General features: G+C 41.3%; 6 protein-coding genes and 1 non-coding gene across 27 annotated transcripts; 4 read left to right on the top strand and 3 right to left on the bottom strand.

The window, feature by feature from the left end:
* Positions 1-133,063: 133,063 nt before the first annotated feature.
* On the bottom strand, positions 133,064-146,256 carry Dtwd1 (DTW domain containing 1). 5 transcript variants are annotated; one of them, NM_001355583.1, is made up of 5 exons: positions 145,764-146,200; positions 143,481-143,795; positions 139,788-139,931; positions 138,313-138,571; positions 133,064-133,614 (listed from the first exon to the last, which is right to left on the bottom strand). In NM_001355583.1, the coding sequence occupies exons 2-5, from the start codon at positions 143,742-143,744 to the stop codon at positions 133,367-133,369; spliced, it is 915 nt and encodes a 304-aa protein (NP_001342512.1). In that variant the 5' UTR covers positions 143,745-143,795; positions 145,764-146,200; the 3' UTR covers positions 133,064-133,366. The 5 variants fall into 5 exon arrangements, with proteins under 5 accessions (NP_001342512.1, NP_081257.1, XP_006500193.1 ...); NM_026981.2 differs by having other exon boundaries at positions 146,127-146,200; XM_006500130.2 differs by having other exon boundaries at positions 145,833-146,162.
* On the top strand, positions 146,188-314,868 carry Fam227b (family with sequence similarity 227, member B). 4 transcript variants are annotated; one of them, XM_006500348.4, is made up of 17 exons: positions 146,188-146,430; positions 152,070-152,110; positions 154,018-154,071; positions 171,264-171,495; positions 173,270-173,337; positions 173,726-173,761; positions 174,249-174,350; positions 177,260-177,358; positions 179,246-179,347; positions 182,212-182,338; positions 197,307-197,441; positions 291,007-291,104; positions 294,348-294,511; positions 309,297-309,374; positions 310,371-310,445; positions 312,016-312,085; positions 314,576-314,868. In XM_006500348.4, exons 1-17 carry the CDS (start codon positions 146,256-146,258, stop codon positions 314,711-314,713), a joined length of 1,794 nt encoding a protein of 597 aa, XP_006500411.1. In that variant the 5' UTR covers positions 146,188-146,255; the 3' UTR covers positions 314,714-314,868. The 4 variants fall into 4 exon arrangements, with proteins under 4 accessions (XP_006500411.1, XP_006500412.1, NP_083731.2 ...); XM_006500349.2 differs by having other exon boundaries at positions 146,337-146,430; positions 171,407-171,495; NM_029455.3 differs by having other exon boundaries at positions 146,337-146,430; positions 294,348-294,513; positions 309,299-309,374; positions 314,576-314,858.
* On the top strand, positions 188,327-188,433 carry Gm26496. The gene has a single exon (XR_003954254.1). It is a non-coding gene; the product is annotated as a U6 spliceosomal RNA (small nuclear RNA).
* Fgf7 (fibroblast growth factor 7) lies at positions 207,156-263,683 on the bottom strand. Its single transcript, NM_008008.4, has 4 exons — positions 263,491-263,683; positions 262,341-262,896; positions 210,003-210,106; positions 207,156-208,974 (listed from the first exon to the last, which is right to left on the bottom strand). The coding sequence occupies exons 2-4, from the start codon at positions 262,624-262,626 to the stop codon at positions 208,780-208,782; spliced, it is 585 nt and encodes a 194-aa protein (NP_032034.1). The 5' UTR covers positions 262,627-262,896; positions 263,491-263,683; the 3' UTR covers positions 207,156-208,779.
* On the bottom strand, positions 314,043-439,232 carry Galk2 (galactokinase 2). Of its 9 annotated transcripts, none has more exons than XM_006500153.4 (11): positions 438,964-439,098; positions 427,880-428,015; positions 419,975-420,063; positions 410,354-410,477; positions 404,898-404,988; positions 401,550-401,696; positions 368,682-368,780; positions 366,936-367,088; positions 351,347-351,557; positions 322,880-323,081; positions 314,754-315,286 (listed from the first exon to the last, which is right to left on the bottom strand). In XM_006500153.4, exons 3-11 carry the CDS (start codon positions 420,042-420,044, stop codon positions 315,079-315,081), a joined length of 1,305 nt encoding a protein of 434 aa, XP_006500216.1. In that variant the 5' UTR covers positions 420,045-420,063; positions 427,880-428,015; positions 438,964-439,098; the 3' UTR covers positions 314,754-315,078. The 9 variants fall into 9 exon arrangements, with proteins under 9 accessions (NP_780363.1, NP_001277931.1, XP_006500216.1 ...); XM_011239770.2 differs by lacking the exon at positions 438,964-439,098 and adding an exon at positions 431,956-432,122; XM_011239772.1 differs by lacking the exons at positions 427,880-428,015; positions 438,964-439,098 and adding exons at positions 389,132-389,212; positions 431,956-432,121.
* Positions 439,233-439,258: 26 nt separating this feature from the next.
* Positions 439,259-468,039, top strand: Cops2 (COP9 signalosome subunit 2). 4 transcript variants are annotated; one of them, NM_009939.3, is made up of 13 exons: positions 439,259-439,405; positions 448,488-448,601; positions 450,057-450,134; positions 453,406-453,531; positions 455,630-455,719; positions 455,831-455,908; positions 457,843-458,017; positions 458,857-459,035; positions 459,140-459,192; positions 462,102-462,199; positions 463,505-463,587; positions 464,559-464,617; positions 466,004-468,039. In NM_009939.3, the coding sequence occupies exons 1-13, from the start codon at positions 439,352-439,354 to the stop codon at positions 466,146-466,148; spliced, it is 1,332 nt and encodes a 443-aa protein (NP_034069.2). In that variant the 5' UTR covers positions 439,259-439,351; the 3' UTR covers positions 466,149-468,039. The 4 variants fall into 4 exon arrangements, with proteins under 4 accessions (NP_034069.2, NP_001272436.1, NP_001272441.1 ...); NM_001285507.1 differs by having other exon boundaries at positions 455,609-455,719; NM_001285512.1 differs by having other exon boundaries at positions 455,582-455,719.
* A 47,431-nt stretch (positions 468,040-515,470) lies between these two features.
* Secisbp2l (SECIS binding protein 2-like) lies at positions 515,471-561,355 on the top strand. Of its 3 annotated transcripts, NM_177608.3 has the most exons (18): positions 515,471-515,742; positions 522,610-522,788; positions 524,841-525,165; positions 526,797-526,932; positions 530,008-530,234; positions 530,508-530,532; positions 530,851-530,966; positions 537,935-538,069; positions 540,095-540,175; positions 540,742-540,909; positions 541,006-541,147; positions 545,361-545,527; positions 546,480-546,612; positions 547,900-548,062; positions 550,736-550,956; positions 552,390-552,544; positions 554,308-554,527; positions 557,424-561,355. In NM_177608.3, the coding sequence occupies exons 1-18, from the start codon at positions 515,719-515,721 to the stop codon at positions 558,074-558,076; spliced, it is 3,270 nt and encodes a 1,089-aa protein (NP_808276.2). In that variant the 5' UTR covers positions 515,471-515,718; the 3' UTR covers positions 558,077-561,355. The 3 variants fall into 3 exon arrangements, with proteins under 3 accessions (NP_808276.2, XP_006500219.1, NP_001355985.1); XM_006500156.4 differs by lacking the exon at positions 522,610-522,788 and having other exon boundaries at positions 515,488-515,742; positions 557,424-561,348; NM_001369056.1 differs by lacking the exons at positions 515,471-515,742; positions 522,610-522,788; positions 524,841-525,165; positions 526,797-526,932; positions 530,008-530,234 and having other exon boundaries at positions 530,355-530,532.
* The last annotated feature ends 4,723 nt before the right edge of the window (positions 561,356-566,078 follow it).

The raw sequence follows: 566,078 nt of genomic DNA, 5'->3' as shown, positions 1-566,078 counted from the left end.
CCAGCCCAGAGATGGTATCACCCACAAGGGTCCCTCCCCCTTGATCACTAATTGAGAAAATGCCTTATGGCTCGATCTCATGGAGACACTTCCCCAACTGAAGCTCCTTTCTCTGTGATAACTCCAGTCTGTGTCAAGTTGACACAAAACCAGCCAGTACAGTCCTCAATGCCCTGAACTTGTCTTATTTCCATTTCATTTCAACCCAAGACAGTACCACCCCATGTTGGCCAGAACCTGATTCTTAACTAAAGGGCATTGATGTCTCCAACACAATGAAGATGAGCTGGGTACCAGTGTTGTCATCTGAGATGTGGGCACATTTATGGACTTGAATACTCTGACTTCACATCCTGTTCTTGCAGAATGAAAGACTTAATATATATTTGCTTAAAATGCAGGCTTCAGGAAGGATAGTAGGTAATAACTGTAGGACATTTGTATTGTGTAACTATTGTTCATTGAAGCAGATAAAAATAAACACTGTGGTACAGATATTACAAGATTTCCAATATTACATACCGAGAATAAAGTAAAAGTTGGATGTGCCCAACTCTAACTAAGGTCTGTGTTGTAGGCATGATGACTTCTTTTTTTTCCCCATTTTTTAATTAGGTATTTAGCTCATTTACATTTCCAATGCTATACCAAAAGTCCCCCATACCCAACCACACCCATTCCCATACCCACCCACTCCCCCTTTTTGGCCCTGGCATTGCCCTGTACTGGGGCACATAAAGTTTGCAAGTCCAATGGGCCTCTCTTTCCAGTGATGGCCGACTAGGCTATCTTTTGATACATATGCAGCTAGAGTCAAGAGCTCCGGGGTACTGGTTAGTTCAGAATGTTGTTCCACCTATAGGGTTGCAGATCCCTTTAGCTCCTTGGGTACTTTCTCTAGCTCCTCCATTGGGAGCCCTGTGATCCATCCATTAGCTGACTGTGAGCATCCACTTCTGTGTTTGCTAGGCCCCAGCATAGTCTCACAAGAGACAGCTACATCTGGGTCCTTTCGATAAAATCTTGCTAGTGTATGCAATGGTGTCAGCGTTTGGATGCTGATTATGGGGTGGATCCCTGGATATGGCAGTCTCTACATGGACCATCCTTTCATCTCAGCTCCAAACTTTGTCTCTGTAACTCCTTCCATGGGTGTTTTGTTCCCACTTCTAAGGAGGGGCATAGTGTCCACACTTCAGTCTTCATTTTTCTTGAGTTTCATGTATTTAGCAAATTGTATCTTATATCTTGGGTATCCTAGGTTTTGGGCTAATATCCACTTATCAGTGAGTACATATTGTGTGAGTTCCTTTGTGAATGTGTTACCTCACTCAGGATGATGCCCTCCAGGTCCATCCATTTGGCTAGGAATTTCATAAATTCATTCTTTTTAATAGCTGAGTAGTACTCCATTGTGTAGATGTACCACATTTTCTGTATCCATTCCTCTGTTGAGGGGCATCTGGGTTCTTTCCAGCTTCTGGCTATTATAAATAAGGCTGCTATGAACATAGTGGAGCATGTGTCCTTATTACCAGTTGGGGCATCTTCTGGATATATGCCCAGGAGAGGTATTGCTGGATCCTCCGGTAGTACTATGTCCAATTTTCTGAGGAACCGCCAGACTGATTTCCAGAGTGGTTGTACAAGCCTGCAATCCCACCAACAATGGAGGAATGTTCCTCTTTCTCCACATCTCAATATTTTTGAATCTGTTGAGGCCTGTTTTGTGACCAATTATATGGCCAATTTTGGAGAAGGTCCCGTGATGTGCTGAGAAGAAGGTATATCCTTTTGTTTTAGGATAAAGTGTTCTGTAGATATCTGTCAGGTCCATTTGTTTCATAACTTCTGTTAGTTTCACTGTGTCCCTGTTTAGTTTCTGTTTCCACGATCTGTCCATTGATGAAAGTGGTGTGTTGAAGTCTCCCACTATTATTGTGTGAGGTGCAATGTGTGCTTTGAGCTTTACTAAAGTGTCTTTAATGAATGTGGCTGCCCTTGCATTTGGAGCATAGATATTCAGAATTGAGAGTTCCTCTTGGAGGATTTTACCTTTGATGAGTATGAAGTGTCCCTCCTTGTCTTTTTTGATAACTTTGGGTTGGAAGTCGATTTTATTTGATATTAAAATGGCTACTCCAGCTTGTTTCTTCAGACCATTTGCTTGGAAAATTGTTTTCCAGCCTTTCACTCTGAGGTAGTGTCTGCCTTTTTCCCTGAGATGGGTTTCCTGTAAGCAGCAGAATGTTGGGTCCTGTTTGTGTAGCCAGTCTGTTAGTCTATGTCTTTTTATTGAGGAATTGAGTCCATTGATATTAAGAGATATTAAGGAAAAGTAATTGTTGCTTCCTTTTATTTTTGTTGTTAGAGTTGGCATTCTGTTCTTGTGGCTGTCTTCTTTTTGGTTTGTTGAATGATTACTTTCTTGTTTTTTCTAGGGCATGATTTCCATCCTTGTATTGGTTTTTTTCTTGTATTGGTTGTTATCCTTTGAAGGGCTGGATTCGTGGAAAGATAATGTGCGAATTTGGTTTTGTAGTGGAATACTTTGGTTTCTCCATCTATGGTAATTGAGAGTTTGGCCGGGTATAGTAGCATGGGCTGGCATTTAGTGTCTATATAACATCTGTCCAGGCTCTTCTGGCTTTCATAGTCTCTGGTGAAAAGTCTGGTGTAATTCTGATAGGCCTGCCTTTATATGTTACTTGACCTTTTTCCCTTACTGCTTTTAATATTCTGTCTTTATTTAGTGCATTTGTTGTTCTGATTATTATGTGTCGGGAGGAATTTCTTTTCTGGTCCAGTCTATTTGGAGTTCTGTAGACTTCTTGTATGATCATGGGCATGTCTTTCTTTAGGTTTGGGAAGTTTTCTTCTATAATTTTGTTGAAGATATTTGCTGGCCCTTCAAGTTGAAAATCTTCATTCTCATCAACTCCTATTATCCGTAGGTTTGGTCTTCTCATTGTGTCCTGTATTTCCTGAATGTTTTGAGTTAGGATCCTTTTGTGTTTTGTATTTTCTTTGATTGTTGTCCCGATGTTCTCTATGGAGTCTTCTGCACCTGAGATTCTCTTTTCCATCTCTTGTATTCTGTTGCTGATGCTCGCATCTATGGTTTCAGATCTCTTTCCTAGGATTTCTATCTCCAGCGTTGCCTCACTTTGGGTTTTCTTTATTGTGTCTACTTCCCCTTTTAGTTCTAGTATGGTTTTGTTCATTTCCATCACCTGTTTGGATGTGTTTTCCTGTTTTTCTTTAATGATTTCTACCTGTTTGGCTGTGTTTTCCTGCTTTTCTTTAAGGGCCTGTAACTCTTTAGCAGTGCTCTCCTGTAATTCTTTAAGTGACTTATGAAAGTCCTTCTTGATGTCCTCTATCATCATCATGAGAAATGTTTTTAAATCTGGGTCTAGATTTTCAGTTGTGTTGGGGTGCCCAGGACTAGGTGGGGTGGGAGTGCTGCGTTCTGATGATGGTGAGTAGTCTTGATTTCTGTTAGTAGGATTCTTACGTTTGCCTTTCGCCATTTGGTAATCTCTGAAGCTAGCTGTTATAGTTGTCTCTGGTAAGAGCTTGTTCTTCAGGTGACTCTGTTAGCCTCTATAAGCATTCCTGGGAGGCTAGCTCTCTCCTTAGTTTCAGTGGGCAGAGTATTCTCTGCAGGCAAGCTCTCTTCTTGCAGGGAAGGAACCCAGATATCTGGTGTTCGAACCTGCCTCCTGGCAGAAGTTGTGTTCCACTCACTAGAGGTCTTAGGATCCTGTGGGGAATCCTGTGTGGGCCCTTGCGGGTGTTGGGCGACTCTGCTGGCAAGGTACCCTGGTGCTCAGATGGGGCGGAAGGGACTTGTGCCCCAGGTCAGGCCCGGGTAGTCTGCTTCCCTATTTACCACAATCTCAGGTTCTGCACGATTGGATTGGGGCAGGCGCTGTGTTCCACTCACCAGAGGTCTTAGGATCCCGTGGGGAATCCTGTGTGGGCCCTTGTGGGTGTCTGGCGACTCTGCTGGCAAGGTACCCCGGTGCTCGAGTGGGTCAGAAGGGACTTGTGCCCCAGGTCAGGCCCGGGTAGTCTGCTTCCCTATTTACCACAGTCTCAGGTTCTGCACGATTGGATTGGGGCAGACGCTGTGTTCCACTCACCAGAGGTCTTAGGATCACATGGGCAATCCTGTGTGGGCCCTTGCGGGTGTCTGGCAACTCCGCTGGCAAGGTACCCCAGTGCTCGGGTGGGCGCATGATGACTTCTATGCTCTTATCTCTGGGATAGTTTTGTGATGGGCCAGAAGGTGGCATTACCTTGTGCCCTGTGAGAGACAATGACTTCAAGAGAACCCAGAGTGCAGAGCTTCGTCAGATGGATTTCCTTTGTGGAGGACTGTGAAGAGCAAGAGTGGACAAGGACAAGTGCTTTCCAATAGTATTGCCAGACTTATAAAAGTAGGGAGGGATTTTAGTATATCCCATTCAAGATTTGATTCATTCATCTATTGTTAAAAATTATTTGTTATTTGCGCAGGACATCAAGTGAGGGATGGGGTTGCCATCCCAAAGTCATGTCTCTGACCTATAATTGTTCCTCTCTGAAAGAATTACAGGGATGGAAATGGAGGAGCCCAAGGAAAAGAAGGTTCAGTGACAGGCCCAAAGTGGGATCTAGCTCAAGGGGAGGGCCCAAGGCCTGAGACTATGAGGCTATGGAGCGCTCACAAAAAGGGATCTATCAAGACTGCCCTCCAAAAGACCCAATAAGCAGCTGAAAGAGTCAGATGCAGATATTTGCACCCAACCAATGGACAGAAGCAGCTGACCCTGTTGTTGAATTAGGGAAGGCTGAAAGAAGCTGAAGAGGAGGGTGATCCTGTAGGAGGACCAGCAGTCTCAATTAATCTGGACTCAAACACTGGACCAGTAAACAGACAGCATACAGCAGCTGATCTGAGGCCCCCAACACACATACAGTAGAGGACTTCCAGGTCTATGTTCATTCAGAGATGATCCACCTAACCCTCAAGAGACTGGAGGCCCCAGGGAATTTAGAGGTCAGGTAGGGTAGGGGCTGGGGGCATCCACGTGGAGAAGGGGTGAGGTGGGGAGGAGATGTGGGATGTGGAGCAGTCTGAGGGTGGATAAGGGCTCGGGAAATGGAATATGGAGTGTAAAAAAAATCTAAAAAGTATTTGTTATTTGCTTGAAATTAAAGTTTAACTTGGCAACCTATATTTTAGTCTGTCAACTTTACTCAGGTCCTCAAAAAATATGCAGAAAGACACAGAACGTGTTTGAACTTTTCTTGTTCTGATAACCTTCCAGGCAGTGTTTACATATTGGTGTTAAAAGAAACCTAGCTGTTTCAGAAGGGTGCTTACAATTCCGGCAGACACTTTACTATTTCTAATAAACAGGCTTAGTGTCCATGGATTGGATATCCAAGAACATCCTGGAGCCAGAATGTCTTCAGAAAAATGTGGGGGAGACCAGCACAGGGCCACTTAGTAATTTTATAAATTTTAATAAACAATTGCATTTGAAGCAACTGAAAAAAAAAGTCATGCCTTTTCTGCTGTTGTGCTGTTTCTTTTCTCCAGAAATTTCTCATAGTAAAACATGGTCTTCCCACTAGCCAGTACTCTAACAAATCCTGCAATGTGAGAAAGCAGTGATACATTTGATAACATAAAATTAAAAGCACTAGAGGCATCAAGAACAAGCATAGAAGCCAGGTGAGGTGGCCTGTGACCCTTAGGAAGCAGAGACAGGAGATCCAAAAGTTCAAGGTCACCTTTGGCTTCCTCTGAGCTGAGCTATGAGATGACAGAAGCCAACATCTGGGAAACAGAGACAGAAAAACCATTGGTTTGAGGTCAGCCAGATTTATATAAAGAGTTCCAGGCTGGAGAGAGAGAGAGAGAGAGAGAGAGAGAGAGAGAGAGAGAGAGAGATGCCCAGACAAACAAAAAACCCTCATCTTGGTTCATAGAATAACCTCGAATTATCCCTTCCCCACTTTAAGCCAGACTCATGAAAATGAAGGGCAGATGCCAGAGTGTTCAGCACAGTTTCATTCTCATGTCACCTACAGAAGGATCAGCCGGCTTCTTTAAAAGGACTAAGGAATAGTGAGATGCTCAGTTGGTAAAAGTGCTTACTGTTCAAACCTAAAACAGATGACCTGAGTTTGATTCCCCAGAATCCATGGTGAAAAGTGGGAACCAACCCCAGACAGTTGTCCTCGAACATCTATGTGCATACTGGGACATGAGCATACCTGCACACGCATACACACATTCTGCCAAGTTTGGTGGTAGCACACACTTGTAACTCCAACACTGGGGCGGCGGAAGGAAAAGGATCAGGAGTCGAGGCTAGCCTAGACTACATACAGAGTTAGAGGCCAGCCTGAGTAGCATAAGATCCCATTTCAAAGAACCAAAATCAGATGACACAGGTGCTAATTAGCTCAGTGTGTGGGTACATTCCTGTAATCCTAACACTTGGGAGGCTGAGGCAGATGGATTTAGAATTCCAGGCCAACCTAAGGAAAAGGAGATCATGTCTCAAAACAAAACAAAACAAAACAAACAAATTAAAAAAACAAGATGAGATAAAATCAAAATGAAACAGCAGATACAGACTGTCCAGTTCCTAGCCACCTTGGCCAGTTCGTCTGGAAATCTGCATGGTAACTGTCTCCTCTGTGTAATTTCTACTAAACATACTTGAGCATCGTCAGCTTATATTTACTTTCAGAAAAAGCCCAGCAGCGTCCTCCATGTTCTTTGAACTTTAATGCGTCCTGTGGAAATCATATCAGAATTCAGGTTGGGGTTCAAGGCAGCCCAAGATGGGGTTTGATAATCTGTATCACACTAGCACTCCTGGTAGACGCTGTTGGCTTCTTACCTCTGTCTAAGAATTGAGGCTTTGTGTGATACTGCAGGCCACACTGCTGGAGGATTTGAGGGAGGATGGGGTGTGGAAATAGAATCAAAGGAGGGGAAAGGTATGGTCCCAAAGATTTGCTTGGCTAGAGTGCAGGCTCAGTTGACACCTTGTGTGATATTAGGTTCTTATGATAGCGAAGACTTAACTTTGGGGACAAGCTTGGATAAATCTTTCACCTTGTCATTTATCAGCCATGTGATACAGAGGAGAGTTAAGGTTTCAGAGCCTTAAGTCCTGAACGGAGGACAGAGCCCATGAACATTCACCTCACACAGTTTGTGAGTGTTAAATGGGAGTTCGGATGTCAAACTCCCAGCTCAGTATCCTAGGTTTCCTGGGGACCGTTCTTAAACTTCACTTAGATCCCTGTGCATCTGTTGCTCCCTGATCACTTGGAGAGCTGCAGGCTCTTCACGTGAGAACACTTGACTTTCTGAGACCACAGGGTGATTTATCACAGGGCTGTTCTCCCAGACTTGGAAGGCTAACAGTCTCCCTGCCAGAGGCAGACAGGAGAGCTGGGGTCCAGCTGCTGTCAGTGCTGTACAGTGGATACATTTATAAGTCTTCTACACTTTCCTGGCATCCCCCTTAGCCTGGCGCCCTCCTTAGTCCTTAGCATCTCTGCACACCATGTGCACACGTACTAGCTTCCAGCACAGTTTCCGTTTTCTCCCGTCCCCTTCATTACTCAGTTCTGGGTGGCTATGGTCAAAATGTTACTTGGTTGCTCAGGCCAATCCTTCGTGATTTATTTTGGCAAGAGTTCCTGTCATTTCTTCCCCTCAGAGTATCTCAGTAGGCAAGACATGGGGTGCAGTATCATTGGCATCATAGATGACGTTTTAGCTCTTTATGGCCATTTGAACATAAAGCTCTATCAGTTGCAGTGTGCCTAGAAGCATCCCAGGTACTCTAGAAAACCTGTAATCAAATTACTGATCAGGCTAAAGGGAACATGAGGAAGGTGTCCCTTTTCCTTTAGGGCTGTGACCTTCAACCTTGACTTGGAGTAACTGGGCAAACTTTCAAGATTGCTGATGCATATACCTCAGTCTTGGTTCATGGAGATCCCATGGTAGCAGGAGAGAATTGATCCCTAAGAGTTGTCCTCTGAGGAGAAAGTGGGGAAAAGCCTTGAAGATATGGGCACAGGGGAAAAATTCCTGAACAGAACAGCAATGGCTTGTGCTGTAAGATCGAGAATTGACAAATGGGACCTAATGAAACTCCAAAGTTTCTGCAAGGCAAAAGACACCGTCAATAAGACAAAAAGACCACCAACAGATTGGGAAAGGATCTTTACCTATCCTAAATCAGATAGGGGACTAATATCCAACATATATAAAGAACTCAAGAAGGTGGACTTCAGAAAATCAAATAACCCCATTAAAAAATGGGGCTCAGAACTGAACAAAGAATTCTCACCTGAGGAATACCGAATGGCAGAGAAGCACCTGAAAAAATGTTCAACATCCTTAATCATCAGGGAAATGTAAATCAAAACAACCCTGAGATTCCACCTCACACCAGTCAGAATGGCTAAGATCAAAAATTCAGGTGACAGCAGATGCTGGCGTGGATGTGGAGAAAGAGGAACACTCCTCCATTGTTGGTGGGATTGCAGGCTTGTACAACCACTCTGGAAATCAGTCTGGTGGTTCCTCAGAAAATTGGACATAGTACTACCGGAGGATCCAGCAATACCTCTCCTGGGCATATATCCAGAAGATGCCCCAACTGGTAAGAAGGACACATGCTCCACTATGTTCATAGCAGCCTTATTTATAATAGCCAGAAGCTGGAAAGAACCCAGATGCCCCTCAACAGAGGAATGGATACAGAAAATGTGGTACATCTACACAATGGAGTACTACTCAGCTATTAAAAAGAATGAATTTATGAAATTCCTAGCCAAATGGATGGACCTGGAGGGCATCATCCTGAGTGAGGTAACACATTCACAAAGGAACTCACACAATATGTACTCACTGATAAGTGGATATTAGCCCAAAACCTAGGATACCCAAGATATAAGATACAATTTGCTAAACACATGAAACTCAAGAAAAATGAAGACTGAAGTGTGGACACTATGCCCCTCCTTAGAAGTGGGAACAAAACACCCATGGAAGGAGTTACAGAGACAAAGTTTGGAGCTGAGATGAAAGGATGGTCCATGTAGAGACTTCCATATCCAGGGATCCACCCCATAATCAGCATCCAAACGCTGACACCATTGCATACACTCGCAAGATTTTATCGAAAGGACCCAGATGTAGCTGTCTCTTGTGAGACTATGCTGGGGCCTAGCAAACACAGAAGTGGATGCTCACAGTCAGCTAATGGATGGATCACAGGGCTCCCAATGGAGGAGCTAGAGAAAGTACCCAAGGAGCTAAAGGGATCTGCAACCCTATAGGCGGAACAACATTATGAACTAACCAGTACCCCGGAGCTCTTGACTCTAGCTACATATGTATCAAAAGATGGCCTAGTCGGCCATCACTGGAAAGAGAGGCCCATTGGACACGCAAACTTTATATGCCCCAGTACAGGGGAACGCCAGGGCCAAAAAGGGGGAGTGGGTGGGTAGGGGATTGGGGGTGGGTGGGTATGGGGGACTTTTGGTATAGCATTGGAAATGTAAATGAGCTAAATACCTAATAAAAAATGGAAAAAAAAAAGAGTTGTCCTCTGGCCCCCACATGTGCATGTGCAAACAAGATTAACATTTAAAACTCAATAGTTTGATCAAGTTTCCCGGGCTGCGTAGCTGGAGAGCATGATTTCAATCACACCTCATCTGTGTTGGTGGTCACTCTTCCCTCAGCTTCTCTGTTGCTGCCTCAGCTCAGACTCTCCTGCTAGAGAGTTGCTCATTGGACAGTATGCATCTCTTCTCTAGATGGTGTAAATGTTAAAAATGATTCTCCCACTTCCATACTGACAGAATTGGGCGATGCTAATAAGGAAAGACCCGTGGTGCCAATGTGAAGACCCGGTTCTCCTGGTTTGGTGACCAATACACATGCTTGGCACATGACAAGTTGAGTGTCAAGAGGCGTTGTGTGCATCAGGGAAGCCAGGGTGTGCCAGAAGAAGTTGTGATACCCAAATACCAATCCTAGGAGATGACTGGGGTCAGAAAAGTACTGAATCATCCAACACATTCTAAAAGTAGCATGGATCCTTGTCTGGGCACAGAGTTGCCTGCTGATTTGCAGAATTGCAGTAGTTTGATGACAGATGGAAGTGTGGCTAATCCCCCACACTGTTCTAAAGCCTCTGTGTTTGAAGTATTTTTTCACTTGACAGAAAATGATACAAGTACTTGAAAAAGTTTGTGTTAAGTCAGCGTTGGGGGTGCGGCGTGGCCTGGAGTTAATGTTTCATCCACGGTTCTTTTAATGTGTGGCATATGCCAATGTGGAATGGGACAGTACTGAGTATGGAAACATAGCGACCTCTCTGAACATCATTAGGTATTCTAACATGTGCTGTGGTCCTGACTCAAGCCAAAGCTGTGGCCAATGGAAAGAGCACTGAAAGATCACCTACTGACTCACGAATTAACATGGAGTAGAAGAGAAATCAGCAAGGGTTGGTCCGATTAGATTCCATGGCTGTTCAGGCTACATAGGCACTAATCACTGCTCAGCTAATAGGCACTAGAATGACTCCCAATATACAATTGGCAGGCATTTTTTCAGTGTAGCATTTGCTTCTCACATACCACCTTTCCCCACAGCAACCTTCACATTAGCAATGTAGCCTCCTGGAATGCAAATTTAGTTCTTTTCTGAAATGAACAAAAACTACTAGACACTTCTTAGTCAATAGCGTAATTAGTATGTGCTCTTAGCATAATAGGGACTTGAACAAGTGTGTACTGATATATATTCATGATTACAGCCTAATGAAGCTTATTTCTACTGATCTAAAATTCTGTGTTCTACCTATTCATCATTCACTCTACCTCCAAGTCTTGGCAACTGGTATTCTTTATTGTAAAAACAGTAGTAGGAGATGGGGGAGGAGAAGGAGGAACATTGCTTTGGTATCATGTAGTAGTTAAACGTGTAGGCTAGAATCAGATGCCACAGGTTTAACAATCCCTGAATTTGCCATTCATGCTACTTTTTAAAAAGTGTCTTAAGTAGTACGTAACCAACTGTTAACAGTGACATGGAAAATTAGGATTGGTCAAGGGATAGTTTTATTTCTCCTATATGAATTTGTAAAATACAGTGTGTCTTGCAGGCATATCTAACCTGCTGCCAAGGGCTACATACCCCAGAGAGCTACGAATGTGGCCCAGTACAAATTCATAACGTTCCATAAGACATCAAGAGGTGCCTTCGTAGACTGATGCATCATTTTCAGCCATGAAGTTTGCAGATGACAACAGTGTGTGTGGTGTCCGAAGGCTCCCATGCCTGCAAGTGGACATGGTATGATTAAAGACAGACTTCTGATAATTAGGAGAGAGCTAAAACAAAGGTCCTGAAAGTCCGCTTACCATTTCCTTGGGAGGATGAATGTACAAAGGGTTGCCCAGTTTGGCTGCTCCTTCTGCCTCTAGTCCTTTATGGTATGGATCTTTTTCATACACTGCGGCTTCTTTTTCTCCTTTTGATTTATTTCTTTTGGATAAATTCCATGAGTGGGATTACTGGTTAAAACAGTACAAACATCTTTTTGGCTTGTGATATATTTTTCCATCTTGCTTTCCAAAAACGTGCTTCGCTCCCCTCACACACACAGGGAGTCTCCCACCCCGTCCTTACCTGTTTCCTGTTGGAATCTTCTAGTTCCCCAGCACAGGCGTGTTTTGCTTCAGCTTTTACATCTGCTTGAGAACCATAGTGCCCTACAGACGGGCCTCTTAAACCCTTTTCACTTGTGCGTCATCTTTCAGGTGACCTTGCCTGTATAAATATTTAAAATGGGTGTATACTTACTGTTAGTAGATAATAAAGTCACTTGCAACAATTCATCCATCTACATACATATTTTACCATTTACTAAAGATTAAATAAAATTTACATACTAATAAGATGGGTGTGCTTGTTTATTTTTACATAAATAATCAAATTTTGGCCGAAAGTGTGGTATTTACTGCACGCAGAGCATCTCAGATGACTCTCTGCCTTACAACCTGTTGTGAATGTTGTATCACATAAATATATAATAAGAAAGGACAGAGAAGGATGGTTAGACCTGTTTCAGAGATTGCTAGAAGTTCTACCATAATTCTAAGTCTGAATTCACTTAGCATTTTACAGTAAAACTAAGTCAGCAGGGCTCAGTGGTTAAGAGCAAGGGCTGCTCTTCCGGAACACTCTCTCTTCCCAGCACTCACGTCATGTCTGAGACATACCTGCAGGCATAACCGAATTTATGTTAGAATCAAATTTCAAGTCAGCCACTCAAGCAGACATTTAAAAGATTTATTACATTTATTTATCTATGCACTTACTTATTATTTTTGTGTCTATATGCAAACCATGCACACGACACTATGCATGTGTGTAGGTCTGAGAGCATCTTGCAGGAGTCTGTTTTCTTTTCCCAGGATGTGAGCCCCTGGGAGCAGACACAGGTCGTTATGCTTGGTAGCAGAACTTCTACCCACTGGCCATCTCGCTGGCTTCCAGACAGCAGTTTTTAAGATCAACCATTCTAACACAGTACAATCCAAACAAAAACTAACTTAATACATTTTGAAGGATGGGAATAGGAAAATTATCGGGTCTTTGTTTTCCAGAATTGAGCTGGTTTTTTTTTCTCTTCTTGTAAGAGCAGAGGGCATTGTACACACATCAAAAGCAGTAAATCTATAAGACACAGCATATTGCAGCGAGGGTTGTGTGTTTCCCATAATGACTGTTGGTACTGTGTGGAGCTAGGGCCAGGTAGGGTAGAGTGCTCACTGTGAAGTTATGCATGCAACAAGGGTTAGTGTTTAAACCTGTTATATATTGGATTTTGAATTAGTTTTTGGTTGCTGCATATCCAGAAGCCATTTACCACAGCCAAACTTTTCTTGATTTCCACATTTAGTTATGAAATTCTATTTAAGGAACTATGACTTAGAAGGACTTTCTGCTTGTTAGTTTTCTGCTCTGGCTAGAATATGTGCATCTGGCAAGACAGGTGTGATTGGTATTCCCATTTTACAGATGAAAATACTGAGGCTCATAGAGATTGAGTTACCAGCTGATGGTGCCAAAATTGTCTTCATATCCTGTCCACATGTAGGCATGGTTCTCTCAGAGATGCCTTGAAGCCAAATAACTTGACTACTTAAAGAATCTACTTCTGCCATGGCCAGTTCACCCAATCTAAACTCTTTGACCCAACCCATGTCTATGCCATCACTGTTTATCTGCTGGTCTCCTCTTCTTTGCCTGGTTCTCAGGTTGTCAGTATAAAATACTCAAGTTTCATTTCTTCTTCTTTAACACGAAATGAGAGGCCATCATTAGCTCTCAACTCTAGCTAGACACTAGAAACTTAGTGACCCAAAGTGAAATATGGAGTCCATGCCCAGGATGTTGGATTCAAATGATCTGTAGTGTGGGTTTGGTTTCATAAACTTTATTATTCCAAGTTCATTGGAAACTTTCGGGGAGGGTGTAAAATTCATTGTGTCTTTCTGGGCAAGCAGTCTTCCTTCCCTTCCCTTCCCTTACCTTACCTTACCTTACCTTCCCTTCCCTTCCGTTCCCTTCCTTCCCTCTCCTTTACCTTCCCTTCCCTCTCCTTTCCTCTCCTTCTCTTCCCTCCCCCCTCCATTTCTCCTTCCTTCCTTCCTTCCTTCCTTCCTTCCTTCCTTCCTTCCTTCCTTCCTTCCTTCCTTCCTTCCCCCTCTTCTCCCTAATGGTAGAGCCTTTGGCTACCACCACCACTTGCAGTCATAACCTATCTGCCTTACTACCATTTTTTTTTCTGTCCCATGCTTTTCTTTAGCAAAACAAACTGGCTGATTGTCACACCAAATCACTTTCCTTGCTACAGCTGTGTGATTAAAGGGACCGCCTCCTCCTGGTGACTGTGCACGTCACGGCCCTTGTCTAGGGCTGACTTTTCTGATGACTGTGCACGTCACGGCCTGGCCTGTGTCTAGGGCTGACTCTTCTGATCTACCTCAGTCCTCATCTGCTTCATTCCAGTGGTTTTGCAATTTGCCCCGGAAGGTGGAAAATGATTTCCATGTGTGGTTAGGTGTAGCTAGCTCTGCTGGCAAAAGCCTGCTAGTTCCAGTTCATATCTTAACTCTCAGAGGTAGAAATGTGAAGAGGGTAACCTTGAAGGCAGCCTGAGCTTCAGTCAGGAGACCTGGGCTCAGCGGGGATGTACTCAGTGGTTGAGTGCTTGCCTGGCATGCACGGGACCTGCATGTGATCCTTAGCACCACGAAAGAGAGGAAAACCAAGCAACAACCCAGTTAAGAAAACTGACCTGCTAAGTCTATACTGGCAGTCATTCTAAGCTATATATATATATATATATATATATATATATATATATATATATATATATACATGTATATATGTATATATATATATATATATATATATATATATATATATATACATGTATATATGTATATAGTGATAGAGCTAGAGAGGTAGAAATATATTATATGATTGATATATATTAATCATATATATCATATACCTATCTCTATTTGTCTATCTATCATCTATCTATCTATCTATCTATCTATCTATCTATCTATCTATCTATCTATCTATTGAATGTTAAAGGTCACATATGGCTAAATCATAATGTTTATAGTGAGATGTGCATTTAATGGAAAATGTGTGTGTGAGAGAGAAAGCTATATTGGGAGAGGCCAGTGACTGAAGGAGGCATGAAGGAGAGAATCTGTTGCCTGATTAAAAACTATCTGTAAGGTATGGTCATGAAGTATGTCCTGGACATCACAAATACACACAGCTAAAAGGAAACGGGCAATTTCTCCCTATTCATTGCCTCATAAATATTTGTTATATGACTGAATAGGAGATGCCACTAGTTATGATACTGCCACACTGTCCAAATCCTTTCCAACAATCCTCTTTTAGAACTGCCTGCAGAGCCAACCCATGAGTCAGAAAGAAAATGGGCCCTGTTCCTCTACTCTCTACTTGTTTTTTTTTACCAAAAAAGGCAATGCCCAATTTCATTGCCTACTGTGTTCATTAGCTTTAGTGCCAAATGATCTTTAGCGATGGGCTGTCCTTTTCCCCAAGTTTATTCTACCCTGAGGACGAAGATGCTGCTACTAAGAATATACACAAAATGTGTTATGGATTCCTGAGGTAATTTCAGAATAAAAGTTCCCTGAATAGTACCCATGCCTAGGAAATTTCAAATGCTGAGCATAGGGTGTTATCTGCAAGAAGGGCATCTTAATTTGAAGTTGATGAAAGTTGGGTGCAGGCTTTAATCTTGTGTATTTTTCTCATTAAAGAGTTTATTGTTTTCAAAGGCATTTATGGCAAACCAAGGATGATAAACCCATTTTAAAGTATTTGACAGGTGTCCAGACTCTTAGATAGGAGTGCTATATTGCTATAATAAAAGTAATATTTAAGCCATAGAAATGTGCCACATTGCACATAGTAAGGTAATGATGTTCTTCTATTCTTATAACACTTGTCACTACAACCACAGGGGATGGGTTTGGATGAAACAGTGTTCCCTTCCCTGTTCCTGTCTTCCCTCCTGCATGTGTTCGCAGAACAGGTGCTGCAGTCTTTCTATGCAGTGTGGCCCTGGAGCAAACACGACTTTTTGTCTTTGAAGAAGATTGGACTGTCAGAGTTGATGCTGTGACCTCTTAGTTAGAATATTTTGGTGACATATTCCATCCAGCACAGTGCATTAACTATAGCAACAACAGTGGACCTACCATTTGAAAGTACCAAGGAGTTGGCTTTCTATTGTTTTAGAAGCATTTGGTTTAAATGGTAAGAGTCAAAAAAAATCCTACAAGCTTCAAGGGATATTCTTTTACCATTTTTGGTTTTTTGTTTGGGAGGGTCTTTTTTATGCAGCAGTATGCTAGAAAACCAGTTCTTGGAGGCAGGGGAAGGGAGCAAACCTTGATTTGAATCATTTGCCCTCTATGGTATGAATTCTCCCATCTGGCAAATTTTAAGTTCCCAGTGTGAGAGAGCTAAACACATATGGAAACAGATGCACAGAAATGTGCTCTCCTGGCTTAGTGTGAGTGGACTGTAGGATGCTGATGGTGAGCAGGCTGTGGGATGCTGATGGTGAGTGAGTGGGCTGTAGGATGCTGATGGTGAGTGAGTGGGCTGTGGGATGCTGATGGTGAGCGGGCTGTGGGATGCTGATGGTGAGTGAGTGGGCTGTGGGATGCTGATGGTGAGCAAGTAGGCTGTGGGATGCTGATGCTGGGTACCCTAGGTGTGTGTATATGGAGGGCGACCCTGGGGAAGAGCTGCCAGAAGGAAGTCCATTTAACAACCCCACCCTCTGGAAGAAACAATCTGAATTAGAAAGGCATTCTATTGAAGGTTATTGGAAGAAATTGGAAAACATAGTTTCAAATGCAGTCTCCAAGCCCTTTGATAAAATTCATCTGTGTCTGAGACCCAGTCCATTAAGAATTTCTTTCTTCTTTTTCTCATCTCTAATCACCTCACCTCTCCATTTTTTTTATTTTATTTTTGAGATTATAATATAATTACATCATTTCTTTCCTCCTTCCTCCCTCCAAATTCCTCTGTTTAGCGCTCCCCACTCTCCTTTGAATTCATGGCCTCTTTTCTCACTGTTATTTAATGCATGTATGTATATGCATAATATAATTATATAATATATAACATATTCATATTAATATATACTATTAATATATGAATATAAAGCTAACCCATTTGGTCCAAATAATGTTACTTAAATGTATGTTTTCAGAGCTGATTCTTTGGTACTGGACCAGAGTGTTATTCCCTGGGGAAGGCCACCTCTCCTGATCCTAGCCTTCCTCTTTTAAATTCTTTCATAGGGTTGCATATAGTTCTTTTGAAGGGTTGAAGCCTTGTGGGATTTGCTTCATCCAGTTTAGCATGTTAAAAGATGTCGTCATTGAGCCCCTCATGTTTGGGCATCATGCTGGTGACTTTACAGGTACAACTTCTGGTGTTACTAGGAGACACAATCTCAGAGCAAACTCCCTAACCCTTTACAATCTTTCCATCCTTTCTTCTGCAATGTACCCTTAGCCTTAAATTCAGGAATGCTGTGTAGATGTATTTATTTGGGACTGGGCTCCACACCAATCAATTTGAGTGGTTGTGGCTTTCTGTAGTGATCTCTCTCTGGTGCAAAGAGAAGTTTCTTTAATGAAAGATAAAGACTATACTCGTCTGTGAGTTATAAGGACACATGTTAACAGATTGTTGTTAGGGGATAATAATGGATTAGTATATTAGTGGTTGCAGATTCTCCACCATTAACTATGGCTTCACTAGCACTGAGTAGTTAGCCCATTTTCAGCACCAGGCGTGCTTTCCATCATATTGAGCAGGTCTGTAGTTCAACTAGGAAACTGTTGGGTACTGACAAGGTGTGTGTGCCATCACTGCATCCTTAGGGTTATTGTGCCATGCTGGCCATTGATGTGATTCATAGGTATCACCACTGAACAGGACTCTTGGGTGCCTTCCTCCTCTGGAAGCTTACATGGTACCTTCTGGTACAAGGAAAGAGGTCCTCAGGAAGGACTATGCACATTTTAAATTTTACTGTTTGTTTTAATGATGTTTAAGGGTTTTTTTGTTTCTTTTTTTTCTTTTTGGTTCTTTTTATATTCTAGATACTGACGCTCTGTCAGATTTATAACTGGTAAAGAGTTTTAACCCTTTTGTATGCTGTCTCTTTACTTGAGTGATGATACCCTATGCTGTACAGGAACTTCTTAGTTTCAAGCAGTCCCATTTTTCAATTTTTGGTTTTAATGTCCGTGCACCTAGAGTTGTGTAGAAAATCTTTTCTTATGCCTACAAATTCCACTGTGTATTTCCCTACTTTCTCCTCAACCAGACTCTACATGGTTAAGGTATTAATTCCATGCCCTTGATCCATTTGAATGGAGTGTAAAATGTTATTAAGTATGTTCTTAGAGTTTTTTTTAAATAGTACATAAGTATTTAAAATTCATTAATTTCGAGTCCCACCTCGTGCCTTGGTTTTAGGGTTCCGATATTGTGAGTTCGAGTCCCACCTCGTGCCTTGGTTTTACATCTGGCAGAGTGAGGAACGAGTGTGCTTAGATACTGGTGTCTTTTATTCCCTGTTGCTGTCTTGTTTTTGTGTTGCTGTCTTGTTTTTGTTTGTGGTTTTCGTCATGGGACAGACTGCATGTGTGGTGCCGACTGTGGACTTGGATTGACATTAGGACAGAATTTGTCAGTAATAGTTAAGAAAAACAACTTGGAAAATGTCCCTGGCCGCATGAAGCCACAGGACCGGACAGAACTTCTGGCTTCGGCGGTAGCAGCACACACTGGCCAAGGCAAGGCGCCACGTGGGAAACCGTGGCCCAGGGGGGATCACTGATGTGGAGGTTTCCCTGGGATGCCCGCCACAGCACCACCACCACCACGGATTTCACCGCCTGCAGGACGGGCAAGAAAAGAAAGAGGGGCGAAGCCCAGGGGGCCCCGAACCGGCCCGCCTGGCTTCCTAGAGCGGCCATGATGCCTGCTGGGGAGGGGCCTACTAGAGTCGCTGCCTCTGCCACCTCCCCCCTCCCCTGAGTTGGCCCAGTGCAGCCAGCTGTGAGAGCTGCCTTCCTTTCCCTGCCCCACGTGTTTTCTCTCTCTGCCCCACCCTAAGCTGCTAACCATCAAGGGAGACATCTGCCCACTTAAAACTTCTGTCCCAGGTAAGGAGCACCTACGAGTCTAATCACCAGGCTCTGACAAATGGGTATAGAGGTCTAGAAAAAGGTGAGCTTAGACTGTAAGGAAGAGCAAAGCTCCAGCAGACTCAGGAGAGACAGTGAAAATAGAGATGAAGGAGATTAGAGAGGTCTGAGATGAGAGAGATACCCCGAATGAGAAATATTTAGAGTAGAACCAGTAAGTAAGAGGCAGAGAAGGCGTATTATGAGAGAAGAGAGAGGCGAGAGGCAGTAGAAAGAGAAAACAGGAGGGATCATAGACAAGAAAGAAATTTGACTAGAAACTTGGCCACAGTGGTGAGAAAGAAAGAAAAGACAGGATCTAGACAGGAAACCTGGGCAACAGAAGACCGAGCCTCAGCTAAAAAGGCTCAGCTGTGTCAGACTCAAGTTATCTATTTGAGATACACCCTTCAAGGTGGAAAACAGTGGCTAAAAGAAGCCAGAAAAAAAACTGTAACTACACCAAGGCAAGTAAGAGAATTCTTGGGTACCGCTGGTTTCTGCAGGCTCTGGATACCTGGGTTGGCAACTTTAGCTGCCTGTTGTACCCCCTAACCAAGGAAGGGGAAGTGTTTGTGTGGACCCCAGATCACCAGAAAGCCTTTAGAGAAATGAAAAAGGCCCTACTGATGGTCAGCCTTTGCCTGACCTAACCAAGCCTTTCACTCTTTATGTGGAAGAGAGATCAGGGGTTGCCAGAGGAGTCCTTACTCAGACTTTGGGACTTTGAAAAAGGCCAGTGGCTTACCTATCCAAGAAGTTAGACCCTGTTGCCAGCGGGTGGTTTTCTTGCCTGAAAGCTATTATTGCCATAGCTCTGCTTGTCAAGGATGCTGATAAGCTCACTCTGGGACAGGAAATAACTGTAGTGGCACCCCACACTCTTGAAAGCATTATCCGAAAACCCCTGACTGATGGATGACGGCCAATGCTCCTGTGACACGTTATCAGAGCTTTTTTGTTGACTGAACAAGTGACCTTCGCTCCACCTGCTCTCCTCAATCTCGCTACCCTACTGCCCAAGACTTCACCTACTCATCATTGTGCTGATGTCTGGCAGAAGAAACTGGTACTCGAAATGATCTGAAGGATCAGATCAGCCTTGGCCTGAGAGTTCGAGCTGGTACACCGATGGCAGTAGCCTCAAGGTTGAAGGTAAGCAGAAGGCGGGAACAGCAGTACGGTGGTGGACAGAAAGCAAGTGATATAGGCCAGCAGCCTCCCTGAAGGGATGTTGGCCCAAAAAGCTGAACTTGTGACTTTGATACAAAGAGGGCTGTTGACATCTGCAGAGAAGGAACTAAGATGCTGTGGCTAAAGGAAATCAGATGGCAAATCTAACTGCCAAACAGGCGGCCCAAAGAGCAATGATCCTAGCAGTAAAGGAGCCTAAAGATTATTATGATGTCAGACCAGCTTTAGATACACCCCTGAGCACTATCAAGTTATGGACATTGCTTGACCCACCTGGGGGCCAAGAAATTAAAAGGTGTAGTTAGGTCCTTTGACTACTATGTTACAGGACTCTCTGACTTGGCAGAAGAAATAGTCGAAAGCTGCAAGGCCTGTGCTATGACGCGGTAGAATTTACAGAAATTAAGCCAGCTAGATATGGCAACAAGTACTTATTAGTGTTTATAGACACCTTTTCAAGATGGATAGAAGCTTTTCCTACCAGGACTGAGACGGCCAATGTGATTGCCAAGAAGACCCTAGAAGAAATCTTCCCAAGGTAATGGACCTGCCTTTGTTGCCCAGGTAAATCAGGGACTGGCCAAGATATTAGGGATTGATTAGAAGTTACATTGTGCATACAAGCTCCAAAGCTCAGGACAGGTAGAAAAGATGAATAGAATTCTAAAAGAGACTGGTGCAGACTTGGTGCTCCTTCCCCATGCCCATCACTGTCTTAAATAATGTGTTTTAAACCTACATGTTGTTGTAATAATAATCTATATGCTAAGTTAAAAGGCTTACAGGTGGTGCAGAAAGAAGGCTGGTCACAATTGGCTACAGCGAATGAGCCGGGTACCACAAAAGACATCTCACCAGTTCCAGCCAGAGATCTGATCCACATACACCTACATCTTGCCCAGACCCTCAAGTCTCACTAGAAGGGTCCCTGCCTAGTTCTGTTTACTATCCCTTCTTATTCTGTTGATTTCTATTCTCCACATAGAGATATAGACTTCTAAAATTCTAAGATTAGAATTACTTAGTAGAAGAAGAGGGGAATGAAAGGAAATAAAACTTGAGAACTGTGATTCATGTAATTTATGTCAAATAGCCCAAAGAGTTGTTTGTGAGCTTTGAAACCTGGGGCTGAGAACATAGCAGAACAGGCCAGGACATGCCCAGGCAGGCCCATCATTAAGACATTCCTGAGGCTGCTTAGCAATAAAGATAAAGAGAATGACATGCCAGACTGGCCTCCCTATCTCCCACCCTTCTGACCTAAGTTAAATGTTAACAGGCTGCTGATGTTTAAATGGACCAATCATGTGAAACCGAGCCAATTCCTCCCCCAGCCCCACCCCTTTTCTATAAACCCCTAGCTTCCAAGCCTCATGGTCGACACCTCTGTCTCCTGCAGGAGATACGTGTTGGCCCGGAGCTCCATCATTAAACTACTTCATGCTTTTACATAAAAAAAAAAATTCATTAATTTCTTTTCCAATTTGGTAGAATATACTTTCTAAAATTATGTCCTTATGACTTTTCTGAATTTCATTAGTGTGTTACAATGTTTCCTTTTCATCTCTAATCTTATTAATTTTAGTCTTCTCTCTCTTGCTTTTGGTTAATTTGGCCAATTTGGCTTATCAATTTGGTTTATCTTTTGAAAGAATTAAGTCTTTTTTCATTGAATTCACTTTGTTGTTGTTGTTGTTTCCATTTCATCATTTTGGCCCTGATCTTTATTATCTCCTTTTTACCAGTCGAGTTTGGTTCCTTCTTGATATTCCTAAGGACTTGAGATACATCATTAAGTTATTTATTTGAGATCTCTGATTTTGTAATATAGGAACTTAGAGCTATAAACTTCCCTCTTAACAAGGTCTTCAGTGTGCCCCACAGGTTTTGGTAGGTTGTGTTCTCATTTTCATTTGAGTCTAGAAACTTTTGAATTTCTTTCTTGCTTTCTTCCATGACCCAGATATTATTGAATATTGTGTTGCTTACTCTGTATTAGTTTGCGTATTTCCTCTAGTTTCTCCTGCTATTGATTTCTAGCATTATATCATTATGGTCAGATAGAATGCAGGGAGTTTTAAAGTTTTCTATATTTTTTAAGACTAGCTTTATATTCTAAAACATTAACAGTTTTATAGTATTTCCTATGGATTGCTGAATATTTTGTAATATCTGAGTTGAATGTTCTATAGTTGTCTGTTAAATCCCTTGTGTCATTTATTTTCACTGTTTCTTCATTCAGTTTTTAATCTAGATGATTTGTCTGTTGGGGAGTGGAGTATTAAGGTCACCTACTATTAACAATATCCATCCATCTTGTCTGGAGGTTATTTGTGTTGACCGTGGTTGGGATTTGTATTATATACAACCAGATTAGTAGAAACCAGAAATGATTTCAAGTAACTTGATCTGAGATGCTCTTGAGCCTTATCTCTCCTTTCAGATTCTGGGCAAGGAAACAACAAAGAAGGCCATGTGGCTTTGGTTCCTCTTGGCCTTATCTTTTAAAAGATGGCCTTGAACTATAAATCTCGAAAGACCTTCCCTTGGAACTCTGCCCACCATCTGGTAAACTGTCACTGCTCCCTTTCTTCGAAACTCTTTCCATGACCCTGCATCTCATAGGGCAGTCTTTCAAAGTCACATGTCTGTGTTCTCAACTAGTTGGAGAAAATCATGAATTGTCTTGACCACAGTTGTCTTTCTGATGATTCTTAGGACTCTTTCCCTGTGAAGACAAGTAAGGGGGTCCTTGAATCTCCAGCTTCCAGCCTTCACTTTTTCCATCCTTCTACCCCTTGTGCCTGCAGGCTAGAGGTCCCCAGAATCTCACCTTCTGCACTGACTTCTGTTCTCTGTGCCAACAGGTTAGGAATTTCTGGGCCCCTAGCTGCTGGCACACACTGCTGAAGCACTAAAGCTTTCAGTAAGTACAGGGAAGGAAGGGATCCCAGGACCCTCTGCCTCTTGTAAACACTTCTGTCTCCAAGATCCAGGTGCAGAATGCTTGGAGGTCCACAGATCTGCTGTCTCTAATATACACACTTTTGCCCTTCTGGCAACGTATTTTATAGCTACTTAAAGATAACTGCAAAAAATGTAGGCTCAAAATGAATCGACAATTTCCCTTTTAAATCTAGGCAACAGAAAATAACACAGAGAGAGAAAGAGAGAGGTGGCAGGGGAATAGAGGGAGTGGAAAGAGGAAGAATGAGAGTCTAAAATAGAGCCAAGTCTCCAGTCAGACTAGAGCTGTGAGAACACACTCTACAGAAAGGGTGGATTCAAATGATACTGTTATTAACCCTAGGAATCCAATGCGAAGCAGCAGCTGGAAGATTTGCATTTAAAATGGAAAAGAGAGATTGTCAGAAACTTTGGTGGTGACAGAACAAACCATGCACAAATTCTGCATAGAAGAAAAGATGGTCCCTTCAGAGGAAGAATTAAATCCACAAAAGAACCAGTAAAACAAAACAAAACAAAACAAAAAACCCAACAAATGTCTAAGTTTTAAAATATTCCTACCAGAAAATGAGCAACAAAATATATTGCAGATCAAATACAGATGGGCAAGAGAGGAGTTGCAAGAGCAGACTAGCAGTGGAGCTAAGGACCTCTGTCCTGAAGGGAAGCCAGTACAAAGCAGAGGGGCCAATTGCTCTGAAGATTGGCACTTAACTTTCTGTAATAATCAGGAAAAGGAATGTTGGATGCCTAGTCTCTGGCTAGTGTGAGATCATCCAAAGCGCCTCGGGGTGAGACACTCAAGCAAAGGGAGAGGCAGAGTATCTCCCTACTGCTAGACAATCCCCTTTCCATATGGTGCTGGCTTGGACCAAAGCAGGGTAAGGATATTTTATAACATAATAAGGGAGAATTAAACAGCACTCGGTGACTCTGTGTGAATCATAGTTGTTTGTATGTCCACTGGACTAAATTAAGGAGTAGCTTGTTTCTCTACTCCCCCCCCCAAACGTGTGTGTGTGTGTGTGCACCTCTGTGCGCGCACACATTTCTATAAGTCTCTCACTTTACACTTGGTAGAGTTGTGTTTTTCTAACTTAGACATTTCTCCTCCCATCTGTAGGCGGTAGTTTGTTCTGAGTCAGGTGATCGTATAGGTATGGAGCAGAATGCAGAGGACTTCCACTAATAGCTCCAGGTTCTTGTGTCCCAAAACAAAGAGTTGTATCAGATGCACATGCATAGTGATAGAAACAGATACGGTTCGTTAAGGAAGAGAAAGACGTTCCTGGGAGTGGAAGTTAAGGCTGAGAAAGACAAGCTCTGCTGACCTGGACCCTGAGATTTCCCGGCATGCTTCGGCCATCCTCATTCCCACAACTCCCACACCGTTTACACTTAGAGACAATGCGCTTTTCTGTGATGCTCTGTTTTGTTACACAACTACTTTTAGTCCCTTTGAAATCCGCTCCTTGCTAATCCCCTGCCGTGCACAACTTACTCTTCTTGTGGCTGTGTTCCTTTTTTGACAGCAGAACTCATGTTTTCAAGCTTTGATCAGGAATAGGGAACAGTGGTTCTTCAGGAAAGTTTCTGGGGTTGGGACCACTGAGGCACCTGGCCTGTGAACTAGGTAGGTGACTACCAGTTGTCATTCCCACAGTGAGAAACAACTACTGTGGGACTACTCTGACTCTTGAGATGTCCAGCAAGACCAAGTTAATAAATCCCTGCCTCAGCCTTCTCTCTCTTACACACACACACACACACACACACACACACACACACACACACACACACTCCTCTTCTCTCTCTGTGTGTCTGTGTCTGTTCTCTCTGTCTCTGTCTCTGTCTCTGTCTCTGTCTCTGTCTCTGTCTCTCTCTCTCTCACACACACACCTCTGTCTCTCTCTCAAACATACACATACTCTTCTTTCTCTGTGTGTATCTGTCTGTCTGTCTCTCTCTGTCTCTGTCTCTCTCTCACACACATACACACACACTCCTCCCTGTCTCTGTCTCTCTCTTTCTCTCCCTCTCTTCCTCTCTTGGTTTCATACACACACATACACACTCCTCTGTCTCTGTTTCTGTCTCTCTTTCACACACACACACTCCTCTCTGTCTGTCTGTCTGTCTGTCTGTCTGTCTGTCTTTCTGTCTCTCTCTGTGTCTTTCTCACACATATGCATACTCTATCTTTCTGTCTCTGTCTTTCTCTCACACACACATTCTTTCAGTTCTGTTCCTCTAAAGTACATTAATTTAAATCATAAATTCATAGTTTAAGATGTTGAACAGTACTATGGGGATTGCAGAGGAAAGGCATTTCCAAGCTCCACCCCTACTCTCATCTGGACCTCTTCCACTTGTCTTCATATCTGAAGTCCTGTGCCTGTATGCACTATAGCCATGCACTGTACACACACCCAGGTGCATTCGTATTGTAGAGATGAGGAGTCTCCCTGCCTTTCCTATATCTCTTCCCTACTGTACACCCTTCATCCTAACTCTCAATGCCTACTCCTTTCCCTCAGGTGACCATCCATTGCTTAGACTGTTCTAAGTAGTGTTCACTCCTGAGCAGGCAGAGTGAGGGCTATGACAGTGTCTTTCATGTAAATCACATTTGTCTTTATCACCACCTCGTGCTTTCATTTGCTAGTTTGTGTGTGTGTGTGTGTGTGTACACTTGACATAAGAACCAGTTCTCACCTCAATGACAAACATTCTGAAGCTAAATGTGAGTGACCATTGTCCAGGAACACAGACCCAGACACCATGTTCCAATGTGGTAACAATTCTATGTTTTAGAGTGGTAGAACAAAGAAATTCATAAATAGAGATACCTTTCAAATCAGCAGAGGCATTAGCTAGGCAGGTCACAGGACCACAGGGAAATCTCAGCTATAGGCTTTGGTGCTACCTAGTAACATCCCTAGCTTTTGATTGGTGGAAGCTATGTATCTATTTGTACATACAGAGGTAGGAAACAGATGGCTCTGAAGGTGGCTAAGAGTGTTCCAAGATAATTTGTCTCCAGACATAAAACATGTCACCCTGTCCGCATCACTGAGATCTAACTCTCAAGCTGTGTGCTAACAGCTTCTTTCCAGGAACTCTCTGTTTGTATAATAGCTATATAATTGTAATATCCCCCAAGTTTGGTGATAGGTCTGAAAAGAACAAGAATCATTTCAATTCTGTTCTCTCTATCCAAAGCATCTTTCCTTGCATTTCCCCCCATTCTGTTCCTCCTCCTTCCTATTTCTAGTCTCCTCCCCCTTTCTGTCCAGCCATGCGTCTTTTTGTTATAACCCAGTGCAGTTTTCATCAGTGTCACCCATGTGACAGCTCACATATACCTGTAGTTCTGGTCCTGGGGAATCTAATGCTCTTTTCTGGCCCCTGACACCACCATCAGCATTGTGAGCACCGGATATCATGATGCACAGCACTGGTTCTGGTTTTCATGTCTTTGAAGAACTCTGTCTTCCCTAGTCTGTCTTCAGCTTACTGCCTGCTGTGGCTTCTGCTGTTCATTTGTTTAATTTCTTTTAGAAACTTATGTATCTGAAATTTTACTGTGATATTCCTTGGTGATTTTTTTCCAGGTTCATTCATAATTGTAGGTGACATAGGAAATCCATTTCATTCACAAGGAAACTTGTGTCCTACTGTGAACTTTGCTATCACATAATTGTATGTTATCCCTCTGTAATTTCTATTAGTTATATGTTGAGTTTTCTTGCTTGATTGTCTAAATCAAAAATATTTTCTTTTCTATTTTGTTTGATTTTTTAGCCATAATGCTTTTTTTTTTTTCTATTTTTTGGTTTTTCAAGACAGGGTTTCTCTGTGTAGCCCTGGCTGTCCTGGAACTCACTTTGTAGACCAGGCTGGCCCCGAACTCAGAAATCTGCCTGCCTCTGCCTCTCAAGTGCTGGGATTAAAGCTATATAATTGTAATATATATACATGCCACCACTGCCCGGCTGCCATACTGCTTTCTAAAAAATGCTCACAGCTTTATATTTTACATTTCAACTTTTATCATTTCTTTTCCTTTTGCATAAATTTTATATTAATGGAAATCTCTCTTGTACCTTGATTCACTCTTTGTCTTCCCAAAGAATTCTGCCTTTATACTAAAAATACAATACCATCACTTTTTCTCCCTGCAAATATTAGAGACTTAGCCCTGTCATTCACCTCGATTTTTTACTTTAATTTTTATTTATATGTTATGTTGAAATTATTTGGCTGTCCCTCATACTTCAGAAGATCTATGAAGCTAAATGGATCTTCTTTGTGCTCATGGAGGTATGTCAAACCGTGATCCTTATAGGAGGGTGGTGAAAATTACCTCAGGAGCCACATAGATGTCTGTAGAGAATTCCTCTGGGGTTTCAATTTGTTTTCGGAGAGAGATAATCTTTGAATCCCTTAAAAACACAAGAGTACAGTAGTTTAGAATACTTTAGAAATGGAGCACAATTTGTCGAGTAACCAGATGCTTCCTGTTTTAAACTCTTGTGCCTCTCTTGTTCTTTTAGTCTCTAGGTCTCCTCAGATTCATTATTTTTTTTTAAAGTACTTCTGTTTGTTACATTCTCCAGAAATATTAAATCAGAATGTAACTGATCTTCCTTGGAAAGCCTCTGTTCTCAACATGTGCCATTGATAGTTCAGAGAACCTACCTCAGCAGGAAGATGGCATCAAGTGAGGGATGGGCTTGCTGTCCTACAGTCAAAACTCTGACCCATAATTGTTCCTGTCTAAAAGAACGGCAGGGTTGAAAGTGGAGAGAAGCCTGAGGAAAAGGCGGTCCAGTGACATGCCCAAGGTGGGATCCAGCTCAAGGGGAGGCCCCATGGCCTGACACTATTACGGAGGCTATGGAGAGCTCACAAAAAGGGACCTGCCATGACTGCCCTCCGAAAGATCCAACAAGCAGCTGAAAGAGTCAGAGGCAGATATTTGCACCCACCCAATGGACTGAGGCTGCTGACCCCTATGGTTGAATTAGGGGAAAGCTGGAAGAAGCTGAGGAGGAGAGTGACCCTGTAGGAGGACCAGCAGTCTCAGTTAACCTGACCCCTGTGACCTCTCAAGCACTGGAACAACAACCAGGCAGCATACACCAGCTGATATGAGGCCCCCAACACAGATACAGCAGAGGACTGCTGGGTCTGGGTTCAATGAGAGAAGATGTACTTAATCCTCAAGAGACTGGAGGCCACAGGAAGTTTAGATGTTTGATAGGGTGGGGGTGGGGGTGGAGACATCCTCATGGAGACAGGGGAGCAGGGAGGAGGTATGGGATGTGGATCATTTGGAGGGTGAATCAGGAAGGAAATAAATTCTGAAGTTTAAAATAAATAAATTAATTAAAACAAAAAATTTGATCAGTGGCAAAGGTTAAACTGAAGATCTTGAGGTTTGGTAAGTGAGATAATTCAGACATCCATGACAATTTCTATTATATGTCGAGAACTTCCCCTTCCCACAGCTTCCTTGTCTCTGGTCATCCAATTCAAATCTTACCAAATTCTTCAGTGGCCCCGAGATCTCCAGTTCCAAACCTTAACTCCAGCTTGCAGACCTCACAAACTAGCAGCACAGAATTTTTCTTGAAATCCAGGGCAAAGAGGCATAATGGAACGATCTTTCACCTGAAAACAAAGAGTTTATCTGGCATTTAAAGTTATACAAAGAAATACATTGCTAGATTGAGACTCTGTAGTCAAGAATTTAGTCATAAAGCCATTGCCTCAGTGGTGAATCTTATCATGGTTTGGATATTAAGTGTACCTTAGAAAAGGCTTATGCACTGGGGTTTGGGTTTCAGCTGGTGGGATTTTTGGGGTTCCAGGAACTGGAGAAGCTGGGATCTAGCTGGAGAAAGTAGGTTACTGGAGCGCGTGAAGTTAATCTGGCTATCGCCTCTGTCACCCCTGGGCACTGGGATTGATTTGACTGACTTTGATGGATAGGCAGGTGCCCTTCCCCTCTTGCCATGCCGTATACATTCCTTCCAAACCCGGATGCTCAGTGAATGATGATGCCCTGCCCAGGTGGGAAACCATTCTTCTGTCCAGAGGACAAGAATGACTCTGCTTTCTTGTTAAGACCTCCAGCAAGCTCTCAAGGAAGTAAGTCACTGGTGGAGAATCCATGGCTGCCTTGCTCTGGCTCCTGCCCTTCTTTCTTTGCCTCCTGACCACATTAGACAAAGAAGATTATTTGCCACCTGATTGTCCATCCTGATGCTTTATTAAGCTCATGGGCCAAGTAATAGTGGATAGAACCTTTTGAAATCATAAGCCAAATATATTTTCCCCTTTCCCAAGTTATTTATGTTAGAAACTCTGTTGTACTTATGAATGGGCACTTAATATTAATCTATATTTAAGGTTTATGTGCAATGAGAGAAGTTTGAATTCAGCATGTGGTCGTGGCCCAGCCCTGACTATCTTCAGATGGACTCATCAACAGAGCCACTTTAGGAAATTGCTCAGTGTTAGGGAAATGGTCACCAAATGCACCAGCAGGAAGTGTGCTCAGTGCTCGCACAAAACTAGACACTGTGAGAATATTGAATAATTCATGGCGAAGGAGCTAAGAAGAGACTTGCCTCCACAGTGAAGAATAATTAGACATATGATCATCACTGCTTTGGATCTAACTGGTGCATTATAAAAATGAGAAACACACCCCAAAGATCAATTTCCATGTAATTTAAATGTTCCATGAAGTTCAATAATATTTACAGAGTTACAAAAATATCCAGAATCCAAGAAAAGAAACTACCAAAGACTTTAATATAATTATAATTAGCAGGCATAAAGATAATCAGGAAAACAGGGACAAGAAAACAAAACCCAAGCAAGTCAAGAAGTTACATTGGCATTAGAATAAAGCAGGGAGTGCACGAAAGCAGGCTTCGTGATGTGTCTCCTATGTTCCCAAAGTTAGACACGGGAGAAATATAAATAAAGGCTTAGAAATGAAAACTGCAGCCTCTGAGATTAAAAACACACTGACATGGATTAACTACAAATCAGAAATTAAAGAACAGACACGTGAACTCACAGGCATTTCAGTTTAATGCGATTTAATACAAACTATTAAAAACGGAGTAGAAGGAAAAGAACATGCTGAAGTGAATGGAGCTTAAATGTTCTGTGGGGCAATTTAAATGATCAAATACTTGAGAGTAGATTGTCCAAGGAGAGGAAAGAAGACACAGGAACCTCCTGGTGTCAATAATGACTCGAAACTGCCCAGATTTGCTGAAGTCTGTCATCTACAAACCCAAGAAAACCAGTTAGTCCCACGCACATCAACATGATGAAAGTAATACTAAGAGACATCAAAATCAAACAGCTCAAAACCAGAAACAGCACTGAATCCTACCTTTAGCCAAGAAGCCGCTCATAATTGACAGCTACTGGAATACAGAAAAGCAGTTCTCTTCAATGAAAGTAACACTGAGTGTTATCAACCACACTTCTGAACAGGCCCGACACTCAGGAGTGGGTGGCTGCACAGCCTGGACTCGAACTTTTGTTTGTTCACTTGATTTGTTTGTTGTTTTTGAAAGACAGAAAAGTAATACGAAGTTGGGCAGGTAGGGGGAGTGGTGGAGGGCCTGAGAAGAGTTAGGGGAGGAAAAAGAATATGATCAAGATAAATGGTATGACATTGTCAAAGAGTAAATAAAAACATTAAAAGCCAATGGTAAAGAGAAAGCCTTGTTAAGTAACTACAGGGCGAGGTGGGCTCCGTGAATCTGCTGTTCTGGCAGAAGCCTTGGGTTCACTTCCAACACCTCAGGGTGGCTCACGACGATCTCTAACTCCAGTTTGAGCGGATTTAAACCCATCTTTGTCTGACTTCTGTGGACACCAGGCACATACATCATATATACACACACATGTAAGCAAAAACCCTTATACACAAAATAAAATAAGTTTTAAACAATACTTTTAAAGTCATCGCAGAATCTCACATTAATTTTTTAGTGATTGATGACCTAGGGTTGAGATTGAACCAACAGCGAGATGGAGATGAGCCAAAAGACAGCCTCCATTCCTAGAGACTCTGACTTAGAAAATCTGAGGGGGATTTTAGGGGTTTTATCACAAACCAGTATTAGAAATGACTACATTAGGCAAAACCATGCTTCCTCCCCTTATCTCTATGGAACCCTCAGCCACTTCCAATTATTTCTGCAATTTCCCTCTCTCCACTTCCTAATTTTCACCTATGCTAAGCACGCTAGTATTCCATGACCCGTGAACCCCAATTTCCATATTTTATTATTATTAAACATCTCTTCCCTCCCCGTTTCTCCTTATGTGTCTTAAACCACTGTAGCACATTTGATCCCTGATATCAAAACAATGTGAAGATCCCAGACTAATACAAAGATATCTTCTTCCTTGTCTTGGAGCCAAGTCAAGGGCACAGCAGGGAAGACCTTGGCTGCATGGCCAGAGGGTCCTGGGGTTTCACAGTGAAGATTTATTTGTGGAAAGATGGCTGGTCTACCTGTTAGGCTCTGGTGGATTCATTAACCCTGTTCCCCTACTTTCCAACTGTTTTTGACTCCATCTATGGACAACTAGTACTACCCTGTTTTGGTTTCAGAAAAATGATCACAACATCAGGACAGAGTTGTTTATTTTCATCATCCAAATTTCTAAAAAGATGTTTTAGATAAGCAGTTCACTGCTGTCTTTGATCTTAGCCATCAGCTTCAAAGTATAACATTTAAAAATAATTCTCTGTGGTTTCTTCTATTCTGGCTGTTTTGCTTGCAAGGATGCTTATTTGGGGATATCTCTTCTGGTTTTGAGCATTTATATAAGATGATCAATGTGTAGGTTTGTTCTTTGTGCTAACATTCATTTTTATATAAATACCCAAGACTTTATTGATCGCAGCATTGTCCTTTCTACATAAGATTTGCTGCAGAGAACTGAGAAAATGCTCAACCATAGCGTTCCCCAATGTGTATAGGATTTTTCTCTTTTCATTATGAGTACTCTTGAAGAAAAATGGCGCGCGTGCGCTCGTGTGTGTGTGTGTGTGTGTGTGTGTGTGTGTGTGTGTGTGTGTTTGACTGGACTTGGAATGTTTAACTTTTTTTTTTTTTGTGGTGATGGATAAACTTTCCTTAATTTAAAAATGACATTCTTTATTATTTTTATTAATTATCTAATTTATTTACACCCCAAATGTTGCTCCCCTCCTAGTTCCTGCTCAAAGAGTTCTTCCCCCCCCATGTCCCCTCCCTTTTGCCTCTGAGAGGGTGGCCCACCCTCCAGGTATATCCCCACCCTGGGGCATCAAGCCTCTACAGGATCAGGCACATCCCATCCTCTTCCACTGAGGCCAGATGAAGCAGCTCTCTGCTACATATGTGCCAGGGATCTCAGACTAGCTCGTGGATGCTATGTATGTTCTTTGGTTGGTGGTTCAGTCTCTGGGAGCTCCCAGAGATACAGGTTAGTTGACAGTGTTGGTCTTCATATGGGGTTGCCATCCTCTTCAGTTCCTTCATTTCTTCCCCTAACTCTTCTATACATGTCCCTTACCTTCGTCCAATGCTTGGCTATATCTGTGTCGGTCTCAATCAGCTGCTGGATAGACCCTCTCAGAGAATAGCCATGCTAGGCTCCATCTGCAAGAGCAGTATAGCATCAGTAATGCTGTCATGGTTTGGTGCCTGCCCATGGGATGGATCTCAAATTTGGCTGGTCACTGGTTGGCTATTCCTTCAGTCTCTGCTCCATTTTTGACCCTGTATTTCTTTTAAACAGGAGCAATTTGGGGTAGAAAGTTTTGTAGGTGGGTTGATGTCCCCATCCTTCCATTGACTACACTCTTTTAAAACATTTCTAGTTATTTGTTTTATTTTATATATATGTGGGTTTTATCTGCATTTATGTATGCATACCATATTTGTGCCTGGTCCCCCAAGAGGTTAGAAGAGGGCTCCTAATCACACGGAACTGGAGTTACAGGCAGCTTTAAGCAGTCATGTGGGTTCTGGGAACTGAACCTGAGTTCTCTCAAAGAGCGTCAAGCATTCTTAACTACTGTATCATATTTCCAGCCCCAACTTTCCTGTTCTTTATGTCAGGTCTAAGAGAAAAAGTGTGTTAATGGATAGTCTCTTGTGGAAGGTACTCAAATACATCTCCAAAGTCTAGTTAGTGATTCATAATTTATTTAAAATTTCTTGGTTTGTTATCAAAGTCAGAGTTCAAGAGAGTGGGTGTTGTCAGGAAGCAGTAGAATCATCAGCTGCGCTGGGTGATGGGCCCATGTTCCATCTCCTGCTGGTGCAACAATGTGACCTTGGGCAGTGTTCTTCCTGCTCTTGTTTGTTCATTCACACATCCCACAAGCGTGTCTTGTGTCTTGAGGATCTTCTTGTAGAACTCGAGAACAGAAGCTCTGTTCTTATAAAGTGTGGTTTGCATGAGCTGCGACCTATTCATCTTGAACTGCTGTGGCCAATGTGACTTGGGTCTCAGATTCTGTGCTCTGAGGTCCACTGAAAGTTTACCAAGGTGACTCTTTGCTTAGAAGACACTGATGAAGGCAGGCAAAGTCTTGTAAGGCATGGCCTTAAAACCACAATGGTCTGGAGCCCCGGGCTACCTTGCCAGCAGAGTCTTGCCCAACACCCGCAAGGGCCCACACAGGACTCCCCACGGGATCCTAAGACCTCTGGTGAGTGGAACACAGCGCCTGCCCCAATCCAATCGCGCGGAACCTGAGACTGCGGTACATAGGGAAGCAGGCTACCTGGGCCGGATCTGGGGCACAAGCCCCTTCCGCTCCACTCGAGCCCCGGGCTACCTTGCCAGCAGAGTCTTGCCCAACACCCGCAAGGGCCCACACAGGATTCCACAGGGGATCCTAAGACCTCTAGTGAGTGGAACACAACTTCTGCCAGGAGTCTGGTTCGAACACCAGATATCTGGGTACCTTCCCTGCAAGAAGAGAGCTTGCCTGCAGAGAATACTCTGCCCACTGAAACTAAGGAGAGTGCTACCCTCCAGGTCTGCTTATAAAGGCTAACAGAGTCACCTGAAGAACAAGCTCTTAACAGTGACAACTATAACAGCTTCAGAGATTACCAGATGGCGAAAGGCAAACGTAAGAATCCTACTAACAGAAATCAAGACCACTCACCATCATCAGAACGCAGCACTCCCACCCCACCTAGTCCTGGGCACCCCAACACAACCGAAAATCTAGACACAGATTTAAAAAGATTTCTCATGATGATGATAGAGGACATCAAGAAGGACTTTCATAAGTCACTTAAAGAATTACAGGAGAGCACTGCCAAAGAGTTACAGGCCCTTAAAGAAAAGCCGGAAAACACAACCAAACAGGTAGAAGTCCTTAAAGAAAAACAGGAAAACACATCCAAACAGGTGATGGAAATGAACAAAACCATACTAGAACTAAAAGGGGAAGTAGAAACAATAAAGAAAACCCAAAGCGAGGCAACGCTGGAGATAGAAACCCTAGGAAAGAGATCTGGAACCATAGATGCGAGCATCAGCAACAGAATACAAGAAATGGAAGACAGAATCTCAGGTGCAGAAGATTCCATAGAGAACATCGACACAACAGTCAAAGAAAATACAAAATGCAAAAGGATCCTAACTCAAAACATCCAGGTAATCCAGGACACAATGAGAAGACCAAAACTACGGATAATAGGAATTGATGAGAATGAAGATTTTCAACTTAAAGGGCCAGCTAATATCTTCAACAAAATTATAGAAGAAAACTTCCCAAACATAAAGAAAGAGATGCCCATGATCATACAAGAAGCCTACAGAACTCCAAATAGACTGGACCAGAAAAGAAATTCCTCCCGACACATAATAATCAGAACAACAAATGCACTAAATAAAGATAGAATATTAAAAGCAGTAAGGGAGAAAGGTCAAGTAACATATAAAGGAAGGCCTATCAGAATTACACCAGACTTTTCACCAGAGACTATGAAAGCCAGAAGAGCGTGGACAGATGTTATACAGACACTAAGAGAACACAAATGCCAGCCCAGGCTACTATACCCGGCCAAACTCTCAATTACCATAGATGGAGAAACCAAAGTATTCCACGACAAAAACAAATTCACACAATATCTTTCCACGAATCCAGCCCTTCAAAGGATAATAACAGAAAAGAAGCAATACAAGGACGGAAATCACACCCTAGAACAAGCAAGAAAGTAATCACTCAACAAACCAAAAAGAAGACAGCCACAAGAACAGAATGCCAACTCTAACAACAAAAATAAAAGGAAGCAACAATTACTTTTCCTTAATATCTCTTAATATCAATGAACTCAATTCCCCAATAAAAAGACATAGACTAACAGACTGGCTACACAAACAGGACCCAACATTCTGCTGCTTACAGGAAACCTATCTCAGGGAAAAAGACAGACACTACCTCAGAGTGAAAGGCTGGAAAACAATTTTCCAAGCAAATGGACTGAAGAAACAAGCTGGAGTAGCCATTTTAATATCGGATAAAATCGACTTCCAACCCAAAGTTATCAAAAAAGACAAGGAGGGACACTTCATACTCATCAAAGGTAAAATCCTCCAAGAGGAACTCTCAATTCTGAATATCTACGCACCAAATGCAAGGGCAGCCACATTCATTAAAGACACTTTAGTAAAGCTCAAAGCACACATTGCACCTCACACAATAATAGTGGGAGACTTCAACACACCACTTTCTTCAATCGACAGATCGTGGAAACAGAAACTAAACACGGACACAGTGAAACTAACAGAAGTTATGAAACAAATGGACCTGACAGATATCTACAGAACATTTTATCCTAAAACAAAAGGATATACCTTCTTCTCAGCACCTCACGGGACCTTCTCCAAAATTGACCATATAATTGGTCACAAAACAGGCCTCAACAGATACAAAAATATTGAAATTGTCCCATGTATCCTATCAGACCACCATGGCCTAAGACTGATCTTCAATAACAACATAAATAATGGAAAGCCAACATTCACGTGGAAACTGAATAACACTCTTCTCAATGATACCTTGGTCAAGGAAGGAATAAAGAAAGAAATTAAAGACTTTTTAGAGTTTAATGAAAATGAAGCCACAACGTACCCAAAACTATGAGACACAATGAAAGCATTTCTAAGAGGGAAACTCATAGCTCTGAGTGCCTCCAAGAAGAAACGGGAGAGAGCACATACTAGCAGCTTGACAACACATCTAAAAGCCCTAGAAAAAAAGGAAGCAAATTCACCCAAGAGGAGTAGACGGCAGGAAATAATCAAACTCAGGGGTAAAATCAACCAAGTGGAAACAAAAAGAACTATTCAAAGAATTAACCAAACGAGGCGTTGGTTCTTTGAGAAAATCAACAAGATAGATAAACCCTTAGCTAGACTCACTAAAGGGCACAGGGACAAAATCCTAATTAACAAAATCACAAATGAAAAGGGAGACATAACAACAGATCCTGAAGAAATCCAAAACACCATCAGATCCTTCTACAAAAGGCTATACTCAACAAAACTGGAAAACCTGGACGAAATGGACAAATTTCTGGACAGATACCAGGTACCAAAGTTGAATCAGGATCAAGTTGACCATCTAAACAGTCCCATATCACCTAAAGAAATAGAAGCAGTTATCAATAGTCTCCCAGCCAAAAAAAGCCCAGGATCAGACGGGTTTAGTGCAGAGTTCTATCAGACCTTCAAAGAAGATCTAATTCCAGTTCTGCACAAACTATTTCACAAAATAGAAGTAGAAGGTACTCTACCCAACTCATTTTATGAAGCCACTATTACTCTGATACCTAAACCACAGAAAGACCCAACAAAGATAGAGAACTTCAGACCAATTTCCCTTATGAATATCGATGCAAAAATCCTCAATAAAATTCTCGCTAACCGAATCCAAGAACACATTAAAGCAATCATCCATCCTGACCAAGTAGGTTTTATTCCAGGGATGCAGGGATGGTTTAATATACGAAAATCCATCAATGTAATCCATTATATAAACAAACTCAAAGACAAAAACCACATGATCATCTCGTAGATGCAGAAAAAGCATTTGACAAGATCCAACACCCATTCATGATAAAAGTTTTGGAAAGTTCAGGAATTCAAGGCCCATACCTAAACATGATAAAAGCAATCTACAGCAAACCAGTAGCCAACATCAAAGTAAATGGAGAGAAGCTGGAAGCAATCCCACTAAAATCAGGGACTAGACAAGGCTGCCCACTTTCTCCCTACCTCTTCAACATAGTACTTGAAGTATTAGCCAGAGCAATTCGACAACAAAAGGAGATCAAGGGGATACAAATTGGAAAAGAGGAAGTCAAAATATCACTTTTTGCAGATGATATTATAGTATATATAAGTGACCCTAAAAATTCTACTAGAGAACTCCTAAACCTGATAAACAGCTTCGGTGAAGTAGCTGGATATAAAATAAACTCAAACAAGTCAATGGCCTTTCTCTATACAAAGAATAAACAGGCTGAGAAAGAAATTAGGGAAACAACACCCTTCTCAATAGTCACAAATAATATAAAATATCTTGGCGTGACTCTAACTAAGGAAGTGAAAGATCTGTATGATAAAAATTTCAAATCTCTGAAGAAAGAAATTAAAGAAGATCTCAGAAGATGGAAAGATCTCCCATGCTCATGGATTGGCAGGATCAACATTGTAAAAATGGCTATCTTGCCAAAAGCAATCTACAGATTCAATGCAATCCCCATCAAAATTCCAACTCAATTCTTCAACGAATTGGAAGGAGCAATTTGCAAATTCGTCTGGAATAACAAAAAACCTAGGATAGCAAAAAATCTTCTCAAGGATAAAAGAACTTCTGGTGGAATCACCATGCCAGACCTAAAGCTTTACTACAGAGCAATTGTGATAAAAACTGCACGGTACTGGTATAGAGACAGACAAGTAGACCAATGGAATAGAATTGAAGACCCAGAAATGAACCCACACACCTATGGTCTCTTGATCTTTGACAAGAGAGCTAAAACCATCCAGTGGAAGAAAGACAGCATTTTCAACAATTGGTGCTGGCACAACTGTTTGTTATCGTGTAGAAGAATGGGAATCGATCCATACTTATCTCCTTGTACTAAGGTCAAATCTAAGTGGATCAAGGAACTTCACATAAAACCAGAGACACTGAAACTTATAGAGGAGAAAGTGGGGAAAAGCCTTGAAGATATGGGCACAGGGGAAAAATTCCTGAACAGAACAGCAATGGCTTGTGCTGTAAGATCAAGAATTGACAAATGGGACCTAATGTAACTCCAAAGTTTCTGCAAGGCAAAAGACACTGTCAATAAGACAAAAAGACCACCAACAGATTGGGAAAGGATCTTTACCTATCCTAAATCAGATAGGGGACTAATATCCAACATATATAAAGAACTCAAGAAGGTGGACTTCAGAAAATCAAATAACCTCATTAAAAAATGGGGCTCAGAACTGAACAAAGAATTCTCACCTGAGGAATACCGAATGGCAGAGAAGCACCTGAAAAAATGTTCAACATCCTTAATCATCAGGGAAATGCAAATCAAAACAACCCTGAGATTCCACCTCACACCAGTCAGAATGTCTAAGATCAAAAATTCAGGTGACAGCAGATGCTGGCGAGGATGTGGAGAAAGAGGAACACTCCTCCATTGTTGGTGGGATTGCAGGCTTGTACAACCACTCTGGAAATCCGTCTGGCGGTTCCTCAGAAAATTGGACATAGTACTATCGGAGGATCCCGCAATACCTCTCCTAGGCATATATCCAGAAGATGCCCCAACTGGTAAGAAGGACACATGCTCCACTATGTTCATAGCAGCCTTATTTATAATAGCCAGAAGCTGGAAAGAACTCAGATGCCCCTCAACAGAGGAATGGATACAGAAAATGTGGTACATCTACACAATGGAGTACTACTCAGCTATTAAAAAGAATGAATTTATGAAATTCCTAGGCAAATGGATGGACCTGGAGGGCATCATCCTGAGTGAGGTAACACATTCACAAAGGAACTCACACAATATGTACTCACTGATAAGTGGATATTAGCCCCAAACCTAGGATACCCAAGATATAAGATACAATTTGCTAAACACATGAAACTCAAGAAGAATAAAGACTGAAGTGTGGACACTATGCCCCTCCTTAGAATTGGGAACAAAACACCCATGGAAGGAGTTACAAAGACAAAGTTTGGAGCTGAGATGAAAGGATGGACTATGTAGAGACTGCCATATCCAGGGATCCATCCCATAATCAGCATCCAAATGCTGACACCATTGCATATACTAGCAAGATTTTATCAAAAGGACCCAGATGTAGCTGTCTCTTGTGAGACTATGCCAGGGCCTAGCAAACACAGAAGTGGATGCTCACAGTCAGCTAATGGATGGATCACAGGGCTCCCAATGGAGGAGCTAGAGAAAGTACCCAAGGAGCTAAAGGGATCTGCAACCCTATAGGTGGAACAACATTATGAACTAACCAGTACCCCGGAGCTCTTGACTCTAGCTGCATATGTATCAAAAGATGGCCTAGTCGGCCATCACTGGAAAGAGAGGCCCATTGGATACGCAAACTTTTATGCCCCAGTACAGGGGAACGCCAGGGTCAAAAAGGGGGAGTGGGTGGGTATGGGGGACTTTTGGTATAGCATTGGAAATGTAAAGGAGCTAAATACCTAATAAAAAATGGAAAAAAAATCCACAATGGTCTTGCTGAACATTCCTGAGGCTGGACCTGGTTGACTTGCCATGACTCTCCTTCCTTCTCCATTAGTGCTCAGTTTGTTTACATTCTGGTGTCTCTTTTGAAACTTCTCCTCCTTCCTGGCCTTCTCTCCCAGGCATTGACCCTAAAAACAACAACAACAAAAAGCTCCAGCAGATCTAATCTCAGCATGTTATTTATTTTTGTAGAATGGAGCTTGCTTGTAAAATATATATCCTTAGTAGAGGGGAAAGGAAAGAAATATGTAAATAATAAGGCATTTTCAGATCCTGGTAATTATTCAATGGTAACAAAGTAGTGTATTGGAGTGATTGGCAGGGTTGCTGGTGAGAAGTATTCTCTAGCTTGAATATTAGATGTGACTTCTCTGAGGATGTGACACTTTTGTGAAGACTCAAGTGTCTTCACAGAAGACATGAGGTGTGAGGTGGAAGGCTTTCATTTGAGGTTTAACTGTACTCCTTCTCTTGTTACATGATGGGATGGGTGAAACATGTCACATGAATTAGCATTGAAACATTGAAAATGTATTCAAATTAAAAGGGGTGTATGTGAGTGTTGTGTCTTTACTCACCTTCAAATGAGCATTTTCTTCAATGAGCTCATTACCTAAGGGGGTGATAAAATACTTGAGATCAAAAAGCATCTAATAAGTGGATGCTCACAGTCATCTATAGGATGGAACACAGGGCCCCCAATGTAGGAGCTAGAGAAAGTACCCAAGAGCTGAAGGGGTCTGCAACCCTACAGATGGAACAACAATATGAACTAACCAGTACCCCCAGAATGCATGTCTCTAGCTGCATATGTATCAGATGATGGCCTAGTTGGCCATCATTGGAAAGAGAAGCCCCTTGGTCTTGCAAACTTTATATGCCCCAGTACAGGGGAAAGCCAGGGCCAAGAAGTGGGAGTGAGTGGGTAGGGGAGCAGGGTGGAGGGGAGGGTATAGGGGACTTTTGGGATAGCATTTGAAATGTAAATGAAGAAAATATCTAATAAAAAAGCATCTAATAATTGTTGGGACTTTTAGATGGTTAACTTTTCCCTTCGACAATGGTGATAAAAAGCCTAATATTTCATCCTATTAAAGAACCAGAGAGTGATCAAGCAAAAGTAGGGAGACTCCCCTTGAGTAGGGAATTGTCTTGAATGACGTTTGAAAGTTCCTAGGCTCTTCCTTGCACAGAGGCGTTATCAGGGAAGCGCCATCACATTGGTTTGAGGCTTCAGACGGAGTTTAACAAAGGTAGACTTGGAAGGTAAAGGGGTGATGTGGTGGGAGGGAGATGCAATGAAGGGACCACAAAGAGCTACATGTAAGTTCTACTTAAAAGCCTTCCATACCTTATTCATGTGTAGAGAGGTTACTAGGTAGCCTTGGCAAAGAGCAAAATCTGGGCAAGAAATGACCTGAATGCAGAGGTTTTTCTGCTACCCATCAGAGATAGAGTTGGGATTTTTTTAAATAGAACTACCTGTAATACCTGTTACCAGTAAAATTACTCCTCAGAAGAACAAAGCAGGATCCCCAAACATTACAGTTTGTGATTAATATTATGTCCAGTTGCCAATCAAAGCTGTCTGGCTATGCAAAGTCTGTAACTATTTTTTTATTTATCTTTTTACCCTCCATATTCCATTCCCCATCCCACCCTTCACCCTCCAACTGCTCCACATCCTACACCTCCTCCCAACACCTCCTGTCTCCACGTGGATGCCCCCACTCCCACCCCACCTAACCTCTAAACTCCCTGGAGTCTCCAGTCTCTTGAGGGTTAGGTGCATCATCTCTGAATGAACACAGACGTGGACGTCTACTCTATGTGTATTGGGGCTTCATATCAGCTGGTGTATGCTGTCTTTTTGGTGGTCCAGTGTTTGAGAGATCTCTAGGACACAGATAAATTGAGACTGTTGGTCCTCCTATAAGATCGCCCTTCTCCTCAGCTTCTTTCTGCCTTTGCTAATTCAATGACAGGGGTCAGCTGCTTCAGTCCACTGGTTGGGTGCAAATATCTGCATCTGACTCTTCAGCTGCTTGTTGGGTCTTTCGAGGGGCAGTCATGATATATTCCTTTTTGTGAGCTCACCATATTCTCAGTAATAGTGTCAGGCCTTGGGACCTCCCCTTGAGCTGGATTCCACTTTGGGCCTGACTCTGGACCTTTTTTTCCTCAGGCTCCTATCCATTTCCATCCCTATAATTCTTTCAGATGGGAACAATTATGGGTCAGAGATGTGATTGTGGAATGGCAACCCTACCCCTCACTTGATGTCCTGTCTTCCTGCTGGAGGTGGGCTCTATAAGTTCCCTCTCCCTACTGTTGGGCATTTCATCTAAGTTCCCTCCCTTTGATTCCTGAGAGTCTCTCACCCCCCAGGTCTCTGGTGCGTTCTGGAGGGTCCCCCCAATCTCCTATTTCCTGGGATTGCCTGTTTGCATCCTTTCTGCTGGCCCTCAGGGATTCAGTCCTTAAAGCAACAAAACTTAGAAAGTCTAGTAAAGCATCCAATATTAGCCAACAATGGAAAGGATTCAGGTGTTGGGAATTCTAGAAAAGTACTTTATTTTTTCTTTCATTTTTTATATATTCTTTATTTCGATTTCAAATGTTTTTCCCTTTCCAGGTCTCCCCTTAGGAAGCCCCCTACCTTATCCCCTCTCCCCTGCCTCTATGAGGGTGCTCCCCTACCCACCTACCCATTCCTGTCTTCCTGCCCTGGCATTCTCCTACAGTGGGGCATCAAACACCCTCAGGCCTCTCCTCCCACTGATGTTCAACAAGGTAAATATGTGGCCAGCACCATGGGTCCCTCTATGCGTATTCTTTGGTTGGTGGTCCAGTCCCTGGAAGCTCTGGGGATCTGGTCTGTTTGACACTGTTACTCCCTCCATGGGGCTGCAAACTCCCTCAGCTCCTTCAGTCCCTTCTCCAACTCCTCCATCGGGGACCCCTATTCTCAGTTCTATGGTTGGCTGTGGGCATCCACCTCTGTGTTTTTCAGGCTCTGGCAGAGCCTCTCAGGAGACAGCCATATCAGGCTTCCATCAGCAAGCACTTCTCAGCATCCACAATAGCATCCGGGTTTGGTGACTGTATATGGGATGGATCCCCAGGTGGGGCAGTCTCTGGTTAGCCTTTTCTTCAGTCTATGCTCCACACTTTAGACAAGTACTTTAAATGGCCATCATAAGTTTATCTACAAACTTAAAAGAAAATATACCCACAGTGAAGGAATATTAAGGAGAATTTTAGCCAAAATCAAAGTTCTATCTAGTCCCAGTTTCTTTTACTTGTGACCAAGCTTGAATATCATCTTTCAGGAACTAGTACCTAATTTAGTAAAGATCTTCTAAGCACTATAGAGACATAATCAATACTGGCCATCACGACATGTTCTAGTTGAAATTGGTGTGACATGATTTTGGAATGTCAGATGGTGTACTTCTGTCCAGATGATGATGACCCACACAGAACTGAGGTTCCTACTGTGTGGACAAAGGGGGAAAGATCTATCTTAATAGATCCCTGCTCTATTGAGTTGAGCTCCTCCTATGTCCAGGGTATCTTCCTTGAACAATGGCATTTGATCATAGCCTTAATTATGTATTTCCTTCCAGATTTGTTCAGAAATTGTTGGATTCTCACAAATAGTAAGGCCTACATAAGAAAAACTGGTCTCAGGCTCTGACATTCTAATGAATTTGGGATTAAATTAATATCCTTAGAAATCTGTTTTTTTTTAAACTTCTAACATAAGAAGTAGGTGGGACATAATCTCTATGGTCATGGATTGTATTGTTTGATTGATGCTAAGCCTATTTTAGGCCTTATTTAGTAATACATTTTTTTTCCTAGTAATGATATCTGCACTGTGTGTTCCACAGAGAAGTTATGAGGAACAAGAGGAACAACGACACCAACAGCTTATATTTGAGAAGTTCCTACTTCACAGGCATGGTCTAAATGCCTTCTTCCCATATACTGTCTAGTGCCAACACAAAGCAGGTACTATTTTTATAGTACCAATTTCACATAAAGATGAAACGGAATAATTTGCCTTATTGAAATGAGGTCTTTCTTGTAGTCCAGAATAAAGATGTGTGGAATCATGCTCCCATCTCCTGTTGTAAAGAGTGAAAACTTGTCCAAACACGATGGAACACAATCTGATGACAGTCTTATAACTAGATGCTCATACCTGCTTTACAGTGGGAATCCTGTTCTTTTGGATTCGTCAAGAGAAACTCTTGAATATGTTTAACAGGCAACAAGATCACTGAAATGTCCATAAAATGATTATTGGTGGTGAGGAAAACTCCCAGCAACATCATTAAGTGAAAGCTCTATCAATAGAACTGGTAAATCAGTTGGTAAGTGTGTATGGGGGGCACTTAGTAATTTACAATGGGTAAATGATTATATGTTTAAATGAATAGATAACATTATGCCACCCTGTATGAGACTTACTGGGCACTTGAAATTATTTAATGATTGAAATATTGCTAAAGCCTTATGGGGTTGTTTTTGAGAATTCCATACATGCTAACACTGAAATGTGTAATATTTCCAGCATCCTGTTGATGGAAATCTAAATGTACATGTCCCACTTATGACCCAGTGTCATAGTCTCAGCTGTCTGACTACTATGCATGGCTCCACTGACTTCTGCCTATTGCAAATACAAGCTTTAATGTACTAGTCAATCACTTAGTCAATCTACTATTGTCCAAGATTAAGAGCAGCCCAGGTCCATGGATATAACCAAAAGCACACAAAAAACCAATTAGACACCATGAATATTGAGCAGAGCACATGCAGCCTGCATACCCTTCTTTTACTGAGAAAGCTAATGAGCAGGAATGATCTTTCTGACCAGTTTCAGACTGTTTTCTCTCTGCCCTGCAGCAGAAGTGTGTGGTGTCTTCACGAGACGGGCTCTGCTATGTGGCCATGTTCAATAACCAAGAGCAACAATAGTAGCTCGTGTTATTTTGGAAACATCAAGGGTCTCCCTAATCAATAATCCACAGGAAGGTACCCCATGCCTTTTCCTTGTGGCCTTTAGGAGTCACATTGTCCACCCAGGTAGCTAACTCATGTTCAAACTCTTCTTTTTTAAAGTTATATTTTGAAATTAGATGACTCCACGCTCAGCAGTGTCTGGCTAATACAAAATGAACTAAATAGCATCTTTGTTTGGGAATACTTTTAGCTAAATAAAGTATACATTAAATTTAATTTTACATTTAAAAAAGTTGGCTGCTAAAATTTTTTAAATATTACTTTGTATTTGTATCGAGCCACACTCATCTAGAAAGTATAGTTTTGATTAAAATTATTAAACTTAAAAATGATACACTTCAAAGGAATCTGTAAGCATAGCCAAGCTTTCAAAGCAAAGCTATCTGCAGTTCAGGGCTGTGGGCATGGCTCAGTGGTTAAGAACACTTGTTGCTCTTGCAGAGAGGATCCAGGTTCAGTTCTCAGAAACTACATGCTGGCTCATAGCCATCTATAACCAGCTTCAGGAAATCCGACACTCTCTTCTGACTTCCAAGGGCACCAGGCAAGCACAAAGTATGCATACATAATGCAGTCAAAACACTAATATGTATGAAATAAAATAAGGAGATAAATATAAAAAAAGAATTCATTAAGAAAATAACCACAGTTATATAGAAATGTGGTTGAAACAGAAAAATCAAGGCTTGAGAGTCGAGTTCGGTGTAGACCTTGTATGGATGAGGCTCAGAGTTTGATCCTAAGTCTAGACAGGGAATGATGACAAGAAGCTTAGGGTTTGGGATGTTGCTTTTCAGCATCCTGGGACTCTGAATTCATTACTTGCATCACCAGGATTTTAAGTACTTTTTTATTGTTGAGATAAGACACCATGAGTAAGACCACTTGTAAAAGGAAACATTTAATTTGGCCCTTATGGTTTTAGAGGACTTATTGTGGTTTGAATGAAAGTGACACCCAGAGGCTCATAGGAAGGTGTGGCCTCATTGGAGGAAGTGTGTTGTTGGAGTTAGCTTTGGGGTTTCAGAAGCCTAAATCAGGCCCAGTGGCACTGTTTGCTGTTGCTGATGTAGAACTCTCAGTTGCATCTCCTGCACCATGGTGCTTGCATGCCACCATGCTTCCTGCCAGGATGATAATGGAAAACCATAAGACAGGATTAGAGTCTGTGATGGCAGCAAGAACAACTGAGACATTACCTCGTGATCTACAACTTGAAGGAGAAAGGGAGGGTGGTGGTGAGCTGGCCTCCAGTGACCACACCTCCTCCCACAAGGCCACATCTCCTAATCCTTCCCCAGTTCACAGACTGGGGACTAAGAATTTATACGAGCCTACGGAGACCATTCTTATTTAAACCACCACAAACACCGCTCTCAACAGCCAAACAAAACAATTACAAAATAAAATATAAAAATGTTGACAAAGGACTGGAAATATAGCTCTGTAGTAGAATATTTGCTCAGCATGTTTGGGACTCTGGGTTCAATCCCCAGTACCACTCATAACAGCAGAACAAAAATGGTAACCTCCAAATTCACAATAATAACTTCCTGGAAAGAGACAGAAGATTGAACTAGGAGAGGAATACCAATGAAAAGTGAACATTATTTATAATATTCCATTTTATGTTAGTCAGATACATAAAATAAAAATGATTGTTTATTATTTGATTATTCTTGAGAATGGATAATTGTACACTTTGTTATTTTGTTTAAACATTTCAAAAAATTGAAAGAGCAATACATTAAAATAAAGTAACACACACATGTATACACATGCTCACATGCACACATACGCACACACTCATACATGCACACACAAGCATTTGCTGGTCTTTAGACACAGTCTTTAAACAGAGACTCCAGCAAAGACCACTGTCAGGAACTAAAAAGGGGGCCCAAGGAGTGCCCTGGGGAAGGGGAGGGACCCAGAGGATACCCTGGGGAAGGGGAAACCCATGCCCCACCAGAGTTTTACCTATTCTCTGGTCTGTCAGGCGTGGGATAGCTGCTATACACTTTCCACTCAGCCCTGGGTGGGCATCCTCTGACCCACTCTTTGGGAGTTGGCAAAGGGGCAGCCCTACCTGGGATTCCTGGAGCTACTTTGCTAAAGTCACCAGGATTATAGGAAAGAGGGATGAGGGAAGAGAGGTTCCCAACATTGATGAGAGTGAGCGCAGTGGATCTTGATGAGCAGAGATTCTCTATGGTTTTAGAGATTTATTATAGAAAGGCAGGGGGAAAGAGATAAGGGGGAGAGAGAGAGACAGAGGGGGGGGGGCTAGAAAGAGAGCGAAGAGAAGACAAAGAGAGGGGAGAGAGTGAGGGGTAAGAAGTAAGAGAGACAAGTAAGAGAGCAAGCAAGGGCTGAACAGCCCTTTTTATGGTCTTTACTGTTGCTAGGTAACTGGGGAGGAGTTTAGTCTGAAGGTCAGAAGCTTGGGCCATTGCCTATGTGACTTCTAGCTATGCTTCTCTTGTGGGGGCTGTGGGGGGCGGTAACTTATGCAGGAGCCAGAGTTCCAGGAGCATGAAGGAACACCTACCGTGTCATGAAGGTGAATTATCACCCTTCGGGGTTCAGACCTCAGCTCAACTGGAGACCAGCTTGCAATTCCCCACAACTCCCCCCTCTGTTTTTATAAGAAAAAATGGAGGGTCACTGAAGTGACTGTGAAATTTGTTGTGAAAATTTAGAGTGGATGGAAGTATCAGAAAAAACATATAGCCTAGAGAAGTAGCAGAACAAAGCCAGAGTAGTAAGGAGAATTAAGGGTAAGGGTTGAGAAGGCAAGAGATTGAGTTGAGAAGGCAACAATCAATCAGTTGTTCCATGGGTAGTACAATGTAAGGGTAGTAACATCAATTTTGTACAGCAATTAATTAATCTAGATAGACATTATGTTTTCCTCACTATCATGTAACTTTCCCCAAAGTTCAGCAGCCATTTGTCTTTGGCAAAAGGGTTCATCTGTAGCTGGAAGGTCCCATGTCTGTCTTCTGTGGTTCAGCACTTGTCTTGGGAGTCCTCAGTCAGAGGAGATTTTTGGAGGAAGGCAGCTTTTGTCTGTAGGTCACCTCAGCTCAACTGAAGACCAGCCTGCAATTCCCCACAGACCACACTGGAGCTAAGTTGGTAAGAATAAGGGATTTAAGGAGAAAGACTGTGATACATTCATGTCAACTGACAATTTTAGATGTGACTCTTTGTGAAAATGATGATTTTTCTTAACCATATAGTGTACAATTACAGAAATTTTAGAGTTGTGAGAAAGAAAAAAAAAACTTTTCATGAACCTGCTATTAGGAGACACTGGAATTTGTTTTTCTGTCACTTGAGTGTTTATATTTTGACCTTTACTAATATCTCACAGATACTTTCAAGCAAGCCCCTGAACAAAATATGATTATTTTGTCTTTGAACAAGAGAAGCTTTGCCTTGGGGTTCCAGATGAGATGCGTGATAAGCCTTTCTTCTCTAAGACGAAAACAAAGTGAAGCCGATGGATGATGCTTACTAACCCTGCCCACTGCGTGCTAGGCGCGTTGCATGCACTGTGAGATTCAAAGTAGTTTTTATATGGAGACTATTACGTTCCCACTTAACAAAGACAAAAAAGAAGCAGGGAGAAATTTAATAAGTTGCTTAAAATGGAGCAGCTAGTAGAAGTAGGGAAAACTGAGAGCCACATCCAGAGAGTTTGGGTACAGAGTTCATAACAAGCCAAGTCTCCTGGGAGGACCCGAGACTGTCAGACTGTCCTTGGGTTTAGGTTGAGCCTATATGTGTTGGGGGCTTGTGGTGAGGGTGGTGGTGACGACAGCATAGAAAGCATCTCCTTGTCTGTTGCCATCACAGTTCCCCCAGCAACTCAGCAGATGCCCTTATACCTCCATTTTTCTGACCTCAGAATATGAGGTAACCTGACCTGTACTTCAAGGGTCAGACGAGAGTGTTCCCAATGGTTGATGAAAGAATCATTTCATTGCACATTTAGTACTTAAGTCATCATTATAGACTAGACTAACTGCTTCACACCTGTGGACAGTGTATTCTGTGAGGAAGGTTGAATTATGATTTCCATGTTAGTCACTTTTCTCATTTATCAGACAAAAAAAAAAAAACCCTCCAAAACAACAAACAAACAACAAGAAAGGAAGGGTATCTTTTAGTTCACTACAGGGAGGACAGCAGCCAGACCCTGAAGCAGCTGGTCACACTTGCTGTTATCCACAGACTAGCGGCAGAGGCAGATAGACAACGCTGGAGTTCAGCTCACGTTCTTCATTCCAGGGCACCAGATGTGGGACTGCATTGTCCGCATTCAGTTGGGCTTAATGAAGCCAAGGGACTCTTCCAGGTCACAGAGACAGAAGTGTCACACACTCTGTCGCTCTGAGGACTCTCAACCCCATTTCGTTCTCACTTGTCATTTCTCGACACATAGAGACTTTCTTATTTCTTATTGTCATTGAGTGGAATATGACAATATTGACAGCAGCTAGGATTGCAGATCACACACAATCTTCTAGATACAAACATAGCCAATCAGACAACCTTCTATCTTCTATAAGGGCATCTTTTCACTCAGCATGCCAAGTATGGCTTGAAGCTTATTGCCAACTCCTGACTCCGCCCATTCGGTGTTCAAGAATGGTCCACAACCCCAGAAGCAATGCTCTAAATGGCTTGTTTTTGCATTGCCCAATGTGACCCTAGAGGAAACTTGGATGGTTACCAGTTTATAAAAACAAGGAAATGAGAACCATGTTTAATAGAAAAGAAAACTGCTGGTGACTGGAGCCAGGGGTTAGCCTTTTGCAATATGAAGGGAGATGGAAGATGGGTGAGGAATGGGTTTGGGGAAAAGTGAGCCAGTGCAAGGGGAACTTCACTCTAGGGGACTGACCTCGAACCAGACTCTAGGCACTTGAAAAACTAATACGGTGGTTCTCAACCTGTGGGTCACGACCCCTCAGGGAGACAAACCACTCATTGACAGGCTTGCCTAAGACCTTCGGAAAACACAGATGTTTACAGCAGGATTCAGAACAGTTGAAAAATTGCAGTTATAAAGTAGCAATGGAAATAATTTCATGGTGGGGGGGGGGGTTCATCACAACGTGAAGAACTATATTAAAGGATCACAACAATAGGAAGGCTGAGAGCCACCTCTCTAGTAACTCCATAAATACTTTTTTTAAAATTAAGAGTAAAACTACTTTTGAATTAAGTTTTCTTCCATTTCTGTTCGTTGTTGGCTGATGAGCAGTCACCATTAGGAGCTGTGGCTGTTAAGATGAAATACTAGTTAGGATGAATCTATGGGACCTGAGTGCTATTGTATACGTTTCTGGGACTCGGACTCCTCTGGCCTTAGAGAGCACTCAGTCTGGTGTCCTCCTTACGTTGTGGGCACAGAGTCTTAATGAGGCCTTTGGATTTCACCTCTGTTCCAGACCCCACTGAAGGACGGGGTCTGCATGATAATGGTAATTATGCACCATGAATGGGAATCATTAGAATAGTGTTGTCCAAAGTGAGAGCATAGAACACCCCAAGTGAAGAGAGCTGGTGAGCTGGTGTCAGAAAATGTACTCTTCGTTCACGGATCTGGCACTGAGGATGCAGAGGTAAACTGTACACAGAAAGAAGAGAGTAAACCAAAAACTGAAAATATGAAACTCCTACGTTCCCTCTTCCTAAGTTCCCTAACTTAAATGAAGGAATGAGTGTTGGGTGTGGATAAAGGGAGAAGCAAAACAAAACACAATTTGCTTCAGGTTTTGTGTCTGCGTCAGTTCTCTCTCCTGCCAAGGGACAAGTGTTTGGGGAAAGAAGCATGCATTTTCTGGGAAATGAAATCAATGCTCTAAATTTTTGACTAAGCTGAGATGGGGAGAAAAATCAGCAAAGCAAAAAAAATTGCACAATATCATCTGGAAATCCCTCTGCATTCACTCTTCTCATGCTCAGAGAGAGACCTTTATGTGGGGAAGACAGGCTCACCTTGGCATCCTGTGCACAGGCTTGACAAGAGTCCTTGCAGTCTTTCAGATACAAAAGGATGCTCTCATCATTTCTGTTCTGCAAGTGAGTCTTTAGGAGATGAGGCCAACAGTCACTTAAGGATAGCCCTACCACTACGATACCGATCTCTTTCTTGACATGCTGTTCCACCTACATCATGGCTCAGATATTCCCCTGAGTGCTCTAGCTTCACTCTGATGCTGAAATGAAACATTGTGACTAAAGGGAACATGGCGAGGAAAGGGTTGGTTTGACTCACACTTCTGGGTCACAGTCCATCGTTGAGTGAAATCAAGGCAGGAACCTGGAAGTAGAAGCCATGGAAGGATGCTGTTTATTGGTTCATTTTCTTACACAGCCCAGGACCACCAGCCAAGGGATAATGCTGCCTAAAGTGGGATGGGCCTTGATTCATCAGCTAATAATCAAAACAGTTCATCACAAGCCTAAATTTGATCTTAGTTGAGGCTTTACTCTCAAATGACACTAAGCTGTGTCAAGTTGAAAGCTAACTAGGACAATTGGTAAGGTGTCTACGACTGGAAAACAAGACAATTCATTACTAGAAGAGGCATGAAAGCTTATGAAATAGGACTATTGAAAGAATCCTGAGCTGACTGTGAAAGTACCAGCAATTCTTCCTCATGGCCACACTTATGTCCAACATTTAGTCTGTGAACACACTGAGAGAGATCAAATGTTTCTGGGCTGTAAGCCACAATCCCACTTTATTTGTCAGGACACATGCCATCAAGATGAACATGTGCCATCAGGATGGACAAGGATGCTGACTTTCCGTAGCAGTCCGAGGCTGGATCCTCCCTGAGGTTTTTGTTTTGTTGGTTTTTGTTTGTTTGTTTGTTGGTTGGTTGGTAAGCTGTAGACTTCCCATTCATTGCCTACTGTTCAGTGTTGAAGTTTGGTGGCTATTTCTTCTGCCTTTGCCCCTCTTCTTGAACATGTCTAGAAACAAGAACTTATGGGTTCCAACAATCTGTTTCTTTCATGTTCATTAGTAGGATACCTACTTGGAGTTTGGAGTCTTTAGGCATTCAAATATTGGCTTGATGTGTGTGTGTGTGTGTGTGTGTGTGTGTGTGTGTGTGATGTCAGTAAGATGACAGACTTGTAATGGTTAGTTACTTCTTGGTCTCCTTGGAATGCTGACTTAATGATACATGAGTGAAGGTGCTTTTATGGGAATTCTAGAATCCGAAGATTTGTAGTACCCCGAGCAAACATGGGTATGAGAACAGCTACACTGAAATGGTTTAAGTGGTTTATGCACCACCTAAACCAGCACAGATCAGCATTGGAAAGCAATGTCTTAGCAAAATCAGGTCAACGTTTTGACTTTCTCAGAGGACTTCTGGGAGACTGATTTAGTTGTGCATCACTCAAGTGCTGAAGAACAGACACATGTATGTACGGGGGTTCATAGAATAAAAACATAGTAGGGGTGATACATGGTTCAGCATGGTGGTGACATGTATAACCCAACGCTTCTCCATCAGGAGGGAGGGAAAGGGTCAGAGTGTAGGCCTGTCATTCCGACTTTTTGGAGGCTCACACAAAGGGCTTGTATCTCTCTCACCTGACATTAGGCAGTGATAGTAAACTGACTTAAATCAGAAGCATGGTTATCACTGAGAACAAGGGAGAGCAAGACAGTTTGTTAATCCATGATGAAAATCCTTGCAAAACCTCGGGAGACACAAGGGGGAGCAAGAGATTGTGAATTCCTGAAAAAGAAACTGATCAACTTGAAAAATCAGCTTGACAACTGAGACTTTTGCATGCTCCTAAATACAAGCTTTGGGAAAATAACCTCTTAGCCAGTCTCATGGATAAGAGTCATATCCTGCAGGAAACCAGTAGGCAAAGTCTTGAGTAACTATTTTATCAGATATACAGAATCTAAGAAAAGATAGTTTTTACAAACAGAAACAGACATGGTAACTTGGCCCAAAGAGAAACACATTAAATTCCCAGAAGCCAACCCCAAAGAAACAGATGTATATAATTATTTGACAAAGGGTTCACAAGGAATACATATATATATATATATATACATTCTTTTTTTTTTTTTTTTGATGGCTTGGAATTTTATTTTATTTTATTTTTTCACCGCAACACCCCAGGACTTTATTTTATTATTTTTTTCTTTCCATTTTTTATTAGGGATTTAGCTCATTTACATTTCCAATGCTATACCAAAAGTCCCCCATACCCACCCACCCCCACTCCCCTACCCGCCCACTCCCCCTTTTTGGCCCTGGCGTTCCCCTGTTCTGGGGCATATAAAGTTTGTGTGTCCAATGGGCCTCTCTTTCCAGTGATGGCCGACTAGGCCATCTTTTGATACATATGCAGCTAGAGTCAAGAGCTCTGGGGTACTGGTTAGTTCATAATGTTGATCCACCTATAGGGTTGCAGATCCCTTTAGCTCCTTGGGTACTTTCTCTAGCTCCTCCATTGGGAGACCTGTAATCCATCCATTAGCTGACTGTGGGCATCCACTTCTGTGTTTGCTAGGCCCCGGCATAGTCTCACAAGAGACAGCTACATCTGGGTCCTTTCGATAAAATCTTGCTAGTGTATGCAATGGTGTCAGCGTTTGGATGCTGATTATGGGGTGGATCCCTGGATAAGGCAGTCTCTACATGGTCCATCCTTTCATCTTAGCTCCAAACTTTGTCTCTGTAACTCCTTCCAAGGGTGTTTTGTTCCCACTTCTAAGGAGGGGCATAGTGTCCACACTTCAGTCTTCATTTTTCTTCAGTTTCATGTGTTTAGGAAATTGTATCTTATATCTTGGGTATCCTAGGTTTTGGGCTAATATCCACTTATCAGTGAGTACATATTGTGTGAGTTCCTTTGTGAATGTGTTACCTCACTCAGGATGATGCCCTCCAGGTCCATCCATTTGGCTAGGAATTTCATAAATTCGTTCTTTTTAATAGCTGAGTAGTACTCCATTGTGTAGATGTACCACATTTTCTGTATCCATTCCTCTGTTGAGGGGCATCTGGGTTCTTTCCAGCTTCTGGCTATTATAAATAAGGCTGCTATGAACATAGTGGAGCATGTGTCCTTCTTACCAGTTGGGGCATCTTCTGGATATATGCCCAGGAGAGGTATTGCTGGATCCTCCGGTAGTACTATGTCCAATTTTCTGAGGAACCGCCAGACGGATTTCCAGAGTGGTTGTACAAGCCTGCAATCCCACCAACAATGGAGGAGTGTTCCTCTTTCTCCACATCCTCGCCAGCATCTGCTGTCACCTGAATTTTTGATCTTAGACATTCTCACTGGTGTGAGGTGGAATCTCAGGGTTGTTTTGATTTGCATTTCCCTGATGATTAAGGATGTTGAACATTTTTTCAGGTGCTTCTCTGCCATTCGGTATTCCTCAGGTGAGAATTCTTTGTTCAGTTCTGAGCCCCATTTTTTAATGGGGTTGTTTGATTTTCTGAAGTCCACCTTCTTGAGTTCTTTATATATGTTGGATATTAGTCCCCTATCTGATTTAGGATAGGTAAAGATCCTTTCCCAATCTGTTGGTGGTCTCTTTGTCTTATTGACGGTGTCTTTTGCCTTGCAGAAACTTTGGAGTTTCATTAGGTCCCATTTGTCAATTCTCGATCTTACAGCACAAGCCATTGCTGTTCTGTTCAGGAATTTTTTCCCTGTGCCCATATCTTCAAGGCTTTTCCCCACTTTCTCCTCTATAAGTTTCAGTGTCTCTGGTTTTATGTGAAGTTCTTTGATCCATTTAGATTTGACCTTAGTACAAGGAGATAAGTATGGATCGATTCCCATTCTTCTACATGATAACAACCAGTTGTGCCAGCACCATTTGTTGAAAATGCTGTCTTTCTTCCACTGGATGGTTTTAGCTCCCTTGTCGAAGATCAAGTGCCCATAGGTGTGTGGGTTCATTTCTGGGTCTTCAATTCTATTCCATTGGTCTACTTGTCTGTCTCTATACCAGTACCATGCAGTTTTTACCACAATTGCTCTGTAGTAAAGCTTTAGGTCAGGCATGGTGATTCCACCAGAGGTTCTTTTATCCTTGAGAAGAGTTTTTGCTATCCTAGGTTTTTTGTTATTCCAGATGAATTTGCAAATTGCTCCTTTTAATTCGTTGAAGAATTGAGTTGGAATTTTGATGGGGATTGCATTGAATCTGTAGATTGCTTTTGGCAAGATAGCCATTTTTACAATGTTGATTCTGCCAATCCATGAGCATGGGAGATCTTTCCATCTTCTGAGATCTTCTTTAATTTCTTTCTTCAGAGACTTGAAGTTTTTATCATACATATCTTTCACTTTCTTAGTTAGAGTCACGCCGAGATATTTTATATTATTTGTGACTATTGAGAAGGGTGTTGTTTCCCTAATTTCTTTCTCAGCCTGTTTATTCTTTGTGTAGAGAAAGGCCATTGACTTGTTTGAGTTAATTTTATATCCAGCTACTTCACCGAAGCTGTTTATCAGGTTTAGGAGTTCTCTGGTGGAATTTTTAGGGTCACTTATATATACTATCATATCATCTGCAAAAAGTGATATTTTGACTTCCTCCTTTCCAATTTGTATCTCCTTGATCTCCTTTTGTTGTCGAATTGCTCTGGCTAATACTTCAAGTACTATGTTGAAAAGGTAGGGAGAAAGTGGGCAGCCTTGTCTAGTCCCTGATTTTAGTGGGATTGCTTCCAGCTTCTCTCCATTTACTTTGATGTTGGCTACTGGTTTGCTGTAGACTGCTTTTATCATGTTTAGGTATGGGCCTTGAATTCCTGATCTTTCCAGAACTTTTATCATGAATGGGTGTTGGATCTTGTCAAATGCTTTTTCTGCATCCAACGAGATGATCATGTGGTTTTTGTCTTTGAGTTTGTTTATATAGTGGATTACATTGATGGATTTTCGTATATTAAACCATCCCTGCATTCCTGGAATAAAACCTACTTGGTCAGGATGGATGATTGCTTTAATGTGTTCTTGGATTCGGTTAGCGAGAATTTTATTGAGGATTTTTGCATCGATATTCATAAGAGAAATTGGTCTGAATTCTCTATCTTTGTTGGATCTTTCTGTGGTTTAGGTATCAGAGTAATAGTGGCTTCATAAAATGAGTTGGGTAGAGTACTTTCTACTTCTATCTTGTGAAAAAGTTTGTGCAGAACTGGAATTAGATCTTCTTTGAAGGTCTGATAGAACTCTGCACTAAACCCGTCTGGTCCTGGGCTTTTTTTGGCTGGGAGACTATTTATAACTGCTTCTATTTCTTTAGGGGATATGGGACTGTTTAGAAGGTCAACTTGATCCTGATTCAACTTTGGTACCTGGTATCTGTCCAGAAATTTGTCCATTTTGTCCAGGTTTTCCAGTTTTGTTGAGTATAGCCTTTTGTAGAAGGATCTGATGGTGTTTTGGATTTCTTCAGGATCTGTTGTTATGTCTCCCTTTCAGTTCTGATTTTGTTAATTAGGATTTTGTCCCTGTGCCCTCTAGTGAGTCTAGCTAAGGGTTTATCTATCTTGTTGATTTTCTCAAAGAACCAACTCCTCGTTTGGTTAATTCTTTGAATAGTTCTTCTTGTTTCCACTTGGTTGATTTCACCCCTGAGTTTGATTATTTCCTGCCGTCTACTCCTCTTGGGTGAATTTGCTTCCTTTTTTTCTAGAGCTTTTAGATGTGTTGTCAAGCTGCTAGTATGTGCTCTCTCCCGTTTCCTTCATGGAGGCACTCAGAGCTATGAGTTTCCCTCTTAGAAATGCTTTCATTGTGTCCCAAAGGTTTGGGTACGTTGTGGCTTCATTTTCATTAAACTCTAAAAAGTCTTTAATTTCTTTCTTTATTCCTTCCTTGACCAAGGTATCATTGAGAAGAGTGTTGTTCAGTTTCCACGTGAGTGTTGGCTTTCTGTTATTTTTTTTGTTATTGAAGATCAGCCTTAGTGCATGGTGATCTGATAGGATACATGGGACAATTTCAATATTTTTGAATCTGTTGAGGCCTGTTTTGTGACCTATTACGTGGTCAATTTTGGAGAAGGTACCATGAGTTGCTGAGAAGAAGGTATATCCTTTTGTTTTAGGATAAAATGTTCTGTAGATATCTGTCAGATCCATTTGTTTCATCACTTCTGTTAGTTTCACTGTGTCCCTGTTTAGTTTCTGTTTCCATGATCTGTCCATTGGTGAAAGTGGTGTGTTGAAGTCTCCCACTATTATTGTGTGAGGTGCAATGTGTGCTTTGAGCTTTACTAAAGTTTCTTTAATGAATGTGGCTGCCCTTGTATTTGGCGCATAGATATTCAGAATTGAGAGTTCCTCTTGGAGGATTTTACCTTTGATGAGAACAAAGTGCCCCTCCTTGTCTTTTTTGATGACTTTGGGTTGGAAGTCAATCTTATCAGATATTAGGATGGCTACTCCAGCTTGTTTCTTCATACCATTTGCTTGGAAAATTGTTTTCCATCCTTTTATTCTGAGGTAGTGTCTATCTTTTTCTCTGAGATGTGTCTCCTGTAAACAGCAAAATGTTGGGTCTTGTTTGTGTAGCCAGTTTGTTAGTCTATGTCTTTTTATTGGGGAGTTGAGACCATTGATGTTAAGAGATATTAAGGAAAAGTAATTGTTGCTTCCTGTTATTTTTGTTGTTAAAGTTGGCATTCTGTTCTTGTGGCTGTCTTCTTTTAGGTTTGTTGAGGGATTACCTTCTTGTTTTTTCTAGGGCATTGTTCCCGTTCTTGTATTGGTTTTTTTCTGTTATTAACCTTTGAAGGGCTGGATTTGTGGAGAGATAATGTGAGAATTTGGTTTTGTCGTGGAATACTTTGGTTTCTCCATCTATGGTAATTGAGAGTTTGGCTGGGTATAGTAGCCTGGGCTGGAATTTGTGTTCTCTTAGTGTCTGTATAACCTCTGTCCAGGCTCTTCTGGCTTTCATAGTCTCTGGTGAAAAATCTGGTGTAATTCTGATAGGCTTGCCTTTGTATGTTACTTGACCTTTTTCCCTTACCGCTTTTAGTATTCTATCTTTATTTAGTGCATTTGTTGTTCTGATTATTATGTGTCGGGAGGAATTTCTTTTCTGGTCCAGTCTATTTGGAGTTCTGTAGGCTTCTTGTATGTTCATAGGTATCTCTTTCTTTATATTTGGGAAGTTTTCTTCAATAATTTTGTTGAAGATGTTTGCTGGTCCTTTGAGTTGAAAATCTTCATTCTCATCCACTCCTATTATCCGTAGGTTTGGTCTTCTCATTGTGTCCTGGATTTCCTGGATATTTTGAGTTAGGATCTTTTTGCATTTTCCATTTTCTTTGATTGTTGTGCCGATGTTCTCTATGGAATCTTCTGCACCTGAGATGCTCTCTTCCATCTCTTGTATTCTGTTGCTGATGCTCAAATCTATGGTTCCAGATTTCTTTCCTAGGGTTTCTATCTCCAGTGTTGCCTCACTTTGAGTTTTCTTTATTGTTTCTACTTCCCTTTTTAGGTCTAGTATGGTTTTGTTCATTTCCATCACCTGTTTGTATGTTTTTTCCTCTTTTTCTGTAAGGACTTCTACCTGTTTGATTGTGTTTTCCTGTTTTTCTTTAAGGACTTGTAACTTCAGTGTTCTCCTGTATTTCTTTAAGTGATTTATTAAAGTCCTTCTTGATGTCCTCTACCATCATCATGAGATATGCTTTTAAATCTAGGTCTAGGTTTTCGGGTGTGTTGGGGTGCCCTGGACTGGGCGAAGTGGGAGTGCTGGGTTCTGATGATGGTGAGTGGTCTTGGTTCCTGTTAGTAGGATTCCTACGTTTACCTTTCGCCATCTGGTAATCTCTGGAGTTAGTAGTTATAGTTGACTCTGTTTAGAGATTGTTCTTCTGGTGATTCTGTTACCGTCTCTCAGCAGACCTGGGAGACAGATTCTCTCCTCTGAGTTTCAGTGCTCAGAGCACTCTCTGCTGGCAAGCTCTCTTACAGGGAAGGTGCGCAGATATCTTGTTTTTGGACCTCCTCCTGGTCGAAGAAGAAGGCCCAAAACAGGGCCTCTCTCAGAAGCTGTGTTGCTTTGGCAGTTCCCAGAAGCTGTCAGCTTCTGTGGTGCAGACTCTCACCTGTGCAGACTAAAATCCTAAGTTCCAGGGAGTCCTGGAACCAAGATGGTGACCGCTGCTCCTGAGGCTGAGGCCGTCTCCCGAGCCAGGCGGACACCTGTCCTCTGGTCCGGATGGTGGCCGGTTGTCTGCGGCCCGCCCAGGCTGCTGCCTCAGCGGCTCTGTGCTTCTGCCCGTCCCAGTAGCTGTCCGGTTCTCTGGCGCACCCTCTAACCTGTTCAGACTAATTTCCTAAGTTCTGCTGAGTCCCGGAACCAAGATGGCGACCGCTGCTCCTGAGACTGAGGCCGTCTCCCGAGCCAGGCGGACACCTGTCCTCTGGTCCGGATGGTGGCCGGTTGTCTGCGGCCCGCCCAGGCTGCTCATATATATACATTCTTTGGGAACTTTATGCAATGTATTTTGATCATATTCACCCCTCCCCCACAACTCCTTCCAGATCCACTCCACCTCTGTATTGACCAACTTTCTCTCTCTCTCTCTCCCATCTTCCCTCCCTCCCTCCCTCCTTCCCTCCCTCCCTCCCTCCCTCCCTCCCTCCCTCCCTTCCTCCCTCTCAATAACATCCAGTTTGGAGTGGGTCCCCCCTGGAGTGTGCTTGATTTACCATGAGTTACATTAAAGAACAAAGACCCACTCTCCCAGCAGCTATCAAATGCCAGCAGTGCTTTGGCTAGGGGGTGGGAATTGGGATCATCTCCCCACATCCATGCTGGGCTTTTGTCTGGTTCCAGCTTATACAGGTTTGTGCATACTTGCATTCTGTCAAAAATGATGTGAGTTCATATGTGTAATTGCCTTGTATCTAGAAAGTGCTGTTTTCTTGGTGTCACCTATATCTAGATCTTTGTAGTCTGCCCAACCAACCCCCTCTCCCATGAAGATCCTGAGCATTGAAGATGGGGATTTGAGGGGCTGAACAATCCAAAGTCTCATATTTTCTTCACATTCTCTTGACCAGTTTTGAGTTTCTGTGTTTTTTTTTTAAATTTTTATTTTGTTTATTTTTTGTTTATTTTATTTATTTATTTATTTATTTTGGTTTTCGGTTTTCTGAAGATAAGTTTCTCTGTGTATCCCTAGCTGTCCTGGAACTCACTCTCTGAACAAGGCTGGCCACGGTCTCACAGAGATCTGTCTGTCTCTGTCTCTGAAGTGCTGCAGTTAAAGGCATGCACCACCACCATCCAGATGAGTCATATTGGACATATTTCTGCAAGGAGAAGCCTCTCTGATGATGGTTGAGAGATGCACTGATGTCTTTCACTGGGGCCTTAGTCTGTCTTGCTAAAAGTCAACAGTGCCAGGTATGGCCTCCATCTAATGGAGTGGGCCAGTGTTCTATGAACTCAAGAATGATGCATGAACTAAGTATATACACAAAAGTAGAAGATGTGGGCAGGTGATCTGGAGACAAAGCTTCTTGGCCCCAAGCCTGAATGGACTGAGTTCCATGCCTGGGAACTACATGGAGAAAAGAAAAAACTGACTCCCACAAATTGTGCTTTGACCCATCCACAAATAAATGTTAAAAAAATCTTAAAGGACATGTATAAAGTAATATAAACAAATGAAATAGAAGCCCTTACAACTGATGCCACAGAAATTAAAAGCATTATGAGTTCTACAAACAATTATATGCCAACACATTAAAGAACATATACAACATGGCTAAATGTACAAAAACACGCAGCCTGAGAATTACATGGAACTAGAAACTATGGACAGATCTACAACCAGTAAAGAGATTGAATGAATAATCAACAACTCCTCCAGCTCATTCATCCTTTCTACGTCCTCTTCCTCTGCTGGTCCCTGACAGGCAGAGAATAGCAAGGATGTCCTGTCTGGGTACTCAACTTCCATGTATTTGTGTGTCTCTGTGCTAACCGCTGCCTACCACAAAAAGGCTATTCTCTGACCAAGGATGAGAGCAGCATTGCTATGGCGTATAGACATAAACATTAGATACTTTGGCTAAGGTGTCCCACTTAAGAGAACAATATTAGTATGTTGCTACCTAGGATGTAGCACCTCCCCAGCTTCCCCACTTCCAGACTTATTGTAATCCACTAAGTCCAGTTACTGCTGGCCATCTGTGTACGGGTGTGGGGCCATTCACTGGGAATTCTACCAATGACCACGTCATCCAAAAAGAATTATTCTTCCTCCCTTGGCAACTATCAGTTGCCAATATCTCCCTAGCAAGGGGTGGGGCCTGGAATCATGTCATCTGCAAACAGAGAAATTTTGTCTTCCTACTTTTCTCTTTGAATCCCCTTGGTTTGTTTCTTTTGTCCTGTTGCTCTAAGAATCTCAACACTGTCTTAAAATAGAGTAACGACAGTGGACACATGCCTTATTCCCCATTTATTGGAAATACTTTTTTTGTTTCTCTTATCTAATGTACTATAGGCTTGTTGTATAGCCTTTATTATGTTGAGATATGTTCTTTTGTTTTGCATGTTTTTTTTTAAAGGATATGTTCTTTTTATTCTGAGTTTCTTTTGGATTTTTTAAATTAAACTTTTTTGAGATTAAAACATATACCATTTTCCTTCTTTTCTTTTCCTCTCTAAAAACTCTCCAATGTATCTAACCCTTTCTCTCAATCTAATTAATGATCTCTTTTTCTTTAATTGCACGTGTGTGTGTACACATTAATATGTAACCTGTTCAATCTGCACAACATTACTTGTATGTCTGTGTTTTCAGAACTGACTGGTATTGGATAACCGGTTGATGTGTTATTCCCTGTGAAAGACTTTTTCCTGCCCTCAACATTCCTTCGTTTTCCTGGGGCTGAGGCCTCTTGAGATTTACCCCTTCCACAGTAGCATGTCTATTGATATCATCTTTGTTCAGATGATTAGGCAGCAATGTTGGCGAGGCTTTATTTAGGTAGCTTCTCTGACATTTCTAGGAGATATAATCTCATAGTAAACTCTCTGGCTCTTACAATCTTTCCAGTCCTCTCTTCTACAGTGATCCTTGAACCTTGGGTATTGTAGATATATCAGTTGGGACTAGGTTCTGCAACTCTGCATTTTGACCAGTATTTTTGTTTGTTTTATAATGGTCTCAGAGTGTTCTAAAGAGAAGGTTCCTAGATGAGGGGTGAGAACGACTTTTATCTGTGGGTATAAGATAACTGTTTAGAGTGTAAGTAGAGATTATGATGGTTTAGTAAAGTGATAGCTATAAGTTCTCCTCCAAGATACGTGATTTTCCTAGCCTGGTAGTTGGCTAGGTTCCAATGCCAGGCATGATGCCCCTCTTATTGAGTGGCTCTAAGTCCACTTGTGCAAGTGCTGATTACTGCCAAGGGTGCTTGACTTCTTAGAGTTAGGGTTACAGAAGGCTGTAAGCACCTTAAGAGGTTTTGGGAACCAAACATGGGCCCTCTGCAGATCAGTATGAACGCTTAATCTTAATCTCTCCAGGCCCAAAAGAAAATACTGTGAATTAATTTTAGAGAAAGAACAGACATAAGTGAAATATAAATTATAACGCAAATAAGCAATTAAAATACTCAAGTATAAACAGAAAATTTAAATCATCATAGTTAAATGTAAACATTAAAATGATTAAAACAAAATGAACCTTAAAATGAAAATTATTTTTCTTTAAGTCTATATTTTTACCCTAGAGAGAACAGTTTCTCTTACCCCCTTTGAGTTTTTTTTGAAGAAGAAACTCACCATTCTGTATGTGTGGGAACATCTAGTGTCTTTAATTCAAGTAAGTTAGGTCAGTATGCCCTTCCAGAGAAACGGATTTCTCTGGCCCCAAATCACTTTCTCTGAAATTGCAAATCACAACCAGATTTCTGATGCTTTGTGGATCAGTCAGTTTGTGTGTAGCTTTTGTGCCTAAGGCTCAAAGGGAGTGTGGGGTATCAGCCCATGCTATTTAACCCTTTAAAAATATTCCCCTGGATGTGGCAACAATTTTTTACTGTCAACTTCCTGCAGTCTGTTCCTGTATAGTGGATGATTGATATGGTGGGGTGGGAGGGTGTAGGTACTGAGACTCTCTGCTGGACTCCCTTGCTGCACACTCTCTGCTGGACTCCCTTGCTGCACACTCTCTGCTGGACTCCCTTGCTGCACACTCTCTGCTGGACTCCCTTGCTGCACACTCTCTGTTGGACTCCCTTGCTGCACCTCTGCTGCCATGTCCACCATCAGTGCTGCCTTGGAGTCTGTTGCTTTCATCAGGATATTGCAGGTTTCCAAATCCTGATGAGTTCTCTCTTTCTTCATCTGCAGAGCAATGGAGAAGCTCAAGGTGTTGTAGAACTCTTAGCTCCTCGCTCACATACCTTGTTCCTATGGCTGTGTCCATAGCTTGATCTCCTCGCCTCTCTTCAGTAGGTGGGGGCTTTGATTTCCCTCAGCTTTCCTGGTAAGTGGTGATCACAGACCTTGAGGGTTTCTCCATTGGTGGTACACAGTTCTGTAGAAGCAGCTTGTTCTCTCTTCACTGCCCCTCCCTCTTCCTCTCCCTCTCCCTCCTCCTTTCTATTTTGACGGCTTTTCATCGTGATTTATGGTTTTCTCTGTCTGATTTCACAGATTTGGGTTTCTAATCCACCATCCTGGCACAGACCTCTCTTTTGCCAGATTTTCTCTCTTAACTGAACAACAACTTCACTTTTTCAGTCTCTATTGAAGCATCACAGAAACACAGTGCATTGCATTCTCTTGGGTAGCTGAGCCTTCTGGCTAGCTGTCACTGTCACTCCATGGCTACACTGATCTCTTAATGACTGTATAAAGCACATCTCTCCCTTGTCCCCTCTTCCAGTCCCTTCACCCTTCTAGAGTTAATCTGGAATATACAGACAGGCAAAGTTATTTTAACTTTTGAATTTAACTACAAATCTTGGAAGATATGGTATATGCATACATGGACAAGCTATTAGTACATTTGTCTCAATATTCATTATGGATATCTAGTATTTTTAAACCGCATTTTCTCTTTGCTGCAGAGACTACTCTTGCTTTTGCTTAAAAGTCAGCACCTGGACTCACTTCAGTTAATTTTCTATTCTTGATTGTTTGGAACCTGCCAGAAAATATTTATTGCAAAAGCATTTTAGAGGGAGATATTGCAACATCTGTTCTGTTTCTCTAAGACTTTATTTGGTTCTAGTCACAGATGAGATTAGAAGACCTGGATACAAATCTATTAACAAATTATTGCCTTCATATCTTAAACTTTTGTGTTTTCCAAGAAGTACTAAGTGACATATGTCAGGACTGGCCCGAGGGCATTTTTCATGCAGGTTACATGTGGGCATCTTGCCCTTAAAAATGTTATATAATATGTATGTATGTATGTATGTATGTATGTATGTATGTATGCCTGTATTATGTGTGTATAATACATATAATTGGGCCAGGGACCTTGCGGATGAATAACCTACATTTTCCAGATGTTGACACTGGGCATAGAGCAATTGGGACTGGTATCAGTGTTTACAAGATAAGGTCAGTAGACTCCAGGAAGAGCTGGTACATTTTTGTCTATGCTTTCTCTAGGGTACTTATATAACTCCAGACTCTCTGTGGTCGATATTACTGGCAGTAATTCAAGTGTTAGTCTTTCTCCAAATGAAACTTGTTGCTGTTGATGGTGGGAAGAAAAAGTGACTTAAAAAATGGAAGTGTTTTATCTACCCTGATTCTTAATTGTTGAGCATCATCAGCCAGAGTAAGTAAACGGCAAAGTCTCTTTCTGACATCAGTGATAAAAAAGGGATTCCTAGGCCTCTACAAGTGCTAGGCTCTGTTTGGTCAGGATGCTACCAAAACCTACAATCCCTCCAAGGGTAGTGTTCCTCTAAAGTCTCCAGAATGAGTGAGAACATGTTGTAGAGACATGACAATTAGTATCTGTGTGCTTTTAAAAGACAGACCTGCACCTACATTTTTTTCTCTCTGGAAACCATAAAGAAACCCATATCCATGAAGGTGGGGGAAGAAGCTTGAAGAGTGGGTGCTAAGGAGGATATTAAAAACACATAGGATATGAAAGCGAAAGGAATTCTGGGGCTGTAGGAAGGGGAGAAGAACGAGGGGGTCCATTAAAGTTAAGCACTATAAAGATGCCAATAAGGAGATATGTTAGTCTGTATGATAATTAAAAAGTGAAATTACAGTTGTGCATGCTGACAAACTCCTTTAATCCCAGGATTCAGAAGGCAGAAGCAGGTGGATCTCTGAATTCGAGATTAACCTGGTTTACACAGTGAGTTCTAGGCCAGCCAGGTCTACATTATAAGAGCCTGCCTTTAAGAGACTCCTCCTTCACATGTTTGATTGTATTTTCTGGTATCTCCTCTATTTATTTAATTCCTATTTAAAAGCCTCTATCATCTTTATAAAATGCCTCTTAAGGTCATTGTCTTCTTTTCAGATGTGTTAGGAGGTCCAGGGCTTGCTGTAGTAGGAGAGCTGGGTTCTGGCAGTGCCATATTGCCCTGGCTTTTGTTGAAACTGTTCTTGTACTGGCCTTTAGTCCTCTGGCTGTCTCTGGCATTGGCTGGTCTGTTAGTCCCTGGTGGTAGCAAGCCTTTGGGGCTGCAGGTAGAGCTGGTAGCCCCTAATGGCAGCCACTGGTCTCTGGTTGTCTTGGGTCACAGCAGGCCTCCAAGGGAACAGGCAGCCCTGGTAATTTGTTCTGTCTACAAGAAATACAGAGACAATAATGGAGCAGAGACTGAGGGAATGGCCAACCAATAACTGGCCCAACTTGAGACGCATACCACAAGCAAACCAATTTCTGACACTATTAATGATACTCTGTTGTGCTTGCAGTCAGGAACCTACCATAACTGTCCTCTGAGAGGCTCCAACCAGCAGCTGGCTGAAACATATACAGAAGCCCACAGCCAAACATTGGACAGAGGTCAGGGAATCTTATGGAAGAGTTGGGAGAAGGATCAAGAGCCCTGAGGGATAGAAACTCCACAGGAAGACCAATAGAGTCAACTAACCTGGGCAAGGATGGGGGGGATATGTAAGGGAAGAAAAGGGGAAAGGGGACTGGGAGGGAACTGTGTAAGGGGAGTGGGAGGAGGGGGCATCGATCAAGACATAAAGCGAATAAATAAATAAATTAATGATGAGGGGGATGGGGTGGATAGAAGCTCCACTGGAAGTCTTGCCTAGCTATGCTGAGGTGGCCACTTCAGTCTCTATAGGAATCTCAGCTATGGCCACACTATATACTCACTGTATCCTCCTCTGACTCAGGCCTCCAGCTAGTCACCAGGGAAATCCCCACAACCATTTCTATTCTCACTCCCAGCCCTTTCCCAATCCCCTCCCCATATCTGGTCAACATCCCCATTTGCCTCCTCACTGTCTCGCCCACCAAATTCTCCATCCACCCCTGATGACTGTTTAGTTTCCCTCTGAGTAAGACTCATACATCCTCCCTTGGGTCCTCCTTATTACCCAGATGCCTTGGGTCTGTGGATTGTAGTAAGTTTATCCTGCATTTTATGGCTATTGTCCACTTATAAGTGAGTACATACCATACATGACTTTCTGGGTCCTCCCCAGCCCAAAATAATAAATTATTTTTTTAAAAGAATAGAAGCTCAAACATTAAACATAAAAATCCACAGACCTAGCTACTGGGAAGGATCTTCATTTTATCTGAGATTTGGTTTAGTATTATTTCATGGGATGAAGAGAAGGTAGTAAATATTTGGCCTTTAATTTTTGTGAAGACATTTACAATATGTTTAAGGCATCAATAAAACCTATCCTATTTTAGGACTGTTATCTAAATGAATCCCAAAAGCTTCCTCCTAGATGCAGGTAATGGGGGGGGGGAGCCATTTCCTATGCAGAGAATTAAACCTGCTATAGACTTAATACCATTCTGGATACCTAATGCTGATACCTAATGTCTTGGCTTTGGAAGTACATATACTTCACTTTGACAATAAAAACAAGACAAGGATAGTACTTTTAACAGTTTCAATGGCTTATTGAAGTGTTAAATGGTTTATCTTGTTTGTGAAATGGGAGCTTCGTTTTCTGATTAAAAGACAACTACTCAAACCAAGGTACATCTACTTACCTGGTGCCTGTCCAAATTGATTGTGGCCTTAGATTTCTAAATTGTCGTATGTTTCTGTTAAGAAAGTTTTTAGTGTTACCCAGAATTTATCATAACTGTAGAAAACGATCTGTTTTATATAGAGTTAGAGTTGGTTAAAGCATGAAGCAGCACTGGGATACCAAACTTTTTCTGATCACTTGCAAATATTCAGAACTCGATGTGTGTGTGTGTGTGTGTGTGTGTGTGTGTGTGTGTGTGTGTGTGTGTGTGTGAATGTGTGTGTTAGTGTGTGTATGTGTGTGTGTCAATGTGTGTGTTAGTGTGTGTATGTGAGAGAAAGGGAGAGATAGGGAGGGGAGAGAGAGAGAGAGAGAGAGAGAGAGAGAGAGAGAGAGAGACTCTCAGGCTTGCTTTCCTTCTTACATATAAAAAGTGTAAGGGGTAGGGGATGGGGAGACAAGCCAGTTTCTCTTGGAGAAGTTTGTGTGGTTTATTTTAAGCCACAGGCACTAAGTCAGCCTCCCTAAAGAACCAGGTCTAGCTCTGTGCTCTCTGTCCTGGGGCCATTGCCTTGTCCAGCCTCTGGATCTTGCAATTGCTGAGCACTGGATGTGTAGGGGTCTGACCACTCTCCTTGAGCCAGGCTTCCATGAAACATTTGCCCAACCCATCCTCACTCAGAAACAGCCACACTGTGAATCAGTTCAAGTTTGGGGATGAGTCCAGAGTCTTTGGATTCTGGAAAAGGAAATCATTAAAATAAACCCGAACTGGCTCAAATATTAGACCAATTATAGGTTGATACAAGCTACATGCTTAAATGATTACAGATTTGAATCCCTTTAGCCACTGAGCAGATGCAATTCAGAAGAAGAAGAAGAAAAAAAAAACAACTAAAAATTGGAGGAGCTATAAAGAGACATCTCTTACTGCTGCCCCCTACCATCTCGTCTCTCGCTGGAGGTCAACATGGTTGTATCATCTCTGAGACACTTTGGACATTGGGATTTTTGGCTGATCTGGCCACACCCCAGAATATCAGCCACACCCTGACACTAACAAGTCTCAAGAAGCCCTCATCCTCTGCTGGCTCTCACAAGCTTCTCTTACTGGAAGGCACCAGATTGAAAGTTGGCTTTCTTTGTGTGTGTATATTTTCAGATGATATGAGGATTCCAAAGCTGAAAATACGACAAAGGTCAAGAAAAGTCAGGGTCTTGGACACAAGAAACTGAAGCTACTTCGAGAAATAAGGCTTCCCGGTGAAGTGCTGGCATGGAAGAGGGCTTACCTTGTTGGCCTCACATCTGGGAGACCTTTTTCTTTAATCTGCTTTTCCTGCTAAATAGTATTCTTGGCTAAGAAGATCAATAAGGTAGACCATGAAAGTTTTGTAAGAAAAAGATTTTCTGATGGCTGAAGCTGAGTAACATTGAGATGTATATCACAAGAATCTGAAGGTGGTATCCTTCAAACCTTGCTGACACTTGATACCTTGGGAAAAGTCTTACATTTGGACCTTTAAAGTGCCACTTACATAATTCTAAGGTGTCTGTGGGAACATAAGAGAAATGTGTATGCAAGGCACATCCTTTCCCATATTCTTAACTTTCTCCTCAGTACCTTCTACTTACCATATCCCTGTAGCCCAATTCTGGCTACTTTGTGGGTTCGTTTTTCTTCCATTCTTCTCCACCCTTTCAAATCCCTAACACAAGATATGAGAGAGAAAAAGATAGAGGGAAAAGGGGGTGACAATTTTGTTAGACTACCTCCTGTTGATTAGGGGCATGGAGATCCCTGGGGCAAGTTTGATCTTCACTGTTAGGATATCTAATTTCTTCTTATTGTTGATTCTTTGCACATGACTACTTAACAAAACAGTGACCAACAGTAACCAACAACAACACCTGACTCCCACCCCCTGCCTCTCGGGGTTCTAAATATACACTCTCTGAGAAGTCTGCAGAATTCCAAATGTCACACACTCACAGAAACTATCTGCAGTTGGCAAAATCACACCTCTGCTAGAGCACGAGGCAAATCATGATCAGCTGTTGTGGGAAATATGAAGAAATCCCATATCTCACATCTGGGATTAAAATGGAAGCACATTCCTATTTTTGTATCTTTTAAAGAAATCAAAATCCTCACTCTATTTCCCTAGTGCTGTCTGTGGTGTCCCATGATCTGAAGACTCTAAGTAAGAAAGCCCTGCTTGTATAGCCTTTCTCAGCACCTTCCCTTTCCTCCCCACCTCTGACTCTGTCTTATCAGTCACTACATAGCATAACAAACAAATATGTTAAACTATAGCACAACTGAATGCTTAATTAAGATCAAGAAACTAAATCTTCCAAGCATGGGTATGCATGGCCAGAGGACACAATGTTCAGAGAAAGGCCATATATGGTGACACAGCTGTGTAATCACTGCAGCTAGGAGCCTGAGAAAAAGAACAAGTTCAACTAACCTGACTCCACAGGGAGGTTTTAGGTCACTTTGGACTGTATAGCAGCATGCTGTGTCAAGTAACAACAAACAAACAAACAAACAAACAAACGAACGAACCTCCTCCAAAAAATTCAGGAGAATAATTGCCAAAGACAGGAGATTTTATGGTGAACACTTGAGACTGGTCAGTGGAAGCTCACACATCTCTCACCTTCCAGACAGAAAAGGCTTCAATCTTTACATCCAGAAAAGCCAGGGTAAGTTCACTGTGGAAACATTGACCATACAAAGACAGCTGTGCTGCGGTTCCCACTGTGCTCAGAATAAAAACTGGGATAGAACTCTGACTGCTAAGACTGCCTAGTGGTGATTTGTCCAGAGGCTGAGGCACTCCAGGTGGGAAGGGTATCACTGTGGCGATATGGGTTCCTTAGATTTCTTACCTGCTTGCTAGCTGGATCTGCCTGCACGCCAAAGTTTTGACTCAGTATTCCATTGGTTTGTGTAAGCCTCAGTCCAACACAGAAATGACATACAAACAAACTTTGGAGCCACTATATACAGAGCTGGGATGGGGCGAGATAGGGGTTGGGGCTGCAGCAGGGGGCATGGCCCAATAAACTGTTCAAATAAAAGAGGAACTACATATTTCTAATCCTAACAGGGTAATGACTTACCTTACTGGCTACATTAAAACTCTTTTCTTGCTTGTTGGAAGTAAATTCTCACAGATGCAGAAGCTGTGGGAAGAGAAAAGTAATGCCGAGAGACTGTTTTAAAGGCTCTTCAGTCGCAGGTGCTTCTGCTCCAAATCAGGAGCCAGGAAGTCCCGAGCATCCCCTCCTGCTTTCTCTTTATTTCAGTCTTCCAGGATCTTCAGTGCCAACTGAGATACTGTTTCCTAGGAACTGGAGCAAATCCAGGCCTGAGCTCTCCATTACCACAGGAAATCTAAGTCATGCTAATGACTGACAGTGCCTCCCAGCATGAGTTAGATACGGGCCAGACACTGGAGAAGCCAAAAGCTTCTACAGTGGTTCCATGTCCTTCCACTGTTCTCCAGAGCAACCCTTTCTGTTGTATGCTTTTATTTGATATGTCTAGGTTGTCTATGAAATCTAAAGTCCTCAGCTGGGCTCTAAGATGAGGCTGTTAGAGAAGGGTGAGGTGGATATGGTATGTTCTCCTCACATGAAGACATTGCAAATACCCTTTGTATGTCTTTATCTCCTCTTGGATTAATTTTATGTTGCATATAGCTTCTCATAGGAAAGCCAACTGGGGGTCTTATGGCTCCAATAATAGAATTCAGCTTCTTGCTTTATGTTGAAGCCCTCTGAACCTATCTGGACATCAGAATACTTTGTGGTCCAAGGCTACAATGTCCAAGGCTCTATGGATTCAGGATACAGAGGTGGGTTTGGTGTTCTGGGTGATTACAACATGATCTTCTTATTTGGTCATTACACAATTTAGGTCTCTGGTTCCGTGCTGAGAAACCAGTCACTTGATGTCTAATCACAGAACATGTTGTATGCCCTTGGTCTACATCACTTAATTCACATGGACCCCAGGGTCCTTACCTATAATTGGATGAGAAGAGAATAGGGATTGAGACAGTGTGGGTGAGTGTGTAACTAACTGCCCAATATGTTCACTTTGGGAACTTTGGTGCAATTCGGGTATGGCTTGCCAGGTTTCATTTTCCTGTTTTGTTCTGCAGATTCCAGAATCCCATGCCTTTCTGGGGTTCGGAATATTTTGAGGCTTAAACAGAGGAAAGGAGACAGATACCCTTTTAGCATGATAATATACTGAGACCATTCTTGCAGAGGTTAATTCAGACATTAGGATCTGTCTTCCTTTTTCTCATAGTAGCCAAGGTCATGCCAGCTCAAACATAAGTGATTAATTCGGTTTGGATAAGTTACCAAGTTTAAAAAAAAATCTATGAAGCAAGGGCCTTGGGAGGGAAAAGAAGAGGTCTCAAAGAAAAGAAGTTTTCTTTACTGAACATCAGAGTGGTGGCTTCTTGTGGTCACTTAATTCAGACCCTGCCTCTACTGAAGTAGAAAGGAGTAGGGGTTACCAGAATCACATGAGAAAAGCCACGGCACCTTTGCTCCTACCCACTCAGATCCAAAGAGGCTTTTTCGTGAATACCCTGAGTGTGGAAAGATCTCAGGTACTGGGATGTTGGACTGTGTGATGCACTGTAAATGTGAAGATGCAAAGATGGTGTTTGTGGGGATTCTGATCTCATACGTCTAGAGACATATAGGCACTAGTTGTGTGTGTGTGTGTGTATCTCCAATACTTGGATTTAGTTTATTTTTCTGTATTCTTTCAACATGTCCAATTTCTTACTATACCCCACTCAACCTTACAAGATTCATTCTGCTCTTGTGTAGCCCTTTCTCAAGCTATCTTTCTTGCTTTGGGGTAGTTGTTTTGACAAATAGCCTAGTCAACAACTTCATGTGGATATATATCAGGCATCTTCAACTTAATATATCCAAACCAAACCCCTCTTCTCTTCTCTAGACATATTCTTGTTTTTCCTAAACCTTTCCCACGTCATGAATAGCTTCTCCATACTTGCTTAAACCCTTATCCTCAAATCACCCTAAATCCCAGTTCATGTCCCAACTCTAACACAGCAGCAGATCTACTGACTTCTTCAGTAGCTATATCCACATTAACATTCACTACTGTTGTTCTGGTCCCATCATCTCTAGCTGCCATCTTTGTTTTCCATAGTAACAATAATAAAGGAGTAGATGGTCCTCTCCACCCACCTTGCCACTCAACCACAGGTTTGATTTTGCAAAGTTACAAGAGACACCAAACTCTGAAGCACAAATGAATAGACAGGATAAAAGTTTTGCCCAGCACTGATATTTACACTGAGTTTTAGCAGATACACCTGTGTATCTTTTGTTAAATAAAGAAGAGGACAGATATTGCATTAACAGGAAAACCCTGGCTTCTTAGTTCCTAAATTTAAGGAAAATAACAGTACTGGGGATATAACTCAGTGGTTAAGAAAGTATAAAGTTTCTCCTGCAGATCTAAATTCGGGTCCCAGTACCCACATCAAGTGGTGCACAACTGCCTGTGACTCCAGCTCTAGAGGATTTGATTCCTCTGTCTGTGTAAGGCACCTGCACTCACATGCACAGACATGCACAGAGACACACATATATTCATAATTCAAAAAAATAATAAAAATGAAATCTTGAAAAATAGTAGTTCTTTTTTAAAAAAATAACAGAATGAAAGAAAAAATGTACAGACATTCTTTTGATTCTAATGACAGAGAATCAGATAGCTGAGGAAAATAAGGTACAAAGAGGTTAGGGTTTCTAGGATCCTAGGATCCTGTTTGTCTAGGATTCTGAAGCATGCTGATCTACAGTGAGCATCAAGACTCTCTTTGGGTTAAGACTTCAGAAACATGAAATGGAAAGGGAACTGTAGCCTTTGGTAGCTAGCTAGAAATATCCTAGAACTGCCTTCTAAATCTACTTGGCTGTACCTCTGTAGAGGATTTTTAATCCAGCATCATGGCTGCTCTGGCAAGGGATCACATCCAGAGATTTTTCTAGGTCTATAGAATCCAGTGGGAATGCAGACATGCCCTTAGTACACACCTTTAATCCCTAACAAGGAAGATAAATTTAGTTCATAAAAGGAAGCAGTAATGTTTGAAAGTGACATCTAATTGAAGAGCAAGCAAAGTGATGAATCAGAGAACGATTTGACAGAATAAGTCAGAGACAGGATACACTCAACTCATACTAGAACAGAACAAGAAAGAAAGGTGACTGTGTGTGTGGGGGTGGGGAGGGGTATTGTAGTTTTACTAGGATAGTTTTACAGACACAGGTTGCAGAGAAACAAGCTAGACACAGGTAAAATCAGAAGGAGCTAGAGAATAAGAAGGAGCCGGAGTAGAACATATTGTCAAAATTAGAGGCCAGGATTATGCTGAAAGGACCCTGATATAGCTGTCTCTTGTCAGAGTATGCCTGGGCCTAGCAAACATAGAAGTGGATGCTCACAGTCGGCTATTGGATGGATCACATGGCCCCCAATGAAGGAGCTAGAGAAAGTACCAAAGAAGCTAAAGGGATCTGCAACCCTATAGGTGGAACAACATTATGAACTAACCAGTACCCCGGAGCTCTTGACTCTAGCTGCATATGCATCAAAAGATGGCCTAGTCGGCCATCACTGGAAAGAGAGGCCCATTGGACACGCAAACTTTATATGCCCCAGTACAGGGGAACGCCAGGGCCATAAAAGGGGAGTGGGTGGGTAGGGGAGAGGGGGTGGGTGGCTATGGGGGACTTTTGATATAGCATTGCAAATGTAAATGAGCGAAATACCTAATAAAAAATGGAAAAAAAAATTAGAGGCCAGGCAAAGCAATACAGTCAGAAGCTGAGAGAAGCTGGATTGAATCAGTCATCTTGGAAGATTAGATTGTAAGGAAGCTAGAAGCTTCCAGGCCTAGGCACAGGGATGGAACAGAGAAGGAAACACTCTGAGCTCAGCCCAAGCTGTGTATTTGCACAGCTTGGGTATGACTCTCATCTCATCACTTCGTCTGAAGAAATAAAAATCAACATTTATGTATCTCACTGTCATTTGTGAGAATTTGCCTCCCATGCACTATCAAAGATTATATATATAATTAACTGTTATCTTACCAGTTATTATAGTAACTGCTTGGGAAGTATTGTTATTATTGCTTTTACAAATGAGAGAACTACCATCTAAGTAGAGAAAGAGAGAGAGAGAGTGTGTGTGTGTGTGTGTGTGTGTGTATGTGTGAGACAGACAGACAGACAGACACACACACACAAAGAGAGAGAGAGATATGTGAGTATGCAGTGTGTGTTCGGGTGCATGTGTTCAAGTGTGTTTGAACATGTGTACATAGGGGTGAATGTAGTTGTCAAACTCAATGTAGGATGTCTTCTCGGGCTATTCTTGCTAATTAATTTATTAATAATTTATTAATTCTTCAGGGCACTGGGATTTAAATTTGGACCACAACACATGCGGAACAAGCACTCTATCTCTGAGCTATATTTTTTACGCTTCTTTTTTTTTTCTTTTTTTAAAAGACGGAGTCTCTCACTGAACTTGGAACTCAGTTTCAGGCAGAGTATTGAGTGAGATTTAGGGATCCAACTGTTTCTGCTCCTCTTCTCCTGCCATACTGGGCTTACAGATGCACACCACCATATCCAGACACACTACCACCATATCCATATAGACACACTACACGGGCACAGGGGATCTGATCTTAGGTCCTGGTGCTTATATGGCAAACACTTTCCCAACGGAAACATCTTCTAAGCTTCCATCTTAGTACATTTTAAGTGTTCAATTTATCAAAAGAGGAGGAAAGTAAAAGGCAGTGCCGAGTTTTCGAACCAAGTTTATTTGATGCCAGCACTATGATCTTTCAGCTCTGCTGCATTTCTGAAGTGGGATCTAGACAGATTACCAAGCCCATCCATCTGGGCTTCCTCTGAGCTATGTCTACGGCATGATATGACAATGGCCTTGTGTATGTTCTTTGGAATTACTTGCAGACTGGAAATTATATCTTTTATTGTAATTTTATATTTATATTTATATGTTTCTTGAGCCAAATTATACCACATGTGCTTATGTGCTGTGTTCTGTTTCGGTTGTCAAAAGAAGGTTCCAATGAATCACTCTCACGGGTCCAATTAGAACACAGCTCAGTAGGAAAGAATGACCACCACTGGTAAAAACATAAACAAAATCAAGAAGGAAAAAAAAATCTTCAATTATTCTGCTTACAGCTCTTGAGTAATACTGTAATCACAAAGAAAAGAATCATTTTTTTCTTATGCACTTATTCTTTCCTGGATAAAGAAAACATTAAATCTCTATACATCTTGAATTTGCCTCCCAAATGGCCCTTCTGTGGTGAAGCTCATCTCTGCTGCTATAGTAGAAGCAAGCTCAAAGAACTAAATAGGACTCAACTTACCCATAGTGATGACAATGCTGTGCTCTTCATTGTGGTTACCATCCTACAGAGTGTACTGAATTTGATTATCATCATCAGTAGTGAGAACATACATGGTATACAAGGGAACTAGAAATAACAGGGATAGAAGTTTACATGGAGAGGGGCAGAGAGGTTAGGGCAGGGGATTGGGTGGGGGATAACTAACACTAAGAATGAAAAAAACATGAAAAACTAGGATTTTATAAGCTTCCTAATATATGTGTGTGTAAATATAAATATATTAATAAATATGCATAAATAAATATATGCATAATTTAAAAATAAGTATGCATAAAAACAATAATGTCAATATTTTGAAGATTCATGTAAAAGATTCAGTATTTCTAAATAATTCATTCTATGAAATCATGCATCAATACACTCCATCAAAATGTGGAAGGTCTGATGTAACAGAGTACCAATTGATTTTTAACTCTAGTTCTAGATTCCACTTTTTAGGTAACAATTAAGAAACTAGCATTTGTTTAGTTTTCATAGGGATGCCAAAGAAAACTAAGATTATCTGGAAAGCTTGAGCGTAATTTGTCTCCTACAGTTGCAACCAATTTGAGGACCGATTTATTTTCCAAATACTTCAGCCCAAATAATACAAGATAATAGATAGAACACAGATTTCAAGAAGGCAAAGGGATTTGCAATTTCAAAACAAAGCCAGACTTTTCACTAAATTTTGTTGTTCTAGCAAATCCAGCTTATTTTTCTTAAAATAGATTACTTATTTTTTTTAATTAAATGAGGTTCAAATGATGCTGTTTCCACGAAAACCCACTGTATTCCCTTGTACTTTGAATGGAAATTTTACTCATGCATTATTTTATAGAGACTTAGTCTGGTTTCCTAGAAATTGTTAATTTTCTTTTTTTCTTTTTATTTATTTATTTATTTATTTTATTATTATGTATTTTCCTCAATTACATTTAGAATGCTATCCCAAAAGTACCCTCTACCCCCCCCACCACCACTTCCCTACCCACCCAAAACCATTTTTTGGCCCTGGCATTCCCCTGTACTGGGGCATATAAAGTTTGCGTGTCCAATGGGCCTCTTTTTCCAGTGATGGCCGACTAGGCCATCTTTTGATACATATGCAGCTAGAGTCAAGAACTCCGGGGTACTGGTTAGTTCATAATGTTGTTGCACCTACAGGGTTGCAGATCTCTTTAGCTCCTTGGATACTTTCTCTAGCTCCTCCATTGGGGGCCCTGTGCACCATCCAATAACTGACTGTGAGCATCCATTTATGTGTTTGCTAGGCCCCGACCTAGTCTCACAAGAGACAGCTATATCAGGGTCCTTTCAGCCAACGCTTGCTAGTGTATGCAATGGTGTCATCGTTTGGAGGCTAATTATGGGATGGATCCCTGGATATGGCAGTCTCTAGATGGTCTATCCTTTTGTCTCAGCTCCAAACTTTGTCTCTGTAACTCCTTCCATTGGTGATTATTTCCAATTCTAAGAAGGGGCAAAGTGTCCACATGTTGGTCTTCGTTCTCCTTCAGTTTCATGTGTTTTACAAATTGTATGTTATATCTCGGGTATACTAAGTTTCTGGGCTAATATCCACTTATCAGTGAGTACATATCATTTGAGTTCTTTTGTGATTGTGTTACCTCACTCAGGATGATGCCCTCCAGGTCCATCCATTTGCCTAGGAATTTCATAAATTCATTCTTTTTAATAGCTGAGTAGTACTCCATTGTGTAAATGTACCACATTTTTTGTATCCATTCCTCTGTTGAGGGGCATCTGGGTTCTTTCCAGCTTCTGGCTATTATAAACAAGGCTGCTATGAACATAGTGGAGCATGTGTCCTTCTTACCGGTTGGGACATCTTCTGGATATATGCCCAGGAGAGGTATTGTTGGATCCTCTGGTAGTACTATGTCCAATTTTCTGAGGAAATGCCAGACTGATTTCCAGAGTAGTTGTACAAGTTTGCAATCCCACCAACAATGGAGGAGTGTTCCTCTTTCTCCACATCCTCGCCAGCATCTGCTGTTACCTGAAAATTTGATCTTAGCCATTCTGACTGGTATGAGATGGAATCTCAGGGTTGTTTTGATTGGCATTTCTCTGATGATTAAGGATGTTGAACATTTTTTCAGGTGCTTCTCAGCCATTCGGTATTCCTCAGGTGAGAATTCTTTGTTTAGCTCTGAGCCCCATTTTTACTGGGGTTATTTGATTTTCTGGAGTCCACCTTCTTGAGTTCTTTTTATATATTGGATATTAGTCCCCTATCCGATTTGGGATAGGTAAAGATCCTTTCCCAATCTGTTGGTGGCCTTTTTGTCTTATTGACAGTGTCTTTTGCCTTACAGAAGCTTTGTAGTTTCATGAGGTCCCATTTGTCAATTCTCGATCTTACAGCACAAGCCATTGCTGTTCTATTCAGGAATTTTTCCCCTGTGCCCATATCTTCGAGGCTTTTCCCCACTTTCTCCTCTATAAGTTTCAGTGTCTCTGGTTTTATGTGAAGTTCCTTGATCCACTTAGATTTGACCTTAGTACAAGGAGGTAGGAATGGATCAATTCGCATTCTTCTACATGTTAACAACCAGTTGTGCCAGCACCATTTGTTGAAAATGCTGTCTTTCTTCCACTGGATGGTTTTAGCTCCCTTGTCGAAGATCAAGTGACCATAGGTGTGTGGGTTCATTTCTGGGTCTTCAATTCTATTCCATTGGTCTACTTGTCTGTCTCTATACCAGTACCATGCAGTTTTTATCACAATTGCTCTGTAGTAAAGCTTTAGGTCAGGCATGGTGATTCCACCAGAGGTTCTTTTATCCTTTTGCTATCCTAGGTTTTTAACAAAAAATTCATCTTTTGTTATTCCAGATGAATTTGCAGATTGCTCTTTCTAATTCATTGAAGAATTGAGTTGGAATTTTGATGGGGATTGCATTGAATCTGTAGATTGCTTTTGGCAAGATAGCCATTTTTACAATGTTGATCCTGCCAATCCATGAACATGGGAGATCTTTCCATCTTCTGAGATCTTCTTTAATTTTTTTCTTCAGAGACTTGAAGTTCTTTTTTTTTAATTAGGTATTTTCCTCATTTACATTTTCAATTCTATCCCAAAGGTCCCCCATACCCACCCCCCCAACCCCCTACCCACCCACTCCCCTGTTTGGCCCTGGCATTCCTCTGTACTGGGGCATATAAAGTTTGCAAGTCCAATGGGCCTCTCTTTGCAGTGATGGCCGACTAGGCCATCTTTTGATACATATGCAGCTAAAGACAAGAGCTCCCGGGTACTGGTTAGTTCATATTGTTGTTCCACCTATAGGGTTGCAGTTCCCTTTAGCTCCTTGGGTAATTTCTCTAGCTCCTCCATTAGGGGCCGTGTGACCCAATAGCTGACTGTGATCATCCACTTCTGTGTTTGCTAGGCCCCAGCATAGTCTCACAAGAAACAGCTATATCTGGGTCCTTTCAGCGAAATCTTGCTAGTGTATGCAATGCTGTCAGCATTTGGAAGCTGATTATGGGATGGATCCCTGCATATGGCAATCACTAGATGGTCCATCCTTTCGTCACAGCTCCAAATTTTGTCTCTGTAACTCCTTCTATGGGTGTTTTGTTCCCATTTCTAAGAAAGGGTAAAGTGTCCACACTTTGGTCTGCGTTCTTCTTGAATTTCATGCGTTTGGCAAGTTGTATCTTATATCTTGGGTATCCTACGTTTCTGGGCTATTATCCACTTATCAGTGAGTACATATTGTGCGAGTTCCTTTGTGATTGGGTTACTTCATTCAGGATGATACCCTCCAGGTCTATCCATTTGCCTAGGAATTTCATAAATTCATTTTTTAATAGCTGAGTAGTATTCCATTGTGTAAATGTACCACATTTTCTGTATCCATTCCTCTGTTGAGGGGCATCTGGGTTCTTTCCAGCTTCTGGCTATTATAAACAAGGCTGCTATGAACATAGTGGAGCATATGTTCTTCTTACCGGTTGGGACATCTTCTGGATATATGCCCAGGAGAGGTATTGCGGGATCCTCCGGTAGTACTATGTCCAATTTTCTGAGGAACCGCCAGACTGATTTCCAGAGTGGTTGTACAAACTTGCAATCCCACCAACAATGGAGTAGTGTTCCTCTTTCTCCACATCCTCGCCAGCATCTGCTGTCACCTGAGTTTTTGATCTTAGCCATTCTGACTGGAGTGAAGTGGAATCTCAGTGTTGTTTTGATTTGCATTTCCCTGATGATTAAGGATGTTGAACATTTTTTCAGGTGCTTCTCTGCCATTAGGTATTCCTCAGGTGAGAATTCTTTGTTCAGTTCTGAGCCCCATTTTTTAATGGGGTTCTTTGATTTTCTGGAGTCCACCTTCTTGAGTTCTTTATATATATTGGATATTAGTCCCCTATCCGATTTGGGATAGGTAAAGATCCTTTCCCAATCTGTTGGTGGCCTTTTTGTCTTATTGACGGTGTCTTTTGCTTTGCAGAAGCTTTGCAATTTTATGAGGTCCCATTTATCGATTCTTGATCTTACAGCACAAGCCATTGCTGTTCTATTCAGGAATTTTTCCCCTGTATCCATATCTTCGAGGCTTTTCCCTACTTTCTCCTCTATAAGTTTCAGTGTCTCTGGTTTTATGTAGAGTTCCTTAATCCACTTAGATTTGACCTTAGTACAAGGAGATAGAAATGGATCAATTCGCATTCTTCTACATGATAACCGCCAGTTGTGCCAGCACCATTTGTTGAAAATGCTGTCTTTTTTCCACTGGATGGTTTTAGTTCCCTTGTCAAAGATCAAGTGACCATAGGTGTGTGGGTTCATCTCTGGGTCTTCAATTCTATTCCATTGGTCTACTTGTCTGTCACTATACCAGTACCATGCAGTTTTTATCACAATTGCTCTGTAGTACAGTTTTAGTTCCGGCATGGTGATTCCACCAGAGGTTCTTTTATCCTTGAGAAGAGTTTTTGCTATCCTCGGTTTTTTGTTATTCCAGATGAATCTGCGATTGCCCTTTCTAATTCGTTGAAGAATTGAGTTGGAATTTTGATGGGGATTGCATTGAATCTGTAGATTGCTTTTGGCAAGATAGCCATTTTTACAATGGTGATCCTGCCAATCCATGAGCATGGGAGATCTTTCCATCTTCTGAGATCTTCTTTAATTTCTTTCTTTAGAGACTTGAAGTTCTTATCATACAGATCTTTCACTTTCTTAGTTAGAGTCATGCCAAGGTATTTTATATTATTTGTGACTATTGAGAAGGGTGTTGTTTCCCTAATTTCTTTCTCAGCCTGTTTATCCTTTGTGTACAGAAAGGCAATTGACTTGTGTGAGTTAATTTTATATCCAGCTACTTCACCGAAGCTATTTATCAGGGTTAGGAGTTCTCTGGAGGAATTTTTAGGGTCACTTATATATACTATCATATCATCTGCAAAGAGTGATATTTTGACTTCATCTTTTCCAATTTGTATCCCATTGATCTCCTTGTGTTGTCGAATTACTCTGGCTAGGACTTCAAGTACTATGTTGAAGAGGTAGGGAGAAAGTGGGCAGCCTTGTCTAGTCCCTGATTTTAGTGGGATTGCTTCCAGCTTCTCACCATTTACTTTGCTGTTGGCTACTGGTTTGCTGTAGATTGCTTTTATCATGTTTAGGTATGGGCCTTGCATTCCTGATCTTTCCAAGACTTTTATCATGAATGGGTGTTGGCTTTTGTCAAATGCTTTCTCCACATCTAACGAGATGATCATGTGGGTTTTGTCTTTGAGTTCGTTTATATAATGGATTACATTGATGGATTTCCGTATATTAAACCTTGCCTGCATCCCTGGAATAAAACCTACTTGGTCGGGATGGATGATTGCTTTAATGTGTTCTTGGATTCAGTTAGCGAGAATTTTATTGAGGATTTTTGCATCTATATTCATAAGGGAAATTGGTCTGAAGTTCTCCATCTTTGTTGGATCTTTCTGTGGTTTAGGTATCAGAGTAATAGTGGCTTCATAAAATGAGTTGGGTAGAGTACTTTCTACTTCTATCTTGTGAAAAAGTTTGTGCAGAACTGGAATTAGATCTTCTTTGAAGGTCTGATAGAACTCTGCACTAAACCCGTCTGGTCCTGGGCTTTTTTTGGCTGGGAGACTATTTATAACTGCTTCTATTTCTTTAGGGGATATGGGACTGTTTAGAAGGTCAACTTGATCCTGATTCAACTTTGGTACCTGGTATCTGTCCAGAAATTTGTCCATTTCGTCCAGGTTTCCCAGTTTAGTATAGCCTTTTGTAGAAGGATCTGATGGTGTTTTGGATTTCTTCAGGATCTGTTGTTATGTCTCCCTTTTCATTTCTGATTTTGTTAATTAGGATGCTGTCCCTGTGCCCTCTAGTGAGTCTAGCTAAGGGTTTTTTCTATCTTGTTGATTTTCTCAAAGAACCAACTCCTCCTTTGGTTAACTGTTTGAATAATACTTCTTGTTTCCACTTGGTTGATTTTGCCCTTGAGTTTGATTATTTCCTGCCATCTACTCCTCTTGGGTGAATTTTCTTCCTTTTTTTCAAGAGCATTTAGATGTGTTGTCAAGCTGCTACTGTGTGCTCTCTCTAGTTTCTTTTTGGAGGCACTCAGAGCTATGAGTTTCCCTCTTAGAAATGCTTTCATTGTGTCCCATAGGTTGGGGTATGTTTTGGCTTCATTTTCATTAAACTCTAAAAAGTCTTTAATTTCTTTCTTTATTCCTTCCTTGACCAAGGTATCATTGAGAAGAGTGTTGTTCAGTTTCCACGTGAATGTTGGCTTTCCATTATTTATGTTGTTATTGAAGATCAGCCTTAGTCCATGGTGGTCTGATAGGATGCATGGGACAATTTCAATATTTTTGTATCTGTTGAGGCCTGTTTTGTGACCAATTATATGGTCAATTTTGGAGAAGGTCCCGTGAGGTGCTGAGAAGAAGGTATATCCTTTTGTTTTAGGATAAAATGTTCTGTAGATATCTGTCAGGTCCATTTGTTTCATAACTTCTGTTAGTTTCACTGTGTCCCTGTTTAGTTTCTGTTTCAATGATCTGTCCATTAATGAAAGTGGTGTGTTGAAGTCTCCTACAATTATTGTGTGAGGTGCAATGTGTGCTTTGAGCTTTACTAAAGTGTCTGGAATGAATGTGGCTGCCCTTGAATTTGGAGCATAGATATTCAGAATTGAGAGTTCCTCTTGGAGGATTTTAACTTTGATGAGTACGAAGTGTCCCTCCTTGTCTTTTTTGATAACTTTGGGTTGGAAGTTGATTTTATTAGATATTAGAATGGCTACTCCAGCTTGTTTCTTCAGACCATTTGCTTGGAAAATTATTTTCCAGCCTTTCACTCTGAGGTAGTGTCTGTCTTTTTCCCTGAGATGGGTTTCCTGTAAGCAGCAGAATGCTGGTTCCTGTTTGTGTAGCCAGTCTGATAGTCTATGTCTTTTTATTGGGGAATTGAGTCCATTGATATTAAGAGATATTAAGGAAAAGTAATTGTTGCTTCCTTTTATTTTTGTTGTTAGAGTTGGCATTCTGTTCTTGTGGCTGTCTTCTTTTGGTTTGTTGAGGGATTACTTTCTTGTTTTTTCTAGGGCATGATTTCCATCCTTGTATTGGTTTTTTTCTTGTATTGGTTATTATCCTTTGAAGGGCTGGATTCGTGGAAAGATAATGTGCGAATTTGGTTTTGTAGTGGAACACTTTGGTTTCTCCATCTATGGTAATTGAGAGTTTGGCCGGGTATAGTAGCATGGGCTGGCATTTAGTGTCTGTATAACATCTGTCCAGGCTCTTCTGGCTTTCATAGTCTCTGGTGAAAAGTCTGGTGTAATTCTGATAGGCCTGCCTTTATATGTTACTTGACCTTTTTCCCTTACTGCTTTTAATATTCTGTCTTTATTTAGTGCATTTGTTGTTCTGATTATTATGTGTTGGGAGGAATTTCTTTTCTGGTCCAGTCTATTTGGAGTTCTGTAGACTTCTTGTATGATCATGGGCATGTCTTTCTTTAGGTTTGGGAAGTTTTCTTCTATAATTTTGTTGAAGATATTTGCTGGCCCTTCAAGTTGAAAATCTTCATTCTCATCAACTCCTATTAACCGAAGGTTTGGTCTTCTCATTGTGTCCTGTATTTCCTGAATGTTTTGAGTTAGGATCCTTTTGCGTTTTGTATTTTCTTTGATTGTTGTGCCGATGCTCTCTATGGAGTCCTCTGCACCTGCGATTCTCTCTTCCATCTCTTGTATTCTGTTGCTGATGCTCGCATCTATGGTTCCAGTTTTCTTTCCTAGGGTTTCTATCTCCAGCATTGCCTCACTTTGGGTTTTCTTTATTGTGTCTACTTCCCTTTTTAGGTCTAGTATGGTTTTATTCATTTCCATCACCTGTTTGGATGTGTTTTCTTGTTTTTCTTTAAGGACTTCTAACTGTTTGGTTTTGTTTTCCTGCTTTTCTTTAAGGACTTGTAACTCTTTAGCTGTGTTCTCCTGTATTTCTTTAAGTGAGTTATTAAAGTCCTTCTTGATGTCCTCTACCATCATCATGTGATATGCTTTTAAATCCGGGTCTAGCTTTTCGATTGCGTTGGGGTGCCCAGGACTAGGTGGGGTGGGAGTGCTGCGTTCATTCTGATGATGGTGAATGGTCTTGATTTCTGTTAGTAGGATTCTTACATTTGCCTTTCGCCATCTGGTATTCTCTGGAGCTAGTTGTTTTAGTTGTCTCTGGTTAGAGCTTGTTCCTCAGGTGATTATGTTAGCCTCTATCAGCAGACCTGGGAGACTAGCTCTATCCTTAGTTTCAGTGGTCAGAGTATTCTCTGCAGGCAAGCTCTCCTCTTGCAGGGAAGGTGCTCAGATATCTGGCGTTCGAACCTGCCCCTGGCAGAAGTTGTTTTCCACTCACCAGAGGTCTTAAGATCCCGTGGAGGTTCCTGTGAGGACCTTGGGGGTGTCCAAAAACTCTGCGCACAAGGAACTCCGCTGCTGGAGTGGACCAGAAGGGACTTGTGCCCCCGATCAGGCCGGGTTATCTGCTTCCTTAATTAATGCAGTCTCAGGTCCCACGCGATTCGATTGGACAGACACTATGTTCCACTCACCAGAGGTCTTAGGATCCTGTGTGGAATCATGTGTAGTTCCTTGCAGGTGTCCAGAGACTCTGCGGGCAAGGCACCCCGGTGCTGGAGTGGGCCGGAAGGGCGAAATTGTTAATTTTCTTTCTTTCTAAATTTCTCTTTCTTTCTTTCTTTCTTTCTTTCTTTCTTTCTTTCTTTCTTTCTTTCTTCCTTTCTTTCTCTCTCTCTCTCTCCCTCTCTCTCTCTCCCTTCCTTCCTTCCTTCCTTCCTTCCTTCCTTCCTTTCTTTCTTCCCTCCCTCCCTCCCTCCCTCCCTCCCTCCCTCCCTCCCTTCTTTCTTTCTTTCTTTCTTTCTCTCTTTCTCTCTTTCTCTCTTTCTCTCTTTCTTTTTTCAAAAGCAAGAGGTTCATTTTCATTTCTGCACATTGGGGTCAACCTTCAATTAGTCCCTCAAGGCAAGTAACGAGAAGGGAACCCAGACACATTTTCTTTTTTTTTTTTTTTAATTACTTTTATTTTTTTTACAGTCAAGCCATTGCCCCCCTCCCAGTCCCACTCCCACAGTTCCTTATCCCATTCTTCCTCTGTCCTGTTCCAAGAGGATATTCCCCTCTCTCCCAGGCCTCCCCTGGAACCTCAAGTCACTGGATGGTTAGGTATGTCTTCTCCCACTGAGAAGTTAATTTTTAATATTATCATTTAAAATAAATACTCATTTAATATTTATTTATTTTAATTCCAAAGTCAGTAGTTGTATGTATAAATCATATAGAAAACATACCTTGAGGACTTTATTAATTTTCAAGAGTATAGAGAAATTCTTGGGATAATAACTTTGAAGATTTCTGTGCTAGATATACAATTTAATAAAGCAGTAGATTACAGGGGAGCAAAAGACGTTGAGGGTGGAGTTGGCCTTGTTGGGATGTGGGTCTCAGGTTGCTTCGCTTCAGTTAGAGAAAGGGGAGGAGAACACTGGTCAAAAGGCATGGTGCTAGCAAGGGTGGATTTGGAGGACCACAAGACAGTAGCAATAGATTAAGCTGTGAGAACCCTCCAAATTGCTCCTTTTATCTTAGCATACTACTTGACCTGATTCTGTTGTCCATGACATTCTCATTCTCCCCTCCCCCATCTCTTTCCTGCACAACCTTTCCTGAAAAAGTTTCTGTTTTTAACAATTCATGTAATTCTGCTAGGTCCATCTTGGTAGTCCATAATAATCTTCCTATCTCATGGTCTTGTGCTTTAATCACACTATAAAAAGACCCCTTTGTTATGAAAATGTGCTGGCTAATTTTATGTCATCTTGACACAGTCTAGAGTCATCTGAGAGGAGGGAACCCCAACTAAGAAAATGCCTCCGTAAGATGAGACTGCATGTAAGCTTGTAAGACAATTTCTTAATTAGTGAATGATGTGGGAGGGCCTCTCGAATTTTGGATGGGGCCATGCCTGGGCATATGGTCCTGGGTTCTATAAGAAAGCAGGCTGAGCAGGCCACAAGGTGCAACCCAGTAAGCAGCACCCCCCCCCCCCCAGGGCTTCTGCATCAGCTCCTACCTCCAGGTTCCTGCCCTGTTCAAGTCTTGCTTGGTTCCTTTGATGATAAATAGTGATGTGAAAGTGTAATCCAAATAAACCCTTTTCTCCCCAAGTTGCTTTGGTCATGGTGTTTTATCACAATAATAGTAATGCTCACTAAGACAGCAAGGTAACATACTCATAGATCCTGGGCACATATTTATATATACCTTTTTATGGATTTTAAGTGCAGTGTAACTGGTGTTCACAGGAGGGATAGCTGCAGATAATCCTGACAAGCATTGCTTTCTAATTACATTCCTGTCCACAACTGTTATTCAGGTAACTAGGGAAATAAACACCCATAATTTCTGGAAATAACTTCTTTTTAATTTGTATCTCTCAAAAAATTCCACTAGAATTGTCCTGGCTAATCCCAGAAATCAATATTTCATTGGTATGGAATTTCGCCCTCTCAGGCACTCAGATCTCAGCAGTGAGTTTCCACATGACATGTGTCCCGAGTGTGGCTGCGTTGACAAGCCTTGGAGTGAAAGGCTGCAGTTAGGCGAATGCTTGTTACACAGCCACCAGCATTGTCGAGAGAGCACAAGAAACTCCAGGGTTTTGAGTAATAACTTATCAAGATGGCCAAATTATGAAAGAATGCTTAAATTAGATAAAAAAAAAACCCACGCAATATGGATACAGCTAAAATATTTTCCTTCTGAAACTAATTTATAAGCTTGTCTAGCTTACCCTTGCATTTGTGTGTGATATGGTGAGTGATTATGTAAGGACAGAAAGGGAATCTCTAGGGTGTAAATTACAGGAACAACTGGAGATTCAGCCAAAGGTCAGTCATAAGCCAGAACAAGTCCAAATTCAGAAACTAGTCTCACAGAATTGATTGTCTTATAAAAATCAGGCAAAATGGCAAAAGCTATTATTTTCACCCTCATAAATGTATGTATATCTACAAGGATTCTGTTGCTTCAGACAGACAAATAACTTGCCAGGACATTCTTCTATCAATGTTTAATGTTACTCTGTAAGAGTGGTCTTTGGCATCTGGCAACTTCCATTGTGTAAAATACCATCTGTGTACCGCCTAGCCCGGTGGCTTTGCATGTATTTCCTCCCAGAAAGGTGGCCCAAAGCACAGCGACCTGTGTTTCTCTTGGAAAATTCTTTTCTTAATCATTTTACTTAAAACATTCCAAGTGTTAATGTGTGTGTGTGCCTGAGTATGTCTATGCATGACGTACATGTCAGAGCCCAAGGAGTCCAGAAGAAGGCATCAGATCCTCTGAAACTGGACCTAGAGAGAGTTGTAAGCACCATATACCCTAGGTCCTATAGAAGAAGAGCCAGGGCTGTTAACCACAGAGCCATCTCTCCTTTTTTTTCTAAAGGAAGTCTGCACTCTACTTCTTCTAACCTGCCTTGGAGAGTGGCAGTGGATTCTGTCACACCAATTTCCCTGCTCTCCAGTTCCTTTTCATTATGGTCTTGTCCCCTTTGATCTAATGTGCTGTTTCTATAATTACATATGTATGTAGCTTACTGGATTGCAGTAAGAATGCTGTCTCCATCAGACAGTGTAATGCTCCCAGACCACAGGAACACGACATAGTCTATTAGCTAATAATTTAAGTAGATTTGAGGATGACAACTGAGGTTGAAGAGTCCTAAGTATGGAAGCCATGGCATCCCACTTGGAAAATGCATGCATGAGGCTCCAGAAGGTTGTGAGTGAAGTGGGAAAGTCTCTATAAGGGAATGAAACTGTAAGCACATTAAAGGAAAGTTATGTCAGAGGTTTGCCTTTGATTCTGGCCATTTGTATGGGCCCTTTTGGCATCCATCCATTGTACTGTGGAAGGACTTAAAGTGTCTAAATTGTTTGTTCCCTACTTTGAGAATTATCAATCATTTGGAAATTTCCTTTGAAATCCCAATTTTTTTAAAGAAATCAAGAGGGAGAAACATTGAGCTTTTGAAGAACAAGGCACGATGGCTCCAGAAAACAAAGGGAAGCCTTTTCTTAGAATGATTATGATACTTAGTCTAATCTTGAAAATCCTGAAGCCCCAATCTCTCTGACCCTGTAGGTCCTGATTAGTCTAGAACTAGTCAGTTCCTAGAGATAGCAGACATCTTGCCTGAGACACACTGGCAACAGAATTAATGAATAAAGCACAAATCAGAGTCATGGCCTAACCAACTCCTTAGCCAGAGCCCTCAATAAACACCAGAGGACCAGGTACCAAACAATTGGACTCCATGCCCTAGATCTTAAACCTGCCCACCCGCCTACCTGCTTACATGCTCATTACTACTGCCCACCTGCCTACCTGCTTACATGCTCATTACTACAGAATACCCCTTCAGAAATCCCCTTAGTCTTTTTGCTTCCCTCAGCTCTCCATTCTTCACTGCTTTGAGCTGCAAAGTAGTTGAAAGGACCCTCCTGGTGAGCATGATTATCAAAGTTTTACAAGTATGTTGGGAAGTATCAGAAAATATTGAGATGTAAACTATCCCTTTAAAAGGCACATAGGAAATAAGACAAAACACAAGACATATACTTTAATATATGAAATTTTAGATTAATATGAGACTATCACTAAATGTTTCTGCATTGTCTCAATTCTTCACACAAACATTTGCTTCTTTTTGTTTGAAAACTGGTTATTCCAAATGTTGGGGTTCGGGAATTGCCACACAAACCACTCAGACACCAATCTCAGTCAATTAGCATGGTTTCTTGAATGCTTCATCTCAAGACTGACCAATCAGGGCCACAGATGAAGTGGGGAGCTGGCTATGACATTGATTTAGGCTCCTACAGGACTTTTAAACCTAAAACCCACAAATATCTGTGCCAAGTTATTCCACCAATCAGGACTTAGGGATAGGGGATTTCCTTGGAAACATGTCTTTGTTGTAGACTTTTCCTGTTCCCTGGTTGGGGTATTCAACTACAGCAGGGAACTTGCCTTACCTAACTTGCCAACCAGGATGTCAGTTACCCATGTATATGTCTTTTTCTACCAAGTAGGATGTCAATTTTCAGGAAGGTCTTGGATATATAAACCTTATTTGACCCCTACTGTGATGGTTTGTATGTGCTTGGCCAAGGGAGTGGCACTATTAGGAGGGGTGGCCTTGTTGGAGTAGGTGTGTCACTGTGGGCTTGGGCTTTAAGATCCTCATCTTAGCTGCCTGGAAGTCAGCCTTCTTTGAGATGCATTTGAAACAAGAGGAGGAAATTTCAGTTCTTCCAGCCTGGTCACTGCCATGCTCCTACCTGGATGATAATGGACTGAAACTCTGACCTGTAAGCCAGATTCAATTAAATGTTGTCCTGATAAGAGTTGCCTTGGTCATGGTGTCTGTTTACAGCTGTAAAACCTTAACTATGACAGAAGTTGGTACCAGGAGTGGGGTCTTGCTGTGATAGGCCTGACCATGCATTTGTTTGGAAGAATGTGGATTTGGGGCCTTCAGATTTGGAAAACAGTAGAATGCTTTAAGTGGGGTTTAGTGAGCCATCCTAGTAGGAATATGGAAGATGTTGTGCTGAGAGTGATTTGAGAGTGTGGAACCCTGGCTCTAGAGGTTCAGAGGAGAAGAATTTTAATATGTTACCTAGAGACTGTTCTTGTGATATTTTGGTGAAGAATGTGGCTGCCTTCTGTCCTTGTCTGAAAAATCTACCTAAGGTTAAGGTAAAGAGATTTATATTAATTGCATTGACAAAGGAAGTCTCAGAAATGCCCAGCATAGACTTTGTCCTTTGGTTAAGTCTCATGAAGAATATTTTGAACAAGTATAGCAAGTTCAGAAAGGAAAAATATAAAGGGGCACCAGGAAGGTAAATGGAGCTGAATTCTGTGTTCACAGATATTAAATTGAACTAAGGGATTGGTAATCTTAGGGCAAGATCCCACTTAGCCAAGTTTAGGTCCAGGCATGGTGCAAGCCTTTAATCCTAGGAGGCAAAGACAAGCAGTTCTCTGAGTTCAAGACCAGCCTGGGACAGAACAGGTTCTAGGTAAAGGAAAACTTCAATCTAGGTGTGGTGGTACACACCTTTAATTCCAACATTCAGGAGACAAAGCCATGCAGATCTCTGAGTTCAAGGCCACTCTATAGAGCAAGTTCCAGGACAGCCAAGTTTATGCAATAAAGAAGTTGGAAAATAGAAAGTGATAATGTAAGAGAACAAGGGGTGTTGTGTGAAATATAAAAAAGCATCCCACGCTATTGCTGGCTAGGAACTGGCAGACAGGCCAGCCTATTTTCAGGTCAGCAGACTCTCTGACTCAGAGCACTGAAATCGCTCTCTCCTCCAGGCTCACTAAGTTTCCATGGCTAGCTGTTGTCACACATGCCCCCATGCTTCCAAATCCCACTGCTGGCTGGGGTGTATTCTTGTACACCTATGTCCTGCCACTGTTACCTTTCTCTGAAACTCAGCTGAGTCACCACATGAAGGAAAACATAACACAACCTTAGTTTAGAATCAACAGGTAACATAATAACTGAGCATAGAACCTAGGAACCTAATTTTGTAAACTAATCTATGTTAAATCCTTTAGTGGTGGATCCTGGACAAACTGACAGACTCTGGCTTTCTACATTCTGTTTGTGTCCCTTGCTCCCACCATTCAAAAAAGCTGTTCCTTTCTCTTGCTTACCCTCTTCTTCTTTCTGACCTGGAAGTCCAACCTACTTGCCCAATGATTGGTCCCTTGTAATCTTTATTCATTAGGAGAAAGTTCTTCCACAAAGGGGGGCCATGTTCCAGTCCGAGCAAGCATCAGAACTCAGCAGTTTTGGCCATTTGGCTCTGGCTTTAGAGTCAAGAATAAAAGGGACCACTGGGACAATTGATGCTGGTTAGCTGGAGCAAAAAAATTAGTTATGATTAAGAAGAGACTAGAAGTGAAATCTTCTGGGAAGTGTTTTCTGAGAGCACAAAGAAGCTGTGTTCCAGAGAGAGCCAAGGTTGTACTTCATGCTGCAGCTTTACTTGGTAATGTGTAAGAGTTATCCAGGCAGAACTGGTTTTGAAGGCATGAAGGGGACATGGAGAACAGCTGAGGCTTGGTACTGTGAGAGGCCATGGAAGGCCATTGGTGAAGGTGCAGCCCCAGTTGCAGTTGAAAGTCCAGGACTGAAGGGGTCATGCAAAGGAGTTGAGGCTTGGCACTATGAAGAGAGCCTATGAGAGGCTATTGGTGAAGCCTAGTTGCAGTGGAAGACCCCAGCATATTGGAGACACCAGTACCATGGGATGACCACCAAGAAGAACAGCAACAGTAGGTTGGATCAACCTGAGCTTAGAGTGTGTGCTACAGAGGTCAAAGCTGGAGAAGTGACGCCAACCCTTTGGAGGAGCATATAAGGTCATGTGTCGATCCCAGACATTAGAACAAGAAGTTATAATATTGAAGTTGCCTTGGGGGTCCCAAGATGTTCAGGATGCCAGAGCCATGAGCTATCTGCTGAGGAAAGCTGCTGAAAGGGAGTGGATGCAGCCCAGAAGAGAGAAGTTTGTTGCAATCAACAAAGATGAAAAAGTGTTGGCGATCTTAAGACTGCTTTGACATCAACCTTAGAGATGCAGAGTTTGGAGTTTGTCCAGCTGGTTTCCTGTCTTATGTTGGGAATTACAGTTAAGTGATTGGGTGAATCTCAGAAGAGACTTTGAACTTTGGACTTTAACATTGTTGATACTGCTACAGACTATGAGGACTTTGGAAATTGGACTATATGTATTTTATTATGCTATGGGTAGGCATGGGCCCAAATGGACTCATGTTTTTTAACAAGCCTAAGGGGGCCAGAGAGTGGAATGTGATTTCTTGTATATGTTTGGCCTAAGGAGTGGCACTACTAGGAGGTGTGGTCTTGTTGGAGTAGGTGTGTCACTGTGAGTATGGGTTATAAGACTCTCATCCTAACTGCCTGGAAGTCAGTCTTCTGCAAGTTGCCTTTGGAACAAGAGGTAGAATTCTCAGGTGGAAGCAACCTGGCTGCTGCCATGATTATGCCTGGATGATAAGGGACTGAACCTCTGACCTGTAAGCCAGCTCTGCTTAAATGTTATCCTTATAAGAGTTGCCTTGGTCATGGAGTCTGTCACAGTAGTAAGACCCTAACTGAGACACCTACTCAAACTGAAATTCTTAATCCAAATAGATTCTGATGTTGGAGCAGATGTCTCTCTTATGCTGGAGTCCAGGCCAGGGGGAGTTTATAACAGCAAAAACAAACAAACAAACAAACAAACAAAAACAAAAAGCAAAAAGCAAAAAAACAACTATTCATACACAGGTGCAAGAACTGCTGCCTGTGTTGATTTGGGTCCAAGCTTTTTGTGGCTAACTATACAAAGCAATTTTAATTGACTTCTATAGCGATTGTTTTCCAAGAACATCGAATCACAGAACATCCTTGTAACAGTAGTAACAGCATATGAAAAAGTTTCCTTAGTAACAGCATAAAATGACAGGCTAGACAGGTAACAGTTACCTAGGCATTAACATTTTACCTGGTCCTGAACACTAACCCCTGCCCTAAGTTGTTTCTAGAACTGTTATGAGGAATCATTTTCAAAGTGAATCTGGAAATTTGTTTTTGATACTACAAAGTTACAGTAAAGGACTATGTGTGGAGCAAAATTATGCAAGGGTCTGTGTGTGAGAGGGAACCAGAAAGTCCATTTTGATTCAGGAACCAGCCAGTACTTTTGGTCAAGTTGAGATAAGATACTACCTTTTGAAATCAAAAGGCTGATTATTTTTCTTCCAGAAAGTTTTGTATGAACATTTTTGTTATGTTTGATTCTGAAAATGCATCTATTCACAAACTTTTCAGGAATCAGGACAAAGAGGATGTACAACCTTCTAAAATGAGCAATAACTCAAGCTAACTGTTTAGTTGTGAGCCATGAGCACAGTGAAGAAAACCTTACCTTTCTACTTCACCCGAAGCTGCCAAGGGAAGTCATCTCAATATTTTAGAGAGACAAACTGCCTCTGACTCACATCTTGGTTTGCCTTTGAGTTTGGCTCAAAATATTTTGCTCAAATGGAAAAAGGGGAAGAATTTAGGAAAAACACTAAAAGTCAAGGAGCTAATTTTATACAGAAGCAAAATGAAACTGTGGATGCTCTGGGCTGCCACTGTATCATAAATTATTTTTTTAAATATCAAATATATTTGTCTTAGTTTGTGTTCTGTTATTGTAAGGAGACACCATGACCAAGGAAACTTATGCTAGAAAGCAGTTAACTGGGGTCTTGCTTACGGTTTTAGGATTAGTCCATGACCATCATTGTGGGAAGAAGATAGGCACGGTGCTGGAGCAATAACTGAGAGCTTTGCATCCTGTTTCTCAGACAGCAGGCTGAAAGAGAGAGACACTGAGCTTCTGAAACCTGTAAGCCTGCTCCCAGTGCCATACTTCCGCCTACAAGGCCACACCTCCTAACCCTTCTCAAATAGTTCCACTCCCTTATGACTAAGCATTCAAATATATGTGCTTATGCAGAGCATTCACATTCAAATCACCACACTATTTAGTGCTACTATTTTAGATGGAAGGTTTCAAGGCTTCAAAACGTACCTTCCTGACACTGCTGCACTCTCTGCCATTGTGTTTCCTAACTTAGGTTCAGTGAAACATAATGCAAATAAATCCCCCAGGCTTTCTATTCTAAGGAGGGCCAAGCATTTCCTTGCTTGACAGAACTCCAGCTCTGTAACTCACTCTGTTGTAGAAGTTTGTTAATTAGCATTTGTTTATAACATTTTAAGTAGCTCTGCTTAATTACTGGAAACCTGAAGTGTGCTGTGTTTTATGGTCCACAGAACATTGCTATTTTAACACTTATGAATGGATGGCAGCAAAGGATGAGGATGGACAGTTCTTAAATAATTACTAGATATTGTGTGTATTCTCTGGATGCTACAATTGAGGCTTAAATACAGTAATTTCGAAATGTTAGTAAGAAGTTCTATGATGTTTCTCTTGATGAAAAATGTGTTCTCTTTAACTTTTAGAATGTTTGGATTTCCTTATCTGTCAAATGAAATTAACTATATTTACTTAAAATAAGGTAAGACAGGAAAATACCTTTTTTTAAAAAAATGTGCCAGGGAACATCTAAACTGTTTGAGAAAATGCATTATATTATAAATAAAATGTTATTATAAGCTAAAAAAAAATTGGTACTTTCTTCTGTGCCTTAACAGCATTTGAGAGGTTTTTATAACTTTCCTTCAAAAGTAATTCTCTTTTTTTGTTAATTGTTTTATTTATTTACATTCCAAATGTTGCCCCTGTTCCTGGTCCCCACCCCACCCCCACATACACACAGAAGGTTTTTTTTTTACCCCATTTCCCCTACACTTTGCTTCTGAGAGGGCACGCCCCTACCTACCCAATTCTAAGACTGGAGAAACCATCTTCATGGGCTTAGTTCAAACCTTTCTGCCAATGAACATTTAATGTCCTCAAAACAAGCATTTATAGATAAACAACATCAACAAAAATGCTTACAGAATCCTGTAAGGGAATGTGGGTTTGACTAGGTTTTTCTTGAACAGTTATACTCAAGTGAGTGGTACTCACTGTCACCTGGAAAACTCCATTGACAACACGTGTAGAGCCAGGAGTTCTGGCATGAAAGAACAAGTAAAATTGAGCTGCAGGGTAGGCCATTTAGATGAACATGCTCACCTTGAAGATGGAGTGGCTGATCTTGGAGACAAGACTGACATTAGAACTCACCCTGAAGCCTCCTCTATGGAAAGAGTACCTTTCCAGGGTCTAGTTGCTTTCCTTGCTACAGTCATCAGGAAACCATGACTGCCTTCATTTGTCTTCCTGGTATAATTATATGGCCTATAAAATATGAGAGGCAAAGTTTGGGGTTCTTATGGATAGCTCACTCTATTCACAGTCATGCTCTGAAGACTCAGAAATACCAGAGGACTTCTGGGTACAAGATCTTTGAGAAAGCCATGGAGGAGTAACTGAAAAGCAGGGCTAGGCGTCAGGACCTAGATTCAGAAGGGACATGCAAATGGGATGGTCCTGCCTTCTCCAACTTTCTTCTATTATGTTTTCTTTTAGACAATATTTTCTAGCAAGACTCACAGGCCACCAGAGCATGCATCAGAGAGTCCTTTCTTTAAGCATTTGGAAGGTTTTGCTTGGCATTTTCGAGTGGTGAAAAGTGAACCATTTCCTTGTTGAGTTCTCACATGTCCTGCCAATTGCACGTCAGCTTTAGGACTGGCCTTTTAGATGCCCCTTCACCTGACTGCCCAGTTTTAGGAATGAGTTTTATGAACGAGTCTTTTTTTTTTTGAAACCACAGTGTTTTGTCTAGAGAAATTTTCAAATGTTATTGTGAAAGGAAATCACCAGGAAAGCATATTAAAATACAGATTACTGGGCTGCATCCCAACTTCTAATTCAGTGCACCTGATGGGAGACATGTTCTCAGAAGTTTCAAGTGATGCTCCTGTTGGTCCCAGGGTCTGCTGTTGAGAACAGTGGCTGCCTAGGACCCAGCTTTAGTCTCCCTGCTACCTCCTCCCTTGCCAAGCTTTCTGCAACCCTGACCATTTAGGAGGTAAGTGAGAGATGGTGAAAATGATGGGTGTTGTCCTCTTCTACTTGGGAGCTTTGGTTTTGTTCTTAGCACTTTGGTGGTGATTTCAGACTTTTCTTGGGGCTCATTAATTTTAGCTTTACACAATGACCATACAGTTCCCGTTCTCACTCAACTTGAGGGACAACTGTCTTTTCTCCACTTCAAAAGAGTTTATTACCATTTTCCAGTCAGTTTCAATCCATTAGCAGATCAGATTTTCTGAATCAGAAACCTTAACCTAATACCTTGTTCCTGGCTCTTCAGCAGATAGGGGAAAAAAGGCAGTGTCTCTGAGACCCTCATTTAACCTTTCAGCCATTTCCTCCCTTCCTCCAATCTCACTAGTGCCTCCAGCACTCTAGGACAAACTCAGTAGAGGACAGATCAGATTGAGTGGGTCAGTCTCTTCTAGCTACCACTTCAGTGGTGTGAGTATTAAGCTATTGCATGGAAGGTGTTATGGTTTTTAAAAACTAATCATAAAACTCAGATGGAATTACTGGGTGGAAAGGAATAAGGCACTATTTAAAGTTATCCCCAGCTAACAGGATAACATGAGAGAGAGAGAGAGAGAGAGAGAGAGAGAGAGAGAGAGAGAGAGAGAGAGAGAGAAGCCTGTGGGTCAGTGAGAGGACTTAGAGGATAAAGGTGTTTGCTGCCAAATTTGATGACCTGAGTTTGATCTTTGGTCTCTGAGACCTACATGGTGAAGGAGAGATCAGACTTTTACAATCTCTCTTCTGCTATTTTATACACACAGCTGCACTAGCATAATTAAAAATTTTAAGTATATATTTAGAAAACTGAAGTAATTTCCCAGTTGCCTATATATGTTCCTTGACAGTAAACCCATAGTAGTCACTTGATATTCAAATGGATAGTTAGACAGTAGAGACTAAGCAGTAAGGACCAAGAGAAAACATTCCTGATTAAAATGATGCAGTAGCCCTGAGTAAAGTATGCTCTGAGTATCAATTGCATCACTATGAATTAACTTGTTCATTTGTTTGTTTGGTTTTTGGTGGGTTTTTTTTTTTTTGTAGTAATCTTTTATGAGAGCACCGTTGTAAAATGACCTCAGGAGCTCCTGATTCCTGGTGTATATGCCTTTATGAAATCACCTTCTCCTGACTGTAAGCAGATCTGTGATTTGGTTCTAAACAATAGAATGTGGCAAGAATGGCATCATATCTCTCCCTGGTAGATAACATTTGCTATGGCTACAATGTTGGTTTCCCAACGGTGTGTGTGTTATAAACTTTATTCTCATGCTAGTTATTCTTTCAGCCTCCCTAACTGTGAAATAAATAAATTTTTTTCTCTTTGGTAATGCCTGCCTTGGGTATTTTATTATAGTGATAAAATACATAATAATGCAAAGTCAAATTTTCTGATCAGTTTGATTCTAAGTTAAGAAAAGATAATCCTGGAAAGGCCTGGGCTACTCAGGCAGTCCTTTCAAAGATGGTTTATGCCCTTCGAAGTGGAATTTTTTGGTTTCTTTTGAGACTCAGCTGCGTCATGTGATGTTTTTCTGGAAACTATCTTATGAAAGGATGTTTTTGCTGAACCAGTCACATGAGAGGATGTTTTGCTGCGGACAGACACGTGGTGTTTTTCTGGATGTTGCCTGGAAAAAGAGCATGTGATATTTTCGTAGAGTGGCCACTTGAGAGAACAGATGGCATTTGGAAAGGGTGTAAATATAACATAACAGACAGTGGATGATGCTGTGTGGTATTGGTTTGCCTTGCCTTCTTTGCTGATCATTGTTTGTCATGACTTCATAAAGAAGAACTGGTGGTTTTCCGGTGGCTTCTTGCTGCTTTCAAGATGCAGCCAATTGGCAGAGCCTCCTTGCCGATTCGTGAATGGTGTTTGCAAGTGGATGGGGAGCTGTGACTGCTGATTGGTGTGAACTGACTGAACTGCTGCTATCCTGACAAAGCAGATTGGATTCTCCCCAAAGAAATATTTGTGAACAGGTTCACATCCTCCTTTGCCCTATTAACCTTCCCTTTCCACTGCCTCTGGTGAATGGTAGGTGAGTAGGAAGGTTAAAGCATTTAAGTATACTAATTAAAGTAGGTTTTTAAAAAAATATAAGCCTACAGCCCTTCTTAAATCTAAGACTTCAGACAATAGGCTTTCTATGCTGGATGATAGCTAACCTTTGTCTAGACACCTGACTTGTAGAAACTGTCATAATAAATCTGTATTGTTTTAAGCTGAAAGCTCTCTGATACAGCAGGGTTAATGGATGTGCATCTTTGCTCCTGATGCATCATTGCCAAAACTCCCCCCCCTTCAGAAAAAGGGGTTGAGTTGAAGTTAAAGATGAACACCAAAAGCCAGATAGCAGACTGGGTGGAGCTGGTTAAGGAACACTCACATCTTTGCCCCCCAACCCTGGAATGGTAGACTGGCTTTTAACAGTACTACTTTGAGAAAACAGACAATATATTCTGGAGAGGTGTTGCTTCCTAAGAGCATGCCCCTTCCCAAGGCTCATGGAACATCACTGCAGAGCAGGTGGGAAGGTTTTAAGAGCCAGGGGTTAGAAAGGTCTTCTGCGAAGCAGTGTCTTCAGGGCATGCCAGAGTATTTGTACTTGTGAACCCAACCCCAGCTACAGTTGTATTTGCAGGTTCATCTACATTAGCATCACAACATTAACAGGAGAGGGAGAATCAGACTTCTTTAGAGAGTGGCCCTTGGTTGGTTCTTCATGCACCAAATCGCTCTATACCCGTGTGTGTATATAGCAAGCATTAGTTGGATTTAGTAAATTATAGAAAGAAAAAAGAAGACGACCTGAAGTTAGGAAGGGCAACATGGTTGGGGTGATCTGGGAGGAGTTGTGAATGAGAGAGGGATGGAATGATCAGAATACCTCATTTACAAATATAAAATTCGCAAAGAGTAAATAAAACTACAACCTAAAATAGGCAGACAGACAGACAGACAGACAGATCTATCGATAGAAAGATAAGTAGGTAGATAGCTAAATTGGGCTTCGGAAAGGGCATTTCTCTTGTCTCACAGTTCTGCTGATTTATGGAACTCCAGGAAGCAAAAACTGTGACAAGTGAGGAGAGTGGAGCTGGCTCTGCCTTTGGGCAGGAACAAACAGCTGTGGTCACTCACACACCAAATGTCTGGATACCAAGTAAGAGTAAAGTCTGATCTGGACTGGGGCTCTGGGACACGAAGTGCTTGAACAGGCTCGGCCCCTCCCTACAGAGACTGCTGTAACTAGGAGAATATTAGCACACTCAAATAGTTAGGTGAGTAGATGTGCTAGGTGCCAAGGATAGGTGCAGTCAGGTAGAGAGGTGCCTAGGGAGGAGGAATAGAGCTGGGCCTGGTGCTACAATGCAGTAAGCAAATGATTTCCAGTCTTTGCCCGGATGGAACCTACTGAAGTAGAACCATCTTCTAATAATGTATCAGATTTCTAAAACTCTAATTCCCATGGGAAGAGAAAAATCAGCATGTGGTAAGGTCAAGATTACTGCAACAAGGATTACTGCTTTGGATTAGCTGGTAAGGGACATTTTGTCTTAGCTGGTGACAGTTAAACTGAATCCTAAAGAAAAGTCACTGCCTTCAGTAAAGAACATCCAAGATAGAGAAAAAAGACTATGAAATTGTCCAGGCCTTAAGATGCACAGCCTCCTGTGTGCAAGATAAACTGGAAGATTTTGGATTGTGTGTGTTTTCATCTTATTGGAAGATAGCATCAGTTTTAATTAATATTTGATATAGTATCAATTGAGAAAAATAGAATCAGCCAGGAGCATATGGAGACATAAAAATCTATTTGCACTTCTGGCTTAGCTGTGGTCCCCAGAGTTTTGAGTGCCTATAAGGTTATGAAAAAGAACAAACAGAATAAAATAGAAAAAATCCTGGATTACACTTCTAAAATTAAGAGGGAACATCCTGTGTTAATAGAAGGGCCTAGTTTGAATGGTGAGTTCAAGGCTATGGAGGGAAAGTGAGATGACCACCTTTCCTCTAAGTGGTGAATTTGAGGTGGCTTGCACTCTTGACTTTCATGGATGGTCTTAAAGTTTAGAATGAAGATGGAGATGCCGACATGGTTCACAAAGCTCTTCATCAGATAATTCCAGGAAAGTTTTACAGAGCCTCGATTTTCAGCCTCTCCCAAGACTGATGGGTTAGAATACCTTAAAACACAGTCTACACTTGTTTTATATTTTTAAAATGTCCTTAGTAATTATGTGTCCTTTCTTGGAACACAGCGCATATAGTACAAAGAATATTATATATAAGAATAGTAAGATACACGATACAATAATATATTAAAATAATCAGAGTTGGGGACTGAAGAGATGACTCAGAGGTCAAGAGCACTGGCTTTCTTCCAGAGGACCCAGGTTTAATTCCCAGTACCCACATGACAGCTCACAATTGTCTGTGTCTTCAATTCCAAATCTGCTACCTTCACAAACATACATGCAGGCAAACACCAATGCACATAAAGTAAAAATAAAGAACTATGAGAGTTGTATTTGTGTACATGTACAAATATATGAAACATTCATCTCATGGCTTATGATAATTACTAATAAATCCACTATGTCAGTGGAAACATTGAAATAGTGAAAGATGGCCCATGGCTTCTTCTGTGAATGTGGGTTCAAGTCCTGTATCTCATCAAAACATTTTTGTCAACCAGCCATATATATATAACTCTGTCTTCCATGTGTTTTATTTAAGGCTCCTTATTCAAACTATATTTTTGATTTATGATTATCAGACTCAAGGCCAACAGCATTATATGTCAGCCTGAATTAAAAATATCTGACACATGGATTTTCTCCATAAGCCAGAACATAATCGCCTTCGACTTTGTGAACACTAACCAGGCACTCAATACTGTGAGTGGAGACCATTATGCCATGAACAATGTTGTCAACACATAAACTCAAACAAGTGAAATGTGGCACTGAATACAGGGGACCCTTATTTATAGTCTGAGAACTGAAACAAGTGCCATGTTGCTTTATTTTATACTAACTAGGAGTATGTGTGTTGGGGTAACACATTTTCTACTGTTCCATTCATGTTTGCAGATGACTATCAAAGGGTTTCAGGTATGGATTTTTGAAATTACAAATACACTGAATTCTGAATTAAACATACAGGTCCCAAAGTTCAGATCCATGGGTGATGGCAGATCTTAGCTGTCAACTTGACTTTCTTTGGAATGAGCCGGGACCCAAGCTGTTGGCACACTCATGGGGGTTTTCCTTAATCAGATTATTTGAAGCTGGATGACCCTCCCTAAACCTGGGCTACACCTTCTGGTATCAGTCCAGATGAAAGGACCTGGGAGAAGGAAACTGCTTTTTGCCTGCTTGCCCTCACTCTGACCAGCTGGTATTAAGTCTGACTTCTTCAAGATTCCAAGGGAGACTGACTGAAAAGCATCAGCTTGCCGGGAAATCTCCAGGACCCCAGCACCAAACAGCAGAGACATCCAGCATCCTCTACAGAATTGGGTCCTCTACCTTTCTGTTGTGAGATAGCCAGTTTTTGGTCTACTTGCATCACACACACATACACACACACACACACACACACACACACACACGGTAGTTTAGCAAGCCCCCTGTAAGTATATATTAGTATATATTTATCCTGTCAGCTCTGTTCTTTTGGAAAACCTTGATTAATAACACCATGTAGTACTTGGGGAAATGGATCTCACACCTCATTGAACCACAAATACTAATTTTTAGCATTACCAGGAATGTGATGTTCTATTATAAAAGAACCCATGGCTCCAGCCCCATATGTGGCACAGGATGGCCTTGTTGGACATCAGTGGGAGGAGTGGCCCTTGGGCCTGAGGGTGTTTGATGCCCCAGTGTAGGGGAATGCCAGGGCAGGAGGACGGGAGTGGGTGGGAGGGTAGGGGAGCACCATCATGGAGGCAGGGAGGGGGTATGGGTTAGTGGGTTCCAAAGGTGAGACCTGGAAAGGGGAAAACATTTGAGGTATAAATAAAGAAAATATCCAATAAAATAAATAAAAGGCATTGCTTGATGGAGCCATTCAATAACAGAATGAAAACACAACTGGGAGGCACTCGAAGCTGTATGTAAGCTCGAAGGGGAACTGGAAAAGCCACGAATGTTTTCACGCTTACAAAGAATTTACTGCTTTCTCTCCAAATAAATACCATATGGATCTAAAGCTCAGTTGTTGACTAGCTTCCAATCGTTTGTGTTACTGGCGGATTGATAACGCAGTTTGCTTTTCAGTACATTCCGCAGTGAGCATTGGTTTCACGCACTATACACAGCTTATTAAAGCAAGCATTTGTAGTGTTTACCTCCTGCAACGTCTAACTCCCAAACTGTGTTCATCCAATACATTACAAATCAGTTCCCACGGCATGAAAATAGACCACAGTGGCATTCAGTAATGCAATATGAAAACAAGGGCCATCCTTACACCTTTCCCCCTTCTCAGGAGGGTGGTGGTGGTTGTTTATTGCTTAGAGAGCTCTGCCAAGAACAATGACTGCTCAAGCCAGTAGTATTCATTGTAGATGCGTCTTGAATTGATTAAAGGCTATTTCTCTTTGCAACAGTGTTTTGTGTTTTTGTGTTTTTGTCCCCCCACTGAGCCAGAGATGAGTTAAAGGGATGCAATCAAATCATCAGAGAAATAATGGTGTGGAAAGTGAGAACAAAGTAGCAGTGGAGTTCGTCAGTTACAAAAGTAATAGGCAACAATTCAGCCCTGAGAGACCAAAAAGACAATTTCTGAATAAGGAAATCGATGTTGAGACTTGAAATATTTCTAAGATTAACAACAAAACACAACCTTCATGAGAGACAAAAAGGAAGTGGATCTGGAGAGGAGAGGAGGAGAGGGGAGGGGAGGGGAGGGGAGGGGAGGGGAGGAGAGGACAGGAGAGGACAGGAGAGGGGAGGGGAGGAGGAGGGAGAGAGGAAACTGTAATCCAGATTGTGTTGTATCTACCAGAAAAGAATCTATTTTCAATAAAAGGGGGAAATTAAGAGGTAGGAAAAATGTCCTAAATAAAATAAAATTGAATTTTCCCTATAAACTTACTATGAATATTCAAAGAACTAATTAATATATAGCTACATCGTAACACAATGCAATACTTAGTAAAACATTAGTAATTTTTACTATATTTAACCATATTCTGCTTCATGGGTCTTTGGCTTTAAATAAATATACATATATATGCTATTTGTATATTTATACATTCTTATGAACAGATTCATATTATATATAAATCCCAAATATTGACAATAGCCAGAGTTTATTATAAAAATATAATATTAAGGAATTAAAACATGAAAAATTTGAAATATTTTTTGAAGTATATTTATTTATTTGTGACTCTGTGTGTGTATGTGTGTGTGCCCACTAATATGCATGTGTGCTTCAGTATGTATGTGGAGGTCAGAGGACCCCTTATGGGAGTTAGTTCTCTCCTTCTACCATGTGGGTCCTGAGGATTAACTCAGGTTGTTAGGCTTGGCAGCAAGCACCTTTACCATGCAGCTGTCTTGCCAGCCCTAAAAGGTTCTTTAAGATGGGAGAGTCTATATCTGATTGCTAATATGTGATAGGCATAAAAGCAAGAAATGGTCCATTTGGGAATAACGACTTATACTTTGAAATACTATACAGAACTAGCAGCAGATATAGAAAGAAATCCAGATAGAGAGATGCTGCGGATGGCGGGGAGGGGGGGGCATGGACTGCCTGCTTAGAAAAACTACATTCATCACAGAGAATAGACAAGCAGGGGGGTGGAATAAGTTCTGAAGAAAGGAAAACACACCAGGTGGACTGGATGACATACACTAATGAATACACTCTACTAATGTTCAGAAAAAAAGAATAATTTGGTTAAAGAGTTTTGTAACTACTGAGGACAGCAGGAGGGTGTGGGAACTGAGAGGCCTCAGTGGCACACTGAGGAAGCACAGGAAATAGAAACTCATCTTTCTTCCTGAGAAAGCCAGGGTTTCTCTAACTCCTTTGGAGCACCTTCCACACAGAGCACTCTCTTCTGAAAAGTCTAGTTGGGAATCTCTTAAAGAAAGGCCAGGATACTGTTCAAAAGGAGACAGGGAACTGGTTTGGTGGCAGCTGATTACGGAACACTGTAAGACTGCTGGCCCAAAGCTTTACTATCTTAGAGCACTCAATTTTGTGCTTTTAGAGATCCATCAACAATCAATACTTAAGTCCTAGTGTAACAGGTGTAACATTTCTCTTGGCGATGTCAAAAAAAGTCAGGTCCAATGGGTTATTGATGAATTATTGACCTTTGATTCTATTTTAAAATTTGTGTTTATTTTTAAGAATCTTGTACACATATATAATGAATTACAATCATATCTAACCCCATGTTCTCCCTCCTAGTCTCCCATATTCCCACATCACACTCTTTCCAACTTCATGGCTTTTTTGTGTGATAACTCATGAAGTCCAATTAGTAGTGGCCTGTGGGTGTTTGAGTATGCACTGGAGCATGGGAAACCCAGCCGTGACCACATTCTCACTAAAGAACTCCCCCCAACAATAGTCTCCTGCCAACAGCTCCCCAGCATGGGTAGGGCTTGGAGATCATCTCCCCATCTGGTGTTGGCCTTGTGGATGGAAACCACAGCTGATACAAGTTCATGAGTGTGATTGTCATTGTACTGGCTAGTTTTGTGTTAACTTGACACAGCTGGAGTTATCACAGAGAAAGGAGCTTCAGTTGAGAAAATGCCTCCATGAGATCCAACTGTAAGGCATTTTCTCAATTAGTGATCAAGGGGGAAAGGCCCCTTGTGGGTGGTGCCATCTCTGGGCTGGTAGTCTTGGTTCTATAAGAGAGCAGGCTGAGCAAGTCAGGGGAAGCAAGCCAGTAAGTAACATCCCTCCATGGCTTCTACATCAGCTCCTGCTTTCTGACCTGTTTGAGTTCCAGTCCTGACTTCCTTTGGTGATGAATAGCAGTATGGAAGTGTAAGCGGAATAAACCCTTTCCTCCCCAACTTGCTTCTTGGTCATGATGTTTGTGCAGGAATAGAAACCCTGACTAAGACAGTCATGTTGTGTCGAAAGTACAGCATTTCACAGCACCTCCACCTCCTTCAGCTCGTAGGTTCTTTCAGACTCTTCTGACACAAGACAAGCTGTGATGGCCGCAGGATTAGTACAGATGTTCCATTTAGGGATGAGTGTTCAGTCTCTTGTCTGCACTTTTGACCATTACGAATCTTTCCATTGACTGCTGTCCACAGCACAAAGAGGCTTCTCTGACCATGGCTAAGAGCAGCCCATGCAAATGCAAACTCTCTCCTCGAAGGTAAGATGCCAAACTTTTCTGAGTCCCTGGAAAGAATGCCGTCAGCATACCACTTGGTTTAAAGAATATTCAGCACAAAATCAAGTACATACAAGTAAGATTATGTAGGCTGAACTGAGTGTTTATATTTCTATTATTTGTTAATACACAGAGAAGTAAAGAGGCCATGCATTTGAGAGAGAGGATAAGGGAGTACATTAGAGGGGTTGAAGGGAAGTAAGAGAAAAGGAGAGATGATAGAATTATATTTTAATTTCATAAAATAAAAAATTCAAGAAGAATACTCCTCACTCATTTTTTCTGTTTATATCCTCATTGTTCTATCAATAGTGAGGCTACATTTTTAAAGTAACATTAGTCTTGAATACATTCTTTATAACTAACTGTTCTGATTGCTACACTTTACAGGAAGATCTACCCGAACCTACATGTAGAATCATGTAAACTACTCAACAAGCACCAGTGTCATTGGAAGAACAAGTCTTAGCAAGCCACAGTCCACATATTTTATAAAATACCTACGAAAGGCAGAGCTGTGACAATGCCAGTGATGGACTGAAGCTTCCTGGGAACTGGGTGTCTGCAAGGTTAAAGCAGTGCTGCCCCGAGGAAGCTAGTGGGATGTATGTGCTCATTGCCTTGCTTTCTGCTACCCAACTCCCCAAACAGACTGTGGTGGTTTATATGTGCTCTGCCCAGGGAGTGGCACTATTAGAAGGTGTGGCCCTGTTGGAGTGGGTGTGGCCTTGTTGGTGAAGGTGTATTACTGTGGGTGAGAACTTAAGACCCTCACCCTCACTGCCTGGAAGTCAGTCTTACACTAGCAGTCTTCAGATGAAGATGTTGAACCCTCTGCTCCTCCTGTACCATGTCTGCCTGGATGCCACCATGTTCCTGCCTTGATGATAATGGACTGAACCTCTGAACCTGTGAGCCAGCCCAATTAAATAGTCCATGGCTTTCCAGATCCAAAGTCCCCAAAACCACATTCTTCCAAATAAAAGCATGGTCAGGCATATTACAGCAATACCCCAGTCTCTGGTACCAACTTTTGTCTTAGTTATGGTTTTACTGCTGTGAACAGACACCATGACCAAGGCGACTCTTATAAGGATACACACACACAAACACACACACCCCCCCCCACACACACACATTTTTGCATTTGATTGAGCATTTCTAAACAATAGTTATAACCCAAAGGTCATGGATTTAGAATTACTGTGACAAGAACATCAAATGATTAAACTCTAAAAGACATTAATTTAGTCAAGACAAGGCAATGAAAATAGTATCTGTTTATGAGGATTAAACTCAGCCAACATTCTGTCCAAATCCTCACGTTCAACTTTCATTGCTGTCACTTGGAATTATCAAGAATATTTTGAAGAGGGAATCAGGTCTATGATGCACAGCTGTGCCAGCACTTTCTGTGAGCTGCTGGTTGTTGGTTTTTACTCCATTTGCCAAGGTTTAAAACGGACTACAAGATAAAACAAATTTTTGGAACAGTTTTCAAATCTTTGGTGGTGATTGAATTCCATTCCTTAATATTCTTGGCCTAGACGAGGAGAGAAATTCTTCTCAATTACAGTTTTCTACAAATAGGTAAGCTTTGCCATTTTATACTGTCATGAAACTGGGGGACCGGGCAGGAAATGACAAGCTGTTTTGTATGTGAATGGTGTTGTTTTGTTCACGGTGAGTTCTTTGGAAATGGCTCTGAATTTATCATATGACTCCTAACTCTTCGAGAGGCAAACATACAGTTTTCTGTTTCTGTGATTTTTTTTTCCATAAAATGTGCTGAATTATTTTTTTTAAATACATTTTAATTAAAATGCAATTACATCATTTTCCCCTTCCCTTTCCTCTCTCTGGTCCATCTCAAGTCCTTTCCTTCTAACCTCTTTGATAGCCATTCCCCTCAAATTGATAGTCTCTTTTTCTTTTACTATTATGTGATCATATAGGAATTTATCACACACACATAGAATTACAACCTGTTTAACCTGGTTTTGTTGTTTATGTGTGTATAATGTCATGGCCAACCACTTTGTATCGGTTAGCCAATTACAGGACTCATCCTTGGGAGAGGCTAATTCTCCCTTTCTATTCAGATCTTAGTTGCCTGTAGTTCTTTAGGTAGGGGTGAGATGCTGTGAGATTTTTTCCCCTCCCTTCACAGTTAGCATCTATTGCTATTGTTCAGATCTTGGTTTTGCATCCATTTCTAAGAGAAACTGAGCTATAGATGCAGGAGCCGTGGTGTGGATGTATCTGTGCAGCTGAGATCCCCGTGGTCCATTGATCTATGCATTATATCCAGTTGTGTTTTTCTGTGGTAGGTCCCGTTTGCTACAAAGAGAAGCTTCTTTGATGTAGGGTGGTAGCTACACTTAACTATAGGCATAATAATAAGATTTAGAATGTAGTTAGGGGTTATCCTGGTTTAGCAAGGTGGAGGTAACAGTCTTGACTAAAGTCTATGATCTCACTAGCCCAGGGAAGCTGGCTAGGTTTCCATTATCAGACATGACTTCCCTCCTTTTTAGTGGGTAGTCAGTCCAATTCAGCAGTTGTTGGTTACCACCAACGCATGAGCATCATTTATTGCATCTTTACAGATATCGTGCCACGCTGGTCATGGTTATGGTTCATAGCTGTCACAGTTGGGTAGGACTCTTAATTTCTTCCCTCCTTTGGAAACTCTCAGAGTGTTTTCTGGTAATATGGAAACTAGATCGCAAGAAGGAAGTTTTCAAGTTAGATGTAGATAGAATAATTCAAGTTCTGTTTCTTAAGTATGCAGTGTCTTCAGCGATAGAAACTTACTTTTAACTTTGAGAGTTAACCAAAGGCAATAGTCCCTATCATTGGGGGAGTCACTTGGATAGCCCTGAATCTATGGTTCTTTACCAAACCACAGTCTTACCTTGCTTTATATTTTAGTGATGAGGCCTCTACTTCAGTTCATTCAATGGCTGCTATTTGAAAACATCTGAAACATGATATTGGTAGATAGGTTCCTTCACTAGCTAATACTGTACAGAGACATCTATGGAGAACACATGCTCTCTTCACTTTCCTTGGGTGGGTTGATAGTGTTTCTAGTCCACTATGCATCCCAAAACCCAGTTTGAATTTTCTTTCTCTTTGCTGGATATTTCCACAAAGATATAAAAATCAATTTTAACTATAGCCAAAGCCAATAATTATATTCTTCTAAAACTGGATTCTGTCTAATTTTGCTCCATATTTCAGTTCATATAGATGTGTGATTAGCAAACATACATGAAGGGACCGTCTTAATGATACCTTCTCTCTAGTTAATGGTAATTCAGACAAGAGATAAGCTACATTTGTATATAACTTTACTTTACTTTTAAAATTTTTCTATCGCTAACTGGGCCAAGCTTACCCAAAAGAACAATCAACCTACTAAGAAGTTATCAACAATAATTTAAAGAAAATAATCCTGCCTTCTTTCTCATAATTCCAAGATTTTTAACAAATTACAATTAATATTCAGAATTTTATAACTCAGGGGTCTTGAGGAGTACATTTTACAGAAACTTTAGATGACAGTTTCCCTTTAATCTGTACTTGTTAAAACAACATCACTTTTTCCATGGTCTCTAACATCACCACACAGAACTTCTGTAAGGAGAGATCACTGATTGCTGTCTCTGCCGGGGAAGCTGAAGATTTACTTCTTCCACTTATCCTTTGGGACAGAAAACTAGTATTTGGAAATAAAATTTAACATTGGATAAATATTTTTATCTTATTGCTTAAGCCTATCCATGAGATAACTAAATTTTGTTTACTCAACTGCATAGTATTCTTGGACTCAACACACAAAAGCCATCAAACTACCTGTAAGAGTGATAAAAGACAGCAGCTTGCAGAATACACAGAAAGGAAGCCAGGAATTTTCAGACCCTCCCAAACTTCAGCCTTAGTTATAGTTATTTTTTTATTGCTGTGACAAATATACCATGACAAGACAATTTATAAATGAAAAAAATTTAATTTTGTTCTTACGGTTTCAGGTTGTCAGAGTCCATGATGGCAGAGGAAAGGGATGGAAGAAGGAACAATTAAAAAGCTTACACATTGATCTATAAATTTGGTGAGACAGGGAAGCAGAGAAGAGAGGGAAAGATCGAGAGAGAGAGAGAGAGAGAGAGAGAGAGAGAGAGAGAGAGAGAGAGAAAATGCTCTGAGTCCTTTGAAACCTCAAAGCCTGTCCCAAGTGACACATCTCTTCTTATAAGACCACATGCCCTAGTCCCTCCCAAATAGTTCCACCAACTCGGCACTAACTACTCAAACATAGGAGCCTTTGGGGGCCCTTTTCATTCAAACCACTGCAACTTCTGTCTTCAATTCAGTGAGAAAGGCTGTGCCTTATGTTCCAGGAGAATTATTGCACATTGCCTAGCAAAAATGCCAGAGTAGCTGTAGGGGTGGTTGTAAGATTGATACAGAAAAAATATGCTTTCTTTCCTTGGGAAAAGTTTAATCTTATAATTTTCTTGTAAGAATAAAAACAAATGAGTCAAAACTTAAGAGTGATAAGCTGAAGGAGGCAATCCCACATAGGGCTCATTTAGATGTCTGTGTGGTCTTTCTGCTTCAATAATATTCAGCTGTGTAGCGGTGTTTCTTTTAGGTTTTAAAAATATAGCAGTAAAAGATGTAAAAAGCCCCTGGGAATTGATCTAATGATCATAATGGTTCTTTCTTGCCACCCTCTTTTATTTTGTCTTGGGGTTCTTTGAATTTTTCATAAAACAAATATTTTACAGTTCAGAGAACTTTTACTGTGATTTTCTTGTGTAAATTTCCATAAAGCTTTGGCCAAGCAATGTGCTCAACCAAAAGTATCTGGTTATTGTAAGAAACAAATCATTTACAGTGTGGTTTCCCAGCCTGCCTACAGTGGAGTTTGGGTCTGTTTGAAGAGGCTTACTTGCTTCTGCAATTATGAGTCAAAACTTTATTTTTAGTGTAGGAGAGTATTCAGGATTGGGGATTTTCATCTAATGTCTAATGTCTAAATGACACCTATAGCTATTTTTTTCTGAGACACGTTGATGTGGACCACCTGAAGCAAATGCTTCTGAAGTGCTTGAAGCTGGGCATGGTGGCTCACAGCCACGCTCTATGTGCTTGCAGGCTAACACAGGAGGATATAAAAGCATGCATGATACCAGCCTGGGTAACTTGCTGAGACTCTACTTCCAAGCAAAATCAATCAATCCCCACTTTAAGGATCAGTATAACTTACGCTAAGCACTCTCTGTGTCATTAACCCTCTGTTTCTTATCAAATCAAGAGGTATCATACACTCACAATGAAAGCGTTGCATGACAAACCCTTCCTTCCTTTGCTACCTGTTTGGATCTGTGTTTAGTCACAAAGACTCTGAGTCACTGGGTTGTTCATTTTTTAAGACCTCTGACTTGTCTTTCATTTTGATCATTTCATAGATTATTCCACTTCAAGCATTTGAAATGCATTAGTTCTTAGGTGGTTTTGGTTTTCTGATAGATAGATAGATAGATAGAGATAGATATAGAGATATAGAGAGTATATATATATATATATATATATATACACATACATACACACACATATATATACACACACATATATATATATGTATATATATATATATATATATATATATATATATATATTGTCTGAAAAGAGCAATGTGTGGAAATGTGCTTTTCCCAGTTACATTGTAGTCAATTTTTAGCAAATCACATCCAGAACCAACCAGGATTTGTTAACTATTTCACGTAGTTCTTCAGTTCAATAAGCTGAGAGGGAAATAAGACATCTCAGCAATCGCTCTAACCCATGTTAGTGTTTCACGCATTCACTTACTCCAGAGTAAGATGCTCTGCACCATCAATGCACAGGTGTAAGTGTGGATAGAAGCTTCCAAGGTCACAGAGTTTAAATTCCAGCTCACTGCTTACTTTACTTATGTGCTAACTTTATTGTACAGCCCATCTTGCTTTTATATGACTTTCTTATAAATAGTATCTTTAGTGAGGCTGGCAAGAAACATTGGAAAATAATGATCCCATTCAAAACCTGAAAAGGTCAAATTTTGAGACAGTTGGTGAGACTATTATGGTAGCTTTCCATGGTTGTGACAAAACACTGAGAAAATCAACCAAGGAGGAGTGATTGGTTTTGCACACTATTTTAGGGGGTTCGGTCCAGGGTCACGTGGCTGCATTGTTTCTGGGCTGTGGTGATGCAGAATACATGTCAGGAAACAAATTGTGGGCAACTGCATATGGCGATACCCTGGAGAAGAAGCCATTATGTCCTGAAAGCCACTCTGTTTGCTTGCTGGCTTTAAGCAATAGGGACTTAGATTACTCATAAAATCAAAATTGAGACAACAAGCAAGGAACCATTATTGGTTAAGACTGTTCATATAAACTATTTCTGTTTTTTGTTTGTATCTATATGTTAATTGTAGACTCATGAAGGTGTACTGTTGCTTTTACCAAATGAAAGCACATTGTTCTGATGGTCTTGTGGATACATATGGAAAAAAAGTCATTTGTAAGATTGTATCAGGAGATATATTATTCTACACAAATAAGGAAACTGTATCTGGTCCAATAGCTGCAATTTGATTATTGTAAACTCCATCACTACTTGATGGAGCTTACAATAATCAACTGTCATTCTCCAAGGTCTGTCTGCCTTCTGCATGGGCCAATCTACAACACAGCTCCTGTGCCTAAAGATCAGGAGTATTGCCAAGGGGGCGAGGGGTGGGCAGGGAGTGTTAAGAGCAAAAGGACCAGAAAGTTCATTGTGAGATTGTGTCTCCTAGAAATGTCAGAGAAGCCATGCCCATGAAGTACTATAATAATGCCGCCAAGGATGGCCTGAACAAGACAACCATGAAGGATGTTAACTTGAAAGGAGGAATCTCAAGGTGCCCCATCCTGAGATGAAGAACTATAGGCAAAGAAGAGATGTGGATAGTAGGTTATCTAGTACCAAGTGGTCAGATCTGAAATCATGAACATATAAGCAACACTGAACAGACTCAGCGTGTTGCAGCTATACACACGTGTAGCAATAACCATAAGAAAGGAGGCTTGGAATTTGAGAGGGATGGGGGCTTGAAAGGAGTTGGAGAAAGGAAAGAGAATGAAGGCAATGATGTAGTTATATTTTAATAATAATAAAAATAAATAAAATTAATTTTTATTAGGTATTTTCCTCGTTTACATTTCCAATGCTATCCCAAAAGTCCCCCCCTCCCCCCCTCCCCCCTACCCACCCACTCCCACTTTTTGGCCCTGGCGTTCCCCTGTACTGGGGCATATAAAGTTTGCAAGTCCAATGGGCCTCTCTTTCCAGTGATGGCCGACTAGGCCATCTTTTGATACATATGCAGCTAGAGTCAAGAGCTCCGGGGTACTGGTTAGTTCATAATGTTGTTGCACCTATAGGGTTGCAGATCCCTTTAGCTCCTTGGGTGTTTTCTCTAGCTCCTCCATTGGGGGGCCCTGTGATCCATCCAATAGCTGATTGTGAGCATACACTTATGTGTTTGCTAGGCCCCGGCGTAGTCTCACTAGAGACAGCTATATCAGGGTCCTATCAGCAAAATCTTGCTAGTGTATGCAATGGTGTCAGCGTTTGGAGGCTGATTATGGGATGGATCGCTGGATATGGCAGTCTCTAGATGGTAAATCCTTTTGTCTCAGCTCCAAACTTTGTCTCTGTAACTCCTTCCATGGGTGTTTTGTTCCCAATTCTAAGAAGGGGCAAAGTGTCCACACTTTGGTCTTTGTTATTCTTGAGTTTCATGTGTTTTGCAAATTGTAACTTATATCTTGGGTATTCTACGTTTCTGGGCTAATATCCACTTATCAGTGAGTACATATCATTTGAGTTCTTTTGTGATTGGGTTACCTCACTCAGGATAATGCCCTCCAGGTCCAACCATTTGCCTAGGAATTTCATAAATTCATTCTTTTTAATAGCTGAGTAGTACTCCATTGTGTAAATGTACCACATTTTTTGTATCCATTCCTCTGTTGAGGGGCATCTGGGTTCTTTCCAGTTTCTGGCTATTATAAATAAGGCTGCTATGAACATAGTGCAGCATGTTTCTTTCTTACTAGTTGGAACATCTTCTGGATATATGCCCAGGAGAGGTATTGCGGGATCCTCCGGTAGTACCATGTCCAATTTTCTGAGAAACCGCCAGACTGATTTCCAGAGTGGTTGTACAAGCTTACAATCCCACCAACAGTGGAGGAGTGTTCCTCTTTCTCCACATCCTCGCCAGCATCTGCTGTCACCTGAATTTTTGATCTTAGCCATTCTGAGAAGTAGACACAATAAAGAAAATTAATTTTTAAAAACAAAAAATCTAGTGGTCTTTTTTTGTTTGTTTGTTTAGGTTAGAATCCCGTTTCAAAAGGTTAAGAAATGAATGGAGGGAATCAAGAGAAATATTGTTTTAAATACTGGTTAAAGGAGCTGGAAGAGCACTCAACAGTTAAGAGGGACTGTTTTTTTTGCCAGAGGACCTGAGTTCAGTTTCCAGCACCCACATCTGGAAGCTCACAACTGCCTGCAACTTCAGCTTCAGGAGATCTGGTATCCTCTTCTGGCTCCTATGGGCACCTATACTCATGTATACATGTTCCCACAGAAATACATAAGCATGTCCACAAATAAAAATAAAACAAATATTGTTTTTCTTTTTAGAAAGAATCTGAGTTCAGCTCTCAGCACCTATGTTGGATGCTAACAGCTGCCTGTGACTTTTGTTCCAGGGGTTGGGGTAGGGAGGATCGGAAGCCCCTCGTCTCCAATGACATTTGTGTGCACATGTGCACACTGCCAACTCCCCTCACATAATTTAAAATAATAAAAATAAGACTCTTTTTAAATTTTTTCCACTTGGCATGGACAGGGGGGTTATGTGCTAGAAATTTTTTTCATTGACATGGTATTCCAAACTTTAAATACACACACACACACACACACTTTTTAAACCCTAAAATTACATATAAATTCATTTATGTTTTATTCCTGAACTCCTGTGGTATTCCTAAAATAATTGTATTTATGTGTGCAATAGGAATGTTTAACAGAGTACCACTGTTTCTTTGCATTCTTGCCTTATGTAATTCCTCTCCACTAGATTTGTCCACATCATTAGCAAGGACCACTTTTGGTGGCCTTTGCATCTTACCAAAAGTATAAGACCTAGACAGGTACAGGGAGATGTAGTGGGAGCTATCACCTTCGCATCCTAGACATGAACAGAAATGAGAAAGAACACAAGCATAACTGTATCTGTCCTAAAGCATCACTTCCTAACCCTGCTAGTATAGGCAATTCTGTCTTATTAATGACAATCCCGAATAAATGTCTTATTTATTTATGATCAGAATTCACCTCAACTAAGGAACATTAGAGCTTAAAAATTATAGTAGGTTCACGAGTCTTTGAAAAGATTAAAAAATAATAAATATTTTCGATAGTTCATATCTCAAAGAGGTCTTACTTTTTGCTCCCTTTTAAGCAACAGAAAATAACCAGATAGAAATACAACCTTGGTCCAGAGACCAGCCAAGCATAGTAGATAGCTTAGCAACCTCCTCTTGGCATGGGCTATGCACACAGCTCTCTTCTAACAAAGCACTGGACAATGGAGGCCCCTCACCTGCATATACTATGTACACATACCCTTCTCTGGGCAACGCAGCTAGCTACTTGAGATTCCACTGCACCAACCTGCATTTTAGTGCACTGGGATGTGGTCACCTCTGATGTTCCCTCTGTTTTTAGGGAAGAAAGGCTTTTCATCCACAGCAGTGAAAATTGTCTCAAGTCCATGGAGAGAGCCTACACTGGAAGATAGCTTCATTTGAGTTTGATGAAGACAATGTCGAAAGGATAGAGTCTTTGAGTCTTCATATGACACCATGTCTGAATCCACGTGTGAAAGTGGGGGTTAGGTTAGGGTTAAAAGGGGAGGGGGCTTTTCCTACTAAGCAGTAACATCACACTTAAATCAGAATTCACCTACATAATTAAGACAGAACCCACTTTGGCAATGTTAATTTTGGAACACAATTAGAAAATCTATCCAACTTTCTCCTTGCATCCATGGAATTTTCCCAGCCGCAGAAATCATGGGTCAAAACTTTTTTAATCTGTTGAAAGATATTTGTGGCCTTTCCTTAAGCCTAAAAACAAAGAACTAACTCTGTTGGCTTCCTTACCAGGGAAGTCTGAAAAGGAAGGGCAAAAGCTCAGAAACAGTCAAGGGAGAAGAAAGGCAGGTTTCCCCACCCCTGCCTCCTGACCTTTGAAAAACTAATGTCGTGTTAATTTTAACTGGATTTCTTGCTAACTGTTATTTCACTGGAACACTTCTGAGATGTGTATTAAATCAAATGTTTATAAGAAAGCAGGTGTTTTCTCTCCTGTTCATGTGTTTCCAACCCAGTGTTCATTCTTTCCCTTGAGTAACTCATTCTCGCAATGCGCTGCTGACTTTCCACTTGTACCTGAATCTCACTTAGCGAACAGTTTCTTGTTTAATAAATATTTGTGACTAATTAGCTGGAAATCATAGTTTTCATCCTAGTACACACCATGGCTCTGTTAGTAATCCTTTGAGCCAAAGAATGAATAACATTTGAGAGACTATCACATGTAAAGATCAGAGAATTATACTCTAGATCAGTCTAAAATCAATTAAGTCTAACAATATATATTAAAAACTAATAGAAATACCTTTAATATTTACCCTTATTTCAATTCTTTCTTGGGACCCTTTGTAGATGGGGAAAAAAAGGAAGAGCGGGGTGGGGGGAATAACATAACAACTGTGTGTTGTAATATACAATGTTGTAATATGCACAAATTTTTTATAGCTAGGTTTATAGAAATTTTGGCTTGGGCTTTAACTCAAGGAAAGATTTTTAATTTCTTATTTAAGCTTTTTAAAGAAAATATTCTGTCTTTCCTCAGAAATAGCTGAATTTATTTCATTCTGGTTTGAGAATATGATCTCATGACCACTACTAACTATCACCACCACCACCACCACGACCACCACCAACACCACCACCATCATCATTTCTTTGGTGAATATATTGTGATTTCTCTTTTGGCCTACCTGATGAGATATTTAAAAATATTTCAAGAATGCTTCTCTTATCCTTCTACTATGCAGATGTATCTGCCATTGCTTATTTTTTTATATGTTCAGTAATTATTTTGTCTGCTTGGTGTATCAGATTCTAAAAAGACTGTCTAAAGGCCAACCTGAGGAACCTGAAGTTTGATCTGTAACTGCCCCGCGTATGCAGTACAAATTGTGTGGTTACAGTCTGGTCCATTAATGACTCACTCTCATTATAACTTTGCTATATTTAATGGACCTTTAAAATTCTACTTTCACTTCTACTGTAATTTACTAAATGTACATGTGTGTCCGTCAAACCATCTTCTAAATAACCATGTTTACACCCTAAGTGCACAGCTCCTGTTGACTGTCATCAGCTTCTCTTTCGCAGCAGTCAGCACTAACTTGCAGAGACTCAGACTGATGAGAATAAAAGACTGTCGGATCCTTGGCTATATATAGGACATCTGGATCACCTCTTTCCAAGCTCAAGACATATTATGGAAGAAGGAGCAGAAAGGATGTGTTGGCGGGCTGCATGTTGACTTCTAGGCATGGTATGGCTGCTAAACTCTTCATCTTGCAGCAGCTGTGGTTACCTGCACAAGATCTATACAAGGTTGGGCCCATCATCACCTTGTCATGTGGGAGAGGCTCACAATGGCCCAGCCCTCCCTGAGGATTTATACAGTGTTAAGAGCTGATGGAAACATGAAGAGACATTTTTTTTTTTTTGCTAGCGGTGTCACAAAAGCTCCTGTAAACAACCTCCCATGTTCCTACAGATAACCCTAATGAAACTCATTGGCTCACCAAAAGATAGGAAAGTAGAAATGGGGTCATTGGGAAAAGGATGAGAGAGGGAGGGGACTAGTGAGGGGGCCAAGGTGAATATGATTTAAATACATCATGTACGTTGGTGAACATCACATAAAATAACATTTCCTGCGTAATTAATATATAAGAAAATAGTTTAAAAACTCTCTTTAAGATTAATTTTGCTTTCTTTGAACTCAGCCCATCCTTTATTTTTCCAGCTTTTAGAACTGGAGTTAGAGTCCGTTACTCAGACAAGTTTTACAAACACACACTTAATGGTAACAGATTCCCGGGGACAGACACTGGAGCACAGCTGGAAGGAAACACACTTACCTTCTATTTTGGAGCTTTTAACTCTTTTTCAGTGAAGTGATGGATGCCGGAAGGAAAAAACCATAGTACACTTTTCCTGGTTATGCAAAGACAGAGAAGCTGCATGTGGGGATGGGGTAGGAACACAGGTGGGGAGGCAAAGCTACCTGATGGTGAAGGAGGTGGCAGCACCCTGGAAAGACAGTGATCTTGAGAGGCTGACTGGGTCATAGGCCCTGAAACCTAACTCTACGTGCAGGTTATTAACTTCCAGTTGAAGGACTGTGGGTGCTGGCTTGTGAGGAAATAAGGAAACATGCCCCTTCGGGTGTGAACGCAGGCACATAGCAGGTCCTCAAAGCAGTCTTTACAAAGACTTGCCTTAACTCTTTAGGCCCTGAGCAGAACAGTCCATGACCCTAAAGATATGCTTTACTGACATTTCAGTGTCAAAACATGCTACAGAGCAGTAGTGGGGAACAGGGCAGCTGTGCTCCTAGTCTGACCTGGCAGCTATCTGCAGGGACTCCTGGACACCTTCAGGCGTATGGTGATAATTTGAGTCTGCTTTATTATGTTTCCAAAAGTTCTTTATAGCCATTGTATCCTCTTCTTTCTGAACCTGGACAGCCCATTCCCCACAGCCTCTACAGCCTCCAGTCCACTCTGGAAAACCACTGCTAGGATCCCATGTAAATATCAACCCCCCACAAGGGCAACATCACCGAAAATCGCTATTTGCTTTCATAAAACATCTCTCTTACAAAACAAATCTGTTGGTTTTCTGTGCTGTTTGGAAAAGACTAAGAAATGCCACGTATTCTTTACTGCAAAGACCCTACATGAGAGGGATGGATTTTATTTTTTGAGTAGAAGGCTATGCAGGATAAGTCTAAACAAACAAACAAACCAACCGAGAAGGCTTTGATCAAGGCCAGCAGAGTTTAAATGAGGCTGTCTCAATAGCCATAGTGTTCTTGTTTTGATGTCCTCCAAATGGGAACTAGACAGCGTTTGTTGCCTTGCTGCCTCAAACTGATAGGGACATTGTAAACCAGGAACCAGAGACCTGGGTTTACACAGTAGCACCACCATCGGTCCTCCATTGTCTTTTTTTTTTTTTTTAAAGATTTATTTATTTATTATATGTAAGTACACTGTAGCTGTCTTCAGACACTCCAGAAGAGGGAGTCAGATCTCGTTACGGATGGTTGTGAGCCACCATGTGGTTGCTGGGATTTGAACTCCTGACCTTCGGAAGAGCAGTCGGGTGCTCTTACCCGCTGAGCCATCTCACCAGCCCCCTCCATTGTCTTGAACAGATTGTTTAATTTATATGTGCCCCAGTTTCTTCTTTTTAATAGATGGGTCGATCATATGTCACTTTCTTGGCAAAGGATTGTTCTGCAACAATGTTCTCATGATTAAAGAAGGACAAGAAGTGTGGCAGTAATGCTGGATCAATCCCCCCTCGCCTGCACTCTCTGGCAGCAGGCTTCCTCAGCTGGCTTCTGGACCTTCCATTCCCAAAGCAAGCATGTGACCACATACTAAGAGTATATCCCACAGCCCACATGGTTCTTCTGAGCAGATGCTGATTTGATAGAGTGGGCCAAGAGTTATGGGTCTACATATGTTCTTTGCGATCGATGAGTATTTAACTGGTGTGTTGAACTAGTTTATATGGATACCTTGATTTTCATAATCACTGTGATTAAGGTGTTAATCAAAACGTACATAAAAAACACATATATCACAAAGGTGTGATAATTATCTGTAAGATACCAAATGCAGATCAAGGGATAAAACGAGCAGCATCCTGGAAGCCACATTTCTAATTTCTGCCCATCCTCTCTCCCAGAGGTGACCCTATTTAGAATTCTCCAGTTATAGATCAGTTTGCTTTCCTGACTTGACATTAGCAGGGCCTACCACATCTATCCAGTGGCTAATAGCTCTTAAATTGTTACAGATCAAATATCTGCTTTCACTAAATGTGTGTGCTAATGATTTAATAAAAGCTGCAGGAGAAGTGGGGGAGTCAGGCCAGCCACAGAACACAGGCCTGGAAATCCTCCACAGAACATTTGTCAGTGTAGCCTAGTGTGTCATCTCCAGTAGACATGGAATTTTATAATATCTTTGTGAAAGGAGAGCCTAACAAAGTTAAAACTATTGTATTTCTTTTGTCTCTGCTCTATTGCAAAATACTATTTACAAAAAAAAATTTTTTTTTTAAGGAAAGTGTTTCTTTGTGGCTTAGCTTGGTACTTGCCCATACTTGAAGAGAATTAGGGAGATACAAAATAATTCTGTCATCTTTGATTTTTAAAGACCCTTTACCAAATGTTGCCAAGTGTATAAACAAAATCCAGATAGCAGGTTGTGTTCTTGTCACCTATGTACTTCCTGATGGTAATGATGAGCCTATTAAAGAGAGGAAGTGTGGCAAGGAGAGGGACCTAGGTCTGTGCACTGACCACCTCAGGGCAGGAAACCTAGTTTCCTTTCCTTTCCCTCATGTCAAACCCTCAGCTGCATTCCATTGCTGAAGGACTGCCACAATTGCGGTTGTTCCAACAGGAAGACACTTGGATGGGACTCTCCAGAACCATTCTTCCTCTGGGCATTGTTTCCCAACGTATCACATTGCTTGGGAGCCTTAATTTTCCTAACTAGCTTGTGAAAAAGATGCAAAGCCTTTTCTCCAAATACAAAAGATGGATTAAAAGTCTTCCATTCATTGCATTTTCCTATTCTCATGGAAAAAGAGACTGTGACTATGTGACTCATCTATCTGCCTCAATATTTCCCCTTGGGGTTGATAAACTGTATATCACAATGACCACTGCACAGCAGAATTGACATGAGTCTACACAATGAAGACTGTGATTTCTTATGGGGTAATTTCTTATTTGAGCTGTTTGATGTGTATCAATCAACATTTCCTAAGAGCCTACACTATATTCAGTGATTGATATAGGTGACAAAATGACCCAGAACTAGTCCTCATGGGCAATGCCCCTGGACACTTGTATATGGGTTAGCTTTTTTAGTTTTTGTTTGTTTGTTTGTTTCTCATATGGACTTACAGGGGAAAAGAAAGAGATCATCTATAGTGGTGAAACTTCTCCATCTCTGAACAGAGAGAAGCCACAGTCTGACCAGTTAGAAAAGAGGAAACCATGAAGAGAAGACTGGCTAGCAGTGGATCCCCAACAGGTGGGTGACTCTTGTGGGGAGAAGGGATTTGATCCTCCAACATTTAGTATCGATCTGAGGAAATATGGAGAAAATTCAGAAGAGAAGACATAAAATATTTGGAAAGAATCTAAAATTATTTTAAATCCTAGATACCTTCAGAAGGAGAGAAACAGATATGCGTGTGTGTGAGGGGGAGGGTGGGCTTTAGTTTGTTTCCTTAAGACTAAGAAACACTGTCCTAATCCCCCCAGCCTGCTTATTTTCTGTGAGTAGAAGGAAGTAAGGAGGGGTGAGCAGCAAGAGGGCACAGCTCAAACTGATGCTTGGTCAGTTGCTGCACAGATGTCTTTCTACCAGCTGTGGCGGCACCAGCTACGGCAGCAGGTGCCTGGAATCCAGCACTCAGGAGGCTGAATAGGAGAATGGCAAGCTCTGTGTTAGCCTAGGCTATGAATTGAAACCCTGTGCCAAGTAAAATTTTGTTTTAAATTTTTATTTAATTTTCTTTCTTTCCTTATTCCTGAAACTTTTCTCTTATGGTTAAAGAAACTGAACTTTTTGACTTCAAAGCCTTCATCTTTTAAAATAGTCTGAAGGGCACACACTTGACAATGCAATGTACTGGATGGCATGGCATAGGCATAAAACATCGCCTATAGGATTAATTTCTGAACAGTTGACCCATAGCTGATGACAATGGTCTAGGGAGACTGGTTAGAGCTTACAAAGTTTCAGTTAGTCAGGAGACTGATTAAATTTATTGTATAATATGGTGAAAATGTATGGCAATCTTGATTAGTTTGAAATAGTTCTCATCACAGAAGATAATTTGATATATGAGATAATTCTTGCCAATTAGTTTGATTCATCCTTTTTACTGTGCATATGCAATTCAAAACAACTGTTAAGACACCATAGGCATATATGAACTTATTTGTCAATTTAGGAACATAAAATTTTAAAAAGACAGGTGACCAAAGGCCATCAATTGAAAGAGGATATTGACTTTTTAAGCTTCATTAGAAACAAACACACATATTTACATATATACATACATAAATATACACATTTACACATAGACATATGCACACACAATTAAAAATAAAAACAAGATTAATGAATAGTAACTGTCCCCATGGTGGGCAGTGAGTCCAGGAGACAATCAGTACATAAAACCACTTAGAGGCTTGAGGTGGAAAATCAGAAAATTTGAATAAACACAGGGATTGTTATTTGTACCAAGAACATGGTAGAAATTAAAACTCAGAAACTACTAAGCTCATGGATTGAGATTTTAAAAAAAAGAGACCTTAATGTTTAAAATGAAGATGAAGTAACATTTTATTCATTCACTTGCCTATAATAGATTGTGATTAGTTTTCACTTAACTAGTCAGTTGCTTACAAGCTTATAATTGAAGCCTTCCCCAGAAAATATGTACTATGCTATGGGTTTTAGCATATGATTTCCTATTACTGTTAATACATGATGGATGGCTTGAAGCAACTTTTCAACCTGTTTTAATGAGCAATATACTATTCCTTTGTTGGTATATCTATGTTACATTTGAAACTAACATCAGCCACTTCAAGGAGAAAAAAAAGTAACTGGAAAGTATTCAATGTTCTTGAATATAGTAAAAGATATTATGTCTGGTTGCTTTAATGTAAGACAGAATTATCTATGAAATAAAGAAAAAACTCTGTCGCCTATTTGGATGCTTGATATGGTTTATATGATAAAAGGCTCAATTATCTCAAGAATTACTTCAAATAATATTAGGTGGGGTAACTCTTGGGGTTGCATTTGCTTCGTGCTGATGCTAAACTGTAAAGTGAAAGAAGGAAGCTGGTTGCCTGGGCTCTGGGACTAAGGTCAGGGTACTCATGCTATTCCAGCACAGACATTCTTTCCTTATAGCAGCAACCTTGGGGAGTTCTGAAGACCCAGTGCCCCAACTTATATACCTCTGTATATTGATTTTTTTTATCCTAGAACTGAAATGAATTTACTTTTGCAATAGCTTCTTAGTTGCTATTGTTAAAATAAATGAAGGTGCCTGGGCTTAAATCTGGAAAACATTTTTAACTTTATAAAATAATTTAACAAAAGTAACAAAGACTTCTGTTTTTTTTTAAAATCCAAACAACATGTTTTCAGGGAAATGTGTTTTGAAGACCAATAAAAAACAACAACAAAAAACTCTTTTCCATCTAAGGTTATAAAATAGCAGGCCACTTAGTTCTGTAAGTAGATTTCCTGCTTGTCTCCCCATCTCTTTTTCCCCCTCTTTCCTTTCCTCCTATCTTCTCATATTTTCCTCATCTTCCCTCATATCTACCTTCCTTCCTTCCTCTCCCCCTTTCCTTCCTTCTGTCCCTCCCTTCTTCCCTCCCTTCTTCCCTCTCTCCCTTCTTCCCTTCCTCTAGACAAAGTAGTCTAATGAATTGAATGAATTTAATGAATTGAAAACCAAATAATTCTCTAGAGTTAAACTGTCTTAAAATGTTTGTGACATATTTGCTTTATAAACTGAGGAGCAGACCTGAGAAATGGCTCAGAGTATAAAGTTGCCTAATACAAGCTTAAGAAACCTAGGTGATTCCCTCAGGCCTCCATATGGTGGAAGAAGAGAACTCATTCCCAAAAGTTGTCTCCTGACCTCCACATATACACCATGCCAAATGCACAGTCCCTACACTCATATGTACACATGATATAAATAAATAAGTAAATAAATCACAATAAAAAGAAACAAAGGGGGAACTATGTTACTACAGCAAACATTTAATGATATAATAAGTGTATATAACACTGTGTGGGAAACCCCTGAAAATAAAGATGAGTTTTGCAACACTTCTCCTCAAACTCTGGATCTTACATTGTTTGTGTCCATCCGTTTCATGGTGTTTCCTGAGTTTTAGTGCAGGTGTGGGGAATTACATTGTATGGGTCTGAAAATCAATAAAGGAAGACCCCAGACTCAAACTGTATGGAAAGGCAAATAGTATTTGTCTATTCTGCAGAAACACCTAGCAATGTAAGAGTTACTATTGTTTCCAAATGGCAACACCCACAGAGACATTCCAATTCCTTTTATAACCCGACTGTTTAATTGCTTCTGAGATTACAGCAGACTTCTAAAACTTAGAGCACATTTCAAGGGGTTACAGAAACCATTCTCCGGAGGTCATAAAGAAGATATACACCACAGGACCCCAGGTGCAAAAACAGGAGATAAGATACTGATTAAGATTGTCAAAACTTCAAGGATGGCTTAGTTCCAGTCTTAAACTTTTCTGTAACCCTGCAAGCTAGTAACAAATGGTGAAAGTTAAGCCAGATAAGTGCTCCTAGTGTATTTGCATGTAGGCATTCTCTGTTCTAACCTCTTATTCAATATATGGCTGAATTTATGTGCAGACCTGCAGTGAGCTTTTTACCAAGTGAAAGCATGCTCTGCGGAGAGGGGGGTAGGGGGTGGGGGGAAGGGCAGAGATAAGTCCCCCTCCCCTTTTCAACTTAGAGAAGCACAATTCCCTTTTACCTAGCCTCTCACTGTGTCTCTTTGAGGTGCTAACTGGAGGCTGAAGAAGCCAGCCTTAAAGCACTCAGTCAGGCAGACCAGCTGCAGAATAGCAGAAGAGTGTGCCTTTCGCCCAAGATAGACAGCAAACGGTCCATGGCCAGGTTTCTGCATGGAGATAAAATGGAATATGAAAATGGACTCCTCAATATATTTTCCACTTAAGGCAAAGAAATCCACAGCCATTTATTCATTTGTCACTTTCACCCATTACTTGTAAGTCACTGTTAATCTCCATCTGCTGCAAAAAGAAATTTCTTTGATGAAGGTTGATATCAGCACTAATGTATGGGTATAGATGTAAATACTTAGACATCATACCCATTAAAAAAAATAATAAAGGAAGTAGCATCTCCCCTAGGGCTTTTGACCTTCCCAGCTAGAGTGTCTCGGCCAGCCATGAGTTTGTCTTTCTGGAACGGATCTCAGTCTGTCAAAAAGCACTTGATCACCCCCATAATAGTTGCCACTATTGCGATACAGCTCATGAGGTGCACAGCTGGGTAGAAGTGTAGATGATTTTTCAGCCCCAGCAGCTCACTTGGCACCTTCTGTCACCATGAAACTGGCAAACAGGGAGTAGAGTTCTAGTTCAGATCCGGTTGTATTTCTCAATGTTTTGAAACTCAAGTGTGTAGTGTCTCCAACCATCGGGTTCTCACGACCTCATTCTGGTGGGCAACTGGAAGCACTGACAATAGTCTATCGTGTTTTGGAGCCTCTTGGGCCTCCCTGACCAAGGAGTAGGAAGCACACATCTGGCACTGGGATTTTCATTTAACAATGCTTCCTTCAGGGGAGGAACATTCTGGGAGAAGGTACCTATGCTGGGTGCCTCCTTCAGAACCTTAAAAGAATATATGTGGGGTTCTGAAGAAGCTGGTGGCTGCAGGCTGATGGTGTTATTCCTTGCTGCTGGGCAGTGAGTCCTTTCTTGAAAATGAATCTGGAAGTACAGCTTTGCTTACCACAATCCACCCCTCATAAATGTAGATTTATTTCTTCTTATGCTTAAGAAGCAGTTTCTTAAGAATTTAAAAGGCTTTTTTGCTTGTTTGTTTTCTTGCTTGAGGGGGACTTAAAAAGAGGATCTAGGGACCAATTTCCACGTTGGTTGCTACAGTCAGGATTGTACACACTCTAGAGGATGTAGAGGGCTATTCCAGTGTTACCACTGCAGTCAGGCTCAGCGAGGCAGTCAGTCCCCCACTACACCATCAGCTGTTTGCTTCCCTCTCATTGTCTTCAGCTTCTGTTGCTGGCTACCATGTAACTCACACCATCCCTCAAAGGCCTGAGTGTCAGGCTAGTGTGCCCTTTACACGATGGTGCTGTCATGCCAATGTATTATAATCCTTGCTTAAGTGCAACCTTTATTTCTTACTGTCCCCATGATGAACAAGACTCTAACCTCCTTGTGTTAAGGGTCAACCATCCCTGTTGTATTAATCAGGGTTTTCTAGAGTAACAGAATTTGTAGAGTGAATCTCCCTCTGTATATTTAGAAAGGGAATTCATTAGAATGGCTTACAGGCTGTGGTCTAACTACTCCAATAATGGCTGGCTATGAATGGAAAGTCTAACACAGAAGTTTCTCATTCATGAGGCTGGATGTCTCAGATGGTCTTCGGTATATGCTGGAATCCTGAAGAAGTAGGCTATAATGCCAGTGAAAGAATGGACTTGCTGTTGAGGTGGGAGCAAACAGGCAAAGAACCAAAGCTTCCTTTTCCATGTCCTTTTACAGACTTCCAGCAGAAGGTGTGGTCCATGTTAAAGGTGGGTTTTACCAGCTCAAATGATCTGAATTAAAGTTGTCTCTTCCCGCTTCAAGATTCAGACCAAAGGTGTGTTTTTTACCAGCTCAAAAGATATGGATTAAAGCCTTCCTATCTCAACGATCCAGATAAGAAGTAGATCTTTCTACTTCAGATTAAGCAAAAGTTCCCCAGAGGTGTGGCCTCCATTTTTGGGTTTGAGTTAGTTTCAGATGTAGTCAAGTTGACAAACAAGAATAGTCATCATATCTGTGAAGATGGGGCGGGATGTCTTTTGCTCTCTGGACACACAGAACAACAAGTATCCAAGCAGCTGATGCAGCTCACAGCTTTTGTTTTTTTCAGAGTTTTGCCCCATTGTCTAGCTAAAGTGTCTCTTCTGTGAGATCAAGTCCTTACACTGTGCAGTTCTAAGGAGGGGTCTTGGTCTGAGGTTGCCACTCCCTTTGTTCCATTTAACAGATGGCCTCTGTTGAACCTGTTTATCTCCTTGAACATAGGACTTAGCTCCATTCCACTTCCTGGTGCCCCTTTTCTCTCCAGTCTACCATTTTTTGTATTTTTACTCACCCAGCTTGCTTTTTTTCATTATAGATCTTCATAGGAGTAAACACAAGTGACCATATGACACAGTCAATAGCAGGCTGCTTTGAAATTTCCTCTGCCAATGGAATTAATAATAAAATAATTCTTTGATTTAGCCTCAGGCAGAATTTTTTTTTCTTTTGGACAAGGGTAAAAAGCAGCCACATTCTTTGCCAAAATATCACAAGAACAGTCTCTAGGCCACATACTAAAATTCTTCTTCTCTGAAACTTCTTGAGCCACACCCCCATAGTTCAAATCACCCTCAGCATCACTGACTTCCATCTTCCTGACCATATGGCCCACTAAGCTTCACTTCAAGTAACTCATTACTCTCCAAATCCAAAGTCCCAAATCCTCATTCCAACAAAGAAAAAAGCATGGTTGGGCCTATCATGGCAACACACCAGTGCCTGGTACCATCTTCTGTCTTATTTAGGGTTTCTACTGCTGTGAAGAGACACCATGACCACAGCAACTCTTAAAAAGGACAGCATTTAATTGGGGCTGGCTTAGTTTCAGGGCTTGAGTCGTGGTGAGAAGCATGGCAGCATGCAGTCAGACATGGAGCTGGCGAAAAAGCTGAAAGTTCTGCATCTTGATTCACAGGCAGCAGGAGATTGACTTGAGCTTCACTGGACTTAGCTTGAGCATATACTTCCTCCAAGTCGGTCTCCATGGTGACATACTTCCTCCGACAAGGCTACTGTCTCTTCTGCCATGCTTCCTGAACAGGGGCTATGTTATAAACATCTGTTGGGACTGGGCTTCCCAAGGCCTGTTATTATTATTGTATTCCGCCATGTTCTTTGATGATTGGCCTACTTGCTATAAAGAGAGGCTTCTTTGACTGGGGGGTGGGGTGATGGCTACACTTAACCTCGGGTATAAGGATAGGACTTTAAGTGTAGTTAGGAATTGTGCTGGACCTGCAAGGTAAGAGATAACAGTCTTGACTAAGGTCCATGATCTCACTAGCCCCGGGAAGCTGGCTAGGTTTCCAGAACAGGTTTAACTTCCTTTCTGTTGAGTGATACCTTAACATATGATGAAAATACATTTTGTGTGCCTGTCCAGCTTCCTACCCACAAGCTTCATGTAAGCATTATTTACTGCATCTTTATGCAAATCTCTCCATGCTGGTAACTGCCATGGTTCATGCAGGACTGTTTAATTTCTTTCTTCCACTGGTTGGCTGCTGGAACCATAGAAGCTAGACTGCAGGAAAGGCTGTCAGGCCAGATCCAGCTCTAATCATTCCAGTCCTCTTTCTTACATGGGTTGTCAGCAGCAGCAATAGGGATCCATCCTTAACACCTGGGAGGCATCCAGGGCTACCATCTATTGTCTACATTGTTTGGGGAGCCACCTGTACTACCTTGACTATTTGAAAGGTTTCCCATACCTGGTACTATGATTCTTGTGGAGAATGCTGTCAGCCCAGTTGGTTCTTCCTTTAGGACAGAGCAGGCCTCTTGCACAGTAGTAATTGGCGAACACAAAACCAGCTCCATGTTGTTTGCTGTTGTTGGCTTTTTGGAGGAGGAGAACATATGATGAAAATACATTTTGTGTGCCTGTCCAGCTTCCTACCCGCAAGCTTCAGAGCTCTCCAGGGCTCTTCAGGGCTGCAGCTTCCTTCAGTTGGCGCCTGTGTTAGGATGAACTTTTTGGTGATGCAGCTGCTTTTGAGTCATCCATGATCCTGTAGGTAACCCCTCATCCATCTTCCTGTTAGCAACCCCAGTAAAAGTCACTTGTTCACCAAGGGCACTTTGGCCTACTCTCTGTTACCATGACTTCTGCAATCTTCTGTTACTTTTCCATGGCACATGTAATTCCAAGTCTTTTCTCAAATACGCTACATTCGCAGATACCTCCAGGGAGACCTTGTGCATTTCCTTCTCTGGTCCAACCAACCTTGTACCAGATTTAGAAATGACTTTTAGAACTGAGTGTACTGTCTCACACTTACAATCCCAGCACTGATGAGGCTGATGCAGAAAGGCTGCTGATAGTTCAAGACTAAATAGTGAGCAGTGATTTCCAGGATAGCTTGGGCTAGAGTGAGATCGTGTCTCACAGACAAACAAACAAACAAGCAAACCAGCAAAGATAGCCAAAACTGTCTTGCTGACTTGCTAGTTAATTAATTCTAGTGACAGAATTACTGAATAAACATACTTCTTGACATTAATCAGTCAATTGAAGATATAAACATAACATCTGAGTCAAATTTCTCCATGACACAATATTCTACCATAAATATGTAGTGACTATATAGTACTTACCATAACCAACATGTAAAATAAAACTTTTCTAGAGTCTCAAAGGATATGAAATGTTATGATTAAAAACCATCTGGGGGGCTGGTGAGATATAGCTTACTAGGTAAAGATGCTCAGAGCTCAAACCAATGATCTGACCAAGCTAGCCTTCAATCCGCAGACTCCACAAGGGTAACCTCTGACCTCTAAGTGCACATGCCAAGGCACATAACCTCACCCTTACAAATCATACACATCCACACAATAATCATATTTTTTCCAATTTTTTATTAGGTATTTTCTTCATTTACATTTCAAATGCTATCCCAAAAGTCCCCTATACCCTCACACACACACACACACACACACACACACACACACACACGCTCTCCTACCCACCCGCTCACACTTCTTGACCCTGGTGTTCCCCTGTACTGGGGCATATAAAGTTTGCAATACCAAGGGGCCTCTCTTCTCAATGATGGCCAACTAGGCCATCTTCTGCTACATACACAGCTAGAGACACGAGCTCTGGGGGTACTGGTTAGTTCATAATGCTGTTCTACCTATAGGGTTGCAGACCCCTTCAGCTCCTTGGGTACTTTCTCTAGCTCGTCCATTGGGGACCCTGTGTTCCATCCAATAGCTGACTGTGAGCATCCACTTCTGTGTTTGCCAAGCACCAGCATAGCCTCACAAGAGACAGCTATATCAGGGTCCTTTCAGCAAAATCTTGCTGGTGTCTGCAATGGTGTCTGCGTTTGGAGGCTGATTATGGGATGGATTCCCAGGTGCGGCAGTCTCTAGATGGTCCATATTTTTAATTAAAAATAATTTGAGGGCTTTGGGTTCTCTCAACAATCTCAGGAAGCTCAAATAACCTGAATGTATGAACTGATTAACAAGGTATTTGGATTTTCCTACCACCTGCTGTTGCTTAATTTTTTGTGAACTTACTACTGCCGTGTATGTAGTCTCCAACCTTTTCCAACAAAGTGTCTAGCTAGTCAAAGCACTGACATCTTTGCATTTCAAGTTGTCCTGTGTGCTTAATTCAGTAATATACAGGTACTCCGTGGTCTCAATTACAACTTTTAACAAGACTAACATTAAGTATTTAGAAATTAGAATGTTCTATTCTGATATTTTACCTTCCAACTTAATTGAATTACTTCAGCAGTTCCTCAATTTCTAGGATCTTTTTTTAAATTACATACTACCAAAGTGTATTTTTGAATAAATACATTCTTTTGGAAGATAGCAAACTCTCTTTTTCCTCCGAATTCCATGCTTTTCCTTCCATTTTTCATGTGGAGGAATATGTATCCACTGGTGATAAATGATTCCTATGAATGGGCAGTGATTGTTTTAGGTGTGGTCTTCAATTAAAGTTCACCAAATGATTAGCAATACTTTTCACTGGAGCCAATTAACCATTAGTATCTGGAGACCAAACATTGATACATCATTCTTCCATAATGTGAAAGACATCACTTTTCCTAAGGTAACGTCATCAGATAAGGCACTGTAAGGACAGAGATTCACAGAGATGGTGGTATACAGATGTAATTCAGTGGAAGGACAGGACAGAATTTGGGATCAGAAATGAAATCTTCTTCATCAAATAACATGTGGTTATTAAAGATAGACCTGGGACAAAGACCAAATTAACATGGCATCAAAGCAGCAGCCAAGCAAAGTCCCTTTAATTCTTCTTTAAGGCTTCCAAATGGGTCGAGAAGGACCTGTCACTAAGCCAAGACATGTGGGAAGAGTGATTATGAGGCTGACGGAGCTGAAGATTCACAGTTCTGCAGTCAGTCATGGGTTCCTTGCCGCAGCCAACTGGACTTACTCCCCCAGTAATGCCACCTTTAGAGAAGTCCCTTTAAGGAAGCCCCAGTTCCTTTATTACACTTGTTTAAAGATTATGCTAACACTTTAAATGATGTCTGCTTTTCTGATCAAATCCCACCTAAACGAGCTGACTTCCCTGGAAGAGACTGGGGGTAGATTAAATTTGCAACTTTATTAGAATGCTCCTGGGTGGTAAAGCTGGAAGAAGGAAGAGAAACTAGCAAGGATGGAAACCAAATGCAAACTGACAATTTACTGGAGAGCATCTGCTGTTGTGGCATGCAGGCCATGAAGCGACAGTGTCAGTCTCTTGGCAAGTATGCTTGCCTAACCAAGCGGTCATGTCAGGATGAGCAGGCTTAGTGCCTGGAAACAGTCCTCTAAAGGAGAGGACTGTATTTTTGAATAAATACATTCTTTCGGGAGATAGCAAACTCTCTTTTTCCTCCGTATTCCATGCTTTTCCTTCCATTTTTCATGTGGAGGAATATGTATCCACTGATCTAGTTAGTTACCAGACACTGATCTAGTTAGTTTCACTAACACTGCAGATTACTTCCCAAAACCCTTTGGGCAGCTGCAGGGAATCTTGCAAGCCTGCTGTGGCGATCACACAAGTGCAGAAGAAGGGAGCTAGGACAGAGCCTAAGAAATAATGGGGCTAAAACCATTCCTGGATGCTTGAGCTGCATCTGATACAGTGCCCAAAGATGGGCTGTCTACTGGCACAATAATACTGTTAAAGAATTAGAGTTAAATGTCAGTGCCATAACACAAACCTTGCAAGAGTGGCAGGAATCAGGGAGGTGGCTGTCTTGTCAGCTGACCTACACAGAAGTCCAGAGGCAGATGGGTAAAGGCAATCTTGTGTGCTCCAGCAGGCTAGCATAGCCATGTATGTTTATATGTCAACAGCCAAACCACAAAAACAGAAATACAGCATCTTGGAAGTGTTGATGATGCAGTCAGAGTGAAAGGTATTTCAAAGTAACAAAGGGGCTCATGGGCCATGACACAGGGGGTCTATCACACCAAAGAGAAATAGGACAATACAGCTGTCTTAGTCAGGGTTTCTATTCCTGCACAAACATCATGACCAAGAAGCAAGTTGGGGAGGAAAGGGTTTATTCAGCTTATACTTCCATACTGCTGTTCATTACCAAAGGAAGTCAGGACTGGAACTCAAGCAGGTCAGGAAACAGGAGCTGATGCAGAAGCCACGGAGGGATGTTCTTTACTGGCTTGCTTCTCCTGGCTTGCTTAGCCTGCTCTCTTATAGAATCAAAACTACCAGCCCAGAGATGGTCCCACCCACAAGGGGCCTTTCCCCCTTGATCACTAATTGAGAAAATGCCTTACAGTTGGATCTCATGGAGGCATTTCCTCAACTGAAGCTCCTTTCTCTGTGATAACTCCAGCTGTGTCAAGTTGACACACAAAATCAGCCAGTACAAACAGCCAATTCTGTACTCTCACAGGTATCTGCTTTCGGCAGGACTAGAGACTATCTGGCTGTAGGGCTGTGCAATACTCTTATCTGAAGTGTGTGGGCCTTCTTTCTTATGGCTGCCATGAGATAGGCAAATGAGTGATCAGACTGTTCCCTCCTTTTTCCTTCAACCTTGCAACTGTTTTGATGGTCTGAAGAGCTGGGCAATAGATTTGACTTGAGCATACTCCTCACCCTGCCCCAATCTAGACTTTGCCCTACTTAAATCATGTCAAACTTACCTTTGTTTCTAAATGCATTGTAAATGAGATTTATTTTACCCCTGGATCACTCACTCTTGAAAAATAAATCCCATCTCCTACAGCATACCTCATACATCAAAACAGACCTGGTCCTGTTGGGCCATGTGATTTGCCAAAATGGGTCATGTGCACATCCCTCTGGCAGGACCACGTGATGCCACAGTTCTCTCTTAGAGCAGAGGCCAGGTAGTGGGAGGGAGTGTTCACTTCCAGAGACAGCGCAACACACTCACCTTTGCCAATTCTGCCACCAACCTTAAGCAAATTACATTTTCCCCCCCAACAGATTCTAACTTCATTTAAGTCGAAAGGTAAGGGCGAGTATAAGTGAAAAGATAAAGACACTCTTTAATCACATATAATTACAATCACATAAATGTAACACAGCATATTAAAATGTACAGTATAGTGGGATATGCCCAAATTGAGCAAATAGCTTCTGATTTGTCTTTCAATCAGGATCATCTCTTAAAAATTGCCCAAATTCAAAATTCCCTTTAAAAAAATACAATAAAACGAACAAGGCTGGAATCTTCCCCATGTTCTCTCATGGGCATAACACATGGTTACCACCCCGGAGTAAACAAGGCTCGACTGCAAGAGCCCAGGACAAGCGGGTGTGCAGAACTACTGGACGAGCTGCGGTTTAGCCTTCTCTCCAGAGCCTCTGGCATTCTTTATCAAGCGGTACATAAAAGAGTAGAAGAATAAAAGGTTGTCATACTGTCCTCTGTACTTCTCTTTCTGCACGGCACTATGGTAGTCTACTAGGAAGTAATAAATGGCTTCAATTGTGGAAAGGAAAGTATCTGGCTTCCCTTTTTGATGGCGCCAAAAGCAAGTTTTTCTTGTTCTCAGTTCAACTTGTAATAACTCTGCCAAACAAACAAAAGAGGGAACATGTGACTATGTCTCAATCACATTATTATTGAGAACAATAACAATAACTGGTACAATAATATGTGTTGATAAACAGTGATGATTTAATTGCTTCAAGGATATTTTTTAAAGTACAGTAAGTTCCTTCTATTCCAAGTGTAGGCAGGGTATTATTTTAATAAACGGAGGTACATATAGAAAGGGCATATGCACGGCACAGAATGGGATCATGTGCACACGTAATCTCCCCAAGGCTCATAGCTTATAGGACACACTTACAACTGTCTAGAGAGGCTTCTACCTCTCCTGCTCTTTTCTATCTAACAGCTTCTTTTCAAGTTCTGACTTGTTGACAGAACTTCATTATCCATTTGCACAAAGGATTTAATTTATTGGATAAAATGGTTTTATTCCTGAAATAGTTGTCATCTTTATTTACTCTTTTTTAAAGGTCTCTCACCAGAGAGGAGGAGGGAGACAAATGCAGACAGGGAGGGAGGAAGGGGAAATAACTGTAAAGATGCCTAAACAAGTCATAAGGATTCATACTATAACATATATAAGTAGGTATATAAATATACATACATACTTGATATGAAATTTTCTCATCTGGGTTGATAACTCCCTTCAAGAGCCAAAGATCTAACAAAACCCCCAACATCAGGCAGGAGAAGCCCTGTTTTGAGTTATGTTGTCTATGAGACTCAAAAATATTATAGGTATTATTACTACCCTTGGTTGCTCCCCAGAGGCAGAAGGCAAGACGTTACTGCTAAAGACACCATGTACTTCAAACAGTGTGCCCAGAGCAGGCTTAAAAGCTTCTTCCTTGAAGACTAGCTTTCCTGGTACCAGAAGGCACCATGTATGCTTCCAAAAGAGGGAAGCAACCCATAGTCCTACCTAGCTATGATGCCTACGAACTACAACAACGACCAGCACAGCACAATATCCTAAGGGTACAGTAGTGACACCTATGTCCTGGTGGTAACCAACAGCTATCTATTCAGACTTAACTAAACCCACTAAAGTGGGAAATCATGCCTGATATTTAAAACCTAGTCATCTTTCCAGGGCTAGTGAAGTCATGGTTCATAGAAGAGAATCTCTTTACTAAACTAACTATTTCAACATTTCCCCTAACTATTTTCAACATGCCTTCATAATAAAAGTCCACAAGAAAGTAAGAATGGACAGAGCATACCACAACATGATAAAATTGACACACGACAAACTATAACCAACACACTAAACAAGGAAAGCAGAGCCTTTTTTCTAAAATCTTGGACAAGGGTGCCCATTCCCCTGACTCCTATTCTATATAGTTCTGGAAGTTTTAGCTAAAGCAGTAGGATCAGAGAAAGACAGGGAGGATAAGAATCGGAAAGAAGAAATTAGCCTATTGCTTCTTACAGACAATGTGACTCTACACTTAAAACACTGCATGGACTCCACTAGAAAACTCTTGGGCCTGATTATCATGCTCAGCAAAGGATACAAAACCCAGTAGCTTTAATATGCACCAATAATGGACTTGCAGAGAAAGAAGTCAGGGAAAAATGTGACACTGTAATTGCCTCAAAAACCAAACCAAAGCAACTTAGATGCCTAGAAATAAATTGACCAATGAAGTGAGAGATCACCACAAGGTGGGGAGTTGGGGGAAAACCTTTTATTCACTGCTAGTGAGAATGTAAACTGTGTAGCCATTTCGGGAGTCACTGTAGAGGTTCCTCAAAACACTAACAATGGAACTAACACACAGTCTCACTATAGAAGCCCTGGAAATACACTCAGGAGGCTTCTTATCACACCATGGAGAGTCTCATCCCCTTCATCACTGCTGTGTACACAATAGTGAGGAAATGAAGTCAGCCTACATGGTTATCAACAGGAAAATATAGTAACTATACCATGGAATTCTATATGGCTGTAAGTAGATACTAAAATTTTGAAAATTGCAGAAAAATACATGAAATTGGAGAACACTGTATGAAGTAAGGTCACCAGACTGAGAAAGAGTCCCCCAATTATTCCTGAGGAGGCAGAGGAAGCAGGAACTTAATTAGGACCTGTAGGGATTTGCTTTTCATGGTTATAAACTAGCACAGAAGTGAAATGCATGCTTTTGATGAGAAATGGAAAGGAGTAACAAATCTTTTGTACAAATTTCATTTTAGGCAAACCTAAACAAGCTGACTTTGAATAGTAGCAGAATAATTCTATTTATAGGTTTTTCAAGGACTTTTACTTGTGTTCTTTCATTTGAACCTAGTGATTACCATATAAGGTAGTAATAAGAAAAATATCCGAGACAAATCTTCAAACTTTTGAGGAGTGACTTGCTGCACTAAGGGGACCGAGGGGCTGTGGCAACTATGATTTCTTGTTCATCCAAAGCACAGGGCAGCATGGATCATCATGTAAACCGCAGCCATGAAGTCTTCAAAGTCTTACCGCCCACTGGTACAAACTATTCCATTAGCTAACAAGTTAGCTAAGTCAGTGTGATGTACTCTGTACTTCCTTTAACTTGGAATTGATTAACAGACTGTAGTATGCCTTTTCTTGAGGGACCTTTTGGCAACCATGCAATACCAACTGAGTAGTTCTCTTGCCTTCTGATCATGAGGCTGTTCAATTACTGGGAAAATCTTAAAAGCTTTTGGAGAAACCAGAGAATGCTTGAAGCACTGAGGAAGGTACAAAGAAACAATAGAAACAACATGAGCCCCTAGACTGCATACTACAGCTGTGTTCACAGGCAAGTAAAGGAACTTAAGCTGTTATTGGGAGCTCAGCATATCATTCAGGCAGAAACGGCATGCAGGGCCCGGAGACAGCCCAGTGAGCAGCGCACTTGTTGCACAACAGCCTGACGACCTGAGTCAATCCCAGAATCCATGGAAAGGCACAGGAAGAAGCACAGCTACAATGCCGACCCCTTTGGTGAGATGGAGGTGGTGACTGGAGGATACTCAAAAGCTGTGAGTTGGCTCGTCTGGTGTAGTGAGCAAGAGGCTCTTTTTGAAGCATGGTGGGAGGCAAGGAATGACAATCAACATTATTCTCTGAACACCACATATAGTAGGTAGCATGCATGCGCCTACATATACATAAGCACACGTACAGACACATATACACATGCATCACATACACATATAAACACATAGGCATGTGGAATTTTTTCTTATGAAAGACAGAGAAATGGAAGTTAAACAAATGAAATTCCTGTAATATTAAAGTGAATTGAGACTACCACTGTGAACTCACAATATGCACACATATTTATTTCTTTGGCTCTGTCTACCAAAGAAATGGAATGTAGCAATCAACTGACACAACTCAGCTTCTAATATCAGATCCTAGTAAACTGAACCGTGGGTCTTTAAGAGAACGATGAACCCAAGTTTGCAGCAGGAAGAAAGTCGAAGTAGGTTTGAGATATCCTGCTCATCTACTGAGGCCAGTACTACTACAAACTCCTGAGGCCAGTGTTAAAAGGGCCAATTAACACAGGAAGAAGTAACATAACTAAACTGTCACCATATCATGTTTCTCAATGTAATGACTGATTGAAGCAATGATCCGGTAATACTAAGCTCTGTTGAGGACATCTGTAGCCTGGAAGCATTATTTTCCTGTATACTAAAGGAATATAAACTTTTATGGTGCAAAGATCTAGCAATCATCACACTAATCAAGTAGTCCTAGTTAAATAAGGAGACAGCTTGTTTTATGTCTCCTGACTGAACTCAACAGTAAGTAAGTATAAAACTTGAGTTCAACATACACTACGTGCTCAAACAAACAATTAATGAACTTCAGGGAAAGGACCTACTATCAATAATGACAACAAACAACAAACACAAAGTGGGCCAGCTACAGAAAAGCCTGCATTTCCTCTTACTTTAAAGTATCCTAACTATGAGGCTGGGGTAAGGCACAGTAGTTAATAGCACTTCCTGCTCATGTGCAAGACCCAAGTTTGGTTTCCAGCACCCACACAGAAAGCTCATAACTGCCTGTAACTCTAGTTCCAGGGGATCCAATGCCCTCTTCTGGCCTCCATGGGCTCCTACATGCACATGTGCACACAGGCACACATACATCCATGTACATTTTAAATAATCTAAAGAGCATAGGAAGCAAAGTACCTAGACTGAGTTTATCATGATCAGACATTCAGTCCACCAACCTGCCCACTTTACCAAAATCTAAATTAAGAAAAAAAAAAAAAAAAAAAAGGAAACTGCTCTAGATTAAGAAACTAAAGATATAGAAGCATCGGAAAGTCGGAAAGTCTGAGTTTAAATACTGTCAGAGGAGAAAGTGCTACAAAAGCCATTATTGTATACATTGGAGAGATGTGAAGACAGGTTGTAGGTTATATATTGTTCTATTGATTCTCTTAGGAGCACCAACGGCATTTTATTTATCACATAGGAGTGCCCTTATTTCTAACAGATCTACAGTATTTTGAGAGCCATTTTGCAAAGCCTACTGCTTACTTTGAAAGGGTTCCTCCAGCGATGTATATAGATGCATAAACACACACAGAATACAGAAAGGGAGATGAGAAATGGAGCAAATGCAAGCATTGAATAGAACTTTTCTTTTGAGGGAGCCATAGAAGTGAAGTTTTTCTAAATAAAGGCTGTCAGGGGAAGAAAGTCCCCAAACTCCATCCTCACCCCGAAGCCGCTCATCAGAGGCGATCTGGTTTGTCTGGCTCCAGGTGCTGTCAATAAAGACAACTCTTTTCAACTCGGGGCCTTGGCGTGTGCTCTCATGCAGATCCCAGCCTTCCTCGTCCGTAGTCCTCTTGAGTTTCCGAGGTGGCACATCAAGGTTGTCAGCTTTGTTTCTACCCTTACTTTCAATCCTTTTTTGTAGATGGAAAGAGACATCTTCTATTGAGATAGACTGAGGCCCAGGAAAAACAAGTACAACCTAAAACAAAGAAACGCACGTTAGCTAAGTGCTACTGTGATCTTCAACAAACGCTGACTTAGAACTCTAAGAAAAAGAAATGCTGAGTGTCTAAAGAAATAAGCATTGGGTTGACTGTGGTATTTGTTTTCTTATGTATATGGTAAAGTTTTAGCTCATTCCTAAGAACATGTAATCATGTTATACTACCTGGAGAAGTTACTTCAAAACAAGTTTCTCACTAATTGACAAAGCCAAGTCAATAATTCACCAAATTTAAAAACAAACAAACAAATACAGATTCATTTCTGTGACGTGGTGCTACGCTCCTGTGATTCTAGCACTAGAGACACAGGGACACGAGGTCAGGGCCAGACAAATAGACAAAAGACAAAGTACACGATGCTTTTTAAAAACCACCACCGAAAACTGCTCAATGAATACATTCCATGTCCATTTTACAAAGACCAGTGTGAGCCACACAGGGAAACTGTCTTAAATTACAGAAGAATGCAGCAGTGTGTTCTATTTAATTAAATAAATGGTATTTAGCTGACCAGAGAAGGATACACAAACATATTACTATATCAAATTCAGATATTCCTTGTAAATATAACTTTCTAAATAGGTTTAAACTATATAGAGATATAAAGTAATATATATATATATCAACATATATATTTATGTATTTTAATAATAAATAAAATATATTTACATATTTAAAATATTAAATAAGAAAAAATATATATAGCTCAAAAGAAGTAAACATGCTTGTTTTAGAAGCACCTAAAGACTATTTTTTTGAGATCTATTACAAAGTTACTTTTTTGATAAGAAGGCTACGTTTTCCCACCAAAACGACAATTTTAACTAGAATTATGAATTAGAAATCTAGGTATGCCCAAGGAAGACATATAAGCAGCTGTTAAGAAATAGCTCAATATTTATATACTAAAACTCTTAATTTGGTGAGAATTTCTAAAAACTCCTCTGAGGCAGTCTTTTTTCTTCTTCTTTGCAGACATTCCAATGATAGCTAATTCAGTTTCCTGGTCTGTATCAAATTAGACCATCTACAAGCAATACAGACAGGGGAATTCTAAGGGGGAAAAGGGAAAAGCAGGACACTGGCAAAGACTGAAACCCCATTTAAAGGTCAATGCCATTAACTACACACAGCACTGGACTGCTAAGGAGATGCTAAATCCCATGAGGATGTGAGTGCCAAGGCGCCCACCTCGTGATCCTTCCCTTCGTACTCCGGAATGCACGGATATGTGTAAATGTTCACAGAGTCGGGCGCTAAGAGCTTTGCGTGCACAGCGGTGCTCTTGCCGTCTGTTTCATTTGGATGCTTAATGATATCAATCTTCAATGGAAGCTAAGGTAAAACAAAAAGGCAAAGGAACAAAATAATATAAAATTATGATATTTTGTGCCAATATAAGCTCTGAAGCAAACCCACCCAGCTCAGACTGAGTTCCTATGAGTGCACTTACAACTGAAGACTACACTGTGTAGACCAGGTTACCAATGTGGACCATGTACCTGAGCAATGATCTTGCCCACACAACGTGTAACCCTCTCAACACAATGATCCAGGGTTGCTTTACCTAAGCCATACATGCACTCAGTTCTGCACATCTCAGCATCCATGCCAAGGACATTTTAAAAATAATTCCTATGAACTCTAGGTTTATTTTATGTTGTTTTCAAAAAAAAGAAAGAAAGAAAGCTTAAATGATACTTCAGACTTAAAATTCAAATTTAAATCTTATTTCTCATACATCTTTTTTCAAGTCAAAGTTACCTGAAATTTTGTGATCTTTGGCAATACAATTAAGCTGTCAATAGAAAAACCAGCAACAGGCCGGGCGTGGTGGTTCATGCCTTTAATCCCAGCACTCAAGAGGCAGAGGTAGGCGGATTTCTGAGTTCACGGCCAGCCTGGTCTACAAAGTGAGTTCCAGGACAGCCAAGGATACACAGAGAAACCCTGTCACAAAAAAATAAAAAACAAACAAACAAAAAAAAAACAAACAAAAAGAAAAACTAGCACCAGAATAAGCCTTAAAGGGCTTTATCACAAATAACCCCACTAAAATTATATTTGATTCAAGTTGTATCTCAAAAATACTTGCCCAAGTATTTTTCTTACATATTATGTCTTGCTTCTGTTCAAAAATAACAATTATCTTGGATTTCTTGAACTAAAATGTTTTTACTATTTCAGTTTCTCTGTTTCCAACTCTGTTGCTTGGTAGGCACATCTACCATCTCTAAGACCCCCACTTCATACAAAGAAGGTAGGAGCTCTATGACCAGGTCCTAGAAGGCAGCTATTTTACTCTGGAACATAAAATTGTGTTTCTTGTTTTAAACCACACATGTGCTTAGTCAACATTCTAATAGGTTTGGTATATATTATACCTGTGAACTAGTTACCACAATCAAGATAAGGATCCACCACTATCCAAAGGTCTTCTAGTAGCCCATCCTCTTCCTTTCCCACAGGCTGGCTGTCACTTCAAGTTACTTTTTCTGCAGTCTTATATAAATGGAATAATAAAATATCTTTCCACCTGGTGTCTTTAACTCAAAATAATTACTTTGACATGCATAAAGATAATGCTTATCATTCGTTCTCAGTTCACCACACCCACTTCAAGATGAGATTACTTAGAGAGGCAGTCTCAAGGTAACAGGGGCCATGACTGGGCCTCCAAAGTGGGCAGCATTAACTGAGATAGAGCACACACAAGAGGCAGCATGGTGGGGTCTTGAAGAGAGAGCCTTCCTTTCAGAACCTGGAGAGGAACTGCATTAGGAGAGAGAGTTTGCCCTGTGGACACTGACAGAGGGCCTAAAGGGAGAGACTGACCCTTCAGGTGCCCCAAGGCCATTTTTTAAAGGAGCAGTTGCTGCACACCATAAGTAAACCAAGTTTCCGTTCTTTTCCTTTCTGGACAATGATGTGAGGACAAGATGTTATAAACAGTATACCTCAGAGGGATGCAGGCACAAATGCACACTTCCAACAGCCTCCCCACTTCCCAATTAGGACTGCAAGCACCACTACTCCCCTTTCATCTCCACTCCCCCAGTCATCATTTAGGCCATAGGGCCAATCACATAAAACCAACATGATGATTTCTAACGGTAGGAAATTTACCATTTAAGTAGGCAGTTCGGGGATTATTTTACACAGGTCTGCTCCTGAATGAGCACTGCCCCAGACTTTCCTCACAGCACTGCCTCAGCTGTAATTCGCTTCCCTTTACCAGGGCCTCTAAATACCAGGTCAGCTTTATCTTAGGCCCTGGGAAGTGGGAAAGAGGAATGACAAAGATCAGGACAAAGATTTCTACTCCTACAAGAACTGACTATCTAACAAGATGATGAGTAGAGTTAGAGTACAGGCTAAGATTAATACTTCTGACCAACTTTACATCAAGAACATAGAATTGATTTTTTTTAAAAAAGAATAAAAAACAAGCAAGACCGAAGAACACAGAATCAATGTTATTAATGAAAATTTCAAATCACGTAGACTAATTTAAAGTGACTAAAAAGGAAGTTTTATGAACTAAAATCTCCAGTTATAAGACAATTATACATAACCCATGACCTCAGGACCCAACCTAGAATATCACCAGTTCTCAATGAGCAAGTCTGCAGCTACTGGCAGTGTGATACCAGGGCACACCAAACAATGGGAATTTACATTTGTGCACTGGTTCATATACATATACATCTGACAGGCAAACCACATTAAATACTGCCATGGGAGAGTAAACGCTACAGTATTGACTAGACCAGAGGGAAGTTTGGAAGAGATACTCTACTTTGAAATATACAACAGGATGACCAATTTTTCTCTGATGGCCATGTTTCTGACAAGAGACTCAGCTATATTAAAGCACCACCAGGAGGAAGGCACAAGTGCTTGTCCCAAAGCAAAGCCTTTCAAACAGGGCTGCTGAGGCTGAGGTTTTCTTTTCCCTTCTGATGTTTTTTGTAATCTTTATTCAAGTCTTATAGTTTTCAAATTCTGCATCAAATAAAGGTATGTCTGATTTATTCTTAGTTATTGCTGTGGCAAAACACCATGACTTAGGCAACTTACAAAAAAAAAGTTTATTTTGGAATAACAGTTTCAGAACATTAGATTCCATGACCATTATAGCAGGGAGCATGACAGCAGGCAGGCAGGCATGGTGCTGGAGCGGTAGTTTAGAGCGTATATCCTGAGACACAACCGTGATTCAGAAAGAGAGCACTGGTAATTGCTCTTTTGAAACCCCAGAGCCTGTCCCCCAACCCCCAGTGACACATTTCCTCTGCTAAGACCACACCTCCTAAACCTTCCCAAAAATTTCCACCAACTGGGGACCAAGTATTCAACTATACGAGTTGATGGGACCATTTTCATTTAAATCACAATGGTCCAGACGATTTTAGGATTAAGAGAGACTTACTCCTTACTCCCAAGCAGGCTGAACGTTTTTTTAAAACTGAAGTAGAATTTAGAAACAAGATCGTCTAGATTTTCTATTTCTCATATTAAATTTTATATGCAGGCAAATAAAGTAAATATACTTTAGAAAACTATACAGTTGCTCAAATCCTTTCTTACGTACTTCTAACAAGTGGTAGGCAAAGCAAATGATTTGGGAAATAATCCTGTTGTTAAATTTCTATCAAAACAGTAGCTCTATAAATATAACTTTTTCTTTCTGATCTACATTTCTTTTTTCAGAGCATTGGAGTCTGTGATCATAACAGAGAGCATAACAGCAGGCAGGCAAGGTGCTGGAGCGGTGTATATATGTGCACACACACACACACACACACACACACACACACACACACACACACACAGATGGTCTCTTTTTAAGTGCATTTTTCTTCTTTCCCACGAGCCTCTTACCTGCACACATGGGATCTGCTCGGTGGGCACGTTTCCCACTGGGACACAGCATGTGTAGCAGTAGAACATCCTTGAGCCACCACATTGGCGACACCGGGACCTCCCACTTTGTTGAGCCTTACGCAGCACTTCCTGAGACGCTAAGCATAAGTTTTGAAGGGGGTCTTCTGAAGCAATGGAAGTGGTTTGTGACGGTTTTGTTTCTACACAGTTTGCATTATCTTCTTTACTTTCTTGAGGAACTACAGATGGACTGAGAGCCATTTTCCCTTTGAACCAAAATATTCTGTTTCTAAAGCATGTATCATAGGTACACTGCAAAAATTAAAATGAGAAGGAATGAAATGTCAACATTGTACTGTCATTACAAATAAAATTGCCCAGTATGTTACAGTTAGCTTTAGTACTTATCAACAGATATTAATAAGTTCAAAACCCACTAAATTGATATGCTTGAAAATACAAAATTAAAAACCAACTCAAAAAAGCAATTTCAGTTACTCTTTCATTAAAAAATGGAAATGTCTATATTAAAATGATTTCACATATAAAATTTAGACATTGACAATCCATTCTGATAGTACCCATTTTGTCCCAAATATAGTAATTTTGATTTAAAATATTAATAATACAAGACTTTCTGTTACTATTGTACAGAAATACGTTCAACTATATAAATTGAATTGGCATCCTATGACACCAACACTCATGATAAATCTAAATAAAACATAAAAGTCTATAATGGTATGAGTAAAATCAGTTGGGTATTGTGAATACACACACACACACACACACACTTTTCTTTTTTCCCTGGATTTCTGACTTAAAACTCCTTTCTGAGGAGGGGTAATAGAAAGTTCAACTTAAATTGTCCCAGTATAACAGTAGATGAATACCGGATTCTGCCTTATTTCCTCCCTTGGAGGGAGGAAAGCCAAAGAACCTGACAGGCCCTGAGGATTTCCTTTCACTCGGTTAGCAAGTAAGCCTATAAAACCCTCTCTAAAACCCCATCAGGACTTCCGGTAGCTTCTGGACAGTTGATGATGCAAGGGCATCCGCTCACTGTAAGGAAGCCCACCTCGGCTGCACAGGGAGGAAGCACCTGTGCTCTAGTCCCTTACCTACTCCACCTGCCTGTATGTTTAAATCTGTTAAAATCGCCTTTATAATAACCATCAAATGCAAGCATAGTGTCCCCTGAGATCTGTGGGCCACACAAGCAAATCAAATGCATTTGAAGAGGGGATGAAGGACTCTCAGCTTGTAGCTAGTTGGAAGGGAATTCTGATGGTTCAGTGTGTGACTTGGAAGAGGCTGGGACAATTTTGTGACTGAATTGTCAGCCTGTGGATTCTGACATTGTCTCCAGTAGTATATAATAACAATCAATGACAACAAGGACATAGATGCATGTAAGTATACCTATACTTAACATCAAATACGTGCAGGGCGATGCAGCTGGAGTTGGGTGGGGGAGAGTTGTAAAGAATTAGAAAACAAGGGCGGTTCCTAGGGCAAATAACTAGCATCCTGATGGTCTACTCTGCAAATTGGGCTGAAAAACTTTTTTTTCCACTCAATTTCTCTAAAAATAATGATACTTATGCAGTTTCATCCTGTCTGCTTTGCACATAACATCTATTTTTAGGCTCAAAGTCAGATTCTAACTCAGTTATAAACTCACACAAAGACAATCTTTTACACTTCTGACTACTTATCCCTGGGTCCACATATTTGATATGGACAAACATATTCATTTGGAGGCACTTTTCAATGAGGCAAAAGTACAACTCTTTCCGATTTACCTATTCTTGATTTTTTTTAGATAGATTCAAATACTTATCAACTAAATTGAAACCACTCTGTAGAAGGCATCCAGGACTTATCTTTCTACTCAACTTTGGGGCACTACACAGATCGGCGGAACAAGGCTACTTTTTCCAACACACTAAGCTGATTTGCCTCCCAAGGGAATATTCTTTAAATTTCTCCTATTTTGAATTGTGGACAAATTCAGGACCAGATAAGACTGTTTTCAATATTTGCTTGTGAAGTACTAAGAACTGATCGTATAATTTGATGAGGTACAATATCCCTCTCGCCCCCCCCCCCCTTTTTTTTAAACATCCAAGATACCACCGCCATTTTTTAAACACAGAACTTGACTCCCTTCCCACAGAACACATTATATGACAGGCGAAATGTCTTGGAAATTTTTGCATTTGGAGTTCAATCATAAACAGCCCTGAAATGCTGCAATCTTGGGCTCTTCATCCTTACCCAACCTCGTGGAACTAGCAACGCAAAGTGTTACTATACTTGTCTCACATTCCCAAGAAATAGACACACAAGAAACGCGTCTGCTTATCGGCTGACGGTAACAGCACACATCTGGTTTCCTTTTCCCGCGACCATGCCGAAACCACGCCAAAGCCTGAATTACAGATCGGTGCTCACAGGGAGCTGGCCTTGCCAGGAGTGAGCAACGCCGACTCGGGAAGCCTAATAAGGCTTCATTTAGGCCCCAGACCACTCAAGTCTTGCCCCCACGGGCACGCCACACGCAGCACTAGCCCGCAGTGAGACCTCCGCTGGGCCTGGCCGGCGTCCGGCCCGAGCCACCCGACCCGAGGGGATGCCGACCTGCACCACGCTCAACTCTCGGTCCGTACCGCCTCCGCTCCACGCGCTCCCCCCCGGAGCGCTTTCCGCAGAACACCGGAGGGCGGGGCCTGGCGGTTGCCAGGGCCACGGGGAAGCTGACCACGGCGCATGCTCAGAGGGAGAATCCCGTGGGCGAGCAGGAGGAACTGGTTCGGAAGTCCCGCCTTCGCTTCCCGGGTGACCTGTTCCAAAGGAACCGTCAGCTTCCTGCTGTGCCGCCCGTTGTGGGCCCCCAGCGCAACTGGGGACGTGTTCCGGAACAGCCTTTTCGAAAGTAGTTTCTGTGAGTTAGTGAGGAGCTAGTAACACCGCTTTACCTCCCCAAATACTATATTTACGAGATCTCAGACTTGTAGCTTTAGGTGGTTGGTAGTTCAAGCTTGATAGACTTCTTAGGAAAACCGTTTATGCATTTTGTGCTTTGCTTACAACACGCAGAGTTGACACCTACTGTATTTTTCTTTTATTTTTTTTTAAAGTCTAATATATGTGGATAAGTGATTAAATTATTTTTCTATGCTCCACCTCAAAGAAACCTAAACAATAGTTGTTAAATTAGAAACAAAACTGTCATATATCAAGCAATTTGTTTAATGAGTGGAGAATTATGAAATTAACCAATGGGAGAAAAAGAACAGCCTTGTGTGTAATCACGAATGACAAGCCAGGACACTGATATTTACCACACCAGAATTTATATAAAAGTTTTAACAGAAAAATAGACAATGGTTAACATGAATTCCCAGGATCACACCTGTAAGTAGGAGAAAGGCCCATTTCCAGCCTGGTCATGAGTGGTAGCTTCTACTTGAATAGGAGAGACAGAGACAGACAGACAGAGAGACACAGAGAGGAAGAAGAAGAAGAAGGAGGAGGAGGAGGAGGAGGAGGAGGAGGAGAGAGAGAGAGAGAAGAGGAGAGGAAGAGAAGAGAAGGGAAGGGAAGGGGAAGGAAGAAGGGGAAGGGAAGGGAAGAGAGAGGAGGAGAGGGGAGGGGAGAGGAGAGGAGAGGGGAGGGGAGGGGAGGGGAGAGGAGAGGAGGAGAGGAGAATCCCTTCTGTCACTCTTAGCAGACTGAATAGGTCCCTTAATGTTTTGGAGACCTCAACTCGAGCCAAACTGGTATTCCTGATTTGGATACAGAAAAGGAATTTCAGAACTAGTGAGAGTGAGGTAGAAATTAGACCATGGATATTTGAATTTAGACTTTAAGCAAAAATGTTTTAATAAAGAGAGGCATGCAGAACAAAAGTCATTCTAAATGTCAGCCAGTCCACTATACCTTCACTTATCAAAACAGAAAAAGAAGTTACTAACCTTTTGAGACGCAATGTGAGAGCCACCAGAATGGTATTCATATATGTTGAATGCTAAAACAGTTGAGAGTCTACTTTGAGACCCACATTGACATGTCTACCTGCCTTAGGAATTAAGCTTTAGTTATTTGTGCACAACATCACAGTTAGGCATCAAACAGTGAGGGCCTGAACATCAGAAAATGGGATATTTGACTTTTAATTGTTAGCCCTTTCAATTTTTGGCTTTGTTATTGTCATCTTTACACCTTGCCCTGGAAGTGCTTACATGTTAAGTATGGGTAGTACAGGAAACATTATGACAAATTTTAGGAACCTCAAAAGAGGCTGGGGGAGTCCATGAAGCCAAATCCTGATGAGTGGTTGGAGTCTAGGGAAGAATTTCCAACTGGACAGGGTGTTGCATAGGATATGTCGTTTCACATCTTGACTTATTTATAAACAACAATAAAAACTTAAGTCAAAACTATACTTTAGAGCCAGCAGTGATAACTCATATCTGTATTGGGGAACCAGGAGAATCAAGAGATTGAGACTATCCTAGCACACATAGTAAGTTTCAGGCCAGTCTAGACTGGGGAAGACACTGTCTAAAACAAAATCCCATATTTTTTAAATAATGAAATTATTCATGGCAGAAAGTCATTAGGCTTAGTACATTATACTTAGTAAAGTACTATCCAATAGAACTTTCAGCTGCATGTATGTACATATATACATATGTGCATATATGCATAGATATGGCAAGCATTCCTATGTTCCAATGTTCTAGGTTGCTATGTCTGTGTAACTAATTACTCCAAAGTACAGTAGTTTGAAACAACCATGTGGTCTAGTGCATAATGGATTGTTTTGTTTTCTCTTGTAAGTCAAATGGAAAGACTGAGCATACTATCAGGGTGCCTATTAATACATTCACGACTTGAATTACTTTGAGAATTTCACACAGTGCATTTTGATCATATTCGCCTTCTTTCCTAACTCCTCCCAGATACACCCTCTCCATCCTCAACTTTAAGTTTTCATTATCATAAAAACAAACAAACAAACAAACAAACAAACAGCAACAAAACCTTATCCAGTCCAATTTGTGTTGCACAACTACTCTTGGGAGTAAGGGCTGTCCTGGAGTATGGTAATGCCTGGAGTAATGCCTCATCTTCCTCACAGTGCGGCAGGAGAGTAGCAGACTCATCAGCTTAGGCTGGGAGTCTGAGAGTCTCTGTTGCTGTGATAAAACCATGACTTAAAAGCAACTTGGGGAGGAAAAGAATTTATTTGGCTTACATTCCAGGCCATAGTCCATTGATGGAAACCAAAGCAGGAACTTAAAGCAGGAGCTAAGACAGAAGTCACGAAGGGGTACTGCTTCCTAGCTTACTCCCCATTGCTTACTTAACCTGCTTTCTTATACAGCCAAAGACTGCCTTATCAGAGGTGGCAGTGCCACTTGTGCCCACCCAAATCAATCACCAGTCAATAAACTGCACTACAGACTTGCCTACAGACAATCTTATTGAGGCATTTTCTCAGTTGATGTTCCTCCTCCAAGATTACTCTAATTGTGTCAAGCTGACAAAACCAAACCAACCAAAAACAAAACAATACAACAACAACAACAAAAAGCAACAACAACAAAAACCCCAAAAGAAGAAAAGAAAAGAACCCCAGGCTGGAGAGACTACAAATGGAGCACTGCAAAGAAGGCTGAAATCACATGTCCTTTTTGACCCATCCTCAAAAAATAACAGTGTTATATCTCTCCTATTATTTTGCTTGCAAATGAGACTTTAGGCCTGTTCAGATACTAGGAAAAGGAACATAGTTCACACTTCCTAAAGGGTTATCAAAGAAAGTGTAACTTGTAAGGTAAACTAACATAGAGAACTTTCAGCCATCCCAGGAAATCACAAATTATCAATGGCTTAATATGACAAACCTTTAGCTGAAGTGGTCTGCAACCCCAAAGGTGGAACAACAATATGAACTAATCAGTACCCCCAGAGCTCATTCTCTCTAGCTGCATATGTAGCAGAAGATGGCCTAGTTGGCCATCATTAGGAAGAGAGGCCCCTTGGTCTTGCAAACTTTATATGCCCCAGTACAGGGGAACACCAGGGCCAAGAAGTGGAGTGGGTGGGTAGGGGAGCAGGGCGGGGGGGGGGTTTATAGGGGACTTTGGGGATAGCATTTGAAATGTAAATGAAGAAAATACCTAATAAAAAATTTAAAATATATGACAAACCTTTCTGATAAAAGATCCATATAACTGTCCCTAGTTAGAAGATATAGTAGGCTCTAAGTCACAGGCTTCTTATTTTCAGTCTTTTGAACACCTCCTAGGAATTGGGGTCATAGCATATCTGGCAATATAGAAGTATGGTAACTCACAAAACCATACTCCAGGACAGCCCTTACTCCCAAGAGTAGTTGTGCATTACAAATTGGACTGGATAAGTTTTTGTTGCTGTTTGTTTGTTTGTTTTTATGATGATGAAAACTTAAAGTTGAGGATGGAGAGGGTGTATCTCGGAGGAGTTAGGAAAGAAGATGAATATGATCAAAATGCACTGTATGAAATTCTCAAAGTAATTCAAGTAGTATACTTAAAAATGAGCTATCAAGGCATGAAAGTACTCCAATGCACATTATTAGCCGAAGGAAGCCAATCTGAAAAGGCTGTATACTTGTGATTCTGTGTTACATTAATGTACTAGCATTAATCACATTTGTGGTGCTGATGGATCAGTCATGCACTCATGCTGCTTACATGTATGCTAAATGTGTAGCAATACTGTGTGCTGAGTGCTATACTATCTAGCTTTGTGCAAGCACATGCTGCTATTGGCATGACACATTACTTGCTGGTATATTTACTGGTGTAATGTAGCCCCATAATTAAGTGACTAATAAATGATGCCTGGCTCTTTCATGTGGTGATGCATACCTGTAATCCCAGCTACTCAGGAGGCTGAGGCAGGAGAATCATGAGTTGAAGACCAGTTTGGGCAACATAGTAAGTCCTTGTCTCAAACAACACAAACCAATAAAACCCAAAAACCAATGAACCAAACAAACAGACAGACAAAAAACCCAAAAACCAAAGCCAAACAAAAATCCAAAAGGCAAAAGGCATTGCTAAGTCTACAGAGATCTCTTTAAATGTTAGATTCTTAGCAAGAATGTAGTTTGTGAAGCTTTCATACATCTCTATTGAAAATTAAGATCAGTATACAACCGTTTTGGAAGTCTCTTTGGCAGTGCTCACTTCAGCTGACCTAGCCACCCCACTATGAGTTAGAGAATGTATGCCAGAAGACATTAACAAGAACGTTCATGTTGACAGGAGCAACACATGAGTGGGAACTGACTTGAGTTCCCCAAAGGCTGAACAGACAAATAGACTTTGAAAGCATTATGCGCTACAGTATTATACAACAAAATCATATTTTTTTCATTACACGAGACAGCATGGATGGATCTTACAGTTATAATGTCACATTCAGCAGCCCAGGGGTGTTTATTTTGGTTACTCCAGTTCCTTAAGTCTATGAGGAAAGGCTTATTCAGGATGATAAGAATTAGTGTGACCATGCTGCAGAAAAGAAGAAAGGCTAACTCTGTGTCATTTCCCGAAGAGTGGGGCCTGAATTATTGAGAAGAGCTTTAATCTCTTGTTCTAATCCAACAAAGCCTAATCTAAGAAATAGAGTCATAGTCCTGAGCGAAGCCTGTCGTCCACTTTCTGTTTTGAGTTAGTGTCTAATTTAAGACTTCATTGCTAAATTACCTAGGAAGACTTCAAACTTGGAATCTTCATGCTTCAACCTACTGCGTAGCTGGGATTACTGCTCTTTACTCCCAGATATATCTGAAACACTCCATTTCTTCAGGCACTGTTAGTCAGCCTACACTATAATATCTTTAATATACTTACAGTAGTTTTTACACTCTTGTCTGCTTACCTGATTTATATTGACAGCATTTCCCCTGGATTATGGCTCCTCTTCTTTCTTGGGCTACTCTGTAATTGCTGTACATCTAACATTATGTTAAATTGAACATTCTGTAACAGTCATTGTGGAACACTGAGATTCACTAGTTTTAAGTTTTGGAAAGCACCAGCCTTTTTCTTGTTTGGCTTTTAGAGTAAAGGGCTGGAGCTTTCTCAGCATGAAAGGCTGCTCTAGAATCTTCCTTGAGTTGAGCTGAGTTTTAGGGCTAGCTGTAACTTTAATTGGATTGAGTTTATTTGGCATTTGCTCAACCTCCAACCTCTTCTAATTACTTCTAATATTTTCTTGATATTTGAGCTAAGGGAAGTTTGAAGTGGAGTTTGATTCTTTTTTTTTTCAAAATCTGCTCAGGTTCTGGAATTCAAAACTGTAAGAATCATTCAGTCTGTCTAGTTTTCGTCTGTGTTCGCTCTTCCTTCACTTTGGATTTGTTGAAAAAATTCATAAGTGGGGCTTGAAGGTGACACAGAAGGGTTGTTTAAGTCGTCTAACTTTGCATTTGGGTATCTTTCCAGTTGTTACCTAAAAACATACTTACATCTAAGCTACAGCAGATCTCTCTTCATCTTCACATTTGTTTCACCATGGCAGGTCAAGGGAAGGTTCAGTGGATGGAGTTGCCTGTCCCTCAGGTAAGGAAGCTGTTGTGGATTTGTGCATATTTATAGAGTATGTTTCTTTCTAGATTTCAGGTCATCAGCTGGCTGGCTTCGTGGGCTTGCCCTGCTGTTGATCTGAGCCTGGTGCTGAGAAGCCTGCATGGAGTTTAGAGCTTTGATAAGTTTTGAATGAAGTGTTATAACCTTGACCATCATTGTTATCAGTGTCTGCTGACTTTCATTAACACCTAGAAAAGAATGCTTTCTGTATGACCTGGCTTTTCCTTATTGTTTCCACAGAGCAGCTCTCTCCTTCCATGAGAATAGATGTGTGTTTACCTCCCATTTCTTAAGTCCTTTTCATGTTATTCCAGGCTGTGAATTTCATATTGAAGTTGGCTAAAAGTTGCCTATGCATGTTTCATGCCTTCCATTCATTTTCTCTTTCTTTCCAGTAAAATGTGATATTATTTTCAGGTTATAATTAAAATAGTGGGCTGGAGAGATGGCTCAGCTGTTAAAAGCTAGCTAGGTTCACAACCAAAAATTTAATTGAAATAGTTTGATAACCATTAAAAAACAAAACATTTAAATTGGTTTCATTTATTTTATTTCTAAGCCTTTTGTGTACTCTACTCCTCATGTCTCTTTCTGTGTCTACTTAGCATTAGGTTCTTTAATACTTGACTTCATCTGTTCTTGATATTTTATACAATGTTTTACTGTCATTGTTAAATGTATGTTTAATGATATTCATATATTTTAAATAATATTAAGAGAATGACATATTCTATTTGACTCCAAATGTGTAATTAGTTTTATATAGTATAGCACTGTGATTTTATAAACTGGACCATTTAATTGGTGAAAAAAATAAGTGTTTTAGTAAACTAAAATATGATTTCATTCTTTTCAGCCACTATTAAGGTATGTTAATTAGTTATTAAGCTATATTAAGGATTTCCAAATTTTTCTCTCTCTTTTTCTCTCTTTGGCTCCTCCTCGCTAATTTTTCATTATCTGGACATGTCATTATTTTTCAAATGACTAGATAGTTCTCCCATTTATCTACTCACCTATTCATCAAATGATGAAGACAACAAGCCCTTACAGACTTGGGACAGCTGCTATATTTAATTTATGGGATTCAGCTCTGATGTACATAGTCTCTATCTCCCTGGAGACATGAATCTGCACAATATTACCATGAGAAAAACTTTGTAAGTTTGGAGGTTAGAGCCTTTTTAGAAAAAAGTATCTGTTTATGTCTTCGTGGATGCTTTGTTTTAAACCAAGTCTTTCTGGGTAATTAGTTTGGTCTGGAATTTTCAATCTTCCAATTAAAAGTTACTTTTAATTTGATATTTTTGAGAGCTAAATAGGTGAAAAAGGACTTGGAAAGAGAGAGTTTTAGACAGGGAAATATCTAAGCTGAAGGAGAAATGTATGCAAAGTCTCCACAAGGACTCCCGTTTTAGCTTGATAAAATTCACCTATGGTTGAGTACATTTTCAGTGCTCAGAGAAACTCCTATACAATACAAATGAGATTAGGAGTTATTAGCCTGGAGCCTACAGAGTATCTCACAATTTTACTGCTGCTGCTTCCCTGTCACCAAGGTAAAGATTTATTACATTTCTGGTTCTGGGTTTATTATAGATAAATTCCAGAACATCTCAAAATTATCTTGGAACACTTATTAGATTTTGAAATGAGATCATTCAGCAAAAGTCTTGTTGGGGTTTCTTGTAGCGGCAGCAGGGAAGCACTGGCCTCTATCCCTTTTCACAGTGTGTGGACTCTACAAAGCACACAATGAATGGTTTACAATAGCTTACAAATTCCAAAAGTTCTAACTTAAATACCATATTTTGGTTTAGTGAGCTATGTGAGTTAAGTACAATCAGAATTAATGCAATTGACTGATTTTGCTTCATTAGAAATTACCGGATCCCCCAAGGAGCTTTGATGAATTCTTAAAGTCTCAAAACTGGGTGAGTAGGACTTTCTCTGCTGACTCACCTTTTTAAACCATCAGCTATGGAAAGAAGAATGGGGTTCCAGACAGTGTTTCAACATGGGGAATGTTTATTTCTTTTCATTGGACTGTATTCCATGTCCAGTTCACCTCAACAACAGTGTCTGACATTGAATCCTGTTAGCCCTGTGCATACAGTTCTGTGAACGTCCCTAAGACTTCTGTCTTATTTATACCTGAAAAAATCTGACAATTACTCTTAGTTAGCCACTCGTCATAACTATAATACTCACAGAGTTTGCAGAGAACATACAATAGTACTCCTTCATCACTGAATCAAACAAATACTCACAGTATGTTTTCAAACTGAACGTTCCAGTTCCCAGTGTTCTGTGTGAATCTGGAGTTACCGAGGTCACTAAGGAGGCATCCCTGAGCGTGAGCTCTTTCATTTGCAAACATGAGCTGAGGGTTGTTGAACTTTTTTTTTTTTCTGGTTTTGTTGATTCTTTTTTTTTTAATTTTTTTATTAGGTATTTTCTTCATTTACATTTCCAATGCTATCCCAAAAGTCCCCCATACCCCCCCCCCCACTCCCCTACCCACCAACTCCCACTTCTTGGCCCTGGCAGTCCCCTATACTGAGGCATATAAAGTTTGCACGACCAATGGGCCTCTCTTTCCACTGATGGCTGGCTAGACCACCTTCTGCTACATATGCAGGTAGAGACACGAGCTCTGGGGGGTACTGGTTAATTCATATTGTTGTTCCACCTATAGGGATGCAGATCCCTTAAGCTCCTTGGGTACTTTCTCTAGCTCCTCCACTGGGGGCCCTGTGATCCATCCAATAGCTGACTGTAAGCATCCACTTCTGTGTTTGCTAGGCCCCAGCATAGTCTCACAAGAGACAGCTATATCAGGGACCTCTCAGGAAAATCTTGTTAGTGTATGCAATGGTGTCAGCATTTGGAGGCTGATTATGGGATGGATCCCCAGATATGGCAGTCTCTAGATGGTCCATCCTTTCATCGCAGCTCCAAAATTTGTCTCTGTAATTCCTTCCATGGGTGTTTTGTTCCCAATTCTTAGAAGGGGCAAAGTGTCCACACTTTGGTCATCATTCTTCTTGAGTTTCATGAGTTTCACAAATTGTATCTTATATCTTGGGTATTCTAAGTATCTGGGCTAACTTCTACTTATTAGTGAGTACATATCATGTAAGTTCTTTTGTGGTTGGGTTACCTCACTCAGGATGATGCCCTCCAGGTCCATCCATTTGCCTAGGAATTTCATAAATTCATTCTTTTTAATAGATGAGTAGTACTCCATTGTGTAAATGTACCACATTTTCTGTATCTATTCCTCTGTTGAGGGGCATCTGGGTTCTTTCCAGCTTCTGGCTATTATAAATAAGGAGGCTATGAACATAGTGGAGCATGTGTCCTTCTTACCAGTTGGAATATCTTCTGGATATATGCCCAGGAGAGGTATTGCTGGATCCTCCGGTAGTACTATGTCCAATTTCCTGAGGAACCGCCAGATTGATTTCCAGAGTGGTTGTACAAGTTTGCAATCCCACCAACAATGGAGGAGTGTTCCTCTTTCTCCACATCCACGCCAGCATCTGCTGTCACCTGAATTTTTGATCTTAGCCATTCTGACTGGTGTGAGGTGGAATCTCAGGGTTGTTTTGATTTGCATTTCCCTGATGATTAAGGATGTTGAACATTTTTTCAGGTGCTTCTCTGCCAATCGGTATTCCTCAGGTGAGAATTCTTTGTTCAGTTCTGAGCACCATTTTTTAATGGGGTTATTTGATTTTTTTTGAGTCCACCTTCTTGAGTTCTTTATATATATTGGATATTAGTCCCCTATCTGATTTAGGATAGGTAAAAATCCTTTCCCAATCTGTTGGTGGCCTTTTTGTCTTATTGATGGTGTCTTTTCCCTTACAGAAGCTTTGCAATTTTATGAGGTCCCATTTGTCAATCCTCGATCTTACAGCACAAGCCATTGCTATTCTATTCAGAAATTTTTCCCCTGTGCCCATATCTTCGAGGCTTTTCCCCACTTTCTCCTCTATAAGTTTCACTGTCTCTGGTCTTATGTGGAGTTCCTTGATCCAGTTAGATTTGACCTTAGTACAAGGAAATAGGAATAGATCAATTCACATTCTTCTACATGTTAACTGCCAGTTGTGCCAGCACCATTTGTTGAAAATGCTGTCTTTTTTTCTACTGGATGGTTTTAGCTCCCTTGTCGAAGATCAAGTGACCATAGGTGTGTGGGTTCATTTCTTGGTCTTCAATTCTATTCCATTGGTCTACTTGTCTGTCGCTATACCAGTACCATGCAGTTTTTATAACAATTGCTCTGTAGTACAGCTTTAGGTCAGGCATGGTGATTCCACCAGAGGTTCTTTTATCCTTGAGAAGACTTTTTGCTATCCTAGGTTTTTTGTTATTCCACATGAATTTGCAGATCGCCCTTTCTAATTTGTTGAAGAATTGAGTGGGAATTTTGAAGGGGATTGCATTGAATCTTTAGATTGCTTTTGGCAAGATAGCCATTTTTACTGTATTGATCCTGCCAATCCATGAGCATGGGAGATCTTTCCATCTTCAGAGATCTTCTTTAATTTCTTTCTTCAGAGATTTGAAGTTCTTATCATACAGATCTTTCACTTCCTTAGTTAGAGTCATGCCACGGTATTTTATATTATTTGTGAGTATTGAGAAGGGTGTTATTTCCCTAATTTCTTTCTCAGCCTGTTTATCCTTTGTGTAGAGAAAGGCCATTGACTTGTTTGAGTTAATTCACTTCACTGAAGCTGTTTATCAGGTTTAGGAGTTCTCTGGTGGAATTTTTAGGGTCACTTATATATACTATCATATCATCTGCAAAAAGTGATATTTGACTTCTTCCTTTCCAATTTGTATCCCCTTGATCTCCTTTTGTTGTCTAATTGCTCTGGCTAGGACTACAAGTACAATGTTGGATAGGTAGGGAGAAAGTGGGCAGCCTTGTCTAGTCCCTGATTTTTAGTGGGAAGGCTTCCAGCTTCTCACCATTTACTTTGATGTTGGCTACTGGCCTGCTGTAGATTGTTTTTATCATGTTTAGGTATAGGCCTTGAATTCCTGATCTTTCCAAGACTTTTATAATGAATGGGTGTTGGATTTTGTCAAATGCTTTCTCCACATCTAATGCGATGGCCATGTGGTTTTTGTCTTGTTAATATAGTGGAATATGTTGATGGATTTCCGTATATTAAACCATCCCTGAATCCCTGGAATGAAACCTACTTGGTCAGGATGGATGATTGTTTTGATGTGTTCTTGGATTTGGTTAGCGAGAACTTTATTGAGTATTTTTGCATCGATATTCATAAGAGAAATTGGTCTGAAGTTCTCTATCTTTGTTGGATCTTTCTGTGGGGTAGGTATCAGAGTAATTGTGGCTTCATAGAATGAGTTGGGTAGAGTACCTTCTGCTTCTATTTTGTGGAATAGTTTGTGAAGAACTGGAATTAGATCTTTGAAGGTCTAATAGAACGCTGCACTAAACCCATCTGGTTCTTGGCCTTTTTTGGTTGGGAGACTATTAATGACTGCTTCTATTTCTTTAGGGCTATAGGACTGTTTAGATCATTAACCTGATCCTGATTTAACTTTAGTACCTGGTATCTGTCTAGAAATTTGTTCATTTCATCCAGGTTTTCCAGTTTTGTTGGGTATAGCCTTTTATAGAAGGATCTGATGGTGTTTTGTATTTCTTCAGGATCTGTTGTTATGTCTGCCTTTTAATTTCTGATTTTGTTAATTAGGATGCTTTCCCTGTGCCCTCTAGTGAGTCTGGCTAAGGGTTTATCTATCTTGTTGATTTTCTCAAAGAACCAGCTCCTCATTTGGTTGATTTTTTTGAATAGTTCTTCTTGTTTCCACTTGGTTGATTTTGCCCCTGAGTTTGATAATTCCCTGCTGTCTACTCCTCTTGGGTGAATATGCTTCCTTTTGTTCTAGAGCTTTTAGATGTGTTGTCAAGCTGCTAATGTGTGCTCTCTCTAGTTTCTTTTTGGAGGCACTCAGAGCTATGAGTTTTCCCCTTAGAAATGCTTTCATTGTGTCCCATAAGTTTGGGTATGGTGTGGCTTCATTTTCATTAAGCTCTAAAAAGTCTTTAATTTCTTTCTTTATTCCTTCCTTGACCAAGGTATCATTGAGAAGAGTATTGTTCAGTTTCCACATGAATGTTGGCTTTCTATTATTTATGTTGTTATTGAAGATCAGCCTTATAAGGTCCATGGTGATCTGATAGGATGCATGGGACAATTTCAATATCTTTGTATCTGTTGAGGCCTGTTTTGTGGCCAATTATATGGTCAATTTTGGAGAAGGTACCATGAGGTGCATAGAAGAAGGTATATCCTTTTGTTTTAGGATAAAATGTTCTGTAGATATCTGTTAAATCCATTTGTTTCATAACTTCTGTTAGTTTCACTGTGTCCCTGTTTAGTTTCTGTTTCCATGATCTGTCCATTGGTGAAAGTGGTGTGTTGAAGTCTCCCACTATTATTGTGTGAGGTGTAATGTGTACTTTGAGCTTTACTAAAGTTTCTTTAATGAATGTGGCTGCCCTTGCATTTGGAGCATAGATATTCAGAATTGAGAGTACCTCCTGGAGGATTTTACCTTTCATGAGTATGAAGTGTCCCTCCTTGTCTTTTTTGATAACTTTGGGTTGGAAGTCGATTTTATTCGATAGTAGAATGGCTACTCCAGCTTGTTTCCTCAGACCATTTGCTTGCAAAATTGTTTTCCAGCCTTTCATTCTGAGGTAGTGTTTGTCTTTTTTCCTGAGATGGGTTTCCTGTAAGCAGCAAAATGTTGGGTCCTGTTTGTGTAGCCAATCTCTTAGTCTATGTCTTTTTATTGGGGAATTGAGTCCATTGATATTTAGAGATATTAAGGAAAAGTAATTGTTGCTTCCTATTATTTTTGTTGTTAGAGTTGGCATTCTGTTCTTGTGACTGTCTTCTTTTAGGTTTGTTGAAGGATTACTTTCTTGCTTTTTCTAGGGCATGGTTTCCATCCTTGTATTTTTTTTTTCTGTTATTATCCTTTGAAGGGCTGGATTCGTGGAAAGATAATGTGTGAATTTGGTTTTGTCGTGGAATACTTTGGTTTCTCCATCTATGGTAATTGAGAGTTTGGCTGAGTATAGTAGCCTGGGCTGGCATTTGTGTTCTCTTAGTGTCTGTATAACATCTGTCCAGGATCTTCTGGCTTTCATAGTGAAAAGTCTGGTGTAATTCTGATAGGCCTGCCTTTATATGTTACTTGACCTTTCTCCCTTACTGCTTTTAATATTCTATCTTTATTTAGTGCATTTGTTGCTCTGATTATTATGTGTTGGGAGGAATTTCTTTTCTGGTCCAGTCTATTTGGAGTTCTGTAGGCTTCTTGTATGTTCATGGGCATCTCTTTCTTTAGGTTTGGGAAGTTCCCTTCTATAATTTTGTTGAAGATATTTGCTGGCCCTTTAAGTTGAAAATCTTCATTTTCATCTTCTCCTATTATCTGTAGGTTTGGTCTTCTCATTGTGTCCTGGATTTCCTGGATGTTTTGAGTTAGGATATTTTTGCATTTTGCATTGTCTTTGATTGTTGTGCCGATGTTCTCTATGGAGTCTTCTGCACCTGAGATTCTCTCTTCCATCTCTTGTATTCTGTTGCTGATGCTTCATCTATGATTCCAGATTTCTTTCCTAGGATTTCTATCTCCAGCATTGCCTCACTTTGGGTTTTCTTTATTTTTTCCACTTCTCTTTTTAGGTCTAGTATGGTTTTGTTCATTTCCATCACCTGTTTGGATGTGTTTTCCTCTTTTTCTTTAAGGACTTGTAACTCTTTAGCAGTGTTCTCCTGTATTTCTTTAAGTGAGTTATTAAAGTCCTTCTTGATGCCCTCTACCAACATCATGAGATATGCTTTTAAATCCAGGTCTAGCTTTTCGGGTGTGTTAGGGTGCCCAGGACTGGGCGAGGTGGGAGTGCTGCGTTCTGATGATGGTGAGTGGTCTTGGTTTCTGTTAGTAAGATTCTTACGTTTGCCTTTTGCCATTTGGTAATCTCTGGAGTTAGTTGTTATATTGTCTCTGGTTAGAGATTTTTCCTCTTGTGATTCTGTTAGCCTCTGTCAGCAGACCTATGAGACTAGCTCTCTCCTCTGAGTTTCAGTAGTCAGAGCACTCTCTGCAGGCAATCTCTCCTCTTACAGGGAACATGCACAGATATCTGGCGTTCAGTCCTCCCCCCTGGCAGAAGATGAAGGCCCGAAACAGGACCTGTCCCAGAAGCTGTGTTGCTTTGGCCTATCTAGGAAGCTGTTAGCTTCTGTAGTCCACACTCTCTCCTGCACAGACTAGTCTCGGAGGGATCTGGGAACCAAGATGGCTCCCCCAGGTGCTCTGGCAAAGCCCTCCCGGGCAGGGCAGACACCTCTCCTCTGGCAAGGAAGGTGCCCGGATATCTGGAGCCTGAAACAGGGTCTGTCTCAGAAGCTGTCCTCTAGAGACCTTGCGTGTGTCCGCTGACTCTGTGGCCAGGTGACCAAGTGCTGGTGCCGACCAGAAGGGACTTATGACCCTGGTCAGGCTGGGTTTCCTGCTTCTCTAATGCTGTCTCAGGTCCCGCGCAATTGGATTGGAACAGACATTGTGTTCTACTCACCAGTGGTCCTAACATCGTGTGGAGAGTCCTCTAAGGGACCTTGTGGGTGTCCACTGACTCTGTGCCCAAGGTGACCCGGTGCTGGCGCCGACCGGAAGGGTGAACTTTTTTTTTCAGTTATCTTTGCATTTTAAAAAATCATTTATTTATTTATTTGTTTGTTTGTTTGTTTGTTTGTTTGTTTATACTCCAGCTTTTATTCTCCTCTAACTCCACCTTCCAACTGTTCCACATCCCATACCTCCTCTCTGACCCCCTGTCTCCACAAGGATGGCCCTACCCCCACCCCCACTTCATCAGACCTCTAAACTCCCAGGGGCCTCCAGTCCCTCGAGGTTTAGGTGCATCTTCTCTTGACTGAACTCAGACCCAGAAGTCCTCTGCTGTATATGTGTTGGGGGCCTCATATCAGCTGGTGTGTGCTGCCTGGTTGGTCCAATGTCTGAATGATCTTGGGGGTCCAAGTTAATTGAGACTGCTGGTCCTCCTACAGGGTCACCCTCCTCCTCAGCTTCTTCCAGCCTTTCCCTAATTCAACCACAGGGGTCAGGAGCTTCTGTCCATTGATTGGGTGTAAATATTTGCATCTGACTCACCTGCTTCTTGGGTCTTTTGGAGGGCAGTTATGATAGGTCCCTTTTTGTGAGTGCTCCATAGCCTCAGTAATAGTGTAAGGCCTTGGGGCCTCCCCTTGAGCTGGATCCCACTTGAGGCCTGATGCTGAACCTTCTTTACCTCAGGCTCCTCTCCATTTCCATCCCTGTAATTCTTTCAGACAGGAATAACTGTGGGTCAGATATGTGACTGTGGGATGGCAACCCCATTCCTCACTTGATGCTCTGTCTTCCTGCTGGAGGTGGGCTCTATAAGTTCCCTCTCCCTACTGTCAGGCATTTCATCTAAGGTCCCTCTCTGAGTCCTGAGAATCTCTCACTTCCCGGGTCTCTGATGCATTCTAGAGACCCTCCCCCCAACCTCCTGTCTCTGAGGTTGCCTGTTTCCATTCTTTCTGCTGGCCCTCAGGGCTTCAGTCCTTTTTCCTCACCCAATATCAGATCAGATTCCTCTCTTTCCCTCCCAACTCCCTCCCTCCCCCTTTGAGATTGCTGTCTTCTCCTTCCCAAGTGGGACTGAGAAGATTTGTTGAACTTTATGTCTCATAAAGTTTGGAAGAAAGATAACTGTTTAAAAGACAGGAAAGATGGCTTTTAAAACATTTTTTAGACCTTATTAAATGTTTAATATATAAAAACAAACCAGTATCTGGTTGTAGATTTAAATTAACTCAATAGAAACAGTGTTCTATGGCAGGAATTGGGGGGGGGGTGATTTAATTAATTAATTTTTTTTACTTACTCACTTTACATCCTGTTCACTGCCCCCTTCATTGTCACCTGCTCCCACAATCCTTCCTGAATCTCCCCTCTCCTTTTCTTCTCAGCAGGTGCCCTCCCATCTCACAGCCCCCCACACCCCCATACCCCCCACCCTGGCACTTCAAGTCTCTGTGAGGCTAAGCACTTTCTCTCCCACTGAGGCCAGACAAAGCAGCACAGCTAGTAGAACATAGCCTAGGTATAGGCAACAGCTTCTGGGATAGCCCCAGCCCCAGTTGTTCAGACCCACATGAATTACCAAGCTGCACATCTGCTATATATGTGCAGGGAGTCCTAGGTCCAGTCCATGTTTGTTCTTTGGTGATTTAGTCTCTGAGTGCCCCAAGGATCTAGGTTAGTTGATTCTGTTGGTCTTCTTGTTGAGTTCCTATCCCCGTAAGGGCTACGATACTCCCTCCTATTCTTCCATAAGAGTCCCCAAGCTCCATCTACTGTTTGGCTGTGGGTGTCTGTATCTGCCTGAGTCTTGTTTGGTGAGTGGGGCCTCTCAGAGAACAGCCATGCTAGACTCCTGTCTGCAAGCATAACAGAGTATCATTAATAGTGTCAGGGGTTGGTGGTTGCCCATGGGATGGGTCTCAAGATGGACTGGTTATTGGTTGGCCCGGTCCCTCACTCTCTGTTCCATCCCCTGTCCCTACATTTCTTGTAGACAGGATAAGTTTTGGGTCAGAAGTTTTGTGGGTGGGTTGTCCCTATTGCTTCACTAGGGTTCCTGTGTTGCCACCGGGTTCCTGTCTGGCCACAGGAGGCCGCCTCCCCAGGCTCTACATCTCCAATGCTGAGTCACAGCTAAGGACATCCTCATTGATTCTTGGGAGCATCCCCAATCCCAGGTCTCCATCTCTTTCAGGAGATGCCCCCCAAATGCCTCTGCCCCTGTCAGTTACAGATTTCCATTCATTCTCATGGCCATCTAAACATCCCTCCTGCCCCTTCCCACACCTGTTCCTGAGCCCTCCTACTCCCCTCACAATCCCCTCTCCCATCCAGTTCCCTCCCTCCATCTGCCTTCCAGGACCATTCCATTTCTGCTTCCAAGTGAAGCTCGTGCATCCTTGCTTGTGCTCTCCTTCCAGTCCAGTCTCCTTGGGTCTGTGGAGTGTTATAGCAGGGGCATCCTGTATTTTAAGGCTTATAAGTGATACTTACCATGCATGTCCTTTTGGGACTGGGTTACCTCACTCATGAGGTAACTTGAGAATGGATAATATTCTCAAGATCCATCCATTTGCCTGCAAAATTCATGATGTCTTTGTTTTTATGATTGAATAGTATTCCATTATGTAAATGTACCACATTTTCTTTATCATTCTTAGGTGAGGGACATTTAGGTTATTTCTAGTTTCTGGCTATTACAAATAAAGCTGCTATGAACATAGTTGTGCAAGTGTCTTTGTGGGATGGTGGAGCATCTTTTGGATATATACTCAGGAGTGGTATATCTGGGTCTTGAGAGAGAACTATTCCAAGTTTTCTGAGAAATGGCCAAATTGATTTCCAAACTGGTACAATTTTGCACTCCCACCAGCAATGGAGGAGGAGGAGTGTTCCCCTTGCTCCACATCCTCACCAGCATGTGCAATCACTTTAGGCATTCTGAATGGTATAAAATGGAATCTCAGAGTTGTTTTGATTTGCATTTCTCTGATGATTAAGGACTTTGACCATTTCTTCAAGTGATTCTTGGCCATTTGGTACTCCTCTATTAAGAATTCTGTCTTGTTATGTACCCCATATTTTTAAATGGGATATTTGGATATTTGGTGTTTAACTTCTTGAGTTCTTAATAAATGTTGGCAGTTAGCCCTTTGTGAGATGTAAGGTTGGTGAAGATCTTTTCCCAATCTGTAGACTGCCATTTTATTTTATTTTATTTTATTTTATTTTATTTTATTTTACTTTATTGACAGTGTCCTTTGCCTTACAGAAGCCTTGCAGTTTCATGAAGTCCCATTTATCAATAGTTAATCTTAAGAGTATGAGCCATTAGTATTCTGTTCAGAAAACTGTGCCTGTACCAATGGCTTGAAGGATATTTTCCACTTTCTATTCCATGAGATTTATGTTGAGGTCCTTGATCCACTGGACTTGAGTTTTGTGCAGGTTGATAAATACGGATCTATTTTCACCCCTCTACATGTAGACATCCAATTAGATAGACCAGCCCCATTTGTTGAAGATGCTTTCTTTTTCCCATTATATGGTTTGGCTTCTTTATCAAAGTATCCATAAGTATATGGGTTTATTTCTGAGTCTTTAATTCTATTCCATTGGTCGACCTGTCAGTTTCTGTACCAATACTATGCAGTTTTTGTCACTATTGCTCTGTAGTACATCTTGAGGCACTTTATTGTTCAGGATTGTTTTGACTATCCTGGGTTTTTGTTTTTCCATATGAAGTTGAGAATTGCTGTTTCAAGGTCTATAAAATTTTTTTGATTCATCTGCAAATGTGAAGCAAACATTTGTTGTATTTTAAGGTATGTCTGATAAAGGTTGGAATAAAGGTGACAGTTTAAATGATAGGAGAGATGACTCTTTAAATGAGATGTGTTGAAATTTAGTAAATTGAAATATAAATAATTTATTTCCACTTATGTAAAATATAAATAGAATTTGCTATGACTAAAATATTAGCAATGAAATTTCGTGTAAGTGAGTGTGTGGTGTGTGTGTGCATGTGTGTTTAAATGAGTGCTTTTGTCCCATTGTTTTGAGAAATGTATTTAAGAGCAAAATAAAAATAGAACAATTTTTAAAAGTTTATTTTTTCTTTTTTATTTTGTTCACTGAAAACAATTTTTTTCATACAAAATATTCTGGTCAAGGTACCCACCTCCCCTAGCTCCTCCCAGCACCTCCCACCTCCCCTAGTTCCTCCCAGGTCCTCCCACCTCCCTATCCACCCAATTCCATACCTTTTCCTTCTCTTTCTCTTTAGGAAGTGAACAAGCAAGCAAAGAATCAAAACAACCATACTATAGTTTAAAACACAAAGAATACACACACACAAACACACACCACATACCATTCTACACACCATACACACACCTCATAAAAACAAAATTGGATGCTATAATATACAAGTAAAATATCGTAAGGCAGAAAAATGCCCAAAGCGATTTAAGTCAAAAGGTCTACAAAAATGGCTTTGAGTTTGTTTTGTGTTCTTTATCTACTGGTAGGCACAAGGACTACCTCTATGTGTGGTTAATATGCCCAATGAGTCTCATAGGAGAAAGCAAATTTTTCCTTTGAAAGTGAGTGTCAATCACAAATAGCTTCTTGGATAGGGGTTGGAGCCTGTGTCCAGTTCCCTTTCTCAGCACTGAGATCCAGATTGGCTTGAACCTGTGGGTCCTTATGTGCATCAGTCTTATTGTGTCTGGAGGACACCATTTCTTTGTAATCATCTATCCCCTCTGGCTGGTGTCATTATTCCTCCTCCTCTTTTGCATAGATTCCGGAACTTTAAGGGGAGGGGTTTGATGAAGGACCATGTAGGACTTAATGTTCCAAAAATCTCTCTCTGAATATTTGCTTTACCATGTGTCATTGCCTCAGCATGTGAGTCTGTATTAGCTGACATCACTCTGCCAATCAACTCAAGTCTGGGGATTCAGCCAGAAGCCACTAGCACATCACCAGAAGTTTTTGGTTCATTTCTATCTATGGAGTCATGGCAAATGGAGCTCAACAATGCAATGTAAAGTGAACCAATTCATGCATGTAGTTAGTGAAGAATTCACTTGTTCAGTTGTGAGTCTCTGAGATAGTTTCCATCTACTGCAAGATGGAGCTTCTTTAGTAATGGCTGAGTGAAGCATTGGTCTATGGGTATAGCAGAATTCCTTTAGGAGTAATTTTATCCTATATTCCTTTAGCAGAACAATAGTATTTGGTTTTCCCATAGGCCAATGACCTATGCAGTTTGAGGTTCATAGCTACCCAGCAACAAAGTCAGTCATGGGTGGCTCGTGGAGAGGGCCTTAAATCTAATCAGACAGTGGTTGGTTACTGAAATGGAAACTTATAGTTTCTTGGAAAGTCAGTTGTGTCGGATGGTGTTTTGCTGGGGCAAACACTTGAAGGCGTGTTTTCCAAAAGCAAACACTGGTGAAAGGATGTATCTTTAAGGCAGACTCATGAAGAAATATTACGCTGAAGCAGACATAGGTGAAAGGATGTTTTGCCAAAAGCAAGCACATGAAAGAGCATGTGATGAAGAATTCTTCACTAACTACATGCATGAATTGGTTCACTTTACATTGCATTGTTGAGCTCCATTTGCCATGACTCCATAGATAGAAATGAACCAAAAACTTCTGGTGATGTGCTAGTGGCTTCTGGCTGAATCCCCAGACTTGAGTTGATTGGCAGAGTGATGTCAGCTAATACAGACTCACATGCTGAGGCAATGACACATGGTAAAGCAAGACCCATGGAGGAAACATGATGTTTGGAAGGAGCATAACTAGGACTCAACAGACTATGAGGGGGGCTTGCTTATAGAGCCAGCTGTGCAATGCTTCTTGGTCTCACGTCTTCGCTGATCATTGAGAGAGGCACAGCAAAGAACTTCTGGCATCCCTAGTGGTTCTGGTTCCTCCTGCTGACTCGTGTTGATTTGGCTGAGACCTGGCTGTCTCTACTAGGTCCTGCCACTGCTGCTGCTCTCCTAGAACTACTGAACTGCACGGTAGTATATCTGTGAAGTGTTTGCAAGTAGATTGAGCTGCTGATGCTGACCTGTGAACTGAAGTGCTGGTTTCCTGACAATGCAGATGGGATTCACTCCAAAGAACAATTTCAAAACAGGCCCACTTCCCCCATATCCTAATAACCTTTCTTTTCCACTACCTCTGGTGGGTGATGGGCTAGAAGGGAGGTTAAAGTGTTTAAGAACCATCATTAAAAGTAGGGTTGAGAAAAAAAATTAAAACCTACAGGTTATTCCCACAACACTTGTGCTCTGATTGTACCAGCATATCTTGTAGGCAGGACACTATTGGGGACTGCAGGGTTTATAGCTGTGTTGATGGCTACCTTTCTCCTCTGGTAGAGTGCAGAATACCTGTTAGTAATGTGAACACTAGTCTGCAATGGTAAAAGCTCTAGGTAAGCTCTAGCTTGATTCCTCCCTATTTGATAAGATACATAAGTGCTGTCTTTCACAATTGGGCCTTACCATCAGTTTATAAAGAGCAGCCAATAGCTATGGGACTAGCTGAGATGTTTGGGCCCCCTTGACTAAACACTCAACTAGATAAAACCCATTCCTGGCACTGGAGGTTTTACATGGTGGCAAATAATGTCCAGTTAGGTTATTGTCTCCCTCATTATTTGGTAACTCCATTTATATTTTCTTTCCTATAAGTATATATTTTGGGAAGCTTCTGTAATACGTTTCATATGACCCCTCTCAAAATGCCTTTAGTGTGAGTTGTTCTTCCCATATATATTCTCTTTCCCCTTTCTTAGGTTATACTCCTCTCCCTGCTGGGTCCCTTACTTGAAATTTCTGAGATTATATAGGTTGTATCATGCCTATGGAAGGCTTAAATGACAACATCTCTATATAAGAGAAAATATAAAATATTTGTTATTTGGGGTCTGGGTTGCCTCACTCTGGATGAATTTTTCTAGCTCCATCAATTTACTTACAAATTTCATAATTTTTTGTTTAATAGCCGAATAGTACTGCATTGTGTCTATGTACCACATTTTCATTACCCATCTGTTGAAGAACATTGGCATTGTTTCTCTGTCCTAGCTATTGAGTGGCTAATAGAGTGGCAGTGTACATGATTAAGTGACTATGGAGTATAATGGCTAACATATGCCAATGAGTACTATAGCTAGACCACATTAGATCTGCTTATAGTTTTTTTTGAAAACTCTCTATACTGATTTCCAAAGTGACTGCCCCAGTTTTCAATCAGTTATTTTCTTTATCCTAGAATTTCTGACTGGGGTTTTAATTTGCATTTATCTAATTACTAAGGATATTGATCATGTTTAAAGATATTTCTTAGTTCCTCTTACCCCCTCTTGAGAACTCTATGTTTGGAGGCACAATCTATTTTTAATTGGGTCATTTGTTTTCTTGATTCTATTGTTTTGAGATCTTTGTATATTCTAAATATCAATCTTCTATCAAACTTATGGCTGGAAACAATTCTCTTCCACTTGGTTTGTTTCCTTTTCACTTCATTTAGTTTTTACTCTACAGTAAAGAGACTTCTTAATTATTTTATTACTTCCTTTCCTTTTTTGATTATAGTATATTACATCATGTGCCTCTTCTCTTTTCTTCTTCTAAAGTGTCCCACATGTCTCTCCTTGTTCTCATTTAAACTCATGGTCTTTTTTGCTTTATTAATTGTTGTTATATATATGTATGTTGCGGGAAATATTAAAAAATATGGCAGCATCTTGTGCTATTCTCAGCTACTCTCTGCTCTGGCTGTCTTGCTGTCTCGTGGCTAGCCCCAGTTCACAGTTTTCCCAGCTCCAGTTCGCCAGCCTCAGAGCCTCTTGTTCCTTCTCAGCCATCTATCCCCTGTGGCGAGTTGTCACAAATCCCCTCAACCCAGTAAATCAAAGCTCTAGAAGCTTATAATTAATCAGACAGATTTAAATATCAATAAATTCTCAATTTACAAGATGCACACACAATAATCTCAGAGCCAATTCATAATGATACAAGCTGCCCACCTAGATTAGACAAGTTATCCCAATAATGCTCTCCTTTTATGCTACTCATAGCTACCTGTGGCTATTTAAAGCCACACCGAATCTGGATCGTCTTCCTCTTCCTCCATCTTCCTTCCTTCTCTCCTCTCCTTTCCTCCTTCTTCTCCAAACTTTTCAGCCCCACTTTCTCTTCCACTGCCCAATCACCAGCCCTAATCTTTATTTTACAAGTTAAGGTGGGGAGAAGGTTCACAAAAAGTCACCTGTGTGACTCATCTGCCACCCCTCCTGGGAAAGTGGAATTAGCATCAAAACACAAGCAAGCTGGTGCTACCCACAACATATGTGTGTGTATTTATTCCTAAGTACAACTCGCTCAAGTCTATATAATGTTACTTTTATATATATCTTCAGGGGTGATCATTTGGTGTTGGATAATCAATTGCTGTGCTCTTCCCTAGGGAAGACTTTTCCACTCTAAGCATTCTTTAGATGCCTGGAGTTCTTTGTGTGTGCTCCGTCTATGTTAGCATGCCTATTGTTGTCTTTGTTCAGCTCATGTTTAGTGTGACTATGCACGTAGCTTCTGACAGTCTTAGGACACAGTGTCACTGGAAATGTCATGATCTCTGGCTCCTAGAATTTTTCCATCCCTTCTTCATTTTCCCTAAGCCTTAGGTAAGGGAGCTGTTTTGGAGACCTATCCATTAGAAATGGTCTCCACAACTGTGTGTTTTGAGTGGCTGTGGTTTTCTATCATGATCTCTATCTTGTTGCAAAGAGAAGCTTTGTTGTGAATAAGTGAGGACTACACTTATTTGTGGGAATAAGGAATAACATTTGCAATGAAGTCAGGGATTATGCTGGTATAAGAAAGTAGAAGATGTAGATTCTGTCCCAAGATCCATGGCTACTGGCCTTGGGTAGATGACTAGGTTTCCAGTACCAGGCATGATACCACCAAAGTATGTGTGCCACCACTGAACCCTTAGGGTTATTTTTGCTGTGCTGGTTGTTATTGTCATTCATAGGCATCACAGCTGAGTAAGTCTATTGGTTACCTCTCTCTTGTAGAAGCTTTTGTAATGCCTTCTGGAACCATGAAAACTACTACTCAGAGAGAAGGCTTTCAGATCATTTATAGTTCTGGGGCCTCTGGGTCATGCCTCTGATGTGCATGCTGTCTTCAGCAATAGGGACTTATCTTCCTTTTCTGGAGGAGAACCAAGGGCAATAGCAGCAGGCTGTGTGTTTTAGAAGTCTCGGCCAACAACTCAAAAGAGGGCTTCTTATGCCTGATGTTGGAGTTTCAGTAGATGGTATTTGGCTCTTGGAGGGAGCATTTTCATTTGAACTTTACATGGATGTTTATACACAGATATATGTGTATTGTAGGGTTTTATTAAGTAGATAATTAATAGTATGATTCATTATGGCATTTTAGACATCCCCCAAATCATGCAAAACATATGCAGTTATGTATATAAACCTAGAAAAATGCTGAATGAAATAAACCAGACCCAGAAAGACCCCATTGCTACATTTTCAGCTCACACAAGTAATCTAAAACAGTGGGACTCAGTAGCACAGAGTACCCTAATAGTTTCCAGAGGTTGGTAAGAAGAGAAGAAATGGATTGAAAAATACAAAGTTTCTATTATATGATATAAATATAATCTGAAGATCTAATGGTAACTCTAGTTAATATATGTTTTAGAATTGATGAGACTATCTATTACATTTCTCACCATCAAAACAAAACAAAAAAAACAAGAAAAATCTATGTGAGATAATATGTTCTTAACTTTATACTTGGCTGGTCATTTCATAGCATATACAGATATTAAAACAACATGTTATTTATCATAAATATGTATAATTTTGCTTATTAGATGTCAGTAAGACTGGAAAATAGAAGTAAAAAATAACTACTGTGTCTTCTATTTTTCTTTCCTCCAAGCCAAACACTGAGGAACTGTCTTAAGTTGCAGTGGACTCATACTAAAAGAATTGAATCATGAATATTTGTGATTCTAAATTTTGTTATTTTTTCTATAAAAGGTATTACTAGATCAATTGATGAAATTTCAATAGCATTTAATTTGGATAGGGAGATTACATTAAGACTAGTTTTCCTAATTTTTACAAAGCTGTTTTATAGGAGAATGCTTTCAGTTTTTCACAGATACCAAAGTATTAAAAGACACTGAGCCACTAAACAGTAACATACACAAATGGTCCCCTAAGGCTTTTGATTATTCGAAATTTATTTTTTAAACATTTAATAAAAATAATGCTGTAGAACAAATATGAATTTTTAGATCATTAAACACTTTGATTTGAATTTGTTCAAGATGATGTAAAATGTGTATTTCTGCAGGATTATTGGCCCAGGGATGTTCATTTTAGAGATAGTGATATATGGGAAGATACTCTGAAAAAACTAGAAGAGGCTATTTCATATACTTCTATTTATTCTTATCTGTGGACCAACGTGCCTCGGCTGTATGATATCGTCGACAGCTTGGAGTCAAAATTAAAGGAAAGCTCACATCTTTTGCAACACCATGCCTCCAGATTATTTGAAAGTGACAAAATGATTTCCAAGAAAAGTAAGATTTATTTCTTATGTGAATAAGGTAAATGGTCAGTGGTGTGTGTGTGTGTGTGTGTGTGTGTGTGTGTGTGTGTGTGTGTCTGTCCGTCTGTCTGTCTGTCTGTCTGTCTATGTATGCTTGCTCTATGTGTATTCTCATAAAGAATGAAATTCCAAAGTTAAATATTTTAAAACTAAATGTTTAGGCAGAGACAGGCAGATTTCTGAGTTCAAGGCCAGCCCGGTCTACAGAGTGAGTTCCAGGACAGCCAGGGCTACACAGAGAAATCCTGTCTCAAAAACCAAAACCAAACCAAACCAAACCAAACCAAACCAAACCAACCAACCAACCAAACAAACAAACAAAAAACCCTAAATTTTTGAAACTCTCATCATCCAACAGGATCTAGTAAATATTTTCAGATAGACCTGAGAATGAGGTTTGAAAGAAAGCACTTCTAGAACAAGCCTAAGACAGTTAAAAACTTTGTTAAACTGGAAGAGGTAGCAAAACTTGGGGATTCAGAGAAGCAAGATGTACCAGTTGATGATGTAAGAAGCAAGCCTCAATCAATAGCAAATATAGAAGCCAGAGTAACTGAGGGCTGACCCACATGTTTGAGTTTAACCATGGATGTATTTAGTGTTCAGTGTGGAAGAAATGAACAGTTAGATGCACATCTTCAAGCAGTGATAATGTTTTTATCCTCGGTACTTGTATAACATTTTCCCTATCTAATTGAAAATAAGGATTTTTTTATTTCTCTTTTTTTTCTATTTCTATTACTTTTATTTTTGTCTCTGTCTCCATTGCACTTCAAACATTATATTGAGTAGAGAGAATGGAAACCCTTGTCTTATTCCTGAGTTTAATGGGAAGGAGTTTTTCTCCACTTATCATTAGCTTTCTGCTTAGGACTGCCTTCATTGTGTCCCATAGATTTTCGCATGTTTTGTTTTCAATTCATTCATAGCTAGGATTTTTTTCCTTCATGACCCTTTCCTTGTCTAATTATCATTCAGTAGTATTTTTTGAAGTTTCCTTGAGTTTGTGTACTTTCTTTAGTTTCTCATGCTGTTGATATCTGGCTTAATTCCACCACAGGCAAATAAATATGAGATGTTATATTTAACATTTTATATGTTTAACATTGCTCTATTTGTTTTGACTTGTTTTATGTTGTATCTTCTGATCAGTCTTGTCGAGCGTGTGGGCGGCTGAGGGGACTGAGTTCTCCCTAGTGTTTGGTTGAGTTGGTCTGTAGATGTCTGTGGGCTCCACATTATTAACCATGCCATTTAACCCAATGTTTCTCTGTCTGGTTTTCCTGGGGAGACTTCCCATAGACGTTTGAATGTGCCTTACTGAGTTTTTCACTTGCAGCATCACTTCAGTTTGAGTTTTCAGCAGCAGCATCCTTTTTATTAAATTCTGTATTCTTGTCTTGGAATGATTTCTGCATTTCATCCATCTCTGTTTTAAGTACTAACTCTAACTAGCTGAACTATTTGAAAAAATGAGACTTGTTTGTCAGATTTTGGATAAGGTAAACATTAGACACAGAAGTATCACAGACATGTAAGGTAGAGCTTGATATGTTGGAAAAACAAAAGGAAACATGATAAAAGTTTCATTACTTTTTAAGGGTCGTTACTCATGAAGGGTTTGTGGCTTGTCAAAATCTCTAGTTCATTTTCAGTAAATAGTTTTGTATATAATAACAAATTTAATACAGAACGTCCTTAATTTTTTTTTTTTTTTAATTGTTGGCAATTCCTTTTTCTTAAAGGGTCATATACAAACCTGGAACGCTACAAAGCATTTGTAAAAGAACACTATAGGCCAAAGAAAATCGCGGTATGAGCTTTATGTTTTTACCATCCCTCAAAAATGTATTTTCATTAAAAAATGTAAATGTTATAGGTTACAAATAAGAACTGATAATGTTTTTATGAATGTCCTTTTAATCTTTTGTGAGTAACATTTCTGTCCTGAAAATCTAGAAATGTATTTTTTGACACTCAGTATTGGAGCCCTGATACTGTCATATCATCATAAGTCATTTGAGATTGTTTTTAATGTGTCTATATGTTCCTTCCTTTGGTTATTTAATGAATCAAATATGTGAACCAATGCTTTATTAATTATTTTGAAATATAAATATTTTATTGGATTTATTTATCAGGATTTGGATGTAAAAATCCTTTAATTTTAATTTTGAATAGTTTGCTTTGAATTTTTCCAGCTTTCAGATCGAATGGAGACAGAGAAGAATATAGAGGTATTTCAATTTTCTATACTGCTGGATTATATGTCAGGTACATTATGTAGAGCCAAGAGGATGATTATAATGCTATGGATATAGATATAACTATAAATTTGTGCTCTAAGAAAGAGAGTTGGGAACAGGCTTAGAAATCTTTCTGTGCAGTCCTGTTCTTGTTTCTTTATACATGAACAATCTAAAATACTTGATCTTTTGATTATATGCCAAAATGGGTTCTGAAATATAATTACATTTTGTTTAAAAAATTGGCTCATGAATATGCAAAGGCATTTAATTTTTCAGAAACAAGATATATTAAAATAGTTTTCCTAGGAGAAATATATGATTTTTAATGTAAAAACATAAAATAGCATAATTATGTTGATTAAGTAATAATTAAATATTTATTTGTCTTCTTAAGGTATATGAAACCACTATCACTATGCTAAGAACAGAACAGAATTGATTTTTGTTAAACAACATTTTCATTTTTTTCCCCTAGGGTTGCACCTTTTTATTCAACCAAAATGAAGTGACACAATTACCCAGACATTTGGATGCTAAACAAATTTATCTTTATGTTTTAAAAACACATAACTTTGAGGTATATAAGTACTATTTATTTTGATCCTATAGTAAAACTTGAGAATATGATTTTAATGAATCAGATCTTTAGTTAAAACTATAAGAAGTTAGATGTTAAACAACGCTTGATTCTTTGAACATTAAATTTGGAAGGAAACATTAGTGATGTCTAACCCTGTTTCCCAGAAGAAAATGGATTGGTGTCTTAAGTTACTTTTCTATTTCTGTAACAAAACACCATAACCAAGCCAACTTATATAAGTGTTTAATTGGGCTTATGGTTTCAGAAGGTTAGAGTCCATAATGACATAGCAAAGACATGGCAGCTGGAAAAGTTGAGAGCTCACATCTTGATTTCCAAGTAGAAGGCAGAGAAAGCTAGCTGGGAATGGTACCCAACTTTTGAACCCAAAGCCCACTCCCAGTGACACAGTTCTCCAATAAGGCCACACCTCTGAATCCTTCACAAACAGTTCCACTAGCTGGGGACCATGTTTCAAACATAAGGGCTTATGGGGACCATTTTCATTCAAACCAACATAATTAATGTGTTGGTATCTCTAGGGTCTTGATGCTAGTGTCTATTGGCTGGAATGTGACTAAGAAAGACTTTTCTTCTCTGTTTCCATTCTTATTAACTCAGGAACTTTAGCATGCTGTTATTACTCTGAAATAACTTGTGAACACTCTAACACATGTGACTTGTGTGTTCTTTAAAAGCCTAAAAAAATGTCCTGGCATACTTTTGTGTTATGTCCTATAGTATAACTGAATATAAAACAGAAAGTATAGGAGTGTGACTAGTTCAGTGGCCAGTGATTATCAGGAATGGGATGAAATTAGAGAGTAGTTATTGGTAAAGCTGATCATTATTGCCCTTTTGTCTACATTTCTATTTTTCATGTTTATATATACTATATATGTTCTTTGTAATAAAAAAAAGTGCAAAGTATAAATTGAAGCTATTACCAGTGAAATATGGTTAGTTCCCAGTGGAAAAGAAGTACTCCCATAGAAATAATGATAAATATTTTTTTTGTTAAAAAGTTTGCAAGATTTCCTTGTTGTTGACTTGCATTTGAGAAACAACAACAACAAAAAACCAGTATTTATGGATTTCCCCAATAGAAATGTTGAATTACATTAAATCTAGTATTTAAAAATTCTTGTAAGAATTGGTAAATAGGTTTAGATGACATTGAAAAGTTTCTGTATAGCAAAAGACACAATTAGTAAAATCAAGAGATAGTGTACAAGGATAGTAAAAAATCTTTGCCAGTTAAACATCTGAAACAGATTAATATCTAAGATCTATAATTAGCTCCAAAAATTAAACATAAAATCTTCAAGTCATTCAATCAATAAAGAAACAAATGAATTAAATATATAGCTCCCAAGAGAAGAAACAGTCACAGTCAATACACATTTGAGAAAATATACAGTATTCTTAGTCACCAGGAAAATGCAAATTAAAATTACTTTGATATTCCATTGCCTTTCAGTCAGAATGGTTATCAAATAAAGCAAATGACACCAGCATATACAGTCAAGGATGAGGGAAGTAAGAACTCTTACATGCTCTTGGTGAGAATGTAGGCTAGAATAGACACTGTGAAAATCAGTATAGGTGTTCTTCAAAAATAGAAAAATAAAACTTTCGTATAGTCTAGCTATGCCACTGCTGGCTATATCTAGAAAGAATGTAATTACATTTCCACACAGATATTTGCCATGCATGTTTATTACTGCACTATCCAAAATATCCAAGATATAACCAGCCTACATGCCTATCAACAGATGAATTAATAAATAAATAAAATGTTACAGATGCACATATAGCACACACTATGGGATTTTATTCAATAATAAAAAAAACCTGAATTTAAGATATTTGTGTGAAAATGGATTGAATTGGAGGTCATCATGTTAAGCTAAGCAAATAAAACCAAAATCAGGAAAAAGTCAAGTCAGGTTTTCATTCATATTTGTTTCTCATATTTTGTGTGTACACATGTATGTGGAGTGTGGTGTGTGTGGGGGGTCAAGATAGGGTGACTGAGTTGAGAGGCATTCTAAATGGAAGAGAAGGGGGCAAGTGAGGGTATTGAGAGAGATACAGATAAAATATTACTTATTTTCTCTCATATGCAGAATATAGATATATTTGGAAAAAGAAAGTGAACAATGGGATGGGAGAGAATGGATAGAGGGGAAACTGTATATGGGTGAATATGCGCAAGACATGTCTATAAGGAAACATCAATGAAACCTAGCATTTCGTACATAATCTAAGAAATTAATTTTAAAACCCCTGTGAATAAGAGCATAAAATGGTCTATTGAATCTCCTTAACTAGGTAAAAATTTATACTTTCTAGTATTTATGCTAAATATGCTTAACTTTAGGTACCAGCTTTGGTGAATTGTCTGCTTAAGGGAAATGTTTAGATAAATTCATGAGAAGATTTACTGAGTTGAAATTCCATGACTAAGTGGATATTTATCTTAAGTTTAAAAAGTGAGAAATATAGTATGTTTCCTACATTGCTGGTGTGCTTGGTTTAGTCTACATCATCCTTGCATTATGTACTAGCTATGTGTAGTCTGTGAGTAAATAAAATGTGCTTGCTTTGACTAATAACTTAAATTTTTCATTCAATTTATTTTAATAGACTTATATACAAGTATAAAACTAATTAGTTGTATTTGAAATAAACTTACAACATATATATTATAATTCTATTTCATGTAAACATGTATTTATGAATCTAGAAATACTACTATAGCATTTCTGATGAAAATTTAATGTTCAAATTAAAAAATGATATCAGTACAAATATGTTCCATTGTTTTCAAATTTGAGTACTGAAGATGTAAAATATTTAATTAATACTTTATCAGTAGTAACATTTTAATTTACCATCCATAGGAAAAGGTATTTAAAGTCTGGAAAACCCATGTTCTCTCAGATTGCTCCATTGCTCTTTTGCATGACTCCTTTTGGTGGTGGTTTCTACATAAATTCAAGGTAAATGGCGTTTTAAAACTATGTAAAACATTGATTTGTAACACAATTATTTTTTCAGTACAGGTAATGTAAATACATTTTTTTACACAGATGATTTTTTTTAGCATTTCTCATAGATTAAAAATCCTATTTAAACTTTCTTCTTTCACAGTAGTTAAGATTCCAATAAAAATTTCAAAGGACTTGGTTCTTCACCACTCACAAAAGATAAGGGAGATCCAATATCACAGTAAATAATAAAGTTGTAGCTTTACAAGGTATTATATGGTGGTAACTTGAACATAACATCTATTACAAATCAGTAACAGTGAGGATTTAGAAGAGAACCTGGTGGTCAGATAGACAGCCTTTATCTGATTGAGAAAGGCGAGGATCTGAATCTAGGTGGGGAAAGTAAAATTCTTGTAGTAGCACTGCTTGACCAGCAAAATGTCATGAAGAATACATACCCTGAAGTTATCTTAAAGCTTGGTCCTCCAAAATGCTGCAAAAAGCTAGAAGGTGGCCCATGCTGTGTCACTCAAGTCACTGTCATCTGAGGATAGTGTACATGACAGTACAAGCCCTTCAGTGGTAACACCACCCCACTTCCAGGACCAAAGTTCACATCAGAGGACTGTACACAGTATCCTGCTCATCACCCTCCACAGGCTGCACTGTCATCCCTATCTAACTCCACCCTAGGAACCTGAATCACAGCTATCTAAGTATTCTATCCACAGGATGTGTTACACAAAAAGTTCCTACCAAGCTGCAGCTTTCCCTAACTAAGTCTGGAACATTTCTGATACCTCAGCTCCATATCCCCAGGTGTCCCAAGACTGAGCCTCAGGCAGCACCTATCATATCCAAAGATGAGCCAGGTCTAGCTAAAAAAAACTGAATAGAAATTCTAATGCCTACTCAACAAAGGTGGATCAGATATTCAAACCACACAGCCAATAACACTACTCCATATATGCAATCCCAACACACAAAAAATATGAAAAACCAAAACAATGTGTTTCTTCAAAAAAAAAATGATACCCCACAGTAATGTTCCCCAGGGAAACAACTTAGATGACACACAAGATCAGGAACTGAAAATAGCAATCTTAGATATGTTCAAGGAACTCAAAGAGGAATATGAGTAAGTGCCAAAATGATGACCTAGAAAACACAAGCAAACAGTTGAGTGAAATAATTAAGTCAAAACAAGATATGAAAATAGAACACAATAAAGAGGTAGGAATCCTGAAGAAAACCAAAATGAAATTTGAGATGGGCAATTCATTAAGTTTAATAAGCTCAGAGGAGTACCTCACCAAAGGTATAAATTGAGTGGAAGAGAGAATATCAGGGCTTGAAGACAAAGTAGAAGAATTAGATCACTCAATTAAAAGAAAATGAAAAATCTTTCAAGGCCCTATAAAAGGGGCACTCAGGTATTCTGAAATATAAAAGGACTATAGTTATATAGTTGTTGATTTTTTCTAGCATGGTAGCTACTATCTTCACTCATTCTACAGATGTCTGCATGCTTTCTGTGTTCTAGATACTATGCTAAGGGTTTGAAATACAGAATGATGTAAAATGTTTTCTTGGCCCTAGTGTAATTTTACTATTCTTTTCTAGATATGACAGATATATATGACTGTCATCTAGGAAATTAGGCCATAATCCCGGCCAATGAAGTACAACTAATAAATGACAGAGCTGCCATTACAACTCCACTCTGTGTTGCTGAAACAAATGGCCCCTCAAGTTAAATAGCTGAACTACCCTTTGAGAATAGACTATATTCTCATATATTATATACAGACTACATTACATGTAATAATATTGTATATATAACTTTCTAATATAAATTGTAATTGGCACTAATTTCATATATGTGTCTTCTTTAAGCCTGACAAAAGAGATGAAGATTTCTTGTTTGATAGAATTGCAGAAAGTTATGTCACACTTTTCATAAAAATACCTCTAAGGAGAAAGGATGCATTCTTTAAGGTAAATGTTAAAACTTAACAGACACAATAATTATCTTCATAGTATATAAAATATGTTTTGTTTAAATATATGAGCATATTTTGATTACCTTTCAACAAGAATTTGTCTGATATAAATAATAGAATTTTTTTTAAGTTTTACCACCATGACCATTATCCTGAATACTGTGTTCTCTAGTCTAGTACCACAGTAGTTCTACAGTTACTCTGTTAGGAAACTGGTGACTTCTTTGTATATTCTTGGTTTTGTTCTATTTACCTATATAATATCATTTTTATTTTACTCTTATAATCTTTTAGTCAATTTAAAAGAAAACAACTAGGTTATATTATACATAATGAATAAGCTATGAACTAAATGCTCCACTGATCATATGTGATCATTGAGTAACGAAGATGTTCATGGCTCACTGCATAAGATTAGATACACCAATATGTTACAGAATTCTTTGTCTCACACATCCACCTTCCTGCCACCACCCAAGTCAAGGATGCCCTAAAACGAATGTGTACCAGAAAACTTGAGCAGTATTTTATTAAAATTAGCATATTAGTTTCCTACAAACTAGTATGTATTATAATAAACTTAGTTATCGAAACCAATAGAAACTCATTTTCTTAGTTACAGAGGCCAGCAATTCAAGATGAATAGAATATGAGTCTAAAATGAAAGCATCAGCAATGCTGTCTTCTTTAGAAACCCCAGGGAGCTTATCCTTGGTTTGTTTTTGTTTCTGGCATCAGGACATGACCATACTCTCTGACCTACAGATCCATCACTGCATGCTTACTTCTACTGTCACTCTGCCTTCTCCTCATCTGGAGTCAGTCTGCTCATCTTCCCTCAGAATGATACTAGGAATTACATTAGAATCCACTAGATAACCTAGAAAGCTCTAATCTGCCCAGTAGCGTCTTCAGCTTTGTTCTAACTGACATGTACAGGTCTGTGGAATAGAACATGTACATCTTTTGGTTCAATAGTTGGGTGCACGACAGTGATCACTAAGGACTTCTAGATTTCTAAAACTCTATAATCAAAAGGAGTCTTAGTTTATGATTATCAATAGTTGCCTGAATTCAGTGTACCACAATAGTGATATCATGCATCTTTAATATAAAAGTATGGTCTCTCTTGATGTTTATGCCTCAAGGAAAAATGTAATAGCTGGAGTATCTGAAAGCTAGGCTGTCAAGTAGGAGCATAGCTTGAGAGGGGCTGGCCAATGGACCATCTGAAATAGGAGGTAGAGGGAACAGTGTTGCTTGACAAGATATGAAAACAGTAGGAGTCTCTTTGGATAGACCAACTCAGTAGTATCCCAGCTGCAGGAAAAAGACACAATAACTATGAACACTCCATGCTAGCTAGGTCAGAGCAAATCTGACTTCCATTCCAGAGAAGCATGTGTGGGTTGCTGCTATCCTTCCTCCTAAGGAACTTTTCAACTTGAGGGGTATCTAAGCCTTTATAATATTCTCACATTTTTAAAAACATGTATTATTGCTGCCTGATTCTACATGTGTGTAAGAGTGTGGGTGCACATAGCTCATGCAGAAGTGAGAGGCTATCTTTCAGAAATCAGCTCTCTGTCCCACTAGAGCTTCCAAGGGTCAAATTCAGGTTTTCAGGATTTTACCCACTAACCTATCTCACTAATTAATTATTCTTGAATATTGCACATACACCTATAGCAGACTTAATTTTGGGTAAAATGGGCTTCCAAGCAAAGCATAGGCCTTCCCTAGTAGAGGCAATAGGGAGGGAATAATAGAGAGAAGCCGGCATATCCTATGCTTGCTAGGATCAGGTGGAACTGCTGGGCTCACCATAGCCTGCTCCTCTTCTGAAGAGTGTACTCTGGTGAACCCAATCACAAAAGAAGTCACTTGATATGCACTCATTGACAAGTGGATATTAGCCCAGAAACTTAGAATACCCAAGATACAATTTGCAAAACACAAGAAAATCAAGAAGGAAGACCAACGTGTGGATACTTCATTCCTCCTTAGAATAGGGAACAAAATACCAATGGAAGGAGTTACAGAGACAAAGTTTGGAGCTAAGATGAAAGGATGGACCATGCAGAGACGACCCCACCTGGGGATACATCCCATAATCAGCCACCAAATGTTGACACTATTGCATATGCCAGCAAGATTTTGCTGAAAGGACCCTGATACAGCTGTCTCATGTGAGGCTAGGCCAGTGCCTGGCAAATACAGAAGTGGATGCTCACAGTCATCTATTGGATGGAACACAGGGACCCTAATGGATGAGCTAGAGAAAGTATCCAAGGAGCTGAATGGGTCTGCAACCCTATAGGTGGAACAACAATATGAACTAACCAGTACCCCCAGAGCTCATGTCTCTAGCTGCATATGTAGCAGAAGATGGCCTAGTCGGCCATCACTGGGAAGAGAGGCCCCTTGGTCTTGCAAACTTTATATGCCCCAGTACAGGGGAACACCAGGGCCAAGAAGCAGGAGTGGGTAAGTAGGGGAGTGGGGGGGGGCATATAGGGGACTTTTGAAATAGCATTTGAAATGTAAATGAAGAAAATATCTACTAAAATATTGGAAAAAATAAAAGAAGTAACTAGTCAAACTCTGCCCAGCTAACCTTACTCTTAGTCAGGAATGTCCACAAAGTGCTACCAGATAGACTCAGTTTGTAACTTTTTTTTTTGCTCATGTTCCTCAATTAGAGAAAAAAAAGGTAATAAAACGGCTAAAGGAAAGCCATAAGAAAACAAGGAATACATATATGTCACAAACTAATCATTCTTTGATCTTGTTATATTTGTTATACATACGTGTGTGTGTGTGTGTGTGTGTGTCCACTAACATGGCTCTTTTGGGCAGATGTATCCTGACTGCTTGACTCAAGCTGTCTACACAACCTTCCAGGAATCATTTCCAGAATCCTGCAGCCTCTTCAATGATAAATTCAAAGAAGACCTAGGAAACACGATTTTTCTTTGGTTGTCAGGTATGTATATGCCATTTAAGTATGGATTATTTGATTATAAATTTTTTAGATTGAGTATTTGCTCCAACCAAAACATTGGTGATATATAAAACATGTCATTCCAATGTCTGTTTTTAAGTAATCATTACTTTATTCTTAAATTTTAATTGTCAAAATTGTTTAACATTATAAGCCAAATCATGTTTTGTTTTGTTTTGTTTGAGATGGGGGTTTCTCTACATAGCTCTGACAGTCCTATAGCTACTATGTAAACTAAGCTGCCCTAGAACTCACAGAGATCTGCCTGTGGGATAAATAGTGAATACCACCATACCTGGCAAGCCAAATCATTTTCAAGTGGTGGAATTATTATAGAAAACAGGATTTCCTTAAAACTGATTTTTATGTGTGTGAGGAGACAGGGGAGAAATATCAGCAAAATTGTAGGGAAGGAAATATTGCTATCCTCTAACAACACAAAACAGCTCAGTTATGTAGTCATAAACAAAAAAGTTCAAGAGTCACATTAGAACCTGCAGTAAAACAGTAGAGAAAAGAAGAGGGCAGGAAGGAGGAGGAGGAAGAGGAAAGGGGAAGCAGTAGCCTGAGAAGTCAGCATGTGTAAAACACATAGAGTACTAAGAACCAATGAGAAGCCTTCAGAACATTATGTGGCAGGTAGTACTGTGGTCCACAGTGACCTGATTTGCAATGGGCTAGAGCAGTATTTGCTGCCAAGGACCTCAGTAGCAGCCATACATTCCCAGCAGCTCTCCTAGATGTTCCCTTAGTTCACCAACACAGACCTCCGCAGCCTCGTACACAGACACACTAGTGACTTTTGCCACTGACGTATATGTTGCTGTGGAGGAATTCCCAGAGAGACTTGTGTTAAGCTGCCATTTCTAAAGAGACACTATTGTGCTGCCCTGAACACCACTTCTCCAAACCCATACATACCCTAGAAATTGGGATGCTGCTTCTATGTTCTCACTATTACACCAGACCCCAGCTATGTCCTCAGTGTGCTTTCACATACTTCAGACACAACAGACACAACTATACAGAGCTAACCACATTGGATCTTAGAGTCACTGTTACTCTACACATGCCTGAGTTAACTGATGCTGTGGGTACCAGAGCCATTGCTAATAATAAATAGCAAATTCGTCTGCAATCCAGACTTCAGAGAAGCAGTGAATCTATATAGCTATGTACGCTGGAATCTAAATCTTAAGGCAAATTCCAGAGGCAGTGTCACACTGAGAGCATCCATAACCTGGATCTTAGGTATATAGTTCTTCCACGTGTGTATTCTCCAGTACTTATCTCTGTGTACTCCACAAGTAACCCTGTTTCACACACTATTACCAAAGTTATACGAGGGCTATTGTTCTCACACACCCTGGGATCTCAGTTTCCTAAACTGCTACTATCCTGTGACATCCAGAGCCAGTGCTGTAGTACATGGACCTATGGGGGTATACCTTGAAGTACATGGTACTCTAGGGGTATACCTAACCATTTTATCTCTACAGTCCCAGGTTTTTCTATCACTGTGGTGTGCTAGACCTGAGCAATAAGTCCTGCAATAACCTATCCCTGGACTGCTGCAGAGCCACTCCAACCTGCCCTCCCAGTCAGTGTTGCACACACCTTTGAGAACCTCAGCAGACTTCATAATCAGTTTCCTAGCGATGAAGAGAATTGGTTACTAATGCAGTAGTGCTTCCTGGTGCCCATTCACCAGTCAACCACCTCTCAGGAATGTTAGCTAACCAGAGAAGGCACAAGTTCTGAGTCCAAGGTCAACCAGGACCATGCTTCCCAAGAATCAAAGCCTTGCCTATAAACTATGCCACCCACTCTCCAGGCAAAACAGTTACAGTTCCCCCAGCCATTCAGAGCTAGAGTACTACCTTCAAAGTCTGATGTTTAAAGGCACTCCACAGCCCCAGTGCGCAGTGTCATGACTGCTCTACCAGAAGAGGCCTCAATGAGGGGTGACAGATGTACAAGAAAAGAAGGAAACATGACACCACTGAGGGACCAGCGTGATTCTCTAGTAACTGGACCCTTATATATTGCCAGAGAAGGATGTACAAATGATTATCTTATAGCAATCCAGTGAGGTTCAAGAGAGCACAAGGAGAGGGCTTAGAGAGCAGAGAGATGACTGAATCTTCAGAGTCAACAAATCTAGGCATGATTTTTAAAAGAACCTGACAGATGTTAGCACCAAAAAAATTAAAATTAGGGAACTGGCAGATTATATAAAGCAGAAAAAGAACTGTTTTTGAAGACAAGTCCTTTTAAATCATACAGAGAAAAAAGAAAAACCAATGAAATTAAAGCACGTGGGATTTCTAGGATACATTTAATGAGCAAATTTTTACATGATCACAGTTCTGGCTTGAGAAAGTGGATACCCGAGAAGAAAATATTCAATGAAATGGTTATAGAAGACATGCCAAGTCTTCTTACACTTGTATATGCGTGAATCTCAAAGGGCCACTAACCACTGATCCAAGCCAATGAAGTTCAAGAGTGAAACAATGTATCAAATACAAGGAAATCCCCACTGGACTCCAGCAGCTTCTCAAAGCCTTGTATGCTAAGGAAGGAGTGATAAGTTTCAACCAAGAAGAGTTTACCTGGAAACACCGTCCTGCAGTAATGGAGAAATAGCCCTGTAAACACAAGCAATACCGAGGTCCTTTGTCACCGTTAGATCAGACTCACAGTAAACACTTTAAGGAACGTCACCTGCAGAGTTAAACACACAGTGCGTTCCTCACAAGAACCAAATCCTGGACAGTGAACAACTTCAGGAAGTGCAGATTTATTTTAGTGCATGGTTTCACAGTGAAAGAATGCATGGTGGCTGAGGCCCTGGGCTTGGTGAAGAAGCTTGTGGCTAGTTGTCACAGTGAGAAGACAGAGGCAGGGAAAGTTCATCCATAGCCACTTACTTATGCCAGCTAGGCCTCATTTCTTACATACAGGTTATACCTCCTAAGATAGTACCACCAGCTAGGGATGAAGTATTCAAAGACATCTGCCCCAAGCTCCCATAGAATCATGGCGATCTCCTAATGCAATAATGCATCCATTCAACCATAAAGGTTGCCTTAGTCATATACTTCTAGAATTCTTCAAAGTCCACAGTTCAAGACTTTGAGCCCTTATAAAATAAAACAACAGTTACATGCATTCAACATATAATGGCACAAATGTCCCCTTCCTCAAGGGAAGAATTATGGAATAGTGAGAATGATCATGCAAAAGCAATATCAAAGCTGCTCAGGGAAAATGCACCACTTCTCTGCCTGCCATCTGTCCTCCAGCGGCCTTGAGTAGCCCCACTCCTGTCTCATCTGTGGTGCATATGGCCCCCTCATGAGTTGGCTCCCTGCAGCTTTCCTAAGTAAACACCTAACATTTCAGCATTGCTTGCCTCCCAGGATCTCTGCCAGGACTTAGGCTTCACCTTCACGGTTGTGTGTGATTGTCTCCTGGGGTCTCCTTGCAAGGAATCCAACCTGCCACACATTGCCTGACCTCGGTAGCTTTCTGGGGCTTGGCACAAGTTTCCATGACCCTCCCTCCCTCTTGTATCTTGCATCCTATAGAACCAGTCCCATGTGGATACTTGCTCCAAGTGCTACTGACAGTTATGATGTAGTCTGGCTGCCTTCTGCCATGCCTACTGTGGTCTCTGCTTTTGTGGCTGAAAAAAACACTCTCCTCGTTGGTCATTTTGAGCAGAAAACTGAGGTGCCATTCTCTGTTTGTGCTCTCTCAAATAAGTTTCAGTTTTACAAGCTAGAACCTTAGATAGTCTTGCCTGCCTGTCAAGGCACTTTCCCTCTTGTCCCAGTGCAAACAGCATCACTCCTCACCTCCTTTCCTAAGAATAGAAAACAATGGTTTATTAACAGACAATGGCCTTTCCTGCTGACAGTTACTTTGGATATAAGTTGATTGCATTCTCCATTCAGAACACACAGAGTGTATTTTAAAGGAAAGAAGAAAAGGAGGAAAAGGAACAAATAATAAGACTCTAGCTTAAGTTACCTTATGACACACCCACGTTAGCTTTGTGGACAGACTGCTGAAAGCAGAGGGATTGAGGATAGTCTGTGCTACTGCAAAAGGGAGTAGAGCTGGATACACTTACATCAGATAAAGCAGAAGACAAAAGAGTTGGGTGTATCAACAGAACATGATAACCTAACTCAAAACTTCTACATACATAAATCAAGTATTAACAAATGTGAAAAGACAGACAGTAGATGGTGTCAATCTGCACTTCCAACACTGTGTATTACAGCCAGACAAAAGATTAACAGGGAAATGCCAGGCTTGCATTAGATCAGATGGGGCTAAATTGCTACTTTGTTCAGGAGTTCTACTGTGCAGGCTCACAGTAGCTCTTCATAGATGGGCCTGTGACTATTTACCTTCCTTCCTAAAAGAAGATGGTGGCTAGGGTCATGGGACACTTAGCTAAGTCCTCAATCTGTCGTATACAATTCTGTCTTAATTTCATGTGGCCTTGGAACCTGAGGGAGAAGCTAGAAGATATAGATAGGAAGTGATGAGGGGAGGAGTGCCCCACCTATGCAGCCAGGGAGAAGTCATCATCATTGTTTCATGCAAAACTTCCCATGGGGCTCCTTTAAGGTCACCCACACTTCTGCTTATAACTGCTCACCCATTTCTCTATAAGAAAACCTAATACATTCTTTGGTCCGCTAAGTGAATTTTGGTACAATCCTATCTTGGCTTGTTGACAGACCTTTCACAGGCCCTTAGACATGGAGTATGTATTATCCGGAAAGGAATATTAGCAGCAAAGCATAGACAGAAAAATTTGCACCTTAGATTGGGACATAGTTTCTCAGATGTGAAATCTTAATTTATAAAAGAAAATCTTGGTAAACTGGATTTCATCATAATTAAAATTTTGTCTACTCAAAAAATACTCTAATAGAATGAAAAAACAAGCAATTCCTGGAAGAAATGTTAACAAAACTCGGGGTGGGGGAGGAACTATCAAAAGAAAGCAAATACCTCCCGTTGAAATAATTGGCAAGCCAAGTGAACAACTGTGCACATGCCTGCAGACCAGAGTGTCCAAGTAGAAAGATCTCAAGTTTAAGGTAGGACAGTTACATGCTGGGACACAGTTCAAAATAAATAAGTAAAATAGATGAATTATTCTAATAAATGCATAATCAAATCATTTACATGAACCTAAGGAAACTGTCTCAAGTTATTAGCACAGCTGCTATAATAATTCAGGAAAATTAGTATAGCTTTCCTAGTGACTGAGAGAAGAAAAAAAGCAAAAACCCAAACCAAGGGAAAGGTATAACACCATGATGAACAGTGTGGAGTAATGACTATACAGAACACTGAAAATGAAAGGTGCCGATTACTTTCAAATACAGAAGACATTTATAACATCTCTCCATATAGTAAGGCAAAAAATCAAATGTTCCTACTCACAAGGGCTATAAATTAAGCCAAGCATGTTGAGTCTTTGGATAGAAGGCAATAAACTAGACATGTGACCAAATTAAAATGCCTTTGTGCATATAGAAAATACAAAATATGAGCCCAACTTCACAATAGCTGAAGCAGCACATCAGTCATGATGAACCCCATTGGATGAATGGATAACGAAAATGTCATGTATTTATACGAGGAATCTACTTACTACACAGCCCTTCTTTTAAAAATGAAGTGCTGCCATTTGCAGCACCATGGAGGGAACTTGAGGTCAATACGCTATTGAAACAAGCCAGACAAACAAATACTGTATGTTCTCATCCATTTACAATATCTTCGGAGCAACACAATAGAATGATGGTCACAAAAATCTGGTAAGGGCACAGGAGGGACTGAATCAGGAGCATCAAACCCATCAAAACCAGAATGGAGAAGTCATATCTGATTCCTCCTGGACTCAGTAGAGAAACTACTGGTTAAAACAGCATATGAGTGCTCGCTTCGGCAGCACATATACTAAAATTGGAACGATACAGAGAAGATTAGCATGGCCCCTGCGCAAGGATGACACGCAAATTCGTGAAGCGTTCCATATTTTTAATAGTGAAAGACTTCAACAGACCACTTTCACCAATGGACAGATCATGGAAACAGAAACTAAACAGGGACACACTGAAACTAACAGAAGTGATGAAACAAATGGATCTGACAGATATCTACAGAACATTTTATCCTAAAACAAAAGGATATACCTTCTTCTCAGCACCTCATGGTACCTTCTCCAAAATTGACCACATAATAGGTCACAAAACAGGCCTCAACAGATTCAAAAATATTGAAATTGTCCCATGTATCCTATCAGATCACCATGCACAAAGGCTGATCTTCAGTAACAAAAAAAATAACAGAAAGCCAACACTCACATGGAAACTGAACAACACTCTTCTCAATGATACCTTGGTCAAGGAAGGAATAAAGAAAGAAATTAAAGACTTTTTAGAGTTTAATGAAAACGAAGCCACAACGTACCCAAACCTTTGGGACACAATGAAAGCATTTCTAAGAGGGAAACTCATAGCTCTGAGTGCCTCCAAGAAGAAACGGGAGAGAGCACATACTAGCAGCTTGACAACACATCTAAAAGCTCTAGAAAAAAAGTAAGCAAATTCACCCAAGAGGAGTAGACGGCAGGAAATAATCAAACTCAGGGGTGAAATCAACCAAGTGGAAACAAGAAGAACTATTCAAAGAATTAACCAAATGAGGAGTTGGTTCTTTGAGAAAATCAACAAGATAGATAAACCCTTAGCTAGACTCACTAGAGGGCACAGAGACAAAATCCTAATTAACGAAATCAGAACTGAAAAGGGAGACATAACAACAGATCCTGAAGAAATCCAAAACACCATCAGATCCTTCTACAAAAGGCTATACTCAACAAAACTGGAAAACCTGGACGAAATGGACAAATTTCTGGACAGATACCAGGTACCAAAGTTGAATCAGGATCAAGTTGACCTTCTAAACAGTCCCATATCCCCTAAAGAAATAGAAGCAGTTATAAACAGTCTCCCAGCCAAAAAAAAGCCCAGGACCAGACGGGTTTAGTGCAGAGTTCTATCAGACCTTCAAAGAAGATCTAATTCCAGTTCTGCACAAACTTTTTCACAAGATAGAAGTAGAAGGTACTCTAACCAACTCATTTTATGAAGCCACTATTACTCTGATACCTAAACCACAGAAAGATCCAACAAAGATAGAGAACTTCAGACCAATTTCTCTTATGAATATTGATGCAAAAATCCTCAATAAAATTCTCGCTAACCAAATCCAAGAACACATTAAAGCAATCATCCATCCTGACCAAGTAGGTTTTATTCCAGGGATGCAGGGATGGTTTAATATATGAAAATCCATCAATGTAATCCATTATATAAACAAACTAAAAGACAAAAACCACATGATCATCTCGTTAGATGCAGAAAAAGCATTTGACAAGATCCAACACCCATTCATGATAAAAGTTCTGGAAAGATCAGGAATTCAAGGCCCATACCTAAACATGATAAAAGCAATCTACAGCAAACCAGTAGCCAACATCAAAGTAAATGGTGAGAAGCTGGAAGCAATCCCACTAAAATCAGGGACTAGACAAGGCTGCCCACTTTTTCCCTACCTTTTCAACATAGTACTTGAAGTATTAGCCAGAGCAATTCGACAACAAAAGGAGATCAAGGGGATACAAATTGGAAAGGAGGAAGTCAAAATATCACTTTTTGCAGATGATATGATAGTATATATAAGTGACCCTAAAAATTCCACCAGAGAACTCCTAAACCTGATAAACAGCTTCGGTGAAGTAGCTGGATATAAAATTAACTCAAACAAGTCAATGGCCTTTCTCTACACAAAGAATAAACAGGCTGAGAAAGAAATTAGGGAAACAACACCCTTCTCAATAGTCACAAATAATATAAAATATCTCGGCGTGACTCTAACTAAGGAAGTGAAAGATCTGTATGATAAAAACTTCAAGTCTCTGAAGAAAGAAATTAAAGAGGATCTCAGAAGATGGAAAGATCTCCCATGCTCATGGATTGGCAGGATCAATATTGTAAAAATGGCTATCTTGCCAAAAGCAATCTACAGATTCAATGCAATCCCCATCAAAATTCCAACTCAATTCTTCAACGAATTAGAAGGAGCAATTTGCAAATTCATCTGGAATAACAAAAAACCTAGGATAGCAAAAACTCTTCTCAAGGATAAAAGAACCTCTGGTGGAATCACCATGCCTGACCTAAAGCTTTACTACAGAGCAATTGTGGTAAAAACTGCATGGTACTGGTATAGAGACAGACAAGTAGACCAATGGAATAGAATTGAAGACCCAGAAATGAACCCACACACCTATGGTCACTTGATCTTCGACAAGGGAGCTAAAACCATCCAGTGGAAGAAAGACAGCATTTTCAACAATTGGTGCTGGCACAACTAGTTGTTATCATGTAGAAGAATGCGAATCGATCCATACTTATCTCCTTGTACTAAGGTCAAATCTAAATGGATCAAAGAACTTCACATAAAACCAGAGACACTGAAACTTTTAGAGGAGAAAGTGGGGAAAAGCCTTGAAGATATGGGCACAGGGGAAAAATTCCTGAACAGAACAGCAATGGCTTGTGCTGTAAGATCGAGAATTGATAAATGGGACCTAATGAAACTCCTAAGTTTCTGCAAGGCAAAAGACACCGTCAATAAGACAAAAAGACCACCAACAGATTGGGAAAGGATCTTTACCTATCCTAAATCAGATAGGGGACTAATATCCAACATATATAAAGAACTCAAGAAGGTGGACTTCAGAAAATCAAATAACCCCATTAAAAAATGGGGCTCAGAACTGAACAAAGAATTCTCACCTGAGGAATACCGAATGGCAGAGAAGCACCTGAAAAAATGTTCAACATCCTTAATCATCAGGGAAATGCAAATCAAAACAACCCTGAGATTCCACCTCACACCAGTCAGAATGTCTAAGATCAAAAATTCAGGTGACAGCAGATGCTGGCGAGGATGTGGAGAAAGAGGAACACTACTCCATTGTTGGTGGGATTGCAGGCTTGTACAACCACTCTGGAAATCCGTCTGGCGGTTCCTCAGAAAATTGGACATAGTACTACCGGAGGATCCAGCAATACCTCTCCTGGGCATATATCCAGAAGATGCCCCAACTGGTAAGAAGGACACATGCTCCACTATGTTCATAGCAGCCTTATTTATAATAGCCAGAAGCTGGAAAGAACCCAGATGCCCCTCAACAGAGGAATGGATACAGAAAATGTGGTACATCTACACAATGGAGTACTACTCAGCTATTAAAAAGAATGAATTTATGAAATTCCTAGCCAAATGGATGGACCTGGAGGGCATCATCCTGAGTGAGGTAACACATTCACAAAGGAACTCACACAATATGTACTCACTGATAAGTGGATATTAGCCCCAAACCTAGGATACCCAAGATATAAGATACAATTTCCTAAACACATGAAACTCAAGAAAAATGAAGACTGAAGTGTGGACACTATGCCCCTCCTTAGAAGTGGGAACAAAACACCCTTCTAAGGAGTTACAGAGACAGTTTGGAGCTGAGATGAAAGGATGGACCATATAGAGACTGCCATATACAGGGATCCACCCCATAATCAGCATCCAAACGCTGACACCATTGCATACACTAGCAAGATTTTATCGAAAGGACCCAGATGTAGCTGTCTCTTGTGAGACTATGCCGGGGCCTAGCAAACACAGAAGTGGATGCTCACAGTCAGCTAATGGATAGATCACAGGGCTCCCAATGGAGGAGCTAGAGAAAGTACCCAAGGAGCTAAAGGGATCTGCAACCCTATAGATGGATCAACATTATGAACTAACCAGTACCCCGGAGCTCTTGACTCTAGCTGCATATGTATCAAAAGATGGCCTAGTCGGCCATCACTGGAAAGAGAGGCCCTTTGGACATGCAAACTTTATATGCCCCAGTACAGGGGAACGTCAGGGCCAAAAAAGGGGAGTGGGTGGGTAGGGGAGTGGGGGTGGGTGGCTATGGGGGATTTTTGGTATAGCATTGGAAATGTAAATGAGCTAAATACCTAATAAAAAATGGGAAAAAAACAGCATATGATCTATTTCAAAATTAATAGAAAAATATGAAATTCTCAACATATAAAATTAACAGTTGATGAGATAGAAATGTTTTAACCATGATTTATTATATATTGTATACATGTATTGAGTTCTGATAATTTATCCCATAAATATTTCCAAATTAAAAAACAAAAGAAATATATTCTTAAATAATCCACTGCTCAAGAAAAAAAAATAAAGTAACTTAGAAAATAACTGACCAGAGTTAAAAACAAAACTAAATATTAAAAAATATAGCAAAGCAAATTCCTCTGGAGGACATTTCTGGCCTTGAGGTATATTCTAAAGAAGAGAAGGAGGAAGAAGAGGAAGAGGAGGAGGAAAAAGAGAACGAAGACCAAGAAGAGAAAGAGGAAGAGGAAGAAGAGGAGGAGAAGAAAGCTAAAAAAAAAATCTCATAATCTAACATCTAAGTTCATATGGAAAAACTGAACCTTCCCCTCTTCTATTTTTAGATTTCAGTTTTTATATTATATCCAAAAAGAGAATAACAAAACAATCCAGAGAGGGAGTAGGTACATTTTAAAGTTCTCATATTTGAAAAGACTTGACTTTCTGCTTTGGAAGACATTAGGACAAGGAATAAAAACCTCAGATTGTTGCAGACTTTACTGTGAACTCTCAGAACCTTGAAACCAAAAAGAAAATGAACTTCCAGAGAACAGAGAAATCAAAAACAGAATGCCACTAAGCTGCTGGTGAGCAGCTCTGAATGCTGGGATAGAGAAACAACTTAGCAACTTGAAGTGGAAATTACTCAGAACTTAAACCCAAACACCGTCAAGTGAGGCTAAGAATGAAGTCCAGGCATTTTTCAGATGTACAAGATCCTTTTAAGAAAGTTACTTTGAATTCACCTTCTTCTTATGAAGCTATTGTACAGATACCCAACAAAATATCAGATAAACTATGAAAGAGGAAATGAAATTCAAGAAGCAAAGGCTCTAACACGAGAGAGTGACAGTTCTCAATATAACAGAGAAAGGATAATGGCTGTACACTAAATCTAGTGAAAGATGTTCAGATGAGAGCAAATCTCATAGCGTTGAAGAAGAACCAACACACTATTTCTCTCTACATTTTACACACACACACACACACACACACACACACACACACACACACACACACACACACACACACTGTAGAGTTTATCCCAGAAACAGAAGGGAAGTTTACCACCAGACTACATTAATTGTTAATTGTATCTTTTACATTTTATATTTTTACACCTGAGAATGTAGCCTTCTTGGGGTTAGACTGTTTCTAGATACAGCAAATAATTACAGGGGTACTTATTAAATACAAATTAAATACAATGAACCAACCTAGAGCCCTGGCCACAACCACCCACTCCTTTACTGAAATATATATATATATATTTAATTCTCTTTATTTATATTTCAAATGTTATTCCCTTTCCTGGTTCTCCCCAAAAGCCCCCTATCTCCTCTGCCCTCCCCTTGCTCACCAACCAACCCACTCCCCCTTCTTAGCCCTGGCGGTCCCCTACACTGGGACATCGAGCCTTCACAGGACCAAGGGCCTCTCCTCCTATTGATGACCAACAAGGCCATCCTCTGCTACATATCCTTAGTTTATGCAGTTGGAGCCATGGGTCCCTCCATGTGTATTCTTTGGTTGGTGGTTAAGTCCCTGGGAGCTCTGGGAGTACTGGTTGGTTCATACTCTTGTTCCTTCTATAGGGCTGCAAACACCTCAACTCCTTGAGTCATTTCTCTAGCTCCTCCATTGGGGACCCTGTGCTCAGTCCAATGGATGGCTGAAAGCATCCACCTCTGTATTTGTCAGGCACTGGTGGATCCTCTCAGGAGACAGCTATATCAGGCTCCTGTCAGCAAGCACTTGTTGGCATCCAAAACAGTATCTGGGTTTGATGACTGTATATGGGATGGCTCTCCAGGTGGGGCAGTCTCTGGATGGTCTTTCCTTCAGTCTCTGCTCCACACTTTATCTCTGTAACTCCTCCTATGGGTATACTTCCCTCTTCTAAGAAGGACCAAAGTATCCACACTTTAGTCTTCCTTCTTGAGCTTCATGTGGTCTGTAAATTGTAGCTTGGCTATTCTGAGCTTCTGGGCTAATACCCACTTATCAGTGTGTGCACACCATATGTGTTCCTTTGTGATTGAGTTACCTCACTTAGGATGATATTTTCTACTTCCATCCATTTGCCTAAGGATTTCATAAATTCACTGGTTTTAATAGCTGAGAAGTACTCCATTGTGTAACTTTACCACATTTTCTGTATCCATTCCTCTGTTGAGGGATATCTGGGTTCTTTCCAGCTTCTGGCTATTATAAATAAGGCTGCTGTTAACATAATGGAGCATGTGTCCTTATTAAATGTTGGAGCATTTTTCTAGGTATATGCCCAGGACTGGTATTGCTGGGTCCTCAGATAGTACTATGTCCAATTTTCTGAGGAACCACCAAACTGATTTCCAGAGAGGTTGTACCAGCTTGCAATCCCACCAGCAATGGAGGAGTGTTCCTCTTTCTCCACATCCTTGCCAGTATCTGCTGGCACCTGCATTTTTTATCTTAGCCATTCTGACTGGTGTGAAGTGTAATCTCAGGGTTGTTTTGATTTGCATTTCCCTGATAACTAAGGTTGTTGAACATTTCTTTAGGTGCTTCTCAGCCATTCGATATTCCTCAGTTGAGAATTCTGGGTGCCCTTGCATTTGGAGCATAGATGTTCAGAATTGAGAGTTCATCTTGGTAGAGTTTGGCTTTGATGGGTATGAAGTGTCCTTCCTTATCTTTTTTGATGACTTTTGGTTGAAAGTCAATTCTATCTGATATTAAAATGGCTACTCCTGCTTGTTTCTTAGGACCATTTGCTTGAAAAATAGTTTTCCAGCCCTTTACTCTGAGATAGTGTTTGTCTTTGACACTGAGGTGCATTTCCTGTATGCAGCAAAGTTCTGGGCCTTGTTTGCATGTCCAGTCTGTTAGTCTAAGTCTTTTTATTGGGAAATTGAGACCATTGATGTTAAGAGATTATCTTCTATTGGGTTTGTTGAAAGAAGATTACTTTCTTTTCCTTCCTTGTGTTGGAGTTTTCCATCTATTATCCTTTGTAGGGCTGGATTTGTGGAAAGATATTGTATAAATGTGGTTTTGTCATGGAATATCTTGGTTTCTCCATCTATGATAATTGAGAGTTTTGCTGGGTATGGTAGTCTGGGTTGTCATTTGTGTTCTCGTAGGGTCTGTATGAGATCTCCCCAGGATCTTGTAGCTTTCATAGTCTCTGGTGAGAAGTCTGGTGTAATTCTGATAGGTCTGCCTTTATATGTTACTTGACCTTTTCCCTTACTGCTTTTAATATTCTTTGTTTAGTGTGTTTGGTGTTTTGATTATTATGTGACAGGAGCAGTTTCTTTTCTGGTCCAATCTATTTGGAGTTCTGTAAGCTTCTTATATGTTCATGGGCATCTCTTTCTTTAAGTTAGGGAAGTTTTCTTCTATAATTTTGTTGAAAATATTTACTGGCCCTTTAAGTTGGGAATTTTCACTCTCTTCTATACCTATGATCCTTAGGTTTGGTCTTCTCATTGTGTACTGGATTTCCTGGATGTTTTGAGTTAGGAGCATTTTGCATTTTGCATTTTCTTTGACTGTTGTGTCAATGTTTTCTATGATATCTTCTGTACCTGAGATTCTGTCTTCTATCTCTTGTATTCTGTTGATAATGCATGCATCTATGACTGCTGGTCTCTTTCCTAAGTTTTCTATCTCCAGTGTTGTCTCCCTTTGTGTTTTCTTTATTGTTTCTATTTCCATTTTTAGATCCTGGATGGCTTTGTTCAGTTCCTTCACCTGTTTTTTTGTGTTTTCCTGTAATGCTTTAAGGGATTTTTGGGTTTCCTCTTTAAGGGCTTCTACCTGTTAACCTATGTTCTCTTATATTTCTTTAAGGGAGTTATTTATGTCCTTAAATTCCTCTATCACCATCATTAGATGTGATTATAAATCATAGTCTTGCTTTTCTGTTGTGTTGGGGTAACCAGGGTTCGCTTTGGTGGGAGAACTGGGTTCTAATGATGCCAAGTAATCTTTGTTTCTCTTGCTTATGTTCTTGTGCTTGCCTTTTGCCATCTGGTTATCTCTGGTGTTAGCTGGTCTTGCTGTCTCTATCTTTGGCTTGTCCCTCCTGCAAGCCTGAGTGTCAGTACTACTGGGAGTCCATTTCTCTCTAGGAGGAATTTGGGTATGGAGAACTGTGTTACAGGGCTGGCGGAGAGCTATGATACAGGGCCGGCTCTGGGGTGCAGACCGAGACCAGAAGGATCCTGTCCCCAGCTGATCCTTGGTTCCTGTGTCCTGATGGCTCTGTGAGGGTCCCTCTTGGGCCAGGAATTTGAAGAGAAATGGTGGTCTTACCTGTGCTCACAGGTGTGTAGGCACTCCTGGGAGACCAGCTCTCTCCTGGTAGTATTTGTGTATGTGGCTCTGTGGCACAGGATCAGCTCTGGGGGGGAGATGGAGACTGGAAGCCTCCTATCCCAGGCCACCCCTCAGTTCCTGTGTCCTGAGGGATCTGGGCAGGTTCCTCTGAGCAGCAGTGGTGGTCCTGCCTGCACTCACAGTCCTGTCTACACTTCTGGGAGGCTCGCTCCTTCTCGGCGCTATTTGGGTAGGGACCCCTGTGGCAGAGGAGCTGCTACAATAGGAGCAGACAACTCTACTTAGTAAAAATCTGATTGGCTAAATATGCACATTATATTAACAGGTCTAAAGCCTGAAACTGGCTTTTGGACCCACTGGAAACTGCAAGACCTCTGCACAACCACCATTCATGGCAGCAGGCGTGTACCTGTGAAGTTGAGAAGGAGCGTCATTCCCAGCCAGGAGCACATACCAGGCAGTAAGTAATGTGGCAACTTAGGTGTGGGCAGGTAGCCACTGTCATGTATGCTAGGCCAGTTATTTGTCTGTTTTTCTAACAATTCAATTAGGGATGATCTAGAATATAGTTTAATTTGTAAATAGCTGTCATTGCAGTATGTTTTAAGGCCTTTTCCTGTCCACCTGCTGCAACACGCTTGTGTCAATCTTTAGGGCTCCGAATGTTCTCACTTAGACTGTGTGGCTAACAGGTGGCAATGTGTCTTGCAGCAGAGAAGTTTAACTTTTTTATTTCATACATTTAAATCATATTTCTTTTAGAGTGTAAGTCTTGTTGCACTTTGTCAAGACTTAATAAAGTTATCAAATTGCTTACCTGTGATTTTGCTTCTATATTTGACTGACTCACTGAATCCATTTGGAATTTATTTTGTGATAAGGAGTATGGGCATTTCCTCACCTTTTCTTTTCAAAATGACTTATTTATTAAATAGCCCACTTATAGGAAAATTGAAATATATTTTGCTTTGAATTATCTTTGTATTTTCTTCTGTTTCTTGAATTCTATGCCTAAAACTGCTACACAAAAATCAGAGCTCCTTAACTACTCTGAATTAATGAACTTTTAAAGACAAGTTTCTTTCTCTCCTATTTATGCTGTGCCTTCAGTACCAAGCACAGTCTTGATGTACGGGTTTCACTTCTCACCAGCTGGATCAGGACGAAGTCTTTTCAGTTGAGCACAATGTGGAGAGAGCTACCTTCTGGTGTTTTCCTTCAGATATACGAGGCAAGAAGGGGTGACCTTTCGGTCTACTCTTTGGCTAATGTATGATGCTACAATTCTTTAACTAGTTCATTATGACTTTTAAGATCTGTACATTTGGAAGTGATTGATCACAAATGGTTTCCTACTCTTAGCTGTATAAATACCATGACACATGATTCCTATCTACTAGTAATTATAGGAAATGGCTTGCTTGCTACTGATATCCTTTAATAAGCTTTCTAGAATGCCATACATAAACCAGAAAAGATCCTACATGCTAGAGGTCAAGACACAAAAGATATGCTTTTTTCATAGCATGCTTTAGTGCTGGCAAGAATCAGTCATCCTACCAGGTGAGTGCTCTGAGAGCAGAGTCCCTTCCAATCAGAGGGGGTAGAGGTGCTATCACCTCCCACTTCCACACAGCTATGACTTCCCAGGTAAGTTTTGCCACTGGAGAGTTAAAGAAGTCCATTAAGACTGTCTGTGTGCATTCCTATTGTATATTTATTTGCCTGTCAAAAATTTTTAATGTTTCTTCCATTTCACAGATTTCAGGTATAATATGAATTTTTATAGCATTCAATTTTTAATTTAATCTTTTATTTATTTATTTACACTCCAGATTTTATTCCCCTGCGGCTCCACCCTCCCATACCTCCTTCCTGCCACCCTGTATCCACAAGGATGTCCCCATCACCCACCACCCACCACTCACCATCCACCCCACCAGACCTCTAAACTCCCTGGGGCCTCCAGTCTCTTGAGGGTTAGGTGCATCTTCTCTGACTGAATCCAGACCTAGCAGTCCTCTGCTGTATATGTGTTGGGGGCCTCATATCAGTTGGTGTATGCTGCCTGGTTGGTGGTCCAGTGTTTGAGAGATCTCAGGGGTCCAGGTTAATTGAGACTGCTGGTCCTCCTACAGGGTCGCCCTCCTCCTCAGCTTCTTCCAGCTTTTCCCTAATTCAACTACAGGAGTTAATCATTGGTTGGGTACAAATATCTACATCTGACTCTTTTAGCTACTTGTTGGGTATTTCAGAGTACATCCTGATTAGTCCCTTTTTTTGTGAGCCCTCCATATCCTCAGTAATAGTGTCAGGCCTTGGGGCCTCCCCTTGAGCTGGATCCCACTTTGGGCATGTCACTAGACCTTGTTTTCCTCAGGCTCCTCTCCATTTCCATCCCTGGAGTTCTTTCAGACAGGAAAAAATATGGGTCAGAGTTTTGACTGTGGGATGGCAACCCCCTCCCTCACTTAATGCCCTGTCTTGATGCTTAACAAATATCTGTCTAACTGGAAGAAGATAGGCCAGAGCTAGCTGTGCTTCCCATCTGGCAGATTCTTTTTGTAATAGACAGTGATGAATACAGTGACCCACAACCAGTCAGCATGCTGAGAGCAATAGCTGGCAAGCTCAGCTCTAAATGAGACATCTGTATCATGTATCCTCTCAAAGCTCAGCATCATCATGGAAGATTGGGAGGAAAGATCCCAAGATCCAAAGAGAGAGATGTCTGGCATGAAACGGTATCTCATTCATGAACTCACAGTGACTAGGACTTTGTGCCCAAGACTTGCACAAGATCAAGCTAGCCAAAATCCCAGCAGGAAGAGTAAGGAGCTGTAGAAGAGAATATTGGCAACTGAGGGCTCCTGGGGAAGGCAGTGTCAGGTTTCTTCAGTGGGGTGGCCCTGGAGAGACTGTCCATGCTCTCAGATGATCTGAGACCCATGCACCCATGCAGTTACAGGCAGCACTAGATGCTCTCAGAGGTTATTTAAAGAGGGGACAGAAAACATGTAATGTTGGAATGGGAACATTTTGGTGGGTAAACTGAATAGAGAGAATAGAATTATGGATTTTATCAAAACATTATATATATAATATTTTTAAACATGATTCAAGTTTTTTAAATAATGTAAACATAAAAATATTTAAAATACTGTCGACAATTACTCTCAGATCATAAGGACCATCTATATCAATGTAAACAATACATAAACATGCAGAAAATTAATTCACAATATTAGATTATGATAAATACATCTCTGTAAAAGAAAAATGTAACATTTTATAGCTTATTTTTATTTTATGTGAATTAATGTTCTTTCCTGCATGTATGTCTAAGCACCACATGTATGCTTGGTGCCCTCAGAGACCCCTAGAACTGGAGTTACGGACAGTTGTGAGCCCCAGAGCAGAATAAAACCTCTAGGAGAGCAGCCAGTGTTCTTAACCACCAGCCCATCTCTCCAATCCCCCCCAAATTTAAAATGTTTAAAGTATTTTTGAGACAGGACCTAGCTACATAGAACATACTGTTCTTCAACTCAGAGGTCTGCCTGCTTTTGCCTTTGCTGGGTGCTGGAATTAAAATCATGAACCACCATGCCTTCAGAGGCCTTGAAGAAGACATCAAATCCCCAGGAACTAGTCTCATAAAGTTGTGAACTGTCCAATGTGGGTGCTTGTAACCAAACCCAGGTCCTCTACAAGAGCAGCAATTATTTTTAACTGCCAAGCATCTCTCCTGCATCAATATACTTTTTTATACTATTATTTTTAGAGTTATGGATATAGCTGATTGGACTTCCCTTATCATGAAGCCAACACTTTCCTCTTTCCATCATTGGGAAGCATCATCAACACTGGACAAATTAATAGTGAACTCAGTGATGCATACATACAGTACATACTTTATAAAGCACATCAACACTTAACAATGAACATTACTGGCCAACAAAATTTGAAGTAAAATTGTAAGAATAATTGTTGCCTAGCAACACAGTGATACAGAAGATAACTGAGGAGGGGGGAAAAGCTGGGCAGTATGAGATGATCTTGTGAAAGCCTATCAACATGGAGTTCTGGGCCTAAGAGACAGACGTTCTTTGAGGCAGAGAGCGCCATCAAGCAAACAGCGTTAAATGCTTGCTTTCCCTAATGATGCTGTCTCTGAGGCACTGGAGCAGGAGTGCTGCATGCTTTCACACTGTGGCTGGCAGCACTTACTCAGAGGGTAGACTGTCCCCTCACTCAATAGCTGCTGTGCTTGTTTGGAAATGTACTTTTTAAAACCAGGGATAAGTGACAGACATGAGACAGGGAAAGGTAAGAGTATTTATATAGTTATGGTGACATGCCTAGAAAGAACTTTCCCAGACATGTTATCAACAGATAGAGCATAGTAATTTTCTGGCAACTAACCTTAAATCCGATGAGGCGCCTGATAAGATGTTCAGAGGATTGATTCTAAGGAAAGTCAATAAAACATGAGCAACTACGGAGAGAAAAATAACAGAAAAAAATGCCATGAGTTAGAACGAGAGCTCTCCAGATTTAGCATGGAGAAGAACCAGATAGAACCCTTGGAACTGAAGAACTGAACAAGCCAAATACAAACACAGCTGAGAGACTCAACAGCAGTCTAAAGCAGAAAAAAAAAATCTGCACTTAAAGACAGTTTTTGTGAATATTCCAATCAGATGAAAAAAAAAGAGAAAGTAGAAGAAAAAAGAGGAAAGACAAAGAACACAAAAACCCAAAGCCCGAGACATGTGGGCACCATTACACAAACAAATATCTGAGTCTTGGGGTCTCAGAAGAGGGAAAGTATAAAATATATGTAAAACAATAACCCTAGACATCCCTAATCTTGGCAAAGATACAGCCATTCAGGTTCAGGAGTCCCAAAAGACCTAACCCATTTTTGGTATTTTTAATGAACTTGACAGTTCCTGCTCAGCAAACTGAACATATGCTTATGTTCTGCCTGTCGTTCTGCCTGTTGTCTTGTCCTGCTTAACCAGCAGCAAGGTTTTCAACCAGTTACCTTTGTTCCACTGCTGCCCTGCTGGCCTCCATGCAATTTAAGATTGTAGTCTGTGTGATGTGGAAACCAATCACAAATGTGAAAAGAGGGATTTTATCATATCTAATGCATGTTCTTTTGGAGAATGGGCTTTTATTCACCTTATATTCCATAATAATCTCATTGTAAGAATGATGATAGCTCTTTCTCAAGTTTGTGTTCCTTCTAGTGCTAACTGTCAATAGGAACATGGTGGAAAGTTGGGTTGGTGAGGAGTAAGACTTGTCACTGTGTTAAAAAGGAGATAATGAGCCAGGACTAGGCTAGAAAGGTGCTTGCTTTGGTTTTTTCTACTTGTCTTGTTAGTTCTCATTGCAACAAGAGCAGTAGAGAGTTCTGGGGAATATAAAAATGACACTCCCCAATCTGTATTCACTGACAGAGCTGACCTAGGGTAAAGCCTGTGCCTCACTGTTTCAAGAGGAAGAAAAGTCCTGGCGGTGATTCCAGTGTGCGTTCTGCATGGAGACCAATCCAATAGCTTTCGGGTCTTCAGATTTCATTTTGTTTAGGACAGTGGTTCTCAACCTTCCTAATGCCTTTAACACAGTTCCTCATGTTGTGGTGACCCCAACCATAACATTATTTTGTCACTGCTTCATGACTATAACTCTGCTGCTGTTATGAATCAAAATGTAAATATCTGGATTTTTGATGGTCATAGGTGACCCCTTTGAAAGGGTCCTGTGGGCCTAAAGGAGCAGAGAACCACTGACTTAGATGGCCTTGGGCAACTATGAGTGCTTAAGTGCCTCTGCCTTCTGGAACAAAACTCTTAATGCCTTAAAGGAAATTCAAATGACATCTATGATCCTATTCTCTTAAGGTAGTGAAGATAAGAAGAGAATTACTTTTGGGTTGAGTCTGAAGACATGATGCTGTCCTCCTGTGGAACCCGGGTGTCATTGTCAGCTCCTCCCATGTTAGACCTAAGAAGGCACAATGCAGGCTAGCAAAAACAGATAGGATCCAAGCTTTCTCTCATTTTCATGTGGAAGAAAGGACCAATTTTCCACAGAAAATACGCCTGTTTCATCTGTTTCTCTATGAATGCCTTGAATTGGTTTTATTAGGCTGTAAAACATGTGGGTTTATGGTAAAGCCTTAAATGGTCATCTAACGAATGACTTGCAATAGATACTTTACAGTGGTCTTCTTTTCCTCCTCTTGTGTGTGTATAGAAGTAACATCACACTAAAGATTATTATTAAACTTATTTATTCACTGTACATCCCAATATCAGTCCCTATCTCCTCCCTCATACAGACCCTCTCCCCATTCCTCACTCCCATTATCCCTTGAAAAGGGGAGCCCCCTTTCTAGGTATCACCCACAACCCTCACCCCCACCCCACACATGAAGTAACTGCAGGACTAGGCGTATCCTCTACCATTGAGGCCAGACAAGGTGGCCCAGTTCGAGGAACAGGCTCCACTAGAGATCGTTTCTTAAAACTGGCTTCCATTCAGGAAATTTTATTCTCTGACTCACTGTTTTGTAGGAAATAAAGTTCTTTGGGAAAACAGTGCTGTGAAATGAGGAGCTAGCTGGTGTTTGCAGCTCAGCCGGTAAAGGTGGTGCTGGGTTTCCCTCAGCACTGAGTGTTGAGATCAGGGGCCTCTCTGGCTAATACCTTCATTACAACTTTATGAGGGCTTGCAGACGGGGCATCCAGAGAATTATAAAGCAAAAGAACTGCTGTGTTATTAAATTTTCATGTTATACACCATAATAACTAATACATAGCTGCATCCAGACAGAAGAAAGGAATAATTCCTGGTCATATAATGGCATTAACTTTCAGAAAGCTCGGGATGGTGATTTGGCAAATAGGACTGTCACAGCCAAGAAGCAAATGGGAAACTAGGAGACACCTTCTCATGAGAGTAATTACCTGGCTCCTAAGGAGGTGTTGGTAAGATAGTAAGATTTTCTTGCTTCCTGTCAAGTCTCAATTCAAAAGAAAATAAATTGATAAAATTTTCAAAATTGGAGAGCAAATGGGAGTGAAATAGAATAAGTCACTGTCATTGAATATTAAAATTTTGTTGACTGTAGTAGAGTAAGCAAAGAGTAACCTGACAATACCACTGACAGTTGCATGGGCACCTTTTACAAGCTGCTCCATAGTAAGAACATTCTAAGAACTCTAACCACCTACTTTAAGGTTATCTTTAAAATGGCCACACATGACAATATCTGATATTCATATAGGCCCGTGTCAGACACACACACACACACACACACACACACACACACACACACACACGAATGCACACACACATACACGCAGAAGCCTGAGGTTGAGTATCTTTCTGTAGCACTCTCCACCTTATTTTTCGAGATGGGTCTCTCTCTGGGACTGTAGCTCATCTATTGGCCTGATTGGCTGCAGGAAGGCACCAGGAATCTGCCTCTCTCTGTCTCTCCCCAGCATTAAGAATCAATGAAGTATTTTGACTAACTAATAACCACCCACATTAGGTGTTAAATATTTTTAAAATCACACTTTTACAAAATGATCTTGGCTTAATTTTTGTTTGTTTATGCCTGTATTATTTGTATGTGAAGTTGGACTATGAAAGATAGAAAACCATTTGTCTCATCTATGTGACACAGGGTAAGGGTGAAAGCAAAGCTTTGCAATAAGTTCAGATAGCCACTGAAAACTTCCGTTTGGTTCGCTGACATCAACTGGAGACATTTTCATATTAAAGCAAATATAAGTATTACCAGAGTAAAAGACAAAACTCACATGAATTTCAAGAAAACAGATTTTAAATTTAAATGTAAAATGTTCTGTCTTTGGGAGATAACTTTTTTCCTTTTGCTTTGTATTGGTTCTTTGTGAATGTCACATCACCTGCTCCAATCCCACTCATCGCCCCAACCCTTCCACCCTTGCAACCTCCCCTCCAAAAGAAAATAACAAGAAATAATAAAAAAACTAAACCGAAATACTGTCATGGAAGGTGCAGTGTGGCCCGGTGTGCGCACAGTACACCCTTTTGTCTGCACATCTTTCCTTGTACGTGTTCGCTGCAGCCAGCTATGGGCTTGGCTTGAGGCCTCTGGCTTCTGCTGCATCTTCAGTACTGAATCCTCACTGGGACTCCTCTCAGACATCCTTGGTTGCCCCGGATCATGGTGCTTCTACAGCTTTGGATCTGCAGGATTGGCTCTTTCATGTGCTCCAGCAGCTCATACATGAGGTAGATGTTAGGGTGGGCCAACTCAAACCTCTGAATATAGGCCTGGATGGTAGCTGAGTTGGTCAGCCTGGAAGCTCTCCTGACCCCACCATCACACCACCAGGACAAGCTCCCCAGTACTGCCTTAGCCAGCTCACCAATGCTGCAGCTGACAAAGAACAAGACTGGCTCTCCTGCTTTCATGACTTCAGGGCCACCTCACCTGCACCCCACACATGCCACCACAAACCAGTTCTACTGTGTTGCCCAGTCAAGGTGCAGGGCCAGCTCTCCCAACTGCTGCAGCTGGTGGGGACAGCTCTCCCATTATCACACCCGGTGAGGCTCACCTGTGCCCTCATCACTAGGGTCAGCAGAGCCACCTTGGAAAGCCATCTTTATAAGGTTTCTTAGGATTTCATTCTACACTATAACTGAATATGTGGGGGATCATGAATCAGAGTATCTCCATAATCACTCTTCATGTTTTTGGCACCCTAGAAGCTAGAAAGAAACCCTCTAAGTGATAGAACCTCTAGCCTGCCTTCTTTTTCATATCTGAGTTGGATTTATAACAACTCAAAGGTCAGTGGTCTACATTATAGCTTATCTGTTGGAGTGTTTTAGTTCACTTGTACTGGAAGTATCATTTTACTTATTGTGTTAACGAGTCATATTCTCTTACTTAGTCCTTTACCAGCTTGGGGAAATCCATGAGTTGATATGGTTTTCTTTTTAAAGAACACTTTAGAAAGGAATACTATGATTATGAAAATGTCTTGTGTGATACTTTTCATTTATAAAGAAGTTCACATAAAAGCTGCTTAGGAATCAGAATTGGAAACCACATTCCTTTCTCCATTAGAGTCAAATCATAATGGTATCATTACGTGCTAAGTGAATTGACAAGCAAACCACAAGTATTCTCACATAAAAAGATGACATCTTGATGGAAATTAAAATCAAGCAAAACAAGGTGATCACTGACAAGGTGAGACTAAGACACAAGCTTAGTGTCTGAGACTCCAAGGTAACCTGCATTCATCCAGCACCCAGTGTGTTAAAAATTTCAGTTTCCTGATGTGAAAGAGGAGTAAGATGAAGGCCTCATAGACTTTCAAGACTCTAGAATTCTAAATGTATTTGACTAAACAGGTGTTTTTGAAATTGCATGTTAAAAATAAGAACTGGGCCAGGCGAGATGGGTCATCAGTTAAGAACACACACTGTTCTTGCAAGGGACCCAAGCTCAGCTCCTAGAACCCTCTGCTCAACTCCATGACTACTGTCCACACTAGATTTACACACCCATAAAGACATTTACACAGGCACATGATCTAAAAGTAACAAAAATGTTAGTGCTTGTGGGCAGATTTTGTACATGGCATATCACTAAGAATGGCTTTACTACTCAATATTGGTTCTGTCTAATTTAAGTCCAATATTCTAATGGCTTTTTCTTAGTAACTAATTTGGTAATCACTATAGCCACCTTCTGTGTATGGTTACTACTTCTGTTTAAGCTTCTGCGTGATTATGCTTTGCTCCGAGTTTTTAAACTTTTAGTAAGAATAATTGCATTTCACCTTTTCCTTGGAAAATATTATTTAATGGATTTACATATATATGTTGATTATAAACTCTAGTCATAATCAGCTAGACACCTATGAAACAACTAAGAAGAACAGTCTTTTTCTACCTTTGGTATGTGTACAAGACTCCAGTTACAGTACCTGGGCTAGGAAGCTAGATTACAAGTAGTCTTGAATTGGATGCTAATACAAAGTATTGCCTCATGTGTGTCCTTCAGTGTATGTGGCAAAGGGCAACACTTCTGACCTTCCAGTAGCCTGGATGCCTGGACAAACACAAAGTCAATTGATTCTTTTTTGTTGACAAGGCTTTATCATATACCTTAACATATAAACATATTACCAAAAAGTGTTGTATGTAATATAAAGAAACTTTAATGACAAGCACTATGAAGTTGATACCGCATTAATTAATATACCAACAATTTAAATAAATGTTGCCCTTCCCTTCATAAGTACTTATTCATAAATTTATGTCAGCATCCATCTACTGGTTGCAGAACTATGGAGTAAGTATTCATCTACTTATTAAGCCTGTCATTTGTGGCCCAACCTGAGGCCTCAAGGCTGACTACAACCTCTATTGGAGTTTCACTCTTGCCATTTCAATGTTGGCATATCTTGTATGGCAAAAACTTCTAAAGACATCAAATTGCTAACTTTAAATATGCCTATTTTCAAAAATACATCCTCACTAAATACTTCTTTTTTACGTATATGATCCAAATTCATTGGCACGAGCGTTGTGTAAAATCTCTCCCACATATTTGTATTGTTCTCTGTGAGACATCTATTGTGAGCATGGCTACAGGCTGTCGTTTTTGTCTGCCATCCAGCACTTGCTAGCCAAGTGTTGTGTGCTAGTCATGGTGTCAGCCACCAGGGGAGGGGACATCTGCACTGCAGCCAGTCGGGTTTGTTGCTCCCTTGAAATTAAAAGCATATGAAACAGATACAGCTTCTTAAGGTTTTTTTCTTTATAAATAACATAAACTTAAATAACAAAACAATAAAATTCAAATACAACTTAAAGTAGAGTTTAATGCTGTAATCACAGAGGGAAATAAGCATGATTATTTGTGGGAAGAGCATTTACTAAAAGTTGTGTTCCCAAATGTGATTTATACAACAGATAGATTTACTTGAAAAAAATGTAAAGATTTCTGAAATTTATTTTAAGGGATTATAAAATATTATTTTGTGGTGAGATGAAATACAATATTATCATCATTATTGCTATTTTATATACAGATTTTTAAAACATCCTGTTAGCAATACCTTTTCAATTTGAGTGGATTTTTGTTCATATTAGTCAGTACAGGCATGTTCCAAGCCTGTGATTTTGTAAAACCACCTGTAGATTCTATTCTATAATAAAATGTTGAAAACATTCATTTTTCCGGATTATAGTTCTCACTGGAAAGCTTTCAAACACTGCTCATCGTCTGTAGTTTGTGTGGGGCTTGATCATCTGACAAAGCATCCCAGCAGCCTTTAGGTCTGACATACCTTATATAACATCATCTGCATTATTAATATTATTATAGCAGCCATTTTATAAGCAGATAGTGATATTAAATATTCATTATCAGATAGTCAAATCTAACATACTCTTAAGGGTAAATTAATTTAAGAAAAATATCACGTTACTAACATCATGATTGTACAACCACTTTTACAACTTTTTACAACCTTTACTAAATCTGATTTTTGTGTATATTCTTCAAATCTTTCTTTAATGCAGTCTTTTAAAATAAACAAAAATGCGCAAGTCCAGCTTGATCAGTTTTCAGTAGTTTTCCAGCCTTTCTTGGTTACTGAGAGAGAGAGAGAGAGAGAGAGAGAGAGAGAGAGAGAGAGAAGAAAAGTCCACTGGAAAGAAATCTCCCTGCTGAATGAAACTGGTTTCTCAAATACCATGTACACTTAGGTTATTGCCATAGGAAGAAAATGGGCTGTTTTTTGTTCTTTCTTCGTTTTCTTCCCTTTGACAGGAATCCCCTTTTGATTTAAGGCAACGAACATTTCCCCTCCGCTGTGTGTCCATTTAGCTGATGCATAGGTGTTATAATGGTTTTCCAGAATCAGTTCTTTGAAGTTGCAATCCTCATTGCATTCTTTCTGATAAAAACAAGCCAAAAAACAAACACAATTATTAAAGCAAATTCTGCAGGAGAATCAAACTAACCACAAGCAGATGATGGTCTGTAGAGGTGATATACATGAGATTTATTTTAAGCCTCAGATTGAGCAGAGCTGATGTGGTTTAGTGGTTTTACTTATGGCACATACTGCTGTAGGCCAAAAGCATCTTAAGTTTAACAAAAACATAATAATATAAAACACATTTAGTTATGTCCAGTTGGGCAGTAAATTTCTACTCTTTTTAATGTTGGGGTCCCCAAATCTCTTCATTCTCTATCCACCAGATATTTATGTAGAGGGGGTAGCTTCTATCTCCTGCAGGTGAGGGACTATTTAGTAAATTTGACTTCACTTTCTACCATGTTAGCCTCAATTGTAACAAAAGTAAAAAGTTACTTAGTTTGATCATCCATGCAGAGATGTGTGCTCATGTGATTGAGCCTCTACTCTGTAGTTTGCCTGCGTAGGCATTATTCTGCAGAGCTACAAGAGCACAATGGAGAATGGCCTTTGCTTTACCACAGTGGGATGAACGGTCACATATTTCCATCATACTAAAGTGGAAACGATGTCAGTGCTTAGAGTTCAAAGGCCATAACTGGGAGACTGATGTTGATAAATGAACTGAACAATTCAAAATTTTTTACAAGAATTTTCATGTCAGCAAGGTGCAAATTGGGTGGATCCTCACAAAAAGAGCTTTAATACTCAGAGATGCAAATTTTAGGTTCCAAGTGTCAATAGTGCACAAGGGATTTAGAATTGGAAGGATCCCTAGAGATCAGTCATTCCAAGTCATCTTACAGATGAAGCATATAACATCCAGGTAGCTTTAAATAAAAATCTCAGGTCATACAGAAAATAGTTTGCCTTAGTGCTGGAGTAAAGAGTGGCTTAATGGAATAGTCCACTTGCACCGGTGGAATAAAACTAATTTCAGTTTTCAGAAAAGCAGATAATTTTGATAGAGTAGGTTTGAACAATAACTTATCAGTTATTAATACCTTTGCATAGAGTTTCCCTTCCTTGTTCATGGCAAGATAGTATTCACTTTCCACCCCTTTGATTGCCACAATTCCAACTGCCACGGTCCTGATTTCCATGATGTCTGCAAGGAATCACACAAGCATATATCATTACTCACGAATCTGGAGACATATTTCCCTAACACACAGCCACAAACAGCAGTGTGATCATGAAACACAGAACTGCAAACCGATACATGTATTACACGAAGAAGGACATTTACTACATGTTCAGAGTTATCCTTTAGAGTAATACTTCAAATCTACCATAGTGACAATGTAGCTAATATTTGCTGAACTCATAACATAAAAGTATCCCTCCTGTGTATGAAGTTGTGCAGTCATCACCACACACTGTAGGGCAGGCATCCTTGCTATAGCCACTTCATTGATGAGGATCTGAGAATACACAGAGAAGTAAGTAATCTACCGAAGCCTGACAGCTGCTAAATGGTAAAATACAAAAAGGAAGGATACACCTAACAATGTTGCTCTTCATGTTTGTCTATATTTATCTTAAAAATTATTACTGATAAATAGTTCTTGACTTCACTGAAAATGACTATCTTTAAAATTACAACTTAAGCAATTATAAATTATAGCAAGGAAAACCAACTGTCTTTTAAAATGATTGTTTTAAACTCAATGTTTTAATGCATAGAGATGATTCAAAATTTAATTATAAAAATCATATTAACATAAGATTATATACTTTGTAATTAACTTTTTAATCTTTGTGGAATTTATTTTACTAAACAGGTACTTTACAATGTTAGCCAAGTATTCTCTTTTATTATATATGATATAGAGGACCGGAGCCTCGCTTAGCCATCCTCAGGGAAGCGTCTCACAGTAGATGGAAATGAACACAGCGATCACTCTAGGGCAATGAGCAGAAAGTGAGAGACTTTGGAGCACTTCATCAAATCCCTCCCTTCAGGGCTCAGGGCTCTATGATGACGATGTAGAAAGACTGTAAGAGCCAGAGCGAATGAATGACTCCAAAGAAATAGCTTCTTCTAGACACAGCAGGACTGATACAGAGATGAACTCACAGAGACTGTGCACAGAGCCTGCACAGGGAAGCCAGATGGATTCTCAGCAACTGGGAGGCAGGGAATAAACATGGGCTCCCACCCCTAACCAACAAGCTATCTCTAATTGATACCCATTGCCAGTGGAACCTCACCAGGTATACAAACCACACATTAGGATAGGTCCCACACCCGGGAGTAGTTGGCTAACACAAAATGAACTCGGTGGTATTTTTGTAGACATTTTGTCTTATTCTGCTTTGGGTGTTTGTTTGTTTGTTTGTTTTGTCCTCTTGGTCTTTTGCTGGTATATTTTGGAGTTTGTGGGTTTGTGGAGGATGTGTGTGTGTGTGTGTGTGTGTGTGTGTGTTTGGTTGTGTTTGTTTTTGTCTATTTTTAAAAGAGAAAAAGAATATGGAGTTGGGTGGGTGGGCAGGTAGAGAAGATCTGGGAGGAGTTGGAGGAAGGGAAAATGTGATCATGCCTACTCAGGATTTGTCATGTGTGTGAACAGCAGTAGTCAGAGGTACCTGGAACAGCAGCACAGCTGAAACACTGGCATCTCAGAAGCAAAGGCAAAGGAATGTGCATTAGAAGTATTTGTGAAGTGTTGTGAAATGCATGAAATCCTGTAATTTTAGGAAACAAATTAAAAACTTGAAATCACAAGCACTCCTGTAGAAACACCTTACTTGAAAGAGAAGAAAGCTTTCAGGAGAACACTAGCCTGAAGAGGCTATGGAAACTTTACACATCGATGACAAGCTCACGACAGGGTACGATGCTGACGCTGACACAGTCACACAACAGTCAGCAGATCTTCCCTAGAGCCACTGCCATGCCAGGCTCAATTCAGAGACAAGCACCCGCCTCAGGTTCTTATGTAACAGTTGTCCGCAAAACGTAACTGTTGAATGACAGTTACTGGTCCTGTGATACGTGGGCTCTGTGCCTTTTAGGACCAGTCATATCACCTTGTCCCCAGAAGCTCCTCTATTCCTCCCCCAACCCCCACCTGCCATGTCCTTTGTCCACCTCTTTGTTGTTGTTGCTCTTTGACACCAATCAGTGATAAACATTGTTAATCTTATCAGGATAAAAATACGAAAAAGAATTGTAAGGGTTTTTTGCTTCAAATAGGATAAGAATATGCTTTAAATAGCTAAGTACTTGTATTTTTAATTGCCTGACAATAAAAAGAAAAGGATTTTTTTTTCATACCAGGAAATGAGCAGACCTAAAGTCATTCGGCGGGATAGCATTAAGAAGCACGATGGGGAACCAGCCCTGATTGTCTGGTCTGTTACACCCTGTCTGCTGGGCCCTTTGAAATCAAGAAACCTGGAAATTGGAAGTATTAACGCTGTCTCTTGTTTGTGCACGGGCAGAGTGGGAATGCAGTTCTTTCCAATAGCTATAAAAACCTGTGGGATCCTTAACTGTCCAGACTTCTAGAATTTAGCCTCCACCCTAAAACAAGAGTTTGAAAGATTTTCAGAAAATATAAAAACACGTAACTTATAGATATTTTATCTACCAGAATAACTTAATTGTTCTTGACATTTTAATATACAATAAATAAAAGGTATATATGCTTTCTTATATAAGGCAAATATAAGATGGCATCTTTCTGTGGATTGATATTTCTGTTTACAAATTAACTCACTCATCCCCAATGAGATGAAGCACATTGCATTACATAGATGTACCAGACCTTTAACATAATGAGAGAGAGAGAGAATGAAACATAAAGATTAAGACAATATATAATGTATATCACCCATTAACCTAGCCAATAACATGACATGATTTAGGTGTCTAGCTTACACACTAATAGCTTTTCTATTTCCAAAATTCCATCATTCCACCTTTTTGCCTCTTTAATCTTGTGTCACATTTGAAACCCTGGGATTAGTCGCTATACTTAAACAAAATTCTCCCACTATCTACTTGCAAAATTACAAGTACTCCTTTAATCCTGCACTCTCTCTCGATACTGATACTAGCTCCATGTTATTGTCAGTAGCTTCATGATTTAGAGTACTATAACTTTCCCTTTCAAAATTATTTCCAATAGTTATGTGGAAACCTGTTCTACTCCAACGTATTAATATTTATTTCCTAACACTTTTTAAAGCATTATGCTGGAAGGTTTCAAGGGAAGCACATATAAATATAGATAGAATAATACACATTTCGAAGATGAAAAAAGTAGTTTGATGGTTAGGCTAATTAGACCATTTAATTTTATCTTTGATCAAGTATACCTTTTGTACACATTAAAACTAAGAACTAAAAACAAAAAACAAAAACAAACAAAAAAAAAACCCTAAGAACTAAAATAAGCAGCAACAACAAAATCCCACAATTTTAATGTTAAATAACGAACTTTTAGGATATTCTATCAGGATTGTCTTGAGCAAGAAATCTTAACAACTGAATATTTATATTACATTTAAGGGAATAGATTTTATTTAACAATAAATTTTATTTAAATGCATGCTTGCAAAATGATATTTAATATCTCTAAAAGAACAAAGAAGTTTAAATGACAATATAACAAAAATCATTAAAAGTAGATAAGCTATCTGAAGAAATGATAGCAAAAGAGCAGATGAGAGGAAAGGTGCCTCGTCCTGTAATTGAAGAAGGAACAGTCTTGAGGGCCTCCTCACAGCTATTAGCGTGAGCAAGCCTGACAGCTCATACACACCACTGGCAAAGATGCCACCCAGTCCAGACTCCTCCTGGGTAGTGGGAACGCAAAGTGCAGCCAACTTGGAAGACACTGGGCAGATGGTTTCCTAGAAACTGAACACACAGATGCTGTATGCCAAGGCACTTACTCTACTGAGTGGAAGACATGTTCACACAGAAATCTGACCATAGATGTTTAAAGCAGCTTCACCCATAAGAGCTAGAAATGAAGCAACCAAAGTGTTCAAGAGGGGATGAATGGTCCAACTATGCTTACATACATACACTGGAATATTGTTTAGTGTTTTTAGAACTCAAATATCAGGCCACAAACAAAAACAACAACAACAACAGCAACAAGTCCCTTACATGAGCATTGATGTGAAAGCAGGGAATTTTAATCAGGGGACTATTATATAGAACTACAACAACATATACATTTTATTATGCATTTGTCAAATTCATGCGATTGCACAGCATAGCAAACTAATATATATTCAAATATTGTTTCATCAGTGCTAGAAAATGTTCACCATTCTAAGACATTAAACATAGTGGAACCCGAGTAACCCTGCTCTCTGTGCAGATTGCCTGCAAATATATAGCTGTTGTGACTGAAAAATATGTTTTAAAATTGCAACTTAAATTTTTGAAGTTGTACTCTTAAGACTTTCATTTATTGTATACAATGATGGACTGTAAGGAGACTACTATACAAACATCTTAATTATTTATTTTTGTCCCAAAGACACAGAGCATATGGAGTTAGTTTGTTTTGAATATTGTCTTTGGTGATAGATTAAGACCTGCCTATCAAATGAATTATTTCTTTTTGTAATATATAAACAATAGGGTCATAATGCAAATACACATCGGCAAGTGTAGAAAACACAAGTCCTCTATGTTTGTGAAGACCACGATTACAATTGCAAGTGTGCTTATCTCTCAAGTGCAGAGTGGAACATGAGATTCAGTGACATTTTAGAAACGAGTTGATGACATTAATTATGCAGTCATCAAAATGCTTTGATATGAGTAGAGTGACTATCAAAATTCATTTTTTAGATTTTCTCTTTCTGCAAGGATAAGATAAATGATACCCAGCAACATATGCCAACCGCTTAAATTCATGGAATGAAAAATCAATTTCGTAGGAATTCAAAACCAAGAAATGTTTTCTGTGGTAAAGAAGGGTAAAAGGATCTGAGTAATGGTAGAGCCTCACGTGACGGGTAAGGCTAATGTGTAAATGAGATGAGCATGCAGCACAGTTGAAGAAAGACCAGCATAGTCAAGGTCATGGAAGCTAACATGCAAATTAGAACTATCTAGCCTAGGAAGTGTAAGCAATGGAACTGAATACTAACTTGAGGAATTTGAATTTGTATTTATAAACAACAGGGACCCTCAGAGCTTCCAAGGACTAAGCCATCAACCAAAGAGTATACATGGGTTGATCCATGGCTCCCACTACATAGAGCAGAGGACTGTCTGGCATTAGTGGGAGGGGAGGCACTTAGTCCTGTGGAGGCTTGATGCCCCAGAGAAGGGGGATGCTAGAGGGGTGAGGCAAGACTTGGTGGGGGAGCGCCCTCTTAGAGGCAAAGGGGAGGGTTGGGAGATTCGTGGAGGGAAGACCCGCAAGAGGGATAACATTTGAAATGTAAGCAAACAAAATGATGAATACATTAAAAAATAATAAACAAAAGAAAAAATGGGGTGTCCCTTCAGGTTTGTTGGATATTTTTTTAATTTATATTTCAATTGTTATCCCCTTTCCTGGTTCCCCCACCCCAGAACCCCACTATCCCATCCCCCTCCCCCTGCTTTTATGAGGGTGTTCCCCCACCCACCCACCTACCCACTCCCACCTCCCCTCCCTGGCATTCCCCTACACTGGGGCATGGAGCCTTCACAGGACCAAGGGCCTCTCCTCCCATTGATGCTCCACAAGGGCCATCCTCTGCTACATATGCAGCCAGAGCCATGGGTCCTTCCATGTGTACTCTTTGGCTGGTGGTTTAGTACCTGGGAGCTCTAGGGGATCTGGTTGGTTGATACTGTTGTTCTTCCTATGGGGTGGCAAACCCCTTCAGCTCCTTAAGGAACTCTAACTCCTACATTGGGGACCCCGTGCTCAGTCCAATGGTTGGCTGAGAGCATCCACCTCTGTATTTGTCAGGCCCTGGCAGAGCCTCTCAGGAGACAGCTATATCAGGCTCCTATCAGCAAGCACTTCATGGCATCCACAATAGTGTCTGGGTTTTGTGACTATATATGGGATGGTGGTGAAGTCTCTGGATGCCCTTTCCTTAAGTCTCTGCTCCACACTTTGTCTCTGTATTTTCTCCCATGAGTATTTTATTCCCCCTTCTAAGAAGGACTGAAGCATCCACACTTGGTCGTCCTTCTTCTTGAGCTTCATGTGGTCTGTAAACTATAGCTTGGCTATTCTGAACTTTTGGCCTAATATCCACTTATCTGAGTGCATGCCATGTGTGTCTTTTGTGACTAGGTTACCTCACTCAGGATGATATTTTCTAGTTTCATCAATTTGCCTAAGAATTTCACGAGTCCATTGTTTTTAATAGCTGAAGAGTACTGTGTTGTGTAACTTTACCACATTTTCTGTATCCATTCCTCTGTTGAAGGACATCTGGGTTCTTTCCAGCTTCTGGCTATTATAAATAAGGCTGCTATGAACACAGTGGGGCATGTGTCCTTATTGCATGTTGGAACATCTTTTGGGTTATATACCCAGGAATGGTATTGCTGGGTCCTCAGGTAGTACTATGCCCAATTTTCTGAGGAATCGCCAGTCTGATTTCCAGAGTGGTTGTACCATCTTGCAATCCCACCAACAATGGAGGAGTGTTGCTCTTTCTCCACATCCTCACCAGCATCTGCTGTCACCTCAGTTTTTGATCTTAGCTATTCTGACTGATGTGAGATGGAATCTCAGGGTTGTTTTGATTTGTATTTCCCTGATGATTAAGGATGTTGAACATTTCTTTAGGTGCTTCTCAACCATTTGATATTCTTCAGTTGAAAATTCTTTGTTTAGCTCTGTACCCCATTTTAATAGGGTTATTTAATTCTCTGGAGTCTAACTTCCTGAGTTCTTTTTATATATTGGATATTAGCCTCTATCAGATATAGGATTGGTAAAGATCGTTTCGCAATCTTTGGTTGCCATTTTGTCCTATTGACAGTGTCCTTTGCCTTACAGAAGCTTTGTAATTTTATGAGGTCCCATTTGTCTATTGTTATCTTAGAGCATAAACCATTGGTGTACTGTTCAAGAAATTTTCCCTTGTGCCCATGTGTTCGAGGCTCTTCCCCACTTACTTTTCTATTAGTTTCTGTGTATCTGGTTTTATGTGAAGGTCCTTGATCCACTTAGATTTGAGCTTTGTACAAAGAGATAAGAATGGATTGATTGGCATTCTTCTACAAGCTGCCCACCAGTTGAACCAGCACCATTTGTTGAAAATATTGTCTTTTTTCCACTGGATGATTTTAGCTCCTTTGTCAAAGATCAAGTGACCATAGGTTTGGGTTCATTTCTGGGTCTTCAATTCTATTCCACTCTTCTGGTTTGTAATTTAAAGAGTGTCAGTGTGAGAGTGGATGAGATGACTTAGCAAGAACAGATGCTTACCTCCAGCTGACATCCATCCCAAGGTGAAGGGAGAGAACCAACTCCCAGCATGCCTCTGACCACTCTACCCATGCAGGGCAAACTTGTGCCCACCCCCTACACATAGATAAGTAGATAAATGTAGTAAAAAAATTTTTTTAAAAAAGAAAAATGTCAAACTAGAGATCCCCTGGAGGGAACCAGATGGGATATGAATTTCAGTTGAGAAGCTAAAAGGTACCTGTGCTCGGGTGCTGATTGGTGTCATTCTGACCCTTGGACAGTATTGTGATTGTTTTTATAAATTGTTCATTTTTTTCCAAAATGACTTATGCCTAAATTTCTAATGCACTAAGTTTATGTAATTATACTTCACTTACACAATTCTTTGTTGTAGTCAATAATAGTCTAGAATGTAAAGTGATATCAGGGCCAGAATCCTGTCTGAAGCCAGTCTTCCTCGGTCCATTTTTATCTCTCCTAGAGTTTTTGGTTACAATTTCTCTGTGTGTTGTAAGTCTCAAGTATTCGTGCTATGAATATCTCTGGCTAGTTTATAAGCCTCTGTAAATGTGGTTTATAAATAGAAACTTCGTGCACATGCATTCAGAAACAGTCAATGTGCTTCTAAATGCCCTGAGACTTTGCTAATGCGTTTCAAACTATTAGGTTTCAAATGGTGAATTACATACACAAATAATAAACTGTGAACAGTCTTTGTTTAACTAGGCTGACAGCTTTAATTAAAGAATACAGCTATTAATAACTTGTAGTTTTATCCTACTTTTTTTGAGCATGGACACAATTATGAAGACAGCAAAGATGTTTTTAAACAAGTGTCCCTTTTGATGTGAAAATCCTGTACCGCAGGTTCATACTTTTGCCATATGTTGCATTACTTTGTCCAGTTACATTTTAAACATATATATGTGTTTTTTGCTGTTGCACCTTTAAAGAGCAGTCGACTCAGCTTAGCTATCTCCTCGCTTTTCTGGTCACCTGTGGTTCCTCGTCTCTTCAGTTTTTGGTTACAAAAATCCTCTTTAAATGCATTCCCTTAACCAGAGCTACTTTAAGATTTGCATGGCACTATTTCCCAAGACTGCCCTACACAGTGGATCATATTAAATATGTGAATATTACCCAATAGAATTATTTTAGGGTTTTGTGCAATCTTTCTTTTGAAAGATCAGTCATTCTATAATAAATCACTGAGCTTATCATTTGATAGACATATTTCAGGTACTGCGCATTCTTGGGAATTCTTACAAAGTGAAAAATACTGAATTGTTTTCAAATAATATTAAAATCATTATATTTAATGAATAATGAAATGAGCATAACATTTTGTGTGCTAAATATTTGCTAATCACTAGTTTTAAACTTTAATGCCAGTATCTTAATTTTAAAGCTCTAAATGCATTTTTAAGGACTTGTAATTTTCATAGACTGTAGACACAGTATCTAGGAGCTGAAAGGATAGTTTCTCCAGCCTTCCCAATGGATAGAGTGTCCCACCCTTCCTGAAGACCTTCATTAAAAAGCATGTGGTTTCTTTTCCCCAGTACCAAGTTTAACTGTTCCTTGATTGTCAAGGCCACTAGTGAGCAAGTTGTCTCAGGTCCAAGCCTACTGTGACTGTTGTAATTCTGGTGCAAACCTTAGCACTTCATCTCTTACCCTAGTCTGACTGCTGCTCCTCCCTCAGCCTCGAACCCCTCCTTGTATGGGTTTACTCCACGGTTGGTACTCTCTTACCCAGCAGGAATGGCTCAGGACTGTGATCCCAAGGCTGGGAGACTGAGACAGGAAAACCACAAGTAGAAAGGCAAGACCTCATTTGGGTTTGGTTTTTTGTTTTAAGATTGGCATTTTATAATAACATGTAACTTGTGCTTCTTAACAACTTATTACATTGTTTTTGTGTTTGAGAGTGATTTTCAACCCACTGCTGAAAGTATATTCTATTCCAGGTTTTTTTTGTTTGTTTGTTTGTTTGTTTGTTTTGTATGTTTTGGATTTCAAACAAGAATTCAAAAAAAATTTTAATTCAGCTGGAAATGCTTTGAATTTATAAGGAGATTTAATCCAACATTGATATCAGATTCTTGGAAACAGCAATCTCATTCTCCAGCATTATTTGTTGACTGTCTTCCGTCCTTTCTTTATGGGTATGAAGGCTCTAGGCTGTTAGGGGCAGCTTTGTCTGTTGATTTACTTATCATGCAGCTATGTGTCAGTGTGTGTTGCTTCCCAGAAGTGAAGGCTCTGTCCTCCCGCACCACCTACAGTCTTTCTTTTGCCCTTCCTCGTCCAGAATGACTCCCAGACTGTTCACTCGCTAGACTATTCACTTCAACCCAGCATTTTAACATGGCTTAGACTAAGACCAAGAGCTGCTGGTCATGGTCCCCCAAGTCATAGGCTGTTAGCTTATCTCATCCTTACACGCCATCACAGCCTTTCTAATGATTATCTTCATTGCCTCATTATTTCAGAGTTTTGGATAAAGAAAATATTAATTGCCCCTCTCTAACTAATCATGAAATTTATTTTCTTTAACAGTGTAAAACTTATGACTTATGAACAAATAAATTCCAAAATACTTTCTGTGAGTTTTACACAATTAACAGCTTGTTAAACGGATGCAAATTAAAATACGAACATAATTGTAGAAAAGATGACAAAAACATGCCTCTGATCTAATTAGCATGTGTATATGTTTCTTAAAAGCTAGTGTGACAGTGCTAAGAGGAAAGTTCAGCTCTGAATGCCTCCAAGAAGAAATGAGAGAGCGTACACTGCCTGCTTAACAGTGTACCTGAAAGCTCCAGGACAAAAGGAAGCAAACTCACCCAAGAGGAGCAGAAGGCAGGGAATAATCAAACCCAGGGCTGAAATCAACCAAGTGGAAACAAAAAGAACTATACAAAGAATCAACCAAACCAGGAGCGAGTTCTTTGAGAAAGTCAACAAGATAGATAAACCCTTAAGCAGACTAACCAGAGGGCACAGGGACAGTATCCAAATTAACAAAATCAGAAATGAAAAGGGAGATATAACAACAGAAACTGAGGAAAGCCAAAAAAATCATCAGATCCTACAACAAAATTCTATATTCAACAAAACTGGAAAATATGGATAAAATGGATACTTTTCTAGAGAAATACCAAATACTGAAGTTAAATCAGGGTGAGATAAACTATCTAAACAGTCCCATAACCCCTAAAGAAATCGAAGCAGTCATTAAATGTCTCCCAACCAAAAAAAGCCCAGGACCAGGTGGTTTTAGTCCAGAATTCTATGAGACCTTCAAAGAAGACCTAACACTAATACTCTTCAAACTATTCCACAAAATAGAAACAGAAGCAACACTACACAATTCATTCTATGAAGCCATAGTTACACTTAGTGTTCTCCCTTGGAGATGGAACAGTTTCTGTCTAATCAGGAACTTTTCATAATTTCCCTTCATAGAGGACTTCATAAGAGATTTTTTTCTACTTCTATCATGTTTAATGTTCCAAATATATTTTAAAAACTGATTGAGTGCATATTACTTTTAGCTTCGGAAGATATCATATATTTGAGAGGCATTTAACTGTTATAAATTATTATTATTATTATTTATTTTTGGTTTTGTGTTTTTGTTTTTGCTTTTTGAGACAGGGTTTCTCTGTATAGCCCTGGCTGTCCTGGAACTCACTTTGTAGACCAGGCTGGCCTCGAACTCAGAAATCTGCCTGCCTCTGCCTCCCAAGTGCTGGGATTAAAGGCGTGTGCCACTACCACCCAGCTCTATTATAAATTGTTTTGATGACTTAAAAATGTCAATACTGAATTGTATATTTAAAATAAATTTTAGGGGACTGAAGAGATGGCTCAGTGGTTAAGAGCACTGACTGCTCTTCTGGAGGTCCTGAGTTCAAATCCCAGCAACCACATGGTGGCTCACAACCATCTGTAATGGGATCAGATGCCCTCTTCTGGTGTGTCTGACGACAGCTACAGTTTACTTATGTATAATAAATAAATCAATTTTTAAAAATAAAAAATTATTAGTTTAATAAAAATATGAATGAATGAATAAATAAATAAATAACCTCCCCCCAAAAAAGCTAGCTTGATTCTTCTTGTAATATATGTAGTTTCTCAATGATAAGATGACCGTGTGGTTTTACCCTGCTATCGCAAGCAGCACTCCACAAGCTAAGCATTGCAGGTGTGGAGACTGCTTGACTTCCCCCAAATAACGCTGGCTGCTGTGCAACCGTCTCACAAAGTTTGCTAAGAAGTAGTTATGGCGCACTCATTGCCAGACCTCATTCTAGGCAGAGACTCTGCTGACATGAAGATTATCTACAAGTGAACTACACGTTGTCAAATTCATCACAATATGAAGTTTAAAAGTGGGTTATAAAGTTGTTTTACACTTGATTAGTTTATATTTAACTGAGAATACTGTTAGCCAACAGTCATATTAAGGTTACAAATTTAACTGCACATGACAGAGAACGGACCTATTTATAAAATAGTGAAAGTCATCCTGTCTTGACGAAATGATGAAATAACAAGTAAGTCCGAAGCAGAATCATCTCCTCTGTCTTATTGCCAGACAGCCATACTTGATGTTCTTGCAGACACTCAAACCATTACTTTCTAAACTAGAAAAATACCAAATTAAGGAATGATGGGTCGAATTCTTTATTCCAACCTGAGATTATGTTAATTGTTTTAGAATCAAAAACTGATTAGCTTATTTTGAGGCTGTAAAATGCCTAGGTCTTCATTCATAAAGAATATTACAAAAGGGCTAGAGAGATGGCTCAATGGTTAAGAGCGCTGGCTGTTCCCCCTGAGGACCCAGGTTCAATTTCCTGCACCCACATGGCAGCTCACAGCTGGCTATAGCTCCAAGTCCAGGTGTTGCAGCACACTTCTCTGGCCTCTCAAGGCATCATACATTACATACATGTGGTACACAAGTATAGACATGTGGGCAAATGCCCACACACATCTGTCCTGGGGAAGTTGTTGACTTCCTGGAAGCACCACCTCTCCTCACTGGTCCTGGCTGGTGCTCAGGTTCCAGTTCCCATGCTTCACCAGTCCACTAGACTGCTGCACATAACACTGGAACATTACCCCTCCTCTGCCTCGTCTGCATGCTTTCAGCAAATAGGAGAGAATGCAAATATTCTACTGATATCTGACAGTGAGGATCACTTACATCTCTCACATTTATTCTTTCCTCTTGCTGTGCCCATCCCTCAACTTCCATGCCCAATGGTTATCCAAGGATAAAACACATGAGATATTGAAGTCAAGAATCATTAAATTCCAGTCATTTTGAAAATTGGAATATAAGAAAAGGCAGGGGTGGTATTTTCACTGACGAATGAGTGACATTGAGTTGGAGGAGTGTCACACATCTGATCATGTACTGTCACCGTCATCCCCTCCCACCCTCACCAGACCCCCTCCTTCTACTCAGTCCCCATCTCAAGCTCACGCATTTTCATTTTATTCATGACTCACTAGGCTTAACCTATTTAAGGGCTGTCCGTGTGGGCACAGGTGCAGAGCTATCCACAGGATCATTGAAAACTCATTAGTTGGTAACACCCGGGAAGACAGTGACTTCCTTCCAATAGCCCTCACCTGCCATGAGTTCCCCTGGGCAGGGTTGGGCCCATCAATATCTCCCCAGTGAGAGACTAGATGTCTGGGGGTGTGGTCCTGTGCACATCGTATGGAAGGAGTTGCAGTTGCTGCACATTTTTGAGTCCTGGGTCAGGTCACAAGACTGTCTCTTGGTTCTCCTCCCCACTGTCCCACTCTTGTGCTCTTTGTGTCCCCTCTTCTGCGTGTTCTCTGGTGAAACATAACTTCAGATTTGTAAATTATTTGTTTGACTGAGTTGGAGGGTTTAGTGAGGGTAATGAGTGTGCTGTGATAGAGATTGTCTGGATCCTGTTCCTAAATTCACTTTGTGATGTGAGTCCATAATCACATTCCAGCTAGAACATGGGACTAACAGAATTGGTTTTAGTAATAATAAAATATTCATGATCCAAAAAACTTTCAGGGGATCATCTCACTTTTTAAAATACAATTATGTTGGCATTTCTAATTTTAAAGGATTTAATGTTTATTCACTCAGAAACTCCTTATATGGAATCTTTAACCCCACTTCCCTCTCTAACACAGAATCATTTTTCATGCTCGCATCATAATGCTAAGGTCTTTAAAAGAGATGAAAATCAAAATTTCCCAGTTTTCCTGTTTCGTGTTTTTATTTGATGTCTTCAGCTGTAGCTACCATGGAATCTAACTGGCACACGGTGGAAGTGAGAATTCCATGGTTTGATGCAGAGCACGGCCTCCTTATTCTCTCCCTACCATCAGTTTCCACTTTGAGTCTGCTACTAAAGCTCCTGGTATCATTAAGACAACAGCACCTTGACCCCCTGCACTCACTGTAACGGGACAGCTTAGCTATGCTTTGGCAGTGATAATGTTTTCTTTCTGGGATGCCAGTTTTTGCTACAGATGAGGTCTTATCTACTTTGCTTTTGGATAAAAAGTAGAAATCAGGTTATTTAGGTAATTTATGAATTATTTGTGGTGCCTGATAACCTGTAAGCTGTTGCTTTTACCTTGACTATGGAAGAAAATTACTCTGTACTCTAAAGGGAATAAAATAATTTCATCATGAAAAGTTAATTTTCTTGCTTTAAGGCTATAGAGTGTAACAGTGACAACGATGGTGCACATATATAATTTATTAGACTTGAATACACAATTCTGATGATTGAACTAACGTAATTCCCCCCACCCTTGTCAGATAAATGGGATTAACTTTTGTTTTGAACATTCCTGGAAGAAGTAATATTTTTTTATATTGACAGTATTCAGTGAATATTTATCTCTAGCCAAAAAGAGTTCTTCAAAGCAAACATATTTGAGCAGAGTCACGCTCATTCTTTCCACTAAAGAGAAGTTACTTATAAGGAAGTGAGCGAGTTGAGTGTCCTTTTAAGTTTGTTTCACTTTTACATTGGTTTTAGGATGGCTTGGGTCATTTCTTTTCTTAGGAACAACTTATATTAGGAAATATCACAAACTGAGGTGTTTTTTGTTTGTTTTTCCTCAGCGTCAAATTATATAAACATGCAGTATTTAGTTATCTGGAGGGGTGAATATTACTTATGTTGATTTCCTCAAAAGTTACAGAGAATTAAACAGACTCAAGATCACAAGTAATTAGATTAAAATCAGGACCTCCAACTAAACAGGGACCGCATAACACAGAACAAGCTCTCTGTGAGGTTCCTGTCAAGTGACATGTGTGCTACACTGGCTTTGCTGCCTGGAGAAAGCATGCCAGTGTTCACACTGGGAAAGAAGCCAGCCCACCTTCTTCAAGTTTCTTTATTGATTTGGGCTAGGAGGAGGTTTCACAAAGACTAGAGAGGAAGCCTTGTGATTCTCTCCTCTGATGTAGATGGAGACCGCTACTTCAGGGTAACACCGTTGCTATGTGTGATGGATAACACTAATCCTGTACTTGCATCATTTGATCTGAGGAAGCTTGCCCTAGAACCGTTGAGTGGCAGAGTTGAGACACAGAACCTTAGAACACACCAAGTGTTCTGCAACAGAGGGCTGACTCCCCACTGTCATTCTACCGCGAACTGATAATCAATCCGGATTCTATTTTTAGTGATATCAAAAACATTCAGATAACTTGTCGGGTTGGCTAAAAATGATGATCCCTTCACTCATTGGGAGATTTATTAAGAAAACAAGTAAACTGCCTATAGATCTCTAGAAGCACACCTGTGTGCTGCTGTTGGTTCTGCATCTGTTTAAAACACCTTGAGCTTGTTTCAGCAGACTTGCAACTATGACTGAATTAGAGGCAAATTATTTGGCTGTGCAGTAAATAGGAGATATTTATCCAGTGGTATATACTGAAGGTTGAGCTATGTTTACAAACTGGCAATTCTACATCAATTTTCTAGCCCTTGCTTCTTTGAAGCAAGGAAGATAGGGTACCTTTGTTTATTCTGAAATCAGAGGAAGTTCTCCCACTTCAGAAAGAATGGTTTATCTCCCCATATAGATGTTCCACATCTGCTAAATAAAAATCTTTGTTTGTTTGGAATGATTATTTCAAACAAACAGGAAGTATGGACACACAATCTCATAATCATGTTTCATAAGAAGACACAATTGAAGCAATAACTTCCTACCACCTAGAAAGTTTCTCTGGGTCATTGGCTTATTTGTTGTTGTTGTTGTTGTTGTTGTTGTTGTTGTTTCCTGAAGTCTAACATCTCAGTGGGATACTGGATTTTCATGACACAGGGATAGAGATGTAAATACTGTAGTATCAGTGAATACCTAGCTTCTGAAAGACTTTGATTGAATGCAAAGGGGCTTAGCACACAGGCAGCAGGAGTGGAACTGATAGAAGAGGAGAGTGTGGGACCATTCTGCCTCCCATGCAGTAAGATAATTCAGACCATGCTGGCACTCAGACACGAAAGCAAAAGCAGGACATACAGCCCCACCCCACCCCCGCCCCCTTGGCTCTTAGGAAGGTTTAGGTGGAAGTCCCTGTCTAACAATGTCACTCTAAATGATAAATTGTTATGTGGAGTAGTTAACATGCTTTTACAGAAATGAAAAATTCAAGGAAAGAGTAAAAAATGAAAATGTCTATTCATATAAGAAGATATTTTTTAAAAATGTTAAGGGTGGAGAGCACAGTGAGCTTTTATGGAAGACATTTGCACTCATTCCTCTGTTTCTAACTCAGCTCCTCTGTGGAGGACTTCTGTACTCACTGCTCCGTGTCTGTCTCACAGCTCCGCACACAACGCTCTCACTCTGTCTATTGCCATCTCTGTTATCCAAGGGATCCTTACATCTCACCTACCAGCCTGTCTCAGGCATTTCTGACTTGGTACTTGCCCTTTCTGCATAATAGTCTAGTGCTCCAAACACTCTGGGAGTGCACTCTGTAAAAAGCAGAGTAAACCAAAACCTTTTGTAGTTGGAATTCAAAGCCCTGCAAAATCTAACTACAGTCCACTCCTAACACTTTTTCCCATTGTTCCTTTACAAATTACTCTTTGGCTTCAACAAATGTTTTCTTATGCTACCACGAAATCTCCAGCACACTCCTCTGTTCCCATCATGGCATAGAGTTCTCTATGACAGTATTTCCCAAATGTTGCCGCATGGACTGGACTGACTTATGCTTGTTAAAGATCAAATCCACAGTACAATATGTGAATCTCTACCTGGTAGGCGCCCAGCAAATGCTGAAAGACATAGAAAGATATAGGAACCCCTATCAACCTGTGTATTGAATTACGAATAGCATAATTATTAATTATTAGTTGTTAGTTATTCCAGGAGTAAAGAATTAATGACTGCCTCAAGGCTCTATATAAACTGTGAGGACTGAACTCAAAGGATAAGTAGAAATAGTAGGTAAGTTGCCTTCAGATTTTCTGACAGTCATGGAGTATACTTAAATAGATAAGTATAAAATCCCACTGTTACTTTAAATAATATTTCATTTCAGATCACTTTTATGATATCAGCTCAGTTAAGCTGTGAGATAACTCCAAACATCCCCAGTTCTCCTTTCAACTATAAAGTCCTCCATTATGGTTTTGGTTAAACCTACTTGCATTTTTAGCATACAACTCTGATATAGATAACAACTTCCATATGTTTCTGTGGTAATGAGGCAAAGCACATATTCACTCACCTGTCTTCCTTCCAGCACTTGGAGCACATACACAAGCTCTCATATTTCATGAGTTAGCTAACATATCTTTGTTCTTATATATACTCTTATTATTTTAAAAATATCGAATATAATCTATCTTAATGTTCATACTAGTAAAAACTTTCTATTCTAGATGAAAGTCCAAATTGTATCTAGCCTGTGCATATAGTATATTTTCTACGTCACTCATTTATTCATTCATTCATTATTCATCCATTCATTCTAACTCCAGAAGACTTTCCTGGTACCTTGTAGTCTTTATTACTCTGAGCAAAGAGAATGACATCTGCAGTCCACATGTAGATACACTATATTATCTACTCAGGGCTAGTATGTTTTTGTGCCCTAAGATCTCTTCTCATTGTATCCATTATTTGTCTGGTCATTTTACTATAAATTCATGTTAAGATAGCATCTTTAGGGAAACATTCAAAGTGATTTTTGGTGCCTTTTAATGAAGAGGTCCTTATTCAGTACCTTTTATCTCATAAATATAATTTAAATTTTATTCCAAAGTTGATTACATGAGGCCTGGCAAGATAACTAAGCAGATAAAGGTACTCTGGGCCAAGTCTGGTGACCTGAGTTTAATCCTTTAAAAGAGAGAACCAACCCTTAAAACCCTTCTGACCTCCACATGCATGCTGTGCACATTCGCAAACACATACCCCTCACTACCAATAAATATAATTAAAACATTAAAAATGCACCTGTTAGGGTTGGGTTTTTTGTTTGTTTGGTTGGTTTTTTTTTGAGACAGGGTTTCTCTGTGTAGTCCTGGCTGTCCTGGAACTCACTCTACCAGGCTGGCCTCGAACTCAGAAATCCGCCTGCCTCTGCCTCCCAAGTGCTGGAATTAAAGGTGTGTGCCACCACTGCCCGGCTACCTGTTAGGTTTTTATCTGCCTGTTTATGAAAATCCCATGTTCCAAAATGTATTATCATTAGCTTAGTCCTTTGGTTTAAAGACAATGTTGTGGTCTATAAACTTTGAATTTCACTATACATTCTTACTTTAAGAATATTTCTAAAAATGTTAATTATGTCAGGTCATTTTTCTGTTACCTGAAGAATCTAGCCATTAAACATCATATTTACAATATTTTATTCAAATGTTTGCTCTTAAAAAAAATCAGTGGTTTTTGGTATGACTGTCTAAGCATAGAGATGGTGCAGGTGGGGCAAAGAGCACCCTCCTGCAAGCCAGTACTGAAACACGGGACTTCTCAAACTGCATACTCAGGGGAATTCAGATGAGCTTTTTTATTGCTGCCACATTCTGAAAAGCCATCCCCTGCCTGCCCAACAAATCAGTCTCAAGATTTAGCCAATGATGATAATACTGAGAGATAGTGTTTAGGGTGAAAACCTGATTTGCAAATGTTCCTCCCATTTCTAGTGGAAGAACTTACTTCTACTTTAGGATCATAGGAACTCATTAAAAGTATAACTTTATTTCTTAAACACATCATGCCATCCCAAAGGTTTAAACTGCTGTTTATATCTCAATGCCCTCAAAAGAATTCAGTAAGTAGGTAGGATATTTAGCTTGTAGGATGGATGTATATCCATAGCACTCCTTTTCTTGATGTCTAGCTCACAAACTTCAAACAGCATAGTAGTAACACCCAGAAAGTCAGAGAGAAGAAACTGCAAGAGCCATTACATGTAATATCCAGCAACATTAGGGCTCCTGTGCTTCTAGCACACACAAGGTCTCAGGCAAGAACCGTGAACTGTAGGCAAGGCTAGCTTGTGCTGAAATGTATTTCACTAGTTGGGTTTGGGTTTTCATTCTGAGAAGGTAGGAGGTGAGGCACTTTCAAAAGCCACCTCTAGCAGCAGTGTGGCAGGAGAGCTGACAGCAGACAGGGCCAACGAGGACATGATAGCATTGGTAGGCAAAAGTGCACCTGCTCCAAGGAAGGATGACCAGGACTTGATGAGAGGACACATTTCCTAAGAATAGGTTGTATTTGTATAAATGGGCAAGCCCTCAGCCCAGTGTAGGAGTTGAGCTATCCCGAGTCAGGGTACCTGAGTAAGCTAGCATATACACTTTAAAAATCTCAGAGTGATGTTCATACTTAGATATACTTTCAAACAACATTTATTATTTAGAGACGATGTTTAGAGACAGTCTAAAGTGATGTTGATATTTCGAGAGAAGATTTCAGCACACCAAAACTGAATATGTGTGCTCGCGTATTATAGAGAGCTAAACTGGATCTCAAGAAGAACATGTTCTTATTCACTCTGAATATAAAATTAATTTTGTCATTTCTCAACAAACAACCTTCGAGAACAATCATCTCCTTTCCACTTGCCAAGGACGCTGCTAGTCGACATTGCTTTCATTGTTTTGTTCTTTAAGTCTTTCCAAGTTGTGTTTCAGGTAAGTGTAAAGCAAAGCTGATGGAGAAAAGGAGAGAGGGCCAGAGAGAGCAGGGTTGGACTCACTGGGCAAGGGAAGCTGCGTCTTTCCTTCTCGCCAGTCACCATGGCCAGCCCTTGCTTGCCTCCCCACCCTCTCCAGCCCTGTGCAGCGGAGAACAGATTGTAACGATGCGGCATGACACAAAGCTAAAGTGGACCAGAAAAAAAAACTTGTAAACTATGTGCCAATGGGGGGGGGGGGGGGAGAGAGAGGAGAGAGGATTGTGAGTCTAAAGAAAAGATGTTTCTGGATAGAGCCTGGATCTGGGCAATGTGCAAAAATAAAGGATTATTAAGCAATGTCACTCCAAGCGATGGCACCTGACGAGATCTAAATTTAGTGAATCTCTATAAGGAGCCTCCCTTTTTGTATGTAAGTAAGATACAAAAAAAAAGAAGCCACGCCATTAACTACACACAAAGAGGTAAGCCAGGGACTACACACAAAGAGAGGCCATTTAACTGTCTGTTTCCAAACTACATATACAACAATTAAAATAAAATTAGACATGAATTTTAAATATTATTTTAACAAGATATCAAAATTTTTCTCTGAAAACTCAAAGCTGCTCTTACTAGTTTTACAAAAACTATTAGTTTTCCATAAAACATGTTTTGATCATATTCTCCCTCACCCACATTCTCTCAGATCTGCCTCCCTCTTTCTCTGCCCACCCAACTTTGTGTCCTCTCTTTGTTCTCACACCTACCAAGTTTAATTTGTGCAGTCAACATATTCTTGGATGTGTGGCCATCCACTGAAGTGTGTTCAATTTACCAGAAGCCACACTTTTAGATAAACTGACTCTCCCCCTCCCAGAATTCATTCATCAATGGCCCTTGGCCAACTGTCTGAGATCGTGGCAGCTCCCCTCTTCATGCTGGGGTAGGATCTGGCCTGAGTTTGCCCAAGTCTTATGCATGTGTAACAACTGCTGTAATTTCAAATGTGCAGCTATCTGTTGTGTCTAGAACAGGTTCCTTGTACTCATCTACCACCTATGGCTTTACACTCTTCCCCCCTCTTCCTCAATGCTTTCAAGGTCTTGGGAAGAATCTGCATGATACTAACATCCCATTTATGGTTGAAAACTCCATGATTTATGGTTGGTCTTTTGTTCTCTGTACCTTGAGCAGATGTGGACCTGTGTTAATTGCTATCTACTGCAACTAGAAGCTTCACTGGTGAGGCCTCAGAGATGTAGTACTCTACAAGTATCACTAGAAGTCATGGGGTCCATTTAATACTACGTCCATTTAGCAGATACAATGGTGTAGATTGTCCCCTTGGGCCTAGAACCTGTCTTGTCACAGGTTCTTGGTCTGACAATGGTGCCAAGCATGGGTTTCTCTTGTGGAGTAGGTCTTAAATCCAATCAGAAAGTGTTTAGTCACTCCACTGATGTTCATGTCACCTTTGCACCAGAGGTCATGCGGGTGGCAGGGGTTTCAGCTAGACAAACTTCTTTTCTCCTCCAGTGGCATTCATAACACACTCAAGCACCGAAAGGTAGCCAGTAGAGATAAGACTTCCAGATCAGTATCATATTCTGTGACTCAAGCACATGGTGTCCTCAGCAGTAGGGTCTCTTTTCATTGAGTTCTGGAGGAGAGCCAATAGCACTGGCAAGATTCTGACTATTTGGGAGTCTGCAGCTCTCCCAGCTGACCGCCCCAAAAGTCTGACAGTGGGGCTTTGATTTATTAGCTTGTGGTGTCTAATACAGGCATTGTTGCCCTGTTATAGGAGAATTTCATCTTACTCTTATTTTATGTGAGCATAATATATACATATGTTACACATACATACATATACATGGAAACTTCTGTAATAGTAGCTTGGTTTCCATATAAGTTCTCTGAAGGGTCTTTACTGTTATTTATCACTATATTTCTTACTGTCTGAGTTACATTCTTATTGCTGTGATAAGACACCATAGTGAAGCCAACTTAGAGAAGAAAATGTTTCTTGGGGTTTGCAGCTTCAGAGGACTAAGTGCATGGGCAGGCAAACATGGCACTGGAGCAGTAGCTAAAAGCTTTTGAGACACAATGATGAGCAGAGAAAGTTAATTGGGAATGGAAAGTTAATTGGTATGGCTTTTTAAATTTTCAAAGCTTGCTCCAAGTGACAAACCTCCACCAACAAAGTCACACTTCCTAATCCTTCTAAACAATTCTACCAACTGGGGACCAAGTATTCAAGGATTCTATGGAGCCATCCTCATTCAAACCACCACAACTCTCTCTCTCTCTCTCTCTCTCTCTCTCTCTCTCTCTCTCTCTCTCTCTCTCTCCTGTTCTCTCATCCTGTTTGCTCAGCTCCCTTTAAGCCATTGTCTCACTATATCCTACCCACCCCTCCTTTGAAAGCCATAGAGTGGAAGTCACATTCTTCATAGCTGTGATGTCAGCTGCATAAAAGGCTGCCGGCACTGTTTACCAATGCCTGGCATTATACATGAGTCCGTTCTGTAATATGTATAGGCACAGAAGTAAGTTGCAAGTTTCTTTGAAATAAGCTATCTTCTGGAATAGAAGACCTGCATTTACCTGGAGTAGCAAAGGAGATTGACCAAGCCCTGAGGAAATGGGTCTTTAACTCTAGAACTGGCAATGGGAACCTCTGAGGATAAGAACACCTTGAAGAAATCCATCAAGATGAACATTGGAATCAGGAAAAGTAGACTAAAAGAAAGGTGACTATGTTAAATGAAAGAAATGGATGAAGAGCCCAGAGGAATGTCTGTGGTCCACGTGTGTGTCGGCTGTCTATGCTGGGCCTTCACATAGTACTCTTTGGGATAGGCAATATTTAGAAAATGGAAAACTGAAAGCAAAACATCATATAACAAACAATGGAGCCTCACCCTAGATTTTTGAATCCCACACAAAGACCACACAACTCTGGCTTCTAATATATCTCCACTCAGGCCAAAGCATCATACTGCCAAGACAGAGAAACTGTACAAGTTGTGAAAGCGCCAGGGGATGGGGGATTCAGGTTGTTGAATCATTATATACACGACTGGTATCAAGAGTCCTATTTTGTTAGACTTTAATGAATACAATGTGTGGGTTAAAATATTTGTTTTATGACTTGGCTGTTGCTTGGACATTTTTGGAATTTGCTAGTACTCCCACCTCAGATGTTTAGTACTGATCGCTTAGACTGTGAGGAAATGTCAGGCTACAAGGAGGAAAACCAAAAGAGTCCCTGCACTGCAGATTTAGACTATGAGATGATTTCAGTACATGCATTCCAGACTCTGCATGGTCAGAGGTCATATTTAGACACTAGATATACACAACAAAGACTGAAATCAATTATTACATTCCACTAAATCAAGCCTTACCCTCCATAGCATTATCCTGTGTGTCTTGACATATCTGGACCTGTGTGTGTGTGTTAAGTGTGCAATTCATTGCTATCTAGAGGCACTGAGTTTGAGGGTCATAAGGCTTCAGCAAGGATCAGAGGAAAGATACCACTTGTGAGAGTCCAGGGCCAGCCTCACCAATGACACATGATGCTCTGGCTGTATTTTCTTTTCACTGGAGGCCACCAGCAAACACGAAGTCTCTTCTTGGTAAAGACAGATGAGAATGCAGTGTTGGGGAGGAGAGTGACAGCTGGGGAAATTGTATTGAGGGGCTGAGAATGTGGCCCCAGGGGTAGGATGTTTGCTTAGCATTCCCTGGGCCTGAGGTTCACTCTCCAAAAATAACACTGCAGTGGATAAGCCAGTAAGAATTTAACAATGGCCTCTCCAGAAGAAAAGAAGAGGTTCTGACTTGTAGTTCTTTCCCTATTTCATCAGTTTCCAGCGTTTAAATAGTCCTGCCATGGCCAGTTTTAGGTCCATATTGAGCTCCCAGCATGGCATGAGGAAGACCTGAGGAAGAAGTTTGAAAGGCTGCACACTGTTAGCTCCCAGGAGTCAGGAAAGCCCTACTAGCTTAGTACCACGTCTTCCCTGCACAGTTCATGCCTGGCCATAGCCCTTGAAACTCCATGAGATCATTCTCTCAAACGTAATAACAACATATGGTACCATACCAAAATAATTATAATTATCACCCAGACCATATGGTTACATAAGAGTAAAATTCACAAAGGCCTAGAAGAGGACCCTGAGATTTATGAAAGAGTTTTCTTTACAGATAGGGAAGGAAGGACACTTATCACCATACCAAGGGAAGCTCATTTATCACGCTCACTCTTAGTTAACAGTGGTAACAGCACACAGCACTACTGGAGTGTGTCACGTGGAGGAGGGCTTCAGAAAAGTCCTGCTGGCTCCATAATTACAGTGATCTGCTGAGATAGCCTTCAAGTTTGCTGCAGGCAAAGGGTGGTTGTGCTGTCTACCTAAGGGTTCCTAGTGGGGACAGTCCATGCTTAGACTAGGGCAGTGAGGCATGAGTGGGTGGGTGGGTAGGGGAGCACCCTCATAGAAGTAGGGGGAGGGAGTGGGAGAAGGAGCTTGTGGAGGGGAAACCAAGAAGGTGGATAACATTTGAAATGTAAATAAATAAAAGAACCATTAAAAAATTAAAATTAAAGAAGTGATCAAATATGTTCAAATATCTGTCTCAGCCACTTATACACTTTGAAATTTTCCAGGAGAGATATCCTACAATTTTTATATTCACATCACCAAGAAGAAAAAGTGGGGAAGGAAGAGGAGGAAAGAAGAGGATAAAAAGAAAGACACGACTGAATATTAACTATGTAGCAGTAGACTTTTAAAACTAGAAATAGGGACAGCGAAGTGCCTCAGAAGGTAAAGATGGTTGCTAGGGATGAGAATCTGAGCTGTGTGTGCTGGCCCAACATGGTGGGAGGACGGAGCTGTCTACTACAAGTTCTGATTTTTGCACCCATGCAACACACACTGCAATACACACACGTACACACACACATATACATACTTACATACATACATACATACATACATACATACAAAGTCTCACACATACATACATACTCTCCACATGGCACATATATTCACACATACATTTATATACATACATATACAGATACACTCATACACATTATACACATATACACTTACATACACATACACAATAGAAAAGGTAAAATAATTAAGTAGAAATTAAAGACAAAATGCTTGTGCAAGGGGGAAGTACTTTGACATTATCTGCAACTCATACGTTTTTCAGTTGTTAAAGGATAATTTCAGAAAGCCAAGATTTTGGGAACATGAAAACTGTCCACAGCTGCAACTAATCCCATTGCTTTTATGAAGCTTTATCAGAAAGTGAGTTTTATGTTTTATTTTCTCGTGTATTACATTTTTATTTGTATGAAAGTCAGAAACTATGAGAACATAAAGTTCACTGTGATTTCTATAAAGACAAGAGCTTGGCGGTGGTCAGCAGCGGGGTTTAGTCATCCTGCTTTTACAGAGCCTCTCCAGTGGGCATTAGCTTAAAACGCATGAGGTGTGTTGTCTTAAATTGGGAAAGAAGGAACGGGAAAATCTTGGATGAAAATAATCCAAATACAACTGAAGCCTTTAAATGATAATTAATTAGGAACACAATTACTGTGCTAGAAGTGAATGTTTGTGAGTTTCAGTGACCTTTAAAGATGACTCGGTGCCAAGTAATAGCTTAGTCATGGATTATGACCGTTTAAATGGACTATTTTTTTCTTGGTTCTTTTCCCCCAGAGAATATGTAGCTGATGTTAGTATAAGTACCTCGACTTACTCAGCTTACCAAGCTGAAGTCTCACCTTAGAACCAAGCTCTCAGACTCTTTACGTGTTTTATCTGACTCGAGCAGCCAGCAGCACTATAGCCATTAAGTAAGTTAGGGAAAGGGGGGTGTCAATTAAGAAAGCACTTCCCAGCCCAAGATAAATAATATCAACAGGGGCATAAAACACTACTTCTCAACATTAGGACAAAAGTTACAATATTTTGTTACATTTTACTACGAACCTATTATGAACCTTTCCAAAAACACATCGTTTAGTGGACAGCTACAAAAACTCCCGTGTTTCCTTAACGTAATTCATCATAGCTCTGCTAATTTTAAAATAACATAATAAACACAAGGCTGATTTGTGGGCCTGTCTCTCAATGCTGGATTAATAGATGCTGGGTAGCTACTGCTGTTGGCACAGTGGTCTTACTTCAGTGAATCTCCAAGAAACCTGCCATCATTTTAACAGACTTCATTTCCTAATCTGTACTATATCATTTCTCTCTTCTTGATACGTGGATGTGTAAAAACAGAATTCACTTGCTTGAGAAATTTAATAATATATATACGCATAAAAAGTATCTCTGTGTGTGTATTTTTAAGAAAAAAATTACTCAAGTGACTATATTTGCCAGAGTTTTGTTCTGTTAAATTTTCCTGTTTTGTTTAATTGGAACCATTATTTTCCAAACCATTAAGCTTTGAAACTGAAATTTAAAAAAAAAATTCTCATTTCTCTTCTCCCAGATGAAATTCCCACTTACCACAGATCCCACCTACTGGGTGGCACATGAGGCCCTCTCATTCCCGGTTCCATAATTAACACCATTCTTGACATCGGAGCTCTGCCCTTTTTTGGGGGCAGGGGAGGGGTTCAAGACAGGGCAGAATAGCCCTGGCTGTCCTGAAACTCATTCTGTAGACCAGGCTGGCCTCGAACTCAGAAATCCACCTGCCTCTGCCTCCCGAGTGCTGGGATTAAAGGAGTGTGCCACCACCACCCTGCGGAGCTCTGCTCTTTTTTAACCCTACTCTCTCCCCGACTCCAATCCATCCATAAAATGGCTCTGCTTTCCCTGATCCCAAGTCGGGCCTTAATATTTGGAGCCCACCTATTTGGGTACCCTAGCATATTAGTAACAATGGTTATTGACTTCTAAGCATGACTTTAAAAACTAGATTTGCCTGCTCCCTCACACCTCACATCATGATGCGATGAAACTGGCTTTTCAAGTCCACATTTCCACCTACACGATTTAAGAAGAATGTGTCATTTGAAAGATGGAATTTGACTGGGAAATCACACATGGTCCACGCCCAGCACAGGTCCCTCCTACTGTCAGTATACAGTTCACCTTTCTAACCAGGCTCGCGCTCCACATCCTGTCTTGCCCTCTTAGGAAATTCGCAAACATAGCTCCCATTCTTTTCTGCAAGAACTGGTCTCCCACTTTCCTTGGGTGTGATTCTCACGTGGGTATGCCGTTCCTTTCTCCATAGCATTTCTTTCTTGAGGAGGCAGAGACCAACAGGCTTAATTTTTGAGTCTTTTAAATGTTTTTGTATGTCTAGTTGAGTGCTTGCCCACGATAAAAATGCTGTATTTGTTTAATGCACTGGAATAGAAGATTTGAGAAATTCGACTTCCAGCATGTTATTCATGCGGCGGCAGTGCGTTTTACATTAGCCTCTCGTAACCCCGCCAAACAACTCTAATTGGCAGAGTGGGCCTGTCATGTAAGACACTCTCCAGCTGCTTGCCCTCCCGTTATTTCTTTCAGCTTCCAAATAAAACTCTTTGCTTTCTGCATCTCCCACAAAAGCATCTATTGTATTCATCAAGTACAATACAGGGATTGGAGTTATACTTTCCAGCGCAGAGGGAAATTGGGTAACATATGAAATTCTGAAGCCTTAGATCTGAAACACGTCACATTTGGTGTAAAAACTTTTAAAAAAATCAATGAAATATGTTCAACAAAAATAGAATTCCTTAATATGGAGTCTAGACTTGCTTGGATGTTTTAGAATGGCTTGCAGAGATAGCTATAAAAGGCAGGAGGGGAGAACACGTGATCACTTCAAGCCATGTGGCTACTCATTGAGCCTGGTTATTTATGTTAATGGAAATTTCTTCCAGAGTATTCCTGACACCGTCTTAAGCAACACAAGTGTCATTCTGGGGCAATGTCCAGCTCATACTGAACGCTAGAGGAAAAGTCTGGAGGAGTGTGTTTCTAAGTACTGGGCCAGGAGTGGGGGATGGGAATAGAAAGCTGTGGTTCAACAATGCCCAACTGTAAGGTAGCACACATGAAACAAAATGGACATTTTCTCTCGTTAGTTAATTATACAGCAAGTAGAGGGTACTTTATTTTCTTCTACTTTGAACAAGAAGAATCATAGGAAAAGGTTTTGAAAACACCAAAAGCACTCATTTACATGTTACTATTTTAAAATATCTGTTTAAAAGTGAAAGAGATTTGACAAGAAATTATTAAAATGCTTAAAGTATTTTTCTATGTTATTTTATCAAGGATAATCAACCCAGCCACAAATCCTGTAAAATATCCCCCTCTATTTTTGGAACGCTATTGGAGAGTCTATACTTTAAGCATGCCCTTATTACAGTTATTTTGAAAAATATTTGCCTTTGTGGTACTTGGGGTTAAGTCAAGGGTCTCATGCATGTTCAGTAAACTATCACTGACCTGGAGTGCCTGCCAAAGCTTTGCTTTAGATACGTTTTCCCCACACACTGTAGAGTATAGAATAATATACAACCAATAGACAAGTGCAGGTCGACCTTGCTTTACACACAAAGTGAGACAGTAACAAACATGTTACGGATACACCATCCCTCTACTGTCTGTGTATTTGGCATCTGTAGTGCCAGACACGGGATAGGAAAGCTACTTGACCTGGTGGGACTGAAGGCCTGAGCACGATACCTCAGAGTACAGTTGTCCTCCAGAAGCCCCGTCTTGGAGCCCTCATCTGAACAGTTCTTTCTTCAATCTAGACTTCTCATAGCCTGTCCAGATGGAAAGGACTGAAGGCTCCTGAACATTACAGCCCATGTTCTCACTTGTACAATGACCTGGGACAAAGCAGCTGCAAGCTCCGACCCATGCAGCAGCTTGCAATAGTGACTCCACATGGCCTCCCAGCCATAACAGCCTCCTAGATGCAGGCCTGGAATCTAAACATGACTGAGGCTGAAACCAGAGCACAGTAAGTGCAGGGCCAGCCTGGGCTACACTGCAGGTTCAAAGCCCTTTACAAACTGAACACTCTCCGGCCATAGGTTCATTAGTTCAATAAACTTTCATAGCTATACAAATTAGATGTTACCTTTGTCATTATAATGAGAAAACTAAGATTAAAAAGAATAACTATTTCTCCTGATCTTAACAATATTTACATCAAATCTTAGATTTGAACACAAACTAACATTTCTCTGTCACCCTTCCTAAAACGTCATGCCCAGGAAATGTCTCTTTAAGGTTGTGGCTTACATGGGAAGATAATAAAAATAGCTCTACAATCATTTTGCATACATACGATCCTTAGCAGTATCCCGTCCTCTAGCAGTTTTATACGTGATTTGTCTCATCACCATAATTTTTCATACCAAGTTTAGAGATAGAATGATTACCAGTTTTTATTGACGTTTTCACAAATAAAAATTAATAATGTTTTAAATTCTACCCAATAAACCCACTTGTGAATATATGTCAAGTAATAAAGTTGGCTATCACATCAAGAGAATTTTTTCAAATTCCTATTTCTTCTCTACTTACTAAACCCAATCTCTCATTTTCTAAATGAGTCTTACCTACTAGATGTTTAACTCATGAATTACAACTGGAAAACCCATATGTTACTGCCTTAATGCAAAATGTATTTTAGCTTTTCCCCATAGACAAGGGGCTTCCTTAACTTCTACTAACTGCCATACAACTGTGAAATTAAAAGCTTGGTTAAAAATAATTTTAAATAAAAATTAGTAGTATCAATCTCCAGGAAAGCCTTGAGAGTTTTGTACTAAACCTTTGCCCACTCTGCCTGAGGGCTCGCCTTTCCCCACATCCCCCCCACATTCACTGTCAGTTGCTTTGTTCATCTTAGCTGTTCTAAGTGGGTTAAGATGAAATCTCAAAGCAGTTTTAACTTTCATTTCCTTGACTGCTAAGGGTGTGTAACAATTACTAAGGTCTTTCTTTTATTGCTCTAGCTCTGTAATATTGCTTGAAATCTGGGATGGTAATTTCTCCAGCATTCTCCTTTTGCCTAGGATAAATCTGGCTGTCCACATGGATCTTAGGATGGTCTGCTTGTTTCTGTGAAGAGCTATGTGAGGATTCTGATTGCACTGAATTTGCGAATTGCCATGGGTAGGACAATCGTTCCCACAATGTTAATTCTTCCCATCCATGGACATAGGGGTATTTCATCTCCTAATGTCTCACAACCTCTTTCTTTAATTTTAATTCTTTCTTTAAGTTTTCATCTCATAAGTCTTTCACTTTCTTGGTTATGATACTCGCAGATATTCGTTGAGGCCATTGGGAGTGGGAGCATCTTTCTCAGCAGGCTTTCAATGGATACATAGCTACAGATTTCTCTAAGTTGATTTTGTATCCTGCCGCATTTCTGAAAGTGTCGATCATTTCTAGGAGTTTGCTGGTGGAATTTTGGGATCTCTTATGTATAATACTATCTGCACACAGGGATAATTGACTTCTTATTCATTCCTTTTAATTTTCTTCTCTAGTCTTGTTGCTCTAGCTAGTGTTTCAAGAATTTTATTGAGAGTAGTAATAGTAAACAGCAGTTTCTTATTCCAGAATTTAATTCAACACATGGAAACCAATGTGAAAAATTACAAAAAAAAAAAATTAAAAATAGATCTACTATATAAACCCGCTATAGCACTCTTCAACATAATCCCAAGGACTTGACATCCTACTCTGGAGAAGGTTGCGTAGCCATGCTCATTGCCTCTCTGCTTACAATAACTAGGAAAGAAACAACCTAAGTGTTGTTCTACTGGTGAATGAATAATAAAAATATGCTAATATTCATAATGGAATACTATTCATCTTTAAAGGAAAATGAAACCCATGGAATTTATAGTTAAATGAAAGAAACAAGAAAACATAATACTGAATGAGGTAACCCAGACACAAAAAGAGCAAACACCACATGTTCTTTCTCATCTGTGGTTCCTAACTTCAAGTCTTCAGATGTGCATACAGAGCCTTGAGTAACTGCAGGAACCAGGGAAGGAAGAAGGGACCCTGATATGAAGGAAAAGGATCGCCAGAGAGGAGTACAGTAGGCCACGGGTGCTACTAAGGGGGGAGGGTGGAAAAAGTGAGTGGGGGAGGTTAAAAGGCGGGGGGGGGGGGAAGGAGAGAAATGAAGAGTTAGGGGAGGGAAGATGGACAAATAATACTAAGGATGTTTAAAAAGCCGTAGCAAAAGATTATTTCATATACTTTCTTAAAAATACAAACATAACATAAATGACGATACATGCATATATGTGTGAATATATTATACATGTATTATATATATGTATACATATATATATATACATATATATATATAATTTAAATTCAGTTATACCACTATAGTCATAATGCTCCCTCCAAGAGCTATTGACTAACCAAACCCCCAGTACCAGGCGTAGGAAGCTTCCCTTCCAATTGTTGGTCACAGTAGTCCAAGAGACCCCAAAAGCAATAGAGGCTATTGCCATTGCCTTTAGATTCTTTCTCCAAGTTGAGAGTTAAGACTTTATTGCTGAAGACATCACACACTTCAAACACAGGACCTAGAGGAATAGAGATGGAACCGGAGTCCTGCACTTGAGGACTAGTTCTCATAGTATCCAAAAGTGTTACCCAAGATGCCAAGGAAGCAAAGTAATCAACAGGCACACCCAGCTGTAGAGCCCATGGACCATAACAATGGCCATCCTGCCAAAATATCCCCAGTAGTTCAAAAGTGGCTCTTATATCTTGGGAGTAGCCAACAGCTATCTGCTAGGACTTAAGACCCACTCAGTAGGAGAGGTCATGAATGTGAGAGGGAATCTCATGACATATAAAGGTTTGGAATGGGGGGAGAAATGGAAGTGATGTGAACTGGCTAGAATTCAGCAACACTACCATTTCGTACATAAACAATACTGTCTTAATATTTTGGAGGCAAATGCATGTAAACTTGCAGAATGTTGTTTCTGACATACATTTCCGCTATGTCACAAACTCACATCTGATGTAAACTTTTATTTGAATTAAACTGTTTCTTAAGAATAATTTTAAAGACATTAGCCATGTACACCTCTACACATTGCAGATGCTATTGGCCAGGGCAAAACATAGCTCTGGAGAAGCTAACCAGATCTGTAATTCACATGTATTTCCCATACAAGTCCACATAGGGAAACAGAATGACAAGGCGGTCACAAAGCAGCCTGGTTGTCTAACTGGAGCGGAGTGTACAGGAAACAGAGGCTTGACCTGTACATGAGTTTCCAGAGCAAGTTCAAGTTGTATTGATTTCTTGCTGAGTTAGGTTTGATGAAGAGAGTAACTGAACATCTGTAGTATGAGAAGCAAACATCACAAAAAGTTTTTCTTCTCCAAAGAATCTCTTACTCCAGTTCTGAAATTAAGTCACTGGAACCAAGTGTCCCATGTTAAACATATCTCCACACGCTACAAGTAAGCCTTAACATTCCCTAGAGCGGCTCTGTACTAAGCTACTGCATTTCCAAAGCCTGTGACTTTCCTAACCGAGAGCCACAGGATTAGACTACATCTACTGTAAATTCAACTCTCTGAATAGCTGCCCTTTCATACATTACAGCTTTGTAGAATGGATTGGAATATTGAGCAGGTGCCAACAAAGTAGAATTCAGATAAAAGAAAGGTAAAGTGTCAGGATTCAGGTTCAGGGTTTCAATGGTGTGTGTCTAAAAGAAGGAGAGATCAGACTGGCATCGATTCATTTGTGTTTAGCTTAGAAAGGATTATCTTAAATACATATGTAGCTGCCTTGGTATGTTACTACCACTGTCATATAAGGATGATTCTATAAAGTAAAAAGTTTATTAATGCAATCTCACTTTAAATTATATATATGTTTATCTCAATGTAGTTTGTTCCATGCAGAAATAAACAACCAGAACAAGTAGGGGCCTGTATGATCCCGTGTAAACTGAAAGTAGCAAGAAAAACTTGGAGTTCTTGCAGCCTGAGACGTAGAGGAATACATATGCATTGAGTGGGATTATTTAAGACTTTCTTCAGGTCTCTATTAGCTGGCCAAGCATTTTAAGTAGCTTAAAATCATTATGGACACTCTAAAACAAATGATCCTAGTTGTCAGTTGGTTTAAACATCTCACCAAAGAAGCAAGCCTGAGGAAATGAAATAATTTTTGTAAACTTCATAATAGGAATAATTATGGTGAAGAGCATAACACTGGTTGGTGTTCAGCAGTGCAAGTAAGGTTTATTAGTGATGCTGGCTAAGGCCTCGTCTACACGGTACTAGACCACACAGTTTTTTCTTCATTATATGAAACATTGATCATGTGAATCCCTCATCATCTCAACTTATGTACTCTCACCAGGAAGCACCAATGAAAACACGAGTCTTGAACACTCATAGAGTAAACCTGTCGCCGGGCAGTGGTGGCGCACGTCTTTAATCCCAACACTTGGGAGGCAGAGGCAGGTGGATTTCTGAGTTCGAGGCCAGCCTGGTCTACAGAGTGAGTTCCAGGGCAGCCAGGGCTACACAGAGAAACCCTGTCTCGAAAAAAACAAAAACAAAACAAAACAAAAATAGAAAAAAAAAACAAGAAAAATTAGAGTAAACCTGTCACCTCCTAGAAGTCCACGCAAGTCATTTTTCCTGACATTGTGTTTATTCAAAGTAACACATTCTTTCTGAGATGTTTTTCTCATTTGTAAATCAAAAATAGCAATGCCAACATCACTGGATTCTTCTAAGATTCTAATTAGATACTGTGTGTGCGCTGCTGTGTTTGTGCCTGGTATGAGAAAAGCTCCACAGTTGTCAGGCAGCGCAGTCATACACATTGGAAAATACAGCATCACTGCTTGTAGCTTCTGTTAGAAAACAGGAAAGGACCTTTCTTCAGGGGCTCAGAAAGAGTCAGGTACCAAACCAGTCCAGAGGCAGATATCACTCCCCTTACTTCACGGACAATGAGGATTGGTCCTTGCTCCCATAATCCAGAGCACTCATCCTAGCATGCCACAAGTCAGAGATCTACTCAAATGAAAGGGAAGAAAAGCCCTCATGCCAATTTCGAGGTTGATTTTAACCATCTTACGTTAAGGAGCCAAGGATGGAGTTGGGCTGGGCTCTGCCACTGATGAACTCTAGAGTCTTGATCAATTGTCTTGCCTTGTTTTCTAACCTTCATTCCTGGTCCTGTGCTGAATACAATAGTCAGTGACTTTTTATGGAATTCATCGCCTTAGCTAATAATTCCATTCTCCAAATTCAGTATTGTGTATGTGACAGTGAATAAACCAGACAAGAGTCTCCTGCTTTCTTCTCCTAGCTGGGGAAAGAGTCTATATACAAGATAAAGGTATAGTGTGTGCTGGAGAGTAACAACCAGCAAGAATGGAAGTATGTGGATTGGGTAGAAAAGATATGGATGTTCTCAGTGTGGGGGAAAGAAAGTTAACAATCCTGTAAAGACTGGGAAGAAGTGGGAGCGTGAGCTACCTATATATCTAACAAAAGAAACAATTCAGAGAGATAAAGAGAGGGAGAAGGGGTGGGGGGAGGAGAGAGGCTGGGGAAAGGCCACGGTGGGAGCACCATGCTCTAGGAATGAGGAAGATCGGGAGGAAGCAGTGTGAGCTAGGGAGGAGGGCAGAGGTGGGTATGCTGAGTGAGGGCACAGGTGCAGGTCTCCTGAGCTTCTGAGGACCACGAGGAAGACTTTAAGCTGACTAGTAGCAGGCTCTAAAGGTTCCATTCTTGGAAAGCTCCGAGGGACGTTTCATCAGTTATGTCTTGGAATGCTCAGACACTGGGCATTTGGGTGGGGCCTTGCTGGTCCTATGACACTGTGCCTAAAATAGGAGCTGACAGCTGCATGTGTCAGACGGAGTTTATATGAATATATAAATAAACATACATAAGTACAGATAGATATATGTGCATGTCCATCAAAAGTTTCATACATGTATATCCGCTACTATGTGGAAATCACTTCAAAAAGTGAAGAGAAAAATCAAAACATGTCAAAGTTGTAAAGTAATTTTTTTCCATCAGTTTCCTATGTGCTTGGATAAAACTATGATTGCTCTAAATATACAAGTATTATATTGTCAGTTTTAAATTAGGAAAAACAACAAAGTGTATAACAACTCCCAATAGTCTTTTGGATTCTGCCTTGGCACTTTGTCCACTTACTTTCTGAGAGCTTTGTACCAGTGTAAGAGTGCTGAGCACATCTGACTCTGAGGCAGTTTCTCCCAGTGCTTAATGAGGCATTCATCAGAGCAAGGCTGTCTGCTGGGTGGGGGCCTGTGCCCTCCTGTGACCTGGGCCTCTCCTGCTCGCTTGATGAGTCTGAGTCTCTTTCTTTCTCTTGAGATCACTCTGTCAATGCTCACTGCCTGCATTTCTTTCTAGTTGCTTCCTGACACCATTCCCTCAACTGGCCACTGCCTTACTCTCTGTTCTTTTCCTCCCTCTTCACAATGGGAAGTTAAAGGCAAAAAACGCTGAAGTGCTTTGTCTATGTCCTACCTCTGTATTACTACTTTCCCTATGCCATATTGATTCTGCAGATAGACACAGCTCAGCTAGCCTCCACTTGGGCTTTTTGCAACGGCGTCCACATCTTTTCCCCACTTTTCTGCCCTCAGAGAAAAGTCTGATATCAAGGTCTAACACCAACCCCCCCCTTCACCCCACCCCCACCTTTCTATGGTGATCCTACTTTCCCGGAACGTCCTAACTCTTTCCATCTGTCCCCTTTCACCCCTTTGAGTACACTCTGAGACACTCAACATTAACCCACTGAGCTCTGCTTTTTCTAGGAAAGCAGTGGAGAGTGGTCACTAATTACTTCCTGTTGAAGCCCATAAACACTCACATTTTTATCTCTGTATACTTTACATATACTTTATGAACCAATGTCACCTCTACAGGTAATAAATAAGAGCATTTCATAAGACATTGGTATTTAGAAACCTACCACAGTTTTTATGAAAAAGAAAATTTAAAAGAAAAGCTAATATCCTTATTAGGAAACCCATGTAAGTCATATAAAGTTTCAGGATGCTTGAGGAAGTCTGATACAGTTGCCTACAGATGCTACTGTCTGAGTTCAAATGATATAACTAAACTTGACTATAAAAGCAATTAGAATTTATTTCATGATAAAAAGTTTCAAATACATTATATATTATTTTATTTTCTCTGAAGACATGAAGATAGCTATATATAATTTTTAAATCCTAGACAGCTATTATCATCTGAACTTAATTGGTCTTAGACATTTCATATAAACTAAAATATTAGAAAAGTTAACAAACTATAAACAGAGATGAGGTAAAAATCCCCATTTGTTTTAGATTAAAATATCATGAAGGGAAAAAAAAACTAATTTCAAGTGAGAAAAGTGTCTAAATTTGGAATAATACTTCTTTGGTTTTCAAAATATGTTTAATCTGAAAAGAAAAAAGATTGCAGAAAATGCACCTAAACCAATCCATGATCTACAAGGACTTTGACAGGGGTGGGGGGAGCGTGAATCTGTTGGTCAGAATGATGGAATCTGGGAGTATTCTTTATACACCTGAATCACTTTAGAACCACTAACAGCGAGAGACACAGGCCAGCTTTCTGAATTAAGCTGTCAACTTTTCCCCTCCTTTAATTAAAGGGTGGCTCAGATTTTATTGTTTTTTTTTCATTTTCTCTCTTAATTTTCAAAGCAGTCTGGCCCTATAGCCCAGGTTGATCTTAAACTCATGGCAATCTCCCTGCCTCAGCCAAGCCTCCACTGCTGGAATTACAAATATGAGCCACTATGTTCATTTAATTAATCCTTGAATTGCAGGTGTAACACAGAAAACAGTGTTAAGGAGCTGGGAAGAGCTGGCAGTTTTGCTAGCCCTTGAGAGCAGACACCGCAGATAAGCACAGATGTCCTTGGTGATGTGTGAGCCCTGCAGGGTTCCCAGGCCTGCTCAGACCTGCATGGGTATAAACTGGAGCTCGGCCTGAGCGTAAGCTCTCTGCAAGACAAGATGCTGACCTGAGGGGCACAGACCCACACAAGACAAGATGCTAACCTGAGGGACACAGACCCACACAAGAGAAGATGCTGACCTGAGGGGCACAGACCCACAGAACAACTTTTGATGATCTTAAAGTTCTTATCCCTCCAGTTTGTCTCTGCCATTTCCAACCTCTTTCTTCCAAGCCAACCTGTTGAGTAGAATGAGCAGCACATTCCTAATCAAGGTAAAGAGATGAGAAAGGATAGCATATAGCATGTAGAAGTCCAAACGTCACGCTAAGACACAGAGAGGAAGACAGTGGAACTGGTTAAGTGTCTGACATAATAGCAACAAGTTAAAACTGAGTCTGTTCTCTAGATTCGTTAAATATCCATGCTAATAGATTATCTTTTTTAAATTTTATTTATTTATGCACTTTACATCTGAATATCAGCCTTCCCTCACCCAGATCCTCTCCCCCCACTCTCCCCTCCCCTTCTCCTCTGAGGAGGGAGACCCCTCTCCCCACCCCACCCCCACACATATCACACCCCTCTTACAACCCCACACACATCAAGTCATCAGGACTAGGCGTATCCTCTACCACTGTTCTTGATAAAGGTAGTAAGTATAGAGAATGTTGAATGAAATAATTAGTAACTACTATCACTACATACACCTCACTGGCCTTAGCTGAGGTAGGAGGTGAGGGTAGGGAAGGAAAGGTGAGAGGGATCCGAAGAAGACTTAATATACATATGGCTTTTGGAACTCTGACCTAATCCAAGAGAAATGCAATGATTTTTAAAGGATGAGCCGCAGTAATGCCTCCTATCTGCATGGCATCTTATAGTTTGCACATTTTACCATCACAAGGTTCCAAGCAATGTGGAAGGGTAGAGAAGAAGGACCAGGGAGGCTCCTTAGAGCAGTCGACAGTCTGGGAATGGGTAGATTTGCATTAAAATGGAAACCCTATCGTTAATGTGACCATAAAAGTAAGTGTGAATTTCCAAAGCTTTAAGGAAGAGACAGAATAAATTAGCGGGACACAGTAGCATCTTTACATTGCCAAGTAGAAACTAAGTTGAAAGAAAAATGCAGACAAGTGTAAGTTTGTTGAGCACTGGGTTGAAGAAAGCTGTTCAGTGCTTTGACTGACTCCTGTGTTTGACTCTTTCTTGCTTAATTCAAGCACCCCTACTATCTTGATACTGTGCTGGCTTTAAGAATAAAAAGATGAATGAGAAAACATCCCCAGCATCAAGGAGAGCTGCCTAGCAATTCAAACACATTATATTAATTATGCCTAACCAAGAACCACTTAAAAAATAAAAACATGTAGGTCCAATGAAAGCATTAGCTGCTTCACCTACTGATAGAATCACTGTATATAATTGGACAGGAATTTAACTGATAGGGGTTTTGGTGAGACATATTTCCTTCAAAGCTTCACATAGATTCATAACCAATACAGCTCATTGAGAATTAAAATCATAAATCACTTCATGCCCTGCTTAAATTGAATTTTAACTTTATGTTTTAGCTTCCTATGTTTTGCATATTCTAGACAATACTCTTCTGTCAGATGTATAGCTGGTAACAATTTCTTCCATCCTGTAAGCTGCCTCTTGGTCGGCTTAATGGTGTCCTTTGCTATGCAGAAACTTTGTAGTGTTTTTAGGCTCCACTTATTAATTGTTGGTCTGATTGCCCATGCTATTCATGTCCTGTTTATGAAGTCCAAGCAGTGCCTATGAGTTGATGCCTACTCTGTTTCTCCTCTAACTGAATCAGGGTGGTACATCAGGGCTTTGTGTTGAGGCTTTGATCCACTTAGAGTTCAGTTTGGTGCAGAGTGAGACATATAACTCTAGTTTTGTTCTTTGGTATGTATATATCCAGCTTGCCCTGTTTATCCATGAGGTAGATGAAGATTAGAACAACTTTGAAATTTCATCTTATCCTAGTCAGAATGGCTAAAACACAAAAACCAAATTCCAGCCACTGCTGGTGTGGATATAGAGAAAGGGGAGCACTTACTCATTACTGGAGTGAATGCTGGCACTCTCAAGTGGGGAGTCATTCTAGAAGTTCCTCAAAAACCTAGAAATAGATGCCATGTGGCCCAGCTATACCACTCCTGAGTATATTCACAAAGAATTCTGCATTCTAATGCAAGGCTACTTGCTCATCCATATTTATTGCTTGTCCATTTTTTTTATTAGGTATTTTCCTCATTTACATTTTCAATGCTATCCCAAAGGTCCCCCATACCCACCCCCCCCAATCCCCTACCCACCCACTCCCACTTTTTGGCCCTGGCATTCCCCTGTACTGGGGCATATAAAGTTTGCAAGTCCAATGGGCCTCTCTTTGCAGTGATGGCCGACTAGGCCATCTTTTGATACATATGCAGCTAGAGACAAGAGCTCCGGGGTACTGGTTAGTTCATATTGTTGTTCCACCTATAGGGTTGCAGTTCCCTTTAGCTCCTTGGGTAATTTCTTTAGCTCCTCCATTGGGGGGCCGTGTGACACATCCAATAGCTGACTGTGATCATCCACTTCTGTGTTTGCTAGGCCCCGGCATAGTCTCACAAGAGAGAGCTATATCTGGGTCCTTTTAGCAAAATCTTGCTAGTGTATGCAATGGTGTCAGCATTTGGAAGCTGATTATGGGATGGATCCCTGCATATGGCAATCACTAGATGGTCCATCCAATCACTAGATGGTCCATCCAATTACTAGATGGTCGCAATAGCCATGACCTATGTACCTATGTTCCTATGCACAACAGAATTTTGTTCATCAATAAAGAAAAATGAAATTGGTGGGTAAATGGATGATGCTGGAAATAAACATTGTGAGTGAGGTAACCTAGACCCAGAAAGACAAAGGCCACCTGATCTCCCGCACATATGCATGCTAGCTTTGAATCTTTACTTGTGTGTGCTATAAGTCAAAAGGCCAGAAAGAGGGTATGGTGGAAGGAATGTAAAAAAAGACAGAGAGAACACAGGTGGTACAAACGGGAATAATGGAACAGGAAGAATGAAGTGGAGTGGGAGATGGGAGGGCAAGGTAAAGGCTGCAGCATGGACACTAAAGATAGTTGAGTAAGCCAAATGGAAACCTTCTGATGCAGAAGCTTCCGAAACTCTGTGTGTGTGTGTGTGTGTGTGTGTGTGTGTGTGTGTGTGTGTGTGTGTGTGTGTGATTTTTAAAGGAGTTTCCTTATAGCAAAGAGACAATATCTCTCACAAACACCATAAGTTAACTAACAAGAAGCCAGGTGCAAGCTACCACTTATCAAGTCAGTGGGAGAGACTACCAAACTTTATAAGCTATTGCCATAGCCCTTGGTTGCCTTCCAGAATATTCTAGTTCTGGAGATACCACGTATTTGAGTTGTAGAGCATGAGGAAAGCAAGTTTCATCCATCCCTGTTGGCTAGCTCTCATAGGGAGATAATAATAGGCGAGGAGAAAGATAATGAACAAAACAACCTTGCTGGGAATGAGCTACAATAACAACCAGCCTGGCAAAGTGTGCCCACTGATGCAGTACAGAGTGATAGTTATAGTGGTAACACTTTCTGATTGAAGACCCACTTCACAATAAGGATTCATATCTGTTACTGTTAAAAGGGCCATGCACCTGGTAGGTAGGTCACAAGATGTGTCCCACTGTGAACACAAGCATTCCTTAATATAGTACTACTCTTTGTGGAGTTGAAATCCCAAATGAGCTGAAATTTTCCCCCATAGTAAAATTTTTTATGTATCAATGCAGCCAAAGTATACTGTACAACATATACTCTAAATCTATTTCAACAAATACTACTTTTAATTACTAGAAAGAACCATTGTAACTTTGAGAACACAGAACTTCTAAACTGGTTTTATAAGACACTAAAATAACTTAATCAATCATATCACAGCACCTATGTAATGTGTCAGAGCTGCATTAACACCTTAAGAATAGGACCTCAAGAGAGGATGTGCTTAGTCCTCCTGGGACTAGATGTCCCAGATCTAGATCTACCCCTAAAATTGCCTGGTTTAATTTCTGAAATTAATGTGTATATGTATGTCTGTTGTATAAATTATGCAGACCCTAATGAGCAGAGTACAGACATATCAGTACATTTTGGAAATGCATTCAAAGCCTGTTCTTTGTCTGCATCCTTAGCAATCTTTAAGCAAAAGAATCTGAAATTACTGCACCAACTCACGGGGCAGAGCAGCAGATGGGGATGTTGTAAAGGGGAGGAAGCTGGAGTAAAGCATTCGCTCAACAGAAGATAATGCTAAGTACTCATTAGACCATGCTACAGGAAAGACAATTTTATGTTTATATATTTCACATGCAAATTATCCCACAGCATGGTACATATTAATATGTGGAATTTTAGTGATACCAGTCAGAGTATAGTGATACAAGTAGTGGAAACTAGAAGTCTATTTCTGAGTTAAGCCTATTTGAGGTCACATCTACACTCTACACATTGCTTCCCTTAGGAGTTCAGAGCCAGTCCCTACCTACAAAGCATGTTTATGTCTGCCAGCCCATCCACACTTGTGAAATGAGCCAGGTCCTGTGAGCAAAATATTGCACACTTACACTGTTTGGGAGAAGTATTGTCTCTTTGTTATAAAGTATCTCCATTTAAATAGGTGTGTGTGTATATATATACATATGTGTATGTGTGTGTGTGTGTGTGTGTGTGTGTGTGTGCGTGTATGTGTGTACATACGTCTTGTTGTAGTAAAAAGTTTCACTATTATCTTAAAACAATATTGATGACCCGTGCTTTCACTGGGGGAAAGATATTACGTGGGCTGCCTCCTTTTCCCCCTTTTTCCATGAAGAGGTACTGATGAAAGGGGTTGGCAATAGAATACATGTGACAGGAAAGTATACAGCAGGCCACACTATACATGCTATCATTATGCTCATGTGTGAGACTTCCCTACACTCTCACATGCAATGGCACTAAACGCCACTTCTCGGTCCTGCCCTCTGTGAACATGCTCACACTGAGGCCCGATTTCCAGGAAACCATCCATCAGTGCCATTTGATCAGTTGAGTCATCCACTAGTTTTGAACACACCAAAATGTCATAATTAAAGTGAATGCTACCCGGATGTGATGCAAACAGGATCGTGTATAATTTTAAAACTAAAATTGGAGCAGCAATGAGACAACTGGCCTTGCCAGTTCCCTCAGGCCTCTATCTATTCCACGGAATTAAAAGTGCTAGCTCAAGCTTACAGTAGGAGAGAGCTCAAGAAGTCCTCACACCCCAGGAAAATATTTCACCATTTCCAGTATTGGCATTTATTTTGTAAAAGAATTAACCTGTTTTAGCTATATTTTTTATATTCTATTAAAAAAAATAGCTGGGCAGTGGTGGTGCATGCCTTTAATCCCAGCACTTGGGAGGCAGAGGCAGGCAGATTTCTGAGTTCGAGGCCAGCCTGGTCTGCAGAGTGAGTTCCAGGACAGCCAGGGCTACACAGAGAAAACCTGTCTTGAAAAACCAAAGAGAGAGAGAGAGAGAGATGTTTCCTGTTATATGTCACACAATTTTTTCAGAGACTAAATTCAAAGACTTAAAATAAAAACAAATATATGTCTCTGCAATGTAATGATTTTAATGTGAATGCCTAATGAACTATTAAAATACATTAAAAGATCATAAATTTCAAGGTAAATCTTAAAAGCCGAGATACAGATTCCTGCCAGACTTCTTTGAGATCAACCATTGTTCAGTGTCTGACAAAATTGAAGCAAGCAAGGGAGACATGCGGAGGAAAGTTGGCTGGAGTTCTTCCAGGTCCAGAGTCCATCATGAGGCCGTGAGGTAGCCACACTATGATCTGGTGAACTATTCATGGGAGGGAGTTAAACCTCACTTCTCACACACAGACACCTCAGTAGTCTTAGCTAAAGAAGGCAGCCGTTCATCTCTATAATTCTACCCTAAAATGTTAACCATGTGTCTAAAATCCATCACATCTCCGGCTTCTCAGGAAGTACTATGGGAAAAGAACTTCATAAGGACAGTGTAGCCTTTATAGCCGTCATTTCATGCTCTGACCCAAGCACCACGAAGATTGGAAAACCAAAAAGAGAAATATATGCTGCTATATGTATGAAAAATATGTTGTTTTCAAGCTAGCATAAATTGAATTATGACTTCCAAAAAAGTTTCCCTTCATAGAAAGTCATCATATGAAGTGGAGTGGACTCCCTATTCAATTCATTTATTAATTCAAAAAGCAGACTTTGATAGCACCTTGCGACACGCTGAGAGTACAGTAGTGAAGACCCTTTCAGAATGTGTTCCTAAGGGGATTTACATTTTAGTTGAAGGTAGTCATATTTTTAGTAAATACTTCAATCAGATAAAAATCTGATGGTCTATTACAAGCAAATGTTCTCATGGAGACTTTTTTAAGGTTTTATTTTTAATTATGGCTCACGGAGGCCAAAAGAAGTGTTGGGTTCCACCCCGGAGCTAGTTATATGTGCTTGTGAGCTGCCTAATATGGGTTCTGGGAACTAAACTCTGGTCCTATACGAGAGCAGTGTGTACTCTTAACTGCTGAGCTATCTCTCAATCTCAAAGATTTATTATCTTCTTGTGGGGTGTGTGTGTATGTGTGTTCGTGTTTTTTGAAATAAAGAAAAGTCAGGGTTGCCTTTGGTGAACTCAACACTGATACCTCAAGAGATCTAAATTGCTCTCATTTGCTATCAGAAATCACACTGTGGTAACTAACAAGCACCTTGAAAGCATTTGCTCAAAGGATGGCACACTTGAGCTTCTCTCTTGTTGGGCTAGGAAATCCCCTGTGTTCTCTATATTTGTCCCCTCTGGCCTGTAGCCTACCTCTCACTCCCAACTAAACAGTTAATTCTCCAAAAATCCAGGCTGTGGAATTGCTTACTATTCTTTAGTCTCTCAAAGGGAGGCATTGGGACTATTGAATTTAACAAAAGAATGAAAACAGAAAAGTAGGCTCAGTCTTTCAAATACCTTTCATTTGGTGTAAAGTAAGGAAGAAAGGGTGCGCATTCCACAAACGACCTCCCATGACTCTGTGCCTCCCCGCCTGGAACCAGAGGCACCAAGGATGTGATCAGAAACACTTCTACAAGTTCTATAAGACACAAAAGACCCTTGCTTATCCGACTGCTGCCACTCAAAACTAGTGAGAACAGTTCCAGACTTTCTCCCTGTCCTCAGTTCTCTTTCTCAGTGAGCATTTCCTTCCTCAGATCGCTGCGTTCAGGAGTCCTCCACTTTGCCTTTATTGCTGTGATTAAACACTCCTGACCAAAAGTAACTTGAGAAACTCCCAGGTCACCATGTGTCACTAAGGGAAGTCATCGAAGGAACTTGGAGGCAAGAACTGAAGAGAAGATCAATCAGGGATGCTGCCTCCTGGCTTTCTCAGTTTTTGCTTTCCTATATGGCCAAGGACCACCTGCCATCGGGGTACCACCCATAATGAACTGGGCCCTCCTACATCAATCATTAATCAAGGGACTACCCCAGGGACAAGCCCATAGCCAGTTTGTCAGTTGATATTTCCTCTTCGCTGATGAATCTAGTGTTTGTCAAATTGACACAAAACCAATCAGTACAAGGACCGTTCTCACTAATAGTCAGACTCCCACCCTAAAACAACCACTCTGAGACTTGTTTTCTGCTAGCACAACTTCTTTTTCATGCTTAAAGGTTTTCTTTGTTTTCTCTCAATACAGATGTTCCTTAAGCCAATACCAACTATGAACTATTTCTTCTGGGTATGCTTGTTGATAAAAACAAGAACAAATATTGGGACAGACCACAGCTCTTCAAGGCTTGGTCTTCACATTGCCCTGACACCTAATCCCCCAGTGTCACTATCTGTGCCTGCTTATACAGTGGGCCTTGATAAAAAACAGACTTCCACTGACTGACCCCTTCAAACTTCATAGAAAAAAAAAACTTAGCCAAATTGTTTGTGGGGAATAATTTTACTTCTGAAGGATAGAAAATAAGAAAAAAATGAGATGTGTTTTTCTTTTATTTTAGAAAGGCTTTTAGTTACTGTTCACATCAATTTTCTTGATGATTTAACAACGTATTTTTACCTGATTTTAAATATGTAATCAGTTAAATGAAAAATATATTTAACGACTGCAAATCTTTCTGCCTTCTTCCACTGACTAAATGCAGCACCCTGGACCAGAGGGAGATAAAAAGGAGGCTGAGAGCACTCCAGTATGAGTGCCAGCTACACACAGAGAAAGAGCCAGCAAAACACCTAAGGTGTGGAGAGGATAGGTGAGCCTCTAGCCCTTTACCCTTTAGAAGCCTCAGATGAGTGGTCCTCTGCTAGTTTTCCTACAAGAGCCTATAATTCAGGTTTCTAAATACCTTTTGGTCAGTTAATGAAACTTGTTACTTGATAAAATAGAAATAAACAGCTTTTGCTTGAACCACTTTTTTGATAAGTAAAATAAAAGTCTGTTGCTTTCACATGAGTACATGTGTCCGTGTGGTGGGAGTTTTTCAATCACCTTGCAGTCCTGAAGCATTTTCAGTGACTGCATGAGAAACACTTCTGTAGTTTGGTGGTTGTCCAGGCATAGCTGCAGACATCATTTCCTATCAGGAAAACAGTCCCCTAGTGCTGCCTAGCACTCAGACAGAACTTCCAACCAGGCTTAAACCCCACTGGAAACCTCTGGATTTAGACCTTCATCAGTATGCAGAACACTGTCTTGGTGCAGACTGACAAGCAAGCTTCAGTATCCGCAGAACTGCTGGGCCCCGGGCTTCTGAAATCACGGGGCAGTTCAGGGCAGTGTGTGACTTCTTTGTTTCAGACAAACAGCTGAGTAATAGGTTGGTTTAGTTCTTGACTACTCCAAAGATGGATCCCAGCTTGCTCTCAAGTTGAAAATTAATGAAATTTAAATGTTCTACCAAGAAAGAGTAGGAGCAGGGAGATGGGTGGGGGACAGAGGAGTGTCCTGTCATCATGTCAGCGTGGGAACCTCCATAGAACATTGCCTTGAAGTTGGGGCTGACCATAGTATAACATAGGCTCAGAGAGTTCTGCTGCAAGAGACTAATTCAGCGTTATTAACTGAGCAGTTCCCACTTAGCAAGCCAGAGAAACAGCTTGAGGAAACACCATTAATATCTCAAGGGACACCAGTGTTCTAAGAAATACAATTTGGAAACACTGCCTTAAGGAAAATATGCAGACTGAGTTGATTCTGAGTTTCGTCTCAAATATTTCTGTCAACATATCCATAATTGCATCCAAAATTCAAAAACAAACATAAAATGAGAAATATAATGGAAAATGAAAAAATATTCCACTTAAGAAAGTTGAAGCGTGGTATTTAAAAGTATTGAATTATTTCACTACCTAGGGTAGGTCTACAAATGCAGAGATGAAGCTTTGTCAAGAATTACATATTCAGTGACCTTTTGTTTTTAATTATGTGAATGTGGTAAAGGAGATAAGTGCTCATCAGTGCAGGTGCCTAACAATCCAAGAGGCTGTTGGAGTGCCTGGAGCTGGAGGTACCTGACGTGGGTGCTGAGAACTGAATTCAGGTCAGGTCCCCTGCAGAAAGCAGTGCCTGCTCAGAACTACTGAGCCATCTCTTCATCAGCTGTCCAATGACCTCTAACACAGCTTTTCAGAGCATGCGCATAGAAAAGGGTTTTTATTTTCAACCTGTTTGGAGTATAGGAAGATTAGCTATTGCCCAGACTTTTTTTCGATATGTGTTCTGTGCCATATGTGAAATTTAAATGTAGAGATACTGTGTTGTTCCATACTGATGCTACAGATGTTTCCATGCTACCAAAACTATTTAGTCTAAAAACAAAACAAAACAAAAAGTAACCAAAGTGCAGCCTTCGTGTTGTGTATAATCCCAGCCTTGCAAAGAGGACAAGCATCTAGCTTCCACTCCTTTCCACTAGACTGGAAACATCCTTTGGGGACCTGCAGTTCTGTCCACGCTGTGTTTTTTAGATTAGCCACTGTCTTTTCGGTCTCTTTCCTTTGAATTTAGTAGCATGGCTATGAGAAATGAAAGCCTAATTTAGAAGTGTCTGTGAGTTCACAGAAGCAGACAGACACTGATGTCTGTACCTCCTCCCTTGGCCCCCTGCTCCAGCACCTGTCACGATGCAGCTGCGTTATCCAATTAAGCAACCTTCTTATATCATGCCATGGGACTGTCCTTACATGCGTGTCTAGGCCTGTTCAGCACATGTTGATGCCATTGAGATTAGTCCAAGTGGCCTAAAAGAAGTCCTAGATTCATAAATCAGAGAGGCGTAGTTACTCCAGTCCATTGGTGTGGGTTGGGGGTGGAGTAACTTTGAAGCCCTCTAAAATGCAAGGGCTCTAAAATGTGTACAAGCATCCCTGAGATGTCTCAGTCTGCATCCCATACTCCACCCACCACCTCTACCCTGCCCCTAAGTAACAGTTTGCAACCCTAGCCATACATTCATCTCTAGCTGGAAAACCATAAGGAATACTGACTTCCAGTCTCCTCCCTCCTGCTGAGATTCTGATTCAATTGAGCTACAATCCATCCAGTACTCTAATGTGATTCCCACAGTATAGTAGTTCTCAGCCTTGGAAGCATCTCAGAATCATCTAGAGAGCTTTTAAAATTCCTGATGCCCAGACTGCATCCTAGATCAACTTAATGAGTCTTTGTGGATGGGATCTGGCATCAGTAATTTTTACAGGTCCCAGCTGAATACAATATCCAGCCAAGATTGAGAAATAGAAGAAGAAACAAATCTAGAGCGAGCAGCTCCTTCACATGTCTAACATCCTCCTCCCTCTGCTCCCTCAGGTCACTCTGGCCTTTGGTTTTCCTAACCCACAGGCTGCAGAGATCTTACATGGCTTAGCTATAGGAAAAAGACCATCTGATCTGGACCAGTGCAGAAATGACAGTAACGTAGAGATGGTCACTGTGGAGCTGGAGAGATGGTTCTTTGGATAAGAGCATGGACTGCTCTTGCAGAGACCTGAGTTCGATTTTTAAAACCGGTATCGGGCAATTCACAACCTTCCTGCAACTCTGCCTGGAGGGGTTTGTAACACCCGTGCCCTCCACTAGACATCAGCACAGACACAAAGAATTAAAACTATGAAAAATAAATATGAACAACTGGTTATTTTAAGTGAAGAAATGTTAAGAGAACATACTTGAACTAGTGAGGTGAGTAGCAGTCAGTGAGTTTCATATACTTGCCATAACTAAATAAAGATGATAATATGGAAAAATTAATATCAGAGTTTCCATAGAGTAGTCAACATTTCTAAATCTGCCCCCAGTAATGTATTCATCCTTCATATTTTAAAGACTTGGAATCCCTTTAGTAAGGAATCCCTCTGACCAGTTCTAGAAGATTCCAGCTTGTCAGTCATGTCTAGGATTTTGTTTTGCACATGTGCCCCAGGGTGCACAAGTGTGACGTGATCCTTGTCTTTTTTTTTTAAGCAGGTTATACATTTATAATTTTGTTTATTTTGACACTGTGTGTTGTTCTTTCACAAAAATTACTAAGAACTCTTTGGGACACAAGCATGCTTGCACTCCCGGCATTCTAAGATGTTGTGTGTACTTGGGGGGTACTATAGAGACTAGTGCAGACAGAAACCCATCCAAAGAATTGTTGACAGTTGAGTTGCTGGAGATTCTGTGGCCAAAGTCAAATCCAACAATGCTGTGTTTATTTGTGTTCTGCCAACTGGGAGGCCACATCCCATCACAGCCTACCAATCCAAAAGAGGATGTTGCCAAGCCATTGGCCCACTCTCAGAACAAATAACCCTTTCTTACTACGTGACTAATATTGCTCAAAAGGGCAGATGAGCTTCCTCCAGAATTAGAGGCTCTGGTCATCCAGGACTTCTCCAGAAGAATGGATGGTGTTAACTATTGTTGGGAACACAATATTGTAGTCACTGAATACAAACAAAGCAGGAGAGTGATCCTAAGGCACTGGGCCTTCCATCCCACATCTGTCTCTTACTGCTGCCATCTCTCACTCGGCACCTCAGCTCCCAGCTAAACAGCAGCGCTATTCTTGTCAGGTGTGGACTGATTGCCTCGGTCTGCTGATGAGCTGGCTGCTCCAATAATTATCTAAATCCAGCCTCTAGCTCTAGCCTTGTCTCCAAGGGACAGTCCTTACAACAGAAGTGCTTGAAGCATTGACCATTCATTCCCTGGCCTCCACGATGCAGCCTACCAATGCTCTCTTTGTATATGAACTTCTCCTGCTTCTCTTCTTGTTGTTACAGTCCAGTTTCATCTGTAGAGCTGAATGAAAATGAAGGGCACCAGAGAGGGGAGAGAGGAGAATGGTTCCCCTCTGACTGTCCTAAAGAGTGGAAACTGTGGTCTACTTTTGGCTCCTGAATTTCCAAATCCTTGGTGAACTGTTTGGAGGACTTGGTTTGTTTGCTTTCTTTTTGCTATACAATTTACTTATTCTGATCTAAACTTGATGGAGGAGACTAAAGCGAGGGCTCCAAACACCACGGTACCTGAAGTGAAATTTCAATTCCCCTGAAGATTTGAGGCACTAACGCTAACACCAGCCCACCACTCCCCTCTCTTCCTCTCTGCTCTAAATCCACCCAGCCCAGCCCAATACCTCGGGAGCACATTACACACCCAAATCTTTCACCTGTTTCTACAAGGCTTCCCATATCTACCAGTGTTTTATAAAGCATATTCCCAGGAGGTCCGTATGTGCTTCGGTGGGTAGCAGGCGTGCCTAGCATGTGTATGACCCCAGGGTTCCATGCTTCCCTAGGGAAGCAAGCAGCCTGCCAAGACTCATCCATACCTTCAGGTCAAATTGCCTTTCACTCAAACAAAAGCCATGGGAGTGGCTAACGAGAAGAAAATGAAAACCAATGCTTCCAAAAGGAAAGTTTAAGGACTTCCAAAGTTAAAGTTAAAGGGCTTCCAAAGAAGTTTAAGGACCTGCTTAAAAGTGGAAGGCATCAGAGCCATGAGAAGGAAGTCTGGGGGTTGATGTTGAGTTTTATTTCTTTCTGAATGATTTCTATTCATTTGAGTCCAGTCACTATTAGCTGTCATTCTAGTGACAGCAAGAGGGGGACCTCCTCCTTCGGATCACTGAGCTAACTCTGAAGACTCTGAAAGCTCAGGAAACCACCCTGAGCTTTTGTGATTGCATTTCTCATGCTGCTTGGTTACAGTGAACAAGTTCTTCTGAGCACACTATTTGGACCTGGATTCCCTGACTCAGTAGCTCCAGCCTCACATACGTCTATCTGCTTATGTTCATTCTTAAACTGAGCAAGTCTGTCTCAACTAACAGGCAACAATTATCAGATTTTTCTCCTAATACATTATTCTCCTTTATTCTTCTGACTCTTGGATTTTCTACACACAAAAGTCCCATCACATCTGTCTAACTTGGGAGAAACCTTATCTTGTCTTTTCAGTAGGATGGCAGGACAATGGTAACTATTTTATAGTTTATCTGAGAGATTCTCATGAGGTCTTACTCTCTCCTCGAGATTGAATTATGCCAAGAAAGTATATAAATTTAGACTATTAAAAGACTTGTAAGAAACATATTTGGTATTTGCATAAACAATGTCAAGTCTTTCTAAGTACAAGGCACTCTGATAGTTCAACACCATGATTTTGGGAAAGACTTTTGTCTTTCTTATTACTATAGAGTTTGCTTCATGAAAAAGGGGGTTTGCTAAACAGGCTTTAAGACTTCTCAGGTTTAGCACTATACCATGTTTCAAATTGTAAAGTGATTTTACCAGTTTGTAAATGTGTACAAATACCTGAAATTCATGAGCTCCAGGAATTTAACACAAAATAAAATTCACATATATTTACATGTTCCAATTGTAACTACTTTAATCTCAAATAATCATAGTACTCATTTTCACTGACTGTTCCCACCCATTTTTTTTTTACCTTTTTTTATGAGTTAGTGGAAAGCATCCAAAGGGATTAGTCATTAAATAAAAAGAAGTCTGCAATTGAGCTATGATAATAACCTTGTTATAAAATTTGCAACTAGCCCTGACTGCATGGTTAGTCTGGAGAGAGAGCAGGCACTTTTGCCTCACTGTTGGGGTGACAACTAGGTAATGAGTATTGAGGCTTTACATTGTGTGGTACGTTCCCTGCCTCAGAACCAATTAGACTGTGAGAAGGAGAAAGATTTTGAAAAATGCATCCATGTTTACCAGTTGAAGATTGGGAACACTAAAGTGCCCCAAAGTCATTAACAGACAGGGACGGGACACATGCTGTCACTGCCCCCATGATTCTGTTATCTACAATAAGGCTCGATGATTTTCAAATCAAATGAAAAGGCCACATAGAAGGGACGGTCAGCAAATCCTCCTCCAGTGGCCACTGCTGAGCTGGGTCCCATGGAATCAGTCCTCCAGAAGGCATGTTTCCTTGCTCAGTTTGTATGAGTTATGGCTGAAATGAAGGTCCCTCATTTTCATTTTGGAAAGAGTCACCAAACTCTTATTTTTTGGTCAGTGAGTTTAGAGCCAAAAAGATATTTCAGGAATAGATAGGAACTACTTGGGGTGGCCCTGTCACAGACACCCAGCTACACTATTGTCTCCATGTATCCTTCTCAAACTATACTGCCACACGTACTATCAAACATACAGTGTCAACGCCACCCATGTGTTATTAGTGCTAAGAAATCTATTTCCACGTGTGGGTTTTAAATACCTAAGGTAAATGTTGAGTGTGTGTTTTATGCCATTGCATTTAATACTACTGAGATTAGTTACTAACTGTAACCATCAAATGAAAACCCAAGCCCTGGCATTTTAAGGTAAAAAAACAACTGGGTCTAAGGAAAGTGGGGTGCTCCAGGTGAAGGTCCCCGACCCAACCTGCCTTCCAACTCAGCTCTGCTTCCTCAAGGTTATGTTCCTCTTAAATTAGCAAGAGACTTAACATGACAGACTCTTGATAAAGAAACTGCTAAAAAAGGTCTGTTACCTGTGGGTGGGGAGTTAAGGAATCTAAAACAAACTCATTAGACTTTTAAAGATGTTCCAGGGCATCACCGACTCCCTTCTGTTTTAGAAGCACACAGTTTTTGGTGCTCAGGAAGTAGATTCTTAACCGGTTAGTACCATGGCAGAGTCCTTTCAAAAGCAACACCACTAATAAAGACAGATACATCCTCTGCTCCTTAAACTCCTGGCTGGTAGTTTGGTGAACACCTACTGAGAGCTCTATGCACACCGCTGCTGAGCTTTGCTAGGGAAACAATCACACATGAGCATGCGTGCTCACTGACATGGTTTCTTACTAACCAGTAGTTTGGATTTAAGCCACAGAGTATTTTCCAACTATATCAGTTCCAACCATAAGGTGAGGACACTTGCCCTATTACCAGAGATATTTTAGGGAGTTAGTGCAGAAATCCCAAGGTAGAAAAATTAGGACTTGATATATGACACTGATTTTTTTTTTTTGCCCCCATAGGAAAGGAGAACACAGCACTGGAAAGTGAACCTTAGACAAACCTTAAAGAGCTAAGCAGGGCTGTGATAAAGGCATCACTTACTGTAGCTGTTCTTCATCTCCTGGGTCCCTTTCACTTTGCCTCGTTTGTCAATCCTCAGGTACCACTGGGTGCGACAGAACAGTCTTCTCACCCTTATATCCCCTCCTTCCATGTAGTCATAACTTCTGGTGTGTCGCTCGGGGCTGGAACAGTTCACACTCGTAGCCGTTTGCTCCGGACTCATGTCATTGCAAGCTAGAGATATAGTGCCCACTAGACAGACGAGGTGGAAGCATGATCTGTAGAGCAGAGTTGGCAGGATCCGTGTCAGTATCCATTTGCGCATTATAGTGTAGTGCCCCGGGTGTTCATGAATAACATAATGAGAATTGAATCTTGCGTTGATTGCTACTCCTAGGTCATGGGCCTCCTCCTATTTGTGAACTGGAGATTGATGAGAGAAAAAGTCGTCGCTCTTTCCAAACTGTTAACCTTATCTTTTAGCTTCTGATACCAATAACACGATTCCTCCTTCAGGAACACAGCTGATAGGTATATCCTTATAGAAACAGGTCGTGACAAGGCCAGTTGCTGCAGTGCGGTTGCTCCTTGACTTCTGCTCGAAGAGAGAGATTAGGAATGGGGAGGGGGAGAGGAGAGGGAGATAAAAAAAATTGTATGTATAAATTTCAGTAGTTAGATAGTCTAACATGTCAGTGTAGTTAAATGTTGAAAGCACGTTTAAAACAGCTCCCACAGAGGACGTGAGCATCTCTGCCACTCTGCACATAGATTCAGAAGCGCTATGCGTTAGTGAGGAGACACCACAAGAAAACCACACCATTCATTCCAGTTGCTATCTTGTCAGGAAACACTGTGTACTCACAGCTATTGAGTTAAATCAAGTTTTACAGCCTCTATCGACAAAGTTGAAGTTGAATTCCCTGGAATTCATTAGTCTATGCTTTTACATTTGTGCTTTATAATTATTTTCCCTTAAACTACCCAGATTTTTCAAGTTAAGTGTCAGGATTGCCCTGGAGAACCTCAAGAGTCTCCTTCCATCCGTCCGTACTACAGCACAATTTCTGTAGATATTTTCACAGCTCAAAAGTCTTTCCCCCCTGACCCCACCCCAGGACAATAACCACAGAAAGAGAAAATCTTTCAGAAAAGAGCATTGTTTTAAAGACAAATAACAGTAACTTACTTGTTCTGTTTGGAACAGCTGGGTACACAAGAGTTCCGTGTCTGCTGTCTGCCTCGTGCAACTTGAGCCTCTCTACTGTAGCTACAAACTATTTCTCAGCTGAGAAATCCCCCAGCAGAATCATAATTGTTTCCATAAATCAACAGGCAAAAGGATTTTCTCCGTGTGTGAGCGCGTGCGCTTGTGTGAGTGCGTGGAGCCTTTTATTCAGAGATTTTCAATAAATACCTTTGCTGACCTCATTGGAAGCAATTAAAACTTAACCAGTGAGCTGTTCGTTGTCTAAAACAGCAGAATTAGGAGGCTTGTACACTGTTGAGTGGTCGTAAGGGGGAGCTGTGGACACGGCTTCGGCTTAAATCCACAAGTGGGCATTCACGCTGTGGAAACAGACCTCTGATTCCCAAGCCGTTACAAAGAGAAAGGAAAATGTTAGACCTTTTAAACACAGAAGCTGTACAGTCTGTGAAAAACATATGTCCCTACAACATATATAAGGGCTTCTTAAATGTTAGATGATCTTTACAATACATTGGCACGGAGGAGGTTGGTAAGTGAGGGTATGTTTTTAGTCCTTCAAATTCAGAGCACTAGAGCAACCCAAGGCTCAGGGCCTGAAAGCAGGTATCCCTAGGCAAGGACACATCTTTTCACAGATCTTGCACAATTGGGTGTGAGTCTTTAGGCTGAGAAGACCTAGTTTCTTACCGGACTGGGATTCTAACAAACAGTGTGGCCTTGGCTCCATCCCTTACTTCCCCATGGCTCAGCTGCTGCTTCAGGTATCAAATCAATGGCCACGTCTAATCAGGCTAGGGTGTGCTGCCGTTTTAACATCCTGTCTTGTGATTTATTTCAAAGGATGACACACAGAAGCAAAGGACACATAATTTGCAAAACTATCATTCTTTTAGAAAAATGGTTTCACCTTAGTATTTGACTTGTGCCTTCCTGAGAGCAATAGCATAAAAAATAACTGATAATTCCAGGAATAATAAGGCCAATAGCTAATGGATACAAGAGAGTCCTTTTGCTTTCCAGCCTGAGCTTGTGCCTATCCTGTACTGAGCAAGACTGTGACTGTCTGTATCTTACACTTAGTATGGAGCCATCGTATCACCACCCTAAATGAATATTTAAGAATACATACATTAAAATTCTCTTTTCCTTGTACCTGCAAAACACACACACACACACAGAGAGAGAGAGAGAGAGACACACACACAACTTCGCACTTAACATACACTACCACCAGGTGGTGCAGGTAGACCAAATAGAGACAGAGACCCAAAATTGAATCATTTGGATGTGATTGTTCTTCCCTTTCCCATTGTGCTTACAGAGGGCAGAGTCAACAGCACCCCATATTTCAAACATACACAGTTGTCTTCGATTCATGAAATATTAAAGCACTAGGCTTTCAAAGCAGAGGAGGGTGTGCTGTTCTATAACTGTATCTATTTAAAGCCAGAGAGTTCAGAACATCCCATGATTTTTCTCCCAGGGAGGAATAGGAAAGGACAGAAGGTATGATGATGTTCTTAGTGATATCCCACCATCCGGGGGCGGGGACATTAGTAATGAGCAGATTCAGAATTCTTACGAGTTGACGTTCCATAGAGAAATGGAGGTTATGCAGTCAGTTCTCAGTGCACACTACAGAATGCCCAGTCTCTTTACAATGTGCAGGGGAGGGAGTGTTCGCAATGTTGGAGCCAAGGTATAAAATGACTCTCTGAGGAATGTCACTGAGCAGGTTACAGTCAGGCAGGAAATTGTATCAGTTTAAATTCCTTTCGAAGTTATTGATTACTTTCCAGTGATGGGACCAAGACGGGGTGGGGAATTTCATTCCTGTCCTTGAGACCCTTACTTGTTAGCAATGGTTCTCATTAGGCTAGCGGTTCAGCTATCTGTAGGACAGCTGCTCTCTTTGTCCTTGTGAGTTACCCAGTGGCAGACATCCTCTGTCCTTACTGTAAAGCACATACAGAAGAGAGCAGCAGAGTTCCCTGCTCTGTGCTCTTTCCAGATAACGGTAGCTTCATCCTTAGTTGAAAATATCTCCACCTTGTGCATTGTAAATCCATAAGAAAAGGATCTACATCTATTGACTTTTAAAGATTAATGTTGTCACCTGAAAAGCTTCAAATAGAAGCGTATCTCAAAAAGAAGAAGTGTGTCGCCCTTGCCCCTCGTGTTTGGGAATTTGTATTTCAAATACAAAAATAAAGATATTTAAAATAAATTTGCATTGAAAATCATTGAAAAACTCATAGAACTTCTTTGATGCAGTCAGTTGCTATATGAACTTCCTAGCTTTTCCTAACCAGTCTTCATCACAGCCTTCATTCTGTGGAGAGACAAATGATAGAAACTTTGACTTATGGAATTTTATATTTCAGTTTACATTTTTACCATGCTTAAACACAAAAGCTATACACATATATACAGGAGAATTTTATACCCTGTTCTTTTACATACAAAGAAGTATTATCACACACACGAGAGAGAGAGAGAGAGAGAGAGAGAGAGAGAGAGAGAGAGAGTTATACATGTTGCTTTTTATTTAGTAAAAATACAAAATCTCCTATCTCAGCATTTAGAAAGCTCACTCACTCTCTACACTGCATGCTATTCCATTGAATGGGTATATCTCAATGTGCATAGCCAACCTCTATGAACATTTCATTTTTACCCATATATTTTACTGTGGAACTATTATAATGAATGCAGTTATAAATATGTCATTTTATGGTATACAAATATAGCTGTAGGGCTATTTTCCAAAAGCTGTCTAGACATCTGTCTTCTGGTTCCAGGTAGGATAGACACTCTTGAAATTGGGACAAGGTTGAATTCTACTTATAAAAATGACTATGTATATGTTGTGCCTTACATCTGACATTGTTCCAAACTATTCCATCCACATTTCTACAACTAACCCCACACTAGATTTGTCTTCATCATTTCCTGTGTGGTTTCAATATATAAATTCAGTCTTGACTCTGGATCATACTGTGCAACCAGTCTTACTTATCATCTTGATTCATCCATTGAACAAATATTTATTCAATAACTCTGTGCTGCCAGATGCTAGGTTAGCCCTCTGAAGACACAATGGTGAGTATCTTGGAAGTGATCCCTGCCTTTGCAAAGCGTGCATTCCAGTGAGAGCACAGTATAAACAGGGATCTGGGGATGGTAAGGGGCGGGGAAGCCAAGAGCTTAAATTCCAAGAACGGAAAGAAGGCCCAGGCTAATGATCACAAGCAAGAGGCTAAGCAAAGAGAGAGGCCTGAAGCTTGGCAGATACAACTTGACATTAGGAACTGTGTATACTACAGAAGAAACTTAGGTTCATTTAAAAAGAATAGGACACAGGAAGACAGACCTGTCTTTCCAAACAAGACGGACCTGGTTAAAGATAGTAAACTCGGGAGGAAAACCAGGATGGAGCAATCCCTGAGGTCCTTAATCCTATAAACAGCTCGTTTGCCTTTGGCACAATGCTGTAACATCTAAACACTAACTGCACAGAAGATGTAAAGTGTGAGTCATATGTTCAGCATTGCGGTGTGCCTGTGACTCAACTTGTAAATATCTCAGTATACAAATGCCATTTGAGCCTTTCTATCCCTGAGTCTGTAACAAAATGGCTTCGTTTAATTTTGTAAAAACTCAGAAAAAACAAACAAACAAAAACCAACCAACCAAACAAACAAACAAAAAAACTCTCTGAAATACTAATCTAAATTTAAAATCTTCAAACTATGTTATGAATTTACCGAATTGTAGTCTGACGATCATAGCAAACAGCAGAAAGGATAAAAGTGATTGGAATGGGGTCACAGGAAGGCTTTGGAAAGAGCCATTATGTACGCCAGGAGCTGAGCAGTAAGAAGAAATCAGAAGGCAGAGGGTTCTAGATAAAGGTTTCAAAGGAAACCACATTCTGAGGTGAACGTGAGTTTATTGTGTCTGGGGATGGAAATACAATGGATCACAGAGCGTAAGAAGGAAGTTCCGTGGTGAAAGCAACATGTTTTTGAGATTTGTCCCTAGCTGTTAAAGCTTCTGTGTGTGTGTGTGTGTGTGTGTGTGTGTGTGTGTGTGTGTGTGTGTTAGACACCATTCTGAAACCCCCACGAGACGTACCTTTTGGTCATCTGGAGAATGACTAAAATGTAAGCCACCCACTGCTATGACTATGATTGAAACCCAAGTCAGAGATCACTCCTTGCACTAGGATGGTAGCAGCAGGGATGGAAACAAAGGTGCAGACACACTGAGGGCAAAGCTGGGTGGTAGGTAACACAAGAGTAAGAGTGGGTCAGGAGGCTTGACTGTGACAATGGATGCACAGTGCTGTCTTTTGTTGCCCTAAGGAAGATGGTGTGAGGAAGGCCATAGCCCAAATCCAAGGGAGTGTAGATGCCCCTCTCTACACTGACTGTAAACTTTTGACTTCCTTAAAATGAACTGGTTATACAAGAGTATGGAAAGTGAAAACAGAAATACATTTTAACAATATCCGGCAGTATTTAGTACAAAAGGAAAACTGTTCCCATGTTGTGTTATGCATTTTGTTTAAAATATAATACCTTGGACCCTGATATAGCTGTCTCCTGTGAGGCTATGCCAGTGCCTGGCAAATACAGGACTGGATGCTCACAGTCATCTATTGGATGGAACACAGGGTACCTAATGAAGGAGCTAGAGAAAGTACCCAAGGAGCTGAAGGAGTCTGCAGCCCTATAGGAGGAACAACAATAAGAACTAACCAGTACCCCCCAGAGCTTGTGTCTCTAGCTGCATATGTAGCAGAAGATGGCCTAGTCTGCCATCAATGGGAGGACAGGCCTTAGGTATTGTGAAGATTCTATGCCCCAGTACAGGGGAATGCCAGGGCCAGGAAGTGAGAGTGGGTGGGTTGGGGATCGGAGGGAGGGTGGAGGGGATAGAAGATTTTTTTGGAAACTAGGAAAGGGGATAGCATTTGAAATGTAAATAAAGAAAACATCTAATTTTAAAAAAAAAGAGTGGGGCCTTGGTGATGGCTCTGTGGGCAAAAGTCTACCTATACATGTGTGGAGTCATGGTCTCAGATCCTCATCACACATGTAAAAGCTAAATAAGGCAAAAAGAGACATTACTCACACGCTGGTGTGAATACCAAAGGGTCCCTGGAGCTCACCACCAGCTAATCTAACAAAAAGGCTTCTCCAACCTGAGGATCAAGAAAAGAAGACCCTGTCTCAAAAATGAGGTAGACTGTGATAGAGGACAATACTTTACATCAACCTCCACACACACAGGGTCAACAGGCATGCACACCACTCACACACACACAGCACACACCCACTCACACACACTCACACACAACAGCACACACCCACTCACACACACACAGCACACACACACTCACACACACACAGCACACACCCACTCACACACACACAGCACACACACATTCACACACACAGCACACACCCACTCACACAGACACTCACACACACACAGCACACACACACTCACACAGACACTCACACACACACAGCACATACCCACTCACACACACACAGCACACTCACACACACACACTCACACACACACAGCACACACACACTCACACACGCAGTCACACATACACACAGCACACACCCACTCACACAGACACTCACACACACACAGCACACACACACTCACACACACAGCACATACCCACTCACTCACACACACACAACACACACACAGCACACACACACACAGCACACACACACTCACACACACAGCACACACACACTCTCACACACACAGCACACACCCACTCACACAGACACTCACACACACACAGCACACACACACTCACACAGACACTCACACACACACTCACACACACACAGCACACACACACTCACACACGCAGTCACACATACACACAGCACACACCCACTCACACAGACACTCACACACACACAGCACACACACACTCACACAGACACTCACACACACACTACATTAAAACCAGTCTTCCCTCGTTTTAATAATTGAGAATGCCTCTGATGAGAAGAGCGTGATAGGTCCCTGTATTAAAGCAAATGGAACATATGAACAGTCCACATGATGTTATATGGCTTTAATATTAGAGACTGAGTTGTATAATCCTTTGATTTGAAGCCATTACTGAGTCTTGGAGCTGTCGTCAGATGTTGAGTGAGTGCTTAGCTCAATCCTATGATACTGAAAGTCAAATTCCTTTAAAAAAAAAAAAAAAGTTGGAATTTTAAAGAAATGCCTAATATCCCCTGGTCATTTTTCCTAAAATAAACGTGCTTTTATTTTTATAGTTCCTTCCAAATAAGAAAATATATTCATCGAGAAACACAACAGTAAAATAATACATATAAGCATGCAAAACCAAAATAGGTCACACAATGAAAAGAACATGATTTTAAAAATCTAAAGAATCTTCTCCATCTAATGCCAAAATATGGCTCACTTGGAAAAAAAATCATTTTATGTGAACCAGAGCAAGGCCAGCCTGACTGAGGCGGTAGAAAGTGCGGCTGCACATGGCCGCTCTTCATTTCCCAGCCTGAGTGAGTTTGTTGACATACAGAATTATAGAGTATTTTAAAAGAAATGGGTATGGAGAGATGACTCAGGAGTTAAGAGCACATATTACTCTATTCATGCACAGGGCTGGAGCTCAGTTCTCAGCATCCACAGCAAGAAGCTCACAGTCAGCTGTAACTCCAGCCTCGGGATCCAGCACCTTCGGGCCTCGGTACACACACACACACACACACACACACACACACACACACACACATAATTAAAGCATGTTAAGCACAATTAAGTATGTACATGAATGTACATACTTAAAAGTAAAATAAATATTTTAAGTTATTATTATGCATATGTGGTTGTCTTGCCTGCATATGTCTGTGCACCACATACTTGCCCAGTGCCTGTGGAGGCCGGGGGTGTTGAATCTTCGAGAACTGGAGTTATAGAAGTTTGTGAGCAGCCATGTGTGTTCTGAGAGTCTAGTCTAGGTCTTCTGGGAGAGCAGCCAGTGCTCTTACCTGCTGAACCATCGCTCCAGCCCCCAAATGAGGTAAAGTTATTCTTTTTTTTTTTAAAGGACTGCTGTTCACTAATGCCAAGCACTAACATATAGTAAATTATAGTAGATCATACTTAACCAAATATGTAAAAGAATGCAGAAAACATACATTCAATTATAACATGTATGCAAAGCAACTAAAAGATGTTTGAAAATTGATTTCCCTCTGAGACAGTTTTAAATTTCCTATGGCAAAGGGTACATTATATTACTTTGCATAACCTTGGAAACAGCAACAAAGCAAAAGACAAATTTCAACCCAAACTCAATTTGAATGGTAACAAATGCCAAACTGAGAAACTCTTTTTTCTTATTATTTAAAAAATAATGTTTTCATTTGTGCTATTATTTTCATTCAATTCTAAAAGTTCCTAATTTACTTCTTGGTTTCTGTCTTGACCCAGTTTTCATTCAGCAGTCAGTTACTCAGCTTGCATGGGTTTGGACGCTTTCTGCTGTCCCTACTGTAATACTCAACCTTCCTCCGTGGGGGTCATGTAGGCTGCAGGAGTTATTTCAATTTTCCTGAATCTGTTAAGATTTGCCTTGTGTCCTAATATGTGCCCAATTTTGGAGAAAATGCCATGAGCTACTGAGGAGAAAGGGTATTCTTTATTGTTTGGGTGAAATGTTCTGTAGATGCCTGTCATGTCCATTTGGTTTATAGTGTTATGTAACTCCAGCATTTTCTCAGGATGACCTGGCTGTTGGCTAGAGCAGGGCATTGAAGTCACCCACTATCACTGCCGTAGAGTTGATTTGTGATGTCATCTGTAGTAGCATTTCTTTTATGAACTTGTGTGCCTTTGTGTTTGGTGTATAAATGTTTTGAATAGTAACATCATCTTCATGAATTTTTCCCTTAATGAATATTTGGTGTCCTCTTATATATTCTGGTTAATTTTGGCTTGAAGCCTATTTTTTCAAATATTAAAACAGCTATATACCTGGCTTGCTTCGTGGGTTCATTTAATTGTAATATATTTCTATCCTTTTACCCTAAGTTGCTGTCTGCTTTTGATGGTGAGGTGTGCTTCTTTGTTGCAAGAGAGAGATGGATCCTGTTTTCTAATCCAATCTGTTCTCTATGTCTTTCTATTGTGGGACTGAGACCATTCATACTAAGAGTTATTAATGAGCAATATTTGTTGATTTCTATTATTTTGTTGCATGTATCCTTCTCCCCTTTGATGAACTGCTCTGGGATTATTTCTTGTGTCCTATTGGATGAAAACCTCTTCATACTGAAGTTTTCCTTTTGACTTCTTCTGTAGAGCTGGATTGGTAGACATTAATTTGTTTTCATTAAGTGTTTTTCTTTCTCTGCCAATTGTGGTTAACAGTTTTGCTGGGTGTGGGAGTCTGAGCTGGCATCTGTTGTCCCTTAGAGCTTGTAGAGCATCCATCCAGACTCTCCTGGCTTTCAGAATCTCCACTGAAAGCACCATGGGCCTGCAGTTAAAGATGACTTGGTCTTTTTCACTGGCAGCTTTTAGTATACTTTCTTTATTCTGTATATTTAGCATCTTGATTATTATGCATCACAGGGAATTTCTTTTCTGGTCCTGTTTAGGGGCTCTGCACGCTTCCTGTACCCTGATAGGAACCTCCTTCTTTAGATTGGAGTAATTTCCTTCTACAATTTTGTTTTAAATATTTTCTGTGCCTTTGACCTGGATTTTGTTGTCTTCCTCTCTATAAATTTTTGTAGATTTGGTCTTTTCAAAGTTTCCTCTATTTCCTGGATCTTTTGTGTCTGAATACTTTTAGAATTAACATTTTCTTTGACTGAGCTATCCACTACGTCTACCTTATCTTCAAGACTTGAAAGTCTCTCTTCTGTTTCCTCTGGTCTGTTCACGAGGCTTGCCTCTAGGGATTGTGTTGACTTTTTTTCTTCCATCTTTATTCCAACCTGTGTTTTCTTTAGCGATTTCATTTCTTTGTTAAATTCTATTTCTGTAAATTATTTTCATTATTTCACTCAACTGTGTTTTCATGGTCTTCATTAAGGCATTTATTCAGATCCTCATTAAGGACTTGCTACATATATTCACAATTGCTATTTTGAAGTCCTTGGCTGATGCTCCAGCTGAATTGCTTTACTCAGAGCCTGTTGGAATTGGGCTGCTGGCTTCTGGAGAAAGTGTATTGTCTTGGTTGTTCATGTTTGTGTTTTTGCAGTGGGATCTAGGCATCTGGAATTATATTTGAGGTGTTTCTTGGTGTAGATATCAGGTCTTGTCTTTGTTCGGTGAGTGCTGGGGTTTTTTGTTGTTGTTGGTTTTGTTTTTGTTGTTGTTGTTTGGGTTTGTTGTTATTGTTGCTGTTACCACCCTGAATGCTAGCCAAGTATGGTTGTTGTAAGGTCCCTGAATACCAACCTAGTCTGGACAACGTAAGTCCCTGGTAGAGAGTAGCTCTGGGGTTCTGGAAAAGTCACAAAGGAATGGATATGGGTTAAATAAGAGGCTGAAATGTACCCAAACCAAGAGACCCTAGTACATAAAACTTTAGTATATGTAAATGCTTTAAAATGAAGCATTTGCAGTAATATCCATCATGTTATTTATGCCTTGGATTAGTAAACTTCAAGTTAATAATTCTAGTTTTTAATATAACTAAAGAGTTCAGTAACAGACTAATTAAAATGATATTTTTCTATGCTGCATTCTTCCCTTGTTTTCCTTGCATTTCCCATTCCTTATATTCCATTCTACTCCACTCAGCAAGCTGATATATCATGGTATACTGATATAGTTTATTTCTAAAGCAAATATCAAATATTAAAAACAAATAACAGACTCAAAAATATGAAAATATCAGTTTTTATTTTTCTTCAAAAAGGTAATTATTCAAAGATACAATATGTAAAATGTCTGAGCTACTTTACCATTATCTACAACATTTCATATTTGGACTTAATAAACTTTTATTGAGTTCTCATGGCCTTCGACTTAGCTTGTGTCTTCTAAACTGAGAGGCTATCTTTTTTTTCTGTTTTTAATTCCCTTGATATTCTAGATATAATTTAAGTTCTGGCATGTATTTTGATACCAAATATTTACAAAGGCTAGCAGTCTTCATTGTTACTGCTCAGCAAGTTTACGTCCTCCTTTCCTCTGCATTTTAACTCTCTCTCTCTCTCCCTCTCTCACGTGTGTGTGTCTCTGTCTCTCTCTGTGTGTCTCTCTGTGTGTCTCTCTGTCTCTGTCTCTCTCTCTCTCTCTCTCTCACACAAACACACACACACACACACACATACCACACGTGTGTGTATTTTTTTTCTATCATATCCATACTTTTCAGGATTTTAGGGACTTCCTTAAGTTATTCCTATATCCTTAGAATAGTCTTCTATTCTTATATTCTTAGTTTTATAATTTGTCTTTTTTCAGCCTTTTTGAAAAAGACAATCTGTTTTCTATTATAATCAATATTCCTCTTAGAACAACTGCATATTATAGAAGGCAAACAAATCTCAAATAATAACTTGTAATGATGCAACTTCTGGTAATTTAGTCCTTTATCCAAAATTTTAAAAAGTTTTTGTGGAGTCTAACTTGGAAAATTGTTTGTTTATCTGTTTATTCCATGGTAGGAGGAAAGTTTATGGAAGGAAGGTTGGTATGGGTCATTGTTCAATGCACGTTGACACTTGAAAACCTGTTTCTCACAATGAGAAAGCTTGGAAACTAAACATGGAAAGTGAGTCACTCTAAGCAACAGTCTGTTTCTGAGAGGCCTAAATTGGATAACACATGCAAAGCACTATGGGAATGAGGAGACAGCAAAGTTCATGTACTGAAAAAAGAAGTTAAAAAAAAATTGAAAAGGCATTGAGAACTACTGGCAAAGGGAAAAAATGCACACATAGTCCTCTCCTTAGGAATGGGTCAGCTGTGAAAAACCAGCCTAGCCAGATGAAACACAGCCAGACAGTCCCACATTTGAATGACTGTTCATAATTATGGGACACTTGCAAATTACTTAGCCTCTTTGTATCTAGCATAGATAAAAAGGGTAATAAACTACTAATTTACCATTAAAGAAATCTAAAAAATACGGGACTAGGTATGAAAAGGAAAACCCAAGGGAAGCCCAAGCATGCCAAGGGTAGCTCCTTCTAAGGCAGCAGTAGAGGTGCTGCTGAACAGGAGCCACCTAGGGACAGGGAGCCTGGGAGGAGATTCAACAGGATGAGAGACAGCCTCAATAAACCTAGGAAAGAGAGAAAGCCACGGAGAACGTAGTAAGAAACAGGGAGATGACTCTAACACGAGTCTTGTTTCTGCATGATATTTATAGAGCAATTAATGCATGCTGGATAATGTTCTAAGTATAATGTACTCTTCCTAAGTTGCTACTATTTTAAAATATTCAGGGCAGCATGGTACTGGTATAACGACAGAAAAGTAAACCAATGGAATAGAATTGAAGACCCAGAAATGAACCCACACACCTATGGTCACTTGATCTTCGACAAGGGAGCTAAAACCATCCAGTGGAAAAAAGACAGCATTTTCAACAAATGGTGATGGCACAACTGGTTGTTATCCTGTAGAAGAATGCGAATTAATCCATTCCTATCTCCTTGTACTAAGGTCAAATCTAACTGGATCAAGGTGTTCCACATAAAACCAGAGACACAGAAACTTATAGAGAAGAAAGTGGGGAAAAGCCTCAAAGATATGGGCACAGGGGAAAAATTCCTGAATAGAACAGCAATGGCTTGTGCTGTAAGATCAAGGATTGACAAATGGGACCTCATGAAACTGCAAAGCTTCTGCAAGGCAAAAGACACCGTCAATAAGACAAAAAGGCCACCAAGAGATTGGGAAAGGATCTTTACTTATCCTAAATCAGATAGAGGACTAATATCCAATATATATAAAGAACTCAAGAAGGTGGACTCCAGAAAATCAAATAACCCCATTAAAAAATGGGGCTCAGAGCTAAACAAAGAATTCTCACCTGTGGAATACCGAATGGCTGAGAAACACCTGAAAAAATGTTCAGCATCCTTAATCATCAGGGAAATGCAAATCAAAACAACCCTGAGATTCCATCTCACACCAGTCAGAATGGCTAAGATCAAAAATTCAGATGACAGCAGATGTGGAGAAAGAGGAACACTCCTCCACTGTTGGTGGGATTGCAAGCTTGTACAACCACTCTGGAAATCAATCTGGTGGTTTCTCAGAAAATTGGACATAGTACTACCTGAGGATCCCGCAATACCTCTCCTGGGCATATATCCAGAAGATGTTCCAACTGGTAAGAAGGACACATGTTCCACTATGTTCATAGCAGCCTTATTTATAATAGCCAGAAGCTGGAAAGAACCCAGATGCCCCTCAACAGAGGAATGGATACAAAAAAATGTGGTACATTTACACAATGGAGTACTACTCAGCTATTAAAAAGAATGAATTTATGAAATTCCTAGGCAAATGGTTGGACCTGGAGGGCATCATCCTGAGTGAGGTAACCCAATCACAAAAGAACTCAAATGATATGTACTCACTGATAAGTGGATATTAGCCCAAAAACTTAGAATACCCAAGATATAAGTTACAATTTGCAAAACACATGAAACTCAAGAAGAATGAAGACTAAAGTGTGGACACTTTCCCCTTCTTAGAATTGGGAACAAAACACCCATGGAAGGAGTTACAGAGACAAAGTTTGGAGCTGAGACAAAAGGATGGACCATCTAGAGACTGCCATATCCAGGGATCCATCCCATAATCAGCCTCCAAACGCTGACACCATTGCATACACTAGCAAGATTTTGCTGAAAGGACCCAGATATAGCTGTCTCTAGTGAGACTACGCCAGGGCCTAGCAAACACATAAGTGGATGCTCACAGTCAGCTATTGGATGGATCACAGGGCCCCCAATGGAGGAGCTAGAGAAAATACCCAAGGAGCTAAGGGGATCTGCAACCCTATAGGTGGAATAACATTATGAACTAACCAGTACCCCGGAGCTCTTGACTCTAGCTACATATGTATCGAAAGATGGCCTAGCCAGCCATCACTGGAAAGAGAGGCCCATTGGACTTGCAAACTTTATATGCCCCAGTACAGGAGAACGCCAGGGCCAAAAAGTGGGAGTGGGTGGGTAGGGGGTTGGGGGGAGGGTATGGGGGACTTTTTGGATAGCATTGGAAATGTAAATGAAGAAAATACCTAATAAAAAATAAATAAATAAATAAATAAAAAGAAAAAAGTTTAAAAAATATTCAGGAAATGAGAAAGAAATATAGATGATGGATGGATAGATAGATAGATAGATAGATAGATAGAAAAAACATTATGGCTACCCATTTGTCTTCATTTTCTACATGAGGAATCAAAGCAGAAAAGAATTCAGATAGTAAAGTTTGCAATAAATTAACTTATCTACATGGGAAGCCAGTGGGGAGTCTGAGCTCTAAGCCTCATTGTCTTCAATACAGAACATTTTGATGACAGAGGTGAAGAGTGACTGTAGTAGACCCGCCCCCTCAAGAGGGAAGCATGTTAGCATGCAATGACCTCAAACTGTGCCCTGGGCCACATGCAGAGAACACAGTGGAGAAACCCTCTAGCTGTGGGGAGAAGCCCACTGAGAGGCAAGACTACCTACCTCAAAAGAGACATGCCAATAATTTGCAGTACCAAAGTTGACTGTTAGTTAATACAGGTGAGGAGGAGGAGAGGGCATGAAGATGAATGAAGCTGACTCTTGTAATCACTGTTTGTATGTGATATAAAATGTCCAAAACATTGCCAGAACTTCTGCATGTGTTTATTGAAGTAATATTCCCTGCCTGCTTTCGAATATATATGCAACTATGAACTTTAATGCTAAGTGCCATCCCACCTTCCTACCCCACTCTATTCCCAGAAAGGAAAACAAAAAAACAAAACAGAAACAGCAGCGTAATACTTACTTATATAGAGTTTATTTGAAATTATGTTAAAACATTTTAAAAGCTCATACTAATAAAGAAATTGCATCAAAACTAGTTCTTAGGAATCATTATGTTATGGACAAGTAAACAACTTGGTAGAGTCATGAGGTAAAAGCGTTACTGCAACTAGACAAAAGAGCAAGGATTTTTGAATGTCACCCCATTGCACAAAAATACTGAGAGGTAGAAGGTACAGACAAATACATAAAGAAGTATCCACATGGGAGTTCAGTCTCAGGTAGCATGCGTGCCATCGCTCCAGGAAGAGAAAAGGATGGAAAGGAAGGAAACGAGATTTTAAAATATGGAGCAGAACTGAAACAGTTAGATTGGCATGAGCCGCCAAGGGCCATCTCCATGGCACTGAAGTGTCTGCTCTCGTACAACAGAGAGCAAATGCTGAACATCTCAAAAGGTGGAAGTTACAGCAAATTACTTCTTAAGAATATCTAGTCACACATGATATGTCGTCAGGAAGCAATGTGATGTGTTTTAAAGGAGAGCCAAAATATTAATGAAAATAGACATCAAACTGTCATTCAGATGAAGCTGAAATATCTTCAAGCAAATAATAATTTCAAAGGCTTACCAACTATAGTCATTCCCTCAAAGAATCACTACAGCAGAATGAGAAACATATCCAAGGGGCTGGGGTGCTGACAGTTCAGCAGTTAAGAGCACTGGCTCTTCCAGAGGACTAAGATTCAATCCCCAGCACCAATATAGAGGCTCACAACTGTCTGTAACTGCAGTCCCAGGGTATTGCTAAATTAAATGGACCATAGCGGGCTATAGACAGCACGGGACTGTTTATCTGTTTATCACACTGAGGAAAGCAAAGCTTTCAGGTACAGAGAGCGATTGCCAGGGTTGCAGTAGGGGATGGGTCCATGCAGCACAGAGAGCTGTGACTGAACGCTGGTGGCGTTTATACACTGAGCACCTTTGTCTGTGAGACAGTGTGGTAAAGTCCCATGATACACTGAAGCTTTCTAGGGGCCTGTTCCATATTTTGCTTTGAAGTAAAAGTATTCCATACTTTGCTTTGAATCTGGGTTTCTTTGTATTAGATTTTCACTTAAAGAGGCTATTTTTGTAGAACACGTGTTTCTAGAGTTACAGTGAATCTTGATGTGGCTTTTGTGTTGATGCGTACAGGTAAATAAATCTGTGACCTTTGTTGGAGGCTCTTATTCCACTCTGCAAATTAGTGCTATGTCTCTCTTTCTCTGGGGGTTTTCCCTGTCACTCTAAAGTCTAGCTATTTGAGTGTGAGGCAAGTATGGTTGGTTGCCTTTATATTTACCCTCCTTGGAATTTGTTATATTTCTTATATGTGAGAGTGGTCATTTTCTGTCGGTCCTGGGAACTGTGCTGGAATCTTATTGAGCCCTAACCATCCCTCATGTCCTTCAGGATTTCAGTCCTACCACAGTCTTTATACCAAGTGCTTCAGTTCTCTATGGGTGTTTTCTATGTATAGCCTTGAGTTTGCTGAAACTGCCTTCTTCTATCAAACACACCGGAAGAATTTTTAGTTTTGGATATTGTACTTATCAATTCCAATACTCTGCTCCTTTATGAATTATATTAATACAGTTTTAAATTTTTCTTCAATTTTCTCATCTATCCTACTGAAGTGAACAAATTTATAATATGTTAAAGCCCCTTGTATTCAAAACCAAAGACAGCAAGTCTGATGTATGTATAACCCATGTCCATCATTCTCATGGGTTTTGCTTGCCCTGCAATTGCATTGTACACAAAGCATTATATAAAAATCTGTAGAGGATAAAAATGAGTCTGGATGAGTCTGGTGGTTTCAATGAGAATGACCCCCAAAGGCTCATATGTTTATATGTTTGGGGTCCCCAGTTAGTGGAGTTGTTTGGCGATTAGGAGGTGTGGCCTTGTTAGTGTAGGTGTGTCCCTAGAAGTTTCAAAATCCCAAGGCAAGCCCCCTTATTCCTCCTCCTCCTCCTCCTCCTCCTCCTCCTCCTCCTCCTCCTCCTCTTCTTCTCCTCCTCCTCCCCCTCCCCCTCCCTCCCGTTCTCCCTCTCTCTCCTGCCTGCTGCCTATGAATCAGGATGCCAGCAGCACCCTCAGCTACAGCTCCCAGCGCTGTGCCCACCTGCTTCCTGCCATGGAAACTCTCTGACACTGTAAGGAAGACCACAATTAAAGGCTCTTTAAGAGCTGCCTTGAACGTGCTGTCTCTTCACATCAATTGACAATGAAGTTTCCAACACAATGTTTGCCTTTTCCCATTAGAGATGGTTGATTAAAACACCATGACTTACGGAGACATCAGTAAGTAGAGTCAGATATGTTTGCAGTATTAGGAAGTTCATCCCACTGCTGGACTTCCTGGGTAAACCATAAAAAACACTGTGGGTCCTCAACCTTGAAAACACAGGTACAGTCAGTTCTAAGAATGATTATAATTTTTTTTTTTTTAGCTGGCAGTATCACACATCTTCAAAGTCCTGTTTATGTCTCAAGGGAAATATTTGGGTATTTGAAGGGCTTTGCTTTGATTGACATGAGACGTCACATAGCCTTCATATCTAGCCAGCCCTGTCACAGGCCTCTGTACCAGCACAGACACGGCTAAATATAACATGGTAAAAATTAGCTATATGTAATCTATCTAGAGCAGGGTTTTTCAACCTGTGGATTGTTATCATTGAAAAACACTTATTTCCAATGGTCTTAGGAACTGAGACACTGCTCAGCAGCAAAATTATAGTTATGAATAGAAACAAAAATAATTTTATGGTTAGGGGTCACCACAAGATGAACTTTATTAAAGGGTCTCAGCATTAGGAAGGCTGAGATCGCTGCTGTAGAGGATTGCGTATCAGCCTACACAACCATCTAAGGCCCTGATGGTTCATTCCTCCTGTGTCCCAGCACTGCATGCACAAGCCTGATCCTTGGCAGTGTTCAGAGTCAGCAGGAAGTTTCCAGAGATGAACAACTAGAGAACATCAGCTCATTTAAAGAACTCTCTCCTTGGAATGCTAACTTCTGTTCTCATGGCTTTGGATATCTCTAAAAATAGTGTTTGTAACAGATTCAGTTTGTTGTTAGAGGTGCTGGTATTGGGACACTGCCTATGAAAAGCCTTAAGTCGATCCACTGAAGACTGGTTTTATTATGTTTACAAAAACAAATCTAAGGCAGAGTGACTGGGAAAGTTAAAAATAAAGCAATGGGGAAAGTATGATCATGTAACTGCTAAAAGAGAACAAGAATGAAGGGGAGAAGGTGATGGTAAAGGGGTGGAGAGAAGCAGTGTGAGATTGCATGTCCCAAAACATGGCATGGAAGCACATGAAGCAAGCCCCTTCGACTCTCTCTACAGTCAAGCCCCTTCGACTGTAGAAGCAGCCAAGGACTGTGCAAGCATCCTGATCTCTACTTCCTGACTGTGGACACAATGTGGATGGACTAATACCCATCTTAGGAAAAGTAGCGAAATATGACAAAGTATTAGAAAGGAATATATAGGAAACCTTTGTATGTTTGGCAGAAGTGCGTGTGTGTGTGTGTGTGTGTGTGTGTGTGTGTGTGTGAGTGCGCGCACGTGTGTGCACACAGGCACCTTCACAAATTGAACTGTAGGTACTAGGAACATCCACAAAATTGTTTCATTCACTTCCAGGTTCCTTTACACTCGGTTAACGGTTAATACTCATCGTCAACGAAATGGGATTGGGAACCTCTGGACCCGCTGGAAAAGTCACCTCTGGAGAGGTTAAACTAAGGCAGAAGGTGGAGAAGCCATCAGCAGTCCAGGCTTGGGCCTGGTGTCTGTAAGAGAGCTCCGTGAGAGAGAGCGCGCCTACCACTAACAGTCATCTCACCCGGAATATTGGAAGCAGTCGTCCATAAACTAAGGTCTCAGACTGAAGACAAAGAAGGGGAGATGAATCCAGGCATTGTCTCTCTGCTTCCTGCGTGTGACCAGAGGTGCCTTCCGCCAGGACCACAGCCACGGCTACTTTTGTAGGATGGCTTCCCTGCCGTAATGAACTGTACCTTACACTTGAAACAAAATGAACTCCTCGTTTCTTAAACTACCTGCCACAGAGAAGAGGAAACTATTTCCATTCTCTTCTCCAAATCTCTGTCCTCTGCTTTGAAGATAATTTTGCTTCCCCTTTGCTGAGGAAGGTAAAGCAAACCTCTATGATAGGCGCTCATTCCCCGCTGACCACCACACCCTCCACTTTCTCTTCGGTGCTCAAATCGAAGGTCGGCTTTGTCCAGCATCTCACAAATGTAATTTTATTTACTCTTCCTGGGGATCTTAGGAGATCAGTGCCAATGTTTTAATTTCACAACTAGAAGCCCATTTAAAGTCACATTATTGGAAACAAAGATTCTGCTCTTCCCACCCAATGGCTCCACCACACACTACAGTCTTGCCAACACCTGTATATATATAAGGCCCCAGACCCATTTTGTGTGTGTGTGTGTGTGTGTGTGTGTGTGTGTGTGTGTGTGTGTGTGAAGGAATGTGTTTCCAGGATTCCCTGGTTTGCCGTTTGATGTTTAAAGAGCAGTCCTGTGTGCCATTCTGTTCTTTCCCATGCACTTTTCCACTATAAAACAGTGACACTAATTAGTTCTAAGTAAAACTGGTGCTTAGATCATGAAGTGGGGTTCAGTCTTTGTCCCCGAGGAAGTACCATTAGGAAACACAGGTCTTCCCAAGGCACCAACTAATTCCAACCCTCCATAAATCCCCTCGGTGTCTTGTGGAAAATGAAGCTTCTGGTTGGTGCCCCTTCCCTGGTGTGATTGATTTCATTAAGTCTGGATTCTGTGAGTCTCTGCAGTCAGGGCAGCAGCTTAGTGGTAGCCAGATCAAAAGAATTTAGGATTACCAGCCTTGCAAGAGCCCATTCTTATTCTAATCACTCATTTTAACTGTTAATTTCTCATTCAGTGAGAAAGAGCTTGGTTTAATTAAAAGCAGAAATGAATTCTGCAAATTTGATCTTGGAATATGGACTTATTTTAAGGCATATTGTTAGTGGTGAGTATCAAGAATCCACCCATGGAAAAGAGTTGGAAAGCCTATAATTTATTTTCTAAAATAATGGAATCAAATGCCTTCTCTTTGTTCAGCTCAGAGGTCTGACTTACAGTAAACATTCTGATGGGAAGATGATGGCGAAAGGGCAGGGGACCCGCACTGCGTCACTAAGGCCTCTGCTAGCATTGTTCCCATTAGAACACAATGACTGTAGACAAAGAGGAAATGATAGGGTGAACCACAGCACCCTCCACCTAACATTCACACAGAGGGGACCGCACAGTAAACCCGGGTTTCTCCCTGCATTTGACCTTCACACATACACTTTACATGAAAAAAAAAAAAAGAATTTACACATATAAAGAACATATAACACGAAGCTGGCCAAAGTGAAAACCCTTTAATCACTTTGATTTCACAATTTCAAGGTTTTGAATGAACTCAGTATGCTTCCTCTACAGTAGAGGTGGCTGGGCAGCCCTGTGGCTTCTGGTCTCCGTCACTGCTGAAGTGGTGGGGCCAGTCCATTTCTGTTGCTGACACAAAGGACTACTCTCAGCTGTCAAATATTCTGAATTCTTAAATGACAGTGAGTAAGAGGCATTGCTTTCAGCATCCTGTAACCCACCACGCTACCTTTTTCCTTTGCCGGGCAGTCTCTGGGGAATGAAACTCGGGACGATCTGAGACGATTAGATCCATTAACAACTCTATTGCTTCAGGGGTAAATCCACATCACTCAGAGCATTTGTTCAGCAACTATAGCATTTAAATAAATTCATAATCACCCACCAATTTTTCTCAGTCACCCTTGAGGATTTGAATTCAATGCATTATTTCCTGACACATTTTAAAAATCTTCTGACACTAGCCCAACCACTCGCATTAATGTTCTTTGCTCTTCTTTTTCTTCACATCCTTAAAGACATTACCAAAGGAACCCTTGGCTACATCCAGGGTGGTCTTACACTCCTGGTCAAATGCCTGATCACCCTGCCTCGCTCCTATATAAACTCCTCTGACTTAATTGTTTCCATGTCTGAACCCTTGAAAGTCTAACCAAATCGTTAAGTGAAATTTCTCTAATTACCGCATCCTACAAATATCCATCCCCTTTCTCATCTTAAAAATTCATTTCTGATGCAACCAACTTATTCTTTTATGTCTTGTTAATTTTGAAGTAAAGGCTGAATTTCTCACAAGTATAACCTGTATGAGTGTCAATAGTAGCTGACCACTAAAATTTATATACTTTTTCCTGAGTGCAGTCCCAAAAAGAGATGAACATGTTTATGTCTTTTTGAAATGTCAGGATTTATTGAATAAATAAATATATTTGTATGTGGTTTATGTTAGGTCTCAAAACCTGGGATTGAGGTACCTATTAACATAAAGGTTTTCCCAGCATCCCTGAGTCCCTACCTGTTTCAGGGTCCTCCTGACAGACATACCCCGCCCCATACCCTAAACATTTCAACCCTGTGGGCTGACCTGGGCTCTCCTTCCCAGCTGCATTCCTGTATATAACACAGCCATTTTGGCTATGCCAGCCCTTTTTCCTTTTGGTCTGCTGACTTTCTTCTGGCTTCTTGACTCTTGGCTCTCTCCTCTTCCCAACCCCTATACTCACATAGTCTGGCTCATTCATGTCTACTCTAGACCCTTCCAGATGCTTCTGGCTATATTCTCCCTCCTATCTACAATAAACCTCCTCCTTCACCATACCTAGGAGCAGTTACGTCCTCTTTTTATTTCTTTTTATTGTCTAGTTTACAGTCAAATAACTATAGGTGAACAGACGTCTTCTATTCCATTTGAGGCTAGTAACATGCCAGCTTTGTCAACCTGGCTCCGTGATGCCTTTAAATCAGTGATGGTGATACCTCTAGTAGTAGTTTCTGGCTTAGGATTCTTTGGTTACACATAGTGTTTTGTGCTTCCAAACAATTTCTGTGAAGAATGGCATTAGAATTTCGATGAGGATTGCATTGAATCTATAGGCTGTTTTCGGTAAGAACCATTTTTTACAGCATATGATTCTCGTGACACCTCGTTCTAGAGAATCTTGCAGATTTTACTGCGGATGTGCTTCATTTCCTCGATTAGGGTTGAGCCTCTAGAGTAGTAGGAGCTCAGCCACCAGGTCCTCTGTCAGGATGAGCGCTCAATCGTAGCAGCCTGATTTTAACCAGTGTTCAGTGAATTCTTTCTTTTTTTTTTTCTTTTCCATTTTTTATTAGGTATTTAGCTCATTTACATTTCCAATGCTATACCAAAAGTCACCCATAGCCACCCACCCCCACTCCCCTACCCACCCACTCCCCCTTTTTGGCCCTGGCATTCCCCTGTACTGGGGCATATAAAGTTCTTTCTTTACAGCAAAACTACTCTGCAGCTTCTAGATGGCTCCCCTACTTGGGTTGCAAGCCTATATAGCAAGCAGAGAGCTTTCTCGTAACTAGATTTGGGGTTGTATGTGGTGATGGGGGTTTCCTAGGATTCTATTTGGCTTTATTTCCTCCCTGCAGAGTGGAGAATCCTTAGTCCTGCATGAGAAGACAGAATGGCAGTTTGTAGAGCAACCTGGCCCTCTTTCTTGTTCTAGGTAGCCAAGTTGCTGAAGTTCCAGGTCTCTCTATTGCTAAGCTCTTCTAAATGAACTCTGCAGGTTGTACTATATGTATGTATGTGCACACACATATACATACACACAATGATAATTAAAGAAGAGGTCGAAACTTTGAGATAATGTGGAGGGGGTGTACGTGGAAAGGGTTGGAGGGATGAGGAAAGGTAGAAATGATGCAAAAACAGCACTCATACATGAAATTCTCAAAATAAAATAAGTGTAAAAAAAAGAAGGTATTATATTTTAAAATGCAGTTCAATGGTCGGCTCCAAGAAGACTTTTACTTTATTTTCTCTCTCAGGCTCTTGCTGCTTTATTCTTATATAAAACACACAGAGAGAAATACTTAGAAAGCTAATTACTTGATTTTTGGCATCTAAAACTTATCTAAGCCATAATGAAGATAATAATGAGATGCAGGGTCCCTTCCAGTTGGCCCCAGCACCGGGTCACCTTGGGCTCAGAGACAGCAAACACCCCCAAGGTCCCCAGAGCACTCTCCACAGGATCTTAGGACCTCTGGTGAGTGGAACACAACTTCTGCCAGGAGGCAGGTTCCAAAGCCAGATATCTGGGCACCTTTCCTACAAGAAGAGAGCTTGCCTGCAGAGAGTGCTCTGACCACTGAAACTCAGGAGAGAGCTAGTCTCCCAGGTCTGCTGACAGAGACTAACAGAATCACAAGAGGAACAAGCTCTAACCAGAAACAACTATAACAACTGACTCCAGAGATTACCAGATGGCGAGAGGCAAACGTAAGAATCTTACTAACAGAAGCCAAGACCACTCACCATCATCAGAATGCAGCACTCCCACCTCACCCAGTCCTGAGCACCCAAACACACCCGAAAAGCTAGACCCGGATTTAAAAGCATATCTCATGATGATGGTAGAGGACATCAAGAAGGACTTTAATAACTCACTTAAAGAAATACAGGAGAACACTGCTAAAGAGTTACAAGTCCTTAAAGAAAAACAGGAAAACATCCAAACAGGTGATGGAAATGAACAAAATCATACTAGACCTAAAAAGCGAAGTAGACACAATAAAGAAAACCCAAAATGGGGCAACGCTAGAGATAGAAACCCTAGGAAAGAAATCTGGAACCATAGACGCAAGCATCAGCAACAGAATACAAGAGATGGAAGAGAGAATCTCAGGTGCAGAAGATTCCATAGACAACATTGGCACAACAATCAAAGAAAATGCAAAATGCAAAATGCAAAAAAGATACTAACTCAAAACATCCAGGAAATCCAGGACACAATGAGAAGACCAAACCTACGGATAATAGGAGTGGATGAGAATGAAGATTTTCAATTTGAAGGGCCAGCAAATATCTTCAACAAAATAATAGAAGAAAACTTCCCAAACTTAAAGAAAGAGATGCCCATGAACATACAAGAAGCCTACAAAACTCCAAATAGACTGGACCAGAAAAGAAATTCCTCCCGACACATAATAATCAGAACAACAAATGCACTAAATAAAGATAGAATATTAAAAGCATTAAGGGAAAAAGGTCAAGTAACATATAAAGGCAGGCCTATCAGAATTACACCAGACTTTTCACCAGAGACTATGAAAGACAGAAGAGCCTGGACAGATGTTATACAGACACTAAGAGAACACAAATGCCAGCCCAGGCTACTATACCCAGCCAAACTCTCAATTACCATAGATGGAGAAACCAAAGTATTCCACAACAAAACCAAATTCACACATTATCTTTCCACGAATCCAGCCTTTCAAAGGATAATAACAGAAAAAAAAAAAATACAAGGACGGAAACCACACCCTAGAAAAAACAAGAAAGTAATCCTTAAAGAAAAAAAAAAAAAACCAAAAAGAAGACAGCCACAAGAACAGAATGCCAACTCTAACAACAAAAATAATAGGAAGCAACAATTACTTTTCCTTAATATCTCTTAATATCAATGGACTCAATTCCCCAATAAAAAGACATAGACTAACAGACTGGCTACACAAACAGGACCCAACATTCTGCTGCTTACAGGAAACCCATCTCAGGGAAAAAGACAGACACTACCTCAGAGTAAAAGACTGGAAAACAATTTTGCAAGCAAATGGTCTGAAGAAACAAGCTGGAGTAACCATTCTAATATTGAATAAAATCAACTTCCAACCCAAAGTTATCAAAAAAGACAAGGAGGGACACTTCATACTCATCAAAGGTAAAAATCCTGTCGAGGATGTGGAGAAAGAGAAACACTCCTCCATTGTTGGTGGGATTGCAAGCTTGTACAACCACTCTGGAAATCAGTCTGGCGGCGGTTCCTCAGAAAATTGGACATAGTACTACCAGAGGATCCTGCAATACCTCTCCTGGGCATATATCCAGAAGATGTTCCAACTGGTAAGAAGGACACATGTTCCACTATGTTCATAGCAGCCTTATTTATAATAGCCAGAAGCTGGAAAGAACCCAGATGCCCCTCAACAGAGGAATGGGTACAGAAAATGTGCTACATTTACACAATGGAGTACTACTCAACTATTAAAAAGAATGAATTTATGAAATTCCTAGGCAAATGGATGGAACTGGAGAGCATCATCCTGAGTGAGGTAACCCAATCACAAAGGAACTCACACAATATGTACTCACTGATAAGTGGATATTAGCCCAGAAACTTAGGATACCCAAGATATAAGATACAATTTGCTAAACGCATGAAACTCAAGAAGAACGAAGACCAAAGTGTGGACACTTTGCCCCTTCTTAGAATTGGGAACAAAACACCCATGGAAGGAGTTACAGAGACAAAGTTTGGAGCTGAGACGAAAGGATGAACAATCTATTGACTGCCATATCCGGGGATCCATCCCATAATCAGCTTCCAAACGCTGACACCATTGCATACACTAGCAAGATTTTGCTGAAAGGACCCAGATATGGCTGTCTCTAGTGAGACTATGCCGGGTCCTAGCAAACACAGAAGTGGATGCTCTCAGTCAGCTATTGAATGGATCACAGAGCCCCCAATGGAGGAGCTAGAGAAAGTACCCAAGGATCTAAAGGGATCTACAACCCTATAGGTGGAACAACAATATGAACTAACCAGTACCCCCTGGAGCTTGTGTCTCTAGCTGCATATGTATCAGAAGATGGCCTAGCCGGCCATCAGTGGAAAGAGAGGCCCATTGGTCTTGCAAACTTTATATGCCCCAGTACAGGAGAACGCCAGGGCCAAGAAGTAGGAGTGGGTGGGTAGGGGAGTGGGGGGGGGGAGGGTATGGGGGACTTTTTGGATAGCACTGGAAATGTAAATGAAGAAAATACCTAATAAAAAATTTAAAAATAATAATAATAATGAGTTGCAGATGCGGTTCCTAATAAGCAGTGAGAGAGAAGCGGATTCTGTGATTCCAGCAGAAGATAAAATGGCATCTAGTGCAGCACAAATATAACTCTCTTATTATGACCAGATATCCTCATGTCCTTGGATGACTAAATTTAGTTGAATTGGCAAAACTCAGGGATGCTAATGATACCCTCCGTAAACACAGCACTTCACAGCTAGGCATGAGTGCTGTAAGCATTTCAGCCTCTGGTCTCTCTGTAAAGTTACAAGTAAATGCCCTATGATATCATAGCATTGCAGGAAGGAGTTTGATTGTACTTTCCAGCATTGTAAAGTCCATGGTGCTTCAGTTTGCCAATTCAAACCATAAATTTCGTACAAGAGAAACAGATACACAAAGATCCAGTTAGGAAGACAAATGTAACTCTCTTGAATTCTAATAAGGCAGTAGCTGGGCCTGTAGCTAATGAGACCCAGAGTGTGAAGGGAATATATATTGGGATCGAGGGTAAGCAGAAATCTTTTCTAGTTAAATAATAAGAATATATTCACAAACACATAGACTTTCTTCAAAATGCTCAACATGTCCCTATTTTACTGAGATGAAATTGCACGTGTATTTTATTCTTTACTCTGCACGTCACACACAGTTTGCTTAATGGCCACCTGAGTTTTCTTTCCTTTATTTTCCTGACAGTTTAGTACTGGACAAAAGTCTCTTTCCAAGAGCTTTCCTTCAAAGTACATCTCTTCTAAAGAAAATATGTTAGTGATGAGCCCCAGTGTCTTTTCTGTTTCAATAATTTATGCATTCGCTGCGTTAATACAAATGAGATGCTTGACCTTGCTTTAGAGTCACTGAGCTAACGTCATTTGCATTCTAGAAGAGCTCCTAAAATAAAAGCTGCGCAAGCATCTGGGAGTAACAGGACTCACTGTGCAAGTGTCCTTCTTAAGGACAATACTGGGCTAGAAGTAAATGGAAAAAGTTTCCCTGTGTACACATAGTAAGGTTGGCGTATTTTTTCACTGGTCAAATTAAAAAGAAGAAGAAGGAGAAGGAGGAGGAGGAGGAGAAGGAGAAGGAAGAAAGGAAGGAAGGAAGGAAGGGAGGGAGGGAGGGAGGGAGGGAGGGAGGGAGGGAGGGAGGGAGGGATGGAGGGAGGGAGGAAGGAAAGAAGAAGAAGAAGAAGAAGAAGAAGAAGAAGAAGAAGAAGAAGAAGAAGAAGAAGAAGAAGAAGAAGAAGAAGAAGAAGAAGAAGAAGAAGAAGGAGAAGAAGAAGAAGAAGATCGAAGATGTAAGCTGTATCAAATGCAGTCTTTGTGACTTTTCAATTAATCTCTGCAAGTTTTCAGAGATTCTGCAAACAGTGAGTACATGAACACCATAATTAAAACATTTTTCCCTAAAATAAAATCAGTGAGTTAGAGAACGGTGGGAGAGGGGAGACTAGCCAACAGGCATTTATGAACAATACTGTGTACTGGAAATGTCTAGAGTTCTTAAATTTTGTAGGCTTTTTGTAACTTTTCTTTGACTATTTTTATTCTTCAATTTCTTTACTCATTTCTTCATTTATCTCTGACCTTTACACTGAGTTCCAAATCTGCCCAGTTTGGGTTCTTTGCATGGTTCTTACTTTCTATGAACAGCAGTTCTCACACCGCAGTCAGATGCTCTGCATAGCAAGCATCCAATGGAGGGCCGTGGGTATGGAGCCAGGCTCACTTAGTCCTCAATGCTCACTCCTTCAGAAACTGCCATCACACAGACATGTGTTAAAGAAACACTCAAAATTGTGACCTCAGCATGCCTGAGGCTAAGACCAGAGAAGCCTAGCCTGGGTTGCATAAGTTGTGTTAAAATAAACAAAACAAAACAAAACAAAAAAGCAAGTTTAAAAACTTGGTCTGATTTCTTTCCTTAGTTGCCCATTCTAACTCCAAGCTACTTTGGATCTGTTCCAAATGACAAATGCCAGTTCTTGGCTACCAGATGTTTTAACCTCTGATAGTATTAAATGCTTACCTACTTCTGGAATTTCAGGCCAATATCTAGTAGCCCATTTTGTAATGCATCAAGAATCAATTAAAAAAGAGACTTCTTGCAACCCTTGTTACATACTTACTGAATGATTTCACAAGAATGACCTTAATATAAATTAATGAATTTAACATACTCTAAACACCAGCTTAATAAACTCAGGGGTAGAATATTTATTTCTTCTGCTGCAGCCACTTTAGCAGCACTCTCCCTACCTCTTCCTGTGCTGCTCTCTCTCTCTCTCTCTCTCTCTCTCTCTCTCTCTCTCTCTCTCTCTCTCTCTCTCACTGAGGGTAAGCACTGCTGGGACAAAAGTGCAGAGAAATGTGGCCTTTGTGAAGAAAGAAACAATTAGAGTCTCTTATTATTTTGTTTTAGTTAGAGACTTGAAAATCGAGGATATTCTAAAGAACCCAAGAGCGTACGCAATGCCTAAACTCATGAAAGAGTCCGTAGCATCAAAAGCAGCAACCAAGGTGAGCCCAGGTGTCATTGTAAGACCTTCCTATGTTCAGTTGCCAGTGTCGCTAAAATCCACTGGGTTCACACAGTAATCCTGATGAGCATATCCCCAGCATGTATCTTAGAAATAATTTAATGATCAGAGATTTGTTAATCATAAATTTAAATGTTCTATTTTCTTCTGACAATACTACCATCTCTAGTGACAGTTTAAAAATAACAAAAACCACAGCCCTTATCTTTTCTTCATGACAGTTCTCTGCTGTGGCTCCTCCTTGGGTTGACATCCAAAGACACCCTCTAGGGTGTCCCATGAGGCTGTTATGGTTCCCAAGGCAACCAAAGGGATGCGGGCCACTGTTGTTCTGTCTTCAGCTTTAGGTCTTGAGTACTACACTTAGCGCCTCTGTGGTTTGTTGGTTTTGTTTAGTTTTAAGGGAATAAGAGAGAGTTTATTGTGGAGCCATTTTGAGTGACTGTGGCTAAGAACACAGATTTGATTTAGATTACCCCAAATCCCATGTTCCATTGTGGAGTTAGTTTCATGAAGTTTTATAGTTTTATAAAAACAAAGAAAGTCATGAACCAAGGTAATTTTAAATAGCATGGGTGGATACATCAGAGAGTGTGTACAATAAAATGGGAAAGATTTACCAGAGGCCCCAAAATGCTATCCCATGACACTCTTAGCTTTGGGGTTGATGGATGCTAGTGGCTGCTAAGTTAATAGATTCCTAAAGGATTTTATCTGTTCACCGCATGTTAGTTCTGACACGGAGATAGTCAAGTGTGACTGTTCTGAGGGCTAAAGCTAGCCTGAGATAATGCAGTTAAGCCCACACCCACTCCCCACACTGTGCCCTCATCCTCCCCTCTGCACCCTACCTGCAACATTCTAATGTCCCCCAGTACTGAAGTTGTAATCAGGCAGCGTAGTCCCTGCAGACACAGTGTCTTCACAGGAGTTTTGTTCACAGCTCCACCTGCTGGGCAAGTATCATGTTCTGTGCATGTCATCTTCTGTGCATGCAGGGGCCCTGTATTATTTATTAAATATTATAAAGTCCCTCGTGGACTGGAAGGCTTGTTCCTAGGGTCCTCAACCTTTAGATGACACTGAGTACACAGGACAGCATTTTCAGAAAAGAGGACTAGCTGTCAGAGACCATCAAGAAAGACATTTCTAGCCCAAGTCTCCGTGAGTCAGCACTGTGTTGCTTTTAGGCACGAGTAGATACATTCATTGGCTTAAAAGTCTAAATCTGATCTCTTCATTTAAATACTAGTCAGATTTTAAATCTGTTACACTCTTTCTTGACAAATCTTATTGGGTCTGACGATTATTCAGGAGTGGAAATTATGTCCATATCAAATCAATTTTCTTCATTTACATATTCATGTATTTCCTGGGTTTTAGCAATCTAATTTAGTAAAATCTCTTCCTACCTTAAGTATTTAGTAAGTTTTTGGGTCCCAAACCAAAATCGAGTTTATCTGGTCAGATGTATTGTCACACCATTTTCTTTTATGGCCAGACTGCCAGACTGAAAAACTGAAGAGATGTAGTAGAAACTACACACCTACGTCTCAGCAAGCACTGGGGACAGAGGGATTTCTAAGAGGCTAACCAACCATTCCCAGAGTTCTCTAGAGAACTACCTTAGAAGTACAAGCAGTTTTCTGTGCCATTGACTCTGTCCTAGGGCTTATCCTTGACTGCCACTTGAAAAGGATGAGCCACAAGTTAAACAGTAAATGGCAAGGTTTTATTATAGTTTCCAAAGCCAAAACCTGGAGCCTACCATGGTGCTTCTCCTACTGTGGAGGAGGGCTCCTATCTCAGCCAGTGCTTGGGTCTGGGATGTCCCCAAGGGCTCCAGTGCTGCAGGCTTGTCCCTGACTGGGGTGGTGTTGGAGCATGAAAAATTGTGGTTGGTGGAAGGTGGTAGGATCCAGCTAGAAGCAGTACGTCACTTTGAAGGGTGTTTACCTATCTGTCTGTCTGTCTGTCTCTCTGTCTATCTCCTTTTCTCCCTCTCTCTCTCACCCCCTTCCTTCCTGTTTTTCAGACTGAATAAAATCTACCAACTGACACTCAGCTTTGACATTTAACAAAAGGCTACAAAGGAAAGCATAGTGTTAGGCACGAATACATGGGGCTTGCTTGGAAAGACAAATGCTGCCCATTTCTCTCCCATGTGGAATCTAGATTTAAACAGAAATATGTGTTTATGCCTATATAGGGCATGAAAGTGAATAGGGCTAAGGAGGAATTATAAAAGGAGGAGATGGGGAGAACAAAGAAGGTGAATAAAGAGGGAAGAAAGAAAAATCCCACTTTCATTTGGAATCTAGGGTGTGTGTGTGTGTGTGTGTGTGTGTGTGTATGTGTGTGTGTGTCTGTGTTTCTGTGTGTGTGTGTGTGTTTCTCTATGTGTCTGTGTGCCTCTGTGTTTCTCTGTGTGTGTTAGTGTGTTTCTGTGTGTGTCTGTGTGTCTCTGTGTTTCTGTGTCTGTGTGTCTCTGTGTTTCTCTGTGTGTCTCTGTGTTTCTGTGTGTGTGCGTTTCTCTGTCTGTCTGTCTGTCTGTCCCTCTCTCTCTCTCTCTCTCTCTCTCTCTCTCTCTCTCTCTCTGTGTGTGTGTGTGAGAGAGAGAGATAGGACAACAGAAGAGGGAGGGAACATTGAGTTGGAAGTTGGGGAGGGTCAGGATACTGTGATAGTCAGGGATGAATATAAGCAAGATACAATAATATATTTGTTGTAATGAGACTGATTAACAATAGCTAATACATTAATAATAGATGAGGGATGATAGATGGATGGATGAACAGACAGACAGATGGATGATAGACAAAATTAGAAAACAGCACTCTGAAAGACCATTTGTTGTAAACACTCATAGCCTGAGCTGCCGGATGCTTTTTATTAAGAAGGGACTGGAGAGATGGTTAGGAGCACTCTTGCTTTCAGGGTTCTGCTTTCAGGACCCACACAATGACTCAAACCCTCTATAACTTCACTTCCAGGGGTTCCAGTTCTGCCTTCTGGCCCCTGCTGACACTGCACTCATGTAAGGGACATCAATAGTACAGAGAAAACACTCACCTGTGTGAAAAGAATAAGTCATTTAAGGGATGCTGTATAGAATTTTCTTTTGGGTATTTTGATACATCCCTTGGGGGATACCATGTAAGTTTATCTACAGCTCATTAAGAACAGAGAAGTGTCAGTGACCTGTGCCTTTTCCTCCCTCCAGCCTTCCCACTATAGGAGCTTGGGTCCAGAGTTTCACAAAGTTCTCTTTGACTTTGGAGGCCAGAGCCCACTGATTCTGTACTATCTTAAGATGCACGAGCTAGGAGGTATTTCCGTCACTCACAATCCGAAGGGAACCAAGTTCACCAAGATACTCCGGGAGCCATATCCTTTCTAAGTTTTATCCGAGAACCATATCCTTCCTAAGTTTTATCCGAGAGCCATATCCTTCCTAAGTTTTATCCGAGAGCCATATCCTTCCTAAGTTTTATCCGAGAGCCATATCCTTCCTAAGTTTTATCCGAGAGCCATATCCTTCCTAAGTTTTATCCGAGAGCCATATCCTTCCTAAGTTTTATCCGAGAGCCATATCCTTCCTAAGCTTTACTTCAAGGCAATCAACTTCAAGGACACTAAAAACCGTTTCCTTTCTGTCCTAATTTTTAAATGTGTTTTGACTGACAGTTCATGAAGCATTCACTTGTGCCTTGTTTACCTCGGCAGCACAATTGGCTGAGCTAGTTGTTCTCCCTTTTAGCTTCACGACTGTGATCTCCCATGTGAGGAAAGTCCAAACCTTCTGACCTGGTTATGCTATGTCCTGAAAATCTAACTTGCCGCTTTGTTGTTCCATAATAGTTCAAGCATTTGTCATAATTTTTGGTCATTGGTTTCTGATTCCTCAAAGAGAGTCTCAGGCACTTGAAAAATAGCCACCATGGTTCAGGACTCACTGCAGATGAAGAGGAGCTCTGACTGGGTCTAGTCTAGCACCCAGGGAAGAATACTAAGATTCTTCTTTATAATATCTATTTCTGTCTTTAAAAATAAAAGATTACACTTTACAAATTCTCAACAGACAAACACCCTGACTGAGCTCTGGTCTCCATTCTCCTATGGAGGGGTAATGGTAGATCCTTGTGCTCCTGTGGTTTGTCAGTAGTGCAGAACATTACCATTGTTGGTTTGTTTGTTTTTTTTTTTCAGGTGATAAGGAAATTTATAAATTCTATCACCTACTTGAATAAGATTAATATTAATTAATGGAGCAATAGCTTGGTAATATTATTTAGAATGCAATATAAATATATATGTATATGTATATTGTATATACTTGTATATATTTTTAAAAACAAGAAAGTGGCCAAGCCATGCTCCACCTGTCATCAGTCTTGTGTGGCAAGCTCTTTCATCCTCTGAGCCATCTGGTCGTTCCCTTAGCAACATGCTCCTAAGAAGAATTTCATGTACAGGGAAAGACCAATGTCTTGCCGTGGGCTGAGACAAGTCTTTGTGGAGTCTCTCCTGTTTATATTTGTCATGACCCTTCCCTGAGCTCTTGTCTCGACTCTCATTCCTCACTTTGGATTCTAAACTTGTCTAATTATTGTCTAGCTATTCCAGCTCATGCTCACTAAGTGTCTGCATCTGCCTTCTTACCTGGGTGTGCCTTCATTACCCACGTCCATGAGCCAAGCCATTTCTTGCAGTTGTTTTAACAATTATTGACAGAAAACCTATTACATTCTGGGTAATAAGTTATGTGCTAGAAATATGGCAACAAGCCCGCCTTCAGAGAACCCATTCGCTATTTTACCAGGTCCACTAAAGAGGCAGCCTTTCTGTAACCATGTTCACACGGCTCCTTCAGCACTCTCTGTTCTCACTGTGTCCTCAGTAGCTGGAAGCTGCCACTCCCTGGACTTAAAGGATGGAGGCGTGCTCAGAGATATGGAGCAGGCTCCCTATGCACAGATTAGTACAATATACACTAAAGTGTGTATTTTTCCATGTCATGAAGTATCAGGACCATATTTGACATGAAGATGAAGAACACAGTGTTGAGCTGGTGACCTTGATCTTAATCTGAGAGGAGAAAGAGGGTCTCCAGGTTGCTGTTCTCCATGGAACAAGCACGTCAGGCCAGTCGGCTCCTTCTCCATCATTTCGTGCAAGACTATTTGTCTATGTGACCCAGTCTCAAGATGACCTGAGAAAATGTTCCCAGAAGGGTGAGATCAGGAGAAGGGGAAAGAATGAAGCAGAAAGATGGCAAGAAGCATTGGCTCTGAGGGGAAAGCCTGTTTGTGTTACTCTGGTGATGTCCCAGGGCCACAGCTTTGCCTCTTGTCTATTGCAGCAGAAGGATCATGAAACCATCATCAGGTAAGGGACAGGTGACATCTTAAATCTTGCTCTTGGTAAGGGTGTGTCCTACTCTATCTTTAGATGACTTTTACTTGAAGCAATTCTTCACTTCCTGAGAGCTTGGCCAAATTTCTTTTAGAAAACTGTCAGTTAAAAGTGGAGGATGAGGACCTTTGAGGTGAAAATTTCTTTTTTAAGAACTTACTTTTGAGGTGAAAATTGCTTTTTTAAGAACTTACAGAACAAAAGAGCTTTGTTTGGCGAACCCGAGTATGAGCATGTTTACTGCAGGTAGTTTGCAGCTACCTTCAGCCAGGACTAATTGGAAAACTGTCAGTAATATGAGGTCCTTTCTTGTTACAAACTCAGTTTAGGTTCTGGGGTGGGGTTTTTTTCCCTTTAAAAAAATACAAAGCACAGCAATTGGCCAACCACTGTCACTGTGGTGTAAATAGAAGAGTCCGGGTGCTTTGGGTGCTTAGATTGGGTCATTCCTGACTTCTTAGCCAGTTTTTGAATTTTAAATTAATAAACATGTTACTATACTGTATTAGTCAGGGTTCTCTAGAGTCACAGAACTTATGGATAATCTCTAAATAGTAAAGGAATTTATTGATGACTTACAGTCGGCAGCCGAATTCCCAACAATTGTTCAGTCGCAGCTGTGAATGGAAGTCCAAGGATCTAGCAGTTACTCAGTCTCACGCAGCAAGCAGGCAAAGGAGCAAGAGCAAGAGCTAGACTCCCTTCTTCCAATGTCCTTATATTGTCTCCAGCAAAAGGTGTAGCCCAGATTAAAGGTGTGTTCCACCACACCTTTAATCCCAGATGAAAGGCATAGCCCAGATTAAAGGTGTGTTCCTTAACTCGGAGATTCAATCTTCTGGAATCCATAGCCACTATGGCTCAAGATCTTCAAACCAAGATCCAGATAAGGATCTCCAAGCCTCCAGATAAGGGTCACTGGTGAGCCTTCCAATTCCGAATTGTAGTTCATTCCAAATATTGTCAAGTTGACAACCAGGAATAGCCACTACAATCCACCCCTTGTCAACTTGACACAAATAATATCTCATGTTCACACGAAACAATAACAAGGTTGTGAATACGCCTAACATGATATAACTATCCCTTGTACAATCGCAAACGCATTTGTAAATTTACAATGGGCATTCATATTACTTTATAATCCTCGTTTCTGTAACTGGTTACGTGGCCTTAATTGGTATTTATAACTACCTTCCTCTACTACCCATTCTGTATTTCCTTCACCTTCAGCCAGCACCTCAGCAGGTCTTGGCTCTTTTCCTGGAGGATTGACCCATACCTTCATTCCTGATGGGTCTGCGTCCTTTGTCATCCTGCTTGGATTTGGCTGCTGTAGTTTCCCATTGACTTTAATCACAGGACATGGTAGTACTAAGAGACGCCCTAAGGGATCTCCTACACTCCAGACATAATCTTGCTTACCACCATTGTGAAGAGGTAATCCAATTTCCCCATGGTAATCTGGATCTATCACCCCTCCTAACACTGTTATTCCTTTTTTAGCCTGTTGGTTTAAGGGCATTAGAAGCCCAAAATGACCAGGAGGAAGTCTGAGCTTCCAGTTCAATGGAATGTTTGTTGTAGCTCCTGGTAGGAGCACTCCCCTCTCTGGAGCCAAAACTTCTAGGCCAGCAGAACCTAGAGTTATGGGGACAGGAAGCAAAAATTTTCCTAGAGGGTCACTAGGAGTGATAGTAAGTGGAACTATTCCGTTTTCCACCCCTTGATTCCTGGACCCATGAATCCTGGCTATGGGTGAAACTGTACCATATATCGAGCGCTGATTCAAAGCATATACTGCCTTCTGAAGAACTCTACCCCAGCCTTCCAAGCTGTTACCACCTAATTGGCGCTGTAACTGCGTCTTCAAAAGGCCATTCCATCTTTCTATCAGACCAGCTGCTTCAGGATGATGGGGAATGTGGTAAGACCAGTGAATTCCATGATCGTGGGCCCACTGTCGTACTCCTCTGGCTGTGAAATGAGTTCCTTGGTCAGAAGCAATACTGTGTGGAATACCATGACGATAGATGAGGCATTCTGTCAGTCCGTGAATGGTGGTTTTAGCAGAGGCATTACGTGCAGGAAAGGCAAATCCATAACCAGAATAAGTATCTACTCCAGTAAGAACAAAACGCTGTCCTTTCCACGAAGGAAGTGGTCCAATGTAGTCAACCTGCCACCAGGTTGCTGGCTGGTCACCTCGAGGAATGGTGCCATATCTGGGGCTCAGTGTTGGTTTCTGCTGTTGGCAGATCTGGCAATCAGCAGCAGCTGTAGCCAGGTCAGCCTTGGTGAGTGGAAGCCCATGTTGCTGAGCCCAAGCATAACCTCCATCTCGACCACCATGGCCACTTTGTTCATGTGCCCATTGAGCAATGACAGGGATGGCTGGGGAGAGAGGCTGATTGTCCACAGAACGGGTCATCTTATCCACTTGATTATTGAACTCCTCCTCAGCTGAAGTCACCTTTTGGTGAGCATTTACATGGGACACAAATATCTTCACATCCTTTGCCCATTTGGAGAGATCTATCCACATACTTCTTCCCCAGATGTCTTTCTCACCAATTTTCCAATTGTGATCTTTCCAAGTCCCTGACCATCCAGCCAATCCATTGGCTACAGCCCATGAGTCAGTGTATAATCGTACATCTGGCCATTTCTTCTTGCAAACAAACTGTAATACCATGTGTACTGCCCGAAGTTCTGCCCACTGTGAAGATTTCCCTTCACCTGTGTCTTTCAAGGTTGTCCCAGAAAGGGGTTGTAATGCTGCAGCTGTCCACTTCTGGGTGGTGCCTGCATAACGTGCAGAGCCATCAGTAAACCAGGCTCTAGTCTTCTCCTCTTCGGTCAGTTGATCATAGGGAACACCCCATGAGGCTATAGGTGCATGCTTGGCAGCAGATGGCATTGTAACAGGAGTAGAAACCATAGGCATTTGAGCAACTTCTTCATGTAACTTGCTTGTGCCTTCAGGACCTGCTCTGGCCCGATCACGTATATACCACTTCCATTTGATAATAGACTGCTGCTGTGCACGTCCCACTTTATGACTTGCAGGGTCTGATAGTACCCAGCTCATGATGGGTAGTTCAGGTCGCATAGTGACTTGGTGTCCTATTGTCAGACGTTCAGTTTCCACTAAGGCCCAATAGCAGGCCAAGAGCTGTTTTTCAAAGGGAGAATAGTTGTCTGCAGATGATGGTAGAGCTTTGCTCCAAAATCCCAAAGGCCTTTTCTGTGATTCACCTACAGGGGCCTGCCAGAGGCTCCAAACAGCATCTCTATCAGCCACAGACACCTCAAGTACCATCGGATCTGCTGGGTCATATGGTCCAAGTGGTAGAGCAGCCTGCACAGCAGCCTGGACCTGTTGAAGGGCCTTCTCCTGTTCCAGGCCCCACACAAAGCTAGCAGCTTTCCGAGTCACTTGGTAAATAGGCCTAAGTAACACACCCAAGTGAGGGATGTGTTGTCTCCAGAATCCAAATAGACCCACTAAACGTTGTGCTTCTTTCTTGGTTCTAGGAGGGGCCAGGTGCAATAACTTATCTTTCACCTTAGAAGGAATATCTCTGCATGCCCCACACCACTGGACTCCTAAGAATTTCACTGAGGTAGATGGTCCTTGAATTTTGGTTGGATTTATTTCCCATCCTCTGATACGCATATGTGTTACCAATGAGTCCAAAGTGGTTGCTACTTCCTGCTCACTTGGTCCAATCAGCATAATGTCATCAATATAGTGCACCAATGTGATATTTTGTGGAAGATCCAAACGATCAAGATCCCTTCTAACTAAATTATGACACAGGGCAGGAGAGTTAATATATCCTTGAGGCAAAACTGTGAAGGTATACTGTTGGCCTTGCCAACTGAAAGCAAATTGCTTCTGGTGGTCCTTATGGACAGGTACTGAGAAGAAGGCATTTGCCAGATCAATAGCCGCATACCAGGTGCCAGGAGATGTGTTAATTTGCTCAAGTAAGGAAACTACATCTGGTACAGCAGCTGCAATTGGAGTTACTACCTGATTTAGTTTTCGGTAATCAACTGTCATTCTCCATGATCCATCTGTTTTCTGCACTGGCCAGATAGGAGAGTTAAATGGAGATGTGGTGGGAACCACCACCCCTGCATCTTTCAAGTCCTTGATAGTGGCAGTAATTTCTGCAATTCCTCCAGGAATACGATACTGTTTTTGATTCACTATTTTCTTTGGCAGAGGCAACTCTAAAGGCTTCCATTTGGCCTTTCCAACCATAATAGCCCTCACTCTACAGTTCAGGGAACCAATATGAGAATTCTGCCAATTTCTGAGTATATCTATCCCAATTATACATTCTGGAACTGGGGAAATCACCACAGGATGTGTCCGGGGACCTACTGGACCTACTGTGAGTCGGACATCAGTCAAAACTCCATTAATCACCTGCCCTCCATAAGCCCCTACTTTAACTGGAGGGCCACAATGTTTCTTGGGATCCCCTGGGATCAGTGTCAACTCAGAACCAGTATCCAGCAGACCCCGAAAAGTCTGATTATTTCCTTTTCCCCAGTGTACAGTTACCCTTGTAAAAGGCCGTAGGTCCCTCTGGGGAAGAACTGGAGAAAGGGTAACAGCAAAACCTTTGAGTGTCTTATCAAGATCCTTCCTCAGAGGAACCTGGCCACCCCTTCATTCAAGGGGTTCTGGATCTGCAAACTGTCTCAAGTCTGGAAATTGATTCACTGGCCGAGATTGCTGTTTACCACGATCTAATGTAGCCTTTCTTTCATTTGTTTGAGAATTTTTCTGCTTATACAGATCAAACAAATATGCAGTAGGCTTCCTATGTATTTCATTCCTGGAAACACCATGAGTGATTAGCCAGTACCAAAGGTCCAAGCGAGTCATGCCATTATAAATTTCACCTCTCCTGTGCTGACCATTACTGGGTATGTTATTATAAACATTCTTTTGTCTACGCTGTCCATTATAATAACTAGGATCACCTTGTCTCCGGCGATTCAATGCTGCCACCTGGCCCTTGTTACCTCGGGATCCAACTAAACCCAGTGAATTTAATTCATCTAATTGAGCAGAAGCATCTCCAATGCTAAGATCTGGCACAAGGAAAAGGGAAAGAACAAAACCCTTCAAATGTGCTGGTGCCCCTCTCACCAATTTGCGTCTTATAGAGCTGGTGAAAGGCATATCTTCTGGACCTTCCCATTGTGGACAATTATGCTTTACACAATATATCCACTCTAGCATTGCAATTTCCCTAAGTCTTAAAATCCCTTCATCAACACTAAGCCACGGAATATCAGGCATCTCCAAGTCATTTCCAGTAGGCCATCTTTTGATAAACACCTCAGCCAACCATTCAAACAAACTTTTGACACCTTTTTTAACTATGCGAGCTTCCGTATTAAACCTAGAATCTCTACTCAGAGGACCCATGTCAATAAACTCAGCCTGCTCTAGTTTTATGTTCCTTCCACCCTTATCCCACACCCTTAAAATCCATTCCCACACATATTCACCAGGTTTCTGCTTGAACGAATTAGCAAACTCATTAAGCTCCTTAGTAGTGTAGCGAATTTCCTCATGGACTATACTTTCTACCTCCCCTCTAGGAGCCTGTTTTGCTTTGAGTCTGGTTACAGGTCTAGAAGAAACTATTGGTGGGCCGTGAGCAGACTCTGCAAAATTAATTTCCTCATGTGGGGAAGGCATTATTTCAAGAGGTGGGGCTGAGGGTACTACTTCCTCAGGTGGGGCAAACCCTTGAGAATCTGAGGATTCAAAATTCTCAGCTTCAACATGGTCTTCCCACACATCCCCGTCCCATGTTGTAGGATCCCATTCTTTGCCAATTAGAGCCCTTACTTTAACTGTCGACACACTCTGAGGCTGAGACTTGAATTTTCTCTGTAGTTCAGCCAACCTTACAATGAGAGTTTCTGTTTGATTTTCTGCAACTTGAGCTCTATTGCTACAAGAGAGAAGATTCTCCTCAAGGACACACTTAGCAACTTTTAGATCGTTTACTTGTGTCTGGAGCCTTTCGATTTTATCACACAACTCCTTCCTTTCATTCATCATTTTTTCCACAGATACTAAGAGCAGCCAGCCAGTAAAATCATTTTTCGATTTTTTCCCCATCTTGTAGAAAGCTTTGTGCACTGAATCACCTAATTCATTAAGAAAATCAAGGGCATTAGCTTCTTTAAGTTCGGAATATAGTTTCAACCATGGGTCTTCAAAATTCTCTGAGCTCCCAGGAGGGAGAGAATCTGGAGAGGTTTCAATATTTGAAAGTGCTGGTGGATCAACAAGCCAATTCCAGTATTTTAAAAGATTCATCCTTGTACTTCTGTTACTCTAGAACCACTCCTGGTACCAACTTCTGTATTAGTCAGGGTTCTCTAGAGTCACAGAACTTATGGATAATCTCTAAATAGTAAAGGAATTTATTGATGACTTACAGTCGGCAGCCGAATTCCCAACAATTGTTCAGTCGCAGCTGTGAATGGAAGTCCAAGGATCTAGCAGTTACTCAGTCTCACGCAGCAAGCAGGCAAAGGAGCAAGAGCAAGAGCTAGACTCCCTTCTTCCAATGTCCTTATATTGTCTCCAGCAAAAGGTGTAGCCCAGATTAAAGGTGTGTTCCACCACACCTTTAATCCCAGATGAAAGGCATAGCCCAGATTAAAGGTGTGTTCCTTAACTCGGAGATTCAATCTTCTGGAATCCATAGCCACTATGGCTCAAGATCTTCAAACCAAGATCCAGATAAGGATCTCCAAGCCTCCAGATAAGGGTCACTGGTGAGCCTTCCAATTCCGAATTGTAGTTCATTCCAAATATTGTCAAGTTGACAACCAGGAATAGCCACTACATATACCTACACAAAGAGGAATGTTTGCAAAAAGGAAATTCCCAACATGACCACTCCATTAGGGTCAAGGTTTTTATTGTGGGTAAGAGAGAAAATGGCTAGAGGCATGTGAAAGAGTCCAGAGCAGAGAGAGAAGAAAACAGACTAGACATGACCAGAACTAGTGAAACAGGAGGGAGGGAAAAAGGGAGGGGGGGAGGGAGGGAAGAAGGGAGGGAGGGAGGGAATGGTGGGGGTAGCAAGAGACAGCACATGGTGAGAGAGATGGGAAAGTACAAGAGAGTAGAGAGTGGAGAGCATGCAGGACAAACCACCAGGCTGGGCTGTAAGGGCCAAGGCTGAGGAATAGCAAGGAGCTCCTGCTGTGAGATGGAAAAACCCACTCACAAGTTCCTGAGAGGTGCTGGCTTTTATCTAACCACCAGAAACCCTATAGTGCAGCTCACACTCATTTCTAGATATATGTGAAGGGCCTGAGACCTGATAGTTATGTCTCTCAGTGTCTCAGTGGAGAAGATAAGAATGAACAGGAGAAAGTCTCATCCTGGAAACTTAGGAACAGGTTGGGTATATGGTTTTAATTCAAGAAGCATAATAAAATACCTGGGCATGGTGGCATGTGCCTGTGATCTTAGCATGGCAGAGGAAGGGGTGTCAATACCAGTTCCAAGTCAGCCGGTGCTATAGAGAGAGGAAAGAAAAAAGGAAGGAAGGAGGGAAGGAAGGAAGGAAAGGAGGGAGGGAGGGAGGGAGGGAAGGAGAAAGGGAGGGAGGGAAGGGAGGGAGGGAGGGAGGGAGGGAGGGAGGAAGGAAGGAAGGAAGTAAGGAAGGAAGGAAGGAAGGAAGGGAGGGAGGGTAACAATCCCAGTTTACATCAGTAAGGAAAACTTTAACTGTTTCCCTTGCTTTCTCTGTTAGGGAAAGACTATACCGCCCTTGCTGAGTCACATCAGCTGAGAAGGGTCTGGCCCAGTGCTCCAGAGCCCTTAGCATGCATAAGGCCCTGCATGATCCCCAACCTCTTAAAAGCAAAGAAACAAAAAAAAACTTTTAAGTAGAAAAATAAAAATTCTTTCAAGTCCTTAGCGGTTAGGACTGTAATAAATCCCCAACATGTAAAGCCAGCTCTGTAATGACCTCATTCTCAGCTAACTTCCTCTCTCTTTCTTTTTGCTTTTCCTTTTCTTTTTCTGGTTTACTTGAGGCAGGGTCTCCTGTAGCCCAGGCTACCTGGAAACTCACATTCATTGTGTTGCTGCTCTGTAGACTCCAACCTAAGCATTTCTTCTCTGGGGTCTTAAACACAAGGTTTCTAGAACCCAGTGAGAAAAGAGTCTCTAAGATGCTCAAAAGTAAATGAACTTAGCTGAGTTCGCTTTTTCTGGTTATATTTTTTTTTCTTTTTCCATCTATTTGTCACCCCTCTCGACACATATCGGAGGTTTTTCTTCTTCTCTGGTCATGTTTTCTTCCTACTTGGTGTAAGGTTTCCCACAGGGCTCCTCAACTATACCTCTCAAAAGCTGAGATCTCCTTTCCCACTAAGTGCCCGTGCAGCCTTTATCCCATTCTGAACCTGGGATGTCACCTCTCTGCTCAGGAAGTTCAGCTGTCCTAACCAGCAATGTGGCTCTGTGAGGCCACTCACTCTCAAGGCAGTCTGATTTTCTTCCTGAGCTGCACGCTGATGCAAGCTCCCCACAGCACAGTGGTCGTGGGCTCTCACAGTTGTGAAGCAGCGATGTGCGAGTCCCCACCTGCTTCAACTCCCTTAGCTTATAGAGAAGCAAGGATAACCTCAGTGTGTCTCCCTATTGCCTGGGCCCTGGAACCCTCATGAGGGACTTCAAGGGAATGATGAATGGACAGACATACAGACACATGGACAGGAAAATTGGGATCAGGTGGGGGTGTGTTCACTTTGATAAAGTGGCATCTAATACTGCTGGCAACCTCGACCCTTGCTGTATTTGTTAGGCATAGCACATAGGGTGGGGGTATTTATTAGCTAGTCTCTGGAGAAGGTCTCTGGAGTTGAGCAGTCTATAGAGCATGTTCCAGGAGAGTCAGGGCTACACAAAGAAACCCTGTCTCAAAAGGTCAATAGCTTTTGTACACAAGTGGCCACTCTCTCACACACAGACCACTTCTTCAATTCTTCAGTCTCCTCAATTTCTTCATCTATAATTGACCCCACTGCTTCTATGATTGACTCTATCCTGCTACATGGAGGGTAAGGACTCTAGACTCTGATTTGAGGCCTCTAGGATATCTCTCTCAGTCTTGGTTTGGTACAACCAACCACAGCAGTTGTGACATCCAGAAGAGAACAATTTGATTTGTCCCCAAATGGCTCCTTCTCCATGTAGTGGCTTGCCATGCATCCTTGGAGCTGTGCATGGGGAAATGAAGTGTGATGCCAGTCCAGACTGAGGGACTGGAAAGCACTATTGCCACAGTCTTTCCGGAGGGGCATAAAATGCCATTATTCATAATTTACAACTTTTAAGTACTCTATGTTTCTTCAACTGGGATATAATCATGGCTTTAAGTGTGTGAAAAGAATAAAAATTAGGACACTTATTAACACACATTAACAAAAGTCTACTGAAAACACAAGAGAACGCTGAGGTCTTCGTCAACACCAGCATAATGCAGGCCAGAACCTCACTGTACAGTTCAAATGGGCAACAAGGACCAAGCTTTGAAAAGAATCAGAATGTCTTTATGAAGAATTTATACCCAGTTCATTTCAATAAAGCCATATGTTAAAATCTGAAAATTTTTAGGAACTGAAGTATAACTATGTTGGTACCAACAGTATTTTCATGGACAACCCCATCCCTCAGCATGTCAAATAAATCATATCACAAAAGCTTACCCATGGAAGCCATACTAGAGACACAGAGGATCTTTACAAAGGGACAAAGTCTTTGAACTTATAACAAGTACTCTAGGGGATCAATTAAGTAATAGCAGGCAGTGGATACATTCCAGACTGAGCATTTTAGCAAGATCCGTCTCTACCTAGAAAAACATCATCAATTATTCAAGCCCCCATACTACAATTTCTTCAGCCTTTTCCCAGAGAAGCAAAGACCTTCCATGCATTAATGTACAGAGAGCGTTCCAGGCAGTGGAAGCAACTCGATGACTCCAGATCCTCTGCTCTGGGCTGGCAGATTACTTTGTGGCCAAGGGAAGATTCAGTTTATCTTGGACTGCAAGATTCTTGCTTAGTAGGAAGTGAGACTGCCTTTTCCCTACCATGTGTCTGCCCCCTGTTCCCAACTAACCTAAAAGAGTGGGCATGCAGACCTCTATTGCTAGGCTCTTGAGAAGGAAAATATAAGCTCGTATACAAACACCAAGATACAACATCCAGACTCGAAAGCACTTCAGGCACAGGCCCTCAGTGGAAAGTTTTGCAAACATTAGAATAGTCCCTGCAGCAGAGCACTGTGGTGCATACCTGGAGTGCCAGCTTCCCGAGGACTGAGGTAGAAGGATCAACTGAGCCCACAAGTTCAAGACCAGCCTGGCAACATCTCAACAACAAGGAGCAACACATCTTGTCTGTCTACAGCAGTTTCCTCTGACTTGTGCACATGAAGAATTGTGATACTGTAGTTGTGAGACACCAACTACTGTGTTAAAATAATGTGAGACAGCTCTGTACAGGACAAATTCAGACACAAGAAAGGGGAAACACTTTCAGCTTGGGGATTGCAAGAACATAGGGCAGTTTTCTCTTTTGATTATGCTGTTTTGTTTTGTTTTTCTATTATATCTGTATGTTAGTATTTTGTGGTTTTGAGGCAAAGTCTTGCTATGTAACCCAGGCTGGCTGATGTGGAACTGGTGATCTCAGCCTCCCACATGCTGGGATGACAGGTGTGTGCCAGCAAACTCAATTATATATACTTTTTAAGTCTGTTGAATGAAACATGTATCCCCACGAATAGGTTTTATAAGACTTAGTTTCCTCCACTTTAATGTGAGGTGTGCATTGCTTCATTTTAAGCTCTGAGAACTGCTGAGCTTTTAATGTTGACTATTCATGAAGTAATAGAAAATATAACTGAAGGATGAAATGTCAAATCCAGAATTTGGAAGTGACCTAGACACAACCTGGGATTATTTTCTTTTGAAATGTTACCTTCTAGATTTGACTCATATCACAAATCAGCTACTGCTCATAGACACATTTGGTGACTTCACTTAAGCCTGAAGAGAAAGTGGCTTGTACGGGGTCATCAGATCTCAAGATGTCATTATCCTGAAGACAATGGTATGTTTCTGACCGCACATTATTAGCAGAGTGATCAACAAAGACCAGGAATGCCAAGCAGATGGGCCTGTCCCTCAGTCACGGTTACTGTCTGAACACATACATGCCATGGTTCCCTCCTGGAGAAGTGCATTGCCCTTAGCAGTGCACTGCAACTGAGGTTCCAGTCTCCACATGAAGGCTTGCCAGCAAAAAGGCTACTTGGATGGCCTCTGCCAAGCACAGATGGTGTCACAGCCCACCCACATCCAGTAAGTTATTTCTATTAAGTGAAAGACTTGCCCTGGGAGACAAAACACCAGCCTAAGTAGGGACCTGAGCTTGGCCATGCTGGTCTAATGCCCACTACTGGGCCGAGAATAGTTTAAAGCCCAAGTCTTCAAGGCCAGAGACTACAGGTCCATCCTAACTATAAGACAGGGTAAGAGGCTAGACCTCCAAGGACCTAAGAACATAGGATGTCACTGGAGTAAGCCTGTTGGGACCCACCAGGCAGGAGTGCTCTCTCACACCCTCCATGTTCACCCTGGAAAAGCCAGCAAATGTTCCTGGCCTTCGTTCCCCACTCCAAGCCTAGCAGACTCCTTAACTTTCTTCTACCTTACACATGATATCTTGAAAGTTCCTTCACTTACTCTAGCTTGCTACCATGTCTGGCATGTAATTCATAAGCAGGCTAGCTTGATAAACTAATATAATGTGTGATGGGACCACTGACCTTCTAGTTAGGCATTGACAGAATAGGGAAAGGTTTAAGGGTTGGCACCAGCTAGGACTCCTGGTCTCAAACCATCACCCATTACCAAGATTGCCCCATGATACACACAGAGACTTCTCTTAGCATAATATCCTTTAGGCTTATCCATCTTGTGACAAGACTCTTGTGGAAGCAGCAGCTATTCCATTGTATATATCTATGTTGCAGCTCCTCTTCCTGTTTTTCTGCTGTCAAACCCTCAGGTTATCTCTGTGTGTCACTGTGAACAGCATCACAGTGGACAGAAGAGTGCAGATGCTCTCATTATGTCAGAGTTTCCAAATCCACCCAGAGCAGATTTGTTTTTTTCATTTCTTCAGAGACCTCCATGTCATGTTTTCTCGGTCTCCTGTCTTTCCACTGTACATTGGTATAACCCGGGTTAACTGAGCACCCATGCAGGTGGGCAGTTACCCACTAAGTCTCCCAGAGGAGACTTTGAAGTCCTTGGTAAACTGCAAGGTGAATACCCAAACAAGGTGACAAAGCCTGGGGCAGAGTATCAATGCTTACTAACACTTTCACAAACTCTGGTTTGAAAATACACACACACACACACACACACACACATATACAGGGCTTACAAAACTATTAAATTATATTGCCTAGGGAAACAAGCTTAAAGCAATCTGAAAAGTGGTATTTGCTCTCAGCTTTCTCTATATAATAGACACAGCATTTCACATTTACACTTGAGGCCTCAAGAAAGGAAACCCAGGCCAGATAGTCCCTGTGATTTCCCTAAGAAGGGTCCCATTTACCTTCTCCAAATATCCTGAACTAGAAACCATTCCTTAACTGTAAGTCCAGCACACCACCTGCTCCAACATACTGCGACATCATCAGGGATGCCAAAAGAAAATTTGCAGATAACAAGAAGGATTTTAAGAGGTAAGTTTGAGCAGCATTATGGCTTTGATCTGTTAAAAACCCGGAAGAAAGAGCAGCAAGTGCCTGAACTGGGTCTCTCCTGAGGAGGAGCACTTGGTTGTTTACCATCTTATACTTTCCCAGGTTCTGTTCCTATATCAAGTGTCTCTTTAGTTAAGTGTAGGGCCTGACCAGTATCAGGGACTAGAGAGGGTAAGGGGCCTTGCTGTGGGCTTCACCCCAATGTAGGAAGACCAGGTGTCCTGTGTCAGCAATAGACTGGAGCATCACCACTTGCAAGGATGTGCTTTGGAAAGCCAGAAGGTCGTGTTGTGTGGACATAGAACTGGGGTGGCAGCTGGTATGGTATTGAAGAGACCGAGACAAGGTGGACTCTTGGAAAATGTTTTCTCAGAGAACATTTTCTGCTTGTGCTTGAGCTAAGTGCTCGCTCGTGGGAAGTCATGACACTTTTATTGCTACAGAGTTAGGAACAGGCTATGCAAGAATGCCCGTGAATTTTTACAAGAAAAATCTGGCATGATTCACCTCATTGTGTCAAGGTAGCTGTCTAAAGACTATTGCCTTGGGGGAAGGAAGGACCAGAGCCAGCTCTGGGAATGAATGCAGTGCTGCTCAGGAACAGGGAATAAAGGAGCAGCCAGAGATGTCCTACCCTGAGCAATACACAGTCTGCACTCCTCTCCCTGTGGGTCTCCAACGACCCAACCCCACAGCCCCACCTCCACCAGCAATGCCAAGCATCCCCACATAGTGGGAAAAGGCTTTCGAGCCCAGGTAGAAGCAGTGAGTGATAGATACCTCAGGTCACACCAGGTGTCTGGCAGCACCACAGGCACATGCTCTAAAAGGGACCATGGAGAGGGCTTAGCACACCAGTTGATGTGCTGAGGGGAACAAAGGGCTTATTGATGGATTCTTCCCCACACAGGACTGACTGCTTTATTTTTAAATATTAACTCCAAATGTTGATAGAGCTTTCTTTATATTTTACAGAGTAAAGCAAAGAATCAAAGATGATATCAAGTTCCTGAGAGAGCAACAGGAACTAATTGACAAGGAGCTTGACCGGTGTGTCTCTCACTTGGCTTTGTAGTGCTTAAACCACTTTTAACTGACAAACGAACTCACAGAAACCCCCAATGGGTTTGTTGTGAAAATATATATTTAGTATCTACAAAGAGTTATATCCTACTTAGCAGGTCACCAGTACCTTGACTAGCAACCTTCCTAATGCTGCAGCCCTTAATACAATTCCTCATGTCGGTGACACCCACCCATAAAATTATCTTCATTGCTACTTCATACTGTAATTTTTTTACTGTTATGAATCCTATAAATATCTGTGTTTCCCAATGTCTTAACTGACTGCTGTAAAAGAGAGTCGCTATCTACAGGTTGATCTAGAACAACAAATCAACTTCTTCTATTTTAAAAAAGAAAGAATATCATCTTCCTACCAACTTAATTAATTGCTTAATTAATTGTGATTGTCTATTTTTACACCAACCATAGGACTTAGCCTATAACTATGCCCTTTCTGGGAAGGACATAAACTAGAAATCAGTCCCTCTGCTGGCTTCCCTGGGAGTGCAGCCTTGTGTCACCTCTGTCCCTGCTACTTTTTCTACACACAAAAACTTCCCCAATGGAGCAGGGATAATTTGGCTGCTTTAATTTGTTTTATAAATTGGGGACTAGGAAGAGAGAATACAGAGTGTGGAGGTGGGCTGAGGCCCTCCAAACAGACACTGCAGCCCTTTAACCTCCTTCGAGAGACTGAAACTTGGCCAGTCTCTCCTGGAAATGATCTGGATTCCCAGTCACCAGAGTGAGTCCAGCCATTACCTTAAAAGGGAGGGAGGGAGGGAGGGAGGGACGGAGGGAGGGACGGAGGGAGGGAGGGAAGACAAGAGAGAAAAGAAAAGAGGAAAAGAGGAAAAGAGGAAAAGAGGAAAAGAGGAAAAGAGGAAAAGAGGAAAAGAGGAAAAGAGGAAAAGAGGAAAAGAGGAAAAGAGGAAAAGAGGAAAAGAGGAAAAGAGGAAAAGAGGAAAAGAGGAAAAGGGAAGGGAAGAGAAGAGAAGAGAAGAGAAGAGAAGAAAAGAAAAGAAAAGAAAAGAAAAGAAAAGAAAAGAAAAGAAAAGAAAAGAAAAGTGTTTCTCCATTGAGTAGTTGCAAACCAAAACCCTGGAAGATCCTTAGGATCCTTCCTCAAGAACCTTGGCCTAGGGCCTACCCTTACACAAATGAACCTTGACCATCTGCTTCTCTTCTTGCTCTATGCCATTGTGTAAAGCCCTCACAAGATCTGGTAAGTAGAGGCAGTTAGGGTGATGCTATATGACATGTCTAACTGAAGGGGACAGTCTTCTGCTAGGGTGGGAGTCACAAGGTGGTAGGAACAAAGGCTTCAAGAAAATGCTTAGATTAAAGATGTCTGCTTTCTAGCCTCTGTATGAAGTAGTGGCAGTAACTTTGCCTGAGTTTGTTTCCTCAGTGATAAATAGAAAATAAAAATTATCCCTGCTTGCTACAGTTGTAATGATGTAGGTGCATTAACCCACGTTCAGTCTTTGCAAACACTGGCTAGGAGATGCGTATGAACAGTCTGTTTACCTAAATGCTTTCTTTATTCCGTTAGGATCCAAGCAAAGGCTTCCAAAAATCTCCAAGAAGTCAAAAATGAATTTGAGAATTTTCTACATAAACAAGTAGGTTTCCTCCTTCTTCCTGGGAATAATTGAGAGTTCTCTCCCCTGCTTCTCACCTCCAAACCTCACATGTTTCATAAGCAATGCATGGTCACACCCAAGCTGCAGTGACAGAAAGGACACATTCTTATTATCCACCGTCCCCTGCAGAGAAGAGATCATCCACTCTCAGGTCCAGCCATAAGCTCAGGTCTACTGTCCTTATTCCTTGCTTCTAGAATAGTCCGTGAGACCATTGCTGCCTCCATCAAGTGCAATCGGATTAGAAGCTAGAGGAAATTACTGGTGCTTGAAATTGTATTTTGTTTTCTATTAATTCAAGAAAGCTACATGACAGCACTGGCCATGTGAAAAGAATCTCTCACCCTCAACTCACCCAAACACAATAAAGACAAAATGTGACAAAATGCCAAACAGAACTCCGATGTGAGAAGGAGAGAGGGGTGGAGAGAGTTCCTGCCTATTTTCCCTGTATCTTTTCTGTTTTTCCAAGCCTTCTGAGCAGCCCTGTCAAATCTGAAGGATCATGCTTTCCAAAAGGGGGAGAGGGAAGACACCAGCATGCAGGAAACTAGCAGGCTACACTACCTAAGCCAAGGATAGAGAGATCCAGTGTGAAAGGTTTCCCCTCTGCAGTCCAGACTCTGAAGCAATCCCATTGGCTGCCAGTCTAATACCAAAAAGGAGAAGAGTAAGATTCTTTTACAGAAAGTAAGACTCTTTCTTATGGAAAGTCATGAAACATTCGAGGGTTTCTCTTAGATACATAGGATCATTGTCCTTTTTTTTTTTTAAAGCACTATTCCTTATCCCTATTTTTGGATGTATTTCCTCCTACTAAAGAGTGCCAAGAGCTCTTACACAGGTAACAGCAGCAGCCATGCACTTTGCAGAAGGTATGCCTCACCATGGTACACTACAGCTGTACCTCATGCTCCTTCCTTGTTACCTGCAGGAATCAGGCTTCTCTCAGGCTTCCATCAGTATTCAGACTCCTGTACAAAATCTCCAGACTTAGAGCCCACATTTTCAAATGCTAATGAGCCAAACAATGCATTTGCAGACCAGATGTGGCCTGTCCAGATGTGGCCTGTTTTTCGGATCTGAATGCTGCCTGGTCCAGCCAATACAACTGACAGGATTCCTCAATGCATTTTAAAGCAAACCCTGCACTCCCACAGAGCCTTCCTTGGACCCTACTCAGCTTGGCTGGTCTGCACTGCCTACTCACTAGCTTTCAGAGTCTAGCCATCCTTCCCAAGTCTGTTTATTTATGAAGTAGTGCCCTTGGTCCCATCCCTACTCTTCTCAGAAGAGCTGGGTATGTCTCACAACTTCTAGAACACCAGGTACTAAAGGCAAGTTTGAAACAATCTTAACAAACAGGAAGCCAAGCTAGAGTAGAATAGTTTCAGAGATTCTGTACCTCACCAAAGACAAAACACCTAGATAGCCTGGGTTCTCTATAGAGGTGTGCATTCTGAACACCTAGACAGACTGTGTCCCCATGGAGGTGTGCACAGTGAACATCTAGAAAGACTGAGTCCCCATGAAGGTATGCACACTGAATATTTAGAATTCCGAACATTTTCATCATCTTCCTATGAAGGAATTTCATGGTGAAAATTGTCAAATGAACTAACGGAACAGTGACACATGATCTAAGTTTGGTTCTTTTTTCTTAAAAGAATTCTAAATCAACCACAAATTAGTTGTGGGGAATACAGCCCATTAAAAAATATGCAGCATCATAAACGTAAATAAATTCAGATCTTAGATTACTGTGCTTAAGAAAACTCAAAAAAATTTCAACAAATTTGATACAAGGTTTCTCAGGTATTTAGAAGGAGACATGTCAGGAGTTGGTTTTAGGATGAATCTTGGTTTCCCAGTAACTTTCCTTTAAGAAATACTATGGTGTGCCTATGTCTTTTGGAAACAGGCAGATGAAGAAACTCAGCCTCTAAATGCCTTTTAATGGGCCAACACAATCATAAGAAACAACAACCATGGTGATTTCTAACACAATACAAGCTACCTCTGTCACCTGATTGTTTTAGCCAAACCCTCTTTCATCTGCCATGAAACTTAGAAAGGGCTTCCGGATGTCTGCCATTGGCCTGTCACCACGTGACCAGAGCCTTGTGCCCTTACTTCATCACTGTCGGTTCACACTTTAGGCTTTTGCTTATTCACCCAAAGCTGTGTACTGCACATCTGCCCTACAGGGAACCAGGTATACAAACAAGCCTTGCCAGGCAGCCACAAGAGGGATGTGAGGTATGGATGGGGCTGTCAGGATGGAAAGGCATTGGACAAGTAGAAGTGCTAGTGAAAGGACAGTCAATTCAAATTGTCTTCTGAAATCTATCTTTTGGCTCCTCTTCCCAAAGTGATCTTCACCATCTTCAGAGATGTAGAAATCTGACATTCAAGTGTACTGTGTGTGTCTAACGTCTGCATACCCTTAACCATGCACTTTCTTCCTAGCGTGTTGAGGCAAAACTCAAGGAGGAATATGGAGGATCAACATCAGCATCAGAGTCGCCACAGTCGATGCAGTCACCACAATCATCATCGTCATTTCCTACTATATCAGAAGACTTCAACAATGTGGAAGAGGGCTAAGGGAAGCCAGCAGTGGCCGCCATTCAAGAGCAACACACAGTTCAGTTGTATCAGTTTAATTGGAGCAGTGTTCAATTAAAAGTACATTTTGCTGTTCATCTTTTAAATCTTCATATCAATAAATCTTAATCATACCTCAAAGGTCTATCTAAGCATATCCTTGTCTCTGATTCATAAAAATACATGTAAGAAAGAAAAGTGGTCATTATGAAGTCTAGCTTTCACCATTTCTTTAGAAATGCATCTTGATAATAGCAAACGTACCTCACAACACAAAACAGAAAAAGAGCTGATTTACTGTGGCACAGGAAGCCCCGCCAGCTCCTTAATACCCAAAATAGTTTCTCTGAGATGTTTGACATTGTTTAGACCTCACGGAAAACCAAGGCCCCGCCTCCAGGCTTGGTGGCAAACAAGCTATGCTTCTCCTGAGCCAGGCGGGATGTGTTCCCCTGGTAATAAGCTTCGTGCACACTGGCGAGAAAGCTGGACAGCATGTCAGCGGGCACGAGGGACACAGTGCAGCCTCCCCATCCTGCTCCAGTAAGTCGTGAGCCTTTGGCCCCAAACTTCCTAAAACAATGAGAAAACAAAGCATTATCACCAATAAACAAAAATAATAGCAACTTATTTGATACAGAACACATCCTTTTCCCAGGTTCTATAAAGAGAATATTAGCGTGGGGTTATTCACCAATTTCAAGCTTTAAGAAGTGTATATTGGGCACTGCAGCCCAGATTTGTAACCCGAGCATCGGTTAGAAGTAGTAGAGCAGACTACTGAAGCTCAGTAGTCAGCCAGTCTAGCAGAATTATGAGCTCTCTGCTCCCTAGAGACTCTATCTCAAAAAGTAAGGTGAGGAGATAGGATTTTAAAAACATATAAGATGGAGAACTATGGATAAAGACAACCTTTGGCCTCTACACACATGCACACATCCATGAATGTGTACTCTCTCACATGTGTAGACACCACATAAGAAATATAAATACAATTTATAATTTTTTTCCAGCACTTAGGACTGAACCTTTTTGGTGATATTTGAAGCTACTGAAGGCAAATAATAACTATCACCAGTGCCTACTTTACAGACCTAGCACCACTCACTGTAGGCTTGATCCCATAGCCACTTGAAACTTGTGTAGCAAGGCTCCAATTAATCAGGAATGGAAATAAGAAGATGGACAGTGGACATGGTGACACAGAGAATCGGAAGGTCACCTCTAAAAAGGGTAAATCAAAGTCACTGTTACAGCATTGGACACTGGAAATCCCCTACAGCTGTTTCACCTGCATTCTGTGTATTGTTGAGAGAGGAAAGTTATGCATGTGTTCATGTTCCTGGATGTGCACATGTACAGGCATACACATGTACAGGTAGAGGCCAGAGGTCAATATCTGGTACCTCCTTCCACTGTTCTCCACTTCATTTTTGAAGGCAGGGTCTCTCACTAAACATGAAGCTCACCGATTCTTCAAGCCAGCTGACCAATAATCCCCAGAGAGTCTTCTGCCTTCACTTCAATGATGCTAAGACTGCAGGTGTTGGTTGCTAATAGCTTCCTTTTCATGTGGGTGCTGAGAATACCAACCCAGGCCCCATGACTGCACAGCAAGCACTTTACTGACAGAGCCACCTCCAGCTCGCTCTCAGTTGTGCTCATAAAGCTTATCTATTTTACACACTGGCATAAGACTAGGGCTAAAAGCTGGGCATGCAGCTCAGTGATAGAAAGCTTGCTTAGCATGTATGAGGTCTGGGTTCAATACCCAACACCAGAGTGAGAGAGAGAGAAAAAAGAACCAGTCCCATAGATCTGACAGCCTAGGTTTATTCTGCATAAATTTATGAGCACAGAACCCATTAGTAAACTCTAAGTTGGTTGGTTGGTTGGCATAATGACTAATGGAATATTATGCAAACCTTCCCACAAAATGGATGGTTATCCTAACTGTGTATACCATCTTCCCTGAACTTCCTAGGACTAAGCTAACAAGTAGATCCACCATGGCTAGTAAATGAAATGCTTGCTGAGAGGGGAGCAACTCTATAAACTACCAAGTAGCCATAAATTGAAGTCACCACTAACCAGCCATAGTCTCAAACCTTAGAACTGACCTAGTGCAAAAGCCTTAAACAAAACCCAAGGACCAGTTCTCTTTCAAATATGCAATTTATTCAAAAACATTTCCAATTACTTTTCCTAATGAAATTTACTCCAAATTAGTAATAGATTTAAAACTTAATAATGAATTTAGCCCAATTCTCTCCCCTCTCCCCCCCCCAACTTCCTGGAAAACATCAATAGAATGAATACACCATTGCCCCTCCTCGAGGAAGTTGGGATTACTACACACCAGCTCCTTACTTTTCCCTTGGCGATGCTCTCCAGCGATTGAACCATTTGTTTTATTCAAATACAATTTTCTTAAATGTGAAAAATGTGCTTACATCCATAAAAGGTTACCAACCTTCTGATGACCCTCAAATAACAGCTTATAGCCTTCTAGCTGAATTCAGCCCAAACTCCTTTCATCCAGGTGAAAAGTTGCTTTAATTATGAGATTCTAGAATGGTCTTTACTTCTTAAGCTAGAAAAGGGCCTGTTGTAGTTTGTTGATTTAAAGGAGAAACTTTGCCATAGGAGGCCACATCAAATGCTGCCATAGCAGAAAGTAGGAGAGATGAGAGGCTCCTTTAAATATCTCAGAATGATCCTTAAAGCCAACTGCAGCCTGCTCTAGATGAGAGTATGCCCACTTGATGCTCTGTGAGCATAATTCACCAGGTCTTAAACTGCTTTCCATGGGCCCTTTAGGGATATTGTCATACACTTCTTTCTGGAATGGTTTGAGCAGAGTGGTGGGCACACGTGAGAGGCACAGGATAGATGATTATAGTAAGTCTGAGGCTAACCTTTTCCAGACAGACAGGAAGACATAGTGAGAGCCTTTCTCAAAACATTTTTAAAAAGAAAAAAATGATTTCAAAAGAGAGTTGTTTCTGTTCTACCTGCAAGGGATCCATTTTTCCAAACCTTATGTAGGAACAGAGGCTAAGAGACCTCTGGGCAAATTAATCTGCTTCTGTATCTTCAGTCTGCCTTCAGTATCCTGTGGCCACCCTGCCTGATGCAGAAGAGAATGGGCTCCATTTTATCACCCCAAGTTCGAAATTCATCAGTGCTCAAGATTTTCATCTTTTCCTTTCTGTAAAATTTTGTTGTTGCTGCTGTTTAAACAGAGTGAAGATCCATAGAGTTGAGTGGGTAGGGATGTAGGGAGAATCTGGGATGAGCTGGGAGGCAGGAAATAATATGATCAAAATATACTGTATGAAAAATGTAAACGAACAAAGAAAGGCTATAGTGTACAGCCTTCTGTCCACAGTCAACAGCACTGGTGTTCACAAAACAAAGTAATTGTATCAGAAGTCAGCAGATTGCCTTGTTCAGCTACACACACACACACACACACTCTCTCTCTCTCTCTCTCTCTCCCCTCTCTCTCTCTCTCTCTGAGTAAAAGATAGAGAGAAAGAGGCAGAGAAGTGTTTCTTAGTGGCTCTTAAAGTGCCCTTTATATGTCTCCGAAACTACAAGGTCTAAAGTTGGGAGACCAATAAAGATGTTAAATCAAGAAGAAAATATAGATGAGCCAAGGCTGCTTAGTAAACTTTTTTTACATTTGAAGTTCTGAGGAAATAGTAAAACTTAAAAATATTGCAAGAAACTTACAAGAAACAGCCCTGTGCCAGCCCTGTGCTGTGTAAATCTCCCACGCCCAGGCCACGGGGATGAGAAGGAGAGGGGTATAAAACAGGGTGGTCACACAGCAAAGGCCTGGGGGAATAGACCTGCCTGGCAGCCTGCTACAGTCTGCTCAGATGTCCTGCTTTCAAGTGAGCAGATCACAAAGTTCTGACCAGCGTGGAAGGCTTCAGGGGTTGGGGAGGCAGTAAGTGGGGGACAGAAAGACTTGACTGCTATAAACGTAAAAGGGAGAAAAACAGCAAAATATGCCTTGCATTTCAAATTAAAGAAGCATTTATGTTTTATACAAATAGAGCGCAGATCCATCTCTGCAGCCCAGAATGAGCACAGCTCTATTTTTTTGGTAGGTTGTAATGAATGCAGCTGGATATTAAAACACAGATATTGTGTTGGATAAATATGTACAATGTACGGTGTCTCCTTCACTGCAAAGAGTCCTGGTTTCTTCTCTTTGGAAACTGGCAATTGCCTCAGGGAAACAACCCTTCCAGCATAATGTCTACAAGGCTTTATGTTAGACTACAGACATTTTTCTGATTGTTTTGGAGTCAAGAAATTGCAGTCTTCCAAAGCTGCTTGATATAAGGCAGAACGAGAAAACATGTCGGCAGGTTGGTTTCAGAACATGAGGCATCAAAGGCCATTGAGAAGCAGTTCTTTTGGGGGTGCAATTTGAGTGTACAATGTATCAGTGTCCCTAAAATTCCTTCCCAGGAGGACACTAGGCAGCATGCCCCACCCCTTCCAAAGGTCCCAGCAACAAACAGAGGCTTGGTTTCTCCAATGTTCACTTGGTGGGGATAACTGATGAGTGTATTTGGCTTCTTAACATAGCAGGTAAGGGGTTACTTACAGAGGTGTGTGTGCTCAAGTGTTCCTCAAAAGACTTCACCTAGAAAGCCTTTCCTCAGCATCGATGAGGGCTTCCCCTTTGCCTTAGGGAAAGCCACCCTCCTCTAGTCTTCCCATGCCTTTATAACCTAGCCCCTCTCAGGGACCCAGTACACTTAGGGCAGACTGGATGAGCTGGGTACTCAGTGAGGGTTTGTGACCCTCCCGGGCCCTCAACTGGGGGCTATAAACAGCCAACCAGCCCAACTAAAATGATCTCACAAGCACTCACAGGCGAATGCTCCAAGATGGCTGTAGCTTGCCTCAGAGAATGGTCAGTCACTCACAATACCCTAGAGGTAAAAGACATTTGCCTAGAGAGATAGGAGTCCCCCAAATAGGTAGAGTGGTACTCTTCCTTCCTTGGCAGGGCAGAGAGGTCAGCGTGTAAGCCAGTGAAAGACCACACAGCTATGAGTGACTTGGCGAGGAGGGTCTCAGGAGGTTGAGCAGCTCAGTTGTGGATCAGGGCTGAGGGAAGTCTTCTGAGGAGAGTGGAGCAAGGGAATCTCTGCACCCACTCTCATCCTGAGAACCCGACATTAGTCTTCCTTAATAGCTTGGGCAATAACAGCAATAATACAGGGAGGAATCCTTTCTAATTTCAACAAGTGGCCAAACAGAAACAAAAAGCATTAACTTTTTCCCCTCAAGGAACCAATAACAAATGGGCTGTCCCACATGGCTTGGCTTAACTATTTTCTGTGTTCCTCAGGAAATTCTACATCAAAATTTGAATTTACAGTTTGTTCATTTAAAATAGTCATTTTATAATTGGGCAAAGACTGCCTTCTTCCTTCATTATTTCATCTCATCTAATAAAAATTTGAACATTAACTTAATTTAAAAAATCAACCTAAGTACATAAATGTAATTTCCTTCTGGTTTTCTTTTCTTTTTTGACAGGGTCTCATCCTGCGGCTCCTGGCTGGATGGGAGGGCTCTTATGTAGCTACAGTTGGCCTCCAATTCCCAGGAGTTTTCATACTGGGCCTCGCAAGCACACACCCTCAGCCCTTGGGCCTTCTGTGTTCTAAACTGATTTTTCTCTTGATGAACAGGATGAAAATGCCCTCTATGCTATCTCACTGTCTGACTACTGAGGACCACTTTGGAAATATGGTCCAGCTCAGGTCACACAAACCTCCAGAGTGTGGGTTCTGTGGTGATATCCTAGCCTCTCAAGCTCTGTTCCCACACACAGCCACATATCTGTTCATGTAAATACTTTACAAAAAATGTTTCTCAAACACACAAAAATTTTAAAGTGATACCAGGTAGCCAAAGGTGACAGTGGCAAAATGTCATTGGCAATACTCCCTGAACCCATTTCAGATTTCCCTCATCTGGTCTCCCAAGCTGACCAACAGTCCAAGCTGCCTAGTCTGTCCGTACTATCTTTTCTTCTCTGTGACGGGGAATTCTGGGGCTGCTGTGTTTATTAAACAGAAAGCCCTCTGCCAGCCCAGTGTGGCTCATACCCTCCCAGGACCCTCCCAGGACTTGCAGAATCTCTGGGTCCCTCCAGAGATGATGTCAGGAAGGCCGAGGTGCTCTGCAGACCTGCCCCCTGGTTTCCCCAGGGCTTTGATTGGGTGTTTGTTTGTTTTGTGTTTCTGTTCTTTCCCTTACCCCTGGTATCTCTAGCTGTCTTCAGCACTCCTTTCCTGCACCATCACGTCCCAAACACCCACAAAAAGACAGTGCCTTGGCTTCTGTGTGAGGTTTGGGCTGACTGGGCAGGGAAGGTGGCAACAGCGGTGGTGCCCTGGCCCCCTGCAGCTGTCCTCCCAGGGCCCTGACAGAGGGAGCTCCTCACACTAACACCTGGGACTATCTGTGGCACTCGGAGATAACTCTGACCTTGAGTTGTAAAAAAATGGCTGCCCTCCCCCAAATAATAATTTTAGAAAAAGAAAAAAAAAAAACCTTTCTCAGTCAAAACAACCAACAGTTCTCTTGATTCCTTCCTTTCCTTCTCCCACAGAGCAATAGTTGCAATGGTCTAGAACCTTCCTTCAACCATATCTAGGACAGAGTCAACTGTCACATCCATTGAGCCCCTTTCTCTTCTGGAATCCTCCCCACAGCGGACAGGGTGCATGCAGTGTGAGTCCTTCCCGCAGCTAATGGGGTCGGTGCAGAGTGTCATATCCACACCGCTCAAGCTTCACCTCTCCTTCCTTCCTTCCCTGCTGTGCCTGTCTGCTTGTCCCTTCAGGTCTTCTGTTCCAGTGTGCTTCCTCAGAGAAGCCTTCTCCAACCACTCTATATAAAGACTCTCCCTTCAACCCTAGCAGTCACTATTCCTCCCAGTTTCTGTCTGCAACATGTATCACAAGCAATCAAATTATTTTTTAGATCATCACTAATCTCTTTGCTCACAGAAATGTAAACCGGTACTGGTGACCATCCAAGGAGAAAAAAAGCACATTGGGAAATTCCAGGAAGCTGGCAGATCCCATCCATACTGTTTCCGGTTGGATTCAAATTCCCCTCCCCCTTCCAAGCCAAAACAACTTATTCCTCATTTCTACATAAATCATCCCCCTTCCTCTTATGTCCAAGACTGAACAGTGTTTGTCTCTTCCATTCACTGGGCCCTTGATGCTTTTTCTTTAAATTAAAACAGGCTCTGGAAGGGGGGGTTGGCAATTAGTGAGCAAATGCTGATGTCTGCAGGAAGTGCCTCAGCCACTGAGTACAAGCTCCTGGCCGGGCCAGGCAGGTTCCACATGCCATTTGTGATCCACTCTAGCCGCTGGGTTTAAACTTTCTGACTGGGTGTGGCATGAGCCTGGCAAGCCACAGGCGCCAAGTGGCTAATTACATTTCCACTGCTAGTTGCGTGCAGGGCTGTGTCATCGTCAGAGTGAGCTAACACAGGTCATCTGATTTCCCTCCAATTTCCCTTTCAGTTCTCCAAGGTCAGTGTGGGACCTCCCTGGGAAGGACTCTATTATCCCCATTGTTGCACAATTACAGGGAGGTCTGGAGATTTTGTGAAAGATGCTCTCTCTTTACACTTCTGTCATAGCCAAGTTTATAAACTGGCCTTTCTTTGGTCTTCATTTCCCCTAATTGCCCAAAATAAATATGGCAGTTCAAGAGGGGCTTTCCAAGTGATTCTTCCAGCCCACCTCCTTCAGCAGAACTCTCAAGGTCAAGACCGTTTTTTGACTCTCTTCTAGACAGAACTCCATTGGGTTCCTAGGGGTTTCCGAAACACATAAAATGCCCATGTCAGAGAACAGCTGCCTTCCTGAGAGGTTTAATCAGCTAACAATGAAACTGGTTTCAGATTGACTTCTGTGCCCCATAAAGCCGGGTCTCAAGCCACTCTGCAGACATGCAGGAAGAACATGGGAGCTCTACATCAGGAGGACTGGGGTCCCTCATACAGGAAGGATTCATCTAAATTATGAGAATACGGGTTTTTGTTCATTGCACCAACATTCCCTGGTGGCATGTTTTAGCTCCCACGTGGCCCTCTCAGCTCACCGGCAGATGTCCACTAGCTGGTCCAGCTCAGGGCAGCTGCACTCATACATGTCCCGGCAGCTTCTGTGGCTCTGGTTCATTAGCTCCCCCAGCAGCTGGACTGCGTTGTCTGGCGCATCTTCACATACCTGCTTAAACTGCAGCACGCGTGCAGCCTCACTGTACACGTGCTTGGCCCGCTGGTAGAGCTTAAAGGTGAGTTCTGCAGGAGACACATGGGGAAAAAGACAAGAAAGGGTTACAAGACTATCCAGTGACAAGAAAGACTCGTGTGTGTGTGTGTGTGTGTGTGTGTGTGTGTGTGTGTGTGTGTGTGTGATGTAGCCCAGGCTAGCTGATTCAAGATTCTCCTACCTCAGCGGCGCCCCAGTGCTGGGACTACAGGTCTGAGCCACCACACCTAACTAACCATTTAACAGACAATTTTAGTGGCTTCTATTTCTGTCTTCACTGTCAGTACCTGGGGTTTTCAGAAGGTCTCTATTTTCACTGAGTGTGTAATTGATTAAATCCAAACGTAAATCAAAGTCACTTCTTCCTGAATACTGATCTAAGATCTTCCTCTTTTACTCAACACACCCAAACAATGGCGCACACGCCGAACTTTACCATGGCAAGGAAGAGGTGGCAGTATGGAGCATATCCTCCATGCCATCTGCCTTAAAGGCACAACCTCTAGCATTTGTAGCAGCTTAGAGAGATGAGCAGACTCATTAGCAGATCTCCTGAAGATGCACATTCAGTAATGATGTCTAGAGAAAGGTATCCCAGTATACAAGCAGACTTGCTGGGGAAGAGGGTATCATCAGGAGGAGATGAGAGACAGAACTTAAAGTGAGATTATGAATATTCATTATAAACATGTGTGGGACTGTCAAATAGTTCTAGAGAAATTGATAAGCACAACTACTTACATGTGTATGTAACTGTATTTACATTTAATATAACTATATGCTACAGTATTTTTTACTATAGCCAAAATATAAACACTCCAAATAGCTAATAACAGAGAACCTTCTGAAAAAAAAATGCTACATTCATTTAAAAAAAAACATTATGGCTATTAAAACTCAAATACTTGGACAATTTGCTACACAGGAAATTGTTCAACATTGAGAGAAATGTCAACACAATAGCCTGTGTATAACTGGCACTAACCGTGGTCCACACATGCATATGTATGCGCATGGCAGCCTACAGAAAGCACTACATGTCAACAGTGCTTATCTCTGAAACCCATCACAGATGCATTTATTATCCTCTCGGAACAGCTCTGATTCTGCAATGCCCTCGATGACTGTCAACTACAGTAACACAAGCCTATCTAACTGCATTGGCTGCATCATGTTTGGCTCATTCCTGGGGTAGCAATGGAGGGAGGCCTTCCTGAGGATATGAAACACTCAGACTAGAGTGGGAGTTGGTGTGGTGGATCTCAGGTGAGCCACTAGGAGAGAGCAGGATGTGATTGCAGAGGTCCATCAGCTGTGACAACCAGCTGTGCCCCAATTTGCTACCTCATGGGCTCTATTTCCTGGGCTCAGAAATGAGATTTACTTCTCAGGAACCTCTGGCTTTGTTCTTTGAGAACTGGGAGAGAAATTTCCTCTCTGCATGACCATTCTGTGTCCTTGTAGGCTGTCCCTACTGTGAGGACTTCTGTGACCGCTGCTTCTGTCTATACCCTGAGTTCTGCACTCAGCCCCACCAGCTCATCAGTAGGGATCACACCAGGGGGCTCCTTGCTGTTTTAAAGCTAAAGGATGAGAGAAAATTAGCAAGAAATGTGAGGGAAGAGAATAATCACAAAGAGTTATCCCTTGGCTGTAACATAATATCTTTGTCTTGGTCACGCCTTTCTTTAAACTGCATTTGAGTCAACACTGACAGGCTAAGCTCCCCCGCACAGGGCACTTGTGTCAGTTACTCCTCAGTCCACAGCCATTTTCCCACTGTTTACCATAGTCCATGCTCGGCCCCAGAGGGACCTCTTCCTTCAGCCAAACTGCCCCATCTGCAGTTGCTCTAACAGTCTTTGCTTCTGGATATACTCATTCATCACACACAGGAACCACTTCTTGCCCTCTCTCTCAATGTCAAAACTTGACTTCATTCTGAAGGCTCGGATTACATCTTACATCATCCTTGGGGCCAGGAGGGGCTCAGCTGGAAATCATTGACTTTGTACCATGCTCGAAGTCTACGCTCTCATCTGGTCCTATGCACTCCTCATCGTGGTTAATTCTCAGAGCTCAGCAAAGGTTTCAAAGAGTCCTGAAGTAGCACCACCACCTTGAATTTCTTAGCTCCATGCACCCCGAAAGCAATGCTCACTCCATATCACCTCAGCGGTGCCTTTCATGGCAGAGTCCAGTGGTGTTTAGGGTTAATTATGATAAAAATGGGACTTTTACTTTTACTTTTTTTTTTTTTTTACACTTTTACTTTTAACCCCAGTTCAAAATCAAACTACTTTCATCTGGACTTGCTGTTGTTTTGTTTAAGAAGAGAAGGAAGCCAAGGAGCTACCATTGACAGTTTAACTGAGGATCGAGACAGAGGGAAGGGAACAGCCAGCAGGGTTCCCTTTATTACTAAATCTGTAACTGCTGACACCTAATGTGGTTGAAAATAGATAGATAGATAGATAGATAGATGATAGATAGATAGATAGATAGATGATAGATAGATAGATAGATAGATGATAGATAGATAGATAGATGATAGATAGATAGATAGATAGATAGATAGATAGAAAGATAGAAAGAAAGATAGATAGATAGAAAGAAAGAAAGAAAGAAAGAAAGAAAGATAGATAGATAGATGGAAGCCACTGGTTAAATATAAGTGGAGAGACACAAAACATGTTTTGTTCCATTGATAGCCAGGTCATGTGAGTCACCCACACTATGCTATCAATTCGCTGTCCCCACAGCCAGCTCCACAGAAATAGGAAATGGTTTATTCTAGGACAGTGTCAAAACATCCCAAGGAGTAGGGGAAATCTTTACCAACAAAACACTGGCAGCAAGCCTCTCCAGAACCACATCATTTGAAGAAACAGCATGGGGAATGTTGGCAGCTACTCACCAACATCTCCAAGTCAGAAAGGAAAAAGGAAGGCAAACTGACATATGTCATGGTCTGATTCCCCAAAAGGCTCATGTGACAGTTGATGGCACATTTGGAGAAGTTATAAAATTCTTAAGAAATCCTGATGAAGGAACTCCATCACTGGGGGCAGGCTTTGGGGACTTATTTATAACCTTGTCCACTTCCTGCTTCTCCTCTGCTTCCTGTGCAGAGAAGAGGTGAACAGCCATTATGGACTCTCTACAACCATAAGCCAAAATAAATTCTCTTCTCTAAGTTGTTTTTGGTCATGGTGTTTTAACCATGTTAAACAGCAACAAAAAAGGAACTAATACACATGTTCCCAAGATGGGTGCCAATTGCTTTTTTCATACATGTTTAATACAACACAAGTTGTAGAATGGACATCATGAAAAAAAAGAAACAGACGTTAGCAACTGTACTATAATATTATTCTATTTTATAAAGTTTGAAGTTAAAAGACAAGGACGTAACATAGCAGCTTACATTTATGTATTTATGAGTACACACACATACATATGTATGCAACAACGATTAATGGAAAAGGAGGCCATGAATTCGAGAGAGAGAGAGCAAGGATGAGTATATGGGACAGTTTAAGGGTAGGAAATGTAAGGGGAAATTATGTAATTATAATTTCAAAGTTTTTTTAAGAATAAAATAGGAACAAACAAAAATAAAACACAAAAATTAAAGTTGAAAAAAAAACTTTAAAATATCAACTTTAAGGTTCCATATGTTTCAGTTTTACTTTTGAATGACATCACCTCCCACAGTTAGTAAAATCAACACCATGTCCCATGAATTAAGAACCTTGAGTTTCCAGGCCTATTGTAGCTTACAGCTTCATCAAGGGAGACCATGAAGTCACACTTCTGTGAGTGCAGAGCAGTGCTGATTGGGTGAGAGGTCCCTGCAACTGCTGTGGTGTGAAAACATTAGATGTCAGTAGGATTGGTCTACACAGATAGCACAGCAGAGACTTACAGCAGCACAGGCTATCACCTTCCTTATGTGTGTCAACTCCTATCCTGATGAAGCATTTTAGAAAGATTATACATGACCTAAATTTTCTCTTTACCTATTTAACTATAACTCTTCATAAAATAAGGATACACTGTCATTATCAACCTAACACAATTAATTACCCTGGCTTCCCTAAGGTTTTATGTAGCCAGTCCTTGGCTCGGTTTTTTCCAGGTGTCCCTATTTAAATTTCACTTGATTTTCAAACAGAAGTCCACCATCCTGGAAGAGAGCTGATTCTTCTTCCTTAGGCCAGGGTATGGCCTCTGTTGAGTCACTTTTATGCCCATGTGCAACTGGACAGCGCTGATTGGACTCAGTGGGTTATATAAAGGGAAGGAGGATACAAAGTTAGGAGGAGAACATGACTGGGCACAGTATCTGGGAGGAGTTGGAGAAGGAAAGAGAAGAGAGAGGCAGATAAGATCAAAATCCTTGTGTGAAATTCTCCAGGCATAAATGCATACTTTAAAACCTCACATGCATATTCAGTCATCCTTCCTAGAACACCTCTCACAGTGCTTCTGACATCCTAGAACACCACATCTGTACATATCTCAGGGGCACATCCTTAAGAAAACTCAGTGTATTCCACTAAGGAGACTATTTTCACTGTCCTGTCTAACAACACACTCCGTTAGCATTAGATATTTTCCATGAGTGAATGTTCTTGACAAGAAGCATCCGGGGAGGTTTCATTAAACCCTTAGGTGCCTGCACTGTGACAAGAAACAGTCAGAGAGAGTGTGCCCCACACTACCACACCCTGCAGTCCTTGCTGCTGCTGTTTGTCTCCTGGACAATTGTTAGCAGCAAGCCCTCTCAGTGGGAGTATCTAACAGGCCTTTTGCTGGACACACTGAAGTTGTGTGTGTGTGTGTGTGTGTGTGTGTCTGTCTGTCTGTCTGTCTGTCTGTCTGTCTGTCTGCCGTAGCTCCTGTCCCTCAACAGCAGTAACTCAGACAGCAAGGGAAAGGGCAAAGGGGCACCTGTTTTCACTCACAGCATTATGATCAAGCCCAACGCTCCAGCAGATTTGCAGATGACCTTCATGACTGGGTGTCACAGCTGCCCTCTGGAGCCAGAGTTCTAGGTTGTTATATGTTCACTGAGCTCTGATGTACAGATACCAAACAGGGAAGAGCATCTGGCATGCTGTGCCAGTTAGCCATCTCTCCATAGCTCTCAGAACCTCTAAAGGATAGAGAGCCGCCTCTTACTGTGTTCACACCTTCAAACTGTGACACTCGGTGTGGTTCCTGCACCACTCACCTTTCCTACCCAGGAAAAAAAAAACAGGGTAACCACCTGGGTGTGGTAACCACCTGGGTCTTAGAACAGTTTACCATAGTTATGGGATCGAGTTCTAAAATCCCAGTACCAACTCGGACGTCTAAATGAACTGCAAATGAATACCTCATTTAGTTATTGATGAACTTTCCTAGGTATAGTAAATTGTTTGCTAGCTCTGAACGTGCCTTCTAACTTCCCCCCTCATTATATTTTCCTAGAACCCGGGCCTCTTCTGTTCCCTTGTTGAGATGAGACCTCCTCTGTGATCTTCACACTCTGGTCCTTTCTTGCCAGTCAGCTTAGGTACCATCACAACTTCAAGGACAACGTCCCTCAGCTCCTACGTGGAGCAGTTCTCCCCCCACAAGCATACGCTCTTCACTGGCTGATTCTCACACCGTCACTATCCAGTCTTCATCCTGTTGGCCTGTATGATCACTGACTTACAACTCCTGTCAACCAGAGCACCAGCTCTCCCTTTCCATTTTCCTACGTTGCCACAGGTCGAGGAAGACTTAGTGCACAGCCAGAGGTTCAGAAGTGTTGGCTCAATTTTTGCTGCTCGTCCTTTTCACAGAACTGCAATTGAAGACTGGCCAAATAAACAGTTCCAGGATGGTGACCATAGGGAACACAGAGGATCCACTGCTAACATCTCCAGTGAGTTGGAGGAATTTGTGGCTATACTGTGTAGAGGCAGCCAGTCAATTTGAATCCCCAACACTGAGCCCTATCATCACAGATGACTGATAGTGGCTTATGTCATACTTGGCTTCATAAACGTGCAATTTCTAAAACAAATTGTGTTTTAAATAAAGAAACAGAAAGCAGATAATGTAAATAAACTTATTTTTCTCTTTTAATTAATCTTTGTTAAAAAGGCATACTGCCTACTTTCTGCCTTTTAAAAGCATATGGTTGTGGGGACAGGAGAGTGTGCTCAATGGTTAGGGCACTTGCTGCTCTTCCAGGACTGTTTGCACCCAGCACCCATACTGGGCAGGCAGCTCATAAGTGTTGCAACTCTGGTTCCAGAGGATTCAAGGCCGACACTCACATACACAGAATCAATCTCTCTCTCTCTCTCTCTCTCTCTCTCTCTCTCTCTCTGTGTGTGTGTGTGTGTGTGTGTGTGTCTGTGTGTCTGTGTGTGTCTGTCTGTCTGTCTCCTGTCTGTTTCTCTCTCTAAAATAAATACAAAGTCTTTAAAATGGCTAAGTGTATAGCCTGGCAAAGGAGGCCAGCCCTGCCAGGCACTGTAAGGAGGGACCTGAGCCATAGAGCTTCCCTACTTTGAGGCCACAACAACCCAGGCCACCCTGAGAGCGATGCATACACAGGACTATGACTTGGAGAACTATCTCCAAGAGGTTACCCTCACATTTTCCAATTTAACATCCTCTACTGGACCTGGTACACAGACTTGAAGATTAACCCTTGGGCCTTGGCCTGCCATGGTTTTCTTGGCCTATACAATATATTCGAATTGAGAAATTTACACAAAAGTCAAGATTTCTGCTTTCCTTTGGAAAAACTGGGTGTCTGTTTATTCTGGACCTGCTGCCCGCATACTAACCACTGTCTGGAGCTAAGAAGATGACACCCACCACTCACCAAGGAGGCAGTTGGACTGGACACACACTGGACAGCTGGGAGTGCTGCAGCCATGGTGAACTAAGTGTGCGTGCCCTATCTCCATAAAAAAGGAAGCATCAGGAATTGGGTACTTGTCTTCCCATTCTTTACAGGGGCTTGTGTGTGACCCTCTGAATCTGTAAGTCATGACAGAGGGACGAGAGTAGTCAGGTATTTCCCAGACACACAAACACAATGAAGCCTTTCAAAAATGTGAGGACAGCACTCATGTTTTATGTCCCGAACACTGTTAAAGATCCACTATGTCAGCTCTAAAGCTAAAGAACCAGCAATAACAAATGGAGCAAGGGTGCTCTTCACTCTCAGGAATTGAGTCTACTGGAGAAAAACATCATGGAAGATGAACAATAAAGGCACCAGGAGCAAAGGCACTGGTTACAGCTGAGGGAAGGGGCAAAGTCGAGCAGGCATCTGGTCTAGGTAAACATGAAAGCAGGGCCTAGGACGGAGAGTGGGGACAGGGACAAGGCTCTCTGTGAGTCAGGGAAGTGACATCCCATGAAAAGGAGATGTGAGTAGCACAGCATCGATGAGGCAGCTGAGCCCAGTACCTTGGCAGGTCCCCAACAGCAGAGAATTATCTCAAGAAGAATGGGAAGAAAGGCATCACACCTGGTCATCACCCTTTAAGTACTGTCTCCAGTGGGGTTAACATCAGCACAAAGTGCCTGGGTGGGTGGTATTGGTGAGTTCACAAAATCTTTAAACTCTTTAGGGTTATCTACATAGCCTCTCTCTGTTAGAATGTGAGGAAAACAGACAGTGAGAAGCTGTCCATGCCATTCCACAGGAAGCTGTCAGATACAGCACTGCTCTATAGACACTCTGCCTGTGCTAGACAGTCAAAAGCCCAGACATGGCTACAGCTCAGGAAGGCAGGAAGGGCCTAGAACCTTTGCTTACCTCTGACCCTAAAGAGTGAAATCTTAACACTCAGATTTCCATAAAGCAGGCAAGACCCTCCAGCTCATCCACAGTGACTGCAGAGATCCCACAGATGTAGGAAAGGTCTCAGGTGCTAAGAAGCCTTCAGTACCTGTCTCTTACACCAGCAGATACCATGGCAGCCTCACTCACACAGTTCAACCTCAAGGCTCCCTTGTGGGCTCTCACGGCTCTGTATCTTTCCTTTCATTATCTCACAGGGTTGTGGTTGAACCCAGGGTCTCATGCACACTAGGCAAGTGTTCTACAACTGAGTTACACATGAAATCCATCCCTCTGTTCCTGAATGGCATTTCCAGGATCGGCTGCAGACCTGGGCAGGAGTCTGCTGCCATGTAAGGGAAAGCTGGCCCTTCTCAGTGTAGAGAGTTCCTTTCTATAGTCCCCTATCAACCAAGAGGAGAAAGCATGAAGAACACAAGAGAACAAGGGCTGTTGATCCCCAGTGGGTAAGCTAAAAAGGTGATATCATCCATAGCCTAGATGAAGACAATATCAGGATAATTAAAACAAAATAAATTAATATGCTGGTCTGAAAAAAGTAGACACTCTCATACCCCCAAAATACTTTCCACTGCTTAGGTGAGAGACTGTGAAGCTGCACGCCATTGGCTGAGCCCTCTGTGGCACAGAATGGAAGTTCAGAGGGAGATGCTGCAAACTGCTTCAGAGTTCTCTCCGTGCTCCCTGTTTCTCATGCAGCAACGTTGTAATTCCCTACTCGGAGGCATGGACTCTCTGCACCACTGAAGCATATAATGGAAAAAAAACTATATAATCCCTATTGAAGTAGGACTGTGGTTTTAAATTTATTTTCCTAGTAATAATATTTTTCATAAATATGAAATTTATGAAATGGTCAAAGCCACACAAAATACACTGCTGTTTTCAGTCACATTAGTACCCCATTCCTATGCTGCAAAGAGTAAATTAAATTAGCATTTTATATTTAAATATTTAACCACCTGCTTTTAAAAAGCAAAAACCACCAATGAAGAAAAGTATACACGCACTTCAAAAAAAAAAAAAAGCCACATTAATCTGTGGAAAACTGCGTTCCAAGAAGCATTTAAAACCCATAGCATAATGCCACTTTGCCCACGGAGAGTAATAGCACCCATATGTTTAGAGCTCTGAGGAGCCAGCACTGTCAGCTTTATAATGAGGCTTCCTCCTCTGGCCTTTGAGCTTTTGCTACAGTCACCCTCAACTTGCATATGACGCTCTAGCAATACATATGTCCCCGTCACATGACAGAGCCTTCTCTCCCACCTTTCCATTCTATAGCCTTTGGATTCTCACCCTCCCATGTCTGTACCATTGCATCACCCGCCACCTGCATTCCTTCTCATCGCTAATCAGCCTAGACTCACCTTGTTTAATATTTCATTCCATGAAATTCTAGCATATTTCCTAGTATCCAGCAAATAAAGGCTCTCTGTGCCTGCAGTCCTTTGTGGCTTCTGACAAGAGGATGTGACACTTTGTTCACCCTGCTTGAAGTGTCCATTCCACTGTCCACAGAGTCCTAGAGAGATGCCCAGCATCCACGCCCAACACACTCATTCTGGAAAGAGCCCTTGCACTTCGTTCAGGCTCAGCCCAGACACCAGCTTCCATGGAGTTCTCCAAGACAGTCAGAGTCAGGAGTGGTTCTTCCACCGCTGCACAGCACCTTAGGATCCTGCATCCCTTTCCATCTGTAGTCACCATGCTGGTTGGGGAAGGGACTGAGGCTTCTTTGCTCTCAGAACCTAAAAGGATTTCTCAAACCTTGCAAGGTCTCAACAAACACCATCTTGTTCCTCTAACGCCACATTTAACATTTTTTGTTTGTTTTTAGGTTTTTTTGGTTGTTTTGTCTTTTTCTTGGAAAAAAAGTGCCTCCCCACTAACTTCCCAGAATTTCTCTACAACTTGGTTCTTGAAAAAGTAAGAGACACCATTTCAAAAGGAGCAGAGGGAATCAAGAAGGAGGTGTATGAGCAGTATAGATGTCAAAGAGAGGCTGAGAAGCAATGCCACATGTGCCGGCAGCCAGCCTGTCCTGTGTGGAGAGGCAGATTACTGTATTAGCTTTGTTCTGCTAATTAACAGGAGGAAATTACGGGAGGGAAACTTAAGAGAATACAAATGAGAGAGGCACAAAGGAGAAATCAGTGCCCATCTGAGAATTAAGTAGCATATTCATCAGGTATTTTTATATTATTACTATCTCCCCCCCCAAAAAAAAATCCTAAGCTAAATGAGGAACTGGGCTGTCAGGGTTGATCGCAGGTGCACAGTGCTTAAAAAACAGTCCCTCCATTGATAATTTGTTAAATGGAGGAAGAAAAGTCATCTAAGTCTCTCATCATTTATTCCCAGTATAGTTGTTCAAACTATAGTATAGTATAGTATAGTATATATAGTATAGTATAGTATAGTATAGTTGTATTTGGGGGACAGATTCAATAACAGCTGAAGCAACGTAAATGCTGGTGCTGGGCACTGGGCACCTAGAGTGAGTGCTGCTACCCACGTGCTCTTCAAGGCCATTGTCTAAACTTCCCAGTGACAACTCGATGGAACTTTCCAAACTGCGGGGAGGCATTAGGAAGATAAAGATGATTCTCTTTCGGTACCATCTGATAAGATAGATGCCTTACTGTCTAGGTGTTTATAATGTAGGGTGCTTTGGGGATACCCAGGACCAAAGAGGGAGGTAAGCATGCACAAGTATGGCTGGTTCATCTATGTAGTGTCCATAGAGATATTCTGTAGACACTGTGGACATGGCCTCTCCCTTTATCAGACTCTCTGATTTTCTCTGTCCCACTTCATCTTCCTCCTTGCTCTCTCCATTCCCTTATAAACACATAGATTTTTATTTCTTGTTACTTATATAGAATTCTGTACTCCTTCTTGACCCATAATTTCTATGTCATATATACTGATTTCTTATGCAAGTAGTCTCTTGTCTCTTTTGCTTGTCCCTGGACTGGTGATTGACAGAATAAAGATGAACACTTTTGTTGTCTCCTGCTTTAATCTACCCTGAAGAAGATAACAACTGTCCTTGAAGGCGTTTCTTTAAAAACTAAACTTCTGCTCTGACTGTGGAGCAATGACCTAAACCTAAATTTGGTTAGAGCCACCAGTGTCCATATAGACACAGTGAGAGAATGTTTTATTACTGACATTTAAGAGGAACCTATTGATGTCACCAGATCCATTCAGAGTACTCAGGTGGATGCAACCGGCATTCACAATGCTGGGAAATTAGGCCTAGATGCTAATTAAGAGGTTTCACTGGGAAATTTTTGTATGCTCAAGCCAAGCACTTTGAGAAATAGAATAAGTCATAGGAAGAAAACACTTAGGCTCAAAGATGTTTTCCTGGACCACGCCCAGACTACTAGAATGATAGACTGCTGAGAAGATGACCCCAAGACTAGGAGCAAGTAACAGGCTGACAGGACTTTTATGAAGCCTTCATGAAGCCAAGTGCAGAGAACTGTGCTTGATAAAAAGCAATCACCGTGTCCCAGGGCCAGTTCCAAACATCGAATCCCATACTGTAGGAGTAAGGGATGAAGTCAGAGAATAGGGCTAGGCTCACTCAGCCTCTTCTTGCAATAGGCTACATTCCCTCCACTCAGTTTCCTCATCTGCAACATGATGATTATCATGTGCCTCAAGGTGAGAATCACAGGAGATGGTATGTGTGAAGACTATGAACCGTGGAGTAAGTACCCAGTTATCTTGTATCTGTGAGTGCTCAGTTGCTGTTGCTGCTCATCAGTTCTAGCTTTCCTCATAAAGAGCCTTGTGCCAGGGCCATGTACATGATGAAAAGTCATGAGTATTGCCTTGGACCAAAATCCAAACAAGACAGCAATGGGTCAGTGCTTTGCAAGTGTGCGATCACAGGCAAAGCTCGTTGTACAAGCAATGAAACCAGCATCCAGTTTACCACAGTGCAGCCGCTTAGCCAGTAAATCCCAATCCAGAGCGTTTGGACATTCCCAAACCAAATGCTCCCAGTTAATTCTCCCTTTTGTAAACTGACCCCCAAGCTAAGCAGCCCATTCTTCCTCAGGGCCCACTTTCTCCACTGATCTCTGTCTCCTGATGTGTGTTACTGCCACTGCCCTGTTCTTAATACTGGACACATTTCTCCCAGCTTCTTGCATCTTTCTCTTTCATCGTGCCTTGCAAAACAGCCCTCTGAACAGTGACCTCAGAGTTTTGAGGACACCAGACCATGAAAGCACACACACCTAGATAATCACTAGCTTATTCAATACCTAGCAAATACTTAACTAGTCTTGAGGGATTAGTGTTAGTCTGCAGCTATTTCAAACACCTAAAGGATTTCAGGATTTTTCCTTCAGAGTGTGTGTTGAATTTTAATGGCCTCTGCACATTTCTAAATCTAATTACTAGGAATCTGGAAAAAGAAAATGGCATTTGTGCATGTGCCTTTGGGGGTCTGGCTGGGTTAGCAGAAGCTCCAAGCTAGTTTGCTGGGAAAATTAATTCAAGCCAAAACTAGGCATGTCAGAGTGTAGGAACCTCTGGGAAATGGCAGTGGCACCCTGAGAGCCTCTGCTAGGAGCATCTGTCACCCTTGCCTCCAATAATAAAACTAAATACAGTGGCCTTAACAATAGTCCCTTCTTCCCAGAGGTTAAGAAAAGGCTTCCTTCAGTCACTGCAGCTAGAAGATAGAGCTGATCAGACTGACATACATATACTCTTCTATGTACCATGGAGGAGAAAGGCAAAGGAACTTTGAGGTGCACCTTGGCTGAAAGCTAATGGAGGAAGCTGGAAAGATGGCTCAGCAGGGAAGGGCATGCATCATTTTTGATGGACACCTAAGGTCCATTCCCAGCACCCACATCAGGCAGATCACAGCTGCCTGTATTCCCAGCTCTATGGGATCTGAAATGTCTCTAACCTGCTTGAACATGTGCACATACACATACATACATACATACATACATACATACATACATACATAACAAGTATTTTTAAAAGCTAATAAAATAATTTGTGTATATAATAACCATAACAAGCTAACAGTTATATTGTTATATAATTTGATAAAGAGATGTCATGAGGTTAAAAGAATTTTATATTGAATAGTTTAGTTTTCAGTCAGTTAAGAACATTGGAATAATACACTGTATTTTCTCAGCTTAATTAATTTTCTCAAGTTAATAACTAAAAATTTAACAAGCATAAAAAGTATCCAGCAAAATCTAAACATTTGAAAATTAGATAGCTTACATATAAATAACTCATTGATTAAGGGGAAATAAAAAGAGCATTAATTGAGTTATAATATAAATTTAGCATACTAAAATTTTATAGTTCAAGCAGCATTTTTGGAGGTTTATAAGTAACTATAATGCTTATGTTGGTTTAAATAAAAGAATAGCTAAGGTTGGTATGCTTTATATGATAAAGATCCCAAGAAGAAATGCAAATAAACATACATGAAGAAAGAGAAAAAGAAAAGAAAAGGCTTGCTTAAGGTCAGAGACCAAACAAAACAGCAACTCAGAAGGACATGTCAAATAGATAAGAAAGATTCAGGTCCTCAAAACAACTGGCAAACTAACAGAGCCAGATGACTAAATTTAGACATTCAATTAAATAAGAGTAATCTAGATGAATGCAGAATCAATGTGATAAGTTGTGTTCCTAGTTTGTAAAACATGATTGTAGAGAGCCGTACGTGCTGCGAGCAATCGCGTGCGTGCCGCCAGTAATCTCCGAGGAGAGCCGTGTGTGCCGCGAGCAATCGCCATTATAAGATGGCGCAGGCCTCCGCTGTGCCTAACTAGTAAACAAGCCTTGTACGCAGGTGCGAGAGTAAATTCACTCCTAGTCACTCCCATTCTCGGGGTGTAATAGTGGGGTGATGGACAAGCAACGAATCGGGAGCTGTCACGCCATATCAGGTGCTGAAACGTCACGCTGCAGGTTATAAAAGTGGTGCCATTTTCCCGGTTCAAGATCTTCCTGAGAAGCAAGCAATAAAGCTCTTGCCGCGGAAGGTTCTGGTTTGTTGCGTCTTTCTTGCCGGTCGAGCGGGACGCAATAAGTGGTGCCGAAACCCCGGGAACTGTCATCACACCGGCGCAAGGAAGATCCCCTCGTTTGCGGGGCAGAATCAGAACCGTGGGACAAAAGGCTCTACAAGGTACGTACAATCTTGAAATTGCTCCAGAGTTAGAAGCCCTTTTGATTGTTTGCACGGCAATTACACTTTTCCTTTCGGTTTCGTTTTGTTTCCACCACTGGAACTGCTGACTGGTTCTTAGTCGCGGTCAGGCCTGGACAGCGCCTGGACAGCGACCAATTTCAGTCACGGTCAGGCCTGGACAGTGGCAGTATGGGAATCTCCCATTCTATAGTAGTGGCCTTACGCTCGGTCCTGAAGCAGTGTGGCCTAAAAATCGCCACTAAGACCTTAGAGGGATTTGTCAGAGAGATAGACCTTGTCGCACCATGGTATGCTTGCTCAGGGTCATTAACTGTCGCCTCTTGGGACAAACTGAAAGGAGATCTAGTTAGGGAACAGCAGAAAGGCAAACTTAAAGCAGGGATTATGCTGCTATGGAAATTGGTGAAATCGTGTTTAACAGATGAAAATTGTCAGCAAATGGTAAAAGCGGGGCAGAAAGTTCTAGACGAAATTCAAGAAAGTCTATCAGAGGTAAAGCGGAGAGAGAGAGTAAAAGTAGAGAGGAAACAAAGTGCACTAAAAAATTTAGGCCTTTCCATGGGCCTTGAGCCCGAGGAAAAGAGATATAAAGAAAAAAATGCCTTGGGAGAGATAAGAAAAAGGGATAAAAAGAAAGAGAAGGGAGATCAAGCTGGAGAGGCACATAAGGAAAGGAGCCTCTACCTGCCACTAGATGAATTTAAGCAGCTAACTCTTAGTAACTCAGAACCAGATGAAGGAGTTAGCGCCTCTGAAGAAAAGGACTCGGAGGAGAAAACAGTTCGTTATAAGGGAAAAAGGTACCAGCAAGATAAAAGGTGAGCTACTCAGTCCAGAAAAAGACAAAAAGCCGCTGGCGAAAGCCAGCTTGCTGCTCGGCCTCCGGACTGTCGGCTTCAAGGTCCTAATACACCTCTGCTTTATGTGCAGAGGTAGTGGTCAATTTTTACCTACTCCTACTCCTGACTCCCTCATGGCATCAGGCCATTACAGGTCTGGCAAATAGATGTCACTCATATTTCCTCCTTTGGGAGAAATCAATATTTACATGTTTCTATTGACACCTGCTCTGGTGTAATGTTTGCCACACCTTTAACAAGTGAAAAAGCCTCTCATGTTATACAGCACTGCCTAGAAGCGTGGAGTGCTTGGGGCAAGCCCACAATTCTTAAAATGGATAATGGGCCAACATATACTTCTACTAAATTCCAACAATTTTGTCATCAAATGGATGTCACTCACTTGACTGGCCTTCCTTATAATCCTCAAGGACAAGGCATTGTGGAACATGCCCACCGCACACTCAAATCGTATCTTATAAAACAGAAAGGGGGAGTTGATGAGACTCTGCCCTCAGTGCCAAGAGTAACGGTATCTATGGCACTCTTTACACTTAATTTTTTAAATCTCGACGAGCAGAGACGCTCTGCAGCTGAGCGACATAGCTCAGACCCTGATAGACCAAAAGAAATGGTCAAATGGAAGGATGTTTTAACTGGTCAGTGGAAAGGCCCGGATCCTATCTTAATCAGATCCTGGGGAGCTGTTTGTGTTTTTCCACAGAGTGAAGACAACCCATTTTGGCTGCTGGAACGACTCACCCACAGGATATTCATCAAGGATGGTGCAGAAGATGCTGACCTCCCGAAGACTGTTCCTGATCCTAACAATGCTGAACTTGTCTCAGGTTCCTAGTATAATGGGCGAGCAGAGATGGGCTATTCTCTCGACTTTCCCTAAACCAATGCCAGTTCGCCATGATGCTATAGTTTTTCCAAAATTCTTTACTACTAATAAAACAGTGGATTTGCCATATTTACCCTATGATCCCACCCGAGCACCATTAGGAGAAAATCGCTCTTTACTAGAACAGGGTTCTTTATGTTTTCAAATTAATGGACCAGGAAATTGTATCAACCTCACAGCCCGAGCTTTGGGGAAGTTTAATGAGCATCGAGGAGGTTGGGTGAGCACAACCCAAGATACTTCCAATGTAGATATAACCTTTACAAATCGGACCTTTTGGCAGGAGGTAAATTGGGTTAATGGTACATTTCTACCACCTAACTTTTCAGACAAAGAACGTCCACACCAACCAAAAATAGCCCCTCATTGTAGTTTGGAAGATGAAGGGCTGATCCTGCCTTGGTCTGATTGTCAATCCTCCATCACTCGTTGGGCAGATCAGAGTAAAACCTTTTCCTTTTCTCCCAACATGATAGATGACCCAGAGAAGGAATTTGTTATGAAAAAGGGACTTTTCATACAGGACTTTAGAATGCATCCCTTTCACAAGTGGGTGCTTTGTGGAGTCAATGGCAGTTGTACAGAACTCAATCCTTTGATTTTTATCCAGGGAGGAGCAGTTAGAAAGGCTTCTTTTACTGGCATCTCAAGATTTGCTCAGTATTGGGGAATACATGATGCCTTCCAGGACTCTTATGGATATACTAATACCAGTGTAGAGATTACTGGGTTCAATAAAACTTTGGTAAACCAGATTAATTATCCATCTACCCCAGTCTGTGTTTACCCCCCTTTCTTGTTTATTCTTTCAAATGATTCATTTGAAGTCTGTTCCAATGATTCTTGTTGGATTTCTCAATGTTGGGATGTAACAAAGAACACCCGTGCCATGGTGGCACAGATCCCACGTTGGATCCCTGTTCCGGTGGAAACACCCTCCACCTTATCTATGTTTCGACAAAAGAGAGATTTTGGCATTACTGCTGCCGTGATCATAGCAATTTCAGCCAGTGCAGCTGCTGCTACAGCTGCAGGGTACGCTATGGTTAGTGCGGTTCAATCAGGCACAAAATTAAATCAGCTTTCAGCAGATCTGGCTGATGCCATCACTGTCCAAACTTCTGCTAGTACCAAGTTAAAGGGAGGGCTAATGATTTTAAATCAGTGCCTTGACCTGGCGGAGGAACAGATAGGTGTTCTATACCAGATGGCCCAGTTGGGTTGTAAAAGAAAATTGGAAGCTCTGTGCATTACCAGTGTCCAATATGAAAATTTTACTTATGCAGCTAATCTGTCTAGACAGCTTTCTTTATATCTTACAGGAAACTGGTCTGAAAGATTCGATGAGACCCTTGAGGCCCTGAGAGCGGCCGTTCTAAAGATCAACTCAACACGAGTGGACCTGTCATTGACAGAGGGCCTCTCCTCCTGGATTTCATCTGCCTTTTCTTATTTTAAGGAATGGGTGGGGGTAGGTTTATTTGACGTTGCCACCTGCTGTAGACTTGTGGTCATGCTCTGGTTGGTTTACAAGCTCAGAACCCAACAAACACGTGACAAGGTTGTGATAACTCAAGCGCTTGCTGCCATCGAGCAAGGGGCCTCCCCTGAAATCTGGCTATCTATGCTCAAAAATTAATTGACATTGGTGGCTGGCCTCTTTTATAGAGTTCGTCCTAGGTCATTTAGTAGTTAATGTCACATAGCACTGCGGTATCCAGAGACGGGCAACTTTCCTCATGCACAGATCAACCTAAGACACGGGGCCCGGTGGCAATAGGGTTACCCTATGACAGGAAAGGCTGTGACATTAGAGGAACGACCTAAGACAGGAGCCACAGTGGATGGGCATAATTACACAGGCCTAGACCAGCCTCAAATTTTAATAAAATAAAAAGGGGGAGATGTAGAGAGCCGTACGTGCTGCGAGCAATCGCGTGCGTGCCGCCAGTAATCTCTGAGGAGAGCCGTGTGTGCCGCGAGCAATCGCCATTATAAGATGGTGCGGGCCTCCGCTGTGCCTAACTAGTAAACAAGCCTTGTACGCAGGTGCGAGAGTAAATTCACTCCTAGTCACTCCCATTCTCGGGGTGTAATAGTGGGGTGATGGACAAGCAACGAATCGGGAGCTGTCACACCATATCAGGTGCTGAAACGTCATGCTGCAGGTTATAAAAGTGGTGCCATTTTCCCGATTCAAGATCTTCCTGAGAAGCAAGCAATAAAGCTCTTGTCGAGGAAGATTCTGGTTTGTTGCGTCTTTCTTGCCGGTCGAGCGGGACGCAATACATGATTTAGTAAATAAAGGGGAAATCTCGTGGGAATAGTATAAGTACAAAGTAAATTAGTTCGTCCACCAGAGACTCAATGGGTGTGAACAAATGTTAGTAAATCATTAGTACAGCATTATAGGAAGGGATACACAGAGGAAGTGAAACCCTTAGTTTGGATAGAGGTAAAATGAAGCACTCATTTTTTTTCTTTTCTTTTATTAGATATTTTTAAATTTATGTTATCCCCTTTCTTGGTTTCTTCTCTCCAAGAAACCCGCTCTCCCATCCTCCCCTCATCCTGCTTCTATGAGGGTGCTCACCCACCCACTCCCAGCTCCCTGCCCTGGCACTCCTCTGCACTGGGTTATCAAGCCTTCACAGGACCAAGGCCTCTCCTCCCATTGATTCCCAACAGGGCCATCCTCTGCTATATATGCGGCTGGAGCCAAGGGTCCCTCCATGTGTACACTTTGGTTGGTAGTTTAGTCCCTGAGAGCTCTGGTGGGGTTTGGGTAGTTGATATTGTTGTTCTTCCTATGGGGTTGCAAACCCATTCAGCTCCTCCAGTCCTTTCTCTAACTCCTCCATTGGGGACCTTGTGCTTAGTCCAATGGTTGGCTGCAAACATCCACCTCTTATTCCTCAGGCTCTGGCAGAGCCTCTCAGGAGACAGCAATATCAGGCTCCTATAAGCAAGCATTTCCAGCATACATAATAGCATCCAGGTTTGATGACTGTATATGGGATGGATCCCCAAGTGGGGCAGTCTCTGGATGGCCTTTCCTTCAGTCTCTGCTCCATACTTTGACTCCGTATCTCCTCCTGTGCGAATTTTGTTCTACCTTCTATGAAGGACTGAAGTATCCACATTTTGGTGGTAATTCTTCTTGAGCTACATGTGGTCTGTGAATTGTAGCTTGGCTATTCTGACCTTTTGGGCTAATATCCACTTATAAGTGAGTACATGCCATGCGTGTTCTTTTATGATTGGGTTACCTCACTCAGGATGATGTTTTCTAGTTCCATCCATTGGCCAAAGAATTTCATGAAGTCATTGTGTTTAATAGTTGAGTTGTACTCTATTGTGTAAATGTACCAAATTTTCTGTATCCATTTCTCTGCTGAGGGACATCTGGGTTCTTTCCAGCTTCTGGCTATTATAAATAAGGCTGCTATGAACATAGTGGAACATGTGTCCTAATAACATGTTGGAGCATCTTCTGGGTATACCCAGGAGTGGTATAGCTGGGTCTGCCAGTAGTACAAAGATAAATTTTCTGGCTACTGGTTTACAGTATATTGCTTTTACTATGTTTAGGTATGGTCCTTGAATTCCTGATCTTTCCAAGACTTCCCATGAAGGGGTTTTGAATTTTTTCAAATGCTTTCTCAGCATCTAATGAGATGACCCCGTGGTTTTTTCTTTGAGTTTGTTTATACAGTGGGTTAACAAATTTTGATATATTGAACCATCCCTCCATCCCTGGGATGAAGCCTACTTGATCATGGTGGATGATCATTTTGATGTGTTCTTAAGTTTGGTTGGCAAGAATTTTATTGAATATTTTTGCATCAATAATTAGAAGGAAAATTGGTCTGAAGTTCTCTTTCTTTGTTGGGTCTTTCTGTGGTTTTAGTATAAATGTAATTGTGGCTTCATAGGTCAAATTGGCTAGTGTTCCTTCTGTCTCTATTTTGTCGAATAGTTTGAGGAGTATTGGTATTAGGTCTTCTTTGAAGATCTGATAGAATTCTGCACTAAACCCATCTGGTCCTGGGTTTTTGGGGGGATTTTTGGTTTTTTTTGTTTGTTTGTTTTTTGTTTTTGTTTTTGTTTGTTTGTTTTTTGGTTGGGAGACATTTAATGACTCCTTCTATTTCTTTAGGGGTTATGGGAATGTTTAGATGGTTTATCTCACCCTGATTTAAATTTGGTACCTGGTATCTCTCTAGAGAATTGTCCATTTCCAGTTTTGTTGTTTTTGCTTATGTAGTAGGATCTGATAATTTTTTAAATTTCCTCAGTTTCTGTTGTTATGTCTTCTTTTGCATTTCTGATTTTGTTAATTTGGATACTGTCTCTATGCCCTCTTATTAGTCTGGCTAAGGGTTTACCTATCTTGTTGATTTTTTCAAAGAGCCAGTTCCTGGTTGTGCGGATTCTCTGTATAGTTCTTTTTGTTTCTACTTGGTTGACTTCAGCCCTGAGTTTGATTATTTCCTACCATCTACTCCTCTTGGGTGTATTTACTTTTTTGTTCTAGAGCTTTCAGATATGCTGTCATGCTGCTAGTGTATGCTCTCTGCAGTTTCTTTTGGGAGGCACTCAGAGCTAGGAGTTTTCCTCGTAGTACTGCTTTCATTGTGTCCCATAAATTTGGGAATGTTTTGCCTTCATTTTTATTAAATTCTAAAACATCTTTGATTTCTTTCTTTATTTTTCCTTGACCAAGTTATCATTGAGTAGGGTGTTGTTCAGCTTCCATGTGTATGTGGGCTTTCTGCTGTCTTTGTTGTTATTAAAGACCAGCCTTAGTCCGTGGTGATCTGATAGGATGAATGGGATTATTTCAATCTTCTTGTATCTGTTGATACTTTTTTTGTGACCAATTATATGGCCAGTTTTAGAGAAAGTACCATGAGGTGCTGAGAAGAAGGTATATTCTTTTGTCTTAGGATGAAATGTTCTATAGACATCAGCAAGATCCATTTAGTTTGTAACTTTTGTTAATTTCACTGTGTCTCTGATCAGTTTATGTTTCCATGATCTGTCCATTGATGAGAGTGGGTATTGAAGTCTTGCACTATTACTGTGTGAGGTGCAATGTGTGCTTTGAGCTTTAGTAAAGTTTCTTTTATGAATGTGGGTGCCCTTCCATTTGGAGCATAGATGCTCAGAATTGAGAGTTCATCTTGGTAGATTTTTCCTTTGATGAGTTATAAAGTGTCCTTCCAAAGCCTCGAAGATATGGGTACAGGGGAAAAATTCCTGAATAGAACAGCAATGGCTTGTGCTGTAAGATCGAGAATCAATAAATGGGACCTCATAAAATTGCAAAGCTTCTGCAAAGCAAAAGACACCGTCAATAAGACAAAAAGGCCACCAACAGATTGGGAAAGGATCTTTACCTATCCCAAATCGGATAGGGGACTAATATCCAATATATATAAAGAACTCAAGAAGGTGGACTCCAGAAAATCAAATAACCCCATTAAAAAATGGGGCTCAGAGCTGAACAAAGAATACTCACCTGAGGAATACCGAATGGCTGAGAAGCATCTGAAAAAATGTTCAACATCCTTAATCATCAGGGAAATGCAAATCAAAACAACCCTGAGATTCCACCTCACACCAGTCAGAATGGCTAAGATCAAAAATTCAGGTTACAACAGATGCTGACGAGGATGTGGAGAAAAAGGAACACTCCTCCACTGTTGGTGGGATTGCAAGCTTGTACAACCACTCTGGAAATCAGTCTGGCGGCGGTTCCTCAGAAAATTGGACATAGTACTACCGGAGGATCCTGCAATACCTCTCCTGGGCATATATCCAGAAGATGTCCCAACCGGTAAGAAGAACACATGCTCCACTATGTTCATAGCAGCCTTATTTATAATAGCCAGAAGCTGGAAAGAACCCAGATGCCCCTCAACAGAGGAATGGATACAGAAAATGTGGTACATTTACACAATGGAGTACTACTCAGCTATTAAAAAAATGAATTTATGAAATTCCTAGGCAAATGGATGGACCTGGAGGGCATCATCCTGAGTGAGGTAACCCAATCACAAAGGAATTCGCACAATATGTACTCACTGATAAGTGGATATTAGCCCAGAAACTTAGGATACCCAAGATATAAGATACAATTTGCTAAACACATGAAACTCAAGAAGAACGAAGACCAAAGTGTGGACACTTTGCCCCTTCTTAGAAATGGGAACAAAACACCCATGGAAGGAGTTACAGAGACAAAGTTTGGAGCTGTGACAAAAGGATGGACCATCTAGTGATTGCCATATGCAGGGATCCATCCCATAATCAGCCTCCAAATGCTGACACCATTGCATACACTAGCAAGATTTTGCTGAAAGGACCCAGATATAGCTGTCTCTTGTGAGACTATGCCGGGCCTAGCAAACACAGAAGTGGATGCTCACAGTCAGCTATTGGATGGATCACAGGGCCCCCAATGGAGGAGCTAGAAAAATTACCCAAGGAGCTAAAGGGAACTGCAACCCTATAGGTGGAACAACAATATGAACTAACCAGTATCCTGGAGCTCTTGTCTCTAGCTGCATATGTATCAAAAGATGGCCTAGTCAGCCATCACTGCAAAGAGAGGCCCATTGGACTTGCAAACTTTATATGCCCAAGTACAGGGGAACGCCAGGGCCAAAAAGGGGGAGTGGGTGGGCAGGGGATTGGGGGGGGTGGGTATGGGGGACTTTTGGGATAGCATTGAAAATGTAAACGAGGAAAATACCTAATAAAAAATAAAAAAAAAATAATACAAAAATACAAAAAAAAAAAAAAGAAAAAAAAGTGTCCTTCCTAATTTTTTTGGATAACTTTTGGTTGAAAGTCAATTTTATTCAATATTAGAATGGCTACTCCAGCTTGTCTCTTGGGACCATTTGCTTGGAAAATTGTTTTCCAACCTTTTACTCTAAGATAATGTCTGTCTTTGTCACTGAGGTGTGTTTCCTGTACGCAGCAAAATGCTGGGTCATGTTTATGTATCCAGTCTGATAGTCTATGTCTTTCTATTGGGGAACTGAGTCCATTGATATTAAGAGATATTAAGGAAAAGTGATTGTTGCTTCCTGTTATTTTTGTTGTTAGAGGTGGAATTATGTTTCTTTGGCTATCTTCTTTTTGAGGTTGTTGAAAGATTACTTTCTTGCTTTTTCTAGGGTGTAGTTACCCTCCTTGTGTTGGAGATTTTCATATATTATCCTCTGTAGGGCTGGATTTGTGGAAAGATATTGTGTAAATTTGGTTTTGTCATCGAATATCTTGGTTCTCCATTTATGGTAATTGAGAGTTTTGTTGGGTATAGTAGCCTGGCCTGGCATTTGTGTTCTCTTAGGGTCTGTATGACATCTGCCCAGGATCGTCTAGCTTTCAAAGTCTCTGGTGAGAAGTCTAGTGTAATTCTGTTAGCTCTGACTTTATATGTTACTTGACCTTTTTCCCTTACTGCTTTTAATATTCTTTGTTTTGTGCATTTGGTGTTTTGATTATTATTTGACAGAAGAAGTTTCTTTTCTGCTTCAATCTATTTGGCTTCTTGTATGTTCATGGGCATCTCTTTCTTTAGGTTAGGGAAGTTTCCTTCTACAATTTTGTTGAGGATATTTACTGGTCCTTTAAGTTGGGAATCTTCACTCTCTTCTATACCTATTATCCTTAGGATTTATTCTTTCATTGTGTCCTGGATTTCCTGGATGTCTTGAGATAGGAGCTTTTTTTTCATTTTCATTTCATTGACTGTAGTGTCAATGTTTTCTATGGCATCTTCTACACCTGAGATTCTCTCTTCTATCTCTTGTATTCTGTTTGTGATGCTTGCATCTATAATTCCTGATCTCTTTCCTAAGTTTTCTATTTCCAGAGTTGTCTCCCTTTGTGACTTCTTTATTGTTTCTATTTCCATTTTTAGATCCTGGATGATTTTGCTCAATTTCTTCACCTGTTTGGTTGTGATTTCCTGTCATTCTTTAAGGGATTTTTGTGTTTCTTCTTTAAGGGCTTCTACCTGTTTATTTGTGTTCTCCTGTATTTCTTTAAGGGAATTATTATGTCCTTCTTTAAATCCTCTAACCTTATCATAAGATGTGATTTTAAGTCAGAGTCTTGCTTTTCTGGTGTGCTGGGGTATCCAGGACTTGTTGTGGTGGGAGAACTGGATTTTGATGATGCCAAGTAGCCTTGCTTTTCGTTGCTTATGTTCTTGTGCTTGCCTCTAGTCTTCTAGTTATCTCTAGTACTACCTGCCCTTGCTGTCTCTGACTGTCCCTCCTGTGATTCTGGTTGTGTCAGAACTCCTCAGAGTCCAGCTGTATCTGTGATCCTGTGATTCTGTGATCCTGTTATCCTGAGATCCCTGGTGTCAGAGCTCCTGGGAGTCAAGGTTTCTCTGAGTGTTTCAGAGGTGGGTGGAGATCCAGAGCCCTAGGTTTCCTCCAGGAACAGGTACAAGCTGGAAGGAACCAGTGTTCTCTATCTGGGCTGGAGTTTATGTCTATGGTTCCTGTAGGGGTCCCAGTTACTCTAGGTTCTGGAAAAGATGTTGTGGCCTCAACTCTGATCTTGCCTGTGTCAGAGTTCCAGTGCTCCTGAGTGTGTCCAATCTCCTGGGAGTCAAGCTTCCTCTGTGATCCTGTGATCCTGGGTGTTTCAGAGCACCTGGGAGTAGGGCTCCCTTTAGGTATTGTAAGAGTGGATTCAGAGTCAGCACCCCAGGTCTGCTCTGGGTGTAGGTTCGGATCTGAAGGAACCTGTGCCATTGGGTGGGCAGGGGTTCCTTCATCCCTGGATCCTGGTGGTCCCAGTTACTCCAGGTGTTGGGGCAAATGTTATGGCCTCTCCTGTGATCCTGGGCTTTCTCTGGGTGTTGTGGGACTGGGTGAAAAACCAGTGCCCAAAGTCTGCTCAGGACACAGATTCAGACCCAAGACATAATTTTTTATGAAATTTTTTCTTTAAAGGGAATACTTTAAATATTTAAATAATATTAATCATCAATTTTCCTTCTATATTTTCCAAGGAGTTTAGGAAATCAACTTACTTCAAACAATAGTAAAAGGAGATATAATAGAGTAATACAGAAAGAGAAAACAAACACAGAAAAACAGTTGGGGTGACAGAGTCTCAGAGGAAAGCTTGGCTTTTATTTTATGGAAACATAAAGGAGTTTGTTTGTTTGTTTGTTTGTTTGTTTTCAGAAAAAGAGTAACACTCATAAGAAAAACTGTTATTTGCAACTACCAGCCTGAGGCAAGAGTTCTGAGCAATAAGGACATGGGTTAGCCCAGGCAACATTGTCCTCATGCTCTGCTCAAGAGATAGATGGGACAGAAGAGACAAGGGTTGCCATGGGATGAAGCATGTTGAAGCATTTGGGGAGTGGGGAGCCCCCGAGGACTCTGAGGCTTCAGGGAAGCTCACCATGGAAAGACCAAGACAAGAGCATCATCGCACCTCCAACTTCCTCACCTCTTCACCAGTGACTCTCAAACTGCACCATTTCATTTAAATATACACCTGCTGTTCTGCATCTTTGTTCTGCACTAGAGGAAAAGGGTAACAGAAAGAAATGAACTTGTCACCTTGTCTCCCCTAATTACTTCTCATATAACATCCTTAATGTCCCAGGATGTTTATGCCTTGGCTTCCCTTCCATTCTCTTCTCTTCCTCCTCTTCCTCTTCCTCCTCCTCCTCCTCCTCCTCCTCTTCTTCTTCTTCTTCTTCTCTCTCTCTCTCTGTCTCTCTCTCTCTGTGTCTGTCTTTCTCCCCCTTCCTCTATCTCTCCCCCTTTCTCTCTCCCTCTCTCCCTTCCTCCAACATCTCCAGCTGAATTCTCCTGTGCCGTCCTGAGAGGCTAGCCCTCACTGATGCTTTATCTATTCAATGTAGAGTGGTGACCTAGTTTATTAATGGTCATGCATACCAATCCATGCCCCCACAGGCCTACTACCTTTCACTGCACACTGTGCCTCCCGGCACACCCTCGCTAATACTCAGCTCTTGGAGCCTCCTTGTTTTTGTTCAGCCTCTACTCTGTCTACAGTTGCCTAGCATCCTCTCAGGCTGGGGAGTCCACAGCTGCCAGGAGCCAGGAGCCAGCTCAAATTCAAGTCTCCTTCTGAACTAAAGTCACCCATCTCCTTCCATCTCCTCCAGGATCCCAGGGCTCCTAATAAACATCCTGATTCTAGCAAGTTTTTGGCAGATTTGTGTGGCAGTTACCCTGTGAGACACCAAGTTACTGGAAGGTAGAGACTGTGCCCTACTTGCCCAGCCTATCTGCCAAGTTAAATTAGACAACATTTTGGGTCAGAAGAGAAAGTCAGAGCCACTGGGTACCCTCCCTTCCAATCTCTACTCAACTTCATTTAATAAACTTTAAAATGTTAACGAGCTCCCTTATGACATTTTCCTAAATGCTTGTCACCCCTCACTACCCTCTCCTATCTATCACCCTGCTGTCCCTCTCCTCCCTTCAGGTTCAGTGTCACATGTATTTGTTAAATCTATATCCCATATGTGAGGGAAAATGCACGTAGGAAGCACACATATGCACGGTGTGATTCTGAAGGCTTTGCTGAGGTAGGTCTGTGGCTCTGCCTCCTAGCGCATGGCTCTCCGCTGCAGGCATTACTACCAATCACTCGCTTCTCTGGCATGCAGCCCTCTTCATGCCTCTGCCTGAGATTTATCTGTTCTTCAACTCTTGGTAGCTGCTACATCCTTAGTAGAGCCAGCAAGACTTCTCTTTTCTGATCGCCCAAGTGGACCTCCATGGCCACATTCATCTCTCCAGCACTAAGCCCTGTTATTGTACATTGCATAGTCACTCCTAGGGGAAAAACTCCATTATGCCTCTTTTCATGGCAACATGGAGAAAACTTGAGTCAACTGCTTTTCTGGAGTAAGAACCAGCAAGCTTTTCCTACAAAGGGCCAAATAGGAAATATCTCGGGTTTGTGGTTACTCAGTCTCTGTCATACTCAGCTCTTTAAAACCAAAGAACCATAGCAAATACATCACTGTGGTCTAGCAAAAACTTCTTACAAAAACAGGTGGTAGGCTTGCTTTGGCCAGCAGTCAAGTGTACTCACCCACTTCTAGAGACTGAGTCTGAGCTTGGACTAAAATAGACAAAAGAATGTTAGAAACCAAAACTCAGCCCTTGTTCTCAAAGCATCCCCTTATCTTGTCCATCTTGTCGCAAAGCTGTCCTAAGTTGCAGCTGTAAGATGCTACTTTGGTGCCAGTTCTTAAGGCACGGGCCTGTAATTTGAGATCTGGAGACTGGGGCTAGAGAATCCCAAACTCTATATTGACTAACCTGGATTACATGGTGAGTTGCCCTCTCTGGGCAACTTAGTGATATTTTGTCTCAAAAAAACTAAAAATCAGATTTATCTGTGCTTTAACTCTTGGTAGCTGCTACATACTTAGTAAAGCCAGCAAGACTTCTCTTTTCTATTCTCCCAAGTGGACATCCATGATCACACTCATCTCTCTAGCACTAAGCCTGAAGTTATAGGTCAGTGATACAGCATTTGCTTGGCATGCATGAAGGCCTGGGTTCAACCCCTAGTACCAAAAAAAAAAAAAAAAAAAAAAAAAAAAAAAAAAAAGACAGATGATAGATAGATAGATAGATAGATAGATGATAGACAGATAGATGATAGATAGATGGTAGACATGCATACAGACAGACAATATATAAAATCAGAATTCCATAGCAAGTGATCAGTAAGCAGCTGTATAGGTGAACTGAATGTCACAATTGAACCTGGCTCTGAGGTTGAACTCTGCACCAAACTCTTCCTCCCTAGTTTCCTCTCATGCAAAATTAAATATCAATTAGATGCCCAGGTCCTCAGCTTCCCACAAATAGAAAACCTTTCCTTCTAAGAGGAACAGCCATTCCAAGACTTCATTACAGGCTCTCCAAAATATAACCCATCCCTATCTGTTCCTGATCCCATCAGATAAAAACAGCATTGTTCAAAGGCAACCAGCAAAAAAATAATGATAACCTGCCATTTTTGCATTTTGTAGGCTACAAACTTCAATAAAGGCAGTAAAGACTTTCTGGTGTTCCAAAGTAATATTAGAGCAGTTATGAGCAATGCTCTAACCTACATTGTTTATATTAATAATATGACTAAAAAGCAAATAGGAAAAAATAACCACAAAAAGGGAATTACAGAGCTGAGAGCCTCCTGAGGGCAGGAATTGTTGCTTACCTGTGGACACAGAATGCCTGCTATACACAAGAAATGTTTGTTGATAAATGAATAGGTGGGAACTAGATAATCCAACTAGCCAAAGCACCAAATTCTCCAAATTCCTTAAGGCATGATTTTAAATCAGTAGTGTCCATGGGGAAATCTGGAGACTTCCATCTGTGTGTGGCAAATGGGTCATGCAATTCTTTGTCCAGAAGACTCACCATCTTGAGTATTTGGAGTCAGGATTTGGGTGCGGAGTCTCTCGAGGCTAATTCCCAGGCACCTGCAGATCTCCTCCCGGCTGTAGGGTTCAGGATGAAGGGCATCCTCTGTGACCAACAGCATCTCTTCCAGACTAATCCCGAGTTTGCTTTGCACTTCCTCTAGCCGCAGGACATTATCCCATTGCAAGCCTTTGTGTTTAGCAAGGACCTGCAAGTTCAAGCCAAGATAGAGGTTAAGTTTTACTTCAGATGTCAATGTTTCGTTTTAATTAGTTACATTCAACTTGAACTTTTTTTTTCCATTCAAACTATACAATCTTCCCATTATTGCTCAGAAATGCATTATGGCCTCAGATGTTTGGAATTAAGTCTGCTTGTATGTCAGTCACCTAAAACACATACATTGCAAAGGCATTCTGGAGCATGTGATGGGCACACAATTCCTCACTCCCTTGGGCAGAGTCACCAACCCGTGGGTCACAACCCCTCTGGGGGTTGACCAAATCTTTCACAGTGGCTACCTAAGATGATTGGAAAACACACACATTAATATTTATAACAGTAGAAAACTTATAGTTATGAAGTAGCAACAAAAATAATTGTCTGCCTGGGGGGGATCAACACAACATGAGGAACTATATTAAAAGGTCAGAGCATTAGGGAGGCTTAAAACCACTGCTCAAGGGCTATTCTTGAATAGTTTCACTCTTTTATCTCTACTCAGACTATCTATGCTTCATCCTTCTGTATAAAGTCCGGAGAAATCTATTCAAACTTCATTTGACCTTAGTCCTGGGATATGTTCTGTAGTGCTGACTCTATTAAAATACTCCCTTTTTATCATAGGTGTCTTGAAAGTGAATAATGAATTTAAGTATCTGAGTATTTAGAGTTAAGTGTCACCTTTTAAATAAAAACCTCATTGGTGATCCTATGAAAAGTCCCTTCATTATGTCTCTGGTAGTAGTACATCTCTATGTTCCTTTACCCTCCAGAAAAAGCTTGGTTTCCAGCCTATATTCTGAGGTAGCCCCACAATCTGATGGAAGGTCTGGAATAAACCAAATCTTCCTAATCAGGTGCAGTCATGGGAGTCCTAACCCAGAATACATTTCTTTCATTATCCCTAAGCCACTGACTCTGAGAAATAATGAAAGCTCTTCTCTCTCTAAGGTCTCAAGAATTCATTGTCTGGATGTGAAGATAGCAGGTACAAAAATAAAAATCCAGAGAGAATAGAATGTTAGTTGTCCCCTATAGGTGGAACAACATTATGAACTAACCAGTACCCCTGAGCTCTTGACTCGAGCTGCATATGTATCAAAAGATGGCCTAGTTGGCCATCACTGGAAAGAGAGGCCCATTGGACACGCAAACTTTATATGCCCCAGTACAGGGGAACGCCAGGGCCAAAAAGTGGGAGTGGGTGGGTAGGGGAGTGGGGGGGAGGGTATGGGGGACTTTTGGGATAGCATTGGAAATGTAAATGAGGAAAATACCTAATAAAATATAATAAATAAATAAATATTTACCTAATTAAAAAAAAGAATGTTAGTTGTCATCTGCTTTGCTCTTCCATTGTATTTATTTGCTTTTTTCTCCTTATTTAAAATCCTTCATTTATACAATGTATTTTGATGTTTTCCCCTCCACAAGCTCCTCCCAGATTCTTCCCACCTCCCTACCTATCCAAATTCAAAACACTCCACAATGAAAATAAAAATCAACACCATCACCAATAAGACAAAAACTGCCAAAGCAAAACAAAAACAAGTAAAACAAAAAAACTACACAAAAAACATGACATTTGTGTTGGCCAACTATTCCTGGTCATGGGGCCTGTTCTTGAATAGGGTTCATAAGCACCAGTGGGTATCAGTTACAGATTGCTTCTTGGTTAGCAGTTGAAAGCCTCTTTTCAATGCTGGGACCCTGTCTACCTTGAATCTGTGCAGGCCGTGTGCATGCTCTCAGCCCCTGTGAGGTCATGTGTGCATCAATCTGGAAGACTCTGTTTCCTTTGAGTCCTCCACCAGCTGGTTCTTACAATCTTTCTGCCTCCTCTTCCACTCAGATCCCTGAGCCTTAAAGGAGGGTTTGATGAAGACATCACATTTAAGATTGAGTCTGTCATTCTCTGCATACTGTCCAGTTATGGGTGTCTGTGTTAATTTGCATTTACTGCAAGATGAAAATTCTCTGATGTGGGCTGAGTGAAGCACTGATCTATGGATATAGCCGTATGCAATAAGGAGTCATTTTATTAGTGTGTTCCTTTAGCAGAGTAATGGTAGGTTTTCCCCTAGGCCGACGACCTATCTAGTGTTAGGTTCTTGGCACTTTTAGCAATAGCTGTGATAGGCTCTATCTCAAATGGAGAAGGCCTTAAATTTTCTCAAGTGGTGGGCTACTCCTGTAACATATGTGCAACTATTGCACCATTGTAGGTTGCAAGGTTTGAAAATGGGTGATATTGATGACTGCTTTTCTCCTCTGTAAGTGTTTAGAGCACCTTGTAGTACCATAAATACTACTTAGAAGAGGTGAATCTTCTAGTTGGGCACCAGAACACTACTTTGTCAAGTGTTGTATGGCATAAATGTCTTCAGAAATAGGGTCTTACAATCAGGTTGTAGAAAGCAAGCAATAGTGTTGGCAATAGGCAATGATGTTTAGGGAGGTTCCACAGTACCCCTTTAGTCAGGGACTCAACACAATGTAAGATATTCCTAGCACTGGAGGATTTATTTGGTGGCATACAATGTCTATTTGGGACACTGTCACCACTATTATTTGGTGGTCCACTTGGACTTCTTTTATATATGTTTATATGTTAGGAACTTTTATGGTAGTAGGTTTCCATATGGTTGTTCAAATGTCCTTTAGTGTTAGTTGTCCCTCCTCATGTTCCCTCCTTTACCATCCCCCCTCTTCCCTCCTCTTCTTCCCTCCTTTTATGCCCTCTTCCCCCCTCTTCCCTTCCTCTCCCTATTCAGCCCTCCCAGTCTTGATTCCTCTTTATCACTCCATAACACTATATTTTATTTCCTCTTCTCCATGGTCCCTTAATGGGTACCTGATCTCTGTGGTTATAGTACACATTCTGAAAGCTTAAAAGCTCATATCCACATATGAGGAAAAATATACAATATTTGTCTTTTGGAGTCTGAGTTACATCAACTCAAGATTATTTTTTTCTAGCTCAATCCATTTACCTGAAAATTTAATTTTTCTTAAAAGCTGACTAATACCTAGTTGTGTAAATGTAGCACATTTTCATCATCCATCAGTTGGTGGACATTAGGCTCTTATGGCTACAGCAGCAGGGAACACAAATAAGTCAGGGTCTCTGTAGTAGGCTACAGAGACCCTCAGGGTCAGTGCCCCAGAGTGCTGTGGCTGGTTCTTGAGGTACATCTATTTTTGGCTGAGGAATTGCACACTGATTCCCACACTGATGTACAAGTTTACAATCTCACCAAAAATGAATAGCTGTTCCTCTTGTCCCACAACCTTGCCAGCATGTGATGTCATTTGTTTTATTGACCTTGTCCATTCTGACTGAAGTAAGATAAAATCTCAGTTGTTTCAATCTGCACTTCTCTAATGGCCGAGGATGCTGAACATTTCTTTAAGTGTGTCTCAGCCATTTATGGCTCATCTTTTGAGAACTCTCTGCTTAGTTCTGTACCCCATTTTTAATTGTGTTATTTTCTTTTTTGTTGATTTTTTTTTACTTCTGTTTTTCTTCCTTTTAGAAAGGATGCAGGACTTACCAAAAGATGGTTTTAAGTTTGGTTAGAATTGCTCACTTCTAAAATGTTACTAGCTAAAGCTTTCAAACGTGTTAATCATATTTAAAAAAAAAAAAACAAAAACCAAAAAACCCTGGCTCATATACTTGAAACAGATGATTTTAAAGGAGAACTGGGAACAGAGACAATACAATTGTTTTGCTGTTCAATTATTTCACAGAACAGAGTATCATTTTTTTCTTTTCAGTTTTTGTTCCTCTTTTCTATTACTTTTATTGAGTTTGTTCTTTAACAATTTCACACATGTATAAAGTCTCTTCTGATCAGTGAAGCCCCAGCCTCTCTAATCTCCCTTCCAGTTCTATTAAACCTCCCCTGTCCCCACAAGTCCTTCTCCCATAATCATGTCTTTGTTTTTTCTTGTTTTGTTTTTGTCTTTGAGACTCAGAGTTTAACTAGGATCATCTGTGTGACCATGTGTGGGGAACTATTCATTGGAGCCTGGTGGGAGCCTCTGTGGGTACACACCTGAAAACAATGACTGTCTCTTCACCAGAAACCACCAGTAGCGACAGTTCAGCCTGAGGATGGGGCCCCATGAGTCCCTCCTAATCCATTAACTGATGACAGGCCCAGTCTTATAAAGGCCCACTGCAGACAGCCAAAGTTGCTCTGAGGTTATGACTTCCTTGGCCATGTCAAATGTCTTAGCCCTTCTTCTTTCCTTCTAGTTTCTATTTTCTTTCTACCTCCTTGAACAAAAATCTCTTATGCCATAGAAATATTGTTATAAATGTCCAGTTTAGGGCTGAGTACTCAATCTTTGCATATTCTTAATACCTTGAAAACCATGAGTCCCTGCAGAGAAGCATCTCTGCTTATGGCTGGAAATAACATTTATCTATAATTCCTCCTAAATGAATTTTTAGAAGGCATCTTGGTACCATAACAATTTAGCCAAACAAGAGCAAAAAGTTCACTCCTAGACCCTGACTTCCTCAGCCATAGAATTTTGGCCAGATTTACAGTACTAGGTATAAATTCCATCTTGTGGAGCAAGCCGCAAAGCCAATCAGAGAGTGATGGGTTACTCTCAGAACCGTTGTGCCACTAATACATCAGTGGGTACACCTTGTCTGACATGGTCAAAGAGTTCACAGCTGAGTAAGAGTGGAGTTCACAGCTAAGTAAGACTTGATGCTTATTGTGCCCCCAAACACTGCAAAGTAGTTTGTAGAGTAACTTCCAAGATTATGAAAGCTAGCAGGCAGGGAGTAAGCCTCAAGTTCAGCTAGATGACTGTGGATATTAAATTAAATTAATAAAATGAAAGGACAGCATGAAGTTGGGAGAGAGACAGGGAGACAGGATGGGGGCACTAGTTGGTAGTAGTGGATAGATACGATCAAAGTACATTGTATAAGTGTTATCACATTTTCAAAGACTGAATTTAAAAATATTACTAAAAAAAAGTGAGAGATAAAAAAAAGAAGAGGGAAGAAAAAGCACTTCCCTCTGATAGTTCCCATCTCCGCCTTTACTTGACCCAGTCACGTTGTCCTAGACACTTGGAAAAAACATCCTGCCCAGCAACTTGTGTGACCACTCTGCAAGGCATGCCTGCAGCCCACAGGCTGCTTCCAAAGGGAGCCTCTACACTGCTGTTCCCTGTGGGCAGAGGTACTAATTCACTCCAGCAATATCCCAGTTTGCTGTTAGACTGACGTCCATTTCACTTTCAGCTAATGGGTCTGCTGAGCCAAGTTGGTGTGCATTGCAATTAAAGAATGGAATCTCTCACGTGCTCACAACCACAGCTGCTTAACCAATGAGCTGCCGTGTTGCTGTGAGAGAGCAAAATGGGAAAGCCACTTAAGCCCTTGGAAATTTGGCTCAGGAATCAGAAAGATGACTTGCAGATGAGGAGAGAGTGGGTGAGATCACTTGCTCAGAGACAGAACCTAATGAGGGAGTGTGTCACTGCTGCCTTCGTGGCTGGCACACTTTGCATCTGGGAGGCAGGATTATGAGTCAGGGCTGCAGGTCATTTCCTCACAGTTTCCCACTGAGAAGCTTAGAGATAACAGTTCTTCAACATTCACTGCCCCCTTTCACCACAGCAAACATGACAGGTTCACATCACATACTGCTTCAGGGAGGATCCTGAGCAGGCAACAGTGCTTTGTCCCCAGTGATGTGAAAAGGTAGGAATAAGCAGGTTAAGACCCTGCATTGGTAAGGGGTCCCTCTAAGTAGGCCTTGAGGCAAGCCAATGAGGGACAGAATTTGTGCGTCTGGGGGGTCAACAGAGAAGTGTGAAGTGACACCCTTCAAAGACTGGGATGTGTAAACCTCAGCTGTGTCTGCCTGAAAGCAAGACAAAGAATGTTTCCCATTGTTCACAATCATCACTCATTGGGCTGCTCTCAGGGTATGAACTTCCCTAGTACTTACAGGATGTCCTAGCTGCAAACTAAAATACTAAGCACTCTCCTACATCAAGCAAACACTCTTGCTGATAATGGCCAGGGATCTGACAGAAGGCATGGGCACTGAAAGGATATGGAGCCCACTACAGGGGCACAGCTGTCAGAATTCACTTCTCCGGCTTCCTTATTACATTTAGTAGTACTAGCCAATCAATGGGGAAAGCATGGAGCATGTACTCCCATAATCCACTTTTGATCATATACCCAAAGGACTCTAACACGATATACTACAGAGATACCTTAACATCCATGTTTCCTGTCATACTTGTCACAATAATAAAGAAACGGGCCATGCTAAGATGTCCATAAGTAGAAGAATAGATAAGAAAATGTAGTACATATATGTAATGGACTTTTCTTCAAACATAAAGAAAAAATGAAGTCAACAGCATTCATAGGGGGAAGGATGGAGCTACAGAACACTATGTTAAACAAAACACCACACACAGAAAAACAAATGCATGTGTCCTCTTGTATGTAAAATACTGATTTAAATGTGCGCATACATGCTGAAAACTAGAAAGGGGATCATGGGAGGAGAGGAAGAAATTAAGTGGGGTAATGAATTATGTGCGACATGAAAGCAGAGGGGAGAATTATTTGAGGGGGAGGAAAGGAACCAGTAATATGGGGTAGGAAGAATGAGGAGCTGGAAGGAAGGAAGGAAGGAAGGAAGGAAGGAAGGAAGGAAGGGAGGGAGGGAGGGAGGGAGGGAGGGAGGAAGGAAGGAAGGGAGGGAGGGAGGGAGGGAGGGAGGGAGGGAGGGAGGAAAGAAGGAAGAAAGGAAGGCAGGCTGCCAAAAAGAAAAACAAAAAGTCAATCCCAGAAAGCACTGTTTTCTCAGTTGGGTGTAGTTTTCCTTCTTTGTTTCTGTTTTGAGACAGGATATCACTCTGTAGCTCTGGCTGTCCAGATTCATCACCCCAAGAACTGGGGTCACAGTTTACACCTGACTGTGTCTCTTCCTTTGTATCCCACCTCTCTGATGCTCTATGATCCACTTCGCTTCAACCAAATGATGTGTTTCTGCCACCAATGAACTGGTTCTTCAAAGCTCCTGCTATAGCATCAATGGCCTCCCTACTGCTTGCAAGGCCAGCGCAGCACTGAGGGCTTCCCCCTTTCCAGGTTCACTGCCCAGACCACCCCACCCGTCCCTCTGCCTCCTCACTGTAGCTTGAACTCCCTGTGTTCTGCCAATGACACTCACTAGAGTCCTGGCAAAGCATGCTCTACTGAATACACAGAATGAGTGAAATTGACCGCAGTCTTGAGTATCTGGGTTTTCTGCTCAGATTCAAGGAAATTGTCAAAGCCTCGAGAATACTGTGCCAATTTCTCAGCACATTCTACCACCAGTCAAAGAACCAGTTCCATACTGACCACAAACTGACAGGAGCTAAAGAACTTGGCTGAGTGGTGGCACCCAGCCAGACAGGCCTTCCAAAGAATCACACTATTTTTCTTGAAGTGTCATGACAGCTCTCTACCTCACTGCTTCTCATATTGCCACAAAGAGCTGAGGCTATGTAGCAAAGCAGCACTATACCCACCCTATTGCAGCCCCCCAAGCAAAGAGCTGAGGCTATGTATGTGGCAGAGCAGTGCTATAACCTCCCAGTGCGACCTCCCCCATAGTGGGTCTGCCCATAGTGTTGAGTATTGGCGTCACGTATTTTATCCCTCAATATAACAGACATACAATATTTCTGGAAAATTTTAAGCCATGAAATATGTATAAAATATGAAATATTTTGTACCCACTAAAGATTCCTGGTCATTTTGTTAATTTAAAAACATAAAAATGTGCTTCACTTAAAAGTATCATTTACGCAAGCAATGGTTATAAATCTCTATTGAGTTTGCTTCGAATGTTTTTCATTTTAGTTCAAATGCTCTACAAGACTCCAACTTTTAATGAATCTAAATCAATTAGTTTTTGAAAGCTGATGGTGAGAAAGAGTCAGAGGGGGAAAATTCAGAGTAGAAGGCAACTGTCAATATTAAAGCAAAATGAATAAAAATCACCTCGCCGCTTTGCTGTGCTTCCCTGTAATAACTAGGTATGAAAGAAACTCAGCCTCGCAAGAGTACTGTACAAAGACAGGGTGTACAAAAAGTGTGCGCTAGCCCTCACAACCCTGCTCTGTGGCTTTCTTTCTAACGTATCATTTTCAAAACTCTCCTGGTTAGCCATTCTCCACTGTCACACAAAGCAAGTCTCTCCAGGTTAAGCCAGCATCCTGGACATTTTTACCAGAAAGTCTACCTCCTTATTTAATGAAACCATTTCCAGATAAAAATGAAATTCATTTCTGTGCTGCCAACAATGGAGGAATGGATCCACACTGTATGGTCAAGGTCAATATGATTAACAGATTCTGCTTATGTCCCTAAGCAAAAACAGCCACGCAGCCACATCCCTGCGTGTGGCCTCTATGACTGGCTTTTCTTCATCTCTACTTTTCCAGAAGTTTAGACTTACATGCAAATATTCACAGAAATGAGATTTAGAATATATTCTCCACTGTGAGGAAGGCTTTCAGCTTTCTTTTTTCTACAATGTAAAAGAGAAAAAATTCTTATAGTATTTGATAGGTTTTGTTTTGTTTTAGTTTGCAACATCTAATACAATATAAAAGCTATATAAGTACAGTAGTGAATATATATAAGTATATATAAATATATAAGTGAATAGTATAAGTGTAATCCCTACATTTACTCTCACCAAAATACACATACTTAATATTTAGAAGCTATTTGCACAAAACACCGAACATGTAATATTTCTCTTTGTGAGCTTGGGTTCTATCCATTTCCCTGCAAATTTCATGGCATCAGTTCTCTTTATAGCTGAATAAAACTCATGGTGTATCTGTCCGGACACATTTGCATTATCCATCCGTCTGCTGAAGGCCAGCTAAGCCAACCGCATTCTTGCTTTGTGAGTAGAGCAGCAATGAGCGCACATGTGCAGGTGTTTCTCAGCGGCTGCACCGATTCACTCCCCACCCCCACCCCATTTAGTGAGTGACTAAGGCTCTCTCTTTCCCCACATCCTTGCAAGCACCTGTCAGTCATTTCTTGATGATAGCTAGCCTGACTGGGGTGGGGTTAAATTGCAAAGTATTTTTATTTGAATTTTTCTGATGGCTAAGGATGTTGGACATTTATTGGCCATTTGTACTTACTTGAGAACTGTCTGTTCTGCTCACTGGCCCTTTTACTTATTGGCAAGGATTTTAATGTTTTTCAGTTCTTTATTTTAGATGTCTCTCCACTTTCTGGAATATGGCTAGCAGAAGTTCTCTCCCATCCTGGAGGCTTTTTGGTCATTCTGCTGTTACTTTTGCTATGGAAAAGCATTTTAATTTTAGATAATCCCATTTGTCAATTTAGGGAAAGTAATTCCTGTGTTATTTGAGGTTCTATTAGAGCTAGAAAAAAAGCTAGAAATGTCTTGCTTAAGCCTACACCAGGAAGCATTTTCCCTTATCAGTCCTGGCATTTCTAGTTTTAAAAGTGATGCTTTTTTACCCAAGGAGCTAAAGGGAACTGCAACCCTATAGGTGGAACAACAATATGAACTAACCAGTACCCCGGAGCTCTTGTCTCTAGCTGCATATGTATCAAAAGATGGCCTAGTCGGCCATCACTGGAAAGAGAGGCCCATTGGACTTGCAAACTTTATATGCCCCAGTACAGGGGAACACCAGGGCCAAAAAGGGGGAGTGGGTGAGTAGGGGAGTGGGAGGGTGGGTATGGGGGACTTTTGGGATAGCATTGGAAATGTAAATGAGGAAAATACCTAATAAAAAAATACTCAAAAAAAAAGTGGTGCTTTTAATCCAGTTTGAGCTGATTTTTGTGCAAGGTGAAAAAGTTACATATCTAATTTAACTCTTCTACAAATGGATGTCTAATTTCGTCAGTACTACTTATTGAACAGATATCTTTTATCCAGTTCATGTCTCTTATACCTTGGTCAAAAATTAAGTGGGTTGGGGCTAGAGAGATGACTCAGGAGTTAAGAACACATAGTTTTCTTGCAGAGGACCCAAGCAAGGTTCCCACCCACATCGAGCAACTCACAAGTGCCTGTACCTCCAACCCCAGGGAATCCATCCAGCGCCATCTCCTGGCCTCTGCAAGCACCTGCCCTCTTGTCCTTATAGCTCACACACAGGCACACACAAAGAGCTCCCGAAAGGTTTCAGTTTTTAATTATGTGGGGAGTTTAAGCACACCTGAGGGCAGATGGCTCTGGAGGCCAGCGGCACTGGATCCCCTGGAGTTGGAGTTACCATGGTTACAACGTGTAAAGCTACTGTGTTTCCTGACACTGACACCAGGGAAAAGCAGTGCAGTGATTTTGAAGAATCGCCAGAAGACCTGCCCTTTCATAGTTGATACTGAATGTTGTGTGTTCTCCAAGAAGTCCATCTACTTAAAACTAAAACTAAGAGTGACTCAAGAAATTCTACCATTGCATCTGAAATGCATGTCATAGGTAACCCACTGTCAGCATCCTCTTTTGAATGAAGCTGAAGAAGGGAAAGAGGAACCTTCTTATTAACCGTCTTCTTAAAGGACAAATGTATATGAGCACATGAATGACCAGAGATCTGAGACAAGGAAGCCGCTCTGCACAGCAGTCATGGACCTGGAGGTTACCAATCCTGATTGCCAAATGGCATGTGTTTGTGCAAGGGAAGAAACCAAAATGTTCATTTCTCTATGGAGAAGCATTTAGATCCTCTGTAGCAGGTATTTAGAATTAAAGATTTAATGGGCTATTTCTCAGAAATTTGAGAAGCTTGAATGAGGGCGAATGACATCTCAACTCTCCTCCACTTTTGGAGAAAAACCAATTTGCACTTTAAATAAACAGCATATTGCCTTCTTATAGTCCCTTTAACAGTGAATGTGGCTTTCAGTGTCCATGCCTGGGTAAGACTGAAGGTGACTTTTCTCCTGCATACTGACTACAACTGCCTGCTCTCACATGTGCATTGGGGCAAAGGTGGCACCAACATCCCCGGGTGGCCAATCACTTCTGACTGGACTTAAGGCTTGCTCCAGCCTGTACTTGGAGTGATTACTGGGTCCAAGAACCTAATGCTAGACAGGCTTTAGGCCCTGGGGGAGAACTTACTCTATTATTCTGCTGAATAGACATAGTACTAAACCAATTTCTAATTATTTAGTATTATTGTATCCATAAATTACTACATCTCTCAATTCATACCAGAAAAACTTCCTTCTCCAATAGAGGCAAAGACCCACAATTTGTCAAGTTGACAACAGTAAAAGGCTGTAGAATTCTCAGCATTAATGGGACATCTTATCATAATCCTTCTTCCCAATGCTCACTGAGAAAGAAGAGGTGGAGAGAATCTAAGAGCCAGAGGCAGTACAGGACTAAAATGAAACCGTGGTTTCCAAACACAACATAGTAGTTGTGAGATCAACTCACAGCAGTGTGACAGCAAGCCACACAACACCTGTGTAAGCTCAAGTCAGATAAAATCTCAGCATGGAAAGGGGAGGTGGGCGTGATGTTCCTCCCCTACCTAAGAAGTGATTGGCAATTGACAACTGCTGGGAAATGTAGTAAATTTTCTTGAAGTCAAATTTAAGAGTGTGGCCCCTGGTCATTCAACCATGCTCCAGTGTATGGCCAAACCCTCCAAGAAAAATAGGACTCAGTGGGTTTAGTTGGGGTTTGTAGTTTAGAGTATTGGTGTCGTCGTTACTTTTGGTTCAGTTTGGTTTGGTTTTTGAGGCAGAATCTTACAATGTCACAACTGCTAGCCTGAAACTCATTATGTAGACCAGGCTGACCTCTGCTTCCCCAATAATGGGGGGATTAAAGGCATATACTGCCACCCAACATGAACTTCAGGGTTTAAAAAAAGACAAATTTGGCTGGTTAAGGGGTGGAGTGTGATTACTATCAAAAGACACGCCATTAAATTCTCCAAGAACTAACTGAGAAAAAGGAACTGTGCCTGCTTTTAAGCAAATTAAGTCTTATTTATGAGAAAATTTGGTTTTTAAAATGTGTTTTAGCTATATCATCTTGGAAAGCAATATGTACCAAGTAGCCAAATTCAGTTGCCAATTTCAATGGCACATATGGAGTTATACAATTAAATTCCAATGTATTTCAACTAGATGTGATGGCACATGATCATTATTAGCACCTAGGAGATACAGGCTGGAGGGTGGCAATTTTGAGGCATTCTAGACCAGTTCCAGGCCAGCCTAGGGTACACACAAGGTCCTCAGGAGACATCCGCAATAATAAGAGGCTCTGAATTTGATTAAAAACCTCAGCTACAAAAGACATGCCCTCTCTTCTAGTCAGCTCTCTGAAGACATTCCCCAAAGGGCCTGGCAGTCTCACTACTGTTTCAGAGATACAGGCTAGCTCCGGATTCTTCCTGTGTCTTTAGAAGGGAGCAGTCACAACACGAAGCTGTCACATGCATCACACTTGTTCCAGGTCACTGTGGCTCTGGCAGAGAGGCTAGAATTCCGTGTTAAGAGCCAGAAAATAAAGTTGTATATGTCTGGAGTCTCCTCAGGACACCAGCACTTACTCATCAACCTCAAGGTAGAAACAGCAGTGAGTAATCCCTCAGGGAGAACCCTGGGGCTGCCACCTCCCAAAGAGGAAGTGTGTCCCAGCAGGAAATGGTCATTGAACAAGCACTGCTTCTGCTCCATCTGTGTACTGCCAAGGTGCTATGAAGCTTAATATTACATCTCCCTTCACAATTTTAATAATTATCTCAATGAGTAGACTAAAATTTAGAAATTTAAATCTTTATTTAAAAAAAAAAAAGAAGTTCAATCCCCAAATTTTCCAGGAAGAAAAAAACAAAACAACAAAAACTTACTTTTCCTAAATTGCTGTAGCTGTACTCTTTGAACTTGACAGCCTTATAAAGCAGGAGTCAAATAGAAGACTCTATGAGAGCTACGGATGCTTTCATAGTAAGTCAATAGGAGTCAGTTTATTACCCCACCCAGTTAGTAAAATAATAGCAGAAATAGATGATGATCACTGCAGAGTCCCACAACTGATAGAGGTGCAGAGAATAGCAGACTTTGGAACACTCATCCCTAAATACTACATCGGTATCACACCCTCCTGCCAAGGCTGGGGGATTACTGCAGAAGAGAAAGCATAGCCAGGGGCAGAGGACGACTACAAGTCAACAGTGCTTTCCGGAAATGGGCATTTGTTTAACATGTCTCTCCACTTCCACATTCTGTTTTACCTGAGATATGAACTGCATCCATCTTGTTAATTTTTGTGTCCCTAACTGGCTGACATGAGCCTAGGATGAACATCTATTAAATGAAGGAATGACTACTCTGTCCCAATTCTTTCTCTCTACAAGTATGGGGATCCCTCTACATACCTAAGAAGTATAAGTGCTACAAACTGTAGCGAGATCTCTGCTTACCTTATAAATAAGGAAGTAAGGCTTCTTTGAGGGTCATTTAGAAATATTTCAAAGAAGGCTAAATAAAAACAAAACAAAACTGTACTGAACATGTGGGAAGGCCCTTGAGGGTGGTAGCCATGCCCTTGTGACTGCAGGGGATACTAGGAGATGCTGAGGTAAGATATACCAGCCTTAGGCCTTACAGGGATAGTCAAGTATGGGGGAGGACACTTAATAAGAGATCAACAAATAGGGCTGGTTCCCATTAGAGAACTTTCACTAGCATGGTCCAGGAATCCTAAACTGCCAGTCTGGAATGCTGTAATCTAATACCATAGAACTTCAGCCTGGAGGCCTGTGGCCTGAGCCTTGGACCAGGACTGAACTATGCAGCCAGCACTTCCCTTATTTGCATGGCAGAGATTGCACAACTAAAAATTACATGGGTGCAGGTAAAGTACCCAGCCAGCCTGGACTGCCCTTCTCAGGACAGAGATTACAGGCCAGGAAAGGGCACACAAAGAAACTCACCCTAAGTCAACTAGTCTCCTAAATGGAGGAAGCCCAACCGATCCATCACCCCAGCTAACAGCCCCCCATGCTGTCGGTGGGACTGAAGTCCCTGCCTGGACCACTTCCTTCTTGAACTGTATACCATAAGTTACTTTTTCTGTGATGGTTCAAAGAGTGAATTCCTCCACTGCCTGACAGTTCCTTCCCAACTACTGGCTGCTCAACTCAGTTCAGTACAAGGCTTCTTTTACTTTATTCCAAAGCAATGGGGAACTTTGGGGCAGTGGTAAACAAAGGGGGAAGGGGGGAGAGGTACTTCATCAGGTAAAATGTCTAAGCCATCATGTCAGCCATCATTTGTAGAATGAGTGGGAAGAAGACAAACAGATCTGAGGAACAGTACAGAAGAGGATACTGGGGCTGCTACACACCATTTGACCGATTGAAGAGTAAAAGGCTTTTGGGGAGGTGGGGGCTGAGCATATGTGGACATGCTCACTTGAGAGGTCTATAATGTTTTTTCATTATACCCTGGGTCCAGCCTGTCTTCTGCATGTTCCTGGTGAAGCCACATGCCATTCTGGGCACTGTGTGATGGGTCATGTCTTTGTCCTTTAGCGTATCACATTGCTCACTACTGATTACATACTACCTGCTTCCTGTCGGCCTCTGAATTTTAACTCCATTCTCTCTGGTCCTATGAACGGAACCCCCGCCATGCCTGCTGCACACTGCACAATGGTGACTCAATACAGACTTCCTTAATAGAGCTAAGCCTTAACTGCCAAAGGTTCTACCCTGCAGAACACAAAACTACCTTGCCTTCCTGCTGGTAGGTATCTCCCTAGCAGACATAAAGAAATCGTCCTTCCGAGCTCACAGGGATGCCAGCACAACTACATTCTGAGATACTGGTAATGTCCTAATGCACAAATGAAGTGTCCGATGGGATGGAGGGAAGGGCAAGGCTGCCAAGACCCCTGCTGGGAAAATAAGATCAGTTGCTGTCATTTCTTCAATTGTCTTTCTCCACCTATGAAACAAACTCACATGGATTTGCCCTTAAGAAAATGTCTGCTTCTATTCTGGCCTATCCATCACAAATGGCCATTGTCCAGTCTTCCCCAGTGCATCCCAGAACACTCAGTTGTGAAGTTCATTCAGTTTCTAAAGAACAAGAAGAGAACAGAAGATCCAGCTATTGTTTATCTGTTAGGAATCAGATTGCTCCAGATACAAAGACTTGCAGTGAGAATGCTGTGGCTGCAGTCAGGGTGCTGCTCTGAAGTGGAGGAAACTACAAACCATAGAGGACAAGCAAGGGAAGAATAGGCATGCTGCAAGTTCCATTGGTTTGCCACATCCGTACCTTTGCCGCCAGTCGACACTCCATCACCCTGACATTGAAATGTGAAGTGGCCGCCTTGTTCATTTCCATGCAGCTGTTGGCAATCACAAAGACTGCCCCACTGGGGAGCTTCACATTAGTCGCTCTCAGAGGGCTAAATTCTATTAACTTGGCCTATTGGAAGAAAAGCAACAGAGGAAACAATAATTTATTAGGATTCAGAAAAACATTTAAGCTTTTATGCACTCATTTTATCTTAAGAAAACCTTCTCTAAAAACGCTGTATTTGCTCAAACATTGTTTACTGATAGCCAGGCATTACACTAGGCGCAGGAGACACAGCAGTGAACAGGACAGGTTCTGCCTCTGCCACAGTTGCTGAGAGGAGACATGAAATTATGTCTCCACATTGTAAGTATCACAGTGGTAGCATTGCAAAGTTCACAGTCTTACTCAGATACTTAATAGAAAGACCTAATCAGACAACTTAGTAGCCTTTGGAAAAGGAAATCTGGGCTGGAGAGATGGCTCAGCAGTTAAGAGCACTAGCTGCTCCTCTAGAGGTCCTGAATTCAACTCCCAACAACCACATGGTGGCTCACAACCATTTGTAATGGGATCTGATGTTCTCTTCTGGTGTGTCTGAACACAGCGACAATATGCTGATATATATAAAATAAATAAAAACATCTTTAAAAACAAAACAAAAAGGAAATCTACACTGAGTCCTAAAAGATGCTTAAAGGTGTCAGAAAGGAGGAGGAGTTTCTGTACGTGTGGAGAAGCAACAAATGACACCTGTGTGATTTGGGTGCACCGACCTGGCTGAAGCTTAGAGCTTGTGGAATGAGAGGCTAGGACAGGGCAGAAGGGAGAGTTAGAAGGTGATGCACATTGCAAGGCCAGAGAACAAGGACTCTCCAGACCGTGAGCCTAACTTACACTAGCATCAGAGCTTCCAGCGCTGCATCTGCTTGCCAGTTCACATCCCAAACTCCGAAAGAATAATGTTAGTGTTAAAATAAATTTCCTTATACCTCATGTCTTTGGCCTAAAAGAATCAATGAAAATATATTCTTAATCGGAAGAATCCAGGTGTTCTTGGAAAACAGCCAAGCCTGAAGGGATCTGATATAAAGCTAAGAGAGATCTTAAAGAGAGGCCTGCTTCTATTTTGGAAATAGGCAGTTCATAGGCAAAAACCCAAACCTCTGTCTTGCCTGAGGAGCTGACAGCCAAGAGGAAGTGGTACTGGACCGGAGAATGTATTCCTGGCCTGCCGTCAGCATTCTTCCTCCCACCACCAAAGCCCCAAAAATGTTGACAGAGAAAAATGACACCAAAGAGTAATTTACAAAAAGTGGGCTGTGCATATATGTGGTAAGAGAACTAACATTTGGGTTTGAAGCCAACATGAGATTATGAAACACCACAAGATGAAGTGATTTCATGCAAGGTCAGGAAAGGAGGTCCCCAGGAGGGGTTGAGAAATCTCATCTTAACAATGAGATGTGGGGTGGGGGGGCCTAGACACATTAGAAAAATAAGTCTAAAGTGTGCTTCTGGATGTTCAGGGTCAGGGGATCAATACGAAATAGAGTCCACTTGCTCACTACTAGACCTGAGTTACAAGATAGCTGGGCAGTGGGCTACAGTAGAGTCTGAAAGAATAGACCTCCCATAACCACACATGCTGGGGGCTGCAAGCCTTCCCCTCCATAGAGACTTTCCCAAGTTGAAATTTCCAAATGGCTCAGTGCTACTTACAGTTCCTTCTTCTGCAAGGAATGATATGGACTGGTCCATGCCGCCACCTTCAGTGCCTATGTAGCGCTCACTCTTGGCACAGATTTCTGCAAGTTCCACCTGGAAGAACAAACATTCATTTGTACTGGGATACGGTTGCAATCTATTTTTCAGCCAGATATGTCAATTAGGTTTGAATTCCAGTGCCAACTCTGGTCAGTTACATAGGAACTGAATAGAGCAATGTGCTCTTCACAGAAGTTCTAGACTCCCATTGGACACAGCAGGGAGACTTACCAAGATCAAGTGCCAACTCCATGGTGGGTCTAGAATGAGAGCAGAGAGTGCATGCTGATTTTTCTATCCCTAAAAGACTGCAGTGCATGCAGCCTCCCTTATCTTTCTGTGGACACTCTCTCTCCTCCTCTGGCAATAATTCATTTGGATTTGTCTCCAGACAGTGACAATGACAATTCCAAAGCCAAGGCAGGCCAAAGCTTCCAAGCCAAAATAATGTTGCCCCTCTCACATGTTAAGTGTGAGGATAGAAGTTCTCACTCTAGGTACAGCCATGATGAAGAAACTGGATGAAGAAGTGTGATCCTGTCCATACTAAAAATGTTAAGGGATCGTTATTTGTTTCCTATTTATTAATGATAAGTTCAAAATCTTCATCTTGTATCCAAAGCCTTCTAAGCTTGTAACCAAACTGAACATAAAATTGGTTTACCATTCTTTTCTAAGTAGGGATGTCTTCCTGACCAGTGCACACATAATTATAGAACCTAGTGCTGATTCATGCTTCCTGTAGAAATCCTAATGCCACTCAATATCCAGGTCATTGGCCACATATTCCACATATCCACAGGTGAGTGGCAAGCTGACCACTCAGATCTTCTGCTATCATAGAGGTTTCCTGAAATCCTGACCTCTGCAGCTCCAACAGTGGCACCTAGTTACCCGCATTGCTCTTCAGTTACATGGTCCTTCTTCCCAGGCTTGAGTTAAGACTCACTCGCCCCATTAGCCGTTCAGATTGATGAGCTGAAACCCTGATGTACTATGTCCATCTCTTGCCTTCTTGCTTATCTACATCTTCTCAATGTGGTGCACAAGTTCTTCTAGCCTTAGCTCACTGCTCACCTCTCCAGTCTGTTCTCCCAGCACTGTTCCCAAAATACCTTCAATTCAGAAACATGGAACAAATGCTGTTCTTCCTGACTGCCCAGAACTTACCTCTGCTCAGGACTCTGCTATCCCTGTTTCAATACCTCAGTACTCCCAAATGCACACGCACCATAGAATTCCTCTCTGCTCTCCCAACATCTAACATTATGATCACTGTGAGTCTTGCTTTAAGTGAGCTTGTCTTTCTTCATGGAAGTCCATGAAGCACTGTGATAGCTACTCTTGGTTTTCAACTTGAGTAGACCTGGAATGAACTACAATTAAGAAATGGAGGGCACACTTGAAAGAGATTACTTTTGCTTGATTGACTTTGAGGTGGGAAGAACACACCTTTAATCTGAGTCACCCCTTCTGCTGGAAGCCTATCTGAGGACATGGAAGAAGGAAGCTTTTGCTCTTTGCCTGCTTGTCCTTGCCTTGCTAGCAAGTCTATTCCTTCACTGGCATTAAAGCTTTACTTCTTTGAGATTCCAGCAAATACCGAGGACCAGCTGAGACATCTTGCCTTGTGAACTAAGCAACTGCTAGATTCTTAGACTTTCCTTTCATAGCAGTCATTGTTGGATTAGCTGAACCACAGCCTGTAAGTCATTCCAGTGAATCAGATAGATAGATAGATAGATAGATAGATAGATAGATAGATGGATGGATGGATGGATGGATGGATAGATAGATAGATAGATAGATAGATAGATAGATAGATAGATAGATAGATTCATTCTATAAGCTATTACTCTAGAGAACCCTAATTCAGGTAAGCACCTACACCATCTACTTAAGTAGTCTTGGTTGGATCAGGATGCTTCTTTCTGGCCCTTAACTGTAACATGTTTCCACTGCATTTCTTTTTCCCCAAACACTGTGAGTCTGTGACAGATAAGCTGTGGTATTTCCTCAGTGACACTGCCTTACATGCTGCTAGGTATGTCCTAAAACTCAATAAACTGCTGCTGCTTCCCTCCCTGAGAAGAGCTGTCCAAATGCCATCTGATGGCTGTAGCAAGTGTCCTAGCTCTTGTTAGTCATGTGGCTTCACTAACATTAACTTTGCCTGGTGACATGAGGTAAACCTAGAATTTTGACATCAAAGGCTTTGCACATGACCGATGGTACACACAGCCAATGGTCTGTCTATAATAAATACATTAAAAATAAATTAGTGACCAAAAGGTCAAAACACTTACACTTAAAATGCAGAGAAACAATGTGCCCAGATGAAGCACAGCTTACATTAATCTGTAAGCTTGTAGGGGCCTGGTGCGCACCTAATTTTGACCTTGTATGAAAACTTAAAGTCAGCCCCTCAATGCAGCAAGGCCCACCATTGTTGAGTGTAAAGAATTAGCTGCAAGCCTTTGCCTACCCCATGGTATAGAGGAGAACGATGAGATTCAGGGACTTGGACATGGAGAAGCCAGGATCTGAGTGTCATCCATCTGACTCTGGTGTGCAAATTCCTTTCACACTTGAGTGGCTTCCCCAGATAGAGCTAATGTAACCAATGTTCAACTTCTATAAGGGACGTGAAAAGACAAATGAGGATCACCAAAATGTTAAGATTCTCCTTTGTATGAGGAAAGATATTTGAGCGCTGAGAAGTATTAATTACTTTATGAAGCTCATAAAGTGGGCTGCCAAGATGGCTCACCAATCTTTATTAAAGGCACTGTCACCAAGCCTGATAACCTGAGTTTGATTTCTGGGATCTACAGGGTGATAGAAGAGAACATATTCCTAAAGTTTCTCTTTGACTTTCACACATGCACATACAAGATAGATGGATGATACACATTTTAAGCTCTTAAAGTATGCCATGGTATACATTTATAGTTATAAGATGTTCGTGTGTGTGTGTGTGTGTGTGTGTGTGTGTGTGTGTGTAATCCACAGTGATTCCTCTGTCACTCACAGGGAAGAAGCCATCTCAACACTTGCTACTGTAACACCTGACAAATTCTAACTGGACAGACAATACTCAACAATTCTAAGTAGGGAAAAACAAAGAAAAGGAAAAAGAGAAAAGAAAAGGAAGGAAGAAATTGAAAGATAAAGGCTGACTTCATTGATGGAACCTTAGGGTAAATAAAAATACAGTGGGGAGAATCTAGGACCAGAAGCATCCTGACTGTGAAGTGAGCCAGAGTTCCCTTGCAACTGGCTGTGTGATCTTAGGTAAGATGCTTCACGTCTTCCAGTATCTATTTCCCATCTGCTAATTACTTCTCAGAATCCCATAAAACAGATGCTTCTCCATTTTGCAGATGAGAAGACTGAGTCATTTGTTGGGTAATAGCATACTGGAAGTTATTAAAGCTAAAATGCAAATTCAATTATATAATTCTACCATCCATATTCCTTTTTTCTTTTAGATTTATTTTTTTTTTTATGCATTGATGCTTTACCTGCCTATGTGTCTGTATGAGGGTGGCATATCCTCAGGAACTAGAATTACAGACAGTTGTAAGCTGTCATATGGTTGCTGGGATTTGAACCCAGGTCCTCTGGAAGATCAGCCAGTGTTTTTAAGTGCTGAACCATCTCTCTAACCCCCACCATCTATATTCTTAATTACCATGTTATATCACCTCCTATCCAGACTGAAGAGGAAAGCAATGCCCTCCAAGCCACAGAACTACTGTGACAACCCTAAAACTTAACTTAAAATATCACAAGTAAGAGCATGAGGACTCTAATGTAGTATATAAGTGTTGACAAGTGTTGATGTTGTTATTTTCACAAATGAATAAATAATCGTTTGATTTACAGAACATGATGGCTCAAGCTAGAGTCAAATACAGGATGTTTTAAAGATGTTCACAGCAAGACAGAACGTTAAAGATTCTGAAAGTCTCTAAATGGGCTGATTCAGTAATAAACAGTAAGGAACCATTAGGTGAACAGAAAAGTAGGGCCCCATTAAAAGGATCTCTGTCCACCTGCAGACAGGAGTTCCTACCCAATAAACAAAACATGCCTACCTGGAAAATTCAACAGCAGGCCTACCCACTAGCTGGCTTCCTCAGTGGCCCTAGCTCTGAGCCCTTAGCACTAAGTGGTGGGGTGAGGGGGAAGCAAAATGAGTAAGAGATATAAAGAAACTAGAAACAAAGGCTAAAAGAAACCTAAATCTGACTTAAGGAAAACATTTGCATAAGTCACACAGTAAACAAAATTAGTTAAGCCCATAGCCCAAGCCGGAAACTATAACCTGATCTCAAGGGGTCGTTCCTGGAGGGTTGCCAAGAACCTGAGTCATCCTGGACACTCAGGGTCATGTGGGTCTGTCTGCCAAGGTGCTTTTCCATCCTTTAAGATACTGGAAACGGAATCATTGCACATCTTTCAAAAATTCCATCATCCAGAGCAACTCAGAAAGGCACTGAATTGGTGCTTCTAATTTCTGAAATTGTACATGATTTTGAAAGAGTACACAAAACTAAGAAGCTGTCAAAAAGCATGTTAACAGATGTGTACAGGGAAATGAGCATCCTGGAGGTACTCACAGGACAGTCTGAATAACTCAGGAACCCAGTTGTGTGCAGGAAAGGGCAAGCTCACAGTTCTACCACACTGGGCCATCTGAACTTTCCCAGTTTCTCTAAACCCTTGAACACAAACACAGAGTCTGAGAACTCTCAAGCAAAGCCAACAAAGCTTGAGCCTACTAGGGCTCCTGCTTCCTCCCTCCACATGGTCCTCTGATCCTATGCCTATGCACTCCAGGAACCAGGTTCTCCCCAGCCAGTCTCTTGTGGCTTGACTTTTCTCACTCATCCTTAAAGAAGACAACTGGACTGTAGAAGCTTTGCTAACCTGTGGGTAAAGGACAAAGCCAGCGTCTGCCCTCCAGGAGCCAAAACACTGATCTTATCTGTAGGTCTTCAAAAGAACACAGAACTCTATTGTGCTAGACAGCTTCTATTTTCCCTCCAAATCAGCTCTGTGCCGTCTTCACCCTGCAGTCTACTAAGAAGGTTCCCCGGAGGAGGCTCCAGAGGAGTGAAGCTCCAGCATGTACCCTGCTTCTACTAAGACTTGGGACATTCAGAGGGACAGGAAGGAAGGTCATGCCCATCTCTAACAAAGTCGCTTTCAGGCCCAAGGGTAATCTTAGCTCAATTTGTTCTGGTAAAGAAATTGTTCTTTATTCATATTTTCTAAGCTAACCCTGACATATCTGGATGAGGTGAAAATTTTAATGGCTCTTGGAGAAGTTGTGGGAAGAGAAAACATAATCAAAGTATGTGAGGGTTTTTTTTTTTAACAAAAAAGATATCAGGTTCACAGCAAAAAAAAATAAAATAAAATAAAATAAATAAGCATGTTAAGTAAAAAACAATGACTTTACTTCCTGTCCTCCTTTTCCTGCCTCCAGCCCCTCTCATGAAACTTGCACCCTCAAATCTGCAGCCTCTTTTTATACATACATTCACATTATGTAACTAGAACTGCTGAGTCCATTAAGTGAACTGGCATTGTGATGTGTGCTCGTGAGTCAGATCCAGGCCTCCTTGTCCCCCCAGAGCCTTGCCACCTGCCCCACACTGAAATTCACATTCACATGCTCTCTCAAACGAAGCTAAACAAAAACAAATGAAAATCAAAAGAAACAAATTTAAAAAAAAAAACAAAATAAAACAAAAAGGGGAGTAATTAATTTTTTAAAGGTAGAAAAATCTCTCAATGGACTGCACAGTGAGGAGCTTGCAGGCCTTCCTTCCCAACATCCAACTCTAGAAAGAGTCACAAAGACATCCCTCCTACAAAGCAGGATGACCTCCAAGTGAGGCTGATAGGCTACCGTGGCTTCCTCCATCCATAGACAACACATAGGACAACCCTTGCGTGTTTAAACACTTTCCGGGCACTAATAGCAAGTCCATGAGAAAGGGCTTTATTGCTAAACAGACTTTCTAATGAAAAAAATGAATCATGTGGAGGCCAAGTAAACTGCCAAGGTCGCCCACTAGTAAATGTCAGGGCCAGCACTTGAACTGTGAGCCTGGCACGGGCTTAAAAACAAAATCCTCTTCTTTATCTGTAAGAGGAAAAGGATATTGGGGATGGCTCAAGAACTCAAAATTCAGGAGATTCAGAAAGCTTCTCTCCTTGCAGATTTCTCACAAGGACAATTAATTGGATCCCTTTCGCTATTTTAAATGTTAAAAAAAGAGGGTTCTGGCAAGAGGCAGTATCCACACACAAGGTAACTATTATTGGAAAGACGGGAAAGATAATTGAAAAAAAAGAAATTGTGGGAAGACCATAGGAGCAGGAGTCTTGCCAGACTGATGGAATTAGACAAAAATATGACCCAAGTCACTGCTACTAAATACCAGTGGGGCCCCCAGAGCCTGTGGTAAGGGCTGGTGTTGCTTCCTTGGCTGGCAGATTGCTTATTTTGGCTCTGACCTTCCAAAAAAAAAAAAAAAACGCTCAGTAATGATGATAATACAGGATGGGTGGCAGGCCTGCGATCTCTGTGGTTTGGCAAGCATGTCTTAGAACTGCATGTCCCTTCCCTGGAGACCTCCACTGCATGGGGAGGGTTCTTCAGACTGGGTTTTCAGCAGCATAGTCTTGGTCCCACTCTTAAGAACCAAAAGGAAGGATCGCTGAGTGTAAAGTCAGGACCCTCCAGCACAGTAAGGGCTGCAGTTCACACCTAGTCATTTTCCTGATGTGGGCTAGTGATACAGATGCAAACACTAGCCGGCCAAGAACTGTCACTCCATGAATCACAATCTCAAGCCACCAAATGCAGAGCAACCTCCAGACACTTTGACCCGGGAGAAAGGACTCCGTGTAAACAGCAGTTAACACAAAGGCATGAAGTGGAAGAACTGAAGACTTGTTATAGGAAGGAAATTGACTTGACTGAGCTCAGATGTTATGTGGAAAGTGAGTGCTACAGGCCATTACAAGAGAAAGCCAGAAAAGTGCCTGCACTTGTTTCAGAAGGTTGCACAGGTCCTCTTCGTGACTGTTGAGGTTTGTCGCACGAAAATACACAGAGTACTGGTCAACAACTTAGCAGTGTCAAAGCCCTTAAAAGGCACCATGAGTCATGGAGGCTACATATTCGTGAGTGGAAGATGCTTTGCTTGTGGAATGGGTTAGCCACCACAGACATCTGTCCCCCTTTGCACAGTAGCACCACATATGCCACCCACCAAGATATGGTACAGCATGAAGTTCATACCAGACACAGCTGCCCAGTGTTGAACTTCCCTGTGTCCAGAACCACAAGCTGAATAAACCTCTTTTCTTTTTAAATTACTCAGTCTCAAATATTCCACTATAGGAACAGAAAATATCGCAAGACAATTTGTACTTTATGTGCTCCAAAACCTCTGTGTGATAGAGTTTAAATTTAGGGATGACAGGACCTCTTCTGAAAATGGGAATGATTCTGCTACTTTGATCATGAAACCAATATAACTTTGTTTCAGCTTTGCTTGGCTTCTAAGAAATTCAGTAAGTAGGCTTAAAGAAAAGTTACATTAAGAAATGAACAATCAGGGCTGGAGAAATGGCTCAGCAGTTAAGATCACTCAGTGCTCTTGCAGAGGACCCACATTTGGTTCCCAGCACCGATATAACAGCATACAACCATCCAAAGCTCCAGTTGCAGAAGATCTGATGCCCTCTTCTGGTCTCCAAGGCCACCAAGCACACATATGGTACACTTATGCACACGCAGGCAAACATTCATATACATAAAATACAATTGAAAAACAAATCCATAATGTGTTTTTACTTTTTCTTTCCTTTGTCCTACTTTTCAACTTTTGATTCGTGACCTTATTGAATGTATATTCTTGGTTATATAATCATAGACTTTCATTTCAAGGTACAAAAAGATTGTCAGTATAATATAAAAGAACACTGAACCCTAGCCGACATCAGATTGGATAATCATGCAGAGTCAGGGGCAAGCAGGGCACATTCTGAAGAGGAGTGACAGCAGTGAGCAGCAGGAGGCTGCACAGAGCTGCAGGCCTGAGGTTGGCTCGGCTGCACTGTGTTCTTGCTTTGGTCCACCCGTGCTGGCTGCTCTCCTGCCGCTCCCTTTTAAATGGGAATGTTTACTCAGTGTGTCTTAGAAGTAGGTCCTTTTCTTTTTTGACAGCGACTCACAACCAAGAGTTTACTTTGAGTAATGAATTTCTCCACCTCTTGAAACATAGATATGAATGGCTTTGGCAACCAAGACAGTGGCATATAGGACACAGACTTGAAAAATATTTGTAAGAGCTTAAGGTGTAGCTCAGGGGAAGAACAAGCCCTTGCACTGAAACCCAAATTTAAAATAAAAGAGAGAAAGGAATGAAAGGAGGAAAAGAGAAAGACGAAGGGAGAGTGCAAAGGAAAGATGAGAGGGATGGAGAGAGAGAGGGAGGGAGGGATGAGGGAAATAAAGAAAAGAAATTGAATTTGGACTTTTCCCTCTTGTGGTACTTTGGTGTCCAGAGTCTTCCATGTAAACAAGCCAGGGGGCTAGGAAGATGGATGGCTCTGTGAAAAGAGTTTTTGTTCTTACCCACAAGCATAAAGACCTGAAAGCACATTGCCAGCATCCATGTAAAATGCTGGTCATAGCTGTACATAACTCCAGCCCTGGGAACATAGGCGAGTGGATCCTGAGGGTTCACTGGCCAGCCTAGTGAGAACTGCAAGCTTCAGGTTCCGTGAGAAGCTGCCTGAGGAAATAGAGGAGACAGCACAGCAATATCCTGCTCTGGTGTATGTACCTGAACACTTGCAGGTACCACACACCATAATCAGAATCAGCAGCATCATAACAAAACAAGCAGCCATGTGAGCCAGGCATTCCATCATTCCAGCCGAGAGCCAATCCTGAACCCTGTAACTAACTCACACTCTGAGCTGAAACCTGTTTAAACAGTTATTTTAAGCCCTGTTTTGGGAAGATTTCTTACACAGCAAAAGCTAACTGATAATAATACCCGCCTTTGCACTTCAATACACATACATAAAGCAAATATTCCTTTCTGAACTAAGCTAGTTTGAATTACTTATTTTTCCTTTCTAGCAAAAATCTTAATTCCCATATACCTTTCAAAATATTTTATCTTCACCGAAGCCCACAGACAACTTTAAACATTCGGCTCTATTGAATTTTTTAAATGCAACTGTCCACAAGTTACATAATGCTATGGTTTACTCTCCACAGGTCCATGCTAAGCCTCCAGGACTGTGAGCTAAGTAAACCTCTTTTTAATGAACAATAAAAAATGATCTAAGACATGCACACAGATATACACATGCACAAACACACATATACAAAAACACACACACATATACACACACACACAAACCAAATACACATACTCACACATGCACACACACACACACATATACAAACACATACACATATATACACACACACAAACCTAACACACATACTCACATAGACACACATGCATACTCATACACAAATCATACACACACACACACACACACACACACACACACACACACACACACAAAACTTCTCCAGCCTCCATAACCCTTATTCTTGCATAGTGTATAAACTTCTAGATTAGCTTATGTGTGCTGCCAAATTAACTAGCCCGTGTCACTTCTCATTAAGAAGAGATTCATAATGAACCTGCCTCTTGCTTTTGACACATATCCCTACTTGGCTTTTGTTTCATAGTCTACACTTGTCAAAGTGAGTTGATTTTCTCAGTCCACCATGTTCTCCCTGCCGTAGCCTTTGCAAATGCTCTTCCACCTGTATTTATTTAACAAATATTTATAAAGTGGCAACTGTCACAAAGCATTATTATTACATACTAGTTTCTGAAGGAACAGCAAAGTGAGAAAACAGTCGGGCATTGTAAACTCCCCTCGCCTTGAACTGCTTTGTCAGTAGGATTGAATTAAACAGCTTCTTCTGGGAACTTTTCTTGGATTTCTGGCCTCTGAATTCCATACTTCCTCTCTCTGCCAGAGCCCTTACCAGTGCAACCTAGTAGTTAAAGCAAGAGAGCTTCCTCAACTGCAAAGCTGGAGTTAAAATAATCACCCACTATATTTGGTCCCTGTAAAGACTGTAAAAGCCATGTATAAAACTAGAACACAATGAATATCACTATAATTATTGGGCAACCATAACCCCATCTAACATTCTATACCACTGCAAATGTTCATGGCCCAAATATTTACTCAAATGCCACATTATCAGACAGAGTCTTTCTTTCCTCTACAAAATATTTCTACCCACTTCTACCTTCCACCTCATAATCTGCTTTTCACTTAGATTTCATTTGTTTTCTATCTCTCTCCTCCCTCACAAAGTTCTGTGATAATGAATTTAAACCCTGCCCTTCCCTGTGCCTCAAATACTGCCTGCCTGGCACAAAGCAGATGTTCTATAAAACGTAAGTGTGTCACATGTGCAGCAAATGTGGCTTCCTTGAATGGCGACAGCTAAAGTACAAAGGTTTTATTTTTACCATAATCTTCAATGACAGAGTCCCCTATGCTAATAATAAGAATCTTTATTTAATATCAGTCACATTTTTATTCCTTAATACTCTAAAACAAGAATATATCACTTTTATAATAATAAAAAATACTTTTAAGGGCTCTACTAGTATTCCTGGAGAGATTAGGAAGTTAAATCTATTTTTAGCCACTAAAAATAATATGTCCACTTAACTCATTAGTCTGAAACCCCTCAAACCTAAAATTCATACTCAGGAGCTCATTCCCATTATTTTCTGTCAACATTTATGACTTTCAGCTAAAATGCCTGACTTGAAAATATTTCACTGATTCTCAATTTCTGATCAACAAGGAAAAACCATGACTTTTACCACTTTAATAACAGCTATAAAATTCCTGTCCCCTCTCTCCAAAAGAAAACCTTAGATGGCAGAAAATACACCTTAAAAAGTGGCTTGCAGTTTTAGAAATTCCCCCATCTCAAGCCACCGCTGTGTACCAGCACTGTGTACCAGCACTGTGTACCACTGCTGTGTACCACCACTGTGTACCACTGCTGTGTACCACCGCTGTGTACCACTGCTGTGTACCACCACTGTGTACCACTGCTGTGTACCACTGCTGTGTACCACTGCTGTGTACCCTCGCTGTGTACCACCGCTGTGTACCACCACTGTGTACCACTGCTGTGTACCACTGCTGTGTACCCTCGCTGTGTACCACCGCTGTGTACCACCACTGTGTACCACCGCTGTGTACCCCCGCTGTGTACCACTGCTGTGTACCACTGCTGTGTACCACTGCTGTGTACCACTGCTGTGTACCCCCGCTGTGTACCACCGCTGTGTACCCCCGCTGTGTACCACCGCTGTGTACCACCGCTGTGTACCCCCACTGTGTTCCACCACAGCACACTCTGTGCCAGCACATCTTTTGTTTTGTGCTCTCCTCCATAGATGACTCTTTCATCTGAAGATGTAAGAGCAGAGGGAGATTCAGAAAGTTCCAGAGTGCGGTCCAAGTGGGACCATCTCTATCACTGGTGTTATTATACTAGCTCTCTAATTCACATGTTCAGATTAAGAAATACACTTTGGTATGTGGATAAAGCTGAAAGTATCCATCACCTGGCATAAATACCTGACATTGGAGAGATGTTTAGCATCTAGTGACTCCAAATGATCAGAACAGGCATTTGTCACAGAAAAGGAAGCTTAAGGACCAGCCCTACCTGGAACAGAATTCCTTCGTTAATGTGGTTAGTGTAATTTAGCCTCCCCATTGAGTTGAAGTGTAAAAAGATAGACTTTTGAATTAAAGCCAAAATAATGACAAGCTATTACCAAGAAATGGTCATTCCCTGAGGTCTCTGGGGATACAGAGATTTAATGAGGCAGACCCTATAATGGCAAACCTTTTGCAGCAGTGCACAGGGAATGCTACACTGAAGGCAGCGATTAAATGGGGCCTCGTAAGCCCAGTAGATTCAACAAAGGAAGGAGAAGTCTATTAAGCCCACTTCCCAGTAACCCACCTCACAAAATCATGCCAGAGGCAGGGAGGGTATTGGGTGAGAAAAAACATGTGAATTAAATCCTTCTGTAGCCAGCAGTGCACTCGCCAGCTGCCTCCTAATGTGGAGGCCTCAATTTCATAAACCATGGCTGACATTGTTTATCTTTCCTTTCCTATAATGCACTAAGTACATGACTAAAGAAACCCAAAAAGCCTGAAAGACAGTCTTGACTTCTGTCAACACCACCCACGGAAGAAAAAAATAACATTAGAACACATACGAAAGCGTGCAAATGATGGGCAGCCTTCAGCTCAGCAGAGCACGCTGCCCAGCAGAGCACGCGAAGTCCACCTGTCACTGCAGAAGCTCTGGCTGACCCTCATGCTTGCCCACACCAGCTGTGGGATCATTTGAAGTTATATATACTACTGAACAACTTCTTACAATGTAACACAAAGCTTTAGGAATTAAGCCTGTGTAGTATAAACCCCTTAAAGATCACAATACTTAGAGATACGGACACATGTAAATATTTGTTACTCAAACCAAATTCCAGTTGCCTGGTAGTTTCTTTGGAGTCTGCCCATGTCGTTACACTGAAATGTGATATATACAAACTCTGAATGACTGCAAGGGAGATAACGTGACCCGATACACACAGTGGCAGTTTAGAATTACACTGGCTTGGGGTATTTTTATCTTAGGCATCTCAATTTATTCCTAGCTTAGTACATTTTATTTCCGAGGCAATGAGATAAAGGAAAACTTGAGGATGCTTAAATATCAACACAACAGTCAAGAGTTTTAATTCCTTAAAAGCCAAGAATTTGCCATTTTTACATTGTTGTATATTTTAGGAATTCAACAGACATGCATTAAGCATTCTATTTATTAAACCACAAAAGAGAATTATTAAATGATGGTATGTATGCATTGTCACTAGAAAGCCTACCTTTATAAGAAGGGCACAGGCAGCACGTTTCTGCCTGATCAGGGTCACTGCTGATGTCTATTTGCTTGTCCGTGGCTGGGTCTCATAAACCTCCTGACTTGGCCCCACAGCTGGGACTGATGGCCTGTGCCACTGGGGCCTGGCTTGTATTTTTTAAATTTCAAGTACAACTGAAGAAACAGAAATCACATACTGTGACTCACTGAGAACAGGGGACTTGGGGAGCAGCCTCAATCCAATAACAAACTAACCTCTGTCAAATTCCAACTGAGGAAGTCTGACCAAAAAAGATGGCCTACACTCTAAAATGTCAATGTCACAATAGCCTCAGAAATGGAAGAGATTATTCTAGAATAAAGAAAACTAGAGCTGGAGAGATGGCTCAGGGGTTAAGAACACTGACTGCTCTGCCAGAGGTCCTGAGTTCAATTCCCAGCAACCACATGGTGGCTCACAACCATCTGTAATGGGATCTGATGAACTCTTCTGGTGTGTGTATGAAGACAGCTGCAGTGTACTCATATAAATAAAAAATAAATAAATCTTTTTTAAAAATTAAAATACAGGGACTGACCCCTGAATAAATTCTGGGTCAGAAAAAGTTTGAAACTAAGGTTGGGCAGAGAGAACGAGAGATATTACTATGGAGCCAACTGAGAACTGTAAATATGAGCTGCATATTAGATAATAGTATTACAGTATTATTAAATTTTCCAAGCACAAAAATTATATTGTGGTTATGTTGAAGACTTCCTTCAAGATGTGTTCTGAAATGTTGAGGGTGATGTCTGACATTTACTCTCCCAGTGTTTCAGGGTGGGTTTTAAGATAAAGCAAATGTCACACGGGGTCTGCATGGCTCCAGGTTCAAGGCTCCAGATGCCTGGGATCTGCCACTTGCCCACACATTAGGTATGTTTGACATTTTTCATGATAGAAAATAAGGGGAAAAAATAAGTGCTACATCAGCAATTCCTTTAATTATGTTCATCTACATGTGTGCAGATGTTCACAAGAAATCCACCACTAATAATTTAATCCCAAAAGTTAAAACAAATCAATGATGACTTGTATATACTAAACATATGAAACCTGAAGGAAATGACATCTTTTAAGTTTTTCTGATAAACTTTTACTTTATCACCAAATTTCCTTCTCCAATTTTTTTGCTTTGCCATAAAATTTAAGCATTATGTATTATTTAAAATAGCAAATAAAATATTTGTAAAACCTGACAATAATGATGGGCATTTTCATCTTTTTTACAATTGTAAGTGGTAGATTCCTTACAATTCATCAGAAGACACACAGATGAGGTGTTCCCTGGATGCCCCATAACCACAGGATTTTACCTTCCTTACTTACTTATGGGTAGTTCCAGGCTTTGATGACCAAGACCACACATAAAATTCTATAAACCCTGCTTCCACTTGATTTATGTAAACACAGTCAAAATGAACAACTGTTAATAGCTCAAAAGTCTTCTTATGTGGGATATTACCCAAGAACTTTGAAATAACTGTATCTGCTTACATGCTTAAGATAATTAAATCAAAATATTGGTCAAAGAGGAACTTGGGTGGCACTCATTAAAATCTATCATTTGAAAGTGATATCAGAAGAAGCCAATCTGCAGCCTGGACTGGTTCTGATAAAAAGGAGGACCTGTGGGTATCCACAGCACAGTGTGGCTTTCTCAAGATGAGTTTTACTAAGTACTCATTAGAAGAAATGAAATGTGAGCTTATTGATGCTTCCACTACTGTTCCAAGAAGTTAGGATGTTTCCTGGGAAAGAGTTTAATTACAGATAGAGATGTTCATGAGTAAATTACTTGAACATGTCTGTTAGGAACTTGACAGAGAGGAAAGGCTACACATGGTGAATGAAACAGAAATGAAATGTTAACTTTGCCACTCACGTGCCTGGAAAACAAGTCTTCCTTGTCCTTAAGGGTTCATTCTTTGATAGATATATCTCTGCAGAAAAGTTACAAGAAAAACTCTAGCTTCCCCATTAGTCGTTTCAGTTCACATAACAAAGTGATGGCCAGAGAGGCATGATGAAGTCATAAGATAAGAATGAGAAGCAATATTACCACCACACTAGAGGAGGGAATAAAGCTGAACCATAAAAATAAGAATATTGGCAACATGTATTATAGACCTAGCTAACTAGTGTCAAAGGTTGGACTTTCTAGGGCCAGTGCCAGAAGAGACCTTCATAATTCAGTGCTTATGAAGCAGTCTTGAGCAGAAACTCCAACTGGCTCAGTTTTCTTCCCTGGCTTTATTTTTCCCCAGAAAGTAATGTTAATTAACATTGAGTCCCTAGACTGTATTAGGGAAGTGGATCTCAGCCAGGTGTTCAGCTCCATGGAGAATTTCCAGGATAGCTGGGAAAGAAGCACAAAGTCTGGGACCCTAAAGAGAGATTGTGGTCTAGGGACACAGAAAGTTGTCCCGAACACTGCCCTGCACCGCACTAGCCCCCTACCAAAGGAGAGAACAAAAGAGACAGAAACACTGTTATCAGAGGGTGTTGCAATCTCTCAGTAAGAAGACAGTGTCAACCTTCAGGGTAGATGATGCCAGTGAAGATGGCTTCAAGGTAGCTAATAGCCAGATGCTTAGCAACTTCTTTCTGTTTAAATGTCACTTCTTGTCTCTTATGTAACTAGCTACTCAGAATTGTCAGCTTTACTAATAATTGGGGATTGTTTTATTTTGGAATATTTTCTTTTCCCATCTACTATAACTCTCTGTGTCCATTATGTCATCTGAATAGCTTCTCTCTACGTTGGTTGTTATCCCTGCCACACTTACCCAGAGCACAAGCTTCCTGTTATCACTGTGGCTCTGGCCTCTGCCTAGAATGGTGTCTGTGAGAGCAAACAGTGCAGAATAGAAGGTAAATAAAGTCATCCCTACTACCTGAACCCTGGGTACCCAGGACTAGGAAGAAAGTTTTAAAGCTACCAGTGGAAGTCTCTGCTCATTTTCTAGGAACCCAGAATGCCTTGGCTGCCAGGAATCTATCATTTAACAACTGGGATAAGGCTGGAGCTCATTGCCATCACAATGACCATCACAGTACACTGTCAGACCCTGCACTTGATATACCTCATCACCACAACAAGGTGACTAAGTAACAGCATCCCAATCTCACAGGTGAATAAGACAGCCAAGGTAACACAGCTCTGAAGCCATCAGTTAGGAGACCAAGGAATAAGATAGCCAGGATAACACAACTCTGAAGTTGTGAGCTAGGAGACCCAGGTCTGGTTGACACTACAGACACTGTTCTTCTCTCCATACAACATTCCAGAGCTGCACAACTCCTTTGAATCCTTTCTTTTTTATTTTCATTGGCAGACTGAGCTGCAGTCCTGTCTCTTACTCCCTTACCAATTGTTGAGAATTCATAGCTACACAGCCAAACTCTGAATAACTTCCAAAAGTAGCTTAAAGTATCTTGTATACTTGATACTAAAGGATAACTTAATGTGTCGAATACTTCTTTCCCTTTTGGCCAGTGTATTTGGAGATTGATATCTAGGTAAAATATCATAAAATTACATGTGTTTGTGTGTGTGCATGTACATGTGTACCAGCATACAAAACAGGTATGTGACAGGGAGTATGTTTCTGTGTTCATAAACACATGAGCACATGTGTATGGAAGCCAGAGCTAAGTGTTGAGAGTAGTTCTTCAGGAGCCAGCCACCTTCGGGTTTTGGTTTGTTATTTTGGGTTCTCTGGGTTTGTTTTGTTTTGTTTGTTTTGTTTTGTTTTGTTTTGTTTTGTTTTGTTTGAAACAGGGTCTTACCTAGTCCACCATAGCTTCAAACTCATGCAATCAAGGATAACCTTGACCTTCTTATCATCCTGTCTTAATCTCCCAAGTTCTGGGACAAATATTGACACCCTATACAGTTTTATATAGTGCTGGGATTTTATCTATATATACTAGGCAAGCATTCTACCAACTGAGCTCCACACCCAGCTGCAAGTCTGTGCAGCTTTCTCTCTGGATACTGGGGATGAGATGGGTGCCTTCATTCTACACAGCAAGCACTTTACCACCAGAGCTATCTCCTTAGCCCTAAATTATTTTTATATGCCCATATTACTTCTGTATGTATATATGTATGTATATATAGATGGATGCATGCATGCATGAGTGCATGGATGTAAGCATGGAAAGGTGGATGGATGGATGCATAGATGTATGTATGGATAAATGGATGGACAGATGGATGAGTAGATGGGTGGGTGGATAGATAGGTGGGTGCATGGATGCATAGATGGATGGATGGATGGATGGATGGATGGATGTTATCTCGCTCCTTAGCTTTATCACCTTGTCTCCTACTTTCACAAGATCAAAGACCTTTAGAATAATTAAGTCACAAAAAAATCACAATATACCAGTTAAAACTTCCCAACTCTAAAATGTGTTAATAAGTTGCTCAATGTGCTTTTAAGATAGTGAGTTACTAAAAATTTAATAGAAAAATGCTCAGAAGAGAAAACTAAACTTATGTCTACAAAGACTAACCCCAAAAAATTAAATTTGAGAATGGTAAAATTTGACAAATGAGACTTTCTTAGATTTCAAAGATAATAAATTAAATACAACCATTTTCAAGGGATGTGGTATTTGCAAATTAAGCCAATGTGCTTAGTTTTTTTAATTACTGTTGCAAAACATTTTAATTAATGCATGTTTGTTGCAAATACCATTAGACCTGAGCGCAGCAGCTTGTCCAGATGTGAGACAAAGTCTCGGCATTGCGTTCATGTGGAAATATATTTATTAAATTTCAACCTTATTAACTTGAGGACTATTAGTTTGGAAATGATTTTTAACCATTTGAATGTTCCCATTTGAGGTGGTGCATATGTTAACAGCTCAATCTAATTAGCCCACATTGTACTCATAGCCACGCTTCATTTTCATGGCAGGAACTCTTCACCAGGCTTTGGAACGCCTAAGCGTGATTTACAGCGTGAATGCTCTAGATCTGGTCTTCATCCTGGGAAAGGGTCGCACTCCAGCCTTGTGACCTCACATTATTTTTTTTGTTATTTTTTTCTTTTTCACTTATTCATTTCCTTTAATTAAAACTAAAAGCACACCGCCCCAAAGTAAAGCATGTGTGCTCAGACCCAGCGCTTGGCTGCCCCCAGTATCTCCACCTAGGGGGCACTAAAATAATGAGCCAGATTTTAGCCAATGCACTCTCAGTTGGCAAGGTTGTTGGTAAGCACCTTCCTGGGCACCATCCTTGGGTAGGACTCCCAGGAAGCAGCCAGAGAGATTTCTGTGCTAGGGTAACAGAACCAGAATTCACATGGTTTTGATTTTATTAAAATTTGCATATAATGTTCTAGTATTTTTGTTTGTTTCCAATAAAATCTAAAATCTTGAAAATCTATTCTAATAGTTAGATCTAGCATAAGTTTTTTATGATGATTATAATGATGATGTAACTTTCAAAAAGAAAAAAAGGTTTACAATCACCTCTTACATCCCAGAATATTAGCCCTAGCAATGACCTCAAAGTCTACCAATAATCTAACTGCACTTACTTTCTAGTCAGGAAAACTTAGAGCCATAGATAGTGAAAGACATATTCTTAATCATAAAACAGAGAAACAGAGCCCAAAGCCAGGCCAGCACAGTTCCTCAGTCCCACAATGGAGTAATGAACCAAAAGCCAGGCCGGCTCAGTTCTTCAGTCCCACAGGCCTTAGCAGGCAGCAGCTGCTGTCTGTGGGCTAAGTACTCATTTTGTTTTTCTTTAACTAATACAAATACAGTAATAACAACAGGAAAATGACTGATTCACAGCTGATGTAAGAATGATAATTTGCTCATTTAATCCAGTTGAATTGCCTCCTCAGGGGTGTAAAAGCACCCGAAGAAAGTGACCCCTCTTTCTTCTGGAAGGCTGTTCACCAGACTAATTATATACTTCTATTATTCTTAATGGATATAAATACCGTTCAGTACAGAAAATCCCTCTTGTCAATTATCAGTGGCTCGACCAAGCCCTGGAAGGCTGAGGTGATCCTGAGCCAGTCACTGGGTGACCATGTCTCCAATTAGTTTTGTGCCCTTCAGTTGACCATGTTTGGCATTTCCTTAGGTGAAGTTGAGGGAACAAAAGAAATATCTACCATCTCTATTTAAATAGCACAGCCCAGAGTTACAAGGACTGCAGCTGGCTCCAGAACATCTATGAATGGCGGGACTTCAGTCCCAAGGAACTCCCAAGGGAACAGACCTATCTCACTGTTTAGAGCCAAGAATCTTAGCCAACAGATCATGGTGATGAACAAACACTAAGCTGCAGTATTCATGATTCAAGAATATGAATCTCACTATACAAAACTGATCAGAAAAATATGCCCATTTACAGCATAAATCACACTCAAGTTGGAAGTTTCTGAGTAAACTCTGGAAGATACTAGACTAAAGCGGAGATACCCTATATAGCCCTGGACCCACTTAGAGGAAAGGTAGGTCTTCCTGAGAAATTCTAACTATAATCCTTGAGTCTATAAGGTTTTTCTGTGATTAAGTTCTTCACTGCAAATATGATATGAGGGAATACATCTACAATTCCAACACTTAGCAGCAAAGTACTAAGGGAACACATGTGCTTTATTGCTGTAAGGAGACACCATCACCATGGTAACTCTTATAAAGACAACACTTAATTCTGGCTAGCTTATAGTTTCAGAGGTTCAGTCCATTATCATCAAGGTAGGAGCATGGCAGCATCTCAGCAGGCATGGCATGGTGGAGGGGCTGAGAGTTCTACATCTTTTTCTGAAGGCAAACAGAAGAAGACCACCTTCCAGGCAGCTAGGAGATGGTCTAGGAGCCCACCCCACAATGACACACTTCCTCCAACAAGGCCACAACTCCTCATAGTACCACTCCCTGGTCTAAGCATATTCAAACCACCACAACATCTGTAATCCCAACACTTAGCAGTCCAGTACTAAGGGGACACGCCTTTAATCCCAACACTTAGCAGCCTAGTATTGTGGGAACCCATCTGTAATCCCAACACTTAAAAAGAGGAGACAGGAGACTGGGAGCTTGAAGCCAGCCTGAATACGAAATAAGTTCCACAAGACCCTGTCTCAAATAATAAAGTAGTAAAAGCTCAAGTAAGAAACTGGCCTAAGAGGACACATGCTCTTTTAGTAGTAAGAATAGAATCAAGTTAGCCATAAAATCATATTTGTACATAATTGGGTTGATATAACTTGTGAATACTTTGTTTCAATTTTTATATATAAGGTCATGAGAGACACTAACCTATCATTTTCTTGCATTGTCATCGTCAAGGCTGGAATCAAGACGTCACACGTGGTTTCATGGCATGTTACAGTGACTTTACTAAAAAAAAAAAAAAAAAAAAAAAAAAAAAAAAAATGGGTTGCTAGCCTCCATTGTAGCCTTTGGAAAACTGTGGTCCCCAACGCCCTTCACCACTTCTCTTTTATGTTCATCTGCATCCCAAGCTCCTCACAGCAAAGTGTGACCTCCCTAATGAGACTTCTGCATGAGTATTCCATCTTGCACTCGGGATTCAGCAAGATTTAAAGAAATCATAGCCCTTTGACCACCGCACAAACTGTCATCTAAAACAAACTCAGCTCACACGACTGAGCACCAATGTGAACATTTGTAACTCATTTCCAGTGTATTTAGAATGCCAGCAGGGCCACGGACTGTGAGGACTAGATCTGGGTCTCACTCACCTTCAGGGAGTTGCCTGGTCCAAGATACTTGTTACATTATACCATAAGTGCCCGGCTGAGTACAAATCATCTGCACTAGAATCTCAACAACTCAAGTGACTTGCCTTTGATCACATTAAATAAATTATCTAATTTCAGTATTTCCCCTGAAAAATTGAATAATGAAACCAGCTTTAAGAGCTGCCATTGGTAAGAGGTAGTGTATTCAGAATACTTAGATGCTTAATGATGATAGAGAGAAAGGGTGCTTTGTTTTGTTTTGTTTTGTTTTGTTTTGACATAATTTCTAACATTGAATTCTAAGGTCATATTTTTCAGTAGTAACTCCCAGTCACTTGTCTCCAAAGCCACTCTTAAGCTTTTCAAACAACCCCTACATGGTTCCCTTCCCTGTTTGGATCACTTTCTTTTCCATAGAGCATAGTCTGCCTCTTCACTCTTCCCACAACCCAGCATACATAGAACCACAGCTGCAGAAATCCCCCTGGCTGACCACTTTCTTTCCAGTCTTACCTGTCTCCTTGCTAAACTCTTTCCTAAATGTTTCTAAAATCTCTGCAGGAGGACAGTGAGCTGGAAGAACGAGCCATGGAGTGGAGGAACTGATGCCATTCTTATTATGAAGCAGAAACTGGGGCACAGGACATCCTCAGAAGATGGAGATGATAAGCTTGGTCACAAAGCAGGACATGTCTAGATAGCACTTCATGTGCTCTCAACACATGGTAAGAGATAACAACATTTCTGACTTTGGCAGGGGGATGATAGGCACACATTTTTTTTTTTGCAACCTACTTTTAATAAGGGTTTAACCTCTCCTCTAGCCTACCACCCAGCAGAGGGAGTGGAAGAGAAAAGTTATTAGGATATGGGGGAAGTAGACCTTCTCAGCAATAGTTCTTTGAGGGCAAACTAGATCTTCTTTCTCAGCAGTTCAGTCCCCTAGCAAACACCAAGTATGACTCAGCAGTGTAGACCAGTCCTCTAAGCAGGCAGACACCAAATAAGAACCAACAGCTACAGTCCAGTCCTTTCAGCAAGCCGACACCAGGCAAGAACACCACAAGGCTCATCAACCAGCCTGAGGTGAGGCCTCAGAAGCTGCAAGCTGCCACAGGAATCTTATAAGCAGTTGTTTGTCGAGTTTCTCTCAATGTATAAGGAGAACCAATACATGCATGTCGATAGTAAATAGTGAGGTGGAGGAAACCAAACCAATGCTCAGTGCTTGTCTCCCACTCTCTGAAAGGGTCATTTATACTCCATCAATCGTCCTTTCATGTGTTTGCTATATCAAAATATCCTTTCACCTCTGTCTGCCCCAGCAAAACATCCTTCACCTGTATCTGCTTTAGGACAACATTCTTTCACATGTCTGCTTTTCACCTGTGTGCCCCAGCAAACAATCATTTGACATAACTAACTTTCCAAAGAAACTAGAATTTTCAACTTCAAGGTATCTATACTAATTTTTCGTCATTTGGATATTTCCAGTCCATAGAGTAAAAGTAGTAAGTACATGTGAATATTTAATATCTATGGCCTGCACAATTCCAATTAACCCTTTAAATACTGGATAATATTTAACAGATTGTTGCATACAAATCAAAGCATGGAGGCCTTAAAACACAGTAGTCTATTAATGACAAGGATCTTGTCATTACAACCAAATCATCACAGCCAAAGCTTAGAGTATACAAATTTTCTATGGTAATTATCTCAAACTACATGGCAAAAGTGACCCACATTCCTCCAGTCCATCCTTCCCAATTGTTCTGGTTTGCTTTCGTTTATGCTAAAGGTAAACATGAGTCTTAGTCTGAGGAGGGAAAAAGGGAGGTGGGGGTGACCTAAACAACCTCTGGGATACACAGCTTAGTCACATCACCCAAGGGAATCCAAATCAGTAAATAAATGATTCAGGCCCCACTGTTCCTCTCAGCAAAGACCAAAACCAAAGACTCAAATACCCTGCCCTAAAACTGAAAAGGGCTCATTTTATTGATAAAACAATGTGGATGGTTTTGTATTTACATTAACTTAAAACGTCAAACCTATTTAAATCCAGGCCACCCATGGCTGACATTGAAGCTTCCTGGTTATTTTGTACAGTGAGTACATGGCTTTAGTCCATGTTCAACACTTAATTAAGGGATTTTTTTTCCAAGATTGTTCTGGAGTTACCGTCTTCTTAGAGGCCAGCTGCTGCCACATTAGCAGTCAACATCTGGCTGGAATGTTTCAACTTCTATTTTCCTCTCCTATGTGGATGAGGTTCCTGTTATTCTAAACAAACTGCAGCGCAGTCCTGTGGACTTGGAAGCATAATGGTTAGTGACAGTGCAAACTGGCTGCTGGTTTTTCTATATTATATAGCAAACTATTATTAAAACATCCAAATTTTACTTGAACCTTTTGTGTGTCAGATTCCTTTTATTTTATAATGTAGACATTTAAGCTTAACATCTCATCCCAAAGGCCAAGAAATATTTGCCTTAAATGTAGCTATACCTATATATCACACACATCAGAGAGAGAGAGAGAGAGAGAGAGAGAGAGAGAGAGAGAGAGAGCGCAAAGGAAATGCCCCCTATAAGAGGGCAAGATAGAGACTTGAATGCATGTGCTACAGAACCTTAAATATTTTACTTCCTGGGAACTTCAGTGGGTCCCATACAGAATTTCAACCCTCAAAAACACTGATCAATAATAGACATGTGACATTCATGAGTAATGCTGGCTCTGAGCAAACTTTTGAAAACTTAGTTGACAGTGTTTTGAGTCAACTGAAAAAAGTATGACTTTTGGAATCTCTGAATGCCCTGGTTCTCAGTATTACCACTCTATTGAATTTTTTTTTCTTATTAAAGTATGTAGTTTTTAAGACTTTTTTCCTGACAGTATTATGTAATTTTTTAGCATGGGTAGATGGAAGTGTCGCTTATATGTTACTATACGGCTGACATGTATTTTTTTTTTGTCTATTCTTTATTATCTTAGTAGTTTCATGCTGTGTATGTACCATAACCAACCTATTGCCTATGAGAAACATGTAAGATAATGTATTTACAGCCATTGTTACAAGTTTATAATGTATTTTTATCTTGTTTTATAAGTATGTTATATTACATTCAAAAGAATTTTTTCTTGATTGAGAAAAGGATACAAAGTGCAAAATCCAAAATTTTGATAACTGAAAATTGCCAATTGTTTTGCAGTACTTTATAATATTGGGTCACTTGTCTTTCTTGGGCTTTTAGTTAGCTGATGAATGAATACATTAGACACTTCTGGGGTTTGGTTGGGGTTTTACATAGCTTGCATTTTAGTTCTTTGGTTCTTTGCTGTTTCTATTAACCCATAGCATTAATAAATGTTATAGTACCAACCTACAAAAAAAAAAAAAAAAAAGAATATCACTATATCACTCTGTGCCTATGTGACTAACTTATCCCCGAAACAAGCAACTCCATCTTCTGAAACTTAAGCAACTAGAAAGTATCCCTGTAAATGAGAGTTGTTAACGAGAATTTCATGAGCTACATATGATCCTAGGCCTCAGCTGACCAGTGTGGGTAAGTCTGGGCCAGAGGGCTTAAAATAGCCTTGGGCTGCTCCAGATACTTGAAAGCAGAACTGGCTTTTGTGTGAAATCCTTTGTTTAACCATACCCAGGAACCAGATTCAACTCTACTTACAAGTAAAATACTTGACATCTTGTATAATGGATGTTCAGTCTTGAAGGAGTGTTCCTGTTGCTTCACATCCTCGCCAGCATAAGCTGGACTTGTGTTTTTGATATTAGGCATCCTAATGGGTCTAAGATGGAATTTCAAGGTGGTCACATTCTACGAGAAGCATGAAGTGCCAGAAGAGCTTTTGCCATTTCCCTTGAGTAGCATTTCATCCCATGGATGTAGGGCACTCCTGAGAGAAAGAGCCAGTGTAGGGCATCTTGCTGTCCATAGCTCAGAGTCCCCCTGCAGGCTTTCAGCCAGAGGACAGTTCTGCACCATATATCACCTAGACACCTCTCAACTTACCTCCCACCACTCTGTCCCTCATTCAGGCCCCACAGGGGTCTTGCTCCTCCTGGGTGAGGACAAACTTCTTTGCACCTCTCTTCCACCTGCCTCTTTTCAGCCACTCCCTCAGATCTCCCTTCAAAGCCTCCCTAGCCAAACAACAGCTTCCCCTGCTGATGGAACTTTTGTTTCCTCAAAGCATTTGGGTAGACTCAGTGTTCACCTCTACACTTACTGGGTGTGTGGGGACCTATACCAAATGGGTACATCTCTAAACTTATTATCCAAGGCCTTTCACTAACATGGAAATTTCACAAGAGCAGGATTTCCTTGATTTGTATAATTTTATCTCTGATGTCTACAGCAAAGCCTGGCATGCAGTGTTGGATAGATGCCTCCTGCATCACTATCTCCATTTACCTGAAAAGTCTATCTTCCCTGGAAGCACCCCTCATAAACCCAGTGTTGTTCCTGGGGAAACAGTGTGTATTTCACAAACAGGATTCTTGATACCAAGTACAAGTTTCAACACCTATGTCAACGGACTACAACCTTCAAAGGAAGGATTTTAGTTAGGTCCCATTGTGCCTCTTCTCCCAGGCTCTCTGGGTTCCTGGTCACTCAGGCTCCCCATTGCCTCTATTCCTCTTCGGATGCTCATTTCTCCTTCCCAGTCTTTACTTTCACCAAAGGGTGATACGCACATAATCTAAAGGAACAAAGGGAGCACAGAGGCTTAGAACAAAAGCCTCCACGTCTCACCCTTCTTCTCAGTGGCCGAGCACTTTCTACTCGTGCTTCAAAGAACCAAATGATTGGATTCTTTTAACCTAAACTTTTCGTTTCTTTTCTTTCTTTTTTTTTTTTTTTTTGGGGGGGGGGGGGGTCTTACTATGTAGAGTTCCTGGATGGCATGGAACTCTCTATGTACATCAAGCTAGCCTCAAACACAAAAATCTGCCTGTCTCTGCCTCCCTAGTAGTGGAGTTGAAGATGCATGCCACCATGACCAGCCACTTCATCTATAACTGTTGCCCTAGTACAGAAAATGAGGACTTGGCCTCTCTTTAAGCCACCTTCCCTTATCCTTCCCAACTTCTTCAATGAAGTTATGCTGAAAATCTTGATCAAAAACTTTATTCCTTATATCAATTATTGAGACTATTGCTTATATATACATCAAACACTTCAAAAACTCTTGCATGTCTTGTCTTTTTGTTCTTCTTGTAGTTAATAAGTGCCTAATAGCTTCATTATCCATGGAAGCATCCCCAAGCCTTACACAAGCACTAGAAAAAATCTCCCAACCCGAACAAAACACCCATGGAAGGAGTTACAGAGACAAAGTTTGGAGCTGTGACAAAAGGATGGACCATCTAGAGACTGCCATATCCAGGGATCCATCCCATAATCAGCCTCCAAATGCTCACACTAGCAAGATTTTGCTGAAAGGACCCTGATACAGCTGTCTCTTGTGAGACTATGCCAGGCCTAGCAAACACAGAAGTGGATGCTCACAGTCAGCTATTGGATGGATCACAGGGGCCCCAATGGAGGAGCTAGAGAAAGTACCCAAGGAGCTAAAGGGATCTGCAACCCTATAGGTGGAACAACATTATGAACTAACCAGTACCCCGGAGCTCTTGACTCTAGCTGCATATGTATCAAAAGATGGCCTAGTCGGCCATCACTGGAAAGAGAGGCCCATTGGACTTGCAAACTTTATATGCCCCAGTACAGGGAAATGCCAGGGCCAAAAAGTGGGAGTGGGTGGGTAGGGGAGTGGGGGAGAGGGTATGGGGGACTTTTGGGATAGCATTAGAAATGTAAATGAGGAAAATACCTAATAAAAGAAAAAAGAAAAAAAATCTCCCAACCCATTTCTGCTTGTGGTTAAGTTAGATTACTTGTTTTGATGGTAAAATGTACAAGTCCTGTTTCTCCCCCATCCCACTTTTGGCTTGCTCTGTGCTGATTCTGACCTACAGGACAATGTCTGACCTACTAGGTTTTCATTTCCTAGTTCCCAGGTTGTCTTTTTTCTTAGTTTGCTCCCAAGTTTGGGGAGGTTATATCCCTCCAGCTTTCCAGTGTTACTAGTCTATCTCACAGTGTTCTACTCTATCCTCACACCTGAGTATTTCATTTGAAAGGGCAGTTTAAAATCTGCTGACATTTTAAGACCATTGCTGTGTCCAATGCCCATCTTGAGGAGCATGTCCCTCCCTGACCCTCTGCCTATAATGTCTTGGCTTTCTTACCCTTCTAGCTCCTCTGCCTTCACTCTTAGCTCTTGAGTTTACACTTCCCAGTAGCAGCTTTGGCGGGGCCTTCCTTGTTTATTATGCTAATACCAGGCAGCCCTTTTTAAATATTACATTTTATATATTTAGGGTATGGGGAAGCTATCTCTCTTCTGCCCAGCTACAGGCTGTTGGCATCTTTATTCAACCAATAGTTTTAAACTAAGGAGCAACGTCACATAGTGTTACTTTGTGTGGTGTGCAGATTCTCTCATCCCTGTGGGCAACCTTAGGGGCCAGTATTTAGCATCACAATACATAGCAAAAGACCAAATCTCAAAGGATTACTTATGTCTCTTTGGTTTATCAAAACCAGACTTGTGATTGGTTTTAAGTGCATTTAAACACATTGTCACTGGGGTAACAACTGTTGCTTCTAGTGGCTGCTTTCACTGCTACTTCTAAATAGTTGGAATTTTCTGGAACTGATTCACACATTTTCTTATTTTTCACTCATTTATTAGTTGTTTTTATTTCCTATGCTACCAGATAATTTTCCAATCCTCTTACTAAATTTTATATGTTAGTGATTACATTTTTCATATATGAAAGGTCTTAGTGTCTGTTCTTTAACCAGGCACTTAGTTTAGCATAGTCTCATCAGCCTGAAGACACAATGTCTCCTTTCCTATCAGCATTGTTGGCCCTATTCATCCTTGTGTTCTCCTTTTTATTCTGTCTGTTTTATTTGAGATGTTTTCTTCCAAAATCTGACTATCCTTGGATGCCTTACCATAGTTCAGAGTGAGTCAGTAAACACAAAGCTTTGGAAATCACCGTGACAGGGTCACACTGCATGTCATGGGCCCATTACATTCCCTCCAAGGACATTCTGGTACTCTTGCTAAGGTGTGAAATGACAAGGCTGCCAGTGTGCTGGAGCTGACCTGAGCATCGAGAACTAGAAACTTCACTGTTCAGAAGCAAAATAGCATGTCATTTCCCAGTTACCAAATCCATTTGCAGCCTTCAGAAAGTACCCCATGTTTCTCTAGGGACCTTTCGGTACACATAGGCTGGGATGGTCCCAGGTAAGACAGAGCTTCGAGGTTCTAACTAGTTTTCAAAAAAGAACACTGCCCCACACCACACCACACCACACCACACCACACCACACCACACCACACCACCCTGTCATTCCACCCCGCTTTCTTTCTATCCTTCCCTGAGACTAGGATGAGTCAGCTTGCTTCTATCTATGTCTCCTCCCCATGGCACTTAGCTTTGACCTTTCTTCCTTCTGCTAAGTCATGCAACCGTTCTCTCGTCCACTTTCCATCTTTGTGTTTTGTGGTTTCAGGTTTATCAAAGATAGAACTTGTGTTTATGCTTCTTAATTTCCCTCCTTCAGAGACTGAGTACAGGATGGTGAAAGAGAGGATGTGCCTTCATTCTGACATCCTGAAATCAGGAAAGCCTATCTTGGGGATAGGGCCTTCCCTTGCCCTGAGTATTTTCCTGTGCTGTCTGCTTATCTAGCACTTACCGCTGCCATTCATAACTTCCACTCTCTGGAGTCTAGCTTAAGGGGACATTTTGTTGCACTAGCCTCCACCCAGAAAACTTCAGTTTATTAATGAATAATTTCCACATCTACTTATAATGAGTGCAGCGAAACAGGACCTATTCAATGTGAATAGCTGGAATAGCTTCAGTCACGGATCCCTGCAGGCCCTGGTATCCTTAGGAAACACACTTATTATCCTCATCACTCTCCCCAGCCCCTGCTTCCCACAGTATGCTCTGGCCCCAGGAGATTGCCCTCTGCAGACATCTTCCCATTCACAACCCTCTTTGTCATTCCCATTCCTGTTACCCTAGCATTCATTCCCTTGTTGCTAGACTTCAACAGTGAGGTTCCAAAGCTGCTCCTGAACCATGTGGCATCTAGCCCAGGAGCCCTTCCTAGACCATTCCCCAAACTGGTAACTCTATAAACACTCCCTTTATTGAGCTCAGTTTTATTCTGTACACTATGTGGTTCTTACCAGGGTACTAATAGAAATGCTAATACAAAGGGAAATTTTGAACTATCTCATATCTACAGTTCACTGAATTCTTGTGCTCTGATGATGTTAAGAGCCACATGTAGAGTTGGCACTTAAAGACTCTGAGAAAATTATACCATTTTCTTTCAGTCAAGATTGTGTCTCATTTTAGCAAGAGAACACAACAACCACCACCACCAAACCCCTCTTCATGATTTCGCTCCCCTTGCAAAGATGAGTGCAGGTGTGGTCAGGACTACTTAGAGGATCAGGAAGTAGGACGCACATGCCCTTCCCTCTGGGTAAGAGCACTGGGCTCAGATAGTACTATAAAAATATATACATCTGCTATTTCTTAAGTGGGGAAATAGAGAGAGCCAAATTTAATTCTAAAAGTTCAAGTGTTCTTTTTTATCTTTTTTTACTTTTCCCTCAGATAGTTATATCAAGGGTCAGAAAAAGAATAGTAAGCTTTACCAATCCTCCCCTTAAAAAAATAAAAATAAAAATGAAACACTTTCTCTCCCCCCCCCATTCTCTCCACTGCACTTGACTAGTCATTAAAAATAATATTAATTGCTGAGCAGTGGTGGCTCACACCTTTAATCCCAGCACCTGGGAGGCAAAGGCAGGTGAATTTCTGAGTTCGAGGCCAGCCTGGTCTACAGAGTGAGTTTCAGGACAGCCTGGGCCACACAGAAAAACATTGTCTCAAAAATAAATAAATAAATAATAATAATAATAAAATTTAATTATATAAAAGTGAAGTCTTTGACTTCAGCCCTCCCTCTAGACAGTGCCGTCCCTTTTTTGTATGCATCGACAGACTTTCATAGCTAATGAACACTCTTCTTTTCCTACTTCCCATAGATCCTGCAGCCCATCCCTGATATATGGCATGGAAACTACAAAGGCCTTACCTTCTTGGCCTCTTGGTAGCAGCTGACCCTGCCACTCACATCACGAAGAATTGTCTTCCTTGTCTTTGCCGTTCATCCTTTCTGTTTTCCCTACCTCTTGGACAACTCTTCTTTCTCTTCAGTAGACAACAATAGTGCTCGTGCCTCGCTCACTCTTGTTCCCCAGACCTGAACCCTGATTGTCGCTACCTCTACTCTAGCTATAATGCATGTCTTCCCCACTCCAGAAACTTCACCAGCAGGAGGATTGTGAATTGGGGGATAGCTTGAGATACATAAAGAGATCCTGTCTAAAAACTGAGTTAGTTATATTATTCATGATCTTCAAAAGAGCCTGGCAGTTGGAAGAATTGGTTCACAAGTAAAGACTGAATAGTTCTGCAGGCCTAGGCTCTGCATGCCTAGGCTCTGCATGCCTAGGCTCTGCATGCCTAGGCTCTGCATGCCTAGGCTCTGCATGCCTAGGCTCTGCATGCCTAGGCTCTGCATGCCTAGGCTCTGCATGCCTAGGCTCTGCATGCCTAGGCTCTGCATGCCTAGGCTCTGCATGCCTAGGCTCTGCATGCCTAGGATCTGCATGCCTAGGCTCTGCATGCCTAGGCTCTGTATGCCTAGGCTCTGCATGCCTAGGCTCTGTATGCCTAGGCTCTGTATGCCTAGGCTCTGTATGCCTAGGCTCTGTATGCCTAGGATCTGTATGCCTAGGCTCTGTATGCCTAGGATCTGTATGCCTAGGCTCTGTATGCCTAGGATCTGTATGCCTAGGCTCTGTATGCCTAGGCTCTGTATGCCTAGGCTCTGTATGCCTAGGCTCTGTATGCCTAGGCTCTGTATGCCTAGGCTCTGTATGCCTAGGATCTGTATGCCTAGGATCTGTATGCCTAGGCTCTGTATGCCTAGGCTCTGTATGCCTAGGATCTGTATGCCTAGGATCTGTATGCCTAGGATCTGTATGCCTAGGCTCTGTATGCCTAGGATCTGTATGCCTAGGCTCTGTATGCCTAGGCTCTGTATGCCTAGGATCTGTATGCCTAGGATCTGTATGCCTAGGCTCTGTATGCCTAGGCTCTGTATGCCTAGGCTCTGTATGCCTAGGATCTGTATGCCTAGGATCTGTATGCCTAGGCTCTGTATGCCTAGGCTCTGTATGCCTAGGATCTGTATGCCTAGGATCTGTATGCCTAGGCTCTGTATGCCTAGGCTCTGTATGCCTAGGTTCCTCATACCCAACACTTAGCTTCACCTCAGGCCAGAGTGCCATTTAGAAGCCACTGCAAGGCATCACGGTCAGAAACTTGAACAGAATCCTTGACTCTTTGTTGGCCTCTAGCTCACACCTGATCAGTGCTCATATCATACTAATTCTGTCCCACATGGACCTTAAGCTGAATATCTAATGTCTTGCATTCCTATCCCTTCTCCTTGTCTTTGCTTCATCCTACCCTGTGCCTTGTGTCCCACATTCTGCCATACACAGATCTGCAGTAATGTAGCCAGTCAATCCTGGCCTGAAACCACTGAAACTGAACCCAAATGAGTCTTCTCCATTTAACTGTTGGTGTTGGATATTTTGTTAAATACTTATTAAACTATCAGATTAAAGACTGTGCCAGAGAAGGCATAGTTCACATATAGATTTTTTTCTTTCTCTCCTCAAAAACAAAACAAAAAAACAAGTACTATTGCAGTGAGCAAGCTAAACATCCCATAAAAAAAGCCTGTTTACAGCAAGGAAAGTTTTCTCTTTGTTGTCTCCCTTCCCCGTGTGTAAAATTTTCACTATAAAAATTTAAACACACTTTTTACAAACTAATCATATGGCTAGCTTTCTACCTTTTAGTCTGCCTCTTACGTTGTCCATTCCCAAACCATCTGTGGACTTCAGTTTACACACATGGGTTTAACAGAGTGGTTCTCAGTCTGTGGGTTGAGATCCCTTTGGGGGGTCACATATCATATCTCCTCCTTATCAGATATTTGTATTACGATTCATGGTATTAGCAGAATTACAATTATGAAGTAGCAATGAAAATAATTTTATGGTTGGGGTCACCACAGCATGAGGAACTGTATTAGGGGGTCACAGCATTAGGAAGGCTGAGAACCGCTGGTTGAAAAGAACCTGCAATAACATCTCACCTGAAGCAGAGCGTTCACGTACTAATTAAATCTAAGCTCACCTGCTCCAAGCTGGAAAACCAGAGATTTATGCAAATTTGTGAAGGCTTCCTGACCTCAGGTGGAATTTCTGTCTCCTTAAGGTACGCACTTCCTCCTTGAATGGGACACTCAGGCGACTAACCCACATATACTGGGTATTAACGGGGACACACTTGGCTCCTTTCTCATCTGTTCTCTATCCTTCCTGCCCATTGCCTGTCAGTACTTAAGGTTTTAGGTGAAAACAAAGAACAAAAACTAAAAAACAGAACAAAAACAGGCCCAACTATGAAACCTAAAATGTCTTACTCTGAATGTATATTGTCAAAGCTTCATATATAATCCAAGAGTACCTCACTACAGTCAGACAGCCCTGTTGACTGGCTGGTCAGAGACTAGCAACAACACTAGAGTGAGCGACCACAGGCAGAACATATTAGATTAGGGCACTTCCCACAGATGTTGGCTTTTCCTTTCCAGTTAAGACAGGTTTTTTTTTGGTGTTGAGGAAGACAGTCTGACTGCGATGCAGATGCTGTTGTGGAGGTCTTATGAGGTTGACATAATGGTGCTTACCTTGGAAAGTCTCAGTCCCAGCACCGTGAGAGTCACTAACCCAGCACAGCAAACCAGAGCACTGGAGCTGGAGAGGCCCGAACTCGGGGGTATATTTCCATCTACCAGGCAATTCATTCCAGGCAGCTTACTAAGGCCAAAGTGTTCCTAAGAATGTTTAAAAATAAAATGCCAATAGTCATTTCAGGATTGAACCCAAGAAGCAGAAGAAACTGCTATCAGTCCACAGAGGGGAAAACCATACGACACACACAAAGCTTTTGCAGTAACTGGGGTGAATCATTCCAGTAGGAGCTACACCTGCCATCTGATCTAATGGCTGGGGATGAGCCCTCTTTTTTCAACAAAAAGCTACTCATTCACATAAGGAAACTGCCTCAAATGACTTTTCTTTGAATATCAACTGATTTGAACAAGTATAGAAAAACCATAAAGCAATTACAATTCAAGTCGCCCAGAGAGGCAGGAGATCCCTAGTGATGGGGCGCAGGTTGAGCTTTAGCCCTGCAGCATCTTGTATAAAGTCTAACCCAACAGCAGCTGTTTCCAGGATAGCTGGCCTCAGGAGGCTCTCTGAAGAAAAAGAGCTCCCACTCTACCAACTCCATTTTTTATCAAGAAAAAAACCTAAGCACTAGGAGGTTTAAAAAATTCCCAAGGTTACACAAAGAACGCTTGAAGACCCAAGACTCTGAAATTGTCCCCATGCAAAGAATGCTTAGAGTGAGACCCAAGACTCTGAGTCTTAACTGACTTCTCCACTGCTGTGAAAACTGGGGCCACCAGTGTCACCATGTTTAAATTTAAATGCCTGCCAGCTATGTAAGGAAATTCAGAGGTTTTACTGGAGTTATTAATGCAATTTAACATCTAGTAGCTTCAAAGACAGCCAGATTAGAATTTATATGTAAATGATATTAAATTCCCCCCAAAAAAGGCAGGGAAATTTTTACAAACAGGAAAGACCAACCAAATTGGACTCTGAGTTAAAGGTAGAAACCTCTAATGTATTTGAACTGACGTGTAAGACTTGAATTGGGAAGTGATATCATATTATAATCTTCATTATTTAGGATTAAAATAAACCCAGCCCTCCCTTCTTCTCAAGGAAAAGAATGTTCTTCAGAAATTTCTCAGATAATTCAAGACCAAAGTTTGAGAAACTATTACATTACCTAATTATGCATTTCATCATACATATTCTTCTAGGGAAAAATTTCAATAAGCAAATTAGACTAACCAAAGGAGCAAAATGCTGCAAATAAAATCTGCTTTTGTCCTTAATGTTTTGTCTATTTTTTTTCTTCCTTGGCAAAAATCATGGGCCACAAAAGAAAAGATTCAGTTGGATGTACCTCCTGATTCCAAGTCATCTAAAAATCTCCTTCCAGAAACACAAACAAATTATACACTGAAGACGTGCCATTGCCAACGCCCCGCTGTACAGAACATTAGGCAGCCCACTCAAAGGCAGCAGTCCTTGGGGAACACTATATATTTAACCATAAACTGATCCACAGACTGTCTTGGATGTGAATCATAGTTACAAACTTAGCACGCAATGTTTAAATTCAACAGTAACAGCAGACTGAAAAACACAACTGAGTTGTGCCAAACATTGCAGTAGCTTTATCCCAAAAGGATAACATGTTCAATTTCACATAAACAGACTATCCCTTGGAACTTTCTAGTATTTTAATTAGAAGGTTTCTGGACTGCTAACATTGAAATTACTTTTCTGCCAAAAGGTCATTGAAGAAACCTGTGTTTTTGCACATAAGTTGTCAAACCAAAGAAGATTTTAAGCCTCTATCCAAAATAATACAAAAATATACTATATATACATATATACATATCATATACATATACAGAGAGAGAAAGAGAGGTGTCACTTTACCATATGATACTAAACAGGCATGTTGTTACAAGAAAGGTCAGATTGCATTTGCTGACCAATGCTTCCAAATACCCTAATTCCCACTAATGTGGATGACAATCCAAATGATTTGAAGATTTAAAACAGGCCAATAACTTTTCCCAGAAGTTATTACCATGTGTCTTGAAAAAAGAGCCACATTCTCAAGAAATTAATGCTGCACTCCTAGACCAGACCTCCATGACAACACCCCCAGGACTACACATCCCAAGTTACACCCCAGGACTACACATCCCAAGTTACCCTGACTGGCTTCTATAAGACTATGTCACTGAGTCCTAAGCAGCTTGTGACAATTTCAGATAGTACCCTCCAGGCCACTTGGATCATAAGCTCTCAAAAAAAAAAAAAAAACCAGAAAAGTATGTTTATTAGTTTCCTTTTGAATCACGAAGACAAAAAAAATATTTCTTAATATTCTTAATCTATGATATATCACAAGACTCACTACAACTAAAATAATTATTGAGTGAATGTTAATTTAAAAAATAAAAGTTAAGGGTCTAGAGAGATGGCTCAGTGGTTAAGAGTATCTGTTGCTCTTAGAGGAGGAGGACCTGGGTTCAATTCCCACAGAGTGGCTAACAACAGTCTGTCACTCCAGTCCCAGGGGACCTGATGCCCTCTTTCGGCCTCTACGGGTGCCAGACACCCAAGTGATGCAGGCAAAGCACCCACAGGCATATAAAGAAAATAAGTAGATTGGTTTTTAATTATTAGAAATTAAAATTAAGAACACAAAAAGAAACACAGGAGTGGTTCTGAAAACAGCAAGTATTGGTTTTATCTCTGTGCTTCCTACTCTCCTAACTGTGAGAGAAAGTGGAAATATCGCACTCTCCTAGTCTTATACACAGCACTGAAGCTATGACATTAAGATTAAGTCAATGTTTCTGAGAAACTACTCACAGTAAGACCTTCACTACAACCCTTTTATTCTCACCTGGACAAGCAGTAACAATGCTGGCTACCATCCCCAAATGCCTAAAGGCCCCAGCAAAGTGATGCCCTGCAAGCACTCCTCATTGAATAGCAGTGACATTGTTTCACAGATAAAGCCAAGATTGAACTCAAATTAACAAAGCTGGATTATGCCCATATTCAAACCCATGGCTGCTCAACTCTAAGTCCATTTCAGTATACTCCTGTACATCCCAAGAACAGAATGTAAATACTAGGACAATCTCTCTTCAAGGTGTATTTAATGATGCATAGTCAGTGGAAAGAAAGACCATGACCACTCCTGTGAGCACAACCCAGAGGCAATCATATCCCCTCCCCCCGCCCCTGGCCTTGAAACAGAAGTCAGCAAAATACAAGAAAAGCATCAGTACTAAAAGAAGACCAAAAACATGGGAGTCAATCTGGAATAACATGACTATAATCTCAACAGCTAGTAAGCATCGATTTACCTGAATTCCCTTAAAGCCACACAAGAAGTAGTTGTGCCATAGAGGTTTGGTCTTGTCGATACAGATGTTATTAGCTGTAGTACTGAAGTCTCTGAAAAAAACAAGACACATTAATTTAAGTCTGTACGCCTTGAGAGGAAAAAAAAAAACCAAATCAATGGCTGACTGCTGCCCTCTTGTGACAGGACACCGATACCAAGTCTCCTTTCTTTCTTTCCCCCCCCCCCCTTCTTTTATTTTTTTAATTAGACATTTTCTTTATTTACGTGAGTCTCCTTTTCTATTTACTTAAACGTGTATCTCAGTCTCCAACAGTGGACACCTCCAGATGCTAAAAACCAAGAGAGAAAGTTGTAGTAGCCTTATTGACCAATCTACCTCTAACTGGCCCTTTTTATTTCCAGAAACATCTAGGAAACAACATACTTCAGCATAATCTACACTCATTTTTCCCTTTCAGGTTAGTGCTTCTTAGCTAGTATAAATACATGAGTGCTTTATCCTCTGCGCCTGCTACCAGACAGATGCCCTGGTGAAATGGAAGGTCTCCAAGTTCTCTTTCTCCACATTCTCTGATAGCCATCTAATGTATGATTTAAGAAAAATAAATAACAAACAAAATTTATTTTAAAGAGTCATGACCTATTGTGAGTCTACACTGATATAAAGTTACAAGTGAATAAGCAGCTAAAGGAAGAAAAAGGGAAATTATTTTTCATAATAAAAGGCCAAGCTCAGTGAGATGCTAACAACCTGATCCCTAGAACCCACATGAGGAAAGACAGGAACTGACTCCACAAAACTGTCCTCTGAGTTCCACAATTGTGCTATAGAATGCATGCCATGCATCCACATCTCACACACACACAGAGGGAGGGATAATTAATAAAGTACATCAATTAACCAATATTGAAGAAATAATGGAAATTTAAAAGTATTGCATGCTAGTGGTTTCATCAACAGACCTCTAAAGTAAGACCTTGATGAAAACAAGATATTTACATAGTGTCTACTCATTACCTCAGTATCACCAGCAGCCACTTACTAATTGGAAGAAGAAAATAGGAACTTTGTTAGAAAGTTTCTGGTTCAGCAGGTTGGTCTGCTTCTCTGAATTCCTCAGAAAAGCCTAACTCTCCTCTGTTCCTATCTCTATTCTACACATGCCTTCCCTAACACTTTGGGCTCCTCCCCCCTCCTTCATTTTCTATTGTCTGGAATAGAAAGCATCCATGCTGGCTCTTCTTTAAAGGTTTGGTGGAGTTCAAGGGTAAAAAGTTGTAGACCTGCACTGTTTGTAATATATCTAATCCTTGAGACTTTCATACAATGCATTTTGATCACATTCGCCTCCTCGCACATCTCCATAACTCCTCCCAGGTCCACCCTCACCTCCCCAGTCCCACCTAATTTTGTGTCCTTTTTTAATAACCCATCAAGTCCAGCTTGTGCGCCCCATATATTCCATGCTGTGGGGCCATTCATAGAGCACAGTCAACCTACCAAGGGCCATATCCTTAAAGAAAATTGACTCTCTTCTCCCCAGAAACCATCAGATGTCCATAGCTCCTCAGTTAGGGGGAGGGGCTCACGCCCGCTGATCCATACTAGAATGTTAACTAGCTTTGCCCTATGCAGGCAAGTACAGCTACTTCGTGCTCCTGAGCACAGCAGTCCTGTCACATCCAGAAGACGATCCCATTTCACTCCAGTCCTCTTCAGCATCTGGCTCTTCCAATCTCCCTGCTCTCTCTTCTGCCATGGTCCTTGGGTAGGGAAGTGTGATGCAAAAGTCCCATTTGTACTATCCACTGGCACTATTCTCTGCCCGTGGATCAGCTGTGAGTTTCTGCATTATCCACAGATAATCTCAGGGAGCCGCTGTGGTTACCCCTATACTATTTATGCCACTATTCTACCCACGGGTATCTCTTCCCATACCAGTCGTGCACAGGGTTCCCAGCTGGGTAAGACTGCTGATGAAAGCTCTCCCCTAGCATCCTACGCAGCACCTCCTGCCACTGTGAAAGTGAGCCAACAGGGAGGAAGGTTCCTGGTCAGAACCAATGCTATTTCTATGTCTTGTGACAAGTATGTAGTATCTTCAGCAACAGGCCTTACCAAAGTCTGGACTTTATTAATTGAAAATGTTGTTTGTTTAGTTGAGGTTTTTCTGTTGTTGTTGTTTTGTTTTTAGTTGTTGCTTGAATCTCATTGTTTGTTTATTAATCTCTATAAACTGTTAATCTCATCCAGATTTAATATGAGTAGATTATATGCACCTACATATTCATTCATTCCTTTCAGATTTTCCAACATCATAGAATGTAAGAGTTCTAAAATATATCACAACTATTTCCTGAATTTCACTAGTATCTACTGCCATATCTCCCTTTTCATCTCTTACTTCATTAATTTGGGCCTTTGTTCTCTTTCTTTTGGCTAGTTTGGCTAAGAGTTTATTGATCTTGTTCATTGTTTCAAAGAATTGACACTTTGTTTCACAAACTCATTATATTTTTAAATTTTTATTTCATTAATTCCTTCCTTGATTGTAATTATTTCTTTCAATCTACTGATTTTTGATGGGGCTTGTTCTTGTTCTTCCAAGACCCTAAGGTGAATTCTTAAATTAATGATTAGAGAACTGACCTTTTTAATTAATTAGTTATTTTCCTCTCTCTCTCTCTCTCTCTCTCTCTCTCTCTCTCTCTCTCTCGTGTGTGTGTGCCTGTGTCTCTGTGTCTATCTGTATTTCTGTGTATGTGTCCACATATCATAGCACGTGTGACGTCAAAAGCTGGTGGGCGTCAGCTCGCACCTCTAATGTTGGGTCCCAGGACTGACCTCAGGCTGTCAGGTTTGCTGGCACATCCTTTTCCTCACTAAGCTGTTTTCCTGGCCCTTCTCTACTTTACAGCTTTAATCTCCCCTCCTAGGCTGCTTTCATCCATCTCCTAACTGCATTAGGTAAAATTCAAGCACACTATGCTAGTTCAGCAGTGTACAGCAGTGACATCAAACACCTCTGTTTGCTCTCCCAGTTAATATCCCACTCAGGAAAATATAGAAAGTTCCTGGGAATTATGTTCTATACCACACATTCATCTCTACTACATCCAAGTCCCACTTGATTACTGCAAATACTTCAACTAATAGAATATAGCTGTAAAACAAAACAAAACAAAAAAACCTGCAAATAACACCAAATGCATAATGCCAATGCAATAACATAAGAAACACACATACAAAAAACAAGGTAATACCTTGAAAAAGTATTAATCTTACAAAATTGGCATCTGGTGTGAGTAAGATGGTAAATGTGGGTGGAGTTCTGAGAAAAGTGAACACTTCTGAACTGTTGGTAGGAATGGGATTTGGCATAACTATTATGGAAAACAGTGTGTTGTTTCTTCAAAAAATTAAAAACAGAACTAGCATATCATCCAGGAATCCTTGTGTTTGGTATATACACCCACGGGAAATGAAACATCTGCTATCCCCATGTTTGCTGTCAGCTTACTCAGTAACCAAGATATAGAAATAGAATTACAATATACAATGTGACAATTATGTCTTCTTCTGTAATTTGGAAATTAAACACATAATATAATCATGTCATTTAATAACAGGGATATAGTATATGAAACTTATTATTGGCTACTATTGTCATTGTATAAACAATATAGAGTATAGCATACTTATACAGACATAGATGGTATAGCCTACTACACACTTATGTATTTGGGATATTCATCATTACAAACATATACAGCATGCTACTATACTTGTGGTGATTTGATGTAAATACCACCACCACCCCCCATTTCAACTCCAGTTGGTGACCTGTTGGAAGGATTAAGAGGTATGGCCTTACTGGAGTACATATGGCCTTGGAGGAGGTATGTCACTAGGGGTGGCTTTGAGCCAATGTCTTTCCACCCTATGCCCCCAATCTGCTGTCTATAGATCAAGATGTAAAGTTCCCAGCTACTTCTCCAGGACCATGCCTGCTTTCATGACCCCACACTCCCTGTATTTTCAGTTTAACACTGTGAAACTATAAGCAAGCCCTCAATTAAATACTTTCTTTAATATGCCTTAGTCATGGTGTCTCTTCACAGCAACACAGCAGTGACTAAGAAAATACTGAACATGTTAGCTGACTATAGCACAATGATAGTACTGGTGTATCTGAACCTATCCAAACAAAAAGTGTAAGCAGTTGAAACCAGCACATTGACATAGGGCCTTTAACATAAAGGGAAATGGTATATGCAGGACAGAAAGTTTTAGGCTAGTGAATGAATGTGAAGGTCAAGGATATTACTGCACATGACTCTAGATTTTATAAACAAGCATTTATAAAACTTTTAATTGCTAAAAAAAATGTTTAACTCTTTTGTAGTAATTAATTCTTGGCTTAAAATGCAAATACTAGAAGCAGCAGCAGTTTTTCAACCCCATATATTCCTATGGGGCCATCACCCTATATGCGAGCCATCACTCACCAAAATACTGCTATGTGGTATCAGAATGTACAGATGAAGCTTACGCAGAAAAAGCAAAGCTGGCCCAGCATTGGGAAATCCACCAAAGTAACCCACCATATGTTTAAAGATGACCATGAAGACTGAACAGATAGTTAATACAATTCAATACACATAAGTGATTTGCTAACGTTATAGAAAAATAAACACTCGACAAAGAATATGTACTAGAAACATCCATTTTATCTCATACTGTGTTATACTGAGACTAAGGCTTTGGAGAAAACAGACATCACAACATAAAACCATACAGCTTAAACCTACCGAGGGATACAGGTATGTAAGCCATGACTGTGCAGCATGGTAAGATTCTCTGACAAGAGAATTAGACAGTGCCATAGTATTGAAGGACAGATAGCATACAGGTGACCTTATTAAGACAGTTATCTTAGCAGATAATCCATAATGTCTGGGCAAGAATAAAGTTATTTTCATGTTTGTATAACAGTGCCTAGTATATTATAACTCTCCAGTTAATGCTTCCTTTTTTACACTTATTAATTCACTTATTTATTTACTGTATATATGTTAGAAAGAGTGTAGGCATTGTACACATGCTACAACTGTAGAAATCAGAGAATAACCTGCAGGACTGGACTCTCTTCTATCATGTGGGTTTCTGGAGATCAAATAAGATAAAGGCATTCAACAGCCCTGAGCCATCTTGCTGGTTGGTAAGTGTGACACACAGTAAGTAGTGACTAGGACACCAGTAAACATCAGGCAAGAAATATCAATCAGGTAGATGAGTTAGCTGGAATCCGGTATTCTTCCTAGAGCTTATCTACATTTAAAACCCATTACTGCATGCTTATGCATGCACTCAAGCATGCATGAATGCGCACACACACACACACACACACACACACACACATTCTGTACCCACCAGCAATCCTAAATACTCACGGATACAAGGGGTCTGTATTAGCCAGTTGGAGAGTGTGTGTTTTCACAGGTTCCACAGCTATTAACATGTCTTGTTCCACAGCCATGGGAATAACGGAATATCCACAGTAATCTATGTGCTCACCTACACAAGAGAAAAAGCAGGCTTTATCTGTGTTAGCATAGGAAAGAAAAGAAACTCAGCTAAGCTCTGTGAACAACAGTTGCTAGAGAGAAGCCAGGCTTAGAGGGAGCTTCAGGGCTGACTGACTGATTGGAAACTCAATGACTGTAGAATCCAGGGAGTTGTAAGTCAGGTGATCTCAAGCATCCTTAGCCCCCTTAGTAGGCCCCCATTACACAGTGCTCTATGTATCTTTACAGCCACTTGGGAAATCCTTTGGAATATTCGAGCAGACCCTCTATCCTTCACCAACCAAAGGCTAGCAGTGCTATCAGGTAACATCTGCTGCCTAGAACTGAGACTTCTCTACCTTGCTGTTACCTGTAGCAGGACTTTCCCTATCCAATTAATTTTATTAATACAACAAGAAGCCTGTGGTTGGACAGGGAAAGGGGAGGTGGAGCAAGGAGTTGAAGAGAGGGAGACAAAGGAAACAGAGGGAGGGAGAAGGAGGAAAGATGGAGCAAGAGGAAGATGATCCAGATTTCATGTAGCTTTAAATAGCCACAAGTAGCTATAAATATCATAAGGAATAAAATAATTGAAATAATTTGTCTAATCTAGGTGGGCTTGTATCATCAACTGGTGCTGAATTTATTGTTTGGGCAAATTGTGAATTGAGAATTTATTGGTTTATTAATCTGACTGGTTAATTATAAGCTTCTTGAGTATTGTTTTACTGGAATACTGGAATATGGGACTACTGACCACAGGGGGTTTATGGCTGAGAGGGTACAGACAGCACTGAACAAGCAAACCGGAGCTGGGAAGACCACGATCAGTCACTGTGGAGGCTAGCTTAGAGACAGAGGCACTGAGACCGCCGACTGCCTCCAGGGCAGAAAGTAGCTGGGTGTAGTGCAGGAACTTGCTGTTCTTTTTAATATTTCCCACAAGAGTTACACACCTGCCTGATATTTTCACTGATGTATCTGAAATGTGTCTTGGTGTGCTGTTTCCTTGTTCGGTTAATATAAAACGTATCCAGACTGTTTCCATGTTGAACTGTGAGCTTAGAGTAAACTGTATCTGTGTTTCCAAGCCATGTCACTCATAGTTGGCTCCAAAATAAATTCTCATTCCCATTAATTTTGCATGTACAGTTAACACACAGGAAAAATATGATCACGTTTAATAGAAAGTAAAACACTTTAGGTGGACAGATACTCAGTTTCCTTTTACTAAACATTTTGATTCAGGAATTTCTGCTAACCATAGTAATTAGATTTTGTTAATTTAGAGGCTTCTTTGTATCTTAGACTTGTTTTTCCAATTTTATAATTTTAATTAACAATAATCATTTTCCAAATTTACATCATGTGGCTCTGTAAATTATCAAGCTGGTTAACATCTCACTGTGGCTAAGAAGCTTTTGTTTTCCTGGCACAGGCTTTTATATCTCATCGTCCCTTTGGCAGATATTAACTGGCAAGGAAACAAGAAATTAGCAGGTTACAATACAGTCTCATAATTCTATTTTTCTTCCACATATTGTTATAGCTGACAAGGCTTTTGTTTCTGGGTTCATGTTCTCTTTAGAAAAAGATAATAAAGCTTATGTATGAATTAACAATCACAGGTCAAGATCTCATCTACAGAATTATCTTTCTACCCAATTATCAAGAGGACAGGAATATGAGCTAAGCAGGAAACACATGATTAAATATGAGGTTAGGGTGCCAGTTCTGCTGGAAGGCTCCAGCATGAATGGCAGCCTGCCGAGAGGGAAAAAATGTATTTAACAGACACAGGAACTAAGGGAGCCTTTAGGTCTCTGTCTCCACCTGGAGCAGATCCTCTGCCACAGAGCTCCATACCCAAATAGCACCAGGAGAGAGCAAACCTCCCAGGAGTGCAAACAGCCTTGAGAGTACAGGTAAGACCACTACTGCTGCTCAGAGGAACTCGCCCAGAACCCTCGGGACACAGGAACCTAGGGGCAGCCTGGGACAGGAGGTTCCAGTCTCTGTCTGCACCCAGAGCTGATCCTGTGCCACAGTGCTACACACACAAATACTTCGAGGAGAGAGCCAGTCTCTCAGGAGTGCTTACATACCAGCTAGCACAGGTAAGACTACCACTTCCCTGCAAATTCCTGGCCCAAGAGGGACCTTCACAGAGCCATCATGACACAGGAACCAAGAATCAGGTGGGGACAGGATCCTTCTGGACTCTGTCTGCACTCCAGAGCTGACCCTGTACCACAGCTCTCCATGCCCAAATTCTTCCTGGAGATAACTGGACTCCCAGAAGTACTGACACACAGGCTTGCAGTAGGGACAAGCCAAAGATAGAGACAGCAAGACCAGCTAACACCAGAGATAACCAGATGGCAAAAGGCAAGCACAAGAACATAAGCAAGAGAAACAAAAATTACTTGGCATCATTAGAACCCAGTTCTCCCACCACAGCAAACCCTGGTTACCCCAACATACCAGAAAAGCAAGACTATGATTTATAATCACATCTCATGATGGTGATAGAGGAATTTAAGGACATAAATAACTCCCTTAAAGAAATACAAGAGAACACAGGTAAACAGATAGAGGCCCTTAAAGAGGAAACACAAAAATCCTTTTAAAAATTACAGGAAAATACAATCAAACAGTTGAAGGAATTGAACAAAACCATCCAGGATCTAAAAATGGAAATACAAACAACAAAGAAAACACAAAGGGAGACAACACTGGAGATAGAAAATTTAGAAAAGAGACCAGCAGATATAGATGCAAGCATCACCAACAGAATACAAGAGACAGAAGAATCTCAGGTGCAAAAGATAACATAGAAAATATTGACACAGCAGTCAAAGAAAATGGAAAATGGAAAAAAAAAAAAAAAAGCTCCTAACCCAAAACATCCAGGAAATCCAGAACACAATGAGAAGACCAAAGCTAAGGATAATAGGTTCAGAAGAGAGTGAAGATTCCCATCTTAAAGGGCCAGTAAATATCTTCAACAAAATTAAAGAAGAAGGGACTGGTGAGATGGCTCAGTGTTTAAGAGTACCGACTGCTCTCCCAAAGGTCCTGAGTTCAAATCCCATCAACCACATGGTGGCTCACAACCATCCATAACAAAATCTGATGCCCTCTTCTGGAGTGTCTAAACACAGCTACAGTGTATTCACATATAATAAATAAATAAATAAATAAATAAATAAATAAATAAATAAAATTATAGAAGAAAACTTCCCTAACCTAAATAAAGAGATGCCCATGAACATACAAGAAGCCTACAGAACACCAAATAGACTTGATCAGAAAAGAAATTCCTCCCATCACATAATAATCAAAATACCAAACATACTAAACAAAGAAAGAATATAAAATCAGTAAAGGGAAAAAAAAGTCAATAACATATAAAGGCAGACCTATCAGAATTTCTCATCAGAGACTATGAAAGCTAGAATATCCTGTGCAGATCTCATACAGACACTAAAAGAACACAAATGCCAACCCAGACTACTATACCCAGAAAAACTCTCAATTACCACAGATGGAGAAACCAAGATATTCCATGACAAAACTAAATTTGCACAATATCTTTCCACAAATCCAGCCCTACAAAAGATAATAGATGGAAAACTCCAACACAAGGAGGGAAACTATACCCTAGAGAAAGCAAGAAAGTAATCTTCTTTCAACAAACCTGAAAGAAAATATCCACACAAACAAAAAATAACATCAATAATAACAGGGAGCAACAACCATTATTCCTTAATATCTCTTAACATCAATGGACTCAATTCCCCAATAAAAAGACAAAGACTAACAGATTGGATACATAAACATGACCCAGCATTTTGCTGCCTAAAGGAAACACATCTCAGTGACAAAGACAAACACTTCCTCAGAGTAAAGGGCTGGAAAACGATTTTCCAAGCAAATGGTCCCAAGAAACAAGCAGGAGTAGCCATTCTAATGTTGGATAAAATTGACTTTCAACCAAAAATCATCAAAAAAGATAAGGAAGGACACTTCATACTCATTAAAGGAAAAATCTACCAAGAAGAACTCTCAATTCTAAACATCTATGCTCCAAATGCAAGGATACCCACATTCATAAAAGAAACTTTATTAAAGCTAAAAGCACACATTGCACGTCACATATTAATTGTGAGGGACTTCAACACCCCACTCTCATCAATGGACAGATCAGGGAAACACAAACTAAACAGAGACACAGTGAAACTAATAGAAGTTTTGGACCAAATAGATTTAAAAGACATGTATAGAACATTTCATCCTAAATGAAAAGAATATACCTTCTTCTCAGCACCTCATGGTACCTTCTCCAAAATTAACTATATAATTGGTCACAAATCAGACTTTAACAGATATAAGAAGATTGAAATAATCCCATGCCTCCTAGCAGATCACTATGGATTAAGATTGGTTTTCAACAACAACAAAAACAACAGAATGCTCACATACACATGGAAGCTGAGCAATGCTCTATTCAATGATAACTTGGTCAAGGAATAAATAAACAAAGAAATCAAAGACTTTTTAGAATTTAATGAAAATAAAGATACAACAGACCCAAACTTATGGGACACAATGAAAGAAGCAGTGCTAAGAAGAAAACTCATAGCTTGGTATGCCTCCAAAAAGAAACCATAGAGAGCATACACTAGCAGTTTAACAGCAGACCTGAAAGCTCAAGAACAAAAATATGTAAATACACCCAAGAGAAGTAGACTGTAGGAAACAATCAAACTCAGGGCTGAAATCAACCAATTAGAAACAAAAAGAACTATACAAAGAATCAACAAAGCCAGGAACTGGTTCTTTGGAAAAAATCAACAAGACAGATAAACCATTAGCCAAACTAACCAGAGGGCACAGAGACAGTACCCAAATTAACAAAATCAGAAATGAAAGGGGAGATATAACAACAGAAACCAAGGAAATCCAAAAATCATCAGATCCTACTACAAAACCCTATACTCAACAAAACTAGAAAATCTGGGTGAAATAGCCAATTTTCTAGACAGATACCAGGTACCAAAGTTAAATCAGGATCAGATTAATGATCTAAACAGTCCCATATCCCTTAAAGAAATAGAAACAGTCATTAATAGTCTCCCAATCAAAATAAAGCCCAAGAACAGATAGGTCTAGTGCAGAATTCTATCAGGCCTTCAAAGAAGACCTAATACCAAAACTCCTCAAACTATTCCACAAAATAAAAACAGAAGGAAATCTACCCAATTTGTTCTATAAAGCAACAATTACTCTGATACCTAAACCACAAAAAGACCCAACAAAGAAAGAGAAGTTCAGACCAATTTCCATTATGAATATCTATGCAAAAATACTCAATAAAATTTTTGCAAACCAAATCCAAGAACACATCAAAATGATGATCCATCATGATCAAGTAGGATTCATCCCAGGGATGCAGGGATGCTTCAATATATGAAAACCCATCAACGTAATCCAATATATAAACAAACTCAAAGAAAAAAAACATATGGTCATTTCATTAGATGCTAAGAAAGCATTTAACAAAATCCAACATCCCTTCATCATAAAAGTCTTGGAAAGATCAGGAATTCAAGGCCCATACCTAAACACAGTAAAAGCAATATACAGCAAATCAGTAGCCAACATCAAACTAAATGGAGAGAAACTTGAAGCAATCCCACTAAAAATCAGGGACTAGACAAGGCTGCCCACTCTCTCCCTACCTATTCAATATAGTACTCCAAGTCCTAGCCAGAGCAATTAGACAATAAAAGCAGGTCAAAGGGATACAAATTGGAAAGGAAGAAGTCAAAATATCACTATTTGCAGATGATATGATAATATACTTAAGTGACCCCAAAAATTCTACAAGAGAACTCCTAAACCTGAAAAACAATTTCAGCAAAGTAGCTGGACATAAAATTAACTCAAACAAATCAGTAGCCTTCCTATCCTCAAAGGATAAACAGGCTAGGAAAGAAATTAGGGAAACAACAACCTTCCCAATAGTCAAAATAATATACAATATCTTCATGTGACTCTAACTAAGCAAGGCAAAGATCTATATGACAAGAACTTCAAGTCTCTGAAGAAGAAAGTCGAAGAAAGACCTCAGAAGATGGAAAGATCTCCCATGCTCATGGATTGGCAGAATTAATATAGTAAAAAATGGCCATCTTGCCAAAAGTAATCTACAGATTCAATGCAATCCCCATCAAAATTCCAACTCAATTCTTCACTGAGTTAGAAAGGGCAATTTGCAAAATCATCTGGAATAACAAAAAACCTAGGATAGAAAACTATTCTCAACAATAAAAGAATCTCTGGTGGAATCACCATGCCTGACCTCAAGCTGTAATACAGAGCAATTATGATAAAAACTGCATGGTACTGGTACAGAGACAGACAGGTAGATCAGTGGAATAGAATCCAAGACCCAAAAATGAATTCACACACCTATGGTCACTTGATCTTTGACAAAGGAGTGAAAACCATCCAGTGAGTAAAAGACAGCATTTTCAACAAGTGGCACCGATCCATTCTTATCTCCTTGTTCGAAGTCCAAGTAGATCAAGGACCTCCACATAAAACCAGATGCACTAAAACTAATAGAAGAGAAAATGAGGAAAAGCCTCGAGCACATGGGCACAGGGGAAATTTTCCTAAACAGAGCACCAATAGCTTATGCTCTAAGATCAAGAATTGAAAAAAATGGAACCTCATAAAATTACAAAGCTTCTGTAAGGCAAAGGACACTGTCAATGGGACAAAACAGCAACCAACAGATTGGGAGAAGATCTTTATCAACCCTACATCAAATAGAGGACTAATATCCAATACATACAAAGAACTCAAGAAGTTAGACTCCAGAGAACCAAATAACCCTATTAAAAATGGGGTACAGAGCTAAACAAATAATTCTTAACTGAGGAATACCAAAGAGCTGAGAGACACCTAAAGAAATGTTCAACATCCTTAGTCATCAGGGAAATGCAAATCAAAACAACCCTGAGATTCCATCTCACACCAGTCAGAATGGCTAAGATCAAAAACTCAGGTGACTGCAGACATTGGCAAGGATGTAGAAAAAGAGGAACACTCCTCCATTGTTGGTGGGATTGCAAGCTGGTACAACCACTCTAGAAGTTAGTTTGGCTGTTCCTCAGAAAATTGGACATAGTACTACCTGAGGACCCAGCAATACCACTCTTGGGCATATACCCAGAAGATGTTCCAACTTGTAATAAGGACACATGCTCCACTATGTTCATAGAAGCCTTATTTATAATATTTAGAAGCTGGAAAGAACCCAGATGTCTCTCAACAGGAATGGATACAGAAAATTTGGTACATTTACACAGTGGAGTACCACTCAGCTATTAAAAACAATGAATTTATGAAATTCTTAGGCAAATGGATGGAACTAGTAAATATCATCCTGAGTAAGGTCACCCACTCACAAAAGAACATACATGGTATGCACGCACTCTTAAGTGGATATTAGCCCAGAAACTTGGAATACCCAAGATACAATTACAGACCACATGAAGCTCAAGAAGGAAGACCAAATTGTGGATACTTCTGTCCTTCTTAGAATGGAGAACAAAATACCCATGGGAGGAGTTACAGAGACAAGGTGTAGAGCAGAGACTGAAGGAAAGGCCATCCAGAGACTGCCCCACCTGGGGATCCATTCCATGTACAGTCACCAAACCCAGACACTATTGTGGATGCCAACAAGTGCTTGCTGACAGGAGCCTGCTATAGATGTCTCCTGAGGGGCTCTACCAGTACCTAACAAATACAGAGGTGGATGCTCTCAGCCATCCATTGAACTGAGCACGGGGTCCCCAACGGAGGAAGTAGAGAAAGAACCCAAGGAGCTGAGGGGGTTTGCAGCCCCATAGGAGGAACAACAATATGATCCAACCAGTAGCCCCAGAGTTCCCAGGGACTAAACTACCAACCAAAGAGTACACATAGAGGGACCCATGGCTCCAGCCACATGACTTGTCAGTCATCAATGGGAGGAGAGGCCCTTGGTTCTGTGAAGGCACGATGCCCCAGTGTAGGGGAATGCCAGGGCTAAGAAGTGGGAGTGGGTGGTTGGTGAGCAGGGGGTGGGGGAGGGGATAGGGGATTTTCAAAGGGGAAACCAGGATCAGAAAAATATGCCCATTTACAGCATAAATCACACTCAAGTTGGAAGTTTCTGAGTAAACTCTGGAAGATACTAGGCTAAAGTGGAGACACCCTAGATAGCCCTGGACCCACTTAGAGGAAAGGTAGGTCTTCCTGAGAAATTCTAACTATAATCCTTGAGTCTATAAGGTTTTTCTGTGATTAAGTTCTTCACTGCAAATATGATATGAGGGTATACATCTATAATTCCAACACTTAGCAGCCCAGTACTGAGGGAACATATCTGTAATACTAATACTTAGCAGCACAGTACTGAGGGAACACATGTGCTTTATTTTCAAAGGGGAAACCAGGAAAGGAGATAACATTTGAAAATGTAAATAAAGAAAATATCTTTTTAAAATGTATTTTACAGCAACAAAAAACAAACAAACAAACCCACCCTGGATGAGGGTCATGGAGGGAGCAGGAGGTCTTCACCGGGGATGAAGGATAACAAATGTATTATTATCTTCTCAATACGAACAGCCTCCATTCACTTTCCCTAAGCAGTGAGTCTATTCCAAGGGCTTCAATTCTCAGCTATTTGCCACGGACCTAAATGTGTATCTGCAGCTCCATGTTTCGCTCAATGAACATGAAAGGCACCAAATACCTTTCTTTAAAAAGTCACCAGAAGAGGGCATCAGATCCCACTGCAGATGGTTGTGGGCCATCATGTGGTTGCTGGAAATTGAACTCAGGACCTCTGAAAGAGCAATCAGCGCTCTTAACCTCTGAGCCATCTCTCCAGCCCCAATAAATAAATCTTTAAAAAAAAAAAAAGCTTTCTGTTTTCTTTCCTAGTAATACAAATTTCTATGAAGTCTGCTATAAAACCACACACAAGAAATTAAACAAGAAAAGTGAGAATTTATGTTTGCATCCTGCATCTACCTACTTCTCCTCTCCACTGGGAGACACTCAAGCTCCTGGTTACACCAGAGGGAAACTGGAAATAACTTCATGTACAATAAAAGAAAATGGTTACGTAAATTACAAATGACCATCTTAATGGGCTATTATAAAAACATTAAAATAATTAATTGTAACCTCTTCAGAAACATAAGAAAATATTTATGACATATTAAACACAAATAACAAGTTGGTATACAATCTAAAACTATATCAATCATTATACATTATAAAGACAGATAGTACACAAAATTGCTAAAACCTGCTACTTAACACTAAAATGTAGAAAATTACAAGAAACAAAAACAAAATACAAATATACCTAGAACACTTGGAAAATCCAAACCACCAGAGGGGTGGGGTAAAATTAAAAGCAGAAATTCAGAATACCTATTATGTTGACTCTTCCTGGGGCTCGAACATAAAACTTGGGTGTGGACCCAAATTTAGAGTTAAACATCTCTTTTAGCTTCAGCAATCTGAAAAACAAGAGTGGAATATCTCAAAATAGCATATATCAGAAAATCCATGCAGGGGTGGCACACACACACACACACACACACTTTCCAGGAGTGAAAGAACACACCATAATGACAGAGATATGCAGGCATCACTATTGGGAGGGACTCAAGCTGGCCTCCTAGAAATCTGAAGTAAGTGGAAAAATCTGTTTACACTGATGTCTTTGGTGTTTGTTCCTCCTGGTCCATACTCCCATCCCTCCAAAGACACCATCACTTGTCCCCTCTTGCCACTCCGCTCTGCACCCCCTTCACCTCTGTGCCTCTGTACCTTAGCTCTCCATGACATGACTCTACAAGACTCAGAAACTCCAGTGCCCTCTACTATCTGTCTCATACATTTGTATCTTCTAGTCCAAATTCTCAAAGTCTTCGTTTGGAAGTTTAGATCCTGTATCTGTCCTGTTCCCACTGTTTGGTTCAAATACGGTCATTTATTTTATTACGGATATGCTCAGTCAGACCCAGTCATTCATCAGCAGCTCTGGTTACAACAGAGAACTCGGCAGGAAACGAACTCTGACTCCCCTAAGCATCCACTCAAGAAGCAGGTACTGGGTTTGGAAGTTCTCTGATCAGTATGTGAAAGGGTCTGGGTCCGGTCTTCAACATGGAAAAACACAAAAATTAAAAAGAAAAAAAAAACCAACATTTACTGGACCACGGATGTATGTAGACAAGATGGCTACTTAAATCTGATTCTCTGTACACATCTTGCAGAACATATAAAACTTCACAAGAAGATAAAAACTGCATGGTACTGGTATAGCGACAGACAAGTAGACCAATGGAACAGAAATGAAGACCCAGAGATGAACCCACACACCTATGGTCACTTGATCTTTGACAAGGGAGCTAAAACCATCCAGTGGAAGAAAGACAGCATTTTCAACAAATGGTGCTAGCACAACTGGTGGCTATCATCTAGAAGAATGTGAATTGATCCATTCCTATCTCCTTGTACTAAGGTCAAATCTAAGTGGATTAAGGAACTCCACATAAAACCAGAGACACTGAAACTTATAGAGGAGAAAGTAGGGAAAAGCCTCGAAGATATGGGTACAGGGGGAAAGTTCCTGAATAGAACAGCAATGGCTTGTGCTGTAAGATCGAGAATCGATAAATGGGACCTCATAAAGTTGCAAAGCTTCTGCAAGGCAAAAGACACTGTCAATAAGACAAAAAGACCACCAACAGATTGGGAAAGGATCTTTACCTATCCTAAATCAGATAGGGGACTAATATCCAATATATATAAAGAACTCAAGAAGGTGGACTCCAGAAAATCAAATAACCCCATTAAAAAATGGGGCTCAGAACTGAACAAAGATTTCTCACCTGAGGAATACCGAATGGCAGAGAAACAGCTGAAAAAATGTTCAACATCCTTAAACATCAGAGAAATGCAAATCAAAACAACCCTGAGATTCCACCTCACACCAGTCAGAATGGCTAAGATAAAAAATTCAGGTGACAGCAGATGCTGGCGAGGATGTGGAGAAAGAGGAACACTCCTCCATTGTTGGTGGGATTGCAAGCTTGTACAACCACTCAGGAAATCAGTCTGGCGGTTCCTCAGAAAATTGGACATAGTACTACCGGAGGATCCCGCTATACCTCTCCTGAGCATATATCCAGAAGATGTCCCAACCAGTAAGAAGGACACATGCTACACTATGTTCACAGCAGCCTCATTTATAATAGCCAGAAGCTGGAAAGAACCCAGATGCCCCTCAACAGAGGAATGGATACAGAAAATGTGGTACATTTACACAATGGAGTACTACTCAGCTATTAAAAAGAATGAATTTATGAAGTTCCTAGGCAAATGGATAGACCTGGAGGGCATCATCCTGAGTGAGGTAACCCAATCACAAAGGAACTCACACGATATGTACTCGCTGATAAGTGGATATTAGCCCAGAAACTTAGGATACCCAAGATATAAGATAAAATTTGCTAAACGCATGAAACTCAAGAAGAACGAAGACCAAAGTGTGGGCACTTTGCCCCTTCTTATAATTGGGAACAAAACACCCATGGAAGGAGTTACACAGACAAAGTTTGGAGCTGTGACGAAAGGATGGACCATCTAGAGACTGCCATATCCAGGGATCCATCCCATAATCAGCCTCCAAACGCTGACACCATTGCATACACTAACAAGATTTTGCTGAAAGGACCCAGATATAGCTGTCTCTTCTGAGACTATACCGGGGCGTAGCGAACACAGAAGTGGATGCTCACAGTCAGCAATTGGATGGATCACAGAGCCCCCAATGGAGGAGCTAGAGAAAGTACCCAAAGAGCTAAAGGGATTGTGGGAAGCCACATGTGCCGTTGCTGAGTGGCACTGACTACTGCTGGCCACCACGCAGGAGAGCAATTTCCTAAACACATGAAACTCAAGAAAAATGAAGACTGAAGTGTGGACACTATGCCCCTCCTTAGAAGTGGGAACAAAACACCCATGGAAGGAGTTACAGAAACAAAGTTTGGAGCTGAGATGAAAGGATGGACCATGTAGAGACTGCCATATCCAGGGATCCACCCCATAATCAGCATCCAAACGCTGACACCATTGCATATACTAGCAAGATTTTATCGAAAGGACCCAGATGTAGCTGTCTCTTGTGAGACTATGCCGGGGCCTAGCAAACACAGAAGTGGATGCTCACAGTCAGCTAATGGATGGATCACAGGGCTCCCAATGGAGGAGCTAGAGAAAGTACCCAAGGAGCTAAAGGGATCTTCAACCCTATAGGTGGAACAACATTATGAACTAACCAGTACCCCTGAGCTCTTGACTCTAGCTGCATATGTATCAAAAGATGGCCTAGTCGGCCATCACTGGAAAGAGAGGCCCATTGGACACGCAGACTTTGTGTGCCCCGGTACAGGGGAACGCCAGGGCCAAAGGGGGGGAGTGGGTGGATAGGGGAGTGGGGGTGGGTGGGTAAGGGGGACTTTTGGTATAGCATTGGAAATGTAAATGAGCTAAATACCTAATAAAAAATGGAAAAAAAAAAAAAAAAAAAGAAAAGAAAAAAAAAAAATAAAAACAAAAAAAAAAAAAGAAGTGGGAACAAAACACCCATGGAAGGAGTTACAGAAACAAAGTTTGGAGCTGAGATGAAAGGATGGACCATGTAGAGACTGCCATATCCAGGGATCCACCCCATAATCAGCATCCAAACGCTGACACCATTGCATATACTAGCAAGATTTTATCGAAAGGACCCAGATGTAGCTGTCTCTTGTGAGACTATGCCGGGGCCTAGCAAACACAGAAGTGGATGCTCACAGTCAGCTAATGGATGGATCACAGGGCTCCCAATGGAGGAGCTAGAGAAAGTACCCAAGGAGCTAAAGGGATCTTCAACCCTATAGGTGGAACAACATTATGAACTAACCAGTACCCCTGAGCTCTTGACTCTAGCTGCATATGTATCAAAAGATGGCCTAGTCGGCCATCACTGGAAAGAGAGGCCCATTGGACACGCAGACTTTGTGTGCCCCGGTACAGGGGAACGCCAGGGCCAAAGGGGGGGAGTGGGTGGGTAGGGGAGTGGGGGTGGGTGGGTAAGGGGGACTTTTGGTATAGCATTGGAAATGTAAATGAGCTAAATACCTAATAAAAAATGGAAAAAAAAAAAAACAAAAAAAAAAGATTGGACAAACAACCAATGTGTACATATGCAGTAAAGTTTTCTGCAAAGACACTGCCTGGCCCAGGCATGATAATGAGGTTCTGTAAGGTACTGAGATTATAACCAATCAGATGTGAGACATGCAAATGAGGTATGATAATGAGGTTCTGTAAGGTACTGAGAGAGAGTAGCCAATCAGATGAGGAACATGCAAATAAGGCTTAGTGCATAACCAATCCGGGTGTGAGACACGCCCCTCCTAGGCCTATAAAAGCAGCACCAGTTCTGGGCTCGAGGTCTTTTCGCCTCTACAATCAAGCTCTCCCAATAAACGTGTGCAGAAGGATCCTGTTGCAGCGTCGTTCTTCCTGGCCAGTTGAGCGCGTGCAAGAAGGGATCTGCAACCCTATAGGTGGAACAACAATATGAACTAACCAGTACCCCAGAGCTCTTGACTCTAGCTGCATATGTATCAAAAGATGGCCTAGTCAGCCATCAATGGAAAGAGAGGTCCATTGGACTTACAAACTTTATATGCCCCAGTACAGGGGAACACCAGGGCCAAAAAGTGGGAGTGGGTGGGTAGGGGAGTTGAGGGGAGGGTATGGGGACTTTTGGGATAGCATTGGAAATGTAAATGAGGAAAATACCTAATTAAAAATATTTTTAAAAAAACTTCACAAGAAGTATGTTGTCACTGTAACTAGAGAACACAGAATACCAAATTTTACCAATAATTTAAGTAGAAAGGGAGGGAAAGCAAGAAAGGACAGAGGGAGGGAAAGAGAAAAAGGGAGGGAAGGCGGGAGGGAAGAAGAGAGGAAGGGAGAAGGGAGGGAGGGAACAAGTGAGTAGCACCACACCTCTGTGGTTCTGTCTCAGTTCCTGCCTTGGCTTCTCTCAATGACGGGTTGTCACCTATAAGCCAAATAAACCCCCAGTCCCCAAAACACACACACACACACACACACCCCAAAATAAATATTTTTTTAAAAAAACAACCTACAAAATGTGAGGATGAAAACCGAGAGTAGAATGTGCACACAGGCCGCTAAGTAGGCTAGAAGGAACTGTTAAGTGATAAATTAAGGGGGCTGGTGAAATGGCTCAGTGGGTAAGAGCACCCGACTGCTCTTCCGAAGGTCCGAAGTTCAAATCCCAGCAACCACAACCGTCTGTAACATGATCTGACGCCCTCTTCTGGAGTGTCTGAAGACAGCTACAGTGTACTTACATATAATAAATAAATCTTAAAAAAAAAAGTGATAAATTAAACCGACACAGCAGTGATATTTTAAGTGTAGTCCAGATCCATATGAATCACACATAGAAAAAGTTATGCTGGAAAGACTGTGGCTGGCTCATTAGGTCAGAAATAGACTAAATCTGTTGTCTCCATACTGTGAATATCATTAACCTCCTTCACCTCTAAATAGGAACAGCTGTGTTACTGAGAGGATTAAAGGAGACAATGCATGCCTAGTGTCTAGCTCAGCATTGCCACGGAGTGTGTGTTTAGTAATGGTTATGTTATTGTCAACTGGTTCTTGGGCTCAGTATCACTCCTGTTCTGCAGGATGTAAATGTGAACTCATCAGATGTGATAGAGACAGTGGTAACATAGGGTGATTTTGACCTCAGTGCTGAGGGCCTGCTCAGCCCCACCTCACTGAGAAGGTTGCACTGACAGCAAGGATGCTTGCTTGCCTGATCTGCCAAGACTGTAGGCCTGTCCTACACACTGCCCTAGAGGAAGTAAGGGCATGGGGCTCCACCCTTCCCTGAGGTGGGTAATGGCTGTTAAAGAGAGACACTTTCTTCAATTACCCTGCTTCTGTGAACAATCTGACTCCCATGCTGCAGAAAGCAACTCTAGTGAGAGTAGCAACGACACAAAAATTGACATGTGAGTACAAGTGGGAAGAAGAAGAAAGAAAATGAGGAAGAGGAAGAAAAGGGGGAGGAGAAAGAAGAGGAAGAGGAGTTAGAGGAAGAGGAGGGAGAAGAGGAGGAGAGGAAGAAGAGGAGGAGAAGGAGAGGAAGACAAAGGAGAGGAGGAAAAGAGGAAGAAGAGGAGGAGAGGAAGAGGAAAAAAGAGGAAAAGAAGATGAAGAACAAGAAAAAGAGGAAAAAGAAAAGGAGGAAGAAGAGGAAGACAAAGATGAGGAAGAGGAGGAAGAAGAAAATGAAAAGGAAGAAGAGGAAGGGATCAGTGATAGAGAGAGGACAGGGGAGGAGACTGGGGGATGAACATCATCAGAAGAGAATAAAACCCTTTATAGACACTTCATGTAGATGTATAAGCTGTCAGGGCATCCTTCTCTGTAAAGTAGAACAGAGCTGGCACATAGCACTAACATGTATCATTAAAGTCATCCAATAAAACACTAAATAACCACTGTTGTCACTGCCTCTTATGTATTCTAATGAAACCCACTAATATGTGATTACATCATTAGTAATAATCACAAAAATCTACTTTTTAAACTACCCTGCATGAATGGTAAAACTAGTCCCAGAAATCTCAGGTTTATTCAGTGAAAATTCCATAGCCAGGGCAGACTCTCTCCATAGGAGTTGGTGCTGAGGGAGGCCTGAGACTTCTAAACACAGACTCTTAAAACTGCTGTTAATTCCCCACCAGAACTACAGGGTAAAACCCTATTGCTGAAGACATCACATCCTCTGGTACAGGACATAGAAGAACTAAGACGGAACTTGCCTGAGAGCTTTCTCCTTGCTGCTTAGCCCTCATGGTACCAACACCAGTAGGTGCTATGCAAGCTGCTTGGGGAGACCTGTTGTCAGTAGTCTTGCTTGACTGTTGTCTTAGGGTTTTACTGCTGTGAACAGAAACTATGACCAAGGCAAGTCTTATAAAGACAACATTTAATTGGGGCTGGCTTACAGGTTCAGAGGTTCAGTCCATTATCAACACATGATGGCAGCATCCAGGTAAGCATGGTCAGGAGGAGCTAAGAGTTCTACATCTTCATCTGAAGACTGCTAGCAGAATCCTGGCTTCCAGGCAGCTAGGATGAGGGTCTTAAAGCCCACACCCACAGTGACACACCTACTCCAACAAGGCCACACCTTCTAACAGTGCCACTCCCTAGGCAGAACATACACAAACCATCAGAGCTGTGGACACTGTATATAACAATTCTGACCAGGGAAGATGTGCCTACTAGTGCTGTGGTGGGAATAGGAAGGGTAATGGAGGGAGGAGGAAGATGACCAAAATACATTAGTAGATATATGAAGATGTCATAAAGAAAACCATTATTTAAAATTAATGTGTGCTAATAAAATATTTTTAATCCTTAACACTTCTAGAAAAGAAGGAAATGTCTTTAATTTATTAAAAAGTATTTATCAGCTGGGCATGGTGGCACACGCCTTTAATCCCAGCACTCGGGAAGCTGAGGAAGGTGAATTTCTGAGTTCGAGGCCAGCCTGGTCTACAAAGTGAGTTCCAGGATAGCCAGGGCTATACAGAGAAACCCTGTCTCGAAAAACCAAAAAAGAAAAAAGAAAAAAGAAAAAGTACTTATCAGAAACATTAAACACCACATTTGATGGTAAAATATCAGAAGCATTCTCATTAAAGCTTTTCCAGGGCTCAGCAGTTAAAGCTCTACTCAAATTCAATTCCCAGCACCTACATGGCAGCTCACAAGCATCTGTAACTCCAGTTCAGAGGATCCAGAGTCCTCTTCTGACTTCTACAAGCACTAGGCATGCACATGGTACACACATATACATGCAGGCCAAACACTGATACACACCAGATAAATCTTTTTTAAAAGCCTTTCCATTAACACCAGGCTTAAGACAAAGCTGCAGCCTTCACCACTGTCCACACTGCACTGTACTATATAAGACACATCTGCAGAGTAAAAGACACTATAAAGTTCAAGCAGGAGCTGCATCTATGTCAAACTCGTGGCTTCCATCCAAAAATACAGATATACAAAAATATATCAATATAGGATGAAAAGAAAAGGAAATGAAAAAAAAAAAAAAACAGACCAATGCAATCATGAACTTGCAGCCACAGCAGCTGTCTATATAAGATGAAGATTCTACCAAGGAGGGAAGGGATCATGGCCCCTTATCCCTACCTGAGGGACCGCACACAGTTGATGGCTGCTGGGGCGGTGCATCAGTCTGTTTGGAGGATGTGGTTCCTGGAAGGTCAGTCACAGTCCAGGGAATGGATCCACACCCAGGCATATGTAAACACAACAAACCAGTGGGCTATAACAGAGACAAAGAGGAGGAAAGCTGAGAAGGGCTGAGGGTGGACGTGGGGGGAGATGAAAGGAAAGAGTAGGGTGAACATCATCAAAACATAGTGTATGCATGTGTGAACTTCTCAGAGGATACAAATATTTTTATATACCCATACAAATATTTAAAGAACTATGTGTTTATTGTAGAATTGTCTAAAAGATAAAAATATCAAAAATCTAACATTCATACTATAAAATAATTTCAGCAAAATCTTTCTACATGGACCGATGAGGTAGAAGCTTTGAGAAAGATTAGATAAAAAAAAAAATGACAGAACAGCAAATTTAATTCTTTTACTTATATAAATGTACCATTTGTAATAAAAAAAAGGGTGGGATAACAATGCTACGGGATACACTGGTACCTTAAGGATTTGAACTCATGCATAACTTTCTGTGAAGGGGTCTGGGGCTGTACACTGGTGTTAGAATAATGGATGAGCCTACTCCAAGGCCTGAGGCTTGATTGAACAGACAGAGAGAAAAGCCTGATCTATACAGCAAATTCCTGGACAGCCAGGACTGCATAGAAAGACCTGTCTCAAAACAAACAAACAAAAAAATATAGCACTTATTTGAAATGTCCATCATGAACAAATCTAAAGGAAAGGAAGGAAGGAAGGAAGGAAGGAAGGAAGGAAGGAAGGAAGGAAAGAAAAAAGGACAAAAGAGAGAGAGAAAGAAAGAAGAAACAATAGAACAGTAGGTTAGTAGTTGCTAAAAAAATGGAAAGGTAAAAATGCAAGAGTGATACATATTTTGGGGAAAAGAAAATCTAAATTTAATTATGGTACTGGTTTCACAACTCTGTGAAGTTACTATAAAACCACTTTGTTGCAGACTTTTTAAATTGTGTGTGTGTGTGTGTAACAGAGAGAGACAGAGACAGGGACAGAGACAGAGGCAGAGACAGAGACAGAAACAGAGAAATATGTAGTGCAAGGGCACACAAATACCATGGCACACTTGTGAAGGGTTAGAAAGCAACTTGCAGGAACCAGTTCTCTTCTTGCACATGGAGTGGGCTCTTGGTATTAATCTCACGTGTTCAGGCTTGCATGGAAGCACTCATGAAGTCGGTTCATCCATTAAAAATACGACATGTGAAATCAAAAACTTATTACAAGAACTAATAATCTAGCTGGGCGTGGTGGCGAACACCTTTAATCCCAGCACTTGGGAGGCAGAGGCAGGCGGATTTTTGAGTTCGAGGCCAGTCTGGTCTACAGAGTGAGTTTCAGGACAGCCAGGGCTACACAGAGAAACCCTGTCTCGGAAAAAAAAAAAGACAAAAAACAAACAAACAAACAAACAAACCCTAATAATCTGCCAATGTGGTGCACGTCTTTAATCCCAGGAAGCAGAGGTAGGTGGATCTCTGAGTTGAAGGCCAGCAGGGTCTACAAAGTGAGTCCAGGAGAGCCAAGGCCGCACAGAAAAACCCTGTCAGAAAGGAAGATAGGAAGAGAAAGAGGGAGAATAATCTAGTAGCTTCTATTCACATTTTTAGAGTTACTTTAGGCAAGGTTTCATGTAGCACAGGCTGTTCTCCCACGCACTAGCCAGAATGTCCCTGAATTTCTGATTCTGTCTCTATCACACAAGTGCTGGGATTATAAGAATATTCCACTATGAGAGGGTCACACAGTTCTGGGAATCAAACCCCGAGTTTCATGCATGAGGCTAGCACTTCACAGTGGAGCTACCTCTTCAGATGTTACTTTGTTTGGAGGAATGTGGTGGTTTGAATGAGAATGGGCCTCATAGGTTCCTGCTTGAATACTTGATCCTGAGTGGGTGGAACTGTTCAGGAGGTGTGGCCTTGTTGGAGGTGCAACTTGGGGAGCAAGCTTTGAGGTTTGAAAAGCCCACGCCATTTTCAGTTAGCTCCCTCTGTCCAGTGCTTACGGATGAAGGGCAGATATGTGTAAAAGTAGCTCTCAGCTACTGCTCCAGGGCCATACTCCCCACCATGATGACAATGGACTCATCCTCTGAATCTAGACTTTCCAAAATAGACTTTCTTCAGTAAGTTGTCTGGGCCATGGTGTTTCTTCAGAGCAATAGAAAAGTAACTAAGGCAGGACATAGGATCCAGGAGGCTTTCAATTTATGTTGCCCCTCCTACCTCTCCATGAACCATCATGCCTTGCCAGTCTAACAATTTAAATCCTAAAGAAAAGAGATATCACTGCAAAAGAAGGTAGACTTGAAATGTGGCTGCCTAGTGTCTTCACTTGGAAGATCTGATTTCCTGTGACATTGAAATGGTATCTTGAACAAAGATCATGAGTTCCACAAGAATCCAGTTTCCCCTGAGGATAGCAATCAATTGTACCATGTGACCACTTGATAGATGTGTAGAGTACATCATCTAGATTTATTAAGTCTCCCCCTTTCTAAAATAGGATGCTCTAAAATATTCCTACAGAACGTTGTGTGAAGCTGATAACAGTATACACAAGTACAACAACAGATGAGCATGATTGTACACTTGAGGTGCAGGCAGGGGATGAAGAGTTCAGTGTGGTCCGTGGATCGTAGAGACACTGTCTCAAAACAGATTCTGCAGCAGCAGAACAGAGCTTACATGACCACTATGGGCTTTCCTGGCGCTAACACAGATAAAGCAACACTAAATCGTTGTTTGGTGAGTAAAAACTGTAACAACCATGAACGGCATGAAAGAGCACTACATCGGAACTCCTCTTTTAGCAATGGTGCTATATTAGCAACATCCTCCCTTCTGCATAACTATGGAAAGTGATCTTTATGAAAAAAAAAAAAACCATATAAAATCGGCTGAGTGTGATGACACACATCTTTAGTCCTAGGCAGAGACTTGGAGAGAGTAGGTAACTCTCTCCAAGTTAGAAGTCAGGCTAGTTCAAGCCAGCCAGAACTACACATTAAGACCCTAGCTCAAAAATATCATATTTGAAGTTTATTCATAGACATGTTTTGTACAAGACTACACTACCAGAAAGGGTGGGTTTCTTTTCATGAAATGGATTCCTGGGGAGTCATTTGAACTATGTGGTCTCTCATTCACTGAATCTGTAAAAACAACCACACTGTACAAAGACTGACCTCAGAGAATCTTAACACATTCAACGACAGCCAGAAGTAATCTAAACTGTCTCTAGAGTAAGGTATGTTTTATCCTAGCAACTAAAGGTACATCGTTTGCTGACTTGCCCAGGAAGGAGCGTTTTCAAGCCATAGGAAAGTACAGTCTCATCAACCAAAACAGAAAGGAGAGCAGGAAAGAGTTACACTCAAAAGCAACCAACCTCAGAGAGGCCCTCGGACTTCTAACAGAACAGCAAGTGAACAGCTTCTGTGAGATTCCAGCTCCAGAAACCAGAACAAAGTATTCCTACAAAGTATCTGTAATTTTAAAAAGACCCTCCACTAGACATCAAAAAAGAATTGGGAGTTCTGTAGCTAGAAACTAGCAACAAATTAGTGCCTTGATGACAGTTTAGAGGTGATCAGATTTGTCAAAGATGCAGAGACTCAAAAATAAGTAGATAGGACGAAACTTGGAAAAAGCACTATCACTCGACAGGCAAGATAACTAGCAGTTCCAGGAAGAGCTGGGCATTTTTACTGAATCCTTCCCTAAGAAAGAGCAAAGGCCTCCGTGTGAAGCAACACACACAACCCCTGGCGCGGTGTCTGAGACCCAGAAGTCTAGAATCCTAAGGGTTCTGTCTGCTTCCAGGAACACACACGCACATGCAGACGCACACAAGCCCTAACTCAAAAGAAGCTGTCTACACACACACACACACACACACACACACACACACACACACACGTAACTCAAAAGAAGCCGCCTAAAGCAATGAGCGCCTTGTGCACTTCTCCAGCCCGGGATCCCGGCCACGCCTCTCCCCCACCTGGGATGTTCTGCCACCTGGACTCGTCGAGTGGCAGGGTCCTCCGCAGCCATATTTTGCTAGATCCCTCTGCAGTTTCCAGAAGTGCAGCACAGCTAAGCATCACGAGATTAAAGTGGCAGGAATGGCTTTCTTCCGGGATCTCAGCGGAAATCCTGCAGGTCCGCAGAAGTGGCTGCCTTTCAGGCTGTCCCGCCCCCAGCTCCTCCTCCCCCCTCTCCAGGCAACAGCTGTCAACCGTGGCCACCACCTTTCGCTGGGTAAGCAGCAAGGCCGATTGACCAGGTTTTTCTTTGCCCTGATGTGGCTGAGTACAGCCCCAGTTGAAGACCCATCCATACCTTTCCTCTGATCCCTCTCAGTCTTTTTTTTTTTTAATTTGACATTTTTTTCTTCCTTAATGTTCAGCAGATATGTGCCAAAGACCATAAAATGATCACCTATTGCTTCTTATTCAAATTTATTTCCAAAGCAAGCAACATAAAATAGATGTGAATATCTTTGCTCTTCCTTCTAGGATGCAAGCATAGGTAGGCCTTCATAAGACACCACTAATGATGAGAAGAAACCTTTAGCATCTGTTAGGCCTCAAAGAAACCTGGAACAAGTCCCACCCACCATCTGTGGTTCTCACACACACACACAGAGAGAGAGAGAGAGAGAGAGAGAGAGAGAGAGAGAGAAAGAGAGAGAGAGAGAGGTGGCAGTACCATGTTTAGTCTGAACCCCCCTCCCCTTCCAGATGTCTCTGGCTGTTTTCTCTGTCACAACTATAAGAAACCTTCTCCTCAACCATACCTAGCCAGTCATGCCCTCATTTTTTCATTCGGTATCCAGTTCACCCCTCATTTTTCTGTTACCTAAGGAAACCCGAGACCCTATTAAAAGCATACCATCTCCAGCACAACTCCCCCATTACTGTGCTGGGCTAAGAAAAGTCACCCTGAATACTTCTTTTCTTGTGCACGTACTGTCCATCTAGCTGTTGCCTCACCATCACTACCAACTATAAGCAACCAACTCGAGGGCAGGAGCACTGTCCTCAGCACCTGACACACTGCCTGGCAGACTGGTTCTCAAAACACAGGCACAACTGAGTGAATGACTGAGGTGGAGTTCACACAGCTCATGAATTACTTTTCTTTTGCTGTGACAATATGCCCTGACAGATGCCCTGCCCACTGAGAAGGAAAGGTTTATTTGGCTTACAAATAACAGGGAAGTCAAGGCTAGCCCGCAAAGCATCGTGTCTGAAGTCATGTACAGAGAGAATAGATTCACAAGACCTTCTTTGACTTCTGGCTCTCAGCTAGCTTTTCTCTGTATAAAATGTACGCACAAAAAGTCTCCCCACTCTTTCTGATGGAAGGACATAAGGTTGACAACAGTGGACTTCTTTAGAGCCCTCTGCATGTGCCCCCCCCCCAATCTGGAATGAGAGAGAGAAAGGAGATATGTATGTTACCTTCGCAAGGAAAATGTATACCTTGTACTTTTTAAAATTAAATTTATTTAATGTGGGTGTGCATGGGCACAGAATCATAGAACAACCTATGGGTGTCAGTGTTTTCCTTCCACCATGTGAGTTCCAGGAACATATGCAGGTCATCAAGCTTGCCAGCAAGCATCTGTCCTGATAAGATAGCTTACCAGCTGGCCCCTATACCTCCTTTTAAACTAATTAGTAATCAGTGTCCTAAAGTGTGGCAAAGCTTTTTTAGATACAACACACACACACACACACACACACACACACACACACACACACACACACACACATTCTTTACCATGCAAGAGTAATAAGATAAACAACCTGGTGGGGGGGGGAGGAATCAAAGATATTTTTCACCAAAGATACACATGAAGCCCTTTCAACTTACGCCCTGAAGAATGGCTCCTACATAGAAGAATGATGACAAGAGAGGACATACCATCAACAAGGTAGTGACCTGAGGATACATCAAAAAAAAAAAAAATGCATCCATAGAGTGGGCTTCGAGAAGCACACCCCTTGGGCACTCAAAGAAACCAGGAATTTGCCATGAAAGAGATGGGTGCTCCAGACATGCACAATAATGCCAGTCTCAATAAAGCCACCTGACCAGAGGAATGTTCCAGATCATGTTCATATGCATTTGTCCAGAAAGCACAATGAGGATGATTTACAAAACAAGCTCCACACTTTGGTAACTTACGTCCCTGTTATCATAGTCAAAAACCTATAGACAGTCAACGTACTTGAGAACTAACTGCTAAATGTCAAATGCAGCAACAGAATTGAAAAACCACACAGAGAGAAGCACAGCAGCTGCCTTAAGAAAGGGCAACCCAACGCCACTGGAATGCTCAGTGCTCTTGATAGAGTAGCTAAGACTGAAATAGGGTAGCTCAAGATAAAGAGGCAACTAAGACTCTTGCACACTGCAGATAGATAGGCTAAATGGTAAAACAGTTTGAGAGTGTCTTACAAAGCTGAATATATACCTCTGGTATAACCCAACCATCACTTGTAGATATGTTTGTATTCACTGCTTCATAACATCATTATCATAGATAAGTAATATGTAACAATTCACACTTATTATCTCACAATTTCTATCACTTAAAAATGAGGGTATGCCTTAGATGGCTTTTCTATTTTAAAGAGGCTCATCTGTGGAAGGACACACTGCAGAGCACATGGTAGCTAATTTAAATAGCCACTCACAGGCACACCCAGATGCTTGCCTCCTAGGTGATTCCAGATTCTGTCCAATTGACAATGAAGCCTAACCAGTTGGGCAGTGGTGGAGCAGGCTTTCAATTCCAGCACTCAGGAGACAGAGGCAGCCTGATCTCCAGAACAAGGTCCAGGACAGCAGAGCTACACAGAGAAACCCTGTCTTGAAAAACAAATAAACAAACAAGCTGCGGATGAGGCATAACTATCACACAAACATCAGCACTTTTGCTTCTTGAGGACAGCAAAGGACACAATGTCTGAGACTAAGATAGACTTGATCTGGTCAATAATGTATATGCAATTACATAAATCAACTCCTCTCCATCATCTTGCTTAGGAGTGAGTCACAGCCTACCCACACTTAAAGGATAAACAGTTATCAAATGACATGGGTGACAGGCCATCTTGGAATCAGTCTACCACATTACTCAAAAATTAAACATGTTCACACAGCTTGTACATAAATGTTCATAACAGTTTTATTTATATAAATGCACAGCAATAAATTCAAACAACCAACTGAAGCAAGGAACAACATGAATAAAGGCCAGATAAGTGAGAATGCATTGTGTTTATTTTAATTTACATAGAAGGATGCTTAAATTGTAAAGTCAACTACAATGTCAAATAATAGACCAATAGTGTCCTAAAAAAATCTAAGAGGAGGAAAATACAGATCATCAAGGGATTTTGGAAAGAATTCTATAAAGACACATCTTTAGTATAATAAGCTCATTAAGTTCTTATGATGATCACTTCACAGGAATAAATATGTGGTAAATATTATCAAATTGATAAGTTTGTGCAACTTAGCTTATTATAACACAGCTAAATTATACTTCAGTAAATGCTGTTTTAAAATATTTGGGGGCTAGGGCTGGAGAGATGGCTCAGATGGTTAAGAGCACTGATTGCTCCTCCAGAGGACCTGAGTTCAATTCCCAGCAACCACAACCATCTGTAATGGGATCTAATGCCTTTTACTTGTGAGTCTGAGGACAGTTACAGTGCACTCATATAAAATAAATAAATAAATAAATAAATAAATAAATAAATAAATAAATAAATAAATCTTTTTAAAAAAAAAAACACTGGCTGGTTTTTCAGAGGACATGGCTTCAATTCCCATAACTCATATTGCAGCTCACAACTGTCTGTAAACCCATGAGATCTGACACCCTCATACAGACATAAATAAAAATAGATCATTAAACAAAATATTTGGGGGCCTGTGAGATGGTCTGTAGAGGACTTTTCATCCAGCAACATGGCTGTTCTGGCTGGAATATAGACATGCCCTTAGTACACACCTTCAATCCCAAACAATGAAGGTAAAGTTAGTTGGGAGAAGGAAGCAGCCATGTTTGAAAGTGACTTCTAATTAAGAGGCAAAGTGAGATAGGATGTGCCCAACTCAAAGGAGAAGAGACAGAAAGGAGATATGACTTATGAGAGCAAGGCAAAGAGAGAGAGGAGGAAGTTTTACCAGGAGAGTTTTACAGAGACAGGTTGAAGAGAAAACAAGGTGAATACAATAGATGAAGACAGAACAAGCTAGAAAATGAGGAGCCAGGAGATCAGACAGATTTGTTAGAGTTAGCTTGAAGCCAATCAAAGCAATTCAATCCGAGAGAAGCCAGATTGAATCAGACAGCTAGGGAAGGAATTTGAGCCAGAAGAGCTGAGTTGAACCAGCCAGCAAGAGTTCAGAAAGAAAAAGAAAGGGTGAGGTTATTCAGCAGTAAGTCTCAGAGGCTGAAAACATTCTAGGCCTACATAAGCTTGTACAGAGACTAGAATCTTCCAGGCCCAAGCCTAAGTTAGCAGACTGAGGCCCTCAGAGGTGATAGTTATATTAGGCAAATTAAAAAATACTTTTACAATGGTCAATAGGTAAAGGCTCTTTCCTCAAAAGACTAACCACCAGAGTTCATTTTCTGAACACCCTGTAAAGGTGGAAGGAGACGACAGACTACACGGTTACCCTCTGGCCCCACACAAATGCCCTCTACAAAAAATATCAAGCACATCCATACACATACAAAATATGCACACAACTTTTAAAATTTGTAAAGTGCTACAGAAATGGTTCAGTGTTTAAGAGCACGTGCTGCTCTTAAAGAGGACCTGAGTTTGGGCCCCAGTACCCATGACAAGAGACTGGCTTGCTTGAACTTCCAACTCTCAGGAAACACCTCTAACATCTGCAGGCACTGCGATCACTTGTGCACACTCACAGACAGCTACATACACATAATTTAAAATAATAAATCTTCAATAAAAATATTTTTAAATTCTTTTAAAATATAAGATGTACTTTAAACATGAGCAACCTGTTGAAAACTTTCATCAGTTATTTACTATTGAATAAAATTGATCTCATAGAAATACCCTAATAATTGTTCTTACCAAATTGTCAGGCTAGGCTTAATAAATTTGAGTGTCACCAAGGAAATAAAAGGCTCAAATTTCAATTGTCATTTTCTTTATGTTCCTAGGTGCCAGATTACTCATGTCTTTTCCCATTGTCTGAGTAAGGCAAATTATGTAAATAAATTCGCAGTAAATCAGCATGCCATTTTACATATGTGAACAACTGGCATGGTAAATAATCATACCCTTGAAATTTTGTATTTAAGAAATTACACATGAATAAAACTCAACCCCCTTATGATTTGCTATGTTCTTTGGAAAAACTATAAACATGGGTAGGGTAACTGTGATTTATTACCTTAAGTCCTAAGAATGGTGAGTACTATTAGTTACTAGCACCAGGACCTAAGTCTGATCTGTCCCAATAAACTGGCATGGTGACAGTCATCATACTTATTGGAAGGCTTTGCTTTGTTTTAAAATTACATGTACAGATTCATGCAGTATTTTTGGAGTTTTGAGTTCTAAGATGATATCATTAAAAGCCATTCCAAAACTAAACTTTTATATTCAGTAGAGGAGTTTTGAACAAGGATTTGAAGTTAAATAGCTTCAGGGGAATTGTCCGTCTAATATGTAATGATAATGCTATGCTTGCACAGGTAAATGTCTTCGATTTTAGGAAATACACATAGCTGCACATATGTTGCTTTATATGTATCTTTAAGTTGACCCAGGGAATACAGAACATTAAAGCTGAGAGTTGGTATACTTGTGTCCATGATGCTATCCTTTATTATGTATTTAAGTTTAAAATTTCTTGTGATAAAGTGTTGATAGAAAAGGCTATTAGTAAAACTGTGTGGTTATAAGAAAGGTGATATTATTGCTAGAAAACTGTGACCAAAATGATGTTTCCTTGAATGGTTACTTCTTTAAGCCATCTGAAATTCCTTCTTCTAATATTTTCCTAAGTAACAATTAGGTGTTAGGCTAGAGGGATAGCCCAGCAATAGAACATTTACCTAACACACACAAGGCTAAGTTCTTCCCCCAGCTCAAAACATAAAAAAAGAAAAAAAAATCAATGTTAATGATATACAATGCAAAATCGTTTGAAGACTTATTTTTTAACATTCTGAATGTACAGCTATAAATTGTGTTCACAGTGTTTTCAATATAAAAATAATACAATCGTTGACCTTAACGTCTTCTGACAAGATTTTTAGAACCAAGCAATTTCTGGCTTAGAAACAAAACCAAAAGTATCCTGTTCTCCAGTGGATTCAGAGAAAAGCTGGTAATGACATCAGGTACAACTTCAGAAGTCACTGGAGCACAGCCAAGCGGGGTCTGTAAGGATTCAACCCGAAGGTGTGAATGTTAATGCTGAACTGTGCTCAACATCAGCTGTGCATGATGAAGATAAAATCAGGTAATTTTGTTTGATTTGGTTTTGTTTTTTTGTTTTTACCTTTGGTAATTTGGGCATGTTTAATTCATCTGTATAGATAACAATTGGGCCTAAATTCTAACCTATATCTACTTTATAACTTTATAGCATTTGTGTACAGAATTTGGAAGGTTTCTCCAAAAAGGGGGATTGCCTTATTTCCACATTTTTCTTCACTCTGAACTCTAATGGTTTTCTGCGACAATGCATTTTTAAAAAATCTGTCACCAACTGTTACTTTCATTTCATCCTAAAAGCAGTTAATGCACGTTTGTGATTCATTAAATAATTGAACAATTGATTAGTGCATATCCAAACCGGGATATCCACAGAACTGTTTTTGTTAACTACAAACATAACTTTACTAGACAATTGTGTTGCTGTAAATACACCACTGTAAAAACACCACTACAGGGTGTTGAAAGAAAACACATAGATAACAATGGTAGAGGCACGCTACCTTTCAGATAGGTCGGGCATGTTTCATTAGAAACAGACGGTTCCAGAGTCCCAGGCAAGGAAGGAGACAGTTCCCTCACCTAGGACGCTGGATACAGCTAGAAGGTTTTCGAAGCCCCTCAGATAGGACCCGCAACGCCCGATTTCGTAGTTGCTACGCTTAGTTGCTAAGACACAAACTGTCGCTCAGGAAGAGCCGGCTGTGCCCTCCCTTTGGGAGCCGTAGTAAATCATCTCAGGGTCGAGCGCTTTAGTTCCGGAATGAGCTTTATCTTCTCCTGGAGAGACCGGAAGACGAGGAGACTCGGGAGTGACGCTTCTGGGCCGCGGAGCACTGTGGGAGGAGGCTGTCTCTAATTTCTCCTCTCCCCCTCCCCCCTCCGGCCAAGATGTCTGACATGGAGGATGATTTCATGTGCGATGATGAGGAGGACTACGACCTGGTGAGGCGCAGGGAGCGGGCGGGGGCTGGAAGTGGGATGTGGCGGTGGTGCCAAGGCCGAGAGGCTGCAGCTCCCTCCCGGGGCTCGTCGGCCCGGTTCCGCCCTGCCCAGGGACAGGTTTCCCTCCTCGCCTGGCGTCGCGGGCCTGTGGGGCCTGGGAAGAGAGGGAGAGAGGCGGCGGGGCCGCCCTGGACGCTGGGCCCAGGGATAGCGCGGGTGACTGGCCGCGGCCGGTTCTCGGCGCCTCTCTGCCCGCCACCGAGCCTCCACGGCCCGGCGCTTAGGTCTGGGCCCTAGGGGGCCCATCTCTTCTCCACTCTGGACCTGAGCCGGTGCCAGATGCTGGAAGAGTGAAAACTGGAAGAGGGGGGTGGTCCATCCTGCTCCCAGACCTGACTGCGAAACTCGGGAGTCTCCCCCAAAACAGCCTAAGAGTCTCGCCCAGGGTCAGTTTGGGTCCCAGGTTAAGGCTCAGAGCAAGAGTAGGAGGAGTAGTTAAACGACTCGTCCCGTCCTCTAAAACATGACAAGCTCCGAAGAAAGATTTGCTTTTTGTTTGGTTGGACTGGGGAAAGGTAGGGGTTAAGGGAATTGGAACCAATGATCTTTTTCCTTGATTTAAGAAATTTCCCAGCATCCGTGTTTGAATCATCAATGGCATAAAAGTAAACAAACTTGCCTAGTTTGATTGGTGATTTCTTTTCCATTTAAGGTTTAATTGTGAATGGATTTACAGGTTTTAAACTGTACCCCATGATTTATGTTGATAGTCCAAAACGCATGCCTGTGTAAGAACTAAGAAAATTATCTTGATCCCAAAATTAGTGTCAGTTTTGTTTCTTAATTGGGAAGCAATTGTTCGGTTTTTAGAAAAATCCGATGATAGTGCAAGCTGTGGTGTACATGCTTGGAGAAGTCTGGGTCGTCTTTTTTCTTTTCTTTTCTTTTCTTTTTTTAATTTTGAGGTTTATTTATTTTATGTATATGAGTACACTGTCTTCAGGCACACCAGAAGAGGGCACCAGATCCCATTACAGATGATTGTGAGCCACATGTGGTTGCTGGGAATTGAACTCAGGACCTCTGGAAGAGCAGTCAGTGCTCTCAACCTCTGAGCCATCTCTCCAGGCCCTCTTTTCTTTTAAGTGTCACATTCTCAAAGCATTAATATTTTTATTTTGAGGTAATGGTGTAACATCTTTGTATAGATGAATCTGTAAATCATTTGCAATTTTTAAAAAAGGTTTTCATTTTACAGAAAGACATATTTTGCAGAAGGAAGTGCTGTGACTGGAGAGTCATAGTAGATGCTTGGTGATTTCAATACAGAATTTTGTTATTTATTCAATCACAAGGTAGTTGTAAACAGATACTAAACTCTTGTTTTGCTTTTGTTTCCATTACAAGTAGTTTTTAAATTGTCAGATATTTCTTTTGAATGTTTGTAATTTTAGCTGGTAGTGTTTTTAAAATTTTCACTTACCTCCTTTCCTAATAGTCTATGAAATACATGAACTTTTAGATAAATGAATATTAGCACTGGGATTAACTTAAAAGTACAGTGTAGGAATGAAAATGAGAATCTTTGAAATATTCTGTTAGACTTTACTCATTTGTGGACGTTTGTTGCTTTGTTTTGAGGCAGGGTCTCACTGTGTAGCCAAGGCTGGTTTGGCGCTCAGTGTGTTTCCTAGGTGTTGGGAGTAAAGGCATGCATCAGCACACCCTGCTTTGGAAGCTTTCTAATTAGACATACAGTGTTTGAACATGACTGCTTTCCCAGCATTTTTATGTCTATACTAAATGTATCCTAAATAAAGTTGAATATGCAGTTGTTTCAGCTTTAAAAAAAAAAAAAACTTAGAGTTAAGATTTTACTGTTGCAAAACTAATGAAATTTTTATTTTCTTCTCTGGGCATTATGTGAAATTAAATAGCTCTTCTCATCCATTTTTCATGTAGATACTATTCTAGATTCCCAGCTATATGTCAAGTAGTGAAAGGTGTTATATCTCTTTTACTAACAGTTAAAATTTTTGGCACGTGATGTCTTTCTGGTAACTGATGCCCATGTCCTGCGTGTTTGAAAGGATGAGGGTGGCTGTCATTCCATAGCTGCTAGAGATGGGTTTCTTTTATTTGAGTAATTATTTTGCCTGGATCTTTATCTGTTTCTTTTTATAGAAAGTCTACAAGGTTGACATCCTGTTTTAAGGAGGTTTCTCATTCTTTTTACCTTTTGAAACTTTACTTTTTGCCCAGGCTGCCCTGAACTTCTAGAATAGTAAGGATAATAGGCCTGGAATACCAGGCCACGCTAGTGTTTTTGTTTTGTTCTGTTTTTTTTTTTTTTTAAATGTGGTTGTTAGACGTTTAGTTATCACTTCATTTAAAATATTGCATGAGAGGTGGGGCTCATTCACTTGGTAGAGTGCTGGCCTCACATTCCAAAAGCCCTGGGCTCGGTCTTTAGCACTGAAGAACTGGATGTGGCAGCGTCCTGTATCACTTCAGGTCGAGAGAGGACGAAGCATCAGAAGCTCAAGGCCATTCTTGGCCACATAATGAGTTGGAGGCTGAACTTCATGATTCCGTTTTAGTTAATTGATTGATTAAAATGTTAATAGCACTGTGGGGCATTTCTGACCTCAGTGACACTCAGCATATCTTTATCTGTGGCCCACTCATGTTTTAATGCCCTAAGCCACCTTTTGTATTTGCCTAGTCTAGTGGAAAGAGGTGGCAAGAATACACCCTGAAAATTAAAGTTCTGTCTTGAGTATATTTTAATGCCCCCAAATTTTGCTTTTTTGTGTCTATTGGGTGGGGGATGAGGTTTAGTTTCAGAATGTCCAACAGACTCTCTTACCACAGTAGCACACTAACACATATACCACTTGTGTGCACAAACATAAAAGTTTGCACTATCAGTTCTCTGCCCAGTTCTTAATACACTCACAAAAGCAACCAAGTTAAATGTCGGCCTCCCCTTTATTTATTTAATCAGGATATAGCTTATGTGTTATTCTTAATGTATCTAAAATATTTCACAGATATTTACTCTGTGTGTGTGTGTACATACATGCATGCTATGCCATACATGTAGAGGTCATTAGACAACTTGTGGGTGCCTGTTCTTTCCTAACCTGTAGATTGTATAGATAAAGTCCCAGTTGTCCAGCTTGTCAGCAAGCACCTTTATCTGCTGAGCCCTCTTGACAACTCACTGCCCTTTTTACATTTCCAAAGATTATATGTAGGTTTGACTGCTTTCCTGATGGTAACAATTTGACCTGTTTTCAGTCTACAGTATTATAAAAAATGTGTGACTTTAAAAAAAATTAATTAAAAAGTAGGGATAGAGAGATGGCTCAGAGGCTAAGAGCACTGGCTGCTCTTTTACAGGACTCCAGTTCCCAACACTCATGTGGTGACTCACAGTGGTCTTTTACTCAGTGTTCTAGAGAATCCAACATCTTCTGGCCTCTGTAGCCCCAGGCATACACGTGGTGCACATGCATACATCCATGCAAATACTCCTGCACATAAAATAAATCTTAAAACTTTAACCAAAAATTATGTTATAAGGTAATTAGGATAAACTATTAATCAGGTAATGTTGTTTTAGGTTAAAAACAGATCACTAAAACCAAAAACCCTAACACTGATAAAGGTAGTTTTCTTCAGAAATGTTGTTATAATCCAGTCAGTATTGTTGGATACTGCCTATTAAAACTACAGTAGAGGGGAATACTAACTCTTAATAACACTTTTGTGAATTTCTAAAATGGTGTGTTAGTTTATTGGTATATTTTGTGTAAAGAATTTCGGAGTTTTACACAAGGATAGCTAAAATAAGTAATGGGCAACTCTTGTGTAGTAATGATCAAATTAAATCAATGATTTGTGTGTTAAATCATTAGTGATAAGCATAAATACATACAGCACATAATAAAACATTTTCATAATGTACCATGGTGAGTTATATTTGTAAACCATGAACATCCAAAACATATTTGCACGTGTTCATTCTATCCATTGTGAATGCCTGGGCTTCAGGGAAAACTGTGGACGTCCTAAAAGGACCCCTCAAACTTAGCAGATGAGGAAAGGCATTAAGATAATAATATCCTTAAATCCAGAGAACACATTATAGAATAAGAACTGGATCGTAGGTCACGTGGTTTTTATGTCTCTCCTTGGAAACTTTCATCTGAAAATGAAACTTTGGGATGAATAAAAAATGGTTCCTATTTATACCGTAAATTACAAATTAGTACACGTTAAAGTTTGGATTGTGGAAACACAAGTGACTACTTAGGATTTGTATTATATCTGGTATTTAAGAATAATGATACATCCCACCCTGCCGCTCAGTGTCCTTTGCATCAGGTGCAGATGGCTAGAAGTGGGCAATAGAAAGTAGTCTACTGATGGATCTGTTTTCCTAATGTATATTTCTAAGGACCTGTATTGATGGCGTGAGTACGTCATAAAATGGGCCTTGTTCAGTAGGGGCTGTATTTCATTTTGTAGTCAAAAATTGACCCTGAATGGTGTGTGTCATTAGTTTGGATTGTTAACCCAGTCTTCAGTTAGACATTTAATGAACACTTTGTAAAATCTCAGGAACATAAAACACGACAAGAAAATTCCTCCTTATTAGGAATCACAGTGGATAGCTGGGCATGGTGGCACACACCTTTTAATTTCAACACTAGGGTAGCAGAAGAAGACGGGTCTTACTGAATTAGAGGCCATCCTGGTCTACATAGTGAATTCAAGGACAGCTAGGACTTTGTAGAGAGACCCTGTCTCAAAAAAAGTTGTTCATGGTGGAGACAAAAGGAGTGAGGGGACAGTATAGACACTAAGCCCTACATTTGATGCATGTCATGTAGAGAGAAGCATGACTGTAGATTTGGTTCTGCTAAAAAGAGCTGGGGGATCAAGAAGGAAAAGCCTTGGTAAATACATTTACCAAAGTGTGACACTGGGGAGCTGCAAAGGAGAAAAGGAAGGAGAAGGGATTGTGTAGAATTCCTAACCAGGGTATTATTCGCTGCTGCTAGTGTAGTTAGAGGCATAGGCAGGCCTCTAACTACAGGCTAAGACGGAGGCAGGATTGCATGCTCACACCCAACTTAGGCAACTTAATAAGACCCTTTCTCAAAAAATAAATAGCTGGATGAAATTACTGGTAGTGGAACATTTGTCTAAAATGCATAAGGCCTGAGTTCATTCTCCTCCAGCATGGCCAAGATAAAATTATGATTTGTATTAAAGCAGCAACTTAAAATTATATGGCATATTTGGGGGGAAAGAGAATAGATTTAGATATAGGTCATCACAGACTGCTTTCGAGACATTTGAGTTATTTCATCAGGAAGTTGGAGCCATGACTGAACCTTAAGATTTGTAAAGCCTTTTTATAATATCAAGTGACTTTATTTTACATGTTTTTTAAACTTTTATTTAGGATATTCACATATTGATTGAAATTTTGAAACTTCTACAAATTGTTGCTCAGTTGACAGAAACAAGTTCAGTTTAGCATTACTTAATGCATCTAATTCTCTCTTGATTGTTACCTTGTATTACTAAGCCATTAGTAATTGTTGTGGTTAACCCAGGACTCATGACTGGGCTTTATTTACATCTTGAATTCACTTCATATCTTCTGTTTAACCATGCTTCTCTTTTTGTTGTTATTCTTTTTTTTTCCCATTCTACTACTTGAGCTCAAGTGTCCATTGTCTTTGTCTCTGGAGTAGCAAGTGGGTAGTTTTGTGACTAAGAAAGCTCATTTGCAGTATGAAAGAAAGTATAAAAATCATGTCATAATTGTCTTCGTGGCATAAGGTAGTTATTTAGGCTAATATTTTCAGCCTATAACACATTTTCCATTTCCTCAGTGCTTGAAAGTCCGTGACTTAGTTCTCCGTGGACTGTACCTCTCAGCCTTTTCCCTTCTTGAACCCTGGACTAGTTTTTGTGTTTTGTTTTTTCATGTTTTGGACTAAAAAACAAAAACAAAAACATTGAATGAGAGTCCACTTTATGATGTGGCAATCAGAGTTATTTTTCATTCATTTCCAGATTCAGGGCTGCCATTGGAAAGTTTGGGTTACCAAAAGGTAATTTTCTGGTACAGCAAGATGAATTTTGAGAGTTGGATGTAGATTAGAGCATCTTCAGTGTATTTCACAGTTGCTTGATAGTTTAATCTGTGACCATCAATGCTGAGATCACTGCTTCTTATAAGCACATACAAAATGACATAGTATGTTTAGGTCTGTTTTGAAAAATATTGGTGTGCTGGTGAGATGGCTCAGCGGTTAGGAACACTGTTCTTCCAGAGGTCCTGGATTCAGTTCCCAGCAACCATGTGGTGGCTTACAACCATCTGTAGAGTGATCAGATGCCCTCTTCTGGTGTGTCTGAAGACAGTGACAGTGTACTTAAATACATTAAATAAATAAATAAATCTAAAGACAGACAGACAGACAGACAGATAGATAGATATTGGGAATTCTGTCCTAATCCCAAGCCAAAACCCATTTATTTTACTACAAGTTAATGACTCAAGCAGCAGTTTTTAAAGTCAGAAGTCCTAACAATATAATCCAGTGGTATAATAATTTGATACCTGCACTATAGAATAATTCTAAAGCCTCTCTTCTCTGTGATTAAACCTGTAAGAGCAGAAGACTCTAGATATGAAACATATGCTATAATTCATAACAGTCAAGTCTATGGCGAGGTGTTTGAGGCATTCATTGTTCATTGGCAATGCAGTGCAAAGTACCTGTTTTTATATTTACAACCCAGGTTTGTAGTGATGTTCCACAGTGTAATCTGGCTCATGCTACCAGAAACATATTTCATTTTATTAATTTTAGTCATTGTATATTTTTTATTATTGTCAATTTTGTGGAATCCTCCTTCACATCCAGGTCCTATCCATTCACTTCCAAATTGTGTGCACGCATGCCTCCCTGGCTACATTGGATCATAACCCACACTTTAAGAAGCCATAGCTTACATGACCAGATGAGAAACACAAAGAAAGGAATAGAGTGGAAGGTAGGATGTAGTTTGAGCAGTTGAACTAAGGCCAGGGTGACTTGCAAGCATTGTGAATGAGGGAACAATTCATAGAAGATGCTGCATGGGGGCAGGAGTCAAATTTTTACTACTTTCAACTTACTTAGTGAGCAATGGGAAGCCATTTTTATTAAATATACTAAATAATAGACATTTCATGCAGATTATTCTGACTGTTTAACATGAGGTCAGAACTTCAAGGTTAAAAAGAGACCAGGAAGCTTATGGGAAAGTAAACTTTTTTAACTTGTTAGTATGTGGCTGCAGAATGAGGAGCCAGAGTGAGCCAGGGGTGCCCCTGCATGTGCTGCTTGTGTTGTGTTGTGCTGTGTGCTGTTCTTGCCTGCACCACGCTCCTTACCTCACCACCAGTTCTTCTAGAAAATGGACCCACTTATCTTTCAAACGCAGCTTTGACTGTCACTGTTAAAGCCCAGCTCAGTCACTGACAGACAGTTGTTTGTTCTCTAGTAATTTTTTTTAACCTTTAGTATTTTTATTATAAGTGACAAGAGTTAAGAAGATAAATCATTATGAAATATGTTTTTTACCTAGTCTGATCTTATCCCTAAAGGAAGTGTTCCAGTGGAGTTTCAAGTGTTAACCCTAGCTGAATTTCATAGATCGTTTATGTGAGAGCAAGTCCCGTTTGTGTTCTCTACAGAAGGTGCACTGAGAAAGTCATCTTAACGTATTTCTGAGCTTCCTGAATGCTGTGCTCAGTGAGACTCTCTTCACTCTGCCTTTACAGTGTTCCCTGTATAATTTTTGAAGAAATAAGCTATATTTGAATTTAAAACAACTCTACTATTCATGTCTTTGTGTATATTCCCTTTCCCTCGGTACCTTTCTTTTGGTAAAACTTATCCCTCTGTAATGACTTGTAGGTAAGGAAAAAATAATCTTTATTTTGTGAATCTAAAATATTACTTTTTCGACTAGTGAGATGGCTCAGTGATTTAGGGCACTTGTCACAGAGCCTGACAACCTGTGTCAGTCCTGGACTCACATATGGAAGGAAAGAAAAGCTGGCAAACTGTGCTCCAACCTGCACACATACCTGCCAGGCCACCTCACGAGTCCAGATAGCTTTGTAACATCCAAATAAATAGCTAAAATAGAACTGTAGAAGTTTGAGGAGTTTTCCACCATGTAAATTCAGTTCTTACTGAAAAACAGGGTAGCAGAAAGGAAAGTTTAGATAAAAAAACAAGTTCTATAAGAATCAATGTAAGCAAAGATTAAATCGTTTCTTAAGATTTCAATGAGGATTGAATGAGGATTATAACACACATTGATTTTACAGAGTGGAAGTTGTTGGATTTTTTTTTTATTTACTTGCTTAATGTTTCTGTGTGTAATGTATACATGTGTGTGGTGCACACGTGTGGAAGTGAGAGGATGGTGTCTCCTCTCCCCTCACTGAACCTGGGCCTAAGCTGCTCATCACAAACACAATCTTTCTGTCTTCCCATTTCATTCACCCATATGACAATAGGGTCACAGGACTTGAATACTTATGCCTGGGTCTTTACAGTCATGTTGGTAGCTTGAGCTTAGTTCTTCATGCTTGTACAGCAAACAGTCTTACCCTGTCCCCACTTCCCAGCCTCTGAAAGTGCAAGGTTTGATATGGGAAAATCATTTCTATCTTACTGTATACTTTATTCCTTCTCTGTTTTAGTTTATTTTGTTTTCCCTGAGACATGGTTTCTCTGTGTAACCCTGGCTGTCCTGAAACTTACTCTGTAGACCAGGCCGGCCTCAAAGTTAGTGATCTGCTTGCTTCTGCCTGGAATTAAAGGCATGCACCACCACCACCAGGCTTCTTCTCCAATTTTAAAATAAGATCAATGTTGATGGTTGTTTTATTTTATATAAAAATAGAGTAAGTTTTATCCTAACAGTATTCACTTATTACAGTGCTGTATGTGAATTTCTTTTTCTCATTTATTATCTCTCTCCTACTACACAGGAGTACTCTGAAGACAGTAACTCTGAGCCCAATGTGGATTTGGAAAATCAGTACTATAATTCCAAAGCACTGAAAGAAGATGACCCAAAAGCAGCATTAAGCAGCTTCCAAAAGGTGCTTCAAAGTCTGTTTCCAGCTGATTTTATGTCTTGAAGTGTATTTGGTTTTAATAATGCTGTATATGTTACTGTTCTCATTGCTACAACCAAGTAATCTGACCAAACCCAGGACGTGAGTATTTTCTTCAGATCACTGCTGAGGACGCAGAAGTCCTTCCCAGCAGAGAAGCTGTATTGACCAGAGCATGTTCCTAGGATTCTTTCCGTCTCAGGGGACAGTGTGGTGGTTGAGTGAGAGTAGCCTCGTGGGCTCATATGTTTAGATGCTTGGTCCCCAGATGGTGAAGCTCTTCTTGAGCAGAATTAAGTGGTGTGGCCTCGGTAGAAGAGGTGTGTCACTGGGGTGAACTTTTGAGGTTTCAAAAGCCCATGCCATTCACGGTGTCTGTGTCTCTGTCTCTCTTTCTTTCTTTTTTTTTTTTTTTTTTTTTTTTTTTTTTTTTTTTTGGTTTTTTGGTTTTTGGTTTTTCGAGACAGGGTTTCTCTGTATAGCCGTGGCTGTCCTGGAACTCACTTTGTAGACCAGGATGGCCTCAAACTCAGAAATCCGCCTGCCTCTGCTTCTCAGTGCTGTGATTAAAGGCATGCACCACCACGCCCAGCTCTGTTTCTCCTTCTATCTTTATCTCTTTTTATTCCTCCCTCCCTCCCTCCTCCTTCCCCTTAAAACCATCCCCCACCCCCACCCCAGCTCCTACTAGAGGAGCAAATGAGCTTTCAACTGTACCCAGTCCCATGCCCTGACTATCATGGACCTTAACCTTCTGAAACTATACACCTAAATTAAACTGTTTCTTTTATGAGTGACTTTAGCCATGGTGTCTTATCACAGCAATAGAAAAAGCTAACTAATATAACCAAGAAGCAGGGAGAGAGCTGAACCTTGAAGTGTGGAGCTAGGTTAGAGCTTCCCAGACTTAAACTCCAGTGCTTTACTCCCTGTGGCTAGGCTCTACCCTAGAGGGTTCCACAACCTTCTAAGACCTTCCATCAGTTCGGGACCGAGTGTCAAACCCAAACCATAACAGGTATAGTAAATGCAAAGTAGTTCATTTCAAAAAATATGTGTGATATTCACGATAGTTCTGTCAAAGGATTGCATTATGGATAATAAGCATATGTTTCAGAAAGTTTCATATTGTCTTTTCTAATCAAGTTGTCCATGATGTAGGGCTCTTATCCTAAAAAAACCACACTAGGAAACATCCTCATGGTCAGCAGTATCATTACTATAGTCTTGTTGCTTCTGGGAACAGATCAATTGATTTCCTGATTCTCACTAAAGATGAGTCCTTTCTGGACTTTATTTATTTCAAATCCTTTTTAAAATTACACTGTCAGTGAAATTTTTCATGAATAGCTTATAAATTTAATTCAAGTCTTAGACATTGGATGTCATTGAAAAATAGTGAAAATTGATACCAAGACTAAAAATCTCTTTCCATTGTAGGTTTTGGAGCTTGAAGGTGAGAAGGGAGAATGGGGATTCAAAGCGCTAAAACAGATGATCAAGATTAACTTCAAGTTGGTAAGATTTATTCTGAGACTCACCATGAACTGCATGCAAGCCTCCTGCTGCAGAACCCCATGTTTTCTTCTCTATAAAGTTGTTATACTGACCTCTGTCCATGTGTGGACTGCAAAATTATGACTATAGCAATACTGATCTTTTTGTAATTTTTAAAACTAATTAAAATAGGTATGTCACGTCTCCACTTTCCTCCCTCTAACTCCTGTGTCTTCTCTCTCCAATGCTAGTTTTTTTTTAATTTAATATAGGATTAAAAATATATATATTCTGTATGAAGAGCTTATTCCTTAGGTATGTTTTCTATGTGTTACTGCATATAGTCCAAGTGCATTATTTATAGAGTGACTTTTTGAAAAACTTACTTTGGAAGTTTATTTTAGAGTTTACAAATTCTATTTATTACTGTGGTGCCAACTACTTCAACATTGTACTGGACACCTCTGTTGTCTTTCTTCCCACCAATAATCAATCAACAAATCAAAAAGGCCTGAGTCCCTTCAGAAGATGTCTAGTGTAAAGTTTCTCCCTCTGTTCCTGGCTAGCATCATCTCCCACCTACATTGTTGCATTGGCTGTTAGCTGATCTTGCATCTATCCTGTCTGCTACCTCTGCCTGCCGTCTGTGCTGTGCACCGTTTCTGATTCTACTTCTCACAGTGTACTGTTACAAAAAACCCTGTGCTTTCTGCTCATTTTATCATAGTATTACACCAATGTTTCCTATATTTAAATTAGAAACTTGAGATATATAGATGAAGCAGCAGGTGACTAAGGGGCAGAAATTTGAATTATTAAAATAGTAGCATTAAATGCTAAATGTCAACTCTTAAAAGTTAAGCTATGATTTGCAGGAAAACATGATTCCTTTAAAACGTATTATCCTCTCATAATAACAGTTGTTTTGGTTTTAGTCCATTTAAATAGTAGACTGCCCTTAAGATTCAGTTTTTCTATTTTACCTTGAACAGATCTGGGAAGGATAAGAAAGGATTATCTGAATCATATAGTACAGTCTTCCTGGTTTGCCATTTGCTTCTGTCACAGCATCTGTAAATAGGAGAGTACAAGAGTGGTCTTGGCTGTGTCTGCCTCGCTCATTTTCTAGTAGGATCTACAGTAGAACCTATGTAGCTGTGCCATGTTTGGTAGTACAGTTAGAAGGATCTGTTTTGCTTGTTCTATGTTAGAACAAATTTGCTTAATCTTCTCTCAATCTTAAATTAGAATTAACATAATTTTTAAGGCTCCTGTCTGTATTTAGTCACATACATATTTATTGTGGGTACAGAGGTGAGACAGGGTCTTACTATGTAGTCCTGGACCTTTCTATGCTGGCCTGGAACTGACCATATAACTGAGTTTCTATACTTTCTATACCTGCCTCTGCCTCCCTAGTGCTAGGATTAAAAGCATGCACTACCATGTCCAGCCAACATAACTTTTTTTTTTTTTTTTTAAAGAATTGGCCCTGTCTCTTTAATTTTCACTTTCCTGAGTTCTTTTTTTTTTTTAAGATTCATTTATTTATTATATGTAAGTACACTGTAGCTGTCTTCAGACACTCCAGAAGAGGGCATCAGATTTCGTTACGGATGGTTGTGAGCCACCATGTGGTTGCTGGGATTTGAACTCCGGACCTTTGGAAGAGCAGTCGGTGCTCTTAACCACTGAGCCATCTCACCAGCCCCCAACATAACTTTTTAAATGAATGTCTTAGAGCCATCAAGATAGGCAAGTAAAGAAAGATGCTTGCCACCAAGTCTGACTGCCTGAGTTCAATCCCTGGAACCCCTGTGCTAGGAGGAGAGAATCAACTCCCATTAACTGTCCTCTGCCTTCCCACATTAATGTCCTGTTGCAAATTTTATTTTACATACCCTCAAAAATAATTGGAGGAGGTAGGGGAGAGACTTTCTCATTCCTGTGATAAATTACCCTGACAAAACTATCTTAAGCAGATAAGCAGAAAGAGCTTATTTTGGCTTACAGTCCAGAAGGGTACAGTCTAGCATGGTGAGGAAAGTATGGTGGCAGAATTAGGTGGCTGGTCATGTCTTTGTGTACTTGCGACACTCCTACAACCTTCTCAAACAGTTCTCCAGCTAGGTATACAAACGCAAGCCTGTTTGGGGAACATTTCAGACTGCAACAGTGAGCTTCAAGTTATATAGGGTAAGATACAGTTGAGAAGGACCTTCTTCTAAAATCCTGCTTTAGTACTGAAACGTAAAACCAAAGTTGAGACAATCTTGTTTTACCATCTCTTAAGTGCAGATTTAGTATGTTGTTTAGAGGATATTCCTTGTTAGTTATGTCCTCATGAAACTTCCATAGTTAAAAACAAAACAAAACAAAACAAAAAACAGGTACCCATAGCTAGCTATCGTTCTTTATTCATTACCCTAATAACCAGAAGAAGGTATTTATACCTGCCAGTGCTCCATTTCCTTGAAAGAAATAACTCAATGAAAGAGGTTAATAGCAATAAGAGATGGTAGGAAGTAGACCAGATTATAAAGTTAGCTATACTCCAGAATTAGCTTACATGACATATTCCCCAAATACCTTTCTCCAGACCTTTCCTGTACCTGGAATATAAGACAGTGTATAAACAGTCATACAACATAATGTTGCAGTGGCAACGGTAACTGTGTCTTCTATGGAGTAGAGCCCTGTATGGGATGATTTTTTTATTTTATTTTAACTGAAAATAGGTTTTGTTTTGTTTTGGGTTTTTGTTGTTGTTATTGTACATTATATTCTGAGTGTCCTTTATACTCCTAGATCCTCCCCAGACCCCTGGGATGATTTTGTTACGTGGGATGAGTTCTGGGACTTGAGATTGTTTGACCTCATGGAAAGCTAGCCAATTCAAGGGAGAAATGGAACATGCAACTCTTGTTAGAAAGTTAGAGTAAATCTTTATTTCCGGGTGAAATAGTGGTTATCTGCATAGCTATTAGCCACACTTGAAATTTAAAATCTGCTTCTTTGGTAGGTATCTTAGTAGTTTTCCAATCACATGTGCTATGCAGTAAAAAGTAATACTTGGAACATGTATAGGTTTCATCTGTTTATTAGGCTGAATTCCAACATTTATGTCATCCTGCATATAAGGTAACATGTCTGTATTGTTGTTCCTCTTTTCCAAGAGCATATCATGAATTGTGGCAGGCCCAGTTCAGTGGCAGTACGTCTATGTACTGGATCATACTCCTGTGCGTACTCATATGTATGTCTACAGTCACGCATTTTTCTTTTCTCACAGACAAACTTTCCAGAAATGATGAACAGATATAAGCAACTATTGACCTATATTCGGAGTGCAGTCACCAGGAACTATTCTGAAAAGTCCATTAATTCTATCCTTGATTATATCTCCACTTCTAAACAGGTTAGACTTGAGTTCTTTCTCTTGATGGTGTCAGTGCGTTACTTTGTACAACAGTAATGGTTCTGTGGGTTTGGGGTGTTGTTGATGTGATGGTTGCCTTTCTTTTTGAGATGGTCTCTTGTAGCCCAAACTAGCTGTGTGACCAAGGGTACCACTGGGCTCCTGACCCTCCCCTTTCTGCCTCCCAAATGCTGATGGACAGGTGCCATCATGCCTGCTAAGTCGTCATTTTATTTTAAAGAAAGGCCAATTTACTAATTACTAGTGTGCTTCAAAAGTATTTTTATTGATTCTGGTACTAATTAGCATTTAAAAGTAATATATCCAAGTTAATCTCTTTAAATAGTATCTTCAGAGACTTAAATACTACCTGTAAATAACTTGGGCAGACGTTTTTATTTTTTTCAGACTCCTTGCACCTGTTGTTATAGCTGTTTTTGGTTTTGTTTTGTTTTTTGGTGGTTTTTTTTTTTTTTTTTTTTTTTTTGGATGAAGTTGTGTCTGCATTTAAACTTGGGGCATTGAGCACTTTAGACAAATGTTTCCATTGAAATTGCACGTGCACACACACACATTGGGAATGTGAAATGTGAACATGAGTCACAAGTTGTGATGTTAGATTAAAGTCCTTGAGAAGAACTTGTCCTGTGCCAGACTCAGTAGGTGCTCTATACATGATTCTATCAAGGATGCATGGTGATAGCTGATAAAGGGAAAGAGGAAAGGGGGAAATGGCTTCTTCTAGAATGTGGTAGCTAACTAACAAAGGTAATGATGATTTTATGTATTCATCCTATTTATTTATTTTATTTATTTTTAAGCTTTGTTACCCTCTGGTGTTTGAACACAGAATGTTCTCTGTATCATTTAGTATCTGTTTTTGTAATCCTAACAAGCATTCTCAGAATCAGCCTCATCACACACATATACACACACCCATACTCACCCATGTACGCACGCACATATGCACATCTGGGAATAAGGGAAAGGAAACCTTGTCACTTAGTGGCAATAACTCTAGAGCATCCTCCTGCTGTGTAATGAGTTTGAGGCCAGCCTGGCTGGTGGCACATGTTAACCTTGGGAACAAGGTAAGTTTGAGACCAGCCTGGACTACATGAGATACTGTATCTAAATAAATAACACTAAATTATGTGGAAACATATTTTCTGTTATTTGCAAACAAGTATCATAAAAACATATTTGGTACTGTGTTTATAAATGTTATTTCAAAAATGCTAGGGGACTAGAATTGAATAATTTTAAAACTTGAAGGTTGTATTCTTCTGTGTGTTAATTTGAAACTTTTGCGTTTTGAAGAAAAAGTAGCTATTGTGTGGGTAGCACTCTAACTCCATACCATCAGGAACCCTGAGTAAGTAGGCAGCCTTCCTGAGAGTCTCAGACTCTCCGAGAGTTCAGGATCCAGACACCAAAAACAAAGCTACAAATAGAGGAGGATGAGCAGAGACTCTTGAGATGGTGTAAAACAATGACCTTTATGGGGAAAGTGTCACTCTAATTAGTGATTAACCAACAGCCAAAATCACACAAAAAAAAAGTAGAACTGTTCTAAAACATACATGGGATGTGGTGGCTTACACCTGTACTCCCAGCACTGAGGAGGGTAAGATAGACCACCACAAAGAGTTCCAGGCCCACTAGCTCTACGGAGTAAGACACTGTCTCAAAATAAAAGACAAAACCATTTTGCTAGGAAGGGTGCATTCGCCCTCGCCCTCGCCATTCACCCCCCTCCTCTTCCTATTTAGTGAAGGTCCAGCATATCGTTCTGATGATATAAAATAAGTGGTCATATTGGGAAGGAGCTGACTGTTAGGGCAGTAGAATTTATGACCATATATAGTTTACATGATAAGATATATTCCTTGGTTTTACACAACAAACAAAAATATCTTGGCACTTATAAATGTGATCTCTTAATGTTTTTGACTATAGTAGACATTTGGTAAGAAATAAATAGTGTATCTTACATGTATTAAAGTTCAAAGATGCACTTTTAGTTTGTTCAAATTAACTTTATTAACAGGTACAAATTTGCTGTTTACAATTATAGAATTCTGATTTTTTATGTCAGATGGATTTACTGCAGGAATTTTATGAAACAACACTGGAAGCTTTGAAAGATGCTAAGAATGATAGACTGTGGTTTAAGACAAACACAAAGGTAACAATTGCATTTGTCCTTTGGAAGAGTGGGTGGGTACCTGGAGTGATATGCTCCAAGTCTATGTACCTCCTCCTAAAGGCTTTTCATCTTAATTAATTTTTTTTACAGCTTGGAAAATTATATTTAGAACGAGAAGAATATGGAAAGCTTCAAAAAATTTTACGACAGTTACATCAGTCTTGTCAGGTAACATTCCCTTACCTTTTCCTGAATATAAACATGAAATAATAGTATTCAGCTTACTTAGGCATGTTTGTGTGAAAGTATCTATCCCAAAAATAAAATTTAAAGAAGTAAGTTTTTAAAGGATCATGATCATGAGTTCAAGTCCAGCCTTTTTTTATAATGACGCTTTGCTTGGAGGTGAGGCTGACTTTCTGAGTCATTTGTTAGATCAGTGGCTCTCAGCCTTCTTAATGCTGTGACCCTTTAATATAGTTCTTCATGTTGTGGTGACCCCAGCCATAAAATTATTCTTTTTAAAGATTAATGTATTTTATTCAGAGTGTTCTGCATATATATCTGTGTGTTAGAAGAAGGCACCAGATCTCATCATAGATGGTTGTAAGCCACCATGTGGTTGCTGGGAATTGAACTCAGGCCCTCTGGAAGAGCAATCAGTGCTCTCCAGCCCCATACATTTATTTTTATTGCTACTTTGTAACTGTAATTTTGCTACTGTTGTGCATCATAATGTAAATATTTGATATGCAGTATTATCTAATAGCAGCCCCTGTGAAACGATTGTTTGCCCTCTCAGGGGATTGTGACCCACAAACTGAGAACCACTGGTCAAAATGCTGGATTCAATTCTTACCCATTATGGTATGAGGTGTAGTTGTCAGTGAGCGAATAAGCCCCTTATAATATGTAGTAAATATGTACTACCTAGAAATAATGCAATATAGAGTTAAGCCTTGGTATTTACTTATTTGCTTTGGGAATATGGGGAATAGTTTTATACATATAAATAACAAAGATACTATATATTCTAATATATGGTATATCTTTTTGTATATCATTTGTAGCATTATTCTCAGATAAAATTTGGAGTGATAGTGTCTATGTCTGCAATCCAATATAGCCATGTTAGGTGTTGCATATTTTAATATGCGAGGCATTATGTTGAGACATGTGCATGGTAAGCTGGTTATGATTTATTGGTGGATAACTAAACTACCGTTTAAGGTCAAGGACTTTATGAACAATACATTTGCTTAGTGTGTATATTTTTTTTAAATATTTATAGCTATGTGGCTATAGGCCATAAACTAACTAAGGCTCAAATTTGCAAGCATATTCTGGGTTGCTATGTAATCTTCCTGACATAAGAATGGCTGAGATGAGAAAGTGTAGCATATTTTTATCTCCTTAGGTGCATTCAGGAAGTGGGTTTCCATTGGCTAGATGATCTAAACCAATTGTGAAGGAAGAACATTAGTGTACTTCCTAGCTGAAAATATAAAACTGCGTTGATTTTTAAATTACATTTAAGTGTGGGCACGGTATACACACATGTACATACCACAAAGTGCATGTTGAGGTCAGAGGACAACTTGTGGGAATCACTTCTCTCCTTGACACTGTGGAAGATAGATGGCTTGACAGCAAGGGTCTTCCAACGTCAAATTTTAGTACATGGGACTGGAGAGATGGTTCAGTAAGTAAGAGCACTTTGTTAAGTGAGTACAAACTTAGTTCCACATCACCTACTGGTGACAGTCAGCATGGCCATGCATGTCTGGCCAATGCTGGGTTGGGGTGTGGCCACCAGGCTAACTGAATAATCGGTGCACTTCAACTTCCCTGAGAGTTCCTGCTTCAAGAGATGAGGCAGACAGTGTTTCCTGACCTACACACAGGAATGCACAAGCATACACATATGCAACACACAGAGGTCTTCTTAATGAATGTCATTTTCTTTAAAAGTATTTTATACACAGGAAAACTTCTAGCCCCTTTTCCCTATCCAGGTTCCTTTGGTCACTCTACAGTCAGCCATGATGCAGTAAAATCTATGATGCATATAACACAGAGATACAAGGCTCCCAAGTTAATGCTAATAAAAATCTCTCAGTTGCCCCTGCATTTTGTCTTGACTGAAATATTTGTTTTCCTAGACTGATGATGGAGAAGATGACCTGAAAAAAGGTACCCAGTTATTAGAAATCTATGCTTTGGAAATTCAAATGTACACTGCACAGAAGAACAACAAAAAGCTTAAAGCACTCTATGAGCAATCACTTCACATCAAGTCTGCCATCCCTCACCCACTAATCATGGGTGTCATCAGAGGTAAGTTTGGATGTAGTCAGGAGTCATTGCATGAGACTGAGTGGCTCTAAGGTTGTTTCTGTTTTACTGGCAGTAAATGGTAAAGGTTGAAAGTCATAAAGGGGTCTGTTAGAAAGTAGCATGTGGCCAGGTGTGGTGGCACACGCCTTTAATCCCAGCACTCGGGAGGCAGAGGCAGGCCCATTTCTGAGTTCGAGGCCAGCCTGGTCTACAGAGTGAGTTCCAGGACCGCCAGGGCTATACAGAGAAACCCTGTCTCGAAAAACTAAAAATAATAATAATAACAATAATATTTTTTTTTAAGTAACATGTGGTTTTTTTGTTTTGTTTTGTTTTTGTCTTGAGAAGGTCACAGTAGGGGGCTGGAGAGATGGCTCAGCAGTTAAGAGCACTGACTGCTCTTCCAGAGGTCCTGAGTTCAATTCCCAGCAACCACATGGTGGCTCACAACCATCTGTAATGGGATTCAATGCCCTCTTCTGGAATGTCTGAAGAGAGCAATGGTGTACTCATATAAATAAATCTTTTTTTAAAAAAAGGAAGGAGAAGAAGGTCTCAGTAATAGAGATACTAATTAGGAAAGTCCCGTTATGAGTGTACCTCTCCTGAGTTTGTAATAACATAAAGAATTACTTCTTATTCAGTAGAAACTGTAAAGATTTGCAGTAGGTTATTCAGTGAGCTTTCCTTATAGAATGAAGATATAGACGCTAGGTATACCCTGGAGTTGCACCTTGGGACTATACTAGGCTACTGCCATGCAGGACATACCGTTAAAAGCCATTGCAGTAGCCTTCATTTGTTCTTCATCAATTAATCTTCTGTTTTATTGTTTACAGAATGCGGTGGTAAGATGCACTTGAGAGAAGGTGAATTTGAAAAGGCACACACTGATTTTTTTGAAGCCTTCAAGAATTATGATGAATCAGGAAGCCCAAGACGAACCACTTGTTTAAAATATTTGGTTTTAGCAAATATGCTAATGAAATCAGGAATAAATCCGTTTGACTCACAAGAGGTCTGTCTGCTCTTTTCACTTCTCTTATTAGCTAATTGGCTTTCTGGACAAGAGGTACTCTGTTAGAATGTATGTGTAATTTATTTTTGTTTTGTTTTTGTTAGGCCAAGCCGTATAAAAATGATCCAGAAATTCTAGCAATGACAAATTTAGTAAGGTAAGATTTATGTTTCCCTAAGGCAAACCCTTTTAAAGCAGCTCACAGAAGGGCATGACAGACAACAGCAGAGAACAGCTGACGATCAGCATCTGTTCTTTTGTATGTTTTTCTAAAAGGCACCAAAGTTCATGTCAACCTTTAGAAGCCATTATGCTGTTTCTGTTAGTCACAGATAATGTATAAAAATCTCATCTGGTTTGGTTTTTTATCTTATTCTGGTGTTTTGTTTTCCTTCTTTCCAGTATAGAAGAGTGAGTCACTTGCCAAAGTTGGCCTTGAACTTGTAATTCTACTGCCTTGGCCTCTTTCAAACCTGAACCTTCAGGCCCAACTTGGTTTTCTTTGTTATTTATTTCTTTTATTTACTTATCTTTTGTTTGTTTGTTTTACTAACTGTGTTTGTGGGTGACATATACACCAGTTTTAGCTTTGTCTCAAAACTTTCTCAATATCTCTGCCTACCTTAAGTCTAAAATAAATGTGAATTGGCCAAAGATAAATCAAGAATTTTCAGTAATGAGAGACATAAAAAACATACTTTCTCAACGACAAGATAAAAATGACATTAAGGGGAGTGGGGGTGGGTGGGTAAGGGGGACTTTTGGTATAGCATTGGAAATGTAAATGAGCTAAATACCTAATAAAAAATGGGAAAAAAAAAAAAAAAAAAAAGAGTAAGTATAAAAAAAAAAAAAAAAAAAAAAAAATGACATTAAAACAAAAAGTTTAAGGCAAGGCCTGGTGTTACACACACCTTTAATCCCAGCACTCAGGAAGCGGAAGTGGAAGATCTCTGTGAATTCAAGACTAGTTTAATCTGGACAGCGAGTGCAGGCCAGCCAAGGCTACCGAGTGAGACCTTACCTTAAAAAAGAAAAGGAAAAGGAAACCGCAGTTTTCGCCCTAGATAAGCATCCAGCCTGTGGGAGAGGTTTTATACACGCCTTGTGCTGCTGCATTAGTCAGTACTGCCACTGCTGTGTTTTCAGTTGTTACTGTTTGTTGAATCGGGTTGATTTTCATTGTAAAAGGCCATTTCTCCAATCTTTTCTCAAGAGATTTAATTTATCTACATTTGTTACATTATCTCAAGTTGATTTGACCACAAATTAACATTTAAAATATTTTGTTATCAAAAGATGGCCTAGTCGGCCATCACTGGAAAGAGAGGCCCATTGGACACGCAAACTTTATATGCCCCAGTACAGGGAAACGCCAGGGCCAAAAAATGGGAATGGGTGTGGAAAGGAAATGGCGGGGAGGGTATGGGGGACTTTTGGGATAGCATTCTAAATGTAATTGAGGAAAATACGTAATAATAAAAATATTTTAAAAATAAATAAATAGGGGCTGGAGAGATGGTTCAGTGGTTAGGAGCACTGACTGCTCTTCTGAAGGTCCTGAGTTCAAATCCCAGCAACCACATGGTGGCTTACAACCATCCGTAATGACATCTGATGCCCTCTGGTGTGTCTGAAGACAGCTACAGTGTACTTACATAAAATAATAAATAAATATTTTTAAAAATAAATAAATAAATAAATAAATAAAATATTTTGTATATAGCATTGGCTTGCTAAACATCAATTAAAACTAAGGAAATAGTGAAAGTTTTGATTAGAAGTTAATGTTATATAAATTGGTTAAGTATAATAAGACACATTAAACAACTGTTTTATCACACCTTTACAAGGTAATAATTATTCTGTATTTATTACATCTTGTGACCCAGTAAAGCATTTATAATAGAACTCAAAAATTTATTGTAATGATACACTTTTTCCCAAGCGAGGAATAAAAATAAAATCTACTTAATCGAAAATTTTCTTATAGTTAAAATATAGGTATAAGATGAACTATGCATGCAATGTTTTTACTACCTGAAGATAGCCTCCTGTTGTGCATTGCAGTGTATTGGGGTAGGTAAGAAAGTAATACTTCCTAATTTTATCCTCCTAGTCAGTTGCCAGCAGACTAGAGGGAGTATTTGCTGTTGAAGCACTTGAATCACCTGCCCCTAACAGGAGTTACACTGCGACCCAGCAGATGGAAGCACAGCAGAGGGCGTACAGAATGCTTGATGATATGCCTTACATACAAAGCACACAGTGGGGCCATAGCCAGAAGGTTGGCCTCTTCCTTCTCAGCACCTCTAGCAATCCCATAGTGCCTTACATAGGTGTTCCCAGCATAGGTGCCAGATCCCTCGGGGAAGTACAGAGATCGTCAGCCTTTAGCCTTCTGCAACATGGGGCTCCATCACTGTGTCCTCTGGATGTGATCACTTGGCATTCCTTGTCTCTCGTGGTTCTGCTGTAAAAGTTGATGAGATTTTAAGGCTAGAAAGACTTGAGAATCAATCCTTTTGAAAAGTTTTTACAGTTGCTGGTAGCTTTCTAGAAGATAAAAATTAGGAAGCTCTATTATCTGGTTCTTCTTCCAAAAGGATGTGCTTTCTTATCTGAAAGCTAAGACCAAGCTCCCGTGTTGAGTAATGTGCATGAAACTGGTTTCTTTCTTTAAGAGCAATTAGGGATGAGAAATGCACAATCTAATTTGAAAACATCAACTAATATAAAAAACATTTTACTGTCAACCTTGAACAAGACTAAGATTTGAGATTCTGTTAAATGACTAATATATCTGAGTAATAATATCTCCTCCCCCAAACAGATTCTTTTGCTCTTCCCTTTAGAAAACAAAAAAGCAGTAGTTTTGGGAGGTCATTTATTTGGTGCTAGAAAAGGATTTTTGAGGAAGGTTCTGTTTATGTCATGTATATTTAATTTTGACTTCTTTAATAGAAACAATAATAAAGCTGTGGTTGTTGCGTATAAAGGTTGAAAGGTGGGCTCTGGATTATGTTTGCTATATGGGGCAATGTTTATCCTTTTTTTCCATGTTAGTGCCTATCAGAATAATGACATCACTGAATTTGAAAAGATTCTGAAAACAAATCACAGCAACATCATGGATGATCCTTTCATAAGAGAGCACATTGAAGGTGCGTTGTTAGCCGGCTGAGTTGTTCCTTTTTCATGTTGTTAAGGACGTGCTTCGTGACGGGGCTGCATGGAGTAAATTGCAGTAGCAAAGGACAGAAACATTTCTGAGTGCTAAGTCATTAGCAGAGTTCATATGAACATCAGATCTGTACATGACATTTGTTTTCTTTTGCCTTTTTATTCTAATGTAAATATTGCTGTAATCTGGTTATTGATGTTTAGATTCAAACCTGACTGTTAAGGTTCGTCAAGAAGCTGAGAAAATATATTGGATGATATAGTTTCCCCCAAAATGCAAGGAAACATTGGGACGTTTTCTCAGAGTAAAGCAAGGCTTAGTAAGTCCTGCTGAATTGCCACAGACAGACAGCTCCAGTGCTCCCATCTATCAAGAACTATTGAGGTCTGGGCAGTGGTGGCTCATACCTTTAATCCTAACACTCAGGAGACAGAGACAGGAGGATCTTATCTACAGAGAAACTCTTGTGTTTGGGAGGGGTGTGGATTATTGAGGGCACTTAAATGACTTGGGAGCAGTCCACTAACTATTTAAATGCATTAGAAAAATTTGAAGAATATGTCAGAAGTAATGTTCTCTTATTCCCTATTTGCTTTTTTTAATTTCATTCAATAGGGTTTGTTTGGGTTGTTTTTTTTTTTTTTTTTTTTTTTTTTTTTTACAAAGAGTACCACTCCAGGCTCATAAAAAATATTTAAAAAAAAAAAAACCCATATATATTTTTTATGAGCCTGGAGTGGTACTCTACTTTGTAAAAGCAGAAAAATATGAAAGTATTATCTGTGAACTCTAGTCTTCTTTTTTTTTTTTTTTTTCCTTTTGAAGAGACAGTTTTGTGTGAGGAATTGTATGTGGGCCAGGCATAGTGGTACATGCCTATAATCCCAGCACTAGGAACCTAGGCAGGGGAGGAACATCTCTTGAGTTCTGGGACAAGTGAATTAACGAAACTGTAAGATGGAATGCAACCTATAAGAGCCCTAGGACAAGTAACTCAGCTAGTGTGAACCAGAACTTCTCAAACGTGTTAAAGGTTAAGGAAGTGATGAGTGGGGAATGTCAAGAAGACAGAAAAATATTTTAGGAGATTTGCAACATAAACATCCTCAGAGAATGAGAAACTGGGAGAGACAGCCTCGGACTGTGCTTTCATCACACCAGATTTTTAAAATTTAAACAAAAATGGTTTAAGAAGGTAAATCATGTAGTTAATTAGCATGGCTTGTGCTTACATGATTCTTAAAGACCTTCATAGTTACACTGTTTTTTTCTTTTTGTCTTTCAGAACTTTTACGAAACATCAGAACACAAGTCCTCATAAAGTTAATTAAGCCTTACACAAGAATACATATTCCTTTTATTTCTAAGGTATTTGTGGGTTTTAGTGTTTATGATTTGTGCCTACAGTTGCAGTGTACCTATCTTTATCTTTTTAAGTGTGACTAACTTGGGCATGCACCTTTTTTTTTTACATAGAATACAACTTTTGTGCTTCACTGAGACATGGGTTTCCCATAGCCCAGGCTAACTTGATATAGAGGGTGGGTGTGTACACATGCACGTGTACTCATGTAACTCTGGATAGGTGAGGGTGACCGTGAGCTCCTAACTTTCTTGCCCCTCTGCCTTCCAAGTGCAAAGCTACAAGTTTGAGCCACCAAGGCTTTAAACTTAATGTGAAATTTTCATTGTTGTTTAATGTGAATTGCTTTTAAAGAAAAGAGCTTTAATGTGTAAGAGAGAAATTACAAATCACTCAGTTTCTAAGATTCCTTGTTCTTAGGCAGAAGAGAATGAAGCATTAATAAAAGTCCAATTCCAAGCATTGCAAATGGAGTAGGAGTATACCCACGGTTACAAGAGGGCTGAGGGCACCATTTGGTACAGAGTGCTTGCCTACAAAATATTCTCATGTGGTAATAGGTTTGTTTAAAAATCTTAAGTCAAGCGCAGGAGCATATGTCTAATCTCAGGCTAAGGTGGGAAGATTGGAAGTTCAAGGTCCACCTTGGCTACCTGACCAACTTATTGAAACCCTGTCTTAAACATGACAAGAGGGTTGGGATATAGCTGGGTGGTATAATATATGCACAAGACCCTAGGTTCAGTGCCCAGGATCAACAGAAAAAAATTCTCTGCACAGATGGGGTTGTAGGTTAGTAAGAGAGCGCTTGCCAAGTGTATGGGACCCTGGGTTAAATTGCCATTGTAGTAAAGAAGGGGGAAAAATGAAATCTCCTTTATTAATGTTTTCATTCAGTGATATTAAAGCCAAACATAATCATGAAATCTTTTGAAATGTTAATTAGTAGAATTATATAATGAACTCTTTGTTGCAGGAGCTAAACATAGACGTAGCTGATGTGGAGAGCTTGCTGGTGCAGTGCATACTGGATAAGTAAGTACTCTGCAGCTTTTTTTTAAATTACTGTGTGTCTTGTATTTGTATAGAAGAGCAGGTTCCTGTGGAGGCCAGAAGAGGGTATTAGATCCCCTACAGCTGGAGTTACATATGGTTCTGAGCCACTAAACATGAGTATTGGGACTAAACTCAGGTCCTCTAGAAAAGCAGCAAGTGCTCTTATACACTTGCCACTCTTTCCAGTGTCCTTGGCGACTTTTTAAAGTTGCAAGATGTTGGTTACTGTCTTTTTCTGTTGGTGTGATAAAACACCAAGAAATGATTTAATTAGGCTATGGTTTCAGAGAGTAAAGTGTCCATGATAGTGGAGAAAAGACAAAGCTGAAGAGCTCACATTTTGATTGGCAAGTAGGAGGCAGAGGGAGAGACATTGGGAATGGCTCTAGTCTTTTGAAACCCAAAGCCCATCCCTGTGGCACTTCCTAATCCTTCCCAACAGTTCCTCCAACTGGGCACTAAGGGTTCAATGTATGAGCCCGTGGAGAAAGTATGGACAGTGATGGCAAGGGTAGCATAGCAGCTCAACTGTGGGATTTCCTAATAGAAGACATACAGTGACTCTTTCTTTTGTAAGTGAATAAGCACACTGAACACATGACCTCTAGAAAGATTCTAAGTTATTTTTCAGACAGGTTTCTCATTCTTTTTATGACTTACATACTACTAAGAACTTACCTACTGGCCTGTGACATGGCTTAGCAAGTTAAAGCACTCTACATAAGCCTGACAGTCTGAAAAAGGAGCCAGTTCCCAAAAGTTGTGCTCTCCCTCCCACATGTGCTGCGCATGCACACACCTGTTAGACAGGCGACACGGTGATCATTTCCTGATAGTCTGTCTCTGTGTCTTTCTTTCTTTTTTTTTTTTTCTTTTTTTAAGATATGGTCTCACTGTGTAGCTCTGACTGGCCTGGGATTTACTGTGTAGACCAGGCTGTCCACATCTATCTCTCAAGTGCTGGCATTAAAGATGAGTACCCCCATGTCCAGCCTATAAGGCGTAAGCACCATCTGTCGCAAAACAGTTTTGGTGTTAATAGCAGTTTGCTTTGAAAGCATTACAGGTGTCATTACCTTTCATAATGTAGGTATCTTGTGAAAAGTGGCAGCTGAGCTGAGATCTGGTGTCTTAAAAATAGAATAAGGCAATAAATGTTACAACTAACACCAAATTCACTTGTTAGAAGTAGGCAAAGCAGGTTTGGGTTTTGTTTTGTTTTTTGTTTTTATGTTGGTGTTTTGTCTGGCTTTAGGGTGTGTGTGTGCGTGTGTGTGTGTGTGTGTGTGTGTGTGTGTGATGTGGTTTTCTATGAATGTGCTTAGCAGAGATAACTGGAGACCTTGCTTTCTTACTTGGTTCCAGCACTATTCATGGCCGAATTGATCAAGTCAACCAGCTCCTTGAACTGGATCATCAGAAGAGGGGTGGTGCCCGATACACTGCGCTAGATAAATGGACCAACCAACTAAATTCTCTGAACCAGGCTGTGGTCAGTAAACTGGCTTAACGGAGACCGAGCTTTGCGGACATGCTTAAGGCAACAGTGCAGAGATGTGACCCTTGAGGACTGGAAAGACAAAGCTCCAGTGGGTTGGTGTGTCCTGAAAGGGATGGAGTTATGGCAGAAGTGCTTTTGTGATCAACTGGTTTGTGGTTTGCTGCTGCATTTATCCCAAGAAAACAGCTTTAATCTCCAGAAGAAAACCAAAACACCATGGGATTTATGCTGTGTTGACATCTTGCCCTAAACATACAACACCATAGTAATTTGTCATGGGCGACATGATCAGAGAGAAGATTTTTGTCATGATTTTAAAAACACTGACACGCTACTGTTGGTTAAATTTAAACATGTTGTACCTGCAGAAATTCTCTCACAAATAACCTGCAATAACTTGAAATTCATACCCTTTTGAACACTTCCTTTTCTCATGTATAAATGAAAATGTTTGCTGCATTTTGCAAAATGTCAATTCTCCAAAACTGTGTCCGTCTATTTCTGTTCTTGCAGCTAGTAAAGGTTAGACAACCCGAATTCTCAGTGGCACGCTGTCACCTAGGGCTCAAGCAGCAAAATAAACAGTGCAGCTCAGAAATTATAGCTTGGTTCTTGATGTGTTTTTATTACATTCGGGGTTGCTCTTTTGTTTTTAGTATCTTAAAGATTTCAGGTTATTTTGTCTTCAGTTAAGATTTAAAAGCCTGAGAGCAAATAGTTAAAGCTAGTTATTTGCTTCCAGGTTTTTAAAATTAAAGTTCATTGATAGAGTAAGAACTCCTTTCTAACAGAGCCCTTACATAGAACTTGTTTTGACAGTGATACTTTAAAGGATTATGATGCTTTTTTTTTTAAAGACTGGTAATTTCTTTTTAAAAGAATACGTGTTAACTCTCAGAATGTCACTTTAGACAAATATGCCAGAATCTAGACAGCGAAGTGAATGTTACCTGCATAGTGACCATGCTGAAAGGTTATTTTCTAATGCCAGCAACAACCATTGCCCGAAGCCTCTTGGGTTTGCTCTTGGAGAATTACAGTCAAAGTTAATTTAGGTAACTCACTACTAACTTCATGTTTACACCTTGTTTGAAAAGATTATTAACAAGCTTGTCTGTCTTTACCCTAATTTGGCCCCAAATACCAGTTTCAAAGAAATACCTAAATTTAGATAATGTAGAAAGTATGCATCTGGCTTTGAAAGCAATCCCCAAATAATTTTCAAGTATTTTGTGCAGTGGCAGAATAGTTAGGAATGAACTATGGCCTTCGATGGTGGCAGAACTCAGCCCATTTGAATGTATTGAGTTTTGGATGTATTTGTTTCTTTTTTTAAGTTCACATTATCATATAGTGTCAAAAGAAGGAACTAAGATTAACATAATGTGCTTGGTTTTCTATTGCTCATTATTATGTAAACAGTTGAGTGGCAGTGCAGAAGGAAGACTGTGTGACTGAAGAGTGGCAACCAAGAATTTTGATCATTAAATCAGATTTTATAAACAGTAGAAAGAGCATGGACTTAAAACAAGGCATGCTTATTTGGTTTTGTCAAAATTTTACGAAAATATGTGATATATATTTATACTAAAACTATATAATCCTTAGATTTAGGAAAGCAGTCAGTTAATGTCTAGCAGAATAAAGCAGTATTAAATACAGATATACGTTGAAAATTGTAGAAAACCGAAAGAAGACGAAAGACAAAATGTCAATGGTAGGGAATAAAAAGTTTAAGATATTATAAAAGTATGTGTATTTTCTTCTATTCTACATAAATCATTTGTGAAAAGTGTGTTCACGTTTTTTACAGGAGTGATATCAATTAGGATTTATTTTTCCAATACAATTTGGAGACCCTTTGTTACCCAAATAAAAATGACAAGTTTCTGTGCCTGTATCAGGTGTGTGCATGTGATAATCAGAACTCAAAGGGTCTCAGCTGTGTGTCCCATCCAGCTCCTGTTAAGTGCTGGTTCTGTGCTGTCTTAAGTTTGTAGAAGGCAGTGTGCTTGTTACCCTGTGGGAAACTAGGCCAACTGCGTAGTGAAACTGTACGACAGGACCTGCTTCCTGTGTTAGTCTCACAGCATGGCTAACAGTCTAACTCTCAGTTAAGGTAAGGGTATTTCCATGCAGAGTTCAGAGTTGAGATCTCACTGTTTTGTGTTCATCTCATTTCTGTCTCATTCCTAAATGTGGTTGAGCCCTCTGCACTAGTCTGAGGTATCTCCACTAAGGTGTGTGCAGCAGTCTGGGCTATCATAGCAGTCTAAAGTGTCTACACTGAGGTATCTGCAGCAGTCTGCGGTGTCTGCGGCACTATGAAGTATGCAAGAGCTGATTTCTGGTTTTGTCTTGCTCTTAAATTAGCATATAAAATTGTTTATTTTTTCTCACATCTTAATCTAACGTAACTTTTTCATAGTATGGTTATAGCTGTTCTGAGTATACATGAATCCCTTCTGATTGAGCTAAGAGCCTGATTTCATGATGGGGTAGTTGAAGTGAAGCCCCTTTCATGGGCTGCTGGTGGTATAGTATGCTATTGGTTACATTATATAAGATGTGTTAAGTCCCTTGTTAAAAACACATGTTATTGGTATTTAAAGGGCCAAAGTGGTAGAAGTTTTCTTTTTTAATTAGTAACCACTGGTGAGTACACAGTATATGGACAGTGCTGAGTAGATGCTTCTGATACATAGAAGGAACTAAAGCTTTTTGAAAATAAACCTTTTGGGGACTGGAGAGATGCCTTAGCAGTTTAAAAGCACTGACTGCTTTTCCAGAGGTCCTGAGTTCAATTCCCACCAACCACATAGTGGCTCACAACCATCTGTAAAGGGATCCAAATGCCCTCTTCTGGTGTGTTTAGAGAGAGCGACAGTGTACTCACATAAAATAAATAAATTGTTTAAAAATTTTTTGTTTTTTCAAAGTTAAACCTGAAAGAGTTTCAGTTATTTAGGTCTTTAAGATGAGAGTTGACTATGTAAAACAAGTAGTTTGGCTGTTCTTTCCTTGGAATTTTTGACTGTAAAATGTCTAACATTCTTGTCCGATTTTTTTCCCCCTCAACTAAGATCTCACGTTGGCCCGAAACTCCCAATTCCTCCTGCAGTGCTGGGATTAAAGGCCTGCAAGCACCACATCTGGTTCTCTTGCCTTGAAAGAAAGAAACTGAGCTGAGATACAGAATAGCTGTCAGGTGTCTGTCTAGCCTCAGAGCCTTAAGATATAAGGCAGGGAAGGCCGTGCTGGGCTACAGAGAAGCTACCTCAAACCAAAGGAAAGGAAAAAGAAAAGAAGGAAAAAAGGAAAAGGGAAGGAAAGGAAAGGAAAGGAAAGGAAAGGAAAGGAAAGGAAAGGAAAGGGAAAAAGAAGGGAAAGGAAAGGAAGTACACGGTCAAACAAACCTTACAGATTCAGTCCCAGGTGCCTTTGTTTTAGAATCAATGGGATCTTCTAGATCACTGAGTGAAAGAGCAGAAAAGCTTCCTGTGGCAGCAACAGTTACTGTAGTGGCCTCTGTCACCCCAGTAACCTGGGTGTTAAGCAATGAATGCCGACCAAAATTAATGTGACCTTGGAAATAATTCATCTTTTCCCCAAGTCTGTTCACTCAGTGCTCGCGCATGCGCGCACACACACAGTTCCTTGCCTTGTAAAGCGATTTATAGAGAGCCATGTTAATTTCTTCTAAGACATTACCTAAAAACTGATTTTAGGGTTTGGAAGCAAGTCATCACATTTTAACTTTTTGAGAAATACATAGTGGGGCTGGAAAGATGGCTCAGCGGTTAAGAGCACTGACTGCTCTTCCAGAGGTCCTCAGTTCAATTCCCAGCAACCACATGGTGGCTCACAACCATCTGTAATGAGATCTGATGCCCTCTTAAGGTGTGTGAAGACAGCGACAGTATACTTATATGTAATAAATTAATCTTTAAAAAAAATTATGTAGCAACATAGATAAATTAGTCCAGCTTTAAATCTGTAGTGCCTCGGATACAACATAGTATTTTCAAATGGCATTTAAAACTCAAGCACCTTCTCCACGATTCTAAAAATTACACCACTTCAAATCTTAGCAGTCTTGGGAAATAGTTTTGAGCCAGTTGCCAATGCAGGGCATTAAAGCACATACGACCTAGACCTTGCACAGTGGTACTAGCCTGAGAACACTGTGCTTGCTCATAAACAGTTCATCCCACTCAGACCAGCACACAGGTGGGTGCAGTGAGGGAGACCCTAAAACACACAAGACAAGAAATGAAGATAGATCTAGCTTGGAGATCAGTCAGCCGCCACCATGCCCAGCCTATAGGTTTGGTTTGGTTTGGTTTGATTTGGTTTGCCTTTTAACCCTGCCTGGCTTGAACATAAGGCTTTTAAAGAGCTATTCGTTTTCATCAACTCAGGAAAACATCTAGAGTTCTAGCATGTTTATTTCTCAAACCTCTTCAGAGCAATGGATGGAAACAATGCTGACTTTTTCTTTGTGTCTTGCAGTTGGTGGTGTCAGATCTCACCAAGTGGGTGACTGGGAACACAGCTGAGGATGGAATTAGAAGATTCACAAGTCAGCACCTGAGAGTCAGCTTGTGTGCAGGGCACTCAAGACATGTGGCAGACTTAGGTGTTCAAGGCTTTTAACTCATCTAGAAACACACATACTTTATGGGCCATAAAATGATATAACCATTTCTTACAATCTCTCTTGTGCTTTTGGTCAGAAGCCATACAGGAGATAATGTTTTGAGAATGTTTTTCAAAAAATAGGGCTCAAGTTTAGTCCTTTGGTTTGAAGATGAAGTTTTTCTTATTCTGTCCTGGCTGTACTCATGTTCTAAACAAATGTCTCTTTTAGACTAATAGTTATGTGACCAAAATTCCCATAATGAATATTCAAAGTCAACATCATTTTCTAAGTCTACCAAGATGTGGAACTTGCAGGTTAGCAAGTTGTATTCAGATTGTGGTAGGCGATGGTACATCAGCCTAGCAAGGGTATATATATATATATATATATGTGTGTGTGTGTGTGTGTGTGTGTGTGTGTGTGTGTGTGTGCTGCCTAGTCTTTTGTCAACTTCGCACAAACAAGACTCATTTGCTAAGAGGAACTCTCAGTTGAGAAAATGCCTCCATAAGACTGGCTTGCAGGCAGTATTGTCTTGATTGGCAGTGCCATCCCAGGCTTGGTGGTCCTGGGTGCTATCTAAAAGCAGGCTCAGTAAACCATGAGGAACAAACCAGTAAGCACCTTCCCATGGCCTGACCCTCAGCTCCTGCCTCCAGGTCTCTAGCTGGTTTGAGTTCTTTCCTTGACTTCCCTCTGCATTAAACTGTTAGCTGGAAGTATAAAATAAACGCTTTCCACCTGAAATCACTTTGACTCACGGTGTGTATCACAGCAATAGAAACCCTAATTAAGACAATATGTAATATGTACACCTGTGTTTTGAGTGTGTGTTTGGTTTGAGCTGGTTTTGTAGTATAATAGTTTTAGGCTTCTAACTCTTCTTTTTAGAATAATGGATGGAAGTTTGTAATTTTTTTCTGGAAACCTCTTTGAAGAGTTGTGTTGCGGCTGAGGTTCTGAAAACAGGTATTTTGTAAGCAGATGCAGATAGGCTACTCTGCTTTGTTGGCTTCCAAAGGGCTGACCCTCAAAAATGTTGCCGTTCCCTTTCTTACTACAAAGCCTTCACCCCCAAAGTTACAAAAGGAAGCCGGCAGTGTTCTGCAACAGAGAAGGAAATGTGCTTTCTCTCCACCCTGCATTGTTCTAGTGGGCATTCACTGAGTGCTACCACGTGCCAGGAACTGCCCTAGGCTGCAGGGTGCCAATGGAACCAATTATCCTTTTGCCCAGAGAGCATAGCTCTATGAAGAAAGGCTAATAATTTCTGAGAAAAGGAATTACCAAACAAATGAAAGTTGATTTCACGTGTGATTAATGAAGAGACTGGCTATGCAGGTATTGGTAATACTGGCTCAGGCAGAAGGTAAGTTCATCTAAGTTGAGCAGAACAGGCCAGATTATATGTGTTTTATTACTTAATAAAGTTTTGTTTTCAGAGTTTTTTCCCCAAATGTGATAGGAAGCATTTAGAAATGTAAAAGGATTCTAGTCATTATGGAAAATCATTCATGGAGCAAGACCTAGAGACCAGTAGAGATACATTACATGAGCTAAAATCTGAATTACATAGAATCAAGACATGGTCAGCAGGATTCACCGAATTGACATCCTGGGTAATGGAAGCAGGATTTACGTTAGGTTTCTCACTGTGACTAGTAGTAGACACTTTCCATAATTTCCCATTAAAAAGTGAAAATGAAAAGCCCATTTTGGCTCTAGTGTGTGTGTAATTAAGAACACTCAAGCCAGGCTTGGTGGTTGCACGCCTTTAATCCCAGCACTCAGGAGGCAGAGGCAGGTGGATTTCTGAGTTCGAGGCCAGCCTGGTCTACAAAGTGAGCTCCAGGACAGCCAGGGTTATACAGAGAAACCCTGTCTCGAAAAACCGAAAATAAATAAATAAATAAATTGTTGGGGGGCTGGAGAGATGGCTCAGTGGTTAAGAGCACTGACTGCTCTTCCTGAGGTCCTGAGTTAAATTCCCAGCAACCACATGGTGGCTCACAACCATCTGTAATAGAATCTGATGCCCTCTTCTGGTGTGTCTGAAAACAGCTACAGTGTACTCATATAAATATTATAAATACATATTTTTTTAAAAAAGAACACTCAAAATCAACCTTAATGGGGTTTTAAGGGTGTGAGTATTGTTAGCAACAGGCCAGTGTTGTTCAGATAAATGACAGAGAGCCTCTGCTCAATACCTCTTGGAAACTTTGCTTTAAAACAGGCTCTCTATGAAGCCCAGGCTGACCTCAAACTTGTAATACTCCTGTCCTCCAGAGTGCTGGGATTACAGGTGTGCATCAGATTTAGCTTCAATAAAATATTTTAAAGCCAGTGGTTGGTTTGGTTTTGCTTCTCTCTATATCATATAAGTATGTAACTTACATGAATACAAGTTTACATCAGGCATAGTGACTCATGACTACAGACGTAACATTCATGAAGCTGAGGCAGGAGGGTCACTCAGGCCAGTCTGTGATACAGTAAGTTCAAGATCACCCTGGGCTAGTGAGAGAGACCATCTCTAAAAACAACCAAAATTATATCATTTATAGTAAGTGCTAATTGCCCCACTAGCACAATAGATAGATAAAAGATAGCCATACACATACATACATACATACATACGGTGTTATGAACAAGTCATGAATTCTGCAGTTTTCTACCCAGTTAGTTTAAATATAAAATATTAACACCATAACATTCCTGGTTATTTTTAATAATCTCACATTGACAGTATAGCAATATATGACTTGTCCTAAAATTACTGCTTTTCTATCAGCAACTACTTGCATGCTATTTCCAAACCTCTGCTCTCCCCAAACAAGGAAGGTGAGAGGAACTGCCTATGTGTGTGCACCTAGGCAGGGACAGTCCTCACTCTGGGGTGCACATAGTGTTCTTCACAATCCTGTTTTCTTCTTTCCTGGTTTGAAGGAAGTCCTTTTATATTCTAGACATTAACTTCTCTTCAACTTGCAAAGTTTCTCTGAAGCATTATCATTCACACCCAACATTAAATGAAAACTTTCATTTTGATGTTAAACCGTTCCTGGTTTCCCCTAGCGTTGTTCTTTTTGTTCAGGATTGCTTTAGCTGTCTGGAATCTTTTGTGCTTCCATATGAATCTTAAGCTGTTTTTTTGTTTTGTTTTGTTTTTTCCTGTTTCTTCGACAAATAGTGTTGGAATGAACACAGTGGGCTCACTTCTTGTTGAATACAAATAAGCCCAGCTGAGTCATGAAAGAATGGAGGAGGATAGCTCTCCTGCAGCAGGCAATGAGAGCATCCTCTTCCCCAAACTAGGAGAGGGTGAGGAGGCATCAGAGACTCATACATATTCATATGGGAGGTACTTTGGGGTGGGGACATTCCAGCACATGCCCAGTTTTTTGTTTTGTTTTAATTTATATTTTGAATCAAGGTTTCTTTGTGTAACCCTGGCTACCTTGGAACTCACTCTGTAGACCAGGCTGGTCTCAAATGCAGAGATCCACCTGCCTCTGCCACCTGGTGTGCCACCGCTGCCCAGCCATAATTTAAACTAAAAGTAAAGCATATCTTGAAGGAACAGTTTGCCTCAGAAGGACTTGCCTTGCTTAGTCGCTAACAGCGCTGCAGTGTTGACGGGGACTGCACTGCAGCGGCAGATGGGTTTTGGTAGGAAGGCCATTTTCACAGTATTGATCCTAGCAATCCTTTTCAGTTTCCTCCTAGTGCCGGAGTCCCAAACTCATTTCTTTCTATTTTTCTTTTTCTTTTTCTTTTTTAAGATTTATTTATTATTATAAATAAGTACACTGTAGGTGTCTTCAAACGCACCAGAAGAGGGCATCAGATCTCATTATGATCTATGGTGGTTATGAGCTGGGATTTGAACTCAGGACCTTCGGAAGAGCAGTCAGTGTTCTTACCTGCTGAGCCATCTCACTAGGCCCCCAAACTCATTTCTTAAGTATTGGAATTTTTCACTGCAGAGATCTTCCTTCAGCCAGCCAGGGCAAGACCAGCTCAGGTTTACAACTAGTTAATAAAAATACCAAGCCTCTGTTCTATTATGCGGGAGCTAGAGCAGGCTAAAGAGGGTGTAGAATCGCCGTTATTTGGGAGCAAACAAAGCACAGCAACACTCCCCCTAACCCTGCCTCTGGAAAATTCTACTAGAATTTTCCACTAGATTAGAATTTACTACTAGAGTACTCCAAGCCAGCTAAGTCTCCTCCCTCTGCCTTCATCTTGACACCAAGGTGCTGGGATTACAGATTCCTGACACCTACTGCATCCAGAATTTTTTATTTATTTATTTACTTACTTACTTACTTATTTACTTATTTGTCAAATGATCTTTTATTGCAATATTTTTTCTCTTGTCATTTATCGGCCTGGTGTTCTACTACATCACTGCTAATGTCATCTATGGTGTCATGAGGGTGGCAGCCATCCGCATTGCAGCCCTCTGACTATGCAATACCCAATATCTCCTTAGTAGTTCTAGAAAGTTCTTTGAGTAAAGTCAGTTGCCACAATTGTCAAGCAGTGTTAGCAATCTTATCAAAGGTGATATTTCCACTGTGTTTAATGTTTTCCTGCCTCTTTTGCTTTCATGACTCTTTGATGGCTTCAGTGATCAGGGCAGAGGCAGAGGGGACCACCTCAGTCTGGCCTGGTGTTTTTCTGAATGACCAGGTTCTCTGTAATGCTCAGACTTTCCAATCACTGATTATTTTGGTGATACATCTTAAGTACATGACTTTGATGTCATCGGGGGTGAAATTGAGCAAAATAATAGAGATAGCAATGACAGATGGGCTCAGATTTGTGACAACTGAGAAAGGTTACAACAGAGCATCCAGGAAGCCAAAAGCAGCATTTAGCTTTTTCTGTGGGATCCTGGAGTCAAATTCAGAGAATCAGGCTTGCACAACCAGCACCTTTACTTGCTGATCCACCTCCTTGGCCTGTGCAGGTGATTCTGATGGGAACTCTTTTTCTTAACAAGGATAGCTGGCACAATATTGTATTCCTCTATGTGCACATTACTTTGTCAGACAACAAGTCTTGAAGTCTTCTCCCTAAATTATTATTCCTAGAATGTTCATTCACTCATGGATAGCCCAGGGTGGCCCCTAATTCACGGTCCCCTGCCTCGGGGTCCTAAATACAGGAGTGATAGAAACATACCACCACACCCAGTTTAGGTATAATTTTTTTCTGCTTGCATACGGGCCAGAAGATTATCTGCAAATAACATGATCATTACTTACTTACTTACTTACTTACTTACTTTTTTGTCAGATGACCTTTTATTGCAATATTTTTCTCTTGTTATTTATCTGCCTGGGTATTCTACTACATTGAACTTGGGAGTTCTTTGGGATATATAGTAAGAATCTTAGTTATTTAAGGTTTTTGTCAACAGCTTAGTGACCATCCTTTCAGAAACAACCAGTGCACATAAGGCATAGAATTGTTCAGTATCTGGCATCTGACTCAATGTTCTGCAATTTGCTTTGTGAAAAATGTACGTTTTACACGGTTACAAACAGGACTCCAAGCTGAGGTGCAGAGAGACATCTCACAGCATTAGACTGCTTTGTCCCTGCAGCAGCAAAAAGCCTCTTGAAAGTGACCTTTGTTTCAGTATGTGTGGCAGGAGCAGAAGCAGTTTACAATAAACAATATCTCACAATAATGGCTCATTCTTTGGGAAAAAATCCAGCAAATGTCTTAGGGAAATGTCACCATGCATCTGGTGGTCAGCAAACTTGGAGTAGGGTTCCTATCTACTTCTGCATTCCACACCCAGGCTCACAAAGAACTGGATTATGAGAAAGTTCATTTTTAAGCGAGATACTCCCACTATTTTCAGTATCTCTAAACGAGCTAGATTTCCAGAGAAAAAGCTCTATGGCAGAATCTCTGCTTGTTACTTTTACTGATTTGTGGTCCGAAAATAACCTCCGACATTCTAACGTTTTCATGCCTACTGTGTGCAATTGCCTATCAACACACTGTAAACATTTCTCATTTAGTTCACACAGTCACCACTGAGGCAAGCACCGCTCTTTTCTGTTTCCTCTCAGGTAATGAAAAAGAGGCACAAACATCCCTACACCTTAAGCTACACCTCACTGAGAGAACAAGCTGCACTTTCAACTGAGAGCATTTGTAATCCCAAAGGCTGCTAAGCTCTGTGCTGTCTACTTTCGGCTCTGGTAGACCTTGTCCCTTCTCTTCCCACATAATCGCTTCGCTCAGTTGGGACACTCTAATCAGCACATCTTCGGCCTTCGCTTAAACAGCATCTTGCCTTTTCCATCTCATCTGTCTTCTAGAAAATGCTATGGCCGTGCAGTTCAGACCAGCCTTCCAGAAGAGTCAGCCATCACTGTTCATCAAAGGGAAAAGTGGGGCATCCACATTAGCCTTGTTTTGAATCCAGGAGGAAGATGCCACACCCGTTCTGGGAACACATGCTTGGGCCCCAAACACAACTTTTACTGTGGGCTGTGTCCAGGTCACCTTTTAAGAGACACAGTTGCCAGCCACAGTTCTGTGATTTGCACGGGTCTACACTGCTTCTCTCTCTCTCTCTCTCTCTCTCTCTCTCTCTCTCTCTCTCTCTCTCTCTCTCTCTCTCTCTCTCTCTGTCTCTTGCCTCTGCCACCACGAGAAACAGTGTATATTTCACACATGTTTGTTCAAGCTGAGTACTTCTGAGGTATAAGCTCTCCGTAGAGGGTTTGTCTGTTTTCTTCATTTCTATATCCCGAGTAAATAGAACTGTGCCTGTGACCATGGTAAGTGCTCAGTAAAAGCAATTGAGTCCCAAGGTCTCTGCCTTCCTCACCCCAAACCATAGTCTGCCAAGACCTCTGCTGTTCTGCTTAGTTTTCTCCTGCCAGCCAAGCGATCAATTTCATGAGGGCAAAGGCAGCACAAGAGGTCTATTATCTGTGCAGGGCTCCTCCCAGAGTTCTGGGCAGGTAGTCAACTTCATTAGATGTTTGATGATTAGATGCTATCTGTAAGGAGCCAGTGTCTTTCAACCAGATAACTATGGAACCTCTCCAAAAGGGCCAGGTTACCAGGCAAGAGGTACACATCTTTCCTCGGTGCTCAAACTCTTGGTGACAGGAATTCCTACGACTAAGAAAAGCCCAATAGAGTCTCAAGGTGCTTCCATTTGGGGAACACGGGAGCTCTGTTAATGGAAACAGGACAGAATCAGGCAAAGGGCTAATGAGGCCATTGCTAAGGGACAAGGAATGTCAGGAAGTTGTGATTCCACCGAGAAGCATGACACACTCCTGGTTAACTCAAAGCTCTGTGACAGGGGACCCTACTGTTTAGCCCAGCTGGCCTTGAACTCACAAGGCTCCTGCCTCTGTCTCCTAAGTGCAGGGATTTATAGGTGTGCACCACCACACCTAGATGAAGTTTTTTTTTGTTTTTAAAGTGATGTATGTTATAGTATAAATGAATTTTAGAGAAATCAGACACACAAGGCCTCGTGTCGTATAATTCTGTTTAGTATGACGTATCCAAAATAAGCAAGTGTGTAGAGACAGGGAATACGAGTGGTTCCCCAGAAGCTAGGGAAAGAGGGAGGTTGGGAAGGATGTGAGTGACGACAGTGGTGTGGACACAGACAGCCATGATGGGTGTATAATTCTGAAATTGAACTGAATCATATACTCCAAAGCGGTATTTGATGTCATGTGACCTCAATTGAGAAAGACTTCCATTTTCTTGAAAATTACCAAGGATATTGATTTTAAGTATTCTAACCACAAAGAAGAGATATATGCCACCATTGCATACACTAGCAAGATTTTGCTGAAAGGACCCAGATATAGCTGTCTCTTTTGAGACTATGCTGGGGCCTAGCAAACACAGAAGTGGATGCTCACAGTCAGCTATTGAATGAATCACAGGGCCCCCAATGGAGGAGCTAGAGAAAGTACCCAAGGAGCTAAAGGGATCTGCAACCCTATAGGTGGAACAACAATACGAACTAACCAGTACCCCGGAGCTCTTGTCTCTAGCTGCATATGTATCAAAAGATGGCCTAGTCGGCCATCACTGGAAAGAGAGGCCCATTGGACTTGCAAACTTTATATGCCCCAGTACAGGGGAATGCCAGGGCCAAAAAGGGGGAGTGGGTGGGTAGGAGAGTGGGGGGGTGGGTATGGGGGACTTTCGGGATAGCATTGGAAATGTAAATGAGGAAAATACCTAATAAAAAATTTTTTAAAAAAAGAAAAGATATACGCATTAATTAGCATGGTTTAATATTCTACAAGGTATTTATATGTTAAAACATATTTACAGCTGGGCATGGTGGCGCACGCCTTTAATCCCAGCACTTGGGAGGCAGAGGCAGGCGGATTTCTGAGTTCGAAGCCAGCCTGGTCTACAGAGTGAGTTCCAGGACAGCCAGGGCTACACAGAGAAACCCTGTCTCAAAAAACCAAAACCCAACCAAACATACAAACAAACAAAAAACCCCACATATTTATGCTTAATGTATTTAATTTTGTTTGGGAAGTAGAGGCAGAAGGATCAGGATTTCAACTACATAGTAAATTCAAAGCCGGCCTAGATAAAATGAGACTTTGTCTCAAAATAAACAAAGAAAAAAGCAATAATATGTATGTATGCATGTATGGACATATGTATGTATGTTATTTGTTAAGTAAATACTTTTAAAATAATTTTTAAAAATGCAATGTACAAAGTATTGTTTATTGAGAGGTTAAAGAATTATGAACCCTACAAGTCAACACCTCTGATCTCTGAGAGGACGTCTTGATCACTACATGTATGTGGTAGAGTTTTTACAGCAGAGTATCTCTCCCCAATCTCCAGCTAATCTGCTGAGAAGGGAAGCCAAGTGTATATACAAAAACCAAGATGTGAATCCCTTTGGTCTTGTGTTTTAAGACAAGGTCTCATGACCATCTATGTTAGTCTTCTCAGCACTGAGGTGAGTGTGGGTGTGCACCACTGGACCTGCCTGAAAGGTGGGCTGAGAACTAGCAGGAAGCTGTTCATAAAAGTGTAGCAACTTCCGGAAGACAGTATGTCCACATCTCCCAAAGCTCAACATGAGATTCCACAATGCTTCATCCCCAAGAGAAATGAACGGTAGCCCGACGTGAAGACCGGCATGTGATGTTCCTATCAACACTAAGCAAGATGGCTCCATTCTCTCAGTGCTCATCCTGAACAAGAGAAGAGTGGAGATGTGGTCCCTTTGAGAGATAGAAAACTCAATAGAAAGGTATGCACTCATAGCAGCCATGTGGATGAGTCTTTTCAAAGTTACCCGAAGTGAGCGAGACTTAACAAAGTCACCTCAGGCTGCTGCATACGACATGAAATGTCCAGAAGAAGCACACTTGTCGGGGGATGAGCCAGTGGCTGCTGCATACGACATGAAATGTCCAGAAGAAGCACACTTGTCGGGGGATGAGCCAGTGGCTGCTGCATACGACATGAAATGTCCAGAAGAAGCACACTTGTCGGGGGATGAGCCAGTGGCTGCTGCATACGACATGAAATGTCCAGAAGAAGCACACTTGTCGGGGGATGAGCCAGTGGCTGCTGCATACGACATGAAATGTCCAGAAGAAGCACACTTGTCGGGGGATGAGCCAGTGGCTGCTGCATCCTGGAGGTGGGCGCCAACTCAGCCATCATGAAAAGTGAGGAATTGTGTTGGGTGGGGGGAAAATTGAAAACTGACATCTAATAATGTCTGGAGTATTGGGCAAAGTCATGAAGCTCGCTGAATTGCACACACAGGAGGAGTGAAATCTATGATACATAAACTCACTATTGAGTCCAGTCTGGCCTCAAACTTGTGATCTTTCCTGCCTCAGTCTCTCAAATGCTGGGATCATGGGTAAGCACTCCCACAGCTGGGATCATGGGTAAGCACTCCCACAGCTGGTTCACCTGCTCATTTTTTTTAAAGTGCAGGAAAGCACACAGAAGAAATTGGTCCTTAACGGGACCAACAGTCACCTTACTTAGGGTCTTCTTGTAACACCTGTTTTATACAGTCGAGATAAGTCTTGATGTGCAATTTGATGTCCCTGTTCTCTGACCAAATGATGAGCATTGAACTAAATACCAATAGCTAAATAACATTTCATCCCAGAATCTGGCTATGCTGGGTCCAAATGCATACTCCTAATGAATATCACGATTTTATAAATGACATACGCTGAATATCCTTGTATAATTGCTAGGGCTTCCTTGTTGTTGTTTTTGAGAAAGGATCTCTCTATGTAGCCCTGGCTGGCCTAGAGCTCACTGTGTGGACCAGGCTGGCCCCAGACTCAGGGATCTGCCTGCCTCTACTTCCTGAGTGCTGGGATCGAAGGCCTACACCACCATGCCCAGCCAGCTAGGGCTTATTTTTAAATATAGTTTCTATCCAGTTATTATTCTGTTTTACAATTCTTGAATTTAGAAACTTGACCTTTTAAACAGAGGCTTCCTTATCTCTATTGGGGCAGTTAGTCCTGCTTAAGCATAGAGAATCACTCGGGATTTCAAAACAGAGCCCCTGGATGACAAAAGAGATACCAGCTTGGCCAGGCCTCTCCCTAAGGAGAGGGTCCAGCATACTCCAAGAGCTAGGATCTTAACAGCACATCACCTCAGATGCAGCACTGGGTTGGGAGAAAAATGGAGAAAAGAAAAGGTGGCCAAGGCTCTCAGACAGACCCCTCCATGCCAGGCCACTCCTGGGATTAGATGTGATGTCTGGAAGCCCGAAGCAAAGAGATATCATCAGCAATCTGAACTGCTGGCAGAACTGAGGCACATCTGAACATAGTGGCAGCAAAGGGACCTAGAGTGAGCCTGGCTTTGGGGTGACAACTATTGCTATTGGCTTTCACAAACTGACTACAGGGATGTTGGACTGTGGGGTCACAGTTAGCCCTCTTGTGCATCAGAGACAGAAGAACAAAAACTATAGGGTATTGATGGCCCAGTAGTCTAGATGAGAGTGATGGCATTTAAAATATATAACCATGCCGGGCGTGGTGGCGCACGCCTTTAATCCCAGCACTCGGGAGGCAGAGGCAGGCAGATTTCTGAGTTCAAGGCCAGCCTGGTCTACAAAGTGAGTGCCGGGACAGCCAGGGCTACACAGAGAAACCCTGTCTCGAAAAACAAAAAAACAAAACAAAACAAAACAATATATATATATATATATATATATATATAACCATAAAAATTAATAAGTGGGAGGGGCGATGGCTTAGCGGGTCAAAGCCCTTTCTGTACAAGTATGAAGATCTAAGTTTGAATTCCAGGACCCACATAAAATTCAAATGCTTAGCACATATATCTGAAAGTCCAAAACTCCTCTACTCCTCTGGGGAGGTGGAAGGTAGAGACAGGAGACTCCCCAAAAGTTTGCCAGCCAGATAGCCCGGAGACCCTGCCTAAAACAAGGTAGATGGTGAGGGTTGACACCCAAGGCTATCTTCTGGTCTACACACACTCACCACACCACATACACACACACACACACACACACACACATATGAACGATGATGATGATGATGTCAAAGATAAAATTTGAAAAAAACACTAAGCAGAGGCTGGCTTTAAACGATCATAGAAACTGTGAATGTTGTAAAATTGGATGTGATGATAGTTGCACAAACTTAGTGAATTCTCTTTAAAAAATCATCAAATTATGTCCTTCCGTAAGGGTGAACTGTGTGGTACATCAGTTAAACCTCAGTAAAGTTGGTTTAAATTAAAAAAAAAAAAAAAGAGTTGGTTGTAGCAAAGATGGAGGCAGAAGGATCAGGAATTCAAGGCCAGCCTTGGTTTCAGAGTGAATTCAGCACTACTAGCCTGGACTGCACGAGGAACATCCTGTCTCAAAAACCCAAGTAAGTGGGCCAGCTGTGGAGACAGGAACCGTTAATTCTAGCACTCAGGAGTCAGAGGCAGGTGCATCTCCCAGAGCCCAAGACCAGCCTGGTCTACATCACGAGTTCTAGGACAGTCAGGACTACGTATCCTGTCTCAAAAAACAAAACAACAAAAAACAAGTAAATAAATACACAAATTTAAAGAAAGAAAAAGTGCCCCTGTGTACAAAATCTCTGCCCACTCTCCTACGAGCCACACCAGGGTTGATTCCTGGGTCCACTCCATCTCCCCATTCAGTACACAAAGCACCCTGGGAGGCCCAGCTTACAGGAGTGATGGTCAGGAAAACTGTGGCGACGGTGGCCAGGGAATCAGGTGAGGCCCTTTGTATATACTGCACAGCATAAACCTCAGGTGAAAAGTCCTTATACAGAAGATGCTCAGAAGACAGTATATCAGAAGGGTAGGGAAGACAATTCTCTGGCAGCTGGAGCCTCTAGCTCATGTTTTGTTTGTTTGCTGTTGTTGACAGTCAGCAGGCAGACAACCACTCTGCAGTTTTTTGGTTGGTTGGTTGGTTTTTTTTTTTTTTTGTTTTGTTTTTTGATGATGTGGGACAGGATGTGTATTCAGCTCTGTGCTGAGAACATTTCCAAGAGACTTGCATAGATTTAGTTAGTTAGTTAGTTATTGACAAATGGAGTGTGTGAAATTATGAAAATCAGAGTTCTCTGAGGGCTAGAGAGGAGAGAAGACTCGAAGGAGGGAAGGGGTTGGACAGGGGAAAAAAACAAAACTGCTTTTGTGCTCTTGTCCAGAGTATTTGCTTCTTTGTTTCAATAGTATGCCCCAAAGTCTGTCTGACAGCGCTGGCTATGGAGGATACTCAGGTACTTCTTTTCTTAGACTTTTCGGTTTAAAATGCTTTCTTTGTGTTAAATACTTTCTTGTATTAAATGCCAGCTCCAAATCTCTCTCCTTTTAGGGAGGTTATCACTGAGAACGATACAAGTTTAATCAACAGTCTTTATCTAGACCAGTAGAACTACCCCTCTAAGGATCAAATGACCCTTTCACAGGGAAAGACTAACACTATAGGAAAACACAGCCGTTTACATTTCAATTCACAACAGTAGCGAATGTATAGTTATAAAGTATCAAGGAAGATAATCTTATGGCTGGGGGAGGGGGTATCATTATAACACAAGGAACTGTATTAAAGGCTCGCAGCAGTAAGAAGGTTGGGAACTGCTACTCTAGACACTGTAAGAAGCTTAATGTCGTCAATGTCACCTGTGCCCCAGTGCTCTGAGGTTTAATCCCCTACCCAAAAGGAATGGTTTGGCAAGAGGCAATTTTTTTTTCTATTCTGGCCTGGGAGGTGGGTTCGGATCTGCTTAATATGAGCAGGCAGTCCGATGGAAAGATCCCGACCTTCTATATTTATAGTTTTGCAAGTGAAAAACCAAAGCCAAGAGGAGGGATGATTTATTGAGGCTGTGTCCTGCTTTCTGGCTCATGGAGAGCTTTTCTAACATACACACAAGCCTGCTTCTACACAGGCCAAATGTGCCGTGTCCTCTGCTTTCCTCGTGACACCTTTGGAGGAAGACATGTGCTTGCCAGACATAGCAGCTCTTGCCTATAATCTCAGTACTTGGGAATCTGAGGCAGGAGAATTTCTACAAGTTCCAGACCAGTCTGAATTAGAGAGTGGGAAACTGTCTCATAAAAACAACAAAAAGAGAAAGAAGAATTTGTTCTGTTTTGTTTTGTTTTTTGAATAGAAAGAACAATTCGGGATCTCTGAGTTAGAGGCCAGCCTGGTCTACAGAGTGAGTTCCAGGACAGCCAGGGCTACACAGAGAAATCTTGTCTTGAAAAAACAAAACAAAAAAGAAGAACAATTTGGCATGGGCCATGGCCCATTTTGGGGGTCACATGTCAGATATCCTGAATACCAGATATTGACAAGACAATTCATAACAGTAGCAAAGTTACAGTTACGAGGTTTCAACAAAATAATTTTATGGTTTGGAGTCACAGCAACATGAGGAACTGTATTAAAGTATCGCAGCATTAGGAAGGTTGAAAACCACTGGGCTGGACTCTTTCTGCAAAAAAAAAATACTAATATGGTTTGGAAAACTGTGCCCTGCACAACCTTAACACAGATGCAGGTTTTATTTTAAAGTCACATGGTAGTCTCCTTCAAATACTGTTTTGTATCACTTGGGAGCTGTTATCTTGAATTATTCTAAGCAGACTAACATTTATAAAGTTCCCAGAAGTAAGGCATGAGCTCAACCGGGTTTTGCACTGTGGTACATCTGCTGCTGTTCATCTTTTCCAGTTTCTTACATTAAACAATTTTGATTCACTCCTTCCTTTTCCTTCCTTTGTAAGACACTGTTGTTCTAGTGTGGTTGTGGGTGTTTGAGCACGTGTGCACATGCATGCACACCATGGCGTGCATGTGGACGTCGGAGGATGGTTAAGGATGTCAGTTCTCTCGTTGCTCCATTGTGTATTGTGGTGAGGGAACTCAGGAAGGCCATCAGTGAGCTTAATTATGGTTGCTTACATGCACACGGATGGGAGCATGGACGACATCCCAGTAGCTACAGCACTGAAGAAATGACTCTGCCCTCCAGCAACCATTGGTTATCAGCAGTTCCTCAGGAAGGGTCGGACTTCGAAAGTCCCTTCCCTAGCTGTGATACAATACTGACGAGCCCCACCCATCTTGTTCAGGTAACCACAGCTGCTGTGAGTGAACAGTCAGCACCTTCTTCATCCTCTGGCCCTTACCTTCCTTCTGCCTCCTCCTTGTGCAACATTCCCCGAGCCCTGGAACAAGTGGTATAGATGGCCCCTTTAAGATAGAACACACAACGGTCACTTGTCTCAGATACTTTGAACAACCATGATTCTCAGCATTAACTGTCATCTACTGCAAAGAGAAGCTTCTCTGACTAAGATTGAGAGCAGAAGTCATCTACAGGTGTAAACATTTAGAAGGCAGCTTGGAACCACACTGATTTAGTTAAGTGGCAGTATAAGGTTCCCCTCTAGAGCCTATGCTATACCCAGCCATGACTTTTGACCAAGGTTGCAGTACCAGGCGTGAATTGGCTCCTATGGTGTGATCCTCAAATCCAATTAGAAAGCTGTCGGTTACCTCCATAACATTTATGTTACCGTTGCACCAATGGGCATGGCCTGCCTTGTAGGTTGGTACTGTAGCCCTCGGGGTTCAAGCCTAGGTAAGACCATTGATAGCTTTTCTCCCCATGAAGTTTGCATATCACCTTCTGGCACTGGGTTAGCTAGCCAGAGGGAGGAAGCTTCTAGTTCAGTTCCAGCTTGAGGCCTTCCAACCAAAGTCTGTGGTCTCTTAAGCAACAGGATCTTACTGTTTAGTTCTGGTGCTCAGTGAAGAACAAGGGCAAGGGGTTGGGTTGTTTGGAAGGTCTCTGGGGCCTCCCAGACCAACAACTTGTAGGGAGTTGGTCTACATCTGACATTGGCATTTCACTAAATACTTACAGTACCCAATAGCAACATTATCCACCCGTGTGCAGAACCTCCACTCAAACTCTTTCTGTGCATTATATTATTTATCTTTTATTATTATCATTGTATTAGTTTACAAAGCAGATTTCCATATGGCTTTTGTACATATCCTTAGATTTATCTTTAACCCTTCCTCTCCTACTGCTGATCTCCAACCCTGCTTAAACCTCTCTGCAACCAGTATTCCTCCCACCTCTCTGCTCTACTGGTCCATCTCTAGTTTCCTGGCCTCTACTGGTTAAACACACAAATCTAAATGTTTGGATCCAGGATCCACATGTGAGAGAAAAGATACGGTATTTGTCTTTCTGGGTCTGGATTGCTTCAACTCAATATTATATTTCCCAGTCACATCTATTGTCCTGAAAATGTTGTAAGTGCATTTTTCTTTGCAGCTGAAAGACTCCAACATTTTTATAACCTAGACATCTGTTCATGAACATCTCAGCCTGCCTTGTAACTGCTTCCATTTTCTAACTATATAAATAGACAAGCAGTGAGTGTGGACATGTGCCATCTCTGTGGTAGGATATGGAGTCTTCTGATATATGCCCAGGAGTGATACAGCTGGTTGGGCCAGCTATCCACCATCTTATCTTTCATAAGCTGGAAAGTAAACGCAACTTCTCCTTTCCTAATTTTAAATATCTTCCCAATGCATTTCAAAATCAAGAAAGCAAACGTGGAGAGGGGTCTAACATGCTGGACCTGAGAATGAATCTTTGGGTACTGTCATAAAATGAACTAATTGACCAAAAATAAGTGAGATTTAGTGGTGGTTCAAAACAGAGATTTTTCTATCCTTGAATTTTATCTCAGACAAGAGAAGGCAGGGTGAACAAAACAGCTATTTTTTTTGCAAATATTTAAGGCACATTCAAAGAGAAAGTGCCCTGTTTGATGTTGCTCTGGACTTTGAAACTAGGAGACCAGTGGGAGGAAGCGATGGCTCTCCTGAAGTACTTTCTTTTCAACTGCTGGTAAGAGCAGAGGCATGCAGTGTCCTCTAAGCCCGGAGTTCCTACTTGGAAAGGATGGGAGTGGTGGTTGTATAATTGCTGTGGTCTGAGGAAAGTAGCTAGCCATTAAAACCTTCCCACCACCCACCATGACTCCCTCCCATTAAGCTTTTCAGAGAAGGTTCACTCCTGACTGTAGTGCAAAGCTTACTGTGATGTAGTGTGAATTTATAGAGGTGTACCCAATTAAAATAAGCATAGAATTAATATGGCAGAAAGACATTTTAACCAACATCTACAAAATATTTGTGGTCATTTTAAGGTTTTGTTTTTGTCTGTTTGTTTGTTTGTTTGTTTGTTTTTCGAGACAGGGTTTCTCTGTATAGCCCTGGCTGTCCTGGAACTCACTCTGTAGACCAGGCTGGCCTCAAACTCAGAAATCTGCCTGCCTCTGCTTCCTGAGTGCTGGGATTAAAGGCGTGCGTCACCACGCCCGGCTCATTTTAAGCTTTTTAATATTTTGTTGATATTTAAAAATGTGTAGTGCTGGGGATCAAACCCAACATTGGCTCTTTGGCTTTCTTCAAACTATTGGCTGAAGTGTCTACGGAACTGTAAAGCCATTCATTGGGATTACAACAAAGCTGGTGATCTTTGGCCCATTTAAGGACACCAGTCAACGCAAACTGTCACAGGGCTAAAGCGTCACCAGATACTTTATAGGCAGCAACAATATTTTTACCACTGGGGAAAATCTGCCTTTTTGGAACAGCTTAAAAATAATGTTTCTGTTTCAGCCACAAAGATGTGAAAGTGATATAGGCTCATTAATACAGCCATCTATATGAAGACTCATATATGCTTAAATAAACAAGAGTTCTGGAAGACTGTCATCAGCATATATTTGCATATTCAAATCAGACAAAAGAAGCCTCTGACATTCACTTTTGCTCCTGCTTTTTTTTTGACTAATTATCATATTCTGCTTAGTCTTAATATTTTATAAAAAGGAATTCTTTATCATGCCTTTAGCCTCACTGCATCAGAGAATGCTTGTCCCCATGCGTCACCCTTTAAATACAAAGTCTGAAGTAATCTGTCTATCCTACTTGAAAGTTGTTTAAAATTGTAGATGGACGAACTTGAAAATTCCTTAAAGTGGAATTCGAGAAAATCTTCACTGTTCCACAAATCATATCCTATTCAGTGTCCCACTTTTCTCCAGAGCAGACAAATTCCCCAGAGTTAGGCCACGTTCCAGGACATCCTCCTTTTCATTTAATTATTTTGAGGATAAAAAGCTTTTTCATAGCACCCCCACAAAATCTGCTATGCCAAGCACCGCAAGCAGTTACACAGAGCAGCGAGCCTAACACAATGCTTGCGATTGTAGCATTCCACCCAGCTTCGCTCCTGTGCCCCCAGGCCTGTAATCTCTACACTGAATGCAGGTTTAACACTGACAGACCCAAGAGCCACACACGCCTTCCAGTCTCTGCCCTGAAGCAATGGAGAGTTGTTCCTTCAGCAGAGGACCCCACCACTCAAGACAGTAGATTCCACTGTCTTCAATAATTGTGTTGTGTGGTGAGAGGCAGGCCCTTGCCTGCCAATGGCTGCCAAAAAACTCTCCTCAGAAGAAAACCGGCTTAAATTTGAGACTACACTCAGCAAGTGACCTTATTCAGATGCCCGTCTGGTAGACCTTTGTCAAACAGTTTAATCCAGGTGCTTCACCAGGAAATCGGCTGCTCACAGACTTCCAAGGGATGGTGTGTGGGAGCTTGCTTTAAGAACATTACACTTGGTGTTGCCTCAGTCACGATTTGAGAGCTGGAAAGCCAGGCCTGGGGTCACTCACTGGTCCACCCACAGAGCCACTTGTTCCTGTGAGGAAAGCCACTTGTGTCTTCAGCACGGGCAGCTTCCCAGGCAGGTCTTAGTGGCTTCCTCAGTTTCTCTCACTAATCCTCTGAATCTTATTAACTGACAGACCTGCCTGTGGCCAACCTCTACTAAGTATGCAGGTTTTCCACACACTTATACTGTATCCCTGCCATGGGTAGTATACATATTTTGTTAAGCTGCCCAAAATTCTTTGAAGAGTTGTAAATCAATATGTAATTTTAGATTTATTTTATTCTACCTATATGAGTATTTTGCCCGCATGCACATAAGTGTGCCATGTACGTGCCTGGGATCCTCGGAGTTTGAGGGCATCAGAAGGTTATTAAGTCTCCATGTGAGTGCTGGGAACCCCACTTCTGCAATAACAACAAATACTTCTAACTGCTAATCTCTCCAGCCTGATAAATAGTTTTAAATATCAGCTTCTTATATCATCCTGAAAAACAGTTGTGGGTGATTATTCTTATTCTAAGGAAGTGTTCTTGTGCATAAGCATTTATTTAAAAGTTACACAGACTGCTCCTAACTGGTTGCTGATATTTTAAAAGTCCATTAGTTATCTCCTTACAACAGTTTTCCTGTTTTTGTTTTGGTCTTGTTGGTTGGTTTTTGTTTGCTTGTTTGTTTGGTGTTTATTTGTTTGTTTTCAAAATTGAAAAGATAATCAGAACCAGGTTCCATAGAACATGTCTGTAATCCCAGACCTAAAGAGGCTCTAAGGCAAGAAGATCAGGAGTTCAAGGATAGCCTGGGCTTTTCAGCATGCTTAGGGCCAATCTAGGCTATATAGTAAGACTTTTTTTCAGAAAACAGCAAAAACCAAGACAAGTTGATTAAATAAATTAGAAGTCAAAGACAATATTAGACCCACAAGCTCAAATTCATTTACATTTATTTGTAAATATGTCATCATTGGAGCCAGAGAGATGGCTCAGTTGGAAGAGTTCTTGATGCACAAGAATGAACACCTAAGTTTGGATTATTGGTACAACATAAAGCTTGGCACTCATCTGTAACCCCAGCATGTGGTAGTGCAAGTTAGAGAAATGTAGATCCTTGGAGTCCTTTGGCCAAAAAGCCTAATAGGATCCATAAGCTCTGAGTTCAGCATGGGACCCTATCTCAAAAACTAAGATAAAGAATGACTGAGAAAATATGCCCTTCCCCCAGCCTTGAGTAGGTTAAACAAACCCATGAAGGTTTTACAACCTAGCTGGAGTCACCTGGCCTCACCAAATTTGTATTTTCCTACAGGAGCCTACAGGAGTTGACTGCCTGGCTGAGCTTGCTTTGCAACTCAATCCAGCAGAAACAAAGGATGGGTCTGTGAGCTTTCCCTATATAAACACAGTGCTGAAAATTAAACTTTGAGCCTTGATCAGAAACTTTGTCTTGGCTTCATCTTTCTCTCCCGCACTGGCTCTTTTTCATTTCCAGCCCCCCTTTCAGGTAGACCCAGTTCTCCATGGCTGCTGGAGAGCTACAGGTGGCACCTGAATGAGAGGACTGAAATGGGAGGGGGGGGTGTGGGGGGGAATGAGAAATGCTGTCTTGGTGGAGCTCCAAGAAAACAGAAAAAGTTGCAGTATCCTGCACAGTGGTAAGCAACAAGCAGCATTAATGCTAGTGCTAGGTATAAAGTTTATTTTTTGGAGGCTGTGGCTGCAGGAGGTGCATTAAGAATGGGATAAAGCTAGGTTGAACAAATGTTGACCTGACACCAAATTCACCGAGGGGTGATAGCATGATTGGGATGGGGGAATTCTATATAGGCATTTGTCTGCAGCCAAGAGCTGCATCAGGTGAGAGGAGCAGGGTTTAAAAAAAGAAAGAAAGAAAAGAAAAGAAAAAGGAAAAAAAAGTTAGAAAAATTCTTAGCTCAAGCAGATTTATGCTGTGCATGGTTCCTAGAAGTAGGAATGATAAATATACTATGACACGAGAAAGAGAGAGAAGAATAGGTCTCAGAAAAGCAGTTGTCCCCTGTCTGGGACCCGTTAGCAAAAGAGAAGGAAAATGGATATAAGCTATATCAGAGCTCTCCTAGGGACAAGTGGAAATCAGGAGACGCCCTGGTTCCTCTCTGACTCCTACTGGAGATATCCTTAGTTCAGGTTCAAGTTCTCTTCTCTCTCTATTGTCTGTCCTTGGTGCACCAATCTGTCCATGTGTGTCTGATTCTGTTTCACTCTTTGAATGATGTTCTATGTTTCATGTTCAAAGGAAAAATGGTTAAAACTTTATCTGCTGGCTATCTACCCTTTGATTTAGTTTAACTTGTTTAGAAGGCAGTCTCAATTTGCACAGCAGAAGCTGATAAGTTACCCTGTACTATAGCTGGGAGTCAAGCACAGCTGGAGAAAAGCTGCTCTTAAAGGGGCCAGCAGCATCTCAAGTTTTATGGCAAGTAAGCTGATGGCTGCCTGAAAGATTGGTTCATCAAGTGGACATAGATCCCACGCCTTCTAATGATTATGATGCCAATGATGAAGACAGCTCTTCAATCCCTAGCAGCCAGCTGAGTTAACCTGGAGTGTAGTCTCCACTCTTACTGGAGAATGTTTTCTATCAATTCTCAAAGCCACCTCGCCCCCCTTACACCTGGTGGCCAGACTTTGTGTTTGATTTTTGCCATTTAGCAGCTGAATTGAATACCTGGATCTTTCCTACAGACAACTTTAATCTTGTTGTTTTTTAACACTTGGAAACAGATTGGTTACTTTCACACAGATTGCTTTCAGCAAGCTCAGCTATTCACCATGGCAGTTATTCATCGCTATGAAGAAATGCATTGAGTGCATATTCATATGGCCTTTGTGGCTTTGGTCTGAATGGGAAAGAGTGTGCTATAGAAAGCTAGTAGTCAGAGATGGGTAGGAGTGTTCTTGAGCTCCTATCGATCTAAGACAGAGACATACATCAAAAGCTATATTTGTTCTCCCTGATGGGTAAGAAGGAGCAATATTGACACAGACCTAAGACAGGCATGGCTGCTTAGCCACTCTATACTCCAGACAGGATCATGGAAAACAAGTAAATCTGGGCCCTCATCGAGCTCATCTTTTAAAAACAAAAAGGGGGAACTGTGCCCTCCCCACAGCCTTGAATAGGCTAAACAAACCCACTGTGGTTTTACAACCTAGCTGGATTCACCTGGCCTCACCAAATTTGCAATTTCCTATAGGAGCTTTGAGGAGTTGACCACCTGCTGAGCTTTGCAACTCAATGCAGTTGAAACAAAGGATAGGTCTGTGGGCTTTCTCTATATAAACACAGTACTGAAAATTAAACTTTGAGCCTTGATCAGAAACTTTGTCTTGACTTCATCTTTCTCTCACACCTGCCCTTTTTCATTTCCAGGTTCCCTTTCAGGTAGACCCAGTTTTCCATAGCTGCTAGACAGCTACAAGAAAACACATGACTGATCTCTGGCTTTTACATACACACATGTACGTGTGCCTACATACATATGCATACAAGTACAAACACACAAATAGGTACACATGTATGCATCACCCACAGAGAGAATATATGTCATATACATTTAAGAGAATATTCACATTGCTTTTATTGAATGGATACTCTATTATTCTTGCCAAATTGGTGCAATTTTTACACCAAGAACTATAGACTAAACAGACTTGACATCTAGCCAATAAAGATTAGAGACATATAAGACAATAAGATAAAACACAGAGACAAGTAGCTTATGTCTCATGTGCAGAGAGACTTTGTAGAGATTTTAGAATACTGTTTTGTTTGGTGGATGCTGAGGGGTCTGGAACCAGCCTTGGTCAGGAAGGATCAGTGTAGGAAATGGGAGGAAGAGGTCTCTGTCTGAGGGTGGGACAGTGAGAGAAGAAGGAAGGGCTGGTCCTAACCAAGTATGTACAGAATGCAAAAGAAACTACCTTGTGGTTGCTTGGTAATTTGTTTCTAATTATCAATTATGGTAGAAAGATTAACGTTGGGGTAAACAGAGGCAAACTGCACAGCAGCTGAGACTAAGGCCATCCTAGAGCTTTGTTTGATGGAGACCGAACAAAACCAACATGGCCAAGGAGATGATTATGAACTATCCTTTGCTTCACGTGACTCTTCTTTCAGACTTTCAGTCTTCAAACCCTTTTGAGTAGCTGCCATCTGTCTGGAACTATACTAAACCAGCTCAAATGCTGCTCTCTGTTTTTAACTAGGGCCCCTTCTCCAGGAAGCACACCTCAGTTGTTCTGCATTATCGTTTGCTAATAAAGAATGATTTCAACTACTTTAGAGTTTTCTCTAACTCCCTGCCTGGAATTAAAATTTCCATCATGCTGGATGTAGTGGGGTACAACTTTAATCCCTGCACTCTGGAGACAGAGGCTGAGGCAAGAGGTTCTCTGTGGATTTGAGGCCTGCCTAGTCTACAGTTCCAGGACAGCCAGGCCTCATTGTAAGACCTTGTCTAAAAACAAAAACAAAAACAAAAACAATCACAAACAAAACGAAACAAATCAGAAAACTAACAACAACCTGAGAACGTTTACACTTGTGAAAATTGACATTGTGCAATATTTTTTTTTTTTCTGTTTCACACAATCTTCTCCGGATATCTTAGCTAGGCATCTATTGCAAACTCCACTAAAAGAAAAGTAAACACCTTAAGAAAGTGCTGGAAGTAGGGCAGCGGTCTCCTGATAGGTTGGTACCCTCTTAAAAAAACCACGCTCCTGGGTCTCTTCTCTCTCGAGGGTCTTTCACCCACAGACTTTGCCATCTACTTTTGATTTTAAAATAATAATAATAAAGCAGCAGCATTTTGTTGGCTTTCATTAGTTTGGCTCAATCCATTTGCTCTGAGAACAATAGTCTAATTGTCAGTGAAATTAGCCTTTGAGCTGCCACTTGGGTCACCTATTTGATTTTCCACTGTGCTGTGGCAAGAGCCACCTCCCCAGGGCTGATTTCATGTGTTCTCTCCTTTGAAAAAAACAATCTGGGTTAGGAGGGTCTCATGGTGGCTAGAGAAAAAGAGGCGGGAGGAGGTTCTCCAAAATAGCCCTCAGTAAGTGTGGATTTCCTTTAGAAATGACAGCAGCAAGTCTAAGGCTCTGTAAGGCAAGAGATCACCTCTTAGTCCCTGTTTTAATCCAGGCTGTGGGGCATAATACATGCATTCAAACTCCTCTCTCAAACACCTTTCAAAATATAAAGCCAAGAAGAAGTCCTGGCTGAAGATGAGCTAAATAAAGGTTTGAAGGTGCCCCACCATTTTAGGTTAATATCTAACGAGACACCCCGGTGGCAAGAAACACCACCAAGTGGTTTGTTCTTTTCTGTGTAGCATTGATCGGGATCTTGACTAAAAGCCCAGGGCACTGATAATGTTTCAGGGCTTTCTCTCTCTCTCTCTCTCTCTCTCTCTCTCTCTCTCTCTCTCTCTTCCAGTACCCCCTCCCCCGCCCCCTCCACACTGTAACCCTGGCAAGCCTGGCCTGGATCATTTTCCTGCCTCAGCCGCCTGAGTGTTGGGATTCCTCTGGTTTGAGCTTTGTGTTGAAGAGAAGAAATGTGTCTGCCTTGGTTACTTCTATATATGCTGACACACAGTAGGTGAGTTCAATAAATGTCTGAAAAGTGACAGAGAAAGCCCTGCTTAGCACAACAATCCCTTTCTTTTTACAGCAATAACTCCAGCTGGGTGTGGTGGTACACACTTGTCATTCTAGCACTCAGTGGGAGGATGGGAGGTTCAAGGCTAACTACAAGCTCCTTTGCAACTTTGAGGCTAGTTTGGGTTACATGAGACCCTATCTCAAAAAACGAAAAGAAAAAACAACAACAACAAAAAAAAAACCAAAAAAACCCAACAAACAAACAAACACAACTGGTGATTCTGAAAGGCTCTTGAGTGCTGGCCCAATACTCCTTATGAACGGGCTCAATTCTCAGTACTGCAAAACCAAACCCAAACAAAAACGTAAATCCATGTGATTTATCAGTAATGGAAATCTCTCGGCAATGGCAATGTTGTGACCGGGCTGGGTGGGCTGGGGGGAACTCAGCGCTGGCTGCACTTGGAGAGGACAGAGTTCAAGTTCCACAGTCTGCCAGGGACAGCACACAACTGCTGTAACTCCAACTCCTGCTAAGCATGGCTTTCTCAAGCACTTCTCAAACATCTCTTTCTTCTTCTTCTTCTTCTTCTTCTTCTTCTTCTTCTTCTTCTTCTTCTTCTTCTTCTTCTTCTTCTTCTTCTCCTCCTCCTCCTTCTCCTTCTCCTTCTCCTTCTCCTTCTCCTTCTCCTTCTCCTTCTCCTTCTCCTTCTCCTTTCTTCTTCTTCCTCTTCTTCTTCCCCCTGGCCCCCAGACAGAGTTTCTCTGTATAGCCCTGGCTATCCTGAAACTAACTCTGTGGACAGGCTGCCGTGATGGACATTTAATGGGTATGGGCTGAGTTCAGGCATTGCACATTGGCCAGCAGCCTAGTAGTCTCATGCAGCTAATTAGGAAATTACATTTTAGAATAGAAAAGGGTAGCTGAGTTTTGCTTTATTGTTTTGTTGTTGTTTGTTTGCTTGTTTGTCGAAAAAAGGTCCCTCTCTGTAGTTCTGGCTGTCCTAGAACGCTCTCTGTGGATCAGGCTGGCCTTGAACTCACAGAGATCCACCTGCCTCTGCATCCAAATGCTGGAGTGAAGGTGTGCACCTGTATGCCTGACCCAGAGGGTTTTAGCTGTCTTTCCTCTTCACTTTCCCTGTTTTCCATCCTCTGTTTCTATTTAGCCAGTGAGTGACTCAGACTGCTTTCCTATTCTCCCCCTCTTTTTACCCAGACAGGCTTCTGTAAAAGAGGAGTCTGTGGTAGGGGGTAGCCTCATACTCCCGCCCCGAATCTGCACCTTGTGCTCACATGTAAGGCATACTTGCTAAGGCTGGCTTCAGAACCATTCACAGATCATGTCGCTCCTTTGTCTATAGGCTCACCACTATTTTCCAACCCAATATTTTGTCCTGAACCACTGTGAACCACAATAGCAATCTAAGAATGCACCCAGAGCCCAGTAACCATAGAAACTCCACCACATGTGACAATAATAGGAGCTGAGTGTTTACTTCGAGAAGATTTGATGTGTTATGATAATCATCATGGGGGAGCACTTCTAGGGATACTTGCTTAGATTCACTCTGTGTAGTTCTCTGAGTCCTAATTGGAAAACTGAGAAGTGTCTGTCTGTCTGTCTGTCTGTCTGTCTCTCTTTGTGTGTGTGTGTCTCTCTCAGTCTCTCTGTTTCTGTCCCTCTCTGTCTCTGTCTGTCTGTCTCTTTGTGTGTGTGTGTGTGTCTGTCTGTCTGTCTGTCTGTCTCTCTCTCACACACACACACACACACACACACACAGATTTGTACTAAAGATCCAAAAAGTTCCTAGTAAAATAATCACCTTGTAAAATCACAAAATTCCAGTCATTAGGAGTATTGAAACAGAAAAAGGAATTTACTGTTTGATGGAAGGAAATATTCTCCTTGTGAGGATCAGAATTCATTTCTGTTTGTTTTGTTTTGTTTTGTTTTGTTTAAGCAGAGTCTTGTAATATAGTTCTGGCTGTCCTGGAGTGCCCTATGTAGAAACCCCCCAAGCTCAACATGAACTTATAACATCAGCAATCCTCTTTCCTGCCTCTACCTCCCAAGTGCTGCTGGGATTACAGACTTGCACTACCATAGACTCGACCCTCTGAATTCATTTCTCTGTGCGTTATTCTGTGAACATTTATGGAGAACTTGCTGGGCAGATTGTCCTTCCAAACATTGCTGGTGCAGTGGCAAATTCAACTGGAGCTCAGCACAGCAGAGAGCTGGGCATTGAGGAAATGCAGTGCAATAATAACAGAAGAGCGGGCACTGCTGACGCCTGTGCTCAGACCTTCAGTTGCCCTGGCTGACACCAAATGGAATGTCACACACCCCTTGCTGTTCCCAGCCCCGATTAAGCAGCAGCTTCTGGGGCAGGATGAGTGCTCTTGATGTTTTAAGCACTATATTCTAGGGCAGTTTATTATGAAACCGCTGAAAGAAAAATGACGTGAAATCGTCCACAGAAAGAGCAGAGACCAGTTGCCTCACCAGCGTCGCTGAGTGTGCCTAAAGTGTTTACTATTGGGGTTCTTTTGCTAACAGCTATGGTCACTATGAAAGTGATATGATTGAAGAGGCATTTTGTAACGTTAATCTGTCTTGGTTGTCTGCTCACATCTCCCACTCTGTCCCCTGAGTCCCCTCTTTCTTCACCTCCTACATGGCTCAAGGTTGTTGAAGTAGCTAAGTACTTTACATTCACTGTTCACTTTACCTGGCCTATTTCTCTACTTTCCTTCACCTTCAAGGCAGTTTCAGATGGTCCCTTCAGATCTACCCTTCAGATCCATTCTCTCACATAGCAACCAGAGAGAGGGTTTTTTATTTGTTTGTTTTTTTGTTTTTTTAAATTCAAATCTGTCCTATTTAAATCCTTCAGTGGCTCCGCTGTTAGGATACTGCCTCCAGCCCTGACCTTGGCTTCCAGCCCTGTAAGATCTGCCTTCTGCTTACCACCCCGGGCTTATCTCAGCTCATTGTGCTGCAACAAGCCAGTCAACCTGTACCTACTCCGCCTCAGGGCTCTGGAGCACACTGTTCCCTTTGATCTAGCGAGTCTTTTAAGGATCTTTTTTTTTTTTTGGATTGAGTATGTTCTGTTATAGGGCACCACTTGCTCATGGCAGACCCCATGTCCAGTAGCCCATTTTAAATGGTGACTAAATGGTAGCAGTACTGATTTCTATTATTGTATAGTTAACCTGGTTAATGTCTGCTTCTACAAGGACAAGAATGATTTCTTCACAGCCACATTTCCTCAAACCTAACACACGGGAGGCAAATGAGGGTCAAACGGGTTCATTGCGTAGGGTTTGTTCAGTATCTTGATGGTGCCTTGTATTATTCACGCTCGCAGGCAAATTGGATGGCTAGAACAGAGGGATCCATTAGGACCCCTCCCCCTACATCCTCAGCACTATGCTGTGATGACTCCTGCTCTTAAAATGGCTGCTGCACTCTCTAGTGTCACAGAAGATCGACCTTTTTGCCTTTAGCCTTCTCTAGACAAAACTAAAGAAAAGCCCCACTAATGCTCATGACTTAGATCCCAAACATGGGGACGCAAACCTCACAGCATCTTCTTCCCCCAACCCCCTTCTCCAGCCACCCGTGGCCATCAGGAAAGAGGACCTGGCAGGGGATCTTTGGGAAAAGGCACTCTCTATTCTGGGCAAAGAACAAAAGAACATTCGGGGACTGTAGTGTGCTAGACACCCCAACTGTCGTGTAAAAGGACAGGCAGGCTGAAGGTAGGGGTACTCCTTGTACTCCTGAGCATCATCTGCAGGAAGAGGCATCATCAGGGAACTAGGAATCCTTCTCTCGCATCTTCAGAATTCCCATGTGAACTTCTCATCCCCAAAGGAATTCTTCCCAAGCCCTCAAGACAGTTGGAGCCACATGCACTAGCCCCAAATGCAAAGGGTATTGCAAAAGTAATGTCTCCATTCCAGTTGAGTAGCAGAAACGGAAATGAAGAGGAGGGGGCGGACAAATCCAACCTCTATGGGAACAGCCACCAACTGAAATTTCTACAGAAAATCAAGAGCTGAGTCTAGACGTTTCTTTCGGCATTAATATATACAAACACACCTACCAATGTACTCAGACATTTTCCTACCAAAACAAAATGTTTTAACTAGGGAACAAGAGCAGCTGTCCACACAAAGGCTTGTATGAAAAGGTAATCTTTTTGGTTTTTTTGAAAGATTTATTTACTATTATACATAAGTACACTGTAGCTGTCTTCGGACACACCAGAAGAGGGCATCAGATCTCATCACGGATTGTTGTGAGCCACCATGTGGTTGCTGGGATTTGAACTCTGGACCTTCAGAAGAGCAGTCAGTGCTCTTACCTGCTGAGCCATCTCACCAGCCCTGAGAAGGTAATCTTATTAAGATGGCTCTAAACAGTCTAACTACGGTGAGTGAAGAAGCAAATGACACTGAGTCCATTCAACAAGATGCTGTTCTGTGCTGAAAAGGAATGAAATTGTAGTACACACATTTACATCAATGTAGATATGAAAGAAACCAGACCTACAAAAAAGTACATACCTACCGTATGCTTCAGTTTGTGTGAAGTTCTAAAAACTGAAAAAAAAAAAAAACCAAAACAAAACAAAGAAAAAAACCCCAAAACTGCACTCCCACATTCTCCATAACAGAAGCCAAAGTACAGACTCAGCTGAGGCACCCAGCCATAACTAAATGGGTGAAGGAGATTTGGTGTATTTATACAGTGGAGCATTATCCAGCCATAAAAAGAATAAAACCTGTGTCTATGCTCAACAAAAAATGGAGAACACAATGCAAGTAGAATAAGTCAGGCACAATGGACATGCATCACATGTTCTTTCCTAAGAATAGAAGTGGAAGCTGGGCAGTGGTAGTGCAAGCCTTTATAGTCCTTGCACTCAGGAGACAGAGGCAGACAGATCTCTAAGTTTGAGGATAGCTTGGTCTACAGAGTGAGTTCCAGGACAGTCAGGGCCACAGAGAAACCCTGTCTCAAAACAAAAACAAAAACAAAAACAAAAACAAAAACAAAACAACAACAACAACAAATCCAACGGGGCTGGACAGTGGTGGCACATGCCTTTAATCCCAGCACTTGGGAGGCAGAAGCAAGTGGATTTCTGAGTTCAAGGCCAGCCTGGTCTACAGAGTGAGTTCTAGGACAGCCAGGGCTACACAGAGAAACCCTGTCTCAAACAAACAAACAAACAAAAACAAAAAAAATGGAAGGGGGAGGGACCTTATAGGATGTTAGTATGTTAAATTGCTGCGGTCTCTATGGAAACCAATGTAGATATTTCAAACACCTAAAAATAGTGTGGTGGTTTGAATGAAAATGGCCCTCAAGAGTTCATATGTTTGAATGTTTGGTCTCAGTGAAACTGTTTGGGAAGAGTTAAAAAGCACAGTCTTGTTAGAGGAAATGTCACTGGGGTAGGCTTTGAAGCTTCAAAAGGTCATATGAGGCCCAGCCTCAGCCTCTCTCTTCATGCTGCCTGTAGATCAGGATATAACACTCTCAGCTACTATTCCAGCAGCATACCTGTTTGTTTCCTGTCATGATGACATGGACTAACTGTAAAACTGTAAATAATCCCCCAATTAAATGCTTGCTTTTATAAGGGTTACCTTGGCTATGGTTTCTCTTCACAGGAATGGAACAGTAACTAAGATAAATAGAGCTACCATATGACCCAGCCACACCACCCTGTATCCAAAGGACTCTATATCCTACCATAGAAATACTTATACATCCATGTTTATTGCTGATGGACTCACAATAGCTAGGAACTGAAGCCCACTTAGATTTAATCAAAAGGTGGATAACATATGCACAATGGAATTTTATTCTTCTGTAAAGAAAAATAAAAATTTAGGGAAAATAGATGGAACTGGAAAAATACTATGTTAAATGAGGTAACACAGGCCCGGAAAAGCAAGCATTGCCTCTTCTCTATACATGTAGATCCTATCTTCTAACTTTTATGCATGGGTAAAACACTAAAAATCTGACCTCAATGGGAGAAGTGCATGTAAGGTGCAAACAGAATGGGGAGAGGGCAACAACTGGGGAGTCAGTGCAGGGAGAGGGGAGAGGACCTAGAGGGCGGCACAGATGTCTTTCAGTGCTCAGTTCAGTCAACACTGTCTAGTCAGTGAGCATCTTCTGGAAGAAAGGACCAAGCAAAGTGAACCACCCGCAAAGTGCTGCTCAAATGTCCTCCAAAGAGAAGCGTCCTGTGAATAGAGTAGGGTCACAGCCACAGCCAGGGGAGGAGGTGTGGTCAAGCTTGAGTCCCAGAATCTATGGCAAATCCAGACAGAGCTTCAGTCTCAGCACCTTTCACTAACCTATTTACCCACTAACTATACACCAAAATCTAGGACGATTACCAGATGGCTTCATAAACAAGAAGTCTGTGGCGAGATCTAGGATCCAAATCCACTGCGTTCCAGGTGATACTAATCCTACTGGGTGAGGGATTGTACTATGGCTGCCTGGTTATTCGATTCTTTTTAACATATATTTTTGTTGGCTGGTTGGTTGGTTGGTTGGTTGGTTGGTTGGTTGGCTAGTTGGTTGGTTGGTTGGTTAGTTGGTTTGTTGGTCAGTCGGTCAGTTAGTTGGTTTTTGTTAGAACCCAGGAATAACATGCTAACATGCTAAGCAAGAAGTCTATTATGGTGTTATGTGCCTCCCCCAGCCTGGAAAAGCCAGTTTTAATATCTCTGCAAATGTGCAGTATGTCTGAAGTAAATGGCCGCTGTTTAGGAGGCTATTGCAATAAATAAAAAAATGCATCAGGATGTAAGTCCTATGTAGAAGCAAGTGGTACTGAGCTCTGCCTACTAATAAAAAGGGAGAATATTTGCTTTCTGAGGGAGTTAGGGAAGAGAAAGAAGGGGCTAGAGCCAAAATAAGAGAAGAAACACAGTCAAGGCAACTTTGGAACAAACTGGTTTGTGCTATTTGCTTTACTGTGTCCTTGCTGTTGTGTCCAAATATTTTGATACTGCTTTGCCAATAGTACTTGAGGAAGACGTAGGAACAAGTGTGTCTGTCTAAGGTAATGTGAAAGAGTAAAGAAACTATGGAAGGTGAGACTCGGGGCAAGTGGGTGAATAATGAAGCAGGAGCCAGTGTCAGAATCACAAGTGACCAAGAGAAAGAAAAGCTGAGCAGCCCTGAGGAGGGAGGGGTAGCGAGAGGCCTCAGAGCCTTGCTTTTGTATGCTTGTGAGAATGGACAATGAGCTCACATGCTGGAGAACTTGGTGCCACCATTAGCTGTCAGTGAATCCTCAGCCAGCACTGATTCTAGCTGGTGACCACACTTGTGAGTTGCAGGTATTGGAGGCAGAATACTGACTGGGGCAGAGACCGAGACAGAAATGAGTTCTTACAATATGAATAGGATTCCCTAAACACTTATGGCGAGGGTGTTCCCTCATAGTTTTAATTAAGATAACCAGTGTTCTATGTAGTTCAGGCTAGCCTTGAACTCTTGATCCTCATGTCTCTGCCTTCCAAATGCAGAGATTCCTCCCCCCCCCCCCCCCCGCTTCTGCCACTACACCCACTCTGATTAGTTTAAACTGCTGACACTTGGCCAAGGGAAACAAGTGGAAAATGCTACCACCAAGGATATTCTGGTCAACAAATGTATGATTCCCATGATAAGAAACATTATCATATGGCACTAGAGAGATGGCTTAGCGGTTAAGAGCAAGCACATAATTGTTCACAGCTATCTGAAGTTCCAGTCCCAGGGATCCAACATCCCCCCCCCTTTTTTTTTTTTTTGTCTCTGATGGCACCAGATACATGCATATGGTACACACACATGCATTCAGGCAAAACAGCCACACACATAAAATAAAAAAATAAAATTCTTCATGTAATGAAAAAATTAAATAAGGTGGAAGGCTGGGAGATGGCTCAGTGGATAAAGAGCTTGTCACGAAAGCATGAAGACTAGAGTTCATATCTCCAGAAACCAAGAAGGAGATGATAGATAGATAGATAGATAGATAGATAGATAGATAGATAGATAGATAGATAGGGAAAGAAAAAGAAGAAAATGTTATTCTATTATTCTAGCCAGGGTATGCTGGTACATGAAACCCTAGCATTTGGGAGTCAAAGGGGCAGAGGCAGGAGGATTGCCATAAGCTGGAGGACAGTCTGGTGTATATAGCAAATTGTCAGTCGTTTAGGACTGCACAGTCAATGAGGAAGTTTTGTCTTAAAAGAGGAAGAAGGGGGACTGAAGGGGTGGCCCAGTGGTTAAGAACACTGGCTGCTCTTTCAGAGAATTCAGATTTCATTCCTGGCACCTACATAGGACATGGGGACACACACACACACCGGGGCTGGTGGGAGGAGAGACTTATATACATAAAATGATAAAATAACTTAAAAAGAAAATCTGAATGGAAGGAGGGAGGGCACAAGAGAGAGAGGGATAGAGAGAAGAAGAATTATCCTAAGGTACAGTCTGGACTTTGGTGCCAAGTGGCAATCAGTGGCAAAACAGAACACATCATGTACAAACAAGCCCTCAGTCTTGTTACTGGTCTCAATGCTCTCTCTTTTATGATACTAAATTTGCCAAGACAACAAATGTTTAGCTAGCTGAAAGTCATAGCTTTGTGAGGCATACAATTTGATTTCCAATAAAAATACACTGGCTTAGCCTTTTGTGGAAAATGAGTTTCAGATGTTCCCTCCTTATCTTGCCAAGGGACAGAGTAGACTCAAGCATGCTTAGGTGGACTCTGTAGCCCAGGCTGGCCTTGAACTCACAGAGATCCACTTGCCTCTACCTCCCAAATGCTGAGATTGAAGGTTTGCACCGCTGCTGCCACTATAGCCTGGCACTTGCTTGTTGCTTTAAAATCTGTTCATTTGTCTCTTTACCTTGAAATGAGTATCTGTGTCTCTCATTAGGTAGTAGACTATTACATGTCTTCATAAAAAGAATTATTAAAAATAAATGTGTCAAAGCTTGTATGTGTTTTACTAGACAGAGAAAACAGCCAGTACTGGGTGTCAGAGTCTTTCTCTATGAAATAATAGGGCAAGGCTGCTGAGCCAGATGCTGACAGTGTCCTTTGTCTTAGACATTTATGCTGTTGAGATGATTTAGGACTTCCTTCGGTTTTCTCAAGAATTCACCCTCTAATGATTTAAGCAAACCATTAGCGTAGGGCAGAATGTGACATATTGGAGACCAAGTTCTCCCAGAAAGCACTGGAAAATTCCAAGGCTGTCAGAAATGTTGGGATAAAGGCATGGGGTTCTTTGGGGAAAGCTGTCATGTCATCTTCAATAACAGATGACTCTGTGTGAGAGAAAACAGAGCTTAAAAGGTCAGGTATCACTTGATTCCGCTTGCATGAAATATCCTCAATGGGTGAATTCCCCAGAGTGTAGAGGCAGCCAAGTGGGTTCCAGGGGCTGGGGGGGAGGCGTGGGGGGGACAGGGATGGAGAGCAAAGCTGAGTGCATGGGCTTCGGATGAAGGGAGAAAGTTCTAGAAGTAGGAAGAGGCAGATATTGGAGAACTATGAATGTCCTAAAGCCACTGTTCATTTTACATCAACCAAGCATCACCTTAGAAAAGCCAATGGCAGCCTTGAACGCCATGGAGATCTACACCAAAGTGAGTAGAATCTTCATGGGTCATAGTTCACATATTTTATCTGTATCAAGTCTATAACTCCCAAACCTTTTTTTGAACCAATGAACTCTAAGTTAATGATGTTATGCTCCCTCCAGTCAGGTGGGTGCTCCTTCACACATTTCCTCCTCGTCTCTCTGAGGGAATTGACTCGTCCAGTTCTCACAGTTAGCCTGAGAAGCCAGCACAGTTATTATTTCCATTTTATACAGAGCCAAGTTTCTCCACCCGAGCAGGCCTTGGTGACAAGACTCAAGTCTCTGATCTGGCTCATTCTAAACCTAAGCCTGTTGTAACCTGTAGATACGGTTCATGGGGTATACAACAGATATAAGAATGCTTTGATAAAAGCACCAATTTCTCTATGTGCTTTTAGTTGAAAAAAAAAAAAGCACATGCCTATTTGCTATGTGAATGAGGGTAAAGATGGGGGGAGGTATCCAGTTGATGAGCAACAAACCTGAGGTAAGAAAAGCCAAACAGACGAGATCCCAGCCAAAGCCAAAACAAAGTAAGCCATACATGCCCCAGTATTGTAGAAATTACTTTGAAACTCTGCTGGCACCTTCTTCAGTTAGCTGGGACAGTCACTCTGCATTCGGGCCCTATACCTCCTTCCCAGAAGGCTTTCTACAAAGATGTTTTTAGCAAAGTCAGCCACGTGGATACTGACTGCTGTGTTAAGGAGTCTGGGCTTATTGGTTGTGGAAATGTCCTTCTGTGCTGCTACATTCCCGAATCTGCCTACCTATGTATCCTCTCAGTATCCTAAGACACATCTTCAGCTCCAGAGTGTGATGCAACGTTTGGATCCCGGTAATCCATGAGTCATTCACATCATCTCGCGTCAGGTGGCGTGACTGACCTGACGGGATGAACTCTGGGCGCCGGTCCAGCCACATTTCAACAATATGCTCTCTCAAAGTGGCCTTTCCTCGACCAGAAGTCATACTGTGGAACAGGACTGTATCTTATTCATCTGGACTTCCCCTTCCGGACAAATCCCCCACTCCCAGCTTTCCTACTTCTGAAACCAAATCCACACAAACCACACCAACAGACCACGCCAGAAACCCAAAAGTTAAACAAAACAAACAACCAGTTTGGACCTAAGAAGAAAGAGAGTAGTAGCCTGGACCCCATCCAGTTTTGTTCTCTGAACCTTTTCTCTTACAAGTGGAAGGTTGCCACAGGGTCTTGGGAATAGGGGAAGAGCTTGGGGCTGTTGCATCATAGGAGTGCTAGCTGTGATGCCCTCAGGTTTTGGCCTCTGAGATCTGACCTCAGTGAGCATGCTGTGGCCATTTTGTCTCCTTCCTAGCACAAAGCAAAGCAAACACTCAGGTTCTAGGGCTAGACTGCCTCCCATGAGTGGGAGAATTGAGTAGGAGAGGGTGAAGGTGGCTCGTGGTTTGAAGAGTGGCTGAGTGGAAGAGAATGAGAGAGAGAGAGGAGGGGATACTGGATTTGCAGAAAGTCCTGTGTGCCTGAGAGGTTCTGCCAGGAAGCCCTTCCCCCACCCACTTGATTCCCATTGATGGCTCAGGTGCCCAGGGTGCTGCAGGCACCCTGCCTACCAAAGCAGACAGCCTCTTACCCAGTTCAGGAGCCCACAGCCTGCCTGCCTGCCTTCCTTCCTTCCTTCCTCCCTCCCTCCCTCCCTTCCTCCCTCCCTCCCTCTTTCTTTTTTCTTTCTTCCTTCCTTTCTTCTTCCTTCTTTCTTTTCTTTTTTTTTCTCATTGCACTGGACACTCATTTCTCCTTTTCATTTGTTTTCCTTTCTTCCCACTCCCTCACCCTTCAGTTTCCCTCCTCCTGCCTCTCCTTCCCCCATCATTTAAAACAGATGCACTTCCTGAGTTCACAAAGAGAACTACATGGTCTCCCCAACACCCCCCCCCCCCCCCGCCTTGATAGAGTAACTTGAAGTAGAGTCTCACTCTCTGTAGTTCAGGCTAGCTTCAAATTCACTGTGATCCTCTTGCTGTGTCCTCCCAGATGCTCAGGACTACGTGGCTGAGTCACTGGGTCCAACCAGGCTATAGATAATCGTATGCCCAGATCAGTCTTCGCCTCTCAGGCAGCACCGCTGCGGCTGCTCTTCCTCTCTGTCTCCAGTTAACCGGGCACCCAAAACCATTTCCTCACGCCACAGAGGGGCTTGAGCAGCACTGGGAGGAGCTTTCCCCTGAAGCCTTGCTTCTTCTTCTTGTTTAAATCTGGTTATGACATTGAGTTATTTTTCATGCTAGGGCAGTTCTGGCTAGCACAGGAGAGCAAATAGCTTGCCTGAGATGGTGAGTGTTGGGTGTGAGTCATATAGTTCCAAGTAGAGGAAGTGAGAAGCTTGCCATCTAGGAGACTTGTCCATTTCCTGAGTTTGAGGCAAACAAGTCAGCGGTGGTAGTCTCATCTTCAGGAAGGAGAGGTCTCTTCCATTCCGTGGTTTCCAGTTCAGTCTTGTTGTCTATCAACTACACAGGGAGTTTGTGCAAGCTAATTAAGATACACAGCTACCCCCTTCTGAGGGAAAACCAAACACTAACAAGCAAACAAACAAAACCAGGCAATGATTCCCACCCCAGGATATGTTGTAAAGGCCTCAGCCCTGAACAATACTGGTTAAGATGTGATTATTGTTGACCACCAGGGACTGCATGCAGCTCTTGATTCTGTAGAAATCTTGACCAGTTCAGAGCCTGGGATGTGTAACCTGCTAGAAGTTGACCCAGCTACAAAGCTAGAGACCTCTGGGACAGCTGGATAAGTGGACGACTCCTCTGATACCAGTTAAAGTGAAGCAACAAGGCAGCCAGAGGCAACAGGAGAAGATTGTTCTAGATGTCTTCCTTAAGCGTCTGCCTGCTGATGGTGGAAGGACTAGCAGAACCTGAGGGTTCAGAGGTAGCTGCCGTTTCTTGTTGACTTTTGTTGCAGAGGGGTCTTGGATGAAACCACAGGGGCCAGTTTTGACATAATCCGTGTATCTCTAAAACAGTTTTGGCATTTGTTTGATTGCCATTTTTCCCTCCAAACATGCATATACTTTGTACCCCCAGATCCAGATGATATGGACAGGGCTTCAGGAGTTTGGCAAATGAGAGGGACTAGCCACAACTGTCCCCAGGAAGACTCCAATTTCTCTTGAAATTTAGACAGAAACCCTGTTCTGTTTGGGGTTAATGCTGGGATGCTGGGCCTGAGGAGCGGAGTGTAGGGCGCACTGAGGAATCGGTCATGAGACTAGATTCTGACGAATGATACTAGGTCATGAGACCAGATTCCTCTAGTCTGTTCCAGGCTCTTCCCAAGTTCCCAGATGTTCCATCAAGTTCTAGCACCAAGAGCAATGTTTTCTTTCTACCCTATTTCTAGACAGTGGTATTGTGTAGGAGGTCTAAGTGCCTGCAAGCTCATTGGTTAAAACTGGTCACATTGCTGTTTATGCATTCAAAAAAACAGAAACCGTAAAAATTCCTCTATGTGTTAGAAAGATAAGATGTGATTGGTATTTTTCTTTTTGTTCTGTTTTTAATGTTTTGGTCAATTTGTGCAAAAACACTTAAAACTCAAGAAAGGGAAACCCCGAATTCTGTTATTTGGAGCAAGAGCTTTTCTTTCTAGGAGTATTATCTCTGCCACCTTTGTCAATTTAAGTGACATTCCTTCTGTTTTCTCCATGGCTGGTGGTCACAGCTTGCTCAGTAACACTGCTTAGAAGCTTCAGGGAAACCTAATGATATACCAAAGCTGACAAGACGGAGCACTCAAAAATGGATCAGCATAGAGGCCAAGTTCCTGGTGGTTTAGGAAAAAAAAAAAAATTCCAGAAAGAATATAGGTTTGAGGAGCCGCCATCATGAGTCACTGACTTGAGAATTCTAGGTCATTTATCCATTAATAAAGGTGAAGGATCACTGAGTTGAGAGAGATTTTTCGAGTCAGGTCACAAAGCACTTCCAAAGAAAGAGAAACTATCGGAGATTTGCTGTCCTCACTGTCGTAGGGGTGTCTTCTGAAGAAGCACTCACTGAGTCTTGCAATGGTTCATGAAAATAATCTGAAGGGACACGTCCAAGGTTGTCCAAGACAACCTATCCAAGAAAGCATTTAATCTGGGGAACATGGTTTCAGAGGGTTGGCGTCATGATTATCGTGGCAGAGAGCTCGGCAGCAGGCAGGCAGGCATTGCACTGAACAGTAGCTGAGGGCTCACATCTTGAAACTCAGCCACCAGGCAGAGGGAGAAAAGGGGTAGCAAGAGGGAGGGGGCACAGGGGGGCGGGGAGAGAGTTAGAATTGTCTTTTGAAACTTCAAAGCCCACCCCCAGTGACACACCTCCTCAAACAAGGCCACACCCCCTAGGTCTTCTGTACCTGACAGAAGCTATAGTACTTGCCATAAACTATAGTAATCCGAGAGGAGGAAACCTTAATTGCTTTCAGAAGATTGGACTGTAAGTAGACAAGCCTACAGGGTATTTTCTTAATTAGCGATTGATGGGGGGGGGGCGGTGAGCTCAGTCCACCATGGGTGATGCCATCTCTGGGCTGGTGGTCCTGGGTTCTATAAGAAAGCAGGCTGCGAAAACCATGAGGAGCCAGTCAGTAAGGAGAACCTCTCCATGGCCTTTGCATCAGCTCCTGTCTCCAGGTTCCTGCCCTGTCTGAGTTTCTATTCTGGCTTCCTTCAATGACTGAAATCATAAGCCAAATAGACCCTTCCCTCCTCAGCTTGCTTTTGGTTATGTGGTTTCATCCCAGCAATAGTGACCCTAACAATGACACCTTTCCAAACAGTTCTACCAACTGAGGATTCAAACATATGAGCCCGTATGAACCATGCTCATTCATACTGTTATAAATCTAGGAAGCTGTTTCCTGCTTTTAGCCAGGCTGACCCGAAGAACTCACTGCCATAAAATGAATGCTATGACTAATTTTTAAAAAATCTGATTCTAGAGTCCACTTACGTGGCAACTGATTTCCTTTTCAACTTGCTGTTATCTATGCTACATGGTTTGGATATTGTTGTGGTTGGTCTTTGTGAATTTGACCTTATTATCCACAAATCATTTGGGAGTTCTATTATCTTCTGCTTTTATTTTATTCACATACAACTTATAGCTCAAAGGATTTAAGAGAGTCCATTAAAAACCTACCATTTACTTACCACTCTTTTTCACTTCTGGTGAATCTGGGTCAGCTATAAAAAATGCAAGCTCATGCATTCATTCAACAAACATTATTACCTAACACTGTTACCAAGGATTGTACATGCACAGAAAAAAAAAAAACACATTGCATAGATAATTGTACACTGTACCCAAGCAATTTAAGGCAGGATGTGGCACAAGTGAGGGGAATTTTAAGGCAGACTGTTTCAGAATTGGCACAAGCTGGGGGAAAGCTGAGGCTGAATCCAGGAAGTGAATGAAATAATTTTCAGTCTGGGAGGGGCCAGCTCAGTAGGAAGCAGAGTATAAATAGAAGAAGAAGAAGAAGATAAGAGTACTTATTTAACGAAGGCCGTCCCCGAGGTTTTTAGACTGATTAAGACACCTGCTCAGAGCTTCTAATTACAATAGACACTGTGAGTATATGCTGAAGGCCTACTGTGAGCTTGGTGGTGATTTAAACACAAGAAATACCCAGCAGTGGACAAAACCCAAACACCCAGCAAGCAAAACCCAAAACCTTTGTCTTCATGGAACTTCCACGGAAACTGATGGCCAAATGCTTAGGTGTAGATAGAGTGTTGAGAGCCATAAAGAGAAGGCCAGGCGCCAAGAGGCAATGCCATTTTATTGTTTGTTTTATGGTACTGGGGACTGAACCCAGAACCCGTGCATGTGTTCTACCATCATGGTCCTCTTTTGACTTTTTCTCTTGAGACGGGGTCTCACTAAATTACTCATGCTAGACTTTGACTCTGTCCCATGTAGACTTGAACTTTCGATCCTTTTTGCTTCTGTAGCCCAAGTAGCTGGGATTACCGGCCCAGATTAATGGCGACAGGAGAGAGCCTCATTCAAAAGGCATTTTCATTCAGGAGCCTCAAGCCAAGTCTGGAACCCTGTGTGTTAAATTTGGCAACAGTGCTCCAGGCAACAGAAGCAGCAAGGCTAGAAAGGAGACTAAGAAGTTGAGTGTGCTGAGAATGTCTGGGAACTAGACTGGAGGCCAGTCTGCTGAGCCAAAAGAGGGGGAGTAGAAGGGAGAGTGGAGGCGGGGAGGGGAAGGGGAGGTGAAGGAGTTGGAAATGGGGGCCAGAGGTATGGTGTAGCCTTTTTAGAGAAGTCAGGCCTGATTGAGATTTCACGGCATATTCTGTCTGATTGCCAGCTCATTTGCCCCAGAGGTTGTCTCCTAGTTGTAAAATGCTTCCCGAAGGGCTGCGGGTATACAACGGTGCCAATGTGCTTGACCCACATGCCCAGGGTCTTGGGTTCAATGTGCAGAACTTTTAATTTATTGTGTGTGAACAACATTCAGAGTTAGGTCTCCTACTGTGGGTTCCGGGATTGAAGTGTGGGAAATACTTTCAGCTTCTGAGCCATCTCATCAGTCTTAAATATTTTAACGAGACAACTGTGATGGGATAAACCAGTTCTTGAACAAACATTTGATTTGTTTTTAGGACTGAAGTATTCTAATATTTAGCCCTTCAACTTTATGATACATATAAGTTTAACAAACCTTTTCAAAATCCTCCACATGTGTTTGTGTGTGTGTGTGTGTGTGTGTGTGTGTGTGTGTGTGTGTGTGTGTTAGGGATGGAACCCAGGGCTTTATGCCTGCTAAGCTCTCTGGCCACTGAACTTTGTCCCAATCCCAAATGACTTTTGACCTAAAGTTCAGACACATTCCCATAGAATGCACAGATCTGGCTTGGTCTGAACTCTGGTCTTATCTGCATTCCTCCTTTCCCTTCATTCATTCTCTATTTGCATCCATTTCTTTTCAGATTCTCTAGCATTTTTTTCCTCTTTTTTGTTCTTTCATCTTCCCCTCTTTTGTGTGTGTGTCAGGTCCGATATCATCTCCTCAGAGGTCAACCCATCTCGAAGGTTCCATCTCCCTCTCCAGCTGCAGTTGCCATAAATAAGGCTTTATTTCCTTCACAGTATCCTCTTCATCAGTGTAACCCTTTAAAAATATGCTCATTGTTTGTCTCCCAGAAGAGCTGGTAAGTTGTACCATAGCAGAGACAGTATCTCATTTACTCTGGTATTGTCCTACCTTGTCCAGTGCCTCCCACATCACTAACTGTATGCAGATCTAGTTAACTAAATCACCATATACTGTTATCTGGAAGAACAGTCCTTGGCAGACAACACCTAGGGTACCAGGGGTTTTTACCTTAGCACAAGTACTTGTCTGCATGCAAGAGCAGCTCTGACGTTCCTGGAGCTGTGACTCCGTTATCCCACTATTCACCATAGGCCATGGTGATGGTGGCGGAGGTGTGGTGGACATGATGACTCTCATAAGTACTGCTTTGTTCAGAGAGGTCTGTTACTTAGCTAGCTTCCACCTTCACCCCAGGACAGAAGAGATGCTTCTCCTAACCTCCAGCCAATGGAGAGCTGTGGGGGAAATACTTGGGGACTGTGACAGCATCTCCCAGAGTCTGTGAGAATACAGGGACTTTACTGACACACCCAATTTCCTAGGAAAAGCTTTGTGGGTATAAAAAACAGTGCATATAAGCCTGGCTTTTTCTAATTGTAGATTTGTAGATGTACGCATTTTCCCCAGAGAAAAGGAATCCTGAACTCTGCCATTTGCTTTGATATAGATAAAAAATAAGATGGTTTAATGGATAGACAGAGGAGAAGCTAGATGGGCAGCCATTGGATAAGAGAGTAAAAATAATGTCCTAGAGTTTGATGAGAGGGATTCTTAAAAGATTGCCTGCCTGAGTCTCCAGGGCATCAAATTGGGAGTGGCAGTCCCCCAGAAGCATATGATTTTTGACTTCCTAATTACTTACTTGTAATATGCTGGGTGTTGGTATGGACTGGGAAGACACTTCAGCATATGAGGGAAATACTTGGTAGAAAAAGAAGTTTCAGTAATCATTGGAGACAATGATATTATTTTATACCTTCATAAAGACCAGGTTACAAGGCTGTATACAGGGTAGAACTAGATTTGACTACAACTTCATTTCTTTTGTTGTAAAATTTACATCTGATGGCATGAACACAACTTTTAAAAATATATTAATTTAAAAATTTTTTTCATACAATGCATTTTGATCATGTTTTACTCTCCCCCAATTCCTCCCAGGTTCTTCCCAATTCCCTACCCATTCAGCTTCATGTTCTCTCTCTTTCAAAAAAAAAAAAGAGAGAGATAAAGCAAACACACACACACACACACACACACACACACACACACACACAAGAATAAAAACTTTGGTTTATTTATTTATTTTTTTGAGACAAGGTTTCTCTTCGTATCTCTGGCTATCCTGGAACTCCCTCTGTAGACCAGATTGGGCTCGAACTCAGAGATCTGCCTGTGCCTACCCTTGCTTCCCTAGTGCTGGAATTAAAGGCATGTGCCGCCACTGCTAGGCTTGTTTTCTTAGTTTTAAAGAATAGATAGATGATCATGTAACTCTCCCTGCCATCCCCCTCACTCTCACCTTCACCCTTAATGGGTAACCTGGCATCTTATTTCAAGGAGAAAACAAAAGCTATTCAACCGCTTCAGCACTGGAGCCTAAACTTAGAGTATACATGACTCTAGCCATATTGCATCTTTCCTTCTGTCATGTGGGCTGTCTCTAGGAAGCCAGTTTCTTCCAGTGACTTTTTATCTTGCACTTCCAAATTCTTCAGAGAGCTTGTTCCTATGTATGTGTGTGACTCTGTCTGTCTGTCTGTCTGTGTCTCTCTGTATGTATGTGTATGGTGTTTTGGTGCCTGCTAAGGGTTGAACCTAGATTCTTATGCATGCTAGGTGTGCAGTCTACTCCTGAGCTCTCTCCCTAGCAACCTGTCCCCCTTTTATTCTTGTTTTGGAACTAAGAGGTAAATCTCAGGCTAGCCTTTGCCTCTAGCCCAGGCAGCTCTTGTCTTCTTCCTCCCACTGACCTCGTCTCCGTTACTTGATCTCCATTACAGATCGTTCCTTGCTTGATCTGTTTGGAACTTGTTCTCTCACGTCTACCTTCTCCAGCTTCAATCCCCATTCCTACTGAACCTACATTACATCTCCTTTGGAATTACTTGCTGTGTGTGTCTTGCCCACAGGACAGATGTGGCCTTTGCCCTTACTATGTCTCATTAACTGCTGAACTTCCTTCCAGTGATTAGCCTTGTACTTAGCACTGTGAATATATTAACATGTGTTGCTAAATGAAAGAAGTCATTTGTATCACATGTAAAATAGTTCTTTAAATTTCTTTGTTTTATCCATAGATTTATTATTCTCTTCTTTTTTTTATTATTTTCTTCTAATAGCCAACAGCATTCTCCCTTTTAGGATTACATTACATTAATATGGCACTGTGACACTTCTTGTTTCTACAGTTCTTACACTTTACCTAAATATTGGACTTAGAATATTCTCATCAAGAACAATTTCAGTCGCAAAAAATCATACAATATGGAACGATATTTAGAGACTCTGTATTTACATTTCCTCTTACAGATCCTTCAAAGAAGGGGAAAACCTCAAATACCGTACTGCATTAATGACTTTTTAACTCAGGCTGGGTGTCTTGCAGCTAAAGACCACCGGTAGGGGCACAGCTCATCTCATCTTGCTGTCAGAAAGGAGGGTGAGCCGCTGTGGCTTATGTAACTGCCCTGTATAAATAGCTTTGCTTTGTGGATCAGCCTTAAATTTCTTCTGCAGCCATTGAATCCTGAGCAAGGGTTTGTAATAGACTCTAAGGAATCTGACATTACACAGCTCACACATTTTCAACACAAATGCATGTGCAACTGAAATAAAAGTGTGCATACAGTGGAAAAACAAAACCAAATGCACGAAACTCTCATGTACAGGCATAAGTGTTTCTCCATCATGTGGTTTGCAGACCAGCCTTCATATGTCCTGTAGACAAAATGCATTCATTTAAGCTGGCAGAAATACAGCTTCCACACTAACATAGCCAGGATCTTTACAGACCACTCTCTCCTTACAGACTTGGATTAACTGAAAAGGCTTTATGAACATCTCCCAAAGCGTGATGACGAAGCAGATTTCTTAGATATCCTTTTCCCTTTTCCAGACATAGATCCCCTGGCCAGTGACCCTAACAGCAGCCAACTCTACTCTCTTTCTTCACTGAAGTATATATAATTCAGCTGACCGACGTTATCAAGCCAGAACTCTTGTGGAGAGCTTGTGTGTGTTGGAGGCTGTCTAACTCCCCAGAGGGAATCTACCAGTAGGGTTTAGTTTCAAGGCAAACTCTAGTCTTTAAGGAGCTGATGACCTGGAGATTAAAAGGAACAATTCTTAACCATATGGGGAAAGCAGAGGAGAAGATAATCTCTTCTTGGGTAGTTATGCAGGTTTTGGGTAAAAATAGGGTTCGAAATGGGCAAAATCAGCCTGGAGTTGAGGCTAGATGTGAGTCTGGAACCGGGACAATAACATTAATTAATCATTATTTGTGGAGATTTTTTAACAGGGCTTCTTACCTATGGCTGCTACTCTGTGTATGCAATTTATTTGTGCAATTTTCAAAGGGCAAGATTGTTCGTTCTTTTCATTCTTTTAGAGTACTGACAGGATCACAGGACTAGTGAGCAGCTACAAGCTCTTCCAATATCCTGAGTAGGTTTTGCCTTCTGAGCAGTCTCTGAGGTCCCGGCAAAGTGAACACATGCGTCCTGAGTTCCAGGCAGCCCAACCTGCCTAGGTGGGAGTGGGAGGAGTAACCCAACCAGGCAGTGCCCCTGGCCTTGGCTGCCCGCTAGCCACCCCCCTCCCCCCGCCCCCGTCGCTCCTCGGCCATCCCCGCCCCTGCGTATCTCCATTTCCTACTGCGCCTCCGCCCTTTCGGTCCCGCTCGGCTTCCGTCCCAGATGATCCCTCCCCGGGGCGGCCGCCGCCTCCCCCGCCTTGAGCTGGAGCCGCCTCCCCAGCCAGTGGCGTAGCCGAGTCGGCGTCCGGCCGGCTGTGCGGAGTGGACCGAGCCCGGCGGGACCGAGCGGGGGGCCATGGAGAAAGCGGCCCGCGGCGCTGCGCACACCGACTAGAGCCGGCGCCTGTCGCCGGCGCCATGGACCGAGCGCCGGCCGAGCAGGTACGCAAGCGCCCGGGCTGCTCTCGGGCCTCCGGGCCGGCAGGCCGCCGAAGCTGAAAGGCCGGGGGAGGTGGACCGGCGGAGCTCAGCGGCGACAGCGTTGCCCTTGCAGCAGTCTGGAGTGTATTTCTTTTATGAAGAGACTACCGTGGTTTACCCTTGTTTTCCTGTCTAGTTACTTTGCAAATAATTATTCTTTTAAAATGGAGCAAGAGTTCAAGTTGAGTCCATATTCGTATTCGCACAGTAGTTCCATTAGTGGTCTGTTAGTGTTTTGATTGCATCGAATTCTTTCTGGAAGAGTTGGGAGGAAGGGCTAATGGCAGGGTGAAAAATAACTTAGAAGAATAGTGTCATGCTTCCTCCTCCTCCCCAGTATTTTACAGCTTCCCTGGAAACGACTTAATTTGACTGAGTGTGATTTTTGTTCGCTGTCAATTTCCCTCTACCAGGACCTTGGTCAGTTAGTCACATAGTTGAAAGGAGAACACTGGTGACTTGCCTGTTAGTTTTGCGAATAGTTAATTAACTCGAGTAAATGAGATACCATCTCCCAAGTTTCTGTTTATACATAGTTAACGACAGTTTTGGTTTTGAATCGCACACTTTTCAAGCCAAAACACAGCTTTCTAATTTTGAACACTTCGCCGTTTCTGTTGTTGATTCTTGTCGTATTGTCCATTCTATCCTAGACCTCTTATGAAAGATTTCTCCTCTCTCAGCACTTTCCACAGGACCTTACCACACAGATTTAAAAAGGAAAGCAAATCTTCCAGAGATTAGAAGTTTATTTTTATTAAAGAACACCAATTACCAAGAGAAAATTGATGTGGGACCACTTGGAAAATACACACTTCACTGTGGCCCGGAGTATTATGTTACAGTATGTAGTGAATTTATTAAAACATTGTTTTTGAGAGTAATTCTGAAAAAGGAACCTGAGATTTCCAGCCTTGACGAAGGAAAAGGAAATTTCCTTGCGCGTGTGTCTCTAATGAAAGGGTGGGATGTTTTTGTCCGTCCTGGGCACTCTGGAAGCACTAATGCATATGTATACTCACTTATGTCTCCTTTCATCTTAGAGGAAATGTAATTACCTGGTTAGATGGTAACATTTAGCATGGCACTCCTCATGTGATTACCCTAAGAGCAAGTGTAGCAGATTATCTAGAGAGTATCCTCTTCTGTCATTCCACAAACTCCACCATGTACTTAAATTCTTGGAAATCTGAGAGCTAGGGAAAAAAAGCCATGCAGAAGGATTTGATAACGAAGGGTTTTTGTTTGTTTGTTTGTTTGTTTAAACCTCCAGTACCTCTTGCCTCAGCTTGGCCTACAGTCAGTACAAAACAGCCTTAGTTAGGTAAAGGCCCTCAAGAACTATTTGTGATATGTGCCAAATTCCCATCCCCTCCCTAGTGTTTTGGTTTTTCCTTTTAAACCATTGTTGGCTTATGTTCAGAATTTCTGAAAATGCCTACAGCATTAGCTGTTGTCGTGCTTAGCAGTTTGCATAAGTCAGTTTTTTATAATTGTACTCAACACAGACTTGTTGTGTTTCAAGTTAGCCTAAGTAATAAATCCTTGGAGGACTGCACAAGAGTAACTTTAAATGTTTGTGTCTGAAGGCCTTCGTGCCATAGGTTTTATAAACCACTCTTTACATAAGCTCTTTATAAAAAGATAAACCTTACATATGTTTATAAGGAGCAGTTCATTGGCAATAGAGTGCTAGATGGATAATCCTAACTACTAACGACTGAAACCATCTTACAGCTGGAATAGCCTCTTGAGTATTCTCTTTTACAAAGACTATTAAGTCAAAACAAGTTCTGTCAGAGTTAGCTGTTGTAAAAACAGTTATTACTTGGTATGATATTTGTGTGTGTGTGTGGTGTGTGTGGTAGGTGTGGGGAGGTTAATGTGCATGGTGTGAATATAGAGGTCAGAGGTCGAGGTTGGGCGGATCGCCTCCTCCGCTGCTCTCTGCCTTACTTTTTGAGGCACGGTGTCTCACTGAACCCAGGACTCACTGAGCAGCTAGGCTGGGTGGCCAGCAGATCTCAGAGATCTTCCCCTCGATGCCTGGAAGAGCTGGGATTCCAGGTCCTACTTGTGATCTCGCTTTTTGCCTGGGTGCTAAGGATTCAATTGCAGTCTTTATTCTCACACAACAGGTGCTCTACGAGTGCTTCTCCATGGCCTCCCTTTTCTCAGTGATGATGGTGAAGATGGTGATGATAAAGCTTGTGTAAAGGGATGTGAGGAATGAGTTATGGATTCATTTGTTTAGAGCGATTCAGGGTCTCTGTTTAGGAAATCAGGTGTGCTTTGGAATTTTTAAATAATGTGCATAGACGTGACACTGAGGGAGTTTCACAGGCTGCTGTATAGTGCTTCAGTGCTCTAACTTAACTCTAGTCTTAACTTTAGTGCATTCAGGTCAGACTTCTAGAAGGACCCACAAAATCACTGATTATTCTCTTCTTTCATTCGTAGAAAAACAAACACAGTGAATTCCTGGGGCTTTGTGCAGTTTTGTCACAAATAAGGATGTAAGATTGGCTGGTGAAATGGCTTGCTTGGTAAAAGTACCTGCTACCAAGTCTGATGACCTGGAACCCACGGAGAAAGGAAGGAACCAGTGTCTGAAAGCCACCTCACTGTAGTCCATGCATGCATCACATACACACATGAACATACAATAAAATGACAAAAATAGAAAATTGTTTGAACCCCTTGTAGCAGCACAGTCAGTTTTTCACATCTGTAGGTCCCACATCCCTGAAACACCCAGCTGGATCACAAAACAGTTGAAGAAAAAAGTTGAGTCTGTACTAAACGTGTGCAGGCTATGTTCCCCCAACAACACAGTGTAAGAGGTACTTACATAGCTCTTGAATTTGTTAGCTGTTGTAATTAGTGGAGAGTTAGGTAAACAGTACAGTGGAGAGCGTGATGGCCTCTGTGTAAATCTCACACTCACTCCAAGACCTGAGCATCTGTGGGCCATCAAGTCTGTAGTGAAGGCCCTGTTCCCATCTAGCACAGCTAGACAACTGTACTGTAAGTGTTACTATAAAACTTTTATTATCCAGTGACAATTGATGTTTTTATGGGAAGTTGACAAACATACTATGTTTTTAAAATAATGCTCTGAATCAGAGTGCATACATTTAGAGAAAAGATTTGGAAATTTAAGAAATTTTAAGCCTTTACATCTAAAACAAAATAAAAACCAATGACATTAGAAAAATATTAACTAAATATAAGAGGTCTAAGGCAAAAAATAGAATGGTAGGTTATTAGAAAAGCATAACTACACATCACATGTAACCCGTGGAGTATGACTGACATGCTCTGACCCAGATGTAGTCATGAGCACTCCTGTGTTGCTGTAACCCGTGGAGTATGACTTAGGTTGTGCTCTGACACAGATGTGTAGTTGTAAACACTCTCTGTGTTCCATAGTGTAAAAGGAAAATAAAATTACCCATCAAGGTAAGAGGTCGGGGGAGAAGCTTCATAGGAAACAAGCAAGAAAATAGGTGTAAAAGCAGAAACTAACAGGTTGGATACTATGACAATTATTATTACATGTAAAAGGGTGGTTTTATTTTTGAAAACACCATCAAGTCTTAACAGGCTTTAATAGTCCTGTGGAAAAGCCCGTGGTGGGAGGTGAGTGGTCACTCTAAGTCCCCTGCCGCTTTCCTCACTGGGCTCGGAAGCCTTGAACATGGGCAAGTGCCTTACTGAGACAGTGCATCCAGCAGGCATCTCACGCCCCATTCATCCTCCTGGAAGGCACTTATTTTATCTGTACCACAGGGTGTAAAAAGTATCCTAATGTTTGATGCATTTTTACCTTAACATAGAATATGGAGGTTTCAGGGTCTCTCCCTGTGGGTGTGTGGGACATACTCTGAGCTTCGCTGTGGGAGTCGGCCTCATCATGTTCTACTTCAGTTCTGACTTTAGGTGGGTGTCACTTTTCTGTCGCCTAATCTGGGAGATTATTTGCATCCTCCTGAGGCCTCTCTGAAGGATGCCGAGTGGGTTGTCTGCTGCGCTGTGCTTATGACAGCTCTCTGCCCGCTCGCTCACTCGCCCGCTCGCCTTGGTGCAGCCTTTCCAAGCTTGAGCCAGGGTGGTTGTCATCGTGGCTCTGTGATCCCCGTGCATGGCTAATGAACTCTGTTAAGGAGGCATTTTGTACTTTTATGTTCTGATAATATCTTTGGTTTCCTAGATTATTTATATAAATGGTATTTTTATTGACATTTGTTTTAATATGTACAAAATTAAAATTAAGTGAAATGCATGGATGTTTTCACAGACAGAATTATTCAGATGTTTCATTAATTTAGGGAGTTCTGAAATAACTTGTGAAAACTACCATTTTAACCCTGAGTGGGGCGTTTGAAGCAGACAGTAAATATCAGAGTGATTATACTGTCATTGGAGTTCCCGCTTACTTTATATTTCTTATTATATTAGTTTTTGTATATGAGTGTTTTGTCTGCAGGTTTGTCTGTGTACAGGTGCATACCTGGTGCCTGAGGAGATCAGAAGAGGGCAACAGATAGTCCAGAGCTAGAGTTACAGACAGGTTGTGAGCCTCCATTTAGCTGCTGGGAATTGAATCTGGGTCCTCTGGAAGAGCAGCCAATGCTTTTAACTGCTGAGCTGCCTCTCCAGCCCTTGCTAACAGTAAGGTAACAGTTTACTTCTTTAAAATTTAATCTCTCAAAATATAGATTAAGGGGTTGGGAGACATGGCTCAGTGGTTAAGAGAGCATAGGACTCCTCAGTGGAGCCAAGTTCACTTCCCAGCACCCACATAGGGTAGCATACAGTCACCTGCGACTCTGGCTCCACAGAACTCTACCCTCTAGCTGCATGGACCCACTCACTTCCAGAGAGTTGTACATACATACATATACTTAGAAATGAGAGAAACCTTTAAATATGAGTATATATAAATATGTAGATCATGAGCTATGCATGCTCGTACACATCTATGAGAGAGTGAGGCAGGGGATCATGAGTTAAAGGCTAGCCTGGGAATAATGAGACACTTAAAGAATGGCAATAAAAACTAGTGACTAAAACATGGAATTCAAACTGAGGAGTAGTAATATATAGAGTAACTATTCTAATTTTTCAATATTTTCAGATATTTTTCTTTGATTTCTGTACTAATATTAAAAGCTGCCAACATTTACATTTGGATTTTAAAGTATTAGTTTGCCTTCAGCTTGGTTTTTGGGCTGCTAGATGTATGGTAGATAACTGAAGGCTTCAAAGTCACAGTGAACAGCTTTGGAAACCATGTAAAAGTGAAACTGTAAGAGAAAGCGTATGAGTCTGTTCTTTCTGATGACATCTGCAGCGTGTGCAGCCTGTGCAGCCTGTGCAGCCTGTGCAGCGTGTGCAGCTGTTGACTAGAGTGGCTTCTCTTTCTCTTTGCTAAAAACAAAGGATTATGAGTTCAAAACTCACCTCTACTACACAGAATTTTGAACCCATAATCCTCCTGATTTTGTCTACCTCTCAAGTGCTGGGATTCTAAACATGTACTACCGTGCCCAACTCCTGCGGTACTAGGAGCTGAACCCAGGGCTTCTTCATGCATGCTAGACAAGTACTCTACCAACTGAGTTAGACCTCCAATCTCCCCAGCCTCCGTTTTGAGAGACAGTCTTGATATATCCAGAGCTGGCCTGAGCTCAGTGTTTAGCCCAGGCTGGCCTCAGGTGCAAGGCTTCTTCCTGCTTCAGCCTGGTATGGGCTAATGAGCCACCCTGTCCACATCCTATAGATATTTGTTAAATAGCCAGAAAATTACTTAAATCAGTGTACAACTTGCTAAGTTCAATGGCTTGTAAATTCCTCTAATTAAACTACAGAACTTGCCAGGGGGCCCAAGTTCTACCTAACTGCTGTTTCTTTCTTCCTAAGAGTGTGTTACTGTCCAAATTGTTAAAGAGCTCATTTTCTTAATACTTTTCCATGTGTGTATTTTCCCAGAGTAGAGTTTTCTGTGGCTTTTAACTGTCTGGAGCTGTATTATAGGAAAGATGCACAGGAACCAAGGGACTGACACAGAAGTCCTTAGGGTGGCGGTGATGTGCACAGATACCTACCAGGAAAGGTTACTCTCCAAGTTATTCTCATTTTTTTCCTCCAAGTTTAAGTATAAAACATAATTTTTCCTTTATGTTTTTGATTCATCATAGACATTTCCCTTTAACAATGGACAAAACTTGGGCTGGTGAGATGGCTCAGTGGGTTAGAGCACCCGACTGCTCTTCCGAAGGTCCAGAGTTCAAATCCCAGCAACCACATGGTGGCTCACAACCATCCGTAACAAGATCTGTCCCCCTCTTCTGGAGTGTCTGAACACAGCTACAATGTACTTACATATAATAAATAAATAAATAAAAAAAAAAAAAAAAAAAAACAATGGACAAAACTTAATTTCCTGCCACGGACAGCAATAGGTGACTTTTTCAGCTATTCAAAGACATGAAATTACTCCTCAAATCTTGAGCTGGATGGCTTTCTCCCCTCCAGAATTAACAAGAAATACAGCTTTGTCCAAAGAGCCAGATTTCTTACTACTCTTTTTTTAGTCCTGAGGTTTGGCTTCTTATTTCTATCTAACAGCTCTTCTGGACAATAACTGATTTCGTTCCAGCGCTGTGGCGTGTGATAAGTTCTTCCCTGTTTTGTTGGGTACTCGCTTACTTTAGACTGACTTTGTCACTTGAGCATGCCCTGTGGACAGTGTCTGTAGACTCTAAGTGCCAAGTGTGTATTGGCTGTCCACTTATAACCATGCTTTCTGTTTTCTCTCTAAAGAATGTGAAGCTCTCCGCTGAAGTGGAGCCGTTCGTCCCCCAGAAGAAGAATCTGGATGCCTTTGTTCTCCCCATGGCTCTCCCCAGTGATAATGGAAGTGTTTCCGGGGTGGAGCCAACTCCAATCCCTAGTTACCTGATTACTTGCTACCCGTTTGTTCAGGAAAACCAGTCCAATAGGTAACTCCATTGTTCTTTATTGGTAGGAGATAGACCTTGGCCATGTACAGTAGTCTTTTTCCTTTGTAACTTTCAAACTTTAATCATTTATTTGTATTTTTTGTTTTGAAGGATTTATTTATTTTACGTATATGAGTACTCTTAGCTGTCTTGAGACACACCAGAAGAGGGCATTGGATGCCATTACAGATGGTTGTGAGCCACCATGTGGTTTCTGGGAATTAAACTCAGGACCTCTGGAAGAGCAGTAGGTGCTCTTAACCACTGAGCCCCATCTCTCCAGCCCTGTTTGTGTTTTTTAAGAGGAAGTAAAACTATGCAGAAAATTGAAAGCTGTCACCATGTATCATTTTCTTATTCTTTCTAAGAGGAAATGCCATCGAAATATATTACAGTATAGTGACCCAGGGGATATGTGTAATACAAGAAACCTTTTTTTTTGAGATTAAGTGCTTACTCTCATAATGGCCAGGACAGTGTATGACACAAGAAAAAACCACGAGGGACAGGCATTGAGGTGCCATGGTTGTTGAGTGCTCATCTGGTGGTTTCTGTTATCTAGCAAATTTCCCTCAGCTCAGATAGCACGTGCCTCGTAGCATCTAGGGTAGGGCTTGTGGGAGTTGTGATCTGCCTGCTGACTCTTCCAGGATGATGGGAAAGTCACAGTTCATTGTGTTGACATATAGATGGACTTTCAGCCTCTAACAAGTTATGCCACATACTGGAAATGTGGGATAAATGGGGAGGCTCCGTGCATGGCTCAGCAGCTCTGCACACTCTCTGCAGGTGCACGCCTATGTGTCCACAGCCAATTGTGGCTCATTCATAATCCTGGATGTGTGATTTATGAGACCACCAGACTACCTTGTGAAATAGAAATGCCCCAGTGACTATTCTGAGTTTCTTTTCTTTTCTTTTTTTTTTTTTTTTTGTTTGTTTGTTTGTTTTTCGAGACAGGGTTTCTCTGTATAGCCCTGGCTGTCCTGGAACTCACTCTGTAGACCAGGCTGGCCTCGAACTCAGAAATCTGCCTGCTTCTGCCTCCCGAGTGCTGGGATTAAAGGCGTGCGCCACCACGCAGACTGACTTACTTCTTACTGCAGACTTTTCAAGGTATAAACAGTAGCAACTACCGAATCCTCAGCTGAGCTTGGACTTCATTAAAAATCTTTGAACTCAGCTGGGTGTGGTGTCAGCACTGGCGAGGCAGAGGCAGGAGGGTCATGGATTCAAGGTGCCTTTGCTTCATGAGATTCTGTTTAAACATCACACTATTAAATAGTGTAGAGAATTTTTATACACTAAACATAATAATACTAGTTTTCTCTGTAGCAAAATAGCCATGCTCAGTATGAGGAATTTGTTTTCTTGCCTCAATGTGAGGTACTTGTTAGGAATTCATGACCACCCATCCTTCATAGTATCTAAGTATTGTTAGGATTTTGGTAGTAAACTTCCTTCCGTTTTGCTTTGTCATTGCAAAAGTGAGGTAAGGACCCCTTCTTTCTCCACAGCAACTGTTGTCCAGGGTGCTGCTGGGACAGGACAGCATCGCTGGTGCTATGTAGGAACTGAATGCAGGAGAAAGGCATCAGGGAAGTCTACCTGACTCCCTTGGGCATGGGTCTTAGGTTGCCAAGGAGAGGAGCCAGAGCAAGACCTGGCTAAGTGACTAGAGCAGGTGTTGGGGGCCTCTATGTAAGGGTTGGCCGTTACAGTGTGAGCATTGTGCACAGACTGTGGGCTGTTGTAATCTGGACCCGAGCTAGATGTTTCACTTTTAGGCAGACATCTTGAAGAGTTTGAGAGCAGGTTGGGAAACAATAAATGGATGTGGAGTGTGGCAAGCTCTCAGGCTGGATTCTCTTACGATGCTGTGCTCATGGATATTACAAGTGCAGGTTATCAGCAAAAAAAGCTGATGGTGTCAGTGGTGCCTCTCCCTAGGAGTATTGTGAAGGCACTGCTCTCTGTCTTATTGTTTGTTCTGCTTTGATATTACTCTTGGATGTCAATAGATTTTTTTCTCTCTCTTGTTTGGTTTTGCAGACAATTTCCTTTATATAACAACGATATACGATGGCAGCAGCCCAGCCCAAGTCCTACCGGACCCTACCTTGCCTACCCCATTATATCTGCTCAGCCACCTGTTTCCACAGAGTACACCTATTACCAGCTGATGCCAGCACCCTGTGCCCAAGTTATGGGCTTCTATCATCCTTTTCCTACCCCTTACTCCAGCACCTTCCAGGCTGCAAACACTGTCAATGCCATAAGCACAGAATGCACCGAGCGTCCAAATCAGCTGGGGCAGGCCTTCCCGCTGTCCAGTCATCGGAGCAGGAATGGTAACAGAGGGCCAGTGGTGCCAAAAGTGAGTGGCCACACTGTGTGTGTAGTTTTTAAATATGCTATTTCTGTTGTTAGTACTAGTATAGGTAATTTACTACTTGGACCATTGGCCTTTAATGCTTAATTTGTCACAAAGTATTCATCACTAATAAAAAGTGTTGTAGGTATATTATTTAAAAATTTTTTTTCTTGTGATTTATTACCCCTCTTGTTTGAAAGTGTAATTTCAAGTCATCCTCATGATCATTCAGAGAGTTTTACATAAACATAATTTACAATTATTTCTAAATTATTTTGATTTAGTGCTAAAATTGTACAGTGACAATGCCAACACTAAACAGATTATGTGGTTAAATGTCACTGTACCTCAAGCTGTTTCAGTCTTCTAAAATCAGCAGAAGAAGGAAAAAATATTAGTGGCTCCTCAGAGTCCTTCAACCACAGTGTCAGTATTCAGAGTTGTTAGTGGGAATAGGAGAGTTGTTAGTTGTTCAGGAGAGTAAGAAACAAGTAAGGGATGAAGCCACTCCCATTCAAGCCCAGGACTTGATGCAAGTGTGTGTGTGTGTGTGTGTGTGTGTGTGTGTGTGTGTGTGTATAAAAGATGCAATGCAATGCTTCCTTTTCCATTAATTCCATAAAGGGCTTAATATTGAAGCTGTAAGAAAAACCTGTTTATAATAAACACTGCTCACAAGGAGACATTTCTGTCACTACCAGAACTGTTGCTTTCTCCAGACTCCAGTAGTTTCCTTAGTAAAGTCTTTGCTACATTTTGACATAATTTTTAAAAATGAAAAAACAAACAGAGATTATCTTGGAAAGATTTTACCTTGGTTCATGGAAACATTAAGTCAAGGGAACTTTTGGGGACCACCAAGAATGAAAGGAAACAGGTTGAAAGCAACCTAGTAGTGTATAATTTCTAGGCATCAGAAGAATGGGATGTCTCAGAACGCCTTCTCAGCAGCTTCAGTTCAGAAACTTGAAGTTGAGTTCAGAGTTCGGGGTGTAAATTGCTGTTGAGGAACAATCACTCCTGTTTAAAAATCTGAAGAAAGAAAGCAGCTTTTTCATATTTTCTGTTTGGACTCCAAGGCAGAAATATTTTGCTCATCTTTGTTATGAATTTAGTGATGTTAAATTTTCATACTTTTATTATCCCTTAAAAATGTATTCATATGACACTATTAAAACCTTGCTAATAGTTAATAATTGATTTAAAAAATAGAAATTCAGCTAAAAACTAAACTGAAGTCAGGTTCATTTTAGTGAAGCACTCGGCACAGCTGTTGGGAGCCAGTCACCTGTCCTCTGCAAGAGCAGTGAGCAGTTTTAAGTTGTCTCTGCAGTCCTTACAAAAGTCTTTGGAGGCAGGATCTCAGTATGTAGCTGAGCTGGCCTTGAGCTCACAGGCAGAGAAAGAATCCCAAACTAATGTTTTTTAGATAAAGAACGTGTGAATGTGCTTATGGTACATCATTTAGCTTCTGATGCTTCTTGTTGATAATTCCGCAAAACCAGCAAAGAGCCAATGATGTGTGGTACATTTAGATCTTTGTGTAATGGGTGTGTCCGTTATGTTTAGTACCTCACTCATTCACTGGCTGCTGCTTCTGTTTTTCTTCTGGTCCTCCCCCCCCCCCCCCCCAGCCGCAGCTTTTACAACAACATATAAAAAACAAAAGACCACAGGTGAAGAATGTGGCTACTCAGAAAGAAACAAGCGCAACAGGTCCTGATAGCCGATCAAAAATTGTGCTTCTGGTAGATGCTTCACAGCAAACTGGTAAGGCAGTGTTCTGTTTGTTTACGTACTTGTCTGCTCTCATGTGTGGTGAGATGTGTGTAGAGCAGCAGTGTCCTCTGTTGCTTTCCTTCCTTCGTATTGAGCCTAGACCTTGATGCCTTGGCTAGTATGTCTGTCTAGCTTCTGCTTGGGATTCTGTCTCAGCCTGGTGAGCTTAAGACCAGCTCAGCTGTATGCTGAGACCCCTGTCTCAAAAGAATATTGTAAGGACTGCAGAGATGGCTCTTCCAGGGGACAGGTGATGGACTCCCAACAGCCATGTCATGTGCCTCTCAACGGCCTGCAACTACAGCTCTATGGAGTCTGACACCTCTGGTCTCTGTGAACACCTGCGCTCATAGGCACACTACCCTCCTCCTATTAAAAATAAATTTAAAAGATTTGTAAATGTCAGAATGAAACTCATTATTATATATAAGTTATATGTGTTCACAAAAGTTTAAAAAATACTGATATATACAAGAGAATCTAGATTGATGTGAATGAAATAGCTTGCTGCTTTTCATTATGCAGTCTTTTCTTTTGGATATTTAGTCGTATGACATTTTATATGAGCAGAAAGAGGATCTTGGAATAGTTTAAAACCATCTTTCTGTGTGGTTTGTAGGGCCTAAAGCAGTTTGTTTAGTGGGCTCCCATGACTACAGTATTTCTGGGGAAAGCCATGTGTCCCAGAGCTGTGCTTCCTCACAGCGACCCATTCCTGCACCTGCTTGTAAACCCTGGCAAGGTCCTTAAAGTGCTGCTGAGCTGCAGGTGGTGACGCTACGCTGCTTGTTGGTTGACACAGGGTTTTTCTGTGTAGCCCTGGCTGTCCTGGGAATCACTGTAGACCAGGCTAGCCTTGAACTCAGAGATCTGTCTGCCTTTGCCTCTAAGAGCTGGTGTTAAAGGCAAGGGCCATCATGCCTGACTTTGTTTTTTTTGGGTGGGGGTGGGAGGAACACGTGTTTTAATCCCAGCACTAGGAAGGCAGAGGTATGTGGATCTCGAGTTTGAGCCTAGCCTGGTCTACAAAGCCAGTTCCAGGACAGCCAGGGCTATGTAGAGAGACCCTGTCTCCAGGGGTGGGGATGGGGGTGGTGATGGGAGGGTGTGGAGAGGGAGGGATGGAGGAAAGAGAAGAGAAGAGGAGAGGGAGAGGAGAGACTGTGTATTCTTTGAGGAGAGGACAGGAGAGGAGAGGGAGAGGGAGAGGGAGAGAGAAGAGACTTTGTATTCTTTGTTCAGCCTCCAGAAAGCTCAGAACTGGAGGCATGATTGAGTAGACTGTCTATGTTTGCTTTTAACTTCTAAAGACTGCCTGTTGTCAGTAAGAGATTAAAAATTACTTTGTTTTGTAGATGTTCATTTTACTTTTGAACAAGTGTAAAATGATTATTAATTCTGTATGTATTAGTTAATGCTGGAAATTAACATGGCAACATTTACTCCTTAACCATCTAGTTCCCCCAAATAACCACACAGAGCTTAGGACTTAGCTGGGCAAACTCAACTAGCTCATCTAAGTTAACCTGAGCGACCACCTAGCACCATCTGCCACGCTGTTAGCTATACCTTCTAGGCCCATAGTCACACGTCCATTTCCTCTCATGTATCCTGGCAAAAAGCACTTCCACTTTCTTCTTCCCAGAGTTCCTTTGTGTTTCCCAGAAAGTTCTGCCTTCCATTTCCTGCCCAGCTGATTGGCCATCATATTTTTACTAAAGCCAATCAGAGAATGCCTTAGGTAGATGAGGAAGGACAGAGACACAGCTTCACACAGTGTGCCCCAACAACAAAACTTGTGTAATAAGAATTTAAGATGGCTAGAGTCAAAACAGGGAGCCGCAAGATGGCTCAGCAAGTGAAGGTGTTTGTTGTCACACTGGACAGCCTGCATTTGATACTCAGTACCAATATGGTGGATGAAGAGGACCAACTCCCACAAGCTGGCCAAATCCTCCACTTTGCACCATGGCACTCATGCCACAAATAACACACATAAAATAAATTGATAAAATGTAAAAAACCCAGTTGTCCAGATGTAAGGTAATATACAAGCATTAGCTGCATTCCTGTACAGTACGGTTAGAGAGGCAGTGTCAAGTATTGGTATGTGAATCAGTGGGCATACTTACTTACTACTGTTGGAATGTAGGTTGTTTTAACCACCTTCACTATTGATTTAGCATTACCAAATTTGAATCTGTGTGTCCTATAAGACCCATTCATATTTGCCTCACAGAAACTTCCAAGTGAACACATTTATAGTCGGGAGTTAGTTTTCATTGAATTCTTTTTTTGACAGTTTCATGCACACATTTTGATTATTATGCCCCCTGCCTCCAATTAACAGTGGGTTGTGTGTTTCTTTTGAGATAGTCACTCAGTGTAGCACTAACTGGCCTGTAACTAAGCTCTGCAGATCAGGCTGAGCTTGAACTCAAAGATCTTCCTGTCTCTGCCTCCTAAGTACTGGGATTAAAATCATATGCCACCATGTCCAGCCAATAGGGTTGCTTTTAATAGCAAAACAACCAAAGCGCAATGTGAGTGGAAATAAAAGGATAAATGCATTGGTGTATCCATGCAAAAGTGGTCTGTTCTACAGTGGCATTTATTAATTAGCTCCATACAGCCGAAGGCTAAAACTAATGTGCAGGGGGCTGGGAATAAGAAGATATAACTGACATTTTAGTGATACAGCCAAAGGCTGCAAAAGTACATGATTGCTGTTTTAGAAATAGGAAACTCCACGGAAACTCCACAAGGAAAAGTGAGTGAAAACTGAACACAGTTAGTGGTGAGGGAAGCGTGGGAGACTGTTGGGCACCTGTGGTGGCTGTGCTAGGTTGGCCATGTTCTCTCTTAAATGACTGATGATTTTAGTATTATGATACAAGGATTTATTTTTATAACGACACTGTTACAAGTTATTAGGAACATTTTTAAGTGATTTTTTTCAAAGAGTCACATATTTCTCCATTTACAAACTCTGTCATTTTAATTATAATTTAACAATGTAAAAAACTTGGCCATCATGGAGAATTTTCCACTTGCCTTGCCTTGTAGATTTCCCATCAGACATCGCTAATAAGTCTCTCTCGGAGAGCACAGCCACAATGCTCTGGAAAGCCAAAGGCAGGAGGAGAAGAGCGTCCCACCCTGCTGTAGAGTCCTCCAGTGAGCAGGGCGCCAGTGAAGCTGACATCGACAGCGACAGCGGCTACTGCAGTCCCAAGCACAACAACCAGTCTGCGCCAGGGGCTCTGCGCGACCCTGCCTCTGGGACCATGAACGTGCGCTACCTCAGTGTTTCTAGTTTGTGTTTGTTTGCTTTTGTCAGTCCTGCTGTTGGTACTTTTGTCCTTTGCTGAAGTGGAAGCATTCTTTTTTTTTTTTTTTTTTTTTTTTTTTTGAGCAATTCTTAGTAATCATAGTACTTTACGATTCTTGAAAATATAAAGCACTCATTCTGAGTAATAATATATTTAACACAGGTTGAATTATGAAGTATGTCATATTGATTCTTAACTAGAAAGTAACCATCCTCTCTGTTTTGTGTTCTTTAGCGTTTGGAGTCATCGGGCTGTTCAGGTACTATTTTTTTTGCAGTGTTTCTTTTTCTTTTTGTATATAGTTTATTCTTTGTCCATTCAAGTTTTCCTTTAAATGTGGAGCTAAATAGTGTTATAACAAAAACTGTAAGTCTCCAGTGATTCAAGTTAATTGAAAAATATATATAGTTTTCCGAAACCCATTGAGAAAATGTAGGATGCCATTTGTGTTACTAAGAGTGCACATGCCGTTTTAAGTGTACAGAAAAATTCCATATCTGTAGTGATTCATCTGTTTAGATTTTGGCTTCCTTTATCAGCAAATCTTATCTTTAATATCTTTACATATTTGATACAGGTGGTGTAAACTGGCCCAAAGTAACTTGCCAGGCAACTCAGAAAAGACCTTGGATGGAAAAGAACCAAGCATTTTCTAGAGGTGGAAGGCAAACTGAACAAAGAAATAATTTACAGGTACTTTAAATGATATTGGAAATTTGATTAGGTGTGAGATGGATAAATTAACTTTATCATAATAATGGTGTAGCATTTAGGAATCACGGTATGGTATAGCAATTACGAAAAACTCGCAGTATCCTTAAGTTTTAAAGATGCAAAAGGTTATCTAATGTGGGCTCCTGTGGGCTACAGACAGGCATGAGGATCTGAGTGATCCCAGCCCCTCCTTAGATACTCTCATGCACTACTACACGGTGCGCATCAGTAGCCGCAGAACTTAAAATACTCTCATGCACTACTACACGGTGTGCATCAGTAGCCGCAGAACTTAAAATACTCTCATGCACTACTACACGGTGCGCATCAGCAGCCACAGAACTTAAAATACTCTCATGCACTACTACACGGTGTGTATCAGTAGCAGCAGAACTTAAAATACTCTCATGCACTACTACACGGTGCACATCAGTAGCTACAGAACTTAAAATACTCTCATGCACTCTTACACGGTGTGCATCAGTAGCCGCAGAACTTAAAATACTCTCATGCACTCTTACACGGTGCGCATCAATAGCCGCAGAACTTAGAATACTCTCATGCACTACTACACGGTGTGCATCAGTAGCCGCAGAACTTAAAATACTCTCATGCACTACTACACGGTGCGCATCAGTAGCCGCAGAACTTAAAATACTCTCATGCACTACTACACGGTGCGCATCAGTAGCCGCAGAACTTAAAATACTCTCATGCACTACTACACGGTGTGCATCAGTAGCCGCAGAACTTAAAATACTCTCATGCACTACTACACGGTGTGCATCAGTAGCCACAGAACTTAAAATACTCTCATGCACTACTACACGGTGTGCATCAGTAGCCACAGAACTTAAAATACTCTCATGCACTACTACACGGTGTGCATCAGTAGCCGCAGAGCTTAGAATACTCTCATGCACTACTACACGGTGTGCATCAGTAGCCACAGAACTTAAAATACTCTCATGCACTACTACACGGTGTGCATCAGTAGCCACAGAACTTAAAATACTCTCATGCACTACTACACGGTGTGCATCAGTAGCCGCAGAGCTTAGAATACTCTCATGCACTACTACACGGTGTGTATCAGTAGCCGCAGAACTTAAAATACTCTCATGCACTACTACACGGTGTGCATCAGTAGCCGCAGAACTTAGAATACTCTCATGCACTACTACACGGTGTGCATCAGTAGCCGCAGAACTGGGGAGGCAACCACGTTAGCTGAATTGGTGAGCTCTAGGCTCAATTGAGAGAGGTGGTGTCTCAAAAAAATAGTGTGGCAAGATACAGTGGAAGGGACACACACATGATTGCATAGTTGGCAGGCCCCAGGCCATGGAAGAGCCTGTCTTAAAGAAACAAACGTGGTTGTTTTCTAAGAAAGGGCACCTGAGGCTTCATCTGAGAACATGAAGGTGTGCACTCATGCACATGCGCACACATGAACACCTGCATGTATATCACACACATACACAGGGAGCTCCCATATCTAACTTTAAATGCCTTAGCAAGTAGGGCATAATGACTGGTCGTGTGTTGAGTGGAGGTGGTGAGAATGTGGATGTAAATGGTACCGTGTTTCTACTCTGTGTCTGGGTGAGTATGTCATGACCTTTAGAAAAGGAAAGCCCACCTACCTGTCACTTGCAGTGTCTGTTTCCTTCCATATCAAAACCTAGACACTCTTTTCTTAAGAATGGCTGTTTGAGCTAGGCAATGGTGGTGTATGCCTTTAATTCCAGCACTCGGGAGGCAGAGGCAGCAGAGCTCTGTTACTTTGAGGGCACCCTGGTATACAAAGCAAAGTCTAGTTAAGGAATTAGGGCTGTCAATTCAGGGCTACACAGAGAAACCCTGTTTCAAAAAACAAACAAACAAACAAACAAACAAACCAAAATAGAGTGAGGGGCTGAGCTTAAGGACTGCAGTCTGGTCTTTAGGTTCTAAATGCACAGTGGCTGTAAGGTCTGGACAGCTTGTAGGGTAAGGGTCAGTCTCTGGTCACCAGGCTGGCTAGCAAACACCTTTGCCTGTTGAACCATCTCTTCAACCATGCATATTTTGATGTGGCTTATTAACGCTCTTGCACACTAGTGCCATTGTCACATTGATGGTTACTTGGTGCCACAGTGTGGCCAGACTGGGCAGTTGCCTGTCAGTTATGCAGCGTGGACTGTGCACAGCTATGCATTTACAGAGACTGTATTTTCGTGTGTTGTTTGGCTGTCAAATCAGGGAGTTGTTTATTAGTCATTATTTCTCTTTTTCATTTTAGATAGACTTCCTGGATTCTTTATATCTAGTTAAGGAATTAGGGCTGTCAAATAACTATGTATGAATGGACCAAAAATCAGAGCAGGATAAATGGGTCTGTTTACTGCTCCTGCTGATCTTGGCCTCCCTGAGACTAACACTTCAGACAGTCCCTTGACAGACCCCTTAGGCCTCACGGAAACAGGAGGAATGGTCCTTCCTTCCCTGTGATTCCTACACAGTCAGGCCATTTTTGTTTCAGGCTTATGAGGCAATTTGGCTTTAGCTTTATTTGATGATAAAGATTAAACAAAATGCGCAAAGTGTTTACCGACTTTTTCTGTTGGAATTGAAACTACTTGCCTTGCCAAGTTCCTGGTCGGCATCCTGGCCCTAGTTTTGTTGTTTGTTCATTTTGTAACCCTGAGGTGAAAACCATTTTTTTTCCTTTTCTTTTTTTTTTTGTTTTTTGTTTTTTGTTTTTTTTTTTGTTTTTTGTTTTTTGTTTTCTTTTTTCCGAGACAGGGTTTTTCTGTGTAGCCCTGCTGTCCTGGAACTCACTTTATAGACCAGGCTGGCCTCGAAATCAGAAATCCGCCTGCCTCTGCCTCCCAAATGCTGGAATTAAAGGCATGCGCCACCACTGCTCAGTGGTGAAAAATATTTTAAGTGCTTTATCTCTGCCTGATAATTGGTGGAAAAAAGAAGCCAAGCACCAAGTATATGTTGTTTGTTTGGAGGAGGGTCTTGCTCTAGAGCTGAGGCTAGGCTGGCACTTGCTCTGCAACCAGAGCTGCTCTGAACCTCTGACCTTCCTGCCTTAGTCTCCCAGGTGCTGGCGCCATGTGCCACTCTACCTGGCAGATCTGTTGTTTGTGTTTTCCTCCTTCATTCTTAAAGCAATAGAGGCAGATTGCAAGAGTGTATCGTCTATCTATTACTGGTGTTTCCTTGTCCCTGAGATTTTTGTTAAGTATATATTTGATTTTTTCCCCAAATACCAACTCCTTTTTAAGCCAAACCAGACTGTGGCCCTTTCGCAATTTCTAATTGTTTTCTAGGCTTTAAAGGCTTTTAGAAGGTAAACCCTGCAGGAAATAGTGACCTCTCTTTATTTATACTAGTTCTTTGTGTGTGTGTGTGCGTACGTGTGAGGATGTGTATAGTTCAGCAAATAACTTTGGAAGCTCTCCTTGCACCTCCTGAGGATCCCAGGGGTCAAGCACAGGCCAGCCAGGCCTCACGGCAAGCACCTTTACCTCCTAGATGGTTTCATCTATCCTTGTGCTACTTTTTATAGTACAGTGTTTCGAGATTTTTTTATTTTTTTATTTTTTTTAAAAGATTTATTTATTTATTAATATATGTAAGTGCACTGTAGCTGTCTTCAGACACACCAGAAGAGGGAGTCAGATCTCATTACGGATGGTTGTGAGCCACCATGTGGTTGCTGGGATTTGAACTCTGGACCTTCGGAAGAGCAGTCAGGTGCTCTTACCCACTGAGCCATCTCACCAGCCCGAGATATTTTTATAAGAGACTTAATTTTGATGACTGGTAGCACCTGGTCGTCTATGTCTTAAAGCAGCAAGTACTTGTGCTCACTGATTGTGGGACTAGAGAGTTGGCTGAGGGGGTAATAGCGCTTGCTGTGCCGGCAGGAGGACTTGTAGGTCCCCAGCACCTATGTTAGTAAAATATTAGTCATGGACGTGTATTCCTATAACCCTGACTTGGGGGGCAGAGACAAGAGAATTGCTTCAGCTTGCTGGCCACCATCCTAGCTCTTGGTTCGCTGAGAGACCCTATATAAAGCTGAGCATGACAGATGAGGACACACGGTGACCTTTTGACCTCTGTGTGTGCACAGAGACACATGCGTCTATACACACAAATGTGTGCATGTGTTACACACAGGCTAATCACTTAAAAATACAAAAAGTGAAAGGAAACCACATACAGAAAGGAGACGGAGGGATCACATTCAGCTTGGATCTTGCCAGTCCGGCCTGGCTGGGCAGCATGCCCCAGATGTCCTCCTGGCTCTGCCGTCCTGCAGTGGGGTTAGAAGTGCATTCCACCACACCTGGCTTTTAACAGTAGATTCTGATAATCAAACTCAGGTCCTCCTGCAAGACTGGCAAGTACTTTATAGCCCCAGGCCCCACCTCTTGGAAGGTCCATACCTCTTAGTAGTGCCAAATCCTCCAGGAATCAGATTCTGAACAGAACAACTTGAGGGAGACAGTATCTAGAACTGTTACCATGATAGTTAGATTTTCACAAAGCTATTAATATAGTTGGGCATCTTTGTGTTTCTGAGTTACTTCTGTCTCCTTTCCTATGACTTGTCTCATGCCTTTGCTTACTCTGATGCTTGATCTGTTTCTTTTTACCTTGATTTATTTTGAGGTCAGGACTCAGGGCATAGTCTAGTCAGGCCTCGACCTGTAGTCTCCTTCCTCAGTCTCCCAGAACTGGGCTTACAAGTGTGTCACCATCGAGTCTTGATTTCATTCTTCCCTCACCCCCTGCCCCCGACTCTGTCCTTCTGTTTTAGTCTTTACTTCTTTGTGCTTCTTTATTTCAAAGCAGAGTCCTGCCCTGTGGCTGTGGCTAGCTTGGAACTACCTAGGTAGACCAGGTTATCTCTTTGAACTTGGTGATCCTGCCTCTGCTTCTTGAATTCTAAGAATACTACTGTGTCTGGCACATGTGCCTTTTCAGCAACAAACTTGCTTAGAAGAACTGGCGGAAGCACTCTGTTAGGAGATTATTGGTTTGCTCAGAGACTGTTGGAAATTTTGCTCCTCAGGAGCCTTGCTGAAACTGTTAGTTCTGAAAATTTAAGGTTTAAGTTACTTTTCCTTCTCCCTCTCTCTTCCTGTCCCCACCCCCTCTCTCTTGGTGGTTGGGTCTTTCTGTGTAGCCTTGACTGGCATGAACTCACTTTGTAGACCAGGCTGGCTTTGAACTCAGGAGATCTGTCTGCCTCTGCCTCCTGAGAGCCAGGATTAAACATATGAGTCACCACGCCTGGCAGGCCTGATCCTCTTTTCCTCCACTTGGAACAATTAAATTGCATTTGCTTTTACAGATAAACTGTTAAGTATTTCCAGTACCATCAGTATATATATATATATATATATATATATATATATCAGTATATATATATATATATATATATATATATATATATATATATATCAGTATATATATCAGTATATATACTAGTTGGTTCACAGCAGCAGGCGTGAAAATAGGCCAGGTGTAGGCCTTTGTATGTGTGGTTTCAGAAGCTTATGTGCTTGATTTGTCTCTGACTGCCTCATTCCGTTTACTGGTAGGATTGTGAGGTAGATGTTGATGGAGAGGGGCTTCTCACGTCTCATTGTTCCTTCTGAGGGGTGTTTGATGTTAGCTAACATCCGTTCTTAAGAGACCAAACATATCTCGAAGTCATTAGAACACGTGCTTTTTCTTTACCCTCCGACAGTGAAATATTTTTCAGACTTATTAGTAAATGTCTCAATCTGTTGGCTACCATAAAAAAGTGCTATAGACTTGGTGCTTGTGGGCAGAAAGGTGTAGTATGCCAGGGTCGGGGTACAGGAAGGTCAGCTGGCTGGTGAAGAGTTGTCTGCCAAAGGCCTGCTTCTTGGTTCTTATTTTCAATGTTGCCCTTAAGTAGAAGAGCGGATGAGAGTTCTTTGCATCCCTTTTATAGCTCATAAATCCCTTCCATGATGCTCCGCTCTCTTGACCCCATCACTTCCCAGAGTCCGTCTCCCAAGACTTAGGATTTCAACACAAGGATGTGGGGGAGACGCAAACAGTTCCTGTAACAGGACAGTAGCATTACTCCTCCTCCTCCTCTTCCTTTTGAGCAAGTGTGCATGTTGGGTGGGTTTATATTTAATTTCTGAGTGAGGCCCTTGCATTGTATTTCAGCTACTACCCGCCAGTCTTGAGATTGTAGCCCGGGTTGGCTCTGACTGCATGTCCTGCCTCTCTTGTTCTAGTGTTGGGGTTATAGGCTCTGCCACCTTTCTTCTTCTACCCATTTCCTTGAGGGAAGGTTTTTTTTTTTTTTTTTTGGTTTTTCGAGACAGGGTTTCTCTGTGTAGCCCTGGCTGTCCTGGAACTCACTCTGTAGACCAGGCTGGCCTCGAACTCAGAAATCCGCCTGCCTCTGCCTCCCGAGTGCTGGGATTAAAGGCGTGCCCCACCACGCCCGGCGAAGGCAAGGTTCTTACTGAACAATTTTCTCTTGAGATGCTTTTTCACCCAGGCTGGCCAAGGATAACCTTGAGTTTTTGTTCCTCCTACCTCTCCTTGTTAGTGTAATCTTTTCACTGTGGTTCCCTGGAGATGTTTCCAGGTGATTAGATTTGCCAGCCGTGCGCACCTCATGGCCAGCTGAGAGTACTCTGCGCATGGTGGACGTAGCCCCTAGGGGACTGTCATCCCCTGCAGGGCCTTAGGCTTGTCAGGCTCTGGCTCTTGAGAGTAAAGCTGGTAAAAAGCTTCATCTTCTGGGGGAAGAAAGGCCACACATCTGTCTGGTCAGTCAGTGCTTTAGCACTAAGGTAAGTTATGCACCTTGTGAGAGTCCCGTGTGCTTCTCTGCACGTCCGCTGTGTTTCAGTGCAGCAGGTACTGGAAAATGATACTTTCTTTCTCAGGTTGGATTCAGATGCAGAGGGCACAGTACTTCCTCAGAAAGAAGACAGAATTTGCAAAAGAGACAAGACAATAAGCACTTAAACTCTACTCAGTCTCACAGAAGTGACCCAAATTCCGAGTCTTTATATTTTGAGGTAATTTTTCAAATTTTATTTATAAACTATCCTTAAGTAATCTTTATGGGGCTGGAGAGATAGCTCAGCGGTTAAGAGCACTGGCTGCTCTTCCAGAGGTCCTGAGTTCAAATCCCAGCAACCATACGGTGGCCCACAACCATCTGTAATGGGATCTGATGCCCTCTTCTGGTGTGTCTGGAAACAGTGACAGTGTACTCATATACAGTAAATAAATAAAAATAATTCTTAAAAAAAAAACTTCATTAAGAAATGAATTTGGTATGTGATTGTGTTAACAGGTTACCCTGTTAGATTATAAGTGATATGATACACTAACTCATTGTTTAACTTTTCATTGGTTCTTTGTAAGTTTCACGTCATGTACTCTAATCCCACTCATCTCCCTGTCCCTTCGTATTTACCCTCTGCCTTTGCAACTCCCCCTAACCCCCCCCCCGAAAATAAAATAAGATAGGAAAAATCGCATCTTGTCATGGGAGTGTTGTGTGTCCCAGTGTCATGCAGTGCACCCTTTTGTACACTGCTTTACTTGTTCATTGCAGTCATTGGTCCAGGTAGAAGCCTCTGGCTTCTGCTACACTATCAATACTGGATCCTCACCTAGACTCCTCTCAGATCTCCTGTTGTTGCCCTGTGTCCTGGAGGTCCTACAGCTTTGGATCTCTCGGACCAACCCTTTCATGAGCTCGAGTAGATTATAGGGTAGCCACTCGGAGCCCTGGAGCTGGGCCTTGGACATAACTGAACTGGTCAGCCTGCCAGCTCTCAAGACCATATTTCTTTGTTTATTGTGGTTCCTGTTTATTTGCATGTAGAAGCCAGAGGACAACCTTGGGTCTTGCCCCTCAGACACCATCCATCTTGATTTTTTGGACAAAAGGTCCCTCATTGGCCCAGAGGTCTGTGATAAAGTGAGGCAGGCTGGTTGGTGAGCCTCGTGGCTCTGCCTTTCTCACTTCACAGCACTGGGATCTCCATGCCTGCCACTGCAGCTGCTGTCACTTAGGTTCTGAGCAATGGAGTCAGCTCCTCAGGCTTCTAGCACTTTCCCAAGCCGCCCCACCTCTCAGGACTGTCAGACGCAGTCTTCTCTGTTCTCAGGTATGAGCTTGGGCAGAGCGCCACCATCCTGGACTGACTGCTCTTTGTTTATACTACTTATGGATTTTATGCAAGTTGAACACTTTTGTGATTGATAGAATGTTACTTTCATTCTTTCTTTCAACAAAAGTTAATTTTAGTCTCAGAAAAATAGTTTAAATATAAATATAACAATTTAATTATAGGCCACTTGTATGATTGTTTCCATTCAATCAGAAGGATATTGACTAAGAAGTTAATTTGAATAAAAACATTTTAAACATTATTCTTAAGATTGTATATAATAGGGAATGGAATAAATTTAAATATGACATGACTACTCAAGTGTTTAAAATCTTCTCCAAATTATCTGAATGTGATAAAATCCATTTGAATTTTTTGCAGTTACTTAGGATAGAATTAGTATAAAAATGAAAAAGTGGTTACAGAAATCTAAAGGATGGGTAGATGTGGACATGACTTCATGCTTGAATAAAAAATAGGCTTAGCATGGGAAAAATAAAATGTCCTTTTAAAGGGTGATTTTAAGATAGCTCAGAAGTAGGATACAAAGATACATTATCATCCTTCCTTTCCGAACCGTCATGTGACGGTATAGGGAGTTGCTATGCCAGGGAGGTTGCTCATTGATAGAATGGTTGGTTACCTTAGTAATGGTATAGGGAGTTTCTATGCCAGGGAGGTTGCTCATTGATAAAGTGGTAACCTTAGCCTACGTGAGGCCCTGGGTTTGATCCCCAGCAAACATATGTGTGTACATGTGTATGAGCGCGCACACACACATGTTCATACATGCACCCCCACACACACACCATGTACCCCACGCACCCCACACAGGCATGAAGGCATGCACACACCCTCACACATCCCTTTGTAGGGTTAGCACTGAACATTTTCACTGACAGAGTGAAACTATTTCAGGATGAAGATGGGTTTCAAGAACTAAGTGAGAATGGAAATTCTAAAGATGAGAATATTCAACAGAAACTTTCTTCAAAAGTAGTAAGTAACTCTTTTCAAAATTATAAGAAAAATAGAATACCTTTTCAACTTGGGCTATGTGGAAAGAAGTCTTGAGGTTGGTATAAAGGATATAGGGTGACATGGTTTGTTGGGACAGCATGTTAAATTCTCACCGCAGTTGTATATGTATATGGGTGGGTGCACAGAGTGCCTGAGGAAGACAGAGGACAAGTTGCAGGAGTTGACTCTCTCCATCAAGAGAACCCATGTTTCAGTCTTGGCAACAGACTCTTGTATCTTTTGAGCCTTAATGTTTCTTTTTCTAAACCAAAGTAGTTTTGGGGAAGTCTGCAATTCTATTATTAGGTGAGAAAACCTTGAGTACTGTTAGACAACATGCGTTCTATATGGAAACTTCTAGACAAGGATCACCTGCTACATTCGGCTTTTGTCCCTTTGTCTCCTCTTCTAGAATGGTCCTCCCACTTACCCTGTTCCTTAGGACCCCAAGTCCTCTGAGTCTACTTTTTTCCTGCAGAGCCTGACTCAGTCTGCATTGTCTTTTCTGATGGTTTGACTTCCATGATGTTTCTCCCATTTCCTAGTTGGATGACTTACCTGAGAACTCACCCATCAATATAGTTCAGACTCCGATTCCCATCACCACCTCAGTTCCTAAGCGAGCCAAGAGTCAGAAGAAAAAAGCGTTAGCTGCAGCCCTTGCTACAGCACAGGAATACTCAGAAATAAGTATGGAGCAAAAAAAGTTGCAGGTATAAGTAATTGTCTGCTGGCCTTTGTGGGATAGATTGGAGTACCAAATGGAATTGCAGTCACAAAAAATGAATCTTTGTTTAACCATCTTTTAGGAAGCTCTATCAAAAGCAGCTGGAAAAAAGACTAAAACCCCTGTGCAGCTGGACCTAGGGGACATGCTAGCTGCTCTGGAGAAGCAGCAGCAGGCAATGAAGGCACGCCAGATCACCAACACCAGGCCGCTGGCACATCCAGGTGAGGCCTTAGTCTGTCTGCATAGTGTTCTGCAGCCTTTGGGTTATAGCTACATTCTTTCTCCTTACTCTGTACTTGACCCTCTACCCCTAAAGAGAGAATGTGGGTGCCCATGCCATGTTGAGCATGTTGATGTCTGAGAACAGCTTCCAGGAGTCTGACTCCTTCCACCATGGGTTCTGAGGATCAGCTGAACGCAGGTCATCAGACCTGTAGCACAGACACTTAGCTATTGAGCCCTCTTTCCCTGGCCCCATCCTCATTGGGTTTGTTTGTTTATTTTGTTTTGTTTTTCTTCTTCAAGGGTTAAAGTAAAAGAGAAAAGCACAGGATAAGAATGACAAGTGTTGAGCTTTCTATGTGTGAATGAGCCACTGATCTGGCTTCCCACTGTTTAAACAGTTTAAAGCTCAGAGTTTGATCCCTCACCTTTTGTTTTGGTATAGCACAAAGGAGGGACGGGCACCATTTAAAAGGACCAGTGCTGAGAAGCAGGATTCTCTTTGTGTTCTGTTCCCAGACTGTCCCAGTCCCTGGACTGTTGAATAGGTAGATACAGGCCTGTGGCTACCCCTCATTTAGTGGGAACCTCTGCTGGGAGGAACTTGGTAAAGGTGCTGGTGAATGCAGAGTAGCAAGCTCCTGCCATGGAAGTGTGACCCTGCAGCTCCTAGCTGGCGCTGCAGTCAGGCTGTGGAGATTGGAAACTTGCTCTTGGATGTGTTTCTTGAGGAAGATACTTATTTTTCTGTCCTTTAATTCTTTATGTTAAATTGGAGTAGTGATGGTGCCTACTTCAAGGTTGTTGAGGAATGAGATGATAGATGTAGAGTACTTAGAAACTGGGTTATAACCACTCAGCAACTAGTAAGTCTTGTCACAAAGAAGTGGTTGTTAACCTGTGACCCTTACAACATGGTTGGGGTTTTTGTTACTGTTATTGCTGTTTTTGTTTTGTGAGACAGAGCTGAAGGAATCCCCCTGCCTTAGTTTCTCAAACTCAGAAACTACTGGCGAACCACCATGCCCAGATAGCTGACATTTTAACAATTTTTTTTTTTTTTTAGTTGCAGGGAACTAAACCCAGGGCCTAATGCTTGGCTAGGCAAACACTTTACCATTGAACTAAATCTCCAAGCTTTTTCCAGTGCTGGGCCTTGAACCTATGGTGTTATGCATAGGAGGTAAACTCTGCCGCTGAACTGCACCCCCAGTTCTACCGCTGTGATTGATTCAGTAGAAACAACGTTACACAAGTCTGAGTATCAGGGTATAAAACATGCATCTGGAGCATTGGGGTTATGGAGGTGGTGACGACAGACCTACTCACAAACACAGCTGGCTCAGCTTTGAACTGATTGGCCAGTAAGAGCTTACTCTTGCAGAAGACCTAGGTTTAGTTTCCAGCACGCAAGTGGCAGCTCACACCCATTCATAACTTCTGTTCCAGGGGATCTGATGCCCTTCGACAAGCATTCACATAGTGCACATTTATCCACCCATCCAGGCAAAACATTCATACACATGACATAAAATAAATATAAAATAAATCTCTTGGTTTCAATAATTTTTTTAAATTTACTTTTATCCAGAGTACAGCCCTCCCCCTCTTTTCCTTCCAGTCCTACCTTTATAAAGCCCTCTCCCCATTGCCCCCTCCCCTTCTCAGAGAAGGGAAAGTCCCCCTTGGGTACCATACCACCCTGGGTCATCTAGTCCCAGCAGGACTAGGTATATCCCCTCCCACTCAGGGCCAACCAGGCAGTCAGTATAAGGGAAAGGGGATCGAGTGACAGAGAACAGAGACCAAGACAGCTCCCGATCCACTTGTTAGGAGATTCACGTGAAGACCAAGCTGCACATTAGCTGCAAGTGTGTAGGGGCCTAGGTCCAGCTCTTGCGTGCTCTTTGGTTGGTGGTTCAGGTTCTGTGAGCCCCCATAGTACCAGGTGAATTGACTCTGGGTCTTTTTGTGACGTCCTTGACCTCTCCAGCTTATTCAGTTGTATCCTCCACGCTTCTACAAGGGTCCCTGAGCTCCACCTGATGTTTGGCTATGGATCTGTTCATCGGCCTCTATCTACTGCTGGATGAACTGTCTCTCAGGAGACAGCTATGCTAGGTTCCTGTCTGCAAGCATAGCAGAGTTTCATTAATAGTGTCATGGGTTAGCTCTCTCATATACATGGGTCTCAAGTTGGGCCAATCATTGGTACTCTTATAGGAAAATAGACACATATTAATATCTGATCAAAGCCAGGCAGTGGTGGAGCACACCTTTAATCCTAGCACTTGGGAGGCAGAGGCAGGTGGATTTCTGAGTTTGAGGCCAGCCTGGTCTACAAAGTGAGTTCCAGGATAGCCAGAGCTACACAGAGAAACCTTGTCTCGAAAAACCAAAACCAAAACCAAACCAAACCAAACCAAAAAAAAACCCCTGATGAACAGTGGTGTCTTAGGAGAAATATATCAAGTTCTGTGAGCCTGTAGAAAGAGGGGAGGGGTTTATGGCAGTAGAAGAGAAATAAGGATTACAAGTGACTGCATGGAAAGACAGTGTTTAACTGGACTTTGAAGAATGAGTTGGGTTCCTGGAAGATAGAAATAAGACTCCCTTCTCTTCCCAGTCTTTATTTGAAAGTATTGAATAGAAAGAAAGCTGTTAGGAAACCTAAGAAAAGAATGGGAGCGAACATTTGCAAGGACCTGATGGTGTGTGGAGTAGTAGGCTGTAGGAGTAGGTTGAAGACAAGTCTGGGATGTTGGAGAGATGGCTCCATCAGTGAAGTGCTTTCCACGTGAGCATGCGGACCTGAGTGTGGAGCTCTAGTACTGTGTAATAGCCAGGCATGAATAGCAGTGCACACCCATAAACCCAGTGGTAAAGATGCAGAGACCAGCAGATCCTTCAGCTCATTATCCAGCTAGTGTAGCCGAATTGCTGAGAGGCCATGTCTTAAAACTAGAATTGACAGGGATTGGGAAGACGCCACCAAGATGGCGTCACATGCTTATGCACACACGTGCAGGCACATCCTCACACATATACTGTACCTGTACTTTCTGGCTTAGTGAAGAGTGCTATGAACATACCACAGTGACATAAGGAGAGCTGACAGTGGCCCTGGACTTAAACATATGTAGTTCAGGTTAGAAGTTGGTCCATTTAAAATGAGGGAGAAGTCCTTGGAGTGACCAGGTTTCAGAAACAAAAGGAAGGAGAGTCAGACAAATAAATACGAATGAATGAATGAATGAATGAATGAATGAGTAATGTTAGAAGAGGCCTGGGGGGAGTTTTTCAAGATTGGGAAGTTGTATTTGGCGACTGCAATGCTCTGCTGGGTCTTGACAGCACACTTAGAAGAGAGTGGGTAGGGCCAAGGCCAGGTGGTGCTGGTTTGGAAAGGAAGGGGCTCAGAATGATGCTGAGAAGTTTCACTGGGAAGGGGAGCAGTAAGAGCACCGTAGGCTGACGCAGCCCAGTTATGGGACGAGGCTTTGGCCTTGCCTCCCAAGCCAGCTTTTGTTTCAGACAGAAGAGTAGGGGAGTACTCAAAGAACAGAGATTGGGTCAGGGAAGTGCATGAGAAAAGGGACAGGACAAGGTCCCAGAGGAATTAAAGTGGCATTAGGAGCTGAGGTGGTTAGTGGGCCTTGGACAGGAGGAAGGATGTCTGTCCTCTCCTTTTGGTTTCTTTTTTCTTTTGTAATTTGGGCAGTGTCTTCTCAAGGAAATGACAAACATTCTGCTGGAGTGAGAGATGGAGACTTGAAGGCTTAGCAATGGTAAGAATCAGGGCTGCAGAATGAGGGTATGAGCAGGGTGTAGCACTTGCTGGGGAACAGGAGACTCAGCATGTCCTCTGACCCTGAGCTGAGGAGAGGAGCCATAGGCTGCCCAAGTATGTGAGCAGGGTAAGAGGCTGCCTCTGTAGGAGTGAGGAGAACACAGCCGGGCAGGCTGACTGGACGCCAGCTGTCCAGCTTACTTCAGACCTGTCAGTTGCCTGACTGCATTGACTTCTCCTTGGGAGGTGAAAGACCTGGAAGGAAGCCGTGTCTGAGGGATGCGGCCCAGCCTGTCATTATGCTGTCCTCTGTCTATTTCCATGGGAAGAGAAACCTTGTGTTTTTGAGGCTTTGTTTAGGAGATTGTCAACGTGTGGAGATTGGCTGCAGTAGTAACACTAATGCTCTTGTTTGTTTTCAGTTGTCACCACAGCCACTTTCCACACTAAAGACTCTAACAGAAAGACCTTAGCCAAAAGTCAGCCATGTGTGACATCCTTTAATTCTTTGGATATTACTTCCTCTAAAGCAAAAAAAGGAAAAGAGAAGGAAATTGCAAAGCTAAAACGACCTACGGCACTGAAAAAGGTAACCCCGAGTCTGGAGATGTTTCTTTATCAGATAATTAAAGGTTTACCTTTTGTATTTCTTGCAAATTAGTTGTGTTTTAGGAAGTAGATGTTGTAATATGCACATGGCTATATGTGACTGATTAATTCAAAACCAGCATTGTATGACAGTCTCCTTGTATGTAAGAAGGCCCTGCATTTTTCTATAATGTTTGAAGAATAAACTGCTAAACATTTCATATTCAAAGTATTAAACCCTTCTTAGAAATAAGTTCAGATCTTTCTTTCCTTGGCATTTTTTTTTCTCTTACATATATATGTGTGTGCAAGCATTTGTGGGCATGCTTGTATGGGGGCCTGCATGTAGAAGCCTAATTAGATCCAGAGTTTTCTCAGTTGCTCTTAACTCTATTCTCCCCAGGCCTCAGACATCTGAGCCAGGCGCTTTGCCTCCTAGCCAGCTAGCCCTGAACCTTTGTAACGGCAATGTATGTTCTGTGTGGAGTAGAGCAGTTTTAGGCCCACCTTTTCACCTTTGTCTTCCTTACCTATAAATTGATGATGATATCTGCTTTGGTTTAGTATTAGAGGGTCAGAATGAGTTAATCCATGCCTGAATAATTGAAAACTGTAGAGTGTAAATCACACAAACTGGAAATCTTACTTGGTCACCTCGGATTTAAAGACGTGCCGTATTTGCTTGTTTGCTTCAGCATCCTGCTTCCCTTCATTTGAAGACGGAGATAGATGATGTGAGTTTGATTGTGACTCTTAGCACTCTCCTTATACGTTCTCCTCAACTTAGTTTCTAAAATAAGTCACCTTTTAACAGGCCATCTTCTATATAGCCAGGTAACACAGCCGACTGGAATCCTCACGGCTGTGCCTGTGTTTCAGTGTAACATTGGAAGAGTTTGTTGCACCTATTTGAAGAGTGACTGGTAATTAAAGAATGCTGTAATGGATTTCAGGTTATTTTGAAAGAAAGAGAGGAGAAGAAGGGGCGTCTGATTGTGGAACATAGTGTTTTGGGAGCCGAGGAGCCAACAGAAACGCATTTGGACCTAACCAATGACTTGCCTCAGGAGACTGTCTCCCAGGAAGGTGAGGAAGCCTAGCTGCGCCTCCAGTAGCAGTTGCACACACTCTTTTATGTATGTTGATTTAGGTGGTTTCTTTTGAAGGCAGATGGCTGAAAGGGTGGGCAGGTGTTCCATAGCAGGTCTCTGACAATTTGGAGGCTCAGATTCATCAATTGTAGTAACATCTCAGGCGTTAGGATCTTCCCAGGGCCTGGGACTACTGGGATGGATGGCCATGAGTTTTTGCTCATCATCTTTTACATATAAAACACTATATATTGGTTATTTGGTTATTTTTTTCCCATAGGACTATTTTAAAAGTACTTTTATTGATTTCTTATTTTGGGGGGGGGATTAGTACATAAAGCACAAGGAATAGAGAGCTGCAAAACAGAGCAAAGATTCTATTCATACCAGCACGCGTGATTCCAACAGATAGGTTCCCATCTAGTACAAGTAGCCACATAGCATTTTGCAGCAAGGTAAATCTGATTTGCACAGATCTCAACCAGGAATCTTTCAGTACTTTTAGGAACGTTAATTTATTCCCAAGTATTGTTTATCTAGGACATAGTTTCTTGGGGTTCCCCTTTATTCTCAATGTGATTCTCCTTAGATTTATGTATGTCCACACATTGATTCATCCCTCTGATGTTGATCTAAAAGCTACCAGTGTGTTCAATAAAAGATTGGAAAACCAAATGGTCAAAGGCTGATATGATGGGTACACAGAAGGAATATGTAACTTTCTAATTACTAGACGGAATATGCAAACTTACTGCATTTACTTGTTGAGGACAAGCAGTAACTGAGGAAGAAGCAGTAGAGTTGATAGTTTGTATCTAGAAGTATGGCTGCCTGAGCATAGAAGCAAAGGCCAGATAATTAGGTGGAGTCTAGGAGAGTTAGGAGAGGCTCAGGAGGGTGAGCCTTGCTCTATACAGGGTTGCGGGGTATGGGGGTGAGCAGAAGTGGGGCCTGGGGAGTTGGGAGGGTGAGCAGGTGTAGGATAAGGAGAGTTAAGAGAGAATGGGTGACATAGATTGTCATTGCCAGACTGCAACTCTTCTGTGGAAACTTCTAATCTGTGCTTAGATTTTTCTTGGGTATGCTCTAATAATAGTAGGAATACTTCATTCTTTAATTAATAAGAAAAACAATTTATGATAGGAAAATGCTTAATTTACTAGCTTCTGGAGAATTAGGACACAGCCTGAAAAATTCTATCATCTAAATTGTGTGTGTACATCTGGAGCTTCTGAGCGTCTGAAGTTTCCAGGTTCTTCCCTTTCACCTCGACTCTCCACAGATGCTGGACTGAGCATGCCCAGTGATGCTTCACTTTCTCCAGCAAGTCAGAACTCTCCATACTGTATGACACCTGTGTCGCAAGGCTCACCCGCTAGTTCTGGCATAGGCAGCCCAATGGCATCGTCAACGATAACCAAAATCCACAGCAAAAGATTTCGAGAGTAAGTTTTTTTTCTCAGTATTGAGGTGACACAAGTGAAGGATCTTGGTCGTTCTGAGTTTGTACCTTTGTTCCCTAAACCCAACAAGGGACTGTGGAGGTTGTGCTGGCTTCCTCCGCTTGCTTCATGGCTGGCGTGGGTCTATTTAAAGCAGTCCCTGTTGTCAGTGCCCTTGGAATGGGACTCCACGGTGCTGTGTTTTCTTTATCCCGCGTGGTGCTTCTCTCCCAGCATTCCGGCATTTTACATTATACGTATATTATGTGTATGTGTATACGGATGTTACATATGTGTGCATAGAGGATGTAATGTTCTATGAGATTTGCTCTCCAAATACTTACATTTTTGCATATAACATAGGCGTTTTATAAAGCTTACTAATCAGTTAATGACAGGTAACAGGCTTCCTCCCCTAAGACCCTGGGTCCATCCCATAAAGCCATTTGTTCTTGTTTGTTGTGCGTTTCTGTAGTGCTAGAGATCGACTTCATGGCTTCCAGCTTCCTGGTCAGGTGTTTGACCACTGAGTTAACCCATGCACTTGGGTTTAAAGTTGGATAATTAAGGATTCATAAAGCAGCTGTGATGTATTTTAATATTTGTGTAGACAAAGAGCTTTGAGCTTTTACCTTTAAAAATGACTTACGAAGGAACTCTAGAGCAAGAGCCAGTGTGGTTCCGGCAGCCACTGTTCTGCTCTGTTCTGCTCCCTCCTCAGCTCTAGCTGAGCAAAAGCCTCTCTTCAGGCTCTGAGCAACTAATCATATGTCAGACAGCAGATGTGGAACAAATGAAACACATGGAAAAGAAATGCATATGTATGAAATGAGCAGCTTGAGACAGGAGAGAAGGAAAATGTAGTTTGTTGTTGGATTTTTAAATTTTGAGTGTTTATAACATTTAATCTTTCCTCAATCCTCCCATTTCTATCTTCTGAAATGATGTCATACTTGCTTAAATGTTTGCAGGTAAAACATGCGATTTCCTGGACATGTTTTCAGGCCCATGTCCCATCGTGTGAGGTAGACTGCCTGCCTCCGGTGCAGTGAGGTCAGATCTAGGACAGTGGATGATGGTCCACAAGTAAACGTGATGGCTGCCTTGCCTGGGAGCTAAGTGAACAGTGACTGTACACTTCCTTTGTCTTCCGACGGCCTCAGTCAGCTGCCTGGTTTGGTGCAAAAGCCTGTTGTTTACCTCAAGGCTTCAGTTTACCTATTGAGTTCGTCTTCCATAACCATAGGTTTTCAGAGCACCTAACCAAACTTATTTTTGTGGTTGGAAATGCTTTCATGGCTGAGACTTTTCCAGGCTTTTCATCAAAGGATGAAGTATTTTTAGTTTTTTTGGCATATTTTATAACCTTTTTTTTTTTTCAAAATAAAACAGATTGATTGGATCGGTGGGCTGTGCAGTAAGAAATACTGTCTACCGCCTTGATTTTTTTCTTCAATTTAGCACATAGAGGAGTGGGTTTCATTATGGCATCTTATACATCTGTATCAGTCTGCTTGGTGCTCACTCATGCACTCCTTCAGCTGCCTCCTCTCCCCCACTGCCCACCTTATGCTGCTTCACTTCCTGTCCCAAATAGTCCTCCTCTCATGTCACTTACTTCCATTACTCTCACTGGGTGTGGTGAGACCAAAATCTCATGTCTTTGACCCCAGCACTTAGGAGGTAGAGGCAGGCAGATCTCTGAGTTTGAGGCCAGCCTGGTCTACAGATCGAGTTCCAGGACAGCCAGGGCTACACAGTGAGACTCTGTCTTCAAAAACAAAAACAAACAAACAAACATTTCCTTATCTTCTATTTTCTTCTTCCTCTCCTAAGATCTCTTGTGCCCTCTGGTAATCTTACCTACTTTCATGACATACTTGTATGTGTGCCTGTACACACATACACATGTAAATCTAAGATCTTAAAGAGAGAAAGCATGCAGTATTTGTCTGAGTCTATGTTACTTCACTTAACATAATGGTCCCTAGATCTGTTTTCTTGGAAATGTCTTTAGTTTATTTTTCTTGGCAGCTGAATAAAACTCCAGTATATATTAATAAATTTTCATCAATTTCATTTAGCCATTCATGCTGGAGACCATCTTGATTGGTTCCATTTTTAGCTACTGTGGGTTTATAGCAGTACACACGGGTATAAATCTATCTCTTTGGTCTATTAACTTAGAGTTCCAGGTTTATGCTCAGGAATTGTGGAGTTGTGATTTCCTTGGGGGCTCTGTCAGTACATCAGCAGCAGGGTCAGGCACCTCTCTCCTCAGTCAGAGGATGAACTGTTACTAAGAAATTCAGAAAACTTGCATTTTTCTCTTACTAGGCATATCTCTAGTGACATGTATCACAGTGGCATATGAAACTGTAGTCTCTTGTAAGTCAGCATTTGGTTTATAGCTTTAGAACCATAATAATTAGGAGTTCAGTACTACTTCCGATGGCATCTCGTCCTGGACTAAAAGCTACTTCACTGAAATTCACAAAGAGAATCAGTATTGCTGTTTTTCTAATTGGCATGTTTAGAGATTGTAGACACTGGTGAACTTGTTAAAAAATGCCTTGTTGAATGTATTCACCCTCAAAGATATTTTCCTAATGTAAGTCTGTAATTACAGGTCAATAAATTAGGATGGAATTACCCAGCTCTTTGCTTCTTTTACAGATATTGTAACCAGGTTCTTTCTAAAGAAATTGATGAATGTGTGACCCTCCTTCTGCAAGAGCTTGTCAGTTTCCAGGAACGCATCTACCAAAAGGACCCAGTGAGAGCCAAGGCCAGGCGGCGGCTGGTCATGGGGCTGCGGGAGGTCACAAAGCACATGAAGCTGAACAAGATCAAGTGCGTCATCATTTCCCCAAACTGTGAGAAGATCCAGTCAAAAGGTGCGTATGCTTGCTTTTAGAAAGGTTCACCTCTGTGGGGAACTCAAACCCATCTTGCAGCTGGAAACCATGTCTTCATCTGCAGTGTAGTCATGAAACAAATAGTGAGCATGAGAAAAGGAAATACTTTAGGCTCACCCAGCATCTCCTTACTGTGATGAGACTAGAACCAGTCAGGGTGTGCATTACTTAGCATCTGTGGAGTCTGCTCTGAAAACGTCACATAATCTTCCTTTAATAACTTTTCCTACTTAAAAAAGAATTAGAAGAAAAGGTAAAGACCTCAGGGTCTGCTTAGGGTGAAGATCTGTCTCCCAGAAGCCAGCAGTTATATAGGATCTTAAGAGGTTTTATTGCTGTGATAAACACTGTGATCAAAACAACTTGGGGAGGGAAGGGTTTATTTCACTTTACATCTTATAGTTCATCATCCAGCGAATTCAGGACAGGAACTCAACAAGGCAGACTGGAGGCAGGAGGGGATGCAGAGGCCATAGAGGGATACTGCCTACTGGCTTGCTTCCCATGCCTTGCTTAGCCCGTTTCCTTAGAGAATCATGGACCATCAGCCCAATAGTGTCCTCAACCACAGTGGACTGGGCCCTCTCAATCACTAATAAGAAAGTATGCCATAGGCTTACCATAGGCCAGTGTAGTAGAGGCATTTTCTTAGTTTAGGTTGTTGTTGCTAAATGATTCCAGCTTGTGTCAAGTTGACCTAAACCTAGGCAGTACACATAGAGTGACTCCTATGTAAGCTAGCACATATGTACATTCTATGCAGTGCAGCCTTGTTTGACCTTGTTGGTAGAGCAGACCCATCTAGGTGTCAGGTAGCATGGTAGATACTTGCACAGAGAAAACACCTGTAAGCTACCATGTTAATCTGTCTCAGTAAATACGGCCAATTATCACTGGAGCTTAAAGACTGTGAGAAAAAAAAAAAAAGAACTAGCTACTGGTAACTATTTCACCAAACTTCTTTTTTTTTTTTGTTTTTTTGTTTTTTGTTTTTTTGAGACAGGGTTTCTCTGAATAGACCTGGCTGTCCTGGAACTAACTCACTCTGTAGACCAGGCTGGCCTTGAACTCAGAAATCCACCTGCCTCTGCCTCTGCCTCCCAAGTGCTGGGATTAAAGGCATGCACCACCTCTGCCCGGCTTCACCTAACTTCTTCATAGTAAATGTTTGTTACATGAAACTTTATTTCTGCTATGCTTAGCCCTACAGAGAAACTAAAGTACTGGGTTTGAAGGAATTTGGGATTTAATTGTGGAAAGAGACAAATATGTAAATGTGGGTGGTTGTGTATGTGTGTGTGTTACAGATCAAGTAAGACATTCTTTTGCAGTATTCTGTCTTTTAGCCATGCTAGCTCCAACATGTAGGTGACTGACTGGCGGCTCTCCATGCATTGATTTCCTTACCTCAGGTGGCCTCGATGAAGCCCTCTACAATGTTATAGCCATGGCCCGGGAGCAAGAGATCCCTTTTGTGTTTGCCCTTGGAAGGAAAGCTCTGGGACGCTGTGTGAACAAGCTGGTTCCCGTTAGTGTTGTAGGAATCTTCAATTATTTTGGTGCTGAGGTAAGAACTTAGGAGATAGGGCTAGGGATGTGGCCCAGTCACTAACCAACCTTCAGTCTGATCCCTGGAACCCATCTCAAGCCAAGCAAGGTTATGTACAGCTGTACTCACAGCACTGGGGAGCCAGAGACAAGTGGGTCTCCGAAGACCAGTGAGAGATTGTGTCTAATAAACACACTGGCCACTGAGAGACAGCTCCTGCCATTGACCTGTACACACACACACACACACACACATATACATACAGGAGAACTTAGGAGGTGTGTTTTGCTTCTTTCTGTTAATACATGCCAGGAGTGAGTTAGTGACTCGAAGGAATGGATCAGAGTTTCTTGTTGAATATTTTCTCCTCTTCCCTTATGTCCTTTAGCTTCTGTTTTTGTCTAGTTTGCTTATAATACCTATGTTAATCTCAGAATGACAAATTTACATACTTGTTTTCTTTTTACTGGCTTCATTTAAATGCATGATTTCTTACACACTACAATAAAACACAAATCCTTTTTACAAATAAAATTTGTAGTATTAATGGTCCATGACAGGGTTGCTTTTCACCGTTCTTCCTCTGTAAGAACAAGTCGTGAGTGTGTTTGACAGCTAGTTACAGTATTAACTGGCTCAGCCGGCAGCACAGTGAGCAGCATCTGTCATTGTTCCTGGTTGTCTAAGCAGCAGTATGACACCAAGACACTAAACATTTACCAGGGGTGCGGGGTATAGTGGTGCACACCTTTAATCCCAGTGCACATGAGACAGAAGGTGGCAGATCTCTGTGAGTTCCAGCCAGGTCTACATGGTGAGTTCCAGGACAACCGGAGCTATATAGTAAAACCCTGTCTTGAAACCAACAGCAAAAACATTTACCAGGAGTGAAGTCTTTTGAGTGATGATCTGGGAAGCACCAGGTTTTGTCATATGGGTTGTCTTTTTGGTGCCTGAGGAAGTCATGAGATATAGCTGTTGAAATGTGGCTTTAGTGCTGTGTAAATATTGGCATTTTTATTAAACATGAGAATGTCCCACATCTGGCTAGAGGATTTTTAATTCCTTTGGAAACTCCCATCTACTGTACCCCGACCACCTCCCCACACATGCTCATTCCCTCGTGTTTCAACCCAGGTAAGACTATCACTGCCCCCAAAGTAGCTTTATGCCTCTCTTGTCTCCCTTAGTTTATGATTTCACATGTCTACTTAGTCAAGGCTGCCCTCTCCTTCCTTCTCCTTCCTGTACCTGCTCTTCAAGTTCTGTATCAGTTGTTAGCTTCGTTGAATTCCTCAGTGAGGTCCACCATCAGATTTAATGTCTACTTTAAAAGCTAGTGTTGTTAATTTGTTGTTGTTTGTTTTGTTTTTAAAACAATAAACAAAAGGCCCAACCAACCCCTCTGCAGCTTCTAAGCTACTGTAATGTGGCTGCTCCTGTCTCTCCCGTACAGTCAAGCACGAGCCACTGTAATGTGGCTGCTGCTGTCTCTCTCTCCCGTACAGTCAAGCTCGAGTGTTTGCCAAAGAGCTGGTGTTCCTTTTCTCTCTGTAGTGCCAGACTAAAGGGGAGTACATTTGTTGAACCTTTCAAATATATCACAAATAGTTAGAATCAGTTGCCTCAACGCTGTGAGGTTTATGGCCCTCATGTGTGCTGAGTCCATCTTGTAAGGTTCTGTGGTTCATATACTGCCCAGATTTCATCTGGACTAAAAATGTAAGAAGCTTAATAATGAAAAAACATTGACTAGTCACAGAAGAATCTTGTCTTTTTAGAGCCTGTTTAATAGATTAGTGGAGCTCACAGAGGAAGCCAGGAAGGCGTATAAAGACATGGTTGCGGCAACAGAGCAGGAGCAAGCGGAGGAAGCCTTGAGGAGCGTGAAGACGGTGCCTCACCACATGGGCCACTCTCGCAACCCCTCTGCAGCAAGCGCCATTTCTTTTTGCAGTGTTATCTCTGAACCCATTTCTGAAGTCAATGAAAAGGAATATGGTAAGTTGTCCCATATCATTTTAAATGAAATAATTCAAGTGATTAAAACGATTTTGTAAATTCTTGATTGTTTTTAACTTTTTTCCCCCTTCAAAGTCTGGCCTTTAACTCCCTGTTGAGTGCTGTGATAAGGAACTGGATAAGGAAGACCTTGACTTTTAGATGTCCCAGTCTTTATCCCCCAAGTGCTGAGATTACTGCTATGTGCAACCACAGACAGTTTATATACTAGGAAGCAAGCTCACAACTCCTTTTGGCTTAAAAATTAGTTGAAATATTATTATTAAAAATAGAATATTTCTGCACTTGGGAGGCAGCTTTCTGAGGTTGAGGCCAGCCTGGTCTACAGAGTGAGTTCCAGGACAGCCAGGGCTACACAGAGAAACCCTGTCTCGAAAAAAAAAAAAAAAAAAAAGAAAAGAAAAGAATATTTCAGCCAGTGGTGATAGTGCAAACCTTTAATCCTAGTACTTTGGGGACAGAGACAAATGGATCTCTGTGAATTCCAGCAGCCTGGTCTACCAGTTCAAGGACAACTAGGGCTACATACAGCTTGTCTCAAAATAAAATAAAATAAACCAAAAACCATATTTGGAACTAAGACTATTCTTTCAGCCCCTGGAATGGAATCAGGTTTGTTCTAGTCACTGTCCCATCACTGAGAAGCGACACCATGACCAAGGCAACTCTTACAAAAGAAAGCATTTAATTGGGGACTTAACCATTTCTGAGGTTCAGTCTTTTTGCCATAATGGTGGGGAACAGGCACTAGAGCAGTAGCTGAGAGCTATATCCTGATCCGGAGGGAGAGAGGGAGAGGGAGAGCATGCGAGCTGGCTGGCCTGATGTGGGCTTTTATAACTTCAAAGCCCATCCCCAGTGACAAGCTTCCTGCAGCAAGGCCACACCTCCTAATCCTTCTCAAGTGGTGCTACTCCCTGGTGCGGAAGCATTCAAATCTGTGAGCTCTTGGGGGCCATTCTTACTCACACCATCATATAGTTCTAACAAGCTAAGAAAAAGTCTAAGAGCGCCTTAAGATTAGAATACATCATACTTTTGACCCCTGTGGGCTAAATAATAGGAAGCTTTAATCTAATGATTTATACTTGGTAATTAAAACTTTAAGATTCTTAAGCTTCTTAACTTTATTGAATTACTCAGTCTAACCTTACAAATGTAGAAGCAGCAGATACTTCTCTGCATCCTATATAATTCAAGTCAGTGTGAGTCCAGACTGAAACAGTGCCGTGCTCAGGCACAGCATGATTTGCCAAAGCCTGCATTGGCTTCCTGCCCTGATTCTATAATGGTTTGAATTCTAACTCACTTTTTGAAATAGTTGATATTTCTCCTATCTTTTCTAGGGTATTGTGTTAGTTACTTTTTACAATGCTATAATAAAATAATAAGAATTATGGGAGGAAGGACTTACTCTGTATGTCATGGTAGGCAAGACAGCAGGGGCATTGGGTGGCTGGTCACATTGCACTCACAGTCAGAAGCCATCATGAAAGCTAGTGCTCAGTTGGGTTCTGTCTTAGTCAGGGTTTCTATTCCTGCACAAACATCATGACCAAGAAGCAAGTTGGGGAGGAAAGGGTTTATTCAGCTTAAAATTCCACACTGCAGTTCATCACCAAAGGAAGTCAGGACTGGAACTCAAGCAGGTCAGGAAGCAGGAGCTGATGCAGAGGCCATGGAGGGATGTTCTTTACTGGCATGCTTTCCCTGGCTTGCTCAGCCTGCTCTCTTATAGAACCCAGGACTACCAGCCCAGAGATGACACCACCCACAAGGGGACCTCCCTCCTTGATCACTAATTGAGAAAATGCCTTACAGCTGGATCTCATGGAGGCATTTCCCCAACTGAAGTTCCTTTCTCTATGATAATTCCAGCTGTGTCAAGTTGACACAAAATTAGCCAGGACAGGTTCCTCCTTGTTTAGTTCAAGACCCCAGGCTAGGAATAGTGCCACCCATAAATAGTGTTGTGTCTCCCCACTTCAGTTACCCTAATCGAAGGTAAGACCCAAGGATTCCTGTGTCCAGCTGAGAGTCAGTGTTGCCCATTACATATAGTCACCTGCTGTCTTCCCCAGACACTAGAAATGCATGGTTCCATTCATTAGTTGTGTAGAAGTGACATATGACACAAAGTCTAAGTGATGTGCTCTTCCAGACCCTTGACGTTAGAACTGTTTGTGCTGGACATCTTGGCTTACTGTCTGTGAATGAGGGACCCTTGAAGTCAGCATAGCTATAGGGGACACAAATACAAAGAGGTAGTGCATTGGTTTTCAGATGTGGATTTTATACGTGAGCCTCAGTAGCTACTCTACTTTCTGTACAGTAGTACATTTTATCTCTTAGTTCTTCATTTGAATGCACATTGTTTTTTAAAAAATATTCTGTGTGTGTGTGTGTGTGTGTGTGTGTGTAATGTTCTGTCTCATGCACACCAGATGAGGGCATCAGATGCTTTACAGATGGTTGTGAGCCACCAGGTATTTGCTGGGAATTGAACTCAGGACCTCCAGAAGAACAGTCAGTGCTCTTAACCACTGAGCCATGTTTCAGCCGCAGTACACATAGTTTTAAACATTATTCTCCCTTTATTACATTTTAAACTCATTTTAGAACAAACTAAATGTTTAATTTTCTCACTCAGTGTATGAGCCAACAAATTTCTATATTCTGTTCCTGCCTCTTATTTTGGAACTTTATTACATTTTAAGCTCATTTTAGAGCAAATTAAATGTTTAATTTTCTCATTCAGTTTATGAGCCAACAAATGTCTGTATTCTGTTCCTGCCCTTCATTTAGTGTTTTAAATAAGTTCCACGCCTCTGAAACTGTGTTTCTGGTTCTCACGGATGTTGCTTCCTGCTTGTAGAGACTAACTGGAGGAGCATGGTGGAGACGTCCGACGGCTTGGAACCGTCGGAAATGGAGAAGGCGGCTCCCTGCACGCACAGCCCTCCTGAGAAGCCCAGCAGACTCGCTCTTGACACCAGCCTGGTGGGTAAGCAGCTGCCGCTGGCTGCAGGCAGCATTACCTCAGCACCAAGCCAGGGCAAACCCACGGGTGACAAGGATGAGCTGAAGCCAGACGACCTGGAGTGGGCCTCCCAGCAGAGCACAGAGACCGGCTCCTTGGATGGCAGCTGCCGGGATCTTTTGAACTCCTCCATCACCAGCACCACCAGCACTCTTGTACCTGGCATGCTTGAAGAAGAGGAGGATGAAGAGGAGGAGGAGGAGGATTATAGTCATGAGCCCACAGCAGAAGAAGTGCAGCTCAATAGTAGAATCGAGTCCTGGGTCTCCGAGACCCAGAGGACTATGGAGACACTGCAGCTTGGCAAAGCCCTTCCTGGCTCGGAGGAAGACAGTGCAGAGCAAAGTGGAGAGGAAGCAGCGGAAGTGCCCGAAGGGCTGGAGTCGGGGGCAGACAGTGAGACCTGGACTCCCGACCAGCCGCCAAAGCCCAGCAGTAACATGGGCAAAGAGCACCCTGATTCCAGTTCTCCTCCCCAAAGTACATAACTCAGGAAGTGCCAGCTGTGTCCAGCTGTGTCCAGATGCAGCCATGTACCTGACCTCTCTCAACATCTTCCACTGTCCAGTCACTTACTATGTTTTTAATTCCCAACAGACTTTTTGTAGCTCTTACCTATTTTGTTATGATCTCTGACTTTGCTTTTAACAGTGTCCAAGTCTATTTCCAAGAATTGTTTAGAAAATCAGACTTGTTTCAACTTACTTTGTAATGAAAAATAATGACTAAAGAGAGAAGACCAAATTCTAAAGAAAAACAAACAAAAAACCCAACTAATGCCTATTTAAGGTTATTTTACAAATTAAAGATGGAGGTTCGAAGGACCAGTGTTTGCTTGCATGCCCATCTCCTTCAGGGGTATCTGTCTGAGTTACAGAAGCTGCTTGTGAGAAGAGCTGGAGGTAGCATCGGGGACTAAAGGCCGAGGCCGCAAGACCGAACAGTGCTGTGCATTAAGATTGGATGCAGATTTAATTTGGTCCATGACGTTTACTTCAGAAGTACTGGTCATTGTGAAAGTTGGGATGGACTCAAACGGCTTGCAGGAGTCAGGCGAGCACTGGAGCGTCAACATGCTGATCTTGTTTGTGGGAAGGGGTAGATGTCTGTAAGATCAAACAGTCCCCGTGGTGGGACTTGCCAAGTTCTGTCTAACCCTTGCCTCTGACCTCAGGAATGCTCTTGTACATAGCATGTAAAGTTAGGCAAGCTCTGACAGGCCAACAGTGCAGGTTGTACCAGCGCAGCCCTTCCCTGCAGACTCCCAGAAGCAAGGCTGCCCTGCCCTGCTCTGCTGCTAGCATTTGCTTTAGGACCCTCCTGGTTTGAGGTGTGGATCTATTTGCATATTTAAACGCATCCACATTGGAAGTCATTTCATCTGTTTTTTAATCATACATTTCTATACCTTCCTCAGAGCAAGAACCACAGTTAGAGGAAGTCAGGGAAAGGAATTTTGCAGCCTGTGACATGTTCAGGGAAGGCTTGGAAGAAGCTGGAGAAGAAAACAGAAGGTTATTCTAATTGTGCTGATCCTTCAGATGGTTTATCATATACAAATATATGCAGAAATTAATTGTATTCATAATTATTTATCTCTGTCCTTCTCTAGGAATGTGTGTGTTTGCTTGGGAGAATCCTAATGAGCTGTTTTGTTTGCTCTCCAGTCACCCCCTGGATTCTGTTGTCTTCACAAGTATCTGTGAGACGGGAGAGTCATACTTACCCATCTTTTGTCTTCCGTCTCCTCCTCCTCCACACCCCAGCTCCCAGTTCACAGATGGACACATGAGCTTCCTTCCTACCTATACGCTCCCAGGAGCAGGCAGCAGCAAGGGGGTGCTCTCCTCCCCTGCTTATCTGGAGCAGGACTTTGCCTCCCAGAGGCAGAAGAGAGAAGTTAGAGATAGTCTTTACTGAAATAATTGGGACCTACTGTGATCGGTCCAAGTTTTATAATGCTGGCATTTAATGCGGAGAGATGAAATTCTTGGCTGATGTTATAGTTTTTTTTGTGAAAGTTTAGGAGCATTGCTCTATAAAAAATGTCAGTCAACTTTATTAGTGTGCTAAAGGGGACAGTAGTATACCATCCAATCTAAACTGTTGTCCAGTATAGACGTTAGGCACTAAGTATCTGACACTTCAATTAGACGTAAGGAATGAAGCCAACAGTGAGGTGGATCTACACGGGCTGAGTCTTACTGTCTGCATAGTTAAGAAGCCTTAACTTGTTTAAAGAGATGACGGAGGTTGCGAATGCCTGACAGTCTTGAAAGGAGATTGAGAACTTTTCCTACTTTGCATGATCGTGTTTCCTGCTTGGTGTCAGTGACTCAGAGAGCTCTTGATCTCGAGTTAGTGGCTTTTCAAAGTTTCTTGTATTTTCTTCTCGGCTGGGTGCAAATCATCATTTTAGATTTTTGACGCTTGTACCAAAAGAGAAGTTGAGGAGATCTTGAAAACACCAGTAACTTAATTTTGCCGTCGGTTTAGAAGTTGAGTGGGTGCCCGCTCACAGGCAGTGGCTTTCTGGCCACAAATCCAAGGGACCACAGACTTTATACAGGGAAATGGTCACTTCTAGAGGACAGTTCACAGTTTATCAAAGGGAGTGCCACCACCCTGAGAATATTCCTAAGTATGCATCAGTGTGTGTATAATCTATTTCCTCTGGGTAAACTTGGTCGGGTGGGGGGTATTTGTGTATATTGAGTCCCAGGCTCTAGAGGAGGTACAAGGAATAGGAAAGTTTTATTTTTGGAAGTAGGTATGACTCTCTTCGGAGTTGTAGACATAAATCTAATGGTAAGAATAAGTTTATTGGCATAAGAAGTAAAAACTGAATTTTTTTTTTTTTTTTAGTGTGTAGATGTAGTTTTACTGGCAATAATTAGTGTTAGATTTCTATCAGCACATGAATTGCAGTATAAATCACACCCCCTGCTTAGCCCCCTCTGGTAAGCCTCTTTGTTGTAATGATTACTCCTTGAAGACTGGTGTTCATAATAGCTTAATTTTTTGGTTTTAATCTTTGTAAATGATGTAATATAATTTCTTTTGACTAAACATGGAAAAATAACGTGTGTTATACATTGAAGTTTTTACAGGCTTTGACTGGAATCATTTTTGAAGAGACGGTATTTTATATGCTTCCAGTGTTTGGAAAAGAATTAGTCAAAAGGAATTCAAATAATTTAAATATTGACAAATTAATATCCAAATAACATACTTGTGTGATTTTTTTAATAACCTGGGGAGAGTAGGGATGGGGTGGGAATTACAATGTGCAAATAAAGAGCGATCTTTGCATTCATTTTCAATTCTTAATACAAAACTGCTAAATTGTAACACATTGTTACTTTAATGTATGTATAAAGTATTACTGTTTATAAAGCTGCTGTTTGCTTAAGGAATTATCATGTAAGTATTTTCTGTACATGGTGCCAACAGATTAGAACATTAATTTAATTCGCTGAAAGCTTATCTTTTTATTTAAATTTTTTCTGTGGAATATTTTATTTGCAAACATCTCTCCATCTCCCTTGTTCCTTTAACCTTTGTACACACCAGGGATTCTGTAGAATCTAAAACTGACCCCCAGTTAATGATAGCATTTAAACTTTGTTGGCACATCACACCTTAAAAGTATTTGTATTGTTTTGTAATTTAATTTCTAAATATACCACCTGAATTTATAATTTAATGTCTTAATTGTAGTGCTCTAATAAAAACTAGCAAAACTAATGGATTATACCAAGAGAGAATTTCTGTGTTCTTTTTCTATGTGAAGGATAAAGTTATCTCACACCCAGAGGTTAATAACAGCCTTTTTGCACAGTGGGGTCCTCTGCTAATTAAGTGATTTTTGAAATGCATCATGATATCACCCCAGCTCCCTTCCCTCCCCTGCCCAGGCGAATTTGAAAAGTTTTGCCTGCTGTGGGTCTTGCACTCACCTGGCTTTGCCAAGATCCCCGCACTGGAGCTAATAGCAATCTCTGGAGTGGTCAATGCAATGCCTTCTGCACAGACCGTTGTGGTGTAGACTCCCATAAGCTCCTGTAGATCCCTCCTTTCCCTGTGGTTGACCCTCAGGGCTCACAGAAGCCCTGTCATGTCTGAGACTTCTGTCCTTTCCAAATGATACAGTTGTGGAGAAACTAAGAAACTATCCAGGATCCGACAGCCAGTAAATGGCAGATCTGGAATGCACGCCCCAGCCGTGGCTTCACTGTGTCTTAGGACAGAGTGCCCAGGTGCACACAGTTTCTGGGACATCGTGGGCAGTGAGCAATGAATGCTGCCTCACCTGCTGGTCACTTCCCCATAAAAATGCTGAGACGCTATAGAAATGTGTCACTCAGTTTTGGTCACATTGACCAGAAGAAGGTGTGCATAGTTCCTGAAGATAGCTGGAAGCTGCCATGAAGCACTGTTTCTCTGATGAAAGGGGAAAAGAAGTGTATTCAACAATAGATCTGCTGCCATGTGCTTATTTTTGAGTGTGGAATGCCATCACTTGGAAACCACATTCACAGGTGGTGTTTTATTTTAAGAGACTGTTTGAAACATCTGTTGAGTAGTTAATGCCCTGAAAGTCTAGAGATACCATAAACTCAGTTCTGGGCCACCCTAGAAAACAGATAACCAACACAGAGCAAGTCACATGACAAGTTTGGTTTTTCTGTGCAATTGGAAATATGTTTATGCTGTAGTTTATTGGGTGTATGATAGAATTGTGTTTGGACAGTGCATGTGATGTCATTTCAGAGTATTTTATTATTAAGCACCTCCAGTAAGTTGTAACTGAAAAATGAAACCTTGATGTGGGTGGCTGATAACATCAGAGTGTATGTTCTGATGTTGGGTTGCCAGTGGCACTGTTGGTGCTGATGTTGTACTTAACACGGGACAGTGAAGCCCCTGCATCCTTTGGCTCTTCCTATTACAAAAGCTGTCTCTAGTATGTCATTCTGCTTTTGAGGTATCTAGGATTAAGCCCATACTCTCAGGAGTGCTAGGCAAGCCCTGCACTAAGCCACAGTGTGGCTCAGTGGCATCTGAGTGTAAAACATGACAAGTTAAGAGTGAATCCTTCAGTTGCAGCTTTTTTAAAAGCTGATTCTGATTATTCTACTTGTTCCCATGACAGCAGAGCTTATAGTTTCTCTGCTAGGCATAGACTCCACCTCAGAAAACCACTGCTTTTGCTCATGTGTGAGAAGTGACTCATTACTAAAGCTGTGTGAGAGAGATGTTTCCCCCATCACACCCTAAATCTGCTTCTCTTTATGGTGCTTTTGTTATGTTTGCCACAACCATAGTTAATTCTCTACTAAAATCTGGAACCCTTCACCATCATCTACGAGAGCTGAAATTGATGTTGACACTTCCCCAAGAGTCACATTTAAAAAAGAAAAAAATTGGTGCAGGGAATTGAACCCAACTTCCTACACAAACTAGGCAAGCACTCTGACTCTGAGGCACATCCCCAGCCCATGACTTCCTGATGACATCTGGAGTGATCATTTCCAGAAGGTTTTTAATTTTTTTTCACCAATATCCATCAGGGGAATCACTACCTATGGCAGCTATAGCCTTTCAGAAGATGTATTAGTCAGCTCCTTGTTACTGTAATAAAATATTTAATACTGGCTGTGTATAAAGAAGAAGTGGCTTTGATTCTTGTCACCTTGGTTTGTTCTGTTCTGAGACATCTCCCTAAGTTGCCTCCACTTTCTGCACAGTGGCTTTCCAGACCTGGGCTGCTGTACCCACCCAGTTTGACACAGCTCCTAGCCCAAGTGCCATTTCACCTGCTCATGCATGTCACAGGGGCAGCAGCTTTTCCCAGTCCCAGTGAACCAACATCTGCACACTTGTCTAAGTCTCCCAGCTTCTTAGAACTGAGGAGAGTTAATAGTCTGTCTCTGGGTTGGGCTCTGTCTTAAGGGAATGCTGTAGCTAATATGATTTTCTGGTTCATACCACTAGACTTGTGTCAGCCACCTGGCTCTTGTGCTCTATGGCCATGTGTGTGTGCACTGGGTTGGTACTCAGTTTCCTTCATGGGCCTTGTGGGTTCACTGCTTCGCCGGCTGGTGCCAAAACCCAGCTTCCAGCCTATCTCAGTCTTGGGTATGTCCTCTTCAACCTTTTGATTGAAAGTGAGAGACCCATACTTCCCCTTTTGGTTCAATACTTACAAACCATAGTATGGTTATTAATTTCAATATTATTCTATCTTAGAGACTAGGGAAGCCCTAGGAGATGGTGAAAGGCAGCAGCTGGTTGATGAAGCAGCCAGAACACCTCCAGTACTTACTGATGTGCAGTTCTCTGTCTTATACAGGCATGGGTCGTGGGCACCCCCTGTACTGGCTGGTTTTGTGTCAACTTGACACAGGCTGGAGTTATCACAGAGAAAGGAGCTTCAGCTGGGGAAATGCCTCCATGAGATCCAGCTGTAAGGCATTTTCTCAATTAGTGATCAAGGAGGGAGGGCTCCTTGTGGGTGGGACCATCTCTGGGCTGGTAGTCTTGGGTTCTATAAGAGAGCAGGCTGAGCAAGCCTGCGGAAGCAAGCCAGTAAAGAACATCCCTCCATGGCCTCTGCATCAGCTCCTGCTTCCTGACCTGCTTAAATTCCAGTCCTGACTTCCTTTAGTGATGAACAGCAGTTTGGAGGTGTAAGTTAAATAAACCCTTTCCTCCCTAACTTGCTTCTTGGTCATGATGTTTGTGTAGGAATAGAAACCCTAAGACACCCCCAAAACAATTACATAACCCAGCATCATCAAATGTCACTGAGCCCAGATCACCAGTACAAATGTAATAATAATGAGTGTATTTGAAACATTGGTAGGATTACTGAAATAAAGATTCTGGGAGTTGAAATGAGTGCTGATTACCAACAGATGTGCTCAGCAGAGGGTCAGTGCGAACCGTCACACTATGTGGAGCACTGTGTTCATGAAGAACAATACAATGAGGAATGGGCTCAGTGACTTAAGCTGTCTCTCCATCATTCTCTCAGCTTAGACCTTTCTCCATGACTGACTTGGAAGCCCTCTGATAATTTAGTTTTTTTTTATCAGCCTTTAATGACTATTAGATATTATAGTTACATGGCAGTGGCTGACCTATTGTGTCTCTTTACAATAGCCCATGTCCTTCAGTGTCGGGGAAGCCAGTGTTCAGGTGTAAAAACATCTGAAGTCTTGGCTCTGCCATTTTTAGACAGTGGACCTTGATTAAATAACAGGACTGTTTATTTTTCTCCAGTAATTTGTGTATTTCCCTTACATCCCAATCACAGCCCCTCCCTATTCTCCACCCAGTCTCACCCTTACAAGTCCCTTTCCCCATTTGCTCCCTCCCCTTCTCAGAGAACCTTCCATGTGTACCTCCCCACTCTGGGGCATCTAGTTCCAGCAGGACTAGGTGTATCTTCTTCCACTGAGGCCCAACCAGGCAGTCCAGGCATGGGGGAGGGGATCCAATGGCAGGCAACAGAGATGGAGACCACCCCCCACCCCACCCCCCATTTCTTACATGAAGAGGAAGCTGCACATTTGCTACAAATGGATAAGGGATCTAGGTCCAGCTCCTGCATGCTCCTTGGTTGGTTGTCCACTCTCTGTGAGCCTTCATGGTCCCTGGTTAGTTGACTCCGTAGGTCTTCTGTGGTGATCTGGACTCCTCCAGCTTGTTCAGTTCTACCCACCACTTTTCCACAGGACTTTCCAAGCTCTGCCTGATGTTTGGCTGTGGGTCTCTGTCTCAATCCGCAGCTGGATGACACCTCTCTCAGGAGAGAGACAGTTATGCTAGGATAGGCTCCTTCAAGTCGGGCAGTCATTGTTGGCTGTTGATGAATGAGTGGATGTGGAGATGCCCCATCGTAGGGTTAGAAAATGGATGTGCATTTTAGTGTGTGGGTGTGTGTTGGGGGGAGGAGGGGTTCATATTACTTATCCCAACTTCTCATTCTGCTGCAAGCTACTGGGGTGACTTGGTGCATTCAGGCAGAAGTGTTTGCCCTAGTCCAGGAGACTATGCAAAGACCAAATGTAAGGATGGTGCCTTTACCTTTGTCCCATTGGCCTCTCCCTACTGGCCAAAGGGGTGCAGCCATTAGGTCAGCCTAAAATTGCGGCTTTGGTAGAAAGAGACAGTAGACACAAGTGAATGGCTGGCTAGTTTAGAGTCTGCTGGGGATAACCGAGCCCATCTCCGGATTTCCGCCACTTCCCAACGAGGGTGAATTCTTATTGCTGCGTGTGTATCTCGTGTGCTTGGGCCCCTTCCGGACCACGGGTTCCCATCCTTTGATCTGGCTTTCACTCACTGGGAGCCCTGGCCAAAGGACGTGCCTTCTACACAACTGACCACTGTCGCAGCGACCAGGCAAGCACATTTCTATTTTCATCTCAATTCCCAGCATCTTGGGAAAGAACTTGGCTACTTCTCTGGACCAGACCCCTG

This window comes from Mus musculus, chromosome 2 (assembly GCF_000001635.26).
Source record: "Mus musculus strain C57BL/6J chromosome 2, GRCm38.p6 C57BL/6J".
NCBI classification, from domain to species: domain Eukaryota; kingdom Metazoa; phylum Chordata; class Mammalia; order Rodentia; family Muridae; genus Mus; species Mus musculus.
The sequence above is the reverse complement of the archived record's forward strand: the minus strand, read 5'-3'. Positions and strand labels throughout refer to the sequence as shown.

Excerpts from the sequence above, each read along its gene's own strand:
- Fgf7 (NM_008008.4), bottom strand. The coding sequence starts at position 262,626 with ATGCGCAAATGGATACTGACACGGATCCTGCCAACTCTGCTCTACAGA. Across the intron at positions 210,107-262,340 it reads GGAGATGAAGAACAGCTACA|ACATCATGGAAATCAGGACC; the intron begins GTAAGTGATGCC and ends GATTCCTTGCAG. Across the intron at positions 208,975-210,002 it reads AAGGGAAACTCTATGCAAAG|AAAGAATGCAATGAGGATTG; the intron begins GTATTAATAACT and ends TGTTTTTATCAG.
- Galk2 (NM_001291002.1), bottom strand. The coding sequence starts at position 432,008 with ATGGCTGCGGAGGACCCTGCCACTCGACGAGTCCAGGTGGCAGAACAT. Across the intron at positions 368,781-401,549 it reads TGGGACTGAGACTTTCCAAG|GTGGAACTTGCAGAAATCTG; the intron begins GTAAGCACCATT and ends TTGTTCTTCCAG. Across the intron at positions 315,287-322,879 it reads CAGCTAGTGGACATCTGCCG|GAAGTTTGGGGCCAAAGGCT; the intron begins GTGAGCTGAGAG and ends TCATTGTTTTAG.
- Cops2 (NM_001285507.1), top strand. The coding sequence starts at position 439,352 with ATGTCTGACATGGAGGATGATTTCATGTGCGATGATGAGGAGGACTAC. Across the intron at positions 455,909-457,842 it reads AGTTACATCAGTCTTGTCAG|ACTGATGATGGAGAAGATGA; the intron begins GTAACATTCCCT and ends TTGTTTTCCTAG. Across the intron at positions 462,200-463,504 it reads CATAAGAGAGCACATTGAAG|AACTTTTACGAAACATCAGA; the intron begins GTGCGTTGTTAG and ends TTTGTCTTTCAG.
- Secisbp2l (NM_177608.3), top strand. The coding sequence starts at position 515,719 with ATGGACCGAGCGCCGGCCGAGCAG. Across the intron at positions 530,967-537,934 it reads AACAAAGAAATAATTTACAG|GTTGGATTCAGATGCAGAGG; the intron begins GTACTTTAAATG and ends TTTCTTTCTCAG. Across the intron at positions 550,957-552,389 it reads TGAGAAGATCCAGTCAAAAG|GTGGCCTCGATGAAGCCCTC; the intron begins GTGCGTATGCTT and ends TCCTTACCTCAG.
- Fam227b (XM_006500348.4), top strand. The coding sequence starts at position 146,256 with ATGCTCAGAGGGAGAATCCCGTGGGCGAGCAGGAGGAACTGGTTCGGA. Across the intron at positions 291,105-294,347 it reads CATCAAAAGCAGCAACCAAG|CCTTCCCACTATAGGAGCTT; the intron begins GTGAGCCCAGGT and ends TCCTCCCTCCAG. Across the intron at positions 310,446-312,015 it reads ATTGACAAGGAGCTTGACCG|GATCCAAGCAAAGGCTTCCA; the intron begins GTGTGTCTCTCA and ends TTATTCCGTTAG.
- Dtwd1 (NM_001355583.1), bottom strand. The coding sequence starts at position 143,744 with ATGGCTCTCAGTCCATCTGTAGTTCCTCAAGAAAGTAAAGAAGATAAT. Across the intron at positions 139,932-143,480 it reads AGCAGATCCCATGTGTGCAG|CTTCCATTGAAGATTGATAT; the intron begins GTAAGAGGCTCG and ends GTTTTACCTTAG. Across the intron at positions 138,572-139,787 it reads ACGAAGGGAAGGATCACGAG|GTTGTACTTGTTTTTCCTGG; the intron begins GTGGGCGCCTTG and ends TCTTTGTTTTAG.